Source organism: Mastigoproctus giganteus, chromosome 3 (assembly GCF_048544385.1).
Source record: "Mastigoproctus giganteus isolate SK-2022 chromosome 3, ASM4854438v1, whole genome shotgun sequence".
Taxonomy (NCBI): Eukaryota; Metazoa; Arthropoda; class Arachnida; order Uropygi; family Thelyphonidae; genus Mastigoproctus; species Mastigoproctus giganteus.
This window is the reverse complement of record NC_143577.1, coordinates 181,870,352-182,357,938: the sequence shown is the minus strand read 5'-3', so window position 1 is coordinate 182,357,938 and position 487,587 is coordinate 181,870,352. Positions and strand designations below refer to the sequence as shown.

At 37.6% G+C, this 487,587-nt stretch overlaps 1 protein-coding gene and 1 non-coding gene across 6 annotated transcripts; both read left to right on the top strand.

Annotated features, from left to right (window-relative positions):
- Nucleotides 1-832: 832 nt before the first annotated feature.
- ex (FERM domain containing expanded) lies at nucleotides 833-330,307 on the top strand. Of its 5 annotated transcripts, none has more exons than XM_090369513.1 (14): nucleotides 833-931; nucleotides 189,349-189,428; nucleotides 240,527-240,673; nucleotides 244,675-244,765; nucleotides 249,275-249,354; nucleotides 256,809-256,885; nucleotides 261,395-261,581; nucleotides 268,139-268,366; nucleotides 275,221-275,292; nucleotides 285,639-285,810; nucleotides 302,230-302,463; nucleotides 308,811-308,960; nucleotides 316,024-317,009; nucleotides 329,443-330,307. In XM_090369513.1, exons 3-14 carry the CDS (start codon nucleotides 240,560-240,562, stop codon nucleotides 330,250-330,252), a joined length of 3,201 nt encoding a protein of 1,066 aa, XP_090225639.1. In that variant the 5' UTR covers nucleotides 833-931; nucleotides 189,349-189,428; nucleotides 240,527-240,559; the 3' UTR covers nucleotides 330,253-330,307. The 5 variants fall into 5 exon arrangements, with proteins under 5 accessions (XP_090225639.1, XP_090225640.1, XP_090225638.1 ...); XM_090369514.1 differs by lacking the exon at nucleotides 833-931 and adding an exon at nucleotides 67,141-67,162; XM_090369512.1 differs by lacking the exon at nucleotides 833-931 and adding an exon at nucleotides 94,044-94,222.
- TRNAI-AAU (transfer RNA isoleucine (anticodon AAU)) lies at nucleotides 203,866-203,939 on the top strand. The gene has a single exon. It is a non-coding gene; the product is annotated as a tRNA-Ile (tRNA).
- Nucleotides 330,308-487,587: the final 157,280 nt, after the last annotated feature.

Below are 487,587 nucleotides of genomic sequence, written 5' to 3'. Positions count from 1 at the left end.
AGTGTATCAGATTCTTTTTATAATCGCTGCTTAGTTCATGGTACATGGTAGACATGAATATAGTAATGTTTTCTTGCAATGTTATATTGCTAGATGGCTTTGAGCAGCAATTTTCTGTCCCATAACACTCCGGCAGTTTTCAATCAAGTTCATATCGGAACTATATCATAGTAATGATAATAACTGGTTTTTTGAAACAAGTTAAAATTAGCATACCGGAAATTATATTAAACAGTTGTGTAATCTTTTATTGACCTTACGTGCAAAGTGGCAATGCAGAGAGTCACGTTGGAAAACAATTTTCTGTTTCTTGATAGAAGTCTAATAACGGGAAGAAGAGTTTCAGTAAATTGCAGTAAATGCTCTTAAAATTTTTGTGTGTAGTAATTACCATTAATAGTACCATTTAAAAATGTATTGTGCCCACTCCTTTCATAGCTTGAGGCTTTTGCCTTGAAAATAATTAATTTCTTAAGATAAATAAAGTCAAATAGAGGGCGCACAGATAAGCGCAGACTACGGACGTGGAGTGCTCCGTTTTTAAACGTGATGTTTTTTTAACGCGCGACTATTAAACAGAAATTGGAGGTAAAAGTGTGTGCTTGCGTTAGGAATTGCCACGTTGAAGTTAATTTTGCAGTTCCTACCTTTTTTTCGTAAACTCATTATTATTATCTAGTGGCCTTGCACATTTTATTTGGTGTGTGGACCATAGTGTATATATAAAATAGGATATTCGGCTTAATTTCTCGCACACTTGAGGAGTGATATATATAGTTGGTGAACTTAGTACCATCGGATATTTTTTTTTTTTTTCAGTTACTGTACGTATATTTGATATTCAGTAAATGGCAGTTGGAAATTTCGACGCATGTACATCTATACTAGAGATGGGCATGAATTTGCGCCAAAGTTAGTATCACAGTCATCGGTAAGTGTCAAATCTTGCCAATTAATTTTTACTGTAATTGATATGTGCAGTCCGGTATATGGTTTTGCTTCAAGATGAGTCAGCGGGGGTTTCAAGCATAGCTAGTGTGCCCTTTCCTCATCCCTTTTCTGAAATAGACATACCAGCCGTAGAACAGGAGTAGTTTTCTTACATGTGGCACTGACTTCTTTGCCCAAGTAGCATTAGTGCTGATTTGAATAAATTGCTGTGTGCAGTACCAGAGTAGAGTGATTCATTCAAGAAACCATAGGCGTCATGAAAAATGAATAAATAATAAGGAAAATAAGTTATTGCCCTGTGAGGAATCGAAGTAGTGGTCACAGTGACCCCCAAAGTTGAATTTCAAGGGTTATGCTCATTATATTTGAAATAACAGCGAGGTTAAAGGCAGTGGCTATCAAAGATTCCAATAGAAAACAAAAATAAAATATGGTTAAATCTGGCTCTAAATAAATTATCGTAATTGTACTATTGGCGGCTTATAAAAACGTGTTGTCTTTTGCCGCAATGATTACTCATGAGGTCCGAAAGAAATGTTAAAGTTTTCATTTATATATTTTTTTATTATGTTTATTCTGTTATTATACCCATGTAACTTACTCTTTCTATAAGCAAGGATGCAATCCTGGGGAGATAATTACCTTCCACAGCACCACATGGAAGTTTGTTCCAACAATGAACTACCCACTGGTTGAAAGCACATTTACACACATCTATCCTACAATCATCCTCAATTAAAGGTTATGCACTTTCATGTATATTAGCTGAGAGAGGCTTTTAGGGAGAGAGCAACATTTAGCTTATTCAATCAATTCAAAGCTTTAAATGCCTGAAACAAATCTCCTAATGGGTGTCTGGTCTCCAGATGCTGCAGTTTGTAGTGCTGTAGCCTTTCTTAGTAAGAGTACCCTTTGTTCTCACTAATTTCATTGCCCATCCCTGCACCCATTCCAATAGATAAACATCCTAAAACAAGACTTCCAAACCTGTACAGAGTAGTTAAGATGTGGCCTTACCATTGCCTTGTACAATGGGATAATCCTCCTCATCTGCACTGCCAAAATTCTATCATTCACAAAACCCCTATGAGCTGCCCTGGCAGTCCATTTGTACTGCTCAGAGAACTTCATGTCCAACTGCACTATTATTCTCATGTCTTTTTTTTTGTTCTCCACTACCCTGTTTGTAGTACCACACAGTTATGTTATGCTGGGACTATTACTACCCATATACAATACTTTGTATATGTCAATGTTAAACTTCAGCTGCCACTTTCCAACTCATCTGCCTGAGTTTTCTAGATCTTGTTGCAGTAGATGAGCTAAGATCATTATTAACCACCCTGACAATCTTCATATCATCTGTGAACTTGGATATTAAGTCTGATATGTCTTCATCAGTATCATTAACAAATGTTGAAAACACAATGGGCCCAGCACTGAACCCTGTGAGACTCCACTAATAACAGTAGTTCTACTAGAAGAGCAGTGCACATTGTAAACCACTCTGCCTTCTCCCATTCGACCACCCCTTTATCCCTATCAGTAATTGCCCCTAATGCCACACTGCTGGCGCCTCCGTAGCCAGGTGGGAAGGAGCAGCAGTGCATAGCATCACGCTTTTTGATTCGACTGGGGTTCGAGCCCGTCACCACCAAATACGGAGGAAGCGGAAAGGTCAGGGAATGACCGCATATCCCAGAGCAATATGGCCTTAGTTGCTAATGCTCCTAAAAACCAAATAACTGACTAACTAACTAACTAGCCACACTGTTCCAATTTGTTTATCAATATTTTATGTGGAACAGTATCAAAATCTTTTCTGAAATTGAAGTATATGATGGCATAATTCTTTTTTGCACCCATCTCATAGTATCCAATCAGATGGGTTAGACAAGATTGCCTCTTAATAAATTTGTTCTGCAACTCCAGTATAACTGCATTCTTCTAGATGGCTCTCATTACTTTTTTAACTAGTGATTCCATTATTTTCCTTGAATAGAACTCACCCTTTCAAGTATGTAATTTCTCACTTCACCCTCATCCCTTTGTGAATTGGGGATATATTTACACATTTCTAGCACATAGGACATCCTCCAATGAACCCAAGGATGCCCTTATAATTATGGCCGAAGGTTTCTTACCTCTTTGCCGATTCCCCTAATATAGTTCCCATCTGTCCCAGGTGCTTCACTCCATGGCTGAGTTAGTCAGTCTCAGGCGTAGACAACAAGGTTTTTTTTCCCAGAAACGAGGTTTTTTTCGTCCAGCAAAATAGGTAAATTGATTAGAGAACACACGCAATTTAGAATTATAACACATATATGGGTATATGTAAGAGATTACGGGTGGCCCTAATATAATAATTTGAATTTTTTTTTGTCCCAGGTGCCTTATTCATTTTTAGCCTTAGTAAACTTCACTTCCATCATCTGTTTTCAGAAAATCATTTAGTCCTTATTAGAATTTGATATACTTTTGGTCCCATCTCTAAAAAGTTACTTTGTGAAGGTAGATGCTAAATATTTATTCAGTTTGTCAGTAAAATCTGCAGGATAATCCACGGTTATACCATTCATTTTTAGCAGACCAATGTGATGCATCCATTTCCTTCCAGTGTTTACATAAAAAAAGTTTTTGCATCCTTTGCCAGAGACTTCTTGCCTAACCCTTTTGTGACTTTATTGCAGACTACTTTATGCCTACTGTAGGTTTCTGTATCCTCTGATAATTTATATCCATCCCATGTATTTTTTCTCTGCCACTAGTCTCCTCAGTTCATCTTGCATTCGTTTAGGTTTAAGCCTTCAACAAGTATCCCGTAGTTGGAATAAAAAGCTTGGTAGTTTCAATGATTACTTCCCTGAATGCTTCTCATTTTTAATTTTCTGTTGGTAACATTATCAGTTGGTCCCACTAAATAGAATTTAAAAATTTGTGTCACCTTTAACAAAGCCCTTCCCTTTGCTTTGCCTTTGACAGTAGTTATAAGTACACTGTAGATCTGATATTACGTAGAATCATTTATAATGCGGTCAAAGGTTGGACCCAATTCTCTCCCCCCCCCATCTTTTTCACTTGCTTCAAATTTGATTGATTCACAATTTGTTCCAGCACATTTACCAGTTCGGTGAACATTTCTAGTTGATTTTTTTATGAGCTTCATGGAGTGATTAACACGTTACAATCTGTAACATGATGTCCTATGAATAAACTTTATAATACCACTTTTAATTTCTTTTGTTGTTTCAGTCATCTTAATGCTTCACTTGTCTTTGCATTAGGCAAATTAAAGCTCAGATTGGAGACATCAATGACTAATTTACAAAGATGGTCAAATAATTCTCTTTATTTTTTTTTACGTTTATTTTGTCTTACTTTATTTTATTTACTTTTTTTCCCTTTTTTTTTACTTTATTGATTGAACTACAGCTTTAGAAGGTAAGTTCAGTAATGCGGATAAACTCAAAGCTGTCCTGGAAAGATGCAACAGTTGTAAAGTTTACGTGTGCTGTTGGAAATTGGATGTAAACTGACGCTATATGACAGTGTATGTGTTTTCAGATTTTTTTGTTTCTTTCCTTTTTGTTGCAAGTGGAGCTGTCTCGACATACAGTTGTGAGGAATCCACTCTCAGGGGATGGATAAAAGTTGAAGCTAACCTACGGCAAGCATTAAGTGATTTTGATGCTAGTGCGAAAGTGGCTTAAGACAGCAAGCGATATTCCACTAGATAAGGCTGTTTTCACATGGTTCACGCAAGAATGTGTGGAGAAGGAACTCCTATATCTGGTGAAATTATCGGAGTCAAGCTGAAAAACCAAAGAAAGGTTTATACAACCAGCATGGTGTATAAGCGTATGAGAAACAATTCAAAGCAAGCAAGGGCTGGCTCAGCTGATGGAAAAAGAGGCATGGAATTCATCAGGTTGCAAATTTGGATGAAATTCGATGTGCAGCTCAGCCAATGGAAAAAGAGGCATGGAATTCATCAGATTGCAATTTTGGATGAAATTCGATTTGCAGATACCAAGGCTGCTGATGACTATACATCACAATTAAAAGTTATCATTCAAGAAGGCGGCTATGTTCCAAAACAAATTTACAATTACAATGAAACAGGACTTTGTTATTGCATGCTTCCTTATAAGACACTACCTTGTAAATCCAATGAACAAAAGGAACAGGGTGACATTGCTGTTTTGTATCAATAAACTGTTACACACAAAGTCAAACCACTGTTTGTAGGAAAATCGAGGGTACCAAGGTGTTTCCACCACAAAAAAAAAACAGGCATTAGCATTTTCATATTGCCACAGTAAGAATTCCTGGATGACAGCAGAGATTTTCAAGAAATGGTTTTATAAACTTTTTCTGCCATCTGTGCGTGCTCATTTAAGAAAGAAAAATATGGAACCTAAAGCACTTACACTGCTGGTCAACTGTCTTGCCCATCCTCCTACAGAAAACGTCATAAGCCATGATGGTAAAATAAAGGTGAGCTATTTTTTTTTTAAAGTGGAAAAAGTATTTGCCAAAGAATACGACCTCAACAATATGCAACCCTTAGATCGAGGCATTATATCACCCTTCAAGATGCACTACAGGAAAAATTCATTCAAACAAACAATTGATGAGGTATTATCCATAACAAAATGTCTGAAGAAGCTCACACTGGCTGTGTTTTTCACTTGGCAGAGAAGACATGGGGAACCATATCGCTCTCTACAATTGAGAAGTGTTGGAAGCGAGGTTTGCATGAAGCATTTGCAATTGCAGCTGACTCAGAGGAACAAAAAATAGATGAAGGAAAAGTTTGAGGGGTTTACTTGAGAGGATGTTGACAAGGCAAATTCAGTTTTTATCAGGAACTTGTTATGTAGTCTGGCAGTCATGACATTTATGACTTCATCCATATTGATGACAGTTATCCTACTTATGAAAGCTTAAGTGACCAGACAGTTGTAGTAAATGCTCTAAATCTCCTGGCCCAAACTGAAGCCACACCTTGTGACAGCAGTGATGAAGAGGAAGATACACACTACTGCCCCCCCCCCCCCCCAAGGTAACAGAGGCTTTAGCAGCCATGGATCCTTCATTTGAAATCAGTTATTGAAATTGCAAAAAAAAGAAGAAACAGGAGACAACAAAGCAGTTAACTCTAGATTCATTTATTTTAAAAAGCCACAGTGTAATCAAATACTCATATCAGACAGTTTATACACTTCAATGCCAAAATGCATGTCCTGTTATTTCCATAATCTTAATCCTTAGGCGCTTATTGATAATTTTTTTTAAAAAAATTGATAATGATAGAGTGCAGATATTTTTGAACTTTACATGTGTGGGCTTGGTTGTGTGTGAATTGTTCTTGGCAATAAGACCCCCAAAAAAAAATAAAATAAAATTTGAGCAAAATCTTTATTTCCAGCATCCAAAAAATGTATATGATTACTACATCTTTTTTATCTGTTTTTGCTCATTCACTTCTACCAATTATTATTTGTAGTCACACCCTTCTAACGTTGAAGCCAGAAACTACCAACTGTCAAACGTTGGTAAGTTTATGTCCAAATATGTAAATTCAGTACAACTTGTACTGTACTCTCTTATAATGCAGTCCAAAATTTTGGGCCCCATCGCCCACATTATGTCAGGCCTACAGTGTAAATAGTAGTTATAAGTGGTTTTAAGTAAATCTCACATCAGTACACTGCAGTCACTGCCACATAGTGGTTCTTTTATTTGCAGAACCTTAATCCATGAACAGTCACTTTTGATAATCAGATTAAGAGTATTACTTTCATTTGTTGCCTCTGTAACATGCTTCTGTAGAAAACTGCCAGTAAATCCAGATCACTCACGTTGTAGAAGTCTTGCTACTGTTCTGGAACCTGTGGGCTGGTCTGAGTGACCAGCTCACAGGTTCCAATTAAAATCCTTCATTATAAGACATTCTAATATACTGGCCCGCTCCAATAGTCTGTATAGCTATTTATTATACTTGTTTTGACATTGTGACCTATCCTATTGGATTACTGAATGCCTTGTTTTTATTGCTTTTGCCTCATCTTGGTGCATTATATGGATGAAGCCTTTGTTGCTGATGCACCAAAATAAACCAAACCAAACCAACTGCCTCCCTCCTTTTTTTCTTTACACATTATACTCCCCATATTGAAATTCTGCATCCCTTGTGTCTTCATTTGGTGACTTCCAGTAATTCAAATTTATCAAATCTGTTTGCTGAGTCCAAGCATTAGTGTACATGCACCTGTTTTTACTCTTAGTAACACAGCCCACATATTTTCTTGTCCACAAGGACTTCTAGCAGTCCTTATAATTCTTAACATCTTGCTTTTTGTCCTACTGCACTTCCCAATAGAAGCAGTGCAAGAGAGGGCGCTGAATCTCTTTAAAAGTTACAGCTGACAGTTACAGGCTCCGCAAAAACGATAAGTGTTTGCCTTTTATTTACATGATTGTTATTTTATATTGTACTTAATACGTAGTCATATAGTTATAGTTACGCTGGTTATTTTTTATTTTTAATTTAGATAGAGTTTTTGTGGATTTTACTTACGATAGGTAAAACCGTTATTTTGTTCCATTTTGTAGCCATTGTTTTTGGATATAGTGGTAGGGAATTCAAATTTTTTAATTGAGGTAGCTCTAACGCATAATTATATAGTAATATGCTTCACTATTTAATAGTTTCTATTCAAATACTATTGATATTTAATTTATTGATTTTATTAATTTAAACTACCATGCCCCGGACTAGAGCAGCAAAGCAATGGGCACAAAGTGGCAGGAGTGCTGTGAATCGGGGGAGAAGTGAGGGGGGCAATTCTCCAACGCATCACAGCCTAAAAAAATGTGCAGCTTGTGAAATGTTTGCCAAACTCTCTGGAACGGAACATGATATTGCCATGGGGGATGTCTTTGTGTGTGCGTGATGTAAGGAGTGTAAGGAAATCAGGCAACAACTCAGTGTTGTTATGGGCCTATATGAGAGTTTGAAGGACAGGGTGGATGCCCTCGAAAGATCTAAATTGAGGGGCCCATCAGGCTCTCAGCTGCCCAACTAAACGCCAGAGCTCACTCCTGGGCATCAGGCAACACAGCGGCAATCTCCAAAGCAGAATGCGCTGGTTCCAAAGCAACTAGTTATTGTTGGTGACTCTATTGTCAGGGAGACGGGGAATATATTTTGTAAAAAGGATAGGTGGAACAGGACCAGGGTATGTCTGCCAGGGGCAAAGGTTGATGACGTTGTAGAGCGGATATCATCTTTCAAGGGCACAAAAGGTGATATAGTTGTACACGTTGGCACTAATGATATTAAGAGTAGGAGACCGGCGGAATTACTCAACAAGTACAGGTCACTGTTGAAAAAAAGCCGTGAAATAGGGTTGAATTTGAAAGTGTCTGCAATTCTGCCCAGACACGATAGGAGGGAGTATATGATGAGAGCCTTGTCGATCAATTCGGCCCTGGAAAGATTGTGCAAGGCTCAAGGGGTAGAATTTTTTTCAGCCTGGACTGTACTTGTTAACAGGAGAGATTGCTTCTACAGGGATGGGATACACTTAAATAGAAAGGGTGCAAGAATATTTGCTGATGCTATCGAGGCAGTGTTAGGTGGGTCGGAAAACTGCTAGTTTGGGGGGGATACAAAGACTAATAGTTTAACAGTAACCGCAGGCAGAGGTGAAGGTGATTCTTGCACAACTTCTATTAGAATAAGAAGCGACCTGGAGCGAGGGGTGTTGGGGGTTTCAGGGACGGATGGCAGTCATCATGGAATAGTTGGGTATATGGGATGTGTTAGGGTAACAAGGAATAGGCATAGGAGCATGTATGCTTGCATGTATACCAATGCTAGAAGTATAGTAAATAAATTTGATGAATTTGAAGTGTTGGTCAAGACATCAAAGGTGGATATTGTTGGGATAGCAGAGACGTGGTGTCACAAAGATATGAGGAATGCAGAACTGGAATTTGGGGAGTACAATGTGTACAGAAAGGATAGACAGGACAGAAAGGGAGGGGGTGTTATGCTGTTAATTAAGAAAAACATAAAATCAAAGGAAGTGCACCCAGTTAATATAGATGAACAGTGCTCTGTTGAGTCAGTTCGGTGTGAGATAAGCACTGCAAAAGGAAAAATAAGAGTAGGAGTGTGTTATAGGCCTAATGACTTGAATGAGTACAATGAACAATTGTACAGAGAAATAGTGGGCCAGTAAATCAGAATGTCTTATAATGGGGGATTTTAACTTCCCAGATATTGACTGGGACTTGTGGGTTGGTCACTCACACACTAGTCAGACTTTTGTGGAGTTATTGGATGATTGTTTTCTGCAGCAGCATGTTCGAGAGGCAACCAGAGAAAGTAACACTCTTGATCTGGTTATCAGCAGTGATCATTCGTGTATTAAGAATTTGCAGATAAACGAACCACTAGGTGGCAGTGATCACAGTGTGCTGAAGTGGGATTTACTCAAAGAGGTAACTACCGTCAGGGGTAAAGGAAAGGGTTTTTGCTTCCGTAAAGGGGAGTACAGTGGTCTCAGACAGTTTTTAAATTCTGTACAGTGGGATCAACTGACGATGTTACAAACAGTAAATTCTAAGTGGGAAGCATTCAAAGAATTAATCGTGGAAGCTACTAGACTTTATATACCGATTAAGAAATATCGTTCAAGGTTTAGGCCTAAATGGTTATCAAATGAACTAATGAGACTCGTGACAGAAGAAAAATGCATGGGATGCATATAAATTATCAGGTGACGCAGAAGCCTGTGGCAGATATAAGCTAGTCTGTAATCAGGTCACAAAGGAGGTTTGGCAGGCGAAGGCGGATTACGAGAAATCTTTGGCAAAAGATGCTAAGAAAAACAGCAAGGATTTCTTTACTTATATAAACTCTAAAAGGAAGGGGATGAATGTGATTGGTCCACTTGACATCGATGGTTCGACTGTTGATGATCCTGCTCAGATAGCAAACAAACTGAATGAGTATTTTGCATCTACATTCACACGTGAGGAATTATTACAATTTGAAAATGGAAGAAGGTTATCAAATTGTAGCAGTGTGCTTAATGATTTTGTAATAACTGAGAGCAAAGTGGAGGAGAAATTGTTGAAGTTAAACATAAGAAAGGCATATGGGGTGGATGGGATCTATCCAGTTATTTTAAAGGAGGCGGCAAAGCAACTAAGCAAACCCTTAGCCATAATTATGAGAGCATCCTTGGACTCAGGGGAGGTTCCCACGGACTGGAGATGTGCAAATGTGTCCCCAATTCACAAAGGTGGATCGAAGGGTGACACGAGTAATTACAGACCAGTTAGTTTAACTTCTGTTCCGGGTAAAATAATGGAGTCGCTGGTTAAAGATGCATTGCAGGATCATCTAGACAAGACTGCAGCAATAATTCAAACACAGCATGGGTTTGTTAAGGGAAAGTCTTGTCTGACAAATTTGATTGGTTATTATGATGTGGTCACAAAGGAACTGGATGCAAAAAATAATTTTAATATCATATACTTGGATTTCAGGAAAGCTTTTGATACTGTTGCGCATGGAAGACTACTGTACAAATTGGAGCAGAATGGTATTAAGGGTAAGTTGCTACAATGGATAAAAGGATGGTTAAGTGGGAGAAGACAGAGGGTGGTAATCAATGGGTGCTGCTCTTCGTGGACTGATGTTATTAGTGGAGTCCCACAGGGTTCGGTGTTGGGTCCACTGTTGTTTTGTGTATTTATCAATGATATTGATGAAGGTATATTAGGCTTAATGTCGAAGTTTGCAGATGACACAAAGGTTGGCAGGGTTGTTAATGACAGTAATGGCAGTGTGCTACTGCAACAGGATCTAGATAATTTGGGCAGATGGGCTAAGAAGTGGCAACTGAAGTTCAACCTTGACAAATGCAAAGTACTGCATATGGGTAGAAGTAACCCCAGAGAAACGTACCAACTGTGTGTGTGGTACTACACTTAAGGTGGTAGAAAATGAAAAAGACCTGCAGTCAGATATGAAGTTTTCTGAGCAGTGCAGACAGGCTGCTAGGGCGGGTCATGGGGTTTTGTCAATGATATATAGGAATTTTGCTAGCAAGGAAAAGGAGGTGATTGTCCCTCTGTATAAGGCAATGGTCAGGCTACGCCTTGAGTACTGCGTACAGGTCTGGAGGCCTCATTTTAGGAAGGATGTAGATTTGCTTGAGCGTGTACAGAGAAGAGCAACATGATTGGTGAGGGGAATGAAGGGATTCTCTTACCAAGAGAGGCTTAAGTTCTGCAAATTGCAGTGGCTGGAGACTAGGCACCTGCGCGGTGATCTGATTGAGGTCTATAAGGCCTTGAATGGGTTGAGCACGCTGAATTCTGATGGGATCCTTCCACTTGTTCAGATTACCAACCTACGGGGACATAAGTTCAAATTAAGAAAGGACAGATGTAGAATAGATGTGCGGAAATTTGCCTTTAGCCAGCGGGTGGTTAATTGCTGGAACAAACTTCCATCTGTCATTGTAGAAGTTGATAGGTTAAATAAATTTAAGGAGGAACTGGACAGGCATTTGGAGGGAATGGTGTGTTTTTTTTTTTTTTTTTTTTTGGCTGATGCTGCATAAGCTCCTACACTTGCTTTCTTGCATCATGTGCCACTACTACTACTAATTGCCTACACCTCCATCTATTGTTACTATTAATCAGTCTGTTTGTGTGTGTATCCTCCCAAACTAGCAGTTTTCCAACCCACCTAACATAGCCTTAGTAGCATCAGCAAATATTCTTGTATCCCCTTTTGTTGAAGTGTATCCCATCCCCATAAAAGCAGTCTCTCCAGGGCCGAATTTGTTGACAATGCTCTTATCATGTACTCCTCTTCTCATGTCTGGTCTGAATTGCAGACACTTTCAAATTTAATCTTAACATAACTTTTTCTGAATTTTTTCCCCCCTTTTTTTTACCTACTAATAAAGCCTTATTTACTTTTAGCTTCAACAATTTCTCTCCCACTTCTCATTTATCAAAGCCATTTAGCCCCCATTTATAATTTGATATACTTTTGGTATTCTCATCCCCAAAAAAAAAAAAAAAAAACTCACATGTGTTTAGAGGCAAAAAATTTAATTTGTCTGCAATTGGAACAGGATCATTAATAGCTATACTATTCGTATCTAGTGGACCAAAAGGTATATTTTAGCAATAATATTATTGCTAAAATATGAATTTGCCCAACCTCAGAGGCCTTTTTCAGGATATGGACCAAAAGGGTTTGTTGCTTTTCTAATGTTAACAAAAGCAAAATATTCTTTGCATTTTTTACTAACTAGTTTATACTTAATATAGATTTCTGTCTACTCATAATTTATAAACGTGCATTTTGCATTTCTGCCACTAACCCCATCAATTCCCCTGACATTGATTGTGGTCTAAACCTTGAACAACATCATTTAGTTGGTATAAAAAGCATAGTAACTTCTGTGATTTATTTTTCTGAATGCTTCCCATTTAGAATTTGCAGTTGTAAACATTATTAGTTGGTCCCACTGAAAGGAATTTAGAAACTAAGACCATAGTGGTCATCTTTATGAAAGCAAAATCTTTTATTTACTCTTGACACTAGTTAATCCCACATCAGTGGATTATGATGACTGCTATGCAGTGGTTCCTTTATTTTAAGAGTCTAAATGCATGAGTCCCTGCTGATAATTAGATTAAGAGTATTGTCACACAAGAAAACAGCCGTCTAATAAATTTAGGAAAGTTCTGTGTGAAATGCTGATCTTTTATTGAAATAACTATGTGTGCTTGCTTTTATTTCTTTTGCTGAATGAAATATGAAAGAATACATTTTATGAAACTATTATGTTTTGTTTGTTTGAGATTTGCCATTTGAAGAGTCAGTGTTATAATTATTGTCCCATTTTCTTCAGTTTTGCTTTCAAAGTTTATCATCTGCCCCTGCCCTTTCTTACAGTAGTGTTGTTTTCTGTTACTTGTCACTCAGTAGAAGGAATCGGGGTTAAAATTTGTTAAAGAAATTCTTGAGAGCTTCAACTAGGATGTGATTAGCTTATTGGAGGCAGACCAATTTGGGTTTCTTAATGAGTTATTGTGGGTTTATTAACCCAAACAAACAAACATAAATTGGCTCATGATTATAGTTGTACAGATACCATACACTATAATGAATTCCCATATGAATTGGTGAATTGTGGCCAAATTTGGCATGTATCTCTGAACTTCTAGGGTTATTGTGAATTGGAGTCTAGTCAATCTGACAGACTTTGCTTAAACGAATTTTTTTAATTGCAAAGTCAACGTTTTTAAGGTAGTTTTTTGAATTGAAAACTATATATATATATATATTTATAAATAAATTATAATATAACTGAAAAGTTTTTGTACAGAACTTTTATATTTAGTTTAAAACTATAACAGACAAAAGTTTAAGAATAAGACAGTAATATGGTTAAATAGAAGATTAATTATGAGATTTTTGTGTATTGGCATACATACAACCAGTTATGGATACATATGTCTACCCTGTCCAGGGCCATTACTAACACGGATGGGAAATCGTGCTCCCGGATAACCTGGGAACTGGCTTTATATTCTTCAGCCATATACCATTTACTTTCCTACAACTAAATATTTTCCACACTCTGGGTTATTAGTGTAATTCGAGGGCAGGAGTGTCTATTTGTATCCTAATTACTTTTAATTTTGCCTTCTGTTAGCTAAAATGAGGTCTGGAGGCCTCATTTTAGGAAGGATGTAGATTTGCTTGAGCATGTACAGAGAAGGGCAACAAGATTGGTGAAAGGAATGAAGGGATCCTCTTACCAAGAGAGGCTTAAGTTCTGCAAATTGCAGTGGCTGGAGACCAGGCACCTGCACGGTGATCTGATTGAGGTGCATAAGGCCTTGAATGGGTTGGGCACACTGAATTCTGATGGGATCCTTCCACTTGTTCAGATTACGAACCTAAGGGGGCATAAATTCAAATTAAGAAAGGACAGATATAGAATAGATGTGTGGAGACTTGCCTTTAGCCAGCGGGTGGTTAATTGCTGGAACAAACTTCCATCTGTCGTTGTGTAAGTTGATAGGTTGAATAAATTTAAAGAGGAACTGGATAGGCATTTGGAGGGAATAGGGTTTTTTTTTTTTTTTTGGCTGATGCTGCATAAGCTCATACACTTGCTTTCTTGCATCACATGCCACTACTACTAAACAGCTATACAATTGTCTATAACCACAATACACAATGGGTACACAAAATATAAATATGTATATACAAGGTGTGTCTAAAAAGTAATGAGACCAGTGCTGTAAAAATTTTTATTAACAACTACAAATCAACATTATCTCCTTCAAAATAGTTCCCTTGGGAAGCCATACACTGCTGGAGACGTTACTCCTTCTCCCGGTAGCAGTACTGGAAGTTTTCAACTGAAAGTGCCTTCAGATGGTCTGTCACGACCTTTTGGATGTTGTCCACAGTTCCAAGATGACAACCTTTGAGGTGGAATTTGAGCTCCATGCTTCATCACCTGTTATGACATGTTTGAAAAAATTTTCATCATTTTCGATGCGTTCAAGAAGATACAGGCACACATTCCTTTGGTTTTCCTTTTATTCATTGGTGAGTTTTTTTGGAACCAGCTTTGCACAAATTTTTTACATGCCAATTCCTCAGTCAAAATGTCGTGAATGGTTTGTGATTTAAATTCAGCTTACTACCGATCATTCTGACTGTCAAACGTCGATCAGACCTCACAAGAGCCCTCACTTTGGTTACATTTTCGTCTGTTTTTGACGTGCAAGATCTTCCAGAACGAGGTTCGTCTTCCACACTCTCACGGCCATTCAAAAATGCTTTGTCACTTAAACACCTGTGCCCTCAACAGAGCATGCTCTCCATAAGCCCGTTTTAATTTTCCGTAAGTTTCTGTTGCGTTTTCGTTAAGTTTGACGCAAAATTTGATCGCACACTTGCTTGAGATTTTGTTTTTCCAATTTCGTAACGCGTCACTACCACACACACTTACACAACTCGCTGTCAAGTCAGACGTGTTAACGCTATCGAGTTGAAACTTTCACTGAACATCAAGTAAGAATGTACGTCTTGGTTGGTGTCGGAAGCTTGGCTACAGTGTTGCCAGTTTTCGAGCCACGCGTTCAGTCTCATTACTTTTTAGACACCTCATATATATATATATATATATATATATATATATATATATATGTTTAGTGATAAGATCAGTGGGGAGAGAAATAGAAAGGTAATAAAGATAGAGATAGTAAGGTGAAAAAATAAAAAATATATATACATAATATAAAATGAAATAATACTAAGAATTACAGCTAATACAAAAAGCTATTGCCACGTAACCTGCAACTTTGGTGTCATTTCCCAAGAACCAATCAAGATTGCAAGTAAAGGTGAAAATATCAAACCTTTACTTATGTGAAATCCTTCTCTCTTTTGAGTATAAAATACTTGCCATTAAGGTTAGTTTTATACTTGTCATTAAGGTTAAAACTAGATGAATAATTTGGAATTAATTAAGAAAATTAAAGTGTAGCACATTAACACCCAAAATGAAAGTAAAAAGGGAGGGGATATGTATTAGGCCTGTAGTTTATAATTATATTAAAATTACATAACTTTAATATAATTATTATAATTGGTTTATATTAATTCTAGAATCAATTATAAACTCCGTGCCTAAATTTTCTTAATGCCTTAATTCCAAATCATTTACACCTCCTAGTTTTAACCTAAACCTCAATGGCATGTATTTTATATCTGAAACAGAGACAAGTTTGATTAAAAAAAAAAAAAAAGTTTAACTGCAGCCATTATCAATCCACTTCAGGATGGAAGCCTTCTCAACAATTCATATTGAGGGAAACGGACCATAATCTGACATGCTGGTCCAGTGCAGATTGACTGTATTTATCAATCAGGGGCTTGAACCCCGGTCTACTCAAAGAGTGTGTACTACTACACTCCCACTCGGCTATGGAGACCTCAAGTTTGATATTGTCTCCTTACTTGCAATCTTGAGACTGGTACTTGAAAAGTGACACCAATGTTGCACATTATGTGTGGCAATATATCTTTTTGTATTTGCTCAGCATTATTTTATTTTGTATTATATACACTGAGTGATCACTGAATTATGACCACCCCTATGAAAACTGAATGTGACTTGTTTACCATGTGAGGTACGAGAGTGTAGAGTTAGTCGACCTACGTAGCATAGATGAGGTGTCAGTGGGTAGTAAAATTCCAAGCGTGGTGGGTAAAAGGAAGGATTTATCAGACTTTGATAAAGGACAGATTGTGGGTGCTCAATAAGCTGGTGCCTCGATTTCCCAAACGGCTGAACTGGTGGGGTGTTCAAGAGCCGCCATAGTTAGTGTACCAGGACTGGTGTCAGAATGGTCAAACAACGACCTGATGGCAAAATTGCAAAGGTCAGTGAAAGGTTGATGTTAGAGGTGAGCGCCGGGTCCGATGATGCAACAGGTGCAGCACTGTCGAAGAGTTGACTACCCAATACAACATGGGCCAACTTGGAACAATGTCTGGCATGACCATGCATTGCACGCTTGCACATATGGGCTATACCAGCAGACGATCCCTACAGCATCCTCTCCTAACCACGGTTCATCAGTGTAAAAGACTCGCCTGCTGCAAAGAGCATGCAAGTTGGATATTAGAAGACTGGAAGAAGGTGTGATGGTCGGATGAGTCACGTTATTTACCCGACACTGTGGATTGGTGTATGGATTTGATGTCAACAACATGAGGCTTTTGATCCATCATGTGTAGTATCAAAAGTGCAAGCTGGTGTGGGGCATGTTTCACTGGCAGGAACTTGGACCTCTGGTGCATGTAGAAAAATGTATCACTGGTCTCTGCTATCATCAACTGCTTGCTGACTGTATACACCCCGCTATGTTACACTTCTCCCGAATGGCGATGATGTCTTCCAAGATGACAATGCGCCGAGCCATCGGGCACTCATTGGGCAGGAATGGTTTGAGGAACACAGTTCTGACTTACAGCATATCGATTGGAGTGCCTCCGAACTCCCTCAATATCAATCCCATAGAGCACTTGTGGGATGCTATGGAAAGGCATATCAGGCATCTGGATACACCAGTCACCTGTCTCAGGCATCTGGATATACCAGTCACCTGTAATGCGGTCAGGCATTACACACAAATTGATTGGCCATACCTCCTGAATGCTTCCGACATCTTGTTGAATCAATACCACGTCGGATAGCTGCTGTACTGAAGGCAAAAGGAGGACCTACAAAGTAATAGGTAGGTGGTCATAATTCAGCGATCACTCTGTGTGTGTGTGTGTGTGTGTGTGTGTGTGTGTGTGTGTGTGTGTGTGTGTGTGTGTGTGTGTGTGTGTGTGTGTGTGTATTTGTATATATATGTGTGTGTGTGTGTGTATATATATATTTTTTTTTTTTTCTCCTTTATCTCTAAACTGAATATGCTCACTCTTTATTACCTTTCTATTTCTCTTTCACTCTTCTGTTTCTCTCTTATTGATCTTATCACTAAATTAATACTCGTTATAGTACTGTAGTTGGGTTTCTCTAATTATCAGTAGCCCTAGGCCATGTAAATTTGTTCTTTGTTTTCTTTTCTCTTTTTTTTTAATATATATTTTTATACTATATATATAGTATAATTTTCGATTGTTCCTTCTATAATATCTTTATCTTCACTCCCCCCTCCCCTTTTATTTTATTATGTATGGATTTAATTTACTATTTGCTCTGCTGGTTTGCCTATGCTGCTAGCATTTTCTTTATTTATTTATTATTTTTTTTTAATTATACAGCATGTAGTGGATAATGCATTGCAGCCACTAATGCTTGCTATACTAATTTTCTTTCCATTTTTCTGTCCTTTTATCTTACTATATATTTGGTTGAAGTTTTAATTTATCTTACATGTCAGTAGTGAGATGATATACTAATGCAGCACTGATGATGCCATCTATATTCTGTTTTTTTTTTTTTCTTTATATATTCTGGTTTAACAGTGGCTTTATCAATGGTATGGTGTTGCCAAAAGAGTGCTAGGATCTGTTCTATTATGATTTTTTTACTGCATAAGGGCCACCATTATTCAAATCCATCGCATTTTCGGTTCAATCAATGTATCAGCTCGATAATGCTTGGATTTGTCTAATGTTTGAAATGCAGTGATTCCCTGACCATTATTGGCCTTTTGGTCCTCTGTCAAGATGGGGCATAATGGTCAAGTCTATTTTTTTATTTTTAGTTGGTCATATGTTATTTGGTTTTCACTTCTGTATAGTGATATTTCACATGATTCAGACCAGGTTCAGTCTGGGCGCCACTAAATTTCTTTGAATTGGCATATCCTAAATTTCTGTTATTTGGTACTGTATGTTTTGGTCTTTTCTAAATTATTTTGGCATGCCCCTTCTGCAATATCCTTATCTTCATTCCCCCCCCCTCTCTTTTTATTTTATTATGTATGCGCTTAATTTACTATTTGCTCTACTGGTTTGCCATGCTGCTGGAATTTGCTTTATATATATATGTGTGTGTGGTAGTTAGTGTTCAGTGTTGTCATTGTGGCATAGGCACCATTAACATAGCCAGGATTTTTAACTGTGGGGTGGGGGGGTTGAAGCCAATGTTGATTGGAAGGGAAGTAGAAAAGTTATTTTCATCCAACTTTTATTTTAACAGATTATTAAAATCATCAAGAAAAGAGGCAAAAGTTTGAATTGCCAGTATTTTTAAGATGTATTACACTGTCTACTAAAGAATTCTTGTTTTATGTCATTAAATATGTAAGACATAGGAATTTATTATTCAAGCAAAACTGTATTAAATACGTGATCCCTGTATCAAAGACCATTTGCAGACCTCAATTGAAGTTGATCGTAACTGCAGCCAGTGTTTCTTCAGGGATCCTACCTCCAAGACAGCTTGTGATTTTGCCTTTCAGTTCTTTAGTTGTATGTGATTATTCTAATAGACATTGTCCTTCAGGCATCACTGCAGGAAATAATCATAGAAACTTTGATCTGGAAAGTACAATGGCCAAGACCATCCGATCCTATCCTATATTGATTATAGATAACACTATTGTTAAGATGTTCCGTCAGGAAATGAATCACATTTTTTATGTGTAACCTTTCTCCATCTTGTTGGAAAAATTCCTCTTCCATGTTCATTCCCAACCTTTGATGACTTGGCACAAAGTGGTCTTGAAGGGTTTCAGTTAGCATTCTGCATTAGTTGTTATGTTTCAGGAAGACTGGTCTGATAATTCCAGTAGATAAATTCTGCACCATTTTCCTGGATTCTAAGACATCTCCACAGGGTCTTTCCTAGGGTATGTCGTGCCTGAGTGCCAATTGAAATTTGGTGTAGTCTTTAAAATTTTCTTCATATGCATATGTAAATTTCAGGTTTTCAGGCATTTAAAATTTTCTTCATATGTGTATGTAAGTTTCAGGTTTTCAGGCACCCCTTGTGCCCTTGGGATGGCTCTCTCCTGCATCTCCATAACTCTTTTGGAAATTCTTATTTATTGATAGTTAAGTGTGCTTCGTTAGTGAGTTATGTGGTGAATAATTATTGCTTTCTAAATATTGACAAAATGGGTAATGAAAGTGTGACCTTTCTTGGTCACTGTTAGTCACTGATTGTGGCATCTCTATTTTGTGAAAGTGGAAGTTTGTTTTAAAACCAGTTGTTGTGTCAGTCATTTTACAAATTTACTTGGGCTATGAATAATCACTTCCTTTCTGTATGTGTACAATATTTTCAGGCATCCTTGCAAATTTCTTTCTGCCACCAATGCACTTCTAATTTTCTGTCATAGAACCAGACTTTTCAAACTCTGTAAACCTGATTGTTGATATTTCAGAATCTTTTCTGCAAACAAATGTTATGCTGTATTGTAATGAAGCTGCCAATTGGATAAACTCTTTCAGACAAAATACACTTTTTCAATAGCATACTGTATGTTGCTTACAGAATTTTCTTGCAAGGATTCATCAGCTGTCAATTAAAAAAAAAAAGTTCTGTTTAATGAGATTCACTAAATGCATAAGACATGACTCACTAAAGTTACCAATGTCAGTCCAATTACAAAAAATATGGGCACTCAAAACATTTGCACTTTTCTTTATAACCCTGTATAAGGAACATTGTGTTGCTTAGCTGAAGCCTATTATTATTATTTTTATTGGACATGCTAATATATTTAAGGAACTGTATGTTATGATGGGGGGTTAATACCTTTCCTCCTAGGCAACCCCACAGATAAAAGTCACTTGACAATTTTTATTATTCATTATTTTTATTGCACTCTTTGTATTAATAATGAGTTATAAATACTCTAGCAGTTCTGAATGTTTCACCACCATTCTTGTTGAAAGTTATTTTGGTTTAATAGAGAAACCATAAAAATGGTTTTAATTAAAAAAAAAATTAAAAATATGCCTTTAACTCAAAGAAATTCTATTAATGCTTCATTTAACAGAGTGAACTGAATTCACACTTGTTAAGTGTCTTGCAGTTCATAAAACATGCATTTATTTTAACTTGCATTCACTATTCTTATTTTCAGTGAAATACCTGGAATTTGTAATATAGCTACATCTAAATTATTTTCAGTGACTTGCACCTTTCTGAAACAAAAATCCTTTTCAAATTTGAGCCCCCCCCCCCCCAAAGATGAAGCTCGTTTTTCATATGGCAAGCCAGCATCTTTCAGAAGTCATACAGTGCTGTGAAACAGCAGCCACACATCACTTTCAATAACTTTCTTGTTAGGATGAGCTCCATCTTTTTAATTTGCAATGCATAGGTCCTTTGAAACTGCTGCTATGTGTTCCTTTAAATTTGGATCTTGAATCATTACTTTTAATTCTTCCATTGCTGTAATCGAATCTATTTCACACATTTTCACTTTGTGTTGTGATACTCTGTACCTTCCGACCAAGTTCCCCATCAGGTAATTACCAGAACAGGGGGTAGACCTTTCAGAAATTGAAGTTATCTTTGAGATGGTGCTTTTACAAGAGCTAATTTTGTACATGAAACAAACTGTCTACTTTCTTGAATTTTAACTGTAATACTTGTAAATGAAAAACATATGCCCAGCATGAACTATGTACCATGCAAGGAGAAACATTTTAACCTGACGGGAGTGGCACAGGACTTAACATACCCACCTGTAAAATATCTATAGCACATTAATCACTAGTTTGATATTAGTGGATCTTCCTGTGCTGCTTTTCTAAATATACACATAATTTTATTTAATTAGCTTTGGAAATACTGTATATGTATTGTTATTATGCAGAGTTATTAAGGGAAATGTGCTGATAGATGAGGCATTTCACACCGTGTTACTATTTTTCCTTTCGCTCTTTGTTCTGCTATTTTTGGTTTTAGCAAAGTTGGATACTCTTTTATGTTCAGTTAATTTTTAAAATGGTTTGATATTTCAATTCTTTATGTGAAATGGTTTGTTTATTATTATTTATTTAATTGGCAAAGCATGCATTCATTTGAATTTTTTTTCACTTAATCATTTTTAAACTTAAACAGAATTAATAATTGCATGTTTACGTTTTATGTTAATGTTTTTAGGCACATTAGCATTTATGCATAATGTGCTTATTGTCTTTATCATGGTCATCTCCCTGTCCACATGTAATAACTGGATTCCCAGTGATTAGATTTATGAAATTTTATTAGGCCTAGATTGATGTAGAGCCATCCCAAATTTCATTTAAATTGTACAAACAAATCTAACAATTTAATGCTTTACATGCATATCATGCTATCCTTATGCCATATATTTTGAATTTCCTGCCAAACATAACTCCAACTGGAAATATCCACAATATTATTCCTGGTCTGATAGGTGAAGCAAAGAAAATCAAAAGTGAATTAGAAGCACGGGAATTATTCTTTGATAAAGAAATGTTGTTGACAAATATATTAACTTTTAGAAATCAAGAAATCTCTCAGCAAAGGCAAAACTATTCTCGTCCACCCTGTTGGATTAACAATCTTTCTTTTCGTGAACTCAAAGCCTACATAAGACTATTATACATAAGTGGAACAAAGAAGGGCAACCACATGAATGCAAAAGTACTTTATGATCCGCTCAGCAGTAACATCTACAGTTCAGTCATGCCTTTGAAAAGATTTTGTTTTATTACAAATACCTTAAGATTTGATGACAAGGAAACATGTCCAACTAGGGTAAAAGATGATCCATTTCCTTCTATCTTGTCAATCTGGAATAGGTTTACAGCACACTGCACTAAACACTTATTGTCCTTCTGTTCAATGCACAATAGATGAGCATCTATATCTTACCATCCCAAAAAGGGGAAAAATAGTTCTAATTGCATCTACTATACACCGATGAGCCAAAACATTTTGACCAGCGAGTCGTTATGCAAATCAAAGCAACTGCAGGTGAACTATGGTGCATGCATAGGTCAGGGCACCGTATAAAAAACACCTGATACTGAGCTCCATTAATCAGTGTTACTCTTGTTCTTCAGATGGGAAAGGCAACGGACTTAAGTGAGTTTGACAAAGGCCAAATTGTAATGGCCAGGTGACTGGGTCAGAGCATATCCAAAACGGCACAGCTGGTGGGATGCTCCTGGTCAGCTGTGGTTAGTATGTACTGAAAGTGGTCCGAGGAGGGAAAACCTACAAACTGCCGGCGAGGTGTTGGATGACCATGGCTCATCGATGCTCGAGGTGAGCAAAGGCTCTCCCGGATGGTATGTGGCAGCAGAAGGGCAACTGTGGCGCAACTTGCCGGTTGATGGGAGTGAATGGAATGGTCGCTGGAATGCTGGTGATGGGAGTAATGTGTCACAACACACATTACATTGAACCCTGCTGAAAATGGAGCAGTGTAGCTGAAGGCCACTCCGAGTGCCCATGCTAACCATGGTTCACCAGCGACAGCGCCTACTATGGGCACGTGAGCTTTGAAACTGGACCTTGAGTGATTGGAAGAAGGTCGTCTGGTCTGATGAATCATGTTTCCTGTTGCAACCTGTGGACGGCTGGGAATGTGTGCATTGTTTACCGGGGGAAGTGATGGTGCCTGGATGCACCATGGCACGAAAACAAGCCGGTGGCGGCGATGTCATGCTTTGGGTAATGTTCTGCTGCAATACCCTGGGTCCAGTCATCCATGTGCCAAACACTGATGTCTACCACCTACCTAAACATCATTGCTGACCAGGTACACCCTTCCATGGCAATGGCCTTCCCCTCTGGCAGTGCTGTCTTTCAGCAGAATAAATGTGTCATGCCACACTGCCTGGATTTTTCGAGACTGGTTCACGGAACATGAAGAAGACTTCCAGGTATTGCCCTGGTCTCCAAATTCCCCAGACATCAATCCCATCGAGCATCTGTGGTTTGTGTTGGAACAGGAACTCCACTCTGTGGTGTCTCAACCATTGACCTTACAGGAGTGAAAGGAGCTGTTGGTACCGGATACCGGACTTGAACCCTGGTCTGCTCAGAGAGTGTGTGCTACTTCACTCCTGCTCCTGACCACTCGACTATAGAGGCCTCGTTTACTTTACCACAAGACACATTTAGAAATCTTGTAGCGACCATGCCTCACCGGGTACGAAATGTTTTGGCTGCACGTGGAGGACCAACATCATATTAAGTAGGTGGTCATAATGTTTTGGCTCATTGGTGTACATGATGCTCCAACGATTTCAGGTTCTAATAAACCTGAAGTTATAGAATATTATAACTCAACGAAAGGAGGGGTCGGCACGTTTGACGAACTCTGCAAGAATTTATGCAGGGCTCAAGGGGTAGAATTTTTTTCAGCCTGGTCTGTACTTGTTAACAGGAGAGACTGCTTCTACAGGGATGGGATACACTTAAATAGAAAGGGTGCAAGAATGTTTGCTGATGCTATCGAGGCAGTGTTAGGAGGGTCGGAAAACTGCTAGATTGGGGGGGATACAAGGACTAATAGATTAACAGTTAACAGTAGCCACTGGCAGAGGAGAAAGTGATTCTTGCACTGCTTCTATTGGAATGAGCAGCAGCCTGGAAAATAAGATGCAGGATATTTCAGAGACTGCTGGGAATCATTGGGGTACAAGTAAACACATGGATTGTGTTAGGGTGGCTAAGAGGAAGAGCAGGTGCATGTATACTTGCGTGTACACCAATGCTAGGAGTCTGGTAAATAAATTTGATGAATTTGAGGTATTGCTCAAAACATCAAAGGCAGATATTGTTGGGATTTCAGAGACGTGGTATCACACAGATATAAGGAATGCAGAACTGGAATTTGGGGAGTACAATGTCTACAGAAAGGAGAGACAGGATAGGAAGGGAGGAGGGGTTATGCTATTAGTTAAGAAACACATGAAATCCAAGGAAGTGAAGCCAGTCGACATCGCTGCACAGTGCAGTGTCGAGTCAGTTTGGTGTGACATAAGCATTGGGAGATCAAAATTGAGAGTAGGAGTGTGCTATGGGCCTAATGACTCTGATGAGTATAATAAGAAACTGTCAGAGAAATAGAGTGGGCCAGTAAATCAGAGTCTTATTATGGGGGATTTTACTTTCCCAGATATTGACTGGAATTTGGCGACTGGTCACTCACACACTAGCAAGGCTTTTGTGGATTTATTGGATGATTGTTTTCTACATCAGCATGTTCGGGAGGCAACTAGAGGGAGTAATACTCTTGATTTGATTATCAGTAGTGATTCTTCATGCATTAAGAATCTGCAGATAAATGAACCACTAGGTGGCAGTGATCAGTGTTCTCAAGTGGAATTTACTCAAAGAGGTAACTACCATTAGGGGTAAAGGGAAGGGGTATTGCTTTTGTAAAGGAGACTACGGCGGACTGAGAAAGTATTTAAATTCTATACAGTGGGATCAACTGATGATGTTACCAACAGCAAATTCAAAATGGGAAGCATTCGAAGAACTTATCTTGGAAGCTACTAGGCTTTACATACCAACTAAGAAATATTGTTCAAGGTTTAGGCCTAAATGGATGTCAGATGAACTAATGAGGCATATGGCAGAGAAGAAAAATGCATGGGATACATACAAATTAACACGTGACACAGAAGCCTATGATAGATACAAGTTGATCTGTGATCACGTTACAAAGGAGGTTAGGCAGGCGAAGGCAGATTACGAGAAATCCTTGGCAAAGGATGCGAAGAAAAACAGCAAAGAGTTCTTTACTTATGTAAACTCTAGAAGGAAGGGGATGAATCAGATTGGTCCACTTGATATCGATGGGTCAACTGTTGATGATCCTGCTCAGGTAGCTAACAAACTAAATTAATATTTTGCATCGACATTCACACATGAGGAGTTATTCAGCGAGGGGAATGCCAGAGGTGTATTTAACTCTGGCAGTAAACTAGAGAATCTTGTAATAACTGAGAGTAAAGTGGAGGAGAAATTGTTGAAGATAAACACAAGAAAGGCACCTGGGGTGGATGGAATCTGTCCATTTATATTAAAGGAGGCAGCAATGGAAGTAAGCAAACCCTTAACCATAATTATGAGAGCTTCCTTAGACTCAGGGGAGGTACCCATAGAGTGGAGATGTGCAAATGTGACCCCAATTCACAAAGGAGGATCAAAGGCTGACACAAGTAATTATAGACCTGTGAGTTTAACTTCTGTTCCCGGAAAATTAATGGAGGCACTGGTTAAAGAAGCACTGCAGGATCATCTAGACAAGACTTCAGTTATAGCTCAGACACAGCATGGTTTTGTTAAGGGGAAGTCTTGCCTGACCAATTTGATTGGATACTATGATGCAGTCACAAAAGAACTGGATGCAGGGAATAACTTTGATATTATATACTTGGATCTTAGAAAGGCTTTTGATACTGTTGCACATGGAAGACTGCTGCACAAATTGGAGCAGTGTGGCATTGGAGGCAAATTGCTGCTATGGATAAAGGGGTGGTTGAGGGGGAGAACACAGAGTGGTAATCAATGGACACTGCTCATCGTGGACTAATGTTATTAGTGGAGTCCCTCAGGGTTCAGTATTGGGTCCTTTATTGTTTTCTGTATTTATAAATGATATTGATGATGGTATATCAAGCTTAATGTCCAAGTTTGCAGACGATATGAAGGTTGGCAGGGTTGTCAAGGACACTACTGACACTATGCTGCTGCAACAGGATCTGGAAAGGTTGAGCAGATGGGCTGAGAGCTGGCAAATTAAGTTTAACAGTGACAAATGTAAAGTACTACATATGGGAAACAGCAACCCCAGAGCAACGTATCAACTCTGTGGTACTACACTGACAGTGGTAGAGAATGAAAGGGACCTGGGGGTGGCTGTGCAGGCAGATATGAAGTTCTCTGATCAGTGCAGATGTGCTGCAAGAGTAGCTCATGGTGTATTGTCAATGATATATAGGAATTTTTCTAGCAGGGATAAGGAGGTGATTATTCCCTTGTATAAGGCAATGGTCCGGCCACACCTAGAGTACTGTATACAGGTCTGGAGACCTCATTTCAAGAAGGATGTAGAGCTGCTGGAACGAGTACAGAGAAGGGCAACAGGATTAGTGAATGGAACAAAGGGGTGCTATTACAAAGAAAGGCTTAAGTTTTGCGAATTAGTGTCTGGAGACTAGGCAGCAGCGAGGTGATCTGATAGAGGTGTACAAAGCCTTGAATGGTTTGAGCATGCTCAATGCTGATGGGATTCTTCCTCTTGCTCAGAATAATCACCTGAGAGGGCATAAATTCAAATTGAGGAAAGACAGATGTAGGATAGATGGGCGGAAATTTGCCTTTAGCCAGCGGGTGGTTGGTAGGTGGAACAGACTTCCATCGCTTGTCGTGGAAGTTGATAGCCTAAATAAGTTTAAGGCTCGGCTGGATAGGTATTTTGAACGAACAGAGGGGTGAAGTGGAAGTGATTATTTTTTATTTATTTATTTTACTTTAATTTTTTTGGCTGATGCTGCATAAGCTTGCTTTCTTGCATCAAATGCCTCTACTAATGCTAATGCTAATTACAGCTGCAGCCTGAGAACCAGAGAAGTCCCCTGGCAGTTTTCTACGAACTTCTAAACGCTTCTGGCGTCAATTCTAGCATAATGTGGCGATACATGGAAGCTGCTAGGGGACATGACACAGAAAATAGGTTTGAGTTCCTTCAAGAATTAGGTTTGAATTTAGTTTCATCGTGGATGAAGGAACGATTGACGATAAAAAAAAAAAAAAAAAAAAAGTGCTCCAAATCATCAAGATGATAATAGAAGATATATTTTGAAAATGAGGAACGAATTTACAACTACATCTCTGAATACTCCTAAAGAAGCACTTCAAGACAAAGGACCAAAACAGGGAAGATGTCATTTATGTAAATAAAAGTGATAAAAAATTTGCCATTCTGTGTACAAAATGTTCCAAATTTATATGTAACGAGCACAGGAGTGCGATCAGTGCAAGCTGCTCGACTGATTTTTTCACTTTTATAGATTAATCCTTTTGAATAAAATATATTGATCTGTTCTTTTTTTTTTTTTTAATTCCTGTTTATTAACCTAAAATTTAATGATTTAAAAATCATCCATGATAGTATTAAGTTTAATTAGTCCATTGGACAATTATGGCCGTCATTCAGTGTAGCCACGTGTTCTGGAGCTCCTGAATGTTGAGTTATTTTAATGTGTTTAAAGTGTTTTCTTCCACTGAAAAAGTGTACCAGCTAAAAGAACTTCGCAAGAGGATTACGTGGGTAAAAAAATTTTGTTATTACGAGGGTTATCTTGTCTGCACTCTCTCGTCATTTACCAAATCCCTTTAGGCTTAGCAGTCTGCTAACGCTTTGCTGTAGCCACACGCGCATTGTTGACAGTTAGGCCTAGTGGATATTGCTGTGTATACGATACGTATATAAATTTTTGAATTGATAATCTGTCCAGTAATAATGGCTTGCATCTTCCTCAGGTAATGTTTTATTTTATATGATTTCTTGGCTGATTTTATCAATACGATACGATACTTCCAACTCCCCGGGGATTTTCTGTATTTGCCGTTCAGTATTTCACTGTCTTCAAGGACGCTGCTAATCCTTTAAATCGTAATTACCTTTGGTTTCTGCAGCCATGAGCGAACCTACTACTTGCACAGGGTGTGGTTATCAAGTTGACTATGTCCTCGTGTGCACTTCGTGCAAAGCCGTTCGCCTCTGTGGGCCATGTAGCCCATACGCTAATCTGAAAAGACTCGCAAAGAAAATTAAAAATTCTTGGAAATGTCAACTTTGCAAACAAGCAGAAAATGACTCGAGGAATATCGATGACACTTCACCTAACTTACAAACCGATCCAGAGTGCGTATCCCTTCGGGATTTTATTCAGCTACGTGATTCTGTAAACGAAATTCAGACCGCAATCTCAACTTTCTGCTGAGTTTACACAGTTAAAGGACTCAGGGCAACAGAGAACCGACATCACAGGTGCGAAACCTGACGAACTTCTAGAACTGAGGATACCTGAACCCGGTGTGTCATATTCTGGAACCAAGGACGCAGTTGTTGAGAGTACCGAGCGGCTGATCTCCAGATTTAATCAGCTTGAAAATAAATTATTAAACTTCAGGACACCCTCATCAGAAGCAATAGCGAAAATAGATCATGGAAATGAAATCTCAAAAGCACAACTGGCAGAGCTACAAGACGACATCACAGTGCTACACAAAGAAAACAAGGAGATGAAATTTATACTCCTTGATATCTATAATAAGATCGAACTGAGTAAGCTAGCAGATCCGAGCAAACTCACTAACCTTCTGAACTCAGACGAACTTCGTAGATTATATAAAAATTATCCAAAGGCCATTACAGTATCAGTCTGCCACGAATGTAGCAAAAAATCAATCCCCAGTCCTCCATCAGAAGCTCCAGGTAGGAACGAATCTGAAAAACGGCTAAACATAGGATTTCGTCGAGCGCCATCTCCTCACTCCAGCCAGCTTCTAAAAACAGATGGGAAAGGACAAAAACCATCCACAAAAGCGCATCATTCACGTGCGCTCAAGAAGAACCTGAAAAGGGCAACTGATATTAATCACCACTCAACAAATGAGAGGTTTCCACAATTACAGAAGCAGGCTCCACCTACGGTCAATGGCACCGCATGCATAAACTCTCTTACTTGCAATAACGAATTCTCTACCTCTATGCCAATGAGGCAAAAGTCATCATTTCCACCTTCATACCCAACTCTTGGCAATGCCTGTCCTGTCATACCTCATTCGCAATTCTCATATTCACAAGGCCTGGGATTAAGTGTCGGAGCGAATTCAATATTCGAACCAGCGGATTCCTCCACATTACAATTTCCACTCCCAGTTCACCCCACTGCATATCCATCCTATCCTATGCAACCAGAGGAAAGTACAAGTAGGAACCTCAGAGTGAGCCTACGAACAAGTACGGCTTCACGTGAATGGCTTCGAATTGGCACATCGACCAACTCCAAACTGCAGCCTTCCCACACACCTCCCAGACGGCAGAAGTCCAGATCCTCTAGCGGACTTTTCGTATCTCGCTTAGCCCCAACTACCACAGCAAATCATGTTGCTGAAGTTCTACGTGATCAACTAAACCTTCGACTAAAGGTGCAGCAACTTCACACCAGGAACCCCCGCTGCGCATCGTTCAGGGTTGAATGCGCACAGGACCTGTTAAATTTAATTGGAACCGAATCTATCTGGCCTATTGGCACCATTATTCGACCCTACTATAATAGGAGAACCAGTCACCTTCCCCGACCTCCACTTCTGCACCAAAACCAAGTCAGCAACATCACTACCCACAGCTGACTGGACTTGTTCCCGGACAACTTCCAAAGATCTCAACAGTCCTCCTTTCGTACCACTGCTCTGCCAAACCCCACAGTTAAGGCACCACTCCGCCATGATAAGAGTATCCTGAGTCCCCTAGGTGATGGACCCCATAAAATACCAGTCCATATTTCGTCAGGACGTCGAGCCGTTCGCTTTCGAACACGCCAACTCAGAACACCTCCAATCAGGACGGAAGTTCGTCGAACACCTGTCATCAGGGTCTACTTCCAAAATATCAGGTCCATTAGGAACAAACTAGACTCAGCAGAACAGATCTTTCTCTCCCAGGTCGCTGATGTGGTCTGCCTCGCAGAAACGTGGCTTCAACCTAATCAAGATACACTCTTCTGCTCAGCTATTGCTGGTTACAACATGCTGTCTGCATCCAGGGAGCAATCTAGAGGCGGTGGAGTAGCCATACTGTACAACTCCTCCCTGTTCTCATATGAGAATTCGACCTCAACTACAACTGAAGATTTCGAAGCGATTATAGTCTCGCTACGCTTCCACTCCAGCCACATTGATATCGCATCTGTGTATATTCCCCCAGGGCCTACAATTGAAATTATTGAAGATTTGGGGAATTGGCTCTTAAACCATCTTCGTCCGTCTGCACAACGCCTTGTTTGTGGTGATTTTAACCTGCCTCCAAATCGACATCACCTCTTTATCAGGCTCTGCGAGTTCTTCAAATCCATCAACATGATACGGGTCAATGAGAACCCCACCAGGGGATTGAACCTACTAGATCTCGCTTTTGCTTCAACACCATGCACAGCTGAGGATGATCCCATCGCATTCTTCCTGTCTGATCACCAGCCCATAGTGTTGACATGGTCATTGCAGGTGCCAAACTTCAACATCCCTGACAACAAAATAGTCAAATACGTTTCAGCACCTAAATACCTTAATCCTCAACTCTGTGTAGAAGCAGCATCTTGCATTCCTTGGGATGTCCTCATTGACTGTGACCTCAGCCTTGCAGTGACACTCCTGTCTGACTGGATTAAATCCGTCACCGACTATGCTGCCACCAAACGAGTAACAGTAACTCCCCGTTCCAGATCGTGGTGGACTGCTGATCTTAACAACAGCTTCAAAATGAAACAAGTCCTACATAAGAAATGGAAGCATACAAATGACAGTAAAGACAGAATCGCCTTTTCCCGTGCCAGGGCCCACTTTAATCGAAAGAAAGCTGACGCAATCCAAGTGAACCTTAACCGCACTTTGAGGAAAGGAAAGCCATTCTATGCTGCCCCACATGGTGGATTCAATCACATGCTTGATCCTCAAGAATGGCTCAAATACATCGCCAGATTTTCAAATACAACCACAGTCCCATCTACAGTTGTCCAGCCTGACTATGAAAACCCTTCAGATGTCCTAGGGACTATCCAGATCACGGAACAGGAGCTCATACGTGCCATCAATTCCCTTCCCACAACAGCCACTGTTGGGGAGGATGGAATTCCACAATTTATGATCAAATGCTTAAGCACATTCATCATAGGCCCTCTTCTCTCGATCTACAACAGATGCCTCGCTGAGCATTATTTTCCACCCCAGTGGAATAAATACAGAGTGTACCCCATCCCCAAAAACCAATTTGCCTCAAACGTCAGCCAGTTCAGACCCATATCAGTTGCCTCTTGTCTGTTAAAAACTCTTGAAAAGGCTTTGCTACCCACAATCACTCAACAAATCCTCCAGACGAAACCACCTGAAATCCATTATGCTATCGCAGGAAAATCATCAATCACTAACTTGGCAGCCACCACAGAACGCATTCTCTCAGCATTCGAACAAAGAGCTGAGCTAGCAACCACATACCTCGACATAAGCGCAGCCTTTGATGCCGTGTCGATTCCGGCCTTGCTCCTCCTACTTAAGGAGAATTTTCACATTCGAGGTGATATGCTGTGCTTTTTGGAATCACTTCTCAGTCACAGAATACTTATTCTCCATCGGCAGCAACATACCCTATCCTGCGACATTACTGCTGGAGTACCGCAGGGGGGTGTCCTGTCTGGTGTCCTGTTCACAGCCATCATCCTGCCCATTATTGCCTCAACGAATGGTCTCCTATGCTATGCCGATGACTTCAAACTGCTGACTCCAATTAACCCTGGCGACGACCCCGCCCAGCTTAGCAACAGGATCAATTCCCAACATAAGGATCTAGAATTGTACCTGGCAAACTTCAATCTAAAAATCAACCCTCTGAAGTCTGCTCAGGTTATATTCTCCCTTAAATCCATGCCGACAGTACTCAACGTTTCACTCGCAGGGGTACGAATACCAAACGTACCCTCGCACACAGACCTTGGCGTTCTGTTCGACCAAAAGATGTCCTTTGTCCACCAGATCGACAAACTCAGTACCAGATTTTCTCGTCTACGGTGGATCTCAAAGCAGCAGCTGCTACACGTCCGACATCCTGCCACTGTTAAAAGGTTCATCACCTCCACCGTCTACCCTGCCATTCTCTATGGTGCAGAAATATGGGCCTCTGCTGCACATACAAACCTTAAGCGGGTGTACACTGCTGAATACTGGCTACTGAAATGGGCGAATAACAAGCTTCGGCTACCTCCCGCTACCACAACTACCATGATGGCACAAGCACTCGACATCCCGAGGTTGAAGTTCCTGATCGTTGAAAAGAGGCTGGTCTTCACAGCCAAACTCATCTCAGGCCAAATATCATCTCCAAATATTTGGAATGCTTGCTCTTGGAGGATTCCACAGCCAAGCCTAAGGTCGGTACCAGCACTTGTGGCTCACCACAACAGGCTTGTACTCACCGAAAGATTTCTGCCCAAGCAGATGCTCGCTGCCCTCAACCGTGTGGACGCCGACATCGACACCATAATAAGTAAAAAGAAGGACAGACACAAGTTTATCAAAGCTCTTGAAACCTGAATCACTGCCAACTTGTATTTGTTTTTCTTTATTTGTGTTCAGCTCCTTGTTTTGATGATGTATTTGTATTTCTTTTTGCATTTGTAATCTGTATTTTGTAGCCTTTTGTATGTGTTCGCTATATTTTGTAGCCATTTGAATTTGTACTTATGTTATCTATATGTGAACCCCTGGCGCTCGTCGCCGTGATGGGATATTGTGCTGTAAATCTACTTCACAATAAAGATTTATTTATTTATTAGTTTACTAAATAGAGGCAAGAATGAAAAATTGCGCCCTACTGTTAATGATGAGAAAGTTGGCAATTATTTAATCTTTCTTTTGGCGCCCCTTCCAGTGTTTAACCTGAGGCAAGAGCCTCGGCACGGCTCTGGTCAGATGAATGGCATTTATTCATAGATGCCTCAAAATTAAGTTTAAAAACAGTTTTGCTTCATAATGGCAACGAATTTCCATTGGTTTCATTCAGTTGAACTTAAAGAAAGTCATGAAAGCATGTTTAAGGTGCTATAAAATACCAAGATTATGGTTGGAACATATGCAGTGATCCTAAGGTTGTTGGTTTGCAGGGGGGAATTCGCAAAATATTGTTGTTTTCTGTTTGTGGAACAGCCGTGCGACAGAAGAACAATGTTGTGCAACATTGGGACAAGCGGGACGAGTTCATACCAGGACAGTTGTGATGTAAAATATATTCCTTTAGTGCAATCCAACACTGCTCTTCTTCCACCCCTGCACATCAAACTTGGATTGATGAAAAATTTCGTGAAGGGACTAGATAAAGATGGTAACGGATTTGCATGCTTGAGAAGTGTTTCCTAATTTAACATATGCCAAACTTAGGGAATTTTCGTAGAACTCCAAATTAGAAAACTCCTGAAAGACGATGCGTTTGAAAGGATGTGTAAGCAGGAATACAAAAGAAAATCGCTTATAGCAAACATTTTAAAGGACAATTACTGGTATGCCGCTTATATATTATTGAAATATAACTGATTTATGATAATTTTACCGAAGTTAGATGAGTTATAGAAAACGTATAATATTTTTTACACTTGTATTACAAACTTGAATTATACGTATATATGTATATCCCTTTATTTTAACATTAAACGTTGGTACATCTTTTGATGTAGACGTGATAGACTTTTTATGGTGATTTTCGGAATTAGCGCGTTTATTTCCTCCAGAATCACATTTTCATTGCGGAGGTATGACAAATATTTTTTATTGGCTAGTGTAATCACGCCAGACTACTTAACAGTTAATCACTGGTTTATGTAGAATTTTATTAATTATATAAGAAAAACATGCAAATGTTAATTAAGTTAATCCTCCGGTATTAATTGCCTTTATTCGGAATTTGTAGTTTCCTGTAAATTTATTATAGGATAAAAATAGGAACAATTTATTTACTGTAGTCCAGTGGCACGCAAACTGTAGTGTGCTGTTAAAGCCCTGGGGGGGGGGGGCGTTCTGCGAAAGGGTTCATTTGCGCCCATTACGTGCACCACGAATAAGTTACATAGCAAAAAAAAAAAGAGAGATAGAAGCCTACTCGTCACAATAATCATAAGAGGTCGATGGAAGCTTTTTTTTTTTCTCTAGGAAAAACAAAAGTTTCTTCTCAGTTCTGGAAACAGAAATATAAGGCACAGTGGATAGATTTTTGTTCATTTACTTTTCATAAATTTACATATTTTGAAAGGTGGGATAGGTATTTCTATCCATCGCATTGTTTCGGTGTTGAGAACAATAAAACTAAAATATTTTATTTTAGGGGTCAGTGAGTAAAGCTCGGAACCAAAAATTGATCCTGGACTGCAAAAGTTTGCTTGATACTTCGCGATAGTCCATTATGACAACGGGTACATGAGTTTAAGATGAGTAACTTGTACAATCTCACGCGTGGGTCAAGTCTACAGTATTTTCGATTAACTTTAGTTAAGTTTCAAACCTCGTATCGTATCTCTCCCCCCCCCCCATATAACTAAAAAATTACCATACTTCACTCTGCGTTTTTTCATTATTAAACGTGCGAGATAATTTCAGGGTTTTTTAAACAGTTAATTACAGGAAAATACAGTTAGAAGCTTTTTATAGTTAGGTCTTAATTATAATTAAGTTAGGTTAATTATAAGTTAGGTCTTAATTATAATTAAGACAACTAAATTAAAGATTAATTACAGGAAAATACTTGAGTTATTTGGAGTACAAAACAATACAAATGAAACTAGAATTTTAAGTACTGTTAGGGGTCGAAATTGAAACATTCTGTGAAATGGAACCGTTCTTTAATAAAATACAGTATTACATTTTTAATAATTAAGTACAGTAATGTACGTTAAATTGGACATGACACTACTGATGCGTGTAACGAACTAGAACGGTGTTCTTCGATCCATTCCAATCCTTGAGTACAGTACTATATTCTTGACTTAAGCTTCGTTTCATTTTTTTTTAAGTTGGGGTACATCAGTACTTCATAAAATGGAAAGTATTTCTTGTTTTTAAATACACAAAAGTCTGAATTTTTTTAAATGCATCAGAAAAGTGTCGTGATATTTCCTCAGAGAAACTTAGCCATCTTCTGTTTGTGTTGAAGGTCACGCATGAAACACATTGATGGATACACGTCTGTGTGGGCGTCGTTATGTCACACTGAGCAAGGAAGTGTGTAACGACTTTGCATGTTTTCATCACACCCCTCAACGGTTTTGGGGCAGTGGTGGTTTGTTCCTACACACTAAGCTGTTTTTTGGCTGCACAGGTGAAATGTGATCCGCTCAGAAAACTGAAATATGGATATGTAGAAGCAACTCCAAAGCGAAATATAATATATAAAGGAATTGAAAAATATTCAAGGTAACTTACTATTCCATAATCAAATATTTTTTGCAGTCTGTCTGCCACTGTCTTTTAACTTTTAAAATTATTTTAGAAGTAAAAGGAGCGGACAAAATTTAGAGTTGGTTTTCTTATAATTAGGTATTCATTTTGATCTGTTGTTTTTAAATCAGTGTTTAAATCAGTGTTTGATATAAGTGATGGAATGGATGAAGCGAACGGTTAAGATTAAAAGTCAGTTAATACTGTTACACAAATTTTCAGGAGAAAAAACTTGTAACTGTCTGCGCCAGAAGAGAGAGATTAAGCAGCCATGCCTAGAAAATATTTTTCCTTTCAGTGACAGATTCGAACATGGACCTTTCCAAATTTTCCAGTTTTAAGGAATGGTGTTTTCAGGATTTCCTTAATTATGTTACGAATCATGCCGATTTTGGTGGTAGTAGTAGTAGTAGCAGTGGCATTTGATGCAAGAAAGCAAGTGTATGAGCTTATGCAGCATTAGCCAAAAAAAAAAAAAAAAAAAAACACCATTCCCTCCAAATGCCTGTCCAGTTCCTCCTTAAATTTATTCAACCTATCAACTTCCACAACGACAGATGGAAGTTTGTTCCAGCAATTAACCACCCGCTGGCTAAAGGCAAATTTCCGCATATCTAATCTACGTGTCTTTTCTTAATTTGAATTTATGCCCCCTTAGGTTCGTAATCTGAACAAGTGGAAGGATCCCATCAGAATTCAGCGTGCTCAACCCATTCACGGCCTTATATACCTCAATCAGATCACCGCGCAGGTGCCTAGTCTCCAGCCACTGCAATTTGCAGAACTTAAGCCTCTCTTGGTAAGAGGATCCCTTACCAATCTTGTTGCCCTTCTCTGTACACGCTCAAGTAAATCTACATCCTTCCTAAAATGAGGCCTCCAGACCTGTACGCAGTACTCAAGGCGTGGCCTGACCATTGCCTTATACAGGGGAACAATCACCTCCTTCTCCCTGCTAGCAAAATTCCTATATATCATTGACAAAACCCCATGACCTGCCCTGGCAGCCTGTCTGCATTGCTCAGAAAACTTCATATCACTGCACAATTACTCCCAGGTCTTTTTTTCATTTTCTACCACCTTAAGTGTAGTACCACACAGTTGGTACGTTTCTCTGGGGTTACTTCTACCCATATGCAGTACTTTGCATTTGTCAAGGTTAAACTTCAGTTGCCACTTCTTAGCCCATCTGCCCAAATTATCTAGATCCTGTTGCAGTAGCACACTGCCATTACTGTCATTAACAACCCTGCCTACCTTTGTATCATCTGCAAACTTCGACATTAAGCCTGATATACCTTCATCAATATCATTGATAAATATACAAAACAACAGTGGACTTAACACCGAACCCTGTGGGACTCCACTAATAACATTAGTCCAAGAAGAGCAGCACCCATTGATTACCACCCTCTGTCTTCTCCCACTTAACCATCCTTTTATCCATTGTAGCAACTTACCCTTAATACCATTCTGCTCCAATTTGTACAATAGTCTTCCGTGCGCAACAGTGTCAAAAGCTTTCCTGAAATCAAAATATATGATATCAAAATTATTTTTTGCATCCAGTTCCTTTGTAACCACATCATAATATCCTATCAAATTTGTCAGACAAGACTTTCCCTTAACAAACCCATGCTGTGTCTGAATTATTGCTGCAGTCTTGTCTAGATGATCCTGCAATGCATCTTTAACCAGTGACTTCATTATTTTACCCGGAACAGAAGTTAAACTAACTGGTCTGTAATTACTCGTGTCACCCTTCGATCCCCCCTTTGTGAATTGGGAATACATTTGCACATCTCCAATCCATGGGAACCTCTCCTGAGTCCAAGGATGCTCTCATAATTATGGCTAAGGGTTTGCTTAGTTGCTTTGCCGCCTCCTTTAAAATAACTGGATAGATCCCATCCACCCCAGGTGCTTTTCTTACGTTTAACTTCAACAGTTTCTCTTCCACTTTGCTCTCAGTTATTACAAAATCATTAAGTATCCTGCTACAATTTGATAACCTTCTGCCATTTTCAAACCTTAATAATTCTTCATGTGTGAATGTAGATGCAAAATACTCATTCAGTTTGTTTGCTATCTGAGCAGGATCATCAACAGTCGAACCATCGATGTAAAGTGGACCAATCAGATTCATCCCCTTCCTTTTAGACTTTATATAAGTAAAGAAATCCTTGCTGTTTTTCTTAGCATCTTTTGCCAAGGATTTCTCGTAATCTGCCTTCGCCTGCCTAACCTCCTTTGTGACCTGATTACAGACTAGCTTATATCTGCCATAGGCTTCTGAGTATTTTAGTGATGACCATGGTGATATTTATTGGTCACGAGGGCGTACAGCAATTGGATAATTAATTTCAAATTGTTAGTAATACGTGAAAATCTGAAAAATTTTACAAAGGGTTGGGTTGTTTAGATTAGCGCAGAGCCATTATTATTGATAAACTAAACTAGTCCGATTGATGAAAGGTAACTCTAGCCCGAGGCTATTGCAGTCTTACAAAATACCCTCAAGACCTGCCTCACTGTTGCATTACAAATAAGCATGAAAGGAGTACACTATGATACTGTTTACTTATAATACATGCTTTCTCATCACTTGGCTATCCAGCGAAGAGTGAGAAGTGCCGTTTATTTATTTAGGCGGTCCTAGCCAACTTCTGACAACCCTGCTGTCTATCGTATAGATTATTTACATAATTTTGCTCTAATATACTCATCTCTTGTTTTTGCTCATTTACACGTTGGGGAAATAGTATTGAGGTAATCTTTCCCCCCGTAATGTTTTTTGTTCTTTAACGATGACAGCGATGCCGGATTATTTCTGTGTATAGGAGACTCGGGGTAACCCCATAACCAAAAATCCTACTGTTAAGTCTGGGGATGTATGGAGTTAAGTTATTCATGTGGAAAATGCTTGCCAAGTAGACGCCTTATGGTCGACTGTTTCCCTCCCCTTGAAGGCTAGTTATGACGGTGGGACGTAACAGGTTGGTATATCACTGATCGCTAACCGTACCGATTTTCAAACCAGTAGCTTAGCATCACGAACTTGGGTTCTGAATTAACGTTTCTTTATTGACCCTAAAGGTAATTTTTCTGTTTTCTTTTTGCCTCCCCTCCAATTACAGAATCTGGTGCTGTTGTGCTGAAAGATAATACTCCTCTGGTCACAATGTTCCTCAAAAAAAAAATAAAATAAATAATAATAATAATAACCTAATGACGAACGATGCGGTAAAACTACACCATATCGTTTACGTTTGGTGTGCAGAATACATTCGATGTAAAATGGGCGTGAGGATTGTCTGTTGCTGAAATGCGATTGTTGTAGGTGCCACTCCCTCATTTGCCAAATATGGTCTTCGTCCGTTCGAAATACATTGAACAACCAAGTCCTTCTTTTCAGTGTTTGCAAATGCCTAACTAGCGAATGCCTCTTCGGGAAATTTTGTAGTAGCAGTTGCTGGATATATTGGATTTTATATGGTTACCGATGTATAACCTATTTCTTAGTGCTCGCTGCGAAGAAATAGCTTATACGCCGGTATCTTTTTCTAACCGACCTGAAATAGGCTTGGGCAGGACACATAGCTCGAAGACATGATGAAAGATGGACTAAGAAAATAACAGAATGGTACCCAAGAGGAGCTAAAAGAAAACGGAAATGGATAGATGAAATTCACAAGTTTGTGGGTAGTAAATGGATGGCCATTGCCCAAAACAGGAACTGGAAAGTTGCTGGAGAGAGGCCTTCATCCTGCAGTGGATTGAAAATGGCTGATGGTGACGTCGTGTACGAGCTGTCAGACGACCTGTTTCCTGGAAGTCCCCTAATTAGTCGTGCAATCCAGACGGTAATATGGTCCGGCTCAGCATTTCGTTCTTTCCGAATGAAACTTTTTTAAAGCAGCTGTTGCCGAGTCAGAATTCTTGTAGTAAATATCAACCAGCTGAGTTTCGTTGGGCAAAGATAACATTGTGATTAATGAAATTATTAACCTTGAAGGTACAGTTAACATCTGGACACTTAACTTTTAAATTTATTTTAATACTTTAGTTGTACTGTACATTACAATCAATTAAAGAGGATTGGAATTACAGAGATAGTTTTCTGGCATGTTATTATATAAACGGAGACAAATGAGGGACTGTACCTTCTGTTACTTCGTATTGAACTATGAGTATATACGACTGGGGATAGTTGGTTTTTGCTTTTCTTTGTGGGTGGGGGATGCACTCTATAAGTTTATCTAACTCAGTGTAGCACTCGGTAAAATTTAAAGTATTGTCTTGCATAAGGATATATATTTTTAAGAATACTAAACCTATAACTGTAATACTAACTGCCGACCGGGCTAGCCGAGTGGGTAAAGTACCTGCCCGGCAACCCAAAGGTCGCGGGTTCGATTCCCGCCTCGGGCTTGGATCAAAGTACTGCAAAAAAACCTTGGGAGGTGCAATATGGCCACAGAAGCCGATGCGCCAACAACTACCAAATCAAAAAAAAAAAAAAAAAAAAAGTAATACTAACTGCTAAATTTATCAGCACGTATTCGCAAAGAAGACAATTTTTCAAAAATATTGCAAAATTAAGAATGTGAGTAATAATGAAAGTCTAAAATAAGGTTCCAGGATAACGTTTGATAGTTAATTTAATTCAGTAAATTCCATTCCGAAGTGATATGCTTTCTTTATTTATTTAGGGTGGGGGATACTTGCTTCTTGATTTGATCATGTATATCCGGAATAATAAAACCTGCGTGAAATTGTCTTATCCATTACGTTACTGAAACATCACCTTGATGTTTATAATTCCTTGTTTACAGTGTCAGTTAGTAATTTGCGCAGACGCGTCAGTTTCTCAATATCGTATTTAAAACGTAGCTCATTAAGTTATGATTAATATCATAAACTCGATTCCTGGTTGAGTCTCTTTAATTGATATATGATTTTCTTTTCAGGTGCAAAACTCGAGGCCAGTATCGTGAAAAACATATATTCGAGCATACATATTTAAAAAGGCTTATAATGAATATTATGAGCGGTTTTGATAAATGAATATTAAATTCATTAAAACACCTAATACACCGGAGTGGAAACTACATCTGTTATAGTTATTCTATTTGGAGTCCTTGGAGGTTTGCTTAGAATGAGTAATATTGCTTTGGTCTTGCTATTACATAATTGACAGTTATCAAATCTGTATTATTAGGTAAATACATTCCAGATTACATGAAAACAGTAACAGCTAAGCTTGACTTACCCGAGTGGTCGGACTCCAGTGTATCAGCACTGTGTTTGAGTTCACCCTGGTTCGAACTTGCATTACTGCTAAATACGGTTAATGATTGTATTCATTTTCACAGTAATTGTAAATTCCTTTAGACTTACGTGCCGAAGTTAAACAGGAAGAATAACAAATTAACCCTGAAAATCAGGCTAATTTAAGTTTACAATGCCATTATCCAGAGATTTGCTAATTCTCCCCCCGCCCCTAAAGTAGGATTACCAAGCTTTATCAGACGTACACTTTCCCCTACATGCATGGCCTTGGAGTACATACAGAATGGCAAATCGTAAATCAGAATTTAAGGAACAAAATGCTTAAAGATAAGTTTTTATCGTTCTGTTAAAGGAAACTGCAAACAATGAACCGTAAGCAAGATTGCAATTCCCGTGTTATTCAGCAGCATTTTTATTTAATTTGATTTTCTGGAACAGTTATGCAGCAGTAAACTTGCGCATGCATCAGAGAAAATGTGCGATTTCATTACTCTCCTTATTTATTAAGAAATAAAGGGGAAAAAAACCATACTATTCTTTCAACAATATTAACAACTAATATTAGCACCCCCCCTACTTACTGCTGTTCAGGAAGGAGGGAATCCATTAATATAGTAATAATCATGATTACTATCCGACAGGCTAACAGATTCTTGGAGCCTTATTGATAATCTACTAAGATTTACACATCATCATATTAAGACTTAAGTATGATCTGGCCTGCAAGACGGTCTTCACATCCTTGAAGCTCAATATTGTTTCGCTGCAATACTAAATATTCATCAACCCCATTTTATTCTAAGCTTATATACTCCATGTGGTCTGCATGGGTATAGTACAGTGGTTGTAATCATTTTCCTCCCTACGGTGGAAAAGGCTCGAGTTAGAAACCTGTCAATGAGGCGAGGAACTTTTATGGGCTTTTTTCACTGTGTGGCTGAGTTAGTCGGGGTCAGGCGTGGACAGCAAGAATTTCTCCTTTGAAACTCCGGACAGATAATTTGGTTCTCGGGTGTCCCTAATATGACTTTATTATTGTGGATGACAAGGTTTTTACAAAAAGTTTTAATTCGAAGTTTAAGGGCGTGGCTCAGAAATTTTGCTACATCGGGCAAATATAAAATGCACTCTATGACAACGAAATGCTCTTCCAAAAATGACTGAAGGCAGTTTCTACAGAAGCGTTGCCTTTCCAAACGATCCAACGCCACTGTCCTGATCGAAGTCTCAGCTTAGAATGAATTTACACCACAGCCCATTCTTTAAATAGCATGGATATACAACATATCACAAATGCTGGGGGCTATCAGTGATATCTAGCATTCGGGGTAGGGTCTGCTAGATTCTGCACTAGGGCTCTGACTTTTTTTACTTTGCATAACGCCATCGAAAAAAATGTCATTTTCTTTTATGAGTCGACAATTTTTTTTTTTTTTTTTTTTTTTTACAGAAGCGTCTGCACCAGAATAACCGAAACCAGGGTTCAGTTTCAAAGGGCGTGAAGAACTTGCTAATAATCTTCCTCACGTTCATATGCAGCTCACCGCTTTAATGCTCCTCACATTTAGGAGCTGATTTTGGAAAACAGACGAATTAAAGTTCGTCTGTTTTCCAAATATTGATACTGTTTCGACAATGTCCATAAATGTTGGAAGTGTATAAGCAAGTTATTCATCGACACTCTTCAAGAAAGTGTGTACATGTTGCAAAGATGCTGACTTTGGACCAAGAAAGCATCATGTCGTTGTTTCCGTCAAATATCTGAAGTGATTTGAACCAGAAGAGAACGCATTATTTACACAAATAGGGACTGATGGGGTACACCACACTAAAATCCGAGAGGTCCAGTTTGGAATGGCGCCACAAAGGATTCCCCATCGTCCAAAAAATTTAAGGCAGCCTTCATCTGGCAAGTTCTTGGGTATCCGTAAGGTTGGTTGTTGTCGATATTCTTTACAAAGTAGTTTGTAAGAAAATAGTTGGAAAACTGTCAAAGAGATGCATTCCTTGCACAACAGCGAATATGACAACGACAAATTTGGCGACCTTGGACTGGGACATGACCAACCCTTCTTACAGATCGGATTTAGCTTCCTAGGTGTTTTTTACTGCCCTTAGTTTGGGCTAGTGAAAAACAATAGGGAAGGCAGAAATTCGAGACAACGAACTGAAGTGTAGTGCCCTGAATTGGCTATGCAATATAGCGTGCAAGTTTACACATGGCGTCGAAATAATTGCATGCTGATACGGTTCAATGAAGTGTTGCAGTGATTCAATTAAATAATTCAATGAAATGTTGCAACTTGAATACACTCGTAGCAGAAGCTGTATGACTATGAATAAATTTCGTATAATCCGGACTTAGTTTAGCTGCCACTCGATTTTCTGTCGTGAATTCCTAAGACCAAAGCGTGTTTCCTTATGGCAGTTCAATGTTTGCTAGCAAGTTGCCAACTGTGTTTTCGGAAACGTTAAGTTAAATATTATTTAACTAATGTACAAGTTAGTGCAATTGCATCATTTCAGTATATAGCCAACTACTTAAGTAGTTATAAATTGGCATCATTAAGTATATCTAATATTGTGAATACCTTCACAACGAGTTGCCATGATATTGCACTACCTCGAATAAGTAACACTTCACCATAGGAGAAGACTATTGTTACTTATTTTCACGGATACCATCCACCCATACCGTTGCGAAGCTCATTGGCTCCTCATCAGTAGGTGGGCAGGTACCATGGTATTGCAATGATGACAACCCAGTTGCATGATATTGTGGATTTATACTTCGCAACTGGGTTGTCATCAATGCAACACCAGGGTACCTGCCCACCCACTGATGAGGAGCCAATGAGCTCCGCAACGGTGCCGTATGGGTGGATGGTATCCGCTGAAAATAAGTAACAATAGTCTTCTCCTATGGTGAAGTATTACTTATCCGAGGTATTGCAATATCATGATAACTCGTTGTGAAGGTATTCGCAATGAGATATACTTAATGATGCCAATTTATAACTACTTAAGTAGTTGGCTATGTACTGAAATGATGCAGTTGCACTAACTTGTACATTAGTTTAGCTCTTTACGGCGTCTCCGTATCCAGGTGGGAAGGAGCAGCAGTGCGTAGCACACGCTTCTTGATTAGACCGGGGTTCGAGCCAGTTACCACCAAATACAGGGGATGCGGAATGGTCAAGGGAATGACCACCGCATAGTCCTGGAGCAATGTGGCCTTAGTTTGGAATGGCGCCACAAAGGATTCCCCATCGTCCAAAAAATTCAAGGCAGCCTTCATCTGGCAAGTTCTTGGGTTCAGTTCGTCATCAGTAACATACTATTCGGAAAACAGGTTGTTTTTTTAACCAAATTAAAACGAATCGATTTCGCAAAAAGAAAAACTTGAAAAACTTGTTATTGAGAAGTATGAATACTTCTCAATAACACTGAAGGTAAAGAAATAGATATTTTACAGACAGTTCTGTCAGCTTTATTGTGAGAACCTATCAGACGCTATTATGAAAGAGAATTAGGAATTGATGTAGTGGTTCTTTGGTTGAGAAATTGACAAGTGCGTAAGAAACATGAAATATAACAAGTCATTCTTGACAGTTTAATAATTCCTCATAGCAATACGGAGTGTCAGAATATTCATCCAAAGACAAAAAAAAAAAACCGCCCTTAACTGAATTCCAGCTAAGTTTGAACAGCGATGCCATTATTATAAATAAAACTTTCTCTTAACATTTCTTAAGAGACGCAAATTCTACTGCAGTATATTTCTTGAAGCAATCATTATCACAGCCCGTGGCGGTATTTTAATGTAAAATGTGCGTACCTTATCAGTGAAATTTAATTTCTAGTGCTTGTAGACTTAAAAAAACAAACAAAACCATGCCTGTTTTGGCCAAAAATTCCTGCTTTCCTCATGTTTACAGATACTGTACGCGATACTCAGCTTTTCGAAACTCGTAAGTAGGTAGCTATGCATTGAGCATCTGTAGAATGAACTGGAAAGGCGTGTTCGTTAGCATAATCCTCTGTCCACGTCACTTCAGGAATTAGGACAGTTTTGTTACACGAATGTTCAAGTATTCCTTGTGTTACTTTTCAACACAAGAATTTTCTGACTTCGTGTCAGAGCATTATTGGTCAACGAGGGTCTAACACGCAGTGATATTATTAAAGGTAAGTGATCTTTAATAATATCACTGCGTGTTAGACCCTCGTTGACCAATAATGCTCCTGACACGAAGTCAGAAAATTCTTGAGGAGAGAAGCGCATAATTTGTATTTTCTTATCAATTTTCTTTTCTTTTTTTTTTTTTTTTGTCTGGTGCATCAGAAAGCCTGTGGCTTCCTTGCACGATATGGCTAAAACAATATACTAAAAGTGGCTAGGCAGTGTACTAGTTTAACCTAATTATGAAAATTTATTATTTTTTTATCACAAATTCTGGAAGAGGAAAACTTTTTTTTTTTTTCTCTCTCTAATTTTTTAAGCTTTAATTTATCAAAACAAGTTTATTTCGCGAAACAAAATAATTGTCATATTTGGGGTACCTATGGCATGCGAAATATAACAATTTCGTGTGCCATAGGTAAAAATATAACAATTTTTGCATGAAATAGAAAGGAGAAAGAAAGAAAAAAAAAAAAAAAAAGACTAAAAGTAAGCAATCTAATGAGAACATTGTAGTACTACGCATATTACACTTAACGATTTTCACGCATGATGTGGCTTGATACCGCAAAACAAATTGTCTTTAAATAATAATAATAAATAAAATAAAACTAAAAATGCTTTCTTTTGTGATATAAACTATTTGGATGCCCACGTTATCGGGGGGTGGATCTGTTTCTATACGTACCGCTCGTGGCACGAGGCCATCATCCCTATGCTATGCAGTTTTATGGCGACTGATGATTTGATCTCGTAATATGCATACCAACGGTGACGTACGCAACTCAAACCCAGCAAGCTCAGTACTGTATTTTTAATGGGTGCATTGAGGACTCATTTTGATAGGCACTGGCAGTAATATTCTGTTTTCCTTACACCAGAAGTCGTCTATTCCCAAACTAGCTGGCCATGATTTGCATCTTCTCCTTTGTATCCATTTCTGTCTCACAGGGCATGCTTTACTGCCTATACTTAAAAATTTCCAAACCTCACAGGATATATTAATGGGTAGGGAGGGGGGATCTATTCACCACTCCAGTTTTCCCACGTACAAGTTCGTTCTTACACACTGCCCTACAAAAATCACCGGTAGACTTAATACGGAGTGGTCACAAAGTTCTTTCCCGTTTAAAAATAACTCAAACTATAGGACTTATCGAATTTTTTTTTATTATTATTTTTTCATTGTGATTAGGTGTGTGGGTATGTGTGGGATTTTTTTTAAAGTATGAAATATGACCACTAGGTGGCTAAGAGATTTATTCAATCCAGTAAATCTGAGATCAGAGAATGAGAATGTTCGTCGTTATCTTATTTTCTGAAGATAAGTGCTTGTAGCTGTACCCCTAAACTTCACTAACCAAGTCCAGTCACGTTCGTTTTAAAATTTCGCCTAAGAAACAGGCACTTTTAATTAAACTTTATTAATGGCAACACTGTTACTGCAGCTTTTAGATGTATCAAAGACAGAAAAATGTCTCAATGCCCCTTTATTCGATAAGAACTGTATTAAATATTGTAAGGCGTTTCTTAGAGGGTTGCCTAACTACTAAGCCTAGAAGTGGTTGTACATCAGTCATAAAAAGTGATTTCAAAGATTTGATGAGATGCAATAACAAGCCCATCAAATTCGTTGGATATTATCTAGTGCGCATCAGACATCTCCTGGTACACATTGGTATTTACCGTAACGCATATTGTGTATGGTAAAGGCTTAAAGGTAGGTCTCCGCCTGCAGCGATTAGAACCACAAGACTACCAAAACCTTCGTGATTTCGCCTAGTGGATGATTGCTAAAGGTTAGAGTATGGTGTGAATTTACGGCACATGCTATTATTAGTCTCTTTATTTTTGAACCCATTATTAATTGAGGGAATTTTGAGACATGCGCAATTATCGGCATACTGAATCAGCCTATATCGGACCAAGGTTATCCCAGCGATCAATGAAAGTTGTTTACATGGAAGCATAATTTTTATGCATGATGGTGCTATCTCCCATATTGTCAAACAGCTCTAAGAAACTTTCACGGAAGAGCGAATTATCAGTCACCATTTTCCACATTCCTTTTTTTGCAAGCCGACTTTACTCCAACAGACTTGTTTGTAGTGGTATCTGGATACCGTGTTTACAGCGATTTCGTATTCTCAAAATAAAAATATATATATTGAAAAAAACATTTGAAAAAAATGTTTTTCAACTGTTTCAGATTTGAAAGAAGCTATGGTGTAGGTTTACGGCACCACTACTATTGGCCTCTTTTGCTTTAAAAATCATTAACAAAGAGGTACTGAATAATCTCCCGAAATATTTGGAGAACACAGTGCGGTCTTAATTTCTTATCAGAAAATAATGATCTTCAAATACTGATGAAAAATTTACCTTTGTGTTATTTTAGTAAAAATTAATCGCTTTGCGCATGCTACTTGTGATCAAGTTTCGAACCATTTTTTTATTGTTTTAAAATACGTATACACACATACTGATTATAACGCAAAAAAAAAAAAAAAGCGGGAAAGGATTTTGTCACCAAACTATAATTTTGCATCATTGTGGCTTATTGCTCTGTAAACGTTGTTAGGCTACCCACATTCCTGAAGAATTATTGCGAATTATAAATTTAAAAAAAAATTGTTTGTACCACAGGAGTTTACAAGGCTACAAAAATATTACCGTATTTTGTGTATCACGTGGATTTAGACACGCGACATGAGTTACTATGCAATTGATATGACCACTCGGCTACCTTTGCGCCAGATTATCTGATTCGTTTTTTCTCAACTAGAATATTTTGTCATGGTCTGAAATAGTCTTTTTCCATATTTGTAAAAGAGGAAGAATAAATTCAGATCTGTAGACTAATTACTATTTTTAATTTGGCTAGCAAAAATCTGTGAGCAGTTATTTTATGTGAAATTATATTTTCTTTTATCATTTTTGAACGTCATGCTTTTTATCAGGATGGATTAATAATTATATGTAATAGTTTAGTAGAGATGTCATTTCAGATATTGATAACGGTAAAAAAGTTGAAGTCTACTTGATCAGTTGAGTTTATGACAACATGTCATTTGCAGCTGAATTGTTGAGTGTTTACAGTAGAGCTTAACAAATCCCGGATCCCAGTTATCATGGTGCCTAGTTTATCTACGCTGATTTATGTATTAAGGCAATGTGCTTCAGTATATGGAAGTAAATTGCCAATATTCTCTAGTAGAATTACCTACACTTTGCTGGATGAAAACCGTTTTGAGAGAGAGACTGTTCTTCCCGTCTAGACTGTACTCGAAAACCATGCATTTCTTCATATGCTACGGACGGAGTAATCCTAACCACTCTGTTACCTCGAATGTTTATTTACATTTGATCTTTAAACGACTTCAAACTTATGTTATTAACAAGTTAAGTATCATGTGCGTTACATTTCAGGCGCGTTAGCAAATAGTAATAATTCATGATTTGAAACAAAAAAAAAAAAAAAAAAAAAAAAAACGACTTTTATACACGACCCGAGAAAATTTTGTTTTAATGTATCTACCGAATTGTGCATTCTTTTCTCCATCCAGTGCATGGCAAAAAACAGTGTGCTGTGCTTCAGCACAATATAAGGTACGTGGACAGCCTATATGATATATGCAAAAAATAAATAATAATTGCCAGATTTCTCTTGGTCCGATTTTAATGAAATTTGGAAGGGTTTTAAAGAGCGAAATATATAAAATTTCATGGAAATCGTTTTCTGCAAGTGGAGTTATAACATGCGAACCGACAACGAAAAATTGTCGGACATCTATTGGTCCTATTTTATTTGTTCTCGATAAATTTAAAAAAAAAAGCCCAAATATAAAATTTCATTAAAATCCATCCACGGGGAGTCGAGTTATTACATGCGGACGGACAGACACGGTGAGGGCAATACGCTAATTATGTTTATATGCTAATGCACCTAAAAGCGTGATGTGCAATGAACCTTAGAGTATAATCTACGTTACAAATACAGCCAAATGACGGCGTGAACTTCTGCTAATCAGAACTTTCTCTGAAATTTATCAGTATAATCCACGCATGTTTACAGTAATAGTGAAAATTCAACACATATTCAAGCGTTGTTTTTAATACATTTCAGTACCCAATAACTAAAGTTGTTTAATTCTGTTCTACTCAATCATGAAACGAGCAGAAGGTTAGTTGGAAAATATTAAATTGGACGTAACTAAAAATTTTCATCACTGAAGTGAAAGGTAGTCTTTTTATTTATTAACTAAAATAATAGTACCGGTTTTTTTTTTAACAGTAGATGCCGAAGACTGAAAGCCATGACCTCTTCAGTTAGTTGGGTGTAGTAGCGATGGCAGTTTAAATTGTAGTTGAATGAATTGCAATACCTGAAATTCGGTTATATCGTCCGTGTTACAAAATAGCTGTTTTGTCTATTTTTTACCCATATCCATCTCCACAACTTATTGGAATGTTTTTATACTGTCCATCCAAGCTATCAACTTTTTTTTTTTAAGTATAACAAGCCACTTCGGCATTGAAGTACGCTGCAGCAAACAGAAATTAACCGTCCTTCAAAATTGTTAATAAAATTAATCAAAAATTGCACACGTGGAAACTATTTTTCATGTAGCATACGACACTGCTATAAAGAATAGGTCATTTAGGCGACATTGGGTTTGTTATTCCAGTTATCAGTAACAGTTACTTACTGGTAAGGATAGAAAAAATTCTTTTCAACATTTTTTTCTTGTGATTAAATGTTTAGATCTAGGGATTATTTTCCTCTATGAGAAATAGCTCCGAAAGAGGCTATATAGCTGCCTGGAGCAAGAGGCTGAACGCAGCCACGCCAGAGCACTGTCCGATCAGACAGTGTTGAAGGCCCCCCCCCCTTCGAAGTCGACGAAAATAGCAAGTTCGAACTTCTCCTGGGAATTCTCAATATGCAGTACCAGGTCGAAGAGAGCCTCCTTATAAGATCTTCCAGGGATGAAACCGTACTGAAAGGGAGATAGAAGTCCCTGAGTGTGGAGCAGTAACGCAATGGTGAGCCATGAGTCTTTCGAGGACCTTACCCAGATTCGCAAGCAGCACAGTTGAACGGAATGAGCGCGGATCAGTCGGTGCTTTCTGGGGTTTCTTTATTAATCGGAGTAGGGCTGCCTTCCAGATTTTTGGGAAGCAGCCCTCCTCCAGGCATTTATTAAATAGAGAACAAGATACCGTGCCTTAAGTTGGTGCATATGGAGAATAAAGATGTATTCGATCATGTCGAGGCTCTGGCATTTGTTTACCTTAATTTTCTTTAGAACCATGCCAGCTCTTCCAGGGAGAATGGTTCAGCACTTTCTACTGGGGTGTGGTTTTGGTTGGTTAGTCCTATCAGTAGGTTTTCTGATGCATCAACCAAAGGTGCCCTCAAGGTTCAGTCCTGGGGCCTTTTATATGGAATATAATACTGTAGAGCTGGCTTTCATGCAACTTCAGAAACACAAGTCATTGCTTCTGCAGTGACCTCACAATTGTAGTTTTGGGTCATTCCCATAAAGCTATTGAGGAAAATGTAAACCACGTACTTATGGGTTTAGCAACGTGGGCTATGCTCAACAAACTAAGAATTAACCCGGCGAAGATGAAAATGCTCTCTTCAAGAACAAATTAGACCTCAGGCGACCACCGCAGGTCAAGATTTCTGGTGTGCGACTACCGATTGTTACAAACTGGTAGAACTGGTCAAGATGCACAAGTTGGGTTCCATCCAGTGATCAGTGCTGCTAGCAGTCTGCAGAACTGTTTCGACCCCGGTCATCCAAGTCAATGCTGTAACCCTACCGCTTGATCTGTATGTCACATTCGGGGACTGATATTCAGGATAAAGAACAACATCCCTACAAAGTTCCTTGGCATTGAGCTTAACCTCAATGCAGATCCCAAAGCCAAGAAGTCAAGTTGTTACAACGAGTGCCTAAACATCTGGCAAACCCTATGGGATGTGTCCACTCTTTGAGCAGTCACACGAAAATTCCTCTCGGGCGTTACTTATGCCGCCTCCAAATCTGCAGAAATAGCTCACTCCAGCACTAGAAACCTCATTCTTGATCACAGACCATGGATCGATGAATGGAAAAATTGTATCAACTGGGCTTGTATCCTACTGCCCTCTGCACCTGTAGTTACAGTGAAACTTTGTGGCACATCCTATTTGAATGTGCCCTCTACGACGACCTCCGTCTAAACTTAGTCACCTGCACTTGAATTTTTGATGAAAACCTGGAGCTACTATTATAGAAATCTGACAATTTCTCAGCATTGCAGGACTTTCCAACGAAGGCCTTCAAGTGTAAAAGAATGATAAACAGAACCCCACCGGTTGCTAATGAGGGCATTGCAGCTTTTTGATAAAGTGGTTTTTTTTTCCCCTGCTGCGGGATGAAATTTATTTTATTTAATTATTTTATATATATATATTTATTTTTTTTTTTCCAAAAGAGACACTTCAGAAGGAGAAAATCCTTGTGAAGTGCCCCACCCCCTTTTTTTTAATTACACCACGGGATATTTTTTTAAAAAATCCTCTGGAATAGTCCCCCAGAGGAATCTGGCCCACCTTTTGGCAACATCAGGTGAGCCAGAGTCACATATTGGGACAGTATGTGCTCCATTTGGACTGGCCCACCTACCCGTAGCGTGGACGAGTACCCACAATCAGGTGACTGATGCTTCTGGGTAGCCAAGTGGCCAGACACAACAACAGAACACAAATCTACACTACTCTCATATCTGTACCTTTTGCAGTGGTACCTCGTATCTCTTCACAGAGATAAGAGGCGGAGTTGAAATTCTGGGAGCCACCCGTTACAAAAAACACTTGTCCACATGTATTTTTTCTGGCTTGTTGAATATGGCTCAAGTAGGTTGGGTGAAAAAATCGTTATACATGAGAAATCTATGGCAAAGGATGCAAAGAAAAACAGCAAAGAGTTTTTTTTTTTCTATGTAAACTCTAGAAGGAAGGGGATGAATCAGATTGGTCCACTGGATATTGATGGTTCAACTGTTGATGATCCTGCTCAGGTGGCTAACAAACTAAATGAGTATTTTGCATCTACATTCACACATGAGGAGTTATTTAGGGAGGGGAATGCCAGAGGTGAATTGAACTCTCGCAGTGAGCTAGATGATTTTGTAATAACTGAGAGGAAAATGGAGGAGAAATTGTTGAAGATAAACATAAAAAAGGCACCCGAGGTGGATGGCATCTATCCAGTTATATTAAAGGAGGCAGGCAGCAAAGGAAGTAAGCAAACCCTTAACCATAATTATGAGAGCTTCCTTGGACTCAGGGGAGGTACCCATGGACTTCAGATGTGCAACTGTGACCCCAATTCACAAAGGAGGATCAAAGGGCGACACAAGTTGTTATAGACCTGTTAGTTTAACTTCTGTTCCAGGAAAATTAATGGAGGCAGTGGTAAAAGAAGCACTGCAGGATCATCTAGACAAGACTTCAGTTATAGTTCGGACACAGCATGGTTTTGTTAAGGGAAAGTCTTGCCTGAACAATTTGATTGGATACTATGATGTAACAAAGAAATTGGATGCAAGTAATAACTTTGATATCATATATTTGAATCTTAGAAAGGCTTTTGATACTGTTGCACATGGAAGACTGCTGAACAAATTGGAGCAGTGTGGCACTGGAGGCAAATTGCTGCCATGGATAAAGGGATGGTTGAGGAGGTTAAGACAGAGTGGTAATCAATGGACACTCCTCATCGTGGGCTACTGTTATTAGTGGAGTCCCTCAGGCTTCAGTGTTGGGTCCATTGTTGTTTTCTGTATTTATAAATGATATTGACGATGGTATATCAAGCTTAATGTCCAAGTTTGCAGACGATACGAAGGTTGGCAGGGTTGTCAAGGACACTACTGACACTATGCTGCTGCAACAGGATCTGGAAAGGTTGAGCAGATGGGCTGAGAGGTGGCAAATGAAGTTTAACATTGACAAATGTAAAGTACTACATATGGAAAGCAGTAACCCCAGAGTAACGTATCAATTCTGTGGTACTACACTGATAGTGGTAGAGAAAGAAAAGGACCTGTAGAGTAATTGTACAGGCAGATATGAAGTTTTCTGAGCAGTGCAGACGGTATGCAAGAGTAGCTCATGGTGTCTTGTCAATGATATACAGGCATATTTCTAGCAGGGATAAGGAGGTGATTATCCCCTTGTATAAGGCAATGGTCAGGCCACACCTTGAGTACTGTATACAGGTCTGGAGGCCTCATTTTAAGATGTAGAGCTGTTGGAACGATTACAGAGAAGGGCAACAAGATTAGTGAATGGAACAAAGGGTTGCTCTTACGGGCTTAAGTTTTGCAAATACAGTGTCTGGATACTAGGCACCTGCGAGGTGATCTGATTGAGGTGTATAACACCTTGAATGGTTTGAGCATGCTCAATGCTGATGGGATTCTTCCTCTTGCTCAGAATAATCACCTGAGACGGCATAAATTAAAATTGCGGAAAGACAGATGTAGGATGGATGTGCGGAAGTTTGCCTTTAGTAAGCGGGTAGTTGGTTTTTTTTTTTTTTTTTTTTTCGATCATTTGCCTCTACTAATGCTAATGTGCTGTTTAATTAAAGCTTGAGTCATGATATTGCAGTACTCCTTTCAAGTCTACGGGAAATTCCTGATGTTGGTTGTCACGTGACTAAGCAAACCCTTTGCCATAATTATGAGGGCATCCTTGGGCTCAGGTGAGGTCCTCAAGCACATCTCCAGTCCGTGGAAGTCCCCACGGACTGGAGATGTGCAAATGTATTCCCAATTCACAAAGGGGGATCGAAGGGTAACACGTGTCATTCAAGTTAGTTTAACTTCTGTTCCGGGTAAAATAATGGAGTCACTGGTTAAAGATGCATAGCAAAATAATCTAGACAAGACTGCAGCAATAATTCAGACACAGCATGGGTTTGTTAAGGGAAAGCCTTGTTTGGCAAATTTGATTGGATATTATGATGTGTTTACAAAGGAACTGGATGCAAAAAATAATTTTGATATCATATACTTGGATTTCAGAAGAGCTTTTGACTTTGTTGCGCATGGAAGTCTACTGTATAAATTGGAGTAGAATGATACGAAGTGTAAGTTGCTACAATGGATAAAAGGGTGGTTGAGTGGGAGAAGACAGAGGGTTGTAATTAATGGGCGCTCCTCTTTGTGGACTAATGTTTATTAGTGGAGCTCCACAGGGTTCCGTGTTGGGCCCACTGTTGTTTTGTATATTTATCAGTGATATTCATGAAGGTATATCAAGCTTAGTGTCGAAGTTTGCAAATGATACAAAGGTTGGCATGGTTGTTAATGCCAATAATGGCAGTGTGCTACTGCAACAGGATCTAGAAAATTTGGGCATACGGGCTTTTGAAGTGGCAACTGAAGTTTAACCTTGACAAATGCAAATGTACTGCATATTGGTAGAAGTAACCCCAGAAAAACATACCAACTGTGTGGTACTACACTTAAGGTGGTAGAAAATGAAAAAGACCTGTGAGTAATTGTGCAGTCAGATATGAAGTTTTCTGAGCAACACAGACAGGCTGCAAGAGCAGGTCATGGGGTTTTGTCGATAATATACAGGAATTTTGCTAGCAGGGAAAAGGAGGTGATTATCCCTTTGTATAAGGCAGTGGTCAGGCAACGCCTTGAGTACTGTGTACAGGTCTGGAGCGTCATTTTAGAAAGGATGTAGATTTGCTTGAGTGTGTACAGAGAAGGGCAACAAGATTGGTGAGGGGAATGAAGGGATCCTCTTACCAAGAGAGGCTTAAGTTCTGCGAATTGCAGCAGACAATTTGCAGAACTAGGCACCTGAGAGGTGGTCTGATTGTGGTGTATAAGGCCTTGAATGGGTTGAGCACGCTGAATTCTGATGGGATTCTTCCACTTGCTCAGTTTATGAATCTAAAGGGGCGTAAATTCAAATTGAGGAAAGACAGTTGTAGAATAGATGTATGAAAATGTGCCTTTAGCCAGCGGATGGTTAATTTCTCGAACAAACTTCCATTTCTTGTGAAAGTTGATTGCTTAAATAAATTCAAGGGTGAACTGGACAAACATTTAGAGGGAACGGTTGTGTGAATTTTTTTTTTTTTTTTTTTTTTGTAGCCTCATGATGCTACATGCTGCATTTTGGCTGATGTTATTATTGTTGTTATTATGCCATATTGCTCCGGGGATATGCGGTGGTCATTCCCTGACCTTTCCCGCATCCTCCGTATTTGGTGGTCACGGGTTCGAACCCCGGTCTAATCAAGACGCGTGTACTACACGCTGCTGCTCCTGCCCACCTGGCTACGGAGGCGCCATGGTTGATGCTACATACACTTGCTTTCTTGCATTACATGCCTCTATTACTATTATTACGTTGTCTGCCAAGACAACAGTTTCTTCTGTGACAGCTTGTGAATTGTCGGAGCAAGGGCCATTTTCAAGCAGTTTTGTTCCTTTACAGTAGCGATGTGCTCATTCGTACACTCGTGGGCCTGACATACTATTGTTGATATACACCTTTTTCATATGCTGCTGAATTTCTACTGGGAAGGTGCCCTTCGCTGTAAGAAACTGAATAATATTATATTGCATTTGCTTGGTTAACCCCCTAAATTACACTCATGTCAGCACGTCCCATGCATCAAAAGCCTAGTTTTCTTTTATCTTTCCTTAATAATTGCCCTACCCTTGACAATAGTTGAGCAGGCTGTCAGATCTACAAATCACTTTAACCCCACAGTTGTTTGCGGGGTTAAACTTTGGAAAATTGGAGTCTTGGAGTGGTGGTGCAAATCTTGGTGTTCAGCAAACCATTGTTGCATATATCTGTCCCATCGGCACGGTGCATTATTTTACTGGAAGACGTCACTATCAGCGACCAGCAGAAACATTGACCCGTGATCGACAATGATGGTGCAATGAAAAATAATAAAATTATTATGTTAGCAGATCCAAGAGTAACTTATATCCGTATAAGTGTATTTTTGTCTGTGGAGGTGTGTGTGTGTTTTCTTGAACCTATTTGAACTTTGTGCAGACTGAAAAATTGCCGCATTATTTTCATTAGGGAAATCCTACTCCCTCTGCCTGAGATTGACTAACTACAGCCGCGATTGAAGAGGACTTTAGGAATCCTTCCTGTAAAGTGTGTTTAGGGTCTCACGGCACCATGGGTTTTCCCTCCTCGCCGCATGGTATACATTGTTTTTGTTACAGAACGCTGTAAAGGCCAGAGATTTAAAAGTATATGGGTATTGTATATAGGTATTATATATGTGTAGTGTTGTGTACCGTTGTTCTTCATTTTGCCGCCGGAACCCTGCTGAGGCCCGACGTTGCCCGCACTTCACCCCGTGGAGGCAGACCACGTACACCAGTATTTAACTAAGTACTCTGGCAGGTCCTGCCACCTAATTTCCTGAGATTTCAGTGGCGTGGACCTAAAAAAAAAAGGGGGGGGGGAATAATCGCGTAGTGGAGATAACGCTAGGATTTGAAAGGCCGGAAATATTAATGGCGAATGTAATTAGGTTTGGAAAGTGTGGGACATTTGCTTGCATACAGATACAGTGGGGGAGATAGACAGAAGTATTGGAGTCAACAGGAAAGACGACTCCAGATTTTGGTGGGGCATGCCTATGTGCCACCAGAAGGGAAGGTGGGGGTGGCGAGGAGGGGAGGAAACAAGAAGACCGTCTACTCCCCCCCCGCCAGGGGGAAGAGTAGACGGTCCTCCTGTAAAATTCTTCCAGTAGTTGATGGGCATCGAACCCAGACCGTTCCAAAAGGGCGACAAATGGCGAAACTACTGAGAACAGTGATGGTGCAATGTCTCCGCCGTCAAACATCCTTGCACACGTATTAGAGGACATCGATATGCCAGCAAAATATTCCCCATACCAGAACACTGCCCCACCACCTTGTACTTTCCGCATCATGCATATGGGGTTTATCGCCCCTTGTTGCCGCCACACACTTACTGTTTCGTCTGCAGATACAAAAAGAAATGAGATTCATCCGACCACCGCACCTTCTTCCGCTGTCCAACTGCGGTGTTCGCGGGCCCAGATGAGATGAAGTTCTGTGATGTGTACTTTGGTGGGGATGGTCATCTGCTGTGATACTTTAGCTAATAGAGAGTAATCGAATAGTCGCCACCGTGAATGTCTTGTTGGTTCGCACGAGTCACTGCAGTCGTCTTTTTTTTTTTTTTTTTAGTTGTTGGCTCATCGGCTTCTGTGGCCATAATACACATCCCAAAGTTTTTGCATTTTACTCTGATCCAAGCCCGATGCGGGATTCGAACTCGCGACCAATCTCTGGCATTTACAGTGTACTGTAATACACCACAACGTAAACTACGCGGAGATGGGGGAGAACCCCTGGTGCCGCTTGACCCTAAAAACATTTACTTACCTTTGGGTTGCCAAGCAGCCACTTTACCCACCTGACTAGCCCGGTCGGCCGTCGTCTTTACACAGGTTTTGTGAAAGGTGCTTGTTTTGCACCTTATCTGCCACATTTGGTACACTCGCACAGCGGGAGGTAGATCGGGAGCAGAAATGGACACATCTTCATGCCTTGTTGAAAGTCTATCACCACGCTGCCTCTTCCTATGCTAGTTTCTTGTAAAACTTTGTAAAAGCTATTCCCATACTCGCCCATCGACTATTGACTAATTGCATCCACCCGGCCAAATTTTTATTCCCGTAGCACAGTCAATTTTGCACCCATTAGGATAGGTGGTGCTATTGTGAGTCCTTTCAGGACGTAATTGATATTTACTGTTTGAAGTGGCTCCGTAGCCAGGTGGGCAGGAGCAGTAGTGCATAGCACACGCTTCTTGATTAGACCGGGGTTCGAGCCCGTGACCATCAAATAAGGAGGATATGGAAGGTCAGGGAATGACCACTGCATATCCCCAGCCTGGATAAAGGGTGAGGGTTGGCGTCAGGAAGGGCATCCGGCCGTAAAAATTGCATGCCAAAAAAAAAAAAAAAAAAAAACGCTGACCCCATATAATAATGGGAAAAGGCGAGGACAAAAAAACTGTTTGAAATGGCTCATAAGCAATTCTCGTCTTCACGACCAGTTAGCCATGTGATTTACAAATAATTAAGAGCTTGACTCTATACATCGGAGGAGATACCCAAAATAAGCTCTGAATCTTGTAACATTTGAAATGTATACAGTAGGACCCGACAATAACGACAGTTCAGAAAATCGGAAAAATAACAGTTATAGTAGATTGTCATTATAAAATTTTACATATCTAAATTATTCATTTTTAACGGCACTGGAGATAATCGTTCATATCCGTATAATATATAATTTGTCTAGAAGCATGTGTCCACGCGTCAGTTTGCACGTCGTGCAGACCGAAAAACCTGGAATAATTAGTGGGGAGGGGACCTGACTCCACTTGAGATTGGCAGCCTCCGAAGAGGACTTTAGAAATTCCTGCAATCTTCAATGGTAGTTGATTCTAGACCTCATGAAGCAAATGGTAGATTACAATGTGCCGTGCCGCCTAAGCTGCCACAGTGGACAGATTTAGAAAAAAAAATATATTTTTTAACAGCACCCAATCTTGTTGCTTATATCCGTATGTGTAGTTGTCTGTAAAAGTAAGTGTTCACAGGCCGATTTGCATGTTGGCTGGAAAAAAAAAAAAAAAAAGTCCTCTTCTGTCGAGGATGAGGAGAACTTTTAAACTTCATTCTCGATTGGAGAGGACTTCAGAAATTTTTCTAGTCGTCGATGGGAATCGAAGCAAGGCATTTGCAAACAAATGTCTTGGTGAATGGCGACTAGGCTGTTAAGAGGGCTGATTGTTGTGTGTGTGTTTATTATTATACTATTAAACGTGTGTAGATACACCATAGATAGCTCTTAAACAAAAATACATTCGTAGTGTAAAGGCATCGTTTTAGTTTGTCTTATATTGTGATCATCCTTCACAACGAGTTACTATGTATTGCACTCCTGGAATAAGTAATGCTTCATTAATAGAGAAGACTATTGTTACTTAACTTCTCTATTAGTGAAGCGTTACTTATTCCAGGTAGTGCAATACATGGTAACTCGTTGTGAAGGATGATCACAATATGAGATACAACTAAAACGATGCCTTTACATTACGAATGTTGTTTTCGTTTAAGAGCTATCTATGGTGTATCTACACTAATATTTAATAATATAATTTTAAGCTCTTATAGTATTATGCTTTATTGCATTTATATTTATTATAGTGTTTTTCTTATGTAGGGCAGCTTCATAACATTAGTTCAACTCCGCTGTGATCATACGTACCTCTATAAAATGGCCAGAAATTAATATAGAAATGAATGTAGTTGTTTGTGCAAGTGTATTATGTCTTGTTATGTTCAATTATTTCTGCCCGCTTTGCTACCAGGGAAAAATGCTTTCCACTACCCGTTCACTTCACGAAGAGGTGGGCCACAACTGTTCTCGTAATATCCTTAGTAGACTAAATCCTGCGTCCATACGTAGTGCGCAGTGTTGCCAACTCTTAATAATATTTCCCGCTAGCCGCATACTCAAAATCCGCTATTTTTAGCACTTGACCCGCCAAATTTTTAAAATTTTCATTTGTTTGTACTTTGTAGTGAATAAAAACAAACAAACAAATAGTATATATAAATAGTTATTTATTTTCTGTTTTTAATATAAAATCAATATCTAAAAATCTAAATTAATTTCGAAATTCAATACCTCCTCATCATATGTTTCTTGTGTGCCTATTTTGCGAAGCACTTCTTCAGGTAAAACATAATTTTTACAACACTTTTCAACTCTTTTGAGCCCGTATCGTACTGATAAGATTGCATTAACCGTGCCAACACTCATTCTGTTGCGTGTTTTGTTATTTACTAGATTTATGTTGCTGAATATTCTTTCCACATCTGCATTGGATAATGGCAAAATTAAAATACCCAATGGAAATTCGCTAATTTCTTTAAATGGATTTTTACCGCTTGCATCTCGATATTTCGAAACTTCTGACCAAAACTTCATTGTATTGTTGATGTTTTCCCATTTAACGAGAGTAATGTTTATATACTGTTGCTCAATTTTTTCAATTTCTACTTCAGACAATTTTAAATTTTGTAATAAATTTATCAGTGGTTCTTTTTGTTTCTTTAATATATTGTTAACTGAGATTAATGACATTTTTTCTAATTCTTTTATGTTGTCCGGAAGGCGTTGTTTTAATTGTTGATACAAATCAATCAAGAAATTACGGCATCTCTCTCTTATTGCCATTTCATCTGTTGTTGTTGTGATAAGTTTATTCATTATTAATTCGTTTATTTTTCTTTCATTATTTGGTAAAAACATTTTATTGGCAATCATCGACAATAGCATGTTTAAATCATGTAGTAATAATGTAGGATCGGCAGTATTTGATTCAAAAGATTTGTTTACTCTTTGTACTTCAGATAAGATAGGTTTTAAAATAAGAGATATGCTAAATTACTTGCATCTTTGAACATTGAATAAAGAAGTTCTGCAGTATAACATTTGTCAGTCAAACGAGTATTTCAAAATGGGCTTTTAATTCAATATACTGTTCTAAAATTCTTGTTATAGCAACTTCAATGGATAACCACCTTGTTTGACACGAATGAACTATCTTTTTCGGATCTGCACCATCGTTTATGGCACTGTATAAATATTTGAATTGATTTTGTCGGCTGGTGGATTTACTAAACGCACGATTTTGCATTGCACGAGGGTTTCTAGGAATACAACTATCGTGCTATACGAGGACTGACTATACTAAGATATTATTACACTGTGGTTATTAGAAATAATTATTTCTTATTGCTCTGTGGTTATTAGAAACGTTGAAAGAGATGTCGGTAATTCGGATCGCATTTCTTGGAAGCCAAACAAATACGACGAAGAAAAATTATCCAATGCCATTCCTTCGCTGTTTCAAAAAAAGGCGTCATTAGAATTTTTTCCACATTTTTAGATTTGATTCAACAATTTAAAGCTATGACCCAATGATCAGGTCGTTTGACCGCGAGCGTAACTACGTAAAATTGTTGGGGTTCTCCTCAGGGAAATCCAGAATAATATAAAACCGATTCTTCGCTTTATAAAAAAAAAAACTATGAAATATGATATCCCTACTATTTCAATTATGAATTATTTTTATTGTTAATTAAATAATTAATCGAACAATTAATTTAATATTTCTTAAATACCTACAAGACGTAAGCGCCTGGCCAGTAGGTACCTTAGTCAAGCCCTACAGAGACAGATGGGCCAGACCACTGGTTAAAAATGATGCAAGGAATCGGGCTCAATAGCAATCAAGAAAACTACCCCCAGCTGGGAATGCAGAACATCACATCCACCTGTTTGTACAAAACGTGAGGAGCATCTCAAATAAGCTCCACACCCTACAAACGATGATGATGTACGAGGACCTGGATTTCATTTGCCTAATCGAAACCTGGTTGGGAAATGGAAAACAGTTAGATCGGCTAACTGCGGCAGCAAACTGCAAATGTGTGGGAACCGGAAGAACAGATAGGCGAGGAGGGGGAGTTCTAATTTGCTACCAAAATAAATACCAGCCTATAAGAGAACGAAAAACCAATTCAAATAATTTTGAAGGGATTTGCGTTACCTTTTCAAAGGAGCACGTGAAAATACAGTTATGCATCATATACCTCCCACCTGAGCACTCAAAGGAGACAAGAAACGAACTCTATGCTTGGCTTGCTGCAAATCTAAAGCCATCAGTCGACACAATAATAGCGGGAGATTTTAATTTGCCTTTTCCGAAACACAGGGAGGCCAAGAAAGAGCTGGATGCTACATTGGGTGCATTGCACTTAACGCAGCTTCCGACACCAGTGACAAGGGGAATGCAGCAACTTGACCTGTTGTATCATAGTTCCTTAGACATAAGGCTAGCGCAAAACTGCATAAAATTTAAGTCGGACCACAATCCCATTGAAATAGAAGCAGCACTGAAGATACACAAATACATGCAGGGTAACCACACGAACTGGGAAAAGCAAAGTAAGTATCTTTTCTCCGTGAAGTATATTAAATCAGAGGTCATTCTCAGTCACCTGACTAGTTACAACTGGAATGACCTGCAAGAAAAGCCAGTAGACGAAGCTTTAGAAATGATCACTAAAAAGCTATACCAAACAGCATTGGAAGGAGCAGCAAAAGAAATCAAAATATCTGAGAGAACAAAAGAATGGTTTAACCCACAACTGAAAGCAAGTTTCCTCAGGAAGCAAAAACTGTATAGAAAATGGCAAAGAACGGGTCATCCTGCCGATCACATTCGTTATAAGAAAGAAAGAGCACATTTCATCAAAGCAAAAAGACAGGCACACTGCAGTGTTGTTCATAATAAACTAAAAAGAGCAAAAAGAATTACTAGCAATAGAAATAGCACAGAGAATATGACCGAATGCATTTTCAAGGAATGGGCTAATAACACTTTTAGTAACCTGCATGGACTGAATCAAATTGAGAACACTGATAATGGTAACAAAATTTTTGAATTCCTGAAAGATTTAAACAAGCGAAACCATTCGGCAATAGAGGAACCAACAAGACCTCCTTTGAGTGAAATACAAATCACCAAAGAGAGCGTAATGAAAGCAATCAACGATCTGCCCAATAAGGCCACTGTTGGACCAGACAAATTTCCAATGTTCATCCTTAAGATAAGTAGCCCATTTATAATAGATCTATTACTGCACATCTATCAGGAAATCATCAGGTCAGGAGCTTTCCCGCAAGCCTGGAAAAATTACATTGTAACCCCAATACCAAAGATTAAACACCCAAAATTGGCTAAGGATTACAGACCAATTTCTGTCAGCTGCACCCTACAGAAGGTATTCGAAAAAGCACTGCTTCCCACCATCAATCAACACTGCTTCAGCCATAGACCACCGCATTTGCACTCAGTTATTTCGGGTAGATCAACAATAACAAACTTACTGGAAACCCTTTTTCGCGTGCAGAGAGCACTAAATGAGAAGGAGCAAATTGATATTATTTTTTTGGATATCTCCGCAGCCTACGACAACGTCTCAATTCCAGCGCTCATTGCGATTTTAAAGAATTATTTTAATGTAAGAGGAAATTTGTTAACTATAATAACCAGCCTGCTAGAACATAGAAAACTTATTGTTAAGCACCAAAAGCTACAATCTTGCTTTACCATCTCGCGAGGAGTGCCACAAGGGGGAGTTCTTTCGGCTACTCTCTTCGCGGCCGCCCTGGAGCCGTTTCTTGCACGGTACTACAATTTTATAACATATGCTGACGATGTAAAATTCTTCATCACTTCCAAAGACCATGAATCAGCAGAAGGTATTTGTCAGATGGCAAATAGCACAATCAGAGAATTTGAGAGCTACCTGGATTGCATCGGGCTCCGTATTAATGCGCAGAAGTCTGCCCAAATGACCATAACTTGCAAGCAGAATAAAAATGACATCTCGATCTCTGTGAACGGGTCTAATGTGGTAAAAGTGCACTCTCACCTGGACCTGGGTCTTAAGTGGGATGACAGACTCACCTTTGCTCAACACTTCGCCCATATGAAGACAAAAATATTCGCCGCTTTATGGGCTACTAGACAGGAACTGGTAGGAATTAGGGATCCTCAGCTAGCGACCAAGTACATTTTAAGGTGTGTCCTGCCAATTGCAATGTATGCCTCGCAAATCTGGTCATCAGCTCCAGATTCACATTATAAGTCCGTCCTTGGGATCGAGTACTGGTTCTTGCGATGGCTTAACAGAATTGCTGGCCACCCTTTTACTATCTCAAGGGCCATTCTCTACTCAAACCTTAACATCACACCCTGGATGCAGCGGACAATTAACAGGAACATACACACTCTCGCACAAATGCTCACAGGCAGAGTGGATGCTCCAGTCCTGGATAATATTCTAGTCAAACCGCGTATCACTGCTAGACGTTGCGGGGAAGTAAATAATCCACTGCGTCCAGTCCTGAACAATCTTAGTAGCCTGCAAAGATTCTTCCCATCAAATGCAGCGAAAATATTTAACTCACTACACATAGATGCCGAAAAACTGTGTGAGGATGCAACATACCGGAAAGAGATCTTCCAGGATTCGTACAGACTTACCAAAATATGAATCGGCTGCAAAGTACCAAAGAATTTAGAGTAAAAGAGAAACTTTCTGCTTTCAGAACAATAATAATTTGTTGACTGTAAAAATATACCTTCTGTAACAGTTATGTAAATATGTAATTTATAGATGGAATTATTAGTGAATTGTAAATATATCAGTTGTATAATGTATGTACAGAATCATCAATGTGTAAATACTATATATATTAAACATAAAATGTGTATATAATATTTCGGGACGAGACTACGTGTTCAGTATATGTAACCCACTGCACGTAGTATCTCGTACCCTGATTTGTACTTAGCACCCTCCTGGCACTTTGCCGTCCCGGGGTGGTTTCCTTATGGAAATAAACGGATAATAATAATAATAATAATAATAATAATAAATGAATATTTCTTAATATAAATGTTACATTGCCAAAATACATAAAATGCTAAACATTTATACTCTTCCCGCTAAAAAATCCGCTATCCGCTATTTCATATTTTTATCCGCTAAACCTGAAGCAATTCCGCTAAATCTAGCGGGTAAACCGCTAAAATGGCAACACTGGTAGTGCGTCTAGTGGTGCCAGCAATCCCGTACTATTGGGCCAATCAGGTGTTACGGAATCAAGCAAAAAAATAAAAATTAATAAATAATAATAATAACAATAAAATAAATAAAAATAATATTTATAATAAAATAAAAGTCTGGCCCTTTTAAAGCAGTAAAGAGGTGATTGCGTTTACTCTTCCTATCGCCGTCCGTCATATTAATCTTCACTATACATTAAAGATAACTACCGATGTGGCTTTAAAAGTAATAAATCTATATCTATAAAAGTATACATTAAAGGTAACTTCCCGATGTGGAATATGAAGCTTTTCCCAAAAGCTTCGTATTTCACTTTACAAAGATGCGTAATTTCAATGAGTTCAAATTCAGTCTTCATTTATTAGCATTTTATGTTCCGTCAACTCCAATTTTTCTAACGGATATCGGCTATTGGGTTCTCCAGTCATCACATCTCGCTCGTACAATTATGTGCTCAGTTTCTTTTTCTCTCTCTCTCTCTCTCTCTCTCTCTCTCTCTCTCTTTTTGAAATAAAGGACACACGTAGTTGTCACAGTATCTACAAGCACCTTTCATACAACATTGTGAAAGACTTGGATTCGATTTCTGTCAGGATTGGATTAATTTTTAAGCGCTTATTTTCATACCATGACTTCATCAGTCGGACTCGGTGGTTGCGTTTTCTTTCTTATCTGGGTGAATATTTATGCTCTGATATTTCTTGCCAGAGATTTCTCACTGCATCGTAATATATTTATAGTGGAAAATACAGATGAGAAATTCATATGTAACAAATGGGTGCTTTTTTATAACCACATTCCTCATGCACTTTGAGGGATAGACGAGTAGATACTAACTCTCATTTTGTACCTCAAAGCTCTCCATTGTTTCACCTAACAGATTCCTCTGCTTATGTAATTGTATTTGTCAGAAATAATAAACGGATCTCTTACGAGTAAAAACAATTGATTAACGATCCCCTCTGAATTAGAATGTTTGTGTGTTTTACTACAAAATATATCAGATTTAAATTGAAGATCAAAGTACTTACAGAGGCTTCATCTTTTGTTAGTAAATATTTTAAATACCGAACTGATATAACGACGGTTAATTATTATTATTTTTTTTATTTTCTGCGTGGCCCGTTTTCTTTGCTCACGTATATGATAATTCCTTTGGTTTGATATGTCGTTTTAAACTTGTAAGAAAATTACTACCTTTCTGTTATAAGGCTGCGTTGCTACTCGTTGAACGCACCTGTCTAAATCGTCCACGTTGATTAGTTAAATGCCATAATTTGTTTTATCCACGTGATGTATGTTGCTGCTGTTGTGCACTTACATAAGACAGCGGAAATGGGCGTGTCGTGTTTTCTTATTGAAATTTGAAACATGGTTGGAATATTCCTAACTTCCTGGCATTTGTACTCTTGCAAGCTTTGAAAACTCGTTTCCAGAAATTCACTTAGTACCGTTTTATTTGTTGATAATTCGTGATGTTTTATTTCGAATTACATTTGTACTTGTTAGAGAATGTTTTATAATTTGTTGGAATTTTAGTGAACATCTGTTTTCGATTATATCAGGGGCGGCCAACCTTTTTTGGCTAGGGGCCAAAAGAGAAAATGCTGCAGGTGGCGGGCAGTATGGGTTGTCTCGGCAAGCGGGTTGCGGGCCGCAAAAAGAGACAAGTTTCTTACCATTAATTATGCATTTTTCAAAATAGAATTAAAATTTTGTTATCTGCGTTCGTATTTATTTTTTTATTTTTTTTTACCATTTAAATTAAATACGAAAATCGGATCAATTATTACCTAACACTAATAACTATTATTGCACTTATTATTATTATAGCGTTATAATAATATTGATAAATTCTGAGGAAGATGCATAAATCATGAGAAAGTAGTATGGAAAAGTTGAATATTAAAAACATATTTTCAAGAGTAATTTTGGAAGTAATTTTTTGACAGGTTAGTTTTAAACTCTGGGGAACTCATAACACTTGAAGGTTGCCTACATTGCCGTGAGCCGCCTGTTGAACACCACTGGATATTAAAGAGATTTCCTTATGTACTTGCTGTTTGATGTTATTGATCCTAAGGATCGATTTACACTTCAAGTATTTCGGATGGACTCAGGTAATAAAATATATATGTATATATATTAAAAAAAAAAAAAAACTAAAAATGCAATTTGATCATTTTTTTTTACTTATGACTATATCGTCCTTTAAAAATATTACAATAATTCTAGTGTACTGGTGGCGAATATTTCGCGAAAACTGTAACGAAACTGTTGCTCAACAGTTCTATTGCAGAACTTAAAAAACGTAAAATTTGAAAATCGTAAATTTTTTGGAAAATTTTACTGCAATATTTTTTTCTCTCAATTTTACTGCTAAATGAAACTTATTGTCAAAACCAGGTCAAAAGCTTGTTTAGTCTTTGAGTTATTCAAGTTAGAAGAGTATTCCGGACAGAAGGACATAAGCAAATTATTATAAAGATTGTTCCGAATTCGTTGTTTTGATCAGTAAGCCAGTTTTGTGAGCGAAAAAACGGGTTGCTGGATGTATTGTATATGGTGAACCAAAATTCGACCAACCAAAAATGAAAGGGCTGATTTTGGGAACCACATGCAATCCTTACAAAACTAAATTGGTGTCAACACTATACTTTTGCATGTAGAACAGTGGTTGTAAGGTTACACTTACACAAACTCATCCACACCAGTTTGTTCTTGATGAAGCCATCATGACATATTCTCTGTCTGGACGTGTGTAGTATAACAGTATTTTTGTCCATAATCGTCAAAGTCAAATATAGAGAAAAATATCCCGATTCTATACCAAACACACTTATTAGCATAGTTGTTGTAATTATTTGATTGCACGATCTTATAGTAAAAGATGTAATAAAAATTCTAGGAGGAATTCTTAACTTTCTTTCGGAAGGCGCTTAATGTTGTTGACTGTATCATTACAATGAGTGGGGGGGTGTGTGTGTGTGTGTGTGTTTTTCTCTTTTAGAATTATTTCAGATATCGTCACTAAACGATGTATACAAAATACTAGTTTTTCGCCATTTTAAAATGCACTGCCATTAAAGTTATTCTGCAGAGATTTTGTTTTCGTACGGTGACTAAAATTTGAGATCACTACTTATTTAAAGTAAGACACCTTACTTTAAGATCACTACTGTACATAGAAATCATTTCATCGAAGAAACTATGTAGAGGGTGCAGGTAAAGATTTGCATTACGCGGAAGAGAATTATGTTCATGCGAGCACAAAGAAACATTCCAAACTTTCTACCTGGTTGACTTGGCAAAAGTTATTTCAGTTGTATGCCACGATTTTTCAGCTTATGTTGGCGAGCTTGTTTCTGAAAAAAGGCCCCATGGTTACGGCAGGGATTATATCGCAAGTATTCTATAAGCTACTTAAAGAACTGCACTCTGCCCTTGCTATTTAGTATAAATTTATTCAGGATTTCTCATTCTTCTGCAATGGATTGGAATTTGTAGTCCTCTAATGGTAGAAAAATCCTGCTCAATGGAATGTTCTTCTTAGCCGAATGAAACATAAAACCACATTATTTCCTGATATGGAAAGGTCATATTTAGTATATGATTTCATATTATATATTCTTTTGTAAATACAGACTGTGTATTTAGTCCTGCGTTGAAACTTACCTCTGGTTGTATACTATAGCTGAAGCACTAGATATTGTTTGTTGCCGTGCGCTGATTGGAGGAATGAATGGGCAATATTGTGGATGCGAAAATGAAGTTTTCAACAACATAAAAGCTGTTGCTTTTTCCTCCATTTACTAAGTACAACAACGATGAATTATTACTATTTGCGTATTATATTAATCACAATAGAAACTATATATATATATATATATATAGTGTGTGTGTGTTTAAGAATTTCTGTTAAAATCCAGGAAGAAATGAGTAAACTACATTATGAAAGCGTTGACAGTTCAAACACTGTTGATTACAAAGTAATGCTAAACGTGGAGTAAATATAAGCGAAAACAATTACTTTTATAAATAATAGTTAATCAATTAGTAATTAATTGGTTATTTAGTTTTTTGTGTTTATTAATGTAACGCAGCGTAATGCACTGCGTTACATTTCGTGCACATTACTTAGTTAAAATGAAAATATTAGGTCATTATTTATGTGGAAACAATGTTTTTAATATTGGAACTTTTAGTTAAAGTGGTTGCACGAAGGAGAAATAATTTTTATTGTACTGTGCAATATTTATTGTACTTCACCTTTCTCTCAAAAAAAGTTATAGGAATACAATTTATGACTGATTCATAAAAGATTCCAAAATTCGGCAAACGATCAGGTCCTGAGGTTGCCGAATTTGAGACGATCAACTGTACGTTCATTAGTGACAGGACATGCTTGCTTGCCTATCGATAGCATTTAATTTCTGAAGAAACAATTATGAAACGCTGAAAATCTAGTGAGATATTGCTGCTCCTTTCTTTTTATGTTTATATGTACATATATATATTTTACTTGTAGGGGGAATGGGTGTAGTCGAAACGTTATAATTTTCTGACAGTGAAATTTGCTTCCTTCAAGTTTCGTTGTATAACCCTTTTATTGATGAATATTGTATTATTACTATATTAGATAAGAAATATATTTTATGCATATGCAACGCCCTCGAAGTACCTAACGAGAGTCGAACAGTGGTTTGCAAAGGACAAACGCCTTGACACTCCTTACAACTAAACAAATACATAAAAAGATGACTGCGAAATGCATTCCTGAATAATATTATACTTACCTCAACCCACTAAGCTGAGTCTTGCACAACGCCTCATATAATGAGCTGAAATGTTGGATGCGTGGTTTTCCCACAGTTATGGTACTGCTTGCCACAAATTTGTTCTGAATTTAATCTGCGAGCTGCACGTTTGTGGGTTTTATGAAGCATCAACAGGTAATCATGGTAAAATGCAGCAATAGCCATGCTATATAAATATACCAGTGTATTTTGGTTATTAACAAAGAAAATTAACTTTGTGCGAGAGGAGTTTAATATATATTCCATTGGACCTACTTTTATTTTAATTTCATATTTTATGAAGATTTTCATGCATTGCCCTTCCTGTGTCTGTAACTGGACCACCTTGTTAATATTTTTATGTGATGGGACATGCGGAATCTTTTGGTTACTGCAGAATCTCTTTTTAAGCCCCGCGGAATAATAACTGAGCCACTATTTTGAGAAGTAAATTTGTATTAAATGAATAATATTTATTTTATTTTATCACACGTAGTTTCCTATTTGCGATGTGTAAGTAAACGAGATAATAAAAAAAAAAAAAAAACTGTACAGCCATATGAATATTTGTATAGGTTAAAATACTTATTTACGTTGTATTAAAATTAATAAAAACTTAAAACAACATAGAATATTGATAAAATCTTGTTATATGTCTTTTAATTTTAAGAATTTGCCCAACTCATTTAAAGGAAGAAAAGGATCAAGCATAAAAACAACCAGTAAATTAAGTAAATAAAATATGACTGAATCTGCTATGGTCAGTTTGAAATTTTAAATAAAACAGCTTTACATTTCTAGAAAAATAAAGTGGGGTTTTGAAAGATATGTAAGGAATTTCAGCCCTATCGGTTGTCTTCTTATGAAGGAACTGTGAATTATATTTATTTAGATTGTGATTATAATTAATTCTATGGTAATCATGACACCTCTAATTTAAGAATACATTTGATCATCGTTGACTGAATTCAGAATGACTGCCTTTGAAAAACATAATCCCTGGAACATAATCTTTTGCACTGGGGTTGCAAAATCCAATATGGGAAGCATGAATGCAGTGAATAAAGTCTTGGCTAGTTGTGAATTTCTGGGGGTGAAATGAAAAACGTTTAATAAATTCTATTGGTTTATAGACCCGTTTCAGTTGTTTTGCCAGCTTGACTTTTGAAGTCATTTGAAAATTAAATTCCTAAGCCGTTAAATTCATTTACTGTTTAGTAAATGAAGTTTACTGTGTAACAGTGGTTTGAGAATTTATTGTTTAACGATGGATTTACGATCTTATGCGGATCCTTAAATCGTTTTACACGTACATTAATGTTTAGATTGTTCTCAATAAACCATAGAATGCAACTGGCCATAATTTTCTCATATTACCAATATCTGGGTCTTCTGTGACAAAATTGATTTTGCATTCAAACCTATTTAGCATTTTTCAAGCTGGAATGAATTGCCCGGTCTTAGCGTACGTATTCTCCTCCCCCCTCCCCTTTCTTTCCTTCACACGAACAAACTAGCTTTATAGCACAGGCAGTGATACAGTCCGCAGATTCCTCATTCTCTGGGTTGTCTCTCCCAATTAAATTTATGCAACTTTAGCCCCTAGTTTTATTTATTTCTTCCTTTTCTCTACAGGCCTTGTCATTTGTTGACTATTATTTTGAAAGCATCTCAGCACTTTGTAAATCAGTTGCTTCAGTTAGATGATAATTATTTTTCTTTGTCAAGTTTGACGTTTGACTTATTGAAATGCTCTTGAAACTGATAAGGTTGGCACATTTGTTTAGAACAGTCACTTTGATTGCGTATCACTTGAAGTTGCTACAATACCCACACAGTACTAATCTTGGAACATCATTAATTGCTTTTAATAGTATGTAGGTGATGATAATAACTCACATATAGATATTATTTACAGTGTTACTTTTTACAACCGGCAGTGAAACTGGCTGTATCTGTACTTGGTTTGTAATGCTGATATACAACAAACCCGAGCATATCTTAGTGAAAGGAGATAGTCACGTTCAGTGACAAATGAAACAATGAGAGGTCGATATCCTGAAGAGCTGAAGTGGAGGCCTCAAGGGAGCGACCTCTTACGCTGTTCAGTAGTAAGGGAAAAAGGAGGTGCTTGACGATAAATTGCACCTCCCTGCCAACACTAGTCACAACTTTCAGGCACAGCACGGTCGACTTTTTTTTTCTTTCTTTCCTTCTCTCCACTTAGAGAGTAGTGATGTTCAGTGCGGCGGGAAGAAAACTTGCTTGAGGCATAACCGGTTTCAGATGGGGATGGAAGTCAAGGGGAAACGAAGAGAAATTACTGCTCAGGTATGTATGTATCTTATCCTGTGGGCCAAGGATGAGAATGAAGACGGGAAGGAGATCGACATACGTTTTGCTCTGACTAACTCTCTAAAATTACAACTCGGAAAGTTGCATTTAGTTAAGATGAATTTGAAGAATTGTCATAGTCGTATTCGTGCAAGAATCGAGTAAATCTTCGCATTTTAAAGTAGAGGCAGGGGCAATATGTTCACTCATTAGAGGCTATAATTTATAAGAGGAAAAATCTGTTAATATTTCTAACTTTCTAAGTATAATAACCCTAATTATTAAAATAGGTTAAGCTTATTTATTATTTTTTTTGATCTAGAAGATACTTCTGTGAAGTTGGATTGTCGATAGAATGATTGTTTTTTATGGCTTAATATTAGGTAATCTTAAATGTTCTTGTTTATAATTAATTAAGGCAGTGGTAGGCAAACCTGTCGCTGGAGGGTGCATGTGCGCCTGACAAAGGTTTCGTGAGCCCGCGGCACGTTTTTTATTATACTGTATTTTCGTTCATTGCAGCTGAAATTAATTAAAATCCGACATTGATAGGTTGCTTTGATTTCCCCCCCCCCCCTTCGGTTTGATGAATCAACGAACATAGTTGCACTTCACAACAATTCTCTATGATGATTAGAATGGTATTTGAAGGTTTGCTTTTTAAAGCAGGATTACTGTGTTACACTTGAAAAGACGGAAAAGAGAAAAATATTCGCGAAACGTTCGAAACTTAGGCAGTGGAAATTTGCCTTTTCAAAATTTATGTTCAGTTACCACTGAAGGATTCCTGCAAAGATTGGAAAGCAACTTTTGCTTCTTGCCAAAAAGGTTGATTTGAAAAGACACCAAATCTTACCTGGATTTCGTGGCTTTCCGTTCATTAGGAGGCTCTTAGTTGTACGTTTCTGTGCTGTGGGCATGTAATGAATATTGTTTTCAAGACAGTAAATTTTGTCGGAGCAGCATTGTAACAGAAGGTTGTTTGAATGAGACAAATTTGGATTTTAATACTTCATGCTGAAGTCATGTGGTTGAGCACTGTAATTGTAAAATTGCTTGCAAGATTCATAAAGCTTCTTAAATCTCGAGCTGCAGTGGAAAGAACATAGTGGGAAATGGCGAGAGTGAAAAGTACTTTTAAATAAAAATTAATTTTATGGAAGGAGTAAATTTTTAAAAAAGTGCATAGACATTTTCTTTAAACACAAAAACCTCTTTGAGGACTCTTGATGTAAAATTATCTGTGAGCCAAATTAAAATTTTGTTATACAGAGCCCAGAACTGGTCATCAGCTCACAATTATTGAACCAATACTAATGAACACTTCTTGAGTTACAGAATAGGTGTTTTAACTCCTGTGGTACGTTAAGTGATAATCGAATGCGCCTGAAATCTAATGCAATGAGTATATCACTTAATTAGGGGTTTTTTTTGGGGAGGGGGGGTGTTTAGTATCGTGTCTTAAGTTCATATCTCGTGGTCGATGTGATGATGGTGGGCTGTCACGACCAATCATTTGATTTCTTGTACTGGTTGCCGAATAATTTCTTTTTGTTTTAGTGATTTCAATAATAGTTCGTGTGCGAACTTAGCAAATATTCCTGGCTTCTTATGTTCCGAGATTGCGAAATTTTTGAGCAGTATCAGCCATTTTTCAATCATGAATTCCTTTCCGAAATTTCCACAGAAAGCCTGCAAGCGGTTGCCTGTTTCTGTACAAAATGGTTAGAAAACGACCGACTGATTCCGGTTAATTGTCACTTTACTGGATACGGCCGCAATCCAACGTCGTTAGTTTTATTAACAGGTTACCATATAGAAACTGATGAAATAGTGTTGAATTAACTTATTTAGAACATGAATTCTTGATGACATTACAATGTGTTTGCCACTTCTCCTTTGGAGAGAACCGAATCCAAATGGCGGCCTAGAAGAGATTATCAGTCCTCTTCATTCGAGGTTGTGGAACCAGTTGTTGTTATATACCGATGAGCCAAAGCATTATGTCCAACTACCTAATATGATGTTGGCCCCCCACGTGCAGCCAAAACAGCTCGTACCCGGCGAGGCATGGACGCTACAAGATTTCTAAATGTCTTGTGGTATCTGGTACCGACACGTAACCAGCAGATCCTTTGAATCCTGTAAGGTCGGTAGTTGAGACGCCGCAGATCGGAGTTGCTGTTCCAACACAAACCACAGATGGTCGATGGGATTGATGCCTGTGCGATTTGGAGGCCAGGACAATACCTGGAAGTCTTCCTCACGTTCCGCGAACTAGTCTCGAACAATCCGGGTGGTGTGGCATGGCGCGTTATCCTGCTGAAAGACTGCACCGCCAGAGGGGAAGACCATTGCCATAAAAGGTTGTACCTATTCAGCAATAATGTTTAGGTATTTTTTTTTTTAATTAAAAATATAGGCGATACCCAGAACATAAGTTCACATCCGCCTAACAACTCTCAACTGAGTATCTTACATATTTCATAAAATAAATAAATAAAACATTGTAAAAACATAAAATGCATGTATATAAATTAATTAATTAAAAAAAACGCATAAAATTTACACTAGCAACTCATCCATATCTTAAACAATTGTGGTTATCAAGAACTCTAACATCAAAAACAGACTTTTAAACTCTAAGTATTGTCCAGGTCTTCTTGGTGAAACGAATCTTATTGCCGAATTTTATCTTCAGATTTGATTGATTTGGGGCAAAACTAGGTTTGTCCCCAGAATTAGCCTCTTCCTTCGGGCAAAAACTTCTTTTGCAAAGGCCTGGAGTGCGGCAAGATTACTTGCTGTTTGAATTAGCTGTTCCACTGCAGTTGAGGAGAATCCCTGGACGTTATTCCTCAGGTTTTCCCTGGATTTTTTATATATTGCATAGTCGAAGAGTACGTGGGACCAATTCTACTTTGCTCCACAGAAACAAAGGTCTGACGCTGAAAGTCTAAATTGAAAAAATTTCTCAAAGAGGGCCCCATGTCCTGTGACTAGATAGGAGGTTTCCATCGTGAGAGTAAGCCATTTTGTAACAGATTTTGCCATTGCAAAGGTAACGTCCGATATGAAGTTTCTCGTGACTAGTTCTTTGTTGGTTGTGTCCCATTGCGTCGGCCCTATATGAACTAGCTCATTATAGCGGTGCAGCTTCTCTCTTTTCACGGCCCTGTCTAAGTTAAGGTGAATGCTTAGGATTGCTGCAGGAATACTCCTCAGTATTCTGTAGCATAGTCCTCTATAAACTACAGAGGTCCAGTGGAAGAACTGCTGCAATGACTTGTTGTCACTGTGGAGACTGTTCTGCAGATCCAATGGGTGGCCAGGAGAAGTCCCCCATTGGACAGGGTTCAGCTTCTCTTTAATGTTACACTTAATTGCCCGGTGAAACCACGCCCCTGCAGTGACCGTGACTATGGGGAGGAACACTGCCTTGTAGTAAAGGAGTATTGTGCACTTGGGGTCTCCAGTCACTCTTGAAGATCCTGACTTGAGGCCGAGAAGTTTCTTGCTTTTATGTTGAGATTCTGAAGGTCAGGGAGAAATGATGGTCAATGATGACCCCTAGGACTTGGCTTTGGGTCACAAGAGCTGTGCGCCTTGAATTTTAACCTCGGGGTCCCTTCGAAGGTAGAGTTTGCTTCAAAGATCATCATATTGGTTATTGTTGGTTGATTCGGAGCTTATTGGTTTGAGTCCAGTCAGAAAGGTCGTCAAGAACGGTTTGCAGTGGTCTCAAGGGCTCGCCGATAGCGGCCCGAGAATATGGTGAGATTGTCTGTGAATGCAATCATCTTGGTACTGTCGAAGCTGCCGCGAAGCTAGTCCTGACGAACCAGGTTTCAGATTAAGGGGCCCAATACGGAGCCCCTTAACTGTAAATTGGTCGTGTTAGTTCCCTATGTTTTTCCTGTACTGTAACGGTTCTGTCGGTGAAGTAGTTCCTGATTAACCAGTAGAGTTGTGGTGGGCAATCAACAGAGCACAGCCTCTAAAGAGCACTCTTCCATCATACCCAGTCAAAGGCCCACTCAAAATCTATAAAGACGGCCAGTTCGTACTTGGCCTTGGAAGTTTCCAGATGGAGTATTATTTTCTGAGATTGCATCCTTACAGGAGCAACCTCGTGTGAATCTATATTGTGAAAGAGAGTAAGTCCTTTGTCTTGAAATATACTTACAATTTTTATCGCTATAAGTCATTCCAGAATTTTACCAAGGTTGGGTAAGAGAGCAATGGGGCGGAGTGCCCAAGGTTCTGTTGGTGGTTTGTTAGGCTTTGGAATGAGTTGGAGAAGAGCAACTTTCCAGGGCTCAGGGAAGAGAGATTCGCTAAGGCAGCAGTTAAAAAGGAGAAGTAAGTGCTCTGGTTTCAGATTGAACACCCTTTGTATGAATGCATACTCAATAAGATCAATGCCAGGGCATTTATTCAGGTTGATTCTGTTCATTGCTGTCTCCAGTTCTTGGGATGTAAAAGATTCATCAGATGAGGTTGATGTGTAGAGTGAATTTCTTCTTCTGATATCTGCATGTTCAGGTTGGTCTTCCATTGGATCATCTGTGGGGAAAAGTTCATGAATTATGGCATTGATCGAATTGTGCCAGGTTATGGTTTCCTGTTCGCAAAGCTGTACCAAGCCAAAGACATCTCAGGTGTATGTCATCCCCCCCCTGGAGATTTTATAAAGGAGTCTCCATGGGTTAGAATTTCCTGAGTCCTTGACGAAGCCCATCCAGATTTGTCTTTTCCTGTTGGCAACCACTTTGGTAAAGGTGTTCTTTTTAGAGAGGTAGATGGCATGCAGTTGTTCAACATCTTGGGGTGCCAATTTCTGTGACACTGGTACTCCTTATGCGCTCTGTGTGCCTGTTTCTTTAGTACAGTTAGCTTGGTGTTCCACCAGGCACAAGTTTGGGGCTTTATGATCTTTTTCTTTGAAGAGCGATATGCAGCTAATTGGAGTGTGCTCTGGTAAAGGTCCGTCAGGCCAGCTGCACTCTTATCCGATAGCGAGGGTAGATCTGGAAAATCTCTGTATGGAAGAGTCAAAGGTCTTAGTCGAGAACCTGAAAAACAATATGAGGTGCCCAGGTGTGTGCATGTTGATGTGGAAACGTATCACTCTGATCGTTTACGATCCAATCCGGAATGATGGTCCACCCGCAAATCAGGTTTCTTAGGTCATTGGTGGTGGCTGTGATGTCAATGTTGGATTTCTCTGTAGCGCTGCAGTAGGTGGTGTATTGACTTTGTTTTTTTGTGAATGGTTAGGTTCCGAATGGAGATCAGGTCCTCAAGCAGACGACCTCTGATGTCCGGAATGGGCAACTGCCAGAGGGTGGATTTGCCATTTACATCTGAGATGATGATAACTGCACTGGACCCTAAGGAGTACAGTGCAAGATCTAGGTAGTTGAGTGATGCCTTGATGTCGATCCGCCCCGGGTGGCACTTTTCACGTGAGACGATTTTATTTTTCAACGATTCTTTTATTTATGTAAGTGTTGCTAGTTGTAAGAGGAGTTTTTCTAAATTAAAATTGATTAAGAATTACCTAAGATCTACAATGAGGACCTTGCGTTTAAGAAATCTTGCCATACTGTCTATAGAACAGCAACTGAGCGATGAAATAGACTTCGACAATGTCATCGACAATTTTGCTAACAGAAAAGCAAGAAAAATAACATTTTAGAATGTTGGAATTAAAGTTTTACTTCAAAAATAAACAGTGTTTTAATTTATTTCCCTATACGTCGTTTTGACTTTTTGTAGTATTTTTGGTGTGTATTGAGAGGGGCAACAAAAGCTCTAGCTACAATACGGATGACATTACAGTATTTGTTTTTATTGTATGACAGTGGTGTTGTTTTATTATCAAGTACGTAATAAATTTATTAGATATTGACTGCAGTGAATTTGTTTGCATATCGCAACGAGATCATTTATTAGTCCTTGATTATTTTCTGTTATTTTTTTTTTTTTTTGGAACAGTTTCAATTTATATCAGTATTATATTTTATTATACAGTATTAATTTATTTAAAATTATTTTAGTGGTTTTTCAAAATGAATTCAAAGAAATCAAAGGTATGAAATAATTAAAAAAAAAAAGATCAGCATTCTGCTCAATGTTCCGTCACTATACAGTGCAAAGGAGATTCCAGAACAGGACTGCGAAATAATCTACGCCAACACAACATTACATTCGAAGACGACAATGCTACTCCTGATTCTGCAAAGAAACAAAAAAATTGAAAGTGGCTCTATATTGACATATATAAAACGCGAAAGTTTAGGCGAACTATTGTCTGAATGTGCGGCGACAGATAATTTTTCAATTAGTGCAATAACTAATTCTAAAGCTGTTCGCGAATTTATCGTGAAAAGGAGCTATGAAATGCCACAGAGTCGAGCAACAGTAAGAAAGTTAATCGTTTCATTTTGTAAGAAGGTAAAATTGAAGTAGAAAGATGAATTCATAAAGTTAATTAACAATGATGTCAAATTTTCCATAACGGTTGATGAATGGACTAGTGTTACTATGAAGCGTTATCTTAATGTGACTTTACACTAAGAAAAAAGCAATTATAATTTGGGACTGATTTACATAAAAGGTAGTTGCAACGCCCTTCACACTAAAGAATTTGTCAAGAATAAACTACAAGAATTCGGCATTGAATTTGAAAATGACTTTGTTGCATCTACATATGACGGTGCAAAGGTGATGTAAAAGTATGGTTTGTTAACTCGAGTTGAGAACCAGTTATGTTATAGTCACGCTATTCACTTGGCTGTTCTTGACGTTTTTTTATCAAAAGAAAAAGGAATCACTTGACGAAGAGGTGAAGCTGATGACGTATCCGATTCTGATGATGTATAAAAATTTTTAAAAATTCAAGTGTGAAAAATTCAATTCTTCAAAAATATATAATTGAAGAAAAGGTGAAGGAATTTTCGTTACTTCTAGATGTGAAAACTAGATGGAATTCATTAATTCCAATGTTTGAAAGATTAGTTCTTGTTAAAAATTGTATTAAAAAAGCTCTACATGATATGGGACAAAATCATGTATATTACGAGAGTGATTTCAAATCTATGGAATTACAGTATTAATAAAAATTTTAAAACCAATAGAATTAGATGTAGTGGAACTTAGCAAAGAAACGGCGACATTTGATGACTGCAAAACTTGAAGAAATAGACAATGATTTAAGTATAAAATGTTAGAAGCATTAAAAAATAGTTTTCGAACGCAGGGATAAAAAATTAATATCTCTAATGAAATGTTTACAAATGGGAAACCTTGTTCAAAGCTATGTTCAAAAGTCAGCTTTATATCTATTTGCAAAAACATGACTATTTCCTAATAAAGATAAGTCTTTCTGAAAATAATGTTACTGTGACGTACCGTAATGTTACTATGATAGTACCGAAACAAATAGTAACACTGACATAAATATGTCACTTGTCGATGAATTAAGAGCCACTATTGACGACTGTTTTAAGTCCAATAATTGTTCGAAAACTGATGACATTCAGAAAGAAATTAAATTCTTTGAAAGTACGGGACAACGCACAAAAACTTTAGAAAATCTTCATAATACTCTTAACAGTAAAGCCAACTTTTACTGCTACAGAACGAATTTTTTCTACGTGCTCTGCTATACAAACTAAGATTAGAAATAGAATTAATCGCGAACTTTTAGATGCACTTGTAAACTTAAAGTACTACTACTTTTTGAAAAAATAAATTTTCAAACTTTATATTGTTTGTTTTAATTGTAATAATTATTTAATAAGCAATGCGATTAAAAAAAGAAAATATTTTTACTTACTTTTTTTATATTATCGATTTGTTTATGTAATTCATGTTATTAATAAAAAAAATTGCAATTGTCAGCGGCATTTTGTTGTACTACTTCCTATAAGCCAAAAAATGCGTCGGTTAACCGGTTATCTAGCGCAAAAACAATCGGATAACCGGTTATTAAAAAACTCCGGTTGACATCCCTAGTCGGGAGAGTAGGAAGACTAACTAGTCTCCGCAACCACCGCTGAAGGAAATTTTCATTTAGCCAAGCCCTTGGCCGCCTTCTATATCGGAAAGGTGCTCCATCGTACTGGTACCAAATCTTTAGTCGTACTATTAGCGGCACCTCTTCCAATAGGAGTGAAAACGTGTTCTCCAGGAATTCGGAATACATGTCAGTGGTCAGTTGACCACTACGACAGCCACAATTTAAGGAAGTTCGAGAAGGAGGGAGGGAATTTTCGAATCCAAATTCATAAGAATTTTTCTTTATTACTGATCCACCAAACACTTTCAGAATTTGGAATAGTTTTAGCTTTCCCTGTATTTACAGGAATTCGATCAGATGAATTCTATGCTGAATCCAGTTCAATACAGAGGAATTATATGATTAATTGATACTTTACATTGGAAAAGTCAAGTAACCGAATCAGGAATGAGCTCAAATTATAAATTGCGCCCACAGTCTCGATATCTTGACTGAAAATGAGCCTTATGGCAACGTGCTTTTCTCATAGATAGGAATATGCAAATATTCCTCATTTTACAAGTGATTCTCTAACTTTTATACTCTTCCATAAGAAAACCTTATGGAAGAGTGTAAAAGGAGGCTTTCTTTTAGCTCACTCCTGCCTCCGTTTTTTCTACAATAAAGGTAAGAAAATTTCATTTGTACCATAATTCTATCTAGTGACAATCAGTGGAAATTGCGAAGGGCTTTTATCATCCCCCCCTCCGATCCAAACTTATGTTGTGTTTGATTAACTGTATTGCGGAATTCTAGGAAAATTATCAATCAAATTAATTCTTTGTAGGCTTAAGCATTGTCAAAGAGATAATACCTTTTGGTTCGTGTGAAATAGAAATTTTGTTTTTCGGTCACAGTTGGTGGGCTAGTTCTTTTGTTTGTTAGACCACCACCACGACGATGATGTTTAAGAGGAAAGCGATTTAATTCTATTTTTTACATAGGTTACGAATGCAAAATAAATAGTTAAAAAAAAAAAAAAAAATACGATTTCTATTGATGACTCGATAACCTTGAAGCTTTTTAAGTAGTGCTAAGTGAATCAGTCCTTAGTGTGTGTGTATATATGTGTGTGTGTGTGTGTGTGTGTGTGTATATATATATATATATACTGTATATATATCTATATATATATATATCATTGAATTATATTATACAAATTGAATTATATTATATGTATACACACATACAGGGCGTCTCAAAAATACACGGCATAACTTCAGGAATGAGTTCCTCATAATGTAGACAATGAAAAATACTTTATATCAACATAGTTCCGGAAATGCTTGGTTCCCGAGTTATTATGCGGAATGTCTTATCTCCCGCAGGTGATTTCCTTCATCACAAGGTAGTGACGGAATCTGGTGGTTTTCCATTCCGACCATGTACTCACATCAGGAGCAAGCGGATATGCACTTTATGTACGGTTTGGCGGACGGAAATGCTCTGGAGGCTCGTCATTTGTACCACGAAAGGTTCCCAGAACGAAGATGTCCAGACAGGAAAACGTTTGAAGGTATCCATCGCCGCCTTTGTGAACATTGGACCTTTACACTTCGTGCTGCCGACAGAGGACAACATCGAAAATCTCCTCTACTTCAGGAGTCGTACATTTTGGTCGTCCTCTGTCGGCAGTACAATGTGTAAAGGTTCCATGTTCACAAAGGCGGCGATGGATACCTTCAAACGTTTTCCTGTCTGGACATCTTCGTTCTGGGAACCTTTCGTGGTACAAACGACGAGCCTACAGAGCATTGCCGTCCGCCAAACCGTACATAAAGTGCATATCCGCTCGCTCCTGATTTGAGTACATGGTCGGAATGGAAAGCCACCAGATTCTGTCAGTACCTTGTGATGAAGGAAATCACCTGCGGGAGATAAGACATTCCGCATAATAACTCGGGAACCAAGCATTTCCGGAACTATGTTGATATAAAATATTTTTTATTGTCTACATTATGAGGAACTCATTCCTGAAGTTATGCCGTGTATTTTTGAGACACCCTGTATATATAATGCATGAGCGGCATCTATCTTCAACAGATCTGCATACTAAAATGCACAAATCAGGTGGAATGTTTTCTGCTTCTTGTTGAATTTTCTTCCAATGTTTGCGGTTTGTGACTGTAAACCCGATTTTTCGAGGATACTCAAAAGCACTCCTTCGAGACCTATCGAGTGATCATGAAATTAATTGTCAGGATAATCGCGTGCAGCTGTATGGTAACGTGGAGGTGCACAATCTTGTTGAAAATATACCATTGTATCTGCAAACATGTCTCTGATTTTTGGTACAGCATAATTCCTCAACATATCCAGGTAATTTTTTTTCTATTAACAGTGCCATTGAATCGATAGGGACCAATTCTTCCATGTGAAGAGAGCCTCATCCACACAGTAATGCCTGGTAGATTGACGTCTTTCTGTAGAGTGATATGTGAATTTTCAGTGGCCTAGTAAACACAAGTGTGACGAATTATATGACCATTCATTTAAATGTGGCCTCATCTGACCACAGAATTGTATCTTGAAAAGCATGATTTTTGCCTTTTTTTTTTTGCATGTACTGCTTACAAAATTGCAGACAAAAAACTCTGATCCGGATCATATTCCTGGATTGCATGCACTAATCGAGGTATAAATGACTTGGAGTTTAATTCCTTCATCATTCTAAAAACACTTGTATTGTATTGTTAAGCCTAGCTCTTGTGAACATGTAGCCAAGTGGGCAGGAGCAGCAGTGCGTAGCACACGCTTCTTGATTAGACCGGTGTTCGAGCCCGTGACCACCAAATACGGAGGATGCGGAAAGGTCAGGGAATGACCACCGCATATCCCCGGAGCAATATGGCCTTAGTTGCTAATGCTCCTAAAAACTAAATAAACAACAAACAAAACTTGTGAACACCGTTTTGTTGATTTTCTTGGGGTGCACAAGATTGCATTTCTTACAGCTTCAACTTACTTCTTGATGTCCTCTTCCTGCCACATGCTAAGTTATTGATATTCTGAATTCCATTCTCCTCAGATTTATCCCGCAAACGAGTAATTGTTAAACGTGTGGGCGCTTTTGTCCCATATCGTGATTTCCAAGCACGCTGAACTTCATCGATATTTTCATATTTCCAATGCCATTTTATAATTGCCTTTCCTTCTGTAAAACTTAATTGGGTACTCTCCATCGTTTTAGAGGTACTGTATCTATAAAATAAAACAAAAATTAAATTATTGTAAAAAAATTGTCTATTTTTAAGCTACAAAATGAATTTAAGAAAATTAAATTGATGCATATTGTTCATTAAATATAAATTTTTAAAGTGTGTATACATAATTTTGAAACACTCTATATCAGGGGTCGGCAACATTTTTGAGTGAAGAGCCATTTAAAAAAAAAAAACCAGGATCCGAAAAGCTACACTTCAGCTCAAGCTGGGGGGAGGGGGTTTTAAGAAATGGAATAGTGGAAAGGAGTTTTATTAAAAATATATATATTTTGAGATATTATTTATTAATAATGTTTCTATTTAATGTGACTTTGCTGCCAAACTTCTTGAGCGAGTCCCTCAACATCAGTGAAGTATGCCGTAATTTTGATCTTTAAGCATGCTGAGAGACTCGCGTTGTTTAGACAGTTTCTTGATATATTTTTAATATAGTTCAGGTTCGAAAACATTTGCCCGCAGAAATTTTTCGGACCATAACTGAGAGAAGTCCAAACGCAAATATTTTCAAATTTATGTACGTGTCCGGTAAGCTACACCACGCATCGAACACGATTTGGTCTTGCTTTTTCAACTCGTCTATCGGCATCCATTTATGTAGAATTGCAAGGGCAGCCTTTTGCCTCTCCAAATCCTCGATTTCAGTTTTAAGGCATTTTAGTCTTTCACTCCACATATCCTTGATTTTTAAGTCCTTTAACTCCATTTCAAACTTTGCTTCATGTGGGCTGAAAGTTAAAGAGCCGCAGTTACATGCTCAAAGAGCCTCATGCGTCTCGCGAGCCGCAGGTTGCCGACCCCTGCCATATGTGTGTGTGTGTGTGTGTGTGTGTGTGATTAAAATCCTAAATACTAAAGCTATTAGAACTATAGTACTTAAACTTAAAACTGTGCATGGGCTTAGGGCTGGGAAGACAAAAGATACTTGTTGACATCTATTCTACATCTGTCTTTTCTTAATTTGAATTTATGCCCCCTTCCACTTGTTCAGATTACGAACCTAAGGGGGCATAAATTCAAATTAAGAAAAGACAGATGTAGAATAGATGTGCGGAAATTTGCCTTTAGCCAGCGGGTGGTTTATTGCTGGAACAAACTTCCATCTGTCGTTGTGGAAGTTGATAGGTTGAATAAATTTAAGGAGGAACTGGACAAACATTTGGAGGGAATGGTGTGATTTTTTTTTTTTTTTTTTTTTTGGCTGATGCTGCATAAGCTCATACATTTGCTTTCTTGCATCACATGCCACTACTACTACATTAGACGTGAATTTCTGGAGATTAATTTTCGGAAATACATTGAATATTGTTCCCCAAAATATAGGAACAATAGTAGGATGGATCTGAGATTTGTACTGTGTGTAATTGTTTAGAAGGAAGTAGTATTTGTGATGTGCTTATGCCAAGAAGGATTTGACTTCAGAGTAATCAATAATAGAGATAGGCGTTGTTGATTGCTATAAATCTTGACGAATGTTATCTTGCATTGAATTACTGAGCACTGACTAATATTCGATGGTCTGTCTCGCGAAAAAGGCCAATGAGATTGTATATTGTTGATTAATTCGGAATCGGACAATTTGAAATGCCTTCTGTATGCTTTGTGCACAGTACTAATCTAGAGTTCCGAGGACTTGGGTACAAGAATTAATGGTGGAACGACCAGTTCTCCTTGCCAGAGCTGGGGTGGGGACTCCCATTTTTGGGATTTGTGGCCCTTTTCATTCTGGCCTCAGTGAGTTTCTGAGGATCGATCCATATTCCGCATAAGAATCGTAAATTAATGATCAAAATTGACGCGTTTCACTTGTGAAGAACTAGCTTTTGCAGTAGAAGTTTTATAACTGACCGTAGTAAAAGCACGAGGTCGAGCTGATAACGCCCTCCACATTGCCCTTTTCACAAGGAGCAGATCTTCTTAGTCTTGCACCCCACATGTCTTTGATTTTTAAGTCCTCTAACTCCATTTCAAACTTTGCTTCATGTGGGCTAAAAGTTAGAGCTGCAGGTTGCCGACTCGTGCCATGTGTATAATGAAAATCCTAAATACGAAAGCTATTAGAATCTTCTTAGATCTTATTATTATGATTATTAGCCATATGGTGCAAGGAAGCCTGAGGCTTATGCTGCACAAGCCAAAAAAAAAAAAAAAATCTGAATTACCGAGAGAGAAGGGGGGAGGGGAAATGATGATATCCAGCTCAGAACCCAGGGTGTACCCCTGGGGTTAAATGTTGTACAATGGTTGCGCATTAAATTTAAAAAATATTTCGCCGTGGTGTTAAACATAGTTGCATTGTAAGTGTGGAATCTGGGTAGTGCCAAATTATGCAAACTTGTATTATAATGAGCTGTAATGAATGTTTTCAAACTGTGCTTTGCTAGGTTAGGGGTACCGTGTATTGGTTCTCCCCATTTTTTTCACAGTCATCTTTCGTATCTCACATAATGGTGTTATAGTAAAATCTGTATTAAGAATCGCTGTCTTTTAATTCAGTTCTTTTTTTTTCTCTGTTTTCAGAGCGTACATCATGGCATTTTATTATACTGTACAGCAAACTAAAGAAAGCAGTAAGTATATATATTGTGTATTCCCCCTGTGTAGAAGGTCACAAACCGAAACCTACAGGTGACAACTTGACATCGTTCTTATTGATGCTGTATGTGTTCAATATTTGATTATGTAACCCAGCCATTCCACATTACATGTTTGCTCTTCGAGAACTCCAAAAGTAAACAGGCAACGAAGAAAAGGACGTCGGGTTTACTTTTCGAATTCTTCCAACGAATTCCATGAACGTTTTCGTTTGAAGGAAGCGAACAAATTTTTGGGTATTACAAAAACGAGAAAAAATTCATACGTAATAAATTTGAAATATATCGGTATTAATTCATGTCTTTTAACCCCACTAAGCACATGCTGTTAATTCAAGCTCAGGATTTTGTACTCGGTGCATAAGCGCCCCCTTAAATCTCAATGTTTTAGCGTTTCAATGGTCGATAAAAGTGCTGTTTTAAGGATTTTCAGATGTTTGAGAAAATCAGCAGTGAATAATAGTATTTGGGAATTTTGGCTAATTGAATTTTTTTCCCCTTCTCAAAAGCTGACCGATTAGTTTATTACATTTGATAATTAATAGACCAGTGTTTGTGTGCGAGCAAAAGGGGTCTTAAACGAATGTAAAATTCGTCTTGGAGGGAAAAAAAAAAAAATTCTCAATATTTTGTGTGGCACTTATTACTCAAGTCTTCTGATACTCATTGTATCAGAAGACTTGAGTAATAAGTGCATTGCGTGTAAGCACTTGATTCCACAAAATCTTCGATATGACTCGAGGATGGGGAGGGGAGAACAGCGTGCTCTCGAATTGTTGATTGACAGAGTTGATGTAGGCCCACACTTTCTCAAAAGAGATCACTGATGATGAGACTTCGTGCTGCCTTTGTGATCAATAACCAAAAAAAAAAAAAAAAAAAAAAAAAAACCTTTACTGGTAGGTCTTAGCAGATATCTCACAGTGGTTTTGGCCCATGAGACCAAACATTGACTACAAAACTAATAGTATGTTGGGCCACCTTCACCGTGCCATCGATTCCACTAGACCACAGAAGATGTCCTCAGGTATCCTGGCCCTGCTGGACAGAAGGACTTTCCTGAGTTCAGCAACGAAGCGAGGCACTGGCGAATGCTGCGTTCCACCGTATCCCACAAATGTCCAATGGATTGATATCATGGGAATTTGGCGGTCAGGTGAGAGCACGAAATGCTTGTACATGATGCTCGAACCGTTTCTGCACGATGCAGGCCTTGACTTGTTGAAAGAGCCAGAGTTATCTGGATACACGATTACCATGTAGGGAAAAACTTGATCCGAAGCAATGCTGAGATAGGATCTGGGTGTGTTCAGTGGGAATGATGGGGCGCCTCCGTGGCCAGGTTGGAAGGAGCAGCAGTGCGTAGCACACGCTTCTTGATTAGACCGGGGTTCGAGCCCGTCACCACCAAATACGGAGGATGCGGAAAGGTCAGGGAATGACCACCGCATATCCCGGAGCAATATGGCCTTAGTTGCTAATGCCCCTAAAAACCAAATAACAATCAGTGGGAATGAGGGGACCTAGTGATGCGCATGAATACAGCCCCCTCTTCCAAACCATGATACCACCGCCGGCTTGTTTTCGTAGCAAGTGAACAGCTGCCCGGCTTCGAATACTCATTCTTTTATCGGCATGGAGTCGGAATCTTGATTCATCATGCCTTGGGCGATTTTCAGTCAACCCTTGTTCAGAAACTGTTCTCCAGGGCCCACTGCAGCCGGAGGTGTCATTGACTGTCGGTCAGCATGTGCCAACCGCCATTCACCTCGACTGTCAACCAGTGGTTGTCTTCCCGTTTTGGCACGTTGTGCGGTTGTGTCCTCCTTCGGACCATTCCGGCCACATCTTCACTACGGTGGCTCTCGTACAGCTGACAATGCCTGTTGTTGCTGAGATGTTGGCCCCAACTTCTCATTTCCCATTCAAACTCCATCAGTTCCTTTCTAATCCCCATTGCACGAGGGTCGAACTGCCAGCACAACCGTGCCGTCACTATTCACGTTATGTCGGTCCTTTTGTTCCCCATTGCACGGGCGTCGAACTGACTGACAGGCACAACCGTGCCGTCACTATATACGTTACGTCGGTCGTTGACTTCACTCCTAGGTGTTGTGGGATATGTCCACTCACGGAAACAGGGGTGATATTTTTTTTTTTTTTTTTTTTGGCTCATGAATGTATTTACAGTTCTCTAATAACTCCCTAGCCGGGTGGTCAGGAGCGGGAGTGCAGTAGCACACGCTCCTTGAGTAGACTGGGGTTCAAGCCCCTGACTGCTGAATACGGTCGATCTGCCAGCCCGCACTGGACCAGTGTGGCAGATTATGGTCCATTTCCCTCAACATGAATTGTTGAGAAGGCTTCCATCCTGCAGTGGGTTGATAATAGCTGTAGTTTACCTTTTCTTTTTTTTTTTAATAACGGGTGTAAAAGGCTTGAGTTGAATCTCGTCAGTGAGGCGATGAATTTTTATAAAATGTTTACACGTCTTGATTGAGTAAATCGGGTTCGGGCTAGAGTCAAAAGTTTTTTTTTTTTTTATTTCTCTCTCTCTCTCGGGCACAACCGTGCCGTCACTATACACGTTACGTCGGTCCTTTTTGTTCCCTATTGCACGGGCGTCGAACTGACAGGCACAACGGTGCCTCTCTCTCTCTCTCTCTCTCACGCAATTACAGACAATATACTTCTTATAGCCTTAGTTACTTTGACGCTTAACGCATGCCTATTGTTTACTGGAAATTTTCATCTCTACGAAAACGCAAGTTTCATGTAAATCAATCAAAGGAGAGAGAGTAAGTAAGTATTGATACTGTTGGTCTTTAACATCCAGGGCACGATTCACTATGAGTTTGTATTGGACAATTGTACTATGAACGTTTACTGGGTGGCGCATCATTGTCTGCTTAACTGACAGAAGTGTAGCAGGCCCAAGACTGGCTACTGCATCATGACAATGCCTCATTATATTAGCCACCCCTTGTCAATGAGTATCTGTCAAAATATGCTCCTGTTGTTCCACAACCACTCCACTCGCTGGACTTTTCCATTGCTAATTTCTCCTTTTCCAGTGGTGAAAGTAAACCTGAAGAGAAAGCAGTTCAATTCAAGTACAGCATACTACAGGGGTGGCGAACCTTTTTAACGGTGCCTGCCAAAATTGGCCAAATCTTTTAAATAAAACTATCCTCGCGTGCCCAGAACATTGGCAAAATATATTAAAAATTACCCTCTCGTTTCAGAACACAAAATGCATAATTCTTTTGTTATCCTTCTTAATCATACCAAATCTTTCACTCCAAAATTCTTGAAATTTTCTGCTATTCTCCTCTTCATTTGAACGTTTTTGTTTCTTTGCTGGTTGAGCTGACATTCTAAACAATCTGTAAAGGGCAAATAGCAATTAAAATATTTATGGGACTTAATGAAGAATTAATTAATTTCCAAAAATTCCACGCCACATACAAACCGTAATTGACAATGAAATAGACTACACCAAATACTGAATGTGAATAATATATCTCACATAACTTTACCAATAACTTGTGTTCTGAATAAATGTGTGAAATATACGAATTTTTGTTCTCAATTTCGTTTTACATTTCTTTCAGTACGTCTCACCACTCCGACTTCAAACAGATCACTGCATGAAGTAAAAATCGGTCAACTACTGAGTGCCGTGCGCTCAGGACGAAGGGTCCCTAGTCACGAATGGTCGTTAGTGTAGTATCTCAAATAGAGAGCTTTATGGTAACTGAAAAAAGTTTCTAGTACCCCGGCTAGGCCTAAAAATGAGGAACTAACGAAAACGTCTATTTGAGTCTTTCCAGTTGTTGTGAATGACAAGGGTGGGAGAAGCGACTCAGACTTCTTCTTGGAAAATCGATTAAGGTCTTGGGGGAGATTGGCGCACAATAGCCTTAGATGCTGATGCGCCATAAAACTCTCGTTGCCAGTCGCCTCAACCTTGGGGGTGAGGCGACTGGCAGGTAAGGGCCGTGCAAGACTCCGCGCAGGCGCCTCCCCACCATCGCCGCTTCAACATTGCCTCTCTGAGTACCTCCTTGCCGGGACAACTCCAGCTTTGAAAACTGTTAAAAAATACTTCTCGTCGCAAAATTTGTAAATGACCTTTATTGAATTATTAACTAACTATTTAGCAACCTTTTCGTCACCAAAAGGAGAGTTACTTAGCACAAAGTAGCGCACTATCGAAGTGCAATAAAAATTTGGTTTTTTTTAATTTTAACACAAAAAGTAAATGATAGATTTCAATCGGAATAGTTTTCCCTTGATAAGCATCGAATAACACATAGCTAAATGTGATTTTTAAATTTTTAGCGACGGAAATAGGGGAGACACGAAAATTACTCATTTTCCTGTACTGAGTACTCTGTCAAGGCTAGAGGTTTAAAAGTGTGTGGGCTATGTGTAGTGTTGTGAACCATTGTTCTTCTGGCCATTTAGCCGTTGGCCCCCACCGTTTCCACACTCTGTCCAGTGGAGGAAGGCCAGTTACCCAGTAAATTTATATTTATTCGGTAGGCCCTGCCACCTAGTTTCCTGAGATTTCAGTGGCTAGGGCTTGTAAAAAGGTGTGTGTGTGGGGGGGGGGGGGGTTAAGCGCTGGAAATAAGAGGCCGAAAGAGGAGCTTAAAATTTTTTTGGATGCTCTGAATTCCGCATGCCCAAAAAATTTGTACATCTGTCGCTTTGGGCACGCATGCCATCATTGTAGTATGCCACCCCGGGCATACTATATTGATGGCCCAGAAAGCAGCTCCTACAGGTCTGTGTCGTTGATCAGGCCGGTAAGGATGCTTTCAACAGCGATTTACTCAAAAGGCATAAACGTGCAGTTTTGAAAAGAGCATCTATCCAAGGAAGATTAAACAAATTTTGTGTTTAAGTCAGAGGAGTTCACATGATAGAGAGAATATAAGAACATTTTGTCATGTTTATTAGACAAACGGTCACTCGAAGAGTATGCACTTCTACAAGGCCATATCTACTTATCCTGTTTGTTGTCATAATAAAAATAAATTAAAAAAAAAAAAAAAAAACAATCGGCTACTTAGACCGAAAACGATTACACCATCAAGGATTTTTCAGTTCAATTTTTTTTGGGATTAGAACGAATTCAGATCCCCGAAGAAGTTCAAGAGAAATGATAATTAAAGGAACAAGTTCAAGAAGTAATTGGATTTATCCAGTTAACTCTTAAAAGAATTATATTGAGGCATCATTCTTAGAGTAAGTACCTGTAGATTGGGGACATTTCTCCGATTAAAAAAGTGATAAGGATAAAATGAATACATGGTAATTATAAACCTGCGAGTTTGATTTCTGTGAAGGGAAAAAAGAAAGAAAGGAAAAAAAAAAAGATTTTGTAAAGGAGAGGTCGTGCCCAATTGATCTGACAAATTTTTACTAATTTATCACAGAACTGGGTGCTGATAATTTTGATATATACTGTATATTTTTTGACCAATATGACATGTTTTGCTTATAAAACAAAACAAATTGACTTGCGTGTTACAGTTCAGAGGTTTCTTCCAGTACCGGAAATACAGGGAGGTGTCAAAGGCCTTTCCATTTTAAAAATTAAGAACTTGAAACTGTATAGGGTTTATCGAAACAGGCCCCCTTTTTTTTTGCATTGTAATCAGTATATACGGGATGTTTTAAAACAAAAATGGTTCGAAATTGATTACTATCAGAGGCTAAGTGATTTATTGATTCCAATAAACAAACTAGCTTTTCTGTTCGGTATAAAAAGGAATGGTCTTATTCTTCGTGGTTAAGTAAAAAGCTTGACGCTGTAGCCTGTCTATGTCTAGTCAAGCTCCTCTTAAAGCGCTAAAGATAAAGCGTTTTCCAATAAACTTGAAATAAACTCACTGTTGTGGACCAAGAATAACATTGAAAACGTTTAGTGCATTGCAGCCATTAGAGTGTATCAAGGACAGAAAAATTCATCAAGTGTACTTGTTTAAGGGAGAACGGTTTAAAAGAAGGCTACCTAAATTCTAAGCCTAGAATTAGCCGCCTGTCAGCATTGCTAGAAGTAATTCAAAGAATTGAGTTGTAACCACAGTTACTCCCGATCAAATTCGTTGAGATTTCTTAGTCCTCTCCATACATCTCATGATATTGACAATCTGTGGAGCACGGTATGGTATGGTATGGTACGGTACGTAAAGCCCTAAAAGTAGGCTTCTATCTGTTTCTCTATAAAATCACACAATCTGCATCGATTGAAACCACAGGACCGTTGAAGCCGTCGTGATTTCGCCCACTGGATAATTGGAAAGTGGTTGTGCAGGATCCAGAATGGTTATTTAACATCGTGTGGATGGATGAAGTGCTTTCATCTTGTTAGATTGGTGTGTGGGCTAGAGTTGAAGAATCACTCCGCCCATTAATAGTTGTATGGTGTAGATTTACGGACTCATTGGTGTCCCTTTACCAATGAGACCATTAACAATCGCGGGCTTCCACAGCACATGATATATTAGCCTGTTGTGGACCAAAATTATCCGAGAGATTAATGAACGTTGTTTACGTGGAAACAATTTTTATTCGGAATGGTACTATGCCCCATGTCGACAATAATGTTAAACGACTCCTACGTGTGGTTCCTTACGGAAGAAAGGGACCACACCTTACCTTGGCAATTTTTCACAATACTGGTCTGCAAGATCGCCGACCTAACTGCAGCAGACTTTTAATTCAGGTTATCTGAAATAATGTTCAGTACTCCCTGCGAATTGCATCCCTCTGATTTCCAGGATGAAATTCGTTGGGAGGTATTGAAATTCTATCGAGAATTCTGAAGACAGCTATGGAGAATGCCCTGACTTGATTGCTTATTAGAAAATAATGGTGGACACATTTAATCGTCAGTAATCTGTTTTCGAGCTTTGTGCAGTAGTGGTCTATAAGTGAATCGTGAAACATGGCAACAAAGCAGAAATAGTATTTTGTCTCTACAGATTTTTTCTATACCTTTTAAGATGAAATTAGAAATAATAAAATTTACAAAAGAGTTCGAAACCAATAATTTTTTTTTTTTTTTTTTTTTTTAGCGGTGTGCTCTGTTTAAAATTTATTTGTTTATTATCACCATGCATATCTTCGATCTGGCGTGCACAGAAACTGAGGGTTGCCAATTTAAATAGATTAAACAGATAAAATATACGCCTAGATATATACAGTATAATAATAAATAAACTCAACTTAAGAGAAATATACGCGCCAAGTTGTATAAACCCTCAACTCTCCTGAAACCAATTAAATCGGTCACCGAAAAACAGTCGTCTTTACTGTGCTGGTCCTGAGAGGCTGGTGGGGAGGGGGAAAGAATTAAAAATTCATGCTGCAGGGTATGTAAACTAAGTATAGGCTGTGTACGTCATGGAGCACTTGAGAATGTCAACATCATTTTAATTTGTTATATTCACTTCTAATTGTCGAACACGTTTGATAGTTGAATATTATAAATTCATCTGCTTGTACTGTAAATATTTTATTTAAACTGTTACTGTATTTTATTTAAAGCAATACGAGAAACGTTACTCATCATGACGCCACAAACAAGAATGCGTTGCTTAATATTAATTTATGAACTTCATAAATGAAGAAATAATTTCCATATGCTTCTCGTAGACTTCACATAGGAAACTTCGTTTAATTTACGCAATGAGTTGCCTTTCATTGTTGTAATGTTGACAATCATTTGATGTTTTGTCAATTGCACCAAGCGAAGGGTGGTCCCGCGTACGGAATTACGTCATTGTTTGTAGCTAGTTTTTGCGCTTGCCTTTCCCATTTTGCCTGCGAGCGACAACCTGCATGTTTTTGCAGATTCATGTTTGTGTCGAATCATGTGGGGTGAACGAAGGGGTGGCACGCACTTGGCCACCATTGGTTAGAGTCTTTGCTCGTGTCGGCGACTCTTTCTGATGACGTATTTGTAACCACTAGCATCTCTCTGTGCACCTGTCTGAAATGGGGATCCAGATAGCGGATGCTCACATGGTATTTCTTGGTGTTCCGCAACTACGATTCTTCGCTATGACTACTGTTACTTCTTCACTTTTAGGATTATAACCACAGGAGTAATGACTGGTATTTACTAGGATCACTGTGTTGTAAGAAACTTTGGGTATGTAGACTAAATATTTCAGTTGTAAAAAAGTAAACTTTTTACTTTTTTTTTTTTCCTTTAGTAATTTGTTAATATAAATTCAAATTACTTGTGTATTTTCTTTAGTTTTTCTTAATCACGTTTAAACATTCAATAAGAAACGTAAGCCTTGTCCACTCTATTTTACTACAAGTCTTTAAGTTAATATTAAAAATAATAATAAAATAAAATTATAAATAAATAAATATAGTCTATAACGGATTTATTTAGGCTCTGTGCAGAACTGAATTTGTCATTCTCCACCTTTGGAAAATCGTAGTTCAAATATCATTAGTGACGCCAGAACTTATTTTAGCCTCTTTCATCCGAGGCTGAGTTAACCGATATCATGAGGAGGTTTTAAGGATTTTTCGTAGGTCTTTCCATCCTGTAAACAAACCAGTCTTAGAACCTTCACCTGAGTTGTTTTAATGCGCTACCGCAATAATTTATCGCCTTATTTGTCTTAATCACCTTTTTACTCGTGGTGTAAAATTAGTTCTTAAAGCCTTTTTAAGACTTTTTAAAATATTTTTTCTGATTTCTGATACAAGTTGCTCAATTTTAAAACTCATTAACATGTCCAGAAGTATTATTAAAACTTTATATTAAAAATATATATTTATTTTTACAGGTAGAATGGAGATTATAAAACAGATTCTTAGCTTTTGTTGATAATAAGTCTTAAATTAAGAAATTATTATTTTATTTACCTGGCTTTTGAATTAATATCTGAATAATAATGTATGGTGGGGAAACTACATTTGCCTTTCTGGAATTTATTGGAAAATTGTACTGAATCATTAAGAAGGAGCTAATTTAATTTTTTTTTTTTTTTTTTTTTTTCAGTTTCTACTTTTAGCATCTTTTTTTTTTTTTTTTTGTTGTTGTTGTTGCTGCTGTGTTGGGTCAATCTAAATATAGTTAATACATTTAAATAGATTTAATTCTGTAAAGATCGCACTAGTAATAATTGACGTTTTTGAGCGAATCCCTTGTTCCCCTGAACTCAAATGGGAATGGATAGACTGAATACGTATTGGGTACTCTTTTTCATAAATGTTTTCTCTTACAGTCCGCTTTATTGGCGCCTCCATAGCCAGGTGTAGCAGTGCGTAGCACAAGCTTCTTGATTAGACCGGGGTTCGAGCCCGTGATCCACCAAATACGGAAGATGCGGAAAGGTCAGAGAATGACCACCGCATATCCCCGGAGCAATATGGTCTTGGTTGCTAATGCTCCTAAAATCCAAAATAACAACAGTCCGCTTTATTTAATTGGTACAGCTCACGCTTAAGTCTAACATATTTTTCGTTTCCTTCAATTATTTACAAGGGAGTTTGCTACTTTTATTATTTTACATTAAATTCATGTCGGAGGAATGGTTTATGAATAATGTGGAATTCACATTATGGAATTTCCCGAAAAATTGTAATCTAAAATTGTTGTCTTCTCTTACTTTACTCTTCTGCTAGAGCTTTTCATAAAATCCCTTAATTATAACGGTAAGATATTTTAACTTGGAGTCATTCAAGTTAGTAAACAATATAGACTGGAATTTAATCAGAACATCTAATGATGAAAAAAAAAATACCAACTTGTCTTTAGTGAAGTAATACTATACGTTTTTTTTTTTTTTTTTTTATGTGAACCCCAAACACTAGAGGTATTAGAACCTATAAGTACTTAGTACCGTGCTTGGGTTAAAAAGCATGGGTTGAAGAAGAAGGATGAGGGGAGGGGAATGCCGGAAACTTTGCTCTAGAGACTAAACATGGGTTTCATCACTTCAAGCCTCCAATAAGTAAAGTGGTGGTATTTCACCGGTTGATGAAAGTCATCTACCACCTGAGTTTGATTATCTTTGCCTTAAAAAATATCTTAATATGTATAACAGATGGGTATTTTTCAGACTTTAACTCCTGCCCCACTCAGGCATTTCTGTTAATCGTTGATTTCCATTCATGTCCAGGGAATTTTAAGATTGGCTGTGAGTGATGTTACAAACTGAATATTAGTGGTAATTTTAAAGCGTCGTTGCAATGAAATGCCCTAAAATGAATTTTTAAGCGAGGCGTACCTGTAGTTTCGAGAGCAAGAGCTGGGATTTTTGATAATGGTATCACCTTTCGTATAAGGAACAAAGCTTTGTTTTCACATAGCCGCTAAGAGAATTGCGTTTCAAATGGTAATGTAAATTAAAATTTTACCACATTATGCCTCACCTGAAATATCTGTTCCCCGATGTAGCAATAGTTCTCAAAGAACTGCTGTAGATTTATACATCAGTGGCTAAGCTAAAACTGTATACAACTAAAATTGTGTGAATAACTGATTTGTAATAAAGCACATAAAATAAATAAGATAAAAAATAATTGAAAATTATATATTAAAATCAAGAAAAAGTTTGAAAACTGTACACTACCTTTCACATGTCACAATTCCTTTCGCGTTATTGGAAACTTGGCTTCTCACAACAGTTTGTTGGGGAAAAGCATCCCTGCTATATCATTTAGTTGTATTCAATTTTGTATAATAAATAAGATTGCATTACTAGCCAGCAGATTTTGTTCAGTAGGTTGTACTCTATAATTTCATGGGTTTTCTTAGATTTTATCTATGCAAGAGAACGCGCACATACTGAATTTATATTATTGTTATTCTATGAAATTATGTTTCGTTTATATTACTTTGATACTAGTTGACTACGTACGTATGCAACGCTGTTTGTTCTGTAATTATTAATTATATAATATCGGTGTAAATACACCATAGTTAACCCATAGATTTGAGCTACGATTGTAGCGTAGAAGGCATCGTTTTAATTGTATCTCATAATGTGGTTGCCTTCACAACAAGATAGCTACTATTGAATTAGTTCAAATAAATAACGCTTCTCTAGTAGAGGAGACTACTGTTATTTATTTTCAGCGTACCACGGGTGGTGGTACGCTGGCAAAACTTTGGTTGGCAATGTATTTTATGATTTTTTTTTTAAATTTCCGCACTTAAATTATAACAGCTTAAATTTTCGATCTTGTTGCCATAACATCTAACCCATTAGCTATATTTTGAAAATGCACGCAACGTTAGATCTACATCTATTTTTGTCATTATATGAATGATAGAATTTAATAATAATTTACGCCGATTTCATATGTAAGGTAGTCCTCCATGCGAGAAAATCAGTGACGAATCTACCATAGTACCAGATTTGCCATCACTTGGGGGGTGAAGTTGGGTGTCCTACAGTAAGTTTGATACGGTTGTTAAAGATCACCTGAAGGCTTTCGGCAATCGAATCTCTGATGTATAACTGTGGAAACGGTTTCTCAACAAAATTATAAAAATATGTCTACTTTAAAAAAATATTTTTTTTAACTTCATTAAAAGTTACGTAAAAAGTAAAATCCTGTGCTATTAATTACCATGGATTTACAAGGACTACTTAAGTTTGAATTCGCAGTTCATATATAATTAATAAATTATAAATGAACTGCGAATTTATTATTTTTTTTAAATTTATTATTAAATTAAATTAAATTATTTGCTTATAATTTATTAATTATAAATGGTTTTGAAGTGAAAATTTTAATTCCTTATTTTTCGGATAAGACGTACTGACGTTTTAGAAGGAATTTTTGGGAGAAAAAAAAATAATAAAAAAAAAAAAATATATATATATATATATATATATTCTACACGTAGCGCTAGACAGAGAACAATATCAAAACGAAGTCGCAAACGCCATTCGGCAGCATTAAAGAAGAAGAAGATATATATTTTTTTTTTTTTTTTATATGACGTTTTTTACTGAATATAGAACAAAACCTCGTCAATGCAGATGTTTTGGTCTGAATTTTCACTTTTTTTTTTTTTTTTTTGAAAGAATGCATAATCTTCATTGCCATCAAGGTCTCTGCTGGTTCCACATTTCGTGAAAGAATTGTCATGTTTCATTAATTCCAACGAATTTTTCATCCATTCGTTACCTGTGAAATTGTTGGTCGCACCATTCAACCTGTTTGTGTAAAATTGCGAAAAATAGAGGTTTGCTGTTTCCATTTATTTGGTTCATCTATGAATGCTTTAGAGGGTTTGTTAATTGAGGTATCCAGTAACTGCAGTTGGCTACGGCATGCTGGAATTGCAGTTAACTTTGTGATTAATTCAGTACATGTCCTTTTTGTTGCCTCCTTTACGTGCGATCTGAAGTGGTTCCTACACTAAAATGACTAACTTTTTCAGAAGGAGGCTGCTTAGTCGATTTCACCACGCTTTCTCTGGCCACAGCTAGAGATAGAAATACTGCAATGTATACCTTCGGACCATAAGACGCAGGACAGTTTCCGGCAACATTTTTCAGGATGTAAAGTGCATCATATGGTCCGGAAATACGATAACCGCTATAAGTTTATTTAAATTTTCTGGAATACTTCTCGACTTACAAAAGCGAAACCTGAATACAGCAAAATTTGCATATATGATTATTAAACGTTTTACATGGTTACGTGTTTGAGCTTTTGTTGGTGCCTGTTCAGAAGATAAAAATAAAATAGATGCTTGAAGGATGTGGTTTTTTATTGTATTATGAAAGAGGTTTTCGAACTTAAGATGACCCGAATCGTGGTAGTAGCCTAGATGCTGCTTATATGAATACAAGATATTTTATTTTTTCTGGTTGCATATTCATTTGTTCCAAAATTATTCAAGTACATTGTTGGTAGGTAGTTTTTCAAATCAGGCATCTCAACACAGTGGACTGACTACGCCGCATCAACTACTAATATTATACAATCATGTGCTTCCAAACTAGTGTTACGCCGTCTTGGATTTTGGAGGCTTATTGCTGTAGTGTGAATGCGTTTGAGTGGGCTGTGTACTGAAAAAAGTGTTGCCTACACAATTCAGTTTTATTTGTTAATTATATCTTTCATATTTAATTATTGGCAAATAGAATTCTGATTACATTTTACCATACACAATTAATTTTTTCACTTTCTTGGGCTTATTGAAACACGTTCATAATTCGAAAAAGAGAATGAGGCCGTGAGATGCGTGGCCTGTATAAGTAAAGCCGCGAGCGATCATTTGTGAAAATTGGAAACCATTTCCGTTGTTGAAAAGCAGAAGTAGATCACGTAAACAATATTCGCTGCACTAGGAAGATCAGCTGCAGCGTCTAAAATATAGGGCTCATCATAGTGTGACCTCAGAAATCTTCCGTTGTGTATATTTATGGCTGTATTATACGAAAGCCAAACAATAAATTGTTCTTCTTTACACTAGGCAGTACATTCTGATTTCTGCCTGAGTGATTCACTAAAGAGACATGTAGGCAATATCCCTGTAGGTGTATAGTTATTTTAGGGTTAGTAGGTTCTGCTAACTCACGCTACATGCAGCAAAATGCACGATTTATACAGTAAATGATAAAGCTATCCCTGTTTTATTACTTGGAAGTCTTGTAGTCATCTTTCATAGTCTGATGCTTTTCTGCGTTTTATTTTTATTATTATTATTTTTTTATAACAATTTCCGTGTACTTTTTTCTGCATTTTTAGTAAGTCAGAAATAGGACACGTAAACATGACGTGATTAGAATACATTCATATTTATTTGCATTCCTTTCCTTGAAAGTTTCCCCCCTCTTGTTTTTCTTGGTATGCGTGACGAATAGGCCAGCAGAAATTGAATTTCATGAGAACACACACATATACACAAAAGGTTAAATTTAAAATTTACCCTTTTCGATAAAAATAAGGGTACCTGTTATACTCTTGACTTTATATAAAGGTCACGAAAAGAACTTGAGGATTTTAACCATCCTGAATCCTTAAATCACGTAATCGTTACAAAGACCTACATTATATATTTTACAGAATCTCGAAATATACTAATTTATTTATATGCTCTGTCGTTTTATTTCATTAACAGCACAGGAATTTTCCAAGCGATTTGTAAAGACATTGAATTATTTCCCATTTCTATTAATTCGTAACTTTGAAGTATGATTTATGATACGTAGGATGATAACTATATAATATCGGTGTAGATAAACCATAGTTTATCCATAAATTTGAACTATGTATGTAGTGTAGAGGCATCGTTTTAATTGGATGACAACATAGATGCAAGTGCTTCTTGATGCCAAGCTGCTTTTTCTTTGCAAGTCATCTCAAAGTTTTGTTGTTTTTATTTGCTAAGCCCATTTACTGTAATTGAGGGTTGAAACTCCGGTCAGCAATCTCAGAGTATTCTTAAGGCTGTGGATAGAGATAGGATTCGGATGTTTTGATGAGTAAGTGGATTTGCTTTTGAGAGATGAATGCCGCTGCTGCAGATTTTACGGATTGATGACTAATGAGAATTGTACGAGGCTAATTACTGAAGAATTCGTCTTAATTATCCTGTAATAGATAATTGGCCATTCTTGGGTTTCATAATGCTAAGCAGTTTTTAAATATCTGCATAGCTTATGTAGTTATGGTAGCTCATGAAAGGTGGGAGAGCGGCAGACCGGACAGAACTACGCTTTGAGAGGTGCCGACAGTGACAGGCCTTGAAAAGGTTTGGTTCATGACTGTAAACTGAAGCCTCGCACTAGGAGGGATTTTAGAAAGGCAAGGATGTCATCTGTGATATTGAAATAGTTATTACAAACATGAAGGAGAACTTGAAGTGGTTGTTGAGTCAGAAGCTAATTGGATGTTAACGTACCTGATTGTGTGGTAGTTTTGGCTTTTGATTAAATGCTCAGAGAATATGATTTGCAGTTAGCAGATTTATTATTGCATGTCTTTATTTTTTAAAACATGAAGGATTTGAGTTGCACTCAGGCAGTATGTTTCATAATAATAGGCAGAATTCTTTTAAAGAGTTCGAGAGAAGATGCAGTTGGCGCCCCCATTGCATTAACAGCTGGAACTTTCAGCCGAGGCTCGATTTCGTGAAAATTCCAGTCTCTAAGGGTCTTATGGGGCTGTTGCACTTAATTATAAACTGTGGAAATTTATTTAGTCCGACTCAATCCGTGGGCCGAAGAGAGAAGCCAAAAAAACAAACAAACAAACGTAATTTTGTATACCATATTAGACTATTTAGTCTAATATGTAGTATATGCAAAATTACTATAAGAGGCTTATAGTGAGAAATGGTTGGTTATTGTAGTATTTATGCACACCCTTTTTTAAAGTATTTTTGATGGAACAAAAATAAATCATTATCCTATATCCATTCTCGTATTTAAATGTGTTTCATGTAAAGGATTTTCTTTTTCTTTTTTTTTTTCAGTTATATAGTTTTAGTTTATATGATAATGTGCATGCGTAATGCCATCAGCTTTGGTTTTGTGTATTTATCTGTTGTCCTGTAGTTTGTAAGTACTTTGGAGTAACCTTTTAATTCCAATAAAAATGTACCTGGAATTTTTATTAAAACATGCTAATAGGGTTATACTATAAAATATTAAGACTTGTGTGTATATGTGTTTTTTTTTTTTTTTTTTAATATAGAGTTTAAGACATAAGAGAATTTTTACAGTAAAAGTCGCTTTGAAAATCAGCCTGCAATCTGTTTAGTGAAAGAAGTAAAATATTGGATATTTCGGTGGCATCGCTTAAGTCAGTTTAATGCTGATGCGATGTCATAAAACCTAAAATAGTCACTGTATTGTATTAAAAAAAAAAAAAAAAAAAAATATATATATATATAATTACTGATAGAGACAGTAATGTGGAGAACTAGGCGTTGGTCATATACCTAAAATTGACGAGATTCAAATTTATCGCCGTGACAACGGCTTGAAAATGCTATACTGACTTCCCTGAACTGAGCTTAGCTTTTCTTACCTGTCAGTGTCCAAGCCCTACTTCCATACAGCGTCTTCTTGATAGGTTAGAAGGCGGTGCCACGTACCTTCTAAAATTGGCATTTTTTCGATCAACTACGCAAGCAGCTCGCACAGAATGGGGTCACATTCCTCGAGAAAGGAAGAACCTAGTTAAACACCAAATCTGTGCCATCTTATGTCTTAAAGAGGTTTCTTACGGAATACTGTGGCCAAAAATAATAACTTATAACCTAACATTCTCTCTCGTAATGATGTGTCCGGTATAATGCACTCAAAAATTCCTGAGCAATATCAGTAATATTTCTATAAATATCTTACTATTTTATTAGTTTATCTGAGTTTTTCCCCCTCCTTGTATTTATTCCAGAACGCTTTATTCAAAAAATAAAATTAGTAGTGTTACATCTCTGAAAGTCATGGCCTATTTTAAAATGTAGCTCTTGTTTTACTAAATGAATTGCGTGGGAGCGATATCCTCTTCTCCCGTGGTGTCACTGGGGTGGGTTCATTGTGTGTGAAATTTATTTTGTATTCTGTAAGAATACGCAAGGTGTGTTCTAAATTATGGCGCTTTCTAATACTAATAAACTGGTTATATGAGTTAGTAATTCACCCCCGATTTTTAAAATGCTATTTCTGGACGGAAAGTGGGGGAGGGTTGAAGAAATAAAGTTGTTTTTACAGTTTTTGTTAGTTGCGTTCAACATTATCTCTTGAAGTTTGCAGAGTTTATTTACCTTGATGTGATTCATTGGTATTGCATGCTGTGTATTTTTTACTGAGTAAATTTGTCATACATAGTTTAAATACTGTACATACATTTTGATAAATATTTTATATTCTTACTATTTAGTGGTTGGTTTTGACAGTGGCATGTAAAAGTAGAAAATATTTTTTCCTGCCGTTAATATACAGTATATATAAAGACATCTTTGATGTTATTGATAAAAATAGCTCATTAATTGTATGACATATGCCAGTGGTAAGCGGAATTTTCTCTCATAAGGTTTCTTTTACGATTTATAGACTTCTCTGCTCCTGTGGAAGGGCCTGAGTTTAAATCCAGTGGTGACTGGGAGGATTTCTTGAAGGTCCTTTCATCCACGACTGCAGCTACTTCGTAGGAGATGATGTTGAAATGAAACAGCAGTCATGCAAACTGATCTGGAATACGCACATTTACAGATATGTTTTACTTACATCTGTATTAATTTCTGTATTAGGGCTTGTATCGCCCTCTTCGTGGCAAAATAAATTGCTCAAGTTTTTGGGAGTTGTCTTGATGGGAAATTTTCTCTCGGCATTTTTCAGCTCCGAGTTATTGGTCTTGTTAGAGACGGTTGTTGTAAGGATTTCCTTGTGACATTCCTTTTGCTTTTCTGTTACACTGAAAACCTAATGATCAGATTTTTGTGAAAAGTATAATGACATCACGTTATGTCTTTATTATTTATTAAAATATGCAGCGGTCAAAAGAAACGCGAACATTTGCTATTAAATGAATTTCCATCTTCACTCAACCGCTAAGGTCTATGGCAAATAACTGGCGTAACCTCTAGTTGTCTCTGGTTTAATAAACCCATGCACTTTTAATCTCCGGGGTTATCTGAAAGACAGTGTTTCAGAAAAATCCACGAACCATTCCTGTACTGAAGAAAGCGATCGAAGATAATTTTTATGTTTAGCCATGGACATGCTGCAGTTTCTTGGATTATGTTGAACCTGTCATGAATTTCCAAACACGGCTAAATATATTTCAAGTACTGTATTAATTTCTGTTTCTAAACAATATTTTATGTTCCTCAGATGAATAAACGTTGTGACGAATAAAAAATCACCCTATAGGTTTTTTGTAATAAAGTCTTATTCTGGGGCTTTTGTCTCTGAACGTTTTGTGGTTACAGTTTTACGAGAAGCGTATCTAACCTGCGGGCCGCTCTCTGCTCATCTCTTCATATTGTGCCAATCATGTTCATGTAGGCAGCTGTAAGCATTGTATCCCCCCCCCGATCTTAAAACTAATGTGTCACAAAATGTAGTTTCTCTTTGACTTTTAATGATACAGTATCAGCTTTTAGTACTGTTCGATTTTTCTGCACTGCTTTCTTATGACGTTTTATGTACTTCCTCAATATTTAACAATCTTATTACGTGGTTGTAATAATAATAAAACTTTATAGTGCACGTAGTAACAGTTGATTTTGTATCTAATAACCAAATGTAAAAATTAAACTAAATATAAACGGTTATCAACAAAAATTAATTCTAATTTGGAGAAATGCATAATTAGTGGTAAGGAACTTTCTTGCGATTTGCTGCTCCTAGAACTCATGTGGCTCACAAATTTTCACCTTTGAAAATTTGTTTTGGCTCTTAGCCAAAAAAAAGGGTTGACGTCCTTGTTTTGTGCGTTACGCCAGACGTCTCCCTTTCAAAAACAAGCAGTAACTTGACATCATAATTATGTCTCACCTTACTTGGTATCTACACTAGTGTTCAAAAAAAGTGCATCACTCCTTAAAATTGTAATTGTCGTCCGAATAACGTAAGTATATGGCAATATTTCTTAAAGATTGCATCAGATAAGATTGACATGCGTAGGTGATGACGCAATATTACATCAGCTGTTACTTTCAGCAGCAGGTATACTTTCAGGTGCAGGTATACTTGCGTGTACACCAATGCTAGGAGTTTAGTAAACAAACTTGATGAATTTGAGGTATTGCTCAAAACATCAAAGGCAGATGTTGGGATATCAGAGACGTGGTGTCACACAGATATAAGGGATGCAGAACTGGAATTTGGGGGTACAACGTCTACAGAAAGGATAGGAAGGGGGGAGGGGTTATGCTATTAGTTAAGAAACACATAAAAACCAAGGAAGTGAAGCCAGTCGACATTGATGGACAGTGCAGTGTTGAGTCAGTTTGGTGTGACATAAGCATTGGGAGATCATCAAAATTGAGAGTAGGAGGGTGCTATAGGCCTAATGACTCTGATGAGTATAATAAGAAACTGTACAGGGAAATAGTGGGCCAGTAAATCAGAGAGTCTTATAATGGGAGATTTTAATTTCCCAGATATTGACTGGAATTTGGGGGCTGGTCACTCACACACTAGCAGGGCTTTTGTGGATTTATTGGATGATTGTTTTCTACATCAGCATGTTCGGGAGGCAACTAGAGGGAGTAATACTCTTGATTTGATTATCAGCAGTGATTCTTCATGCATTAAGAATCTGCAGATAAATGAACCACTAGGTGGCAGTGATCACAGTGTGCTGAAGTGGGATTTACTGAAAGAGGTAACTACCATTAGGGGTAAAGGGAAGGGTTATTGCTTCCGTAAAGGCGACTACGATGGACTGAGACAGTATTTAAATTCTATACAGTGGGACCAACTGATGATGTTACCAACAGCAAATTCAAAATGGGAAGCATTCAAAGAACTTATCTTGGAAGCTACTAGGCTTTACATACCAACTAAGAAATATTGTTCAAGGTTTAGGCCAAAATGGATGTCAGATGAACTAATGAGGCATATGGCAGAGAAGAAAAATGCATGGGATACTTACAAATTAACACATGACACAGAACCCTATGATAGATACAAGTTGATATACAACCAAGTTACAAAGGAGGTTAGGCAGGCGAAGGCAGATTACGAGAAATCCTTGGCAAATGATGCAAAGAAAAACAGCAAAGAGTTCTTTATGTAAACTCTAGAAGGAAGGGGATGAATCAGATTGGTCCACTTGATATTGATGGGTCAACTGTTGATGATCCTGCTCAGGTAGCTGACAAACTAAATGAATATTTTGCATCGACATTCACACATGAGGAGTTATTCAGCGAGGGGAATGCCAGAGGGGTATTCAACTCTAGCAGTAAGCTACAGAATCTTGAAATAACTGGGAGTAAAGTGGAGGAGAAATTGTTGAAGATAAACACAAGAAAGCCACCCGGGGTGGATGGGATCTATCGAGTTATATTAAAGGAGGCAGCAAAGGAAGTAAGCAAACCCTTAGCTATAATTATGAGAGCTTCCTTGGACTCAGGGGAGGTACCCATAGACTGGAAATGTGCAAATGTGACCCCAATTCACAAAGGAGGATCAAAGGCTGACCAAGTAATTATAGACCTGTGGGCTTAACTTCTGTTCCAGGAAAATTAATGGAGGCACTGGTTAAAGAAGCACTGCAGGATCATTTAGACAAGACTTCAGTTATAGCTCGGACACAGCATGGTTTTGTTAAGGGGAAGTCTTGCCTGACCAATTTGATTGGATACTATGATGCAGTCACAAAAGAACTGGATGCAGGGAATAGCTTTGATATTATATACTTGGATCTTAGAAAGGCTTTTGATACTGTTGCACATGGAAGACTGCTACACAAATTGGAGCAGTGTGACATTGGAGGCAAATTGCTGCTATGGATAAAGGGGTGGTTGAGGGGGAGAAGACAGAGAGTGGTAATCAATGGACACTGCTCATCGTGGACTAATGTTATTAGTGGAGTCCCTCAGGGCTCAGTGTTGGGTCCATTATTGTTTTCTGTATTTATAAATGATATTGACGATGGTATATCAAGCTTAATGTCCAAGTTTGCAGACGATACAAAGGTTGACAGGGTTGTCAAGGACACTACTGACACTATGCTGCTGCAACAGGATCTGGAATGGTTGAACAGATGGGCTGAGAGGTGGCAAATGAAGTTTAACATTGACAAATGTAAAGTACTACACATGGGAAACAGCAACCCCAGAGCAACGTATCAAATCTGTGGTACTACACTGACAGTGGTAGAGAATGAAAGGGACTTGGGGGTGGTTGTGCAGGCAGATATGAAGTTCTCTGAGCAGTGCAGACGGGCTGCAAGAGTAGCTCATGGAGTATTGTCAATGATATACAGGAATTTTTCCAGCAGGGATAAGGAGGTGATTATTCCCTTGTATAAGGCAATGGTCAGGCCACACCTAGAGTACTGTATACAGGTCTGGAGGCATCATTTCAAGAAGGATGTAGAGCTGCTGGAACGAGTACAGAGAAGGGCAACAAGATTAGTGAATGGAACAAAGGGGTGCTCTTACGAAGAAAGGCTTAAGTTTTGCAAATTACAGTGTCTGGAGACTAGGCACCAGCGAGGTGATCTGATAGTGGTGTATAAAGCCTTGAATGGTTTGAGTATGCTCAATGCTGATGGGATTCTTCCTCTTGCTCAGAATAATCACCTGAGAGGGCATAAATTCAAATTGAGGAAAGACAGATGTAGGATAGACGTGCGGAAATTTGTCTTTAGCCAGCGGGTGGTTGGTTGGTGGAACAGACTTCCATCCCTTGTCGTGGAGGTTGATAGCCTAAATAAGTTTAAGGCTCAGCTGGACTGGTATTTTGAACGAAGAGAGGGGTGAAGTGGAAGTGGGTTTTTTTTTTGGCTGATGCTGCATAAGCTTGCTTTCTTGCATCAAATGCCTCTACTAATGCTAATGCTATATAAGCACGCTCTGCAAGAGTTGCAGTCATTCCTTGCTTGTGTCAGGATGGCGATTTACGTGCAGTTGACGCCACGAAGAAAGAGTGCTATTGTTGCTTTACGTGAGGAAAGATATTCTTCCCGTCATATTCCTTATAGAGTGTCTTGTAATCAGTCTGCAGTGAGTAGATTTCTTTCCAAACTCAAGAATACTGGTTCTGCTGATAGGAAAAAAGGAACCGGACGCAAACGAGTCTCTGTGCCAAAACAGGACCGCTTTTTGAAGCGGTTATGCATTAAAAACCGTAAAGCTTCTTCGTCTGAGCTGAAAAGAGAATGGTAAGAACATACATGAGTGGTAGCAAGTGCAGTAACAGTCAGAAGACGCCTCTTCAAAAATGGACTTGTAGCTCGTCGTCCTAAGAAGAAGCCCCTCCTCACACAAAAAATGAAAAAGGCCCAATTAATTTGGTGTAAGGATCATGTCAAATGGACCCCCGAGCAGTGAAAGTCAGTTATTTTCTTGGATGAAAAGAAATTTAACTTGCATGGCTCTGATGAGAGACAAACGATTCGCCGTAGACGTGGTGAAGAATACCATCCAAACTGTATGGTGTCTACAGTGAAATTCCCTACCAGCCAAATGATTTGGAGGTGCATTTCGTATCGCGGAGTAGGTCATCTGCAGTTTATTAAAGGTTTCGTAAATGCCAATGGATACCTGGCTATACTGGAAGGCAAATTGCTGCCAACCATTAGAGACCATTTCAACCTGCCGAGTAACTGCATCTTTCAGGACGATTCTGCTCCTTGTCATTGGGCGAAAAGTGTAAGTAGGTAGTTACTTTAGCTTCATTTCTGCATTAGAAGTTCGACAGTAATGTGTTTACATTTGTTACAGGTGAAAAAATGGTTGGAAGAACGGTCCATTAGAACACTTAACTGGCCAGGAAACAGCCCTGAACTGAATCCTATAGAGAACTGTTGGCATCATGTGGAATCTGCAGTTGCCAGAAAGAAACCAAAACCCTTCGTGAACTTCAGGAAGCCATAATTCGTGTTTGGACCACGAACTATCAGTTGATTATCTTCAGAAATTGATCTTTCCATGCTTGGACGATGTGCTGCTGTCATTAGGGCCAGAGGCGGTTCAACTAAATGTTAGTTTGCACCTGGTGAACTTTTCATTTTGTTTTCAATTTAAAATGATAAACTGAAGCAAATTTAGGGCTTATGATAACATTTCAGCCATAATTGTCGTGTTTACCAAAACCGTTGTATAAAGGTTTCAAATGCTCATTTTGGAATATTTTGAGAGCACTTGTCAAATATTACTTAGTTTTGCCTTAACTGTTAATAAATATATTTTGTTTATATTTCTATTTGTGATGCTAGTCATTAATGTAACATACCATCGCGAAAAAAGGTTAGAAATGTGAAATTCCTAACTTTCTTTGAACACCAGTGTATATCTTGTTAGAATCGCTGGTTGAAACCAAAATTTTCCGAGTTAAAAGGTAGAAGGAATGAAGCTGAAGCCCACATTACATCTTAATTTTTGAAATTTGCTCAGCATATTTTCAAATCTATTTGCATGTGTTGCAACTTTCTTGCTTGCACCTTCACGATGGCGGGACTGTTATCAACCATGGGTACCGCCATGTGCAAAGCGTGAAACACTGCACCTAAGTGGTCACATGGGAGATGATCATCCAAGTGTGATCCAACTTAAGCAGAAGTTGAGGTGTGTTGCGTCCACCTCACAGAGGGCGATGTCGCCCTCCATGCCACCAACAATACTAGGTGGTATACGACACTCATCATCTGGTGCTTATTGGCGACTTGAAGTAGTGAAATCCTTGTTTAGTCACGAGAGCTAAGCTCCGGCAAACGCCTTTTCCATCACGTATTATTGGTGACGTCTTTTGAGATTCTGGTGGGCATCGTGGCGGGATCGAACTTTCCTTACATTTGGAGGGTGTAGTTCTAAAATTATGTTCGTAGGTCGGCCGCTAGCTAGTCACCAGATCGAACCTATCGAATATCTAGGAGGCATCCGAATCAGCTAGCGCAGCCGGCAACCTATAACCCGCGGGTGAGAAGGTGACCCACTAGCATGATTTGCTTGATCCATAGCCGAACATTTTAATTCATTTAAAAAAATTAAAAATCTGCAATGCAATTTCAGTTAGAGCACCTTGTGTGCTAGCATGGTTATAGTATGCGGCGGCGTGTTGCATTGCTGATTGCTGTTATATTGATACGCATGCATGTAACACCCGAAATCGCTATTCTATCTGCATTTGGTTCTTCCTATATGCGCGAAAAAATATTTTCGCCGATGAAGTACTTGTTAAATCCGTTATGAAGCAAGCTAACAAGAGACAATTCAGAATCGTGTGTGCGGTTAAAAGTATCAAAATATCAACCAGATTTAGTAAACCTTTCTAAAGAAATTAACATCAAAGAAGCAATGTAACAATTTCATTACTAAAAATTATATTTAAAGCTGCATCATTAAATATAATCACTAAATGTGTATAAATAAGTGTACAGTATTTGAATTGAATTTAAAAATAGATTTGTGAATGATTTTTTTAAAATTTATTAATTTCATTCTGCATAATCTACAATATATACACTTCTTAGTTTTCATTACTGATCGACTGTTATGACTCATTAAAAAATTCAAAAAGCAAGATGCGACACGCCGTAGAAGGAGGTTGCCGACCACTGAGCTAGTGTATAATCTCGCTGCCTCTACCTCTGCCAGATGAAGGGAGGCCGAGTAGTGTGTATGTGGGGGGGGGGGTCATTGTCCAGGACACGTTATGAGGAGCTGAGTATATTCTTGCTGTGAGCCCACCAAAATTTTCATTCATTCATACTAGATATCCTGCCCTCCACTTTTACTTAATCTGCTAAATGCATCATGAATAGTCAAAACTAGTAGAAAAAGATCTAAACCCTCCTCATTTATTTCGCAAATTTACTTGGTCATTCCAGTATCGGTGATGTCCATTTCCACCTAGTCTGCCAAATCCTACTTTTTTTTTTGTTTTGACAGAATCCTAATTATCGGTTGCTTCAATCACTACTCATCTCGGTTTCCCTAATTATACTCATGATTCATTTCACCTCAAATTCGACTCTACTTTCTGGTCGAGATGTTGAGGCTTTTTCAATTACTAATAATCTCACATAGTTAATTCATATGCCTACCAGAATACCAGCCCATCGTAACCACACACCCAACAAACACGCTCGCCTTTTTCTCACTAACAATCCATCCAAGTACATTGCCAGTGTTAGTGGTCTTCAGATCTCAACTTGGATATGGTCTCTTCTTAAATGGAGCCTCTCCCATATGGCCATTCTCAGCCTTGTGTTATTTGGCATTGCGGGAATTCGACATGGGATGATCTGCGTGATTTCTGTTCCTCTTTTCGTCAGTTGGGTGCCTTGTTAAATCTTTTGATATGGCAGTGTTTTCTCGGATCGTTTTGGTGAAATCCTTCATTCCGCCTTAAAATCCTGTTCTTTATCACAACTTTTTTACAATAAATGTGTTAAGGCTTTTCCAGATAAGAACACAATATATCGCAATTGACTTGTATCGAAATTTCCAGCTTCATTTTCTGCTTAAACTTAAAACTTTCAATTGTAAAACAGTTATCAGACAAAACTAGATTTTCAAGAGACCTAGAGTCGAGTCGAAAATCTGTTCTTGTTCAAATGGTAGCCGAGCATTCTAATCTCTTGACGAAGCTACTGCCTGCAATAGCTTTGGCAAGAGACTCCACCTCTATTAAAACTTGGTGATTCTATTGCATCCTCAGCTAAAGACAAAGCCGTCTTACTAGTATCCTATTTCTTGTATCGATGAACTTGGTAAACCATCTCCTCTCGCGCCCAATACACTCCACTGAATGCCTCTCTGATCGTCTGATAGATAGATGTTAGAAGAATTCTGAACAATCTTAATGCCAAGAAAGCTGCAGGTCTTAATGGTATTTCTCCACTTGTTCTCAAAACCTGTGCTTCTGAACTTGCTCCTGTTATGTGTCGCCTTTTCACACTAACTTATTCCATTGGCTTTTTTCTTTCTGCTTGTAAATTTTCCCATATTCAGCCAGTTCCTAAAACGGGTGGCAGATAATTCCCTTCCAGTTATCACTCCATTGCACTTACCTCTAATGTTTCCAGAGGAATGGAGAAATTCATCAGCGCCAACTCTTAAGCTATCTCGAAACTATCCATCTTATCAGTGAACGTCAATATGAATTCCATTAGCGTAGTTCCACTTGTGATATATTATTGGCTTATGTTGCTTATCTTTGGATAAATCTGACGGAAAAGTTGGTGAAACTCAAGAGATTTCTCTTGACCTTTCTAAGGCTTTCGATCATTTTTGACATAAACGTCTAAACAAGCTTCCATCTCTTATATCCTGATGACTGTTTTATTGTAAATGACTTTCCAGTTTTCTCTCTGAACGCTCATAACGGGTGATAGCATATGGCTCTGTCTTCTAACTTCTCTTCTAATGCTGGTCTTCCCCGAGGTTTAGTTCTTTCTTCCACTCTTCGTCTTCTTCATATTAACGAACTTATTCCACTAAATAGAAATCCTATCTATAGTTTTGATAATGTTAAGAAGCTTCAAATATTAACTACCATTTCCATGACGCCTCCGTAGCCAGGTGAGAAGGAGCAGCAGTGCGTAACACACGCTTCTTGATTAGACCGGGGTTCGATCCCGTCACCATCAAATACGGAGGTTGCGGAAAGGTCAGGGAATGACCACCGCATATTCCCGGAGCAATATGGCCTTAGTTGCTAATGCTCCTAAAAACCAAATAACAAACAAACCATAAATACTAATATCTTGGTAATTAGCTCCATTGGGGCGAAGAAAACTTAACTTCAGTCCTAAAACCCAGTTCTGACTTATTTCTCGCAAAAGTTTGCTGTTGCTGCTGTGCTCATCCCCGGCAACTCTAAGATTTCTAGACAAGATTATATATCTCCATTAGGGATTATTCTGACGTCTACTATCTTTTGGCATAAGCACATCACAAATATTGTTTCCTCTGCATAAAATCGACTGGTTTCCTTCTTCGTCCGCTGTCGTAGTTATTTTTCTTCTTAATAACTACGACAGCGAACGAAGAAGGAAACCAGCTGATTTCCTATCGCTGGTTTAAACCAGCCATAGCGAACCATTGCTGCCCTGCGTCCCAAAAATAAGCTGAAGCAAAAAATATAACAATTTTCACATGTTAAGGGAGGGGAGTGGTGTTGAAATAGACACTGTATTACACTTTTTAACATAATCAATACACTTCTGCAGGCCAGTTTCGTAGAAGTCATATGATTACCCTTCAAACCACGACTTTGCAGCAGAAACACTTTATCAGCAGAGAAACTTTTTCTACGAAGAAAGGACTTCAGAGCGGGAAAGAGGAAGAAATCCTAGGGTGCGAGGTAAGGGGAATAAGTAGGATACCGCACTATTTCAAACCAACATTCGTGGGCACACCTCACTGCAGTATGCGAGGAATGCATGGGGTCATTATCGTGGAGCAGGCGCATATCCTCCATTACAGCCCTGGACTTCCATATAATCACAAAAGATCTGGAGAAATGGGTAGACTCCGGCAACAATCAAGAGTAAAGGGTGTCTAACAAAATACTGACTATGGTTTTACTGCAAGGGTACCTCAAGTTATAGATTTAAGTTACACTTTAATATTATAATTGTTTATGAATTTCCATATTGTTTATTGTATTCAATACAAAATAAAGTAAATTTCGAAATAGCATACACCACGTTTTTTTTTTTTTTTTTTCTCGAAAAACTTCCTTCTAGTAGCCATAAAAACAGTTATATTTTTGTTTCCACACTTTTGGCTACTAGTGTCCAAAAGTGCCTTGGCCTCGCGGTAACACAGTTGGTAGAATAGCCGTCCTCCCCACATCGGATGGAAAAGGCCGAGTTCGAATCCCATCGATGAAGCGAAGAACTTTTATGAACATTTTTCACAACGTGGTTGAGATAGTTGGTCTAAGGCGAGGATAGCATGGCTCTTTCTCCCGGAAACTCGGGTTTTTGGTCCATCAAACAGCAAATCAACCACGGAAAGAATACAATATGGCCTAAGTTGCTGATGTGCCTAAAACTCTACAAGACCGAGACCTAGGTGGATTGTAAACCAAGTCTTCCCGTTGCTGTCTTTAATTCAACTCTAGTTGTAATTATTTTAGGGTTATTGTTTCCAAGTATAAAACCTTTGTATTCTGCAGCATTAAAACATGGTTGTCACTTTTCTGAACCTGTATATCGTGTATCTCGCGCTAGTGTCATGAGAAAGAAGAGAGATCCCAGCACGGATCCTTGAAGGATCCTACTTCTAACATTAGCCCAAACGGAAGAGTAGCCCCTAATTAGGACTTACTATAAACACTCGCATATTTGAAAAGTTCTCTTAAGTATCGAATTTAGTAGTATTCTTTATAATGACTGGTGAGAAAGTGGGTCATCGCTAATCGTTTTGCTATTGGTTTCGCATCTAGCTGAATGTTTGGTTATTTATTTTATTTCTATTGATAAATAAAGTGGCAACTTAAGGTTCAAGTTTTTATTTTTTTTTAATTTATAATCTAAATAATTTAAAATTAAAATGTCAAACTCAATAATTTTAATTTTATTATTCACATTTCACAGGAACTTTACTTCCAAATCAGATATGTTCGATATAGAAGATCGTTTATATCAGTTGATCAGATTAATAAAAACAAACAAAACAGTAATATTTGTGAATATATTAAAAGCAAAAAAAGTTGTAATAGAATAATAAATTTAATTTTTTCCCGCATTGTAATTTCCAATATTACACCGCAGGTTATACGCAATGGATCATCCCCACTCTACCTGCAAACCACAATAATAATTGTTATTTGCAGGTAGAGTGGGGGTCTACTTTTTGAATATAAATAATTTAATAGAGTAATACCAAAATTAATATATTAACTCATAAATGAAAGATTTTAACTCATGAAATAACACTAATTTTTATTGTGTAATTTGAATTGCATATAACACTATTTCACTTATTGATATTTTTATAAATTATGGACAATTGCCTAAAAAGTACAATTAGTTTTCTAGATTTAAAACTTTTTTTTTAAGCGCGCTCTCTCTCTCTCTCTCTCTCTCTCTCTCTCTCTCTCTCTCTGGCAGACGTGAAAAATAGAAAAAATGGCGTCCTTTTGTCCATTTCCAAATTTTCTGATTATGTTGTTGTTGCTATTATACAGCACATTAGTATTTAAAGGCCATCTTGCTCTTCTGATTATACAGTTTGCGCTCATTGCTGCAGAGTAAGAAATAGCACTGACACTAAAAATTAAACCTTTCGGCATAAAACATCATTAAATGTTTCCTGAAAATTGTAGTTTGAAAGAACACGAACCTTTTGGATTGTATTAATAGGGGTGGAATTCAAAAGTGCTGCGTAATTTAAATAGCTTATCATCACACATACAAAATCGTCTTCATTTTCATTTTTACTATTTATAACTATTATTTTTAAGAAGTGTATATTTATGTAATTAAGAAAATGTAAAGTAATGAGTATTACAGTTTGAAATGGGAATTGGGAGAGGGGTTGGCCACTTCCCTCTACCCACTAGTTGCAAAGAGGCAATTGTAGTGTCTTCCGTTTAAGCCATTTGCGTAAATTATACAGCTCATCCGGGTAGATATTGCAGGTAACATTTTAGGGTATGTAGTTTCATGTGGTGTTTGTCAAGTGAATTCCTCCTGTCTATTGCAGAACGAAAAGGATTTAATTCTTTCTGTCCTTGCCAAATAGCGCAACGAGCGAAAGAGTTTTTTTTATCCGCATTTAGATTTCTAATCTAAGAAAGACAGCTAAACCGAGACTGTTGATGTCTTGTTTGTGCACATCAGTGTTCCACAAAATTTTAAAAATGAATTATTATATTATGAACTCATTTCCTTGAGGCTGCCACAGACATTCTCTCAGATATGCCAGACAAGCTGTTCTTGCTACCTGTGAGTCTAAAACGCTGATGGAACTGATATTCGGGTGACACTCAAGTCAAAGTGGACCCAATTTCGGCGAAGTCCGGACGGTCTATGACAGCCTCTGCTTGCACCTTCACGATGGTGGGACTGTTAGTAATCCTGGGTATAACCTTCATGCACAAGTACATGGTGGGTGACCACCCAGGTGTGAACCAACGTAAGCAGGGGTCGAGGTGTGGCGCCCACACCACATGGAGGAACGCCGCCCCTCTATGTTACCAGGCAGTACTAGGTGGTAGATGACTCTCATCAACCGGTGAAATACCACCACTTTGCTTATTGGAGGCTTGAAGTGGTGGAACCCATGTTTAGTCTCTAGAGCTAAGTTCCGGCCAACCCTTCCCTATCTCTTCCATCATGCAGTATGATTGATGATTTTTGAGGTTATGATGAATGTCGTGGCGAGATCCAATATTCCTTACATTTCGAGGGTACAGCTCTAAAACGGTGTTCGCAGGCCGGCCGCTAGTTAGTACAGCGGACTGAACCTATTGGTAACTCTCTAGGAAGCTTCCAGATCAGCTAGTGTATAATCTTGCTACCTCTACTCTGCCAGATAGTGACTGGAGGGAGTCCGAGTAGTGTGTATGCGGGGAGCATTGTCGAGGCCACGTTATGTCAAGGATCTGGGTATATTCTTACCACATGTACGCCATATCCAAAAATTTCATTACTTCATACAGCATGTCCCACCCACTTTTTCTTACTATTGAATACACCATGAATTGTCAAAATAATAGAGCAAGCTTATCTGCGAAAAGATCTAAACCTCCCAAGGACTTCCTAATTCATTTCACAAATATACGTGGTCTCAATTCTAATCTCAACGATGTCCATTTCCACTTGCAGTCTTCCAAACCCCATGTACTTTTTCTGACTGAATCTCAGTTATCAGTTGATTCAACTACTGCTCATCTCAGATGTCCAAATTATTTGCTGTATGATTCCTTTCGCCTCAAAGGTGGTACTTGTGTATATGTCCGTTCTGATATTCCCTGTCAGAGACTTGGCAATTTGGAATCTCCTCTCTTTGATCTTCTCTGGCTTAAAATCTCTCTACCTCATTGTGTAAAATTCATCTGTTGTCTCTACCGTTCTCCCAACTCCACTAATCACTTGGAGCTCTTTGAGTTCCTCTCTTTGCAACTTGACTTTCTCCAGTCCAACTTTCCTAACAGTGAGGTAATTTTCCTTGGTGATTTTAACGTTCACAACTCCAGCTGGCTTCCGTTTTCTAGTCACACCGACCCAGCAGGTCGAGATGCTGAGGCTTTTGCAATTACTAATGACCTAGCACAGATTGTTCATTTACCTACAAGAATACCGGACAATCCTAATCATACAGCCAATACGCTTGATCTTTTTCTCACAAACAACCCTTCTAAGTACAAGGTTGAAGTGAGAGGTCCTTTAGGCACTTCAGATCACAACTTGGTGATTGCCTCTTCTCCAATGGAACCTTTATCTCATGGCTATTCCCAACCTCGTATTGTTTGGCATTACAAGAATGCAAAATGGGATGACCTGCGAGACTTCTTTTCTTCTTTTCCTTGGTCTGATTACTGTTTCAAAACTTCTGATGTCAACGTTTGCTCAGATCGTGTCAGTGAAATTATTCTTGCAGGAATGGAATCCTTTATCCCACACTCCACTTTAAAATCTCGTCCTTTATCTAAACCTTGGTTTTCCAATAAATGTGCTAAGGCTGTCCAAGAGAAGAACGTTGCATATCGTAATTGGCTTGTTTCTAATTCTTCAGTTTCATTTTCTGCCTACACCAAAGCTCGCAACAATTGTAAAGCAGTTATTAATCAGTCCAAACTAGAGTTTGAACAGGCTAAGAGTAGAAAACTTGCTTCTTGCCCTAATGGTAGCCGAGCATTCTGGTCTCTTGCCAAAGCTATTGGCCGCAACTTTTGCCCATCTCTGCTCCCACCTCTGTCCAAACCAGATGGTTCTGTTGTCACTTCAGCCAAGGATAAAGCTGACCTGCTAGCATCCCATTTTTCTTTGAGCTCATGTATTAATGATCTTGGTAAAACACCTCCCACCATTCCTAACACGCTCCATTCAATGCCTCCTGTGGTCTTCCGTCAAAAGGATATCAGAAGGATTTTGATGAATCTTGATGCTAAGAAAGCTCCAGGTCCTGATGGTATTTCTCCACTTGTTCTCAAAACCTGTGCTCCTGAACTTACTCCTATTCTTTGCCGCCTTTTTTCACTTTCTTATTCCAAAGGTGTTTTTCCTTCTGCTTGGAAATTTGCTCATATCCAGCCAGTTCCTAAAAAGGGTGACAAATCCCTCCCATCCAATTATCGTCCCATTGCAATTACTTCTACTCTTTCTAAAGTAATGGAGAAATCAATTAACCGCCAACTCTTAAACTACCTAGAAACTTTCCGTCTGATCAACGATCGTCAGTATGGATTCCGTCAGTGTCGATCCACTGGTGATATTCTGGCTTATGTTACCCATTTATGGACTAATTCAATGGAAAGGTTCGGTGAAACACAAGTAGTTGCTCTTGACATCTCAAAGGCTTTTGATCGTGTTTGGCATAAAGGTCTTCTAAACAAGCTTCCATCTTATGGTTTGCCAACTGTTTTTAGTAATTGGTTATCCAGTTTTCTCTCTGACCGCTCACTGAGGTTGATGGCTCTCTGTCTTCTAACTTCTCCACTAATGCCGGTGTCCCCCAAGGTTCAGTTCTTTCCCCCACTCCTTTCCTCTTGTATATCAATGACCTTCTTCCATTGACTGGAAATCCTATCCATAGTTTTGCCGATGATAGCACATTGCATTCAACTTTCCATTTTGAGAAACCTTGTCCAGCTCAATCAGCTTTAAGTTCTCGAAAATCTGCTGCCAATTCCTTAAATGCCGATCTTCAGGTAATTCTCCAGTGGGGCAAAGACAACTTAGTTGATTTCAACCCTTCTAAAACTCAATCTTGTCTTATATCTCGCAAAAAGGATTCTTCTGCTCCTATGCTTATCTTTAGTGACACTCCAATTTCTAGGCAAAATGATATATCTCTTTTGGGGATTACCCTGACTTCTAATCTCTCTTGGCACAAGCACATTACAAATATTGCTTCCTCTGCATCTAAAAAACTTGGTTTTCTCTTTCGCTCTCGGCGTTACTTTTCTCCCAAACAGCTGCTCACTCTGTATAAATCGCAAATCCGCCCTGCCATGGAATATTGTTCCCACATCTGGGGTGGTGCCCCCAAAACCTCTCTCAGGCTTCTTGATTCCATTCAGAAGAGGGCAGTTCGGTTAATTAATGATTCATCTCTAACAGAGTCTCTCCACTCGCTGTCTCATAGACGCACTGTTTCTGCTGCATGCCTCTTCTACAGATACTTCCATGGGCACTGTTCTTCTGAATTGGCTTCTATAATTCCCTCTCTCTCTTTCAAAACAGTCCGAACACGTGCCGCCACCAGCCAACATCCATTTACTGTCCAACTTCAAACCCACAGAACCAACTTTTCATCTTCCTCATTTATTCATTCAACTGCCGTTTTCTGGAACAACCTTCCTTCATACGTATTTCCTGAAAATTACAATCTACAGAAGTTCAAGTCCAATATCAACAAATATCTTCTTTCGTCTTCTCAACCTCCAACCCAAGCACGGTACTAAGTACTATAGGTTTAATACCTCTCGTGTTTGGGGTTCTCATAAAAAAAAAAAAAAAAGTTGAAATGTTAATATTGATTGATTTTTTTTTTTTTTTTTTTTTTTTTTTAAATTTAAAACTAGCAGTTACATTTACTGTTATTACTAACGTGTAGAAAATATAATACAACGTGTTTAACGTGTAATTTAATACAGTTTAACGTGTAGAAAATTTAATACAAATTTTCTTAATGCATTTTTTTTTTTTTTTTTTTTTTTGCGGGTCTAATACAGTGGACCGCACAGGACTCTAGTGATGCTAGTAAAAATTTTTTTTTCCTAACAAGCAGAACGATATTGTACATAGTGGAATGAGGGAGCAAAAAGAAAAGGAGTGAAATCGGGATCGTAGTTTGAATTTCCACACCTTGCTTGTTTGCTGCTGCTGCTTTTTTTTTTCTCTCTCTCTTTCTTTTCAGTTAACACAATCTGAAGTTGCGGTTTTGTTATAGGTGCGTCAACACTAGTGCAATTTGAGTATTTGGCAGGTCAGTAGTGTCTTGCACGTACAGAATTAACAAATGCTTCATCTTATCAGAGAGACCGACTTTAAGAATAGATAACAAAAAAAAAAAAAAGAAAAGATAACTTTGTCTTCTCTTCTTCCTCAAGGCCAACATTTCTTCCGGTTGGCAGTGCGTACATGAACACTCCTCCACATAATCACTCCAGTTAAACGACCTCCTCCATTATCACGGCTTACTATTCATTAGAAATCAGCAGTGGTTGGCTTGAAGGTCACCCAATGCTCTTAGCAGCTCCTAGTAGCATTTATTAGCTGGTGGAAAAATGAAAGCATAAGAGAAAGAAAGAAAGAGAAAAGCATAAGAAAGATGGTAGCAGAACTAATAATTTCATACAGGCAACTGTCTGGAACTGGTTATCTGAAATTCTATTAGACAAACACGGAACTAATTTTCGTTACAGAGGTTTATTAATACGTTTTCGTACAATGGTCTAGGCAGTGGGATTCACGTAAGCTTATATTTTAAATACGAGAGCATTTCATTTAATACTACATCCCTCAATTTCCCTTTCAATAGAAAACAATTTTAGGAGTGATTTAATTTAATAATTCCCGGAGCTCTGGACGTTTGCCGACTTTCTTTTATGAATTAAGACTAGTACAATAAAGCATCTCCATGAAATGACTGCTCATGGTGTTATTTTTTGACATTCATTACGAGAGTCATCGCGCTACTCTAATACAAAGGTTCTTAAACTAAGGACTCGCTTCTCATCAGTGAGTCGTGGGCTTGTTATAAGTGGTCGCTTCATGAGCTTGTAAAGACGAAGACATAATTGATTGTGTGGGAACTGATATAAATGAAGTCGAAAATAGCGTCGTCTTTTTAATGATTGACAGAATGATTTAAAATTAAGACACGAGAATTAGATGTACAAAAATGTTTTAAAAGTAAAAGAAGAAAAAAAAAAGCAAACAAAGAAACCATATTAATCTTTGTATATTAACTTATTTTGTAATATTTGTGGAAGTTATGTAGTTCTCAAGCAAAGGTATTACAGAATTTGTAAAAAAAATGTGTATTGTGCTTATTTTGGAGTGAAACTCTGACCAAGATAAACCGTGGGCTCCACATAAAACTTTAGGAACCTGTACTGAATGTGGAAAAGTGATTTAAAAAGAAGGCTATGCCATTTGCAATTCCCATTATTTAGGCGGGAGCCTGCAAACCAGTGTGATGACTTACTTTTGCGTAATTAATGTAGAGGGATGCAAAGAATAAGAAGGGCATTGTGTATCCTAATATTCCATCTGCCATTAAACCAGTCCCACATAGAGATAACGTGACGATTCCATGCCCTCCGCTTATATTGGAGGATGTAGCAGTAGATAGTTCTGAAGATGAAATTGAAGTCTACACACCTGGAGACAGAGTCCAGCCCTCAACTGTTTTCACCTAACGGACTCAATGATCTAGTAAGAGATTTAAATTTACCAAAGCAATCTGCAGAACTTCTTAGTTCTAGACTTAAGTAAAAAAAAAAAAACATCTAGCACATGGGACATTTTTCCCATGATAAAGACACAGAAAACGAAAACTAGTCCCTTACTCTGAGGACGATTCTATGGTTGTTTGCAGTAATATAAATGACTTAATGAATTATGTAGGAATTATTTTAAATTTTACACAGTGGAGAATTTTTATTGACTCATCAAAGAGGAGTCTCAAAGATGTGTTGCTGTTGCTCCACATTGGAAATAAATATGAGTCAATTCCAGTAGTTCACTCTATGCATTTAAAATAAGCATATGAGAACTTGAAGTTGGGTCTGTGCAGAATTTAATGTAATATGCATGTTACTTGGACAGCAATCTGGCTACACAAAAATGCCTTGCTTTTTGTGAGTGCGTGACAGTCGGGCAAGGAGTAAGCATTGGGATGTGAAGGTCTGGCCAAACAGGGACAGTGTTTCCTAGATCATAGGACATAGGTCATAAACACTAGTAGACCCAAATTTCTGCTCCATCCACCCTTGTGCATCAAACTGTGGAAGGAGGATACAGTGTTTCATCAAACACTGTGTGAAAGATGTACCTTAGGAAGGTCCCTGCTTCAACTACCCTTGTACTAAATTCCCATCGATCACCCAAGAGAAGCTAAAACAAGGTATGTTTTGTTGGACCTAAAATTTTCAAAGTGATAAGGGACAGATTTTTGAGGGAACTATGAAGAAAAGAGCAAAACGGGCATGGATTAGCTTCGACTCTGTTAAGAACTGAGAGAATAACAAGGAGCCAGACAATAAGAATATAGTTGAAAATATGTTGGCAAACTGCAAGAAGCTGGGCTGCAACGTGAATGTCAGTGTACATTTTTTGCATACCCACATCGACTACTGACCGGAAAAAGCTAGGAAATGTTAGTGAAGAACAGGGTGAGAGGTTTCACCATGACATTAAAGACATGGAGAGGAGGTATCAGGGTAGATGAAATGTCGGCGCGATGGCTGACTATCGCTGGATGCTGAAGAGGGACTGTAAAATAGAAGGATCTTCAAGAAACGAAAAATTTGACCCATCGTAGATCAGTTTTTAAAATAGGTGAGCGTTTACTGGACTTTTTACCTCACTGTCCTTTTTAATAGTGTTTTCAACATGTATTTAAATGTAAAAGTAGCATCATTTATTATTTCAGTGCACAAATTCTTCCAAAATTAATAAAAATTGTGGAAAATCAAATTTCCTAAATAATTTTTGAAGAAACCTGACGTGATGGAAACACGGAAGTCATTTTTGAAATCAGCATTAGTGAATTATTTTAAAAATGCAAGGTAGTGTATAATTGTATGTTTCTATTAGTCCGATTTAGTGAAATTTTGGGGACGGTCGACAAATCAACTTAACAAAGCGAAATATAAAATTTCATGAAAATTCATTGTGAGTCGAGTTGTTACTTGCGGGCGGCGGATGAACAAATAAATACCTGGTAATAATTTTCTGATTATATATTTCATTAATATCGAACTATTGTCAGATTTTAATGAAATTTTGGGTAGTTCGACTTTTTTTTTTTTTTTTTTTTGAAATAATGAAATATGATTTCATGAAAATTCTTCAAATGGGATTCGAGTTGTTACATGTGGACAGACGGTCATGGTGAAGACAATAGATGCATATTTACAATAGATTTACAATAAATCTATTGAATTTACAATAGAATCTATAGAATGAATTTACAATAAATCTATTGAATTTACAATAGAAGACAATAGATGCATATGAGTTTGAGGACGAGAGTTTCCTGTGCGGACGTGCCTTTCTGCCGCTCTTGGAACAGAGAAGTTTTTTCTGATTTATTTTCTGCTTTATTAGTTTAAATTGACATATTAACTTATTTCTAGAGTAGCTTTATATTCCTATTTACGGTACTTAAAGTTAAAGTAATTTAGATAGAGATTTGTAGGTATTACTTAGTATCGGAAAGGGTATCAAATCCACGTGTTTACCGTTCATAATAGGCCGCCATTGTTACGTGAAAATTAATCAGTAAAATCTATTAATCTTGTCGAACTTCATTGGCAATTAAATTGTACTTTTAACTATACATATAACCACTTAGGTTACGGAACATAAATAATTAGTAAAAATAAATAATTAATACATAACTTGATACGGAAGTTATATAAAGGAATTTCGTAGATAACACTCGTTACTGAAACGCGATACAGCATATCCGGAATTCGATAGCATTAGCTTTGTATAGTATAGTGCATAATATAATATTGTCAATTAATCAGTAGATCTATTAATCTTGTTAAACTTCATTGTCAATTAAATTGTACTTTTAACTATATATATATATATAACGACTTAGAGTACAAACATAACAAATAATTAATACATACTTGATACGGAAGTTATATAAAGGGAACTCGTAGATAACACTCGATACTGAAAAATAAATATAGCGTTATAACTGTGTTAAGATACAAGTTTAAGGTTTTTAATTTTGTTCTTGAATTGTAATTTTATTGACATTTAAATCGAAATCATGACTCTGACCAGAGCAGCAAAGCAAAAGGCTCAAGCTAATGGGAGTGCTGTGACTCAGGGGAGAACTGAGGGGGGGCAGTTGCCCTCTGAATCACAGCCTTTTAAGATGCACTGTTTGCTTGATGTTTGCGGAGCAATCGGGTACGGGATATGATACTGCCATGGGGGATGTCTTTGTGTGTGCACGATGCAAGGAGTGCAAGGAAATTAGGCGACAACTCGGCGTTGTTATGGGCCTATATGAGACCTTGAAGGACAGGGTGGATGCCCTCGAAGGAAATAAATTGAGGGCCCATCAAGCTCTCAGCTGCCCACATCAACGCCAGAGCTTGCACTTGGTCATCTTGCAACACAGAGGCAGCCCCCAAGGCAGAATGCGCTGGTTCCGAAGGAACTAGTGGTTGTTGGTGACTCCATTGTCAGGGAAACGGGGAACATGCTTTGTAAAAAGGATAGGTGGAACAGGACCAGGGTATGTCTGCCAGGGGCAAAGGTTGATGACGTTGTAGAGCAGATATCATCTTTTAAGGGCACAAAAGGTGATATAGTTGTACACGTTGGCACTAATGATATTAAGAGTAGGAGACCAGCGGAATTACTTAACAAGTACAGGTCACTGTTGAAAAAAAGCCGTGAAGTAGGGTTGAATTTGAAAGTGTCTGCAATTCTGCCCAGACACGATAGGAGGGAGTATATGATGAGAGCCTTGTCGATCAATTCGGCCCTGGAGGGATTGTGCAAGGCTCAAGGGGTAGAATTTTTTTCAGCCTGGACTGTACTTGTTAACAGGAGAGATTGCTTCTACAGGGATGGGATACACTTAAATAGAAAGGGTGCAAGAATATTTGCTGATGCTATCGAGGGAGTGTTAGGTGGGTCGGAAAACTGCTAGCTTGGGGGGAGACAAAGACTAATGGATTAACAGTTGCCACTGGCAGAGGTGAAAGAGATTCTTGCACTGCTTCTATTGGAATGAGCAGAAGCCTGAAAAACAAGATGCAGGATATTTCAGAGACTGCTGGAAGTCATTGCGGTACAAGTAAACACATGGGTTGTGTTAGGGTAGCTAAGAATAGAAACAGGTGCATGTATACTTGCGTGTACACCAATGCTAGGAGTTTAGTAAATAAATTTGAATTTGAGGTATTGCTCAAAACATCAAAGGCAGATATTGTTGGGATATCAGAGACGTGGTGTCACACAGATATAAGGAATGCAGAACTGGAATTTGGGGAGTACAATGTGTATAGAAAGGATAGACAGGACAGGAGGAGAGGAGGGGTTATGCTATTAGTTAAAAAACACATAAAATCCAGGGAAGTGAAGCCAGTCGACATTGATGGACAGGGCAGTGTCGAGTCAGTTTAGTGTGACATAAGCATAGGTAAATCAAAATTGAGAGTAGGAGTGTGCTATAGGCCTAATGACTCTGATGAGTATAATAAGATACTGTACAGGGAAATAGAATGGGCCAGTAAATCAGAGAGTCTTATAATGGGGGATTTTAATTTCCCAGATATTGACTGGAATTTGTGGGTTGGTCACTCACACACTAGCAAGGCTTTTGTGGATTTATTGGATGATTGTTTTCTACACCAGCATGTTCGGGAGGCAACTAGAGGGAGTAATACTCTTGATCTGATTATCAGTAGTGATTCTTCATGCATTAGGAATCTGCAGATAAAGGAACCACTGGGTGGCAGTGATCACAGTGTGCTGAAGTGGGATTTACTCAAGGAGGTAACTACCATCAGAGGTAAAGGGAAGGGTTTTTGCTTTCGTAAAGGCGACTATGATGGTCTGAGACAGTATTTAAATTCTATACAGTGGGACCAACTGATGATGTTACCAACAGCAAATTCAAAATGGGAAGCATTCAAGGAACTAATCTTGGAAGCTACCAGGCTTTACATACCAACCAAGAAATATTGTTCAAGGTTCAGGCCTAAATGGTTGTCAGATGAACTAATGAGACATATGGCAGAGAAGAAAAATGCATGGGATACATACAAATTAATGGGTGACATGGAAGCCTATGATAGATATAAGTTGGTCTGTAACCAAGTCACAAAGGAGATTAGGCAGGCAAAGGCAAATTATGAGAAATCCTTGGCAAGGGATGCAAAGAGAAACAGAAAAGAGTTCTTTACCTATTTAAACTCAAGAAGGAAAGGGATGAATCAGATTGGTCCACTGGATGTTGATGGTTCAACAGTTGAGGATCCAGCTCAGGTGGCTAACAATCTAAACGAGTATTTTGCATCTATATTCACACATGAGGAGTTATTCAGGAAGGGGAATGTCGTAGGTGAAGTAAACATTGGCAGTGAGCTAGATGATTTTCTAATAACTGAGAGGAAAGTGGAGGAGAAATTGTTGAGGATAAACATAAAAAAGGCACCCGGGGTGGATGGGATCTATCCAGTTATATTAAAGGAGGCAGCAAAGGAAGTAAGCAAACCCCTAGCCATAATTATGAGAGCTTCTTTGGACTCAGGGGAGGTACCCATGGACTGGAGATGTGCAAATGTAACCCGAATTCACAAAGGAGGATCAAAGGCTGACACAAGTAATTATAGACCTGTTAGTTTAACTTCGGTTCCAGGAAAATTAATGGAGACACTGGTTAAAGAAGCACTGCAGGATCATCTGGACAAGAATTCAGTTATAGCTCAGACAGAGCATGGTTTTGTTAAGGGCAGGTCTTGTCTGACCAATTTGATTGGATACTATGATGTAGTCACAAAAGAACTGGATGCAGGGAATAACTTTGATATTATATATTTGGATCTTAGAAAGGCTTTTGATACTGTTGCGCATGGAAGACTGCTGCACAATTTGGAGAAGTGTGGCATTGGAGGCAAATTGCTGCTATGGATAAAGGGATGGTTGAGTGGCAGAAGACAGAGAGTGGTAATCAATGGACACTGCTCAACGTGGACTAATGTTATTAGTGGAGTTCCTCAGGGTTCAGTGTTGGGTCCATTGTTTTCTGTATTTATAAATGATATTGATGATGGTGTATCAGGCTTAATGTCCAAGTTTGCAGACGATACCAAGGTTGGCAGGGTTGTTAAGGACACTACTGATACTATGCTGCTGCAACAGGATCTGGAAAGGTTGAGCAGATGGGCTGAGAGGTGGCAAATGAAGTTTAACATTGACAAATGTAAAGTACTACATATGGGAAACAGTAACCCCAGATCACCGTATCAACTCTGTTGTACTACGCTGACAGTGGTAGGGAATGAAAAGGACCTGGGGGTAATTGTGCAGGCAGATATGAAGTTCTCTGAGCAGTGCAGACGAGCTGCAAGAGTAGCTCATGGTGTTTTGTCAATGATATACAGGGATGTGATTATTCCCTTGTATAAGGCATTGGTCAGGCCACACCTTGAATACTGTATACAGATCTGGAGGCCTCATTTCAAGAAGGATGTAGAGCTGCTGGAACGAGTACAGAGAAGGGCAACAAGATTAGTGAATGGAACAAAGGGTTGCTCTTACGAAGAAAGGCTTAAGTTTTGCAAATTACAGAGCCTGGAGACTAGGCATCGGCGAGGTGATCTGATAGAGGTGTATAAGGCTTTGAATGGCTTGAGCATGCTCAATGCCGATGGGATTCTTCCTCTTGCTCAGAATAATCACCTGAGAGGGCATAAATTCAAATTGAGGAAGGACGGATGTCGGATAGATGTGCGGAAATTTGCCTTTAGCCAGCGGGCAGTTGGTTTGTGGAATAGACTCCCATCGCTTGTTGTTGAAGTTGATAGCCTAAACAAATTTAAGGCTCAGCTGGACAGGTATTTCGAACGAACGGAGGGGTGAAATGGGAGTAGTGGTTGGTTTTTTTTTTTTTTTGGCTGATGCTGAATAAGCTTGCTTTCTTGCATCATATGCCTCTACTGATGCTAATGCTAATTTTTGCTAACGTGGCTGAAAATTGGTGCTACCAGTGGTATAAAGAAGAAATGTTGTTGCTATTTATAGTTTGCAGTTTACTAGTTTTTTTTTTTTTGACAAGAATGAGTCGGACGTGCAATGCTTCTATGTTATTTCATGCATATTTGAAGAAACAAAATATCGGAATACAAGTAAGGGTGTGGATTTAAAAAAAAAAAAAATTAAAATCTGTACAGTTATAGTTAATAAAACAGTTGTTAGTTAAAGAAATACCAGAAGTTTCATATATAGCATGCAAGTTTTTATATCGTTATAAAGTGAGGTTCGAAGACTGTTTGGAGAAGAGCTGGCAGTCACTGCTGCGAAGATGATGGGCAATGTTTGCGAAAAAGCAGCTCAAGAATTTGATTCCGGTCAGCTTTCAGTATTTTTTTCACTCCTGATCAAATCGAATGAAAATTATATGCGCAGTGAGTCGATTAGAGTTGAGAGAACAGTTTCTCTCTCCAGTTAAACGAGACAAATAACACTACAAATTATTGGTATGGATCGGAAGAAAATAACGAGTAATATTTATTTTCTAGGGTTTTTGTCAACTCGATCTACCGAAGAAAGACACCTTAGAAGTGGTTATGCGTATGTTTTATAAGTGCAAGCTACATAGAGGGGAAGAGGTGTGTTGGAATTTTGTTTAGATGGTGCGTCATTGGAAAGAATTAGAAAGCATGATGGATTAGTTCATCGTATAGTAATATGGATTGTCACTTTCCCCTGTTTACATTATTTACAGAAAGACGCTGGCTTCTTTAAATTGTAAAAATATCTGAATTGGAGAGCGCAGTCAAAGTTGTCACGGAGCGACAACTTTGACTGCGATACATTATGATACTTTATTGTCAAAGTTGTCACGGAGTGACAGCTTTGACAATAAAGTATCACAATGCAAACTTTAAAAAGAAAGTTGAAATAAAAAGTAGACAGTGGTAGTAATGCAGATTTTTTTTTTTTTTTTTTATTTAAAAGGCGTTGAATTATATGTCGGAATGTACGGTAAGCTGAATGATTTAATCCGGAACACAGATTTATTTGGTGAAATAATTACCAGATTATTCGAAATTCTAAGTTCTGCTGACAACTTGGATGTAGCACTAGTCTGTAACTATATAAAAATTGATATCACAATCGCTATTCATTATGATACTAACCACGGAAAAAAACTGCTTCTTTCTTCAAAAAGTTGTTTGTGAACTTTTTGAACATTTTGATTTACCTGTTGATGCTTTTAAGTAAAATAACGTGTTTTTCAGGCATTTTTGAACTCGTGTATGTTCCTTCCGTCGACTTCTGAAGATCGAAAATTGACCTCAAACCATTGATCGACTCTATATTCCAGTTACAGAATTTGGACCTTTCATATGTGCCTGATGAAATATTTTGTAAAAGATCGACTCTTTCATCTGGCCATCGCTTATTGTGAACATGAAGAAAAACCTGCTGGAAAGTTATATCGGTATGCCTTTTCTTCAAATCCTCCCATATACACATATATCACCAATAAAGTATCACAATGTAAACTTTTAAAAGAAAGTCGAAATAATTGAAATAAAAAGTAGACAGTGGTACTAATGCAGATTAAAAAAAAAAAGAAAAAAAGGCGTTGAATTATATGTCGGAATGTACGGTAAGCTGAATGATTTAACCCGGCACTTGAATCTTTCTTTGACCATGTTTACTACATACGATCAAGTCAAAGGATTCCTGAGAAGACTCGAGGAAAAGCAGAAGACTTGTGCAGTTTAAAGGAAACATTGATGAGTGTTCATTTCGATCTGCCATCGTGAAACAAGATGGAAATGAAAAGTAGACTGATGTGTAGTTCTACTTAACTTGTTTAATTATAGTTTTTCAAATGTTCTTTTCATAAACGTAGATAAGATGAAAGGGAAAGCAAAAATATATGATTAATAAGTAAAGAAAAATAGTGAGCATCAAACTGTGAGGGTGGGAAGATTTAAATTAAGGTGGGCAAAATTAAAGTGATAATGATTACCTTGAATTATCATTTTAATTTCCTTAACTTAATTATATACACTGCTTTAGGGCTATCTTATGTTTTTTGAGGATCTATATTTTTCTCCCTCCATTTTTTTTTTTTTTTTTTTTTTTTTTAATCTTTCCTCTGTTACCATAAGTTTGTATAGAAATGCAGTGGTTTGGTACATGATCAGGTGTAGTCCCCTGATAAAATACCTGATATACACCGATGAGCCAAAATATTATGACCAGCGAGTAGTTATGCAAATCGAAGAAACTGCAGGTGAGCTACGGCGCGTGCGTGGGTCTGGATACGGTATAAAAAACACCAGATACTGAGCTCCGTTAATCAGTGTTACTTTTGTTCTTCAGATGGGAAAGGCAGCGGACTTAAGCGAGTTTGACAAAGACCAAATTGTAATGGCCAGGCGACTGGGTCACAGCATATCCGAAACGGCACTGCTGGTGGGATTCTCACGGTCAGCCGTGGTTAGTACCTACCGAAAGTGGTCCGAGGAGGGAAAACCCACGAACCGCCATCAAGGTGTTGGACGACCATGGCTCATCGATACTCGAGGTGAGCGAAGGCTCTCCCAGATGGTACGTGGCAACAGAAGGGCGACTGTGGCGCAACTCCCCGGTAATTGGAATGCTGGTGACCGGAGTAATGTCACAACACACAGTACATCCAACCATGCTGAAAATGGGGCTACGTAGGCGCAGGCCTCTCCAAGTGCCCATGCTAACCACGGTTCACCGCCGACAGCGCCTACAATGGGCTCGCGAGCATCGAAACTGGACCTTGATTGATTGGAAGGTCATCTGGTCTAATGAATCACGTTTCCTGTTGCACCATATGGACGGCCGGGTACATGTGCGTCGTTTACCTGGGGAAGTGATGGCTCCTGGATGCACCGTGGGACGAAAACAAGCCAGTGGCGGCGGTGTCATGCTTTGGGCGATATTCTGCTGGGATACCCTGTGTCCAGTCATCCATGTGCCGGGCACTCTTACGTCTACCACCTAGGCCAGAAGAGCAACGGTAAACGACATTACACACCACAAGATCCACACACTTTTAAATCTCTGGCCTTTACAGCGTACTGTATCGCATGACAATGAACGCGGAGATGGGGGAAAACCCGTGGTGTCGTTTTACCCTAAACACTTTACACTTACCTAAACATTATTGCTGACCAGGTACACCCATTCATGGCAACGGTCTTCACTTTTGGCGGTGCCGTCTTTCAGCAGAATAATGCGCCATGCCACACCGCCCGAATTGTTCGAGACTGGTTCGCGGGACATGAGGAAGACTTCCAGGTATTGCCCTGGCCCCCAAATTTTCCAGACATCAATCCCACCGAGCATCTGTGGTTTGTGTTGGAACAGCAACTCCGATCTGCGGCGTCTCAACCACCGACCTTACAGGAATCAAAGGACCTGCTGGTTATGTGTTGGTACGAGATACCACAAGACATTTAGAAATCTTGTAGCGTCCATGCCTGGCGGGGTAGGAGCTGTTTTGGCTGCGCGTGGAGGACCAGCATCATATTACGTAGGTGGTCATAATGTTTTGGCTCATCGGTGTATGTACCAACTTTCTTTAGTTTGCATCAAAATTTTTATTTCCCTTAGTTATCTTCCTACCCTCAGTTTGATGCCCACTATTTTTCTTTACTTATTAATCATATATTTTTGCTTTCCATTTCAGCTTCTCTACGTTTAATTGGCTCATTGATTCAGCCTTTAATTTCAGATAAATATTTTTTTAAGTTTTTTAAAATTCTTTCTTTTTATTTCTCATTCTTTTCTTTTTCTTACTTTTCTTTTTCTATTAGCCTCGGCACCTTGTGTTTAATACCGCTCCATCTTTATGTATTTTTGTATTAATTCATTCTGGTTTCATATATATATATATATATATATATATATATATATATATATGTGTGTGAAATCAGAATGAAATAGATTTTTATCCAGTATCGAGAAAAGATTTCCCACCCCTTAGATATTTAATTATGATGTGCATATATTTTTTTTTTTTTTTTTTTTTTTTTTTTCCCCCATGTGGAAAAAAAACGACCATTCAAAGAATAATTTCTTTGAATGGTGGATTGCAAGGATATTTGATCCTCTTAGTTGGTCATAAAGAAATCCATGCATAATAGTAATTATTATGTATGAATTAGCACGAATTACGAAGTTCATAGCTTTGTGAAATATAATTTGTGTTCCGATTATTCACTATATAATAATTCCAACAAATGAGGGCCTCATGATAAGCTGAAAACCAGTTTTCGCACAGGTATGATTATTCTTGTAAAACTTGTGTAGGTTGAGCATTTCATTAAAATCCCCTGATCTAAATACCAGAAAATCTACTTTTAACGAATCACGGAAAGAATTGTTTAAAAGAAAGGAATGTCTTAAACGATGCCGTTGGGTTTTTTTTTTTTTTTTTTTTGTGCTCTATGTTGATTTTTACGATCATTAGAATTTCTGTTATGCTTGCCTGTTACGATTAGTTTCTAATAAAAACCAAAAAAAGTTTTTATTTTATTAGAAATTAGCAGTTTTGGCAGTGTATCTAATAATAACTAATAAAAACGCGGAAGGATTATTGAACTATCTTTTTGATAGTAAAACCATTAATTTTTAATTAAATACCTCTTTTATTATAAATTAAAGACATTTTCTGTTTATACTTCGGGGCTACCCCAGGGTCAAAGGGGTTCGCAAAAGAAGAGCGAACACAAGTACATCGTCGTGTTTGGAAGTTACGTGAACTTGAACCATAGTCATTATAAATATCTCTGAGAAAATAAATTCAAATGGTTTTATGAAATATGAATCCTGTAGGTTTAAATTTCTGTGATAAAGCATTTTGTTTAGATTTTTCAATTAATAAGTTCATTTTGTCTCAAAAAAAAAAAAAAAAAGTTACTGACGCAGTTGTAGAATGGGAAGAAGAGGTGGTGCTACGGTTCTGACATAAGCTTAGCAACTTTGATATATAGTACTGTACTGAAATATAAAAATAAGTAAATGCTTTGTGTATAGGACATAAGTTCGGAGGAGTGTATAAAATAAAGAATACAAGAGTATTACCGCATTTAAAGGTCACGTAGGCTCGAATTACGGTTATCTCAAACACATATACAACTCTACTAAGGTCTACAGACCTTAAATTTAGATTCCGGAGGCCCTAAAATTCTTTTATAAAGCACCTTTTCTTTTTTTTTTTTTTTCTTTCATTTTTTGTTTTTAGAATTGTCATTTAATAAAACGTAATTTTATGCTGTCGAAAAAAAAACCGGATGAGGTTGTGTGTGTGTATGAGAGAGAGAGAGAGAGAGAGAGAGAGAGCGCTTAATAAAGACAGTTGAAAGAACATAAATATTTAGACCATGACGATGGAACATCATGTATAAATACTGTACGTATAAGATACTTCAGCTTCTCGGGTAATGAACTGAGAGCTCATAGATGAATCTCCAACTGCTCTATTTGCGAACTCTGCTTTTTATTGAGTGATTAATTTCCATATAAAATGTCACTGCCCGTTATCAGGCATTCAGATGTATCCTAATTCTTTCCATGCGTCAAGAAGCAGTGTAATATTCATTATGTCTTTGTTTACTTGTTCTTTGAATTGCATTCAAGTAATCCAGGTAGTTACAAATGCGTTCCTTAATACAGGTAGTCACGTTAGAAATAAATTTTAACGCACTTGCTACAGAGCATGGATAATAAGAGTGGCATTTGTGTTGTCCCGGAATCTCATCTCTTTTTAGTTCAACAATTGCTTTAAATTTCATTGACTGCTTTTACAATTTCAGTCTATGCGATTTGCCGTACTTTTGAGGAAGGAAAACAAAACACAAAAAAAACTTTTGTTTCCTACAGGTTCTTTCGTTTCACAAGCATTTGGCATCAAGACTGAAAGCTGTCAACCAAGCAGCAACATGTTAACCGTTGCGGAAGAGTAACTGCGTGATCGCGGATTATAGGGAGAGCCCAGAAAGTTCAAACGTGCCAGATATGTCCCTGTAACGTGGAAGTGAATTCGTATGCTTCGAATGCACAACGCCATTTACCTCCAGGTGAGTAGCCCCTTCTGTTGACAGTATCCCATGCAACTGTTGCAGTTGGCATTCCTGTCATTTCATCGGCTGTGAAGGTCGTCTGCGTAAAATTTCGAATATTTCCTGTGTTCATGTGAAATGTTTAAGCTCTTACTAGTATATGCTGAAAGTCGCTGACCTCTACCACTGGGATTCACGTAAACTGGCTGCTGAAAGCATTCACATTCAGCGCTTTAGTATTTTACTAAACATTGTTATTAGTGACTTTCATTTTGGCTTTGAACTAGACCCAGCAGCTGGTTGCAGAAAGCGAGAGGAAATGGTTATGAGAATTGATTGTTTGGGATCGTAACTAACTAGTGACCACGACTTAAATGAAAGGTATTTCGCACGTTTCTTTTTATTTAGAATTTGTATAATTGAGTATAGAAAATATCGTTCTGCAGTTTTAACTTCTAATAAATCGGTGTTTCTAAGCAATGATATTAGCAATGATCTAAAGTTGAGATTGTACACCTTTTGTTACTTCAGTACCACTATCGAAAAAAATTATGTGCCACATTTTTTTTAAAATTTGTTAAAAGGCACCTTTTTGCCCGTACCAATACACAGCGTTCTACCTGTCACCATCGATACGTTTTACCATCACTGATTATTCTCTCAACACCAGTGTGACTTTCAATGGCGTTGAGAAGACAGTCTTAAATGTTTTTGACTTCTTTCTCAGTCGAAATTTTGAAGTAACACTTGGCATAACAAAAGAGTTTTATAACTGCATAGTTATATATAATAATTTCCACGCTGTTCGATATCGCCGTTTCTTTGGTTTTGCTTCTTTTTAATAACTGAACAATTTTTTATATATGGACAATAAATATAATTATAAATTTCTGCATTGATATCGAGATAATCCTGATATTAGCTGCAGTTTTGTACCTTAAGTTTGTGATGATCCATATCATCTCTGTCCGGTTTATACTCCTGCATGTAAAACAGGAAAGTTGACAATAGTTATTTGGCAAGGATATTATCATTAACCATATTTTGCGGTTATGTACCAGTCAGCTGTTGGTGATTGCGTCCCTTGATACCAGTGCAACAACACGAGTGCCACAGGTTATCTGCAAATTGTTTTCGAAAAGGCGCATCCTTCAAGACTGCAGTGTGGATTCTTCGAATCTACGAATGGGTATCTTCCAACAAGATAATGCATGTCACGAAGCCAGAATTATACAAAAGTGGTTCTATGCAGGGGCCATACCCTCTTATGATCAAAATAATGTGGATTTATTTACTGCTCCATAATGATTAAAGCTTAATGATTCTCATGAACAGTGCTTTAGCCCCCCCCCTTAGAAAATCCTTGGACCGCCTCTTGTTCTAAGAACCAGAGGCGACTGGCCATAAGACTTACGGAGGAAACCCCAGAGGCCGGTGCGATTTTAGCCATAAACGTTGGTATGAGACCGCCTACAAGTTTTCCCCGGTAAGAATTTTTGATCCAGTCCGCCTCTGCTATGAATATGAGTGACTTTAGCCTACTGCGCTGTCCTCTCTACTTAGCAGGTCTCAATTCAATTGAGATGAGATAAAACGAGCTCTTTGGTGCGGTGATTCTCAGCCATCCAAGTTTTCAACAAGTGTGGGAAGCAGTGAAATCAACATGGACCAGCATCCTTGCGGAACTCTTTAGACACCTCGTTGCCTCCATTCCACAATGAATCTTGACTGTTCTGTGGGCTGAAGGCGTATTAGGTAGGTGTACCCTAATAAAGTGCGGACTCAGTATATAAAATTGATTAAAATTTTTAAAATTAACATTACATTTCGTATTATTTTGCAATTGTCTCATCAGTACTATATAAAAAAAAAAAAAAAAAAAATGGAAAGTTAAAAATTGGAAGGTGTTTTTAGAAGTTTATTCAATCGCTGTTTTACCATACCGTGTGAAAGGCTTGGATTCGAATGCCATCAAGACGAGGGGAGTTTTTGATTAATTTCACACCGTGGCCGAATTATTCGGTCTTGGACGAAAATTATTCGGTCCCCCCCTCCTGTAAAATTGGGTTATCATTCCGCAAACAGAACGACAATAGAGTGCATACAATTTACGTAAACAGTACATTGACACATTTGAAGTGTCCTTTGTCACTTTGGCTTCAGTATTAAAGTAAATAACAAACAGTAACATGAATTGCGTTCTGACTGCTAGTATTTGTTTTGCTTTAGATGCACACTAATTAAGATCTACTTTTTATGCCTTTTTTTAAATACAGCATTGTAAAATATACTGCGTCAAATTTCGTTCTGAACTAAATGAATTTTACTGCTGTTCCCCCCCCCCCCAATGTGCCATTTGGTGACCTGCTTTCAAGTTTGCCACATGTATTGACCTGATTTATGGAATTGTGCATGACCAATATAGAGGTTTTATTTTATGTCAATAATTCCACAAATTCGTTTTCGAAATTGATGCCTGCGGGAATAATGCGTTGTGCATACCTGCATTTTTTTGGGGGGAGGACATTGGCCTCTTGTTTGTGTCTCCATTATTCTCCGCCTCTGAACATATATCAATTGTTTTTGGTTCGCACATGAAAAGTTTGTTTAGTGCAGCCAGAGTTTATTCATCTTTCGTTCTCTGTATCGTAGAAACATGCATTTGTCTCTAATTGCATACAATTTTGTCGCTTATAATCAACAAAATTTGTATTATTTGCGGAAGATTTTTAAATGGTAACTTTTCCACATGGAATGTTACTCTGCAAGCTATAGCACAGTGTTGTTTAATATGTGTTCCGTGAGTAGTGTCCAAGTGCGGGACACTTGGGGACTGCTCACTCACATTAAACGCGTAATGATGTGCTTAAGCAGTGTGCGACAGGCATGAATATAAGACCTGATCGTATTCACTTGAAGACTTCCCACAGTCTTCGTAACGTTTGGCTGTAAGCATTAGCCTTAATTGTAGTTCCATGAATTCACTCCTTCACTGTCCCAAAACGCCGATGCATTTTACAGCCAGTGCTCATATAGTGGTTTTTTTTTTTTTTTTTGTGGTTTCAATGAAGACGTGTCGCTATTTCATCGCTCCACAACTTATCTGTCACTATGCGTTCTACAAACTCTTGTACCTTACAGTGCATATCACTCAAGAGATATTATCAAATCAGTTTAGTTTAGTTTAAAATTTTTATGGCGCATTAGCAGCAGTGGCTATTATGCGCTAAGAAAAAAGGTAATCAAATCAGTATGAAACGTCTTGCGTCTTCTCGATATACAGAATCCTCTAGTAACATTGTAAATTTACAGATCCATTCTTAAATGTTTACTTTTAATTCGAGGCATTGGCGCCAGCACCAAAATAATTTATAATTTAAGAGGCTGATTTTCGATCTCGCTCACCTACTTATAAAAGAGAACTTATCGAAAAAAAGGGCTAAATTGAAGAACAAATTCTATTAAATGATTCATATGTTCAGGTTGTTGAGAGCCTTGTTGGTGGGGGGGTGAAGAGGCTCTTAGTAGTATTGAGTAGGCTGTCGAATATTTAGGTCATCATTGTAAAGGATGGGTGGATCTTCTATAGGTGATGCCTGCCACTTGCAATGTTGCTTCACCTTACCACGCAGAACCTTGACACTCGCATTCGTCATAAGAAAGGGTAAGAAGGTCTTAAGGTGAAGTATCATTTTTATAGATAAATATCCTTACAAAAGAATACCTACGGCTGATTTCAGCTAATTGGAATTTATTGCAAATAACAGTACTTATATCATTCTTCCTTTGAAAAATAAAATAAATTTTCATTATCAGGTTTCTATTAACAGTACTGCATTTATTTTGGTTTACTGGGAAGCATTTTCTTTCATTGTAGTTGGTTCCAAAATACAGTTTTCATAAATGGAAAACCTAAGGAAACGTAAAGTAACAACAACGAGTGTCATAATTAAATATTTAAGTATGCGGTATTTAAATATTTACAGCAATGATAATTTGGAATGTAATTCTGGAAACGGTAGCGCAATAACGATTTTAATTAGTTTGTTTACAGCGTAGTGACGAATGACTTTTTTTTTTTTTTTTTTTCTCTCCCTAAATTCATTACGATTTTTATCGAATGGAGTACAGTACGGGTAGTATTCGATTTACGTCGTTTCGATATAATGTTTTTAATTTAAAAATTTTAACTTCTGAATTTCAAAACTTTCGTTTCTTCCCTCCATTCGTCAAGAAGTATTGTAAAATACTTGATCAAAATCTTAACAACGCAGCCTTTCTTGTTTTTTCAACGTGGTTGGCCCTTCTGTTGTTAACATTGGAGAACTATATGGCAACATACGAATCGTTTTAATATCAACAAATCGAGCCTATCTTTTTCAACAGATGGACAGAGGGATGATAGCAACAGTCAAAGCTTATTATTTTCGGCAGACCATGCGACATATGATCACCAAGACTGACAGTGAGTACTAAGCATCAGTTCTGGAGGGATACAATATTAAAAAGTCTGTCATGGACATCATAAGGAGACATCGAGTTTACCTGATCACTGCTGAACTTACTAACTAGGATCTGATTGGGTTGCAACAACAACGAGTGAAAGTATAGGAGGAAGAAGAAATTCACGACCCAAACGTGTATTGGAGGAGAAAGTTCAGTCGAGTATTGAGCGATCCTTTGTGCTGCTATAATGAACTATATCGAGAGGAGGAACAAAATTTTATTGTCTTCTATTCCTTGGTTGAATTACTTACGTTCTTAAAACGTAAATAATTCTGTATGACTAATATAGTATTTAATTAATAAATATATATGCATGTGTTTTTATTGTTTTCCAGTTATATTGATTTGTTTCATTTTGTTTTTATTGAATTAACTTGGCGAACCTAGAAATTTGGCCACGGGAATGCATTTTCCCTCTATAACTTTGTAAATTTACATATGTAAAAAACATGCCTGGATTACGTCATTTTGTCATACGTAGCTGTCAATAGGATCATATCCCGACATAAATTGGAGACTACTTGAACTTAATTTAGTTGGCTAAGTAATTTTAATCAGCAGTGATCAGTTATGAAATCAATATTTACGTCTTAGGTGGAAGATCAGAAAGGTTGATGTACTTCTTCCCCCCCCTTCCAATTCTGAAATTTGCAGATTTGTCAGTAGGCGTTGTGAAATCCCTTCTTCCTTACAGGCGCATAGTGTTTATTAGTGAATACTATTATTATTATTATAAGATACTGTAGATTTCGTTATACAGTAAACCCTGTAAATCCCGAATTCTTAAATCCCTCTTATTTAAAAAAAGATCATTTTACAATCCGAAAAAAAAAAAAAAGTGGTCCTTATATCAACGGTTGCAATTTGCCTTTAGGCGATTTTCCTTTCTATACAAGATCCAGGACTAGCTTATCCTTTAATCTGTTTTTGTGGCCAGTGAGATTTTATCACAGACAGTGCAATGGTCTTAATTCTCACAGCAGTACAAACTTACCTGTGTAACGAGTTTCCCTGGTACTGCATTACTTTCAAACACATCGCCTCACCAAAAGGTTGATTGGTCATTTGTTTTAAAGATGAGATTGCTATGGTAACCTGTTTCAGGACTAACTGGTGCCTCATTAGATGTCAGGTGGACTCTAGTGACAACATGCAGACAAAACAGTCCTGAAGGTGTTCGATGTGAGCTGCATTGCGGTATACGAAATCAGTTTTAAAATTTCTTTAAAGTAGTGCAATATGAAGCAACTTTGTTACAAAGGCAAGTTCTGCTGTGAACTTGCCTTCGTAACTATAATAGATATTGCTCGTAATTGTATTATCTATGGTTTAAATCCTACTGACCACAAATATAGATGAAAAGACAAGGTAGTCATCGTAAATATTTAAGGACATAAATAAGTTCTGCTGTTTGTGCCTGATAGTTAATGAAACGTGCTTTTTAAAACCGCCCAACCACCAGTTCTCTCTCTCTCTCTCTCTCTCTCTCTCTCTCTCTCTAAAATCCAGCACCTCTCAATCTCCAAGGGTGTCAGATTTTAAAGAGTTTACTGTAGTTCTGTGCGATAGTCTGTTGCCGTGTTGTTTTTGCGTTTGTGTGATTTTTGTTTCTCTGCAATTTATTTATTTATTTATTGCTTATTGAAGATTTTCTTGGTGCTCTCCAGAGTCTGTACATGGCTATGAAAAAGTAGTGGATACGTTTCTAGTTTCTTCCCTTGATTTTTTTAAAAAGAAATAGTCATACATTGACAAAGGATTTCCTGTTTAAAACAGAAGAGGCAAATAGAGTTTGGGTTACATTACTTGAATTGCACGATCACCAATGATGGTTTATGAGTTATGTATTTTATTTAAATCTTTTATATTAGTGTATCTCCTCTAGGTATCACCATTTAGGTTTTTTAATACTGTTGCCAGTTGACAGAACTTGGGTTGTGGGGTATCAGTTTGATATGCTAGATATACCTTCAGGGATCTGTATCCTTAGAAAAAATGGCATATTGCTCGTAATGGTGAGATTTCTCTGAAAGTTGCGGCGTTTTATTCTATTCAGTAGCGTATCATATTTATGGAATAGGATGGTATGCTATAGCGTACCATTATGCAGCAATGGAATGCTGAATCACCTCATGATGGCTCATGTTTGCTGAAACGAAATCAGATGTAACTTACATGCCAATAAAGAAACAGTACACCTCGGTCTAAGCTTGCGATGATGCTACTTTGATTTATATTAGCATTGGCATTAGTAGTGGCAAATGATGCAAGAAAGAAAGCTTACACAACGTCGGCCAAAAAAAAAAAAAAAACCCGCTCATTTCACCTATCCATTCCCTCCAATAGTTTGTCTAGTTCTTTCTTGAATTTAAGCTATCATCGGCTTAAACACCTCAATCACATTACCTCGCACGTGCCTAGTCTCCAGACGCTGCAATTTGCAGAACTGAAGCCTTCCTTGGTAAGAACATCCCTTTGTTCTACTCGCCAATCTCGTTGCCATTCTCTGTACTCGTTCCGGCAGATCTATATCCTTCCTAAAATGAGGCTTCCAGACCTGTATACAATACTCAAGATGTGGCCTGACCACTATCTTACACAATGGGGTAATCACCTCCTTATCCTTGCTAGAAGAATTTCTATATATCATTGACAAAACCCCATGAGCTGTCTTGTCTGCACTGCTCAGAGAACTGGATATGTGACTGCAGAATTACCCTTTGGTATTTTTCATATTCCACTACTTTGAGTGTAGTACCACACAGTTGGTACGTTAATCTGGGGTTACTGCTACCCACATGCAGTACTTCGCATTTTTCAAAGTTAAACTTCAATTGCCATTTGTCAGCTCATCTTTCTAGCTTTTATAGATTCTGTTGCAATAACATACCATCATTACTGCCATTAACCACTCTGCCAACCTTTGTATTGGACATTAAGCCTTATATGCCTTTACCAATATCATTAATAAATATAGGAAACAACAATGGGCCTTAACACCGAATCCTGGGGGATTCTACTAATAACATTATTCCACGAAAAGCAGTGTCAATTGATTACCACTCTCTGCCCACTCAGACCATGCTACAGTCGTCGAATAGGCGATTAAGAAGATTACCATTTCAAATGGTTGCGATAAAATATATATGGGGTTATAGATAAAGCGATAATACGCATGTCTGTTACAGACAAAAAAAAAAAAAAAAAAAATCCCCAAATTATGATATATATGTGTATCTTTAATTTTAAATTCCAAACTACTCTCCGTTTTACACGTTATATATAAAATTGTTGAATAATTACTTAAGAATTAATTATACTGTAATTACTTTTCAAGAAGTACTTATCAACTGAAATTCTTTAAGCAGTCTTAGGTAGATCTCCTTTATAACTCCCAGGAATCGTATATTAAAACACTATGTTGCAATTAAAGAATCTGTTTTGTGTATAACGTAGTCTATATTTTTGTATGCATGCATCAACACGGCTGTCATAGGACCACTACGTTCAGCACAAATTGTGGGACTTTGATTGGGCGTATGCCTCACCAATGGGAGAAGTTCTACTGTTAGGTAGATCACCGACTTAGACTATATTGCGCCATTGTATATATATGAATAATCAATAGTCTGTACAAATGTGTTCACTGCCGATTTGCATGTTGTGCGGGGTGAAAAATACAGAATAACTCATGGGGTAAAACTTCACTCCCTCCGCTTGAGATATGATAACTACATCCTCGATTGAAGAGGACCTTAAATTTTTCCAGTCGTAGACGAAAATCGAACCCAGATCTCTCGAAACGAGTGACACATGGGAAAAACTACTATTCTGTCATGGATATTGAACAGGGCATGGATGCTAGTTACTGTGGTGTTTGTTACACAAAGGTGACAAATTGGACCTGACTCTAATTGACCTGAGAATAATATCGTTTTCTAGGTTAACTCGCAGTACAATGTAATAAGCAGAATTTTTTTTCTGCAAAGACTAGGTACGCGGCAAAATTTTAAGATCCGCTATTTTATGATTGTTATTCTACTTTCTTTTACAAAAAGCAAACAGATGCTGGCTAGTCAACCTCCTGATTCTTCTCCAGTTGTCGCACCTCTGGCAAACACACCTACGCCTTCTACAGCTATCTCTTAAATTTCTGGCAATTACTTTGTTTATGTTAACTGGTCCACAGACTTCTTGCAAGTGTAGAAACATCCGTATATAGTAGGCCCTCGATTTAACGGACTAATTGGGGAAAGGGGTGTCCGTTATTGCCGAAAATCCATGAAATCGAATGTATTTTAAATACTATATATATACCGACAACGAACTTACAATGTACATTGAGTAATTTATACACGCCACTAAAACATCTGGGAATAATATAAAAATTTATGACAGGAAACGAACTTTATTTTAATTAAACACATCAAAAACAACATATTTTTATTTTCAGTGTAAACATTAGTTTTTTCATTTAAATCCATTTTAGACGGGAAAAAATTCTTAAACTCCATTGAATAAAAAAACATACAAAATACATTAAAAAAAGATACATAATATTCAATATTAACTTAATTGAAAGAATCACAATTTTCAGAGTCAGAAACAATTGTCATATGGAGGGAGAGGTGTTAATTCCTTGCTGGTAGAGGGTTCTGGTGAAAACAGGTTCAGTTGATGAAGTGGTCTTGAAGAAATCATCAAGCTTCAGTTGCCTTACACCTTGGCGCTGCTTCGTAGATCGAAATTCTCTAAAATGTTCATAATAAGGAAGCACATCAGGGTCTGGTGATGATTCAATATAATGTATGATGTCATCCTTATGTTGTCTCATAACAGACAATTTAGGATGAGGTGCAACTGATTCTTCGTCTTTGTCATCATCATCGTCCTCTTGTTCTCCATGAAGAACATTTTCCGCAAACTTTACCTCAGAAAAAATTTGATAGTCCGGATCACCTTCATCATTTTCGAGCCACTGTTCCACATCATTCTTGTTGCATTTTTCGTTGCCGGCCCTCAGAAAAGTGTCCCGAAAATCAGACGCCTCAAAGACCATTTCAGGTTCTCCGTCGTACAACTTCTTCCAAGCATTAGCCAAGGTAGCAAGTAATCTTCATTTCTTTCCACGCAGCTGCTAAGTTGAAGATAGCAGATCTGGTGTTGTACGCATGTAAATTTTTCAGTGTCCTGGTGCCTCTTGTATCGTCTTCTGTTTCTTCCGAAACAGCAATCACCTTTTCCAAAAACTTCTTATGCAACGATTACACCCTGATCCATCAGCTGTGTCAGTGGAGTAGTGTTAGGAGGCAGAAAAACACATTTAATTCTCCCATTCCTGCTAACTAACCTCTGAGCACTGGTTGAGCAGGTGCATTATCTAGCAGTAAAACAGCCTTTATTTCATGAGAAGGAATTTTCAACACATCTGTCTGATAGCGTCGCACATCAGTAATAAAATGGTTAAAGAACCAGTCACAGAAAATATCCATTGTAAACCGACACTTTTTTTAGTGGGAATATATCACCGGTAACTGGTTCAGTAAATCCTTTAAAGCACGAGGTTTTTTTGCCTTATCAACTACCATAGGCTTATAAAAAAGGTTCTAAATTTTTCCTTTAGGACAGAAATTTTTTGTCCGTTAAATCCGAAATCTGTTAAATCGAGGGCCTACTGTATATGCTAAAATGCAGAACTCGCACTGATTTGGAAATGTATCCTAAACTTTAAACCATCGAAGAAAAGTCATACTGATAATTGATTTAGGCTCTTGAATTCTACTGAAACTATTACTTACGAATTCTCCGTACCTATCGCTGTTATTATTAAAATTATAAAATAAACCTACTTACCTAACAGGACGTACCTAGATAGAATACTTGCTAGATATTTCTCTTTTCCAAAGAACAACTGATTTCAATGTGGCCTTATCTGGGCTGATTTACGATAGGACGCACCTGACTGGACTATCTGATTAGACTTTACTGGCTGCACTTACATGACAATATGGACTTGCTTTCTCTTTCCATGGATCGGCGATTTTATTTTCTGTTTTTCCACAGCCCTTAAAGGGGAAATTGTGGCCTCAAGAGGCGAACCCTTTTGCTGGTATCCAGGATTTGGGACATCCTGTGATATGGGGTTACTAGTACTCACTGGTTTCTTCCTGTGGGTGCTGGATTATTTTTTTTAGCTGTTTATTTATTTAATTCTTTTCCTATCTTATTCGTATTTTAATTTATTTTATTTTAAGTATTTTATTATTCTTATCGTCCCCCCCCCCTTTTTTTTTCACTCTTGTGCAGGGGTAGAGAGAATTTTTCGCTGGTACCTTTGATTGGACCTCAATAGCACGGGAATGCTGGCACCCTTAGGACTGCCTATGGACGCCGAATTTTTTTTTTTTTTTTTGCCGGCCTCTTGCCCCTTGCTCGAGGCAGGATTTTGCTGTTGCCTGGTTTTGGGCTCCCTAGGTACGGGATCGTAGCATTCACTAGTCTTGCACTCCATCGGTGGACTTGATGTTTATTTATTTTTTTCCTCTTTGAATGATCCCAAACTCATTTTGGGCGTTCAGTATGAGTTAGTCGAGGGCCGCTCCAGTAAATGCGTGGTTGTGGCCCTCCTCCCTGTGGTGTAGACCACCGGGAGGAGGGCCACAGAAACAACATAACAACGCACATATTGCACAAAATAACATTACGCACATTTCTGGCCTCTTACAGTTCTGTATTCAATGCAGTACTGTATATTAAGGACAAGAGCGGAGTTGAACTGACGTTCAGGTGCTGCCCTACATACAATACTATACATCTACACATTCTACTTTTTTTTTATTGATTTGATTATTATTTTATTTATTTATTTATTTATTTATTTTTTTTTTTTTTTGCAACCGATGAAAAAAAAAATTTTTTTTGATGAAATGTGACCTGTCTTCTACAGGTTACTTCAGTATTAAGACAATTGATTTCTTCTCTTATGCAATATGAAAATTGTTCTAAGATTCTTAGTATATCTGTTCATAAAAAAAATGACCTGTGCATTTTAGCGTTCTTACATTAGTGCCTAACTGTACACAACCTACTGTGTAAAAGTATCATCTGTTCCGTACTACATTTTTTAAAAATAATAATTTCTAGCGGTCATTAATTAGTTTCACGTTCGATATGTCTGGTAAAGTATTAAGGTGATTAATGATTGAACCCTTTGAAATGGAATTTTACTGCGACAGAGTATTGTGTAGAATATTGGTATAATCTGTATTCTTTTCACCGATAACGGTTTGTTTGAATTATATCCATGGTACCAAGTGGCACTTGATAAATATTAATGCCCAGCTATCACGTTCGCGTTAATAAAATCTTGACTTTTGTTTTATACCACGGTAAACTTTTCCTCGCGACTGAAGATAAATACTTCTTTACTGCAAGATTAGGATTCAGGTCATTGCCGAACAAACAAGGACAACAGCAATTACTAACTGCGCCAAGAATTGTTTGCATGCCTTGTATGCAGGCATCTATTATATGATTCTCCCCCCTCCTCTTTCCTATTTACCATGTGTGTCAGTTCACTCATAAGCTGTACAGGTGTATCTGTAGTTGTACGAGTATACAGTTATTTACTGATTACTGTACGTTCACGCAGTATTTCAGTAATATTTACGAAGGAGGCTTGGTTCAGTTAATTTATTTATTCTATTTGCGCATTCATATTCGTAGTGTATAATTGGAAACCATTTATGGGGTTTCTTACGCAACTGAAAATGCCAAATTTGTTAAACTGGCGTGTGCAACTAATGAATGAAGACAATCAGATTTCGAAGAACAAACGTAGCAAATGTACTCATTCCAAAAGTATGTTAATGCATATGATTTTGAATAGTGCCACGTCATGTCATGCAGCAGAAGCCTTAGTATGCAACCTGCCGTGCACTTTAGTGCAACCTGCCTGCAGTGATAGGAAAATTAATCCTTCCAAATGTCAATCGTGGTTGTCCGATTTAGAGGACGGGATCCTTGATTATACGCAGTTGATCTGAGCAAATAACAGGTAGCAGCACATTGCGGCGGACCTTTGGAAAATACAATTGATTTCCCTTTAATGTAAAAAAGGTATTGTAACCATTGCTGGCAATTGATTGTGAACCCTGATAGGTCAACAGCCAGGTGTTTTCTCCCACATTGCATCAACAGAATTTGTGGTTTCTACTTGAATTCTCTTCATGGACAGGTTTTCTTCTGGAGGATGTGAAGTTTTAATTTCCATAATCGCCACACATGTATAAAAAAATGTCTCATGACATCCGTAGCAGTTGTCCATCAGAGTGTGATCTGAACTATTGGGTGTTCTTGCGATCAGATCGGTGACAATATTCTGTGTGCTGCCTACCTTACAGGTGTTATTCTCGTGCTTCAACACATCACTCTCTGGGGTCTTTGAAGATTTTTTAAAAGGATTAATTTAAAATTTTATTTTATTTCACCCATACATCATTAGAGGCACTGCTTTTCATTTATTATTCCTTAAAACAAATATCCAACACTTTTCGGAACGCTTCGCCAAACCATTACTTAGGTTGGAAACTTATTTGGAGTACGGTCTCTTTCTTTATGGACCTCATGCATTAATGCGTATCTAGGGAATTCGAGAATGAATTGTTTGTAAGCTGTAAACTGGTGGCTATTAGCGAAAAGAATATGGATCAAGGAAAAATGAGACAATAAAATAGGTAGATCACGAAATCTTTAAGTGTTTAGAATTCCTTTGCCTAGTGCTTTAGATACTGAAAGGGTTGTAATAAAAGTTAAAGTGCTTTCTCCTATCCTCATGAAATACGCAAGTTCAACCTGCCAGATGCAAGAGGAATAGCTGTAGAAGTCTTCGGGGAAGAGAGATTAAGCAAAAATATCTGTATGTAGTATGAAGCTTGGAGTTTGAAAGACGTTTGAATTTTCGATGCCATATCAGTCATTTGTTGCTATGCGCTGCTGCAGTAATTTGAAACTTCTAGAGACATTCGTAGCGGACATTGGGAAGAGATAGAAGAACGAAGGTGAAGCAACAGACGATCTAAAAGACCAAGAACACTAACTGAGAGGGGCAACGATCTTTAACGAGAATGATTACGTCATATCAACAACCGTAATCAGAAAGGTGAAGTCAGATGTCCAGGAATCGGCAGAATGGTGTTAAACGAATTCAATATTTGAGGAGTTGCACAGTCTTAGTTTCTATGGAAAGAATCTGCAATTATCCCATGGAAACAAACTAAAGGTAATGCGAGCTTTGGTTTGGAGCGGTACGTTTCTCGTTGTTCTTGGACTCTGGAACGATAGAAAGAGGTCCTGTGGAGTAACTACTCGTGCTATACGGTATTCACAACAGATGGCCGAGTATTGGTTATAATTTTCTACAGCTCGGGGAAAATTAGAGTTCCAATTGTCCGTCTTAGGAATATCTAGGGGACTCAATGAATATCTAGGATCCTCTTCCTCGTGGGGGACTCAATTTCGAAGAGGGAATCCCTCCTCGAGGGATTCCCTCTTCCTCGTGGGGGAATATCTAGGATCCTCTTCCTCGTGGGGGACTCGGCTGTTTTCCTCATGGTTCGTACTGGCTCGCGACGACTAATCGTCTGGGCCAAGTTTTAAGGAAGAGTTGGCATGGTATAGAGCAGTGGCCTCCAAACGTTTTTTTTTTTTTTGGTCGCGCACCCTTATGTAACAAAAGGAATAGCGCGCACCCCGGAATAAAAAAATTAAATATATGAGTTTGATATATTTTTTTTTTTTTTATTTAGAAATCATTTACATGGCAGGCATTATATCTAAAATCACATATAATTTTAAAAGATCACAAAAAAAAAAAAAAAAATACAAAACGAAATTGAAATTAAAATACAAAGTGGTATAAATCAAATTAACAGCATTTTTTAGTGGGAACAATGTGCTTGAATATTTTTCAGTATTGCTATGTATCTTGGTTTCACATTTTGAGACACAGCTACCCGAAGGTCTGGTTCCAAGTTAAGTTGATTTCTAAACTTGGTTTTAATAATAGTCATTGCAGAGAAAGTCACCTCACATAGGTACGTTGAACCAAATGAAAGGGTTGTATCGCTCGCTCTGCTTACCAAATCACCCCCATGGATCATCTTGCGCATCCCACTTTGGAGATCACTGGTATAGAGTTTCTTCTTGCGTTTTGGATTGTAGTTGTTGGTTATAATGCCCTCGCTGCCATAACCAGCATTTGAATTTTTGATAGCTTCAGATTACCTAAATTATGGCTATTTATTGGTAATTTATCCTGCAAGTACTATGATGACAAAATTTATAGCAACAAATTCAGGCTTATCGTTATCTGATTTGAGGAGAACTTTACAGAGTTGCCCTATTCGGCAGAGAGTCATGATCTGAATTTTAGGGCTCATCTTTAAGATGAGCTGGAACAGAAAGTCAGCGCATGGTCAATACACCTCTCTCTCTCTCCAACTTTGAGTGATTCTTCTTTAGAGTTCCAATGGAGAGCAGTGGCAGAACTGAGAAGGGGGTTGGAAGGATAGATGCATTCGCTAAGAAATGCATATTTTACTATTATCAGTTAAAATTATTGCAGCCATCCCATTTTTAGCGTTATTATTGTTCACATTTAAATGTTGTAAGAAAATACAGTAAAAGGAAATAATCACTATTTTAATTTTCCAATTAAAATCGGCGTTTCATCATTCATTTTTATTATGCACAGTGGAATCTATGGGAACAAATACCATCATGTATTGTGTTATTTACTCAGTTAAAGAATAGATACAGAAACCAACAAACAGAATAGCAATATATGATGTAAGCACGATGGACAGATGGGTTTTATGCGTATATACTTCTATATTACTTTAGTTCTTTCAACTATTATTTTTTTTTCTGTAACTATTGGAAAGCGGGAAATAACTTGATTCCTGAGATATCCCTGGAATAGATGAAGACGCGACAAACTGGAGAATCCCTTTCTGCTTCTGCCTCCTGCACTTCACTCAAAACTACCATGGTCAAACCTTGCCTCAGAATAGATTAAACGACAAAGACAGTTGGTGTAAAACTCCAGTACTCAGTACATGTGTAGCATTACAGTATAAACACTTGTTAAAACAAGTGTTTCATGGGCTTAAATGCATCTAGTTGAAGTACTGTATGTTAAGCATGTATATATAACTGTATAATTAAGGTTTCTGTGTACGAAGCTGGCCTATGTAATTCCAGTGAATGGTACTACCGATAAATGCATGTAATTGTATGCCCACTAGCCAATTACTTTTGGTTATCATGGACATAATCAACTTTCTTTGTTCAATAGACCTATTTAATAATAATAATGTGCGCGATGGCCCAGTGGTTACGACATTGGACTACCAGCCTGATGGACCTTGGCTGAAATCCCGCTTTGGCGGAAGCGAACGCGTTACCATCAGACTGGAAGACCAGTTTAATAATAATAGTAATAAATTACAACAATAATAAGAAACATCGCGGAAGTTGTTTCAGCAGACCTACCTTCCACCAAGGTCGAAGTGGCGACTGAGGTAAATAGTGGCGCCATCTTATGTCGCTCCCATTAACTAACGTTACCACTAGACGAAAGCCGAAGCTAAACAGGTCCACCATCCATAGATGGATGATGATGTTGAAGTAATAATCATACTGCATCGAGTGTGGCGCAAGATAAAGTCACTCGCGTTCAGGCATTAGGCAGAGGTGTCAGCTTCGAAAGTCGGAGACCCTCTCCTGAGGAAGACAGTGGAGCAAGTGGCTCTCTCCCCCATATGGCTACCATAAGGGAAGGACAAGACCACCCAGGAAGGAAGTGCCAACGCATGATGTGGATCATCGAAATGAATATGTTCATCATGGGAACGTTCGAAATAACCAAGCTAGAGACCGATATAATAATGTACAAGTGGTTGGAATGATTCCCGGATATTCAGGTCACGGAATAGCCGACTAGAGGACCATTGTCACGAAGAGCCTGGCAGCTCCTGTAAGGGTGGAAAAAATCAAGCAGTACGTCAGCAACCAATCTAAATCGGCAAATAATACCACATTACCTCGACAACAACTGAGCAACACTGGAGGCAATCCACAGAGCCATAGTAGCCAGTAGGATTAATGGAAGAGAAACGAGAGACCAGAAGAATAGAAAAAACAAGGAACCGGAAGCTTGGGAAAGAAAACCTCAGCAGAAGATAGAAGAATTAAGAGTCAGATAGGCCAATTGACCCAGTACCAACGGAGTAATAGGAGTAAGACATTGATGAAAAAGTGAAGAGAGACAACGTCCACAGCAAACAAGAGATTAAAAATCAGAGAACAGGAGAATATTTAGACATACTGAAGTAGAACCTCTACACACTCGGCAAGAGACTACGCCAATACAAAGAGAGCTCCCAGAAGAAATGTAGACATGTATAATATCTTCTGTACGGCGGCTCCGGAACATTAGTTCAGCTCTGCCAATGTGCCCTGTGAAGATACAAGACTCTGTAGAATCGCCAGAAACATGTGAAGTGTTGTGTTTGTGTAGTCTGTGTTGTTTAGTTAGTTATTTCTAGCCACTTTGCCACCGGGAAGGCCAGGATCTCCTGGAGAGCCTAACCGGTGCCCCGTCTACACCGCGAGGAGCTGGACCACAACTAAGTATGTCCCTAGTCCCATGGAGGTTGATTATTGCAATCTTTGTCTGCCCTAGGAAGGGCGAGGTAGTGCTATACCACTGGGTGCCAGCAAAATCCTGTACCCGCAGCTGCCCAAGCTTGAGGGTACCAGCAGGAAAAAAAAAAAAAAAAAAATTATACTATATATATATATACTTAAAAAAATAATAAAATTAAATAAAAAATAAATTAAAATAAAGTAATACTATCATTAACTTTAAAAAAAATGAAAAGTGGGGTGGGAAGATGGAACAACCGAATCTTAGATGAAAATGGATGACATAAAGCTGTACGTGGCAACAGAGAAGCAACTCCAGCAACTACTCTGAATCGCCGAAGAATTCAGCAATGATATCAGGATGGAATTTGGTGTTGACAAATGCAAGATCCACGGGTTACGTCAGGAAAAAAGTAGTCGGCCGAAAACGAGCAGTCCCTTCCCCACCCAGATGAAGTTAGAAAGATCGGCAAAGAACACATGGTAAACACTACAATACAATGACCTCCATCAAGACCAGATAGATAAAATGACTTCCAATGCATGGCTCACGAACGGGACGCTCTTACCGAAGACCGAAGAACCCATGCCCGCCATCCAAGCCCAGATAATCAACAACAGGAACTATAGAAAATTCATCACAAAGTAGCCCATAGTGTCAGGTGACACATGTCGACGATGCCACCTGGCCTCTGAAACGATCCAACACATAACCGCAAGATGCAAGGTTATCACCCAGACATAGTAACTTGTAGACATGGCCAGGTAACACCAAGATAATACATCAGAAGCTAGCGAGGAAATACCAGTTGATCAAAGATAATGTACCGTATTACAAGTACGAACTCCAGGCCGTACTAAATATTCCAACCTACAAGCTCCACTCGGACTGCGCCATAACAACGGACATGACAATCCCACACCACAGACCGGAGTCCTTGTTGGCAAGGATATCAAAAAGATGTGGCATATGCAACAAGTAACGACCATGCCGATAATCGAGCCAACCACGGTATGGTACGGAATATCTTCTCCTGACTCTCTCACTACCTGTAGGGTAGTGAGAGAGTTCCTTGACCAACAGTAACACCGGACACACACAACAACCACTCTGTGCACTTGGTACCAGTATTTGTCATGATGTGGAATCCTCCCCAATCAGGGAGAAATAATATAATAACAACAGTAATAATAAAAACTGGTCAAAAAGCGCGAACCTCTTAGAGCATTCCATTTCTGCTCTCCTACTGTGCAAACTAGTCCTTCCTCCTACCAGTGCACGGCAAGAAACTGTGCTTCAGCCACAGTATATGGTATAAGGATAGCCTATGTGATATGTATGAAAAACATAACCACCCTATGCACTCTGTACTAGTACTCTTCACTGGGTGGAAACTCCATTCGGGAGAAATAATATTAATTATATTGAGGATCTTCAGTTCCCAACACTTCATTAAACAAGATGCATTTGTCATTAATTCCAAATGTATGGCATTGTTAGTATGAATAATTTGAACAAAATCTTTGGTGTTTGGAACGAACTGAAAGCTATAAATTTATCTTGTTTAATTCTTTTCTGCAGTGTTAGTGGGTGCTAATAGTACATTGTTTAAGAACAGAATAATTATTGGTTTTGGTAATGGTTGAAAGAATCTAAACTTATTTTGTGGACATTGTAGTTATTTTTATCCATCCCTTATATTAATAGCTGTACTCTCCACGATTGCTGGCAATTCCTGTTAAAATATGAAATAGTCGAGATAAGCGCTAACGCACTAACAAAGAAATTGCGAAATAGCAAATTTAGGGCGATTCCAGGAAATGATTCACTTGAGAAACGATGCTTGCATTCTTTTCAAATCGTTTATGTTGTATATACGTCAGCAAATTCTTGGCAATTTATGTAACCGTGTTTTTCAATAGCTTCTTCGTTCCACCCAGTCCCCACTGAAGATAGATTATGTTTAGATAGCACGGTCTGCCGAATGGCGCACTCTTGGAAATTCTATTGTTATGTTGCCGTCCCATTCTCCTTAACCAGTTAATAACGCTGCATATATTGCACGCTAATCGACGATGGTATGTTGCTTGACAGTTGTCAAGGTTACTGTGGCATCAGTTTTTTTTTTTTTTCCCCCGTGAAGAATTCGGCTTATTCTCAGCGCTTGGAGTATTGCAAGTTACTTCATCCTTTATTATGATGGGAAACTGTCTCGAGATAAAAGATCAGCTGCAGGACGTGATTAATAATTTACTCCTGAAGGGCATCCCTGTGTGAAAACGCAGTCATCTATAGCAGCCATTTCTTTAGATAAGAAATCCATTTTGTGTGCACTGCAATACAGACAGTTTGTTTCAGAAAATTTTCTTCATACAACAACAACCTCAGAAAAATTATTCGAAGGGGTGGATTACAAATTGTAAAATGCCGTTTTATAAAAGATTACAGAGCATCATATTAATTAAGCTACTTTCCCGTTAAAGATCTAAGTCCATAGCGATGGCATCATGATGATGAATTTAATCTTGCTGGCTTATTAGAAGTTTCATCTTAGTTGGGAGGGGACGAGGAAAGCATAAAAAAAAAAAAAAATCAGAATTTAGTAACTTAATTTTTTTTGTTAAGGTTTCGATCTCATAAATAATTTTATTGCTTCAAGGATTTATAGTTAAATATTTAGGATGCTTTCTGTGTTTTGGGACTATTTTATTCATTTTTTTTTTAAAGAAGGCATTTTTTGTTTTAAAAGAAAGAAGCATTGTTGTAGTATGGATTGGTTTATTCTGTGGATTTATTATGTCCGTGGTCCGAAATTGTACCACACGGTTCAATAGATGGCCCACCACTACGATTTAGTTCGTTTGCAATTAAATTCAGAAGACAAAACTTGAAATGGATTTAAAATGCAATTGGGTACTGAAAAATATGAACATAGCCTGAATTATGCTAAAGCGGCCACAAAAAGGCCCTCGTGGGGTAGCACAGTCGGTAGGATTGCCGTCCTCCCCACACCGGGTGGAAAAGAACTGAGTTCAAATCCCATCGATGACGGGAGGAATTATGGGTCTTTTCACAACGTGGCCGAATTAGTCGGTCTCGGTTTTTTTTTTTCCTTTTCCGGAAACTCGGGTTTTTCGTCCAGCAAACTAACCTCAAAAAATTAACCTCAAAACGCAATTTACAGACAATACACGCTGAGCAACATGGCTTTGGTCGCCTTGCTCCTAAAACCCAACAACAACCCCACAAAAAGACAAGATATGATTACTTAAATTTCTCCGTAACTGATGAGTGCTCAAGTTAGTCTTTGTTTACAAAGGTAGCCCAATTGCATTGAAGCTTTAGGAGAGTTTAAAAAATAATAAATTCCATGTCTACCTTTTTTATAATTAATTAGAAGAGATCACAATGTTTCTTAAACTTCGTTATCGAAATTTGCTGAACCGGAAATATTGAAATGGAATTGGACAACTGTAATCAGTGAAGTCCATCCTTTTTATTTTTTTTATGAAAATCAATATTTATTCGCTTCTTTATACAAAGGTAGGGGGGCTTGTAATCTACAATGGCTTTTTGTGAGATAATTCTGAACCACTTTCCCAGAGTGGAAACAATCGTTTCCAACTGACTTGCATAAAACAGCTGCAATTGGGAGTGTAGTTTTGTGGAAGTTGGCTGAAACATTAGTTCCCACTCAGAGGAACGGATGTTTCCTAGAAGTCTAATTTTTCATTCACCAAAAGTGGCAAATTGTGACCGTGAATACAGACAGTTTTATACATACTGCAGCTTCGTAGCCTTGGCACTAAAATAAAACCATTTTGAGGAAGCAGAATTACAGGGGATCCTTTATCCGAGGATAATTGGTTCCAGAAAATTCCACTTAAAATGGGGATCAAATTTGCGTAATGTTTATTTAAGTAAAACTAAATGCAACTAGGCATAATATTTTAAGATTCTATATCTATATAATATTGGTGTAGATACACTATAGGCCAGTGGCCTCCAAACTTTTTTGGTCGCGCATCCTTATTTTATTTAAAAGAACTGGCGCGCACCGCGGAATACAAAATTAAATATATATAAGTTTAATATATTTTTAATTTATAAATCATTTACATGGAAGGCATTATATCTAAAATCACATAATTTTTAAAATATGACAAACAAAAAAATAAAAAACAAAATTAAATTGAAGTTCAAGCACAAAATGATATAAATAAATTTTCTGTTTATACTCCAACACGACAACCAAGTCAGTAGAGTTTACAATAAATCATCAATACAAATATTTATCGTATTTAGTAGTCACGGGCTTGACCCCCGGTCCACTCAAGGAACGCGTGCTATGCACTGTCGCTCCTGACCACTGGGCTACGTCAGGCCTGAAATCCATTAATGTAACAAGTGTAATGTAATGTAATACAATTTGTTTTTTTTTATAAATAATTTACATGGTAGGCATTATATCTAGAATCACACATATAAAATCACATATAATTTGAAAAGATCACAATCTAATTCGATGCAAAAATACAAAACAAAACGAAATTGATATTAAAGTACTAAATGTGATTTTAATAATAGTCGTTGAGAGAAAGTCACCTCACAATAGTTGATCCAAATGGAAGGATTGCATCGCTCGCAGGTTTGTTGTTTGTTTGTAGCATTAGCAACTAAGGCCATATTTCTCTGGGGATATGCAGTGGTCATTCCCTGACCTTTCCGCATCCCTCAGTATTTGGTGGTCACGGGCTCGAACCCCGGTCTAATCAAGAAGCGTCGGTTACGCACTGCTGCTCCTGCCCACGCATCGCTCGCTCTACTTAACCAAATCACTCCTTGGATCATCCGCGTACCCCATGGATCATCTCGCGCACCCCACTTTGGAGACCACGGCCATAGGCAACTCTTAAAGAAAAACTACGGTAGTAGTGTGAAAGGCATCATTTCATCTGTAGCTCATATTGTGTTCATCCTTCAGAACGAGTTGCCTATGCCCACCCACCGATGAAAAGCCAACTAGCTTTGAAACGGTACCGTCTGGGTGGTGGTGGTGCCCACCGAGCATAAGTAACAATAGTCTTTTCTATTATTGAAGCGTTACTTATTCGAGGTAGTGCAATACATGGGAAGCTCGTGAAAGATGAACACAATGTGAGATACAGATGAAATGATGCCTTTCACACTTAAAGAAAAACTACTACGTAGTTTTTCTTTAAGAGTTGTCACATTACTCTATAATATCTACACCGATAGTCTTCTCTATTAGTGAAACGTTACTTATTCGAGGTAGATATTACTCTATAATATCTACACCGATATTATAGAGTAATGTTTATTTTGTATTTGTACCTAGTAAAAAATAGATGAAAGAACTGAAAAATGAGAAAATTATTTTATTAGACATATTTTGTTATAATGTGTTGCACAATGTAAGGTAAGTAAAGTTTATTGAAGTTACACTATTTTTCAGTTGTATGAATAAAGAATGAATCCAGAGTTGTTCGTGTTTTTTTTTTTTTTTTTTCTTCTTCCCCGTATTTTTTCAGATACAATTGTTGTGGTATTTAGTTACGACAAAATAATTTTATTTTCGCGCTTAACTTTTGTTGCACCATCATGAAGAAGATCGTCGTTACAAAAAAAAAAAAAAAATATTCAAGTGCTTGGTCAATTTTCTCAAGGGGAAAGAAAAAAAAGCTTTAATTCTTAAATCCTCGTAACTGCGGGGACTCGGATACTGGGGATCCCCTGTATAACTGCGAAACGCCAGTATAGATTATCCGTTTTTAGGCGTATTAGCACATGTTCATAATGTGCCTATTGTTTTTGTCTTGTCCGTCCGCATGTAATAATTGTACGCCGAATGGCTGGATTTTCATAAAGGTTTGTATTTGCTCTTTTAAAAGAATTTGGCGAACTATCCCATTTCATTAAAATCGAGCAAATAGAAATCCTGCGATTGTTATTTCTTTATTGATCCATTCCCATGTAGTAACTCAACGCCCACTGATTGGATTTTCATGAAATCTTACATTTCACTTTTTTACAACAATTTGGCAAGCCTTTCTAAATTTCAGTAACATTGGACCAATAAAAATCCGGCAATTAATATTTAAAAAAAAAAAATATATATATATATATATATATATACACACACACACACACACACACACACTGGTGTTCAAAGAAAGTGCATCACCTAAGAATTTCACATTTCTAACCCTTTTTCGCGATGGTATGTTACATTAATGACTAGCATCACGACTAGAAATATAAACAAAAGATACATATTTATTAATAGTTAAGGCTAAATAATATTTGACAAGGTGCTCTCAAAATATTCCAAAATGAGCATTTGCAACCTTTATACAGCAGTCTTGGTAAACAATTATGGCTGAAATGTGGCCGACCGGGCTAGCCGGGTGGGTAAAGTACCTGCCTAGCAACCCAAAGGTCGCGGGTTCGAATCCCGCCTCGGGCTTGCATCAAAGTACTGCAAAAACCTTGGGAGGTGCATTATGGCCACAGAAGCCGATGCGCCAACAACTACAAAAAAAAAAAAAAAAAAAAAAAATGGCTGAAATGTTATCAGAAGCGCTCAGTTTGCTTCAGTTTATCATTTTAAATGGAAAACAAAATGTAAAGTTCACCAGGTGCAAACTAATATTTAGTTGAACCGCCTCTGGCCCTGATGAAAGCAGCACACAGTCGACGCATTGACAAGATCAATTTCTGAAGATAATCAACTGATAGTTCGTGGTTCCCAACACCAATTAGGCTTCTTGAAGTTCACGAAGAGGCTTTGGTTTCTTTCTGCCACCTGCAGATTCCGCACGATGCCAACTGTTATTTATAGGATTCAGTTCCGGGCTGTTTCCTGGCCAGCTAGCAGTTGTAATGGACCGTTCTTCCAACCATTTTTTCGCCTGTAACAAATGTAAACACATTACTGTCGACCCTCTAATGCAGAAATGAAGCTAAAGTAACTACAGAGGTGCCTATTTACACTTTTCGTCCGATGACAAGGAGCAGAGTCGTCCTGAAAGATGCAGTTACTTGGCAGGTTGAAATAATCTGTAATGGTTTGCAGCAATTTGCCTTCCAGTATAACCAGGTATCCATTGGCATTTACGGAACCTTTTGTAAACTGTAGGTGATACGAAATGCACCTGCATATCATTTGGCTGATAGAAAATTTCACTGTAGACACCATACAGTCTGTATGGTACTCTTCACCACGTCTACGGCGAATCGTTTGGCTCCCATCAGAGTCATGCAGATTGAAATTCTTCTAACCCGAGAAAATAACTGACTTCCACTGCTCGTGGTCCATTTGACTTGTTCTTTATACCAAATTAATTCGGCCTTTTTCATTTTTTGTGTGAGGAGGGGCTTCTTCTTAGGACGACGGGCTACAACTACATTTTTGAAGAGGCGTCTTCTGACTCTTACTGCACTTGCTACCACTCATGTATGTTCTTACCATTCTCTTTTCAGCTCAGACGAAGAAGCTTTACGGTTTTTAATGCATAAGCGCTTCAAAAAGCGGTCCTGTTTTGGCACAGAGAGACTCGTTTGCGTCCAGTTCCTTTTTTCCTATCAGCAGAACTAGTATTCTTGAGTTTGGAAAGAAATCTACTCACTGTAGACTGATTACAAGACACTCTATAAGCAATATGAAGGGAAGAACATCCTTCCTCACGTAAAGCAACAATAGCACTCTTTCTTCGTGGCGTCAACTGTACGCAAATCGCCGTCCTGACACAAGCAAGGAATGACTGCAACTCTTGCAGAGCGTGCTTATATAGCTGAAAGTAACAGCTGATGTAATATTGCGTCATCACCTACGTGTGTCAATTCTATCTGATGCAACCTGTAAGAAATATCGCCATACACTTACGTTATTCGGACGACAATTACAATTTTAAGGGGTGATGCACTTTCTTTGTGTGTGTGTGTGTGTGTGTGTGTGTTTTTATGCATATCATATAGGCTCTCCATAGTCAAATATTGTAGCTGAAGCATTTGGATATTATGTATGTTGCCATGTTTAGAGGAATGGAGGGGAATGTGACGAAAGGCGAAAGAAGGCAATGTTCTCGATTTGCGCATAAAATGACTCCTCAATAGAAGAAGACTCCGGCTTTTTTGAGGTCGAAAAAATCGATATTGAGCTCATTGTTCATTATAAATTTGTCCTGCATGGTCAGTGACCATGAACTGTACAAAATAGACCTATGGTGAATGCGCTCTGGTATTCGGAGAAAGACCCCGAAAAGTGGATTTCAGGGAATTTTCCAGGCGTTTTCACCACACGAAAGCGTCTGGAAATTTTTTTTGTTTATACTCCCGAACGACCACATAAGGTTAGAGGAACTAGCAAAATACAGATATAAGAACATTACCGTATTTGGTAGTCACACCATCTTGAACCGCAATCAAAGCGCATGTATAGTGTGCCCTGCGCACTCGGCGCCTTTCATTCAATTTATTGCGAAGCACTCTCTTACTGATCCTCCATCCTCATCGGATTTAGCTCCCTGTCTGATGTATTTTTCTCCTATGTTTAAATCCCTCTTAAAAGGTCACAAATTTGGAATGACAGGAAATTTAGCTCGCCACAAAGAAAATTAACAATTCCAAAAAAGCCCATCAGGAATGCTAGAAGTTGCAGAACCGTTGCATCAGTGTATATAGTTTTAAGTTGTCTCCTCTGATTATTTCAGTCGCCAAACATTTTGATCACGGGTCTGTTATTTATATTTTCGAACGGGAATGTTATTTCTGTGTATCATGAGGCTATTAATAAGCAGCACAGTTGGATTGCATATCAGAGGAGAGGAGTAAAATTAATGACATTTAGCATACTTCTTTAAGTGAACACTAACAGAGACGATTATTAAATGTTTTTCAGTTATTAAGATTGAAATAATAAGTAGTTTTAAAGGATAATAATGTTCAGCTTGTTTTGCGTCGGGCCCGTTTAATAGTCAAACCGTCAGCAATCCTCCAAGTTAAAAACCGGTCAAATATTGGCCAGTCAGCAATCTTAGCTATGACATCCTTATCCTGGAATCATGGGGGGAGGAAGTGCATCCAATTCGGATATAGTATGATATGGCTGTAAGAGATCCAAAACCAATAAAAAAAAAATAAAAAATGTGGGCGTCCTTTATTGACGACCTCTTACTTGAAGAAATATGTGGTTTGCCTTCAACGAAAAACTAATTCTGTTACCCATTCTCTGAGGATTTACTAATATGCATGTACTGTTGATGGGTTTATGTTCGACTTTACTCCCCCCCCCCCTTTAGTTATAAATAAGCTAACCGTGCATGCCATAATTCTCCTAGGCTGTAATTAGTTACTATAAACAAAAATATATTTTGATATTTTTAAAAAAATGTTTTTCTGACAGATTTCTTAAATTTGAGGTAATTTGTTAATATGCTTATTAAGTAGTCCCATCATTTCATTGCCTGCAGGCCGCAGATATATATTAGAAATAATGTGGATATAATTTTAGCAAGACGTATGCTTTTGGCATCTGCTTCGTTTTTAAATACACTGAAGAAGCAGTGTATTTAAACACCTTCCCCCCCACCTGCGTTTATTTGTATAAGACTTGTGCAACTGCATTTTTCCTCTTCTTTGAAGGATACGGGGGGGGGGGGATCGAAAAATACTTTCACTTGAGACTAACTAACTGAGACCGTTAAAGAGGGATTTGTGTATATTAATTTGTAAGGAACGACATAGGGTATTACCAGTTAAACATTTCGCAATTCGTGTCAAGTGAGCTTGTAAAGATTGTTCTGGAGGAACAAGTAATGAAGAAATGTTTTTTAATAGTAGAAGTGGTGGTTCTTGGTATAAGATAGCGAGCATTACACCTTGTGTTTTGATTTTTGAAACTTCCAAGTTTCAAAAATCACATTTCGTATTAACCGGTTTCCACTGTAGTTACTGTACAAATCTTATGATTCTATAAAATTTAACCAAAGATTTTCTTCACAAATATATAACATCATAAAAACGGCTGCGGGCCACATATTGTGAACCCCTGTATAATGGTTTCGTCATTGGTGTGGAGTGGTCTGGGTTCGAATCTCGTCGGAGGCTGTAGGAAATCAGTCGGAGCTCTAGTTAGCCAATCTCAGGTAGATGAGATAGTTTGTCCCAGTGTTATTCCTAGTTTTTCAGCCGCATAACCAGTGGCGCGTTATCCTATAGGCAAAAAACTCATCTGCCTAGGGCCTCGTTCGGGGCGGGGACAAAATTACTGTTTCAAAATCTCATTGCTGTTTTTAACTAATTTTTTAAGCGATTTTTATTTTATCGGAAACTGAACTTTCCACCTGCCGAGGTCAATGAACTTGAAGATTAATTTGAAAATTACGTTTTTTTTTTTTTTTTTTTTTTTTTTCAAAAATGGTTTTACCGATTTTGATGGAATTTTATATTTAGTTCTTATGTCATATAATCTGTTTGTTTTGTTGTCGCAATAAAATGAAATTGAAAATGTTCTTTATTAGTTTTTGTTTAGATGGCACCCCTAAATTCCATTTTGCCTTGGGCTCAATGCAAAAATAACGTGGCACTGTGCATGACATTCCAGTCGGTCGGTGAACTTGTACAGACATAGTAAGGCCGCTGTTGCCGAGTGGTCAGGTACAGAAGTACAAGTGCTTTGATCGTGGTTCAAGCTGGTGTGACTACAAAATACTGTAATGTTCTTATATTTGTATTTAGTAAGTTCTTCTAACCTTATGTAGTCGTCCCGGAGTATAAACAAAAAAATTTCAAAAAATTGAAGCAAGGTTTTTGAAAATACCATGTTTAAATCTCTATGCATTACAACAAGTTGAAAATGAAAAGGTGGAACAAAATAAAAAAAAAAATTGTATATTTTGGGAAGCCATCTTATCTCCCTGATTAAGAACCCTTGAGCTCAGTGATAAATTTCATAAAGGCGCTGTTTTTAATTCCAGAAATTTAAAATTATTGTCAAGATATGAGTGCAGATCGCAAAACGAGATGTGCTGGGTAGTATCCTTGGGCACCTAAATTCCAAATTTATTAAAAGGAGTTGGATTGTTCTAACTCTTTTGGCGAATTTAAAAGATTTGTTTTAAATTATAGGGCTTTTAAGCTAAGTTGCTGGAAGCATACAGTTCTTGCTGTTCATATAAATAAGCACCTAAATGTGCAATATCGGAGGGGGACTGCTTCAAAAAGCTGATATTATTCGATGTCAGCATATGATAAATGAAGGGTTGGTGGGGGGGATAATTACCATTAATCACATGAGCAACCTGGATACTTCCTAGAAGCTATTTTCCGGATTTTGGCCACATAGAATTAATCGACATTAGCCACAATAATAACAACAAAAAACACTGGGATTCGTGGAAGTAGTGTTATTTGGGCTTGGCGGTTCACTGGAAAATGGCATTAGGAAATTCGAATTAGTGAAGAAACAATTAACATTCTTCTTCTTCTGTTGCCAACGGTATTACTTCAGCGTACGAGGTCTAATAAGCATTCGATGAATTGCTCAAGTCCGGAAGATCCCTCGTAGTTTGGCGAAGACTAGTCTCTATATTTTGAACTCTTGATATCCAGTATTATTTGTTTTAGTTTAAATAGGGCTACAAAAACTAATTTATTTTTATTTTTTTTATACGGTTCATTATGAGATTATATATATAATTTTATTTGTCGATTGTGTGATTTATAGGAATTGACTTTATCTCAGGGGAGCGTGACAATTAAAAAAAAAAAAAAAAAAAAAAAAAATGAAGATTGGTGGTCCAGCGTATGCATTGTTTTGATTATTCATTGTACAGTATTTAGCAATCACGCTGGCTTCTTTTTCAATGATTTGTCAGAGAGATGAAAGAAATTAACTCTATTTATTATATTCTGTTAACTTTCATTGTATTACTATTTTTTTTTTTTTTTTTCCCGTATCATTTATGAAAGCTTTCAAAATGGCCTGCTCTCGACTTGCTGTTAGCATACCGGTCCTCATGCGTGTGTTTAGCATTAGCATTAGCATTAGTAGAGGCATTTGATGCAAGAAAGCAAGCTTATGCAGCATCAGCCAAAAAAAAAAAAAAAAAAACCCACTCCCACTTCACCCCTCTGTTCGTTCAAAATACCTGTCCAGCTGAGCCTTAAACTTATTTAGGCTATCAACTTCCACGACAAGGGATGGAAGTCTGTTCCACCCACCAACCACCCGCTGGCTAAAGGCAAATTTCCGCACATCTATCCTACATCTGTCTTTCCTCAATTTGAATTTATGCCCTCTCAGGTGATTTTTCTGAGCTAGAGGAAGAATCCCATCAGCATTGAGCATGCTCAAACCATTCAAGGCTTTGTACACCTCTATCAGATCACCCCGCTGGTACCTAGTTTCCAGACACTGTAATTTGCAAAACTTAAGCCTTTCTTCGTAAGAGAACCCCTTTGTCCCATTCACCAATCTAGTTGCCCTTCTCTGTACTCGTTCCAGCAGCTCTACATCCTTCCTGAAATGAGGCCTCCAGGCCTGTATACAGTACTCTAGGTGTGGCCTGACCATTGCCTTATACAAGGGAATAATCACCTCCTTATCCCTGCTAGAAAAATTCCTATATATCATTGACAATACACCATGAGCTACTCTTGCAGCTCGTCTGCACTGCTCAGAGAACTTCATATCTGCCTGCACCACCACCCCCAGGTCCCTTTCATTCTCTACCACTGTCAGTGTAGTACCACAGAGTTGATACGTTGCTCTGGGGTTGCTGTTTCCCATATGTAGTACTTTACATTTGTCAATGTTAAACTTCATTTGCCACCTCGAAGCCCATCTGCTCAACCTTTCCAAATCCTGTTGCAGCAGCATAGTGTCAGTAGTGTCCTTGACAACCCTGCCAACCTTCGTATCGTCTGCAAACTTGGACATTAAGCCTGATATACCATCATCAATATCATTTATAAATACAGAAAACAATAAAGGCCCCAATACTGAACCCTGAGGGACTCCACTAATAACATTAGTCCACGATGAGCAGTGTCCATTGATTACCACTCTCTGTCTTCTCCCCCTCAACCACCCCTTTATCCATAGCAGCAACTTGCCTCCAATGCCACACTGCTCCAATTTGTGCAGCAGTCTTCCATGTGCAACAGTATCAAAAGCCTTTCTAAGATCCAAGTATATAATATCAAAGTTATTCCCTGCATCCAGTTCTTTTGTGACTGCATCATAGTATCCAATCAAATTGGTCAGGCAAGACTTCCCCTTAACAAAACCATGCTGTGTCCTAGCTATAACTGAAGTCTTGTCTAGATGATCCTGCAGTGCTTCTTTCACCAGTGCCTCCATTAATTTTCCGGGAACAGAAGTTAAACTCACAGGTCTATAATTACTTGTGTCAGCCTTTGATCCCCCTTTGTGAATTGGGGTCACATTTGCACATCTCCAGTCAATGGGTACCTCCCCTGAGTCCAAGGAAGCTCTCATAATTATGGCTAAGGGTTTGCTTACCTCCTTTGCTGCCTCCTTTAATATAACTGGATAGATCCCATCCACCCCAGGTGCCTTTCTTGTGTTTATCTTCAACATTTTCTCCTCCACTTTGCTCTCAGTTATTACAAGATTCTCTAGCTTACTGCTAGAGTTGAATACACCTCTGGCATTCCCCTCGCTGAATAACTCCTCATGTGTGAATGTCGATGCAAAATATTCATTTAGTTTGTTAGCTACCCGAGCAGGGTCATCAACAGTTGACCCATCGATCTCAAGTGGACCAATCTGATTCATCCCCTTCCTTCTAGAGTTTACATAAGTAAAGAACTCTTTGCTGTTTTTCTTCGCATCCCTTGCCAAGGATCTCTCGTAATCTGCCTTCGCCTGCCTAACCTCCTTTGTAACTTGGTTACAGATCAACTTGTATCTATCATAGGCTTCCATGTCACCCATTAATTTATATGTATCCCATGCATTTTTCTTCTCTGCCACATGTCTCATTAGTTCATCTGACAACCATTTAGGCCTAAACCTTGAACAATATTTCTTAGTTGGTATGTAAAGCCTAGTAGCTTCCACAATAAGTTCTTTGAATGCTTCCCATTTTGAATTTGCTGTTGGCAATATCATCAGTTGATCCCACTGTATAGAATTTAAATACTGTCTCAGTCCATTGTAGTCGCCTTTACGAAAGCAATACCCCTTCCCTTTACCCCTAATGGTAGTTACCTCTTTGAGTAACTCCCACTTCAGCACACTGTGATCACTGCCACCAAGTGGTTCATTTATCTGCAGATTCTTAATGCATGAAGAATCACTACTGATAATCAAATCAAGAGTATTACTCCCTCTAGTTGCCTCCCGAACATGCTTTTAAGCGACTTATGAACTCAAAAGCTCAATGTGAAAATTTTTTGCTTAACTTGATATCCGTTTTATTTTATTTTTTTAATAAAAAACACGACTTCCTAATCTAGAACTCTCCATTATAGAATGGCCAGAAACTTTATGGCCATTTGATTGGATTTGCAGTACAACTCATCGACACTACTTGATGTACCCGAATGGTCAGGAGCGCTAGTGCAGTACTACATGCTCTTTGAGTGGACCAGGGTTCAAGCCCGCGACTGCTAAATACGATTAGCATTTATATTGATTGATTTATTGTAAACTTTGGTGGTCGTGCCGGAGTAATAAACAAGAACTTTTTTTTTATATATATATATATATATATATATATATATATAGATAAATAATACGAGTACTTGTCCATTACTGAACAAAATATTGTATTTGCTGTTCTTACTGTGAGTTGTATAATTTGCGTTGAGGAAACAGGTCATTAGTTGCCATTTAATTGAAATGGCAACTAATGCCTGAAATTTTCTTATTCTATGGTCAGTAGTCCTTTTTGTGGGATGAGAAACCATATTTTCCGGGACATTTTCTGTATTGTGTCTTTATCTAAAGATTCCATAATTTTTATCTACAACAAAAGATAATCTCAGATCTGTAATCCCGTCACTTCTTTGGCTTGTCCCATATGGTTTAAAGTGGAGAAGTGCAATGCCATTGCACTTCTCCACTCCAGGGAGTCCGAGTAGTGTGTATGCGGGGGGGGGGGAATTGTCGAGGCCAAGTTATGTCAATGATCTGGGTATATTCTTACCATGTGTGCGCCATATCCAAAAATTTCATTACTTCATACAGCATACCCCCCCCCCTACTTTTTCTTACTATTAAATACACCATGAATTGTCAAACTAATAGAGTAAGCTTATCTGCGAAAACATCTAAACCTCCCAAACACTTCTAGTTCATTTCACAAATATACGTGTTCTGAATTCTAATCTCAACGATGTCCATTCCCACTTGCAGTCTGCCAAACCCCATGTACTTTTTCTGACAGAATCTCAGTTATAGGTTGATTCAACCACTGCTCATCTCGGTTGCCCAAATTATTCGCTGTATGATTCCTTTCGCCTCAAAGGTGGCACCTCCATAGCCAGGTGGGCAGGAGCAGCAGTGCGTAGCACACGCTTCTTGATTAGACCGGGGTTCGAGCCCGTGACCACCAAATACGGAGGAAGCAGAAAGGTCAGGAATGACCACCGCATATCCCCGGAGCAATATGGCCTTAGTTGCTAATGCTCCTAAAAACAAAACAAAAAAAAAAATAAAATAATAATAAATAAATAAATAGCCTCAAAAGTGTACTTGTGCATATGTCCGTTCCGACATTCCCTGTCAGAGACTTGGTAATTTGGGATCTCCTCTTTTCGATCTTCTCTGGCTTAAAATCTCTCTACCTCACTCAGTCAAATTCATCTGTTGTCTCTACAGTTCTCCCAACTCCACATCCACTAATCACTTGGAACTCTTTGACTTCCTCTCTTTGCAACTTGACTTTCTCCGGTCTAACTTTCCTAACAGTGAGGTAATTTTCCTTGGTGATTTTAATGTTCACAACTCCAGCTGGCTTCCGTTTTCTCATGGCTATTTCCAACCTCGTGTTGTTTGGCATTACAAGAATGCAAAATGGGATGACATGCGAGATTTCTTTTCTTCTTTTCCTTTGTCGGATTACTGTTTCAAAACTTCTGATGTCAACGTTTCCTCAGATCGTGTCAGTGAAATTATTCTTGTAGGAATGGAATCCTTTATTCCACACTCCACTTTAAAATCTCGTCCTGTATCTAAACTTTGGTTTTCCAATAAATCTGTTTCCAATAAATGTGCTAAGGTCCAAGAGAAGAATGTTGTTGCATATCGTAATTGACTTATTTCCAATTCTTTAGTTTCATTTTCTGCCTACACCAAAGTTCGCAGCAATTGTAAAGCAGTTATTAATCAGTCCAAACTAGATTTTGAACAGGCTAAGAGTAAAAATAATAAATAAATTTTCTGTTTATACTCCGGCACGACAACCAAGTCAGTAGAGTTTACAATAAATCGTCAATACAAATATTTATCGTATTTAGTAGTCACGGGCTTGAACCCCGGTCCACTCAAGGAACGCGTGCTATGCACTCTCGCTCCTGACCACTGGGCTACGTCAGGCCTAGAAAACTTCTTTCTTGCCCTAAAGGTAGCCGAGCATTGTGGTCTCTTGCCGAAGCTATTGGCAAGAGACCACATTGTCACTTTCCTGATTCCCCAATATAAAGTAATTGGGAAATCAATTAACAGCCAACTCTTAAACTGCCTATTAACCTTCCGTCTGATCAACGATCGCCAGTATGGATTCCGTCAGTGTCGATCCACTGGTGATATTCTGGCTTATGTTACCCATTTATGGACAAATTCAATGGAAAATTTTGGTGAAACACAAGCAGTTGCTCTTGACATCTCAAAGGCTTTCGATCGTGTTTGGCATAAAGGTCTTCTAAACAAGCTTCCATCTTATGGTTTGCCAACTGTTTTTTGTAATTGGTTATCCAGTCTTCTCTCTGACCGCTCACTGAGGTTGATGGCTCTCTGTCCTCTGACTTCTCCACTAATGCTGGTGTACCCCAAGGTTCGGTTCTTTTCCCCACTCTTTTCCTCTTGTATATTAATGACCTTCTTCCATTGACTGGAAATCCTATCCATAGTTTTGCCGATGGTAGCACACTGCATTCCACTTTCCAGTTTGAGAAACCTTGCCCTGCTCAATCAACTTCCCGAATATCCACTACCAATTCCGTAAATGCCGATCTCTAGGTAATTATCCAGTGAGGCAAAAACAACTTAGTTGATTTCAATCCTTCTAAAACTCAGTCCTGTCTTATATCTCGCAAAAAGGATTCTTCTGTTTCTAAGGTGACACTCCGTGTTTTCTGGGCAAGATGATATATCTATTTTGGGGATTATCCTGACTTCTAATATCTCTTGGCACGAGCACATTACAAATATTGCTTCCTCTGCATCTAAAAAACTTGGTTTCACAAATCGCAAATCCGCCCTACCATGGAATATTGTTCTCACATCTGGGGCGGTGCCCCCAAAACCTCTCTCAGGCTTCTAGATTCCATTCAGAAGAAGGCAGTTAGGTTAATTAATGGCTCATGTCTAACAGAGTCTCTCCACTCCCTGTCTCATAGAGGTACTGTTTCTGCTGCATGCCTTTTCTACAGATACTTCCATGGGCACAGTTCTTCTGAATTGACTCTATAATTCCCGCTCTGTCTTTCAAAACAGTCCGAACACGTGCCGCCACCAGCCAACATCCATTTACTGTCTAACTTCCAACTCACAGAACCAACTTTTCTTCTTCCTCGTTTATTCATTCAACTGCCGTTTTCTGGAACAACCTTCCTTCATACGTATTTCCTGAAAATTACAGTCTACAGAAGTTCAAGTCTAACGTCAACAAATATCTTCTTTCGAATTCTCAACCTCCAACCCATTCTCGGTGTTAAGTACTATAGGTTCTAATATATCTTGTGTTTGAGCTTTCATTAAAAAAAAAAAAAAAAACAATAACAAACATTACTAATAAAATAAATAAAATTTCTGTTTATACTCCCGGACAACTATATAGTCAGAGGAGTTCACAACATGAAGAGGATACGATAACATCGCCGTATTTAGCAGCTACGCTGTTTCGAATCGTGGTCAATTCAAACGGTACAACTTATGCAAATGTACCATAGCGTTTGATCATTCCACTACGGCGGGCTTTTATTGGATGTTAATCGCTTGCGCCTCTTCAATATGATACATAAGATGTGTGCCATACGCTCCTGGAGCTTTATATTCTCTCAGCCTTATTGGCTTTTGAGGTGGGAGCATCAGCATTAATAAAGAAGTTGAGAAGATTGTTCTCATCTCCCGTAGTGAGCGGTCAGTGACAAAGCTGGTTTTGTCTCTGACCATGTTGATTTACTCAGTTGTTGCAATAAAAAAAAATAAAAAAAAAAAAAAAAAAAACAATCCCCAGTCCATAATATAGGGGTTTGTTTAGAAGACATTTATGCCAAACGCGATCAAAAACCTTAAAATTTCAAGAGCTGCTGGCTGGACAAATGCATCTTTGGACAAATTTGATGAAAAAAAAATTTCATCAAATTTGTCCAAAGATGTATAGCATAAGAGCCAGTATATCACCAGGGGATCGATACTGACGTAATCCATATCAAGTGGAAGGATTCGAGAAAGTTGAGTTGGCGAATGATCGATTTCTTCATCAATTTGTCTGTCGTGTCTGACAGAATTGCAGGCACAATAACAGTTTAACGTAAATCGCTCCATTTTTCTTGAATGGGTTTTTTTTTTTTTTTTTTAATGAAAACTTTATTAGACTTGAATTTCTGTAGATTGTAATTTTCCGGAAATACAAAGAGTGAGGTTGTTCCAGAAAACAGGAGTTGAATAAATAAGGAAGAAGAAAAGTTGGTTCTGTGAGTTTGAAGTTGGACAGTTTAAGATGTTGACTAGTTGCGGCACATGTTCGGACTTGTTTGGAAGAGAGAACGGGAATTATAGAAGCCAATACAGACGAACAGTGCCCATGGAAGTATTTGTTTAAAAAAACAAAACAAAACATGCACTAGAAACAGAACGTCTATGAGACAGAGAGTGGAATGATTTTGTTATAGATGAGTCATTAACCTAACCGTCCTCTTTTGAATGGAATCTTTGAACGGAAGCCTGAGAAATGTTTTGTGGGCACTGCCCCAATGTGTGAACAATATTCCATGGTAGGGCGGATTTGCGATATGCACAGAGTGAACACTGTTTGGAAGAAAAGTGTTGTCGAGAGCGAAAGAGAAAACTCAGTTTTTTTAGATGCAGAGGAAGCAATATTTGTGATGCGCTTATGTCAAGAGAGATTAGAAGTCAGAGTAATCCCTAATAGAGATATGTGACTTGTCTAGAAATCCAAATGTCATCGAAGATGAGCATAGGAGCAGAAAAAATCCTTTTTGCGAGATATAAGACGACTGAGTTTTAAAAGAATTGAAATCAATTAAGTTATCTTTGACCCACTGGAGATCAGCATTTAGGGAATTAGTAGTGGATATTTATAAGTTGAAGCAGGGCAAGATTTCTCGAACTGGAAGGTGGAATGCAATGTGCTATCATCAGTGAAACTATGGAGAGGATTTTCGGTCATACTGATATGGATGTTGATAGGTAAGGGCAACAAAATATGGCTTCAAATGCTGTTAACTTCGTTTGTACTTTAACTATTTAGATAATGTTCTCTCTCAAAAAAAAAAAAAATAAATAAATAAAATAACATGTTATTCCGTGCTATGAAAATGTAGCGATTTGATTTTAAGTTTTATTAAAAACAAAATCAAACCACACTCATTTTTTTCCCTTACCCATTTGTCCTCTGGCCCCTCTGTAATCCACCATCCAGAAAGACAAATGTTATTGAATCGGTAAACTAATTATCGGGAGTACTGTTTAGTGTATTTATTGGGACAACACTAATTATCGAGAGTACTGTTCAGTGTACGATTAAAAGAAATTATTTTTGAATTAAAAAATATCGAAAATCTTAAGTTTGAACAGACCTAATAAGGGTATTATTAATGCAGTTTAACAATTAGCTAAATTGATATCGTATATGTGTATTATTTATTTATTTAAGATAAGGGCAATAGTGCTCAACCTGTGGGCCCTGTCTCCGTCATCAACTTTCCAATGTGTTTTCTAGAATGGAGCACTACTGTCCTAATATATAGAAAAAAATAATAAAGGTTTTATTATATAAAATATAATAAAACAAACAAATAATGACATGAGTGATGTTTTAGAACGTTATCGCAGATATTTTTGATTCAGCTGATTTAATTTTATTTCTAAAAGGAATAATGCGTCGGCAGATAGCTGTATTGTAATATAAAATCCACTTTATACAACTTCAGAATTTGCGCAAATTTGTGCAATGCTGATGCCTGAACGCATTTGAAGACTATCTTGTCCTTTCATGTGTTTGTAGTAAGCAAGATTTAATCAACTTAGTTATTGCAATAGTCTTGTCGATGTGATATTTGTTTAAAAGTAGTGCAATAACTAGGGCAACTCGTTGTGAAGGCAACGTTTGTTCTGCTGTAAGCATTACGTTTTGCTTTTAAATTTAGTTTTTTCAATTCGTGTAATTTTATTTTATTTAAAGGAACTGCAGAACTACTGTCCTGAACGAGTTTGGGTAAAAATTGTGTTTGTTAGTTATAATAAGGAAAATGTAACTTCTTGGCGAATCGGCAACTTTATTATACTTGTTCTGAAGCATGTCCTGTGGATGTTTCTTCGGGGTAAACGAATATTTCTCTCCCATTTTCATTTGAAGTATGCCTGCGAAGGTCATTTAAGCAGCAACAACAGATATCTCCTTAGCATACTAATTGAAATTCTGCCCTGAAATTCTGACTTAACTGATCCTGCTCACATTTTGACAGTATTTCTATTTTAAGTTAAAGGAAAATAGGGTAACAGAGCATTATTTCGTAGTTAAGATTTTTATCTTTGGTCACAAGTTAGTATAACTGCTGTTTATTTTGATTTCGAACTTGTATCTTTAGATAGCAAACAGTTTAGGAGGAAGCGGATTATTTTCCTCCCTCAGCTGCCACTTTTTTTCTCCTCTTGCAAATGCAAACCAGTTCAGACAGCAGTATGCACGACAGGATACAGTATTACGATGATTAGAGACGTAATCTCTGTCTTTTATATTGTACGGGCGAAAAAAGTGGTTATGCCACATTTCGTTTGTCCTTTTGCAAGTTGAAAGCCTTTCTCCCAACAACACTCATGTTATTCTGGTGATATTATCATTCCATGCCATCTTTTGTTCATATAATAGTTCTTTTAATGGATAGCTCTTGTAATGAAAGGTAATATAAATAAAATCGCACTGATTGCACTTCCGTTTATTATTGTATATGTTTATTATAATGAAAAGCAGAAATACCCGTGTTTTGTTTAAATGCAGAATACTTGTATTTTATCATGTCAACATTCATTATTGTTACATTGTGCTAACATTACATAGTGCGAAATGTTTGCAAATGCCTTATCTTTACATCAATTTATTGCTAATATACTTTTAAAATAAACTGACTAAAGAGTTGCATATTTATTGCCATCAGATTCGCTGCTTTTGAAGAATTATACTGTACTAGCCTTTATTTATCTACCCACGAGCTATGTGAATAATGAAGCAACATTATGTTTGGAATGCTGTTCTTAATATCTGTGTATTTATAAGGAAAATAGAACAGTGTATGGTTTTTAATTATACAGGAAGAGTTCTGGTTTGTTAAGGTGGTATTTTAATGAGGTATATGGTTAGAAAGAACTGATGAAACAAAATGAGGAAACTAACTTGTTATGTAATGAGCTAGAAGCAGCGCGCTGACCTAATTAATAATTAACAATTATGTATCTGCTCACGAAAAAAAAATTACTTTAAATATTAGACTGGATTATTTTTCAGCTGCAAATATTTTCAAATGCCCTTTTCTTTACATCAGTGACTTATACTGTATACAATTACGTTAATTGATAGCCCACACATTTATCAAAAAGTTGTATCTGTATGCATTAATGCTATTAGTGGAAAGGTCAACCTTGTTATACAAATATTTGAGCTGCATAATAGTAATAACATAAGGGAAGATATATTATTGCTGAGCGGCTGCGGAGTGACAGGATGGAGAAAAATAAAATTTCTGTTTATACAGTAGAAGTGTCTAATCCGATGATCTGGACCGGTATTTCGTCGGTTAATCGAAAAAAAAAAGTCGGTTGAAGCGGGGATTATAAAAAAATTATACATACGCACCTTAAGAATTTTAGCTTAAAGCATATACATTCATTTACATAAATTCAGTGGCATTCATCGGTTTAGATGAAGAAATATTACGCTTTGCAGCATTTTACGCTTTGCCTTTTCGTGTAACTTTATTTTTTCAAGTGTTTCATTACAGGAGGTACAAATTCATGAAAAAATAATAATAATAAATAAATGACTTTTGAATAATGCCGAGTCCATCCATGCTGATTTTTGTGAGTGGTAGTAAAGTGGTAAAGATGAACAATTTATATATTTTTAAAAAACCTAGTTGATTTGTTAACAAAAAGCAGGAATTTGTGAGTGCCAGTTACTTTAGTGTAGGCAGTTACCGTCATTCTCTCTTTGGATTTTTTCATCCTGGTGCTGCAGGTTCTGCTTTTATTGCCATAATTTTTGTAGATAACATCTTATAATTTAGGTCTGTTTCTTTCGTATAGTAGAGTTGTTCTCCAATAAATTTTTCTCTGTTGATAAATTACCTTAATCTTCTGTAAGTGTTTGAGCAGCAGGTTGATCAGCGGATAATCTTTCCCCGCTAATATTAATACAGAATATCATGACATTTTTTTTTATCCGTCACTTGTTATAAAACGTTGTGCACCATCAATCTTTTTATCTAAGACTGAAGCCTTTCCTTTGATGCTGCTTTTATGGATCCGCTGATTCCAGTTCGTGTTGTCTTTCTTGAAGCCATAAAAACTATAGCCACTGATGTTTTGTCTGCCGTCTCTAACGTTGGTTTCTTTAAAGTGGAGCGAAAATTTAATGACTCTTGTGAAACAAACTGCGAAATCTTTCCAGATTTTTTATGATTTTTCACCAATCTTTTTGCGGTTGTTTCGCCTAATTCAAGGGCATTTTTTAGACTCTCGTTTATCGAATATTTCCAGAGAATCTAACTTTTTCAAAGAAACAACAACTCTTTCTTTTCTCACCCATATTTCGTTAATTTAAATAATATTTAATTAAATTACGTACTGTGATTGCAATAACGATTGATCTTACTGGTGCAAACACTGTTTTGGAACGAATACACAACTGACCTCTCGAGAAGCATACAACTCAACAGGAAGGCGTGGTGTGCTATACACTAGCCTTCCAAATTGCAACATAATGGACCAGTGAAGGGAGAGCGTCGGCTGAGAGGGCTTCTGCTGGACGTCGCGATGACCCTATAGGGTAAGACCTTTACAAGATGGAAAGTATAAGAACAGTGCCGTATTTTGTAATATCACACGTGTTCAGACACGTGGTGTGAGCATGAAAAATCTACCTTCAAGCTGACCACATCGGTTAGCTTCAAGGTATCCGTTTACGACTGATATGGTCATAACCGGAGTTTCAGAAAGGGACATAAGCGAACCAGTCGGTCTAAGAGGAAGACCTCTCTCTCTCTCTCTCTCTCTCTCTCTCTCTCTCTCTCTCTGAAATTCGATTTCTGTTCCTCCAGGTAAATTGACTACAGAATACACACAGTGCACAGACATTAATTCGTGCTCATTTCATAACCTTAGTTACTTCAGTACAAAAACCAAAACAAAATTATATCCCTGCGATTTTCGGCTTAAGAACAACTAATGCCGAGATAAACAGAACAGAGGGAGCACATGCATGCACACATCTTAAACTATATCCAGTAAATTATTTTGCTGTCAGTATGTAAATGAGACCAAATTGAGGTTAGTCGAACTTCTGTTGCAGAAATTAAAAAAAAAAAAGGAAATTTACTAAAATCAACCGTTTAAAGCCACAATTCTCTGTCCCCGATGCGGCAATGTTATGTATGATTCCCTCTTCCTTGAAAAAAATTGTAATATTGGGGGGGGGGATTATAATACAGTTTTATCGAGGTGATAATTTATTAATAATGATTTGCATTTTTTGTGGCAGCTTACGCTGTACTCGGAATTCGTGTACGCTCTCTCACATATCCCAGGACTACAGGTGACCAGTGAGTGGTTCTCAAACTTCTGTGATTCCGAGTCACACTCGGAGTTAAAAGATGTTATATTTGCGGCACACCTGGAGAGTGATTGCCTTAAGCTCGATGGAGTTTTCCTAATCTTGCGTGGCGCCTCCGTGGCCAGGTGGGCAGGAGCAGCAGTGCGTAGCACACGCTTCTTGATTAGACCGGGGTTAGAGCCCGTGACCAACAAACACGGAGGATGCGGAAAGGTCAGGGAATGACCACCGCATATCCCCGGAGCAATATGGCCTTAGTCGCTAATGCTCCTAAAAAAAAAAAAAAAAAAAACCAATCAAACCTAATCTTGCGGCACGCCTTAGGAAGATCGCACACAATCAAAGTGCCTGGGCACAGCTGCTTTGGCTCTTGGCTGAAAAATGACGGGCGATATTCTCAAGACTCTTCCATTTCCAGCCCTTCAATAACCTCCTTTACATTATCACTCGTAGGAGACAGTTGCATTGTCTGGCGTTACTTCCAGGAAATTGTGGTGCTTTCGTTGTAAGTGCAAATCTTCCCCAGGAGCGAGTGGTAATACAAGGCGTTTACAGTGTTGCTTGTGGAATAGTATGACAAATAATGATGTCAGTCCAAAATCAGCATCACTTACACATTCCCTGCTTCCTGTCTGTCTGAATTTTTTTTTTTGGAAAGAGAGAAGTTCGGTGGTACTATTCATTGGAGTTGCGTTTCTCTTCCGTGCTACTTTATCCAGGAGCGTAATTTTGTTTCATAAACATATAGCTTATTAGATCTACAGCACACATTCGCCTCTCTCTCTCTATCTAGCGAAACAACTTTCTCATTTACGGACACTTAGGAAGATTCTTCTTCTGTACAACTGTCCTGTCTCCTTTTATACGAAACATTTCTAAGACCCCAGACTCTGACCTAAGATGTTGTGCCATAACATATTCTCCAAGCAACCAACATTTCATAATCTACGAGCGCATTTACGTGGCAAAGTCGTCAGTGCTTTTTTTTTTTTTTTTTTGATCAGCCCTCGTATTATTTTCCCCCTCAATTTTTGATAGGGATCCCAAGAGGCCTTTTCATTAGACTTCTCCCCTACCATGCAGATCTTTAATGGCGAGCGTATGCTGATGGTTATTTTCTCGGAATATGTGTTGCTTAGTACTGGGAATACGTAGCAAAGGTCAAGTGCACTTTAAAACCGTGGTTCAAGTCGCCTGCAAAATACGATTAATGATTGTATTCATTTATGTAATTAGGAAATTACGTTACATGGTAATTTTTCATGAAGTTTACTCTCTAAATTATCAGTTATACCACGTTGGTTTTTTAAAAATTAATTTAGCGTTATTGACTAAATGTACTATTACAATTAGCTAATTGTATCGTACTACACAATTGTATCTAAATTACTATATAATTTAATCCAACTGTACGGTACATTTAATCAATGAGGCTAAATAAACTAACTTAAAAAAAAAAAAAAAAAAATCCACGGTATGATTGTGGTTATTTAGAGAGAAAAATTTCATTGTATTCATTACCAAAATAATTAATTGTACACCCCCTGACCCCATATATATATTTCCTTCATAATCATTGCTGGACTTGCTCTTAGTACATTCGCAGATCTCATTAAAGAATTACAGCGAGGGGATAGGGATATTCTATAGTTTTTCTGTGGTTGATATTAGGAAGGATATCTACGCAAAACTGTTTATATCGTGGGTTCCAAGTCGAATTAGCAAAAGTGACCTTGTGGGAGGGTGAATCTTGTTAGTGATGATGCATTTCTGCTCTTCATTTTGTGAAGCGGATTTAAAGAAAATTAAGAATTGTTTTCTTAGGCACAACTAATATTCAGTGAATTTCATTCTAAATCAAAGTGAAACCCACTGATTTAGTCTAAGAAATCGTTCCCTCCTTATATATTCCCCCAACCAAACTATATATGTCTCATAATTAGAAGCGCGATTCTTGTTTTGTTTTTTAATATATACATATATAAATTTTCTCTTTTCGCAACTAGTGAATGGCCAGTGATCTCGTCATTGCTGCGAGGGAGTTGACATTTTTAGTAAATGCTTCGAAAATAGAATAAAATTTTTCTAGACTCGGTCAATAAACCCTTTCACTTTTCAAATGAAACAACTGCCGACCTCTTAATTTCAGAGAATTCATATTCTGTACATTTTTCCAACCTTTTCGCATGGAAAGTCACATTTTAATTCCCTCCTCAATTTTGGCGAGGGGGGCGGGTTTAAGCAAAATTTTAGTAATACAAGTTTTTGAATTTTTTAATCAAGAGTGCTCTTCATAAATGTCTACTATGACAGTATTCAGCACAAATTCAGCTTGAAAATGCAATTTACAGACATATAATACACGATAAGATTATCTCGTCTAGTATCTCATGTGCACTGGCACTCTATGGCCAAAGCTGATGAGCCAAGGAACCTAATAAACAATAATAATCCATCAGAATGTTCAGTTGATATGCCATATGTTTCAGAAACTGTATGTTCACTCGCCATCCAAAAATTAAAAATACTATGCAAATACAAAAAGTAAAAATAAAATAAAAATCATTAGACGATTTTATAGTCTACTAAGCCGTGACAAAGCTACCTTTCTTACCTGTTGAGGTAACTGTTTGCATGTCATTGTTTATAATGATCCTTGCCTGGCACACGTCCTCTTCCTGGATCACCGCATCTTTTTAATGATCTCGACATCTCATACAAATAAATGCTAATAGGTAATGTTGAAATATTCATAGAGTACAAAAAAAAAGATGCTTTTCGTCACAAATAACAACGAACCGTAGAAACGGCTTAAAAGTAAACTAGTTAGTTAGTTAGTAATTTCTCTATGATGTGTGACATAAGGAGAGAATATGGAAACATTCAGAAGGCAAATACAGTACAATAAAATGTCGAAATATTCGGTAAAATGAAGATATTTTCCGTCCCCTGCCAATTTATCATGTATATTTAAGTAAAATGTTTCATTGTAACGAAAATATCAGCTTAACTCAATAAAAATTCCGCCAGTAAAAAATATAATCATTGACGAAATATAAAAAAAAAAAAAAAGAAAGAAAATCCTATGCAAATAGCTAAAATAAAAATGCCACGCATTTTACGAAGTACACTTGTTGATCTTTGTCTGTGTCTAGCAGTGCTACAGTGATTTCCTAACTGGACAGTTAACTGCCTGTTAGATCAGCGATTCGTTTAAGAAGTAAGCGTTTTTCGTTATAATTTTAATACGTAACTATTGTTCTGCCATTTTTTTTATTGCGTATCACTTTAACGAAATGTAATTGCAACGAATATATTTTCTTCACCTGTACGAATTCGCTATGCTGGCATCACTTTATTCACTTTTTTGTTAGGTTCAAAAGCTAAGTACTGTACTCCAAAAAAAAAAAAAAAAAAAAAAAAGGTGATTATTCAGATAGATGAAAGTTGGGCCGAATTTATTCCTGGACAAGTTAGACAATTGTCTATGTCCGGTGACAACAACCGGCTCAGGTTCTGCTGGGTTAATTACATTATTTTTAAATTAGGCGTGTGTAAGCATTACTCCCTTTGTAGGGATCCGAATACTGAATTTTATCTGGCTCCGCGAATTTATAAATGCGTTTTTGGATGAAACAAAAGGTGGTGGTGGGGACGTAGTGGAAAGTTAAAATCAGGTAATTCCTAATCGCTTACCTTTTAGATGGTCTTGATGTCGTCTAGAGATTTCGCAAACCAATATAATACACGTAGTGTTCTTTGTGTGTTTTGTCTAGCTTGTGCGTGCTGTTTCTGCTTGATGTGTTTATTAGCTCACTGTTTTCTGATATCTGCAGATAATCCCTGGTTGCAGTGTCCGTTGACATATTGTCTTCTACTGGATACCTTTTTAATGGCTTGGCACACTACTTTTTTTTTTTTTTTTTTTAAGTATCGATAAATATGGGAAGTAAGAGTGGCCTGTGAAATACATTCCATACATCAAACTTTCGAAACACAGTTTGGAAAGTTTTTTTTTTTTTTTTTTTTTCGGAGTTTAATATACGGACACTTTTTTTTTTTTCATTCTTTTCCCCATCTCTATTAGGTCCGTATATGCATAATGTACCTATTGTCTTTACCATGTCCATCCGCCTCATGTAATACTCAGCTCTTATCTGATGGGTTTCATAACATTTTATATTTGAATCTTTTTAAAAGATTTGCTGAGACATTCCAAATTTAAATCCAGTAGAAATCCAGAAATTACTGCCGTAGCCTAGTGGTCAGGCGCGCGGGTGCATAAGTACATGCCTTGAGTGACCGGGGTTCAAACCCGTGACTGCTGAATACGGTGCTGTTTCTTGTATTCTATCTATCTTGTGAACTCCTCTGACCGTTTAGGCCGCCGTAGCCTAGTGGTCAGGCGCGCGTGTGCATAAGTACATGTGCCTTGAGTGACCGGGGTTCAAGCCCGTGACTACTGAATACGGTGCTGTTTCTTGTATTCTGTCTATCTTGTGAACTCCTCTGACCGTTTAGGCCGCCGTAGCCTAGTGGTCAGGCGCGCGTGTGCATAAGTACATGTGCCTTGAGTGACCGGGGTTCAAGCCCGTGACTACTGAATACGGTGCTGTTTCTTGTATTCTGTCTATCTTGTGAACTCCTCTGACCGTTTGGTCGTCCCGAGTATAAACAGAAAATTTATTTATTTATTTATTATTATAAATAAAACACATCTGCTGTTTATACTCCAGGACGACCACACGGTTAGAGGAGTTCACAAGATAGAGAGACTAAAAGAAACAGCACCATATTTAGTAGTTACGTAGGGTTGAAGCACGGTCACTCAAAGCACAAGTATTTATTATCACGTCCGCATGTAAAAACTCTACTCACAATGGATAGATTTTCATGAAACTTTACGAGAAGGATTTATTAAAAAGGTCTGTCGACGGCCAATACCAAATTTCATTAGAAGTGAACCAATAAAAATCCCGCAATTATTATTTTTATTTTTTATTTATTTATTTTTTCATACATATCACATAGGCTATACATATAACGATATATTGAAGCTGAACCACCGAATATTGTTTGTTTCCATGCGCTGGCTGGAGAAATCAATGGGGCAATGTGTGGCGGATTCGCAGAAATGAAAATGTTCTCTGCTCGCACAAGTCTTTGCTTTTTTTTTTTTTTTTTGTTATAAATCATGAATTATTACTAGTTTCTTTATTAACTATTTGCTATTGCTATTTACTTTATTAACTGACATGCTTTCCTTTCTTTCGCAAAAATCAATTGTACTGCATGAATTGGCGATGAATACATTGTAATTGAGATCTCCACGCAGTAAAAATTTCCGCATCGATTTAATTTGTCATAAAGGTCCATCAAGGTAGTGCTATGACTTCGGAAAATCTGTCTGAAATCTGCCTATTTCCAAAATATTCCCTAAAAGCATTTAACACATCCCGGCTGTATATGATATGCTGAAACTTAATATCGAAAAAAGGGTATCGATATTAACGTTGTAAATCAAGGGTGCTCAAAATACGGCCAGCCGAAGGCTTCCATTAAGCCCACGTGAAGTTGCAATTTAAACATACCACCTAAGGAGAAAGTGGATTCGGAAAAGGCTTGTTTATCTTTTCTACTAGCAAATGCTGGAATTCTGTTCTTTTTTTTCTATAGCAGCAGCAGTCAGGAAACTGAAACCATTTCTCATGATTTATCTCTCATTGATAAAATATGTTCTGAAACGACTTCCTGTAGGTTCACCTAGTCTTACCTTGTTTCTTCTGGTACATTACAAACCGGACTTGACGGAAGAAAATAAAGGGATTCGGTTACAAATTCGTAACTACATTAAATTGTACATATTATTGTTCACGGGAAATATTTGAGATTGATTGCTCATCTTCACGTGCCCGTTTTCAAGCCTTGAGTGGTGAAGTGCTTTCTGATATCTCTGAAGTCATGACATAGCTTGCAAAACATATCTTGTCACAGCACAGTACAGTTGGCTTTCTTTAAATTTCTCCTTTCTGGAACAACGTTTCAATTTTCTTTTTATTATAAGTAGATCGATTCTTTTCAATACCGGTTTTAGTACTAATCAGAAGTTCAGAATGGTTGTTTTTCGTAGTTTCTTACACAGACGTGGTAGCGGTAAAAAAAAAAAAAAAAAAAAAAAATGCTAATAGTTGATTGTAGTATCACTACTGGAAGTTCATTAATCCATGTAGCATGGTAAAAGGTTGTATACAAAAGGCACTACTTCGAAATTGATTAATCAACCTGAAAATGTGATCTCGGTTGTGTATTCAACTGGCAGTGCACTGTCTGCCTGTGTTTTGAACTTTTTCGGGCATGCACTCTACCGTATCGGCACTCCCTAAATTCCCGTTAAGTTTCGGGTTCATGGTGATATATCGATTATTATCTCTGGAAGGAGTTCGGCTCCCAGCTGTTCGCGTCGGTGAAGAGGGTCAGAGCAGATTCATTTCCTCTTTTGTTTTCTACACGTCGGTAGGCACGCAAGGTGCTCACCTAGCGCATATCTTACTGAACTCATTCAGTGATTGCCAATTCCAGTGATATCGCCAAATTGGGATTGTGATTCTTCGGTTATCCTGTATTAGTTCTCTACTCGTTGCAGTCACTCAGTGGAATGCTGCTGCTGGTCGTCCACTTTGCAGATTGCTATCCGGAGATGTGTTACCACTTTTGAGCCCTCTAATCCACCTTCTCACTGTCTGTTCACTAAACAGACATGTCCTTTTTTTAGGGCGAAGAAACGTCCAGCCAGTGGAGTATGTCTTTTCTTTCCTGCCTCTTTCCGACAGTTGTTTTAAATAAATTTGATATTTTGTGGCTTTTCACTCGCTTAGAATTGTATGTACAGTAAGTTTCCTCAGTAGCACTGCTCCACAGGGAATGTATAGGTGTCGACAACGCCTTACAGTGGGGGCCCCGAGGAACTTAGAGGGAAGGGGGTCGCAAAGTTTTAAATGTGACTTTTTTTTAAATTTCCAGTGAAACGGTTTTATTTCATGAAGTTGCAAGGTTCTGTTGTTGTTTTATTTGACATAAGAGTAGATTAAAATTTAATTATTAAAAATAAATGGTATATTTTTATTTATTAATTATACACTTGGTGGGATTGGATTAAAAACGGAGGAGGGGGAGCTGGGAGTTACAATACGGGGAGATATGAAGTTTTCTGAAAAGTGTAAACGGTCGTCCGGGAAAGGCCCATGGTAGTCCTATTGATGATTTGTCAAGCGTTGTCCTGTGGAAATAGGGGAAGTCATAATCCCTCTTATAAGGCAATTGTAAGACCATATATGGAATACTGTGCTTGAAGTATGGAGATCTAATCTGAAAAAATACGATGAGCTTCTTGAAAGGGTCCAAAGACGGCAACTTGAATGGTGAAACTGCACTCTTCACATTTCTAATTGTTATATGCGTCGGTATTCCTGGTTCTAAATTTGAATTTAGATTTTTATTGGCGAATTATATTTGGATTACAATTATCTTTTGAGGGTTATCTTAACAGTAGAACTTCAGTTGATATTTTAGTCTGAACACAAAGTTGTTTGGCTTTGGGTTCGTACATTACATTATTTTATTACATAGGAAAAGGAACATTTTAGATGGCTCAAGAGTATTAATTAATCATATTACATACGTTTTAAATATATTTTTAAACGCGTTTAATATAATGTAGAAACCTTTAAGGAATCTTACTGGATATATAAAATATCACCATCTTTTATCTTTAATGATTAGTTTCAAATATTAGTTCAGAAGGTGCTTTAAGAAGAATTAAAACTTAGGAAGAGGAAAACACATTATTCCCTTTCCAAACTACCTCAAAATTGAAACAGTCTTTTAGCTTTAATAGAAGTTAGAATACAATGGTAGCAGTATTTTAATATTAAAGTACGTATGGCCAACTTTTGATATATTTTGAAACCTGGTTCATTCTACACTGCTCATCATTTAGTACGCTGATCGGACATTCGTAAGATCAGCGTGCTAAATGTACTTGGATGTTTTCGATTCAGGTAAATATTCATTTATTTTGAACAATTTCACATTGTCCTCTTACTTGACATTATTTTGGTATAGTTCAGTGCTTTGTTTTGCAGTTCTCTTACATTTAAAAAAAATAGATTATATTCATTAAATTAAAAATCGTTACATATTAAAAAATACTCATATAATACATGTATGTGTGATTAATTTTCTCGCTCTCAGAATTTACGAAATTATTACTAGCTTTATGTTTCTCGTTAGGTATGAGAGGCGGAGCGGGAAGTCGTTCATAAAGTTACGATGGAAACAAACTTCTAGATATCTGACCTCATCTGTTCCTTGTCCATGTGAGCAGGTTTATAAACGGCACTGACATAAACTCTAACAAGCGGTACCAGTAACTAAAAGAATCCGATATTGAAAAGCAGCTGTTAGTAATCCAACGGATCATAAAATCTCCATCCGTCTGCTATTCTTCACTGCTATGTAGTTTCCTCCTTACTCTCCGATATGTTTCCATCAACGATGGCGTCACTGAGTTCATTGAATCGTATTGTGCCGTAAATGGCGCAATACCAAGCACTGAATGCTGGTCGTGGGATTCCGAGAATGAAAAGAATTTTTATGCGTTTTACCAAACTCCTTTGACTAATTGGATGTGGAGAGTTAGGAGACCAATTAAGTACAAGGAAAGAGGGGGAAAACAACGAAAAAAAGGAAAAATCCAATCCATAAGAAAGTCCAGCGTTTTTAATTAAGTTAATTATAATAATTAACTTAATTAAATTAAAAAAATATTAAGTTAATTATAATAATTATGGGCTTCTCTATGACAAACTATACCGTCCTTCATTGTGTCACAAAAATACAGCATTTGTCTTTATTTATAACTGAAGTTTCTAAGTCTTCGTTGGATGTTTTAGCTTCACCACACCTTTTTTAGTTGCTGTATATTACGATTCTGCCGCTTTCACATGATGATTTAGTACAAACTGCGAGGCTGATCTCAGTCTTTCGGTGTGAAATCTTTAATTTGGCCGAATTGTTGCCTTTCATCCGGTGCAGTTCAAGCGCTTATGGGATAACTGTGTTAGAAGCGGAGTGAAAAAAAAAAAAAAAAAACCGGGTCATTTGTTCAGTTCTGAATAGGCACATGATTGTATATAAGAGTTAAATCAATAAGTTGTAGACGTCCTTCAAGGTAAGTCATAATAGGGCATAATACAATATATCTTAAAACTCTCTATATATCAGTACCATTCTATACTGATGTAAAGATACATTCATTACCGCAATTACAAATTTGTGTGGCCCAGCATGATTGTACGCTGTAATGTTGTTTTGACCTGCCTGCCTATGCTGTTCCTCTGTAATCAAGGTCACTCTGTCAAGGTGAGCTGTAAGCTCTTTTTTAAGGCAATTTCATCTGCATGAAGTTTAAATTGCTGTACTATATGGAGTTCCATGATTGTAAATAAATTGAGCGAGGATTTTGCACAATAGGTTTGAAAATATTCGCTTCCCCCCCCCCGTTGATTTTGAAGTTAACGAACCTCAAAAACATTTATTTGTCAAGTACAGAAGGAAATTTCGTGAATAAATAGCAATTGTAAGATTTCTTCAGTTCCCACTCCCTCGAAAATAGTTCCTAGGTACGCTGATGTTTTGGACTACTAATTATAATAATTGGAAATAGCATTTTACTTAATAATAGTAACCTAGCAACAATCGGTTGCTATTATTATTAATAGTAACCTATTGTTGCTAGGTTACTATTATTATTAAGTAAAATGTAAATAAATATCTTTATTGCAGGCAGCGATTGGTTACATGATTGCCTGATGCAATAATACCCACAACAGCGACAATGCTAGGGGTTTAACATTAAATAACTAATACAAGAAAAATTACTTAAAACATATATTAGGACATAAAACGTATAATTACATATTTTACATATAAAATTAATATTAACATGTGAAATGAAGACACATGAAAAGCGAAGAAAAGACGATGGCAGTCACTCGGTTGAAGACGAAAGCTGGTCCATGATGATGCGTCTTCTGTACGATTTGTCCTCTATGAACTTTTTGTAGTCCACATCTATCTCCTGGACGTTGTGGAGCATCTCCATGGGCAGGAATCTATCCCCTATTCTGAGCCTCCACGCTACAGACTGCAGAGAGGGGAGGGCTCTTAAGGGTTTCGGGGGGATCCTCCAATTGCACATCTGCCAAAAATTTGGCGTATTGACTTCACCCGCTATCATTTTAATTGACACAAGCAAGTGGAGAGCAAATATCCGTTTGGAGACTTTTCTGTAATTTAGAAGTTGGGTTATATCTGAAGTATGTATGAGTGGTGTCAGTTTATGCTTGAAGAGGACCCACCGAAGAATCCAGTACTCATCAGATGCTATCCTGGAGAACATTTACATGGAACTCCAGAAAGCCGCAATCCTGGTAAGAGAGTTTCTCGACCAACAGTAACAGCAATAATAGTAACAGGACACAATCAGCCCCAAATGCACTTGGTATCAGTACCTGTCATGGGTCGAAAAAAATTTCATAAAAGGGTTTATATATATATATAAAATACTTAATAATAAAACATAAAAAGATGGTGAAATTTATAAACTGGTATAAAGAGTTAGTTATTGCAGTTTAAATGGAAATAGAAATAAATGGAAATGACTTTGGAGCAGTACCAATTTTCTGCACGCGCTTAACAGCAAAGAGATCGATTTGAAGAACTGATTGCAGAGATTTGCATGAGCCGGTTTATTGGAAAAGTCCGGATCCTGACCGGCTAATATTTTGACTCGCATCAATGCAATCGTCTGTACTTCATCACTTGGCAAAGTGGAAGTAATTTTTCATGCTCTCTTATACCCTGTGATTATGTTGAATTCTTTGAGCTGAGCTATTAAAATGAACAGCTCTTAATGAAATCCTAGAAGCGGATTTACTTGGTCCTTGCTGTTAGATAACCAAATGGTCACCTTGATTTTAGATAAGCTCTTTTGGCGTGGTTTGATTGCTTTGTGTTTTACCTGAGTAAGCTTATCAGTTGTAGCCGAAGGAATTATATTCTCCTTAGCCGAGTGGTTAGTATGCGTACAGGGTTAAGTGTAATTACGTGTAATACTACAAAATGATAATGTTCTTGTATTCTCTGTCATGAAAACTTCAGTGAACCTATTTGGCCGTCCCGGACTATAAGCAGAATTTATTATTATGATTATTACTATAGAAGTTAAACTTGGAGAATTATTGTCGTATTATTATTCGGTCCTTCGTGTCAGTGTTGGGACTTCACTATTTGTGTCTATTTGGAGATCAAGTTTCGATTCTGTTTCCAGATCGGACTCATTCATGCCTGTCGGTGATCGCTGGAACTTCTACAGAGATTTTTGAGGTAGTCGAGCGAAGGGTTATTTTTATTATTTTATTTATTTCAGTGTTTCTGTTTTTCTAGAAAAACAGAAAACTGATCGTGGAGAAACTGACCTCAATTAATAACATGTGTTTAATCAAGAGGTGTCGTTCGTCAGGGTCGCAAGAAGTGATTCAAAGAATTAGTGACGTGCCGGTACAAGCCTGATCAGTTTTGTTGAGATTACCTACTGGTCGTCATACATCTCGTGAGACTAACATTCCCTGCAGTATAGTATGTCTTAAAGCTAGGTCTTCTCTTGTTTCCCTATAAAATCAAACTTCGCCTACTGGACGATTTACAACGTTGCGCCGATTATTGAATATCTTATGGACGGATGAATCTGCCTACAGTTTGTGCATTCACAGGCCTTGGTGGGCCTGTGAAGGCACAAGCTGTCGAATTTGGGGTAGAGAAAGAATCTCCACCAATTAAAGGTTGGTGTGGATTTACGGGGTAAAACCCGTTGAAACCATTAACAATCGAAGTAATTTTGAGATATGCGCAATTGACTGCACAAGATATACAGTATCTTGTTGTACTGCATACTAAAATTATCCCAGAGATTAATGAACGTCATTTACATGGAAGCATAATTTTTATGCAGGTTGGTGCTACGCTCTCCTCCCCCTAACATTGACAATAATGTCAAACATCCTAGGAGAAATCTTCACAAATGAAAATTTTATCATCAATAAAGATTGGCAAAAAATTTTTATCTTTGCGTCACCTGCTGGTGAAATTCGGAATTGATAGTTTAATGAAAAAACTGTTTTTGATATGAATGGTAGTTTTCGAGTTTTTAATTATTAAAAGTGGGAAAGTGTTTAATGACCACCTTGTATTTATGTAGTGTGTTGGGTTGCAAATTTTTTTTTTTTTTTTTTTTTTGCAATGGGGAGGGGGTAAATACATAGCATCGTATTTACAAGAATCTTATTTATTTACAAGAGGAAGTTCAGTGAACTTTAGTGAAATACGTTTTAAATGACATTATGACAGTGCTAATCATGTATATGTAATTAAGGCGATATAAGTAATGAACTTCTGATGAGAAAAAAAAAAAAGTTAACAGCTATGAGTAGCATAGTGGAAGCAAAGATTACTCTCTGACATCGCATTTGGAATTGACTCATGGATTTGAGGACCAGCTGGGTCGGCGGTCACTTATACGATGTGAACCGGGGCACATTGGAGTCGTGCTAGATCTTCTCAACCTTTCCGGTCATGATTTCCAGCATGGCACCTGGGATCATCAGGTATGGGAAGCAAGAACAACCTCGTGGCATTAGCACGAAGGGATATTTGTTGAAAACTGGGGTGGGGGGTTTGCAAGCTTTGTCTTTGCGCTTCGAAGAATTCTGTGGTGACTTTCGGGAATATTGAAAACTCTAGTCTGGTTGCTTAGGCCTGGAGAAGCGATGTTCGAAGACTCACTAGGCGTGATAGCATCTCCATCATGCTTGGGACTGGTATCATGTGGGAGAGTAACCTAGCGAGAGTGACAGTGGTTGTTCTGATGAGGGTGAAACTGCCAATGAATTAATCCTAGGGAGATGTGGAGAATGCTTCTGGAGATGGTAAAAGGTTTTCTTAGAATGCATTTGAGCCACTGCCGGATCCAATACGCTACGCCAGTGACAGTTGTAAGTGGGCCACTGGGAAAATGCACCTTACCGCTTATTGAGTGATTAGTGTGGGATGATGAACACTAGTCAGTTCCTGTTTAGCTCTCTACGGAGCGACGAGTGCTTTTCTTTTGAACTCTCGAACTGTTGGGCGAAAAGTAAGCTAATCATACCAAATTATTTGAAGATCTTCATAATCCCGGACTCTATGGATATGATCTATGGGAGAACAAAGTACAACGGTTCTTTCTTCAAGATTGCAAAGGTTCGAATCTTTATACACCGGAGTATTTTTCCCCGTTCCTTTAAACGTGGAGTGAGATCTACGCGCGGACAAGTAATCCCGCGCGCGCTTACACACATACACACGCGCGGGACGAATGACTTGAGTGCGTGCGTGGGATTACCGATTCTGGAAATTGTGCATCTCGGCATTATATTGCATTCAGATTGTAATCGCAAATGGATGATTTTACGGGAAACCATCGTTTCACTATTCCAAAATCATCGTTTCACAATTTTATCGTATACAAAGGATTACAGTTTACCATAAGTAAACTGTAACCCTCCACATACACAATAGAATTACATAAGTGTTCGATATTTCTGGATTCCATGTAATCTTTTGTACACAATAAACTTCACTTGATAATGGTTCACGTTACTTAATTAGTGTTATTTATCTTTAAAGTCATTTCGTTTCACTTACAACGAGTCACTGTAAATTAGAAAATAAGTGGACACTGTTGATTTGTTTAGTTATTCTGACTTTAACTGTATATTACGAATATTTTTAATTTGACATTTGCTGTTGCTTTTTTTTATAAACAGTATGGTTTTTTTCTGTTTAGTGCTGTGCTGTTCAGTCGTCCGAACAAGACCGCATGAACACTAAGTCACCATGCATTTACCTGTTGAATGGACATAAAAGGTAAGTTTCTTCACAATTTTTTTTCCAACTAATTAACTACAAATTACATTTTTCTATCGGTGTAGCAACTCTGCTTAACGATTACACATAATCGTTGCTTATATCGAAACCTACACGAAATAGGTTTTTCCTTTAATTTTCCCTTCTGTAATGAGGTGAAGTATATTAACGAGGAAGACTTCGCTAAAATTTGCTGCAATTAACGCGTCAAGAGATTTTTAACTACCAATTACCATAAGCCGATTCTATTTTAAGGGTTAATTGGTTTCGAGTAATTTGAATTTTTGTACATGTGTATTGCGATTTTAATAGAAATAATTCCGCATAAATTTTCAAGGACCTTATCTATTTGGTATATATTTGCCACTTTGGTAACGAAAAACTATTGAAAAAACCCTATGGCGTGTCACTAACTAGTGAAGCTGTTAAAGTGTTGTTTATACGTATTAGCTACAATAAAGAAACTTTATAAAATAATCTACAATAATTATAAACAACATTTAACAAAATCCAAACATAACAATTTTAGCCAAAATAAATGGAGTACAGATAAATTTTGCATAATTTAAATAGATTGGTGTTTCATTTAACATTAAAGGGCTGAATTCAATATTATTAGATACGTATTACGGTGTCGTCTATACCTAATTGCGCCTTTTTAAATGGTTGGCAGATGAGAATGCTCAGCCTTTAGAAATTTTACCGAGAATTGTAAAATATTACTTTTGGGTAAATGGTTATCCACAAAGCAGTGTCATTTTAAATAGAATGATAAATAGTTTTGAACTAGATCAGCTACATGCGATAAATAAGAGCGATAGCAGAAGCGTACATTTGTCCCCGAGGTCAAAAGGTAGATTACAAAAACTATGGTTTTCGCCAACTTTTTACTCTGCACATATTTTCCCTGAAATTATTTTATTATTTTTGTTTTTGAAAAAAGTAAGGAAAAGATGCAGCAGTTCTGTGGATTATAAATCCATCAGAAGTTCAAGAGAATACCTTTTTTTTCATTGTTAACTTCATTTCCGGCTCATTTTAAAATACTTTTGACTACCAGATTTGTCACAAACTACTTTCGTTGCTAAGGTAAAAGGCATACGTTTTGGGATGCTGTTCCTATTCATCTTAAGGTTAATGGCGGAATCTGTCTCAACCTTTTTTGGAATTGCGAACGCTGCTCTATAATCTCTGGCTTTCCCATGCCGTGAAAGATTTTATTTTATAAGTATTCTCTTGTTATTTCTTTAGACATGCTTTTTTATTTAAAAAAAAAATCATCCTTTCGCGGCTTCCGCGAAAGGATGATTTTTGGATGAAAGGTTGAAATAAACGTGTATAAAAGTTTAGCTATTTTGATTATACAGAGGAGAATAATATAAGCACTGCAATATAACAATGTATACGAAGTGGATTTATATTAGTTTTAGTTATCATATCCAGTCATAAAAAAAAAAAAAAAAAGAGAGAACATTTCTGTAAATAATAATATGCTTTGTCATGTGCAGCGAACTCCTGGTCTAGTATTTATAGACATTCCATAGATCTCTAGTCTATATCTTTAATTTCCAAGATACCAAATCGGTGATATCACAGTATCGGTTACGTACGTGACCGATGGTATGCATTTTGTGAGATTGAATCCGTTTTTAAAATATGCATGGTCCATTATTAAAGCTGTTATATCGGCACTTAAATTTGTTCTGACCATTGATGTACCAAATATAAAAAAGCAAAAAAAAAAAAAAAAAAAACAGGGCGCTCGATGAAGGACTCTTCATAGCTGAACAACAATCGCAACCAACCCCAACGCTCTTACCCTTTTCCTATCTGTATCATACGTTATTTTGGAGAGGGACGATAATAGTATAGGGAAACAAAGAGATCCTTTAAAAAGAATGAATAACAGCACAAGAAAATTGTTCTGATTATATTTAACGCAAAATATTTGGTGTAGTGTCTTTCTCCCAACAATGGGCCGATGTTTTGGTTTGGCATAAATTTTTTTAGGTGGTGACAATTCCATATATGGCGTTGGGTATATATATCGCCATATATATATGGACTTGGCTCCACACAGTTCCATATACAGGTGACCCCCGCTTAACGCTGATCATTCGTTCCGGAAAAACAGAGCGCTAAGTGAATCCGCGCTAAGCGAGCGCCGCTTTCCCATAAGGTAACATATGTATTTGTGAGCTGCGGTCGGTGCCATAGGATATTTCCTAATCAATAATAAACGGTAATGAAAAGATGCACAAATGTCGGTCAAAATATTTAATATTCAAATATTTGCACATATAAAATATTCTGCATTACATACGTATAATTATGTGGTAACTACTTGCGTCTCAAAAGTAAACAAAATTCCAATTAAAATAATGAATTTAATTGATTTAATTTAATGGATGAATTTAATCATGAAAAATGTGTGGATTTTGAGTTGAACTTTGGCCCTCTTCCAAATAAACTAAAAGGGGTATTAATTTTAAATGGCCCGCAGCGTTACCACCCAACAATAAAGTCAACCGATCCTTCGCCGCTTTGAAACTTGGCATGTTTTTTGTTCTTTCAATATGAAACTTCTTTTAGGCATTCGTTTCCACAAAAGTCCTGCTTCATCTATGTTAAAAACTTGTTGAGAAGTATAATACCCCTCTTCAATAATTTTAACAAGTTCTTTTTTGAAAGTTTCGGCTCCTTAATCTGCACTAGCGGCTTCTCCCAGGATTTTAAATCTATTCTACCAGTTTTAAATGGTTCCACATTTTCTTTTTAGGCGAGTTTTCTTCAGATCATCGTATTGGCTAATCTCTTTCTCTCTCTCTCTCTCTCTCTCTCTCTCTCTCTCTCTCTCTCTCTCTCTCTCTCTCTCTCTCTCTCTCTCTTTTTAATATTTAACTTAACTGAATTCTGCATTGGAATATTATCTTCAAAAAAATTAGTCTTTCCATTTCAATCCTAATAGCCGGTCTAGTCCTAGTTGCTTGCAGTGGAACAGCTATCTTTCCCGCTGCTAAAATTAATTCTTTATTTTTTCATAATTGTTCTTACAGTTAAATTTGCGAGTCCTAAATTATGGCACACATCCGCTTGTCGTTGACCGGAATCGATTCGCTTCAAAACGTCTAATTTAATTTTCAAATTCAGTCTTTTTCTTACATTTATAGTTCGTACTGCGCCCAGACGTTGTTGCATTTTCATTCCTGTCGGTCATTATTAGCTCTTCGAAAATATAACTGCGTTGGTTGAATTAATTATGATACAATGTTCAAGTAAACTGTCCGTTACGCACGATGTCTAATACTGTACTGAGTGATGACTAACTAGACTTCGGATAAATGCATATAACGCAAATATTACAAGCAATATATTTGATCATTTTTTAAAATGTTGATCTCGGAACTACGTAACAAGTGACTGTACTTAAATTAGCGTGAGAGAAAATTTCACCGAGCGTGGGAAAATTGCTGAAGTCGGCGTGGGAAACGTTTTAATGCTGTTTTGCTATTCATTTTCAAGCTATCGATTCCACAAATGAAACGATTTCGTTAAATATGTCAAAAATGTAATCTGTAAAAGAGCGTTATAGTGATCTGTGACAGCGTTATAGTCAGATACGGGTTATAATATAAGAACAGCGTTATAGCGAATCAGCGTAAAGCGAACCGCGTTATAACGGGGGCCTGCTGTATATCCTTACTATTCGAGTTGATATATGACTCCTTTTTTTTTTTTTTTTTTATTGTATCGGTGTTGTGGGGGTTTAAGAACACTACATTACCTTGTCACTGGCTAAATTAACTTGGTGTTGGATTTAACTGTCCAGCGATGAATTTCTAATGAAATCATCTCTAAAGATAATTTTCTTTAAAGTTCTTTCTCTAAAGAATTTATTAGTTTTAAATATTATTTTTAAATACATATATGATAAGGTACTGTCCTATTGAAAATATATGGAATCCAGTCAATAATAAATTAAACAATTTTACAAATGCAGCAGTTGCTATTAAACCGGAAAATTTAACGTGTGTTGATAAATAGAAACAAGACTTTTTTTATTTTTTAATTGGTTAAGTTGTATATTATGTCATGTGTTTCGAACCCGAACACGCGACGGTTGTTGACATTCATGACAATGTCAGTGGTACAATAAACCGGATGGAAATTAAATAAGCAATAGGGTAAGATTAAAATGAGTACTTTGCGTTACTGAAGAACTTAACTTTTATTATTAATTACGGATTATTCATCATGCGTTTTACCGTTCTGCTGTTTAAGTCATCATAAATTCAAGAGCACTTAATGTACTAAAAAAAAAAAAAAAAACACCAAAGAACAACACGATGTACAGTGGATCACAGCATGAGAGAATAACCAGACATAGCCTTAATGTCAACCTGCGTAATATGTCATGCTGCATTATCAGCCACCCACAGTGAAACGTTTTTAACCCTCCACGAACCATACATCCGGTAAATAAAATAGCTGGAAAACAGGAAAGCTCATACGAAGTTAGCCAAAGGATTCTATGACAAATATTCAGGATATCCTGGGACGATGTTCCCTGGCTCATTTACAATGTATATTAAATGCTGTACAACCAGTGTATAAAAAATGCAAAGCGGAATGGGTAGCCTTCACAAGAACGGTGGAAAACGACATGAACTAGACACAACAGGCAATAGATATAGATCATTTTCTGTTCTAAAGGTCGGGTTATTTTTATTCTCCCCACCCCACAATCTTTACTTGTAATGTTGATTTTCTATTTAAAATTGAAAAATACCCCCCTGATGAAAGGGAAAATAAAAAAAACGCATCCAATTTTACATTATTTTCTACGTTTATGTTAGAGAAGGGCAGACAGCAATAATGATTATTCGTATTATTAAGAAAGGTTGCGCCTTCGTTTCCACCGGAGACTGGAATAAGAAACAAAGATTGTACAAATAACCCAACTGAGGGTAAGAGCCATAACTTTAAAAATTTGGTGAGACAAAAATATTCGAATATATGGGTGTTGATGAATAAAGTGAAGCAAGAGCTTGTTTCTGATTAGACGAAGGTACACAGAGGCTAATAAAAGAACTGCAACAAAGATAAAACGACAGGTTTATGAAACATTGCAAGTCCCTTTAAAAACGTTATGAAGAATATATAATATCGGTGTAGATACACCATAGATAACTCTTAAGAAATTACGATGGTAGTGTGGGAGGTATCATTTGCTCTGTATCTCATATATGTAAAGAATATATAAATAATGATGGAGACATATAAGGTTTTTTGGAAGCCGTTGGTCACAATATAAGATCTGTAGAAACAATTGGAACTTTCGAATTCCGAGAAATGATTGCATTTGTAATTTGGATCCATACATCATTTGTAATTTAAATTTATAGTGAATAAGATAATTGATTATCTCTTCAGTTTTCTTTCTTAAAAAAGAGGATGTGGCTATTCCAATGTATATATTTTTCTGGATATTTCCCTCTCACCTTTTGTTAACTTAGCATCGCATATCGATCATACGTAGTGTGAATCAAAAACGGAAAATGACCCCAGGGGCTCACATCTGGTGAATATGGGCTTGGCACATCCAGGGTCCTGAGCTGGATATCATCATTCTTCTCTTTCTTGGTGATTCCCTCTCTCTCTCTCTCTCTCTCTCTCTCTCTCTCTCTCTCTCTCTCTCTCTCTCTCTCTCTCTCTCTCTCTCTCTCTCTCTCAGGGTAATTCAGAAATTTTTTTTTGGCTGGTGCAGCATAAGCCTCAGGCTTTCTTGCACCATATGGCTATTAATAATAATAATAATGAACTGCTTTTATAAATACAGTAAGCTTATGAGCCTGCTTTTAAAACTGTGGTTGCTGTGAGTGGCACTCCAGATTGCCCAGTCTAGATCAAAACTGATCAGTTTTGCTTATTTGACTAACTTCGTATGCGAAACTACGTGATGGAAGTGAAACCTTATGCACCATAAAAAGTGTGCCATGAGATTGTTAGCACTGACATGCGTTGGCAATCTTAATTTGTAAAATTGGAGGAAAATTATGCATTTTGTGACCCATATGCCAAAAACATGCTATTCAGCTAATAAATGTATACGTAACTTCCTAAAACATTTCGAAGTTGGCATTGCAAAATGAGACGACCTATTTGTTAAAAGACAGGAACTTAGAAGAATTTTTATAATTCAGTATATAGTATACATTTTTCTTTGTTTTGTTTCTAAGGTACTTGTATTGCTTCAAAGAAATATGGAATGAAAGTGACACTTTCCTAAAGAAAAAATATTTCTAATTAAACAATTATTTCTGACCTTCCTAAAAAAACAATTATTTTATTAACTTTTATTCATAATATTTAATTAAATTATTGTGAAAATTCCTTTTTGTAGAAGATGTAGAAGATCTTTTCATAATAATACAGCGGAGTATATTAATCACTAATTACAGAAATATATAGAAAAATACCCAATATGTTGAGTTTATGTAAAATAATTCCATTTGCAAAATATACTTTAATTTTCAGCCTTCAGTATACAGACACTGCTTCAAATCCTGTAAGCCACTGTACCCGCTTTGGTTTCCTGGCTTAATCCCAACACTTATTTTTTGTTTTTTTTTCTTTCTTTTGGGGACCACTTAAGGAAGGAGAAAGCGTTTAGAGATAAGAAGATACATGACATTGCGGGCATCAAGGATAGCATTTGGTAGGATATTGGACGCTTTGGCATAGTTACGCTAAATGTTTTCCAAAATATGAAACATGGTATCCAAAACAAACATGTAGATATTATCCGGAGAATATTTTTACCATCTCTGAATTGAATCTGTTTCAAATAGTCTATGGTATATTTAGCGGTATTGAGGCATTATTACAGCGATAATAAAGTACAGTATTACATTCTGTATCGGAGCAGAACCTAAGTAGATAAGAGATCGAGTATTATAATGTGTATTTCGACTTTGAATTGGATATTTGAGCCTGAACCGTAGTAATAATAAAGGTGTTAAAGCGTCTGTCAACTGTTGAGTCCAAAGATAGTACTGGTTTTCAGTGCACACATGCATAGTTATTCTGTACTTGAACCAAATCCGTCGAAATGTGTAAACATTCGGTGAAGAAATTATCCATTTAGTGGAAATAAACATGCACGTCGAATCTTAAGTATGTCATTTTTTTTATTCAAGAAGGGGGCCTTGCTCAATTAACTTGTCAAACTGATGTAATTTGCAATTAAGGGAATCTTACGAAAGAGTTGCGTAAGTACAATTCTCTCAGCATTACAGTTATTTTAAAACTGTTACCATGTTTCGCAAATATTTATTTTTTTTACTACGAAATTCCTAAATTTATGATTTATCTTTCATAATAAATGTTTCAGTTATTAGAATAGGTAGTTAAAATATTTAATTAACTCTTTAAAGGTTGATATTACCTGGAACTCGATAATTATACACACTCTAAGTTACCTTTGTCTTGGTTAAAGGCATAACGCTTACATTTTGGACTATGGCCCTGTTCTATCTCACAGTCAGTATTGACACACGACAATTGTGAATGATGGGCTTCCTGTACAATATTCGCCCATCTTTCTTTCAATTGCTGCACTTTAATTCCTTCTGAAGCACATATTATTGAGCCTTAACACGGATTTCAGTGAATCCCGAAACGTTAAAATATCTTTTATTAAGTATGTACTAGATGATGACATTCCAATAAACAATTTAAACATGGTAAAAGAGTATCTTTCGATTCATTTTAGTGAAGCAGTATTCCTAAATTGCGGACTAATCGATCAAGTACCTGGATTTTTGCTACCTAAATTGCGGACCAATGTAAAGATCAGATAAGGGTATTTATGGGCCGAGTCCTTTTTATGATTAAAATTTTAATATTATTGTAAAAAATTGACTAAGCTATAATCCACTTATTTTAGTATGCAGTATTTCCCAACTTAAATTTACTGATTATAGCAACTTTTGAAATGAATAACAGCAAATCAGAGAACAGTATTTTTTCTTCTTCTTTTAACTTTGAAAATATTCTGTCTGTGCAATATGTATACAGTTATTGACTGATGATATATTAATTAAGGATTCCGTATGTGCTGTGATGTAACAAATAGATCGTAAGTATAGCATAGCTTAATTTTCAGCACTCACCTCATAGTAATCCGCTTGGTTTGATGAAACTTATAACACTTACATAGTAGTTATAAAACTTTTAAATTCCGATTAGTAGCTATTCGTAACTTAGTGTAATTATGAATTTTAAAAAATTAAAAATTGAGCTTTAAAACGTGTTAAAATTTGCCTAAGAAAAGAAAGTGCACATTCCGTTCTATAGTTGTCTTATTAAATACATGAATTAGCTTTTATCCCCTTTTATTTTTAATACATGAATTTAGCTTTTATCTCGTTTTTAATACATGAATTTAGCTTTTATCTCGTTTTAATTTTTAATGCAGTACATGAATTTAATAAGACAACTGTAGAATGGAATTGCACTTTCTTTTCTTAGGCAAATTTTAACACGTTTTAAAGCTCATAATTTTTAATTTTTTAAAATTCATAATTACACAAATTACGAATAGCTGCTAATTGGAATTTAAAAGTTTTATAACTGCTATGTACCTGTTATAAGTTTCATCAAACCAAGCGGATTACTATGAGGGGAAAACACGGATATGCATTTGTTGCCCTGATGGATGTTACTGCGCAAATGTGTACAAGATATACATTTGTGCGTTAAAGATTTTCATTGTATGTTTTTCCGAAACACTTAATTCTGTCCATATATTAGAAGGTAAAATGGCAATTTCGCCAATGTAATTTAACTAAATGATCAGCCGATTTCGTAAGGACTTCATTCTCCGCAGTAAAGGAGGAAACAGCCAGTTCAACTTTGAACTCGAAACGAAAATCAAGACATTCTTTGTTAACAAACATTTCTGGAACCTGTTTGTGCTAAACGGACTAGGCGATTTACAAAATAGTAATTGCCGTACGAGATAATCCAACCTCACCCCAACTCCCACAGCTGTTTATCTTTCGATAATCTTTTACCAGAAAATTACCGGGGCCTTATTTACCCTTATATTTAAGCATTTGTCACCCTGCTGAGTTCCAGGAAAGGTTGCCCCGCAGTGCAATGGTCAATTTTACAATCGCACCTGAGAATTAAACGGATTCCTTCTCGAAAGAAGGAATACGATGATGTCATTTTTCCTTCCTTTCTCCACAGCCATTCTTGTTGGTTATTCCTAAGAGACCGTAATCTAACTCGAGATTTTACGGTATTTGTAGTCACACGTGGTAAAGTATCCTGAATTTCATTTTATTGTATCGTTTCTTCATAGCATACATCATCTGGCCATTCGGTAAGTTATTTATTTATTATTTAAATATAAATCCAATTTATGTATTGGGGACAGATGGTCTGTGAAACCTATATTAATATAGGTTTCGTCCATTATCACATTAATCACATATCAAATTAAGGGAATTGGCAATAGTGTAAAACTAAAATTATTATTTTATATACAAATTATTGAATTTGGTATCACTTGCGGTTTGTGAAAAATAGTTGTCTGTCCGGTAGATAGTGATCCCTGGCTTAAGCATTGCTTTATTTTAAAGTAAATTGTAAAGTATTAAATCTTAGCCCTTTATATTTATATTTTAAAAGTATTTTTTGGTATTACGTGGATTCGAACATAGTTACTGGGTTGGGGTTTGCTACAGCCGCCATAAGGAAGCTTCGCGTGACGTCACGTTTAATTATTTAATTCGTTTTAATTGCAACTCATGGCATAGTGCAATTCCAGAGACAGTGTTAAAACCAGACATCAGTAAGTTACTTTTTAAAAGTTGTTTATTAGTTGGCTGATAAAAGAAATTACCAAGATAGTTAAAAGTTGTTCTAAGAAAAAAATTAACTTGTTGTTTCACGAAAAGTAACTGTTACTTTCAATTTTTTTTTCTTAATAATCTAACACCATCCAAGGAACTTTAGAGCTATAGAACATGATTGTACATTATACGTAATATATTTAAAATGTAAAATGGCATGCATTTTACATACATGTAAAATGCATGCCATTTTACATACATAGCAGTAATTGTACCTGCCAATTTTGTAACCTGTTACTTTTCATGTCTGATTGAAATGTAATAAATTATATAAGGTAATAAAGTAGACTTTCGAAATAACGGCACCCTCGGGGATTCAAGGTGTCGTTATTTCGATTTTTTTGTTATCTAGAAAGTTTTATTTTTAATGCAGAAACAATAGGCCAAATAAGAAATAGAGAGAAATTAAGAATGCAATTTTATTAACTGCACATAAAAAAAAAAACATAAACATGTTGACGATCCAATGTTATATTCTGCCATTAATACACTTCTGCTTACGCCTCATTCTGTTTTCTTTATTATATCAAGTTTAGTCTGCGCGTGTAGCTCAGTGCTATCGTCACCGGCCTCCCCACACCGGGTGGAAAAGGCCCGGGTTCGAATCCCGTCAATGATGCGAGGAACTTTTATAGGCTTTTTTCACTCCGTGGCTGAGTTAGTGGGTCTCAGGCGTAGATGGCAAGGTTTTACCCTCCAGAAATGGGGTTTTTCGTCCAGCAAAACAGTCAATTCGAGCAGAGAACACACGTAATTTACAGACACAATACACACATGGGTACATGAATTAACATTCTGCGTTGATCCTAATGTAATAGTTTGAATTTTATCAAGTGTGTCACTAAGCTTTAATATTGTTCTTCCTTTCTTCTCTGTATGAGGTTTATTAACTTTAGGAGCCATAGCGATGGGTTTTTAATTTAAAGTAAATGTAAAACAGCGGTGTAATCCGTGATATTAGTACAGAATTCACATTGAAAATGGCGAATGTAAAAAAATACAGTAATAACGTGACTTGCCGTTTTCTTTTTTCGGCACTGCAAGATATCTGCACTGTATGTGTACATCCGATCTCAATGTGCTGTTATTTCGACAATCTACCGTAGTACTTATTTGGCCGTAGTGTAGTAAAAAATTATGCAGGAGATATTTTTGTAGTGGTAAAATAATTTATTCTTTAAAATCACTTTTGAATACCGAATACAATAATTGCTCTTTGTTTTTTGCAGCCCATTCAAAGTTGACGTCATACAATTTTGTTATTTATCGGCGGCTGTAATGGTCTGTGCCCATTAACTTTACCTTTGTGATAACCACTCGGCTATGGTGGAAATCTCACTTTGCAACTAAATGAATAGGAATAAATTTATTAAATATCTGAAATGTTTTCCGATTGTTTCTCAATGGGTTTGTTATGATTTTGAGGTAAGGTACTCGGATATTGCCATTTTATGTCATTTATGATCACAAAAAATGCGGCCCATTGTTAATTGTGGCGCTGATTAATAGTGGGCGGTGATAGTGATTTATTTATTGATATTGTTATGAAAATATGGCACAAGGTACTATAGCAACATTTAAGAAAACTTGAATGCCTTTTTAAACAAGCGATTTAGCTGTTTCTATAAACACATCACGATCCGGTGTATATTAGTGCTAATAATGAATGTTCAAGCCTGTTTATAGAGGTCTCTCGTGGCTAAGTGGAATTATTGCTTTTTCTCCTTTTGGAAAATGTCTACTTCGGGTCTCACCGTTGCTCAACTAGTTTCAATTAAGCGATGAAGGATTTAATCTTCTTGTGGTAAACAATTGGAATGTAAGGTGGGACGCCAGTATTCGTTTAAATTCAGTTAGTTCATTGCGCGCACTCTAAGTTAAGTTCATAATTTTAATTCTTGTGTATCATAAATCTGAAAATAAAACACTTACAATGCGGCTTCCTTCTTACAAATGTACGGTTGGATCTTTTTAATTTGCAGACCCTGAAAACGTAGGTTTGTTTCGATTTTGAATTAAGCGAAATCAGGCTGCTCCGTGAGAAACTGGATAAGTGCGCTGATTACTTGAAGAAACATAAATTGAGGAGGACAGAGCAGTTCTGGGTTCACAAGCGCCCGTTAGTTTGTCATTCCACTCGCATTTGAATAAAAGTTTTACCCTTTCTCATCCTAACGTTTTCTCAATTGCTGAAGTTTTTTTACGTAAATATCATGCCGAAATTTATATTACGCTGTGTACATAAATACCACATTCCAAGTAGATTTATGTGCACTACTCGACATCGTGAAAATTCCTTAAGCATAAAATTAATCGGTACAACAAAAAAATAAAATAAAGAAAGAATAAATAAAATAAAATAACGGTTCCGAAACATGAAAAATTAACTTCTCGTACCTTTTATTATTTTTTTTAAATGTAGATTTAGTACTTGGTTTGTTTCTTTTAAAAATGTCATTTTTAAAATTTATTACTATTAATTTGTTTTTTTTTTTTTTTTATTTGGTAGTTGTTGGCGCATCGGCTTCTGTGGCCATATTGCACCTCCCAAGGTTTTTGCAGTACTTTGATCCAAGCCCGAGGCGCGAATCGAACCCGCGACCTTTGGGTTGCCGGGCAGGTAATTCACCCACTCGGCTAGCCCGGTCGGCCTATTAATTTGTAAACAAGTGCCTTATTTTTTTTTAAGTTTCTGACTCTGGATTTTATACTAAACTGTCCCACAATGTTTAAATATGCATCATATTTTAAGATACGACCCAATGACGATAATTGCTAACTATCATTCACCTGTTTCATTTATTTCGTATCTCCAGTCCAGGCCTCTTTAACACCCTAAGACTGAGGCATCTAGAGGGGGGACCCTATTCTAAAGATCAGCCTTCATTTCTATGAAAACTGCGGTAGTATTTAGCTTAGTAATAGAATTCATACATTCTGTGGTTAAAAATATAACGCTGGATATGGAGAGTAATTTACCGGTTAAAGTTTAAAAAAAATCATTCGCCTCAAGTTCCAGGTATCAGATAATTCTCTGAAAATGTACACTCCCTGGTCACCCCGTCTCAGGGAAAAGGATTAACTGAGGATTATGGAGCGAAACCACGTGTTCCTGTCGTTGACAGTGAAAATTTGCTGGGGGTTTTTCATGCAGAGGCGTAGGCGGGGTTATCGATCTCCACGAAATGGTCGTGATTTTAATCCCCTTGATGAATTGTATTCCGTTGCAACAGGTCAACTGCGAAAAATAGTTCTGGAAAGTATTATAATTCTTTTAATTGTTTTCTTAGAAAAAGCTTTGTTTAAAGTGATTGGTAAGGACATCCGTACCTTCAAGGTGATTTACATTTAGTTTGTCATTGAATTGAGTCAGCGCGGTCGTGATTTAATAGTAGTGAATATTTTAAAGTTTGTTATTCTTATAAAAGTGAAGACAACATAGAAACTTGACATTGCGTGGTATTGACAATTTGAGAAAATATAATTGTAGTTTTTTGAACGTTGTTAATGTTAAAAATGTCGCGCTCAATTGATGTACGATGAATATGGTTATCAGAAAGTTATTTTCCTGAAACTATGTAAACTATGCTGCCATTATTTTTTTACTAAATTCCAGTGTGTGTGTGTGCGCGCGCGCGAACTAGAGAGAGACAGAGAGAGTAACGACCTCCAATTTTATTGCTCATCTGAGAAGCAAATACTCTACAAAAACAGGTGATCCCGAATGGTAATTTGATATACAGTACTTTGTATTTGTTAAGATAAGAAATTTAAATAGATTAGGGCTCGGACCATTTTATGGAGTAGAATGGCTGGACAGTAGAAAGGCTTAATTCAGATTCTAATTGATTGCACTATTTCAAGGAAATCCCAAGTATTTGCTACACCCTGCTTTTCTTATTACCAGCACTGTTTGAATTTAATCTTGGTAAATAACGAAGTGCTGCCTTTTGTACACCATATCAGTGCGTCGTTTATCCCCTTTCCGGTTCGATTATTGATCGTAATTATAAGTAGTATTTATTCTTAACCGACATAAAGCGGATTTCGAATTTTTCTTAGCCATTGGAAGATTTTTGTATGCCTGGCGGTAGACACCCAGTGACTAAATCTCAGTATGTTATTACAGTATCATCAGTATGTGAAGTTCGACTTCACAAGGTACTCTGGTATTGCTTAAAATTCAACCACGTTCCAAAGAACTCTGCCCATGTCAAGTTTTATCTTTTCGTGGAAAAATATACCAGGTGGTTCTCCTTGTATTCAAGTTTTTGCCCTCATTCTAGAAGTTTCTAAGCCAATCGTTTTCTATGGATAATTTTTTTTTTTTTTTTGTTCGAACGCAAAATTTTAAACTATTATAAGATAAAAGAATCTATCGCATTACAGTATATATTATGCGCACACATTTGCATGGGCAGATATCCTGATTTGAGAAAATATTCTTGAAATTATCTTCAAACACGTACATTACTGTTAATTTACCAATGCTCTTGTTTTTATATTACATTCGGGGCCGGTTAGCTCAGTTGGTTAGAGCGTCGTGCTAATAACGCGAATGTCGTGGGTTCGATCCCCGTACCGGCCAAAATAAAAAAAAAAATGTTTTTTCTTACTTCCTATTATTCTTATTGATTAAATTGCTGTAAATAGGGTTGATTTAAAAAAGGAAAGAAATTTACAATTCTTCTATTCAGAAATAAATGTGTATTCATTTAACCATAATTCATAAAAAAAAAAAAAAAAAAAAAAAAAAAGCACGCAATCTTGCTAAAAAAACACTGTTCGCTCATGTTAGTTAGACGTTGCCGAGTGGTCAGGAGCACTCTTTGAATGTGCTGGGGTTTAACCCGTGACGGCTAAATACGATTAACATTGATTGATTTATTGTAAACTCCACTGACATGGTGGTCGTGCCGGAGTATAAACAAGAATTATCAGGAGTTTCGCCCATTTAGTATATAAATTGGCTTCTTTTATTTATTTTTTCTCTCTAAAGTTTGGTGTGAAATGAAAATGTCCTTCCCCCTTCCACTGAGAAATGGGTGTCTCATTTTGCTCGATCGTTAGCAAATACGCTTCAGCTGTACTGTACTTTGCTTTTCCCCAATTATATTATTATTGTATATATATTATTTCTTAATTTATTTATTCTGAAAGAGAAATAGTTGCTTTTCTAAAATTTAAAATATTTTACAAAATTAGATTCTCATCTATTTAGAAAAGTGGTAAGGATTTCATTGGTGATTTTAACATTTCACATGCGAATTTCTGCCATGAATGGAACTGATATCCTAACACAGCCACAGGAAAATCTCATGTCCGCATTAGGCCTCTCCGTAATATGTTAACAAACAACACTCGAGAAGACATTCAACTTGACCTTCTATTTGCATCAGCCAGATCAGAGAGAAACAAGTCATCTTCAAATTGGATCTCAAACACCTTGCCCTTGATATTATTGTAGCTCACTCAGTCATAAGAAACAAGCACGCATAGGAGATCCAACTTTAGGAAAGCTAAACTGGCCAACAATAATAAAAGCTAAGGAGTATGGTTTGGTCTGCATACTATGAACTAAAGGAAGTTAATGACTTTTAGTCCTTCCCATACTGAAGTTCTCGCAGATATGGAATTCGTACACAAGGTACCCCAAACATCAGCTGGAAATGGTGCAAAGGAGGTTCATCCGATACTTGACGTTTCTGTGGGCGACGTTTTATCATAGCGAGTTCTACGATCGGCATTGTCACAACTCCAAACTGAAACTGCTATAATACTGTTACTGACAGCATCCATGTTCCATAGTTTCTACACCAGATGCTCCATATATGCCTCATCTTATATGAGACCTCAATTTATTATTTAAACGAAGAAATCTAAACTGGACTAAACCTTGCTAGAAATAGCATCATCGACATGGGATCAGATAGTACGATGAATAGCCTTCGACATGATTTATCTCTGGATCCAAATCAGAGAAAAATCATGTCGAAGGCTATTCATCAAATCTTCAAAAAAATATTGAGCAGCATGCTCAGTATTACTGCGAATGCCTCCACTTAGCAGCCTCGGATGCTAACTGTCGGTATATGCTTTCTACATTGACAGCATATATTTCCTTCAAAATGGCAGAGTTAATTGTATTTCTTTATTTATTTTTATTTTTGTTGTTATAGATACAATGGAGGTTTAGTTTAGCTGTGTAATTTTTAGGTATAATGCTATGTATAAATATGCCTAATCCCATAGGTACTTTGTTTACTTGAGGTTCACTAGGGGTCCTTGCTGGTACCAGAGGCTTGTCACAGACATTCTCTCAGGTATGACAAACTAGGGCTTGCTAACCGGGAGTCTAGAATGCTGATGGAACTGATATTCAGGTGGCACTTAAGCCAAGAGGACTGAATTTAGGCGAAGTCCGGTCGTTCTGCGATCGTGGCTGAGTTGGTCGGTCTCAGTCGAGGGTGGCGTGGTTTTTCTCCCCCAGAAACTCGGATTTTTCGTCCAGAAAACAGAAAATCGATCCCAGAACACACGTAATTTACAGACAATATGCACTTACCAACATGGCCTTAGTTGCCAATGCTCTTAAAAAAACCAAAACAACAACATTCTGCGATAACCAGATCCTCTGCTTGCACCTTCACGACTGTGGGAACTGTAATAAACCTGGGTTTATTAACATACCCTACGTGTAAGTCCTGAAATATGGCATCTGGTATACTGTAGGTATTAGGCAATATTAGGTGGTAGATGATTCTCATCAGCAGGTAGAATACCAGCACTTTGTTTATTGGAGGCTTGAAATGGTGAGACCCATGTTTAGTCTCCAGAAAAAAGCTCCGACAATCCCCATCCTGTCCATGATGGATGTCTTTTTCGGTTATGATGGGCATCACGGCGAGATCCAATCTTCCTTACTTTTCGAGAGTACAGCTCTAAAACGGCTGCTAAATAGTTTCCCGGACCGAACTAATTGGTAACTATCTAGGAGGCATCCGCATCTGTTAGTGTATAATCTCTCAGCCTCTACTCTGTAGTCTAAGTAGTGTGTATGGGGGTGGGTAATTGTCGAGGCCATATTCTTGCTACCCAAAAATTTCGTTACTTCATACATGTCCGGTCCGCCTTTTCTTTGCTGCTCAATACATCTTGAATAGTTAAACTAATAGAACACACTTATCTGCGAAAAGATCTTAACCTTTCAAACACTTCCTCGTTCATTTCATAAATATATGTGATTTCAGTTCCAGTCTCAACGATGTCCATTTCCGCTTACAGTCTACCAAGTCCCACTTACTGATAGAATCCCAATTATCAATTGCCTCAACACCACTCTTTTCAAAGTCTTAATTATTCGCTGTATGATTCCTTTCGCATCAAATGTGATAATAGTGCATATATCCAGTCTGCCAGAGACTTAGATATTCGGCAGAGATATTCTTTGCCAGAGACTTAGTAATTTGAAATCTTCTCTTTTCGATCTTCTCTAGCTAAAATTTCTTTACCCCATTCTGTGAAATTCATCTGTTGCCTCTATTGATCTCCAAGTTCCACTAGTCACTTGGAACTGTTTGATTTCATTTCTTTGAAGTTCGACTCTCTCCAGTCCTTGTCTTGTCTTATCTTATCTTATCTTCCTTTATGGGTTAGGCGATCCGCCTGTTCCGATCTCGAAGAGGTCTGCCTATCTTTTCTTTGGTCTTCCTCTGTCTCTTTTCCCTTTTGCTCTATATGTGTAAGCTGGTTGGCAATCTATTATCTTCCGTTCTTTCTACATGTGCTTTCCATCTTTGTTTTTATTCTATAATTTTTTCATTAATTGAGTAAATCTTTAATTCATTTCTAATATTTACGTTTGGTATTTTATCTAATTCTGTACATCCTTTAACATATCTTAAAAATTTCATTTCTGCAGCTTGTATTCTATAAAGAACCATAAAAAAGTGTTGGTATTGCCATTACTTTGTAAAATATCAATTGTGTTTCTCTCCTTGTTTTCTTAGCCAGAGTATTGTTCCACATATATTTTGAAATTTCGCCAATTTCTGGTTCATATCTTCTTCGACATCATGTGTTATATAACATCCTAGATATTTAAAATGTTTTACTTGTTCTAATATTTTATTGGCTATATTATTTTTGTTCTCACGTATTTTCCCCCTTAAAAGCCAATGTTTTAGTTTTCATCGTTGATATTTTAACTTTATATTCTTCTGTTATTTGGTTTAATTTAAATACTACTCTTTGTAAATTATCTTCACTATTTTGAATAATTACTTGATCATCTGCAAATAACAGTGTATTAATCATATTCTTTGTATTGAGATATATACCTGTATTAATTTCTTCTTGTCTAACTGTCTACTAACTCCTTGATTTATTATACTTTCTTCTGTTAATTTATTACCTGTATCTATTACTATTTTTGTTCCTTGATATAAACCCTGTATTATTTTTGTAAGATGCTTTGGGTATTCTTTATTATTCAATATGCCCCATAGTTTTCGTTTACTCGATCAAATGCTTTTTCATAATCTATAAATGCTAAATGCGTTTCTAAATTAAACTCTTTTCGTTTTTCTATTATTTGTTTTAATATAAATATATTATCTGTACATGATCTTACTTTTCTGAATCCTGTCTGTTCTTCTATTAATGTTTCATCAGAGATAATTTTAATTATATTATTTTTTATTTTATATACTGTATTTAGTACGCTAATCCCTCTATAATTCTTTGTATCATTTTTTTCCCTTTTTTAAATATTGAAATAATTTTTGCTATCTTCCATTATTCTGGTATTTTATATTGTTCCCAACATTTATTAAATAAATTTAGTATCCTGTCTTTTAAAAAAACTTCCTCCATACTTGATCAGTTCTGCATTTGTACCATCCATTTCTACTGCTTTCCTGTTTTTTGTAGCTTTCAATGCCTTTTCCAATTCTTCCTTCGTTATCGGATCTACGTTGCTAACTGGGTCTAACTGTATCTCTTCTGTTTTATATGTTGGGTCTTTCCACAAGTCTTTATAATGGTTTTTTTTTTTTTTTTTTTCATTGTTTTTCCTTTATTATATTTATTCTTGTTTTACTTGTGTTAAAACAAGAATAAATATAATAGTGTTTCATCATTTTATATGCCAAATTTTGTCTTCCATGAACATCATGTTCTATTGTGCTTATAAATCTATCCCATGACTCTGCTTTAGCCTTCCTTTTCTATCTTTAGTTTTATTACGTTCTTGTTTATATATTTCTTCATTCTCCCTTGTCCTGTTTTGTATAAATTTCAGATATTTATCTTGTACTGCTTTAGCTATTTCTTCATTCCATACCTTTACCCCCCCCCTCTTCTTATAGTTTTTCCTGAATTGTTGTAGTGTTTATTTTGCTATCTTTTGAATTATATTTCGTATATTATTCCATTCTTTTATTTGTTTTCTCTCCGATGTTTTACTTATTTCGTCTTTATTCCTTTTTTCATATAAATTTTGTATACTTTCTTCTTGGAGTAGATATACTTTATAACCCAACTCCTCCTTCCCCTGTCTAATAGCCTTTCTCTTCTTCCATTTAGCCCATAACTATTTCTCTCCAGTCCAACTTTCCTAATAGTGAGGTTATTTTCCTTTGCAATTTTAACGTTCATAACTCTAGTTGGCTTTAGCTTACTCGTCACACGAACCCATCTGGTTGAGATGCTGAGGTTTTTGCAATTACTAATGACCTTGCACAGATTGTTCATTTACCTACCAGATAATCCTAATCATATAGGCAGCACTTTTGACCTTTTTCTTACGAACATCCCTTCCAAGTACACGGTCGAGGCGAATGGTCTTGTACCTAGATCACAACTCGGTGATGGTCGCTTCTCCAGTGGAGCCTTTCTTTCGTGTCTGTTCTCGGCTTCGTGTTGTTTGGGATAACGTGCAAGGGTTCTACTGTTCTTTTCCTTGGTTGGATTACTGTTTCAATCTTTTGATGTCAGCGAAATTAATTTTTTGTAGGGATAAAATCCTTTATTCCAAACTCCACCTCAAAATCTCGTCCTTTATCTAAACCTTGGTTTTCCAATAACTGTGCTAAGGCTGTTCAAGATAAGAATGTTGCATATCGCAATTGTCTTGCATCCAAATCTCCAGGTTCATTTTGTGCCTTCACAAAAGCTCGCAACAATTGTAAAGTAGTGATTAATCAGTCCAAACTAGATTTTGAAAAGGTAAGAGTAGAAAACTCTTTTTGTCCAAATGTTAGTCGGGAATTCTGGTCTCTTGTCAAAGCTATTAGCCGCAACTTTTGCCCATCTATGTTCCCACTTCTGTCAAAACTGGATGGTTCTGTTGCCACCTCAGCTAAAGATAAAGGTGATCTGCTAGCATCCTACTTTTCTTCTAACTCTTGGATTAATGATCTTGGTAAACCACCTACCATTCCCAGTACAGTCCATTCAATGCCTCCTGTGGTCTTCTGTCAAAAGAATCTTGAACAGTCTTGATACCAAGAAAGCCTGATGGTATTTCTCCATTTGTTCTCAAAACTTGTGTTTCTAAGCTTACTCCAGTTCTGTGTCGCCCTTTTCAACTTTCTTATTCCACCGGTATTTTCCCTTCTGCTTAAAAATTTACTCATACCCATCCAGTTCCTAAAAAGGGTGAGAAATCTCTTCCATCTAATTATCGTCTCATGGCACTTCAACTCTTTCCAAAAGTAATGGAGAAATCTATTAACTGCCAACTCCTAAACTATCTAGAAACCTTCCAATCTGATCAATGATCGCCAGTATGGATTCCGTCAGTGTCGATCCACTGTTGATATACTGTTTGTTACTCATCTACGGACAAATTCAATGGAAAAATTTGGCGCAACTCAAGTAGTTGCTCTTGACATTTCAAAGGTTTTTGGTCGTGCTTGGCATAAAAATCTTCTAAATGAGTTTTTTTGTAATTGAGTGTCCAGTTCTCCCCCCACCCCTACAATGAGCGGTCAGAACCGAACACGTGCAGCAACCAGTCAACATTCATTTATTGTCCAACTTCAAACTCACAGAACCAACTTCTTTTTTTCCTCATTTATCTCTCCATCTTCCATTTTCTGGAACAACCTCATTCACGTGTTTTCATGAAAATTACAAGCTATACAAATTCAAGTCAACAAATATCTGCTTTCATCTTCTAAGCCTTCAGCACATACGGTACTAAGTGCTATATGGGTTCTAATATCTTTCGTGTTTGTGGTATTTTATCATAATTTTGAACCATCCAGATTTTCTGTTTTGTTTAGCACCGTCAAATCTTCGTCCATTCAGCGTGGGTTTGGTTACGGGGAAGTACTACTAGTAATAGTCTGAGGGGCGGAGGGGGCAATAAATCATAAGGATTGAATAGTGTTTCTGCTTCATAGTAACACGCTTTGTCAAAAACACAATCGATGCAGAATGCTGTTTTCTCAGAACTTGGGGTATTTGAATTCGCTTAACCAAACGATCCAAAACTTGGAACAAATTCCTTGTGAGTGATTCTCTTGCTATCGAAGAAAGTGATTAACATCACTTTGGTTTACGAAAATGAATTTTTTAAATTTTGGTGTTCATGTTTATAACATAATTTTGGATTGTATTCGAAAGACTACGACTGAGAGGGGTCATCAGCAGTTTCAACGACTCATCATATGCACTCTGAGCAGTTTTTGTTCATCAGTCAAACAGCATGAAATGAACTTTCGTTTGCCCGAATCATATGGCAAAACTGCACAGATTGTTTCCTGTTAATGTGAATTTGTTCTTCCTTCATTTGAAGAGTCATTTGACGTCAGACGAAATCAGTACTGCTAACTTTTTCTGTCATTTCTTGAGGTTCAAAGAGTTATTGGACTTCCACAGCGCTCGTCGTCTTTCGGATCCTTAACGGCCATCCCAAAATCTTGCAAATCAGTGGAAAAACAAGCGAGAAACTATACAGCGCATCGTTACCATACACTTTGATAATTCGTATGATTCAGTTGCACTCTTCCCCATCTAGAAACAAAATTTAATGTTCGCTCTTTGTACCGTTACTTAACAGTGACAATGCCTTGAACAGCACGAGGGGGTATGTGTGCGACTTACGATATGCAATGATTTGTGGAGGAAAGCAGTCATGTAGGTCAGTTGTCACAGAACGTTGGATTATAGTCTTGCGTGCTTTGACATGCGTGCAATGGATTCACTCCCGGAATTTTCAAGCTTTGTATTACAAAGTGACCAGCAGATAATGAAGTAAAAAGAATTATGGCAAGGTCAGAAGAGGGTGACCAAGTAGGACATGATGGGGGAGGTGAAGAATGTGATTTTATAACGAAAGTGACTTAACAGGAAAGACAATGGGAGAGAAAACGAAGGACTGATCCGGATGTCTAGGGAAAGGGCCTTGAAGTGGTGGTGATGTTAAGGAAACCGAATAATAGCGGACATTCCTCTGTAAATAGCCGATGTTACTAATGATGTTCCTACAACGTCACCATTTCGGTAATAAAAGCAGTACTTAATTTAGAAGACTAACGGTCTTCGTGAAGACAGTAATAGCATTTACTCATAACATTTTAAAGAACTTACTTCACATAACTTTGTTGTGAGTAGTAGTGTTGTACTGATGTTACGTATATACGGTTCTTTTAGATCAGTGTGTCGACAAGCAGGTTTTGTGCGCAACTTTTCTGGAAGAAAACTAATTCAGTTATTCAAAAATGTAAAAGAATGTGTAAAGGGGTAAAAAATATATATATAAAGCAAATCATCTCTTTATACTACGGGATGGTCACATATCGTTAGAGGAGATTAAAAGAGAAAGCAGAAGAATATCGCCGTATTTAGGGCTTGAACCATTGTCAACTTAAACGCTTTTAAACCGTTCTCTTACGTTAGACCAATATTATATGTCTAGGAATGCTCTAGAAATATTGACAACCGCAATTTAAGATATCTTTTTAAAACTGATTGGGAAATAATCCCACAATAGGAGCACTTCGAACTAACCACAAATGCTGGATTAAAAAAAAAAAAATAATAATAATAATAGACATTCAGTACAGATGTTGGTTCTTCAGGAACTTGTAGTAGTTTTGTGATTTTCAATTAACTGAAGTCTCCCCCCCTCCCACTTTGGCACATGTCATGGACATACTTGTATAGTAGAATCGGAAATTTTTGTAGAAGTCATGAGACTGCGAAATTTTGAATTGTTTCCGCAATGAGAAATGAAACAGTCTGTTTAATGTTTAATAAAGTGCGTTCTTCGTTATTCTATTTAGCAAGAATAGTGAGTCAGGGTTTCTTATCATTCCTGCTATTTAATTTCTTTCATAACGTATTTCATCAATGTCTTTAATGGAATGTTTCTCTCATTCCGCTCTTAGCAAATCGAAAGCACTTAAATTGTAACCTCGATTTGTTTAAAGTTATTTTTATTTTTCTTGAGTTCTCTTTAAAATGGTCGAAGCAGTTGAGAATGCTCTCTAATATCGTGTATCCGAGCTTGTTGACAGATAGCCAAGGATGTGAATGATACAGCATTCACGTGTAAGACGAACTCTGTTAGTGGAGATAATGTATCGCGACTCCCGCATAACTGGATTTTTGTTACATGTTCCCAATGTCAAGATTGTGAAGGGCATGCGAGTGTTCTTCACGGTACTTGTAATTCTTAAGCATCTGCTATATATTTGTCTATACTTCGTTTCAGGTAAGACACTTGTTAAATCGTGCAATTCGTGTGTTTTAAAATGGTAACTATATTACTCAACTAAATGTTTATCGAGTTCCTTTAAAGCAGTTTAAGTGCTCAGATTATAGATTGAAGTAATCTGGGACGTAATCTATATATATATATATATCTATATATATATATATATATATATATATATATATATATATATATATATAATGTTTCTGTAATAATTAGTAGGGGATTCATACACATCTAAACGAGTTTTATATGTCTATGAATCACCTATTCTGGAAATGCCACCGACTTTTAACAACTTAAAACGGAGCGAAATATTTTGTATATATACTGTAATTATTATTTCCTGAAGAATTATCTGTTTCTGGTCATCATCGTTCGATCATTGAAGTTTTTTATGCGTGATACCGAATGATGACAGCGGAAATTAGTGTTTAATCCGTGATTGGGGCGTGGGTGTCTGCTGTTGTTAAAGTCTTGTTTACTCATATGAGAAGATATTCTGTGGTTTCTCTTTTCTAATTTAGTAATTCGGTAAGAATCGCTGACAGTGCGCCCTAATAAACGTATCCAATATGTATAAACATGTCACGTGGCATTTAAGAAGTTAAAAAATATAATAATAAATAAATGGATATGAAGAAAGTATTTCGCTTTAATTTCACATGATATTATTACTCCTAGACTTGTTTGGCTTGTGATCTGTAATTATGCCGGTTTTTTACTTTAAAAATAAATTATAATAATAAGATTATGTAATAAATTTAATACAAATATGAAATTACACCAGGCTGCAGTACAACAAATGCTTAATGAAAATGGTGTCTAGATCTTGGTAATGGTTTGAAATGACGAAACACTACTTTTGGTATGGTTATACTACGCTGTTTGCAGAACATCTCCTTTGTGTATTCTACTTTTGTGCATAATATATTGAATAATGATAATTCTTCAAATGTTTCTCCGATCATTTTTGACTCTCTAGCGCAGTGCATTTAAAAATTTTCCTGCAGGAAAACGCAACCATCCATTGAGAACAGCAGCATATTTATATTATTACTATTACGGCACAGGAACTTGTTGCATCAGGAGTGCGTGTTCATTGGCAGATTTGCATGTTTGCCGGCTAACTATCCAAGAGCTATATAAGTTACTAGTTTATTCCGATTTCGAAGGATCTGCCTTCCATTTGACTAGGATTAGAAATCCTTCGATAAGAGAATAAGAAACGACTACATCAGAGGTACGGTTAAGGTGGGTCTCTGAGTAAAAAAATGCAGGAATCTAGGCTGAGGTGCAAGCCACCATGTCCAAGCGACATGTGGAACGAAGAAGTGAGGAGTATGCGGGGAAGAGGTGTGTAAAGTTGGAGGTAATAGGGAAGAGGAAGAGGGGGAGACCTAAGCTGAGATGGAAGGACAAGGTGGCACAGGATTTAAAAGAGAGAGGAAGCCCAGGATAGGGAGAAATGGAGGAAAAGAATTAAGGACGGAAATGCTGACCCCCATATAAACGTGGGAAGAAGGCGAAGATAAAGAAGAAGAAATCCTTCGATAAGAGTGCAACCATAGACGAATGATCAACTGAAAGTACATTATACTTTCACTGATCATTCTGACTCGCGTGGATTCGAACGCGCGTTTCGAATTCACATGATACCTCAGATTACGGTGATGTCCTTGTAGTCTCAATCCTCTAAAGTTCTCTGAGTCTGTGTACCGTTCCAGATTGCCAATAGAAAACATAGTTAATATGATAATAATCCTCAACCAAACGGTTGTTTTTATGTGAATTTATATGGAATGAAAATGCATTGCGTGTTCTTTAATTTTCTTCTAGAATATTACACATTCTGTCATCTGTTTGTAAGTATGCTCTCATTTAACTTATGTAATTTCTCTCAGTATTTTAGATCAGTGTTCCTCAGCTTTAAGCCCATGGTGCATTAAATTTGCCGAAGAAACTTGTAAGATATGTCGTATGTGTCAATACTAATATGTGGAATGGAAAGGGGAACATAATGTTTTCAGTGAAATGAACTCTGGTACCGATATGAATTCTTGATAATGAATGCATAATAACAGATAACAGTGTTATCCAATTTCTGTAAATGGAAGACATTCTTCCTTTCAGTAAAAAAAGTTCGTGGTATCTGGACTGAAATGGTAGTACACTGGTTATGGAACGCTGTTTCAGATTAATGAAATTTTAGAATCTAAACGTATCATTTATAACTTCAAAAAAGGAAGGGAAAAAAAAAAAGATCTAAACTGTACTTATCGGTTCACATCTTAAATATCTCTTATAAAAGTTGTATTGTTACTCTGGAATATAGTTTTCAAATTTATTCTTTATAATCGTTTACCCACTAGCCTGTGCTAGTCTTCAGGCCTGCACCATATATCTCCTTATGGAATAAACTGATATGTGGTGATATTTGAATCCTTCTGTTGAGTGTTTATAATAATAATGTAAATACTGATAATTTTAAAAAAAGTTACTGATAAATAACTGGCTTCGTTTAATATCCTCGAGGGTAAGTTATAAATGTATCCTCAAGAATATTAAACTTGCCTTCTCAGAAATGCGTGTAGTTTTAAGGTGCCTTCATATTTACTACACACACACACACACACACACACACTCCTAAAAGGATTGCGTGATCAAAACCTAACGGAACGGTATTTCTTTTATGTATGATGCAACTATAATTGCTCTTTTTCAAACTGTGTCCGGCGAAGCATAGTCGAACATTGGAGCAGCTTCCCACACTATAATGCAGTCAGTCACAAAGGAAGCGGACTTGCATAGTTTGGGTCCTTTACACTATGGTACATATTTAATGTACTTCTGACTTCGAGTTATTTAGTACACATGCCATTAACGCATCATTCTTAAAATCTTTGCTAATCTGCTGTTCCGCTTTTCTGCATGTGAATAATTTTTATTCTGTAAAATGGCCTGTTTTTATGTAAATTTAGATTTTTGAGTTTTGCTGTAAAAAATACCCTGCTGTGGAATTGATATTTTGTTTGCAATTTCCTCAACTATACTCCTCGGATTCCAGCTATGTAAAGATATATTTCCTTGGGGTGTTCCTATTTTCGTAAACTGAGATCTAGGATAAAGATGAGTAACGAGCCCAGAATGTGATTCTGGGTTATGCAAGTTAGTTGTCGTGACTAAATTACCCAGAATATCTTTGTAGATAGTAGCAACGTATGTCGGACTACCGTATGATTGCTTTTACAATAACGGACACGGAAAGCACTTGAAAGAATAACACTTCTAGATGATGTTCGAATTTCTCATGTGACTCTTTTAGAGAGTCCGTCTGCGCGCGAGGGAATCTTTAAAGGTTTCTTCAAGTACTGCTGTTAGCTGATATCAGGCGAAGGAGTATGGTTTCATCCGTCACTTATTTCAAGTTTTCTAGCCCGCATAACATGCAAGTCAGCTTGTTGAACACATACATGTACAGACATGCAAATTACGTGTGTGTGTGTGTGTGTGTGTGTGTGTGTGTGTGTGTGTGTGTGTGTGTGTGTGTGTGTGTGTGTGGGCAATTGCTAAAACGTTGCTCGCTGATCTGATAAAATTATGGAGAGATCATGATCAAGACGAAACTGAGAATCATTGATTCGTTAATTTTTCCAGTTGCCACTTATGGATGTGAAGGATGGAATCTGAAGAATTAACAGGAAGAAAATTGAGGAATGTGAAATGTGGTGTTACAGGAGAATACTGCTTATTTCTTACTTGGATCGAAGAACAAATGAGTGGGTATTGAATAAAATTGGCAGGCCTAAAATTCTTCTTCATAGCATCAACAAAAGAAAACTCAAGGTTTTTGGTAAGAAGGGAAAAATTTCTGTTGAAGAATATAATGGAAGGAAAATCCGAGCGGAAGAGGTGCAGAGGAAGACCTACAACTAGGTGGAAGGATGGGATCAGTGAACTTCTAGGCATGACACTTTGCGATGCTGCTCGTATAGCACACGATCGATGCAGTTGGAGGAATTTGTTGGTGGCCACAACAGCTCCTCAGGGAGCTATGTGACTGGAAGAAGATATATATCACTAACGTAGGCTGCGCAGTGAAATCTAAAGATTTTAGAGCTATAAGTTTGGTACCGCGTGCATCAAAGATGATGATGAGAAGGACACTTTGGTTTCGGAAGGAGGGAGGGAAACAAAGGATGCAATAGGCTTGATCTGAATGATGACAGAAACACATCCGAAAGTGAACAAAGGTGTATGCATATGTTTTATAATTTGAAGGATTTTTAATGGATGGACTGGGCTAAATTTTTGAGTACATTGAAAAGGATAGAGTGGATTATAAGGAGAAAAGAATGATTACTGTATTATTGTATTGGGGACAAAAAGTAGAGTAGAAAAGGTGACACAGTGTAGAGATATGAAGAGGTATGAGACACGAGTGTGTTGTCTGTCTCCGATTTTATTTAATATATATTTATTTATTTTCTTTATATATAAAGCGTGACAAAGTTCCCGGACTGGTGCTGTTGCGGTGATTCGATCAGTTTGAAAATAAACGGAAGTGGTATGTTGTAGTTCAAACTTCCTCCGACAAATGCTGGTACATAGATTGTCCGGTAGAATGACAGGTTGCAAGTAACAACCAGTTTCCTTAATAACGTTAACGTTCTCTGTCACGATTTTGCAATGGAGCAAAGAACGAATATCAAAATTTGCTCTGCAACAGAATCAGATTAAATGCATCAATCCTGCGTTCTACTTACAGGTGCTTCAAAGACCATTGAAGTGCATTTCCCAGGTGAGGCCCAATGAAATGGCTCCTCCGTAGCCAGATGGGAAGGAGCAGCAGTGCGTAGCACACACTTCTTGATTAGACCGGGGTTCGAGCCCGTCACCACCAAATACGGAGGATGCGGAAAGGTCAGGGAACGACCACCGCATATCCCGGAGCAATATGGCCTTAGTTGCTAATGCTCCTAAAAACCAAAAATAACAAATAACAAGCCCAATGAAACGTTAAGTTGTACCAGTGTGAATGGTGTAATCGGTTCAAAGACGGATGTGACGATGTTCGCAATGACCGAAAAAGTGCGTGAATGTCAACCTCTCGAATTGAGGACAGAGTTGCAAAAGTTAGGGAAATTGTGGCAAGAGATTGTCGTTCTACCCTCAGAATGATGGCAGATGAATTGAATATGAATAAGGAGACGATTCGTCAAATTCTGCCTGAAGATTTAGAATAAAGGAAGGAGTGTGCAAAATTTGTCACCATAGCCTCACGGATGAGCGGAAGCAACGAAGAGTGTCATCATTTGAAGACATCATCCAGACTTGTCATGACAATCATAATTTTCTCGACTGTAGTATCACTGGAGATAAGTTTTGGGTGTTTCAGTACGACTCAGAGACGAAGCGTCAGAGTACGCAGCGGACTTCAAAATCATCACCAAGGCCCAAAAAGTTTTGTTTACAGAAGTCCAGGATCAAGACGATGCCGATCATATTCTTCGACAAACAGTTTGTGATTCACAAAGACTTTGTATCTGAAGGGGAGAGTGTCAATGCTGCTTCTATGTACAGGTGCTTCAAAGACCATCGAATATCATTTCCCAGGCGAGGTCCCAATTTCGAGAGAAACAACTGCACGACAATGCCCACGGTCCATTCCGCCCTTGCTGTTAAGACATTTCTGACGGAATTTCGCATTGTATGGATCAACCGTCCAACCTAATCTCCCGATCTAGCACCAGCTGACTTCTTCCTCTTTCCCGAAGTGAAAACTGCCGTCATAGGGAAGATTTCAAGATGCTGAAGATATAAAGGAAAAACGTAACCGCCGAACTGAACATCTCTTTGGACATCTTCGCCGACTCTTTTCAGAACCTTTTAGAACGATGTAATACGTGCATTCAATTAATAAGTATTTTGATATAAGTGAAACCATTTTTAAGCTCCTTCACTGTGTTCTTTATATTGCCAGTCCGGGAACTTTGTGACAATTCGCGCGTGTGCGTGAGTTGAAGAAATGGTTAAAGAAGCATTTTATGAAGGAAATATGGATGAGGGAGATTTGTATAGGGTTGAAGATGGGGGGGGTTATTAAATGTGTTCAATTTGCAGATGATATGGCTATGGTGGCAGATTCTCGGGAAGGATTGAAGAACTGGTTAATAGGCTGAAGGGAAGTTGTGATGGGTTTGCGATGAGAATAAATACTAAGACGACAAAGGTTATGTGAGTGGAAAGAGAGATGTATGAGTTTTATTTAAAATAAGAGAGAAAATAGAACACGGTGATTAAAGATATTTGGGAAGAAGTAAAGCACATCAAAGAAATAAGAATAGCAATGGGTAAAAAAGATTTTGAGAAGAGAAGAAGAATATTTTGTAGGAGATTAGGAATTAGTTTAAGGAAAAGATTATGATGTTTGGTATGTAGTGCGGTACTTTATGGAGCAAAGACATGGAAATAGAGAATGGAGGATATGAGAAGGCCAGAAAGTTTTGAGATGTAGGTATTGAGGAGGATGGAAAAGATAAAATGGGTTGGTAAAGTGAGAAATAAGGAGGTGGGAAGGGTGGGTAAGAGATGATGGACTGAAATAATTAGAGAGCGGAAGAGAAATTGGATCGGGTATGTGTTGCGAGACGAAGAATGTGATGGAGGGAAAATTAAGGAGAAGAGGCCCAGAGGGAGATTAAGGAAAACTGTGATTAAATTGAGAGTGGGTATCGGGAGATAAGAGGAGGCTGAGGATGGGGAGATATGGAGAAGTAGTTGTTGAGTTGTGTGCTTGGACCTGTCATAAACTGAACACTGATGATGAGTCGATGTGACAAAGATCTTTAAGAACAACTGGCGGAGTTCTTAAAGGCCTCTTTAGCCGATATCAGACGGAAAGAGTGGGTTTTTCCAGCACTGACGACATGGAGATTGATCTGTGAATAGACACTTGTATAGACATAATATACAATGATGCGATCACATCTGGTACTATTTCAACTGGCGCGGTATGTGCAAGGTAATAGATGATCCAACCAAACGTTATTGTGATTTATCCGAATTCATGGCTTGAAAACCGTTCATGGATGAGAAGTTTTTTTTTTTTTTTTGTAGTTTTTGGCGCATCGGCTTCTGTGGCCATAATGCACCTCCCAAGGTTTTTGCAGTACTTTGATCCAAGCCCGAGGCGGGATTCGAACCCGCGACCTTTGGGTTGCTAGGCAGGTACTTTACCCACCCGGCTAGCCCGGTCGGCAGGGATGAGAAGTCTGGCCAACACAGCGGTGGGTGGGGGGGGGGGTGTCACCGGGTGTGTCAACCTTCACGAAGTGTTATCAGTAAGCTCTAGCATATTTCCAAAAGATCTACATATACCAAGATAAGGTCACAAGATATCGTGTTTGGCTTCAAGTGCTCTTCGGAACCTCAGCAGGGTGAATTCCATGCGACTACGGGAAGGTGTATATATCAGCTCTCACCATACGATATTATTCTCCGTTACAGTTAAGTAGTTAATTCCAACCTTATCAAGCATATGAAAAGAGCTCTGTTCGTATCCTTCGCCACGCCCAAGTAGATTACATCCCCAAACATCAGGAATCTTTATTCAAGCCTTTTCATGAACAAGCCTTTTACAAAAAAGTGGGGTATCTTTGTCCATTTTACCCATCATGTCATTAGGCAGTGTGTGTGTGTGTGTTTCTTGCACTTTCATCTGAAAGTTGCAATCACCCGGGGGAGGGTCGCAGATCGTTATAAGTGATTTCTGTGTAGGGCAATTATACTATATTGCTGTTTGAATTGTTAGTACTTTTTATTTGGTATCAGCAAGTTTATTACTTTTCAAGTTCGTGGTTGTCCAGGGGTGAATCCTGTTTTACTAATAAACTGATGATGATGATGATAATAATAATAATATTATTATTATTATTAGATTGCACCCTGATGATGTGTCCTAATGCGTAGAGATGTCCTTTGAGAGAGAGAGAGAGAGAGAGAGAGAGAGAGAGAGAGAGAGAGAGGGGGGGGGGGGGGGGCTTGTTACACCGTCTTCTTCCTTTTGACATACAGACCTTTGGATTGGTATCTGATGTGTACGAAAGCTATTTGACATAGATATTTGTTGACAGCTTCGAAATATTTTCCGAATTTGTGTTGTGTATCTCATGGTGCTTCAACAAACTATCTCAGATTAGCTGAGAGTGCAGTGTAAATACAGTCGGCGAAGGAATACCAAAAATACAAAGGTTGTTACTGTTTCTCGTCACGTTGATGATAACGCGACAAGCATAGAAAATCGTCACTGGTTTCTCTTTTCTACACAACAGTTAGTTTAATATTTTGGAGAATTATCTGTGAAATTTGGATTACTATTTATTATAAAATGCATCGTACAACACACCCTGTATTACATTCCCCCCCCCCCTGTTATTTCTTTGGTAATATTGAGTGAGGTAAAGCAGTTTAAAACTCTATTAGTAAGTGAGTCAAAATAAGAATTATAAATACATTTTCTGTGTATTCTCCTTGACGGCAACATAGAATCAGAGGAGTTTACAAGATGGAGCCAAGAATATTACCTTAATTTGTGGATTGGAATACGCAGCGCGAATAATAATGTACTTGAACCTGACCAGTGGCGTTTACGTTCGTGACATCACTTTATTAAGATTAGCAGATACCTTTTATAAATTATTCAGTCATCATATACAATTGCTTTCATAGTTTTTTTTTCATAAAAAAGAATTTAAAAAAAATATGGAGAACAATGTTCTGAAACCGTTAGCCAGACTATTGTAATTTAAAGGTGCTCAACTCCTAATTATCTTTTCCTTTTTTTGTTATTTAATGAAACTGGTTAATGGTGTGCTTACGAACGACCTGACTGACTGATACTTAATTTTAGCGACAATGGAATAGCCGATTGAAGAATGACAGAAAAGATCACTTAATAACTACTATAACCTAACTCAGTTCAGCTACTTTTAAAATGTAGTTGAATCTTCCGTACGCCCTCAGTAACTTCTGCGTATTATTTCTTAAGTATTTTCGGGAATTGGTAGAATAATTATCATTGTGCTTTTGATTGGCTACTGTAAGTAAACACCTGCCAAGCTTATCTCGTGGTATCCAATCGAGCTTCGGGACAACTAATCTAAAAGAAGAGCTGTCGGTGTTTTAAATTTGGAGTTCAATGTCTGCAGTTAGGATTCTCAGGTAGTATTATTTTCAGCGAGACTTCAATCTCAGCTTGTTATCTGCAGATAGGAAAGTTGGAATTTTTCGTCATATTATGTAAGGTATGATTGTTACTAGTGTTTTACTATTTGATCGAAATAAATTTTTATTTTAATCAAACGCTTCACTGTGTGTTTATAAGTTAGGAAATTTTTAAACTGTAAAACTTAACTTTGAAATGTGTAATATGAAAATCACGGACCATAATTTGAAATTTCTTGCTGGAGGCCTTCCTTCTTCAGAACTTAAAACTTTCCTCGCTCACCTTGACGGTGAGCGAGGAAAGAAATACTTGTTTTGTATAGTCACTATCAGTGATGTAAACTGTATTCAGTTTAGCTACTTTTGGAGACTTCTAGAGGTAGGTTGCAAGTGTAATCTACTGTAAGGCCATGATATCCATATTATAGCTTCCAAATATACACTGTGACCACTGAATTATGACGACTATGTTGCATAACTCGATGTATAAAAAGCTGAACGCCTTCATATGCTAGAGCAGTGGTAATTTGCATCTGGTCGTGCAAGGCAAAGTGATAAGGTAACAGTTACGGGGCATAGTAAAGATATCATGGAGTTTCAAAAGGGCATGATTGTGGGAGCTCGTGCGTCGGGTGCTTCCACATCGGCAACGGCATGTCGTCGGTTTTTCATGGCTCACTGTGGTTAAGGTGTGCAATGAATGGTGTCTAATGGGTCCAAATGGATGATGTCAAACTAGCTACCGACAGAACTGTAAAGGATTACGCAAGGCTGGTGTTCGTAGTAAGTGAAGGGTGCAGCGCGTTGTACAGGCTGTGAACGGCAGGTAATTGTGCGACAGTTAACAGAGGTATGAGGTTCCCCAACAGACGATCAAAGAGACACTTTCTGTCATCTGTATCATCTATGGCGAATGCTGTGGTGTCGATAACACGCTGGAGGACTGGAAACGAGTGTGCGTCGGATGAGTCCAAATAGCCGATTTAAGATGCCGACGGACGCTTTCGTCTATGGCGCAAGCAACAAGAGTCCATGGACCCATCGTGCATGGTGCCCAGTATCCAGGGAGGTGGCGGTGCTTGCTTAATATGGGATATGTTTTGCTGGCAACGACTAGGACCTCCTGGTGCGTATGGGCTTTCACTGGTGAGGTCTACCGGCAGCTCTTAGGAGACTGTGCACCCTTTCGTGTTGCGTTTTTTTTTTTTTTTTTTTTTTCTTTCATGGCGCCTCCGTAGCCAGGTGGGCAGGAGCAGCAGTGCGTAGCACACACTTCTTGATTAGACCGGGGTTCGAGCTCGTGACCACCAAATACGGAAGATGCGGAAAGGTCAGGGATGACCACGGCATATCCCCGGAGCAATATGGCCTTAGTTGCTAATGCTTCTAAAAACCAAATAACAAACAAACAAACAAACAATGTGTTTTTTCCCGGACAGAAACGGGAATCTTCCAAGACGATAATGCACCGTGTCATCCGCTATTCACAAGTGGCCTATCAAGTGGGTCGAGAACCAGTGAAGATATCATTCACCTTGATGGGCATCCAAATTCGCCTTACCTCAGTTCAGTTGAACACCTGTGGGAAATTTTGGAACGAGAACTAAGGCGTATGGACACACTCAACCATCATGCACGCCGACACTATGGAAAGCCTTCCAAGCAGCATGGCTGGCTGCAGATCCATACGATCGTTTTTAGACCTCTAGTGGAGTCAGTGGCTAGGCGAATAGCGGCTGTAATCCGTGCGAACGGTGGCTCAACAGGTAGAACGGTGTTTTAGGTAAGTGGTCATAATTCAGTGTATTTTAAAATTCGGTTTTACAGCTAACCTATTTATAGCATTTATTAATCTTTACAAATGCTTTATTTACAAATAAAGCATTTATTAATCTGTAATGAAGTGGTTGATTTTTAACAGTAAACAAATTTTCTGTTTATAGTCCGTCCTGATTACGTAGGGTAAAGGAGTTTTCAAGATAGAAACTACAAGAATTTTATCGTTTTGTGGTTATCACTTGGATTCCAACTCGTGGCCTATCAAATTGTACTTTGCAGGTGACAACCACTCGGCTACGGTCATGAAGTCTGCGTACAGACATGCTCTTTATGCAAAGATGAATTTTATTATTATTATTTTTTTAAATCTTAACCAATGATTTTTAAACTCTAAAAGAACGCAAGCACGAAGTTATTTAAAGTGATGTGCAGTATAGTGAGAATCTCGCTATGCTAAACGTACAAAACATCATTATTGGAATTGTCTGAACTGGATGCGTGTTAAAAAAAAAAAAAAAAAAAAACTTAAGAAATATTAACTTGCGGCAGTGGTATGCATGCAAACTGGGAGGCGCCTCCGTAGCCAGGTGGGCAGGAGCAACAGTGCGTAGCACACGCTTCTTGATTAGACCGGGGTTCGAGCCCGTGACCACCAAATACGGAGGATGCGGAAAGGTCAGGGAACGACAACCGCATATCCCTCGAGCAATATGGCCTAAGTTGCTAATGCTCCTAAAAACCAAATAACAGCAAACTGGGAATGACAACCCATTTATGGCTTACAAAATATTTCGAGGGGTCGCGAAAAAAACATGTCTTATGTAGCTGTAAATAAAACATTATTGAAAGGACGTGTAGTGTTCCCAATTATTAAAAAATAAATATATTTTAGGATTTAAAATAACTTAAATTTATCAAATAAATAGTTTCTACATTACCACATATAAGTAACAGTGGCCCAACTGGAGTTTGGGCCACTGTTACTTATGTGGATTGAACTGATAATATATTTCACAGTTATCAGTTTGTAGTACAAGTACTACAAACGTCGCTTTGTTAGTTTATTACTTTAAGACGAACAAAAAAAAAAAAAAAAAGAAAAGAAATAAATAAATAAAAGGAAACTGGACTTAGTTTTCTAAATTTTAATAGAAGTTAATTTTTGTATGTTCAGTAGTAAATAAGTAGATTTATTTATATAAATAAATAAATCTTTATTGTGAAGTAGAGTTACAGCACAATATCCCATCACGGCGACGAGCGCCAGGGATTCACATATAGCAGTTAGGGAAAAGATAAATATTGCGTACAAATACAAAAGGCTACAAAACACAGCGAACAAATACAAAAGGCTACAAAATGCCGATCACACGATATCTATATCAATCCCCGATCAGTACTGATGTTATGATATTTATCAGTTTTTCTTGTGTTAACATTATTTTGAAAGTTGATTAAGCAAATAAACATATATATACCAGAACCAATGATTTAAACTTTTTAAATACGCCATCATTTAGCGGGGAAGATTATCTATACTTAACGATATTGTATGCTCGTTTCAATAGTTTTCGGTTTGTGGATTTTTTTATTATTATTTTTAATGCTTGTGCATATTTACTTGGTTTGTATAACGGGTATTGTTATTATTATTAGCATTTATTAATGTTTGAAGCTGCGATTACAATTTGTAGATATATAAAAGTTATATATATTGTGTCAGATTCAGAGTAAAATATGAGTGTTTCATATTTCATCTTTTTTTTTTTTTTTTTTGTTCTTTTAATTGTACATGTGTTTATCAAAAACGTGGGAGAAATGTTGCCATCCTATCCTCTCTCTCTCTCTCTCTCTCTCTCTCTCTCTCTCTCTCTCTCTCTCTCTCTCTCTCTCTCTCTCTCTTTCTCTCTTTCTGTACAGTTTATCAGAGATACCAGATTGTTTTACTACCGGAATAACAGCAAAAGCAGCTTTATTTATTTATTTATTTTTTTTTTTTTTTGCTACAGTTTTAACTTAATAAAGTATAAACAGTGCAATATTTGAAGTAAGCCGTATGTTGCCCTTGTTTAAGGAGGGGAAAAAATGTGCAATTACTTTCGCCTATGTTACGTTCTTTAACCTGTTGAACGTGTAGTGACAGTGAGTGGTTACTCGACAGAGCCATTTCAGCAAATAGCAGACGATAAAAGAGACAAAAGTTCACCGCTGCCCGGGCGAGCGATAGTTGACATTCCATGGCTGGAATTCCTGACCGCTGTTCTGATCTCTAGCACGCTGATCCTCCCGCTACTCCACCCCCCTCAATGCACTGAAGGCTCCTGACTGACGGGTAAGCGGGTAGTGCACGAGGTGTAGCGTTCATCTGGCAGTCTCATGTAACGCTGTGATTTCGCCATTGTTCACGCTGGTTATTTGCCCGATTTTAGAAAGTATATCGCGTTTCAAGAATTTTACTTAAACGTCGTTTGCCGTTCTTATTGTCCACAGGATGCAATCTTAAAAATGTTTGCAACAGGGAATGGATGAACGCTTGTTGAAGGTCGAATGCTCAGTGTACTTTCATGCTGCACGTGCGTTTGAAGGTAAGTACTGAAGTCACATGCATTCCGGGGAAACTTGTTTTACTGTGTAATCACCTAGCTTGACCGCTGCCTGTGAGTTTTGCTTTTATAATAAGGAAAACATGTCTCTAAATAAGTTCACAGTTTGCAACTTGTAAAGAAGCACTTTTATTTTGTGTGTAGGTTGAACTCCAGTCTCCATAGTTTACTTTTAATAATTCGTGCGTGGTTTAATGAAGGTGTCTAGTTTAGGAAGGCATATCCGGACGAAGTTATGCTTTCACTTGATGCAAATACATTACGTAACAAATTATCTATCAGATTTTCATATCGAAGTTTTGTTGTTTTTTTTTAAATTTAGATTTGAGTTGTTTGCAAATTTTGGGAATGCGTGCCTTGCATAAATGTTTAACTTCATTGCTTTTGATTTGATAAAATGGATCTTTGATCTCGATTGATATATACCCTTTTGTCACGATACTTGATCTTGTAAGACGCACCATTTGATTGCAAGTTCTATCCACTGTACAAATAAGCAGTCTCTCTGAGTTGGTGTGGTAACTCTAGTTTTCCCCCCTCCTCCATCTTTTTTTTTTTTTTTTCATGTAATCAACAACTTTATAAATTTAATTTCCATCTGTATTAGTCAATTTTATGATCGATCCCCTACACCATTTTTAAACAACACTTGAATACATACTAGGTTTTACAGAAAGTTGTTTCCAAACGCTTTGAAACGAGTAATTATTAAATTATTCGACCTACATTTATTTGAGAGATTTCTGACGTGCTTGAAACTAATTAATATAATACGTTTATTTAAGTCATTAGTGGGACTAGGGCGGAGGGAATTACCTTTAGCGCAGCCTGAGCAAGGATTCATATCCTGACTTTTTGGCACTATGAATTAGATCTTGGGACTTACTTCAGATACAAAAATATCTAGTTTCGCCTTTCGTTCATATAGTTTTAAATATGAAAGAACTGAATACTATAATGTTAAATACAGTACAGTGTATATTATAATTTGTTGCTATAATAAACATGCTACAATGGCTTATAGAGTCAGTATGTGATTTTTTTTTTTTTTTTTTTTTTTAAGTTCTCAGAAAGAGTTTATGTAATTGACTCGCACTTATCCGAGATGAAGTTCAAGAGAAGCAGGGAAAATACAGAACTTAGGTATTTACAATACAGATCATGCATGCTCCTATTATGTGTACAGTACACAGGTGACACTACTGTGTACTGGGACCCCACCTGGGTTTATGCGCACAAACTACGAAGCGATATTTGTGGTTCTGCCTTTTCAAATATTGTAGTTCTAAATTTTCTGCTTAGAATATCCAACCTGAAATATTTTTTAAATAGTTTTACGATTTTTTTTTTTTTTTTTTTTTTGTGGTGGGGGAAGGTGAACACGTATAAGAAGTCTCATGCGTTCTGTATATTTAATAATATAATATTATGATAGGTTTTATTAAATCATTTACAGACCTGTTTTTTCCCTCTCTCCCCACGCCCTTCTCCAGCCGCAGAACACAGCCGTGTGTTGACCCTTTAGTAAGATGAGATTTTGTGTAGGTTAACCATTGAATTATATCCTAGCCCAGCTCATCGTATGTATCCGTCACTTCTTGGTTTTTGTTTTAGGCAAGCCAATCGCGCTGTCAGCATTATCAAACCCTTATTATTTTAAATTACAAATAGCCCATTGCCAGCATATTTTTGGCATTAATATTATTTATTGACTATTAAGAATATACAGTAAGAATGATAAAATTATGTAAATGGAATATAAAACTACGAAAGACATAAGCAGGAATCGTAACGAAAGCGGTTCAAAGAAATAAGTGTAACAGCTGGTAGGAGCGTCTGACTTTGAGGCACAGTCATACAGATTGGATAGGTTTATTATTTCAGCAAAGCTAATAATTAAGTAAGCCTTTCATTTGTTGCTTATAACTTTTAGTAAAAATTAAAGGTTGAGTAGTAAAGGATCCGCCGTAGCCGAGTGGTCATCGCGAATGTGTATAAGACGTGCCTTGAGTGACCGGGGTTAAAGTCCGTGACTGCTAAATACGGTGCTGTTCCTTGTATACTATATACTGTATCTTGTGAACTCCTCTGACCGTTTGGTCGTCTCGGAGTATAAACAGAAAATTTATTTACTTAAGTCATTTTTATAGCGTTAGCCAAATCTTTATTTAATCCTTCGAGAAGGAGAGGGGTGGAAGAAAAGTGTAATGGTTTTATTGTTATTATCACTTCAGCGAAAACATTCTCTGTCGATTTTTAGTTAAATTTAATTGTGACTTTGATTGCAAGTCTTGACCGAGAAACCGCTCAGTGTGCAGGACCAGTGCTCAGATGGACTCAAATAATGCTAACTGGTGGTGGTGTTGGGGAGGGGGGTTTTAAAATTTGGTGCTTCTTTGATTGTATAGTTTTTTATTTCCCCACCGTTAAAAAAAAAACCATTGCAACTGTGTTGCATTCTTAATTCGCCATAATTCTTTAAAAACTATATATGATAGACATTTAAGGAGTCGTTTGGATTTCAACCTTTCAATATTGTATGAGTGAAATTACACCAGAAAAATGTTTAAGGCAAGAGAGCTTGCCACAAAATTCTGCTGCTGTTCGTCTGGTAATGAGACCTCATCTGAAGTCGAGCCTTGTTAACCTAGAAGGAGAATAGACCAAGTGATCGAACGTAGGGTGGATTCTGTTCACTGCGAGGTGGGGAGTGAAAGATGACATTCTATATGAAATAAGTTAACCCTGTCAATCTTAGTAAGTTGAATTTGTAAACGGGAAGTGATTATGTCCTCATATAAAGTATGCGACAAATGTAGCGCATGAGGGAAGTTCTGTAACCTAATAGATTGTCGCTTAAAACTGGTTGAAGGTGTAGTGAACAAATGGAGTGGACAATAACAATGTTACAACCAGTAATTTCCGTATTGATCATCTGCATGAATGGCCTCTTTACCAACGAGGAAAGAATACTAGATAATGAGTGATGCTTGTCGAGCATTCTTTCCTCGGTTCGCGAATTTCATTTGTCGATGGATATATACACTAACGGGCAAGAAAAATGCAAAACTTGAATAAATGGTTTCATAGTGCCACAGTTTAATAAATTCTTTAGTACAAAGTAGGTTTACATTTCACAAGGACCAGAAATCCCATACTACCGGCTATTCTGCGTTACTTGTAATAGTTATCTCATTTCGTACGTAAATCACGATAGTTGAGAATTTTAAACCACATGGTTTACATTCGTAAATCTTCCTGAGCTATTTAACCGATGAGGCAACAAGGTGAGTCATCTCTCATTGAATTTCTCATATCGGATGCCTTTCAGACCTGATTACGGCATTCTTTATTCAGGGAAATGCTAGCCGTTGTTTCGCCACATATACGTGTACATATGTTGTATAATCTATCGGGTTACAGTAATCTACAGATATTTTGCCATACTCAGAGTATTGTATCTAAAGTTGCATTTCGCTTTTATCACTTTTTGGTATGTCCCATTAATACAGGATGAGTAAAAGTTATTGGACAGCTTAAAATTAGATTGTCATTAGGTTTTATTTACAGTAAATTCTATTTTCCGTGACATAAATTTGTTATCAGCATGTACTTATCACCCTCGCGCTTGCGCACTTTTTTCTTTTCTTTTTCAAAGAAGCTTTCGTTTCGGTAGTGTCTCTGTCCCCCAACTTTTGACTAGGCAGGTATAACTTTGCGTTCATCCAGCTTAATCATAAGCAGAAAACAAAACAGAATTGTAATTGCTTCTACAATAGAAATTTTATAAGTCACATCAGCTAAGACTTGTATTCTTTAAAAGGATTGAGGGTATTTTCTTTCAAATAATAATTAAAAAAAAAAAAAAAAAATCTCCAACGGTATCAGATTTATTTTTAAATGTCAATGGATTACCAAGTAAACACCAATTATGGTGTTTGCTTGCGTTCCTAGCTGCAATTACTGTTTATTGTTCATTTAACATATTGAAACTGCTGTGTTTATCTTGTTATTATAATCAAAACAGACATAATTATCATACACCTTTTTTTTTTTGGAAAGACGTTGGTTCGTCTCTCTCTTGCGCCTAAAAAAATTTCTTTAAGGCCTTTTGTTGGCACAACTGAGCCCAGGTCTAGTTACCTGTGCTCAGTGGTGCCTCACTGCATACTAGCATCCATGGGGAGTGGCTGTGAAAAATATCTCCCCCAAAAAACAATTCATAGTTGATTCATGCTTATAAAAGTTACCAAAATTTTTTTTTTAATGTACGAGCCTTGCTCCCCCCCCCCCACACACACAAGCGGTTTCTGGATATGTTATTGCCCCAAGGCATGGAATAAATTTTATATTAATAAATATAAAATTTATTCCATCATGCCTTATTTCATTTCATTTCCGGAACGACCAGACGGTCAGAGGAGTCTACAAGATAGAGAGAATACGGACAAGAAACAGCACCGTATTTAGTAATCATATGATCAAAGAACTATGGTCGCTCAAAGCGCGTGTACTTATGAACTCTCGCGCCTTCACGCGACTTGAAACCTGAATGTTGATTTTAGTTATTTTCAAATTGATTTTTCGAAATTATGGGAATCTTCAACGTTTTAAGTGTTATTATATATATTGCTTAAATCTAGAAACATTTATATTTGTTATATTAAAACATCAAACCATTAAATTTTCTGACATCTGTGATATTGAAGTACCCATATTAAATATGCACTCTGTTGCCCCTTTGTATAATTGAAATTTAGGAATGGTAAATTTAGTATCCTTCCTTGTTGTGTTGAGTAGAGCAGTAACAGTATGAAGAAATTTGTAATTTATCCGTACTTTTATATCAGAAAATAATGATAATATTAGTTAATTATTAATTTTAATTGTGTAGATTAAAACGCTTTTAAACTTGTTCTTGCTTTGTATAGATAACAATACTATAGATAACAATTGAATTGAGAAATTAATTAAATGAATAAAAATTATCTGCATAGCGGGTGGAGGTAACTTGGAATTCAGTGGACTAAGTAGACCATGGCGGTTGTCGAAGGACGACTATTTGGTAACTCCCATTTCTTTACATTTTTCGAAGTAGGTGTTTTGTTCTTATAAATGTGTATAATAATGTGGATCTCGATATCTGTCAGCAGGATCAGTCCCAGGAACTCTTCTAGAAGAGGTTCACAAAGCAGTTGTCTGCCGATTTCCGAAATTATGGAAGTTTTAAGTGTTAAAACACTGAAAATTAAAGTTTTTTTTTTTTTTTTTTTTTTTTTAAATCATATGTATGGTAACTATTCATGCTGTATATACATATTTAGAGGTTGGTTAAAAATTCGAGCATAATTTAAATAGACTGAATATGTAAAACTTCTTTCTTCAGCCTATAAACTTATTGTTTTTAGGGGGTGCGGAGTTTATGGAAAGACACGCGTAAAAAAATGCAGAAATGTTCCCTTTGGCATGAAAACAAAGTTTAATGAAAAAATATAGCAAATTATTTTGTAAACAATAGTCTAACTCAAAAAATTTACCACTGAAAAATCTAGTGCGTGTGAAACATGAATTTTAAAAAAGAGAACTTGGTTGAGTTAAAAAAAAAAAAAAAAAAAAAAAGGAAGAAAGAAAGAAAGAACATTAGGATATCGTTTAACAAGTCTGCCATTGCACGGTTTTACTGGCATCAAAGACAAATATCAAAATTTATACAAAAAGGCAATAGAAATTTAATTTCCATTTTCGCTGTTGTATTTTTTGCAAGTTTGGGTTTTCAGTATTAAACGAAATTGAGAAGGGGAAAAAACGGAGAAAGACTATTAAATGTAGAAACAGGGTTGCAAGAAAAGTTTCACTTAAAGTCGCACGTTTTTTGGGGAAGTAGCAAATTATGAATTCAATTTTATGTACATAGTGTGTTGTGGAAAGTATTGGGACAATAATATGATAATTACATGGAAAGGTATCGGTTCGAATCCAATTAAAAACTGGAGGAATTCTTAAAGGTTTTAGTCGGTTGGCTGTAGTTAGCCGATCGTAAAGGAATGGGATAGATTGTTTCCCAAACGCTTTTAAACTTGTTCTTGCTTTGTATATACAATATACTGGCCACTCAAAACATTATAACCATCCCCGTGTTTTAGCAATCGGCCGTTCTTCATTGCCTGGTGGCACACGTGTTGCGATGAGAACCGGTAGATATGACTGCAGGTTCTTGGCAGGCGGTCCATAAGAAGTACTTGATAAACTTAGGCAAGAGACATGATCTGACGGACTTCTAAAAAGGAATGATTGTCGGGTACAGGTTAAAGGGGGTCAGTGAATCTTGTGGTCTGTTCGTGGAGTGCTATAATTAGGGTGTTCCAAGAGTGGACGGATAGTGCATAGTGTAGTTTGACTAGCTTGTTTGTTATTTGGTTTTTAGGAGCATTAGCAACTAAGGCCATATTGCGCCGAGGATATGCGGTGGTCATTCCCTGACCTTTCTGCATCCTCCGTATTTGGTGGTCACGGGCTCGAACCCTGGTCTAATCAAGAAGCGTGTGCTACGCACTACTGCTCCTGCCCTCCTGGCTACGGAGGCGTCAGTTTGACTAGCGGCATCGGGGGTTTCCTCCAACTCTGCGATTGGTACTTTGAGACATACAATACTCTGTAAAGGCCAGATAGTGTAGGTTGTTTTGGTATGTTGTTCATCCGGCCTCTTAGCCTAGCGACCTGTGGAAACCACCAATCCCTAGTTACCGTCCTTTGCCACGGGGCGCTGGATCAGGTCGGTAGGAAGAAATGGACTCTGGCTGGCGAAACCTGGGGTCATCTGAGCTTCCAAGGGATGGACGTGTGTGTGTGTACATTTGTTTATGTAAGGGGCTGCTATTAGAACGTCAGTTTAACTCCGCCTCGTATCACTACAAATGGGCCAGATATATGAATGACGTAGGTTTGTGTGTGTTCCAGCCGCTTGGTTACCCAGAAGCATCACTCACCTGGACAGATAATGCTGGGTACTCGTCCATACCACGAGAAGGTGGACCAGTTCCAGTAGATGGGACACCTATGGTCTGAGTATGAGACAAAAAAAAAAAAAAAAAGTCTTCTGAAAGGAAGACTGGGAATATAGTAAGTAGGGGATAAAAGAGGGAGAGAACAGTGGGGCCGCCAGGTTGAAAAGGAAACCTCTGCAGTAGGAAGCCCATCCTGCCCCAGAGGGGAAGGGTTAAAAAAGTGATGGTGGGCTAGCCACCAGGCGAAAGTTGGATTTGGGAGCAACTGTGGGGAGTAAAGATATAGGGAAAGGAAGGGATCCCCATTGTAATGAAAAGGAGGGGGAATAGAGGGGAGTAGGGGGAAGTAGAAGTAAATAGGTGGATGTAGGTGGAAGCATCCACCTTAGAGATGTGAAAAAGGGCGGGGGGGAGGAAGAGGGATCCGGGAGGCCATCTTCCCTGAGGTAAAGCCCACGAGGTTGCCACGTGAACATCGATATCCCACGCCCTGGAGAAGGGGTGTCACAGCCCACACCCAGTCAGGATGTTAGTTTTTTTTCCCTGGATACAGACCCAGGGAAAAAACTAACATCCTAGTTCTAGGAATGCATGGGCCAGGAAGGGAGAAGATATCCAGGTCTGCAGTGCCCCATTCGTCTTGTATATGTGATAATAAGGCAGGGGCCCCCTGTCTTATTATCATATTTATATTTTATATTTATATAAAATAGTGAGACGTCCAGAACTACTAATCAATTCATTCTAGACGACAGGTATGATATCCCTGGTGGTCTGACCCCAGATGGTCAGTGGTACTTACTGTTCTCACTAGCCAACTGGGGTTGTCTGCTTCCTGAAATAGAGTGCAGCCATGTTAGTGACAGACTTGGGAGTAGACACGTTGTCCTGGTGGAACAAAACTGTTTTGCTGAGTTTTCCGCGTCGTTTGTTTTTAATGTTTTCGCGCAAACGCCTCAAGGTCTGCATAATATATCCGTATAACTGACTGGCATTTCTGAAGGTAATCCACTAGCAACATTCCATCAGTATCCCAAAAAAAAAAAAAAAAACCCCGATTCTTATCACCTTGCCAGCAGAAGGAATGAACTTTGCTTTCTTTGGTAGGAAAGACGAGCTGTGTTTCCATTTGGGCTGGAAGTGATGGATCCACGACTCATCCATGGTCACAAACCTTGCAAGAAAGTTTGCTGAATCCGCTTAAAACGATGCAAATGTTCACTTGGCAGCTCTTCTGCGTTCTGCTGTCAACAAGCGAGAGGAGTGAAGAACATAGCGAGAACCTGTTATTATGTGGTACGCATGTTATGATGAGATGTCCAAGACCCCGCTAATGTAAACTGTCACTCGTGATCACTCATCAGCAGATCATGCACTCTGCAACAACTTCTGTAGCTATGGACCTTGTAGCTCTTTCACAGCGTGAGTCATCTTCCAGGCTCTGCATCCTTCCCCAGTGTTGTAACCATATCCTTTGCTTTTCGCATTACTCCTTTCCCCCTAAAATATTGGATAACTGCACGGTGACTGATTTTGTACGTCTTTTCTTATTTGCACAACTTTCTTGACTTCAGAATCTGTAATTAAAAAGAGACGTTATTGAAACCATGAAATTTAGTGGGTTACTATTTGAAATGTTATACATTAAGTACAGATTTTAACTCTATACCACCACCCTTTTATACTCAGGCCACGAACTTTTCAAACGTCCCTCATATTTCGCCCTTTATATGAAAAATGACTTCAGCGTGGTATGTTAGCAAATAAAAGTATGTACGGATTTACTACAATAATTATAGTTGGATTGAAAGGGCTGTTGTGCTTCATGCATTGAAGTTCTTTCTAATTATCTCTTAAATACTAAACACTTTCAGCTGAAAGAGTGATGTAAATTTCTTTTTCCTTTAGTTTAATATGAAAATCTTGTCCATTTGGTGTTATAATTAAGGTTTTCCTGGATGACCTTTCTCTGGTTTGAAAACCACTTGTGGCGATTCTTACTGAATTGTCAAAATGAGTTTCATTCTCAAAAAGTTTGCAACTGCTTTATTAGATAGCACCCACATATGAACTTAGCCACCCTTTGGTCCACATCTCCTACCGATGGATGACGAAATTTTGTCACAAAATTCATTGTGCTAATTCACAATGTCTAGGAATTTCTTATTCATTGGTCACATTGTGCAATGAGAAAGTTCCTCCCATTTCCTTTACTAAATATTTTAATAAATTATAAAGAAATTGAAATGATGGTAAGATCGCTAGAATTAGGAAAATGAAAAAGGTTCCATTATCAATTTTTGTGACACCTCTGATTCTCCCCTAAAAGGTTTGCGAACCACAGATTTGGGAAATTGAGATGATCTGACTTTCCTTACAGTGCCTAAGCTAGGGAAATCGCTTCTAATACATCAGTTACTCATGTCTGATATCTTTGGATCATATATGTTGTTTATTTTCGTGTTGACTTTCTACATATGTGTATTTAGTGGCAGTCACAGGATTTTTCGGCCAGGGAGGGGACTAAAACAGTGTTCAGAAGAATCAATCAGTTCTAATCATGATGTAGCAGTAAAAAAAATCCCCATTGTTTTTAAAATGTTTGTGGAGGGGGGGGGAATGCTGTATCTGGAACAGCCCCATGCGTAATTGATATGATTAGGTTAGAGTATATATTTTATGATCTATCTGCGATGTGGTCACGTCAGTCGAAGGTATTACGTATTCCAGTACTGCATTCCTGTTTCTCCCCTTCCAAAATAAGAAAAAAAAAAAAAAAAAATTTCCAATACAATTTGTTGCGACACAGCCAATTATGTTAGGATTTACTTGAAGCGCATGTCAATGAACTGTATGGAAATTATTACCTTTAGGCATATAAGTAATCTATAACGTAAGGTCATCTGTTACACGTATGGTGGTTTTAATTAAAATTTACGCAAATTTTGGTGTCTTATTTTTGATTCGTCAAGCGTCCTTCCCCCAGTATGAATCTTGTTTTGGTGTAACACGTTAGCATCTGAGAATAATGCGTAATTTTTAAATTGGCGATAGTTTAATTTTATGTTCGAGGCTAAATTCGCCCTCTCCCCTTTTACGAATCAGTTCGAATGGTATCAACCTGACATTTATTTTCCTCCTACTCTCCCTTTCATCGGCGTCTCATGAATAGCCTTGGTGTTATTTGTGATTTTTTTTTTTTTTTGATTTGGTAGTTGTTGGCGCATCGGCTTCTGTGGCCATATTGCACCTCCCAAGGTTTTTGCAGTACTTTGATCCAAGCCCGAGGCGGGAATCGAACCCGCGACCTTGGGGTTGCCGGGCAGGTACTTTACCCACTCGGCTAGCCCGGTCGGCGGTGTTATTTGTGCCTACTATTGAATGGCAGTTTGACTGTTTGACAACTCATATTGATTGTGTCTTTCTAGGAAAGTGCTTCCTGATTGAGTATAGATTTATACATCATTTGTTTACTAGGATCTCTGTGACGTGCTTTGTTTTGTAATTACTAAATGGATAACCTTTCGCTTCTGGTGATTTATTTCTTGTGAAATTTCACTACTTGGAAGTCATGAGTGTGTTCCACTTATCGAACTTTAAGTTTGGAAGCCGTAAGTTGGATCTGTGAAGAGTTTACTATTGAATTATCTGGGTCATAGATGCTCCTTATCCTTTGTAAAGTTGTAAATAGTGATTTTATAGATTTTTAATCAGAAATTGTCTGGTCTTGCTTGCATATTGTCTAGTTTGCTGTTTATCAAATTTAAAGGATAAAGTGTATGATACCTCTTCATCTAACCATATTGTGATTACTTGTGAACTTTCACCTTCTGGAAGCTACCTGTGTGTTGTCCACCTTTCGAACTTTTAGTTTGGAAGAAGTGGGTGGACTTGTGATGGTAAACTTGTTGCGATGGTAACCCCCTTTGGTTACTGTTCTGGACAGATGCACTTGAAACATGATTGTGAATAACCCTTGCCTTCAGGTTTGAAGATACAAGTTTTTATTTTGACGTTACAAGTTTTCTGGAGTTGATGTTCTCCTGTATTGAAATTTGTAAATAGTTTTGTCTTTCTCGAGTTTGAAGAGCATGGCGTAGCCGAGTGGTCAGGGGCGCGAGTGCTGCAGCACACGCTATTTGAGTATACCGGGGCTCGAGCCCGTGACTGCTAAATACAATGAACAATTTGTATTGATTGATTTATTGTAAACTCTACTGACCTGGTGGTCGTGCCAGAGTATAAACAGGAATTTTTTTTTTTTTACCCCGAGCTTCAAGTTGATGCTGTCTGTTTAACGTGAAACGTATATCACTGTTTTGTCTGAAGATTAATGATCACTGATCTTCCTTATCTTTTGTAAAGTTGTAAATAGAGATTTTATTGATCAGAATTTGTCTGGTCTTGTTTGCGTACTGTCCAGTGTGCTGCTTTACCAAAATTAAAGATGGAACATGATTGTAATTAACTCCCCAAGATTTTGTTAATACTCTTTGCCTTCAAGTTGAAGATACAAGATTCTATTTTGAAATTTCAAGTACCCTGGAGTTGGTGTACTCCTGAATTGATATATGTAAATAGCTTCTGTCTTCTTAGAGTTGAAGATTATCTTGTGTTTTAAGAATTGATTTTTATGTTTATGACACAGTTAAATGTCATTGTATTTGAGACTTGAACCTTTTTTAAAGTTATTTTCATCAAGAATGAAGTATAGCTTCACCTTCAAGTTGAAGACTGAAGAACTGCTGGAAGTGATTTTCCACTCTCATCTTTCTCTCGCTATATTTTTCTGTTTTCTGATGGGCCCATCTGTTGACCCACCACTTTACTGTACTTTTCCTTCCCTGCATCATTTCCCATACTTCTCCTGCCTTAAATACCTCTTCCGTTCCTTCTCTATTGGCATCTGCCTGGGACTTATCCTAGGTAGATGCAGCAAGACGATTGTAGATCCTGGCCGCCTCCACGTGGCGGGGGTGGGACGCGGTGACCAGGTGTTGTTGCCTCTCACCTGCTAAGAGCCAGGTGCCGGCTGACAACAACAGAAAATATCATTACACTTATACACTACATACAAATGGCCGGCTTTGGTGCAAGCTTCTTCACAAGATGTACAACAGCGGCTAATGGGGGGAACCCTGGGGTCCGCCACAACAACACATGAATATCCCCCCCCCCAACATACCCACACATATTCAAAAATATTTCAGTAATGCTGACTTGCTGTTTCCATGAAGTACTGAATAACCAATAGCTTTATACGCGCACATTTTTTCTCCAGGAATTTTTAGAATGCAACGAATGGATGAAGTAGGAAGGGTAAATAGGTCGCTCAAGGTCATGTGACTTCCCATCCATGTAGTATACCAACTCGTGAAAGAGAGAAGGCACAGTGTTGCCTTGAGCTGATCTATTGTTTTTCTTTTGCTGTAACCATATTTGGTAGATTTATTGTAATTATAGGTCTCAGCCGTTCGAGGGAAATTCTTTAGAGCTTTTATGGCCATCAGTTAACCAAAAATATTCTGTGCTCAATTTACCTAATCCGATTAAGAAAAATCACTTAGATTGTTAGTTTTGTGTTTACTGTTTTCTTTACATATTGGGAGCACGGCAGTTTTTATAATGTATTTCTTATTTTTATAATATTATTATAAAAAGGACCTTAATCCAAAGGAGCTGAAGGGCTTCACACTTTATAGGTACGTGTTTGGAGAAGGCGATTTCTGAAGTTTTTTTTTTTTTTTTGACTGTAACCCACTCTAAACTCTGATTTTGCTATTTGAATATTAGGCAGCGTTCACATACGCGAAACTGAAGCGGATCCGCCAGTGCTTAATCTGCAACCAACAAATAAAATTAGAGGTGTGAAGTATCTTTACTTTTATTCGTTGGTTGAGGGATTAAGTAGTGGCGGATCCGTTTCAGTATCGCGTGCGTGAATGCAGCCTTATAGTAGGGTGGTTAACACCCAACGACCTGTACATATTTAAAAAAAAAAAAAAAAAAAAAGCTGTCACCGAGACACAAATCAGAATCATTTCGTTCAAATCTTGAAAGCATCAAACTTCTACACCACGCCTATGCTTTAGTAGTATAATGAACCTACCCCCACGTGGTTTTTCAGACCATTGTATTTTGGTACTGATTTCTTGAATAATCCATCTCTGTAAAGATGCCCATTCTCCTCCTTCCTACCATTCGTTAACTTCCTTTCTTACCCATTACTGTTTTTTCTTTCTAAGTGATTGGTGGGCACTCTGTACACACTGCTAGATGCTACTGATTCATCATAAAGGGCGGACAACGTTTATCTCGTAGGAATCCAGCTCACGTGACTAGCTTCATAATTAATATGCCACGCCAGGTATTGGTGAAGAACTTATTGTGATTTTTATTTGATGGAATACCTGTCTTATTGTTTGCAAAAAGTTGCCTTAGGCCTTTTAGGAGTATCAACTTCATAAAGAAGGAAAGTTAATGTTTGTGAAGTTGCATGCTGTATTCCAGTTTTGGAATAGAAAAATTCATTGATGCTATCTTCGTTTGTCGTACGGAAATCAAAGTAAATTTCGAGGTGTATTTTTGGAATGAAGTTGCAAGAAATTTGTATGTATTTATGTAAAATCCAGTCTAAACTTTAGTACAATTGCTCTTTTTTTTTTTTTTTTTTTTTAACTTGAAAATTTTAAATGTCATCATTACGTCCAGTATTGAACGAAGGTGGAGCTTGGAAGTATTTAACATGCTTTTGAAGCAGTTACTAATTTTGCTACAATTAAAAGTAATGGAGTTAGGATTTTAAAACAGAATTTTAACCACTTTCATTTTTCTCCCTTAGGCAATGTGTTGGTGACCCGGGCCAATCGAGAACATGCGGCACACTAGCACCGTTGCCTTCACCTCGTGTGAGCTTCCTCTACCGTCGGGGAGGAAGTATGTTGCCGTTCAACTACTCACCGGGGAAGTCTTCTATTTCATAGTTGACGTAAGTAGTTTTTTTTCCCCCTACTAATTCTACAAAGATATTTATTTCTAAATGCACGTGGTCATTATTACCACGATTGTGCAATACTTGCTTTTTAACTTAGGCATATCTCATTTAACGAATGATTCAAGGGGCACGGGATGGCTATGAATAGGCAATGGAACATCATTAAATTTGGACAGAACTTGTTTAATGGAAATTTAGTACTACTGTATATAAATAAATGCGTGACTATCCGTACAACTGGGTAACTTTATGTGCTTTTCAATCTTATTTCAGCGACCTTCCTTTCAAGAAAACCAAAACTCGTCACCTTTTAACATACGTTTCTTCAGAGACAAATGAGTCTCCGAATTGAAACTGCGTTGTAGCTGAAAGACAAATCCGTATTAAATTGTTTTCGAAAATTCTGCTTTTTAAATGTTTGTAGGTGTGTTTTAGTCTTTCAACACGTGATACAAAGGCGGGGGGGGGAGTAAAAAAATTCCGTTCAGATGTTTAAAGTGTTATAGTCGTTACCAGAAAGTTTTTTTTTTTTTTTTTTTTTTAAATACACCAAGACCTCTCCTTCGTGTTTTGATGTATCAAAATATCTCGCGCATCATTAATTTTTGCATATCGTAAGGGGCGTGTAAATCGCTGTTGTTGAACACGACACATTTACCGTATGAATAATTATTTTTTACGTTGTAGATTGTATTGTTTTATTTTATATTACAGTAAATACTCGATAGCATAGTGGTTTTGTCACTCGCTTTGAAAGATATCAGTTCGAAACTTTTGAAATTCCTAGCCAACTCAGTGGCAGGGTGAAGGGCTTCAACCCCCGTGAATTATTTCGGAATTTTCATCTCATTCACTCACTTAGACATTATAAATGTTTAGCATAATTACAGGCGCCAATTGGCTATATGAATAGTGACAATACGCAGTAAACATAATAATAAACACAAATATAATTGTTGTAATTTAATTTAATTATAAATTATATCACCCAATTAGAAAAAACGTTTAAAAATGAATTTCGTTTGCCCTAGGCAAAAGTTGTCTAGCTCCATTGTTACAGTCACCCAATACAACAATGCTGAGCTGAGGTTGTGCTGTGTAATTTTATTTATTTTTTATTTCTGTGGATTATAGTATGTACTCTGACCAACATACCACTCTAAATAAAATATAAAATAAATAAATACTGTTGTAAAGTTGTTGCCAAATATTTCAATATTATTTTAAAAAATTTCCCTAGATTTTAAATTTCAAAAAAATATTAGTTTGCTTCCAAAACCATATTAAAGCAGTATTATTTTCAATACAACGCTAATGAATTTAACATTTCCTATAATGATGATATAATATTAATAATATATATATATATATATATATATATTATTAATTTTAAAATTAAGTTTAGCTTGGCATATGTAGCTTCTGCATATTAAGTACTTAAGCCACCTTACTGAAACAAATCTTGTAACTACTGATAAAAGTAAAAATATAAAATAAAACTTTATTAAAAAATAAAGTGAAAATACAATATATGGAAACTTTTTAGAGAAGCTAAGACAGATAGAAATAAAATTACAGATAAATACTAAACGTGATAAAAACAAAATATACACTAAGGAGCTTTCAGAATGATGTGCTCCTTTATCAATCTTGAACACGGGTAGAATCAAATAACATAATAATATTTTGCAGATTGATGTATATTCATGTGCTACAACAGACTAATGCAGATTGTGAAGGGTGGAGAGGGAGAGAGGAGGAGGAGGGGGAAAAACATCAGCCATCAGGCTCTGTGGAAGTAGGATGACGTACATTTGCCACATTATAAGTTCGCCATCTCTTGTCATATTGTAAAATAACTGCTTCCATAATATTTTTTTTTGGTTTTTTTTTTTTTTTTTTTTAGGAGCATTAGCAACTAAGGTCATATTGCTCCAGGATATGCGGTGGTCATTCCCTGACCTTTCCGCATCCTCCGTATTTGGTGGTGACGGGCTCGAACCCTGGTCTAATCAAGAAGCGTGTGCTACGCACTGCTGCTCCTTCCCACCTGGATACGGAGGCGCCATAGGGTATATGCTTGTTTGTTATTTGGTTTTTAGGAGCATTAGCAACTAAGGCCATATTGTTCCGGGATATGCAGTGGTCATTCCCTGGCCTTTCCACATCCTCCGTATTTGGTGGTGACGGGCTCAAACCCCAGTCCTCATAGGGTATATGCAGGTTCCACAATGTTATAATATGATGCTATGTCATGCTACTTGTCTTCATAGTTGATAAAGGCATCTCCATAGTTAATAAAGGAGCACATTTTCCAAAAGCTTCATAGTGTATATTTAATATTAAAAAAATTCAATATCGGTCAAGAAGAGTGGTGCAGAAGAGCATCTTATTCCTATTAATTTTCATACTTGCTGTAAACATTAAGTATAGATTTACATGCAGCTATTTACTGCTTAAAAATGCTGTAGTTTTGAGTTCAGTGTCAGACGAATATCTTGTGTCCATTTTGATTGTTGTAGATTCATCAATTGCAGCCCAAAAACAGCATTTATCTTTTATATAATGTTCAAATGGTGGATCAGAGGTAATGTCATTGCTTGGCTTCTTCTAATGTAATATTTGTTAAAGTTTGATTAAGGCATTAGTATTCAAAAGAGTGGGTTTTGGTGTGATGTAGATGCTTTTAGACAGACAATAGAAGGCAGTGATTGTATTTGAACAAAACATCACTGGATTTATTTTGGTATTACATTACATCCAAATTATTTATTTTTGCAAATGTTAAGAGACATTCAGTAATAAATATCCAAACAGACCTGTACCAGTGACATCATTCATTCCATATTTCAATTTACTATTGTTCAGCTTCTCATGGTTGAAAAACGTGTTAAAGACCTCTGTGTAGTTTAATGGTGAATACATGTGATAAAGATGCTATGCTATGCAAATGGCATCAGATGTGAAGGAAGTTGGTACAAATTGATTCTTCTGGATAGTGACTGTACACAATGAAAAGGTCATTGAGGATTCTGCCATGATGCCTCCATGGCAAAATCCTCAAAAAAAAAAAAAAAAAAAAAGCAGCTGCAGGGTATCCAGTCTTCTGTTTGGTTGAGTTTCACTATGGGGGGGGGGGGCACATATCATTGTGTTCAGAGGTAATTGTGGCAACAGAGTGCATGATTTTGTATGCTTTTGGTGTGGTGTAGATGCTTTTAGACAGACAACAGAAGGCAGTGATTGTATTTGAACAAAACATCACTGGATTTATTTTGGTATTACATTACATCCAAATTATTTATTTTTGCAAATGTTAAGAGACATTCAGTAATAAATATCCAAACAGACCTGTACCAGTGACATCATTCATTCCACATGCACTTTCTTTCTAGTCTAATCCTGTTATTCCAACACCTAGTGAGCACTATTTCAGATCATTTGCTCATGAGAGCGGGCAGGTAGACATTCTGAGGTGTAGGAATTGACAACACAGTTGTGATGCGAGTCATACCCTGATTGTCAGTTCTTACCCTTAGGGTACCTGTTCAACCACCAGTGACACTCCAATTCCTGAAATAGTGTCAAGTTGGTACCACTCAATTGAGAATAAATAGCAGTATAATTCTTCCTTTGTGGAAGTGTATTCAAAGTGCATGAGTAAGGCAAGTTATTATGAAGGGATTCACAATATGAGGTTTGTATGCAATAAACAGTTCTTCTGTTTTTAAATACCGAAGAAGAATTTGTTTTAATGAAATGCTGTTATATACTGACAGAAATCTGTTTTAATATTTCTAATGGGGCACCACAGTTTGGAATTGACTTGTTTTGGAATTGCAGTTGAATTCCAAGTGCAGTTGAGATGCACTTGGAATTGACTTGTCTTAAATTTAAATAAAACTACTGTACTATCACTGCCAGTGTTCATTAAATTAATTTATGTACATCAGATTTATACATACACATCAAGTGTTTGTATTTTTTACTTGCAGATTAAGGGTACTGGGCAAGACTTGCTTGAACAAGTGTGTACCTCATTGAAGGTGTTAGACACAAAGTGGTTTGGTTTGGCTCTTCCTGCTGGTAAGTATTACTAACATTAAGTACTCTGCATTTTTTAGAGCAAAGGCTTTGAGCTCTTTTTTTATAACTGGAAATTACAGACAAGCAATATACTGTTAGGGCAAAAGTATGTTGTGCATAGCTGTGTAAAAAAAAAAAAAAAAAAAAAAAACCAGTTTTACACGACATCTCATTTTTACAAATCCCCTCAAGTTGCTTTACTTAGTGCTTTCTCAAAAGGAGAAATATACTGTAGTTTATTCTCGTTTGAGTTCCACTACCTAGTGAGCACTATTTCAGGTCATCTGCTCATGAGAGTGGACAGTTGGCACCCTAAGGTGTAGGAATTGACAACACAGTTGTGGTGAGTCATACCCTGGTTGTCATTTCTTACCCTTAGGGTACCTGTTCTACCGTCAATGATACCCCAATTCCTGAAATGGTCTCTGGTTGGCACCACTCAATCGAGAATAAATAGCAGTATATTTCTTCCTTTCTGGAAGTGCTACTTATTCAGAGTGCATGAGTAAGGCAAGTTGTGATGAAGGGATTCACAGTATGAGGTTTTATGTGATGATGCCTTCCATGCAGACTGTTGGGCTTTTTTGCACAGCTACACACAAGATGGTGCTATATGACATCATTAAGTATAAATTATTAATATTTCCATTACTGATATTGCTGTAATTTCTAGAAAAATTTGAAAAATTACAAGAAAAAGTTTATTTGCCTCCAAACATGCATATTACAAAATCGGTGACATTATTTGTAGTAGGAAATGATGCAAGAAAGCAAGCTTATACAGCATCAGCAAAAAAAAAAAAAACAAACCCTTTTCACATCACCTGTCCATCTCCTTCAATAGTTTTGTCTAGTTCTTCCTTGAATTTATTCATACTAAATAAATTTTTTGCTTATACTCCAGAAAGACCACAGATTACCACATGGTCAGATAAGTTCACAAGATAGAGAATAGAAAAACCAGCATGTATTTTACTACCCACTTCCAACAACAGATAGGATAAAAATTTTGTTCCAACAATCAACTTCCCGCTCGCTGAAGGAAAACTTCTGCACATCTATCTTACAACCGTTCTTACTCAACATGAATTTATGCCCTCTTGTGGGTAGTCTGAATGAAATGGAAAAATGCCATCATCGGTGAGCTTACTCAATCCATTCAAAGCCATAGCGCCTCCATAGCCAGGTGGGCAGGAGCAGCAGTGCATAGCACACGCTTCTTGATTAGACCGTGATTCGAGTCTGTGACCACCAAATAAGGAAGATGCGGAAAGGTCAGGGAATAACCACCGCATATCCCCAGAGCAATATGACCATAGTTGCTAATGCTCCTAAAAAAAAAATAAAAATCAAAGCTATAAAACCTTTGATTAGATCATCTCGTATGGGCCTAGTGAGGCGCCTCCGTAGCCAGGTGGGAAGGAGCAGCAGTACGTAGCACACGCTTCTTGATTAGACCGGAGTTCGAGCCTGTCACCACCAAATACGGAGGATGTGGAAAGGTCAAGGGAATTACCACCGTATATTCCCGTAGCAATATGGCCTTAGTTGCTAATGCTCCTAAAAACCAAATAACAAACAAATATGTGCCTAGTCTCTAGACACTGTAATTTGAAGGATTGATACCTTTCTTGGTAAGAGCACCTTACCTTTTTGTTCCCCTTACCAATCTTGTTGCCCTGCTCTGCACCCATTCCAGTAGATCCACATCCTTCCTGAAATGAGGCTTCCACACCTGTATGCATTGCTCAAGATGCAGCCTAACCATTGCTTTGTACAATGGGATAATCACCTCCTTATCCCTGCTAGCAAAATTCTTGTATATCATTGACAAAACCACATGAGCTGACCTGGCAGCCTGTCTGCACTGTGCAGAGAACTCAATATCTGATCACAATTACCCCAGGTATTTTTCATTTTCCACTACACTCAGTGTAATACCATACAATTTGTATGTTGCATATGGGCAGCTGTACCTTGCATTTGTCATTATTAAACTCCAGTTGCCATTTTTCAGCCCAGCTGCCTAATTTTTCTAGATCTTGTTGCAGTAGTCTTTCTAGATCTTAATGACAGTAATCAAAAGAAAGAGCAAGGACATTGATATTTATTACTTAAAGCAGTCCCAGCCAACCCCACTGTCAGTTACACATGATTTAGCAGTACTCTTATATACTCCCTCTCCTGTTTGTCCAAGTACAGGGAGGGAAAAAACCTGCCATGATCAAAAAAGATTGATATGAACAAACTGAAAATAATCAAATTACATAAAAAAAAATAAATATACATAAAATTAAATTTCAGACAAAGTCCAAACTTCATTGGAAAGAGCTACGTCTGTTCAGTCTGTTGGAAAGCCAGCAGTGCCAGGAGCTGCTGAGAACAGAAATGCCAGCACAAGGAGCTGGAGTTGTGGTGGATATAGCAGACTCAAGCCTCCATGATTTCACAGAACTTTAGGTAATTTGGCACTACACCATACTGCATTACAAATCCAAGGCTTCCAGATACAGAAGAGACTTCTGCCTAAGAAATATTGCAGTTGCAAAGGCTTGGAAAGCCAAGAAGTTCTCTTGTTTATCAACTAGAATTGTCTCACAGCCTTCTGCTGTAAGATTGAGATTACTAACCCGAGATTTCATTTCGTAGATCGCTGTACTCCTCACAGTTGTACACCAAGTTGCTCAGTGTGATTTAACCCGTTCCTAATATAAGCATAGGAGTCTTTGCATTCTTTATTAGAGACTTCTTATAATGTGCCAAGCTTGCTTAACCTCCTTTGTGACTTGATTACAGACTAATTTATATCTACCATAGGTTTCTGTATCACCTGATAATTTATATGCATCCCAGGCATTTTTCTTCTTCTCTGCCACGTGTCTCAATAGTTCATCTGGCATCTGTTTAGGCCTTGACCAGTATTTCTTCGTTGGTATGAAAAGCCTAGTAGCTTCTTTGAATTTAGAATTTGCTATTGGTAACATCATCACCTAATCCCATTGTATAGAATTTAAAAATGTATAGTGTAGACCACTGTACTGTCTGAAACCACTGTAGTCACCTTTACGAAAGCAAAAGCCTTTCCATTTACCCTTGACAGTAGTTATGTCTTTAATTAAATTCCACATTAGTACATTGTGATTGCTGTGATCCAGTGGGTCTTTTACCTGCAGATTCTTAATGCATGAAGAATCGATGCTGATAATCAGACTGACTGAACTGAGCAAGAGTTCAAGTAGACAGTTGGAAATTATACCTTGGTATTTCAAAGAATTATAAGTGATAGTGTATGGTGTACTAAAAAGAACGTTAGCAATGAATTCTCATTACTACTAATGAGGTTTAGACAGCATGGGAGGCATTTGCTTTAATGTGCCATTCTCCTCTTAATGTGACATTCTGTTTAAGAGAAGTAAATTAAGAGTTTGGTTTCCAAAATAATTATATATCAACAGGGAAAAAGCTACTGCATGAAACATTCTATTAATAGAAAAAAATGGGACATTAGTGTATCCTGAAAAAAAAAAAAAAAAAAAAAAACTGGGACACTGAGCAAAACTCTAAGATCCTGGACAAATCTGGGGAGACCGTGACACCTGGGAATCCCACTCTAGACTCAAATATAATATTTCAAGTATGGTCTTACCATTGTGTTGTGTATTGGTACAATTATTGCATTCTCTGACTTGCAAAGGTCTGATAAATAATTGACGACACACACACACACACACACACACACTGGCCTGTTTACATTGTGTGTTATTGTATCATAACCCAAAAAATCCTTGTTCATTCTTAACCCCCTTTCCCATCTGTAAATTACACTTCTGTTTAGACTGTATATGTAATTAGTCAGTCCAAATCACAGCATGTTGCTAGCTCTTGAGCCTCCCCTCATAATGAAATTTTTTTTTTTTTTTTTAATCATCAGCAAAGTTTTCTTGCTCTCCGTACAGTTGCTGAGTATGGTTATCATCCATCAAGTACTGCGGATAGAAAGCATGGGAGTACTTAAGGTCCCCCCCCCCACATCATGGTTTAGTTGGTCTATTGTTAAGGGTTGTTGGCTGGAAAAAAGTTGTTTTCTAATCATCTTGGTTTTTTATCCAACTAAAGCAAATCGATGTGTATTTGTTCCTTGAAACCAGTCATCCTGTTTACCTCATTGCTCACCAAAGCCTCAGTGTTATATGTTTTGAAAATGGAACCCAAAGAGGTTCTGAAATAGTGGCTATTGTGTGTTTGAATTGATTTAGTGTGAGGAGTTTGGCTTTGTATAAACTTTAAATTTAAACTAATTAGTTGAACATAATTCCTGTGAGTTTGTATATTAATTTCCACATTGAGTTAAGTTGTCTTGCATATATGCTTTTTACATATACACTATACTATCTTTACATTACTCTCAAAAAAACCAAAATTTAAGTTGTATTTCTTTTTGTAATGGCAGCTTTTTTTTCTTATCAGTTTATTTGCATTGAAATCAAGGAACAATTTTGTTTCTCTTAGGTGGGGAATTTCATTTCATTGATCACAGTGTCAAGTTGTCAAAATATGCCCCTAAAGCTTGGAAATCTGTACACGGAACTGTAAGTATTGCTTTTGTGATTGGAGGTATCTAATGTGGGTAGTTTTTGTATATATTTTTATCTTTCATTGGATTTAATTTGATATGTATTACTGTAGAAGATCCATTACTGGAAATGAGCCTGCTCAGGATTTTATCCGAAAACTGTTTCAGATAAACAGCATTTCTGGATAGTGGATATCTTAACCCTTGCTTTGTATGCCAACCAGAAACAAGGTTTTTTTTTTTAATAAGGTGGATAATCTTATGATGAATATACAACAAATGTATTTGACAGTTTCAGTACTTTTTACAAAAAATTAAATAACGCATTCATATATATATATATAGGAAAAATACAAAAATATAGTTATCAACAATAAATGTGATTATTTTATTTACTGTAAAGTATTATATTTATTAAACTACAGAGTTTGACATTAAGCTGATAGCATAAGGTGGAAGTGTGGGGGTAGTGTGTAAGTGTAAGTGTTTTTAGGGTCAAGCGGCACCTGGGGTTCCCCCCATCTCCGCGTAGTTTACGTTGTGGTGTATTACAGTACACTGTAAATGCCAGAGATTTAAAAGTGTATGGATCTTGGATCGTGTAATGTCGTGTACCGTTGTTCTTCTGGCCATTTAGCCGCTGGACCCCTGTTGGGATCCAACGTTGCCCCACTTACGCCCCGTGGAGGCAGGCCAGGAACTCCGTAGACTTAGTTTACTCTGGCAGGTCCTGCCGCTTAGTTTCCTGAGATTTCGGCGGCTAGGACCAAAAAAAAAAAAAAAACTTTGGGTTGCATATTCCAATGGTCATCAAGAAAATAAAATAAAGTGATTTTTATTATTTGCGTTGACGTGGGGATATTATCGCTTTAATTTTTTAGGCCGAATGCTGGGCGTATGGCGGTTTTGATGTATTAATTTTGATGTGTGGGACTTCGCTAGCGTGAAGATAGAGGGGAAGGAGGCAGAAGACTGGGGGGAAAAGGCAGAAGACTGGGGGGAAAAGGCAGAAGTATGGAGCCAATAGAGAAGGCGGCCCCAATTTCAGTGGGGCATGCCCATGCCCCACCAGAGAGGAAACAGGGGATGGTGAGAAGGGGGGACCGTGTGGCCGTCCCCTCCTCCCGGGGAGTTAGGAATTATAGGTGAAGAGGGCTAGAGTGCCCTCTTCAGGTCTCCAATATGGCCTTTGTCTCACGTCTGTTTCTCTTCATTGTCACTCATGGGGCAAGCCGCATCCTTGTGTTCCTCTTTCATTGGTTCAGCATCCTTCTCTGATGCATATTCCAATGGTCATCGATCATTGGTTGATATCCCCGTCCTTAGTTTCCCGTATTCCTTGGTGTCCATATTTGGTTTCATTACTCCTGTTGGCCTTGGTGGATGGCTATTTGTAGTTTTCTTCTGGAGAAGACGTCCTGGGCAAAGCGACTAAAGGCCGCAAATTCTTCTGGTGTGTCCAGGAGATGGTGTTCCTGGGTGTTAGGGATGTATTTAATTTTCGTGATCATTTGACATCTGATGTCTTCGTATATTTCACACTGGTGCATAACGTGATGCCATGTTTCTAGTTCGCCGCAGAGACAGTGTGATTCCTCGATTATGCCCATGGCATTTAATTTGGCCTTGAAAGGCCCGTGGCCGGTGAATAGAAAAGTAGTGTTTAGGCCTGGGTACAGCCATGCGGTAACCTTGGGATACAGCTTGGTTACTTGGGGAATAAATTTTTTTTGTTACCGCTCCTTTTTCTCCGTCTGTCCATCTTCTCTGCCAAATTTGTACAAGGTGGTCCACTATTTTTTTGTTTTTCGTTTTTCCTGTTATTGGTGATATCAATGGTAAGACTGTTGTAGGTGGTTTGGGTTCCTTTGGCTAGTAGATACATAAGTCCGCAGCGGGTTACCTCTAAATCCAAGGGTAGGGTCCCCGCAAGGACTGTAGGGCACTCGTACTAACCGTGTTACATGCTCTTGTTATTGTTAATAATATGTTGCGTTGGATCGTGCCCAGTATCCTTTTATTCACTGCTGTTTCTGCTTTCTTGTACCATATGGGAGATCCATATGTTATTATCGGGATGAAGATGGCTTTATAATACAGGGACAGGGTTCTCCTGTTTAGCCCCCAGTCCCTGCGTGTAACTCTGGCAACGAGCGCTGTGTATTTCCGCAGTTTCTCTTTTAGATAGATTAGGTGCGGTTTAAATGATAAGTTCTGATCGATAATCAGTCCCAGATATTTAATTTGCGTTGACAGTTTGATTGTTTGTCCTGCCAGCTTGATTTGTGGTGGTCTTCTAAGGTTTAACCTCCCTCTCAATAGTACTGAGTGCGTCTTCGTTGGCGAGATTGTTAAGGTGTGTAGGTTTGCCCAGTTCTGCAAGGTTTCAAGGGTTTGGTTTCCAAGCGTTGCAAGGTTCTGTCTGGAATCCGCCGCGACCGTCAGTACGAGGTCGTCTGCGAAGGCCTGGGCCTCCACCTCCACCAGGTCCATGGTGAGGAACTCGTCAAACACTATATTCCACAGGAGCGGCCCCAGGACAGATCCCTGAGGGCAGCCCCTGCGGACCGGCCAGGTCAACTTCTTGTGGGGCGTTATTACTTGGACGTTTCTGTCCGAGAGATAAGGTTTGATGCTCCTGTACAAATTGCTTGGTGTTCTCGCTGCCCTGAGCCTGCAAAGGACGCTCGGCCACCAGAGGGTGTCAAATGCCCCAGCAAAGTCGACGGCTATGACAAGGAAATATTTCTTGGTACACTGCATCGCTTTGGTGATTAGGCCTTGGACGGCATCTATGGTCGAAGATCCCGATTTGAAGCCATATTGCTTGGGTGAATTCAGGTTTGCCTCATTATAGTGGTTGTGGATCCTTTTATGTAATAATCTTTCGTAAAGCTTGCTTAGTGTCGACAATAAGGCTATGGGTCTATATGAATTGGGATTTTCCTGGTGTCTGTTTCGATTTTTGAGGATCAGTTTTAGATTGGCCGTCCTCCGGCTGGTGGGGAACTGGCCCTCTTTGATACAGGTGTTGTACAGTCGGAGCAGGAGATCCGGCATAACCTCCGCTGCTTTCTTGACCATTTCCGGCTCGATGAGATCGGGGCCAGGGCACTTTTTGTTCCTGGTTTGTGATACCGCTTCTTGTAGTTCGTTGGCTGTGAAAGGGGGTTCTAGTTGTTGGGTCTCATATTCTTCGTTTGCTTGGCAGATGGCTTTCTGGTCCTCTGTTAGTATGCCTGGTGGGTCTTGGATTAGATTGCTGAGTATATTCTTTATTGAGTCCTGCCATGTTGCAGTGAGTGTTCCTTGCGCCGTCTTTGTTGCGGTCATCACTTCGCCTCTGGGGAGTTTGTTTGTGGTGATTTTATACACCACTCCCCAGGGTTCAGTATTTCCTGTTACTTGGACAAGTCGTTCCCAGGATGTTTTCTTGTTTTTCTTAATAGTTTCTGTATAAAAGTTTCGGATCTGTCTATATTGTTGTCTCAGTTCTGCAACTTCCGCCTCGGGCCATGTTCTTCGTGCCCTTTGATACTGCTTTCTTTTATCCTGTACTTGTCTTCTCATTCTTTTTCAGCTCCGGGGTCCACCATGGCATTGCTCCCGTCATCGGAGTTTTCCTTGTCATGGACGCTTCCGCTGCATTGATGATTATGCAGGTTATATCTTGTGCGAACTGGCTGGGGTCTATCCTTTCACCTTCCGTCTCCCGTCTGTCCAAGTCCTCCATGTACTGTCTCCCTTGGGTGGATAGGAAATTGCAGTAGGCGTCCCAATTTGCTTTCCCGATTGCGAATCTGTTTGACAGGTATTTAGTGGCGACTGTTCGAGCCTGATTCCTTTGTATGCTGTAAGTGATGGTTCGGTGGTCAGACGTAGTCCACGCGTTTTGTACAGTCCAGTGGGTTACGTTTGTATCTATATTTCTGGACGTTAAAGTTATGTCGATCGTTTCTTCCCATAGCATGTTACAATACATTGGGAGGCAGAACGGCTGGTTTATGACTGTAAATATTGAATTTGCTAGGAAGTCTTCTAGTTTCCGTCCGTTTGAGGTTCCCCTGTGGTCCGGTTTGGCACTGTGCCAGACAGGTGATCGGCAGTTAACATCCGCTCCAATCAAGATTTTATGCCCTACCAGGGTTGTCTGTACTGATTGTAGATATGTTGTGGCAAAGTCGATTTCTATTCCAGGCCTACAGTAGAGGGCTATTATGTAGTAGCTGCCTATGGAGCATATTATATGGGCACAGGCTGCCCAGGGCGTGCAAAGTTGTGGTATCTTTGTAACCGTTATCTCTGGATTTCTTACTAGTACTGCTGCCCAGGGGGTGTCTTCGTTGCTTTGAACAATTTTATAATTGAGCGGGTATCCCCTTACTTGTTTCTGATTGGTATACGGTTCTAAGACTATGATGATGTCGGCATTATCCTCATCTGCTTGGAGTTGTACCTGCTTAGCAACCGCTCGAGCTCGCTGGGCGTTTAGTTGGTGTATCTTTAGTACGCCGCAATTGTATTTTTTATGTTGTACTACCATAATCGATTCTTTGTTGGTAGGTGCCTTTTACCTTGAGGTAAGTGGGACAGTTTGAGTCTCGGATGGAGTGGTTGTGATCCATTCTGAGGCTTTTGCAATTGGTGCAGATGGGTTCCTTAGTTTTGTTGGGGCAGGTCTTAAAATCATGTCCCCTCTCTTGAGCAGTGGCCGCAGGTTGGTTCCTTTTGGGCACAGGTGTGAGTGGTGTGGCCATATTTGCAACATCTAAAGCATGTCGGTATGGCCACATGTTCTCTAAAACGGAGGCAGCTCCATCGACAAAAATCCTGCTTTGGTTTTTTAGGACCTGCCAGGCGGGCGGAGTCAGCTCAACTGTCCAGTTATATCCTCCATTTATTTTGGACTGCGTTCTGTATTTTGGGGTCAGCAGTGTCGCCCCTTCTTGATTCGGTAGGTGGCTTTTTAGGTTTCTTCTATATATTTCTTCCGTGAGTTGTTGTGGTTGTAGATTTTGGTCCACATTGAAAATAACTATTGATGGGCCTTTCTTTTTTGGGGTCTCTGCCATGAGTCCCAGGGTATTTAGCTTGGGGTTCGTTATTATCTCCTCGGCTTCCTCCTTGCTTTCCGTCTCAATTAGGATACCAGGACTTCTTGTTTTTCGGATAGACTTCTATCCTAGTGTCTTCGAAGTCCTCTTTGAGATTGTTTATGACTTTTTGCTTTATTTGTTCACTGGTCGGTCTCTCTTCTCCGGTGGGTCTCAGTATGACGATGTTCGGGGTTTTCAATAATACTTTCTTTTGTTGGATTTCCACTTTGTTTGTTTTCCCTGCCTCGTTTGGTATATTCCTCAGCGCTTGAGCATATGTGGGGGCGCGCTGTGGCATTTTATTTGCCCCACATTCCATATAGGTTTGTAGCCGTGTAGCTATTCTCTCACTTTCTAAGTATGTACCATGGAGAATTGTCTCCATTTTGTGAAATATTGTCACAATTTGAGACCTCAGTCCGGAGGAGATCCTGTTAGGGTTCTCTTTGAATATATTTTCAAGGGCCGTTTTTAAAATAAATGTTTTCTCATAAACGGGGGGTATGATGAAACAGTATGGGGGTATGATGAAACAGCCATTTTCTCAAAAAGATCATATCTCAAATTGGCGAAATAAACAATTTTTCCTTCATAGAAAACAATCTCCCGCCATCCCCAAGGCTTTTATATCATTGTTGTTCATTCAACACCAAACTTGTGAAGTTGAGACATAGTGAGATTTTTTTTTTTTTTTTTCCATCTGGCTTCGCTACCTCTTGATTCAGCATCAAGATCCTCTAGACATGTCCTCTTCTCTTCTCTTTTCTTTCCATTATAGGGGGTTGGTGAATGGGAAGGGAAAAGTGTGTGTACACAAGATGTGGCAATAAAGTTCCTAGTCTGGTGCTGTTGCGGTCACATTCAGTGAGTTTGAAAATAAATGGGAGTGTTATGTTGTAATACAAATTTCCTCCAGTGGATGGAGAGAGAGAGAGAGAGAGAGAGAGAGAGAGAGAGAGAGAGAGAGAGAGAGAGAGAGAGAGAGAGATTTGTCCAGTAGGCTGACATTCCAGGTAACAACCAGTTTCATTAGTAGTGTTAATGTCTGCTGTCATAATTTTGCAGTGAATGAATATTAAATGGGAAAATCTGCAACAGAAATGTATGAAATGGTTACAAATGTTTACAGTGATGAAACACTAAAAGACAAGTTTGTGTATTGTGTCATATTAGTACCTAGTTAACCACAGAAGTAGGTGAAGTGGCATCATTTTTGTTATATCTTATATTGTGAATGCCCTGACAATGATTTGCCCTGATATTGTTTTACCTCAAATAAGCAATGCTTCATCAATGGAGAAGACTAATGTTACTTATTCTCGGCAGATGCCACCACCCAGATGGCATCGTTTCAAGGCTTTTTGGCCTCTGGTTGTAGTATCTGATGAGATAAATAGGTGCTTTATATGTATGTAAATACTCCAAAAAATTGGTATAGAACTCATAGTCGTGAGTCTTAATTTTTTTGACTTGCCACTTTGAAACAAGTTTGAAATGGTCTTCATTGCTTTTTTTTTTTTTTTTTTTTATGTGAACCCCAAACACGAGAGGTATTAGAACCTATAGTACTGTGCTTGGGTTGGAGGTTGAGAAGACGAAAGAAGATAAAGAAGCTTGTGTTGAAACAAGTGAAAAATAGACTCCTTTAGTTTTACTTAGGACTTTTTGATAAGAATACAATTTCCCTTAATTTATACAATTTTCCAAATATTTTATTACACATGAGTGATGTTTGTAATGTGGGAGTATTTGTGGTTTCCAGATGGTGTAATCAGAAAATTTATTCCCTATCTTTTACGATAATTCAAGAATGTGCAATGGTTTTACACATTAGAATATTCTTGCAACTAGGGTTATTTTCTATGAAAAATTTTTTTTTTTTTTTTTTTTTTTGCTTTGAATGTAAGTGTATTAGTAGCACTGGAAAAAAAATTAATGTAAATGAGGATACAAGTATTTTAATAGAAAAAATGTGTTTTTTTTATAAACTAAGTGACAATGATCTTGAATATAATAAATTTGTTTCAAATTATCTGCATTATTCTGGTCACTTTGTATCATATGTGCCATTTCTTTTATTAAGAAATTATATTAATTATAATATATAATTATTAGGCTTGAATTATTTGTGATGGGAATAACTTCAGCCTGAGTTGTCTCAACACTAATCAGAACAAATCCATAAAACTTTTAAGCTGTAGTAGCTCACAGTAAAGTTTAATCCTTAAGATAGTGAAATAGAAAACTCATATAAATATGTTTGCGTATATATACACCTTGAGATTTTCAATTTTGTATATAATATATGTGAAATTCATGCAAATTTCTGTATATTAAATTAATTTTTCACATAGTTTGTTTGATTTTTTTGTAGGGGACAAGTAATACCGCTGGTTCTCTTCATCTTTTCTTTAGAGTTCAGTTCTACGTTGACTGTCATCTTCTGCTCAGGTATATATGGTTTGCATAATTTGTGTTAGAGATTTTCAGTAGACATAATTTATATTAATTGCTTCACATTTTATATGAAGTTTTTATAAATTATTCACAAAAAGTAAAATTATCTTTACCATGGACATATTCAAAATAGTATTATACTCAAATTATATAAAAAGATCTTAGATAACCAGATCATTCTTATGTTAATTGAATCATTATCAGATAAATGAGTTTTAGTAGTAGAGTATGTTATTAACCATTTTAAGAGTTAGTTTTTTTTTTTTTAAATAAAATTTTTTTGCAACCTTGAAAATTGGTAAAAATGAAAACTTTGTACATAAATTCTTTTAAACATTAACATATTCTTATTTTGGCTTAGCTGCTCAGTATTAGAGTGAAATTATTTCAATAATCAAATCAGAATTTAAAAAAAATGAAAAAAATTACACTTGTAATCATGAATTGTAATTATTAATTATGAACATCTTTTTTTTTTTTTTTTTTTTTGAAAAAAGTGTGTAGGATTCCTAGTTTTTGTGTAAAATTGACAATTGATTAACGCTTCATGGAATATATAATGTCACGTATTGATACTTTGGGTATTTTTTATTCATTAGTATATACTTCTATGCTATAAGAGCTTGAGCAGTAAGTACTGAGCATTACACAGATAAAAAACTGGTCATCAAAGGTGAGAATTAGGATTTATTGAAAATTGGCAGTTATGGAGGAGGGGAGTGATTCTCAAGAGGCATATCTAAGTTTCTGTAGCATAAAAGATGAATTTTTAATTTAATTTTTGGGGAGAAAAATAAGAAGATAGCGAGTACCTAGAAATGTTTATAATTCATTGGATCAGTCAAAAATATGCTTGATTTAGATTGCACAGGAATGATTTTGGTGTAAATTAACATTGTAGTAGATTTGAAAGAATAACTTTTCTAACATGTTCACATTATTGAACTACTGAAAGATTAAACAAGCCAATGATTAAAAAAAAAAAAAAAAAAAATATATATATATATATATATATTTATTTTTTTTTTTTGTACCTCCAGAATAACAAGTTGCAGGTTCTATGGGAAATTGATCTGATGGTTCCAAAAAACAAAAATTGTCTATCACATCTCTGTTGAAAGATATACTGTAATTTTAGTAACTTAATGAGTGACCAATTTCAGATATCATACAATAATATCCATGCTATATTAAAAAAGATCTTAAAATATTTTAATCAAACATATAATGTACAACATACATTCTATTTTCTTAGAAACATTGTCACTTATAGGGTTTTTCTTCTAGTCCATTTTCTTTTCCCAGCAATAATCTCCCATCGTGGCAGTATCCCATTGACCTTGGGCCACTTATCCATCGTGGATATGTCCTGATGAAAACATTGCATCTCACATTATTTACATCTCCCAAAGGTTAAGGAAAAAATTTAAATGTGAACAAAGAAAATGAATTTTCAAAGGCATTTGGCAGCCCACACTTCATAATATTGTAGTAAAGTTGAAACCAGAGATTGCTAATTATCTTCTTTCAAGAAATCCATGCATGACTGCTTTAAACAATTGGTAGTCTGCTAGTGTCATATCCTGTAGTTTTGTTTCAAACAAATCAACTTCAAGGAGTTTCTTTATTTGAGGCCTAATTAAAATTCCTTCTTTCAGTTTTGCATCTGTTAAATTGGAAAACACTTTGATTAGGTAGTAAAATCAACTTCCTTCTCTATCAAGAGCCTTAACAAAATTCTTCATTAATCCAGACTTTATATGCAAAGGTTAAGGAAGAAACCTTTTGTGATTCAACCAGTAGAACATATTTTATATTGCTTCTCTCTGATGAAAATTTCTCCCTCTTTTCTCACTGCTGCACAATATAATGTTTTTCTGTTGCACAAACATAGAAAACACTTGTCATGTAGATCAGTGAGTAATTGCCCTAAGATCACCATAGACATTCCAAGCAAAGCCATGGTATTTTGTTGCACTGGGGATCTCAGGCATACTTTTGTATGTTTCTTTCAAACTAACAGCATGTAGCAGAGGAACTGATGAGAATGCATTTCTGTTGTTCAGAAAACATTAGTTTTAAACTTAATTTTGAGGCATCAGTAGATATATGCCATTATTAGGATTGTGTTCAATGTCTAGTTCATTCAGAAGACCACTTAGTATCTTTACAGAAACATATACTGTCTTCCTTAATGAAATATCTTGGGGGAAAAAAAAAAAAAAAAAAACACTTTGTGATGCTTTTGATATATTGTAATTTTAGTTTCTGTTTGAAGTAACTTCCACTGTTGTAACCTAGAACCCGGGTTGTGCTTGTGCTTCAGATAAGTTTAAAACATGAACTCTTGCTTAATTAAGTGTGGTGCATTATAATTTTATAGTTGGTGGTTTAAATATGTTGTATGGTACAACAAAGTCTGCAACATGAAAATTCTCGTGTTATTCATCATTGTTTCCTTTATCCATGATTTTGAGGGTGGGGGGGGGGTGTCTAGTATTGGCAGGCCTTATTGAGATGATGTGTTACTGTATTTAATGCTATGTTTACCTTTTCTGGACATTCCTGATATTTTTGTTATCCAGAAATAACAATTCTGAATGTGGTTGCATGGTTCTTGCCACACCATAGGAACAGCAAAAGGCAGATTTTTAGATTTTGTCCCAATTTTGTCCTGATCACTAATTTTGCAGCTAACATGCAAAGAATATGCACGTTTAGTAATACCGTAGATTGTCTTCCTCAGGTTTTTGTTGCAAACCATCTACATAATGTAACAAATTGTTGGTGATTCAGACATCCTTTGCTTTTGCTTAAACATTTTAACAATACAGTGCTAAGAAAGCACAGAAGAAAGAAAAACAATATGCAACAGATATGCAGATAAACTGTACACACGTTCACACTGCATCTGTCTTTCCGTTACTGAAAGAGAGAAGTGGGAGGCAGACTAACAAGGTTGGACATGTTAACCTTCCCAACATTTCTGCCAATTTCTGACAAACTAAAGAAAGGAATATGTTATAAAGAATATATTAAAAATCTGGATAAAGGAATGTCCTTTATTCAGATTTTTCAAAAATAGAACTAAATGCACACATGTTCATCACTTGGCGTCTACATATAAGAAAAGCTGAGTTTATCTTATAACTATGCCCAGCTAGTAGATTAGAAGTATTTGAATCTGTGGCCATTAGAATGTTTTAATATAACCGTTATCCCAAATGCTTGCTGCTCATGTTCTTGTTGAAATATCTAGTCATCTTGACAATATTAAATTACCCCTTATAAATCCTAGCGGCTTGCGATTACACAAAACCAACTTTTAAAGTGGCCTTTTATAATGTATGATCACTTATATTACATTTCACTATTTTCTTTTAACATTGGCAAAAGACAAACATCCTGAAATGTGTGGTTTCCAATATCCCTCTGTTTTTCCATTTGCTATTTTTAGCAGATCAAAGTTGCTTTTAAAATTTTGCAACGCTTTAAAGTTTTTAGTTATCATTTTCTGCACACTTAATGGATTCAAGGTGTATTGTAAGTAAAATAGGTTTTTATCATAAAATTTGTCACTAGCCTTGGTTAATATGAGGTATGATCAAAAACTGTCACTAGCCTTGCTTAATATGAGGATTGTATTGTAAAAGTCCCTGGATTGTATTTTAAAACAGTATTATATCCTTTCTCACCTGAAGAGATTCCTTTTGCACTTGATATCATAAGTCTAACAATTCCCACTGTAGAAGCATTTCTGGCACTACTGTTTTTTGGTTCTCCTTTGATCCACGTTGCGATTTTTCATGGTTATTCATAAACAACCTACAATTGCTTTTGTTTTAATGCAAATTTTAGTTCCAAGAATAAGAAGAAATCACTGGGTGCTATATAAGGAGAATACTTAGTTAAGGAACAATACAGCATTGCTCCTGGTTAGAAATCGTACATTCAGGTTGGATTGACCTGAATGAGTCATTCCAACTGACCTGTTCTGGTTGATACACAAGCAGCTGAAGAACAAGCCAGAAGTATTTTTGACAACTGTGAGATCATGCATCAAGAAGTTGGTTAACAAATCTGTACATTGATTACTTGATGTGCTATGAAAATGTCTGAAAAATTGTCAGAGATTGGGTACTACTCACAATAATCTGAATGTGGGAGTTTCTCACCAAGAGTAACATGACTATTGTCTCTCACCATTTATATTCACTAGATCTGATTTCCATGATTTATGCTTTTTATCAAAATTAAAACATTGTTTTCAGAGGTTGGATATTGAGATTTCAGATATCTAGGAAAAATCTTAGGAGTAATACAATCCAGATACATTTGATCTCACCTCATATATTTTCTTTCTAGTGGTTATGAGTGAATATCTTTTTCTGTGAGAGAAAGAATAGCTATGTACAGACTGTAATACATATTTATTTTTAAGAGTCAAGATAAATAATATAATAAATGTTACTTATAATACATATTTTTTTTATTTTGCATTAGTGATAGAATTGCTAGATATCATTACTATCTCCAGCTCCGAGAAAATGTTGCAAATTTCTGCTTGCCGCTTAGTGAAGAGAGGGCATTTCAACTCGCTGCTTATGCACTGCAAGCTGACCTTGGGAATTACAATTCAGAAAAACATACTGAGAAGTATTTTGAAATACTGAAATACTTTCCTTCATGGGTAAGTCCTTCCCCACCCCTGTATACATTTGTTTAGTACAGTGTGAATCAAAAGTCAAAACAAGTCAAGCAGTGTTGGTAATGTCTTTAATGATTTTTTTTTAGCGATGCATGGAGGACCACAACCAGTTTGCATCTAGTTCCTTTTATGATTATAAATCCCGGCTTCGCATAACACAAGTTCGATTAACCCGTTTTTCAGTTACCGCTATTTAAAAAAAAAATTATACCACATTTCACCTTTACAATTGATTTCGTTTAAAACCGCTATTTAAAAAAAAATTATACCACATTTCACTTTACACAATGCAAATTTTCAGTTACCGTGATCTTTTTTTTTTTTTTTTATGCGATAGTTCAAAAAGATTTGAATCGTGCGTTAAGTTTACCGTGCATCGGGACAGGCAATAAACAAACATTTGCCTGCTGCCCGCCTCGGTGTGTTCCATCAACCATCAGAAGAAGACTTGTTACTTGTTTGTCTTCTGCTAATAAAGTCAATGCAGACTTGCATTTTAAAATTCTAATTTTTGAATTTAAATTTCTAATTCTAACACAGTTAAATGAGCCAGATGAAAATGTTACTGCAAAGGAGATAACGGTAAAAGAACTAGATGAAATCTATCGTAACACAAAGAACCTCAAAGGTTCTTTGCTATATTTATTTCACCAGGGCCCAGAAGATTGTTTTCGGCTATCGGAAATTGATTGAAAAGAGAAAGTTAACACTGTTCAAACGACTCTGTTCAAATATTTCTGTAACAAATTGTTTCTTCATTGTGTATTTTATGTCAGAGGTTCTCGGTTCACGGCACCCTTAGCGTCTGAGTAATTTTTTCACAGCGCACCTAGACCAAAAGAAATACCTAACAGTTCCGTTTATTAAGTAGTTAGGTCCAAACAACTTAATAAGAAATGTTGAAACTGTGAACTACCTTGAACTAGTAATTCACGTGGTGTCTGACAGATGTCGAGTATTGCGTTTCCCTCGAAAATTTAAAGTATTCTGCAGCACACGGTTTGGGAACCGCTGTTTTATGCAATAAACATTTAAATATATAATTATTTTCATTATCTTTTACATGGTATACAGTTTCAAGTTATTTAAAAGGTATTTTTAAAATTCTTTATGAACATTCCTGGTCAAGGACCAATTATAATTTTTCCTATTATTATTATTATTATTAGCCATATGGTGCAACAGCCAAAAAAAAAAATTGAGTTACCCTGAGAGAGAGAATCAAAACTAGAAGGGAATCACCAAGAAAGAGAAGAGAAGAATGATGATGATATCCAACTCAGGACCCTGGGTGTGCCAAGCCCATACTCACCCCCAGGGTCAAATTATTGATTATTATATTCGATTAATGCGTTAATTGAGGTCAGCCTATATATCATATGAACAAACTATTTTATTTTTTTAAGTTTTTCTATCTTGTTTTGTTCATACTGTATAGGGAATGCAATTTGTTAATTAAAACAAAAAAGCAGTATTGGGATTCTGAGAGAATAAACACTGTTTTTTGTCTTATAAAAATCAATTTATTTTATGCACATATTATACAGGGTGTTTCAGTTAAACATTTCAGAACTTCTAAGAGGGGTAGGGTACATCCTGACAACTCGAAATCATATAGCAATGTGGGGTCGGAAATGCTTTCCTGAAGCGGTGTTGTACACAGAAGCACCATAAAAAGAAAAGAGACCGTAAGTGAGAAATCGTTTTAATAATACATGAAAAGAAGCAAAAGGTACATGGATTAAAGTAAGTGTTCGAAGTTTCTTCAACCTCGTATTGCTTTCGCACAGTGGTACCTTGGAAAATGTGCTACAAATCCCCTTTTTCCTGCTGAAGTGTTGTTTTCCGATGAGGCATCCTTCACAAGGGAAGGAATTTTCAACACGCATAACGACCATATCTGGGCGGTCGAGAACCTGCATGCAATACGACGTCGTGCAGCACAGATTCGATTTTCGGTCAATGTATGGGCCGGTATTATCGGAGATCACCTCATCGGACCTTACCTGTTACCGTGTCATCTAACCGGACCTATCTGCTTGATCTTTCTGCAGCAAGTATTGCCACAACTTTTGAGAGATGAACAGATTTCTGCATCGACGCAACAGACAATGTGGTTCCAACACGATGGAGCCCCTGCCCATTATAGCGGAGATGTTCGTAACTACCTGGATGTCACATTTGGTCAACAGTGGATCGGACGTGGTGGTCCCGTGCGTTGGCCTGCTCGGTCACCCGACCTATCATGTCTTGATTTTTATTTCTGGGGTCATATGAAATCGCTAGTTTATGACACTCCTGTTGACAATGCTGAGGAGCTGGTTGCAAGAATCGCAGTAGCTGCCGAAGAAATTCGAAATTCGCCTGGAGTATTCCAGAATGTTCGGATGTCCATGCGTCGGAGATGTGAGGCGTGCATTGTAGCCCGTGGAAGAAACTTCGAACACTTACTTTAACCCATGTACCTTTTGCTTCTTTTAATGTATTATTAAAACGATTTCTCACTTACGGTCTCTTTTCTTTTTATGGTGCTTCTGTGTACAACACCGCTTCAGGAAAGCATTTCTGACCCCCACATTGCTATATGATTTCGAGTTGTCAGGATGTACCCTACCCCTCTTAGAAGTTCTGAAACGTTTAACTGAAACACCCTGTATGTGTATTTTCCCATATACAAATTGAGATCCTGGCAATATCACTTCAGATTATCTTTATTTTGTGTTAATGACTGAAATTTGACCTGTTCCTTGAACTTGGACTTCTAAGTCTGCTGCTTTTAGATTGAAGCAGTGCAGTATAACAAATAAAAATTACTATTACATTATTATACTCATTATAGTATGTTATTTGATGATGGTTTTTTTGGGTTGAGCTCCAGACAAATTGGGGTTAAATAATTCTGAAAGACTGTATTTGGTGATTTGTAATTTTTGTGTAATTTTTTGAAAATTTTCTGAAATATAAAGACTTTAAGTTAAAAGTGCTGGTTAAGATTTGGAAATGTTTTTGACGTCCAAATATACAGCAGGGCCATTGTTATAAACAAAACTTTGGCTCAACATTACTGAAGAGGCACAGTCTGCAACAGTATCTTTCTTGAAGCAGTCATAATCAGTTGATGTCTAACAGACAATCCAAACAGAAATCCACACACAGTTCTGTGGCTGTATTTTAATGTAAAATAATAATAGTAGAGGCATTTGATGTAAGAAAGCAAGCTTATGTAGCATCAGCCAAAAAAAAAAATAATGAAAATAAATAAAATTCACACATCCATTCCTTCTAAAAGTTTGTTGTCCACTTCTTCCTTGAATTCGTTTAAGCTATCAACTTCCACAACGACAGATGGAAGTTTGTTCTAGCGATCAACTACCCGCTGGCTAAAGGCAAAATTCCACATGTCTATTCTACAGGCGCCTCCGTAGCCAGGTGGGAAAGAACAGCAGTGCGTAGCACACGCTTCTTGATTAGACCGGGGTTCGAGCCAGTCACCACCAAATACGGAGGATGCGGAAAGGTCAGGGAATGACCACCACATATTCCCAGAGCAATATGGCCTTAGTTGCTAATGCTCCTAAAAACCAAATAACAGCAACAGTCTATTCTACAACTGTCTTTCCTCAAGTTGGATTTATGCCTGCTGAGGTTCATAATCTGAGCAAGAGGAAGAATCCATCAGAATTGAGCCTGCTCAACCCATTCAAGGCCTTATATACCTCTATCAGATCATCTCGCAGGTGGCTAGTCTCCAGATGCTGTAATTTGCAGAACTTGAGCCTATCTTGGTAAGGGGACCCCTTTGTTCCCCTCACCAATATTGTTGCCTTTCTCTGTACACACTCAAGCAAATCTACATCCTTCCTGAAATGAGGCTTTCAGACCTGTACGCAGTACTCAAGGTGTGGCCTGACCATTGCCTTGTACAAAGTATCCCTTATACAAAGGGATAATCACCTCCTTTTTTCTACTAGCAAAATTCCTGTGTATCATTGACAATACCCCATGACCTGCTCTGGCAGCCTGTCTGCACTGTTCAGAAAACTTCACATCTGATGACACAATTACTCCCAGGTCTTTTCATTTTCTACCACCCTAACTGTAGTACCACACAGTTGGTACATTTCTCTGGCATTATTTCTACCCATATGCAGTGCTTTCCATTTGTCAATGTTAAACTTCAGTTGCCACTTCTCAGCCCATCTGCCCAACTTTTATAGATCCTGTTGCTGTAGCACATCACCATTATTGTCATTAACAACCCTGCCAACCTTTCTATCATCTGCAAACTTGGATATTAAGCCTGATATACCCTTATCAATATCATTGATAAATATACAAAACAACAGTGGGCCAACACCTTACCATGGGGCACTCCACTAATAGCATTAGTCCACAAAGAGCAGCGTCCATTAATTGCCACTCTGTCTTCTCCCACTCAACCACCCTTTTATCCATTGTAGCAACTTGCCCTTAATATCATACTGCTTCAATTTGTACAGTAGTCTTCCATGTGAACAGTATCAAAAGCTTTCCTGAAATCCAAACATATGATATCAAAATTGTTTTTTGCTTACAGTTCCTTTATAACCACATCATAGTATCAAATCAAATTTGTCAGCCAACATTTTTCCCTCAACAAAACCATGCTGTGTCTCAATTATTGCAGTATTGTCTAGATGATCCTGCAGTGCTTCTTTAACCAGTGACTCCGTTATTTTCCCTCGAACAGAAGTTAAACAAAAGGTCTGTAATAACTCTTGTCATCCTTTGATTCCCTTTGTGAATTGGGGATACATTTGTACATCTCCAGTCCATGGGGAGGGTCCAGTAATCTGGGCTTGGAGCCAACCTGTGTAAAATTTCAACATTTTCAGCAAACCAGTCATATTTCACAGAACATTGCTGTGCTAATATTAACAGGGTGCATTTCCATTTTACTTCCATAGTGTGAGAACACATAATTGTTCAAAACATTGAAGTAAGTGAGACTTCAAGGTTTCAGGCAGTTTTACCAGCACTGCCTGAAACCTTGAAACTGCTCCATATAATCAAGCCGCTTCCACCAAACTTAATGGTAAAGACACTACACTCTGATAGGATGTGCTCTCCATGCAGTCTCTACACCCATTAACACTGGTTTATCAGAACGAAACATTGTAGAAGAGTTATCACTCCATAGCACCTTCTGCCACTGTTCGAGTGTCCATGAATGCTGGCAATGATATCGCTTAAAATGCTGGTATGCATTGGTGGCTGTGATAATAGGCTTGCATGCAGTTTCCTACACTGCATGTAGCCTCCCTGCAGATTCCTCATTTACTGATGAATATCCCTGTGTCCTCTTCAACCTCAGTGATAGTTTCTGCAGACAACATAGTAATAGAGGCATGTGATACAAGAAAGTAAGCTTACGAGCTTATGTAGCAGCAGCCAAAAAAAAAAAATTCACACAACCATTTCCTCTAAAAGTTTGCCCAGTTCCTCCTTGAATTTATTTAAACTATCAGCTTCCACAATGACAGATGGAAGTTTGTTCCAGCAATTAACCACCCACTGGTAAAGGCAAATTTCTGCACATCTATTCTACAACCGTCTTTCCTCAATTTGAATTTATGCCCCCTTAGGTTCCTAATCTGAGCAAGTGGAAGAATCCTATCAGAATTCAGCGTGCTCAGCCCATTCAAGGCCTTATACACCTCAGTCAGATCATCTCGCAGGTGCTTTGTCTCCAGCTGCTGCAATTTTCAGAATTTAAGCCCCGCTTGGTAAGAGGATTCCTTCATTCCCCTCACCAATCTTGTTGCCCTTCTCTGTACACGCTCAAGCAAATCTACATCCTTCCTAAAATGAGGCATCCAGACCTGTACGCAGTACTCAAGGCATGGCCTGACCACTGCCTTGTACAAAGGGATAATCACTTCCTTTTCCCTGCTAGCAAAGAAGATACATGCATGTATCTTCTTTATGGTTTTTTTGAATGTTTAGTGGGTTTTTGAGGTTGTCCACACCTTTTGAAAGAGTCTGTAATAAGTGTCTCATCTATTAGACAAATGGGCAATTAACCTTTTGTCAGTGCCAAAAAATAGTGGCCAAAAAAATATCGGTTTGAAAAATAGTGCAATACTGATAACTAGTTGTAAAAGCAGTTTGTTTTGTTGTGAAAATGTCTTGCATTTCTTGAGCAATTTAAATTCCTCATGACTGAAAAACACATGAGAGAACAAACTTTATGTTCTTTAGTCTGCAAACTTTATGATTTCTCTGGATTCATATAGCATTATCCATAATATAACTTTCGAGCCATATTGACATTGTTTACAAATGACAGTCTAAAAGTTCTGAAACATTCATTAAGTAGTAAATGTGTTTAGTGACTTGTTACTTCAATCTAATATTTCATACCTGAAGTGTGAAACAAGGCACTAACCCATTTCTGATTATCAGTGAGTTGCTGATCTTATTCATTATGAATATTAGTTTTATTTTAGTTGACTAGTTAATGAATTGTAAACATCAACATTTATTTATTTACTTTGCAGATTGCAGAAAAAGTGGGCGAGGACTATATTGTTCAGCACGCTCCAGCAATGCATAGAGATGTTGTTGGGATTACTCGTGGTGAAGCGCAGGTACTATTTATTAAAGAATCCTCGAATTCAGCAGGAGCAGCTCACAACTTGCACCTTTACAAGTTATACAGAAAAAAATCCAAGGCCCAGTCTGTTGTTTGGCTTGGTATTTGTTTCAGAGGAATTGAGATATTTGAGGTAATGAATAAATTTTATTTACATATTATCAGGGTTGAGGAAAAATGTGACAACCAGGAAATAGCAGGAAAGTGTGACTGTTGCAGTGTTTGGAAACCTATTCTGAGGTGTGTGTGTGTGTGTGTGTGTGTGTGTGTGTGTGTGTGTGTGTGTGTGTGTGTGTGTGTGTGTGTGTGTGTGTGTGTGTGTGTGTAATGAAACTTTAGTGACCCTTCAGATCTGTCAGTTTTATTTTTTGCTTCCTGGGAGACTTCCAATTCACCATGTTTTATCTCTTTCCACTATTGTTTTTAGAAATCCTAAAAATCAAAAAAATTTCAAGTTGTTTCAGTTTCATGAAAGTTCATTTGAAATGAAATGAAAGTTCAGTTCATGTCTCAATTTGATCAACTCTTGATGCAAAATGCTAGATATATGTTGATTTGGCAACTACCATATGATATTCTAACTTCAAGCTGTGTTTTCAGTTCATGCAGGAGACAAGTTTAACATTAGTTGGCATGCAAAGTATCTCATGCCTTATATCATCCTCAATATTGTATCCATTTTGAAGTACTTATACCATTTGAGATATCTTGTCCCTTGTTAAAGCTTTTTTTCACCATATGCAGCTTCAGCAACCTTTCTACATCCTCTTTTAGTCAGATTTCTTCAACAAAAAGGAACATCTATTACTTGGAAAAAAAAACCCAGATGAAAATAAAACCTTTTGTGTATATGCTACCAAAATGCCACCTGGTGTTAAAAAAATTATGCATTGTAGGTTACAAAATAAAATAGTTAAAAATTTTTTTAACAAATTAGGCCTGGAACATTTTTATTCTACCTTGTATAATTGCTGCATGTCTGTATAACTTTTTTCAATATCTGCGGTAACTGGGAAGTTCCAGTTATCATGGGTATATAAAAAGCAAATGGAAATTGCAGCTTGCAGACTGGCTTTTATCAGTATCTAAAAGAGACTGTTGTGTGTAATATTCTGTCTGGCTTTCAAAACAGAGAGGTTCTTTCATTTGGGGGAACAGATCAAAATTAAGGAATTATGTCAGAGGAGTATGGTGGATGCTTCAGTATTTCCCACCTCATCATTTTGCTGGTTGTTTGAGGTTCCACTTCATGCAGATTTTTCTGCTTTCATTGCAGCCCAAATTGAAAGTAAGTGGGCCATACATATGTGGTTTTAACCTTTGATTTGGATATTGGTCAAAAACTGCAGAGAAATCCTTCCATTAGTGTGAATGGAACTGGTGTACAGTTAACTACAGATAAACCACCCTGTATTAAACTGCTCATTAGTGTTTACTAGAGAGAAGTGGTTTTATATGAAAGCAAAGAGTCATGTATTTTTGTAAACAACTTACAATTAATACAAATGTAATGCTTTTATGTTTCAGTTTTTGTCACTTTGGACTAAATTTAAATTAAATTTAAAATGTCAAAATAATTTGTAATGGAACTTATTGAACTGTACTTGGGAGTATATTAATAAAAGCTTGAAAGCCAGAATATGAAAAATTAATTGAATTAATGAAAACTGTATATCAAAATCCAGTGAGCAACTTGTGCCCTAAAAAAATCAGAATTTATGCCAAGCTATGAGAAAAGGCTATTTATTAAGTATTCCATGGGAGATGAAAAAAATCTTTGCACATACTTATTTTCATTTTTCAACTGCACTTTCAGCAACTGGAATGTCAATTCTTAATTAATTAATATTCCAATGAAATAGTTAACATTTTTAATTTCAACAGTGTTATTCTTAAATAATTAAAATAAGTTCTGCTCTTTCAACTCTTTAACTGAGATACCTGGCTATACCTAACTGTTGCTCACTCAACTTTGATGAACATTTTTCTGTGTTTTTATATTTAAAATTAAGATGTCACTATGCAGAGCAGTGCATGCCATTGTGGTTGTTGTTGTTGTTATTATTATTATAATATCATAATGATAATGGTGTCAGTTTTCAAAAAAAAAAAAGATAAAAAAAAAGCACATGTTGCATGCACTTTTGATTTTGCAGATAAACTGCTAGTATATTACTACTGGCTATTGTGCTTAAGGAATGAACAGTAGTGCTGTGTACTGACTATGGTTGATTTGTTGTAGGGTTTATGGGCATAGGCAAAGGCTGTATTGCACCATATACAATATGTCTGTAAATTATGTATGCTCTGTGGTTTGTTTGCTGGATGAAAAACCCGAGTTTCTGGAGCAAGCCATGCTATCCTTGCTTAACTAACTTGGCCACATTGGGAAAAACCCATAAAAATTCCTCACTGCATCGTTGGGAGTGTGTTGGCCATGGTACTCTTCAGTGCAGCACAATGAAAAAGGGTATGCTGAGTAATGAATCTTTGTCATCCTAGCATTGTCTGGTTATTGGCATTTTTATTTATTTATATTTTTTTTGTTTAAGGAAACTCTTGATGGCAACTGACACTTTGCCCTGCTTCCCAATATGAAATTATGTTTCAAATATTCTGAAAACAAAGGACATCTAACATTCTCTGGACTGGTCTCATTTAGATATTGATAAAAACCTGTCTGGTGATTCCTGATTACCATAGGTATGAGAAAAGATCATACAGATCAGTGGTAACTATATTGATGCAAAGTTCTTAATAATTTTAATAATAAGTAGTAATTTTTTGTTTTTACCTGGTTGTCTTTAATTTTTCCTCAACTTGTATTTGTTTGTTTGATTTCCTTTATGTACAGTAAACATGGTGTTAAAAGTCTTACTACAGTAGAATTGAAGAGAATTTCAGCCATGGCACCACTTGTGTGCAAAGAACCAACTCAAAATCCTTGGTTTCTGACATTATCTTAAAAAGCAATGTGGGGGGGATTTTTGCCATGGCGTCTTTCTAATCTGTATATTTAATATTCACTACTGCCAATGATTAAAATAAATAAAAACTTTAATAATTAATTTCCTGACTAAAACCTTTCTTTTTGAGATTAATAAATTTCATCCTTTTCTTAAAGTTCAACTGGGAACATTACTTCTATTTATCTCTCTCTCTCTGTTTTTATTCAGTGACTATTAACTCTGAATTTAATGTTTGTTCACTTAGTATGAAGCTTTTGAGATTATATATTGCTGTCATTGTTTGTGTGAATAGGTTATAAAATTGCTACTTATTCTGGCTATAATAACTTTAAATTAGTAAAGAAGTAGGGTGCTATTTCGACACAGGCACGGAACTAGTTTGAAAGAGTAATGCTGCTTTATGTTAGTTTTTCTCTTTTTACTCTTTTGGAAGACACTGGTGTTGTCTGGTCTGAAGTAATAGCCATATAGTGCAAGGAAGCCTGTGACTTCCTTGCACTATATGGCTATTATTTCAGACGAGGTCTCCATACTTGAACACGGTATTCCAAATGTGGTCTTACATAGTATGAAGCCTTCATACTATGTAAGTATGAGGTCTTGCATAGTATGAAGCCTGAAGGTCATAGTATCACTGTGTAATTGCCTTATACAGTGAGGCTATGACCTCCGTATCTCTACATAATGTTTGATAAATCATTAATAGGACAACATGGGCTTTCCTGGCTGCCTGTTTACACTGCTTAGAAAACTTCATATTCACCCATATCATAACTCCCAGATCCCTTTCTTCATCTACTGTTTTTAATTCAACCCCACCAAGTTGTATAATTTCTTTTGGAGTGTGCTGTTCCCAAGTGTAAGACCTTGCATTTTGCTGCATTAAAACATAGCTGCCCCCATTCTTGCAGCCTGTTCAAGTAATCCTGTAGGAGCGCTGCTTGGTACTGATCGTCAACTACTCTGCCAGTCTTTACGTCATCTGCAAATTTTGACATCAAGCTTTCTGTCCCATCATCAGTGTCATTATAAAAATCAGAAACATCAGTGGTTCAAGAACTGATCCTTGGGGGACCCCACTTCTGACTTTATACGAATTTGAAGAATATCCATTAATCACAACCGTCTGCCTTCTGCCCTGCAGCCAACCAGCAATCCATCTTTAGAATTTTTCCAGTAATCCCAACATGTTCCAGCTTATACCATAACCTCTCACGAGAAACTGAGTAAAATACCTTGCTAAAATCCAAATAAACTGTGTTGAATTTGTTCCCTACATTTAGCTCATGAGTAACTGTGTCAAAATAGCTTACTAAGTAATTCAGACATGATTTTTCCTACCACTGAAGTCAGACTAGCTGGTCTGTAGTTACCAACTTCACTCTTTGAACAGGTGCCTCCGTAGCCAGGTGGGAAGGAGCAGCAGTGCGTAGCACACGCTTCTTGATTAGACCGGGGTTCGAGCCCGTCACCACCAAATACGGAGGATGCGGAAAGGTCAGGGAATGACCACCGCATATCCCGGAGCAATATGGCCTTAGTTGCTAATGCTCCTAAAAACCAAAATAACAACAATAACATCACTCTTTGAACCAACTTTATGTATTGGTGATATGTTGGCACTTCTCCAATCCAAAGGAATCTCTCCCGAGTCCAAAGATGCCCTCATAATTAACTTCAGTGGTTCAATGGAATATGGAATGTTTGAATATTCTTGTTTATACTCCGACATGACCACCAGCTCAGTGGAGTTTACAATAAATCAATCAATACAAATGTTAATTGTATTTAGTAGTCACGGACTTGAACTCCAGTCCATTCAAAGAGCGTGTGCTATTGCACTCGCACTCTTGACCACCCGGCTATGTCAGGCCTCAGTATCTCAATACACTCTATGGTGGCCTCCCTCAAAATTACTGAGTATATGCCATCAACTCCAGGGCCTTACTTGCCTTTATGCTCGAAAGTTCTTCTAATAAAAAAGTCATCTGTAATTTCAAAATCACTAATTTCATACGACTCAGCTTCACTTTCACAGCTTCTTCTTATCGTGAAGGGTCTTCAGCAAAAACAGGTGCAAAGTACAGTTCAATTGCAACGTCAGCTGGTTTGTTTAAGACTTTCCCATGCCTAGTGCACAAGGGTCTGATTCACTTTCTTCTTTGTTGTATTCATGTATATGAAAACCCACTTGTCCCCATTCTTTACTCTCTTAGCCAGTGCTATCTCATATGCAGTCTTGGCTTCCCTAACCTTATTTGTAGTACTGTTACAGGTCAACTTGTAACTGTTGTAGGCTTCAGTACTTTTCGTCACTTTGCAACTATCCCATGCTATCTTTTTCTGCTCTATCTGATTGGCCAGCTCCCCATTCATCCATTTCAGCAAACCCCTAACCTCCCTTAAGATATTAATGGTACTTTAAATCTGTGCCTTTACCTACTGCAGCATCTTTCATCTTACCATTGTTTTGAAGTTACAAGTTTCCTGTGATCTAATTGATTGTTAAAGGCATGATAATGTAGGAAATCATAACCAATTGAAGGAAGCATCTTCCTTCATAATTATTATTAAATACATGCAGAGAAGTAGTCTTTCTTTATATTTATTTTTATCAGGTTTCCTCTATTATAAAAATGAAACCTGTTCTAGAATATTTATGGAGAGCACTCCAAAATGCAATATGCACTACTTGAAAGCTGCAATCTACTGAGTCTTGATGGATGCTTTTAATTTATACATAATTTTTAGAAAATTTTCATATTTTTTTTTAAAATATCTTCTTTCTAACATTCATTGATGAGGGAATATGGGGAATGACTGCCAAAGTTTGCTGGTGATTTGAAGGGTAGGAGGCCAGGTAATGATAAAAAACTAAGCTACATTACTTAAAAATAATTGCACTAGTTACAAATATGGTCTGAAAAATAGGAATAACTTAAACTGATGAGCAACGGGTGTTTACTGTATGTTAAACTTTGTTTATCATGAAGCAAACAGGTGGCTATGAAGGCATACTGTGTCCTCTCGTCCATTTATTGGCTCTTTGCAAGTAGGTAAAGAGTATTGTTATTTATTTATATAAGTTCTTGTTTATACACTGGAAAGACCATCAGGTCAGAGGAGTTTACAATAAATCATGAATACAATCATTAATCGTATTTAGCAGTTATGGGCTTGAATCACAATCCACTCAAAGAGTGTGTGCTATTGCACTTTCACTCCTGACCATTTGGCTATGTTAGGCTTGAGGCAGTGCTAAGACTGCACTTATAATATAATATTGCATTCAAGTTTTGGTGGCCACCCCTAAAAAGAGAATTAGAATTTTTAGATAGGGTTCAAAGAAGGGCTACCAGATTGGTGAGAGCACTAATTGTTGTACTTATGAGGAACGATTTAAAAGGTATGGACCCCAAAGTATGGCATATATACATTTTAGTGTGGGCCTGATTGAGATGTGTGTATATTGCTTGAAAGGAGATCAGTAAAATGAACAATGATGTATTTGGTAGGAGAGATATGAACCAGTGAGATAGGAACCTTCTAGTACTTCTAAAATCTTATAAATAAGATAGATAAGACCAAAGTTCACGAAGTTAACCCTTGTGCAGCATGTTGTAGATGATGATCATTGGAGAAACTGTCTGCAAGGCAAAGACTTTGGTAAAGTTTAAAGAAGAATTGGATGGTCACTTTTTTGGTGCAGTGGGAAAAGTATGAGGGAAATTTTGTTTATTTCTTTATTTTCCTTTTTTCAGTTGCATACATCTACTTCCTTGCAGCAATTAGCCATACTAATACATATTTTGTAATCTATTTTATTTCTCTATCAACTGTAATTAAACATTTTATTTTTGTTTGTGCTTAGTACCTGAAAGAACATATATGAATGAATTTTGGCTTTCATTTTTTGAAGTCAAATATTTTTGTCTGTAGAAAAAGTAGTATGCATATTAAAAAAATATATATATTCAGCCTATATAGTTATAATTTAGTATTCTTAATTACTTTTTAGGAAAGTGGATGTGTTACAAAAAAGCATTTATCAACATTTCTGTGGTCTGACATAGCAAAACTTTATTTTGATGTAAGTAGTTCATTTTTATGTGTTTTCTTTTATATGTACATTTGTTTTTATTGCTATTTGGATATCCTGTTATTAAACTAAGGCAAAACTAAAATAGAAGCAAAATAGTTTTTAATGAAAAGGCATTAAATTCTTACAGTATCTCATATTGTACAAGTTAGTGCAATTGCATTATTTCAGTACATAGCCAGCTACTTAAATAGTTATAAATTGGCATCATTAAATATATCTCATATTGCGAGTACCTTCACGAGTTGCCATGGTATTGCACTACCTCGAACAAGTAACACTTCACCATAGGAGAAGACTATTGTTACTTATTCTCAGCAGATACCATCACCCATACAGCACCTCGGAGGAGCCAATAAGCTCCGAAATGGTGTATCCCTTACTCTTTGCATTGTATCACTCTACATTAACTAAGCAAAAGCAACAGTCATCACAGTCATTTGTAGGCTCTTACCAAAGTATGGGAATTGCAAATAGCACAGCCTTCTTTTTATCATTTTTCCACAATCTCAATGCTTCAGGATTGGCAAACTTTATTATGTGGATTCCATTGTTTATCTTGGTAACAATGTTTCACTCCACAATAAGCACAATACAGTAGAATGTCGGTTATCTGGAATAATTTGAAAGGCTGATTGTTCTTTTTTTTTTTTTTTTTTTTTATATTAATGGTACAGTAAACACCAGTTATAGTGATCACATTTGCAAATTGAATTTTGATTATGATAAGAGAAAAATCGAGTTTACTACCCATTTATAATAATAGATTGTACAAACGAAAAGCCCAATAAACCAAAAACTGCAAATTGTTTTATGGTTGTGACCTGTAGAATTGTATGTTACCTTCAGAAGTGTGCTTTAGAAAAATATCACAGGGCCTACTGGGTTTTCTCGGAACCCATGAGTGAATTTCAGATTAGTTTAGCTCCAGATTCAGTAAGAATAATATCAGCTCGGAACTGTGCGATTTATTATTTTCCTCAATTTTTTATGGTAAAATGTGAACGAAAAGAAAACACAGTTTTAACATTGCAACAAAAAACAGAAATTATTAATAGAATTAGAAAAGGTGAAAATTTAGGAAATCTCTCCAAAGAGTTTAATGTGGGGACTTCAACAATTTGCAACATCAAGAAAAATTCTAATGCTATAACAGAATTTGTGTCAATTATGGATTGTGAAGGAGGACTAGCAGGAAAAAGACTATGGTGAAACCTAGAATTGCTGCTTTTGAGAATGTACTTGATTTTTTTTTTTTTTTTTTTCTTCAGAAGCAAAGTTTAGGTGAACCAGTGTCTGACCCAATGTTGTTTAAAAAAACATTGGATTTTAAATGGAAATTAAGAGGTAATGAAGATTTTAAGGCAAGCACAGGTTGGCTAAAAATTTTAAACTGACATACGGTATACGTGAACTAGATATTCAAGGCAAGAAACTTTTTCTGCAGACGAATTGGCAGCGGTGTCCTTTAAAAGTTAAGTTTGCTTCAGTAAAGTTAAGCAAATTAGTAGGAAGAAAATGTTTATAATGTTGATGAGACGGGCTTATTATGGAAAGCAGTTACTGAGAGAAACCCTAGACACTAAAAGAGAAATGCCTACACCAAGTTTTAAGATGAGAAAATAGCGAGTTACAATTGCTGTGGTTGCCTCCGTAGCCAGGTGGGAAGGAGCAGCAGTGAATAGCACACGCTTCTTGATTACACCGGGGTTCGAGCCCGTCACCACCAAATACGGAGGATGCGGAAAGGTCAGGGAATGACCACTGCATATCCCGGAGCAATATGACTTTAGTTGCTAATGCTCCAAAAAAAAACCAAATAACAAACAACAACAACAACAATTGCTGTGTGCATTTGTCATCGGGATGCATGGATTGTCTGTGCTTGTTATTGGTAAATCAAAAAAACCAAGAGCATTTAAAATCTTTCTAATTTTCCTGTTTTGTATAAAAATCATAAAAACGTCTGGATGTTTCTGTTTTCCAAGATTGAGTTATAATTTTTTTTATTTAATTAATCTTAATTATTTAATTTAATCTAGTTCTGCCATGAACTTATTTAAGTTGCTGACCTCCACTACAACAGATGGAAGTTTGTTCCAACTGTCAACCACCCACTGGCTAAAGGCAAATTTCCGCACATCTATTCTATATATTTGTCTTTCTCAATTTGAATTTGTGTCCCCATCAGGTGGACAATCTGAGCAAGAGGAAGAATCCCGTTAGCATTGAGCTTGCTCAATCCATTCCAGGCCTTATACATTTCAGTTAGATCACCTCACAGGTGCATAGTCTCCAGAAGCTGCAATTTGCAGAATTTAAGCCTTTCTTGGTAACACCCTTTGTTCCACTCACCAATCTCATCGCCCTTCTCTGTACTCATTCCAGCAGCTTTACATATTTCCTAAAATGAAGCCTTCAGACCTCTATACAGCTCTGAAGATGTGGCCTGACCATTGCCTTATACAAGAGGATAATCACTCCCTTATCCCTGCTAGTAAAATTCCTGTATATCACTGATAAGACACCATGAGCTACTCTTGCAGCCTTTTTACACTGCTCAGAAAACTTCATGTCTCACTGCACAATTACCTTCAGGTCCTTTTCATTCTCCACTACCCGGAGTGTAATACCACCCAGTTGATACGTTACTCTGGGGTTACCGATAGCCATATGCAGTACTTTACATTTGTCAATGTTAAACTTCAGTTGCCACCTCTCAACCCATCTGCTCAACTTTTTCAGATCCTGTTGCAGTAGCATGCTATCGTTACTATCATCAACAACCCTGCAAACCTTCGTATCTTCTGCAAACTTTGACATTAACCCTGATATATCTTCATCATAAATACCGAATCATTGATAAATACTGAAAACAACAATGGGCCCAACACCGAATCCTGGGGGACTCCACTAATAACATTAGTCCAAGAAGAGCAGTGTCCATTGATAACCACTCTCTGTCTTCTCCCACTCAACCATCCTTTTGTCCATTGTAGCCACTTGCCCTTAATGCCATACTGCTCCAAAATGTAAAGTAGTCTTCCATGTGCCACAGTATTGAAAGCTTTCCTAAAATCCAAGAATATGATATCAAAATTATTCTTTGTATTCAGTTCCTTTGTAACCACATCATAGTATCCAATCAAATTTGTCAGACAAGATTTCCCATTAACAAACCCATGCTTTGTCTGAACTATAACTGCAGTCTTGTCTAGATGATCCTGCATTGCTTCCTTAACCAGTGACTCCATTATTTTTCCTGGAAAAGAAGTTAGACTAACAGTCTGTAATTACTGATGTCACCCTTTGATCCTGCTTTGTGAATTGGGGCACTTCCATAACCAGGTGGGCAGGAGCAGCAGTGCGTAGCATGCGTTTCTTGATTAGACTGGGGTTCGAGCCCATGACCGCCAAATACAGAGGATGAGGAAAGGTCAGGGAATGACCACCGCATATCCCCGGAGCAATTTGGCCTTAGTTGCTAATGCTCCTAAAAACCAAATAACAACAACATTGTGAATTGGAGACACATTTGCACATCTGCAGTTCATGGGGACCTCTCCTGAGTCCAAGGAAGCTTTCATAATTATGGCTAAGGGTTTGCTTACTTCCTTTGTTGCTTCCTTTAATATAACTGGATAGATCCCATCCACCCTAGGTGCCTTTCTTATGTTCAATTTCAACAATTTCTCCCCCACTTTGTTATCAGTTATTACAAAATCATTTAGCTCCTTGCCAGAGTTTGATAAATTTTTTGCCTCCACTTCCCTACAGACCTCATTTGTGAATGTAGATGCAAAATACTCATTCAGTTTGTCAGCTACCTCAGCAGGTTCATCAACAATTGAACTGTCAAAAACAGTAAAGAAGTCTACTGTTTTTCTTTGCATTGTTTGCCAAAGATTTCTCCTAATCTGCCTTTGCTGTAATATCATGTCTTTGAGGACTACATAATTTCCACTAATATAACAAAATAAGTTTGGATTGTTCAAACACTTGCGTGAAGGCATTTTATTCACTTTTCAGCACATTTAATATAATATCCTGAAAAATAAACTGAGGTCACTCTGATAAACATTGCTCCATGGAGCTTGACTGAAGGCGTTGCCAAATGTGAAGATTTAGTTTACAAATTCAGCATTTACTCCTAACTGCATTCAATAATACAACTCATGACATCAACTTCAGCAATTTGTGACAAAATGGTATGTGATTGAAAAAAAAGAAAAAAAAAAAAAAACATTTTTGAAATCATCAAAAAAAAAAAAAAAAAAACTCAGTTAAAAACAGCTATTGGCATTAGCATTAGTAGAGGAATATGATGCATGCAAGAAAGCAACCTTATACAGCAACAGCCAAAAAAAAAAAAAAAACCACCCTTTCCCATTTCACCCATCCATTCATTTCAAATGCTTGTCTAGTTCTACCTTGAATTTATTTAAGCTATCAACTTTCAGAACAACAGATAGAAGTTTGTTCCAGCAATCAACTACCCACTGGTTAAAGGCAAATTTCTGCACAACTATTCGACAACTGTCTTTCCTCATTTATTTCAGTTTATGCCCCCTCAGGTTTGTAATCTGAACAAGAGCAAGAATTCTGTCAGCATTGAACCTGCTCAATCCATTCAAGGCCATATACACCTCAATTAGATCGCCTTGCAGGTGCCTAGTCTCCAGATGCTGAAATTTGCAAAAGAACTTAAGCATTTCTTTGTAAGAGCACCACTTTGTCGCCCTCACCAATCTTGTTGCCCTTGTCTGTACTTGTTCTAGCAACTCTACATCCTTCCTAAAATGAGGCTTCCAGACCTGTACTCAAGGTGTGTCCTGACCATTGCCTTATACAAGAGAATAATCACCACCTTATCTTTGCTCACAAAATTCCTGTATATCATTGACAAAACCCCATGACCTACTCTGGCAGCCTGTCTGCACTGCTGAGAAAACTTCATATCTTACTGCACAATTACCCCCAGGTGTCTTTCATTCTCCACTACCCTGAGAGTAATACAACTCAGTTGGTATTTACTCTGGGGTTACTGCTACCCATATGTAGTATTTTGTGTTTTGCTCGTGTTAAACTTCACTTACCACTTCTCTGCCCATCTGCCCAACTTTTCCAGATCCTGTTGCAGCAGCATACTGTCCTTAATGTTATTCACTACCTTGCCAATCTTTGTATCATCTGCATACTTTGACATTAAGCTTGATATACATTCATCAGTATCATTGATAAATATACTAAAGAACAAGGGGCCCAACAATGACCCTGGGGGGAGGGGACACCACTAATAACATTAGTCCACAAAGAGCTGTGTCCAAGTACAGGTCGACCATCACTAATCCGGTTCCACTGCTAATTCGGACATAACTTCTGCAAATGTAATTTCAAATTTAACGGGTCGGCACACCGATCTGTTGCTACTGCTTTGGTGGGGTTGGTTGCAGCATCAGCTGTTGGCATGAACTCGTAAACACTGCTGTTAAACTTCTGAAAAAACTCGACAGCGGTGTGTGTGTGAGAAGTTTAACTCTGCATAATTGTAAATTCCAGCAATTTCTCTCAGTTCCTCTTATTTTAGTAATTTTCTTTTAGGCATTCCTTTTTAGATTTTTTTTTTTTTTTTACAACGCACTTGTACAAACTTGTGAAAAAACACAACACAACATGATGGATAATACAGCGCGCTAATAAACTTGTTTTCACAAAATCTCTGACAAAACTTATTACGACGTTGAGAGTTTATTTTATCACAATTAGTTTTATTGCAGCACTTGTCACGCGTGCAATAAACTAATTACAAACAACCTTCGTATGTATGCCATAATAGTGTCACACGAATGTGGCCGACATGGCTTCTCAAGAAATAAAGTAACCTACTGGGCCACATATGCAACATAAAAAAAATACTTTATATATATATTAAGCAAAAAAAATTACAACACTGACATTACAATATTTATTTTAGAATTACTAATCAAATTTTTGCTAAATATTTTTTGCCCCCTGGGGAATTTTTTACTAGGCAGTCAATGTGTTAAAGGTAGGATGAGGTGGTTAGCTGTTGGGTGATTCAGCAAACTCACTAATCCGGCACCCCACATGTCCCAACGCTGCTGGATTAGTGATGGTCGACCTGTGTATGATATCAAAATTATTTTTTTTTCATCCACGTAAATTTTGCTTTGACCACATCATAGTATATAATCAAATTGGTCAGACAAGACTCCCTTAACAAACCCATGCTGTGTCTGAATTATTACTGCAGTTTTGTCTAGATGATCCTGCAATGCTTCTTTAACCAGCAACTTCATTATTTTCCCTGGAACAGTAGTCAAACTAACAGGTCTATAATTATTCGTGTGACCTTTTGATCCCCTTTGTGAATTGGAGATACATTTGCACATCTCCAGTCCGTGGGTACTTCCCCTGGGTCCAAGGATGCTGCTCTCATAATTATGGCTAAGGGTTTACTTACTACCTTTGCCACCTCCTTTAATATAACTGGATAGATCCCATCCACCCCAGGTGCCTTTCTTATGTTTAACTTCAACAATTTCTCCTCCACTTTACAATTAGTTATTAAAAAAATCATTTAACCCCCTGTTAGCGTTTGATAAACATCTGGCCCTCTCCTCCTTGAATAATTCCTCATGTGTGAATGTAGATGCAAAATACTCATTTAGTTTGGCAGCTATCTGAGAATGATCATCTACAGTCAAACCATTGATGTCAAGTGGACCAATCTGATTCATCCTCTTCCTTTTATATTTATATATTGTATATAACATATATTTTATATATGTTATTAAAAATAGCAAAGCAATCTTTGCTATTTTTCTTTGCATCCTTTGCCAAAGATTTTTCATAATCTGCCTTTGCTTGAATGCTATTAGTTTACAAACATTGAAAATCATGCAGAGTGGTGTTATTACTGTTCAGCTGTTTAAGAGGGCGAAGTTCCCATTGCTTAGTTTTAAGGGTAGCAACCATGGATAACTTTTTTATTATTATTTATTTATTTATTTAAAAGGGTATGAGTGCAAGTGCTATTGTCACAAACATATGCTGACTTTAAAACATGTTAATTCATAATTGTCTGCAATCATCTATAGACAGCAAGGGTGACTGCTGTTAGTGAAGTCACTCGTGATTAACATTGTAAACAGATGACAGTAACAGTTTTCAAGAAATTTTTATGTTTAAAAATAAACCATCCCTTCTCTTCTTAAACAGTTTTTATATGTGTTGATTGAAAAGGGTGACTGTAGAGGGACATGTTAACTGCGCAAAATTCAAATGCGCAGCATCTAATACAAGAAAATTCAATATTCTGAAAAGAAAATTACACCCCATAGAAATCATTTATAACTGTATAAAAAAAGTTTAAAAGAAACTGGTCAGATGACCATAATCCAGGAGGTTGTAAATCAGTGACGTGACTCAATTATGGGTAAAGTGACCACTTGCAGGGGCATCATTTCAAAGGAGTTAACCATGTTGAATTGAATAACCCACAGTTTATTCTAATATGGTTCCTGAATTGATATTATATGAATATGTTTACATGATTCAAGCCTTTCAGTTTTTATTACAGAGGACTGCTCTGTTAGGTTTAATTTTTATCAGAGGTTTAAATTCAAAATTCCCCTATTTCATAATTGGTTTTCTGATGAAGCTGTTAGCAGATAGGTGAGCCACCAAAGTATTTCCCAATTTTTGGAGGAAAAAGAAACCTCTGTAAGTCTGGAATGTGAAGTGAACTTTAAAAATTCATCTTTGGTAAATTCACAAGAAATTTTTGAAGAATAATTTTTTCTGTTTGTATTTTGTTTAGCTGTCCTTACTCACTTAAGGTATTTAATCTCCTCGATGGACTATCTGATCTAATTTTGTACTTTTGCTCTTATAATTTGAGGTGCGATTACAAAGTTTGGGGACTGATTTTATTCCTTGAAATTGTAGCATTGTAGTGCATTGCAACTTGTCACAACATTTTTGGTGACATCTAGGTATAGTAATAAACTAATTGCCCACTTATCTGCAGTCAGTCTGAATTAGCACATGTTGGATAGGTGTTTTGTTTTTCTTATTACATTTTAAAATGAGTAATTTTACTGAGCAGTGAAGTTGTTTCAAGTTATAAAAAAGCGAAACAGAAACCATGAAACTAAAAGTTAAAACAGCTTTCAGAGAAGACCATGTGTGGTTTGTGACTTTTCAGTGGTTCACAAAGTTTAAATAGCATTGCTTTTCCATTTAAGATGAAACTTGCTTTCAAAAAACCAGTGATTTGGTGTTTGTGTTCATATTTTTGATCAGGAGTTATTGGCATTTAACTGTCCACAAAGTTGTTAGTGAAATTGATATTTCTTATGGGATGTATCCATTTTAACACATGATTTGGAAAAGCAATATGTCTCAGCCAAGTTGTCTCACATCCTCACTCGGCGCGTCTGTAGCCAGGTGGGCAGGAGCAGGTGTGTAGCACGCGCTTCTTTATTAGACCGGGGTTCGAGCCTGTGTCCGCCAAATACGGAGGATGCGGAAAGGTCAGGGAATGACCACCGCATATCTCCCTGGAGCAATATGGCCTTAGCTGCTAATGCTCCTAAAAAAAAAAAAAAACAAATAACAATAACATCCTCACTCATGATCACAGAGAGTGGGGCTTTTATATGTCAGGATATTCATCAGCATGCTGCTGCTTCTGATACACTTTATCTCTTCCATTATCATTAGTGACATATCATAGGTGTGTGGCTGTGATCTGAAAACAAAGGTCCAGTCTTCTCCAAGACCCCCATCAAAAGCAAGTGAAATGTGATCATATATGCTTATCGTATTTTTCAATTCACAGGGCATTGTTCATTATGAATTTGTCCTGCATGGTCAAACAGTGAACAATGAATGCTACAAAATAGTTCTGCAGTGATTATGTGATGCTGTTTGAAGAAAACAACATGAAAAGCAAGAATCAGGGACTGGTGCTTGAATAATGACAATGCCCTGCACACTTGGCATCACAAGAAGCTAAATTCACTGAACTTAGTTTCTTGTGATTCTCTCCCCCCCCCCCCCCCCCCATCCTTTAACTCAAGAATAAAGCCACCTTGAAAGGTTACAGATCTGCAACAACTGAGGAAATTATTTAAAATGTAACACAGGAGCTATTAGCAATTCCAGAGGAAGCCTGTCAGGAATGCTTCAAGAAGTTGCAGAAGTGTTGAAATTGATATATACAGTGTCTAGAGACGTTCGAAGAAGATCATCTGAATAGCCAGTAACTTTTGTCATTTTGCAAATATTAGTTCAGTCACTGTTTGTTTTTTTTTGTTTTTTTTTATTATTTTTATTATTATTTTTTTTTTATTACACTTTATGTGGATATACTGCCATAATTTCTGAGACTAGCTCATGAAGTGTTCTATTTTTTCTTGAGGACTTGATCTAAGAACTAAATCTCACCGACTTTTTTTTGTTCCACCCAAAGTTAATTTCTGGATTCTTTGAACTACTTTTTGATATTTTAAAAGTTGTTCATGCATTTACAAGGAACCTTTTCTGTTGCTTTTTGTCTAACTATTCTTAGAGCATTGGCTCTTAGTGATGATATTTATTTGAATCCTTAAAATATTGATGAGTTTCAGGGTAAGCCTAGTTTCTGTGGCATTTATGGGTGGCAAATAAGTCTGTTTTATTTGGTTTTACTATTGTTAGAAGTACATTCGTATTTAGACTAAGTTTAACTGTACTTATTAACTGTGTTACTTGAAAAATTTCATGCCAGATTATTATTATTATTTTTTTTTTTTTTTTTTTTTTGTCACTATAAACAAGTTGTTTTTTTTTCATTGTGATTCTGCTCAGTCATGACTAAATTAACAAGCAAATACAAACGTATAACCATTTTTAAGTCTTTTGTTAAAAATGGAGTATTTTGATGTTCTTTGATCTGAAAATAACCAATGTACTCCACCTCTTGCATATATTTGTACTAGAGTCCAAATGTATGTATGTAGTGCAGCTGAAACAATAATTACTGTGCATGTATGATTGGACTTTTTGATTAGACTTACATGCATTTTGATAATGTGCATAAAATATGAGCTTAAAACACAACTCCAAAGGGTTATTATCATATGCAAAGATTATTATCATTTCACATTACTGCTCATTGTGTTTTGGATATATTTTCTTGAATGACAAGTTTTGTAACACGCTTGGAAATTTTTGTATTTTCTTTCTTAAGCATAAGGTTTCATATTTCAGCATGAAAATATGCTTTCCATACTTGCTCTAAATTTCTCATATCTAATGATTATTCACAGAAAAAAAAATTTGAAATTCAGTGTGATGGATGCCCTCAGTCTCGGAAGTTCACTTATTACACTCACAGTGAAGAAAGTGCAAAAAGCCTTCTAAGGTTATGCAGACTCACACACCAGATGAATATGTTTGTGCAGCCACAAGTACAAGAGCTAAATAAGCGGGAATTGCAAGGTATTTTTCTGTTTGCTTTTTTTTTTTTTTCATTACTTTCAATTTTTTTTTTTTTTTTTTTTTTTTTTTTTGCAGATATTGTTCTGAATTTTTAAAAAATTTAACTGTTTTATTTCATTATTACTGGATAGTTTTTGTGATAATGTTATTTCTGTGAGTTAAAAGTTAATTAATATTGCTGTGTTATGTATTATTGATTGCAGTTACAGATTAGATTTAAATCAGAATGTGACCTACAATTTTCTAGAGCCCTGTTATATTATCACAGTAAGTTATATACAACAGAATCTTCATCATTTAGATGCATGTTCTTGTTGAGCACAATGTATAATCACTGTGCATGCATGCGTACGTGCGAAAAGAAAGTTCCATAAACTTGTTTCAAAAGTCTTTACTTTTGAGATGTTTAACATTAATTATAACTTGCAAAACATAAAAAGAAACTGAAATAAATCTCTGAAAGGATAATGTCTAAAGCAGTTGTTCAAAGCGATCTCTATTTTGTCCAGCAGCATTCAGTGCAATGAATTCACGAGTACCCTGGCATGTCTCATCGTGTCAGGGCTGTTCTTAATGTTTTAATAGCTTCCAAAATGTGATTTCTCAGTTCAGATTGCATTTTAACATGCATAGAATAAACCACGGGTTTCGTGTGACCTCATGCAAAGTAATCTAAGGGTGTGAGCATAGCCATTGTGAGGTGATTGCATAGCCATTATACAGTGCCATTCTGACCAATTCACACTCCATATTTAAAGTCAGGAATGTCAGAGGGGAAGGTGGACTGATGCACCATTGTGCATAAACCTCTGTCAGTTTTAAAGAAGTGTATTTTCCATTTATTATTATTTTTTTCACAGAAAATGTTGGTATGCTGCTCTTGAAAGTCTTGATCGTAAAAAATGAGGACCAATAAGATTGTCCCAAGAATACCACATCAAACATTAAAGGATATGATACGTTGATAATGAGTACAGACAGTTGTATGTGGGTTTCTTCAGGTTTTTTGAGAGTTGAGAATTCCATGTTTTGTAAAATGTTCATCTGTAATAACCAGAATAGACCACTGATAAGTTTTATGGAAACAATTTTTGTGCAAGCAATACTCTGAAATAGATACAATTGCTGTTCATGTATTGGCCTCCATAAGATCTCTGGTGAAACATTTACACGACCTGACAACCTTCTGATACTTGTGACAGGAGATAGTAGTAATGTCAAATGATGCAAGAAACCAGGCTTACATAGTATCAGCCAAAAAAAATAAATAAATAAACAAATAAAATAAAACAGTCCATGCATCCATTCCCTCCAAGAGTTTGTGCACTTCTTCCTTGAATTTATTAAACCCATCTACTTCCACGACAGATGGAATCCTGTTCCAACAATCAACCACTCACTGGCTGAAGGCAAACGTCCGCACATATATCCTGCAACCGTCCATCCTCAACTTGAATTTATGTCCCCTCATACATGTAGTCTCAACGAGAGGAAGAATACCATTAACATTCAGCTTACTCAACCTTATTCAGGCTTTAAACACCTCAACAGATCTCCCCACAGGTGCCTGGTCTCAAGATACTGCACTTTTCAGAACCGAAGCCTTTCTAGGTAAGAGTGCACTTTTGTTCCGTTCACCAATCTGATTGCCCTTCTCTGCACCCATTCCAGCAGATCTACATTCTTTCTAAAGTGAGGCCTCGAGACCTGTATACACTACTCAAGATGCGGCCTACTCATGGCCTTATACAAAGAGATAATCTTTATCCGTGCTAGCAAAGTTTCTGTATATCATTGACAAAACCCCATGAGTTGTCCTGGCTGCATGTAGGCTGACAGTTTGGGGAAGTTCAAAGGTAAGCTGAAGAGTTACCTGTGGGAGGAGGGAAATGCATTGGTCGTCTATTTCCTTTTCTTTTATTGATTATTCATTTTATTTAATTCTTGTCCATTGTCAAAGAATTTCATATCTGACTGCGCAATTACCTCCAGGTTTTTTCTTTCTCCACTATGTTGAGTGTAGCACCACACAATTGATGTTACCCTGGGATTACTGCTATCCATGTGCAGTAGCTTGTATTTGTCAGTGTTAAACTTCAACTGCCCATTGACCCTGATGACTGTCGTTACCACCCTTCCAACCTTTGTATCATCTGCAAACTTAGACATTAAGCCTGATATACCATCATCAGTATCATTAATACGTATTGAAAACAACAGTGGATTCAGCGCTGAACCCTGAGGAACTCCACTAATAATATTAGTCCAAGCAGAGCAGTGCCCATTGATAGTCACTCTGTCTTCTTCCACTTAGCCATCCCTTTATCTATAGCAGTAACTTGCTGTCCTTAATGTCACATTGCTCCAGTTTGTACAGCAGTCTTTTATGTGCAACAGTATCAAAAGCTTTCCTGAAATCTAAAATTATTTAAAATTATTTTTTGCATCCAGTTTCTTGGTCACTTTGTATCATAGTAGCATATCAGATTGCTTAGACAAGACTGTCCTGTGACAAATCCATGATGTGATTGTGGTATAATTGCATATCTGTCCAAATTATCTTTCATTACTTCTCTAACCAGTCAGGTTAGAGAAGTAATTGAGAAGGAATTTTCGCTGGAGGCGCCTCTGTAGCCAGGTGGGAAGGAGCAGCAGTGTGTAGCACACGCTTGATTAGACTGGGGTTCGAGCCCGTCACCACCAAATACGGAGGATGTGGAAAGGTCAGGGAATGACCACCGCATATCCCAGGAGAAATATGGCCTTAGTTGCTAATGCTCCTAAAAACCAAATAACAAACAAACAAACAAACAAACAAATTTTCCCTGGAACAGATGTTAAGCTGACAGGTGTGTAATTACTCATATCACCTTTGATCCCCCTATAAGAATTGGGGATATATGCACACTCCTCCAATCCATAGGGACCTCCCCGAAATCCAAGGATGCTCTCATAATTATGGCCAAGTGTTTCCTTACCTTCTTTGCTACATCCCTTAATATAATTGGATAGATTCCACCAGGGCTTTTTTTGTGACGGTACGCATTACCGGCACCTTTTTTACAGCGTGCCAGCATGGGTGACACGCCTGGCACGCAGTTGGTGTCACCCATTCCAGCTGCTTCCATCTATTAAGGAGGATCATGTGACAATGGGCGGAGTCAGCACCTTTCAATCATGGCCGTATCGCTAGCAGTCTGGAAGGGGTACCTGTTTCTGAATCTCGACCAAAACTTCATTATGAAATTATTTTTACTTATTTTTTTACTTGGTACTTACCGTATTTTTACATTTTACTTATTATTTTTTATTTATTAAATAAGACTCACCTTTGACTTATTTTTAATATACTTGTATAATAAATTTATGCTTAATAAAATGTGTTTTATTAAGCATAAATTTTTTTATTAGGCACCTATTTTTTTTTACAAAAAAAAGCACTGAATTCCACTACCTCAGATGCCTCTTTTATGTCTACCCTCAACAATTTCTCCTCCATTTTCCTTTAAGTTATTACAAGGCCATTTAGCTTATTATTACCCTTACCCTAACGAGGTCTTCATGTCTGAATGCAGATGCAGAATACCTATTCAATTTGTCCACAACCTGAGCAGGGTTATCGACAGTTAACCCACGAACATTAAATGGCTCAATGTGATTCAAACCCTTCCTTCTACTGTTAATATAAGCATGGAAGTCTTTGCTGTTTTTCTTTGCCGGAGACTTCTCATAATCTGCCTAAGCTTGCCTAACCTCCTCTGTGACTGGATTACAGACTAATTTATATCTACAATAGGCTACTGTATCACCTAACAATTTATATGCATCCCATGCCTTTCTTTTCTGCTATGTGTCTCAATAGTTCATCTGACATCCATTTAGGTCTAAGTACAGTACAAAACATAGATGAAGAGTATTTCTTTGTTGGTATGAAAAGCCTAGTAACTTCTATGATTACTTCCCTGAATACTTCCCATTTAGAATTTGCTGTTGGTAACATCATCGGTTGGCCCCACTTCACACTATTTAAAAACTCTCTGAGACCTCTGTAGTTATCCCTATGAAAGCAAAAGCCTTTCCCTTTACCCTTGATAGTAGTTAAGTCTTTAATTAAATTCTACATTAGTACACTGATTGCTGCCACCCAGTGGGTCTTTCACCTGCAGATTCGTACTTATAGAACACAAAATATTTGGTTTTCAATTATCATTGTTTGTTGAAATCTACTAGTTTTTATTTGTAATGGTTTCAGCATACCTGTTTCTCTAAGTCATCTCTCCACAGCAGAAAATGTTTTATGATTTGGTACTCATAGAGTTGGAAATTTTTCAGTGTATTTGCAAAAAAGCTATGGAATTTTAATGAGCCTCGCCATGAATTTAAATATGATCAGTATGTACTCTGCCACTCTGGTTTCTTACAACTAAATAATTGGTATGGTTCATAGGGTAGAATAACAGTATCCATGTTTTTGTTTGTATTAATCTGTTTTTTACTCATAAAGCCTGTTTTAAAAAAAAAAATTCTTTTTATGACATAAATTTGAACTTAAGACTGTTTTGTCATTTTAAATGGTTTTGTAATTTTTAGCTGTAGAAATACAGCTAAAAATTGCAAATTTAATTACAAATTAAAATTCTTAAAATTGGAAAAATAAAAAGTAGTTTATATATATATATATATATATATATGTCATTTATAAGTGCAATACTAAATTGTTAGTTGGTTACGTTTCAGGATTCTGTCATCAAACCTAAGTGGGACAAAGTAAGCAGGGTCTCACTCTTAGAATTACCAAAAAGAAAAAGTTGTTTTTTTGGTAGTTTAGTAGAGTGTAGGCCTGACATAGCCGAGTGGTCAAGAGCGAGAATGCATAGCACGTGTTCCTTGAGTGACCGGGGTTCAAGACCGTGATTACTAAATACAATAAATATTTGTATTGACGATTTATTGTAAACTCACTGACTTGGTTGTCGTGCCGGAGTATAAACAGAAAATTTATTATTATTTATTATTTAGTGTCAAGCGGCACTAGGGGTTTCCCCCATCTTCGCGTTGCTTTCATTGTAGGTGTGCCAGTTCACTGGAAAGGCCAGAGATTTAAAAGTGTGTGGATATTGTATATGTATAGTGTTATGTACCGTTGTTCTTCTGGCCATTTAGCCGCTGGACCCGTGCTGAGGCTCAACGTTGTCCACATTCAGCCCTGTGGAGGAAGGCCAGGTATACCAGCATTATAATTATTTACTCTGGCAGGTCCTGCCACCTAATTTCCTGAGATTTCAGTGGCTAGGACCTATAAAAAAAAAAAAGAAAAGATCTTTCACATGGCGGGGGGGGGGGGTAAGAGCGCTAGGATTTGAAAGCCCGAAACTATTGGCAAACAGTAATTTGGACATGATTAAATTTGGACGTGTAGGGCAATCGCTTGTGTACAGATAGAGTAGGGAAGGGAGACTAAAGACTGGGGGGAGAGACCGAAATATGGAGTCAGTAGGGAAGATGACCCCAATAGCTGTCAGTGGGGCATGCTCATGCCCCACCAGAAGAAAAAATGGGGGTGATGAGGAAGGGAGGAGACAAGAGGACAGGCACCTCCCCCCCTGCCAGGGAAGTGGAGTGGTAAGAAAGCCAGGAAAGAGTGCCCAGCTCCGTCGCCAATTGGTGCACTGGCAGCAAATCTGCTGTTCAAGGTGGGGAAAAAGATATGGGTCCAACGAAGCAGTTGGAACCAGTGCTCCGATGTCATTCATGGGCTATGTGTCCATCCAGGTAGGTTGAGGTCAGTCACGTTTATGGGTTATATACCCGACCAGGGTAGTGTCTCGTGGAGTGTCTCTTTTGCATCCCGGATGGGTCTGGTCCGTTGATCCTGTTTCCATCATCAGGGAGGGCGGTCCAGTGCCTTTTCCATCCAGTGAGCCCATTGTTTCTGTGGTGTGTGTCCTATTCAAGTAGGTTGATAGGGTCAGACAATTTGGGTTTCAGTGCTGGTGTATTTACTCATAGTCCGGTGTTGTCGAAGTTTAATGTCTACTACAAGGCATATGACTCCGTGCCCTTAGTTCCTGATCGCAGAACAGGTTCTTCTTCTGGCAAAGAGTTCTTGTGCAAATCTGGTGAGGTTCTTATATTCTTCGCTTGTGTCCAAGAGATGATGCTCCTGGCCTCGCGGCATGTAGGTCAATCTTGTTATTAGATTTCCACGTAGGTCCTCGTAGTTTGTACATTCGTGCATGAGGTGGGTCCAGCTTTCCGGTTCGCCACATGAACAGTTGGGGTCTTGGAGGAGGCCCAGAGATGTTAGTTTCTCGTTGAAGGGGCTGTGACCCGTCAATAAGTAGGTGGCATATAGGCCTGGGTGGAACTATACAGGTAGTTTCGGGAAAACCCTGTCTACATCAGGTTGGTTGGTTGGTTGGTTTTTAGGAGTATTAGCAACTAAGGCCATATCTCTCCGGAATATGCGGTGGTCATTCCTTGACCTTTCCGCATCCTCCGTATTTGGTGGTGACGGGCTCGAACCCCGGTCTAATCAAGAAGCGTGTGCTACGCACTGCTGCTCCTTCCCACCTGGCTACGGAGGCGCCGCGTCTACATCAGGTATGAAGCATAGTGTCACCTCCTCTTTGGTTGAGTCTGTCCACCTGTTTTGCCATTCCTGTTTTAAGTGTGCCAAGAGCCGAGCCTTTTCCATTTTTATATTGTTTGTAGGTTCAATCGTAAAGCCCGAGTAGGTCACAGAGATTCCTTTTGATACATAGCATGCAAGTCCGCATCTGGCCACTTCGAGATCCAGTGGTAAGGATCCAGTAAGAACCTGGAGCGCCTCCGTGCTCACAGTATTGTAGGCTTGGGTGGTTTTGAGCAATATTGTTCGTTGTGTCGAGTCCAGTATTCTTTTGTTGGTGGTCAGTCTGGTTCTATGGTACCATATTGGTGCACCGTATGTGATCGCCGGGAGAAAAGTAGTCTTGTAGTATAGCAACATGGTTTATTTACTCAGCCCCCAGTTCCTGCGTGAGACTTGCACAATCAGGCAGGAGTAGTTCCTAATCTTGGTCCTGAGATGCAGTTGGAATGTGAGCTTGCTGTCAAAAATGATCCTGAGGTATTTCATTTGTTGGGCGAATTTGATTGTAGTGCGATTTATTTTAATTTGCGGTGACCTCCTTATGTCCAATATTCCCTTAAGCAAGATGAAAGTGGTTTTGGCAATCGAGATCTCTAGAAAGTTCTCCGTAGCCCACCGCTGTAGAGTATACAGAGCTTGATTTGCTCTAGTCTCAAGTTGTGCCCTATTATCTGCCGTCACAGTGAGAATTAAATCATCCGCAAATGCTTGGGTTACCACCTCCCGAATGTCAGTGTTCAGAAAATCATCAAATACTATATTCCACAGCAGTGGTCCGAGCACGGAACCCTGGGGGCATCCCCTGTGGATGTTCCTGCCGATCTGTTGGTATGGTACTTTCACTTCTATTTTTTGGTGTGAGAGGTAGTTTTTGATATTATTATAAAGGTTGCTTGGGACCTGTGCCATTCTGAGCCTGCCCAGGACGCTCGGCCACCAAAGTGAGTCGAACGCCTCGGCAAAATCCACTGCAATAGCGAGAAAGTACTTCTGTTGGCAATCATTCACTGATATCAGTAGGTTTCTCATCGCATCGACAGTCGAGTGACCTGGCTTGAATCCAAATTGGTTTTTTGCCTCAAGGTTGGCAGTGGAGTAGTAGTGTTGTATCCATCTATGAAGGAACCATTCATATAGTTTACTTAAAACTGTTAGGATCGCTATGGGTCGATATGATTCTGGGAGTGCTGGATTTTTGCTTGGGGCTTTGAGAATTAATTTGACATTTGCTGTTCTCCACTCCACAGGGAAGTAGCCAGCCCCCAGGCAGCAATTGTACAACCTTAAGAGAAGTTGGGGTTCTAGGTCAGCAATCTTCTTTATGATTTCAGATTCAAGCATATCTCTTCCAGGGCATCTTTTGGGCCTAATCCGTTCAGCCGCTTCTTCGAGTTCCTCCATTGTAAATGGTTGTTCCCTCTGTTCTGTGAGGTATTCTTCATTTTCTTTGCACAGCTTGAATTGTTGTTCACTGGATGGCTGTGCTGTGGTAGTTTAGTAGTGGCATCTTGAGAGTGAGGTCTTTTTACTTAGCCCCAATTACATGTGTCGATAGGAGTCAGAAAGAATCCTGAAATTTTGCAGGCTGACAGTTTAATGTTGATATTAAAGCTGTCGAGAATCAACAGGAGTTTTGGACCAAAGCCATTGGTCTTGATCTAATAAAATAATATATATATATATACACTTATTGATCACTGAATTATGACTACCCCATCTGTAATGGACTATGCCAGTGGTCTCCAAAGTGGGATGCACAGATGATCCATGGAATGATTTGGTAAGCAGAGCGAGCAATGCAGTCCTCCCATTTGGATCAACATACGTATATGAGGTGACTTTCTCTGCAATGACTATCATTAAAACCATGTTTAGAAATAAACTTAACTTGGAACCAGATCTTCAGGAAGCTGTGTCCCAAGATACACAGCAATAACGAAAAATATTCAAGCAAGTTTTCCCACGGGCGCCTCCGTAGCCAGGTGGGAAGGAGCAGCAGTGCGTAGCACGTGCTTCTTGATTAGACCGGGGTTCGAGCCCATCACCACCAAATACAGAGGATGCGGAAAGGTCAGGGAATGACCACCACATATCCCGGAGCAATATGGCCTTTGTTGCTAATGCTCCTAAAAACCAAATAACAAACAAGCAAACGTTTTCCCACCGAAAAATGCTGTTGATTTGATTTATACCACTTTGTACTTTAATTTCAGTTTCGTTTCGTTTTCTATTTTTACATCAAATTAGATTGTGATCTTTTCAAATTATGTGATTTTATATATGTGATTCTAGCTATAATGCCTTCCATGTAAATTATTTATAAATTAAACAAATAGTATTACATTACATTTACTATACTTACATTAATGATAAGGGTGCACAACCATAAGGTTTGGAGAACACTGGACTATGCCACATAGCTTTTAGTATAAAACGCTAAACAGCTTCCTATGCTAGGCATGGTTTTAGTGGCTTGTGCATCAGTTGCTTCCATATCGGAAACTGCATATCTTGTCAGTTGCTTACGTACTATTATGGTTAAGGTGTATAAAGAATGGTGTCCTATGGATTAAACCTCCTCTTACTGACACAACTGTAAAGGATTGCACAAGGTGGTAGCAATTACACAATTTGTTTTAGTGAAGGATGCAGCACATTGTACAGGTTTCTTCGGCAGGTCATAGTATGACAGTTGACATTGCAATACGATATGGGGAATGAAAGAACTGTATCTGTAATGACGATGCACCGTACACCTAGACATACAGCCACTCCCCGACTTACGTAAGGGTTGCATTCTGCAGAACTCTGCGTAACTCAAATTTTACGTAAGTCAGAAATTCCCTAAATGCTTATGCAGCACTCGCAGTTATGCTCGCTGAATTTGATTGAAGCAAAAAAGAAATGTTCAATGAATGTAAGTAAAATTATTTATTAAATTTTTTTATCTCATGTGTAGGAAATTTAAAAAAGTGTACAAAATTACAGACGTGTACAATTACAAAAATTTTACTTTAACATTGTGGAAACCAGCACGATGCTCTAATCTATTACACCACCCATTTATTGTCAAGAAGTTGGCTTGTGGTTCGCTGTACTTATCCTTAATGTCTTCATAAATACTTCTTGCTCAGGGACACTTGCTTCTGAATCTGATTTTCCATCCATATTATTAATAGCTTTTCCCTCTTTGATATAGCACCTCAACGCTGTTTTGTGATCACTGTTGATCTTAAATGTATTGACCTTAAACATGTTCCTTTATACCCGTACTGTCTTTTAAAATAGTATTCACTATTTTAAATAATTAATTCCTTAATTAATCTATTGCACGGGAATTATGTTTCATAATTCCCGTGCAATAGATAACAAACTTTGTCTTGCTTCGTACTTCTTAACTAATTATTTTCATCTTCATTTCTAAATGAATTTAGTTTCATTTCCTAACATTGTCACCACTTGCACTTTCTGTTGGTTGCCTTCCCTTTATCATTGTAATAAGTAAATAGGAATGAAGAGAAGATTCTGAAAATTTATTTGTTTTTTATATGATTGAAGATTTCAGTGAAGAGGAAACACATTTCACCATAATAACGTTAAAAACCCACACAATTCCAGTCATCTGTATTATTGCAGATGCAATAAGATAGTTTACCACCTATTTATTTATATTAGAATCATCATCCTGTCATCGGTGAAGACGATATTAGAGCTGGAAAAGGAATTAGAAAATCATCAGTTTGGCTGAAACAAGAAGAAGAAGAAGAAGGAATGACTTATAAGTTTATCAACCAATGGAAACAGTGAAAGGAGTGAAGGTGGAGTTGGGTTTCTGGTCCAAAAAGATTTTAAAAACAACATTTTGGAATTCAAAAGCACATCACCAAGGGTGTCAAGACTAATACTCAAGATTTCTAAGAGATACAAGCTAAAGGTTATAATGATTTATGCACCAACATTGAGCCATGATGATGAAGAGGTTGAAGAAATGTACACCGAAATTGAGAGTCAACTTTTTTTTTTTTTTTATGAAACCCCCAAACACGAAAGGTATCAAAACCTATAGTACTTAGTACCGTGCATGGGTTGAAGGAGAAGTATGGGGGGGGGGATGCCGGAAACTTTGCTCTAGAGACTAAACATGGGTTTCACCACTTCAAGCCTCCAATAAGCAAAGTGGTGGTATTTCACCGGTTGATGAAAGTCATCTACCACCTCAATGCTAAGGTTGGAAAAAGACAAAACAGCGCAGAAAGGGGAACTGTAGGAAATTTTGGAATTGGTGAAAGAAATGAAAGAGGTGAAAGACTTGTGGAATTTGCAGAATCTCAAGGACTGTCAGTAATGAACACTTTTTTTCAAGAAAAGGGGAACAGAAAGTGGACATGGAAGAGTCCAAATGGATTAACAACTAATGAAAAAGACTTCATCCTCACTAACAGAAGATATATTGTGAATGATGTTACCATCCTGAATAAGGTAAATGTTGGAAGTGATCACAGAATGGGAAGATGTACACTTGATATAGATGAAGGAAAGGAAAAAACTGACTCGAGTAAATAATACAAAGGTCTTCGAGATAACAAAGTAGGAGAAAAAGCAGTATGTACTGCAACTTAAGAACAAGTTTGAGCTTCTGCAGACTGCTCAGGACCAAGATATCGACAAGGAATATTACAACTTTCTGAAAGTGATAAAGCCCAAGAAACCTATAGGGAAAAAGAAAAAATTAGTCAAGAAACACTTGTCATGATGAACCGAAGACGACAAATGAAGAGCAAGAAAAACACTGATAGGAAGAAAACTGAGTATACTGAGTTATGCAAAACCATTAGAAAGAGACTCAGAGAGGACATAAGAAGATTTAACACAAGAAAAGTAGAACAAGCATTAAGGGAAAACAAAGGATTTAAATCAGCAGCCATGAGCAGTAATACAGAAAGACAAATGATACTGAAACTGAAGAATAGCGATGGTGTACTTATAAACAGCAGAGAAGGCATAATTCAAATAGCAGAAGACTACTATAGAGAATTATACAAGGAGCGAGGGAATGATGCCAGCAGTGGGGAAGATGGATTGTAAAGTAACAACACATAAAACATACCTGATATTCTTCCTGATGAGGTAGAACATGTATTGAAGAAAATAAGAATCAGAAAGCCCCGGGGGAAGATGAAGTTACTGTAGAGTTATTAAAATTGGGAGGAAGAGACATAACACAAAAACTGGCAAGGCTCTTCACAAAGTGCATTAGAAAAGGTGTGACTCCTGAGCAGTGGAATAATGCAATCATAGTTTTGCTGCATAAGAAAGGAGATAAATCAGAAATTGGAAATTATAGACCAATTAGCTTGTTATCCCACATCTACAAGTTGTTCACAAGGGTCATTACTAACAGATTAGAAAGAATACTTGATGAGAATCAACCGAAAGACAAGCTGGCTTTAGGACAGGATTCTCAACTATGGATCACCTTCACGTAATGTTTCTCAACTATGGATCACCTTCAGGCAATGTTTCGGGCACTAGAAAGACAAGGCATAGATACCCCACATATTATGATTTTGAAGAAAATATATGAGAGTGCTACCTCCTTTATTAGACTAGACAAAGACAGTAGGAAATTTAAAATCAAGAAAGGAGTTCGACAAGGAGACACAATGTGAACGGAGAGTACCTAAACCATTTACGATTTGCAGATGACATTGTGGTCATAAGCCACGATCCCAAAGAATTAGAGGAAAATCTTAATCAGTTATGCACAGTTAGTAAGGATTTAGGACTAAAGATGAATATGGCTAAAACAAAAGTAATGATGAACAAGTATGCCACAGAAAGGGAAATAATGATTGAAGGAGCAGTAATTAAAAAGGTGGAGTCATATACTTATCTGGGACAAGTTATTAGCTGTAATAATGATAAATGGCTGGAAGTCAAGAGAAGAATAAATTTTGGATGGATAACATTCAGGAAATATAGTCACATACTGAAGAGCAATATTCCAGTTTGTCTGAAACGTAAAATAATGAACCAATGTATACTCCCCACCATGACTTATGGAAGTGAAACTTGGGCACTCACCAAAAGAATGGAAGAGAAGCTGAGAACTACACAGCGAAGAATGGAACAAATTATATTGGGAATCAGACCTGTTAGATAAGAAGAGAAACATGTGGATTAGGCAGCAAACTCAAGTTAATGACATTCTTATCAAAACTAAAGAACTAAAATGGTCCTGGGTAGGACACATAGCTCGAAGACATGATGACAGATGGACTAAAAAAATAACAGAATGGTACCCAAGAGGAGCTAGAAGAAATCCTGGAAGACAAAGGCGGAGATGGATAGATGAAATTCATGAGTTTGTGGGTAGTAAATGGATGGCCAGTGCTGAAAACAGAAGGAACTGGAAAGTTGCTGGAGAAGCCTTCATCCTGCAGTGGATTGAAAATGGCTGATGATGATGATTATATTAGAATTATATTGCACTAGCTGGAAAGTGCGAATTGTTTTTATGGTTTTGACCTCCAGAAATGTGTTTTAGAAAATATAACAGAGGCGTTCAAAAAGATTCCTATAACGGAATATATGATAACTATGAAAGTGTAGTGCATTCTCTTGCTGGACCGCATAGCTGGGAAAGCTACGCGAAATTTACTTCCAAGGTCTTGGAATGATTTACCAAAAAAAAAATAAATAAATAATGTGTTATTGGGTTCACATTATGATATTTTCACAGTACCTCAGTTTATTCCTATGGGATGCAAAATACGTACATAAAGTCGAATTTATGCAAATTGAGTATTACGTAAGTCGGGGAGTGCCTGTATGGGATTCCACAACAGATGACTCAGGAGATGCTCTATTCTCACTGCTGATCATCGTTGATGAATGCCATGGTGTCAATAACACGCTGGTTGTATTGGACACTGGAGGACTGGAAACAAGTGTGCTTGTCAGATAAGTACAAACACCTGGTGTAACATGCCAACAGACACCTTCATGTATGACACAAGCAACATGATTCCATGGACAGCATGGCGCCCACTATCCATTTAGGTGGCAGTGGTTGCTTAATATGGAGCATGTTTTGCTGGAAAGAATTGGTACTCTTGATGGGTATTGACCAATGTTTCCCTGGTGAGCCCTGCTGGCAGCTCTTAGGAGATCATATGCACTATGCATTTTTCCCCCCCAGACAGAAACAGGATCTTCCAAGACAATGGGGTGTGTCATCGGGCCTGGACTATGCACAAGTGTTTCAAGGAACATACTGAAGATATCAGCCATCTTGATTAGCTTACCAATTCGCTTGACCTTAATCCACCTGATTACTTGTGGGATGTTTTGGAACTGGAAGTGAGATGTGTGGATACACAACCATCATCTATTCTGACACTGTATAGCCATGCAGGCAACATAGCTGCAGATCCCTACTATCTTGAGACATCTAGTGGAATCAATGCCTAGGCATATAGCAATTGTTATCTGTGTGAATGGTAGCCCAACATTGTATTAGGTAGGTGGTCATAATTCAGTGACAGCTCAGTGTATATCTTAATGGATATTAACAAATATCATCACTTCCTAACCTGCACTGATTCCACAATAAGTTGTAATTCTGGAGGATTCATTTGCCAGAGGAATAGTGAATATATTTGTTTGACAGGGATAAGTTGAATAGGACCAGGGCATATCTGCTAAGGGCAAAGATTAATGATATATAACAATTATCTTTTTAGGGAACTCCAAAGATGTCAGAAACATAAATTAAGAAGACTAGTTATGTCAACTGATGTGGCCCCTAATAGGAATTTCAGAATTGTGTAGTTCTGATATATTGTATTCAGAATTTGATGTGGTAAATATGATGTGTGCAGGAAGGATAGACATGACAGAAGGGGAGGAGTTATGAACTTTAATTTCCAGGCATATAGATCAAAATGAGCATATCCAATATGTAATTATTTTGAGTCAATTTTGTTGTGACATAAGTATTGAGAAAAAAATTAGAGTGGTGGTACATTATAAAGTAGATGATTGTGATGAATATAATTAACATCTTTACAGATAAGTGTGAGTCAGAAAATTAGAACATATTATTATGAGGAACTTGTGGGGTTGCCAGTTCCTAGTTGCAGGACATTTTTGAACTTGCTCAGTGATTCCTTTTTATAGTAGCATGTTAGAGATAACATGGAAAGAAATATTCTTGGTCTGTTTAACAGCAAGGATTCATGATATATTAAGACTCTTTTAATTATATAAAGGAATCAGTGGAAAGCTGTCATCACAGTGTATTTACATATGGTCTATCTAAAGAAAACTGTTTAAAAATGAAAGGGGAAGTCTTGTTTTTACAAGAGAGAATGTAATGGTCTTAGATATCTAAGTCGTTTTTAGCCGAACCAAGTAGTAATTTTATCAAATACAAATGCTGGATGGGAAATGTTCAAGAAAGTTATTCTAGAAGCTATTAAACTTTTAATTCCAGTGAAAGGGCATTGTTCAATGCATATACGAAAATATATCCTCATGACCTTAATGCCTGAGAAGAAAGATGCAGGTAGCATCTCTCTCTCTCTCTCTCTCTCTCTCTCTCTCTCTCTCTCTCTCTCTCTCTCTCTCTCTCTGATTTAGGTATCTACAGATGAGTAGAAGCAATGAAGAGGGCCATCATATGAAGGCTTCATCCAAACTTGTCAAGACAATCCCAATTTTCTCTAATGTATCATTGGAGATGAGTGTTGGCTGCTTCAATATGACCTAGAGATGAAGTGTCAGAGCATGCAGTGGATTTCAAAATCATCAAGGCCTGAAAAGTTTTACAGAAGTCTAGGATGAAGCCGATACTGACGTGTTTTTCAACAAACAGGTTGTAATTAAGAATGAATTTGTACATGGAGGGGTAGAGTCAGTGCTTCAAAGAGTATGGAAGTGTATTTCCCAGGTGAGATCACAATTTTCAGAGGGAGAGAAGGGGGCAGCTGGTTCTTGTTGCACGACAATGCCCCACCCATTCCATACCAGTTGTGAAGGCATTTCTGATGGAACACTGCATTATACAGATCAGCCATCCACCCCACATCAGCCATCAAGGTGAAAACTGCCCTCAGAGGGAAGAGATTTTGGGATGTTAAGGACAAAGAAAAACAACTGCCAAACTGAATCAAAGGCATTCAAAGATGTGGTTGCTGCCTCTTTTCAGCAACTTTTAGAACACTGTAACAAGTGCATTCATTCATTTGGTGATAACTTTGAATAAAAATAAAACCATTTTTGAGCTCCTTCACTTTGTGTTCTTTTTATTGTACCAGTCCAGGAACTTTATTTCCACACCTTGGACATTGACTGGAATGGTTTATAATGTCACATAGATTAATGAAAATGTAACCACCACAGTGCTGCTACCTAAAAGCCAGCTGACATTTCTCTACTGTCCTTAGTTGATCCCCTTAGATTTTGAAGACATTAAGAAATGATTCTTATGAAACAATTTCAAATATTGTGACATTTATGCATACCATTATTGTGAGGATTAATGTTCATGCCATTAAAATTTTAAAGTTTCTTTTCTATGAGAGAAGGCTTCCAGTATGTAGTGATTAAATTAAATGTACTGTCTTTGTTAAAATGGAAGTATTTAGAGGTTGTGTTAATATATAAATGTATAATAGAGTTCCCACCCAAAACGCTAATACATCAGTGTTTTGATTTCATCATCATTTTGTATAAAATACTTTAAAGCTGTGCATTTTAGATTCTGAATTTTCTCTTGACAGGTCATAAACCCTATCGGGAATCGTATATTTACAGTGACAGCTTAGATCTGGCTTGGGAACAAGGCCAGAGGAATATTTCTGCCCACAGAAATACTCTTCCAGGTAGTGTTGGCTTGCTGAAGAAATCAAGAGGTAGTAGTAGTGAACAGAGAGTCTCTGTTATTAGTAATGCTTCCTCTAACACAACATCAGGAATAGTGTCTGATAAAGTTCAGAGCTTGGATGAGAGTGAAGGTAATTTAAGTGCATTTTCTTGGGTTTTTTTTTTTTTTTTAAGGCCAGAATATTTCTTCAATTTTCACCTAATTTTAATTGGAAAATTTGCTTTAATTTAGAAAACTTATGTAATTTAGACAAACTATTGGGACTTCTATGTTTATATGAACAACATATGGAAAAAGCATAAATAAAGTAAATATCCAAACATTTCTGACCCTGCATCTTGCCACATCTGGCCAAAAATGGCTGGATGTGGCAAGTAACTGTTTGCATCACACTACTTATTTGCCATACCTAGTCAGAAAGGCACATTTATTCAAACTCAAGTTTACAACTAAATTTGGGACTCGTGCATCTTTTACGCAAATGGAGAAATCACAGGAATAATTCCTGTAGTCTCCTAAAATAGCTTTTCTGACCAAATAGAATATCTGTATTATACTTTCATTGCACTTTATACTTTTGTTGCACTTTATTGAACTTATTAAACAGAACCTAAAAGATGAAATATTAATATGCATGTGCAAACTATTTAAATGAAACAAGAAATTATATAAACCATGTACAGTATATACAAAATAAAAATAAGATGGGACAATAAAAAAAATAGCTGGATGCTTTTTATATAAAATTTGTGCAGGACAGTTCTAGTAACAGTAATAAGGATAATGGTATTCAGTGTTTTAGAATTGGTGATTTTCTGATATGTCTAGCATTGAAATGGCTGAAGACATGATGATTAAATCAGTTGTTATCTCTTCTCCCCATTAAAGAACACACGAGTAAAGATTTTTAGTTACTATGAAGGAAGTGTATAAGCAGTGTGAAATTAATAAATTTTTTTTTTTTTTTTTTTAGTAAATTTTATCAAGTATAATATCCATATTATACTTTGGTTGTACTCTTACTTATTAAATGGTGTGCAAGCAGAAATTAATGATGTAAATATGTATTTAATAAATTTAGTCGCTAAAGGAAAGGAGCTAGTGTTCCCAGTAGTTTGCTGTTTTTTTTTTTTTTTTTTTTTTTCCATATATTTTGTGATTTAAATAATTTGTAATTTTGTTTATACTGTTTTTATATTAGAGCAACATCTTTTATTTTTGAGTTTATTAGGGTGGAATACAGACAAATTAAAATACATTCACACATTCATCATTCTCACTTAGCATAACTCAAAATTGGATTTACCTACACAGCAACAAATATTATACTCTGTGGCTTATAAGGCAGGATCTAATTTAAACCATATTTTCACGAGTTTCTTAGTAAAATAACCAATTGGCCAAATCCATAATGTCATTGCGTGATAATTGTTTGTTCACTAGCATCATTTCTACAGGCATTGTTTCTTATATTTCTAAGAAAACTTATTATATTAATGTTTTCTTAGCAGAAAAGCAAAATCAACTTCTGTTTTAAATCTACTGTAAGAGGTACTATCCAAAAGTTTCCCATCTTATTTTTATTTATTTTTTAAATTAAAGTTTCAGGTATTGGCTATTCAATGGCTTCTCCTTTGGCACATTACTTTTGAAGTAATGCATGTTGCCATTCCTGGATGCACTTCTGGAACCTTTTGAATTGCCTCTTTTGGTTTCTGTTGAATCTCCAAGGTTACTAAACCTTTCTTTGAGTTTACATTTTAGGCTTGAAAAACAAGAAATCTCAGGTGCTAGATCTATAGAATAAAGGGGTAGAAATCGGGGCCAAATTATCTTAACCAGAAAATCACATAGAAGGCAGTGTGAACAGTTGTTTACTATTTTGACTTTAAATTGCAGCAACTGATCCCAGGTGCATTGTTTTAAATTGAAATACCCATGTGTTTCAGCCTGACAGTCTAGTATGGACACTGTAGATCAATCATCCTAATGGAACAAAGATAGTGATGGCTAAAATAACGTTGAAGCAAGCTGCTGATGAAGGTATTCTGTCTACGTTTTTGATTTGACTTGAAGATTTCTGGAAATTACAGTTTTATAAAAGTCTACTTTTATTCTGGATTTCTGTCAGATTTGTCTCCCCACCCACAATCCAAATATTTTTAGGCATTTATCTCAAATTCGGTTTTTCAGATATGGATCTATCGAAATGGTTGATATCGAAACGGGAATAAATAAAAATCTTGACACACACATACACACTTTCATATCAGGATATTAAAAGATACTTAATAAACTTTGGCCTGTGTTTATGATAGGGAATGTAAGGCATGTGATCTAGAGCAATCATTTGTGATGGTTAATTTTTTTACAAATGCTTTTATTCTCTTAATAGTTAGGGAGGCGTAGTTATTAGCCTAGAACCAATTTAGAAATATAGAAAACTTTTCATGTATAGATAATGTGTGTACAGTCTTAACAAGTAAACATACACAGTCACAGAATCCTTGAATTCATATACACCATTAAGAAGGTACAGCACGAGGAGGATTCTGAGATACATGAATAATGAACTAGCTAGTGTGATTGAGCAGAAAAAACTGGTTAAGAGGTATGTGAGTGCAAATAACAAAAGAACAAATGAGATCAGACTATTGAGTGATGGGTGTGGGAAAATCTTAGAAAACCAAGTTAATGTTGTTGATGAATTGAAAACAGGTGCTTTGCATCTGTTTACAAAAGAAAGGCCCTGCATGGCGAGGAAAAACTGTGCAAATGAAGCTGGAAAGCACAAAATGAGGAATATTGAAATTTTAGAAATTATTTATTAGAAAAACGTTTAAGCTTAAAAGTCAAGTATCATTCCCGCAGTTCATGGCATATACCCACTAATTTTGAGGTAGGCAGCAAGAGGGTGCATTGAACCATTAAGGTTAATTATGAGGATGCCACTGAACTCTTGAAAGATTACATTAGATTGAAGAAGTACTATGTATCACCAATATATAAAGGCAGTTCTAAGTGGGTAACTATTGACCAGTTAGTCTTCTTCAGTAGTAGAGAAAATCATGGAGGAAATGATCAGGAATGCAATGCAGGCTCATTTAAACAGAAATGGACTTCAATGAAACAACATGGTTTTGCAAAAGGAAAATCTTGTTTGACTAATTTGGTTAGTTATGTTGACAGAGATGCTCATGAGCTGGTTGCAAGAAATAACTTCAACATTGCTTATTTAGATTTCAGCAAAGCATTTGACTCGCTCCTGCATGAGAAGTTGCCTGTACAAGCTGGAACATATTGGAATCACTGGGAAAATCCTTAGATGGATTGCAGGAGGCAAGAGCATTGTGATTAATGATTATTCTTGAGATTGGGCTAACATGTGGAGTGGGGTTTCCTGAAGATCAGTACTGGGACCACTGCTGTTTGTGATTTTCCTAAATGATGTTGAAGAAGGGATAAAGGTTGTGTCAAAGTTTTCAGAAAATGTCAAGATGAGTAGAGTAGTTAGTGATAATTGCTAAGCTGAGCTGCTTCAAGATGATTTAATGCAGCAAAATGCAAGATCTTACACTTGGCAAATAGCAATACCAAAATAATTTGCCCAAATGGGGGATTGAACTAAAAATAGTAGAAAGAAGGAATTTGGGAGTTACGATATGGTTGGATATGAAGTTCTCTGAGCAGTGTAGACAGGAGCAAGGAAAGCCCATGGTGTATTGTCAATTGGATAGGAGGGGGGGAGCATAATCCCACTGTGTAAGCCAATTGTGAAATCACACTTGGAATACTGTGTTCAAATATAGAGGGTATACTTGAAAAAAGACATTGAGCTGCTTGAAGGGATCGGTCTAAAGATGGCAAAAACCCCTGGTGAGATTGACAAAAGGGTATCTGTATAAGGGAAAACTTTGAATATGTTGGTTATGGAGATTGGAAACTATACACATAAAAGGAGACTTGAGGTATGTATAAGGCTCTGTGAGGTGAAAGTAAAATAAATTAGGGTGGAATTTTCATTGTTATAAATGATTCCAGAACTGGGGGTTAGATTTCTGAGGTTTGGAAAAAGTTTAGACTGGATTGCAGGAAGTTTTCTTTTAGTTACAGTTATTAATTACCGGAATAAGTTACTTTTTATGGCTGACTATGGCTTATGGTTGAGGCTGACAGCTTGGAGAAATTCAGAGGTCAGTTGGATAGACACATGTGTGAGGAGGGAGTCAAACAGTTAGTGTATTTTATTATTTATCTGGTTTTATTTTTAATTAATTATTGTTATTTTTTGGCCAATGCAGTAAAAACTTAGGGATTCCTTGTACCACATGTCTAAATACAGTTGATTCCGGTTATTTGGGACACATCGGGACTAGTGCATTTTGGCCTGATTAAGTGGCTGCCCCAATTATCTGAAGTTTCACGTAAATAGTTAAAAATACAATGGACGCCCGCTTTACAATTGGTTCCCTGTACAATCAAATCACGTTACGATGGACTTGCCGTAGTCAAGTACCGTTCACTGTGTAGTAAGCGCTGGTCATTGTGATCACATTTGTGAATTGAATTTTAATTCTATTAAACAGCGATTCTAATTAGCGAAAATAGGAGGAATATTATCCACAGGCTATAAAAGTAAAATATATTAAGCACAAATTTACCCTTTATTACCTTACCAATTAAAAAATTAAATGATACGTGAAAATCGGAAGAATATATGTGATAATCAGAATAATTAATATGAACATACTAGCTAGTTGACATTTCTGGGTGGGGATTAAAATTTAAAACAGTAAAGAGATAAGCAATCAATAATAAAGAACACAGCACACACAAATTGCAAGTAACACAATACACACAAGTGAGAATCGAGTAACAAGTTACAAAGCTTTAAAAATAGGAATGAAGAGAAGATTCTGAAAATTAATTTTTTTATATGAGTGAAGATTTCATGGAAGTGTAAACATATTTCACCCTAATAACCCACAGAATTCCAGCTGTCAATATTATCGCAAATTCTGTAAGATCGAGTTTACTATCCGTTTATGATAGATTGCACTAACAGAAAAGCTCAATAAACAGGTGACTGCTAATTGTTTTTATTGTTTTATGGTTGTGACCTCCAGAAATCTGACCGAACCACGTGGTACGGTCAGAGACAATCGTAGTAATTGCCAGTGCTGTGGTCTCCTGCCCCAATTAAGCAAAGTAAACCCTGGTTATTTTCTCGATTGGGTTCTGTTTTTTAAGATTTGCCCCAAATAAACGGCTGCTCCGATTAACCGGTTGCTCAAATAACCGGAATCCACTGTATTTCCAGATATTCCAAAAAATATCTGGAAGGTGCAGCTTATTTGAGGATTACTTAATTTACTTTAGGTATTTTTTCCCCCCCATATTTTCTTGGTTTTAGACACCTGCTCTAGAATAAAAAAGTTTTCTTCAGTTTTGTGAAAATGTATTGAAAAAGTGCCACTTATTTTTCATGTAAATTGTTCTTCACCATGTAATGCTCTATGGCTAGTTCTTTATCATTTTTATTATGTATATGGTTGTAAAAAAGCAAAGTTATTATTGTGTAGGTAAGGAATATATCCTGTATTTTATATATTTGAAAAGGTGCTACATATTTATGTTAGATTTCTTTTAACAATGGTTTATTTTTTAATTTCAGTTGCTGTTTTTTATGTAGCATATATCTGTAGGACTTTGTTTCTTTTACTAACAAAAAGAGGCTTTAAAATGCAAAAATTTTCAATAGTTAATGTTACACAATTGAACAAAATACAGTACTTTTTTTTAGGCTATATCAATTAAAAAAAAAAAAAAAAAACATACAAGTGCCTGGTTTGAGCATTATGGAACACACATCAACCACTTATATACAATCATTAGTGTTGTCACATTAAGGGGAATCTGGAAACTTTTTTGGTAATACCTTTTAGTTTATTTTTTATATGGTGAAATATTTATGCTGAAAATGGATTTTTATGGCCTTCTTTCCCAAATTTGTTTTACTTGTGATAATGATCTATTTTGGGGCTTGTATTGCTATGAAACTATTTCATTCTTCATTTTAGAATCCTTTATATTTTTCTCCCATGTTTTAGTATGTTTTGGTTTTTGTGCTTAAATTTTTGGTACCAGTGTTAGTGGTAATAAGAATAATAATAGTCTACTACTAAGTTCCTTATATATTTTAGGTAACAGTTGTTGCTATATCATGGGATTTTTCCTCCCCCCCATTCTCTTTGAATTTATTGTTATTTCATATACCTTTTTTATTTGGTTTTCTTTTAAGTAAAACATTCTTAATTGTATGACTGGATTCTGTTTAACAGAATCTGTTCATTTATCTAAAGTTCTTTTGGTTAAAATTATTTAAATATTTTGCAGTGAGTAAACTTATAAAATATGTGGAATATTAAGACCCAAGTTATGTCTTATGATGTGCTTGCTTTTTCCCCCCATCCCCAGATGATTTAGATATGGAAATCATGATAAATTCTCCTCCTCTACATCGTTCTTTAGAGTGTATATCTGCAGAAACAGATAAACATGAAAAACCGGCTGAAATTCATGGGTGTGCTTCTAAACATGCAGAAGGTATTCTTACAGAACAATTATGTAAGTTTGCACTTTCTTTAATGTGTTGCTCTTAATATGCATACAATTGCCCTAGTGTTTCATATCAGTGCAGTAAAATATAATTAATTGGATTTTATATGGTAATACTTAAGAAGTTTCAGCTCCTTTTCTTTTTAGTTAAAATTTCTCATTTTCATAGTATTGCAAATATTTGTGGGATACATTAAGATGGTAGTGAAACCTTTTGAGGATGATGTGCCAAGTTCACTCTTGTTCAGAATTTCTGGTGCCAGTATTAAATTACTGAGATCTGGTGTCTTACACGAGTCTGTGTGTATGGAAAGTACTTGCTGTTATTTTGCAAATGGGTTTTCACAGTGTGAGTGAGGTTTTGAAATGTTTAGGGAACTGCACTTAGCAATTAAACTGGAACACAGGGAAATCTGTCTGTCTCTATGATGACTTTTGGAAGTTATAATGATGGGGTAAATAGTTTATGGTAATGTACATGGACACTGTCATAGACATTGTTAGATTGAGCTTATACTGCAATAAAAAATGTATGCCTGCATTAGTGATTGTGCAGATTTATTTTTTGTTTCATTGAAGTTACAAGCTCCTCTGGCTATGAGAGATTTAAGCAAAATTTATTTATGAAAATGGTGGACATTAATGACTAACCAAATGGAAAGTTTACTGGGCTCATATTATAAGGTACCTATTGAATTTTGTATTTATTTTATGGAAAATAGGGTTCCAAGAACCCTATTCTCCATAAAATAAATACAAAAAATGCTTCCTGAAAAGATAGTATGTATAATACTATAAAATAATTGATCATATTTGGTTTAATTTTTTTAAAAATTTTAATTGAAGTAAATTATGTGTATGTGTTTATGCAAAATTAGTTATTTTTTAAGCACATTCAGTAGTACAGCATGTATATTTTAATTTTTGTGTGATAATATTGTATTTAACAGAAATTCTATAATCACTGAATAATATCAATTACACACAATAAAGAATTCAGCAAATTAGATGTGTTAACAAATATTATTGATAATTGCCAGTAAACTGATATATAGAATTCTTTGTTGTTGACCTGTAGCCACTTGAAATGCTGCCACTGGATTGCAGTGGCAGCATTTCTATCCTGTGCTCTCCTCTTTAACTGTAATAGTTCCCCTTGACCATCCAGTACAGCATATGAATTATTCTTCCTACCATTTTTCTTTTAAATAGCTACCTTTTTATCAACAAATCTTTTCCTCTCAGAATATGTCCGATCTGTTTCTTTTGTCTTAGTGATTGGAAATCACTCAGCAGGAGGGAAAAGGATGTGATTATTCCTCTTTTCAAGGCTTTGGTTAGACTGCATTTGGCATTGTATTCAGGTCTGGAAACTGCACCTAAAGAGTCATAGAACTTTTGGAGAGAGAGTTCAGAAAAGGGTGACCAGATTAATGACAAGTGCAAAGCAATGCACATATGAAGAATGGCTTAGAAGGTGTGAATTGCAAAGTTTGACAATTAGACATATAAGAGCAGATCTAATTGAGGTGTGTTAGGCACTGAAGAGATTGAGAAAAATTAATGAGAAAGGACCTCATTAATGAGAAAGGTTCTCCCTCATGGGCAAGACAAACAGGGGACAAATATAAAATCTCAGGGAATAACAGAAGATCGGATTTCCTGAAGTTCACCTATGGGCAATGAGTTGTCGAACATTATCCCATCATGGTGGAGGTAATGAGTCTAGTTAAGTTTAAAGCAGAATTGGATGATTACTTTGTGAGAATGATAGTGGTATGAAGATTGTTTTATTTTAATTATTATTATTTTATTTATTTGTTTTTAGCTGATGTAGAAAAAAGTTTGCTTCCTTGTGTGATATGGTCTTACTGAATGAAGCACATTTCATATACTACTTGTTTTTAGCTGTTTTTATTTCCTTCTCAAAATTCCCATTCAGTAATTCTCTAATCTATTAAAGCTTCTATTACCATAGCAGTTATTTATTTTTTTTATTTTTATTTTTTTAAAGATGATGTGAATCTAAACAAGTCTAAAATAAATTTAGGATTTGAGATTATGCAATAGCTAATGCTATTTTGCCTTTGTAAATTATGAACAAATAGGCAGACTTTCTCATTCTCTTATGCTTTTATAACCTGACGGTTAAACTTTCAAGTAAACGTAATGGTCTCACTGCTTATTGTAGAACAAACTTTGTTGCCACAAGTTTCCTTGGGATGCACTACATTTTAAACAAATGTCATCACTGCAGAAGTTAACTTCCCCTTAAAAGATGAGATACTGTGAAAACAGTCTGCTTTAGTATTAGTAGTGGCAGAATGATGCAGGAAGTAAGCTGATGCAGCATCAACCAATGAAATCTACCTACTTTCAAAACACCAGATGGAAGTTTTGGGACTGCTTTTTGGGATTGAATAGTAGGTGGTCTGTGTTAACTGTGGCTATTCTTGTATAGTGTGTGCAATTGGTTGAGTGCTGCTTTATTAAACCTAAACTGTAACCTAAATGCTGCACATCAAGTTGGTGTGAGGCATATGTATATCCATTATAAGTACTTACACAAATTTTGTGACGTTTCAAAATTACTAGTTTTACTTAGACTATTATATTATGAATATTACCATGGTAATCCCAGATACAACTGTATAGTGTTCTAGCACTGTAGATTGGTTCAATGTTTTAAGAAGAAATTTGCTTTAAAGTTCTGTAGTTGGTAATTTTCAGTATATTGAAATTAGTGATATAAGATACTCTGCCAATCAGCCCAGTATAGGCAGAGACAAGGAGACAGTTGTAATTGCGAGCATTAAGATTAAAAAAAAAAATGTTATTGGGTAGTTAGGCAGGGTAAAAAAAAGAGAGACTCGTACAGGTATTTTGAGCTAAAATGTCACAAGAAAAAATTCTAGATTATGAAATGAGATGTGGAATATCACAGAGAATGTATGCATGACTGAGTGGGCAACTAGGACAGATGAGTGGTAATTGAAGGAACTAATAGAGATTTCATTTAGGGCATATAGATTTATAAGTACAAATAGCCTTCATCAATGCTGGAATAATTTTACAAAACAGTAAATATGATTTTTTACCTTCTTTAAGGCAAAAGTTGGAGGACATCATGAAATTACAAGATTTCAGTTATTCTATAGGCATATAGAAAACATACTAAACTGATCAATAATCACGTGCTCATCGATAATGATACAGATTTCCTCCACACAACACTTGGTCACATAAAATTGTATACTCATAAGTGCGTATACAATTCTTTTTAATGTCATTAAATTCAGTTGAAGTTAACACATAATTTCAGAATCTGAAGTGCCTTCTAAAGGTATAAAATAACATTTCCCATTAAAATGCCAGGTCCTCTTTCAGTTGTGGGCCTTTACTAGAAAATTGTTTTCATAGATACAAATCGAGGGTTTAGTGTCAAACAGCGTTAACTACAAAATCATTTAACAGTTGATGTTTTTGTAATCAACCAAAAAAAAGTCATTCGACATTTTCTTGGTTTACCAGAAATGTACTTACAGCCTAAGCTAACTTGTAAAGTACTAGAGAGATATAGTTCTATGCCATGATATGCATTGTTATTTGTGTAAAGTAAAACTAAAGTTATCCCAAAAAGAAAATGCAATTTTGTAGTTAACATTGTTTGACGCTAAACCATCGAAATATATATATATATTTTTTTTTTTTTTTTTTTTTTTTTTTTATCTGTAATTCTGAACTAAGGGTTGTGGCAGTAAAGTTCCCGGAATGATTCAATAAAAAGAACACAAAGTGGTAGAGCTCAAAAACAGTTTTATTTTTATTCTAAGTAATTACCACCTAATTGAAGGCACATATTACATGATTATAAAAGTTTCTGAAAATAGTTAGAGAAGGCATCCAAAGAGATGATATTCAGTTTAGTGGTTTAATTTTTCTTTGTCCTCAATGTCATGAAATCTTTCCTTTAAGGGCAAGTTTTTAACTTGGGAAAGAGGAAAAGGTCCACTAGTGCTAGATTGGGACAGTTGATCTATGCAATGTCATGTTTAATCACAAATGTCTTCACAGGAAGTAGGGAATGGGCAGGATCATTGTTCTGCAATTGGAAAATGTGCTTCAATAGTCTTTGAAGCACCTGTACATAGAACACAGTGTTGACCCTCTGGCCCCTTCAAGTATAAATTCTAAGTAAATTACACCCTGTTTGTCGAAAAATATGATTAGCATAGACTTGGTCCTGGACCTTTGTGAACAAAACTTTTTGGGTCTTGTTGATAATTAAAGTCCACTGTATTTTCTTCTGGTGCTTCGTCTCTCATACCAAACCACCCAACACTCATCTCTAGTGACAATACAGTAGAAGAAATTAGGATTTTCTTGACAAGTCAGGATGAAGTATTTGCATAATGATACTTTTCGTTGCTTCTGCTGATCCATAAGGTTGTGTGGCACAAATTTTGCACAGACCTTCCTTTTCCCTAAATCAGAATTTGACATTTGTTTCCTTATTCGTATCCAACTCACCAGTCATCATTCTGAGGGTGAAACAACAATCTTTGTCACAATTTCCTAAACTTTTCCAACTCTGTCCTCATTTGGAGAGGTTGATGGATGCCCGCTTCTTGGCTCATCGCAAACATCCTCATGTCTGTCTTTGAATTGATGTGACTTAACATTTCATCACCATAAACAGTTTTCAAAATTTCATTTGTTACTGTTATATATTTTCCCAGTTAAAAGCAAAATTTGTTATTCTTTCATTGCTCCATTGCAAAATCATGACACAGAACATTAGCACTACTAATGAAACTGGTTGCTACTTGCAACCAGTCAGCCTACTGGACAGTTTCTGGCCCACCATCTGTGTTTGAACTACAACTTACTACTTCTGTTTGTTTTCAAACTCATTGAACATGACCACAACAGTACCATTCTGGGAACTTTATTGCTATCAGAGTTAGGGTGGTAGGGTGGGTCGAATGCACCCTTAAAATGGTGCCCCAGGCACAGCATTTTAAGGGTGCATTCGACCAGTTATATATTTTAAAATTGCTTAAATTTTGATTTAATTACAGTCAGACCTGTGTTTAACGAACTTCTTTATAGCGAATTTTTTTAATTCCTTTTGGTAATTACATTTAAAAGTTTCTATAGAATGAAGAAAATTTCCATATAACGAATGGATTAAGAGAGACTTAAACTTCGTATGCATTGTTTCCACCTGTGGCCTTTAGGCAATTTAAGCAATTAGAAAGTGCAAATTAAAGGTTAAAGGGATTACCATTCCAAAATGTAAGTGGAACGTAAAACGTATGCAGCCACTTATAAAAATTTTATTAGAAGAAATACTGCATTATCTTTGTATGTGCTACTTATGATTAAAGAAATTTTTGTGAGAGTGAAAAAAAAAGTATAAAATCGGGATTTATAATCAATTACTGAAAAAAATCTGGGAGGAACTGTTTTACAATTTTCGAAAGGTCTCCGTAGCCGAGTGGGCAGGAGCGGGAGTGCAGTAGCACACGCTCTTTGAGTAGACAGAGGTTCAAGCCCCTGACCGCTGAATACGGTCGATCTGCCAACCCGCACTGGACCAGCGTGGCAGATTATGGTCCATTTCCCTCAGCATGAATTGTTGAGGAGGCTTCCATCCTGCAGTGGGTTGATAATGGCTGCACTTTAATTTTTTACTGAAAAAAATCTGGGAGGAACTGTTTTACAATTTTCGAAAATAACAGAGAAACTCCAATTACAAATTTCTAAAAAGCATGGCCCATTTTGTGATGTCACACCTCTGATCTTTTTGGTGTGTCCTCCAGTGGTTAGCACTGGAGGACACACCAAAAAGAACAGTGAAGGACAAACAAAATTTTTCAAATATCTGTTGATATTTCAACAGATATTTGAAAAATCATGTTTTATCAATTCCGCAGGATATAAAATCTGTAATCCCTTTACAACTTCTCCAATTCGTCCATGAGTATTGTGTAATACAATTTTAACCAAATATAGAAATAGCACTATGAAATTTTCTTACCCTGCCTGTAATAATAGCTTCTTGTGAAAGGTATTTCAAAGCGAGAAAAATTCAATTAAAATAATACACCTTCATTGCATATTTTTAGTTTAGGTTATAATGTTAAAAGTACTGTATTTTTGCAATATTTTGTTTCTATGGTTTTATACTAGATATATAAACATAAACTATCTGGTTTTCTAATTCCTTTGTAGTTTACATAGAATTAAATTCTCTGTAGATATAAACGAATATTTGTAAGTTTCTTTTTCTTTGCTACATTTTGTATTGTTTTTGTTTTGTTATATTCATTAAATTATTTTATTAATAAATATATGTAAATCGTAGACTGCTGCAATAATTTTTATAAATTCATAAAGATTGCAGAGGCATAGCGCGGGGGAATTTCCACCAGGCGGCGAGCTTCAGGGGCACAAACTGAAGGAATTATCTATCACAATCAGGGGCACCAGGAAGACATGTTGCCCCCAGGCATTGATGACCCTAGCTACGCTACTGAAAGATTGACTATCTGCATATAATGGGGGCGTACTTATAACACTTTTGCCCCAGGCATAGGATTATCTAGTTCTGGCTCTGATTGCTACATCTCATGTCAAATACCTTCTCCCTAACAAAGAAAAGTAAAGGGGAGAGCATCGTTCTAAATATTTTCATGCCTCTTGTCAGTTATGGTGTCCTGAAAACAACCCACCCACCCACCCACCCACCCACCCACCCACACACACACACACACACACACACACACACACACACACACACACACACACACGCGCGTGCATGTATTGGTTTCTAGATTTTCTTAGGGCATTCATTAATAATTATGAATACAAGAGTATGACTGCACTGGTAATTATTGTGATTATATTTTGTATCAATAGATATGTAAGGGTCCTTGTTTTTCTTTAACTTTTAATTAAGAATTTCATGTATAGTACAACATAGTCATATTTGTATATAGTTCCTTTTAACTTTGTTTGGTTGATAATTTTTCACAAAAGCACTTACTTATTTTTACTGTCTTCTTAGGTTCTGCTATAAAAAAAGAGATGTCACCAGATACAATATCTAATGAAGTGGATTCCTACTCTTTTGGAAATTTTGCAACTCCTCCCAGTACTGATGCTTCTTTCAATTCTGTTCTACTTTCAGAAACAAGGAGATCTATCTCAGAGGTGAAGAACCCTAGTGAAATCTACAGTTTACGTGCTTTGTGTAATACTGGAATAAACTGTGATAGTGCAATAACAAACAACGATTCTGATTGTGTAGGTAAAACATTAGGGAATTTAATTGCAAATGGTTGTAAACATCAAAGATCTGAAAGTGAAGGTCAGTTACAGAACTGTGTCCTACAGTCATATATTAAACCTAGTCAAGATGTGAATTATAAAAATAGAAGCTCCATTTCTACATGTTACCAAAACATAGAACAAACCCACGAAAAGTCATTGTGTGAGGAATCAATAGGTGTATCATTATCATTGAACAGTTCTAATGTCAAAAGTAATCAACTGGTCACAAAAATGGGTGTTTTACCAAACCAAAGTGCTCCATTCCCACAGTCACATGGACGCATAGCAACAAGAATAGGAGTGTCATCATTAACAAGAATTCAAAAATTACCTCTCACATTATTTGGCCGACAACCAGGAATAGGTCCTGCAGGTTCAGAGCCAAATCTTTCCCTTTTAGCCATGTATCCTAGTTCCCTCCCAAGTTATTACTCTAGTTCTGAAATGCTCTCAACACTGACAGAAAATGAAAGGCATAAACTGCATTTGTTAAGCAATGATCAGAAATCTCAGGGATCTGAATCTTCCTCAAATACAAATGGTGTTTCATCAAAATTTAAAAATTGCTATTCAGAATTACAAAGGAAGGAGAAGGAAATAGTATCCAAGAATTTAATAACAGGCAGTTCTGAGACACTAAATACATTGTCTAATGTGACTTCAACTTCTGTGAAGAATTACACATCAAATGGCATCCATAATCATTGTGCCTATCAGAAGGTAATGTTTTAGTTAATTATATAGAATATGCACATTTTCATAACTAGTTTGATTCATTTATATTACCTTAGTACTAGGATGTTCTCTGTGAAAAACATGAAATTCTCTATATTTTTACCATTTTTAGAAGCTTTATTATTTATGTAGCTAAATATTAATTTATACCCAGAAGTTCCTGTACTTGCTTTCCATTGCTATGACAGTGTTTGATGTTATGAAGCCCTGCCATTAAAATATGATAGTGTATACTTTGTGAATAGTTTGAACATCAACCCTGCTCATCTGGCTAGCTTCAGTGTTGTTTTCACACCTTTAAGGAAGATCATATTGATTTGCCTTTGATTTCCGTATTGACTTCTGTTGAATATGAAGAACATCAATTCATTGCCAGATCACATGAAAATGTTGCATGGGTTATCAAACTAATTTGCTAAAATAAGTATTTCATCATTCACGACTTTATGGCAAAATTTGCTTGTGGAACCTGCTGATGAATTTTAACAGAAAAACCGAATATGCAGCACACTCCTTGACTTCACCCTCTATACTCCACAGTCTGGAGGTGGAGGGAGAAGGGAAGATATATTGACATCTTGGAGATTCCACAAAAACTGAGAAGCGTGTAAAGAGGTAGTGAAAGAAAGTGGACTCCACAAACACTTCCAGCATTTCTTTTTACATAACTAGCTACTGTAGTCCATTTCTTTTTAGTTTATATTAGTTTATTTGCTCCCATCCTGAAAACACCTCATATACTGGAATAACCAAGAATGCAGTTTGTTTATCTGATTTGCTCAGCTAAGGTGACTGCATTCTCCCATTTGTTTATGTTAGGAATAAACTAAAAAGAAGTAGATCATAGGAAGGTGTTTTATTTTTACAGTAGCATTATAAACTTGTAAAATTTTTGTTGGTATTAATTGTTGGATTGTAGAATACAAATGCTTTTATTTGTATTTTTTAATAACTATTACCTTTAGTTATAACTAATGCATAACCTGTTATATGATTGAAAAAAATTTGTGGCTGACAGTTAGAAACACACACACACACACATCAACAGCTTCTATTCTGTTAACCCATATGCAACTGCATAAATTTCTGTTCTTCATCAATTGGGTGAGGGTTTGGTGATAAACCAGGCCACAAACTTTAAAACCTTGCCAGGTATATTGTCAGTTTTTGCACCCATTGAATCAAATCGTACAACAGTATTATAGGTTTAGCATTAGTAGAGGCATATGATACAAAAAAGCAAGGTTATACAGCATCAGCCGAAACCTCTCCCCAACACTTCCCATTTCACCCATCCACTCACTCTAAACATTTGACCAGTTCTTCCTTGAATTTATTTAAGCTATCAACTTCCACAATGACAGATGGAAGTTTATTCCAGTAATTAACTACCCACTGGCTAAAGGCTAATTTCCACACATCTATTCTACAACTGCCCTTTCTCAATTTGAATTCATGCTCCCTCAGGTTTGTAATCTGAGTAAGAGGAAGAATCTCATCAGCACCGAGCCTGCTCAAACTATTCAAAGCCATATGCACCTCAGTCAGATCACCTCGCTGGTGCCTAGTCTCCAGATGCTGCAATTTAGCATTAGCATTATAGAAGGCATATGATGCAAGAAAGCAAGCTTATATAGCATCAGCCAAAAAAAAAAAAAAAAAAAATCCCCTTCCCATTTCACCTCCATTCACTCCAGATGTATGTCTAGTTCTGCCCTGAACTTATTTAAGTTTTCGATCTCCACTATGACAGATAGAAGTTTGTTGCATCTGTCAACCACCCGCTGGCTAAAGGCAAATTTCCGCCATCTATTCTAAAATTGTCTTTCCTCAGTCAACACATCTTTATTTGCTTGCAGCCACTGATCCACCAACGTGTACAAACTGTAACACCCAGCTCACTGTCCATCATCTACTTATTGATTGTCCCAAGTACAGTACTGAGCGACAAGCTATGTTTACCTCATTTCCCACGACGAACACCTCTCTCAGCATTTCTGACCTACTAGCAGACACACCACATGTGACCAAAATATTTGACTTCCTCAAACAGATAAAACTATACAACATGATATAATTCTGAATATCATCTATACAGATATAACTATGTATCTTAATATCACCATAGCTAGGCGCATTATGGCCTTTGCTGTCCTTGCGCCGTAAAGCCCTAAAACAAACAAACAAACAAAACTTTCCTCAGTTTGAATTTATGTCCCCTCAGGTGAGTAATCTGAGCAAGAGGAAGAATCCCATCAGCATTGAGCTTGCTCAAACCATTAAAGGCCTTATACACCTTAATTAGATCACCTCACAGGTAGGCCTAGTCTCCAGATGCTGCAATTTGCAGAACTTAAGCCATTTTTGGTAAGAGAACCCCATCGTCCCCCTCACAAATCTTGTTGCCCTTTTCTGTACTCGCTCAAACAACTCTACATCCTTTCTAAGATGAGGCCTCCAGACGCAGTACTCTAGGTGTGGCTTGACAAATGGCTTATAGAAGGGGACAATCATCTCCTTATCCCTGCTAGCGAAATTTCTGTATATCATTGACAAGACATAATGACATAATGAATACTCTTGCAGCCTGTCTGCACTGCTCAAAAGACTTCATCTCTGACTGCACAATTACCTCCAGGTACTTTTCATTCTTTTCTACTACCCTGAGTGTAGTACCACACAGTTGGTATGTCTCTGGGATTACTGCTACCCATATGCAACACTTTACATTTGTCAATGTTAAACTTCAAAACTTCAGTTGCCACCACTCAGCCCATCTGCTCAACTTTTCTAGATCCTATTGCAGTATTATACTATCATTACTGTCATTAACAACTCTGCCAACTTTCATATCATCTACAAACTTAGATAGTAACCCTGATATACCTTCATCAGTATCATTGATAAATACAGAAAACAACACTAGGCCCAACACCAAACCCTGGGGAACTCCATTAATAACATTAGTCCACGAAGAGCAGTGTCCATTGATAACCACTCTCTGTCTTCTCCCACTCAACCATCCTTTTATCCATTGTTGCAACTTGCCCTTAATGCTCCAATCTGTACAGTAGTCTGCCATGTGCAACAGTATCAAAATATCCAAGTATATGATATCAAAATTATGTTTTGCTTCCAGTTCCTTTGTGGCAACACCATAGTATCCAATCAGAATTGTCACACAAACTTACCCATAACAAATCCATGCTCTGTCTGAACTATGACTGCAGTCTCGACTAGATGATCCTGCAGTGCTTCTTGAACCAGTGACTCCATTATTTTCCCTGGAACAGAAGTTAAACTAACAGGTCTGTAATTACTTGTGTTACCTACCCTTTGATCCTGCTTTGTGAACTGGGGACACATTTGCACATATCCTGTCCTTGGGTACCTCCTCTGAGTCCAAGGAAGCTTTCGTAATTATGATTAAGGGCTTGCTTACTTCCTCTGCTGCCTCCTTTAATATAGCTGGATAGATCCCATCCGCCTCAGGTGCCTTTTTTTTATGTTCAATTTCAACAATTTCTCCTCCACTTTGCTCTCGGTTACTACAAAATCATTTAGCTCTCTGCTAGAGTTTGATAAGCTTCTGGTCTCCACTTCCCTACAGACTCTGATGTGTGAATGTTGATGCAGAATACTCATTTAATTTGTCAGCTTCCTTAGCAATTTATCAACAATCATACCGTCAATATCAAGTGGACCAATCTGATTCATCCCCTTCCTTGTGGAGTTTACACAAGTAAAGAAGTCTTTTCTGCTTTCCTTTACATCCTTTGCCAAAGATTTCTTATCTGCCTTTGCTTTCCTAACCTCCTTTGTGACTTGATTACAGACTAGCTTATATCTACCATATTCTTCTGTGTCACCTGATAATTTATATGGATCCCATGCATTTTTCTTCTGTCACAAGTCGCATTAGTTCATCAGCCGTCTGTTTAGGCATAAATCTTGAACAGTATTGGGACAAAAAACCTAGTAGCTTCCAAGAGCACTGTAGTCACCTTTACAAAAGCAAAAACCCTTCCCTTTACCCCTGATGGTAGTTACAACTTTGAGTTTCCCTATATAAAAATTGAATAGGCGCATTATAGCCATAGTAGCTTATGCGCCATTAAACGCCCATAACAACAACAACAACAACAACTTTGAGTAAATCCCACATCAGCACACTGGGGTCACTGCTACCTAGTGGTTTCTTTATCTGCAGATTCTTAATGCATGAAGAATCACTGCTGATAATGAGATCAAGAGTATTTCTCCCCCTAGTTATCTCTCGAACATGTTGCTGTAGAAAACAGTCATCCAATAAATCCACAAAAGCCTTGCTAGTGTGCAAGTGATCAATCCACAAGTTCTAGTCAATAACTGGGAAGTTAAAATCCCCCCATTATAAGACAGTCATTTACTGGCCCACTCTGTTTCTCTGTATAGTTGTTCATTGTACTCATCAGACTCATTAGGCCTATAACACGCTTCTACACTTAATTTTGCTTTCCCAGTGCTTATGTCACACCAAACTTACTCAACATTGCACTGTCCGCCCATGTCAGCTGGATGCACTTCCCTAGATTTTGTGTTTCTTAACTAACCCCCTACCTTTCTATCCTTTCTGTACACATTGCACTTCCCAAATCCCAATTATGCATTCTTTATCTCTGCATGACACCACGTCTCTGATGTCCCAACATTATCCTCCTTTGATGTCTTCCTTTGATGAATTTATAGAAGTTAATTCTTTCTTGGTGAGAGCACCCCTTTGTTCCCTTCACCAGTCTTGTTGCCCTTCTTTGTATTCGTTCTAGCAACTCAACATCCTTCCTACAATGAAGCCTCGAGACCTGTATGCATTACTCAAGGTGTGGCCTGACCGTTGCCTTATACAAAGGGGTACTCGCTTCCTTATCCCTGCTAGCAAAATTCCTGTATATCATTGACAAGACCCCCACGACCTGCTCTGGCAGCTTGTCTGCACTGCGCTGAAAACTCATATCAGACTGCACAATTACCCCAGGTCCTTGAGGTTGTCACAGACATTCTCTCAGATATGCCAGACAAGCTGTATTTGCTACCTGGGAGTCTAAAATGCTGATAGAACTGATATTCAGGTGACACTCAAGTGAAGTGGATCCAATTTTGGCGAAGTCTGGATGGTCTGTGACAGCCAAATACTTTGCTTGCACCTTCACGATGAACGTTGCATATCATTAGTAATCCTGGGTATAACCCACATGCACACTGTGGGTGACCACCCAGGTGTGAAACAACGTAAGCAGGGGTAGAGATGTGGCGCCCACACCACATGGAGAAATGCCACTCCTCTGTGTTACCAGGCAATACTAGGTGGTAAATGACTCATCAACCAATGCAGTACCACCACTTTGCTTATTAGAGGCTTGAAGTGGTGGAACCCATGTTTAGTCTCCAGAGCTAAGTTCCGGTCATCCCTTCCCTATCTCTTCCATCTTGCAGTATGGCTAATGACTTTTGAGGTTATGATGGACATTATGTCGAGATCCAATCTTCCTTACATTTCGAGGGTACAGCTTTAAAACGATGTTCGCAGACTGGCCACTCGTTAGTACACTGGACCGAACATATTGATAACTCTTTAAGGAGGCTTCCGGATCAGCTAGTGTATAATCTTGCTACCTCTACTTTGGCATATAGTGACTGGAGGAAGTCCGAGTAGTGTGTATGTGGGGGGGCATTGTTGAGGCCACATTATGTCAAGGATCTGGGTATATTCTTACCATGTGTACGCCATATCCAAAAATTTCATTACTTCATACAGCATGTCCCCCCCCCCCCCACACACACTTTTTTCTTACTATTGAATACACCATGAATTGTCAAACTAATAGAGTAAGATTATCTGCGAAAAGATCTAAACCTCCCAAACACTTCCTAGTTCATTTCACAAATATACGTGGTCTGAGTTCTAATCTCAACGATGTCCATTTCCACTTTCAGTCTGCCAAACCCCATGTACTTTTTCTGACAGAACCTCAGTTATTGGTTGATTCTATTACTGCTCATCTCAGTTGCCCAAATCATTCGCTGTATGATTCCTTTTGCCTCAAAGGTGGTACTTGTGCATATATCCGTTCCAATATTCCCTGCCAGAGACTTGGTAATTTGGAATCTCCTCTTTTCGATCTTCTATGGCTTTCAATCTCTCTACCTCATTGTGTCAAATTCATCTGTTGTCTCTATCGTTCTCCCAACTCCACTAATCACTTGGAGCTCTTTGACTTCCCCTCTTTGCAACTTTACTTTCTCCAGTTCAACTTTCCTAACAGTATGGTAATTTTAATGTTCACAACTCCAGCTGGGTTCCGTTTTCTAGTCACACCGACCCAACTGGTTGAAATGCTGAGGCTTTTGCAATTACTAATGGCCTTGCACACATTGTTCATTTACCTACAAGTATACCAGACAATACTAACCATACAGCCAACATGCTTGATCTTTTTCTCACAAACAACCTTCTAAGTACACAGTTGAAGTCAGTGGTCCTTTAGGCACCTCAGATCACAGCTTCGTGATTCTCTTCTTCAATAGCGCTTTTATCTCATGGCTATTCCCAATCTTGTATTGTTTGGCATTACAAGAATGCAAAATGGGATGACCTGCAAGATTTCTTTTCCTTTTTTGGATCTGATGTCACTGTTTGCTCAGATCATGTCAGTGAAATTATTCTTGTAGGAATGGAATCCTTTATCCCACACTCCACTTTAAAATCTTGTCCTTTATCTAAACCTTGGTTTTCCAATAAATGTGCTAAGGCTGTTCAAGAGAACGTTGCATATCGTAATTGGCTTGTTTCGAATTCTTCAGTTTCATTTTCTGCCTACACCGAAGCTAGCAACAATTGTAAAGCAGTTATTAATCAGTCCAATCTAGATTTTGAACAGGCTAAGAGTAGAAAACTTGCTTCTTGCCCTAATGGTAGCTGAGCATTCTGGTCTCTTGCCAAAGCTATTGGCTGCAACTTTTGTCCATCTCTGCTCCCACCTCTGTCAAGACCAGATGGTTCTGTTGTTACCTCAGCCAAGGATAAAGCTAGCTGCTAGCATCCCATTTTTCTTCCAACTCATGTATTAATGATCTTGGTAAAACTTCTCCCACCATTCCCAACACACCCATTCAGTGCCTCCTGTTGTCTTCTGTCAAAAGCATTTTGACGAATCTTGATGCTAAGAAAGCTCTAGGTCCTGATGGTATTTCTCCACTTGTTCTCAAAACCTGTGCTCCTGAACTTACTCCTGTTCTTTGCTGCCCTTTTTCACTTTCTTATTAGAAGTGTCGTCAATAAAATGAGTGAATTCGAACTGCTGGTTAAAACAAGTAACGCGGACATAATAGGGCTTACAGAGACGTGGTGCCACCCGGAAATTGGGGATGATGAGTTTAAGTACGGCTTGTATAATGTATTTAGTAAGGATAGGGTAGATAGAAGGGGTGGTGGGGTAATGTTTCTTATCAGAAGCAGCCTGAGTGCGACGATAGTCTTCCCGGATTCAGACATTTCACATGCTAGTAAAGAGTCTGTATGGTGTGAGATAGTTGGAAACAAAGGTATAATGCGAGTAGGAGTAATTTACAGACCAGGTGATTGTGAAGATTATGACAAAAGCCTCTACATGCAAATGGAATGGGCAAGTAAGCGTCAATGCCTTATTATGGGTGATTTCAATTTGCCTCTAATTGATTGGAGTAAATGGGAAGGAAACTCGATGTGGGGAACAAAATTTTTACTAGAGAAAAGAATATCCTAGACCTCATCATCACACATGAATCAGATGAAATAACAGGGCTGACAGTAGAGGAACCAGTAGCAGGAAGTGATCACGGAGTTCTACGGTGGATGATGACAAGAGAGGTAGCAGAAGTAAAAGGCAAAGGAATGGGTTTTAATTTCAGAAAAGGAAATTACGATGCCTTAAGGTACTACATGGCCTCTATTAACTGGGTAGATATCGTGCAGAAAATGAATACATTTGAACTGTGGTACGCTTTTAAAACATTAATCACAGATGCCTTGAATGTGTATATACCATTAAAAAAATACTCCACAAGGAGGCTTCCAAGTTGGATGAATAGTGAAGTTGTCACATTACTAGAGCAGAAAAAGGTGGCATGGAAAGGTTACAGAGCAATAAAAAGTACTGAAGCCTATAACAGCTACAAGGTGATGTGTAATAGAGCCACAGTAAAGGTTCGACAGGCAAAGGCAGTTTATGAGAAATCACTAGCAAACAGAGCAAAGAGGGGGGGGGAGATAAAGAATTCTTCACATGTATAAATTCCAAGAAGAGCAAGACAAACCAGATCGGACCTTTACGTAAGGGAAAGGGGATAGTATTAAATACACCAGCTGCTGTTGCAGATGAACTGAACAGTTATTTTGCATCGATATTTACAAATGAAAAACCTTTTGTGGCAATGGGAAATTGTGGGAGCGAAGTTAAAAAATATGTAATTAATGATATTGAAATTTCGCAAGATTATTTAATGGAAAAACGTTCGAGCCTACAGACCAGTAAGGCTCCTGGAGTTGATGGATATACCCAATAATCTTAAGGGAGGCGGCAAGCGAGTGCATTGAACCATTGAGGCTAATTATGCGAGCATCACTAGACTCTGGGGAGATTCCCTTGGATTGGAAAAGTGCAAATGTATCTCCCATACATAAGGGTGGCTTGAAAAGTGAAGTTGGAAATTATCGACCTGGCAGTCTGACTTCAGTAGTAGGGAAAATCATGGAGGCAATGATCAAGGGTGGAATTCAGGATCATTTGGATCGAATTGAAATTCTCAAGGATACTCAACATGGTTTTGTAAAGGGAAAATCATGTTTAACAAATCTGGTTCGCTATTTCGAAAGGGTCACTCACAAGCTGGATTTAGGGAATAATTTCGACATTGTTTATTTAGATTTCAGCAAAGCTTTTGACTCAGTTCCACATGAGCGGTTGCTTTATAAGCTGGAACAGGTTGGAATCACTGGGAAAATCCTTAGATGGATAGAAGGATGGCTTCAGGGCAGGAGGCAGAGGGTTGTGATAAATGGTTATTCCTCAGATTGGGTTAATGTAAGAAGTGGGGTTCCACAAGGATCAGTATTAGGACCACTGTTGTTTTTAATTTTCATAAACGACATTGATGAAGGGATAGAGGGCATGATGTCTAAATTTGCAGATGATGTTAAAATTGGTAGAGTAGTCAATGATCACTGTCAAGCTGAGCTTCTTCAGAGAGACCTAGATAGACTTCAGGAATGGTCAGAAAAATGGCAGCTATGCTTTAATCCAACAAAGTGTAAGGTATTACACCTGGGAAACAGTAAACCCAAAAAAACTTATTCACTTGGTGGAGTTCAACTAAACCCAGTACTGGAGGAAAGGGACTTGGGTGTTACAATACGGTCAGACATGAAATTCTCTGAGCATTGTAAACAGGTTGCAAGGAAGGTCCATGGTGTCCTACCGATGATCTATCGAACTTTTGCAAGTAGAGACAGGGACATGATAATCCCATTATATAAGGCTTATGTTAGACCACACTTGGAATACTGTGTTCAAGCATGAAGACCGCACCTAAAGAAAGACATCGAGCTTCTTGAAAGGGTTCAAAGACGGGTAACTCACCTGGTGAGATCTGCAAAAGGGCATCCTTATGAAGAAAGACTTCGAATATGTGGGTTGTAGAGTTTGGAAACTAGACACCTTAGAGGAGATTTGATTGAGGTGTTTAAGGCTCTGAGAGGCATCAGTAAAATGAATGAGGACAAAATTTTCAAGATTATAAATGATGCTAGAACTAGGGGACATAAATTCAAGTTACGGGGGGAAATGTTTAGATTGGACTGCAGGAAGTTTTATTTTAGCCAGCGAGTTAAAAATTACTGGAATAAGTTGCCTTCATGGGTGGTAGAGGCCGACAGTTTGGGTAAATTCAAGGGTCATCTGGATGATGCCTTCGGGTAGGGGAGGCACGTGGGATGATAGGTTTAATTTCCTTTTTTTTTATTAATTATTATTATTTTTTTGTTTTTATCATTGTTTTGTTCAGATATTTTATTTCATTTTATTATTATTATTTTTTTGGCTGGTGCAGCATAAGCCATAGGCTTATGCTGCAACTCCATTATATAAAGAGTTTCAAATGAAACTCTATTGGAGGCATATTCATAGTCCTACACAAATTAGGGCAGCTTTCATCAGATTCCATCCTCTGAATATTGCACTAGGATTCAATGAACTACTTTTATCAGACATAGCATCTCTTTATTCTGTTAAATTAAAAACTTTATAACATGATGGCAATAACTGCACACAACTATCACTATTATTATTTAATTTATTAATAGCACAATTATAAAAAAAAAATAGCATAATAAATTTCCAACACGTGGAAATAGCATAAACAACAACCAACTGAGTGCTTCGCTGCATTGACCTTTACCACCCGCTTCCACGAATGGCTACTTTGAGGGCAGGAATTTTTCTTATCTCTGATACAGATGTACCAATTGCTGATTGGCTCAGATTGTCCTAAATCACATGAACAGTGCATGTTACGTAGCACAGTATGATGCCGATAAATTTTGTCTGACGATTTTAAACTTTCTATTTATAAAGAAATTGAAAAAATAAAAAAATAAAAATGCTGTTGTGGTCAGTGATCGGCACAAATCGGACCAGCGCAAAACAAGGGCTACCTGTATTTAGTAAATTGTTAACAAAACATAAAGTTCATCAAAAGAGCAATGGCAACTTTATTCATAGTGTTTTCTAAACCTAGAGTTTTCTTTTCTGCAGATTTGCCATATATTTCCCATTCATTCCTCCAATCAGCCCACTACAAGAAACATGCTTCCCAACACTTCAACTATAGTATATGGAAAGATTAAGCATTGGAGAAGGTACAAGAAGAGCAATGCAATTTGTTAAGGACACAAAGGGTATTGTAATCAAGAGCAACTTCAGTTTTCTGCTAAAGTATTTGGAAATCAGACATCTATTAAGGTGTTCAGAGCATCGAAGGGGAGAATTTTTGCCTAGTCACATGACACTTGGGGGGTGGGGGTTGCATGAACTTAAATTGAAAGGGAATAATTACAGACTTGGATACTTTCCTTTATTCAAAAAATGATTGTTGGAATAAAGGCTGTTATTTAGATAAACACATTCAACACCCTTCTGGAATGTGTTTATTTAAAGAAGTAGGGAAGTAGGGATTGGATAAATACATGAAAGAAAGAAGTAAATGAAGTGAACAAAGGTGACAGTGGATACTTAATTTTTTAATTTAATTTAAATTTATTTATTATTTGGCTTTGCTGTATAAGCATTGCTTCATTTTGGCAATGCTAGTATTAACCTATGTTGATATGCATAGGAAAAAAAAAATAAATTTTTTTTTTTTTTAAGAGCCAAATATATGATTTCTTAAATTCATCTATTGGGAGAATGGGTCTGCACCTGCTTTGGTACAGGTGCAGACCCATTCTCCCAACCTTCAGGCTTATCAGATTCGTGGCATTGTTTTGATAGACTGTGTGGGTTGATGGAAATTATGAGATTATAGCTAGCTCTACATTTCTCAAATGATTTAGATTTTCTTCTTGGGATGATGAAGATATTTGCATTCATAAGTAATGGGACTATGTAAACTTGGCAATTGTTTCTTATCATATTATTTTCAAGTGCATAATGAGGAAAGAAAAACTAACTGCATTTAAATAAAAAAAAAAAAAAAAACTGTTTTTGATCTAATGTACAGGGTGTCCTAGAAGTAATAGGGCAGTTATTTAAAATTTTTTATTTATTATTTTTTTTTTAAATTTTTATTTGGCCAGTTAGCTAGCCTACAGCTGGAAAAGATTCATTGTTTAGCATGGCCACATAACCATGAGACCTGTAGCACAAATCACAATCCAAATGGTGACACACGGGATATTGACATCCTTTGTAATTTGCACATGCAGATTTTCACTTGACCAATAAACATTATTGTGGTGATTGATGCAGCCATTCAACTTAAAAGTTGCTTCATCACTCCAAAAGATTTTTTTCAGGAAAGGTACATAAAAAAAAAAAATTAATAATAAAAAAAATAAAACAATTTAAAATAACTGCCCTATTATTTCTGGGACACCCTGTAGTTTGGAAAGGATATATAACATGAAATCCTTGTATAATATAATTATATGTGCAGCAAAGACACTGGCTACATGTTAGTATTTTCTCTACTTAGACTAACTTATTTTAGGATTATTTCTAAATTAACAGCAAGGCTTCATCTGTTTACTCTTGGACTATAATTTAACAATATTTAAAATAATTAATTAAATTTTTTTGTTAGGTTTGGATATTTTACATATATATATTTTGTTTGTTTGTTTTTGTAGGATTCAAGGGAAATCTTGGAGAAAACTATCAACAATCTCGATGATATTTATTGCTGTAGAACTAGATTAGGAAGTCTTCCAGTCCTTTCTTCCAGTTCACCAACTCATAATGGCTTTCCTGTGAGCTCATTAGACTTACAGCAGTTACGACAGAAAAGCCAGGATTTGGATCTTCCACTTATATCAGCATTGTGCAATGATCGTTCTCTTCTTATGTTGCCAAAGACAGTTCCTACATGCTCAAGACAACGCCATCTAGGAACTGGTAAGGACATCAGGCGTTTCTCTTGCAGTTATGTAAATCCCAGCTCTGTTCCTGAAGGAACATCATTCCATACTGTTCAAACACAAGGTAGTATAATTAGTAATAGCAACTTACCATCGTCAAGGCCAACTAGTTGGCACATAGACACTACAAACTATCCACTTTGGAATAAGAAGAGTGGTTGTGAAATTAAAACTGACAGTACACACCATTCAATTTGGAATAAAAAGAATGTCTGTGAAACAGTTAGCATTTTACACTCAACTGAAGGAAATGAAATTATAGGAGAAGACTGTGTGGACTGCTCTTCTGTGGGTATATCAGTGCCTTCACTTCCACCTACTATTCTTACATCCTTTTCAAAATCATCTGAAAGAAATCTTGGTGGTAGCAAAGATGGATATTCTAATCAGCCTAAAATAAGCAATGGTCATGTTTCAAAACAAATGTTACCAATGAAATTATCTTCAGGATTTGGTAATGATTTTGATGAAAGAGAACGTGGTAATAGGTGTTTAGTTTTCCCGGATTTCTGTAGGGAATAGCATTTTGCATCTGGTAGAGCAATGTTTTGTTTTATTTTTTTAAGTGTAATTAAAAGCATATGAGAATTCTTGACTGTTCTGTATATTTTAAATACATATGTCTTATATTATGTAATTATATTCTTTGAATATCTTAATCAGGAATCTGTTTTCAGGAATATTTTCTGTACCAAAGTTGAGAGAATACAGGATATTAAAACTTGTGATAAAATGAGTTGTACAACTCTGAAATTGAATAACAAATTTCTTGAGCTTAAAATAACAAGGCTGCAGATATTTTGCTGTGTCTCATGTTTCTGTTTAATGAGGTTATGATTTATACTAAACTCTAGTTATTGCTATGTAACTTGTTCAAAACTATATATATATATATATATTTTTTTTTTAATGAACTTTTACTAAAATGTTTCTAAATGTCTAAGATTTGCATTAATCAGCACAGGCTTTCAGTATTTTAATTCTCAATTTTATAAATTTGTTGTGCATTAAGATGTTTTGAGTATTTTAAATGTTTATTTTTATTTAAAGATTTTTGTGCAATAATTAATTAGCATCTGCACTTGATATTATTAATGGCACAGTATAGTTGAAATTTATTATAGACCATGGTGATATGACGTTATGGATACCCATTAATAAAATTCTATATGCATTTTGGGAATTTATAAAGCAGATTAATTTAATCTTTTACTTTGACATGATTTTTGGAAGCATTTTTTAAGTATATTTGCATATATATGCCAAGCATCTGTTGTCTTCCCCATATTTATCTGTCTGTCCATCCACATGCAACAGAACTTGAAGTCTTTGAGCTTCATAAAAATATTTGTCGAGCCAAATGAAATTTTATTAAAATCAGACAAATAGAAATCTGGCTATTATTATTATTTTTCCATACAATTTATATGGAAAAAAATTCAGAGATTAAATGTAATTTTAATGCAGTATTGTTAGCTTTAGACAGTCCATGCATGCCTTGTGTGTATTGTTATGCAAGACGTGGTCATGATGTTTCTTGTGAAGAGATACATATATACGCAGAGAAAAAAAGAGTTAAAAAAGTAATGCGAGAGGAGGAGAATAAATATTATACAGGCATTATTAAAATAAATGGAGCAATTTAGAGAAGTAAGCCTATAGAATTTTATTAAGTGTTCTATAAAGTTATAATCTTTAGTAATTTAATTGATAAGTAGATGGATATATTTACTTTGCTTTTCATTTCTATTAATCATTGAAAATGAAAATAAGAATTTTTTAATTTAAGAAAAAATCGAACATGCCTGAAATGTAACGCATTCTCCACATTAATTAACTTATTCAAAGATGTTTTTGTTTCATAAAAGTTACATTTTTAATGTACTGAAGATGAAAGACTATTGTAAAATTTGCATTATAAAATTATTTGGCTAGTTTTTTGCAGTCTGGTACCCCTTCTGATTGCTCATTGCGAGTAGCAGTAATCGACATACCTACCCGCTATGGTTAGTCTTAGGGTGTTTATTTCTCCCCCCCCCTGGTGTTTTTAAATCAGGAACTCATTTTCAGATTTTAAAACTGTGATGCGAGGTGGGGGGTATAAACACCTCAACTAAGACTAACTATAATGGGTTAGGCATGTCAATCACTGTTACATGCAACGATCAATTGCAAGGGGTACCAGATTGTAAAGACTAACCAATTATTCATATCAAATTCTAAGCAGAGCATTTTGTAATACTAATTTTTAATAGAAATGATTCAGGATATTTAGGTTATTTTAAGTTTTTGTTTCTCAGTACTGTAGTAAATTTTTCTTTTTAAGTACTAGCATCGTAAAATAGTTTCCTGTATATTAACAAAGCCTTGAATGAAGCAGTTAACCAAGAAATTTAAAAGATAATGATTATTGTTATTTAGGAAGTGCAGGCAGCTTAAGTTTTCCCAATTTTAGATGTATTTTAATTTTGAAAAAAAAAATTTGACTTCAGAAATATTGTGAAGCCCATTAGTTTCCAGCCTTATTTATTGAATTAATAGCATTACAAAACATGTTTGTACATCGAAGTTGAAGTTAATAAGTACTCCAAGGCTTCCTTTCCCAATGTTGTGAATTTCCTGAAAATTATGAACTGTATAATAAGTTTGTGACTAACATTCCTTTATTTTCTAAACCATGTAAGAATTAAATTCATATGGGTAATTGTAACAAAACACATTGAAAATAAGGATTTTCTTGTACATATGTTGTATAGTATCATGAAAATAAGTTTTCTTTGTACTTTTCTTTATTGAGTACCACCAAATAAAGGAACTTGTTCTATTTAACTATCCTGTTTTTCACAGTGGAAAACATATTAATTGAGACAATCAGTGGCATCAAAGCAAAAGGTCCATGGGGGGGGGGGGGTAATAGTTTTGCTTCCCACTATTGTATTTGTTTTGCATATTGCTTAGATGATTAACACACACGCGCGCACACACACTACACTCCTTTTCATTATTTATACATGGTTGTGTATTGTGTTCCAGATGTCAAGTGTAAATTTGATGTTTTTAAAGTGGCTTCAAAATTCTGCTTCCCACTATTGTATTTGTTTTGCATATTGCTTAGATGATTAACACGCACGCGCACACACACACTACACTCCTTTTCATTATTTATACATGGTTGTGTATTGTGTTCCAGATGTCAAGTGTAAATTTGATGTTTTTAAAGTGGCTTCAAAATTCTGTTGTGTGTGTGTGTGTAGTGAATGAAAAATTTTGCTCTACTTCAAGGAAGGAAGCTGAAACTAATTTAGTAATAGTAAGAGCCATATAGTGCAAGGAAGCCACAGGCATTTGCTGCAATGGCTGGGAAAAACAAAAAAAAAAAGTAGTTAAAGAAAATACAAATTATTTGCTTTCTTCAAAAGAAACCTGTTCCAACAATCAATGACTCGCTGGCTAAAAGAAAACTTCCTATAATCTAGTCTAAACCTCTTCCCCTGTAATCTGAATTTATGCCCCCGAGTTCTGGAATTCTCTTATAACAGTGAAAATTCTGCCTTCATTCATTTTACTAACTCTTCTCGGTACCTTATAAACCTCAATCAGATCCCTTCTGAGGAGCCTGATTGAGCTCTATTTTCATAGAGCTCTGCAGCCCACATAATTGGAGTCTTTTGTTATACTGTCGAATCTCACCATGTATATATTTTTTTTCTCTGCTTCAAGAAGTTGCAGTTGATATGAAACATTGTGTTTTCCTACATGGCCTTGCAGAAAAATATATCTCAACACAGTTTGAAGAATATATCAAAAATACGACAGCGTTGTACTTCTGGGCAATTCAATTGTTAGAGAAACAGTAAATACAGTCGAATCTCTCAATAATGAAGTGTCAAAATCAACTCATTTTTTTTAATCGAGAAATGTTGCTGTAGAGGAATTCATTATTTTTGGAATATGCAAGATTTTTTTTTTTGGTTAATTTTTGCTGTATAATCCCCTTTCCCATGGTTCCTTCCGAAAAACAGTGATGGACAGGCCTAACCCATCCTACTAGTTTCTTTCCTTGTGGAGATTGGAAGGTTGTGTGTAATTTACCACTTTCTAGTTTTAATCCAGCAGCAACGGGGAAATTCCTCTTTCCCCTTGAAGGGTTCCACCACACCCTTTATTGCTGGATTAAAATCTGAATAGTATTTTCCTATTTTAATCCAGTAATAAGAAAAGGGAGCGAATCTGTTTTTCACTTGAACGGTTCCTTCTCCCCTTGATGCTGAATTAAAATAGGGTACCTACTTAGCAGAGGGGTATTGCTAAAAAAAATAGTACCTGAACTTTCGTTCTCCAGAAGACGATATAATAATGCCATGTCGACTGTACAGTAACTGAATCGGACTTCAGACTCACAGTTCATAGAACAACTAGTTCTAGCATTCAGCTCATGGTGAATCAAAATGCAGCGTTCACATGCATCACAGTATATCTCATTCATTGGATCTCTTTAACTAACACATTGTACTTTAGTAAGAAACATTCAAGTTTCATTGCAAAATTTATATTTTTGTTTTTAAATAAATTTTTAAAGAAATCTATTAATTTTAAAGATTACGATTAATATATATTTTTAGTAGTAACGGGTAAAATAGATATTTCTCCCACCCTTTGATTATGCCATCGTTTCATAATATTAGGTGTATAAAATTAATGATTTTCTATTATGACATTTAGAAAAAGTACTGGAACGTTGTTCTGGCCCGAACACACCACTGCTTCTTAGCCTGTCAAAGCAAAGGGTGGGAGGAGCTGAGCCTATGCATCATGGCATGCCTCCACAACAATTGATCAGAAGGTTTTTTTTTTTTTTTTTAAATGGAGCTTTGTAACTACAAATGTAGAATAATACACTGTTTTTAATTTCAAACAGATCTCCAAACTACGAGGTGTAATAAAGTTCTCAGATGGTGCAATAAAAAGAACATAAAGTGAAATAAGTTCAAAAATGGTTTTATGTTTATTCAAAGTAATCACCACCTGATCGAATGTACTTATTACCCTGTTCTAAAAGTTTCTGAAAAGAGTCAGCAAAGGCTTCCAAAGCAATGATATTCAGTTTGGCAGTTATGTTTTTCTTTATGTCCTCAACGTCCTGAAATCCCTTTCCCCTGGAGGCATTGGGAAAGGGGGAAAATGTTAATTGAAAAAATAATGAGCACTTCAACCTGCATGCACAGTAATCTGCTTTTAATTTTTTAAAGAATTACAGATTATTCTCAGATGTTTCATGGTACTTCCCGTACCATGTCTTCAGTGAATTCCTGTGTTCTAACCTTGTGACACCATTAGCCCCATATACCTTCTTGTACTGTACAGTATTGATAAACACAAGCAAGGCAAGCCACCCTATTGGCCGTGAGTTAAATAAATTTAACTGCTGGCAAGTTAAATTTATTTCATTGTTAATTAATGTTTTAATTAATGGAATACTATCAGACTTGACCCTTTACGTCATTGAGTCCAGTATGGGCAAAAATCCAGTTCAGTGGTTGTTGTTTGTTTCCGAAGTCTGTTAATTTCAGGATTTACTTGTGTACACATTTATGAATCTTTTTTTAAAATCTTGTTGTGTTTTCTAGTGCTTTAACTAAATTAATTGAGATCTATTTTCATAGATTGAGATTCCATAATCTGCTTCCATATGTAGTATTAGCAATGGCCACATGTGCAAGGAAGCCTATGGCTTATGCTGCACCAGCCAAAAAAAAAAAAAAAAAAAAAAAAGTAAGAGAAAAGGAGATAGACAACCAATGCATTTCTTGCCTCCTGTAGGTGACCTTTGAATTTCCCAAACTTGGCCTCTACCACCCATGTAGGTAATTTATAATTCGCTGGCTAAAATAAAACTTCCTGCAATCCAGTCTAAACACCCCCCCCCCCATAATTTGAAATTATGGCCCCTAGTTCTAGAATCATATATAACTGTGAAAATTTTGTCCTCATTCATTTTACTTATGCCTCTCAGAGCCTTAAACACCTCAAATAAGTCTCCTCCAAGGTGCCTAGTTTCCAAGCGGTGCAATCCACATATTTGAAGGCTTATCTCATATGAATGCCCTTTTGCTGATTTCACTATGCAAGTTACCCATCTTTGGACCCTTTCAAGAAGCACAATGTTCTTTAAGTGCAGTCTCCATACTTGAACACAGTATTCCAAGTGTGGTCTAACAATAGCACCCACCTCCGTAGCCAGGTGGGCAGGAGCAGCAGTGCGTAGCACACGCTTCTTGATTAGACCGGGGTTCGAGCCCATGAGCAACCAAATACGGAGGATGTGGGAAGGTTAGGGAATGCCCACCGCATATACCCGGAGCAATATGGCCTTAGTTGCTAATGCTCCTAAAAACCAAATAACAACAATTAACAATAGCCTTATATAATGGGATTATGATCCTTATCTATACTCGCAATTGTTCGATTAATCATCGATAGGACACCATGGGCCTTGCTTGCAACCTGTCTACACTGTTTGGAGAACTTCATGTCTGACTGTGTTGTAACATCCAAGTTTCTTTCCTCCAATATTGGCTTTAGTTCAACTCCACCAAGCGTATAAGTTATTTTGGGGTTACTGGTCATCAGGTGTTAATACCTTGCACTTTGATGGATTAAAGCATAGCTGCCATTTTTCTGACCATTCCCAAAGTCTATTTGGTCACTCTGAAGAAGCTCTGCTTGGTAGCGAGCATTAATTACTCTACCAATCTTTACATCATCTGCAAATTTAGACATCACACCCTCTATCCCTTCATTGATATCATTTATAAAAAAAACAACAATAATCCTAATACTGATCCTTGGATAACCCCACTTCTTACATCAACCCAATCTTGAGGAATAATAATTTATTACAACTTCTGCCTCCTGCTCTGAAGCCATCCAGCTATCCATGTAAGGGTTTTCCCTGTGATTCCAACCTGTTCCAGCTTATAAAGTAACCCTTCATGTGGGACTGAGTCAAATGCTTTGTTGAAATCCAAATAAAAAAATGCCGAAATTATTCCCTAAGTTCAGCTCTTGAGTGACTCTGTCAAAATAGCAAACAAGATTAGTTAAACATTATTTTCCATTTAGAAAACCATGCTGAGTATCCTTCAGAATTCTATTTCTATTTAAACAATCCTGAATTCCACCCTTGATCATTGCCTCCATGATTTTCCCTACTACTGAAGTTAGACTAACTGGCTGATAAATTCCCACTTCACTCTTAGAACTCTCCTTATGTATACATTGTCACTTTTCCAATCCAATGGAATCACTCCAGAGTCCAGTGATATTCTTGTAATTAGCCTCAATGGTTCAATGCACTCACTTTATGCCTCCCTTAAGATTATAGGGTATATGCCATCAACCCCAGAAGCCTTACTGGCCTGTAGGCGCAATTTTTTTTCAACTTCAGTCACATAATTTCTCATTGACATAAATGGGCTTTTCTTTTGTAAATATCAATGAAAGTAGTAGGAGTAATGGAGGCATGTGATGCAAGAAAGCAAGAAAATAAAAAATAATAATAAATAAAATTCACAAAACCATTCCTGCTAAAAGTTTGTCCAGTTCATCGGAATTTATTTAAGCTATCAACTTCAACAACGGCAGATGATACTTTGTTTGAGCAATTAACCACCCGCCGACTAAAGGCAAATTCCCACACATCTATTCTACGACTGTCTTTCCTCAATTTGAATTTATGCCTGCTCACATTTGTAATCTGAGCAAGTGGAAGAATCAATTCAGTGTGCTCAACCCATTCAAGGCCTTATACACCTCAATCAAATCACCTTGCAGGTACCTAGTCTCCAGCTGCTGGAATTTGAAGAACTTAAGCCTTTCTTGGTAAGAGGACCAATTCGTTCCCCTCAACAATCTTGCCCTTCTCTGTACATGCTCAAGCAACTCTACATCCTTCCTAAAATGAGGCCTCCAGACCTGTACTTAAGGCGTGGCCTGACCATTGTCTTATACAAAGGGATAATCACCTTTTTTTTTTTTTTTTTTCCTTCGGCGCCTCCGTAGCCAGGTGGGCAGGAGCAGCAGTGTGTAGCACATGCTTCTTGATTAGACCGGGGTTTGAGCCCGTGACCACCAAATATGGAGGCTGCGGAAAGTTCAGGGAATGACCACCACATATCCCTGGAGAAATATGGCCTTAGTTGCTAATACTCCAAAATAACAACCACCTCCTTTTCCCTGCTAGCAGAATCCCCATGACTGGCAGCCTGTCTACATTGCTCAGAATCAATGATAAATTGCTTTCTGAGCACTTTTGTTTTGCATAAAGAGCAGCATCCATTGATTACCACTCTGTCTTTTCCCACTCAACCACCCTTTTATCCATTGTAGCAACTTACCCCGAATACCATACTGCTCCAATTTGTACAGTAATCTTCCATGTGCAACAGTGTCAAAAACTTTCCTGAAATCCAAGTACTGTATATGATATCAACATTAATTTTTGCATCCAGTTCCTTTGTACCCACATAGTATCCAATCAAATTTGTTAGACAAGTCTTTCCCTTAACAAACCCATGCTGTGAATTAATATTGCAGTCTTGTCTAGATGATCCTGCAATGCATCTTTAACCAGTCAAGCCATTATTTTTCCCGGCACAGAAGTTAAACTAACAAGTCTGTAATTATTCGTGTCACCCTTAGATCCCCCCTTTGTGAATTGGAGATACATTTCAGCTGGGGTATTTTATACTATTTCACTTCTATTGCATAAGGGTCTGATCTGGTTTGTACTTCTCTTCTTTGCATTTATATATGTGAAGAATTCCTTATCCCCACTCTTTGCCAGCCTAACCTTTTTGTGGCACTATTACAGATCACTTTGTAGCTGTTATAAGCTTCTGTACTTTTTACTCTTTGCTCAGTAACTTTTCCATACCGTCTTTTTGTGCTCAAGTAATCTGGCAACTTCATTATTCATCCAACTTGGAATCTTCCTCGTGGAGTATTTTTTAAATGGTATATAAGCATTCATGGCTTCCATGATTAATGTTTTAAAGGTATGCAATAATTCAATTGTATTCACTCTTTGCGATATCTATCTAGTTAACAGAGACTATGTATTCACCTTAAGCTGTCGTAATTTAATTTCCTGAAATGATAACCTATTCCTTTGCCTTTAACTGCTGCTACCTTGCTCTCCATCGTCCACCGTAGAATTCCATAATTGGTTCCTGTACTGTAGGCACTATTATGTTCTCTAGAAAGACCCTTTATAATAGTCATAAGCCATTATATGTCAGCGCTATTATATACTCTAAAGTATTCTTTTCACTAGTCTAGATCAGGGGTTCGGAAAGTGCGGTCCACGGGTCACCTGTGGCCCACTAGATTTTTGTATGTGGCCTGCATCCGTTTTTATGATGTTATTTATAGAGTAAATGTGAACAAAATATTTGTTCAAATTTTTATAAAATTAAAAAGACCTGTACTAATCAATTTTGAAAACTAGTTCTTTCATGCGAGGATAGTAGTGATATTATTATTAGTCATATGGTGCAAGGAAGCCTGAGGCTAATGCTGCAGAGAGAGAGAGAGAGAGAGAGAGAGAGAGAGAGAGAGAGAGAGAACAAGAGTCAGAAGTAGAAGGGAATCAAAAAAAAAAAAAAAAAAAAAAAGGATGATATGGGTGTGCAAAGCTTATACCCACCAGATACAAGCCCCTGGGGTTAAATATCACCGCATAACCCGATATAGGGCCTACCTACAATTTCTATCTTATTTTCAATATTTTGGTCCGCTGATGAAAAAAGTTTGAGAACCTCTGGTCTAGATGCTTTAAAGAAAAGGTTTATATTAAGTACATATTGTGTTTGAAAATTCAAGAAAGTGATGTTTCAAACGTCACTGTGGAACGGTTATACAAAAGCGATAAAGGAAGAAAGCGATAGAGCATGAAAAAAAAAAAAAAAAAAATGAAATCAGTTGTGGTATTTTTCGAATTTTGTGCTGTTACTGCAAAAGAGCAAAACATTCATTGCAGTAGCAGACACGGCAAGCAGTCATTCGGCTATCCAACTTCGTGTGGCTTTGCCCTGCCTTGCTAACTACTGAACGACGATCAATCATCCGCTAGTTGGAGATAGATTATTCTGGTCAGATGCGGTGCACGCTTCGTCTCGTGCTTATATAAGCGTGAATTATACGAATTTTGCTTGGAACAAATTTAGAATTGTGAAATGGGAGGAGCTATTGAGGTGGCTTCTTTTGGCCAATATTTGAGCGTTGTACTTTGATTTATCAAATTGATATCGGACTTAAAAGTGAAGAAAAAACGAGTTCGCCGTTGGTGGATTTTTTTTTTTTTTAATTGCTAAAGGACATTATAATCAATTTAGGGAACTCGCTCTGTCCTGGGTAAGTACATTAGTATAACTGGTGAGATCAGTCAATCTTGCTTTGGATTCCAGAAGCAAGAACTGTGCAAGGTGAACAGAATTAGACTAGAAAATGAATACATACACCTTGGACCAGTATTTTGGGCCTTGATCTTCCAAAGCGCAAAGCTAAGGGTCGAATTACTTGAAGTCGATTTGTACTCGAGTATCTACTGAACTTCGAATTTTTCTGTATAAAGTTAAACCAAGATTGGATAGGAACATGTATTCGACTTCCTCAAAGCGTTTGGAGCGACATCTGTGTGAACTGCATAAATACTAATTTCTATTTTATTTCATTCGGAGACAAAAAAAAGTTGAGTATTCTGAAGGGTGTCTGATTAGACTGTTCAGTACTGCTAATTATTGTAATACTATAGTTTTGAAGCCGAAAAATGCTGATTTGTTTATGAAGAACGTCAGGAAAAATATATTTAGAAACATTCGTTATAGTGTTAATTTTTTAATATACACTGTGCTGCCACTTTATTAGGTACACCCCTGCTATGCACACAAAAGGTTTGTCCCACAACGTTGCAAGTCACATGACCACTGTTGTGGATATAAATGCAGCAGAAAAAAGAACAACCTTTCTAGTATCAGTTAAGCATACAAACCGTAGCAAGAATGGGGAAAAAGGGTGATCTAACGGACTTCGAACGTGGCATGGTAGTAGGTGCAAGACGTGCTGGACAAAGCATCTCTGAAACGGCAGTTCTCCTGAACTTTTCACGCACCACAGTTTCAAGAGTGTATCGTGTAACGAACAGAAAACATCCTCTCAACGGCACTCCTGTGTAAGAAAACCGCTTGTTGATGAGAGATCGCTTGATGTCAGAGGAGGATGGCTAGAATTGTGCAAGCAAACAGATGGGCCACAATGTCGCACATCACTTCAGAATACAACCTTGGTGCGCAGAACAAAATATCATAACGGACCATTAGTCGCACTTTGTCGCGAATGGGCTACAACAGCCGACGGCCACATCGCGTACCTTTGTTATCAATGAAGAACAAGAGAGCACGCCTCCTACGGACACGCAACACCAGCACTGGACTATCGAGGATTGTAAAACAGTTGCTTGGTCTAACGAGTCGAAGTTCCTGGTGCATTATGTTGATGGAAGGCTCAGAATTTGGCAAAAACGTGAATCCATGGACCCGTCATGTATGACGACTATTGTGCAAGGTGGTGGGGGCAGTGTTATGGTGTGGGGAATGTTTTCTTGGCACACGTTGGGTCCTTTGATACCCATAGATTCGTCTGAATGCCACATCGTTGCTGCCCAAGTGCATCTGTTCATGTTGACAGTTTATCCTCAGTCAGATGGTTACTTCCAGCAGGATAATGCACCGGTGCACAAAGCCCGAATCACTATGGAATGGTTCCAGGAACATGACAATGACTTTTCTTTGCTGCAGTTGCCCACTCAGTCCTCGAATCTCAATCCTATTGAACATCTGTGGGATGAGCTGGAAAGGACTACATCTCCGTCGAATCTCAAGGAACTGCGCGACACATTCTTGTCTGCATGGTACTCCATTTCTGCACAGCTTCAGCATCTTGTTCAATCCATGCCTAGACGAATTCAGGCTGTTTTGAAGGCTAAAGGAGGCTCAACACGCTACTAGGTAGGTGTACCTAATAAAGTGGCAGCACAGTGTATATATATTGTGTATATTTAGTTTTGTAATTTTTTGTGTTACTTTAGCAAACCCAGTTCTTCATGCTGTGGATTGTTAGGTGGGGAGATATGGCTAATTGTAACGAACACATTTTGTGATACTGAAAATCTTAATACTTATAAAGATGTATTTAGTATGCTATTTTCTGAATTGGTTTTTACTAGTAAAATTGCACATTTTTTTTTATTTTATTATAGTTCTTTATTTAAAATTGAGGGAGAAATTATTTCCTAAATAATTAGCATAGGATAACTTATAAAATTATTTTCGGACGAGATATATTGCATAAAAATCTTAATGTTTCACAGTAAAATTATTCGAAATAATATTCCATGGTGCACGTATACGCGTGTACCAAAAATTCGGTAATGATCAAAGATGCATACGCATTGTACGTTGTATTTTATATCCCGTGACCGAATGCGGCTGTCCAGTCATATAAACAGAATATTTATTTACATTTGGATTGCTGTGTATTAAGCGCCAAGGAACTAAGGCTACGAGGTATAAATTCAATGTATTCTGTGATCAGTTTGCCTTTATGCTGGACGAAAACCAGAGTTTCTGAGGAAAAAACCATGCAATCCTAGCCTGAAACCGACTAACTCAGCCACATGACAAGCCCATAAAAATTCCTCCCGTCATTTACAGGTTTAGAATTCAGGCCTTTTCCACCCGGTGTGGTGAGATGGTAATTATATCCACCGTGCTACTGCGAGGGGTTAAATTTAGGACTTTCCCCTTATATTATTAAAATTTTGCATTGAAAATATTGATATGTGGGTTCTTTTTGAAACAAGGGAGTCGGATTGCCTTTCTGGAACAACCGGTCGATTTAGGCGGTGTGAAACGATAACTGGAACAACCTGTTGTTAATGAATTTCTGTGACTGTTTTACATTAGCCAGACTTAGTTATTTGTTTCAAGGAAAAGTGTGTACTTTTCCTTGCATGTCGTTTATAGCGAAAATGTGGACTGAAAAATATGGAAGGTATACTGTACTTGCTCTTTTAACATCATTTCACAAGAAAAGTGACAGAAAAACCTAAGAAGTTTCATTCCCCCTATCCCCGTAACAGTACTCGTCCTTATCATCCTATTGTATGTTAACTTGGCAAGAATTGATCGGTAATAATAGAACTTTTTCTTCAACTCTTATCGTTGTCTGCAGCCATGACTTTTGCTCATTCTCAAAAGTGATTTCTGTCAGCTTCCTGAAGATCATGATATGTTAACGCTGATTTACTGGATTTTCTTTTATCAATCTTCTACCTGCTTCCTTTGTATGCTGTACGTCTAACTGGTTGGAGAATTTAAAGATATTACTCTCATAATTTTTATGATCGCGAGTCCGCATTCTGCTTGGTTCCGATAGTACCTTCCTTGATCACCAAATTATATCTCCTATATTTTTGACATCATCGTATTTTCATTGCTTTTCATTTGCTCATCTGTGTGGAAACTTGTGATGGAAAAATTTTTAATATTTTTGGAGGGGCTCAGAAAGTGCTTAATCGAATAAGGACAGATTTGTTTTGAATATTACCTTTTTGTTCAGCTTGCTTTTTTTTTTTTTTTGAAGTAATTAGATTGTGATCATTAGTTGAAATGTTCCCATATGAGAACTATGAAGATTTGTTTCCTTTATTTCCTGTGAGAAGTACATTAACAAGAAATAAGTTCTGGCGACTACAGATTAATGGGGATTACTGCCCGCGAGCTCTTTATGAACAGCTCTATGAACTGAAATATTGGATCGCGTTTGTCCTTCCCTACACTAATATTGAACTTTCTTAATGGTAATTGCACAATTTTGGTATCGGCATAAAGAATAAAATCGGAATTTCCACTCCACCCACCTGCTTTCATCTGGTCAAAATAATCATTGATCATTTAGCCGTATTTGAATAGCAAAACCAGAGACGAAGAAGAAACGTGTAAGTTGTAACTGAAAATGATATCTCCCTCTGCCGTTCTGAAAATGCCTGTGATTGAATGAATTCTTTATGCTTCTTCAATCGGAGCATTTAGCTGATTTCAATCGGCGGGCGCAGCAGCACCCCTGAAAATTATTTCATTTTTTTTTTTACTTGCACAGCAAGAAAATCAGCCTGAACATGCATTGTACAGCGAGAAAAGACATGTTCCCTATTAGGAGGGGAGGAAGCGGGAGATGACCATGGTAAGAAATCGGACAGTTGTAATTTATGATAATCACGTTATTATAATGTCAATATTTTATGCGTTGAAGAATATCTGTAAATTTTACAGTTAAAAGGAAGTTGAAATATTCCATTGACAGTTAATGGTATAAAAAGGAAATTTGGTTTCTATTTAAATTTCATGCGAACAATAATCGCAAAAATCGTTTTTATTTAACTTCGAAAGATACTGTAAAATTTCAGAAGGTATCTGACGAGAGCAACATTCTGTTATCTACTACTTTCGATCAAGCTAATACTTTCTGTAATTCTAACAGCAACTACAAGGAATGAATATCTTGTTATGAAATTCTGCGAGGACCGTGCGCCAGCTTTACCAATCATTTCGGCGCGAAGTCAAGATGGTCACGTAATCTCTTGAAGACTTCTCAGCTTCACCACAGTATTCTGTTGAAGGTATTTTGTTTGCGTGGTAGGTTCGCGATCAGATTTAATGACATCGTTGAAGAATAGAGAAGAATTGCTTCAGTGTGGTAAATTAGTTCTGTATCACGGAAGGGATTAGTTCTAATATTGAATACGCTTCTGTGTTGCTGCATTAGGTGCAATGTTCCGATCTTTTAACAACCTCCGGGCAAAGCCGTCAGCTATTTAATATATGCGTATAGCAAAAAAAAAACAAAAAAAAAAAACAAAAAAAAACGCCAACATATATGTTGAACAAGGGTATCGATCTCTTAATTCCACAGAATATTTCTTTCCAAATTTCCGCCAGAAGTTATAAGCACTTTAAATACTCGTGGTTGTCTTTTAGAAGTAGAGGACTTAAGTAAAAAAAAAAAAAAGAAGAAAAAGAAAAAAAAAAAGGAGAGAGAGAATTTCTAACATAACAGAGCTTAGATATGACGCGAATCACTGTCTGATACTAAGAAAAAAGCATTTTCTGGAAAGGAATTACTGCTCAGATGCTTTTTTTTTTGTTTATTGTCTGCTGTCTTGTCGATCGGTGGTCTTGTATTCATGAAGAAATCGTGTAGAAACAGCTGCGCCCATCTCAGTACTGTCTGCGCCTGACGGTAGGAAGATATAAAGCAAGTCCCCTTCCTCTCACCCCTTCTCTTTCTCTTATAAACAAAAAAAAAAGTGTTATAATTCTTATCGTTTAACACCGTGAGTGTTTTTATTTATATTTCAGAAACTTCTTTTAATAGCAATAATCTAATAGCAAAACTGTCTTTGGTGTTTATAAAATTTTAAACATCATTAACGAGAATTTTTCATTCATTGTTAATTTCTCTTTTTTTCCCCCTATAAAAACTTAATCCTTTATATCGAATACAAAGCTCCCTCGAAATCCAAAGCGCCTAGAGGAGTAGAAGCGTACTGTGTGGAAATTATGTCCGGGGACATACTTAATTTCCACACAAAAATTTACTTTTTTGAGTTATAATAATTGTTCCAACAGCTATAGCAAGTTTCAATGCTACCTTTTACACTGAGTTTGCATAGTTTAACAGGTTCGCTGCTGCTTGATCGCATGTATGCGTCTTCAGATTTTCATCCAGGTGAGAGGAAACCATTCTACTTTTAGAACTTTTTCTTCCTATTTGAGAGAAGAAAAACCAGGTAGTGTTGTCAAGCAGCCTTCACAGGGGGGGGGGTTATTTCAGTCATAGTGAGAAGAAGGCCCAAAACTGTCTGCTCTTTCCAATACAGAGTGACTTAATCCCATGGTTTTCTATCCCCTCTAGAAACTATTGTCGGAAAATCAGACAGCGAAAGTGTTAGGCTACTGCTGATGACACTGTTATTAGTAGTATTGCCCTGCCCAACTCTTCTAGGTAGATCTCTGGTCTCTTCTAATTAATTTTTCGCATTTTTGGTGTCCAGATTAAGAGACAGAATTCTAAATAAAAAAAAAAAAAAAAAGAAATATTTAGTGAAATTTCAGAATTAGATTTAATATGCGTCTCGTTTAAGTTTTTCATTGGGAAGGTGGCTCTTCTCAATATAATCCAGGATATCCTACAAATGCTTTTAATGGTTCCATTTCTCACAATATAGCTAAAGTTCAATTACAGATTTTAAATTATATTACCATGGATAGAACTAACAGCTGAACTTTTAGGGAACACTATATTCCACATTCATTTTGGAGTAGTATGTACTTCTTGGAAATTAAGTTTTTATATTTGAAAGTATTTTGACGTTAAAAACGTTTTTCCTGGCGTTATTCCAAAAATTTTGTAACGAAAAACCGTCATGTGAAAAGCGTTACGGAATTGACGTCATCTTCAGCTTCCGACAGAAGCGAATTATTGTAATTTGTATTGTTGCAATCATACTTGTATGATGGCAACAATAATTTATCTTCTACTGGACCAAATTTAATGACATTTTGCACGGAGCTTCATCTTAGCCCTGAAGTAAAGGAAAAACTTTCAAACCTCTGAAAATTGCAGTAGTTTTTCCAGGATAGTGGAAAATATGAACACGTGATCAAAGAATTTTCTCACGTAATAAACGGGATAATGTGGACGTATAGCATATCGTTGGAAAGCTAAGGAATTTAGAAACAGAAATATTAAGGTTTTAAGATACAAAAAGCTTTTCGGAAACTGGGAAATGCGTTAATTCGAAAACGCATCTGGTTTCAAGTCACCCGGTGTTTTCAGATTGAATGTAATTTTTTTCTTTACAATTAAACTCTGAGGCTGGAAAAGAATTGTGCACATTTATGAAAACATTCTTCAACTTGGACACGTCATCAGATCTTTCGAAAAATACTACACTAATGGAACAACCATGGATGGTGTATTTAGTCGTGAACTCTTCAATGTAAAAATTATATATCCTACTTTAGTCATCACAGACCAATACTTTCAGTAATACCTCTCGTGTTTGGGGTTCACATAAAAAAATATATATATATTCAGTGTGATTATAAAAGAAGATAAGATAAAATAAAATAAATGATACACTATAATTTGCAGGCCGGTGGGTACAAGTTTTCTAAGCCGTAAGACACCAAGAAAGCAAAGCGTATCCTATGTACATAATATACATGGCTCTAAATCCGTAATTATATTGAAGCAATGGGTTCAGAAAATAAATTTTTGAAATTAATTATATTTATTGCCTTCCTGAAGTGGTATTTCAGGTAAGCGATAGGGAAATTATTATTTATCAACTTATTGTACAATGCTATTATGTTTGCTGGTTGTGTTTTTATTGCAAATAGAAGCAATCCTCGGGCATTGGAATAAAATGATATTAGCATGCACTGATTTCGATATATTAGATCTCGAGTTTGTAAGGTCGACTACATTGAAATTAAATGCGTCTCTTTTATTATATACGTTTACATCTATATTATTATGGAATATTTCTATATGAAGTTCCAGGTAATTTGCTATAGTATCAGAACTGGATATAACAAGTATCGGAACAAGTTCTTCTGGATATAATTTGCTGTAATCCTGAACGAAATGCGGACAATTAAACACACCTAGATCATCTACGTATCTGAACATAAGTAGGTTATCTTGGAATGTTCTTTCTGTAGAATATAGATAGAGGTTTGCAATTATGCAGGATGCTGGACTTCTCATAGGGGTGCCATTCACTCGTAAGTATAACGAAGTTCTGTCATATACGTAATTCTTAAAAATACATAAATTTATTAGTATCCCAGTAGGTTAAATCAAACTTTATAGCATTTTTATATTCTAAATATAGGTTTTGGAGAACATCTTTTAAATTGTCGAGATTGATACTAGTGAATAAACGGTTAAAGACAAATGTTTGTATTTGCTGAATATTGTTATTTTTTATTGTATTTATAATCGGTCAGTTGTTATTTATGATAATAGTTTTATTTACATTATTTAATATAGTTTTAAGTAACTTTTCTAATATTTTACATGGCATTTTAGCATAACTATCTCTACATGATGTTATGAATCTAAATGCAATAGGTGATTTATGAAATTTAGGTATACCATATATAAACGGATATTTTAGGTTATTGTAGTTTAACTTTAATTTTTATGCAATGCTATTAGTTTTCTGATTATTACATTAGGGGAAGATGCTATGTATTTGTATGCGTTACTAGACTGCAGTTCATTTTTATAATTTCTATGTATATGACTTACATATAATTGCAAGCAGCTTTGTCAACCGGAGCAATTACAAAATGTTTATGTATTTCTTTTAGCTGCTTATTTATTAATTTTGTATTATTTAGATTATCCGGTATGAATTTTAATTGCTTATATTTATTAAATATGATATTTAGCATTGTGAACAGCCACATGTGGTATGCCTCAATCGGTATGTTATATTTGTATGCAGATCTTATGCAGTATTTTAATAAATCTAGATATAACAGTTTTTTAAAAGTTGATTTATTAACAGGTAGATTAGTTCGAAACTTAAAACCGAGTGATAAAATATCTCTAAGCTCGGGATATGGGATTATATCTAAATCGCCGGTTATAATGTGGTTATGGTTAGGATCTACGTATCTAAGAAATGAAGGCTTGTGGCAAACACATATATCCTGTCCAATGTTAATATTGTGAAGGTTTGTAGCTATTATTTCATAGTTACATGCTTTAAAACCAAATGGTTTAGCATATCTATATTTGATATTAATATGTAAGTTATTAATAGGTAGCAAGTCGTTACGTAAGTTAATAGTTCTGTGTATATCCAAATCATCCATCATTTTATTTTGAAAATATAAGACGAGGACAGAGTTTTCTGGTTGCTCGTTAATATTCAAAATATTAATTCTGAATTTAACAATGTCTAGTATAATGTGCATAAGGTGACAAGATCCAAAGATATCATTATTGTCTTTCCTGCTTAGGGCTTTGAGTGCACTAAGTTTAATGCTGAAGAGTGTATTATGTATTTTACCAATGTTTATAGGATCGGTGTCCCAAATTTTAAATAAATCTATGAAATCCCCTAGCTGTTCTCGGTCGCTCTTAAATGTTTTAGATTTATTATATTTTCTTTTGTATTTAGATTTATGACGTTCAGCAATTTGAAACATATTATAAACACAAATATCTTTCAAATTATTAGTCATGTATTTTTGATTAAATCTGTTATTCAGTACGTATGGATATAGTGTTTTGTATTGTAACATGCTAATTTCTTCTTGCAGTAATCTTTCATTTGTGTTAATAATTACATTAAGTATTGAAATGAGTATATTACCAAAAGTATGTTTTTAGAAATGTCTAAATTCAATACCATGTTCAAGATTACCTGTTTTCTTACTAGGCTTATTGTAAGTATTAATGTCTGAACGATGTAAATTCATTCTGATATGTAAATTGTTACTAGTTTGACCAATATATTTAACATTGCAAGTGCGATAAGTGATCATATATATAACGTTATTCATTTTGCAAAATATTTGCTCATTTATATTAATTGTAGCATGATTTGGATGCATATAAGGACAAGTAAGACATAATTTGTTATTACAACGTTGAAATTTAAGAAATGGATCTTGGATATTAGAGCCAGAAGCATTATATGCTAGATTGCTCTGTGAAATGTGTGTTATTTGTGTATGTGTCAGTGTATTACATAGTTAGGAGCATTATCCAGAGCAGAAATAGTCTCCTCGGTCAAATTTAGTCTACTTTGCCGATGTAGCATGTTATTATAAGAGTTACCTTCTATATTATTATCTTCAGTATTATACAAAATATTTTATACACATTATGGACGTAATGCATAATTGCTCTAGCAACTGCATTGGCCCATAAGTATTAGTTACAGCTTGTTACAATTTATTAACTTTCTTTCCATATTATTCATATAAATACTGTATATACATAAGCTTTTCTCTCAGTATGCACTACCTAAGGTAGCTTTTTTCTATAACATACTCTATTTCTTATTTCTTAATTTATACCTTCATGGATTTTATGAATACGCATTTGGGTTGTTTATATATTAACAATTGACATTAACTTCGTTCTTATTAAATATGCAACTTAGAAACTCTTATAATAACATGCTACATCGGTGGATGACCTCTAATGATGACACTGAAATTGTGAAAGACATCGCAATGTAATCTTATTTTGGTCGCCTTTTCACTTCTCATCTTTATTTTTAATTTCCTGTCTATTTCTTCTTCTTTTTTCATACCACATATCGCTACATTCCTTATCCATTTAGTCGAGTTCACTTTAGTCGAGCTCACAGTGTATACCGTATATTCAAGAGGTTTAAACCAAAATCTTCTTCACACTTTCTACATACAATATACTTTATATATATATATATAGTTGATAACGAATTAAATTCTGTTTCGAAAATGGTAACAGATGTTCTTGTCAGCCTGTTTATCGTTTACAATAATCGTCTTCCTAGTCTCCATATAAAAATCTTTGAGTCTACACGTTATTACCAAAAGGGGTCCTCGATCTATGATTGCACCACTGGATACATACAGAGAGAGAGAGAGAGAGAGAGAGAGAGAGAGAGAGAGATTCATATTACAATAAGTTCTGTTTTACCAATAGATGGCTTTCAAAGGATGTCGCTTCACTACTTTCGTTGTCCTTATATTGCTAAAGGTATGCCCGCACAACTATTTATTTGTTTACTCTCGAACAGAGTTTAAAACGGAATTTTTAATATTGCAGCAGAGAGCACTCTGATGAGAGACAGATAGAAAGACTGACTCTGAAACTCACAGAAAATTGCGTATCGTATTTATCAATATATCTGGAATCTCTCTGAATACGGCCTATTCGAACTTTACACAATGCGCATGCTCTGCAATCTTACAACTATTGTTGGTATTCATTGGATTGCTGGTTACTTCCAACAGTTTGGAGATTTCAAGTTTACTCGAATATCACATAAACAGAAAACACATTCGTCGCAATGGGCAGATCCTTCCTTTTTTTTTTTTTTTTTTTTTTTTTTATCCGGGTGTTTACGATTTTCTTTGTATGTTATGTAGAGCTGGTTCTACTCCGAAGAACAGACAGAACAGAATCAAAAAGAGATTGCTCGAAATCCGACCTCATTTTAACAGCATGACGAGAATGTCTCGCGCAGGTTTTATTGAAGTCTTGGTACTTATGTTATGGAAGTACTACTGCAATTTATTCTTCCTGGAGAGAAAATGAAGAGAGGAAAAAAAGTATTCACTCCGACAAGTACCAGAATGATTTTTATTTTATTATTACCCATTTTTTTATTTCATAGGTGACTTTGTTCGCTGGCAATTGAACTGGATAAAACGATTTGTGAATCGAGAAAGAAAGAGATTTTTTTCTTATTATTATTTTTGCTATCCAAGTGTAAGGTAAAAGCCTCTGAGAAGGGTAGCTAGTTTCAAAGCAGCCCTTTTGCAATCGGAAGACTGGAGAAATTATTTTGGATTCTTTATCTTGTGTATACTCTCTTAATTCCAGTCTATGATTCCTTTTACCTAAAAAATGAACTGTGTCTGTTAATTTATATAGTTTCGCAACATTTGTAACATTATATTTAAAGTTTATTTTAAAAATTCCAGTTTTTAATTTTTTTTTGTTGTAAGTTTAAAATGAAGTTAAAATTTTTTAATTTAAATAACTAGTTGGTGTCTAAATCCAAAATAGGATTTTCACGCTGTACTGCCTTTCCCATTTCATTTATTATTTTTAAAATTTTCGCTAGTCTTTTCACTACGTAAATGGGACCGGTTGTGTTATTTAGGATTTCCATCGAGGTAACTAAGGACATGAAGCCAATAAATTTAAATCATGCCCCAATGTAGATGTAAATCAAACTCTTCTACTATGACCACAAAATTTTTATTTTTTTATGGATTGCTGATATGATTTCTACTACAATGGGGAACGTTGGTTGTCCTGTGCACGAAAAGTGAATATAATATGGCGTTCACAGTGATGGATGCACTCAAGTAAGAGCAATGTAACAGTGGAGGGCATCTCTCTCTCTAGTTCTGAAACTCATTGGCGTATGGAAATTGTCTTGGCAGACAACATCATTAGGCTAAATCTGTGTATGGCAGTTGATGACGTGGATACCATCTATAACAAACTGTCGCTTCTATCCGTATTTTGTAGTGGTCTGTAGAAATGTGTTCATGAGACAATTTGCCTACTGTGCGGGCTGAAAAACCCGGAATAACTCACCGAGAAAAATCACGTTGGCTTAATATGTCACGCAATGTCGTCTCGGCACTATGGAAGCAGTTTCAGAAGACGGGAACCATTGCAAAAAGAGCTGGCCAAGGTCGCCAGAGGGTTATGTCAACCAGAACAGACCGCTATCTGGCTCTAACAGCAAGACGGAACCCTATCATCAACTGTCTCTTGAAGTTGCTGCAGCCACAAGTGAAGACATTTCCAAGCTGCGTTAAGAAAGCTCAATTCAAGTGGACTCTACGCCAGGAAGCCAGTAATTTGTATATCATTAACCCCAAACCACTGCAGAGCTCGTCGAAACTGGTGCCACTCAAAAATGGGGTACATTTCTGTTCTCTGGTGGGCCACATTTTAGCCTACAAACAGATTCTAGACGTTATTTCGTCTGGAGACAACGAGGAATGCGGTACCATCCCTCCAACGTCAGAGAAAGGGACAATTACGGTGGAAGCGGTGTTCTTGTGTTGGGCGGAATAATGATCAACGGCCAAACTCCACTTCATGTTTTTAATAGGGGTACCATAACTGCGCAGAGTACCGAGAAAAGATCCTCGAATCCTATGTGCGAATTTTTAGGGGTGCGGTTGGCCCAGATTTTCTTTTCGTGCACGACAACGCCACTGTATGTAGATCTCAAGTGGTGGGGGTATATCTTGAAACTGAAGATATCCAACGACTGCCTTGGCCAGCACAATCAGCGCACTTAAATCCGATCGAACATGTGTGGGGACACCCTTGGGAGTCGCATTGCTCGCCGACAGCCAACTCCTTCGTCAGATGGTGAGTAGATGGTAATTTGCTCGATATAAGGGTGTCCTTACAGACACCCTTATATCGAGCATGGCTCACCGCTGTTAGGCCTGTTTAGCATTTGGAGGGGATCATATGCCGTGCTGATGTCATATGACCGTATTTTCGAGCATCTTGTATCAATTTTTGCAATGTGACCTTTTTGGTAATTCTTACACCTGTCCGAAGTTTCTCGGTGTCTCCTCATTTCATCGTTATTCTGTGGAACACCACCATACCAAATTTTGTCCCACTTCATCGCAAGCTGCACAAGTTACACCACGTTTTCTACGTGTACTGTTAATTTTGTCGAGCGGTGTACTATGGTTGTGCTTTACTTTCCTGCTATCTTCGCTTTTTAAAATCTATTTTGATTCTCCTGTAGTGTTTCCTCAGGTGCATTGTAATCACTTTTTTTTTTATTTTTATCCTTTTAAAAAAAAGTAAAATTTCTCCTGGTAAATATTTAGGTGTCTTATAACATTATCTTAAAGAATATGTTTTGGTCTGATGCTCTTATCCCTTGTAAGCCTTTGCTTTATGACGCACGCACATATATATAAATTATTCCTTTAATAACTTATCCATATCCCTTTTACAAAATATTCTGAAATACAAATTAATTTTACCATTTTTTAAAATCACATGACTAGAAGCAGGATTGTTCTCCGCGTTCTTCTAATTTATAAAAGTAACGCCACCATAAAAATGTTAAAACTAAGATACTGGGAAGAAAAACATCGGATATAATTAGAAACGACTATCCTCTGAGAAAATGACCCTTGTTTATGAAGAAAGCAGACAACTGCAGTTGTATTAACAGAGATGTCGAGATGGTAAAATCGCAAATTACCATCTACTCAATTAAATTGGGATTAGTGCTTTAAACTTCAATATTTTCAGACATAAATACTTATTTCTTCTGTTTTTGTAATAAGTCTCTTGGCATTAATGATGACATGTTTCATTAATAGACAGGACTACACCGAGCTCAATATCGGTCACATTTAATTATAAAGAAGTATTATTAGCATGGGGGTTCGTGAATTGTCAGGGAAAAAAACGTTTAGGGATGGTGTCTTTCTTATCTGAAGCCTTTAATGGTATCTTCATTTTTGCTCGTTCTAAGCAAAAATATAAGACCACCCATAAACGGGTTTCCATTTACTGGTTGTATTGATAAGAATGTCAAACTGATGAGAAAACTGACAGCGAGGATTAATTTGTTTCCGATATCTAAGTTTATGAAAGCTGATGACAGCGGGTGATAAAAATTTACACCATTTTTTCCCCCCATGCTTGCGATTATCGTATACTTATATTTAACTTAAGTTTTTTTTTTTAAAGACAAGGACTTGTTCTTAGTGAAAAAGTTTATTGGAATACTTAAATGTAAAACTTTTTGGAATATTTGCGTGGATTGTTGCGTAACAATGCCCCCATTATGCTGCCAGAGAGTCGATTGTTGCAGCTTGGCTGTTTTGCATTGTTGTACTTTCAATGACGGAGTCTGTAGAAGAGTTCTTTTGGAATGTAAGCGATGGAAGTTTTTAAGAAGATGCTGGCAATGTTGATGGAAGGAAACACGGTCTAAAAACTGACTTAGTTAAAGTTAAAGTAGTTTCGTTGTCAATGGTAGAGAACTTATAGTTGATGTCCTTACACGCTATAAATAGATCAAAATATCTGACTGGAGTATTTCATACAGTTATTTATATAATAGGCCTATAATTTTCAATGAAGTTAAATAATTATTAGTAATGTTGCGCAAAGTAGGGCAGTCATCATCCCACATTTTCAAATTTCTTCAGCCATTAGGACTTGTTCAAAGAATAAGTCCTAATGGCTGGAGAAATTTGAAATAGCGACATTCAGGGAATAGATGGTCTCTCTAGATTTAGGTGTCTAAGTATAGCGAGAACTCCAGAGGTAGATCAAACCTTTTAGCAGTGGAATTCGTAGTCAAATTATCAATCGATTATCATCCAGAAGTACATCATGGTAAATCAATTCAGATCTAGGAAAGTCTGGTTTTCGTAGCAGGACAGGGCAGAGGTCAGCCCTCTACGTCAAAGGAGATTAGGAGTCTCGGATCAAAGCTGTCCCTGCAATTTTCGAAGTTATGGATTCGCGGAGGTAGTTCGCGATTATGGATACATGCATAAGGTGGAAAATAGAGGTCATCATCTTCTTCCGGTGGTGGTTTAGCAGAGTAGGAGTTATGAAGGTGTTATAGACCTCCATTTCTGTGGCCAAGGAGATTAAATATCTGCAAGTGCACAATGTAGACATTTTAAAGAAAGACGTAGGCATGTAACCAGATAGTGTTCCATAGATGCAATTAACCAGGATTTATCTTCTGCTCTTAATATTAAAACATCATAAGCTCGATTTTTGTGCTGTGTCCCAGAATTCATCACATCTTCGAAACGGGCGTCAGGGCACTCTGATCCGAACTGCCGGTTTTATAGATAATGATCAGAGTTGAAACTCGTTGCTTTCCAAAGGGAACCCCAATATTGATAATCCGAAGCGGTCAGAGAAACTGCCAGTAATGTATTGGACATTGTATATTTTATTTCAGTCAAAGTATATTCACAATGAGATATTTACAAAACTTAATTAAACATTTAATTGAAAAAAAAAAAAACGAACTTGACACAGATGATTTCATATAAGTTGCAGTCGATGAGAAACCGCATATGTAGTAGTTGCAGAACAGCGATAACGAAAGCTTCTGGTTCAAGGTTATCTGGGCGATGTTCTGGTATGTAAAAGTCTGGGAGCCGCCTGTGAGAAGTCTTTGAAGTTTTCAGATACACCCAGCTTCAGTTCATTGGCATGGAAGTTGCACAGAGAAGAAAACTGTTCTGATATATTTCAAGTTGAGACCTGGGAACAGAAGCGGAGCTAGGTTTTTGGCGCCCTTGGCAAATTCGTGGCTACGCGCCTTTTTACGATAATTAGTAAAAACATCGTAAAAAGGCGCGTAAATAAAATTATCATAATAAATAATAATAAGTACAGTCTGACGTCTGTTTAACGAACTTCTTTATACTAGATTTTTCTGTTTAGCGAATTTTTTTGAATTCCCCTTCGCAATTACATTTAAAATAGTGTTTGTAGAACAAAGAAAATTTTCTATATGAGATTACGTGGTTAACGGATTACGAGAGACTTAACTGGGTACGCATTGTTCGCCCCTCTCGCCTTCAACAAATTTAGGCACAGTGCTGTTGCTAAGCACAATGGAAATCTCTTTGGCTTAAAAGATTACCATCGGCAATTTAGTGGTACCCGTAAAACCTATCCAACTTCCTGTCCCACATTTGATTGGATACTATGATGTAGTTACAAAGGAGCTGGAGGCAAAAAATAATTTTGGTATGATATACTTGGATTTCAAGAAAGCTTTTGATACTGTTCCACCTGGATGACTACTGTACAAATTGGAGCAGTGTGGCATTAAGGACAAGTTGCTACAATGGATAAAAGGGTGGTTGAGTGGGAGACGACAGAGAGTGGTAACCAATGGACGCTGCTCTTTGTGGAATAATATTATTAGTGGAGTCCCCCAGGGTTCGGTATTGGGCCCAATGTTGTTTTGTATATTTATCAATGATATTGTTGAAGGTATATCAGGCTTAATGTCCAAGTATGCAGATAATACAGTGGTTAGCAGAGTTGTTAATTACAGTAATGGCAATGTGCTACTGTAACAGGATCTAGAACATTTGGGCAAATGGGTTGAGATGTGGAAACTGAAGTTTAAGATTGACAAATGCAAGTACTGCCTGGGTAGCATTAATCCTAGAGAAATGTATCAACTATGTGGTACTACACTTAGGGTGGTAGAAAATGAAAAAGAGCTGGGTAAATGTGCAGTCAATTATGAAGTTTTCTGAACAGTGCAGACAGGATGCCAGAGCAGGTCATGGGATCTTGACAATGATATACAAGAATTTTGCGAGCAGGAATAAAAAGTGATTATCCCCTTGTATAAGGCAATGGTCAGGCCACATCTTGAGTACTGTGTACAGGTCTGGAGACCTCAATTTAGGAAGGATGTAGAGCTGTTGGAGCAAGCACAGAGAAGGGCAACATGATTGGTGAAGGGAACGAAGGGGTTCTCTCTTTTACCAAGAAAGGCTCAAGTTCTGCAAATTGCAGCTTCTGGAGAGTAGGCACTTGCGAGGGGATGATCTGATTGAGACGTATAAGCCTTGAATGGATTGAGCAAGCTTAATTCTGATGTGATTAAGATCCTGTTGTTCAGTTTACGAGCCTGAGGGAGCATAAATTCAAATTGAGAAAGACATAGCATAAATGTGCGGAAATCTGCCTTAGCCAGAGGGTAGTTGATTTCTGGAATAATAAATAATAATAAATTTCCTGTTTATACTCCGGGACGACCAAACGGTCAGAGGAGTTCACAAATAGACAGAATACAAGAAACAGCACCGTATTCAGCAGTCACGGGCTTGAACCCCGGTCACTCAAGGCACGTGTACTTATGCACCCGCGCGCCTGACCACTAGGCTACGGCGGCCTACTTCCATGGAATAGACTTCCATCTGTTGTTATATAAATTGATGGCTTAAATAAATTCAAGGAGGAACTCGGCAAATTTTTAGAGAGAGAATGGATGTGTGAAATGGGATTTTTTTTTTTTTTGACTGATGCTACATGAGCTTGCTTTCTTGTATCAGATATCTCTACTGCTCCTACTACATACCGAGAAGTCGAGCTGGTCAACTACTTTCTGTGTATCCATAGCCAGTGGGCAGATCAAGGGTATTCCACATTCGTACAATAGACTCTGGTCAATCTTGTACTGTAAGCACCCTGTTAGAGTTTTATGAGAGAGTGTTTCCTGTACCCCAACAAAGGGTGATCTGTTGTTTCGCTGAAGTGAATATCTGAATCGTCTGCAAACTTAGACATTAAGCCTGATATACCATCATCAATATCATTAATAAATACGGGAAACAAAATGGAACCAACACTGAACCCTGGGGGACTCAATAACATTAGTCCACGAAGAGCATTGTCCATTGATTACCATTTTATCTTCTTCCACTCAACCATCCCTTTATCCATTCTAGCAACTTGCCCTTAATGCAACACTGCTCCAATTTGTACAGCAGTCTTCCATGTGCAACAGTATCAAAAGCTTTCCAAAGATCCAAGTGTATGATATCAAAATAATTTTTTTGCATCCAATCAAATTGGTCAGAAAAGACTTCCCCTTAACAAACCCATGCTGTGTCTGAATTATAACTGAAGTATTGTCTAGACGATCCTGCAGTGCTTCTTTAATCAGTGCCTCCATTAATTTCCCTGGAACAGAAGTTAAACTAACAGGTCTGTAATTACTTGTGTCACCCTTTGATCCACCTTTGTGAATTGGGATCACATTTGCACATCCCCAGCCCACGGGTATCTCCCCTGAGTCCAAGGAACCTGTCATAATTATGGCTAAGGGTTTGCTTACTTCCTTTGTTGCCTCCTTCAATATAACTGGATAGATCCGATCCACCCCCAAGTGCCTTTCTTATGTTTATCTTCAACAATTTCAGCTCCATTTGGCTCTCATTTATTAAGAAATCATTTAGCACATTTCCAGGGTTTAATACACCTCTGGCATTCCCCTCCCAGAATAACTCCTCATTTGTAAATGTAGATGCAAAATACTGATTCAGTTTGTTAGCTACTTAAGCAGGATTATCAACAGTTGAACTCTCGACATGAAGTGGACCAATCTGATTCATCCCCTTCCTTCTAGAGTTTACATAAGTTACTATTTGCATCTTTTGCCAAAGATTTCTCGCAATCTGCCTTTGCCTGCCTAACCTCCCTTTTGACTTGATTACAGACCAGCATACATCTACCATAGGCTTCTGTATCACCTAAATTAAAAATCATTGTGATTTTTACGATCATCTGTTTATATATCACAAAAACAGTATATACACATTATGGCAGGAGCAGCAGTGCGTAGCACACGCTTCTTGATTAGACCGAGGTTCGAGCCCGTGACCACCAAAAACGGAGGATGCGGAAAGGTCATGGAATGACCACCGCATATCCCCTGAGCAATATGGCCTCTGCTACTAGCGCCCTTGGCACTGGTAGCAGAGGTAGTAGAGTAAAATAAGCTGTTGACATGTGCCAGCAGATGGAATGTGGAGAAAAAGAAGTTGACCGAAGTCTGGAGGTCATTGTACGTACCACAATAGGCGACTGTCTTGGTTGAAGAACTCAGAACGGACTAGGGGTGGCCATTTAGATGAAAATTGGTGAATTGTTGACTAATAAATAAATAAATTTTTTTATTATTTTAATTTTAATTTATTTAAATTTTTATATAAAATCTCATATGACATTAAACGAAGGCACAAAAGGTCTATGAACGAATTAAGATACTCCTAAAGTTACAGTAACGCTTAAAAAATTGCATAACCCCCAAAATTTATATCATTTCTCTAGTATGGTCCTCTACACATTCTTGTCAACTGAAGGCACCATTTTATCATCCTGTAAATTCATGGTCCCATTGCATCATGGCGAATACTTCTCATTTGCAAAGTATCTAATAGATGCATCTTTTGCGTCATCTTGTGTGTACTGGCATCCACTCGCTAGCACATGCTGTTCTTTTTCCAAAACGGTTAACTGCAATCGATGTACTGTATCAAGAATTCTTAAAAAGAAAAGTGAAGCCAGAAATGAGAAAAGAAACTTGGGTTGAAGCTGGTCTTCATTTCAGTCTATGGAGGCAGTTAATTCCATTGGTAATGCTTGTTTTTACAAAAAAATGTATAGGCGGTTAGTTGGTTGTTGTTGGGTTTTGAGGGGCATGTTGCTCAGTTTATATTGTCTGTAAATCGCGTATGTTGTGAGGCCGATTTTTTGTTTTCTGGATGAAAAACCCGAGTTTCCAGGATCAAAAACCATGCTACTGGCGACCTTGGAGATAGCGTTAGAATAAAATTTTCAAATTAGCGAGGGTTATGGGAATGGAAGAGTTTTGTAAAAATCGTTCTGCCAACTCATCATAGAGGACACGCTAATCGCTTATAAAATATGAACTAGAAGAAATGTCTAGTGCGATGAAGTATTAATTTTTAATTACTAATAATAGCACGATGAATTATTAATACATAAGCATTCAGATGAGTAATTTTAAAGTTTCATCTTGAATAACTTGAGCGTTCTTTCTTGACTGGAAGAACGAAGCAAATATTCAAAATCTGGTTCGGTTGCTTTTACAAACATAGAAGTAGCCTTTGGCCAACTGCAGAAGTATTTGTATTGAGCACACCCGAGCGTTTTCCGATACCTCGCTAAAATATAGTGCGGACAGTTCACCAAGGTCTGAATCATAATCATCTGCAAACTGTTGCAACAATCTCCATTTTCCGCATTCTCCTTCAAAATCTATTTAATAATCTGGAGACGTCTCCTATTTGCTCCAGATGTCCTTATCGATTCTGGGGGTCATTACGTTCTCGCGCAATTCATTACAAAGTTTCAGAACTCGAATTAATCTGCTTCGGTCGAGAATACATTCGTGTAACTTCCTGTCCCAACTAAATGGCCGCCTTAAACTCTTTCCAACAACTGCGGTTTATTGGATTATAGTTTTCCCACAGTCGTCTGATGCCCACTACTCTGCCGTTTTCCAGAATTGAAATAGCTGGTTATAATCGATGGTCGCCTTCTTTAAGACATGCTCTCAAGAAGAGAAGGTCTTTAGTGCTGCGATTTTCAAAATGAGACACACCTTTCGCTCTTCTTCTTGTGAGTTGTGCGATAATAAGGAAAACGCGAAAAACAAATTTAAAAGTATGCTTAAAAATACACGGTCTGACCAAAAGTAACAGGTATTTTTACGTTAATCTAATTTACGTTGAAATTTTATGTAAAAATTAGCGTAGGTAGATCAAAAACACATTGTTGTAACTTAACTTTTTGGACGCCAGTGTAGATTAACTTATATGGTTTCCCGTTTCAATTTTAACCTTTATAAGCACTCATTTATACACCTTCGTGAAAAATAACTTTGACTGATTGATTGAACTATTAGTGCTCATAAAGATTCGTGAACTTTTTTTCGTGAAGGAATGTTTCCGATTTTTTTTTGTTTGTTTTGTTTCACACGCAACGTGAAGAACTTTTAAAACACACCCTTTTAATGTAAATTACATTCCAACCGAAACGTACAGATGTTCAATACACGCGATGACAGCTGAGAGAGTCACGTGACGCCTGCACGCTTAGCTGACGATAATCCATTGTTGCAGTTGGAGTAACTGTTGCACGCTTTTATGTTTTCTTTTGGTTTGCATGGAGAACTTGTCGATATATCACGAATGAGGTAGTTGGAATAGTGACAGCTTTGTAATTGCTGGCAAAATTAAAATAAGTGGAAAAAAAAGGAAAACTAAAGATAGCTTGATGAATCTTGTGAAGTAAAGGAAAATTTTGAGAGAGAGAGAGATGCGCATCCAATTAAATTTTCAATAGTAAAGAGGAAATTTTTTTTTTTCAACTGAGTAGTAAAATTGTGAAGAAGGTTCTACAGTGAGTTGCACCCGTTTTATTTCGACCGTTTTAATCCAACATTGGATAAAGTGTTAATATAACGTTAATAGAAAACCAAATCACTTTCAGGACGTCCATTGACAAAAATATCTTTTTAAAATTTTTATTTAAATTATTTTGGTACGAATAGTTTCATTCCGGAACGAGGTGCAAGCCAGAAAGGTTTACAAACATCTGTATTTCACATCATCATCATTAGACTATTTACATTACATCAGTTGAAGTTTATGCACTGCCTGACCATGTTATTAGGAACATGGAGGTTTTTTTTTTTTTGATTTGGTAGTTGTTGGCGCATCGGCTTCTGTGGCCATATTGCACCTCCCAAGGTTTTTGCAGTACTTTGATCCAAGCCCGAGGGGAGAATCGAACCCGCGACCTTTGGGTTGCCGGGCAGGTACTTTACCCACTCGGCTAGCCCGGTCGGCTCCATGGAGGTTTGGGTTGCATGCAACAACCTGTGAAAAAATACGGAAGGGAAAAATTATCCCTCTACATTTAATGAGGGAACATCACAAAGGCACTAAACTATTATATTAGTCCACCAGAATATTTAAATTCATATGCCGTGCTGGGCACCTTATGTCTGTTAATTGCGTGTGTTCTCTGGTCGATTTGTCTGTTTTGCTGGACGAAAAGCCCCAGTTTCTTGGGGGAAAACCTTGATATCTACGCCTGAGACCGACTAAATCAGCCACGGAGTGAAAAAAGCCCATTAAAGTTCCTCGCGTCATCGACAGGATTCGAACCGGGGCCTTTTCCACCCAGTATGGGGAGGACGGTGACGATACCACTGTGCTACCGTGCAGACTCATAAAGGCACCAGTCCCCCTATGCGAATAATCGCACGGAAGTAGGGGACCTACACTACACAAATCACGTTTTCTGGTGAATCCCGGTTACCACTTTCCAGCGCCAACGGAGGAGTGCACATAGGGGAACCACACAGGCACTGAATCAGGTGTGATGTTGTGGGACATGTTGTTGGATATACCATTAGTCCCTTGATCCCAATGGAAAGCACTCTGAAAGTATGGCTGATATGTTGCGTATAATCCAGAAATATTCAAAATATGTATAGAATCCTCTAACAATTTATTATTCTATTCAAGTCCATTTGGCTATCAATGATTCAATTTGTAATTTGCCCACCACATAGCTTTCTTGGTTTATGTGGAAGCCATTGAAATGTTCTATCGTGTTCCGTAGTTGGCATCATCTAGGGCCCATCAGCCCTACCAGTTTAGAATCTTGCCAACGTCAGTAGGTCTCTTTGTGAACATAATTTATCTTCAAACCATCAATTCAAAGTCAACGTGTAATATGGACCTGAAGATAGTGAAACAGTTTCCTTCCATTTGGTTTAACCATCTACGAATTTAATATTCCAACTCTGAAATTTCCTCTGGTAACATAATAGTGTTGAGGGATTTCTTATGGATACAGCGAAGTCGGCAATACAAATACTTGCCTTATGCATTAGTTATGTATGCCAATAATTTCCTGCAGCATGGTCCATAAGGAACAATAAGTTTTCTTTCTTTCGAAAGGGTCCTTGTTGATATTCCCTCATCCAAAGCCGATTTAGGTAGTCTGGGACCTTAGCACAACATATTCTTAGGGATCCTAAACATAAGTTAGCGGGATGGGGTCCTCGACCAACAATAATCGTCTTAGTCTAGGGATCCTTAAAATTTGAGGGTTCGTGGGTAGATCAGAAAGGTTGTATTTTCCGCTAAGAAAGGTTCAAGCCGGAAAAAAATATGGCTCCACTCAATCGAATTTTTCTTTTTAAAAATTCCGTCCCGTTATATTCATTTTCACGATCAAAACAATATGAAGCCTTTGATACCTTCCACAGTACTGTATACCATTTTACAAAAATATCACTAGATGGCAGCACTGATAAATGAATCGAAAAGCGTTCGTTGTCAATCGTAATGTTCAGAGAAGTTTGTATAAGAGTTGATACACCCTTTTTGGATTCATTTATATGAACTGAAACAAATTAATATCAACGTGAAAATACTTTTGATTTTTGAAATGTTCGATTTCTGGAAAGTACAGCAAATTTGCCCCTGGGTTCTCGTTTTGCAGGAGTTCTCATGTCGATAATGGCTAAGAAAAATAGGCATACTAGGTTTAACTTAAATATTTAAGATGGCACCGTTCTTGGGAGGTGCGTCAGTTATCTCTCAAGAAGAGTCCTATCTTAAATCTCTGGCAAAAAATGCAAAGAACAGCAGCAAAGACTGCTGTTCTTATATTAAAATAGGAGAAAGGTGTCACATTGGGCCACTTGATGTCAATGGATTAACCGCTGATGACCCTGCTCAGGTTGCTGAATAGGTATTTTGCATTTACATTCACACACGAGGAATTCTTTAGGGAAGGGGATGCCAGGAGCTAAATGATTTTATGATATCGGAAAGCAAAGCGGAGGATAAATCTTTGAGGATGGATGGCACCTGGAGAGGATGGAATCTATCCAATTATATTAAGGGAGGCAGCAAAGAAGGTAAGCAAATCCTTAGCCATAATTATGAGAGCATCCTTGGATTTAGGGGGAAGTCCCGATGCACTGGAGATGTGCGAATTACAGACCTGTTAGTTTAACTTCTGTTCTTGAAAAATTAATGGAGTCATTGGTTAAACAAGTAATTCAGGATTATTTAGACAGGAATGCAATTATAGTGCATTCACAGCATGGATCTGTTCAGAGGCAGTCTTGTTTTACCAATATGATTGGATACTATGATGCAGTAACAAAAGAACTGGATGCAAAAAATAATTTTGATATACTTGGATTTCAGGACAGCTTTTGATCAGGGTGAGCCACTGAAAAATGAACTGGAAAATTTAGGCAGAATGGTCTGAGAATGGCAACTGAAGTTTAACATTCATAGTACTGCATATGGGTACCAATAATCCCAGATTAATATACCAACTGTGTGTAATACACTCATAGATGGAAAATGAAAATGACCTGGGGTAATCGTGCAGTGCAGACAGGTTACCAGGACAGCTCATGGGGTTTTGTCAATGATATACAGGAATTTTTCTAGCAGGGATAAGGAGGTGATTGTCCCACTGTATAAGAAATGGTCAGACCACACCTTGAGTACTCTATACAGGTCTGGAGGCCTCATTTTAGGAAGGATGTAGATCTGCTGGAACGGGTACAGAGAAGGGTAACCAGATTGGTGGAGGGAAAAAAAGGCTTCAGTTATAAAGTTCACCTTCAGTTCACCTATAAAGGCTTCAGTTCTACAAATTGCAACGTCTGGAGACTCGGCTCCTGCGGGGAGATCTGATTGAGGTGTTTAAGACTTTGAATGGATTGAGCAACTTCAATACTGATGGGATTCTTCCTCTTGCTCAGACTACATATGAGGGGACATAAATTCATATTGAGGAAGGATGATTGCAGGATGGATGTGCAGTTTTCCTCTAGCCAGCGGGTAGTTGATTGTTGGAACAAACTTCCACCTGTTGTTGTGGAAGTGGATAGTTTAAATAAATTCATGGAAGAATTAAACAATTTCTTTGAGAGTATAGATGGATGAAGTGTGTTTCTTTTTTTTTTTTTTTTGGCTGATGCTTTATAAGTTTGCTTTCTTACGTCATTTGCCACTACTAATACTACTAATACTGATACTATTAGTACTAATACTAATCTTAAATAATAATTTTTTTAGGCGCGTTAACATATATGCGAAATGCGCCTATTTTCTTCACCATGTTCATCCTCCCGGATATGCTCATCCACCCGGATATGCCCGGACTTTGCTCCTACTGAATGGATTTTCATGAAAATTTATATTTGGATCTTGTGAAAAATTTTTCAAGACATCCGAATTTCATTAAAATCGGAACAATAGAAATTCGATGATTATTATATATTTTTAAAACAGCTCATAAGCTATCCATGCACCGATGTTATAGCTAAAGCACTGGATATTATGTTTGTTGCCATGCGCTGGTTGGAGAAATTAATCTTTAATGTTGCACTGAAGCTAAATTTTCTCGAATTCGCTCATAAAAATCGTTTTATGAGCGAATTCGGATTCGGAAAACTTTGCAAAGTTTTCCAATTCGTGCGTCTCCTCAAAATATGTACAGTTACTCTGAAGATGTAAACTCCTTTGGCACCTAAGCCTTTATAACCGAAGTACTAAAAGAAAAGCTTTTGGAACATATCTGCTAGAGAAATAATGTTTATTGCAATTTTAGTATATAGAGATGCCAAAATGCAAGGTTCACGGCCAGGGGTTCAATGAGCTATATTTTATGAGTCGCACTTTGCACTGGACTTTTAAATGGAATGGCTTTTCTCCTGCTAGCTAGTTCCCTTCCTTGGTTTTGTTCTTGTTTGCATAGGATGGTGTCCAATTTTCGGCGACATTTATGTAATAAAAAGTGCGTCTTACACTCCAAAAATAAGTACAATGGATAAAAGATTTGTTATCCAAAATCAGGAATGCGTAAAATAATCTCTTTCCTATTCTAAAAGATCGCCCTCGTGGGTAGCACAGTTGGTAGAATCGCCGTCGTCCCAATACCACGTGGAAAAGACCCAGTTCGAGTCCCGTCGATGACGAGACGAATATTTATGGGCCTTTTTCACAATTTGGCTGAGACAGACGGTCTCAGGCGAGGGTAGCATGGTTTTTACTCCATGAAATCGGGTTTTCCATCCAGCAAACAGAAAATCGACCTCAGAACACACGCAATTTACAGACAATATACTCGGAGTAATATGGCCGTAGTCACCGATGCTCCTAAAATCCAACTACAACAACTCAAATATCATTATTAACAGCCAGGCCATTGATCAGTTTCTTATCCGGATTAGACATTACTTAAATGTAGACGTGCTATTTTCATTTCTATTATACATATTGAAACCTATGGGTTTTAACGGAGTTGTTTCCCAACATGTGTTGCTTTTAAAAATAAATCGAGTGGCCAGAGCACAGTAGCCAAGTCTGGTCCTAGAGGTCAGGGAGACCTGTGTGCAAAAATTAACGTTGTTGGTACTTGGTCCTCCTTAGTGGGACTTAGGGCCCTTTTAAATCGATGCATCCTCCTAAAGCTCTGGTAGCATATGGGTTGAGTTGACTGTGGCTCCATCCCATGTGACTTCTAAATAAGGTATTGATTGTATTATTGCCAAAAATGATTAGTTGTGAACCTCTGGATTATGTAGTCTTCTAAGAGTGTAATAGAACATTTTTCGTGCTTTTTAAAATTTTTATGTCTTTAACGACACGCTGACAAAGGGGGTTTAATGATCTTAAGTCCTAAATCCGAACCAGGATACTTATTACACATTAATCTGATTATAGTTAGGTAATTGAAAAGTGTTAAGACACGTCTTCGTATGTACGTCCAAATATCCCCATCACAACAAATGGACATCGCTGTTCTTTTAGAGAATTTCAGGGATTTCGACTTAGAACATTAAGATTCTTACTTGGAAGTAAAGATCTTAATGTTCTTGGTTCTTTTCTTTGATCTGATTCATTGTCGAATAAAAAAACCGGATGAAAGCTGTTTCAGAAAGCTGTAAATTACGGAAATAAAAAAAAAAATAGAAGAGTTAGTTTGCTTCTAATTCTGCCTCTTTGTCTAGCAGGGAAAGAATCTGTGGAGCTTTGATTTATCGAAGTTCTGTACACGCCTCAATAAACCAGCGGTTAGCGCCACAAATCTCTAACATTAACTGCCATTTATAGAAGGCTCGCAGTCTGTAAAAAGCGAGAATGGCCATGTTCCTAATGAGAATCGGCAGTTCATGAGTTGGCATGACTTTTAATATCCTTTTAGAGCTACATAACCTCAAATCGTCCAAGCGTAAGTTGCTTGCAATTGTGCTTTTTTGTTTTGTTTCTCTGTGGTCTTTCATTTCACTGATGGCGCGTCAGGTTGGATTTTTGTTGTTGGTGGATTTTATTTGTCGGTGTCCATTAAGCGCGCTCGAAGAAATTAGCCACGCGCGTTTAATTAATACAATTTTAAATTAAGCGATTTGTTAGGAATATTCTGGAGTTTATTTTTTGTGATTTCCTTATGTTAGTTATTGTTCCCGAATTATTTTAATGTAGAACTCAATGCGCAATTCAGAATATTGCTTTAATTCTGTGTGAGGACTTTTTAAAAATGATTGTTGGACATAACTGTTAAAATACACAAAGGAACAAAAGTTAAAGGGCAAATACAAAGGTGCTGTTGTTTACAAAGTAACTGATACAAGATAATGACATTGACATTTGGTCATTATCTTGTATCAATAAGGTTTGGTTCAAGTTATTCATGGATTAAAGGATTAGTTTTTTGATATTCTCGTTTTATTAATCCATCACGAATTAGGTGCAATCAAAGTCGGAACCAAGAAGGCCACTAGAAACAGATGCAATATGGACTTGTGTTTTTAGAATAAAAGTAATCCAGTTATTAAAGACAATTTACATAAACGTCTAATTTTGATTTTTGATTCTTCATATTTCGCAGAAAGCTTAGGAAGCTTAAATAAATAAAAAAAAAAGGAATTAAAGTAAAATCATTGACGTTTAATGGGCGAGATCATCTTTAGAGCCTTTCCTATATTTTTATTTATTCTGTGAAGGATAATATGGAAGGAATATTGATGTAATGGCGTTAAGGTGCTCTATCATGGTATGTTATGTTATGTGACAGGCCATATTTAGCCGAAATAACTGCCAGAATCTGCAATCATTGGTTACCATCCCTAGCACAAGGAGCCGGGCCAGGATCTAACCTTTAAAGCGTTGACTTTCCTGATCTTCCATATCATGCCCTCCTTTTTTGAGCAAGAACAGCCTAAAGGCAAATATGCCTTGGCGGAAGAATACCTATACTCTCACAGTCAGATTCCACTAATTCTGTTAGCCACGTTCGTGACTGTCACAAGTAGAGTTCATTAGTTTTGTCAGCTAGTCTTGGTTGCATCAGTAATGCCTATAAGAACGCTGCACGAATAGAACACAAGATCTTGAAGTATGGAACGTCTGGAACGATAGTCCAGAAGACAATATTTCGTACTCGACTATCTTTCCAGATTGACTTAGAATGAGATTCACAGTCAATCAGGAAAGACAGTCCAGAGTTCTCCGAAGACAATATTGCTAATCAAGACCACGAAGCACGATTAAACAGTACAATGACCATCACTACTCAGCACAACATTATGAGCTATACTGAACAATACTCATCCTTTGAGGTAGCACAAAGGACAACCACACTAAAGAAAGTCAACGTGGGAAGCACAATGAGATCCAGTATCACGGCCTAACGAGCCGTACTAAACACGAAGAGGCATAAGGAGGTAACGCAAGAGGCCACATCCACGAATAGATGCCATAGTCATATTCATCATCGTAGATGAAGGATAATTGAAGACAAATAACACCCACCTTAATCCATGCACCAATCGATGGATCCAACTCTGTCACAGCTCCGTCAGCTTGTGGATACTATACCCTCAAGAGGCCCCCAAGTTTCTCCAAAAAGCATGTACTAGTTAGACAGAGCATGTGGCATCATCAGATATCTGACTTTATATGCATATCTCTGCAATAATCGCAATTCAGTAGTCCAGAGTTACTCTAGTAGGCTATGTCTGAATGTCTTCAATAGATTCAAAATGCTGAATCTTCGATCTTGCTCTAGCTATTAGTTAATTATATTAACAAGCAACAGAACACCAGTGTAACTCTACAATTATAGCCTGAAGTGGATAATAAACTAATTAAGTTTGGTTATTTAGAGCAAAATTTGAAAGTCCGGAGATAAAAAATAAATGGATTTTCCGAAGCAGTTAAAGAGAAATTTTTGACCTTTTGATATCTTTCTCGCTGAACTTATACAGCAGTCCGACCAAGAGCGCGAGCCGAGAGTCATTTGAACTCCGAATCTATCGAATAAGCGCACATTACGCCTCATGCTTATTACGTTCAACTGGGGATGGCCTCAGATTACATCGTTTTTGATGCCTCATAAAACGAAGGAAGAAATCTGATGCGAAATTGTGCATTTTCGGATATGGCGGCATTTCAGTCAAAGCGTCCGAGCATAACTCAGTAATCTGGAGTGTGCAGAAGCCTCGAGTCTCCAATAACACGTTCGCTATTCCGTGGAGGTGTTGTGCTTCTGTGACCTCCTCTTTAAGATGCATCAATAATTTAAATTAAAAAAATTGAATAAAAATTTCGTTATTCACAGTAAAAGAATTAAAAAATCTTTAAAAACTCATCACGTATCGAATGAGGCAAATAGCTCTTATTAAAAAATTACACTTCGTTATGTGATGTGTTGTGAACGTCCGCGAAGTGTATCATTCTTTGGTTTTTAGAATTTGTAAAAAAATGATGTATTTTGATTGTCTGCTACTGCAGATTACGCTTGCTATCTATCAAAAATGAACATTCGATACCTCGTCAGGTATTTACAACTTTGTTTCTCAAAATGAGACGGTCAGTAAGTATTTCTTGTGTGAATAAGACATGACAGTCAGGAGATATGCAATACAGAATTTTCTTGTAAATTCAGTGCGTGTCAATATTGTCCATTTAGATTACGCGTATAGTATTTGCCAAAATAATGGGATCACTACTCTTGTATGTGCATGAAGCTTATGGTTTTGCAGGTTACTTGGGTCTAAAAGTGGTCACGTGGAAACAATCTTTATGAAAATTCTCGCGATGCTTTTTAAAATTAAGTCTCCATTACTTTTTGACAGGATGGTGTATGTCCATACACATGAAGAGATATTTATAAAGCGATAATTCCGCTTCCGATAAAAAGATACATTCGTGGGAGATAAAAGGATTTTTCCTAGTATGTATCCGGACTGTATACTCGATCATAAATACCAACAGTGCCAACTTATGGCATGCTAACAGTTTCCGAAGTTCATTATGTACGTGAATCACATCCCATCTGTCACCTTATAAACCTCGGGCAATTTCCCATAATCCTCCGTGTGCCACGAACGAAGTTAGCTAAACACGAAGATAGATTTTGAAACTCCCCGTGACTGAATGCGCGTGCATTCTGCCAGTCTTTCTCTAAGAATTCTCAAAATTGCTTCTCCTTGGAAACCGACGAACAAACACGTGCTCCGAATGCACGAGGACGACCTTTTCACTCCTAAACGCATTCGCCCTGTCAGCCGTTAAGGGCATTGCCTGTTTTTGCTCTATTTTTTCTCCGTTCATCTACGTGACATTAATGATCTTCCCGTCAGCCCCTCGTGACCTTTGTTTCTTGCGCGTTACTGTTTTAACGGCCACTTTTCGTTCAAAACGATACGCCTCTAATCGGGTGTTGTGTGGACATCCGGCTTCGACAAACACTTGCCGATATATCCTCCGATAACGACTCTTTTTGGCATTCGTTCCGCGATTGTGACCCCTCCCTAGCAGCAATCCCCCCCCTTTCAGGAGTGACAGTCACCAAAAGAAGGAAGAACACTCCAAAACGTCAGAAATATCTGAGAAAATTATTTTAGTTTTTGTCAATGTAGAAAAGAAATTTTAAATCTTCGATCTTTTTGAAGCAATTTTTATTCTGGCAATTTTAATGTTTTATATTTAAATTTCAGAACTGATTTTTGCACAAAAGTTTTTTTTTTTTTTTTTCAATAATGTCTTAGAAGAATAACCATAAGTGTTGTTATTTCCTTTTGATGATATTTATAAAGCTGTAGATCCTTTTTTACCTTAACATAATGTGCGCCTTCTGCCCATCACAACAACAACAACAATAGTTTTGTCTGTTTCTTTAACTACTGTTATGATTCAGGAATGGTATTTGTAGATCAAACAGAGGATGGCCATTCTGCTCTTTCTCATACACCACATGGGCAAAGGCTTTTGAGTTTAATTTCCATCGCCAGTCCAAGGTCATAGTGGGATCTTGGTAGAGGGTTAATATTTTTTTCCACTGAGAAACTCCTCCTTTTCATCACGCAAAAGCCATATAACACATACAATTCATAGATTGTTGCCTCAATAATTCTAGCCCACTCAATTTAACACAATGGAAAACATCGTGGTACTTCAGAGGTACACACATTGGCCAAAAACTAGAAGCCTTTATTCATATCTAGTAGAGTCACCTTTTTGCAGCCCTTACACGTGGTAGCGTGGATTTTACTAATTGGCTGAGAGGGACTAGCTCCAGATTTGACCATTCTTCCTTCAGGATATTTGTCAGCTGCTGCTGTATTGTGGTCCCTGCGAAACCGAACTACCCTTTCCAATATGTCCCAGACATTCCCAATTGAATTCAGATTTGTAGAATTAGGCTGTCAGGGTAGATGTTGTAAATCTTCGGAATGTTTCTCAACCATTCAGATACAATTTTTGCAAGATGGATAGCTGTGTTGTCGTCTTCAAAGAATCCATCGCAATCCGGGTAAAATGAAGCACTGCAGGGTGAAGTTAATCCGATACGACAAGGTGATATTCATTGGAGATAACACGACCTTCGAACGATAACGATCTTGTAATTTGACAAGAATTGTCAGATCACATGACCTTTTTCCACTATTCCGCGTTCGCGGCACCATTCCAGTAGAATAATTAGATATTGTACTGCAAAAAGTGGTTTTCGTATAGACACATAACTACCAGATCCCCAATCGTTCAACTCCAGCAGCATAGTTCGGTTGGAAATGGATCTTTCTTTGAATTGAACTTCTCAGTCATTTGCTGAACACTGGACTTTGTATTCTGACGCATAATTTGCTTTACGATCCTGGAGTCTCGTTCTTGGAGTTCCGAATTTCTGGCATTTCTTCTCTTTACAACTGCAATTCTCCTTTGATCTTCCACTCATTGTATACCTTTTAGATGGTTCTTTTCAATTCACCAGTGATTTTCTTTGTTTTCTCTAGCTGTGCCTTCTGGTAAACGTGCTCCAACAACAATACCTTTCTGAAAAGTCGAAATATCGTGTCTTTCCCATGACTGGATCCACTAAGAAGCCCGAAGAAAGCGTAGTGTATTTATCTGATACCAAGGAACTTGTAACCATACCATGATCAAATTACATTTGTATACCTTTAATTATCTGTTGATGTCAATCAAAAGGTTCCTAATTTTTGGCCAATGAGTGCAGATTATGTTGGGAAACCCTTTGAATGATTTCTAAATTATTCTAGAGTTAAACAAAACACCTCAGGGGAAACCTCACCTCCATTTCCCGGGGTGGGACTGTCTAAAAGAAATAAACTGAATATTTTAGCCATTTTTGCCTTAGTGTCATGGTCATGTCTGTGCTTCGTGATTTAATTTTTATTAATGCGTATATCTATTCAATTAGCTTCAATTGCATTATCTTCCTTTTATTATATTTTTTGTCTGAATTGGGCTCTTCAGAAAGTAATTTTTTCTGCCCCCCCCAACAAGAACTCGTCCAACTGGAAAGCGAGTGAAAAAGAAGATCATCAAATAAACAGATGGAAGGCAAACAGATAGACTGACACCGATTAGATGATCAAATAGAAGAAGATAAGTTCCATGTCTGTGTTATTTAATAAAGACTCTCACTCTCCATTTTTATCAATCAATACAAGGAGAGAGAGAGAGAGAGAGAGAGAGGGTAAATATTAAATCTAAACAAATGGAAGAACAATGCATAAACAGACAAGTAAAATAATGTTAAATAGGCGAGACAGAGGGAATTCAATGAATAAAATTAGGTGCCAGATTGAAAAAGCAGTCTGCAGCAATTTCGAGTGGTTGTATTTTGTTTGTACAGAGGTCATCGTCTTCAGTGCTTCAGAAATCGAAACCAAACCAGTTTTCTGAGTGCGGTTTTCTCCGTGAGTTTCCCAAGGATTTTCATCCCTCAAGACATGCGAATGTCCTGATGGAAGAATGTCCAAATCTGGAGCTAGACTCGTTGAAACACTTAATGGAATCCATCTCCATCTCCATCCCACAACGTGTATGGGCAAAAGGTAGTCCTACTAGATATTGAATAAAAGTTTCTAAATTTTTGGTCAGTCAATTGAATAAAAGTTTGGTCAGTGAATTACATAACTGTGTACCCATGTATCGGTGTTTAGTAACTTTCTGGGGAGACAAGAAACAATAGTTTTGTAGTGTGGACTGTAGATTATTTAGCATGAAGGGATGGGGGGTTGTGGGAAATTTGGAAGTGGGAGATGAAACACTAGAAATATAAAAATTGAATAATGGATAATAGTGGGTGTTAGGCAATGGAGAAGTGGAAGAATAGTGGTTGTTGTTGTTGTAGTAGGTTTTTAGAAGCATCAGCAACTAAGGGACTATTGCTCTGTGTATACTGTTTGTAAGTTGAGCGTGTTCTGTTGCCGATTTTCTGTTTGGTGGATAAAAAACCAGAGTTTCCAGGAGGAAAAAACCATGCTCCCTCGCCTGAGACCGACTAACTCGGCCACATTTGAAAAAGGTCCATCCATAAAAATTCCTCACGTCATCAACGGGACTCGAACTCATGTCTTTGTCCGTGCTACCCACGAGAGCTGGAATGGAGGTGGGAAATAATTGCCACCCTCTTATGTCCGTTCAGTTCTCATTAAATATCTGACTCCTTTGATTTCCGAGGGGTGTGCGAGACAAGCAGACTGTCTCGTGCACAGATCTGTTCGGCGATGTTTTCGCCGTTGTGGCAAACTAAGCACACCAGAAAATATCGCATTTTTGGCAGTTAAATGAGGAGGAAATGCAATCCCCGCGAGGGGCGGGCAGTTCGAATGAAAGCGAAAGTAGAGACAACGATTGCGGGAATCCGCAAAATGTGTAGTTTGTGCTCGCGGTGACGTCGCTGTTATCGCCTCGTGAAGTACATACGGGCCTTTCAATAACATCGATGTCGACACCTACGATGGGGATTTTACTTTTCAAAAGCGAGAAATCACCGTTCGCAGCGGCCGTACATGTCACTTCCTGGATCGCGGTGCCGTAAAGATAGCGTCGTTGCAATAATCTGAGTCAGTGGTTTCGGGCAATATAGCGTTCGTAACGGGCTCGCGGATTTGGCCCAGGAAATAGACGCGGAATCATTCTTCGCGGCTCCTATCGGTCTTGCTTTGTTGGCGTCTGCACTGACCGCCGCCCGCCCCGATGGAAAGCGGCTTTCTCGGGTTGTTCGCATTCAGATGTCGCATTTTTCCATTTCCGCGATCTCTTTCGATTTTGTTTGTCTATTTTCGATTCTTTCTCACGCTGTTTCTCTTCCGTTATGCTTTTGTTTCGTTTTCTTTCCGTTTTATATGCACGGTGTGTATCTTCTGCTCTTCTTTTCACTCTTTTAAATTAGAGACGATGATAACAGATAGTGTAGAAATATAAATGTGCGCGTGTATTTCAATCCTTTTTTTCATATTCACACAGCACGGTAAATTCTTCGAAGCCGGAGAGAGAGAGAGAGAGAGAGAGAGAGAGAGAGAGAGAGAGAGAGAGAGAGAGAGAGAACGAAAGGATAGAGGGATAAAGATAAAGAAAGGATAGAGAAAGAGAGAGGAAGAGAAAATGAAAGGATAGAGAGAGAGGACGAAAGGATAGAGAGAAAGATAGAGAGGGAGAGAGAGAGAACGAAAGGATAGAGCGATAAAGATAAGGAAAGGGTAGAGAGAGAGAGGAAAAGGAAAAGAACGGATATAGGGAGAGAGGACGAAAGGATAGAGCGACAAAGATAAAGAAAGGATGGAGGGAGAGAGGAAGAGAGGAAGAGAAAAAGAAAGGAGAGAGAGAGAGAGAGAGAGAGAGAGAGAGAGAGAGAGAGAGAGAACGAAAGAATAGAGAGAAAGATAAAGGATATATGTATATATTTTTTTTATTATTATTAAAACGTGAACAGTAGATACATTTTCAACAACAACTATTTACATTCTATGTACAAAGCAAAAAAAGGAAAGATAAAGAAAACTTGTTAGAATGAAATACAAAGTTTCAACATTTCAATTTCAGGAATTAAGAAAACAGTTTCTTGGCGTTGGATCATTCTCATATTAAGTGTCACACGTTGAAGGTGATGGACAGTTCGTTGATGGTGAAGAGGTGACCATTGTTCCATTCGCTGTTAAGATGATCCACAGTTTCTGGTTTTTTGCTGTGGAATTCGAGTAGAAGTCTGCTCTGCAACTTCCTCCATAGGCTCCACTTCAGACGTTGCGCCGATGTGTCGACAGGAGGCACATCGTCACTGCTTCTTGTGTGCTTCAAGTAGAAGTTGTAGATGACGGCCTTGGCCGCAATGAAAAGGAAGTTTCAGGTGGTGTGTGCTGTCTGCTAGAGTGAAGTAGGTACTAGTAGTCCTCCGGAGTGTGGGCCTGGTTGCAGGCAAGCTTTGCTGCATCCAAAGCGTATTTGACGAGTTCCTTGTTCACAGGGCATGGTGGTATATGTGTTCCAGGGTACCTGGGGTGGCGCAGAAGAGGCAGTAGTTTGAGGAGCGTAACCCGAAGATTTGTAGCTTGACTGGGGTGGGAAGGATGTTGTGCCATAGTCTCCACTGGATGTCTGCGTCCGATTTGGAACATTTCGTCCTGTACGGAAGGTTCTACTGAAAGTTTGATGGTGGCTTGTGGTGAGTGGAGAGGGGTGCAGGGACAGCTTGGCAGGTGGATGACGGGAAAATCGTGGTTGCATGGCGAGACATGATTAGCTCATAGACTTTTTTTTTTTTTGGAGGGTGCAGGAGACAGAGGTACCGTGTCTTCTGGTGATGTGATGACGAAAGTTGGTGTAAACGAGGATCCAGTGACATTTCCAATCCCTTTAGTTGTAGTGATGTCTGGAAGAGCTTGTGTGATCGCTGATTTTAGATGTATGTGTTGCTGCTTTGCATTAATGGTTTTAATGGGCAAATCTTCTGATCCTTTCCATTCAAGGCTTGGTGTCAGGAGGTCGCCTATGGTTCTTGTTCCTGCCCAGTTCCACGTAGGGAAGAAGAGAATATCATCATTTGCAGGGTCTATTATTCTTTTATTGTAGAAGAGCGGTTCTGAAAGTATTCCGGGAAGGGATGTTCTCTCAAGATTATGGTGAAGGTTTAGCTTTTTCCAGCGGTATAGTGCGTCTTTATAAAAAGCGGTAGTTTGAGTGGTGCTGGTGCCATATCCATTCTCAATATTGTTGAAAGGGATAGTCCTCTAGTGGCTGTTGCTAGTAGTTTCTCCGTAGTGTTGGAATGTGTATATTTTATTTGCAGCGTCTTAAGAAGAAAGGTGATCCGGAATGCTGTGATTTTGTCGTCAAGAGACATCAACCCTTGACCCCCATGAGTAAGTGGCTTGCTAAGTTTGGAACAAGACAACCAGTTGGTTTTGTTCCAAGCTTCGGACAGATGCCTGGATTTGGTGGAGGAAGTCAACAGGTGGAGTGACAATTTTGAAGGTGTGCCAGAGAACGCTTGCCGCCATATGATTGACCACAAGCACTCTCCCTCTCAGCGAAGATGTGGCGCACACGCTTCTCCATTTCCCGAGTACTTTGTTGAAATGACTCAGCAATTCCGGCCAGTTCTTCTGGGAGAAAAGGAGGGTATTGCCGAGGTACACACCTAAGTATTTCTGTTCCTCGCTGGACCATGTGCATTGGATGGGGGGAGTCGGTTCTAGTTTTCCAGTGGCCAGCCCACAGGCCGCTGGTCTTACAGTGGTTGAGTTTTGCGCCTGATACTTCAGCATAGAGATCATGACCCTTTTGAATTACTTCGAATTCGCTCTCGTGGCGTATTGCAATTGTGACGTCATCTGCGTATGCTGAGTAGGTTATATTTAGGTGGGGGTTCTGGTAGCAGCGTTCGTCGGGATTGTATACTGGTGGCAATTATAGCTAGATAGATAGATAGATAGAGAGAGAGAGAGAGAGAGAGAGAGAGAGAGAGAGAGAGAGAGAGAGAGAGAGAGAGAGAGAGAGAGGACGAAAGGATAGAGAAAAAGATAAAGAAAGGAGAGAGAAAGAGAGAGAGAGATTACGAAAGGATGCAGAGAAAGATAAAGTGTGTTTAGAGTCAAACGGCACCAGGGATTTCCCCCATCTCCGCACAGTATGCATTGTCGTGTGTTACAGTAAAGGCCAGAGATTTAAAAGAGAGAGAAAGATGAAACTATTATATTTAGGCCACCCGAATAATTAAATTCATGTGCTGTGCTGTGTCTTATGTCTGTTAATTGCGTGTGTTCTATGGTCGATTTGTCTGTTTGCCCGACGAAAAACCCAGTTTTTGGGGAAAAAACCTCGCTATCTACGCCTGAGATTGACTAATTCAGCCACGGAGTGAAAAAAGCCCATTAAAGTTCGTCGCGTCATCGACGGGAATCGAACCTTGGCTTTTTCCACCAGCTGTGGGGAGGACGGTGATGATACCACTGTGCTAACCGCGCAGACAGAGAAAGATAAATTTTTTTGAGTGGATTCTTTCTTTCTTTATTAACAAAGAACAGCAAGCGGCCCCTAGCCAGAAACTGGCAAATCCGCTATGTACATGCATAGATATATATACAATGATATATACATATAATCGTGTTAATTACAATGTTATAGGTGTGATGAACATGTATCATGTTCACAGAGCAAATCACATCACGTAATTAATCAGAAGTATTACTTGTGTCCCAGGAACCAGAAGACAGCAGTCTTTTCCTATCCTAGGAAAAACGAAAACCGCACCCACTGAAGGTAGTGCTATATACCAATGGGTGTTAGCTAATCCTGTATCCACAGCTGCCCAAACTGGGGTACCAGCTAATAAAAAAAAAAAAAATAAAAAAAAAAAAATAAATAAAAAATAAATAAATAAAAAAAAAAAAAAAGAGAGAATAGATGGCAGGCGATATCAGTTTCAAGAGGCTATAGACATTGCAGGTGTTGGGTTGGTTCCTTGTTGTTGATATGTTGATAAACTTGAGAAGAGTTGCTTTCTTTTAGTGAAAACAGCAGAGCAGAACTGTTGTAGAGCTGAGAACGATTGAGAATTTTCAGTCAGCGCCACTTCATTTCCTTCAGAGAAGTTGCTGACAGCAGCTTGTAATGTATTTCTGTCATCGTGGTACAGGTTGCAGCGATACAGAATGTGCGTCCAGGTTTCCTCAGCACCACACAAGAAGAGATTGGTGTCAGACGAGGCAAATTGAAATAGTTTGGAGTTGATGGAGCCGTGCCCAGTAAGTATATACGATGTTGTTAGGCTAGGAGAAAACCATTGGCGGACGCTCTTGTTGAGAGGGAAGGTAACTGCAGGAACAAAAGAGTGGGTGACTTGACCAGTAGTACTGGAATCCCATCATGATTGCCACACACTGATAAGTTCATTCCAGATTCTCCGTTTCTCGTCTTTGATGTTAGCAGTTAAGTTGCATGAGATGCCGAGAATCTCGCCGGGAACTCCGTGCTTTAGATGATAGCATAGTCCTTTGAAAATTACATGCAGGTCTAGTGGTAAGACTCCAGCAAGGACCTGCAGAGCAGCAGAGGACACTGTCCTGCAGGCCCGGAGCATGGCAAGCAGCATAATCCGTTGAATGGAGATGAGCTTGGAACGGAGTTTAACATTAACGGCTCTATGGAACCAGACTCCCGAAGCATATGTTGTTATTGGTACGAATACTGCTGTATAATATAGTAAGAGAGTCTTCCTGTTTAGTCCCCAGTCCGATTTGGAAATTCGGATAACTGCTGCAGTGAACTTCTTAATCTTCGAGGCGAGGTGATTAATATGAGAGGAGAAGGTTAACCTGTCGTCTAAAATTACGCCAAGATGTTTTAATTCAGGAACAAAAGGGATTTGCTTTCCGTCTATCTTTATATTGGGAGGTCTTCTCTAATCTAACTTGCCTTTAAAAATCATCAGTTTTGTTTTTGTGGCAGATATTCGCAGTTTATGTATACTTGACCACTTGATTAGCTGAAAAAGAGTTATATTGGTTGATTGTTCTAGTTGCAGACGTGATCGACCTGGAATTAGAAGAACCAAATCATCGGTGTAGGCGAAGGCAGAGATATTGTCAGGTTTTTGCGTGAGCCAGCTATCCAGAACTATGTTCCAGAAGAGGGGCCCCAGAACTGATCCCTGGGGGCATCCTCTTGAGATGGTCCTTGAGAGAGATTGCTGTTTTGAGATTACTTGGATGAGTCTATTTTGGAAGTAGCTTCTAATAACTTGGAACAGTTGCTGAGAGCACTTGGCTTTGGTAAGACGATTGAGAGCGCTCTCCCACCAGAGGGAATCGAAAGCTCCCTCGAAGTCAATGAATATGGCCATTTCATATTTAGCCCTCGAAGCTGATATGTGGTTAACTAAAGAGACCAAGGCGTCTTCACAGGATTTTCCCTTCTTGAAGCCAAATTGGGAGATAAAGAAAGCATAGAGAGAAAGAGAGAACTGTTTGGGCAAATTACTTGTTTATCTAAAACTTCCAGCAGATTTTCGTTTGAAGTGAAGCGCTGCATAACGCTGTTAACGGAACGTGTGAAAACAGAATTATTTAAGAGGGAGGGAGGGCGGTCTTACCCGAAAAGAAGTCTGCTGGAAACTACGGTAGATGAGATTGAGGGAATTAATAAAGAGATTCACCCTAAATTACTCCACAAGACTGTAGGGTGATACTCCAGCTAAAGAGTGATACTGGAAGTGTGGCAGAGGAAAAGATCTTTAAGTGATGGCCGCCGAGGGATACATCTCAGCAATTCATTTTCTGTACTCCATGGGAAAAGGGGTCGTCCAAACAGGGCATGGCCTGGACAAAGAAAAAAAAAGCACACGAGCGAATGAGAGACAGAAGAGGAACTCTTTTGAAGGAAAAAACGATTGGTTAAAAGAAGAGAATGGGAGGAGAGAGACTCGTGAGAAAGAAAAAGAGAGTTGGAAAAAAGTTTGAGGAACTTCAGGGGGGTTTGAGGAGAAAGTGTGCGAAAGTGGAAAGCAGAAAGTTACATAGGAGTGCGCAAGTTTTGGTGTAAAAGTGTGGGGAAGTAAAATGATGAGGGAAGAAACTGTTGAATGAATGTTCGAGAAGTATGGGCCGACGGCGAGCAATGGAGAGATAGAAGAAAACATTTAAATTTGAATAATGTGTGAGAAGTACAAAACTCCATTTAGCGTTGAGCCTCCTCTTAATAGTGCTGGGAGGATGCCAACCGAAGGTTACTTGATTTTCTAGAGATGGAGGATTCAACAGTGTTAATAAGTATTTTCTAGAGATGGGGGGAAGGAGAAAGTAAGTTCCCTGGACAATTTATACTGATTAATATAGTGTTGCGTAGGATTGACAGATTAAACCTTATCTGTGGATAGTGTGAGTTACATTGATCCGAATAATTTATATAAGAAACATAACGGTGTTAGATAGAAAGGAGAGAGAGAAAGAGAGAACATACGTAATCACAGATTCTATTGAGGCGATAAAGAAACGAGACAAGGATCATTTTATAAGAAAACGACAGTGAGATAAGTACCGAGAGTAGGCGCTTCATTCCTCTGTGTCCGAATGATGCCCCCCCCTATCCTGATGTATCGCATCTTTTGTCCGCTTCATTACCCAAGCGGTTAAGGCAGCAAATCGTTAAATTGGCCCTCACCTCAAGGAGCCGCAGATCGTACAAAAACTTTCGATGGCTTTTGTTCTTGCAAGGATCTGTAATTTTTGTCCCGGCAAAGCTTTTAATCCCCTTTCAGAGCACGCCAATCCCGAACTAACAGAGCGTGAGTTCAGTTGATTGTTCTTATTGTTCGACTGTAGAGGCCCATCCACTCATGCATCTTCCGTTCCAATTTCCTTATGTCTCAATGCGTCTTATGTACCGCATCGATTTGTCGAAGGAACTTGTTTTTTCTTTCACTTCCCAAGTCAGTAATTCTGGAAGAAAGGACACGATGGAAACGTTCCTTTAATTTAATAACGAATTGGCATCTTCGTTCGCAACGATTTTATGCGTTTTAATGGAGACATTACCACTGGAAAGGATTATCTTTCTCGCTCTGCAACTATTAGTCGTATGGTTGTAGTTATGACGGTTCCCTTCATTTAACTTGTTAAGTGCAAGCAAGAATTCTCTTCAAGAAGTCGATGTAATCAAATTACGCCAAACGAATAACCGAAACGTTGAGAGCGAGTCCGCCCCGAGTATTAGAATTATTGTTGTATTCTATTAAAGGCTTTTGATGTAATTAAGTAAAGGGCACGGCTTTTGACCGTAGTGATTACCTTGATAAATAAAAAAAAGCGCCTTTCGTGCGTCTCGCATTTTCGTTACCAATCGATTTTACTTCACTCCGAAATATTTAGTACGAAAGGTGTAACGTTTTACGCTCACGCCCGTTACTTACTCTGCCAATCAACGTTAGTAACTGAGTTAGCGTAATTTCGGAAGTGACGTCATTTGCGCAATTTCCGTCTCGCATTTTCGTTACCAGCCAGCTTGACTTCAGTTCGAAAAATATAGTAGGTGTTGCCAAAGATGTTTTCACATCAAAAATGGTAAAGTGTCCAGTCTAAAATCCACATCCTTGGCACATCTCCCTCGAGATGTGTTAACAACGTTTCATTGCGAAGGAGTTTGATGCACTTAATGTTCGAGGGCTGTTCAATTTAAAATGCTTTGTAATATTTCTGAAACAAAAGAAATGGTCAGATGACGATTTATTTAATCACTGCAAAGATTTACATATTACATTAATAAATAAATAAATATTCATTTATTGCAAATACAGCAAGAACATCACAGCACTAGGCTAGGGGCGTAAATTCAGTACAAAGGAGACAAATATAAAAACAAATACATAACATATTCTATATATACATTAACAACGAATATGAATTATAATGATCAAAAATATATATCGCAGAACATCAGATTTGGCTGTCGGATGTAGTTACTGGGTTGCAGGCAGGCAGTTGTTTGTATTTCTCATAATTTGTTTGGAAATGAGACTCCTGTAGGCTTCAGAGTTGAGCAACCTCTTACAATCAATGTTGGGATAATTTATGAGGTGAAGGGATGCATTGGGGAACATCCTGTCCATTTGTTTTAGTCTGGAGAGTTTGGATTTGAATTGTTGTTGGTTTCTTGAGTTTTCTCTGTTGGTGGGAGCTATTATGTTGGCTAGGTTTGGTGAACTGGATGCAGAAGTAATTAACTTTGCAAGAAGCATGACTCCAGACTCGTTGATCATCTGTAGCAGAGGCTTTGTTTTTAAGTTTTTATAAAGCTGTTGCCTGGATATTGTACGGGGAAAACGAAGTTTATTGTTCAGCCATCTAAGAACCCAATACTCTAGGGCAAGGAATTTTTTGACGGTAACTTGAGGAGCGCCAGACCAGATTTCGGAGGCGTAAGACAGAATGGGAAAAATGCATCTCTGAACATGGTTTATGACTATTTTTCTATCTTGAATTGTCGCTGTTTCTTGCTTGATCAGCCATTTTGGTTTTTGAATTTTTTTAGCAACATATACATAGTGAGAATTAAATGAAAGATTTTTGTCAAAAACAACTCCTAAGTCTTTGTGAGCATATACGCTGGGAATTGAAACATTTGCAATTTTAATTTCTATGTGGTTTGGTTGTTTCTGTAAGGAATAAGTTATTTGAGCAGATTTGTTTGCATTTAAAGTCAGATTGAGATTCTTCAGATACTTGATTCCGCTCATCTGTAAATTCGCATCATGGCTAACCTTGGAAACGTCATCACAGGATTTGGAAATAATAAACAACTTTAAATCATCGAAATAAGCCAGCAGATTTGGTTTTCTTGTAGAAGTGGTTGTAGAGATGCTGAAAACATAGCACCGGAGAGAACACCTCCTTGAGGAATGCCTGTTGGGGTTGTGACGAGAATATTATCAGTATTAGTGGGGAAGATGAGATTTCTATGATTTAGGCTATACTGTAGATAGGATATAACCATTGTGTTAATGAGGAAATGATTTTTCAGTATTTCAATAGCTTTCTTGTGATCAATGTTGTCGAAAGCACCTTTGATATCTAAGCAAAAGACATCGCATTGTGCTTTATCCTGAAACGCGGTTTGGATGCGCACAATGGTGTCAGCTAGGCTTGTTGTTGTAGAGCACCCTCTAGGACCAAAATGCATGTTGACAGGTGCGTTAGCGAAGATCGCATCTTGAAGATATGGCAGCATGATCTTATCAATAATTTTAGCGATTATTGACAATACAGAAATTGGACGATACCCTGTATGGTTATTACTACTAGCCTGTTTTGGAATGAGGGTAATTCTAAAAGTCTTCCATAATCTTGGAAGGAATGGCTGGGAGATGCAACTGTAAATAATATGAACTAAAGGATCAATGATGAATGCACTGGACATTCTAATAATAAAACTAGGGTGCCATCAGGGCCTTCACTACTATCAATTCGTAATTTGTTAATAATTTTCTGAACTGTATTCTTGTTTACAAGTTGGTTGATTAGCAGGGCTTGACTAGGAAGCATTTCATGTTGCACGCTGTGTGTTTATAAGAATAGAATTCTTTAAATCTGTTTTGCATATCTTCAGTGCAGATGTCCATATTGAATTTTATCCATTCCAAAGTCTGGTCATGCTGCAAGGTAGCTCTTGCTTTTGAAGAAAGCGCTCTTTTATTATGCTTGAGCCTGAACGTTAAATAATATTTGTACGCCTGAATTTTTTTGAGCTGAAACAATGCTCTGCTCTTTTTATACTTTATGTATGTTGATGAAGTGCCGTACTTCTTCCACTGCCTGTGGCATTTTTAAGTGACATTGATCTTAATGAGTCTGACATTGACGGTTTAATGTCATTTGAAGAACTTAGATTACTTCAAATTTATGTTAAAGACAATATGACTTCGTTTGAAGCGTTACAATATATTTTTAAAAACGATTTTAAAGATATTTTTCCAAATGTATCAGTTGCATTAAGAATTTAAATTATTTTACTCCATAATATCTCATCGACGAGTCTTTAATTTATACTGCTGATGTTTCTGTTGAGAAATTACGTCACTATGATCTCACAGTTGGACCATTTCTTTATTTTCCTCTTCACAATTCTTCTCTGAGTTGTTTTCCTTTTGCAGAAGATTGTGCGACATTGCAATCTTTCTTCTAAATCCGGACCTGAACGAAAAATTCATTTTACGATCTGCTGGACTTCCTCGCCAAACTCAAATACTTCGCTAAACGGCAACCCACAATTTGCGAGTTTTACGGTTTGATGTCGGTCTCCGTAAACTGTAAAATCTGAAACTCCCCATAAATAAGGCACCCATCTGTCCTGAAAACAAATTCTCGTGGTTTTTGCACCGGAAGAATGCAGCCAACTGAGTGCAACTGTTGTAAACCCCCTCTTTGCTGGCTCCTGTCCTTTCTCAAGTACACAAGATGTGTCCCACTTTCTTAAATATGAATAGATTTCACTGTTGGGGCTCATATCTGGGAAGGGATTTTTAGTGCTGTTATTTTTTTTTCTTTATTTTGTTGACTGGAAGATGGAGATCTCTAGTCAAGAAATTTTTCTTTTTTTAAACACTCCATCCTAAATGTTCCGTTGAGCGTAACCAATATCTGCTTTTTACGAGTAAACCTATACACGAGAGAAGGACTAGAGAGAGAGAGAGAAAGAGAGATTTCACGAGTCCCCACGCTGATATCAAATATAGCGAGGTATTGGACTTTTATCGCTGATAAGAAAAACAAATACATCATGTGGATAACAGATTTCTGTATGAAAGCGTTTATCATTCGAGTTCTGTGCTGTTGTGGAAAATACGAGGGATATCAAAAAGTATTTCCCCTGACCATGTTCAACGTGTCCCAGGAGGTTGAGATTTGTAACGTATATTACTCCTGCTGTATGTAGTCGCCACCCACAAAGGCCTATTTCTTTTAGGTCTCACTTTGCTCTTGAAACCATGCTTCTTTCACAGAAATGACCTCTGCATTGCCAAAAAATGCTTACCACGCAAAAATTATTTCAGCTGTAGAAAGAGGAAGAAGTCAGAAGATGCCAAGTCAGAGAATAAGGGGGATGGGGCAAGATATGAAGTCCTAAATTCTGGGAAAGATAAATGGTTGCAACAGTAGTGTGGGCTGGTGTGTTGTCGTGAAGCAACAGCATGCCTTTTCTGAGCATTTCGCTTTTCCTTAATTGCTTCAGTAAGCTGCTGTAGTAATGCGAGTTGATGGTGGCGCCCTTCTCCAGGTAATCTGTGAGAATAAGGCCTATCTCATCGTAGAGGACTGACAGCAACCTTCGCTGCAGAGGGTTCCGTTCTGGCTTTTTTGGGAGTTGATGATGATGGATGTTTCTATCACCAAATCGTGGATAGATAAATCCACGATTTATCTATAGTGAATAATCGATAAAAAAAACGTGCCTTTTTACTTTCTGAAGATATGTGAACCAGCAAGAAATCCATCGTGCTAAGACCTTATTCACATTCAAATCATTGTGAATTATGCCCTCCATAGCTTATCCCAGTCTCAACAACCATCTGTTTGATTGTTATCCGACGGTCATTGAAGCTCAGCTGTTCAATTTTCTCCACGAATTCAGCAGTGTGAAATGTAGATGGCTGCCCACGTCTTTCCTCATCATGGACGCTCTCCCGGACGCACTTTAACTGTCTTCACCAATGTTTGTCACCGTCATTCGGTGGACAGTTATCCCCTTACACCGTAGACATCTCTTCGGGGATAGTCCTTGGCTAGACCTTTCAAAAACAGGAATTTGATAATGGATCGATTATTCAACTTTATCCATCATGACACTCTGTCACACATTCAGTTCTGCAACAAAAGAAATATAAGAGTTACAGCAATGAAACGTTTTGCATATATTACCAGACAAACAAGCAATACAGTTGAAAAACACAACGTTTATAGAATACGAGGTCAGGAGGAAATCTTTTTGATACACCCTCGTATGTTGTAAGAAAGTATGCGGTCATATATGTATTTAGGTGTTTATTCTTTTCTTTGTTTTGACATCGCCAGTTTCTCTTTATAATCTTATGCGTTAATGAAAGTTCTGGGTTCGAATTGTTATGGCAATTTTTTCCGTGGCCTGGTTAGTCGGTGTCACGCTGGAGTTGATGTTTTTTCTCTTCCGAAATTGGTTTATCATCGGACAAAATAGACAAATCCATCATATAATACACGCAGTTTACAGACACATCACTCGTCATAGATGTAGTTGCTTTGGTGCAAAAAAACTATTGATCTGAAAACTCGATCAACAGATACTGGCACTGAAGTCGAAGAAATGAGTGTTTCCACACTCTACAATATCTTCAAGGGACTTCTATCGAGAGTTGCTAAAAATAAAGACGATCTAACGCTACTCGAAGAAACTTTGCGAGATATGTGTTGGATTTTCGCAAGATATGTTGAGAATGGAGTCGAAACTGTGGTAGTGCAGGTGAAGATGGACATTTTATGCTAACCTGACGATATCTGAATCGATGCGCACTGCTGGAACAGCAATTCCCCTTTTATCCATTTTTGTTTCCGCCAATTTCCCGTCATAGTTCGTTACAGGGGGATGTTACACGTTGCAAGCTAAGATGCTCGCCTTCGGGACCGAACTTGTCATTTCTTCTTGAATTTGACTCACTCCTCCGTCAAGGTATAATCTTGGTCGCCGCGCGTGAGAAGAATGTCGAAACTCTCTCCCCTTCCCTTTTCAGAACTGCGAAGACAGTGCGGATCTCGAGCGTCGAGAGGCTCTCTCTCTCTCTCTCTCTCTCTCTCTCTCTCTCTCTCTCTCTCTCTCTCTCTCTCTCTCTCTCTCTCTCTCTCTCTCTCTCTCTCTTATTACCGAATAACATTCTAGTCTAACGGACTCCTTGGCCAGTTTTCCGTGTCGACATTCATTTAACGTCAAGTCTTTCTTATCGCTGCGGACTTTTGAAGTCGCGTGAGTCTCCGCCAGTTTCTGCACTGGCCGTGCGTGATCGTTTTGCAGTCTTCCCTCCGATAACGTCTTTCCTATTTTTAGCATACAATCGCTCTTTTTACTTGGCGTCCGCTGCTGCTGACAGCACAAAAGTAACGTCAACTCACACCCCAAAGTGTAGAAGACGTTCCCCTCTTTGCAGCGAGAAAAAAGAGCGTCAATTGAACGTGGCTCGGTAACCGTTTGCTTCGTATTAAGGAGGGGGAAGGACTCTGAGAATAAGGAACAGAATGTCAAGATCGCTGGAGAACTCGTGACAAGGAGAGAGAGAGAAAGAGAGAGAGAGAGAGAAAGAGAGAGAGAGAGAGAGAGAGAGAGAGAGAGAGAGAGAGATGTATTGAAGTAACACAGAGAGAAAAGTAACTGCAAATTATGCTTATTTTAAAATTTTATTTCGATTGAATCGTGTTTATATGAGTTATTCGGTGATAGATTCATTGAGTCCGGGTGATAACGTAATCATAATATTCTGGGTGTGCCTTTTATGCATATGATACAGATTAGTCAGAAGAGAGTGGTATTTTAGGATTTGTCACACAGTGGAAGGAAGTCACGGGTTTTTGTAGAACTAACCAAAAAGTAAATAAAAATAAATAAATACATAATGAAAATAAATTACCTGTGTTTCTTTCCTCTCGTAGACACCTATCCAGTGGACCTTTGAATTTTCCAAAGGTGTCAACGTCAATTACCGATGGTGATTTGCGTGTATAGTGAGGTTTTTTTTGCTTCTCAGAAACTTGAGCTTTTCATCCAGAAAAACAGGATCAGTGAACAGACGCAATTTATGAACATATTACACATGGGCAGATCAGTTGGTTCTCGCGTGGCTCCTATATGATATTTCCCCCTCCCCGTAATGTGAATCAATAGCCTCTAGTTCTGGAATCATTTATAAGAATAGAATAAATGAAGGAAAATTTTTGATGAAGGCCCCCAGACAAGTCCCCTCTAAGGTGCTGGTGGCCAAGCTGTTTATCCCATATATTTCTACTTTTGTCTCATAGAGACTCCCCTCTTTAGATCTCATCAAGTGGATTGCATCTCTTTGGACCCTTTCAAGAAGCTTGATATCTTTTTTTTATGTGCGTTTCGATACTTGTACATAGTGTTCCAAGTATCGTATTGCAATTGCTTTTACAGTGGTATTATGACCCTCCTGTCTCTACCAGAAGATGTTCGATAAATCATTGCAAGGACTCCATGGTCCTTTCTTGCATTTTACTGCATTGACACAAAGACTTTTCTGACCATCCTTAAAGTATCCAAGTCGTCTGAAGGAGCGTTGCTTGGTGATGGCGTTTTTCTGATCATCTGGCACTGATCAAGTTTTTATAATCAACAGTATCCTGTTATTTCAGTGTAGCAGATTTCATACTGCTGGCCTCAATTGCACATGGTTGGTCGTTATAGGGCTTCAGGCGTACCAGCAACTTATGCCATATTGGGCAGTATATGTCTGTAAGTTCCGTATGTTCTTTGGTCGATTTGCTATTTGCTGGACGAAAAACCCGGGGTCTGGGAGAAAAAATCATGCTACCCTCTCCTGAGACCGAATAACTAAGCCATTGTGAAAACGGCCATAAAAATTACTCGCGTCATTGACGGGATTTGAACTCGGATCTTTTCCACTCGGGGTGGGGAGGACCGTGATTATACCCAACTGTACCGCTCATAAGAGTCACTTGCACTTGACAGAGGCCATGTAGGGTCTTAAACCGTCATAGTGCCCTTTCCAAAGCTGCAACCTTGTTCTTCCTCGGCAGAGATGAACAAGGCAGAGATGAACACACTGTGATGATATACAAGACTCTATACAATGGCCAGAAATTAGTGTAGTGTTATGTTTGCGTAGTGTGTATTGTTTAGCTGTTTCTGGCCGCTTTGCTACCAGGAAGCAGCTATCACCATGAAGGCTGCTTCCCAGTACCCGTCCACGCCACGAGGAGGTGGCCCAACTATACACGTACAAAAACTAAATGTAATATTTCCAGCACCCACAGGAATAAGCGCAAGTCCTATGGGTGCAGAAGTCTCCAATAATCACGTACAGTGGTGAATACCACAAAGAATCCCGCATACACTGCAGAAAATGTAATAGTAATGGATGCCAGCAGTTCAAGCATCTGGGTTCAAGCAGTTTAAAATCCCATCTCTAATAAACTGCAGACCAACGAATTATGCCCCCTAAGGGACTAGCATAAAAAAAATTGTTCCCAAGGGACTATCATAATTAATTTAATAGACAAAATATTATTACGTTTCAAAAAAAAATATATTAATAAAATAAAATAATAAATTTTATTAGATAAAATGTTAAAATAATAAAATAATAATTATTATTAAGGAAAAAGAAATAAAATAATGAAAAAAAAGTAGTTTTGTTGAGTACGGAAGTCAACTCAGTTATCCGCGTCGTCTATTGAAAATCTGTGTGGCAAATTTCTGTAGAGCTAAGAAGGCATTTTGATTTTCAAAAAGAGAAATCTTTCATTTCCAGGAGAGAAATTATGCACTGTACTAGATAATGTTTGTTTTAAATCTTGGTAAACTTGGCAGAAGAATAAGACATGATTGCAGTCTTCGGAGGCGCCGCAGAAACAAGTATCTGACGTTGCTAGATTGAATTGAAGAAGTCGAGCGTTCAAAGAACCGTGACCAGTTAGAATGTATGATGTTACAAGGCTTGGACAGAACCAAAACTGATTACTTTTTGAGGTAGTGAATTTAATATCAGGTATAAAACATCTGATCACTGCGCCTTTGGTTGAGGAATTCCACTCACTTGCCATCTTTTATGAAGCTGAGCCCAACATTTCGCTTTTTCATTCTTTGGATCGGCAGTGGGATCATAGGTCAAATGGGAAAAAGTCAGAGGATATCCTTAACGATTCCAGAGGTAATAAGCCTGCGATGGCTTGCAAAGATGAGGTTGAAAATGTCGTATAAGTTCTCAGGAGAGCTAGCAAAAACGTCCGTTGGACACTGTCTAGTTTGGTTCTCCTGAACGTTTCACGCACCACAGTTTCAAGGGTGTATCGAGAATGGTGCAACAAACAGAAAACATCCTCTCAACGGCACTCCTGTGGAAGAAAATCGTTTGTAGATGAGAGAGGTCAAAGGAGGATGGCTAGAATTGTGCAAGCAAACAGACGAGCCACAATGTCGCACATTACGTCAGAATACAACCTTGGTGCGCAGAACAAAATATCGCAATAGACCAGTAGTCGCACTTTGTCGCGAATGGGCTACAACAGCCGACGGCCACATCGCGTACTTTAGTTATCAATGAAGAACAAGAGAGCACGCCTCCTGTGGGCACAGCAACACCAGCCAAAGTTCCTAGTGTATCATGTTGATGGAAGACTCAGAATTTGGCAAAAACAACATGAATCCATGGACCCGTCATGTCTGACAACTACTGTGCAAGGTGGTGAGGGCAGTGTTATGGTGTGGGGAATGTTTTCTTGGCACACGTTGGGTCCTTTGATACCCATAGATTCACGTCTGAATGCCACATCGTACCTAAACATCGTTGCCGACCAAGTGCACCCGTTCATGTTGACAGTTTATCCTCAGTCATATGGTTATTTCCAGCAGGAAATTGCGCCGGTGCACAAAGTCCGAATCACTATGGAATGGTTCCAAGAACATGACAATGACTTTTCTTTGCTGCAGTGGCCCGCTCAGTCCGCGGATCTCAATCCTATTGAAAATCTTTTGGGATGAGCTGGAAAGGGCTGTTCGCTGCAGGCTTACACCTCCGTCGAATGTTAAGGAACTGTGTGACACACTCATGTCAGCATGGTACTCCATTCCTGCACAACGTTTTCAGCATCTTGTTCAATCCGTGCTTAGACGAATTCAGGCTGTTTTGAAGGCTAAAGGAGATTCAACACGCTACTAGGTAGGTGTACCTAATAGAGTGGCAGCACAGTGTATGTAATGATTGGAACAAACAGTGTAATATAGAATTCTGAGGGTTCCCTTTTTTAAACCCTAGTCCTGCCGAGATTTTGAATAAAATGGCCGTAAAAGTTTTCACTTTTTGGGAAAAATTCTGGATGTGTGGTAAGAATGACAATTTTTCATCAAAAATGATACTAAGATACTTATGGGTGGTAACAAGTGGCAGAGATACTCCATTAAACTTGACAACCGGAGGTCTGTTATGGTCTAGTTTTCCGTGAAATATCATCATCTTGGTTTTAGATGGGACACTCTTCATTTATTTTTCAGAATGCAATCCAGCAAGTTATCGAGTACAGAGTTAGCCATTGTTCCAATTGGGACCTTGAGTTACCATGTACTAAGATGGAGAGATCGTCGGCAAAGGGAATCATTTGCGCATTGGCCGTGAGGGAGAAGACAGCCAATCATCAAGGATGAGGTTCCATACAATGGGGCCAAGAATGGAACCATTGGGACACCCTCGAGAACCAGCTTTAGATACCGACTGATGTTTGGTTTGGATGTAGACAGTACGTTCAGCAAAGCAACATTTGAACAAAAGGAAGAGATGTCTAGCTAAACGAGCGATTCTAAGGCGCCGTAAGACACTTTCCCACCGGACATTGTCGAAGGCGCTTTCAAAATCAATAAAGACTGCCAGTGTATATTTGTAAGTAGGGCTATCAATTAACTTTTTCAATTCAAAAAGCGCATATTCACAACTACAACTAGGCTTAAATCCATACTGAACAGATTAAGATAGATTACTTTCCAAAAAGAATTTATTACATCTGTATGCCATGAATTTTTCTAGTAACATGCCTAAATGGGATAATATAGCGATAGGTCTGTATGATTTAGGATCACTTGCTGGTTTATCTGTTTTTGGGATTATTTTAATGAGAGCAGACTTCCAAATAACAGGGAAATTCCCAGCTTCAAACTTGTTGAAGAGTTTCAAAAGATGGTTTGGCCTAATAGAGAAGAACCTTTTTATGAAAATGCTTTCCAGTAGATCAGTTCCTGGGCATTTGTTATTACTCATAGAAGAAACTGCATTTTTAAGCTCTTCCATAGTAAATAAAGGAGTAGAAATGGGAGAATCATATTGCTCATTTTCTTCCTAACTGCAGAGTGGTAGGCAGAATCAAGAGGTCTATCATCATTGGGAAAAAGTCTCTCAAGTATTTAATTGGCACTTCTCGTCCAGTTCAGAGTTTCAGTATTATTTGAGATTATTGTATTAAAGACATCACCAGGAGTTAATTTATTTCTACTGATTTTATATATAAGACCCCACGGATCTTGGTTTCCAGTTGTATGTACAAATTTCTGCCAAGATTTGACCTTACTCTTATATATTGCTTTAGCATATATCCTCTTCTCATTTTATTTTTATAATTTAAATGTAACCTATAGACCTCAAGTAAAGGCTGTCTATTTCGTTTTGCTCATTGCCATAATAAGATACACACACTTGCTCTTCCATTCCATCTGCATGTAGATGGTCTTGCCGTAATCTTCGCAATCGTCTAATCTGTAGCCTATTTACTTTTACTTCCAACTACTTTGCACCATGCCATTCTATACTAGAACGTAACTTCTGAATCTGGGAAAGCTCTCCTTGCGCTCAGGCTGGTTTTATTAAGAAAACTACACCGGTGGAAAAGGCCTGGATTCGAATCTCGTCAATGACGCGAGGACCTATATGTTTTTTTTTACTCCGTGGCTGAGTTATTCGGTCTCAGACTAGGACAGCAAGTACTCCTCCGGAAACTCGGGTTGTTTATCGAGAAATACAAGCAAACCGACAAGAGAACTCCAAGAAATTCCATTCGGAGTTCTTTGTCCAGCAAACAGAAAACTCGACCAAAGAACACACGCAATTTACAGACATATTATATACGGCTCCTGAGTTGCTGATGCACCTAAAACCCTGCAAAAACCAAACAATCCACCTATTGTAGCTGTTGAACTTCCTGTTCAATCGATTGTGGTTCATTCTTGTACAAATTGTCTTAAGTGATCTTCATCAGAAATAATCAAGCGGTTTGAAATTAGATAAGTAGTGTGTCCAGGGTTATTCATTTCCAAAGTATCCGGGATATTTATTAAGATGACGTTGTTCAGGAAAACCTACTGAGGATATCAAGAATTGCATTCTCAGTGTGTTGTCTTGCGTCAACTTTTTAGGAACATATTTCTTGAAAATTCTTCCAAAAAATATGTTCCTGCTTCAAATTCCCGTCTTTTTTGGTGGTCCTCTACGAAGTATGGCGAGAATCGGGTTTTAAATCCAACTAATTTAAATCGTTTCATATAAGGTGAAGAACCATACAAACTTCTAAGACCGATTAACTCGGCCACGGTGTGAAAATGCTCAAAAGTTCCTCCTGTTGAGAAGTTTTTCCAATCAATCTCTTTTATACATCAAGTGGGAAAGGCCTAGGGTAAACACAAAGTTTTTAACCCTTGGAGTAATTTAATAAAATTTTTTCCCTCATCTCCATCAATATTCAGCAGGAAATGACAAAACACAGCTAGATTAGATCACAGTGGAGAATCTGGAATCATTCTTTTCAAAAGAAGGAGATTTTTGTTGACAAAGCTTTGTAATTTTTCTAAGATAGATGGTCTCCCTCTCTCTCTCATTCCATAGCAACCCACTCAAATGACCATGAAACGCCACTCACTTAACATTAACTTTCCACATCCTTTCTCAGTATCGTATTACCACATTAGTATTCTATTACCACTTTGAAACTGCTTCAAATAGAAACGTTTTAGAGTGGCAAAATTTTGCTTAACTGCATCGCTAATTTCCTAAAAATAATTTGAGAATCTTCGGGCCACCTTCTGTTCTTGGTACTTCTTCAGTCGTGTCAATTTTATTTTTTGTTTTTCAATCCGAGACGAGTTCCTTTTAACGACAAGTTGAAAGTCCTCTCTGGCAATATCGATTTAACGAGTGTAACTTCGAGCTCTCGTAAATATCGATTAGCAATGTCTGTACAAGTGATGTGGTCTTCACTCTCGTGCTATGTGACTACTCGCTGACGGTTATCAGTAGGAAAACTGCCAGCGATTTCGCACCAAGTTATTCCCTGTTGCTGGAGTGAAGCATCTTGTAGAATCGCAGATGAAAAGTTCGTTAAATTTAGATTTCGTAATAAACGAGCAATCGGTATTGATTTTATCAGTATTAGTGTTTGTAGGTGCAGGTATTTATGAAATTAAGCGATGTATAAAGATAGATAAATTGGCAAAACCATTGTTAAGCATTTCCCATCTCAGTTAGAAGTTCTACATCATGCCATGTAGAGAAATCAGAGGGCGCAAGATCAGGCTGAATCGCAGTTTGGAGTGGTTCTCGCACTAGCGAGAACCACTCCAAAGATGCTCGATAGGTTTCTGATCAGTACGTGTCCGCAACTTGCGTGTATTGTACGATTCGTTTGGATTTTTGGAGTGGTTCTCGCGCTAGTATAGTAGTTACAATTGTTCTTCCTCACGTTATGGGAAAGATCCGCGTTAGAATCTCATCGACATTGACGGAATTTGTATGGGCTTTTTTCACACCGTGGTCAAGTTAATGGTTCTCAATAGAGGGCAATATAATGTCATTTAATATTTTGTGCTGAAACCTTTTGCTTTTATGACGGCCTTCAATCTTCGCGGCATATTCTCAACCAGCTTTCTTTAAATGTCAGGTGATATGTTCCTCCACTCGGCCTTTAACGCAGCCACCAGTTCGGCCTTGTTCTTTGGGCGATCGCGACGTGCACGCACCTAACTATCAAATACATCTCAAAGATGCTCGATAGATTTATGATCAGTACTCTGGGCTGGCCAATCCAACTTTTCCACACGCATGTCCTTAAACCACTCTGTTACGACCTGAGCAGTATGGCATGGCGCGTCGTCTTGCTGATACAGGTATGGGCTTTCCCCGAAGTATTGCTATAGTGTTGGAAGTGCATAATTGTCCAGGTTGTCCTGGTATTGCACAGCGTTCACGGTTTTGTCGATAACGACTAATGGGCCCAAGCCAAACCATGAAAGGAGCCCATTACCATGACACTGCCTCCATCAAACTTCATTGTTGGGAGGATACAATCAGGAAGGAACTGTTCCCTAGCATTCGCCACATCCAGGAACGGCTATCAGACTGGTAGAGTGCGAACCTCGACTCGTCTGTCCATAGGGCTGTTTTCCACTGCTCTACAGAACAGTGGAATCGACCAGAACCCAAGCAATTTACATACATATAGCGCAATATGGCCTACTTGCGGATGCGCCCTAAATCCCTATAATTAACAACATAAAACTGCCCCTGAAAGTCTTCCTGGCATGTTTATTTTGTTGATGATGACGGGGATCAAACAGGCTAGCGGATATCGAATAAAAATTTATTCTTGAACAAATAACCAAATTCGGGATCGCTATTTTGAAACACGACTTCCAGCACCAGTGTTATCAACTTAACATCATTGAAACTAACTCCACCTTAAGACATTTAGAAAGAAAGGCGTGGAGAAATGAGTGTTTCATAGGTTCTTGTGTCTTTGAAAAATTAAAATGCATTTCATTTATTGTCTGATATTCACGCGATCCTCTGTTACGACCATAATTTGGAAAAGTAAGAAAACAACAACTAGCCCCTTAAAGGAGAATGGATTCATCCTGAAGTTGTTTCTAAAGCAAATAGTCTTTTTTCTGGGCTTGAACCCTCGCCCGAAAGCCCATAAAAGTCTTCCAGTCAGTATGGAAAATATTTCAGTGGTGTTCTCATTTGATGGTAGAGAAACAGAAGATTTATAATATTTTTTGTAAAAATATTACATTATCTGTCGAAAGAAAGCTGGAATCAGTCAAAATTTCACCTGCCTTAAATCTTTGCATAGCATCGAACTTATACAGGGTGATTCACTACCAGTGCGACAAACTTGCAGGAGGTGTAGGGGGCACAAAGACGAATCAGAATCACATAGCATTGCAGGGTCCGAAATGCCTTCGTCATGCGGTAGAGGACGTTGAACGGGCGGTCGCGTGAACAGCGATCCCGCTGGAAGTCAGCATTTGCGAACCGTTTCTGTTGAAGAAACCAAGTAGTAAAAGTCCTCCGGAGTGATAATCCGCAGGCTCCAGTGATTGGACGCGTTGCAGATGGTATGAACTCATTTGGTTTGTTGACAGTATCCTCCATACAATGGATTGGGAAATACCCAATCGTTGGCCTATCGCTCGAGTACTCGTACTCGGATTGCCTTCTGCAAGACGTAGGACATTCTCCTCATTGTCTGGCGTCCTCGTCGTTCGCTCTCGATTCATGGTACCTCTCGTGAAACAACCAGTCTCACATAACCTTCTGTGCGCACGTGGGAAAATCGTATGATGAAGAGCACGCCTGTGCGGGAAATGTTCCTGGTACAAGCGCAGGGCGGCGCGCCCGTTACAGTCCGCAGCTCCATACGCGAGGTGCATGTCAGCCAGTTCAACGTTTGAATACTCGTCCATTCTACTGCCTCGGGAACCGGTTCGCAAATGCTGACTTCCAGCGGGATCGCTGCTCACGTTCAACGTCCTCTACGCACGACGAAGGCATTTCGGACCCTGCAATGCTATGTGATTCCGATTCGTCTTTATGCCCCCTACACCTCCTGCAAGTTTGTCGCACTGGTAGTGAATCACCCTGTATAACAATTATGCATATAATGGCTGAAATTCCTTGAAAATCATTGGCGCAAATCATTGATTTTCTTTATGGAACGGGAGGTTTAATGCGGATTGATATTGCAAGTTATTGAGGGGCAAGGTAAAGCTGGTAAGATTGTGAAAACGTTGAGGTCAATGATGCAATGCAAAAACAAGTATTTCCGTAATTTATAAATAACACATACGTGAGGTTTGGATCGACGTTAATCTTGCAACAGCGGTTGCTGAAATAATTGCTCTTAAACGCACAATTTTTCCCTATTAGGGAAATCATGTGGCTCTTGGCAGGGTTTCACATACTTAATGGGATTTCTGCCTGAGATCCATATAAAGGTCATCAGAATCAAAAAAGATACTATAACTTAAAACTCTTCTTGTATAAAGGTTAACAGTCTTTGTTTTAAAATCCCATCTGCAAAATTGGATTTACCGAGGTATACTACCTCAGTATATGAGGTATACCACCTCAGTATATTGTTCGCGATGCCAATCGGCATCGCGAACAATAATATAATAGTCCTTAACACCAATTCTGGTGTTAAGGACTATTTGACTGCATTAACACCAGAACTATTACAGCTGGAGTCCCACAAGGTGGAGTTCTCTCTGGTATCTTGTTTTCAGCTGTTCTTCTGCCTTTCGTGATGGGCTGAACTGATATTATCATATTCTCTGATGATATAAAGATGTTCACTGCTATCAACCTACAACTGACTACACAAATGCCTTAATCCTACAAAAATCAAGAACCTCGAGACCTTCCTCTCCGGTTTCTGCCTTCACATCAGTCCTGAGAAGTCGAAACAGTTGACTTTCTCGCTCAAACGGAACCCAACAATGGTGCAACCCAATATAAGAGGATCCGCGATTTCTGCTCTTCAGCAACACACCGATCTGGGCGTTATTTTTGACCAGAAGCTCTCCTTTCTACCACATATAGACCACCTGAAAATAGAGTTCTGTCGACTCCGGTGGATGCTTAAACAACAACTTATGCATGTCCATGACCAGGCTGTTGGGTGCAGATATATTAAGACTTGTGTCTATCCAGTCATACTTTACGGCGCAGAAGTCTAGACCTCAACTGCCACAACGCATCTGAGACGGATTTTCGCGGGCGAATTTTGGCTATTGAAGTGGGCCATATGGAAATTTCGGCTCCCTCCTGCACCAAGGAAGACCCAGATGGCGGCAGCTCTAAATATAAAACGTCTTCGTGCCAATATCCACGAGAGAAGACTCGTCTTTGCTGTGATAATGATAGTTGGCATTATTTCGGAATGAGACTTCTGGGCTAACTGCGGATGGAGAATCCCGGTACCAAGCCTTAGAGCCAATCCAGTCCTTCAGGCAACCCCAAATCGGTTCTTACCCGTGCAAATGCTGCAGTTCATATACTCCTTGGACGGCGACCTCTACAAGTTTCCAGTCCATAAAAAATAGAGGCAGGACTTACTCCATCGATTTCCTTCTCAGGACTACGTCGCAGGGCATTAGAACCTGCTCCCGAGGACCTGTCCGTCACTGCCATGGATCCATCACTACATTGTTCCAACTTTCTCCGCCTGCTCAAATGATTGCAGCACTGTTAAAGGACTGGTCCCCGGAGAATAATTTAACTTGATAACCGGCTGTGGTGTATATATGTATTTTCATATCTAAATTTGTCATTTTTTTCTTTTAATCCTACACATGTATAATTAGTAACAATATTGTTTTTTCCACCTATCTAATCCTTGTTTATTACATTGTATTAGCCTTTACTGTAAACCCCTGGCTTGAAGCCTTGAAGGGTAGCATGTACGGCGTGTGCCTTTTGTATGCAATAAAGAGTTCTTCTTCTTCTTCTACTATAATGGCGGTGGTCCAAAGGTCGCAGGTTTAGAGATTTCAAAGAAATTATTTTTAGGGCTCTGAGTTCAATCAGATTCTGCCCACTGGCAGTTTTATTTCACTATGTATTGACTTCATTGGAAGTCCTTTAATCCATTATTTAGAGCAGAATAAATCCACTATATCCATAGCTTTGCCAAACATTAGCTTAGCCCGCTGGGAACAAAAGGAAAATGACAGATGAGCTTAAATGTAAATCCGATTGAGATAGAAACAAAAGAAACGAATTTTAAAAAAATATATGAGCTCTCTGTTAAATAAAAATTAAAAACGAAAGATGTTTTTATCTACATAAGATGAATCGCAATACCTTCTTTGATAACGCGTTGACATCCCGGAAAGGGACTTAAAGGAAACAATAGATGCTGATGGTGCCAGAAGAGGACGTGTACCAAGGGCAGGAGAAAGGCAAAGGAGAGAGGGGGGAAAAAAGCAAGCCGGGAAGTTAGATATGGAGAATGACATTTAGATGGAGAGCTCTCGGGGGTGACATATCTGGCTGCGTCATGAATCATATGAAAATGAAACTTGTCATGGCACGTGAGGAAAGCATAATAATGTTGTCCTCGTGAAAAATGAACGAAGAATGACTCTCATTCCTTGCCTTCATCTGTACAATATCTAAATGGTTTCTTTGTTGGAAGGTAAGAAGAAGAAGAAAAAAATCTTTGCTGCGTAGCGAACTGCCGAAGACGAAACTGGATTATCGACCGTACGATGTTAAGTGATTCTCCCTCTTTGGGAGAATGCATCACTTGTAAAGGACGCATCCGATCAGCTTCCTTCCGATTCACTTTCGCAATCTCTTTTAGTTAAAGTCTTTGGAGAATGCCCTTGTATACCAAACCGGTGAACGATTAAATTTCAAATTTGTATTACCTCAGAGGAAATTTATTGTTGGACCATGGAGAAAAATGACTACTAGAGAGCAGTACAAACACGATGGAAATCGTGTGAAAATTTGAATCTGCAGTATCATATAAGCTAGCAGTTAAAATTTTAAAATAATTAATCTTCTTTCTTTAACTACATTTTAATCGAGTTTAATGATTGAACTAAAACAGAACTATTTAATTTCTGGTTAAATATACAAAAAAAGATATTTGAACAGAGCCACTTGACAAGTGCATATTCTAAGAAATTGAATCTTTTGGCTGCTAACTTCCCAAAAGGGAAATTTTTCTTCTTACCTTAGGGATATGTAGTCGTCTGACATGTTTCAGCTCTCACAGGCATCTCCTAAGAGAGCAGATCGGAAAAATCCCTTGAAGGCCAATAAATAACTGTGTTTTGAACTCAGCTCGGGCCAATATCGGTGTGTCAGATATATAAGTCCCTAAAACACCTAAAGAGCAACGATTTTTTATATATCCAATATTAATAATAGACAAGCAATATTCGATATCGATAAACTTCAATGATGGTTTGTCTTTTCCATATATACACTGGTGTGCAAAATTTAAGAACCAATCAGGTTTTCACCTGTAGCTTCTCATAGGAGTGGCCTGAATATGGGAAAAGCATAGCAAAGGAATCTCGTGAGTTAAAGAAATGAAGGAAACAACAACGGAAACAAAACGGTACAGAGGGACTTTATTCAAAAATGGCAACATAGCACTGGCTGCCATGATACAGATGCATCACTGCCAAAGATGGAACAAAGGGAAGAAGTGGTCCTCAGTAGGAAATATGGCCACCCCTAATGTCGATGCAGGCTTTGCACCGCCTGTCCATACTTAGAACAATGTTGTTGATAAGTTCTTGTGGTAACATCGTCCATTCCTCTGTCAGCACCATCTTCAGCTGGTGAAAATTTTCTGGTGGGTGTGAACGTTTCGCTAGGCATCTTCCCAGAGCGTTCTATATGTGTTCGATGGGATTTAGATCGGTGGAATAGGAGGCCAATCCACACGAACAATGTCCTCACTTTCCAAAAACATATCAACAGCTGCAGTGCGATGGGGTGTGGAATTATTATCCATAAACACGAACTCGGGGCCAATGGCACCTCGGAACAGACGCACATGGGGGAAGGATTATCGCAGTACAGTAGCGTGCACTGGTTACAGTACCGCCTTCCGGTATCTGGAATTGTGTACGTCCCTCCAAGATAACGCCTCCCCAGACGAGAACACCTCGACCGCCATATCGATCCCTTTCAGTGATGTTTGCGGGATGATACCGTGTGCCAACCTCTCGCCAGATTAGCTGACGTCCAGAATCACTGCTGAGACTGAATCTACTCTCATCAGTAAAGAATGCCTTAAGTAAAGATTTTGTGGTTGTAACCTTTAGAAATATTGGTGGTCTTAAGTTTTGCACACCAGTGTATTTATGGACTATTTGTCTTATATTTTCAGTTTTGTTATTAAATACAGTATTATACAAAATGCTTTACACTTTGCATGTTTTATTCAAAAGCGTCCTTTGAAATATGAGTTTCTATTGTTTTGGAAACAACGCATACAACGCATACATTGTTTTGGAAACAACGCTCCAACAATTCCAATTCCACAGTTACAACTCCACCCTTTCTCATTAACAGACTGTTGGGCTAAGAAAAGCAATGCTTATGTAAACAGTCGGCACCATGAATTAGGTGGGTGGAAGGTATACGAAATGAAAGAGTTGAGGGCAGCTAACGAATGACCTTAAACCGCCTATAGAATTTCACTCGACTATACGCACTTAACCCTAATGAAATCCCTTATGCCATGAAGGAAGTTTGGGTTAATAATAGTATAAAATGATATATTTGGGTTAATATTGCAATATCATTTCTATTATAAAGCTGAGGACTGGGATTTCAATTTTTAAAATAAATAAACGTTATTAACTTAGCAGTCTACTCGGCATTTCTTTTCGAACAATCCCATACATATTTTGTTTTTGCTGTTTTTAAGCTGGGTAAAGCATCCAATAAATATTAAACAGAGCTCCCATGGAGAAATTTCTCTCTCAGAAACGTCGGTGAGGGTCCCCAGAGCATTTCAGGGTTGTTTATTGATTGCTCTTTTCTGTATCTGGAAAATTTCTGGATGTATAATGAAGATCATTCCATCCACTAATGGTAAACGTTTTTGAATATGGTAGAGCGTTAATTATTGTAAGTAATCAGTGACAGGCCATGCTTGGATAATTGATTCGTCTCCTAATCGAACACTCACGATATTTGGCTATTAAATGAACATAACACGGTATTGTACATAAACGAAGTGACAGATTAAAAAAAAAACAAACGAACTAATGATAATATTTTATACTGTTCCCGTAATCTAATTCTTCAGTCTTCTGTAATATTTAACGAAGTTCAGATATTGAGTGTACTGTAGTTGATTCACATGGAAGTAGTGTCTATCTATTAAATACTGAACACTTTCGGGATTCTAATATTAATCTAAAAATTATGTCAAAGGACTTGTGAATCTATTACGAAGCTCAGTCATAGTAATGACCTGAAATAAAGATTTTTACTAAAAGCATTGGGTCAAATTGCTTGGTTGTTGGTTTCCAGTATTTGCAATGTCAACTAAGGCGCTGTTCTATTGTTTCTGTAAATTGCGTGTATTCTGTGGTTGGTCGGTTTGTTGTTTTTGGGTGAAAAATCGTTTAAGAGAAAATAAAATGTGCAACCTTTGTCCGAATCCTTCGTGGATAGTACAGTTGGCAGAATCGCCGTCTTCCCCATACTGGATGGAAAAGACCCTAGTTTCAGTCCATCGATGATGTAAGGAATTTTTATGGGCTTTTTCAGAAGGTGGCTCGGTTAGTCGGTCTCAGGCGAGGGTATCATGGTTTTTTCTCCCGGAAACTCAAGTTTTTTCGTCCAGAAAACAGAAAATCGACCATGGAACACACAATTTACAGGCAGTATACACGGAGCAACATGGCCCTAGTTGCTGATGCTCCTAAACCATTATAACAAAAACAACAAACATGTCCGAAAATAGGGACAGTAATCTTGCATCTAAGATGCCTGTGCCAAGCAAGGCGAAACATTTTGGTTTGTTGTCTGAAGCAAGATATAGAATGGTGCCGTAACTTACCCCTGTTTCCAAAACGCATGGATAAAGCCAGGGTTCGAATCCCGTCAATTACGGGTGGAACTTTTATGGACTTTTTTTTTTTTTTTTTTATTACACAGTGGCCGAGTTGTCGATCTCGGGTGAGGACAGCAGAGTTTGTGATCCCAGAAACTGGAGTTTTTAGTTTTTTTTGTCCAGCAAAACAGGTAAATCGAATGGATAACGCAATTTGCATACAGATTACATTTTGGATGTGTGATTATCGTTAGAGTAGCACACATATTTCGAAAATTTGCTTTCAGCCAGAGAGTAATTGATCGTTTTAACAAACTTCCATTTTGTGTTGTGGAAGTGGATAGTTTGAATAAATTTAAGGAAGGATTAGACAAGAATTTACACCAGATCCAGGTCTGGACTCTGGTCCATCAGGCAAATTATTTCATTTCGTTTTTCTCCAATCAGATTTCTACACTGTTTGCTGTATGAAATGGAACATTATCATGCTGGAACGTGGAGGATAGATTTCTGCAGAATTACCAAAGAGATACCGTGGAATTGTTCAAGATGTACAACTCAGCATTGATGGTTTTTTGACACTACAATGAATGTTGTCCAAGTTCGACCAACTAGACGCAGTCCCACATCGTTCTGCGTCCTTCGAACTTCATTATAAGTACAATACTTGCTTCCACCCTTGGCCCAAGAATGACGGCTGGGATCAACTCTCGCAAACACAGCACACAACTGACACTGTGGTCTATCCTGCTGATCAATGTATGACTTCGAACGACGAATCAGTGTCAAATGTTACATTGATCAGATTTCTATAGTCGTACCTTACTCGTCGGAACTCAAGAAAAGTTTTTCACATTAATAAAAAGCCAATCGTTCGTTCTTTTAATTTAAACTTACAGTACAAATGGTTAATTATTTATACTTTTAAAGGAAAACAAGGGATAACAATGCAATTCATCGGAACAATTAGGATGCAATTGCTTACAAATTGAGGTTATTCATCTGTATGAAAGTAGTCATCAACAAGAAAGATTCTATTGTGTTCCTTAATGAGATTGACCCAGTAAAAGAACAACTTCCTCAATAGAAAATGGCAACAATAAACTAGTAAAAAGAGACTCATTTATAAGTCTTTTAAACCCAATAATGCTATTATTTTCACTGCGAATAAGAGATGATCTGCATAAAGGAAACCATTTATTTTATACAGCGAATTCCTTTGGAATTACTTTGTTTAAGTTTACGATTGTAGAGAAACACCAGTAAGATTTTTACTCTTATAAACTGCTTAAGAAATAGAAGAAAAGATTAACGAATCATCTGGGATTGCGCGTGCGATGTATATTTTTACAGAGTTAATATTCTTCTCGGTGTCTTCCATTCTTTTCTTGGGCTTTTATCTTTTTTGCTTTACTCCGCGTCAGAATTGCAAAGCACCGACTTTCTACAACTGTTTCCAAATCCTAGAAATCTGATGCCATCTTGCTTTCGGTGTCATTTTCCTTTACAATGTCATCTTTTACCCATTGGGTCTTTGTCTGCCGCCGTTTGTACGCACTTAGATATCCGCACTGACTCATTTTGTCGCTAAAAGTCACGATAGAGCGGAGGAACCACGTACAGTCAAAATTATGAGTTTCCTGGTAGATTTCTTTTATGGGCCTGCAACATTTTATGTGTCCGAAGAGTAGAGTAGACAGACTGACCCGTAATTCTGCCATTTTTTATTTTGTTTCTACACTCCCAGTGCAACGAATCGCTCCTTAACGTGAGCTCCATTTAGAGAAGAAAATATCCCCTCTTTGCAATCTTGGGTTACTGTTTGTGATGTTGCGACGTGCACAGCCAAGTTTTTGTAGTCACAGATTCTTTTATTTAGGGTTCAGCTGAGGCAATAAAATGTTTCGCATTTGTCAGACTGTCTTGGAACTATTGGTAAAAAAAAAAAAAAAAGGTAAAGATGATGTGGGTTCGATTAGAAGGGATCGAAGAGGATAAATACTCGTTATTTAAAAAAGATGAAAGTCCAAAGGATACAACTGGTAGTTGTTGAAGTGAATTTGAAAATGCTAAGAACCACACATCCGAAATATGCTTATTTTCTTGGGACTACAGGGACCTCTAACCCTTCTGTTCCCTCAGTTCTGGCTCCAGGATCTAGGTGTGCAATAATTGCGCGAATGCAGTGCTCAAGATTTTGACCACTAGAGGGAGAGTTTAAGAATTACTTCTGCGCTAGCTCTTCGGGCTAGCGCAGTGTTTATAACCCCTGTTTATTCCCATAGCGTCCGAAAGATCTCTGCTCAACTTCACTAAACAAGGAAAGAATTTTTATGTATACTGTTTGGAAAAAAAAAGTTCCCAAAGATCATTTTACAGAAGAAAGTTGCATAGTTTTCTTTTCTCGGAAACTTTAGGTTTAAATCCCATAAAATAGACGCACTGACCGTAGAATGCGCATACAGCGCCTCATGGCCTTATCTGCCTCATATTTATTCGAAAACAGCCAGCCGATCCTACTTAGGCGTTGCAAATTTCCTCATACGAGTATAGTGGCAGTAGTTCTACAAATTACTACTAGAGGGAGCTTTTCCCCTAAGGCAATGCATCGCATCTGCTCCTCAGCACCTCATAGCAGTGATCGAAGTTGTTTTTGCTTAATTTGACAGCTAATTTTTGTAACAATCCGCCTCAAAATGGCCGCAATATTTCCAAAGGAGTTATGATCGTCATAATAATGAAGAATCCAATTAAACGCTTGAAGTAAAAGGAGGATCTCGCGCATGCCGAAACACCCGTTTTAATTAACCTTCGCAGTAGAATAAGCGTCTGTTTTACCTTCTTCAAAACATTCTTAATTAACATTTAGCGTAAGAATAACTGCTTCTTTAACCTAAAATTTGCGCGTAACGAGCAATAGGCAGAGGCAAATATTCATAACAAGCGTGGACCGCCCGTCTTTGTGGTAGCGAAACGCTGCGTCCGTGCTTTCTTTATCACAGGCTTGTCGCGGCGTGAAATTAAACTTCCTCGCTAGAACGTGTTTATATCTTACGCTTCTTGTCTCGTAATCTGAGGGGGTTTTCGTTGAATCGTCCGCGAATGGCCTCACAGATGCAGTAAATGGGAGAGTCGCTGGAAATTAGAGCCACCGGGATAGGTGAAGAGAACGTGTGGTCGGATGCCGTAATGCATCGCTAAGCTAATTTAATTTAAAAACTTAATGACCACTGCCGAGCCAAGAAACTATTCTGGCAATTATATAACGCATTGTGGCCTTTGCTTCGAGAGAAGGGGTTTATTTCTGCGCTGAATGTTTCTCAATGAATTACAAAGATTTAATTTGGATCCGAGCAGTGAGTGCAGCAGAAAGCATCCCAAATGATAAAACAATTGTGGCAGAAGAAGCAGCAGCAGCAGCAGCATTCCCTTTTTTCGGTTGGAATGAGGAAGGCTTTGTTAAAATGAATTTAATATCCTTGCTTATTAATGTTAACAAACAAAAAATGGAAAGTTATATTTAAAAAAAAAAAAAAAAGGTAGACGATCGTTTGCTGTCCACTTGGCTTCAGCGCCCTCTGGACGTTCTGGAACCTAAGCTTCGAGTGGATATGCAAGTTATGTGAATGTTGTAACGCTCCTAATGTCTTAATCACGTTTATTCGTCTGTCTGTTCGTCTATCCGCATGTAACAACTCGATTCTGATGAACGGATTTTTATGGAATTTTATATTTGGACTTTTTAAAAAGTTTTTTCAAAAACTATTCCAAATTTCTTTAAAATCGGACAAATCCAGTAATTATTACTTTTTTTTTTTTTTCCCATTCGCATGTAATATCTCAGCGGATAGATTTTCATGAATTTTTTAATATTTCGCCTTTTAGGAAAGATTCGTTGAGTCTTTCCAAATTTAATTAAAAAACAGATCAATAGAAATCAGAACTATGATTGTTTCTTGTCCGTATGTTCATCCGCACGTAATAATCGATTCTCAGTGGATGAATTTTATATTTCGCTCCGTTAGAAAGAGTTATCGATCCCTCCCAAATTCTACTAAACTCGAACCAATAGAAATCCGGCAGTTATTATGTATTTACACCGTATAACGTACCTGATACACAGTGCATTTTTTTTTAAATGAAGGTTTTTGATAGAAGACTTGTTTTGAATCTTTTTTGAAAAGTTACTAACCTGTTTCACTTTTTTAATTTTCACGGGCTTTAAAATTCTAATTCCCATATGCTCAGCCATCCCTCTTCCCCCCCCTAGGAATGTTCCCCCACCAGTATTATCAAAATAAATCTTATTTTTACCGTCTTATATGCAGTAGTGCAAGGAGATTAGAAGCGAAGTGCTACTTTCTCTCACGGAAAATTGGGGCCTGCACACATTGCGCGCGAAGTTTTGCACGTGCCTTTGATAAGGCACGGAAATGTGAAAAGCTGCGAGCATGTGATTAGCGTGACGATGTTTACTTTACAAAACTAATCAACTGTGTCGACATGCGCGGGATGGAAGAACTTTTATGTGATCATCTTTCGACAAAATACCTGCAGTACACCTGAGAAATGAAGTGCAGTAACAGCGCGTGAGTTTTCCCTACACTCTCGAAAACTAGTTAAGTGCAAAAAGAAAAAAAAAAAGAAAAAAAATTACATTTCAGGTAATTTAAGAGTGAATTAGAACCATTTTTTGTTATTTATAATCATTTTGTTTTTTGTTTGTTTATTTTGGTAATCTAAAACTTACGAAACCCTCGGGGTGTGTGTAGTAAATAATTTTTGTAATCCTGCGCATTTCTCTACAAAGACTTCCGGTTCATAAAATCTGTGAGAAGGAACTGACCGTTCTAACCGAGAACTGTTTTAAGGAATATTTTCCTATGAGAACTGTGACAATTTTAGTATGGTTCTTTAATATCGATATTAATCGCAAATCAAGCAGCAGAATTGGGTGAGAAACTGAATCTGTGAAGATGAAAAGGCCAATGCAGGTTAGCCATTTTTTAATTGGAATTTCCATAAATCCAAGTACGTGTGGTCACGCCATATTGCGGGGTGGGGGGGGGATACTGACGTGAATATGTCCCACAGTTATGACGTATGTGAGAAAATTAAAGGAAATAATAAAATGATTACGCTCGTGGACATTGCTGTTTATTATAATACGTAATAAATGTTAATAAAAAAAAAACTTAATTTTTTTACTTCAAAACCTTTTTGGGCGAGGCATATACACTGAGTGATCACTGAATTGTGACCACCCCCATCCGTAATAGACTATGCCTCATAGCTAGTAGTATAAAAAGCCCAACAGCTTCGTATGCTGGAACAGTGGTAATTTGCATCTGGTTGTGCAAGTCAAAGTGGTAAAGTAGTGAGTATGGGACGTGGTAAAGAATTCATGGAGTTTCAAAAGGGCATGTTTGTGGGAGCTCGTGCGTCGAGTGATTCCATATCAGAAACGGCACATCTTGCCGGTTGCTGACGGCCTCCTGTGGTACAAAGATTGGGGGAATGGGTCAAACCACCTCCCACCTCATGGGCAGGTCACTGCGCGACAGTTGACATCGTAATACTACACGAGGAAATGCAAGGACAATATCCTAAATGATGATGCGCCGTATGACTCAAGAGACGACCGCTGATCATCGTCGATTACGAATGCTTTGGTGTCAACAACACAATGGTTGGGCAGTGAAGGACTGGATACGAATGTGCTGGTCGGAGGAGTCCGAAGTCCATCCAGCTCACTCTCACAAAGGTAAGAGCTGCATTCCACCCGCTCATTTTGGCAGTTCAGAGTTGAACAGCACAAGGAGCTGTCCAGTTCAGACGATAACAACCCAGCACCACAATGAAATGCTTATAGCTTCAGCAGGTCATATGTCCACTGCCATGTTGCGTTTTTTTTCTGGACAGAAACGGGATCTTCCACCTCAATCCAGTTGAACACCTGTGGATGTTTTGGAACGGGAAGTGGGACGTGTGCACACGCAACTGTCATGTATTCCGACACTGTGGAAAGTTTTGCAGGCAGCATGGTTGAAGATCCCTTGGGACGCCTTCAACATATAGCGAATGGTGGCTCATCATGGTATTAGGTAGGTAGTCATAATTCAGTGATCTATAAATATATATGTATATGCGCCTAGCTTCTCTATGTCCCTCTGTGTATCTGTATGTCCGTCTGCATGTAACAGTGGGACTTCTAGTGGATGGATTTTGATGAAATTTAATATTTGGGCCTATTTAAACAAATTATCGAGACATTCCAAATTTAATTAAAATCGGCCAGTTAAAAATCTGGTAACTATTATTTCTTTTTTCCATACAAATTGTATGGAAAAGGGAACCCCGTTTGGAATAAGTAAAGATCGGAATGTAAGGAAAGACGGGCAGGCAAAATAATTGGAAATTCAAGATTAAAGGGTTTTTTCGCTAAATACTTTGATATTTTTATATCAGATAGAAGATGGAAAGACAGATACATCGGAGAATTATCCTTATTGATTATAATTCTAAACATTTTCGCCGAATTAGTTATATAGAAAGATGGTGGTCATAATTTAAACTTTAGCATCACGTGTTTTCGTTAGGGAGTTCAGATATTCAAATATGCATTAGGAGATTGGCATTAGCGTTAGTTAAATTGGCCCTGACAATAACGTCAGGGCCAATTAAGTCAGTGATGGCTGCAGACTCCAGTGTTCAAGAGCAGCATCTTTTAAATAATGCACTGATAACAGCTATAGTGAGTATTATGAATTATGACACCATGAAATTCATAATAATGAATACATTGATATGATTTTTAAAACTGAGTTCTAACAAATTGTCTTTTAATGAAGGGTATGGTGGCTTCTAGCAGCAAATTCATTTAATCTTCCTGCTTATGGTAGCTGACGGCATTAAGATTCGAAGTTAAAACAAAAGAAAGTTTATTTTTTTATGACAGATGTCATTCCCAACACCTGGAGGGAAATGCTTCGCTTTAAAATTACATCTTGGTGTGACATTGTTTTAATTATCATTTAAAACTCTGACATCTATATAGGGGTGTTTAAAAAAATAAACAAGTGTATGATGTATAATTCCTGGGGCAAGATCTTATTCAAGAGGTATGTTGAGGATCCAGCGGCTCCTGGGATTTCTCCCATCTCCGCGAATGTTCTATGTATCGGTGACAGTACCCTGTCAAAGCCAGAGATTTAGAAGTGTGTGGGTCATGAGTAGTTTGTCCTCCTCAGCTATGAATACTGGTCAGGTCCGTTGTCACTCCGTTTTCAATGGCTGTGGTTCTCTTCATCATGGGAAGATCCGCATCTGTCTACATTGGGTTATTCTTGCGTTCGCTAGGTATTAGATATTATTAGTATTGAGCAGGTTCCTGAGGCAGGTTCTCCCTGAGTCCTCTCCACGCGTGTTCTGTGTCTCATTTTTTAATCTGTTTCTTCTGTTGATGGCTATCAGTGTTTCACGCCCTGTATTCCTCTAGTGATTCCAATAGATGTGACTCCAGGTTCTTGGGGAGATAGTGTATCGTGGTGATCAGTCTGCACCTGAGGTCCTCATAATGTGTACAATCGTACATAATGTGCTCCCCCCACAGGCGCAGCTCGGATCCTCCTCAATTCCCAACGCTGTCAGCTTGGCTTTAAAGGCCCCGTGTCCAGTCAGTAAATAGGTGATGTATAAGCCTGGTTGAAACCAAGTTGGGGGACTGGGGTACATCCTGTAGATGTTCGGAAGGAATTTCCTGCTGATATTTCCCTTGTTTGAGTTGGCCAAGCGCTCCTGCCAAACATGCATCAGGTGTTTTTGCAGTTTTATCCTTTCATTTTTTCGTGGTGCATTAATATACACAGTACAGCTATGGTATGTACACGGTATTCCTTTCTCTATGTAGTAGTTCATTCTCCTGCGCGTGATCTCTAAGTCAAGGGGGAGAGCCTCGGCCAAGACCTGCAGTGCGTGGGTACTGGTTGTTCTACAAGCACGTGTAACTGTCTGTAGGATGGTTCTTTGCGTTGCATCAAGGATGCGTCGGTTTACTACAGTTGCTGTTTTGGGAAACCATATCGCTAAAGCGTAAGTGATGATCGGTAGAAAGGTTGTTTTATAAAACAATGACAGGGTGCGTTGGTTTAACCCCAAGTCCTGCCTGGCGATCCTAGCCACCAATCCAGAGTATCTTTGAATTTTGGCTCTGATATAAGTTAGATGGTGTTTAAAGGAAAGATTACCATCCAGTATAACCCCTAAATATTTTAACCGGATCACTAGTTTTATTGTGGTAGGTTCCACCTTTATTTGTGGCGGCCTACGTATATCAAGCTTGCCTTTTAGCAGGATGGAGGACGTCTTTGTTGGTGATATCGTCAGGCAGTGGGTTCTGATCCAGTTTTGCAATATCAACATTGCCTGGTTGGCCTTTTTCCTCTAGCTGGGCCCTGCTATCTGCAGCAATGGTGAGGACCAAATCATCGGCAAAAAAGGTACATGTTATTTGCATTTTATCAAAATTATATATTTAATGCTAATATTGACACATACATTAAGTGGAAAATTTTTTATGAAACTCCATTCTCCGCAAGGATCTGAACTTACGGTTTCGTGCCAGTGTCACCTGCTATGGCTATATACAGATTGGCGGAGGCTTTTCTGCGAGTTATTCATGGCACATTTCCGATATTGGAATAAGCAAGCGACGTGATTTAACCAATTTTGAATGCGGAATGACAATGGACACACCAAGATGGCGGGTGCTATCATTAGAACAGCTGTCACGATTGTAGATTCACTTATAACGTTGTTGTAAGTAAACTGGATCGAACCTGGTGAGTTATCCTGTTCATCAGTCCTCTGGCGCTTGATTTTGAATGGTTTGTTCATGACCTTCTGGTTATAGATTAGTACAACTAAAATCGGAATTTCGGGGGTACATTCAAAATGTTTGGCTAAATGAATTTCATTCTTGGTGAAAAGCAAAAATAGAAGCTGGAAAAGAGCTTGTTTCAAAACAGCTTAACTTTATGTTTTTTGTATGTGACATTAAAATGATATTTTGTTTATTATTATTATGCAAATATTGATACAAAAATTCAAAACTAAAATAATTACATAACACTTGGTGTAATTATTTACATGCCACTTTGCTATATAAGGTTTTTTTGTAAGGGTATATTATACTGTACAATAAGTATAGTTTTTTAAATTAAAAGTATCATTTAAATTTTACTTGTTCTGAATGTTTTGTACTTTTTTTTGGTTGTTAGAATGCTTAGATAACTGGAATTTCACTCATGTGGAAAGGTCTGGGTTGTAATCCGTCTAGGACACATGGAGTTCTTAAAGAAGAACTCTTTATTATATATAGAAGGCAAGTGCTGTATACAACTCCCTTCACGGCTACAAGCCAGGGGTTTACATAAAATTACAAATGATAAACAAAGATGAAGAGAGAAAAAAAAACCAGCATTATGACTCCAGAAAAGTTTGAACACTGGAGTGATGAATCCATGACAGTGATGGATAGGTCCTAGGCAGCAGGTTCTAATGTCCTGTGACGTGGTCCTGGGAAGGAAGTCGACCGAGTATTTTATGCCTATATTTCTCATTGACTGCGAACTTGTAGAGGTTGCCGTCCAAGGACTGTATGTCTTGCAGCATTTGCACGGGTAGGAATCTATCTGATAACTTTAACCGGTTTGGAATGGCCTGAAGGATTGGATTAGCCCTAAGGCTTGGGACCGGGATCCTCCATCCGCAGTTAGCCAAAAAATCTAGTACTGAAATAATGCCGACCATCATTTTGACGGCAAAGGCGAGTCTTCTCTAGTGAATGATGGCAGGAAGACGTCTGATGTTGAGAGCTGCCGCCATCTGGGTGGTCCTTGGTGCAGGGGAAGCCGAAATTTCCATTATGGCTCACCTCAATAGCCCGCCGCGAAAATCTGCCTAAGATGAGTCGTAGCAGTTGAAGTCCAGACTTCTGCGTCGTAGAGTATGACCGGATAAACACATGTCTCAATATATCTGCACCCAACAGCCTGGTCATGGACGTGCATAACTTGTTGTTTAATCATTCACCGGAGTCGACAGAACTTTATTTGCAAGTGGTTTATGTGCAGTAGAAAGGAGAGCTTTGATCAAAAATAACGCCTAGATCTCTATATATTGTTGAACGGCAGAAATCGCGGATCCTCTTAAAATGGACTGTCTATCTTGTCATCAGGTCAATCTCGAGTTCGGGGTTCCGTATTGAGAGAGAAAGTCAACTGTTTCGACTTCTTAGGATTGATGTGAAGTCCGAAACCGGAGAGGAAGGCCTCAAGATTCCGGATTTTCTGAAGGATTAAGGCGTTGATGTATTCAGCAGTGTCTCCAGGGCTGATGGGAGTAAGCTGTTTTATGTCATCAGCAAAGGTGATGATATCAGTTCGGCCTGTCATGAACGGCACAAGAACAGCAGCTGAAAACAAGATTCTGGACAGGACCCCGCCTTGTGGGAATCCAGCTGTAATAGTCCTGATGGAGCGCAGATTGCCATCGCGAACAATAATGGTCCTGTTCTCAAGCATTGTCTGAATAAACCAAAGCACGTCTTCACCAATGAGGTAATACTCACGCACTAGCCTTTCCAACACTTGAACGGATATGGAATCAAATACCACCTGGACGTCGATATACGTAACGGTGATTTCCGAACCGCGCTCAAATGCCTCGAGGATCTTGGTAGTGGTGGTGACTAGATTTGTAGCGGTGGATCCTGACCTGGTAGCAAGTGGATTTGTGGTAGCTGTTGTGGCATAATTTGGATGGTTTACGTTCTCAGAAGAAATTTCTCAAAGAGCTTTAAGAGGTTTGATGCAGAAGAAATTAGACGGAAGTGACTGGGCTGAGAAGCAGAGCATATTTTCGGCAGCCGTCTTACTAGATAGCTTTGCCACACAGGAGGGAAGAATTTTTGATTAAGGATTTTGTTAAATAACGACAGGATAGGCTCAACATCTGCCTGAGGCATTTCAGCATAAACTGAGGAATTCCGTCGGCACCGGATGCGGCTGCGTGTGCTAAGCTATTTATTGCGTCAATCAGCTGGTATTTGGTGGAGTGAACTGAATTTAAGGGGGCTGTTGAAATCGTATTGGTTGGGAATTCCATTGGTGTAGTGAATTCTGGCTGAGCAACTTAGTTATATGTCGAGCCAACTGCCCATATTGAGTGAATCAATGGAGTCCTCTGATTGGCTTCTATGGAAGGACTTCCCCTTTATCGCCTCCCTCTTGTTCCGAATAAAAAGCGCCCTAGCTCAGGACAAGGCAGTGCTGTCCGAGGGTGAGCCGGAGTTTTTCGACTTTTTGTGCATGTTCTGTTTAACGTGGAAAGTTTCAGAGAATTTTCGTTTCCACCAGGCCTTTGAATGCTCTGTGATGGTTAGTTTCTTCGTTGCGGCATAGAAAGAAACAGTGGCTATCCATCTTGTCATCAGGTCAATCCCGAGTGGGTTCGCTTTCCTCAAGGACATCTCACGGGATTGCTTGAGCCGCATAAACACACTTTTCAGGATTAAGGTATTTGGGCGTTGTAATTGTTTTGGTTGTGACTTTCCTTCTTCCAGAAGTGATGGACATTTCTATTTGCACAGACAGAGAGAGAGAGAGAGAGAGAGAGAGAGAGAGAGAGAGAGAGAGAGAGAGAGAGAGAGAGAGAGAATGATGGAGTTATGATCAGATTGTATGTTGCTTATAGAGTTTTGATTAGCCACACAATTTCTTGACCCGAACGCAAGGTCTAATGTGCTTTTGCCCCTCGTGGGTGGTGTGTTGACCAGTTTATGACCGAATGTACCTAGACGCTGACTCAGTCTCCTCTCGAGGTTCCCGAGTATTCAGGAGATTGAAATCCCCCCACACGACGTGTTTTAGTGACGAATGGAGATGGTTAAGCAGCCAATTGAGGAGTTCATCAACTACTTGTGCGTCTGGAACTGGTGGGATATACACTGCGACAATGTCGAGAGAATTGTTCTGGCTGTTGTTGTTGTTGTTTTGAGGTTTTAGTGTAACTAGAACTGCTTCGAAAGAGTCAGACTGTCTCGATACTGAGTGGAGGATAGAAAATACCCACTTATTGAAAAAAATTAATTGCAACTCCTCCTGCCCTCCTGTTTTCTCTAGACGTGCACACCATCTGAAACCTTGCAGGCCAAGTAGAAGAAAGTGTTTCTTCATTGGGGTCAAGCCAGGTTTCTGCGAAGCAAACCACGTCCATTGAACTGGACAGCAAGAGCTGCTCAACTTTATTCAGTTTATTCCTCATGAATCGCACATTTTGGAATAATAGTTGGAATGAAGCTGTTCTCTTTACCGTGACGAGGGATGTACGCAGTCTGATCCGTCTGTGATGCGTCGCTGGTCTTCGATATGTTGAAACCATGACAGGGATCGTAAAATTCGGGGAGAGAGATGACGGAGATTTTGCGTAATTTTCAATATCATCATTTTCAATCACCGTTGGGAGCCCCCTTTCCGTGGGTATGTTAAGGGCGAAGCATGGATTTACCTACTGCTATTCCAATGTAGAGCAGTTGGTTTGTTAGTGGAGAATAGAGATACATCGTCTAGTCAGAGTCTGGACTGTTGTGGACATATCTCAGGTGTGTTTAAGGATATCACTTCTTTTCTATTTCGTGCTTCATAAAATGGCGTGATGATGGTGCCGAGGGGCCGTTTGGTACAGGTTTCAATCATTTCAAACTTACTTCTATCACAATAGATGCGAAAAGAAGCATATGATGTGCTGCTAGTGTTCAATCTCTGAACCTTTAAGTCTAACTGAAGTTCTTCAATCAGTACATCTGTGACGAATTGTGTTGACGTGTCTGGGGCCAAATGCGAGACAAACAAACTGCTGGGGGAGAGAGTCTGGGTGATGAACCAACCGGTTTGAAAGGCCGAAGCTTCGAGACTAGTGCGGTGCCCGTCCAAGTAGTTTTCGTCCAGTTCAAACTGTTTCGACTGGCCGTCTTGCACTTGGTAGTCTGGATATTTCCCGGTTCGGCACCCAACACCAAGTTGGTGGTTCAGTCTTGTTTAGGGCTAACTGAAGAGTGACTTCCTGGGTGCAGTTCAAGGGCGTTTGTGTGGCATTTTTATTTATGTACTGATCGTAGCTAACTTTGTCAGGTGGCATATGACTACCATTTGTTTCCTTGGGCAGGTTTAGTTTAAGCGCGTTTCGATATGATTTATCTCTCTCAGAAGGGTATTCAATTAAATCTTCTGTTTCTCTATTACGTTCATAGAAAGTAATGGGTGGCGTGTTCACGACTGCGTCTTTTGGTCGGTTATCAGCTTTAACGCCAGAGCTAGTCGTGCAGAAGGATGCACAGTCAACACAACCTTTTTCAAATTGAGAAGATACGGTGTCACGATTTCTGCTTGCTGGTTTTGAGGTCTGAAGACCCTGCAGAAACGATTGATATCCGGATCTCTCTGATAGCATAATATTTCTCTTCAAGTCTATCATCTGGTTTTTCAACAAGCTCATCTCCTTTCTAATTTTCTCATTCTGTGCACGAAGTTCTTCTTGGTTGATACTGAGTAGAGCAGATAAACATTCATAAATTTTTGGAAATTTCTCCTCTAAATCGTGCATATACTCTTCAGCCTGCATAGCAACAGGGTAAACAAATTGTGTAAATGTTTCTGCTATTATTCTGCTAAAGCTATTAGGGAGGTTGCTGTGATGTGGGGTGCATGACTGTTCACTCACGGAGCTGAGACGACTGGCAGTTGTCAAGAGAGATACAACAACACGATTTGTTTTCAGTGATTGTATCGTGCTGCGTTTAACTTCCAGCGTTTCCCTTAACATCGTTTGGTGGGTCATTTGTCCGATCTCGCTCAGATTCCGGACGATGTCTAACTTCTTGATCAAAATTGCTTTCTTTGTTCTCCAAGTCCCCAAGGACCCTTTCCTTTTGCTCAGTAACAAGCGAGAGAGGCTTGAATACCCCGAGCATAACAGACATATTCTGTGCTTCGATTTTCTACAGATTAAGGTTTCGTGCCGAGGTGTGGCCAAGGTCGCATGTCCCAGCAGTTACTGCGAGTGCTGTAGTCTTAGTTTTTTGCGAATATCATTCACTATTAAACGTAAGCACGTAGCACATAGAATTTGCGTCCGCACCGACGCAGGACAAAAACAGAAGGCAAAGGACCTTCAATCGCGGTTGTAGTTATCCCCTATAAGGGGGAGAAGGTTATGGTTTTTTCCCTATGGTCCACGTGGCAGTGAGTCCACGACAATTCGGTGTATCACACACAGAGATCAGAAATTAACAAAATCAGTGAAGTAAAAGGTTTGGGAAATAAGAGAAATTTTGGCGACTTAGAAAGGAAGAATGCAGAAATATAGAAAAAGAAAATAATGTATTTTTTATCCATTTATTTTGTGCAAAGGAATTTGTTGATCCTTCTCATAGGCAGGTTAGAAAGAAAGCGAGTTTCTAACTCCAACTCCGGACTCCCAAACCTCCAGGGAACCTTACCCGCCTACCCTTAACCACGATACTAGCCTACTGCTAACTTATTTCAATAAAAACTATAGCGGGGATTGCAAACCGAAAGTCAGAAGATTCGCATTACCCAGCCCGCTTACATTAATCATCTCTACTTTTGGTTTCTGGAACAACCATTTATAACAACCATTTAACTTCCATTTATAGTTCCTAATAAATGCAACTTACAGACGTTAAAGTAATGTGTGAACATGGTTCTTGTATATCCCAGCAGCATGTTAAACATTTGCACTTTTTCTCTTGCTATGCCACACACCGAATTCTCCCAAAGAATTCAGGGAATTGTCTTTCACGAAATTGTCACATATAGCGAATATCATTCACCAAAACATGTTAAAAATAAAATTCGATCGTTTTAATTCTAAGGATAAAAAGAAGAGGCAGAGAAGGAATGAATGAACGAGTTGTACAGGGATATAACATCTCCCTGGAAAGAAAAAGGAATGAAACGGAGACAGGGGGACATAGACGGATGGAGTAGGCTGCATAAATCATTTGTAAACGGACTAATCCTTCAGCCAGTCCTTTAACGTGAACGAAATTGAACCAGTAATCAGAATTTGTAGGTGGTTACTAAAGAAAGGGTAGAGTCTGATATTATTCTTTCTTACATTATTCGATTCCGTACAATCTTTCCTACTCTTCCTCCCCCCACCCTCCCCAAGCACTGCCACCTTCTCGGCGAAGAACCTTTTTCAAACATTCATCAACCGATTCACCAGAGAGATATTTCTTCACTAACGGTCTCCCAGAGGAGCGTGATCGATCCTCGGGTCAATGTTACAACTCTTCAATCTCCTCTCTCTGCTAGAAGGAATCTGCGGTTCGGTATGACGTTAGGGCGCGCGAAGCCATGTAATGATGACATCTCCTGGAGATCTTGTTATCAGCAGCAAATAGACGTAGCTGAAGTCCAAATACAATCAGAACTTTGCTTGTTCACACAGGAATTGGCCTACTTTTCATCTACTGTAGTAGGACAGTAGGCAGGGTAGATGGCGCGCGAAAGCAGTTGCCGTATGCATAAAGAAAATGACCTTTTCTGCTGCTATCTTAGACTCTTTGGCGTTTGTCCAGAGGTACAAATCCTTTAAGTGTATCGTTAGTTCAGGATTTACATTTGGCAGCGGCTTCTCCCTCGAAAGTAGAGTAATCCACTCGTAAAGAGGTCTTCCTTATAACGTGTTTTCATTTTTAGGATAATGAAGGATATTTACACTACCCACGACACTACTAATATTAGTTAGGTACAAGTTTTAAGTGCGACCTAAGTTTATCATTTAAAGAGACTACTTTCTGAGGTTTCATTAAATTATAATTTAGAATGAAGTATTAAAAGTTAATACTTCAAAACTTAATGAGCATGTGATACTTTTCACCAAGACGTAATATAGAACTTTGATAGTCTTGAGGCAAGTAATAATTTGTATGCAAATTACTGCATACTCACGTGAGATATTTTCTGAACCCTCTCTGCGCATGACCAAATCAACTGTTCCTAATATCTGAAGTGAGTTCAATACGTGGGTTCATCGCGTTAATTCTTTTCTGCAGTGAGTTGTTAATTACTGAAATAAGTTAAGGGCGAGAGTTTGTGGAACTTCAGAATTCATTTCTATCGATACCTATCAAAGAGATAAATTATTTTATTTATTTATTTTTTGATGGCTCATTCTTATCTTTAATTTTTTTATAGAATTTAAAGATAAGATTTTTTTTGGGAATTAGAAGGAATAAATAAATAGAGAAGAAATAAAATAAATATTCCACTTTAATTACAAGTTTTATGAAACATAAATCTTATTTCATAATAAAAATACAGGTTTTAGATAATATTTACAAATATATAGTTAAAATTTGGTATTAATTGTTTTAACCCTACTGAAACACGTTCAACAGCATTGACCTAATGCTCAACCATTAAGTCAAATGGATATTCTTTATTCGTAGGAGTATTTATTTTAACCAAATCTAAAAGTTAAATTTTTTTCTTAATAAATCTCTACAGGTATATTGTTCTCAGATAACCACTCTATTGCTTCTTGTCAGCCAGAAGCTTAAATAAACTGTGTACACAGTACACGAGGACTATACCAGTCGATAAACGGATAATTAGAAACGTGGAAATAGATTAGCCATTACCAAACCTGAGATGTGGCTTCACTGCAACACTGAAGAGTTATACAGTAAAGCTACTGCTACCGGAACCATCTTTGTTTCTGTTCTATGGTGGCCCCAAGACTCTCGTCCAAATCTACCTAGAATTATAGTCAAACATGTATCTATGAATATTACAGGTGGCCTACACATTATATTCGGGCCACCTCACCACCAGGAAGCAGTCACACCTGGGCAGCTGCTTTCTGGCGCCTGTCCCAGGCACGTTTTCCAAACTGGTTCTACTAAAGCTGTTATTGTGCGAATTGGCACCAATCCTGCACCCACCTGAGGTAGTGCTATACAGGTGGGTGCCAACACCCCGCACCCAGGCTACCCAAATCCGAGTGCCAGCAAAAAAAAAAAAAAAAAATAAATAAATAAATAAAATAAGAAATAAAAATAACAAATTAAAATAAAAATAATAATTAAACAAACAAACAAAAAAAAAATTCAATTAAATTTCTCCCCCCAATTAGCTAGGGGGAAAAATAAATAAAAAATACACAAACAACATGCCATTCCATTTATGGAAAAACATATTGCAATCCCGCATCAAGAAGTTAATACTAATTAACCTGGTGCCAGCATCCCGCATTCTAGTAACTCACTAGATTGCTAGCAAAACAAAACAAAAAAAAAAAATAATAAACAAATAAAAATAAATAAAAAAAATATATGTAAAATAAAAATAAGTAAATAACAAAATAAAATAAGAAGAAATAAAATTACAAAAAAAATAATAAATTAAAATAAAAATCCTCCCCTTCCACAAGGCCAAATTAAGCCAGGGAGAAAAAAAGTGTACAGCATTTATGAACTTTAAACAACAGAAAAGAGTTCTCCTCTTCTTAAAAACTAATTTTGTAAGGCCTGAAAGACTTCTTTATTATCTAAACATATGTACTCTTGTCCTCTGACAAGGTGTAGGAAAACAAGCATTAACTCTCGCCTGTAGTCCTCATATATGAGGCAATAAAATAAAATATGATCCAACGATTCTGGCAGGGTGCAAGTACAATTAGGATGAGTTTCTAACCCAAAATCAAAACAACTTTTGGTTCAAAGACCCATGCACCGTAATTAAATATGATGTTTCCATATTTAGATAAAACCATTTCTTATTTTTTGACATTGTGATTAAATGGCACATTGGGAATAAATAATCTGGTAACTTCTCCTGTTAAACTCAGCTCCCAACGATATTATCACATCTCTACTAATCTACTTCTAATCACTTCCTTTTCTTTTTTAACATCATCCATACAAGTAAAATTTATCCCCCAAAAGCTTGTTCTTACCCTTTTCCTCAAGAAATAACAAAACGCTCTATAAATAGCATATAAATCTAAAGGCAATACCTCTCCAATTACCTGTAAAGCATTTGTAGAAACGGTCTTGCATGCTCTTATAAAAGCCCACATTATCACTCTCTGTAGGGATAACAATTTTTGTCCAAACTTAACAATATTTACACGCTTAAACCATACAGAGACAGCGTACTACGATTGGGAGATATACCGCCTTATAATATAAACTCACGACCATTTACCCAAGTCCCCAATCAGTCTTTGTTACTCTAATAATTGCCGATTTAAATTTTTTTGATCTTATTACTTATATAATGAAGATGCGGGAAAAATTGTAATTTTTCCCGCATCTAAGTATTTAAATTCCTAAGTATTTAACTTGAGATCTCAAAGGTATTTGCTTTCCATTAATTATTAATTTCGATGGCCTTCCATAATCTAACTTGCCTTTCAGCAACATCATTACTGTCTTACTATCTGAGATCTTAAGTTTATTTAGACCTGCCCACATACTCAGATCTTTTACTACAACTCCCATCGTCTGCTCTAATACTCATCTGGATTTACCCTCAGTGCTTATTACTAAATCATCTGCATACGCAACCAACTTTCAATGCAGAATTTTTTTCTCCAGCCACTGATTTAACACCAAATTCCAAAACACCGGACCGAGCACCGATCCTTGCGGACAGCCTCTATTAATAGATCTACCAAATTTGAAATGTTGTGAATATACTTGAACTCTCCTACCACTTAAATAACTTCTTAATGTTTGATACAATATTTGTGCACAATTTATTTTTCTTAATGAGCATAAAATGCTCTCTTACCACACCTTGTTAAACGCACCTTCCATATCTACAAATAATGCAAAACATATTTACTTGTTGATTGTGAACTATAACTCACTAATGTATTTATAGCATCTTCGGTTGAAAGACCTTTTTCTAAATCCAAACTGACCTATAAACTTCATTTTAGACTTAATAAACGGATATTCTAATCTTAAAAGTAACACCTTCTCGAAACTTTTCGCCAACAGCGAAATAGGTCTATATCCTCTAGGATCACTAACAGGTTTACCAGGTTTATGTATAAGCTTTAAAAGGGCAATTTTCCAGAACCCCGGAAAACTACCCTCCAACAAACACTTGTTATACATAACTATCAATGTCTCAGGATAATATTCATTCATCTTAGTTATACAATTATTTTCTGTCACATCCATGCCTGGAGTTTTATTTTCATTTAATTTAGAACATATCATTAATAACTCCTGAGTAGTGAAAAATTGTATGTCATTATTTCCTACATAACTAAAATTATCAACCCTAATTTTCCTTTGTTCCTTATTATCATCATCCACAGTATCATACACAAACAGCTCATCTGTAATGGTTGAAAGCCAATCACAAGTTTCTATATTATTTGAGTTAACCGTATTAATAACATTATTAATATGCAGTTTGTCTCTTGACAATTTAAACAAAAGTCCCCAGGGATCTGTATTCCCTGGGGACTTTTGTTTACCACTTAAATAACTTCTTAATGTATTGATACAATACAAAATCCTTCCATGCAGCTAACTTATGTTCATATATTTCTTTGTGATATTGTTTCCTTTTAATTCTGTACAGTTCTTTAAACACTAATGTATCAGCAGAATCTCTACTTCTACATCTTTCGTATTTATTCCTAAGGGCACTTCCCTTCGTAAAACCATCAAACTATTGGACCACCAAGGCACACATCTCTTATTTTCTCTTTTCATTTTAGCTGCTAACAGTAAAGCACTATACAGAGCATTTTGCACATTGAATGCTGTTGAATATGCATTTTAACTGTTTTATTGACTAAAAGATATTTCTAAAGAATACTTAAATTTATTCCAGTTAATTCTTTTATACCCAAATCTTACATGATCAAATGCCAAATTACTATCTAAATGGAAGTCAGTCAGCAATACGTGAAAACCCTAGCTATGCTACTGGGACCATAGCGTAGTTAGGGTTGTCTACGCCCGCGGGCAACAGTCTTCCTGGCGTTCCTGAATGTGATACACAATCCCCCTGAAGCACGGCGCCCGCGATTAATCCCCCCCTCTGCAAACCCTTCTGACTGGGACATTTAAAATCGAAATAAAAATACGAAATCCTGAAAGGTTGCTTCACTGTACGACAGCAGAGCTCTACAATGAAGCCAATACCAAGACTTTAAAATTGAAATCAAAAGGAAACCTGGAGGTGTAAACCGAATAATTGTGGGTCAGGACAAAGATCCTTAGTTAAATATATAATAAGTTCACTGGCAGGTCAGTGAACAAGAGTGTGAAACAAACTGGAACTGGATGCAGAAATTTAAACTAATAAAAATAAAGAAAGTTTGTTTGCAGTCAGGGAATGTAGAAGTTCTTCCACCTAGTTGAAATTCTTTTCCATTCTTAAGTACGTGAACTGATTAAACGTCATTAGTAAGTCATGACTGCCAGTTCTACATGCCACGAACATATTCCAACGAGTTCCCTTCATGCATTCAGTGTCAGATCTAAGCGTTAAATCGCTCTCTTCAAACTGTCTCAACGTGACCCACTGGGAGTGAAGGCAATTTAAAGTTTGTTTTCCACGTTGAATTTTCTTAAAACAGAAAACCAGAAATTATGCAAATGTGTTCAGAGAATAATGCATTTTAGTTCTTGACATTACAGATATAAGCATTCTCCTCCACTGTCCTTTAATTATAAGTACATTGTTCTGTCTTTAATATTTAACTTGCTTTGGGACTTGATTCTATTGTTCATCTGGCCGTCCAGAAGACAATTTTGTAGTTTGGTTGGACCCCTTTCTTGAAACGAGACAAACAAAACACTTACCGAGGGCGGTCACGGCATTGGGATTATGAATACAGAAGACATCAGGAGAATTGTCCAACTCCACTCATATACCTAAGGAATTGTTCTGATTGAAGTATGCTTTTAATTCTAGCTGATGCTATTCAGCTACAATTAAAATGATGGTGCTGGACCGATGCTATTCAGAAAAGTCAACTTCTAACTTGTTACACAACTGCCATTGTATTATTTTTATATCCCCATCATATTTATGCAGCAGTAAGATTTTCATTTCTATTAAGGGATTTATTTAAAAATCTTCATTGTACTTGCTTACGTAGAGAGCTTGTAGATGTACTATGGATTGTGTGCAAAATGCAACATTCCATTAAAAAAAAAAACAGTTTGTAACCTTGGGTCACGAAAGATGTTTTATTTTATGTGAAAACACCCTTAAGATTGTACACTTGAGATTGTATTTTCAACATTTTTCACAATTCGATAGTAGACGACAAAAGAAAATCAAAACCGTTAAAATTTTTAAAATCGAACAGCTAGATCCGAAGTTATGAACGATGTAACGTTATATGCTCACGCCCGCTACTTACTTAACGAATCAACGTTAGTGACTGAGTTATCTTCAATTAGAAAGTGACATAATTTTTGCAACTTCCTATTTAGGAAGTGACGTCATTTCCGTCTCGCATTTTCGTTACCAATCTGTTTTACTCCAGTCTGAAAAATTTGGTAGGTGCCGCTCAAGATGTTTTCAGATCAAAAGAGTATTTGTTGTTGCTATTAATCGGTGATGGCGATTTATTTATATATAAAATGTTTGCAGTTTTTAAGTTCATTGTGAAAAATGATAAATCAATTTGTTTTCTTGAAATGGTTAGTTAGTAAATGGAAAAAAAATATATTCATAGATCTTTTTAACTGAGTGATTACACATAAATAGATAATGGAAATTTTGAAATGTAATTATTGTTATTTATACACGTGGCTATTATTTTATTTATTAATTTACAATCGTTTTTATTCGCAGGAGAGATTTTATGATTTGTAAATTTTAACTTATGTCATCCCCGAGACTTTTTAACCAACTTCATACATTGGTTTCAAAATGATAAGATTGTTGTCTTTGTATAATTGGGACAACTCTTTTACTTCTTAAATTGGACCTCAAAGTCAGGAATCACCAAATAGTATCTTCCTATTATTGTTTCTTTCTCTTCATTCTTTTAAAGAATTTCTATCGGACTCTATAGCAGTTTGCAGAAATTGTTTGTTTTCCTGATAACCCATTTAATAAAATAATGAGTTCATAAAGTATTCAGTTTCAAAATGTAAGCTGATTATTCGGTCATTGCTGAACTGAATTTAAGCTCATTATGACGTCATATGCGCGAGAAAGCCGATTTTCAATGCAGGAAAATGTCTTTGAAGTTGGTACAGAGGCAGGTGTCTCTGTACTTATTAGCTGTTTTTCGTTATAGAAATGTTATCACGAGAAAAAAGAAAAGAAGAGAAAAGTGCCAAACAAACTAATCTCTTATACGAATGGCCAAGACACTCAGATGTAAAATAATGAGATTCTAATGGGACTTTAAACGTCATTATTGCTTAAAAACATTCGTAATGCTTTTAGATATTACGTTGGATAGCATGGCTGATTATCGTTTCAACCATGAAAGAGAAGTCTTCGATTACCTTTCGTTTTAAGTGAGCGAAAGTGCGTATGTCCTCGCCTATCTGAAACCAGGAATTGATTTAAATGTTCTTTCATATGTAAGATAATTACTTGGGCAACAAGAATATGAGTGTAATGAAGCAGGAAAGTTTCGAAGTACGTAAAAACAAATATCGCTACTCTTTCATTTTAGAACGAAAACGAATTATGCGCTATCGGAATGGTAAATATTTGTTATCTAGCACGCGCACCTGTGCCTTCAATCACGGATAATTGGATAGACTAAGGAAGCGAAGAAATTAAAAGTGCAATATCACGGTTAACTCATATGGGAAAATGTAAATTGTAATTTGATTTCCTCGAAGTAAAAATACTGCTGTGAGTTTATGCGGTTAAAAATACATCTGTTTGTCTTGCGTTACTATTTTGCAGCCATCCACTCAATTCAGGCTTCATTTGATATCATTATAGCGTAATGGTTGGAAAACTATTGTACCATTCAGTTTTTTTTGAGAATTTGCCGACTATATTTTATTTATTGTAATATTCGGTCCCAGCCAGCTTTCCCGGCAACCCCGCAATCTATTTACAATGCTGTACCAGTGAAAATTGATCTCTGAGGTCAACTATGAAGATTCAAAATGAGGAGAAGGCCAATCCAGGAAGTGGATGTGTACACCAGGGACTGTGGTCACAATGGAGAAGTCAACTTTTCTTCAAACCTGAACAGCCCCAACAGTACAGCAGTTAACAGTCAAGGAGAATACCTTAATCAGTCTCCACGTACAGTCCCTGGAATCACAATAACACCATAGCATCACAGGTCATCCATCGAGGAAGTAACAACAATGCAATCCAACAGGCTCATCGTGGTGGTCTAATACTCCATTGGAACCCCAATTTCTCTGATACAGGCCTGTTCAAAAAGCATCAGCGGTTTCCTCAACAACTGCTCTGAATCAAAGAGGCATCTGGAGGATGTATCGTGAGCTTCCCTAGAAGCCTGCGAACGTATTACGCAGGATTCTCTTATACATAAACCATTAAATGGTAAGTAGTCCAGAAGTTTTTGTCTTCCCTCCACTCCTATATTCTCTGGCGCGTACCATATAGATACCTAATGTCAACATACTGAAACTTCAGTAATTAAAAATTGGAGCTGAACTTGCAGCTCTTTCCGATGGTAATCAGAGACTCACATACCGTAACTATTGAAAGGATGGTCCATAAGTAAAACTACTTTGAATAACTACTGATTTAAATATGTTCAAGTTATTTAAAAAAATAATTTAAATCTTACTATTAATCGCAATAACTATGATTATTACTCTCTTAACAACTCCGATTTATTCTTTAACAAGGATTAAACTCTCCTTGTTTGGCACTCTGGACCGAAATTTAGACAGAAACTGTTCTTCGATCTCTTTTTTTTTCTTTGAGAAAGCCGTGACAGAAGAAAGCTACCCAAGACCACTAAAAGACAGTCATTCATTTAATGCAGTCCAAAATTAATTTTCAGCATTGCTTTCTATGCAGGATAAGCACCACCTCACTATTCAAAAATTATCCGTGAATTCTTCGATGGAAAGTTCCAAGGACGATGGGTCAGACGGCGCTGGTCACCTCGCTTCCTGGATTTAACATCCCCTGATTACTTTTATGTGGGGATTTTTAAAGGATAAAATATTTGGTAATAAGCACAGATCTCTGCTAGAGTTTCGCAGTCAATAATTAGAGAATTCGATTCGAAAACATTTCTGTGCAATTGTGCCTTGTTCTTTGTCGCCCAGAAGACTAGAGTTTTGTAAAGGCCAAAATGTCGGCCATATTTAACAGTTGTAAATTTTTTTTTGTTTCTTTTTAAATTTATGCATTCCCGTTCTATTGTGCTGCCATTAAGTAAAATAAATATTTAAAATAATGTCGTTATTTACAGTCAAACATGTTTCATTACTTATGGTCCACCCTGTCACTTTTTTTCAGCTGTTTCTTGGAATTTTTAGGTTAAAAACGAATACGGGGGAAAATTAATCAAAGTAAATTATTTCTCCTAGTTTACTCCTCAATACTGAGGCTGGTGGAAAAATTACTCCATGGAAAATATGCCAGTAAATACGGATTTTACGAATGCGATCTGTTCAAACAAAATTTTCCAAAAAACTATTTTATAATTTAATAAGAAAAGGATAAGGTCAGAGTTTTCAATTCCATCTAGTCGAATTTTGATCTGAAAAAGAAACTGAAGGGAGAATTTAAATGCAGTTTCGTGGACCAGATGATACTTTCTTCCAACTTTTTTCATCTTTAGCGCTATAAAAGCGTAGTGGTTCATCAGCGAGGGGTATGGCATTGGCTTTTTTCCTTTCTTTCCTGCCACATCGTAGAAGAAGTCCTCGGAGTAATCGGAACTTATTTCGACTACAACAAGTCATTTATCTTGTAAGATGGCAGGACAAACAAGATATAAGTAACGTAATCTCTGACGACTTGCTTACTGCCAGGCTAATTCGATGTTATGTGGATGATTCTACCCATTGTGTCGATCATCGCTCTTGTGTGTCCGATGAAACAAATCTAGGTAATTGCGCGCAGTGATTACTTTTATACCCGCGTGAGTTTCTAGCTCGATCGATGAACATTACTAAGATTCTCATCTTACTGATTTCGTTGATCGAATTTCAGTACCTTCAGCCAGAGCTTTGTTCCCCTTCCAAGCTGTTGGAACAACGATTAAAAAGACATTACGGGCAGTGCATTTTAATTTCTTTTTAAACCTTAATTATGATTGTTAAAGTTTATGACTAATATTAAGTTTCTCTGATAGATCGCCATCTTTTGCTACAGCACATTAAGCAATGTTTATTTAAAATTTTCTTAGTGGACGTCTTACTTTGACTTTTAGGAGGAATAGCGAATATCCTTGGGGTTACTTTTTTCTCCTTAGACTAGACTTTTTTTACTGCAAATTTGCTTTGAGCTGTGATCACTGGGGATTTTGAGAGTTTCTTATCCACTGAGGATGGCAGATTTCGATGTTCAAGGAAAATTATCTTTAATCCTGATGCTGATGAAATTCTTAAATACCTGAGGGGAAAGTCTCTTTAATCATTAAAGAATATCACTGGATGGCAGCGTGACTAAAAGTTTCCTTATTTTATCAAATTTTGTAAAGATTAAGAAAATTAACCCTTTTCTATTCTAAATAAGTATTTCTATCCAGAAACACATTTCAAAGTGGAAAGACAGATATAAGAGTATTAATTATTAAAGCATAAATTGGAAACGCTGGCAGAGAGAAGCTTGTGTTGATGGTGAAATACAATTTAGATGTATTCAGTTATATCAAAGTTATTGATAGCTTAAGATGGCAAAAGTATATCTCGTTTTAATTTATAATTTTTTAATGCCCAACATGTTCCCACAATACATTGTGATACCTCTTGTTGAATAATTTTTATAAAATCATGTGAACTGCGATGTTATTTATACTTTTCAGCATTCCTCATTGCTATCTCAGAGAAAGTCGTTTATAGGATACAACCAGCATGTATGCCAAAACCCTTCAATTCTTCGAACTTAAAAATAGCTAAAAGTACTAAACATATGTTATGTTCAGACAAGAAGGAAGGAACAATATTTGGATGAGAAAAGCTTATAGAATTCCTCCAAGATCTCCTTGTCATTGAATATTTTGTTCGGGAGTGTACGTTGAGATAATTAACTAAACTGGGCGAGTTTGGGCCTGACTTGCTAATTGCCTCGTGGCCATCTTCCAGAGTGCGCGAAGAACATTCCAGAGGATCGAGTCTACGACTTCCAAGTCTAATCATTAAAGTTAATAAAGCCCTCGTCATAGTACTCAAGGCCATTGTTCATGTAATGGACTGTCGTAAATGGAGAGCAGTCTTCCCTTTCATTTCCTACTCCTACTTATCCTAACAGCCGACAGGTGAACTTTCAATAACCAGCACACATCTATTGTTAAGGGAGGTCTTCATGTACTGACCTCTCTGATTAATGATCGCAGAGAATTGTTGGTCAGAGGCTACCGAATAGTGCGGATGGAGGAGAAGCGGGATGAATATCGTGCATAATGAACTCCGTAATTCATCGTCTGCAGTCTTTCTCAAAACACCTGCCAAGAAGTTACGAGGTTGGGAAAGAAATTGGTTTTTGGCGGTCTTTTAGTCCATTTTTTTAAAGCCCGTGTGTTTTTGAATCAAAACTTTGCCTTAGCTTTTATATCTTTTAAAACTTAAGTCATGAAGCAAATTAAATTACGTAAGATCTTAAAATAAGTTAACCATCCAAAGATAGCTGGAAATTTCACGAATGAATTGTAATTTTCGATTATATTCTTTATATCCGAAATATGAATTATTTTTAACAACAACAAAACTATTTGAAATTCAGACAAGAATCCCCTTGTCCACCTGTCAGTTCAACCTACAGGTGGTCCTGGACTCCTCTAAATTCAACATACGCGGACCGCGTACTTAACAGTATTGTTTATATGTTATAATTTTTTTCAATTTTTAAATATTGATAAAAATTCCGTATATTGTTTGCGGATCCTCTGAAGCATCTGTCCAGGAGTTATCAGACCACAGTTTTTGAGAAATGCTGTCAGAGAGGAGCTTGTGTTGATGGTGGAGCGTTACCTCAAAAGTGAGTCGTTCAGTAGGACTGGGAATGAGAAGGAAGTTCGCATATTGACTGTTGTGGCTGAGGAACGTTTAGCACAGGTTTGGGGGAGCATGCCAGAAAGTCCACGGAAGTCACTACGGAGGCTTTCACAGAAGAGGGAATGCCATGCGGCAGTTGTCATGGAGCGGTGAAGAAATTAAAACTGTTTCCGTGCAAAGTTCATGTCATGTGCAGTAACTTTTGCCACCAGATTGGAAAACGAAGTCATTACTGTGGATGGTTACTGGAAAAAGCGGATGAAGACCCTCAGAAGTTAGACTGGACATTCCTCTCTGACTGTATACGTAAACTTTCAGAATACTTGTGTATGGAAAGTCCCTCGTGGAGGCCATGAAACTCCTTTACACCCCGTGAACTTTGGAGTGTGGCATGTTTTGAGCAGATGGAGGATCGTCGGGTCCCTCTTCTTTTTCACAGAAATTATAATATTTCAGCAGTACAACGCAGTCTTCAAATTCAAGGGATATCTCTCTGAGGAAGAAATTGTTAAAACGTGGTTTCAGCAAGATAAAGTAACAACTCACATTTCATAAGCATATGTGGCCTAGCTGTCCTTCTATTTGAGTGAGTGCATAAATTCAAAAAGAATATGGCCAATGCATTCGCCAGAACTTGTCCCCGTTAGATCTTTTTGTGGCTACGTTAAAGGCAACGATAATTCCAACCCCTACGTTGTGATCTTTTTTAATAATTTTTGTGATAAATTAATTAACGTCAAAGAATAACGTTACTTGTATATTTCGTGTCTCTAGTACTCTTTTATTCAAAATATTTAAATTTTATTGGATTCTCATTTAAAATGATCTACTGTATTTAAAGTTTCTATGGGGAAAAATCGGTTTCGACTTATAGTACCTTTTCCAGGAACGTTACCTGCAGCATATTCGAGAACCGCCGGTGTTAAATAGGTCCAACAACTTCCTGCTGAGGAAGTTGTTGGACCTATTTAACACGAAGGGTGCAGTGCGTTGTATGGGCCACTTTATATCGGAATACAATACGGGGAATGCTAGAACAATATCCCAAATGACGATGCGCCCATATCTAGACGTATGGGGTTCCATAGGAGACTACCCAAGAGACGCCCTCTCCTAACAACTGATCATCGTCGACAGCGATTGCTTGATGTGTCAGCAACAAGCTGGTTGAACACTGGAGCATTGGAAAGAGTGCGTTGGTCGGATGAGTCCAAATACCTGGTGAATACGCTGACAGCCGCCTTCGTGTATGACTCCAGGAAGACGAGTCCATGGACCCATCGTGCATGGTGCCTACTATCCAGGTAGGTGGTGGTGGTTGAATGTGGGAGTCAGATCAGACTAATTCAAATTAATCTTATTTTAGCGAAACTGTAATCCGAATTGTAATTCATCTGATTCGGATTTATATGGGTTAAAAAGATACACAAGACTGTAGCGAAAACAGGAAGTTTAATTTCGTTTTAATTCGATCCAACACTAAAAGTTTTCACATGATTCTGAACAACGATAAGTTTAACAAGTATTATAATATCGGGTTATCAAACTCGGCCTTTGTTTCTGCTCTAAAACTCTCTGCTTGACCTGACCTTAACGATGACAGGGATTTAAAAAAACAGCAAAGGTCAAAACAACACTTAACACGTTACTCCCATTTTCCAATACCGCTATTACCATTTTTATATTCAAATAACAGGCGTTCACCTATTTTACGATACATTCCTTCGTGCGAGAGTGGAATGTAATAATATGTACACCTCTATGCGTTTATCTCCCCTGCTATTAACCCCACACAAAAGTGGCAATTTAACTTTCGCTCGCCAGTTGTTATTGGCATCTACATCAATTTTCTTCACCATGCATTTCATATATGCTTCTACTTGCCACGCGTAAAATGGTAGCTATGGATACGGCTACAGCGGAAGAAAAGAAAGAAATGCACCATAAGGCATCCATCCCCCACGCTATTTCAGATGTCGCTGCAGTAGAACTAGCCAGCTGTTGTTGGTTGGGTGGGGGAGGGGATTAATAAGTAATTGCCCGAGTACGTTATTTTCACCATCGATTGAATTATCTGTTCCCGGATGCGCGTGCCATTTGCACAGGTGTCGACGTTGGCAGCTATTTGAGTTAAACATATGCGCGGATGGTGCTTGGCGGGGAAAATAGTCGATTTTTTGCTCGTTTTGTGTTTAATCCCCCTCCATTTTTTCTCTTCCAACCAATGATCACGCTATTAACAAACTAAAAGACCACACAGCTGCTGTGCTGATCTTACAGACCTAAATGTGGAAATTAACGTAGTGTGGGGAGAGTGGGTTTGTTTGGAACCAGATGTTATTACTGCGTCTATTGGTCTATTAAAATTGCTATTTGCCCTCGGTCGTATGATGCAAAAAATGAGAATATCGGCCTGCTTTTAATCCTGGAACAACGTACATATAAGCCTGCAGTCCATCATTGAAAATACACTTCAACGAGTTAATTTGGAGAGTCGTAGGAGGAATCAATTTTCTTCACCAAGAATTTCAGACTGTCCTGTTTACAGATATTTTAGCTTTTCTACTTATAAGCAGATATTTTGAGGTCCACTATTAATCTTCCTGGTTTAGTAGAAGCTTGCTCTGTCCAGAATCGAGGGTTTTTCTCCCGGAAACCTGGGTTTTCATCCAGCAAACAGAAAATTGACCACCGAATACTTGCAATTTACAGACAGTATATGCAGAGCAATATGGCCTTAGTCGCTGATGCTCCTAAAAACTCCACAACAACAAAAACTGTAAGCTTGGTGTTCTCTGCTTGGTTGGTTTGTTTGTTTTCCAGAGGAACTGTATTTTCTGCTCAAACAACTGGAAAGAAATAATGCCAACTGGACATTGGTCGTTAAAATCCGTGGAAATACCATCCAACAAATCTTTCCTCAAATGCGTGCTTAACCTACAACTAGTGGCGCTCTTGCAAAACTAGAAATAGTTTTCAATGGATGATTATAAATTGAAAAGCAGAAAAAATAAATAAAAGGCAGAATTACAAATTACACAGGACAAAAGTTTCCTTTAAAATATTTGTGTATTAGAAAATCCTATGTTAACGAGAGAGAGAGGAGAAAAACGAAAAATTAATACTCAAGTTTCTGAAAGTTATCAAAAGTAAGAAAGAAAGAAAGAAGCAATTCTACTAATGAGAACGCTACAGACATTGATTTGCCGTACAAACAAGTGAACAAAGCATTCAGCAACATGCTTGACCTGGAAGCAGCAAGTTTGTAAGACTCTAACAAACTGAAAATAAGAAAGAAAAGTGTGGTAGAGAGAACTTCCCAACGAACCGATAAAAGTGACAGATTGTCTGAAATCTTCCGTGACAGCTGTGTCAGAGATAAATGATTTGCGACATCTGGAAAATAACCTTTCCAAAATGACAAATGGTTGAGTCATTATTACAAATAGACAGTGGCAAGTGGGCGATATGTTTTCGACTTCTATAGTAGCCACTGGAGGTAACCCACGATGCACAGAATTAGAAACATCTGCAAGCTTTCTCAGTGCCTTGCGAGCGGACAGAGATTGTCTTTTGGCACGTGATACGAAGCAGCAAAAACACAGACTTTTAAAAACATTGATTTCAATGGACTATAATATTAACATTTCTTGTTGAAAACCGAAGTTCTGATCGTATATGGTGGACTATAGGCAAAGGAACTCGTTCTTTCATTGGAACGGTGTTCAGATAAATCGAAATCATAATTATCTGACGTTTATTGGTCCGTCCTATTTCTGACTGAATTACTGTCCTTATAACACCATACAACGCAGTAATAAGGAGAGCAATTCAATCGCCTAAGAAGTGGTCTAGGAAGAACCACGAAATGTGAGACTGAAAGAGTCTATACTAGAAAAATCTGTACTTCAGTTCCAAAGGTGAAATAGTACCAGGAAACCCTCATAGCGCAGAAATACTCTGCTACGCTGGTGAGTTTAATCTTTGATTTCAATTCAACCTTCCAGCATCTGGACCATATATCACAAGTAATCAGTCAAAAAACGGTGGTCCCGGAGTAGAAACAGAATATTTATTTTTATTGTGAGCACTGACAACTTCGAATCTGTCTCTACAATTGCCTACTATTAACCACTATACTGGTTTGGGTATTTGATCTACAGTTTCGGTTCCATGCTCTTCTTGAGCAGCCTGAATAAAGATCAAATACTTCTTGAGAAACTGAATAAAGAATTTTCCTATTATATAAGAGTTTTGCGCCCGTGTATAATCATTGCTGCATATTTATGTCCAGGGCTTGATTAATACGGATGATCTGGCGACTAGAAATCTGATCTGGTTGCATGATTTAATAAATTCAAGATCATGAAAAATTTACATGCATTCGTAATGCAATTTTATTTAGTTCCCCCCCCCCGGATTTTAACAACAGTTGAATTATAACAAGTATTTAAAGTTTCTACTGTGATTAATATAATAAGCAAATAGCAATGCCATCATTTATGTATTTAGTAAACTGATAAAAAAAAGATAGCCAAAAGCAACAACTCTTATGGCAGAACTGAGAACATTTCTTTTGCTACGCATCCATCATATTTCTCATTCATTCCTCCAATGAGCGCACTGTAATAAACATAATATCCAATGCCTAATTTACAATATATGGTATGTGGATAGCCTATATGATGGTATGAAAAAAAAAGAAGAAATAATAATTGCTGGATTTCTATTGGTACGATTTTAATGAAATTTGGGACGACTCCACAAATCTTTCTAAAAGAGCAAAATTTTACGAAAATCTTCCTACTGGGAGTCGAGTTATGACATGCGGACGAATTGACATGACGAAGGCAATAGGGATGACACGTGCGAATAGTAGTCCTACGTTGTAAGGCCCACTATTTGCATGTCTCATCCCTCCTGGGCATACTTTCTACCAACTTCCAGTAGCTTGGCCGGAATTCTCCTCCATTCCTTCTGCAAAGCAGCTATCAGAGCTGGGTTGGTAAAAGGCCTTTTTGTTTCTACCCTGGCGTTCCAGTTCTCCCCAGAGATGTTCGTTGTGGTTGAGCTTAGAAGCCCAACATTTCAACGTCACTGACTACATTCACACTCCTGTATGACCATTAGCGTATGACCTGGAGTATCGTGCTATATTAACAGGTCCCATATTCAACCAATATTACCAGTGGACCAAGTAAAACCAGCTGAAATTGTCCCACACCAAACTTCATTATTTCCCGTCAAACCGTCTTCACCAAACTTAATTATCAAGATGATATACGCCGCGAGGAAGCTCTCTCCAATCAATTTATACTCCCAAACACGCGTATCAGAACGAATCCATGAACAATACCACTCCAAATTCTCGGTCACCAATGCCATTTCTCACTAGTGACCGCGATATTGCGTTATCATTGAACCTAAGGTTATGCAACTCCTTAGGGATGATTGACGTATTAAGCATATTCCTGTGTCCTCTTGGACTTGTTTTGTGCTGGTTTTCGCAGATGAGTCAGAAAATAACTTCTTCATGATTCGTCGTACACCTTTTGTAAGTTTGTGAGGCTGTCCAGACCTTTTTTTTTTTTTGAGAGAGAGTTGACGGATAACATACATCACTCTGGAGGATGATTTCATTTTTATCGTTGAGGAACGTCATCAACCGAAATGGATTTTAGAGATTTCACAGGAGTATGTTGCTCGCACAGAAAGGTTACTGATATAGCATCCAACCATCATCCCACATTAGAAGTCTAAGTCGCAATCCACGACCAGTACTGAAACAAACTGGAGGAATTTTAATTTAATTTAATATCATCCGATAAAATATTCTCCCCAACCTCTCTGCATTCTGTATGTTAAAACCCACGGTAATTATACTCTCTGTAGCGCTTTTAGTTGTTATTCTACCATCATATCGTGCGTGGCAAAGTCATGAATAGCCAGATGACATATTTACCTCACGCGTATCGAGGAAGAATAAAAAGAAAAACTTTTTAATTTCCTCCTTATAAAACCGTTTGTTAATAGCCATATAAATTCTGAGCTTAAGCTGGCTTGTTGTCATAACAACACGGTTAGATTCTCTCTGGCAACAGTGAGTGGAACTGCGAGCAAGTAGATGGAGAAACTGCATTACCAGTTCAACCAACAAGAGAACAAGTGTTTTAAGTGTAAATGAGTCCATTATTTTTCCACTGCTGTGACAGCCATATTTTAGTTGAAAGAGAGCAGAACGATAACTCTGCTTTTTCTTGTTTTCTTCGTTTTTTCTTTGGGTCGTGTTGGACAAGATTTATGGCAAAAAGAAAATACGATTTTCCAGAATATTATTAGAAAAGTAAAGAATTGATTTAATGGAATTTATAATCCCATTAAAATTGTTACAGATGTTATTTAAAATAGGTTAAAAATAATGAATTTATTAATAGAAATCTTTTTAGTAATCTGAAAGAGAGAAAATTGTCTTCGGAGTAGTGAAGAGACATTTCTCATCGCCGGTTATTATACGACAAAGTCGAGGAAGATATTTCTAATTGATGAGAGTTCATCCGAAAGAAAAACAAATAAAAAATCGCCTTAAAAACAAGAGATAATCGATATAGTTCAGTTGATTTTGGGAGATGAGTTTATACAGTTATCGTAATGTGGTTGATGGCGTATAAGGGAAGATTGCGCATCGCTAATCATTGGCTGTGACATATGAGCTAACATGAAGTCATTAGGCAGGGATTGCTGCCCTAACAGAAACTAGAACGAGCCTTTAATGATAGCTAGGTTTCATTAATGCAGAAGCTAATTATAATGTACGTGTATGATATTTACTGGGGTTGAAACAATCGCTGTAATTATGTTAATGATACAGCGACAAGAGAACTTATAAACCTGATGACAGTGTCCAACGTCAGTGGCATTTATTAATAAAAATCATTCATAAATTGGAAATGAAGGATGTTTGTGGTCAAGATGGTCACCGTAATTGCAGTACTGTGGTGGACATTGCACTTGCTTGGGGCAATTCAGGTGAACTGGAAACCCGCTTAAGTTCGAATGGCCAACTCCAGGTGGCTGCACAGGAAGAGTAAATGACGTAGGTTTGGTTGATGTGTTCGCTGCTGCTTTGGCCCTCGTGGGTAGCGCAGTTTGTAGAATCACCGTCCTCCTTAATTTTGGGTTTTCATCCAGCTGGATGAAAAACCCAAATTTCTGGATTAAAAGCCTGTTTTTTTTTATCCAATAATCCACAGAGGAGACTGGATAATTTGGTTACAGCTTGAAAAAAGCTCATTCAATCTCGTTATTGAGGTCAACGGACCCTACAGAGGTAGTGAGTTGAATTTCTTAAACATGTATTGAAATAGAACAGAATGAATGTACCACTGCTAAAAGTGGATAGCAGAAAGCTCTAACTCGTTGTCCTACTGCTTTAAATAAATTCATACGGATTGTTCTAAATGAAAAGTCTACTTACAGGAAGGTTAGAAGGTGGGTGTTTGAATATTAGCTGCTACCCATAGTTCACTGGTCTCCTGCTGGAACACATTTTAAGCTGTAATAGAGCGAAGTGAATTATGGATGTTTCGCGAACGTAGAAGCGTAAAGTGGTCTATATTTACATCACAAAAACATTCTCTGTTATCGTTTCTAAAACGTGTTCGCTGAGTTTCCTCCCCCCCCCAAAAGCGTGCTCGCCATAAAGTGTTTATTATTTTTCGAGCCAAATCTATTGCTCGAAAAGAGAAACTTGAAAGCAATAGAGTGAAACACATTTCTGGCTATTGAAGCTACGTGCATGGAAGGCTGGGGATAGGTAGTGGGGGGATTTGTCCCCATGATTTTAGAAGTGAGCATTAGTTTGATATATTTATGGGCTTTATCGGGGACATAACAGCATAATGGTGAGAATGTTTGGAGAGAAAAGTAGTGCTGCAATACACAGAGTAGAGACGTGTTCTGAAATATAATTTGTTACAACACTTTCAAAGTGTTAAATTTGATTTTTATAACTTGAGTGCTTGTGAAATGGAAGTGATTGATTTAAGTGGAAACCACCAGGTTATATAGAACCTTAATAACCATATAAGAATTTTATATAAGATGCTTGGAATGTCTGCTTCAACCTGTAACTTCATTGAGATTAGCCGCGTTTCGGAGTTCTGCTGAACCCTGTCATTAGGCTTCAGAACCAGTGTGACAAACGATCCTGGATACTGAATACGCATTCATTTTCCAGGTGGGAAAAAGCCCACGAAAACTGCTCCCGTCTTAATAAGATTCGAACCAGAACTTTACCACCCAACGAGGGTTGCCATTTTGGAGTTTCTTCACCCAGTCATAGATTGCTATTGACTTGCGCGATTCAACATTATCGACTTGACATTTTGATATGCAATTTGGTTAGTTCTACCTTCTATACGATGAAGAAACGAGCCATATACCCTTAATTTCCGTGCGTGACTGTAGTAGTCACCATCTTATACATTCTCTGACCAAGAAGGACGTCAGCGGATGGAGCAAGGCATGCACCAAGTGTTTCCAGAAGATTTCAAAGAAATGTACCACAAGAGTTTCATTATTCTTCTGCATTTGCTGTTTTTGTTTGAATCCTAACCCCCATAAGTGTAATCGCAATATTCTAATAACACGTGTCTAGTGTAATCTGTTTTGTTCTGGTGTTTGTTGTATCTGATGAAACTCATAGAAAATACCCGAAACGTAATTATCTACTCTGACGCATCTTTTAATTAAATAGGCTCATTGTCTCTTTTTTTGTGAGGGACTCATTGGGTTACCAGATCCTGTTCACTCAAAGTATCAACATAAGCTGACCCTTGAAAGGAAATCACGTTTTGTTACTGGTTCCCCATGAATCACGCTCAGCTTGTCACCGATAAAATCCAACTGGAAAACTTTAAACTCTAGTCGTAGATTGATGATTCCCAACTCTCTAATATCGAAGCACTCGAAAGAATAGAACTACCGATAACAGCCCTTCCGAAACAACCTGGGGGGTTTGATAGACACCAGCGGACGCTATTTGCCAGATTTAAGTTTTATAAGACACGTGATCTGACAGTGTCTAGACACTAATGCTACTCCCCGTGACAAATGATACTGGAATTGGCTAACTGAAAAATCATACGGTTTACTTCCAAGAGGGAGATCTCTCAGCCATTTATCACACACGCACACAAACATTCTCAATGGTTGAATGATGTTGGGGTTTATCATTTAACTATTTTTCCAGTAGGGTTCTTAGCACTAAAGTTCTGGAAGTAATCCGAAGTCTTGTTCGCACATTTTTATCGTATCAGTAATTGTAGTGCGTAAAGTTTTCAAACTACTTGAAGGAAACAAGCGTTGCTCGGATGTGGAATCCTTTTCATCCTTGACCTACTTGCTCTTTGTTTTGTAAGACTCCTCCTCCTCCTCCCCGTGGAATGATTACGCCTTCCCCTTTTGAAATTGAAGATTGCGCAATTGTAGGAAGAACACGAGTAGCGCCGTCTACCGAATTAGCTGTGTATTATCAACTATCGATTTTTGACTTATGTGACTTGGACCTAGATGAATCAATGAACCTCCTGGCAGAGAAGAAAAATGCCTGGGATGCATATAAATTATCAGCTAATACAGAAACGTACAGTAGATATAAATGCCATCACATCACGAAGGAGGTTAGCAAAGGTAAGGCAGATTACGAGATTTCTTTGCAAAGAATGCAAAGAAAAGCAGGAGAGACTTCTTTAATTATGTAAACACTAGAAGGAAGGGGATGAATCACATTCGGTCCATTGCATATGAATAGTTTAACTTCTAGTGATGCTGCTCAGGTTGATGACAAACTGAATAGGCATTCTGCATCTTTATTCGCACATGAGGAATTCTTTTGGGAAGGGAATGAGAGAAATTTATCAAACTTTAAGAGATAGCTGAACGATTTTGTAATAACTCATTTTTGTTGTTGAAGCTAAAAAATTGCATCTGGGATGGATGGGATCTGTCCAATTATATTAAAGGAGGCAAAAAGAGAAATAAGCAAACGTTTACTACACTGCTGAACAAAATTAACAGAACAAAATGCTTTTCGTTACTATTTTATTGTGAGTTCCAGAGGGTTCAGTGCTAATCCCATTGTTGTTCTCTTATTTGTTAATGATGCTGATGAGGGCATATCAAGCTTAAGATCTAAGTTTGCAGATGATAGGAGATAGGTAGGATGGGTAATGATAGTAATCAGGACATGTTATTGCAACAGGATTTAGAAAATTGGGGCAGATCGGTTGAGAAGCGGATCCTAACTGAAGAACATTGAGAGTAGCTGAAAATGAAAAAGTCCTGGGAGTAATTGTGCAGTCAGATATGCAGTTCTCCAAGCATTGCAGATAGGTTGCCAGCCCTCTCTGGTAATACAGTTGGTAGAATCGCCGTCCTTCCCACAATGTGTTGAAAAGACTTGAGTTTGAATTCCGTTGACAACGTCATGAACTTTTCTGGGGCTATATATATGGCCCAATATGGATTAAGTTGCTGATGTGTGCCTCAAATCCTACAGCAAATAAACAAACTGGCTGCCAGGAGAACTCATGGGGTTTTGCCAGTGATATGCATGAATTTTAAATAAATGAATAAATATTTATTTGTCCTACCATAGAGATAAACAGGTAATTATCTTGTAGTATAAGGAAATGGTCAGGCAGCACCTTGAATATTGCATACAGGTCTGAAAACTACATTTTGGGAAGGATGCGGATTTGTTGGAAAATGGGTGGAGAAAAGAGAAACGAACTGAATGAGGGGAATGAGGGGAAATGAAGCCATTCCTGGCTCGTACCAGGAATGGCTTCATTTCTGCAAACTTCAGCGCCTGGAGACTAAGCATCTTCAATGAGATTTAATTGAGGTGTTTAAGACGACTTTGAATGGATTGAATAAGTTCAATGCTGATGGAATTCCCCCTCTTGCTCAGACCGTACACTTGAGAGGGCATATATTCAAATTGAGGAAGAATAGCTGGAAGTTTCGATCTGGTTTTGTAGAATTATTTGAGCAAATTCAAGGAACAACTGGATAAACTATTAGAGGGGATGGACAAGTAAAGCGGGAAGTGTTTTTTTGCTGATATATAAGTTTGGTTTCTTGCATCGTTTGCCACTAGTAATTACCAATGCTAATATTTTCGCAGTTTTACGGGACAGTTCTATTTTCTTCCAGCAATCCTGGAGTTTCTTATTCCGTGGGCTTTTGGAAGCACATTACAAGTCCTTGAGAATCCCATACCTTTTAATTTATTTTACTAACACTGAGCCCATTAAAGGTTTAAGGTTAGTAAGAGTAAACTGTCATTGAACTCATGAAGACTAACACTGAACCTATTAAAGGTACAATGTTAGACAAGTTCGAACTCAAAAAGACAAAATGGTGATTATAATCGCTGTACTTGTGTGGACTAAGAGAAAGCGTAGTAGCATGTATTGTTTGTTCATGATTGCTAATGAGAAAATTGTATCACATTAGCCTTATCCAGTTTCAACCTGTGCACTTCCTTGCCACTTTATTTCAAATAACCGTACAAAGAATTCTCTATGGGATTAGGGAACTCTCATGGAAGTCACTGATCTAAGTCACTTGATGTAAGAGTATACATATGGAGGAAATTTCACTAAGCACCGGAACTGTCCTGTTTTCAATCTACAGTACAGGCTACTAGAGGAGGTACAATGATGTGGGACATGTTTTCATTGCATACCCTTTTCTCCTGAGAAGGTACTGTGAACGCTATCGCATATCTGAACGCCAAAGGATGAAACACGCCAGCAGTAGTGCATGTTTATACCTGTGGACAGGAGTATTCCAAGATACCACTCACCACGCTATAAGTGTAAAAGAATGGTTTGCCGAATACGAGGCTTCAGGCATCTACCTTGGCCACCTAATCTACGGTACTTCATCTCATTGAGCATCGGTGGAATGAAAGATGTGTTCGCCAGCACAGCTCTCTGCCAAAGTCACTCCAAGATTGAGAATTTTGCTGGATGACTGATCCAATTTTCTTCCTATCTCTTTTCAACACCATGATGACTCATTCAGACCACGCCAAGCAGTGTACTTGATAACCACTTTTCCTCACTTAAGAACAAATCGATTATTGATAATCAGCCATAACAAATTTGTCATCTTCTCCTTAATAGCTGGTTTCTTTGAGCCATAAAAGTATCATTGAACATTTATTATATACGTCATTGAGAACTGTCACTTTAACCCATTTACCGAACATAGTCGAAATATTCTTGCAACCTTTTGGCCGAGTCGCACGGATTATAATCTTTTAATTCGTCCAGCGAAATGAAGTGCTGGGTGTACAATTCATTCACGCAAAAAAAGGGACCAAAGTTGGTCTGACGCCAATTAAAACCAATTAATTGGACCGAGACCAATTTTTGCTGGAGTTGGCTAAAAAGAGCGAGAGATTAATATCATCTCTGGTTATTCGAATGTTAACAATCTTTGCCAAGTTCCGCAGACACTGCATTTCTAGTTAAATTATCCTAATGTGAGTAAGAGCAATTTCGTCAGTTGCCCCCCTCCCCCCATTTAGTATAACTTTGATTTATTTTTTATCCTTTAATTCGCCGTTGGTGATTTAGCCTTCCACGTGCATCCACAATCGCAGCTTTCGCAATAAACACGACCATTACGGACAGACATCAATTTAAAGAGCGATAAAATCACGTGCGGGGTCATTATCCATCTAGGACATGCGCAGATATGAAAATATCGTATAGTTAAGAGATAATACTTTATTAATCGTACACGAATTGCTTTGTACACCAATAATTCTGATACTCGATCAACGATGCTATTTATGCATCAGAATACACTCGCAGGAGAAATCAGAATACACTCGCAGGAGAAATGGCATCCTGTCCACTCTTGTGTTTTGTGTCTCTTCTATAATTAGTTTTTTAAATATCAAGTTTATCTAATTGAAAGCGTTAAGATATTTGAGTTAAGAGTTCTGTTTTCTTTTATTACATATTGTGCAGTTAAAATGTTTACTGCGTGTTTAATTAGAATAACGTCCTTCCATCTATTATTCAAGAAGACCCGAGTTAGAAAAATTCCGTTAAGTGTGATTAAAAGAAATTGCAACGTCCGCTATATGACATTGCGACTTTGGAATGATAAAACAGAAGCGCATACTAAGTATTTGTGTTTTTTTCGAAACATCTCCAGAACGAATAAGCTTTAAAGTAAAAAAAAACCCAAGCGTTGGAATTCAATTAATTTCTACTTACTAGAACGTGTTTGTTGGACAAGAAAATGGAATCTTTTCAAAATAGCTTTCGTCATTAAGTCTGGTAAATCGCCGATTTTTAAATGACAAACAAATCTCTCGAAATGTGCAACTGAATTGGAGTTTGCGTAGGATGGTGTTTTGAGATATTTGAGTGGGTGGGGGGGATTTTAACCCCGCGTCCGTGGCCAATTACATGTATCGTACGAATTATTTTTATTAAACGTATCTTTATTTTGCCAAGAATTTAAGATTTCCATAATTAATTATTAAATAAGATTAGCAATGAGAAAAATACTTTTTCTTTCTTTTTTTTTAAATTCTAATTACCAAAAGGGTGATGTAAATCTCGTCTTCTGTTGTATATCATCCCTATTAGACGATTGGAGAGTTTTGTTTGCAGCACATTTCCAAAATAATCCCTCTTTCCATTAATGTTTTACGAAATCTTTTCTAGCAAAGCCATAAGAGGATTTATGGTTGTAGAAAACTAAAGACCATTATGCATATCGTTTTAATGTATGCTGTAAGTTTAATGCTTCACAAATATTTCTTTCTTACCGTCTGGTATTTAAGTGAAAATAAGGCATTTTGAGTTTTTTTTAACGGATTACTCATTTGTTGGTATTAACGTGTCTTCATTATACTGATTTCGAAAAACATAAACGTTCAACTCGAAGAGAAGAGACAGAAACCAGAGCTCAAAAGTTTTCTAGGATGTCCTATTCTTTTTTTAGTGAGTGTACTAAGAATTTAGCATTAACTACATTCATAGAGAAGATATTCAGCACTGGTACATCTACTAAATATTTTACAGTATTGGAGAAGGAAACCAGATCAGGACACGCAGGCATCGGCTGACCCACCCACTCTTAGACGGATGTACTCGACAAAATTCAGAATATATCAGTATAGCTTATGAACACCATCACCCAAAGGCCCCCCCCCAGTGAAGATGCTCACTCATTAAAGAACTTTCATACCCATGCAGAACTTCCTGTATTTGGTCAACTCCTGGTACTTTGATGGGTGCCTTCACAAGTATTGTTTTTTTTTCATGTTAACCCTTGATCTTTGAGGATGAAAATGCCACTATCCTGATTATATTTTATTTTACTGTGCTAACTGCAAGGGCATCGGATATTTTTCAACGTCGTGCGATTCAAACGAATCAATGGAATGGAATTCTTTAATAACAGAATTTCCAAAAACTGGAGGCCATTATTTTAAATTTCAGTACCTGAAATTTCCTATTAAATTATTGTGTTCCATTATGCTTGGACTAGACAGGTTCATCATTGAAAATTATCTCATGCAGCCCTTGGGCTAAGGCCCCTATATGTTTTTCTACGTTTTCAAAACCTTTGACTAGGTTATAATCAACTTGCCACGAAGCCTCAAACTTCTCTTTCACGGACAGCAGACTCATTCGCTAGCTGGAAATCATCAACGTGTTTGTGTCTGTGGGGTGGGGATCCTTCGACTTCTTTGTGGATGAAAGAAGATTCCCGTAAGGCGTTTTATTGGCTCCTTCCTTCATGCACTCTTCCTAAATTATCTGATTGTATCCATAGCGGAATAGACCTCCCTCATTATACTTAGATAACAGCACTTTGTGAAAACATTCAAAATTTCCTACCTGTTGGCGGAAGGAACACAAGAGAATGGTAGGGGGTATTTAAATTGGATTACTAAGTCATTAGGCTTCCTATAGGAACGTATGGGACTACTTCAATAGAATGTGAAAACACAACGACAGCATCAACGAAACCTGAATACATTGCAGGCTGAATTGTTTTCAGAATGGACTAATCTTGATATAAACTTTTTAATGGGTCCAGTTGAATCCTCGCTTCAGGCAAAAGGAAGGACTTCACCTTATTAATTGAAAAATTACATAGGTGACTCATTTTTTTGTCAAGTGTCTTGTGTATCCTATCGATACTCTACCCTCGATAGGATGCGCTATTCTAAAAAGTTCCTTGACCATTTAATTCTTTTAATCACAACCAGCTTCACGACAACCACATAACTAAGCTTTGGGTTCTTTAAAGAAGTTGTACGGATTATACATTTTATAGTAATGTTCATACTGTTTGACAGATAAATCTATTTTGTTTATTTTATTGAAGTTATAAGGAAGAACCATCTTTATTTCACCACTAGAATGAGTTTATACTTGCCACGCAATTATAATAAAATAAAGTAAGGTAAAAAGCTCTGATGGACTCTTTCCTAGCATTTCGAGAAAATTCTGTTTTAAGATAGTTTCACCTTGATCATTCCAATATCTTTTATGAGCTACGAATAGCGCTTCTTTTCAAACTATTCTTCACCTAAGGGCGCTGAGCGTCTCTCTCTCTCTATTTCTTTTTCTTCCTTCAGAGATAGTATACAAACGTCACACGCAGAGAATGATTTGATTCTCTGTGGAGAAATTTCTCCTTTCACAATGATGTATGTCCGCACACAAGCAGTCTCCAACTGAAAGAATGCAACAACCCCGTATTTGAAATACGAATCATGTACAATAACTGTTTGGTATTTTGGTCTTTTTTGTTGCAAATACGATGCCATATCAAGAATAAACATCACTCTCCAAGGAAAACAAACATGTCTGGATAGATGGATCTTCTATTTCGGATATTAAATTTACTCAGCATATATCAATGCACCAGGTTTGAATCGAGCTATGCACTCGCGCGAATAGTATTTTTTTAGCCCCGTCTATCCATCCCTCCTCCTTTTCCGTCATTGTAAACATTCAGAGGAAACGGAACAACAACAACAACTAGAGTTCTTTGTAGTCACTAGACCGAATGGTTTGCTCAGGGTCGGATCTGTTATATTAACAGATGGTCGGTGGATGAAGACCGGGAAAGATTCCATTTAAAAGTATCCTACAGGTATATTAAATTATTGTATCTACACACCCGTCTGTCTGTAAGGACAGCTATTGAACATTCATGCTTACATCAGAATTCACATCTGCTCAATAATAAATTATTCATACTTTTCGTTCCCGGACTCGCGATAGCTATTCATCGACGTTCTCTGTTGCTATAGCAACACACACAGATGTTTTGAAGAATAGCTTTTTTTCCCCTCTAACAGCATTTCAGGATTAGAATAAGGAGAGAGAGAGAGAGAGAGAGAGAGAGAGAGAGAGAGAGAGAGAGAGAGAGAGAGAGAGAGAGAGAGAGAGATTTCTTTTAGATGCCTTTAAATTCGACTGAATCAACAGTGCTCCTCTTCGTTCTTTTCATGGAACTTTAACAACAATATTGGAATCGTTATTCGAAAGCTGAAAAATAAATCCACTACGTTTCATATCTTATACAGACTGATAATTTTCAGTTGGCATCAGGCAGCCAACAAAATAGATAACTTTGCATAATCCTGCGAGTTAAAAATTCGAAATATTTTCAATTGAGATAATAGAGACAAATGGGGTTCTGGTATTTGAGAGCCCATTAGCAACAACGTGAAGCCATTCTATTATTGTAATTCTAAACGGCAGGCTACTCTACCCGGTTTTTCAATTCTTAATCAATGCAACATCTCTAAGGAGATTTTGTATTCCCTTATGAAGTTGTTGGAAATGTGAAAGAGGCTTTCTTTTTTGTATAAGATGGGTTTCTTTCGCTGCAAAAACAGTATTATTTTTAGAAACAAAATTTCATTGAAGGAGATAGATTAGGAAAAACAGAAGGAAAACAGATGCTGGAATATTAATATTCAAAAGAGCAAAGAGAGGTTATAATTGAAATTCGATAAGAGAAATAATGTACAGAAAATCATGAAAATTTCAGTGCATCCACAATGTCTTATGCATAATTTCAGCCCTTTTTCAGTGAAAAACTAAATTACGTATTTTAGCTTTGCACTAAGAAGAGTGGATGAAATTGCACTTGGTAACGTATATTTTCCTTTTGTTTTTCTCGATATGAAACAAATTACTTTAACGTACTTAATATTAGCAAAAATTTATCCAGTCTATTTAGAGCCATTCATTTTTCAGATAAAAGACCTGTGATGTATATTTTTAAATGAAAACTCATGCCAAATAGAAAAAGGGGAATTATGAATTTAGCTGTAGTATCTGTAGTGAGAAAAACAATTCTGGTACAATGCTCCAACCCTAAAACGATTTTGTGTTTCTCAGTAATTTGAATAATCTCAAAAATCTACGTCATTACAGAGAGTCTCTTTAATTTAAAAAAGAGCATATAATATAGAGAAAGGTATAGAAATTCATAATTGAAGATCTTCCCTCCTCAACATCAATCGTGCATTTTGAAGAATACAAAGAAAAATCTCAATCATTCGAATTTTCTATAATATGCTTATATTTCTCTTTCTTTCTTTCTTTCCCGCTCTCTTCTACAACAGCGCGTGCATGCGCACCCACCCACCTGTATCTTTTGCTCTTGCATCCCATTCGAAATAATCATTTGAATTTCTGAATTGAGTTGTACTTTTCATGTTACTTCTCCATCTAACTCTCCTCCTCCTCCTCCCGGAGAAGATCTTTCAGATAAAAGGATGGCAAGCATTAAAGCAGAAAACTTATGAAACTCCCCCAGTAACAAATCTTTACGACTTCTTCGCGAATGCCTCTGAACGAAAGTTTAGTGAAAAATAAAAAGAGAGTTGTAGAAGATATTTTAAATAATGAGCCGCAGCAGTTAAACGTGTGTGGTGGACAATTACGACAACTCTTTCGCCCGTTCCAAGATACTTCTGCCCATCCTTAAAGTATATTAATGACGGCTTATTCAGAGCGGCTATTGACCCGACAAAGTGCCTTCGGTCATTAAGATTCCATTAAGTCGAAAGGAAAAGGTGGTGTTGGAGTGATAATTAGGTTCTTCTTTGAAGTCCCTCTCTCTAATGATATCTGAAGTCGCACCGTATGCTAAAGATAGACTGAATGTGAGAGACCATCCCGTGTACGAATTTAACTGTTAACCGTATTAAGTGCTAGGAGTAAATGGTGGGTCGCCTGAAGGAGGAAAAAATATAAAACAGAATTGCCTACTGAGACAAAAATAGGAGAGCATTTGTACGTGTACTTTATAAAGAAGGATCACATTCTCTTCTTTTGTGTGTCCAGTAATGAGCTGAACACGATGCAGCCAGATCTCTTATGACAGGAAGCTTATGGACAATTAAGAAGCCAGAATTATGTAAAAAGTTAAACCTTTCTTACAAGACTTTCTCTTTCAAGAAAGGTGTAGTTCCAGTGGTTGATAAGCAGAAAAAATTCAAAACCGAAGCAATTCAAGATGTTTCTGCTCACGAGAACACTTTATTTAAAATGCATAGCGCACTTTAAATAAAAAGTACTGCTCCAAAAGAGAAATACATTGCTATTTGTTATAAAGTATATGCAATTAAATAAATCGTTAATTAAATATTTAAAAATTCAATTCAATAAAATTTTTATTTAAAATTCATGCCATTAAATATAAAGTTAAAATATTAATAGAAGTAATTAAATATGTATACTTCTCTGTTTGGCGCAGTGATTTTTATTTGAAATGCATAGTGAAATACTGAGGCAACTCCTGGGAAAGTGACTCCACAATACGAGATTGATGCTTTTCGTATAAAACCCAATTTATACATAGCTACGTACGAAACTGATGCTAATATCCTAACCTGTACAATTTTCTCTTTTCCGAGCATCCCATAGAAATCTATCTGCCACCTTACAGAGCCGCAAATTATTCATGCCTATAAACAAAGTGATGTAACCACATCACTTCATTCCCATTTGGCTTGTTCGGTGGAATAGCACTGCATCTCCAGTACTCTGGATGGTAAGTCATCATCGTTTAGATGATATTCTTTGAGATGACAAGCCGTTGGACGATTTGAAGCCGGACAGTCGCAGGAGGAGCAGGTGGCACGTTTTCTTAATGTGTGCCGCACTATAATTTCGACACTATGGAAGCAGTTTCAGGAGACAGGAACCATTACAAGAAGAGCTGGCCAAGGTCGCACGAGGGCTACGTCAACCAGAACAGACCGCTATCTGGCTCTAACAGCAAGACAGAGCCCTACAATGTTCTCTCATCAACTGTCTCTTGATGTTGCTGCGGCCACGGTTAAAACATTTCCAACCGGACTGTGTTAAGAATGCACAATTAAAGTGGACTGTAAGCAAGGAAGCCAGTGGTCTGTATCCCATTAACTCCAAACCACCGCAGAGCTCGTCAAAAGTGGTGTCATGAACATGTGACTTGAAGCTCTGACAAATGGGATACAGTTCTGTTCTCTGATGAATCCCGTTTTAGTCGACAAACAGAACAGATGGATGGTACCGCATTTCTCAACGAGAAATGCTTACCATCCCTCCAACATCACAGATAGGGACACTTACGGTGGAGGAGATGCTCACTTGTGGGGAGGAATAATGATCAACGGCTGCACCGCCTTTATGTTTATGGTAGGGATACCGTAACTGCGCAGAGGTTCAAGAACAGATCCTCAAATCCTATGGGAGACATTTTAGAGATGCGGTTTGCCCAGATTTTCTTCTCATGCACGACAACGCCACTGCACGTAGAGCTCAAGTGGTGAGGAACATCTTGAAACTGAAGACATCTAACGACTGCCGTGACCACCACGATCACCAGACTTAAATCGGATCGAATATGTGTGGGACGTCCTTGGGGGGGGGTCGCACGCTGATAGCCAACTCCTCGGTCATTTAGTGAGCTAAGGTCTTCGCTGGTGTAAGAATGGAATTTGTTGCCACACCGTCTTATAGACACCCTTATATCGAGTATGGTTCACCGCTGTTAGAACTATTTAGCCGTTGGAGCGGGTTATACACCGTAATGATGTCATGTGACCATATTTTCGAACAAAAAAAAAAAAAAACACACCAAACTATTATTTTTAGGCCACCCGAATAATTAATTTCATCTGCCGTGCTGTATTATATCTGCTAATTGCGTGTGTTCTATGGTCGATTTGTCTGTTTACTGGACGAAAAACCCCAGTTTCTGGAGGAAAACCTTGCTATCTACGCCTGAGACCGACTAACTCAGCCACGGAGTGAAAAAAGCCCAATAAAGTTCCTCGCGTCATCGACGGGATTCGAACCCGGGTCTTTTCCACCTGGTGTGGGGAGGACGGTGACGATACCACTGTGCTACCCGCGCAGAACATATTTTCGAGCATCTTGTATCAATTCCTGTAATGCGACCTTTTGTTAATCCTTATACCAACCCTCTAAATGTCCTTATACCTAACTGAAGTTTCTCGTTGTCTGCTAATTTCATCGCTATTCTATGGTGCATCACCATACCAATTTTGTCACGCTTTAATGCAAGCTGCAGGAGTTACACCATGTTTTCTACGTGTTCTATTATAGAAAGATATATTAGTAATGGCCGCATGGTGCAAGAAAGCCTATGGCTTATGCTGCACCAGCCAAAAAAAAAAAAAAAAAAAAAAAAAACCCCAAATAAAACAATGATAAAAAAAATAATAATAATTAATAAAAGAAAAGGAAATTAAACCTATCATCCTATGTGCTTCCCTGACCTTAAGGTACTATCCAGATGACCGTTGAATTTCCCCAAACTGTCAGCCTCTACCACTCATGTAGGGAACTTATTCCAGTAATTTTTAACTCGCTGGCTAAAATAAAACTTCCTGCAGTCCAATCTAAACATTTCCCCCCGTAACTTGAATTTATGTCCCCTAGTTCTAGCATCATTTATAATCTTGAAAATTTTGTCCTCATTCATTTTACTGATGCCTCTCAGAGCCTTAAACACCTCAATCAAATCTCCTCTAAGGTGTCTAGTTTCCAAACTCTGCAACCCACATATTTGAAGTCTTTCTTCATAAGGACGCCCTTTTGCCGATCTCACCAGGCGAGTTACCCTTCTTTGCACCCTTTCAAGAAGCTCGATGTCTTTCTTTAGGTGCGGTCTCCATACTTGAACACAGTATTGTGGTCTAACATAAGCCTTATATAATGGGATTATCACGTCCCTATCTCTACTTGCAAAAGTTCGATAGATCATCGATAGGACACCATGGGCTTTCTTTGCAACCTGTTTACAATGCTCAGAGAATTTCATGTCTGACCGTATCGTAACACACAAGTCCCTTTCCTCCACTACCAGCTTTAGTTGAACTCCACCAAGTGAATAAGTTATTTTGGGATTACTGTTTCCCAGGTGTAATACCTTACACTTTGTTGGATTAAAGCATAGCTGCCATTTTTCTGACCATTCCTGAAGTCTATCTAGGTCTCTCAGAAGAAGCTCAGCTTGACAGTGATCATTAACTACTCTACCAATTTTAATATCATTTGCAAATTTAGACATCACGCCCTCTATCCCTTCATCGATGTCGTTTATGAAAATTAAAAACAACAGTGGTCCTAGTACTGATCCTTGGGGAATCCCACTTCTTACATCAACCCAATCTGAGGAACAGCCATTTATCACAACCCTCTGCCTCCTGCCCTGAAGCCATCCTTCTATCCATCTAAGCATTTTTCCAGTGATTCCAACCTGTTCCAGCTTATAAAGCAACCGCTCATGTGGGACTGTGTCAAAAGCTTTGCTGAAATCTAAATAAACAATGTCGAAATTATTCCCTAAATCCAGCTCGTGTTTAAACACGAGTTTGAACACGAATTGTACACATTTTAAACACATTGTGCTGCTCATTTTGTACACTCTCTCCGGAATATCGCAGTACAACATCCAGCAGTAGTCTGTAACATACATTCTTTCCAGAAACGTCGGTAGCGATTTTCCATTGACCCAATGGAAAATCGCTATCAATGTCTTGATGGAATCGATCGTCCTGTTCACCACTCACCTGCCAAGGTTTTCGCGAAGTATAAATGCTAATGCAAGCAATGAAGTTTCATTGATATAAGACTTCCCATATTTTTATATGTATCGAGAAGTTTCAGAACTCCGTCTTTGCATGCGGGATATCTGTGGTTATCCAAATGTTTCAACAAATCCATTCGAAAGCCTTCCATGCTTTCAGTTGTTGTACATTCATCCTGCAGAAGCTCATTGATTTGAGACTCCACAAAGATTCCCCTCTTTACGCTTTTACGACATTGATCTTTGGAAATTTCTCATTTAAGTAATGAAATTCTCCCGAATTTAATGTGGAGAGGTGAAAGGCAAACCTTTATTGGATCCAGTAATGAAATATATGGCACATCTTTCCTGATTCGTTTGCGTTTTTTGAAGCCAATCACGTCTAATGTAGTGGACAGCTTTCCCATAGGAATAGGGAACAATATTTTGTGGATTTTACATGCCCATTAACGTCCCATTTTGAGGTAACCGCAGGTATTCCATTGATGAGTACTAACTGTTTCAAGTAGTCTTCATATTGTGGTATGTTTCCTTTAAAGGAACAGAGCATCAGTGGATGGATGGCTTTAATATTCCGTTTGGATAAGATTTATGGAGGTTTATGGAGAGAACTAGATCTCTAATGACCTCATTCAACTCATCTTTGGTAAACAACTTCAGCTCCGATGTCTCTTCGTCGGTTGTGTACTCAGAATCGACTGAAGTTCGCAGGTTTCCGCCAATCGCACCTTCATTGCATTCCATTTCATCTTCTAAAGAATCTAGTCCACGTGGTGGAGGTACCATTGCTTATTGGCATACTGTCATCGCGAGAGATTGGTCTGATTGCTGAATCCATGTTCGGATAAAAAAAAAATTCTGTACTTATTTTTCGCTTAGAATCCAATTCACATTACAAAAGTAACAATCAATATCTTGGTCTTTTTGTTCCCTCTATATCATGGGTTATCACTAAGATAACCTTATGCTCAAGAAACCTTCAAAAATTCTTCTAAGACTTCTTCTAAGTTTGTCTTGTTGCAACGTTATCATTTTTCTTTCATCTGAATATAGAAAGCTGTCCTTCTTTTCCACTGGAAAGATGGAAATATAGGACAGATTTCTATATTTCGATGAATGAGCATATTCTATTATGGTAGGATACTGCAACCGGGGGGAGGAATCTTCATCCTCATCCAAATAAAGACTTTGCCCTAATTTTAAAACATACACACGCGCTCTTTGAAATAATCGTCAGGAGGATCTCGACATTTTGCACACGTTTATTTGGTATTTTCGGTGCAGAAAATGCTGACGTACACACAAAAAGAGAGAAACGAAACATTGGCTTCAAAGGATAAGAATGACGTCCACGCTTTTGGTCTCTCGGGAAGCAAAAAAACATTTCTTTTCATTTCCGACTGGGAACTACTTTCGCATTATATACGTCTCCTATCCATCAGCAATGGCATCTAGGCTTCACCACTCTGTGCAAGATTTATAACAGCAAGGATCTAGATGTGTGGATCACGTGACCTGCCTGGGATTGAAAGTGCGCATCGATTTCTGGACAAAGGCGAAAGTACATTTAGTTTCGTATACAAACTGTCCAGTTCCTTACTATTTCCGCAATGGAGTGGACAGGAAATTTGAATTTCGTTAACTTAAGTTAGCAAATTATTTAATCTTAATCTCTCTTTCTCTCTCTTTCCGATATGGTTGAAAATGTGAATAAACCTTCTTAAGGTATACTTATCCCTCTCTGTAAAGCACCATAATTCCGAGCACAGGTGGCTCCCGTCCATCTAATATTTATTAGAGAAAGAAATGAATACGAACTGTGAATGCCCTGGTCAGTAGGGAAATCCACAGATGTCGACTAGTATCATTGTTGATGCGTCGAAGTACTTGTCTTCCGAGGAACGACATTCATTAATCGCCTAATGTGCAATGCCGAGAAAGAGAGAAAGAAAACACTACGAAAACAGCACGTGCGCAGCGTACTGATAGCGATATTTGCACAACCCAGAGGAAGTGGTGGAATAGCATGAAAAATGAAGCCACGTAGCCAACAACATTGTAATCAGCGAAGGTCACAAAGGGTTACTGATGTGCATTTATCCTGCGTGCCTCTTTAATATCAAATATTTTATAACCAGAAGGTATGCAGTCCTACATCTGTAGAAAGCCATTTGAGAATGGCATAACGATATAATTAGTACACAACACCTTCCTTATCTTTGTTTCGGTGGGCCTCAGAGGTTAGCGATGAATAAAATATATGTTAAGTAGAGAGTACATAACAGAATTTTTATTTTTTATAAACTAGGTTTCTTTGAAAATACGAGAAAAACCAGCTGAATGCATCACCGAAGCACATTGGAGCCTTACAGAGAAGCGACACCTACAGGGTACGAGTGGGCATTGGTTCTATTGTACTAATCTTAAAATGTCACCAGAAGAGTCATGAATATAGCAGTTATATCAATATATCCTTCTCAGATTTTAGTATTAAATAACATATGTTAGCTAGCCGGTACGTGACAAAAAACTTATTTTTTCCTTTTTTTTAAAAATTGGCTGAAACAAATACTAGGAAAAGCAGATGCATTATCCAAGCACTTTGGAGTTATACAGAGAAACAACATTTACAGGATACAGTGTTTATGTCATAACCTTCGTAAGACTGATTTTCCATAAACAGTTTGAAATTACACTTGAAAAATGAGTGAAATTAAGAATTCCACTCTCAAGTTATCTTAGCATGCTATTTGTCGCGTTCTTACTTTGTGACTTCTTACTTAAATTTTCATTCGATTATTTATTGGACACCATATCTGAGACGCCCCTTTCTTCCGGTAATTATTATAAAAATGGCTCTTCTATCTGTAATCTCTCTGCAATGATCATTTATTACTAAGCAACAAAGAATAATCACTTTCAGAAGCGTGCCATTGACTTGGTGACAAATGTTTTTCTATTGTTATGTGACTACATTTCACGCGCACGACTGACAACATAATGCGTGCTTTAATCATTCACACCACTCACTGCATTTGCCTTATTCTTAACCCTTAAATAAATTAATTCAGATGCTATCGGTCAGTCTCTTTACAATAAGATATATGTCAAATCCAGACTAAAGAAAAAAAAAATTCAGAACTCTGGGACTTGTTTAAGCTTACCTTTTGTTGCCCAAGACGTCTTTATCCTATCGAACATTGAAGATGACTTCTCGAAGCAGACATATTTGGGCGATATATAAACATTGATTAAAATCTTCAAGTTTTGTTTCTCGTAGCAATGGAGGATGCCCAGTTTCTTTTTATTTTTTATCACGAAAGATATTTCACGAGAAAGGATCACTAACCACGAAATTTTTGATTTATTTGGTACTGATGAATCAAGAAAATGTTGTTGGACTATAAACACACGTTGAGAGAGGGAAAATGTCATGATGGCTTTTTCACGACAAACCAGTATGGATGAGTTTGTGTAAGTGCAACAGAACAGTCCTCAAGGGTAGAGAAGTGGATATAATCACCGTTCTCTCCACGAGGTCTTTTCTGACGCATTACAACCTGCGAAGTTTTTGAGTCATTAAAACCTAAAATCATCATCATCATCTCTCCACACGGGGTGGAAAAGACCTGGGTCTGAATCCCAACAATTACGCAAGGAATTTTTATGGGCACTCTTTGTAACGTGGCTGTTAGTCGGTCTCAAGCGAGGGCTGCATGATTTTTCTCCTGAAAACTCGGTGTTTTCGACCAATTTACAGACATATGCTTCCTCATAGCATTAGTTACTTTGGTGCATAACACATACATGAATAACTAACAACACTCGATGTGGTTTTGTAAGAATTGCGTGTGTATACTAAATGGAGAGAAACTAACCCTCATCATTGGCTGCGGAATTTTGATTTAATTATAATGGCGATTACATGCAGCGTGAAGCTGAAAGGTACCGGGTGTTCCCTAAATTTCTACACTACTATGTGTGTAATATGCGCAATTTTAGACTACAGATAGTTTTTGTATGCAGCCAACCCTGCCCTCTAGCTGCCGATGAACAAAAGATCAAGAAGTCGACTGAACGTATTGTAAGGCGTTATAACATAGCTTATGTAGATGATATGGGTCTCCGCTTGTGTTGTCATGAAAGTCTCATCGAGAGAGAGAGAGAGAGAGAGAGAGAGAGAGAGAGAGAGAGAGAGAGAGAGAGAGAGAGAGAGAGAGAGAGAGAGAGAGAGAGAGAGAGAGAGAGAGAGCTTTGGACTTTGACAATCCACTTATTTGTTCAATCGATTTACTTACTATTCCGCTTCATGACATCTCTGTTGTTATGTCGATTGGCCATCAGTCTCTCGGTAAACGTCTTCTCCTCCATCTGTCATTGGCAGATAAAACATTGTGGGAGCACTGCTGGCATCTTTTGTGTGTAGCTTAGATTCCCCTGTCCCAGCTCATCTCACAAGCTCAGCTACAGATTACAAGTGCAAAGCGGATTTTGTTCGTCTTTCTTTCCGGTCAGCAGACACCCAATGGACGACATTTGTCCGGTCTGGAGCGACACCTCGCATTACTGTTAGTGAGCAAACGTTCGCTGGGGAACCAAGTAAAACAAAGATGTCGACGGAAAGGCGAGTCTCAGACTTTATCTGATCAACAGAGGAAAAAGTAAACAAGGCTTCACTAATCAATCACCAAAGGCAATGAACTTGACGTGCTTGTACCACTGGATAATCTCACTAAAAGATCAGGCAACTGGGTTTTTTCCTTTAAGAAAGCTGGTCCTCTTTTCAACCTCTCGTTTACTTAATTAGCAGCATGTTAGCTTTGTGATATACAATACGAAATATCTGATAGCATATAGCTAAATTAGGATTCTTTGTGTGTAAATAAATATATGGCCTTAATGTACTGCGTATATTAGTTAATTTGTTTAAAAATAAAATAGGAAATGAAGTCAAGAGACAGTATTTAAGTAATAAAATGAGAGAAAAAAAAACAGCAAAAAAGCAACGACTTTTATGTGCGAACTGAGAATAGTTCGTTTCTGCGCATCCGCCACATTGTCCGTTCATTCCTTCAACCAGCGCATGGTGACAAACATAATATTCAGTGATTCAGATACAATATACGGTACATGGTTGGCTTATGAAGAAATAATTGCCGGATTTTGGTCCAATTTTAATAGAATTTGAGAGAGAGTCGATAAATCGTCCTAGACGAACGATATATAAAATTTTACAAAAATTCCATTTACTGGGAATCGAGTTATTACATGACGACAGACGGGCGGACAGAGAAATAATAATTTCCAAATTTCTTTTGGTCTGATTTTAATGAAATTTGAAAATGCTAAAGAAATCTTTTTATAAGGCTCAAATATAAAATTGCATGAAAATCCATGTATTGGGAGTCGAGTTAATGCATGTGGATGGATATGGTGAAGACAATAGGCACAATACGCATAGATGCTGAAGTGCCTAACAATTATTTTTTAACAAACGATTTTGTGAGATTTCTATTGGCGATTTCGGCGTCTAATATTATTCGCCGGTTGTGTATATGCTTATTGTTATTTTGCTTTTGTGCATATTGGAATTGGAACTAGAAGGTAGATAATTAAACAATGTGTGTTAGTATCCAAGGATTTATTGCCAAATGTCCATTACTGCAAGTGGTTTTGCTCAAGGAGATTGTTACTGCTTTAGTGTTTGCCGGTTATATATTAATGTTCCGTATGGAATCATCTTGGACTGTTGGCCTGAAACGCCACTGCATTAATGACCTTATGAGAGACATGACATTGATATGTTGCCCGGACATCCAACTGCCTGAAGGGTACTCGATGTACTTAAGCTTACGCTCGTGTCTATTCATCTCCTGGAGAAGGTCACAGCCTGGACGTATAACAATCTCATCGCACGATGCTACGTAAGGCGAAATGTGTTTGGATTGCGAGGCACATAATAAAGGAACAAAGGAGTTATCCAATGGAAAAGTCGAAACTGCTGCTGCGGTCAGAAGTTAAACTTTAAATTATCGCGAGTGGTAATGGACGATGTCTGGCACTTCCGCCTACGGTTTCCATGGTGACGTGTACGAGAAATCGCGATAATTGAATTACAGATAACGACAGAATGAAACTGGATTCGGATAAACGCATACTGCCTTTGCAAATGTATTCGGACACCATAAGTTTTGTTTTTAATAACGGATTTGGACACAAACAGATGGTGCTTTCAGCTGGAACCGTATATGAATAGGGATAATTAATAAATATTAGCACGAATAATTGAATGAGATAAATAGGGATAAATAAAGATAATTGGTATATAGGAATAAATACGGTTAATTTGTGATTACTGATGAAAAATACGGAATGGAAATAATTAATCTAGCAGAATAAATTAATGTACTGTAATTAGGGATATTTGATATAAGGAATAACTAATAATAGAGAGGAATAAAAAATGATGAATAGGGATAAACTAATATGCAGCAATTAGGGATAATTTTTAAACAATCAGGTTAATTGATCAATGGACTTAATTGGTATACGAATTAATAGGAGTAATTAGAGATACTGGATAGACTGAGATAACTGACAGATAAGAATAAATATAGATAAATAGGAGTAATTGTTGGATAAGATCTCTTCTCATCTTAGGAAAAGTATGCAGATGATATAAAAACGTTAACAGAAGTTAGATGAGAACAAACAAATCACCGAAGCCACCAATTTAAAACTCCTACATCTTGCTAAATATTTGTTAAACTTTGAGATACGGAAATTAATCTTTCGAAATCTACCACAACACAGATCCGGGAATGATATTTGATCGAAGTTGCGGTTCCACGGACATCTTTAAGCCCTTCACATTAAATAGTGTAGATTAAGATGGATACCAAAGCAGCATTCACTTCCCGCTCAAGACTTTGCAACTTCCATCAAGAACGTTTATAAGATGAATCATCCTTCAGAGATCTGGGCTTCAGCTTCCACATATCCACGCACCGCAGCATAGAAACGATTCAATTCAGACGAATATTGAATAATCAGATGGCTTGAACACAAAAGTTGGGTAGTTGGAGGATCTCACATCAAACCCTCAGCATCTTTCCCTCTCTCCACAGTCACTGTAATTGGCTCCATCAAGTTAACCGCTTCATCTCCACTAGAATACTTCAGACAGTCCAAAACCTGGATGCAGTTCTCCATTAATTTATCTGTAACAAAAACTACAGAAAAGACATTATCTGCCTTTACTTTTTTAAAATTTTGCATAAATTCTATTTTACTTCATACTAATGTAAAATTCTGATTTTGAAGCGTGGCAATAGTAAGTGTTTTCTCCGAACATTCCGATTTTTTCATCAAAACGAATCTTCACAACTTAAAGACAGAAGCACATGAAGTACGCAGGCGGAGAAGAGAAGTATCATCCGATGTGTAGCAGCTGCTATCGAGACTTCACTGATTAGTGCTTGAGCGCAGGAAAATCAACAACACTTCAGTACTAATTCTCTCTTTTCCGGTTATCTTTCACTAATACTTCAACAGCATCTGTTGAACAACGAAACATTCCCACAAGCCAATACTCAGACACGTCACCACTTCATTCACCACAGCATAAAATAAATACAACGAACTCCAGCAAAGATTCGCACACGTTTTCGCAGTGTTTAAGTGGAGAAACACGGGCTACTTTGAGGAGAGAAGGAGCGTGGTCTAATTGGCAGGTTATTCGGGCACCCTTATCAGGCGCTGAGAAAATCCGATGGCGCTTCTCAGACACACACACACACACACACAAAACAGGCTGCTGCATCAGCCGGTTGACGGCCAAAACAAAAAAAAAAAAAAGACTTTAATGATGTAAGAATCCGTTCGCTTTTCGCAAAAAGTTAACCAGGACCGGATTCTTGCCGAGAAAAGAAGCCGTGAAAAGCCCCGCACAACAGCAAAACGTCGTAATGTGTCCGGCGAAAGTAAGACTTATCGCTTAAAGACCAATTACTTTTCCTCGCAGTGAATAGGGGAAAAAATTGCAAGGCAGTTGACGGAGCTTTCAGATAATACAAGCAGGGCCGGCTTTGATTAAAGTTTCAGGGCCCTTATGTGACGTCATAAGTGCCTGTGCTTAATGAACGAGTTGAGAGGGAAGTTGCCGGATTAGGCTTAAGAATTGTATTAAAACGATGGAAAACTGATGATGCAAAATGATGGAAAACTCAAGATTTCTTGGAATTGGAAACCCCATATTTGTTAAAGTAATTGATTAATACAGGAGCCGATTAATGTGCCCATTACTTAGAAATAAGCTTGTTTACATAAGATAAATTTCTTATCAATACAGAAGAAAAGCTTTTGGTTTTTTTAAATCAATGTAATTCGATGTTTTTCTGAAGTAGTACAATATGATAATTAGTAAAATTAGCTTTAAAGTATTCAAGACCCGAAAAGAAAGGTTATTAAGGGAGGGGCTGAGTGGAAAAAGGGCCCATACCAACCGGCGTTGATCGCTAATTCTGTACAGAACAGGTATGCTAGCGCCATCTCTGTATTCAGAAGCTGATAGTACTTTTTATCCACAAGATGATGAGCCCATTCCAACTTCTTATAGTTGGAATTGGCTCTTATCCCACTCAGCTCCCTCAATTAATCTTTACAGCTTAGAGAAAGAGCACAGTGAATACCGCTTAGGCCAACAGCACGGTCATGCTCGGTGGACAGCGAGGTCCACATTTCTGGATGTGTTTCATAATCTTTTTGGTATTTCAACAGGGGCTGTCTTCATGTCTTATTAGATCGGTTGCCATATTAGATTGGCTACTATGCGTATGCGTACTTGGGGGATACTTTTTTTTATAGTTTTTTTTAGTTATAGTTTCTATATTTTGTAATATACAATGAGTAGGTTGGGTTCGACTTTGCATCAAGGCAACTAAAGCCATAAGGCGTCGACTCTGTAAATTGCATGTGTTCTATGATCGGTTTGCCTGTTGTGGATGATCAAAAACTGTCCCCTAAAATCTAGATGGGATTCCAACCGATTCTATGAGGCGTGGAAAAGGTTTTTGTGAGAGAAGAAAAGAAAATAAAAATTAAAAAAAGAATGGACGCTGGAGAGAGAGAGAAAAAGGGATTATTTTCTATTATATTGCATTTTCAGACTGATGGAAGATGAATGATGAAAGACAAGGCAGAGAGAGAGAGAGGAGAAAGACGCTTACATAAAGGCTGTGAAAGCGAGGTGAATCTTACTGCGTTGTTTGGACCATTCACTGTGAAAGGACGGCGTACGTAATAACGCGGGTAATAAGCTCTTCCCGTGCAATCAATACTCCGTGACCTGGCAGGTTTTCTAAGGATTCTTCTCCTTCATTACCTGCTATAAAGCTGCACGAGGAACTATTCACGCCAAACTCGGGCAGCATCACGACTCCAGATATTAAAGAGACTGATAGAAGTAGGGGAAAAGATATTTAGCGGAGCTATTAAGTAGTTCGTTAGGAGGAGGGGAACGCTTCTCCACTAGCTACGTAAAGCTAAACTTGGAGGAACACAAAATGACATTTCTGCATCTCATTTCGCAGTTATGATGCAACGATGAAGTCCCCAGTTGCTTAACTCCTCTTTCTTCTTACTTTACTGCTCATGAACTTTGAGTAGCTGGATTAGTTGTGTAGCACACGATGATAATATGTACACATGGACGTCCTCTTTTCATTATACTGTCCTCCCCTCCCTCCTATGTGGTTTTATAAAAGTTATATCGCATTTTATTACTCGTAATACATTGTGACATCCTTTATCCTGAGTTCTTTATTGTTTTTCTGTTAGAAAAACAATGACGCTCTCCCATGAAAACAATGACGTATAGCGAAAATAATTGTTGGGACAACAATGATATATAGATGGAGTTTTTACCAACAATGATTACAGCTGGAGTTTTTACCAACAATCGTTACAGCTGGAGTTTTTGCCAACAATCGTTACAGCTGGAGTTTTTGCCAACAATCGTTACAGCTGGAGTTTTTACCAACAATCGTTACATCCGGGTAGCTGGTACGTTTTCATACTTGTAGATTTCATTCTACGCTTTAAAGTATTTCCTTCTCTTCCAGCCATTTGCTCTAAGATCATGCGATAGTTTCTCATCTTTACGTTACTGAGATGAAGACGAGTAACAATTTGAAAACTAGATATAAATGGCAGTTTTATTTCAGATTCGAAACCATTAATCATCCGAGAGCATATTTATTACAGCTGCTTCCAGGCAGCTTCATGCATAAACCTATTAGAGCTCATTTCCAAAGGCTCACGAAATCGGAGAAGTGGGAAAGTTTAATTACATTACAGTTCTAATTTCATTCCGACAACAACCCTGTCGCTTTCCGGCCATGACGGGTATCCCTTTCAGGTTTTGATTAATGAGTACTTCCATCAAGACGAGATTATTTGAACAAATCATTTTCCAGAAACAATCGCGCAAAGATGGAGCGTTTGCTTGTGAGCTGAAACAGCTTGCAGACATTTTAAACGTCTGATTTAAAAGGTTAGCGTTCAACTAGGCAGATCATTGATCGTTCCGTTCGACTCCATTTCCATAGGAGATTACAGAGGAAGGAGAGTCACTATATCCTTTAATACTACCATATTTTTACTGGCATACTTGGTGGTCAGCCAACTCCCTTTTTGTGTATCCATTGTTTCTCTCAAGCTGAACACCGGCTAAACAGACATCGCACAACTGCGTATTCCACAGGCCCAAACATTTACATAATTGAAGACTGGGTGATAAATTACTTGGTGATAAATTACCTTCACACCTCAGCCAAGCACATATTTACCCTTGCACATACCAGTAGAAAACTTTACAAGGTCCTTGACAATTTCTTTCAGTCGGATCACGATTCTGTTACCATGCGCTTACACTTAAGCGCACCTAACTTAAAAGCCACCACCATACTTTCATTCACACAGCGCTTGAAGATATAGCAGGGCTAGATGTCACGTGTCCACTTGCAAGCAAGCTGTCTTCGACTCTATTAGCAAGATGACGTTTGTTTCAACAAAGTCGTTTTATCCGACAAAGAACTTTCTCTTTAGGTTGTTGTTGTTGTTTGGTTTTTAGGAGCATTAGCAACTAAGGCCATATTGCTCAGGGATATGCGGTGGTCATTCCCTGACCTTTCCGCATCATCCGTATTTGGTGGTGACGGGCTCGAACCCCGGTCTAATCAAGAAGGGTGTGCTACGCACTGCTGCTCCTTCCCACCTGGCTACGGAGGCGCCTTCTCTTTAGGACTGGTCGACCTCGAGAAAGATCAGTTTAGGTGGTTTCCAAAGTGGCGTTGTTCCAATTGTTTAAGAAAGAGACGACATAATCCATTATGTGGACCAATTAAGCTACATAGTCAGATTAATCATGGCGACCATACCTGATTCATCAATAATGGAATCAATCAAAAACTGTACGACTTAGAATCTTATTTAGGTAAGTTAGGACTATTGATTAATCCTGCCAAATAAGTCCAAACATGTTTATCTCAAGCACCAATTGATCAAAGTCCAAGGTTCTCTGTACGAAATACTCATTTTGTTGATAAATGTCCATACAGCCGTCACTGCGTCCTCAGTCCCCACAAATATCAACGCGTGTACTTCATGATACACATCATCATCCAACCCAACTAAAAGCCACTGCAATGGCGACCTCATTAAATTTTACCAGCCTACAGTCCATTGGTAATGGAAAGACACCTGTGCAGCTAGCGAATCCCTCAGCCTGGATCGAGTAAATAATCTGATCACTCAGTGCATACACGTATATGAATAGTACTCGTACAGACTGTTATATGCTATTCATATACGGGTATACACTGAGTGATCGGAGTATTAGTTACATCTACTTAATTGAGAGTAGAGTCCCTTTACCCTCTGAAAATCTTGAATTAGTCATGGCATGGACTTAACAAGGTGTCTTAAACGTACCATGGAGATGCTAGTGCATGTTGACTCAATTATTTTCCACAGTTGTTGCACAATTAGATGGTTGCGAATGTCTACTCGAAGAGCTCGTCCCACCTCATGTCACAGGTGGTGAATTGGATTGAGATCTGTGACGGGAAGAAGCCACCGCAGTAGACCAAGTTTGCTTTCATGTTCCTGGACCCTTTCCTGTACAATTCTGGCCTGTGCCGTGGCGCATTATCCAGTTGGAAGAACCCATTCTGTTTTATGTCACATGGTACGAACATGTGATGCTATTACCCACGTTCCAGTTCGCAAAAAGGTATATAGGTGTACCTAATAAACTGGTCGCTCAGTGTATACAAGGTGATGAATATTTATGGATTATTTATATAATATCTAAAATATAGTTTGTATTAATACCTCTTGGAGGCGAACTTTAATTATCGATGTGATCTATTCCCCAAGGGAATTTAATTCCCAACTCATCGTATTTTTATTGTGAAGGATACATTGTACAATCTTTGTGTACAATAAAGATATACAATGAATTTTTTCTTTTTAAATTAGGACGCTCTGTGAATTAAAATCTCGCACACACAACAAGATTTTGCGAGATTTCAGCACAGTTAAAGAAAAATGTAGGATTTTTATTAATAGAAATATATTTCTTTGATTTTATTAATTTAAATATTTAATTATTTGAATCAAAATAAACGCATTTTACGGTTTCTCTTTTCTATTAAAACATCCAATAACGATTATTGCTGTAATTTTTAATATTTTAAGACCATTTAGAGCGAACAGAATGCCTTTTAAGCCTAACTGAAAGAAATGGAGAAGAAATGCAAAAGTGTTCATAAATAAAGTTCTTGGAAACAACTGACGGAGCATAAAGTGCATTTAATTTCGAAGAACGAGGCAGCCAAGTGCCTGGAAGAAATATTATTTTTTATTTTTATTTTTCTTCGGTCTCTGCATATTTCTATTTCAGCTTTTCTACAGCAGATATGTCATATGTAGCATTGGAGCTTATTGTATGTTGAATTCTCTTACGTTAAATTATTTGCCGCGTCTATCGTATTTCATTATTTTTCTCCCGCTCTTGTTAATAATAGAGTTTTCACTCGGGATGCTCATCTTGCGCGAGATGGGGTGCGAAAGAGAGAAAGAGATAAATACTTTTTGTTGTTTCCATAACTTATTAAATGTGTCTATGGAACTGACAGGCAGCGAGGTGTTAGCTGAGATAAACGAATATCTTTTAACCGTGCTACAGAATATTTTCCGGTGTGAACAAAGCAGGAAGTCTTTTGGCGGTTATTTCCTTTTTTTTTTAAAGTATTGTTGTAACTAAAGTTTCGAGAAGTTAACATTTTTAGCAGCAGATAACAACAATTGAGTTAGCAACAATTAAAATAACATGGAAATAGACATGCAAGTTAACATTTTTAGCAGCAGATACACAACAATCGAGTTAGCAACAATTAAAATAACATGGAAATAGACATGCAAGTTAACATTTTTAGCAGCAGATACACAACAATCGAGTTAGCAAAAATTAAAATAACATGGAAATAGACATGCAAGTTAACATTTTTAGCAGCAGATACACAACAATCGAGTTAGCAACAATTAAAATAACAGGGAAATATACATGCAATTTAACATTTTTAGCAGCAGATACACAACAATCGAGTTAGCAACAATTAAAATAACATGGAAATAGACATGCAAGTTAACATTTTTAGCAGCAGATACACAACAATCGAGTTAGCAACAATTAAAATAACATGGAAATAGACATGCAAGTTAACATTTTTAGCAGCAGATACACAACAATCGAGTTAGCAACAATTAAAATAACAGGGAAATATACATGCAATTTAACATTTTTAGCAGCAGATACACAACAATCGAGTTAGCAACAATTAAAATAACATGGAAATAGACATGCAAGTTAACATTTTTAGCAGCAGATACACAACAATCGAGTTAGCAACAATTAAAATAACATGGAAATAGACATGCAAGTTAACATTTTTAGCAGCAGATACACAACAATCGAGTTAGCAACAATTAAAATAACAGGGAAATATACATGCAATTTAACATTTTTAGCAGCAGATACACAACAATCGAGTTAGCAACAATTAAAATAACATGGAAATAGACATGCAAGTTAACATTTTTAGCAGCAGATACACAACAATCGAGTTAGCAACAATTAAAATAACATGGAAATAGACATGCAAGTTAACATTTTTAGCAGCAGATACACAACAATCGAGTCAGCAACAATTAAAATAACATGGAAATACATATGCATGCGCGCGTGTTTTGATCAGTTTAAATTGTTGCAGAAGTTAGATTATTGCTTAATAATATAACGTCAAGTTTGGCAAAATTTTCGCTGGTGGAATTATATTAATAAAGGCGGAGTATTGGGTGCGTATTAATTATAGAGGAATATTTGTCAAAGCAAATAGTTCGTTCCCCGACAAATTATTTCATTAATCATTATAATCATGAAGAGGCTGTTCTCTGCGCGATAAATCACACGAAATATCATCCAGTGGCACATCGGTTTCCGATAAACGGACAGCACCAGAGAAAATATGATGAATATATCGATATAGATACTAGGTTGAAGGGGATTGCAAATCTAAAGACATTCGTAACGATCTGCGTGTAAATTAAGTGAAAGGGGAATATTTTTGGACTTGAATAAAGTATCTGATATTGGCAGAAGGCTTAGTTCCTGCTTTCACTTGATTGGTGCAAGTGGCTTTTAATTAATCAATCGTGATAATACTTTGAGGGTTATCAAGCTTCTTTTAAGTCTTTGTTTTATAAAACCTCGCAGTAGATCGATAAGTGTGAAAACGTATGGGAGAGGTGACATCTTCGTAACAATGCCTTGTCGTCTGCTGCTGCTGTTATTCTTTGACTGAATGGGAGAAAAAAAAAAGTATGGATGAGTGTGTTGAAACAATAGAAATTTTATTGTGCTCATGTACGTGTATTGGATATTTTCCAAAAAGGGGGGGGGATATTTAAGCAATTATTTGGGAACAATTTGACGTTTTGTAGTCAAACTTTTAAGCAACAATGGATGACGTCACAGCTGAGGTAACTCGTGCTGTTAGAGCGTGGACTGCAGCAGCTTAAACGCTATCGTTTGGAATGATGTTGGTATTTTTAAAACTTTTGCCGATTTTTTTTTAGGTAGCAAGGACAAGAGACAGAAAAGATAATTGAAATGATCCCCATTAGACCAATTCGAAAGTGATTATAATTTTTTATCTCGTTTTGATTTCCACTTATTGCACTGACGGGATTTGCTAAGTGGATGATAATTATAGCTTGAGGATGAAGAAAAGTGATTCTCGTATTGCAAGAGATTATCTTCAACCTCCAAGGATTAAATCTGGTCTTTAGAGTAAAGCACATATTTTGACGAATTTTTTTAGGAGCATAAAGAAATTAAGAAACTTCCAATGATATAAAAATTGGTAAAAGGCTGTTTTAATGCAATAAAGGTTTGTATACGATGTAGTAAACATTGATTTTGAGAGGATATCCTGTTTATAATTCTATTTTATTTCTTTTAGGGTAAAATTAAAACAAAAACAAGTTCTCTGTTAGTACTCACAGTAATATTTAACAAAAATTGCACCCATTTGAGACCCGGCAAAGAATCCTAACTTAAAACTGCTGCATCCAGGTCGGCCTTTAGTGCGTTAGCGATAATCGGAACGGATCTTGGTGAATAGCACTGTTTATAACATTTTCAAGAAAAGTATGCAATTTATACAATTGCGCATAACACTTTGGGATTTTGGTAGTGAGCATAAAGACCATAACCACACCACGTGATGGCGAAACATTTGCGAATGTTCTAGTGGCTGACAATTGTTCTAATACAGAAGCAACGCAAGCATCACTTAAGGAAAGGCACATTCCTCACGACAGTTTTCACTAGGCCACTCTTCTTAAAGAGGGAAGGGCAATTTACAGCGAGTCGTCACGTGCGGAATATTAAAAATAGCGTAAAAATAGCCCATCGGTGAGAAAAGAAATATAAATTCTCCTAGGAGTATCTAATCTGAATGCATTCACTCGATCTTTACCATCTACATAAAATAAGGAAACAATGTTATGCTTGGAGCCTTATAACTCATCCGGATTCTTAAAATATCTCTCCGATTCCAGGGTTTAAAATCAAACTCTGGAATCGAAAGAAACTGCACTACAAATGGAGAGTTATTTGCACTAAATTAAACCTATTTGAACTGCACGTGACTAAGATTTATCGCATTTCCAGGCGAGTTACGATGCTTTGGACATCTTCTGTCTAAAATGTCGGGGGAGAAGATGGAATGAATTGCTGGGGGAACCTGATATTCGAAATGGAGATCTCTTTGGGGAAACGTTTAAGTGTCCCTCTGTTGTAGAACATTAGAGACTGAGTCAGGCACGACTAACACGATTTAAGCTCCACACAAGACGCGTTGAGGGAGGAGGAGGGTAATGTACGATCCTCGAGATAACGACAGAGTTATGCGATGGCCCAAAAGCACGCATAAAATTATGGGAATGACGAACAGAGACATCAGCTGGGCGCGCGCATATATAGTTTTCGTCAAGGATTATGAACTCGCATATCTGAAGGATATGTGCAAATATTTAGGAGTAACAGTGGTAGAATAGTGGGATGCGTGTCTGGATTATATCACGCGGATTTGTGCTGGAGTATTGTGGTGATGTTTTTAAGGTCGAAAGAGCTGATTGGCCCGTGTGTTTCCGCGATTTTGGTAAGTTAAAATGTATTAATTTTACAATACGACATTCATCTGCTTTTCTGTGTGAAATGAGAGGGGAGAGTCTATTTAAATTGGTCCCCAGGTTAAATGAGGCATCTTTTCTTGGTACTTATATTCGATCGTCGTAAATGGCAGCTGGTGAATAATTCCCTGTTAAGGATACTTCTTGTACTCGCCAAGAAAAGCGACTTGAGAGAGAGAGAAGACAAAAGGGAGCTGCAGCAACACAATGTTCTATTATCGATCCACCAGTAATTTTGTTTCAAGCTAGTTCCCTTTATACGCAACGCTGAATAAAAGCGAAGACGCAATTCATTCGTATCTTGGCTTTGAAAATAGTAAGGGGGAATTCTAGGTAATTTGGTGCACGTGAGAAGTCTACAGAGAATATCATTCTGCAGTAATGGCTATCGTGTATGGCCTTTTTGCTCCAGGTCTTTGTTCTGGCTATTCATGTCTAATGTCAGCCTTTTTATGACGCGTTACAGTAAATACCGGTCTTCAAGGCAGCTTCTTGGTGAGCTTTGTCTACTGTAAAAATGCGCGCGCGAGCACACAGTGTCTTAACTTACAGGGTATAGGCGAGTATCGATGAAAGAACTGGAATAGTCTGGCTATACAGCGGTCCATATGCATATATGATGATGCCCCATTGGAGTGTTTTTCTTTCACTTCCAGATGTTCCGTTCTTGGGTCATTTATTTTCTTCCATTAAAGTTCCAGAATGTTTCATTTCAGTTTTTATAGATTTTCTCTCTCTCTGACAGATGTTTTTTTTTTTTACTTTCTCTAGATTTTCTTAAACCTATAGAAAAAAATTTAAGGTAGTCTGTGAACTTGATTCTTTTTCCTGCTTTCCAATTTCTTTCATTTACCTTGTGATACTCCGGGCGAGCGAAATGTCTTTTTTGATTTGTGTGCCAAATGGACACGTACATCAGAATTTAGGTTCTTAGAAAACAAAAGGTTAGCAGATGGTGATACCATTCATTCCGTGAGATAGATATCTTCAGTGGATCATGTTCTATTTTGTGTCCACCTTGGGATAGTTAAAATTGCTGAAAATCAAAATCCTGAAAACAAAATCTATACATGTGCGGTCAAGCCATTATGGTTTTTCATCCCTTTATTTCGTCAATCCTTAAGTATTTTGGAGACTTGTGCAGTTATTTTGTGCATTGTTAACGGTAAGGGGGTCTGATTTGTCTGTTTCGCAGGATTAAAAGCAAAAGTTCCGGATAGGAAACCACAGTCCTCTTCCGAGACCGAGTAACTTGGCCACTGTTAAAAAAACCCATACTTTTTTTCCGCCTACACGGAATTCGAATCTAGGCCTTTTCCACACGCTGTAGATGCCGGATTATCATGTTTTGTGAAACCCCCCACCTCTGAGATCGGCTAGCTATAGCTCCCGATTGGAGAGTACTCTAAGACTGCTTATAGTCTCAGAAGGGTTCGAATTCACTCTTCTAAACGAATAAGTGGAAAAACTATTGTACTGTCAGGGAATGCGATACCTCTGGCGGGAAAAACACGAAACTTCACACTCCATCTGAATATTGACAAAATCGTTGTCTATATTTAGAAAGAGCACTCGTATCTTCAAGAGGACATTCTCCACTGTAAATAATTTCGCACATTTCCGTCCCTATATTATTATTTTCATTCTTTTCGGGTTTTTTTTTTGATAGGTAAAGATTCCTTTGAATTCTTGTCTTCTCGTGTCTTTTCTCATTGTGTTTTATTTTTCTCATGCCTATAATCTCTCGGCTTTTCATCTTTTGGTCGGCATTGATTTCTGTTTCACTTTGGATGTCCTATTAAGTTCCGTGAGTCGCCATGACGTGAGATGCTTTTGTTGCAAGGATGCGAGTCCTCTATTTTGTTTGCTCTTCTGTTTTGGCATGCAGCATTTTCTATCTCGCGAGCATCGCGCGAGATCTGTTTCTGACAGCTGAAGAGTCTCTTAGGTAACAATTTCACTTTACACTGAGCTGCTTGTCAGCGAAAAACTTGTCAGGATTCCGACTCGAAATGGCAGAGTTTTATTAGTGCAGTGTGGCTAAATGTATGTTTTATAGTCCTCTGTGTATACATGGCGGATTTATATGTTAATCCATTCTCTTCAAATCGGTATCATTAGCCATCTTAAAATAAAAACTATATTATATAATTATAATTATGATAATTACTCTGGATTCAGTCCATCTGATAAGGAAAAAATAATTAAAATTTAAATTTTAATGAAACAATGGGTTTAAACATTTACCTTTTTGAAACAATGTGATTAGCCTTGCACATTGAGGTTAACGGTGATTTCGAAGATTAGCCTTGTATTATGATTTTTATTCTTTCGAAAATTAGCCTTAAATGTATTGAGTAATTTATTTCGAAGAATAACCATCATGCGGTTAACGATTATTTCGACGATTAGCCTCCTTGTATCGTGTAAGAATAACAATTATTTTGAAGATTATTAGAAGGGCGTTCAGATAATGTCGATATAATTAGGGACAAGTCATAAAGCAGTAACATATACAATATTATACAATTAGCTATACATATTAACAATGCTTTTACAGATTAGCCTTGTATATTACCGGGTTAACAGTGCTCTCAGTTATTAGCCTTGCACATTATGAGGGTTAACAATGATTTAACATTGCTCATTATGAGGGTTAACAATGATTTAACATTGCGCATTATGAGGGTTAACAATGATTTAACATTGCGCATTATGAGGGTTAACAATGATTATGTTTTTTAATATTAGAGGATAAATAATTGTGTTATTGTCAGGATAGTATCGTTGGTTGTACAAAGTTTATTTCGTACATTACAATTATTTAAAAGGAACTGCTCTTCTGTTTTGGTTATTTGTGGAAAAACAATTGCATCGTTATCCCGAATGGATTCTTCTCGGTAATTACGAAGAGCTTGGGATTCGGATGGCCTAATCTAAGTTAATTGTGTTTTAATCCGCTCTGTACAGTCCAACTCTTTCCTCTCTAACGATCCACAAGTGAGCGGTAAGTCTCCGCCTTGTTCCGACATGCCGTTGTGTTCTATCTCCCAAAGCACGATGACCGAAGAAACCCATTAACCCCCTCGTCTCTTTCTGCGATTCCCAAATAACGTAGAAGATTGGGAGAAGCTCCCCGTGCATGACTTGTATTACTTTCTAGGGAAGGTCTTGCTGAAACTGGGGCAGGGTATCATTCACAGATCCATTGCCTTTGTTAGAACGCCCGTCACGGTTGGTAGTCAAGGGAATGTTCCCATTTCCGTTCTTTCAGCTTCTTCCTTCCTGCCCATCTCGGTGTCGTTACCGTTTGCGCACATCCGTGACTGAGGTCATGAAATATTACTGCAGTTGGGGCACGGACAGTAAGGCCGATCCGGACTGCGAAGTAGAGAACGGCCTCTTCCATTCATCTCTCCGAGATTTCTGATTACTTTTTAAACAATCTTTTTTCTTTATTTCTCTCCCTCCTTGGGGAGGTTGTTTCTCACGTGCAGCTATAATTTTTTTATTCTATTGTCTCTCCCTTTCTCTCTCTCTAATTTTATTTATTTTTTTCTATTTTGCTCCCATCGGGATTAAGTGCTGTTCACTGTCTCGTTTTTCTACCACAACACTCCACCATCTTTCCCCCTTTTTTTTTTGTTTTCCTGCTGTGTGAGACTTCTCCTCTCGCTACTTACGTCAGCCGATATCGGAACTGCATTTTTGTCTGTCAGCGATTCATACAGCAAAGAATCCGCTGGTGCAGTGTGTTTGTTGTGCAAGCATATGCAAAAATGCGATATCGGATTAAATGTCCCTTTTTTTTATATCTTCTACGATTATATTTATGTCTTTAGAAAAATTTTTAAACTCGTAATTGAAGAGAAAGGGAGAAAGACTTAAAATGCACATCGCATCGAATTAAAAGTAATTTTTATAAATATCAGCAAAAATAGCAAAAATAGTAGATTAAAATCCGAAATTGCAAAACTGACTTATTCTTAGTTTTGATTATTTTGGACCATTGAGAACTTCGTAGCTAGTTTTTAAAATTCATAGACATAATGTAGATTGTTTATAACATTTTTTTCCCTTATTTTAGGACCCAAGAATACGATTTTGAAGTATATACAGGTCCTCTCTCTGGTTATTAAAATATATTTTTTTATTCCAAAAAAACAAAAATACCATCCATATGCACGTGATTTATTTACATTGAAGCCTCATGGTCTTAGTGGCTTCAGAGATTATTCTAAATCACAGTTTGATCCTCTTAGTTTATTTTAAATGATAAGATTTTTTACTATGGTAGTAATTTTGGTTTAATTATTCAGAATACCGAAGCGATTAAGGTCGATTTGCGTGATGAAAAATCACTGATTTTTTGGTGGGGGCACACAACCTTTTTTTTCGGTTAGTTACTATGCAAAAACTACATCGAAAATGTCCCAATGGATTCATTGTGGTTGTAAAATCTTCGGGTCTAAGATTACTTTTGAAAAAAAAACTGGAAATGCTCGTTTACTTCGAGATACGCAGCTGCAGAACATCTTTTAAATTTTTTTCCCTACATTTAAGCTGTGCTAAACAGATAATCTGAAACCAGTTGGAGCGTGGCGCTCGCTGTGTTGCCTCCTCCCAATAGTTTGCTACGGTGCAGTAGTGTGGTGTCACAGGATCACCCTCGACAGAAACCCGAAGAAGTTATCAAGAGTGGACTTCACTATACACTTAGAAAAGGGATTAAAGGGATTCCTTCCGCTATTTCTGGTATTCAGCTCGACATGGTTAACGATCTCAAAGTAGAAAGGAGAAGGATTGTAGACAAGCTGCGTGACATATGGCAGGATTACTGGAATTCTTCTACTAAGGGCGCTATAACTAAGAAGTTTATCCCAACAGTAGCGTTCACATACCCAAAGCCTAATCCCTGGTTCGCTCCTGGTATCCAAGTCATCGTCTTGCTAACAGAGCATGTTCCGTTTAGACAAAAACTGATCATGCTTGCAATTTGAAAAACCCACTCTGTGCTTCTGGCGATGAAGAGAACTGGGAACACACCATGTACCATTGTCCCCAATATGATGACTACCCGACTAGACTATGTACCAAGATTCAGGAAAATCCGCAAAACTCAGAGTACCTTTTCTTCACGAAGAAAACTTCTACACAGCTTACACTGAGAACGCACAGGCTGTATTCCATAGGAGACCCTCTATCCAACTGACGCACACCACGAACACAAATACCAATAGGAAGACGATTTATCTGATGACAACAACTGAGGTATGGGATATTACGCTTTTCAGTGCTTACCTCATCTGAGGTAGGATTCTCCACTGGCACCAGAATTGATACTATGGTAGGATTTTCCTTCGTGCTAACCTCAACTGAAGTACGATTCTTTGCTGGCACCAGGCTTCTGATGCGGGAACTGCTGCGAACTCCGTTCTGGGTAGCAGCTACCTCATGCAAACCTCGTAGAAGATAGGATTCTCTGCAGACCACTGTTGTAGGAATTGATCTGAATCCCATCCGGGGTAGGATAGGATAACTTGCTGACGCTGCTGAGTAGTATGAGATCTGATCAACCATTAGGGCTCAATGGCGAATACTTGGGTATATCCGATTTCCATGGCTTTCTCCTCCTCCTCTATTTCCTCCGTTCCTCTCTCTCTCTCTCTCTCTCTCTCTCTCTCTCTCTCTCTCTCTCTCTCTCTCTCTCTCTCTTCAATAATTATTTTTTACTTGTTCTCCGTCAGGAAACTCAGGAAACCTTTGTTATTTTTCTTATAGAAGTACCGTAGGCGTAGTTCCTTTTGAAGAACTTAAAGTGTCTCATCTTTGAACAAGGCCAGCTGAAGGCAGCTGTTTTTTGAGATGCTTCCGTGTACGATGTTAGCAAGATGTTATTTGGAATAATTCACCGAGCGCTGGCGATTTTCACCATCTCCTCATTTTCGTGGCTATGGGGTATTCTTCGTGCATTCTTAGGTCACGTTACTTGCCCATTTTCGAGGCAGAAAATTACATAGCTGTTGGAAAAGGCTGCTTTGTGCCTACATACACAACCGATGAATACGTGATACGGATGCATTAAGATAATCCGATTTCCTCGAAGGAAGTAATATTCCTAATAGAGTCTGTTCAGTGTATATTCTGTGAAAAATAAACAAGTATAAACCACACAGTTATAATTAAGACTTCAAATGTCTGATGAATAAGTTTTAACGGTGAGTAATCATTTGATATAATTTTAATAGATAAATTATAATATTTTTCATAAGTAATTTTGTACATTTTAGCTTATCTAAAATGTCATATTTTATATTAGTTTACTTTAAATTCATTCACCAAATTTCTAATTTAAGAAATCCGAAGAACTTGATTCAAATCAAACAAAATCTTTTTTAACTCAAAATCATTTTCTTCCTTCAAGAAAAAATGTTTTTGGCGTTACTTCGAAGGATTTTTTTGCCAGTTTTCAATCTCCTCTTTATGCGATGAATATTCCTATGGGTGCAGCGGTAAAAGCGAAGATATTTCTCCCGCATCCTGCTCTTAACAAAGATGAAAGTAAACACAATTGTAAAAAAATTTTATTTATAGATCTTATCAAAAGAAATAAGTTTCCTTGGCAGATCTTGTACTTGACTTTTACCAGCACAAGAAATCTCTGAGAGTACAACAGATAAACGTGTTTATGTGCCCACTGGGATGTCTCTTAAGTCCCTTCGGCTAGGGTTCCCCTGTCCAATGGATTATAAATAAATACGGAAGACGCAGTTCCTTTTGGAGGACTTACAAGTGTCTCATCTTGTTTTGCCACTGCTCGCGTTAGAATTTCAAATTTTCTCATTTGCATGAGAAGTGTTCGCTGCAAGCTATCGATGGATTGAAATGCATCCCCGGTGTAGTGGAAATAAAACACGTCGCATGACAACTAGTTCGTCGACTCATCTAACGCCACCTCCGTGATTGACCGCTGCTGTAGTCTTCACCGTCTGCTTGCTACACGAGATGAAAACCGCTGAAGCACGGAAACACTGACCGAACGATCAATCACTGCTTAAAGATGGATGGACATTTGTGAGCTAGAAAATCCGTTTGTGGCATTGCCAGCTATGAATAGAAGATGAAGAGAAAGTCGATGGAGACAAAAAAATATCCTCCACGAATATTCGCTTTCTGACAATTGTCTTTACCGCTGTCAATCGAAGAGAATGGGATCATAAAGAATGTCCAATGTCAGTCACCGGAACAGAAAAATCAGGGTTAATTACAACCAATTTAGAAAAGGAAAGCTGAAGTTCTTTTGATAAGTCCAAACCGGAAGTACAGTGTATTTATTTTCGCATTTTTAAGGGCGGATTAATAATTTGGACGACTAGAAACGTTGTTGATAAGATTTTATATGAATCACTGGAAATCTTTGCAATTCATGAATAACTAGAGATCAAGGGTTATTCAAGAGGACAGATGAGATAATTCAAGAGAACCAGAGAATTTTGTATATACAAGTTTTGAGACCTTATAAAAGAATTATTTAAAAATATTTTAAAATATAAATTTTCAATAATAATAATAAACTATCTAACAAATTTTAAAAAGTATTTTTTTCATTATTATAAATATAATGTTAAGAAATATTTTTGAAGCGATGGCAAATAAAATATAATTCAAAATTCATTATAAAAGACATCATAAAAAATAAATGTTTTAAAAGTGACATAAATACGTTTCTGAAACTGGAAGGTGGAATGCAATGTGCTATCTTCAGCTAAACTATGGATAGGATTTCCAGTTAATGGAAGAAGGTCATTAATGTACAAGAGGAAAAGAGCTCTCCAAGAAATGATCCTTGGAGAACACTAGCGATAGTGGAGAAGTTAGAAGACAGAGCCGTCTATCTTCATCCGCAGTGAGTGCTCAGAGAGAAACCTGGATACCCAATTACAAAATCAGTCGATAAACCATAAGATGGAAGCTTATTTAGAAGACCTTTATGCCAAACATGATCAAAAGCCTTTGAAATGTCAAGAGCTTGAGTTTCTCAAGAAATTCTTGAGTTTCACCAAACTTTTCCATTGCATTTGTCCATAGATGGGTAACATAAGCCTGAATATCACTAGTGGATAGACGCTGATGGAATCCATACTGGTGATCGTTGATCAGATGGAAGGTTTCTAGAAAGCTTAAGAGTTGGTGTTTAATTAATTTCTCCATTACTTTAGAAAGAGTAGAAGTAAGTGCAATAGGATGATAATTGTTTGGGAGGTATTTATCACCCTTTTTAGGAACTGGCTGGATATGAGGAAATTTCCAGGCAGCAGGAAAAACACCTTTGGAATAAAAAAGTGAAAAAAGGCAACACAGAACAGGAGTAAGTTCAGGAGTTTAAGTTTTGAGAACAAGTGGAGAAATACTGTCACGACCTGGAGATTTCTTGGCATCAAGATTGTTCAAAATTCTTCTGATATCCTTTTAACGGAAGACCATAGGAGCATTGAATGGAGAGTACTAGGAATAGTAGGAGATGGTTTACCAAGATTCTCAATGTGCGTGTGGTACATCTCGCTGTGGTAGTGCTGGACATTGACTTCACATAGCAAATATTTAATTGTACGAATCTGTATATTTTCTATTTTATGAATTATAACTTATCCAAACCGGATTTGCATATTCGAGTAGTGGTACAATCAGCGATGTAAATAGCGTTTTACTCAATTCTGAGTTGTCGAATAGAAGCAAAACGATCGATGGATCAAATTTTCATATATTATTTGCATTTGCTAATTATCTGGTTGACGTGTTATACCAAGGAGCATTTGGATGTAAATATCATTCTACAGTTGGAAACACAGTTATTTTGGAATGGTATAGTCAAATAATATATATTGGTATGGTATGGTATAGTCAAATATAGGATGATATATTCAAATAAAGGTATATTTTTCTATGATTTCTAAAGGAACTTCTCTTATATTTATTGATATTTACTAAAAAAGTTTCTTTGGGACTCAGCTGCTATGAACTCAAGGCCTTCTGAAACTTTGTGCAAACTATTTTGATAGAACCCTGTCTGGTTGAATTAAATTGAATATATCGTCTCCATAAATACCTCATTCCTTTGGGAAGAGGGCATAGGACTAGTCGTTCATTTAAATAATAATTGCCCCAAAGATGAGCATCTCTCCAGTATGAAATTTAATTCGTTTTGTGGAACTTGGTGTAATCTTCAAGAGCTATAGTTTGTTATCCAGTATAAAAGAAAAGTAACCCCACAGGATTGCAATTTAAGTTTAAAAAAGAGTTTCTGATTTATAATTGTTTGAAAATCATGGCTATGTTATTAAGCAATGTGATTGGTGGTTGTTGTTGTTGTTTGGTTTTTAGGAGCATTAACAACTAAGGCCATATTGCTCCGGAATATGCGGTGGTCATTCCTTGACCTTTCCGCATCCTCCATATTTGGTGGTGACGGGCTCGAACCCCGGTCTAATCAAGAAGCGTGTGGTACGCACTGCTGCTCCTTCCCACCTGGCTACGGAGACGCCTGTGATTGGTGGATGGTTAGTTATTACTAGCTTAGATCCTTTTTTATGAATAGGGGAAATGTAGTTGTCTTGGATAGACACTCTTTTAACGTTTTGTTGAATATACACGCTGAGTTCATGAAGGGATTCCAGATGCTTAAAAAGGATCAGTTGAATTCCGCCAGGATATCTAGAATGATCATTGCGTTAATGATTAATAGATGTATTAATATCTTGTTTTTGTATGATAGAAAGTATTGCTAGTGAAATTCAACAGGAAAAAAAAAATTAATGGAGTTTGATGAAACTTTTAGCTTTTAAGACAGCCTCCAGTCTACGTTGAACACATCCTACCAGGTTTTCGTAAATAGCCTCCGATTTTTTCAGCTTTCAAAGCGGCAACTAGTTCAGTTCTGTTTTTTGGTGTCAAGCATTTATGGTTGTAGGATGTGGCCAACCACCGACGGAGAGGTAACCGAATATTAATGGTAGGGCTGTAAAATTGAACAATTCAAAGCCAACAACAATCCACCAACCTCATGTAATCAAACATAAAAGATTAAATTATATTGTTCTTCTATTAATGAGAGAAAAATTAACAAAAAGTGGAAATTCCCAACAGGTATTCAGTTCTCATTCCATTAGTGCTAATGAAGTTCGTGTCCATAGAATTAACAATGATTCCAGACATACGGGGACTGTTTTCTATGCTTGGCACAGGGTGGTGCATTCGTTTTTATTGCTGGATAGTAGTGAGTGTTTTCTTGTTTTAAAGAGTCTCGCCTTACTTTAAAACCATTGTAGTAGCCGACGAATCTACTTGAAATTCTAGCCTTTGAGTGAGTTTTTTTCTTTCTATCAGAACTGAACATGTTATTCGACTTTTCTGCACAAAGAAATATTTTGTTTTCTTTCTCGATAATGGAATTGGTCTGGGTATTGTTCATTTCTGCGCACAGGACTTAAGCTCTTAAAATGGTAGCTGTAGGGCGGGTGGTGCTGGATGCGAAAGTAGTTAAACCATTGCACCGGAAGAAAACTTACCGAAAGGCAAAACACAGTTCTAGAAACGGGTTTGTGTTTAGGGGAGGGTGAGGGGAATTGAATGATTCTTTTAGAGTTGTTTTCTCATTCTATAGAACTACGTTGACGATCAATTGCTTAGTTTTTCTCAGACTTTTGATGTTGGCGATTAAAACTGTGTTCATTAGATGAAATGGAGAGCAGGTTCAATCTGCGAAGTAGGGGGGAAAATAACTGGGCTATCCTGCAACATGTAGCCACATCGACAGGTCATTCTAAACTCGTGCTTGCAAATGTCTTGGCAAGATTCCATTTATTTCACGCTTCAGGAAGATTTTTTAATCGAGTATTAATTAAAGCAGATAGTAGCGTTCACAAAATATACGAGGGCTGTGTTAATAAAGGATGATCATAATTTTTCATCAACAACCGTACTGCTTGCTATTTCTAGCTGAGATATGAAATTTAAGACTAAACAACGCTGCATAACATAACTGCGCAGTTGACTCGTGTTAGAATGTTTAAAGATGGACGTGATTCAATCACAAAGGCGGTCCTGGAAGCTTCAACCACTGCTGTTACCACAGAAACCATAAACATTGCTTCTGTAATTGTAGGAGAAGATCGTGGTATAACAGTAAGGCAACTGGCAAAGATGTTGACAATATCAGTAGGAAGCACGCACGGTATTCTCCATGACCATTTACGTATGGCACGCTGGGTTCCAAGACTATTCACACCTGTGCAACAGTAAGTTCGATTGGAAGTTTGTTAGAAGCTGCCAGTGGATGGTTACTGAAGGTGGGGTTTTTAACCCAGAGAGTAAGCAAAAAAGTGCTGTTTTGAAATCAACATCATCGCCAAACTTTTTTCGGTGTTGGCACACCGAAAAAAGCAAAAGTTGTGGCTTCTGGAGGAAAGGTTAAGAAAGCAATACACAAAGAAATGGCTTTTGTGAAAAGGTCTTCTCAAGTTTGTAGATGTCCTGGACAGGTTTAAACTAGTGGATCCTGGGTATGCTGTGAACAACAGGTACGGTAAGGTCGTTTGTTCTGGAATGTCCCAAACAACATATGCGAATTAAATTTTGCTTAAAAATCTGGAATTCTCCAATATATTTGAACCATTTGAAAACAGGCTGCATTATGATCTGGAAAAGTGGAAGCCTGGGTGTTGGATTCCTCACCACAACCGTATCCCTAATCTCCAGATTATCTGACATGGCTCCATATGACTAATACGAAATAATACATCTATAAGTTGCAAATTTTCTGGATTCATCGTCGGTCCATTAGTAATTCCAAATATTAATTCGTAACGGTTCCACAAAAAAAGTTCTTTATCCCCTAGCACACACTTCGAAGCCTCGTAATTAAGGTTTCTTTTTAAATTTACCTATAGCGTTAATAATATTGGACTTCTGAATGGATCATGTTGAAGTTTTTGCAAGTTATGGGACTGAAGTTATTTTTTAATCGTCACGCGTAGTATTTAGGATGGGAGGAGGGAAGAGAAGTCGGACATTACAACCTCTAAATTGACTCAAGAACGAAAGAAAACTCAAGAAAAGCGACGCATAGACGAACACGGAACTCCACTGCAGAATTTTTCTTCCTAATGTTTTTATAATGTACAAAGAATTTTTCTGTTGGCAGAAGGCGGTTTCGTGTTGTTTTTTTCAAGACAATTGCGAAGTCTGAACAGTTATCAACTTTAAATTTATTTATTTTTTCCTGCTCAAGTCGTTAGGTGTTTGGGTAACACTGCTACGGGTGGTGCTTTAATTTAGGACAGGAACTCGCACTCAGTAGCCCTTAATTCTTTGCTTGTAGCTTCCAATAGCAAATACTCGTCAATCTAATTTGGTGCAGTGCTAATGTATCCTTTACAAATATATCTTTTGTAAATAGCTAAAAGCTCCTGCTTTGGCTGGACTTCAATTACATTAAAGGCAAATAAAAGCTAAATCGTAGGATAACCGCATCACTCAATTGACATTCAACTTAAATGAAGGCTAATCCAAGGCAAACACGATAAGCATATAATTTATTGAATTAATTAAAACTAAATATAACTCCTTCAAGTACATTAAAGGCAAAGCTTAATTATTCGTAGGCTAATCTCACTTCATCACGATTACCCTTAAATAATTGAAGGCTAATCGATGGCTAGCACAATTAGCCTTCATTTTTATCGTGTCTTAAATTAATCAAAAATAAATGTTCATAACTATTCAATTTGTTGTTTTCAATTCTCTTAACAACTGCATCTGCTTAGTTAGTTATCTTTTAATCTCAATTTGGTCATCTATAAATCATATTAAACGCTTCTACAGCACACTGAAGAGCGGATCAAATTATAAACACAGTGAAGTTTATTGTGTCGTCCAACATCCTGATGAAGTAAAGCTGAAAGAGACATGTCTACAAAGAGAAGATAGAAAGAAAAAAAAAAGCTAAGCGTTCAAGAAGACAGGCACGTAGGTTTTCCAAACCTTCCCATTAAGTGGCCAGGCCGAGTTTTATTTTGTTAACGTTGTAATTACTGTCACCACGTTTGGTTCATCAGATAATTTTGGATTCTACGTAGAGAAGTTGATCACTCGAATTCTCCCGGCCATTAATTGTATATTTTTACTCTTTGCCAGGATGACCAAGAGCTTGGCTGTATTCCAGATCTCTTTTCTCTCTCCAGGCGAGTGTTAATGACTTTACAAAGTTCTAAATCCCCTGAAAAAAATGTAAAAAATATCTCGTACATAGTTTTTCAAGTAATTTATTTCTGGAATGCTGTTATTTCAACAAATTAGTGATTCAAGCCTACGAGAGAGAGATTATACGAGGAGGGAGATGGAGCTGTGTTTTTATTAAACAAAAAACAGCGAGCTGAATATTTTCATCAAGGTTTTTTCCCCACCATTTTTTGCATATTTTAATTATCGTTCAGTTTGTTCAATGGTCGACGCGGTAATACAAAACCGGTGCTTTTATCCTGCCATTTTGAAACAATAATAATTATCCGAAACTGATAATCTTAAGATACATTTATGGAAAATAAATAGGAGAATAAATCATCTGGATTAGGAAAGTGTAATTAAATAGGTAGTGTGAAAATCAGAAGGTGCAAGATCAGGGCCGTATGGCCTCCAAATCATCAGTCACGAAGTTAACTATTAATCATTAAATTGTATTCCCCCCCTTAGAAAATTATAAAACTCAAGGGGAGACAAAAATACACATGTCCCCGTATTCTCCTTTGAAACGTGTCTTTTTTTCAGACAATATTTTGTTCATATACTTTCTCACATGAGGTGTGATGATACAGCACGTGGTGAACTCATCAGAAATGTTCCAGATATAATGCTGTTGTTTGTATAAGGTTTCCTCCGGCCAGACGCTCGGCACGTGTTGTGGTTTTAAAGGAGGTAGCAGGAACTTCGCCACACGCTGGGAAGATGCAGATATCGGTGCTTCTATTCCTATCCATCCATAATGTAATCTAAAGGAAATCCGCAAATAATGTATGGGGAGTCACACGAGGATTCCGTGCCTCCTATACCACAATGATTCACATAAGTACACTCTCTCTCCCCCTTCATATGCAGTGACGAATCCTCAGACTTTAATAATCCGGCTTTTGTCGCCATCCAGGCGACTTTAATACACTCAATGTGTCTATGGATCTGCGTTCTAATAACACCCTCACCAGAATCAACATATAGGTAGCCGTGAGCTGTTTTAATACTGCAACCATTCTCCCAGAACTAATTCTTGTCTCGATCTCCTATCCGCAAATCTCCCTTAATTATCAACCCTCCTCTATTTCAATAGGATTACCTCCCACTGACTTTTGACATCAACACCTCCTCCTCCTAACACAAACATCCCTAAAATGCGACAGCCACCGAAGGTTTTGGATCCAAGTGCATAATATTCGCAGAAAACTTTGGAGGTTGGTTATAAAAGTGAGAAATGAGGTTCTGAATTAGGACTGGAGCACGTGGTCAGAAGAATCATTCTCATTGTTTAGCTGGTGGACTCATGAGAATATGGCGCGGAACGATATTATTCAACCAGGATGGAAGAGGATGGAGTTGGACTGGAGAATGTGGTTAAAAGAAATAAACAGTTGCCATTCGGCAAAGTATCCTTAGTTATAGAGCAATTATATAACCCTATTTACCTTCAGCTCATTATGAAGTGTATTAACAAGCGATGTTGGCATCGTGCGCAATCAGTTGCCGTTTGTGCATGTTTGGAAGATGGAATTGGATGGCATAACGTGCTCAACCTTCGTTGTTTGCGTCAGAGAAATTGGCTGTTGACTATGATGAATGTTGTCGTTGTTGACCATCATTTGTAAGCCGCTGTTGTGCCTGAACAGAAATAAATCTATCGCCGCTTATTGTCTCGTGTATCGTACACTAGTTTGACGCTCGACAAGACAAATGATGCATTGTTTCCAAGTCACTTCTGAACTGCGTTCATTGATTTGAAGCAGGTGTACAGTTGCAAGTTGCATTAACATAAAACAGAGAGAGAGAGAGAGAGGAAGAGAACGAAAGAGAGAAAGATAGAGAGAGAGAGAGAGAATTTGTTCGGTCTTTGGCTGGCAGTTTACGTACGAATGCACATTTCCGGCAAAAATGTGATGCAACTGGAAATTGCTTTGTAATTAGAGATTAATTCATATTTCAATATTCATAAACGACCATTCTCATTGGGCACTCGGGAATTGAAATACCAAACTACAACTTCAGCGCAAAGATTATTAGCCACAACCGCAGAAATTCTTAAACTAATTAATGCAACGAAAGAATAAGTTCTAAGATCGGAAGAAGAAATCGAGACACGCTACTAGTAAAGAGCGTGCTGGAGAACGCAGTTGTAATTGGGAATTGGAAACAGTTCCACCATTGATAAATTGAAAAATAAAAAGAATACATCAAAAGAAGTCGCAGTTTTTAAATTATTGTGTTAATCCCTCCTTGATTGAGTCCTCCCCAAAATTTCGATACTGATTTTGAGCATCGCAATGGAGGTGGTCGTTATTTTTGAACAGCAGTGTACATCTCTTGTATTGTTATTGACCTTAATTAAAACTCCGGCAACCCTCATTTCTGCAATCACAAAGAGGCCCACAGACTGTCGTGCCCTTGTAAATAACGGGCTGCAGGAAAGATAAGGGGACGAGGAGGGGGGTACTGAAAACTCGGAATGGCTCTCATAAACCACCTAATGCGTCCAGCCCAGCAAAGCCGACGGACCGACCACGACGCCGTGACTGAGCAAGCTCTCCGCTTACCCCGACCATCTCGAAGCCATTCGTGATATAAAAGCACCCTTTTGATGACTTTTTTGCGAAAGTTCAGCCATCCATAGGCAGACGACTGTCCTATTTCTTTCTCAGTTACCTTTTACGACTGGACCTGACGAGATTAATTGACATTGGGCAGGGAGGCTAAGTACGTTTTTTTTATGGCGGTTTCTTCGAGATTACGCGCCATCGAATCGCCAGATTAAAAAGAAAGAATTGTTTTATTGATGGCCGTACTTAGCGATGATAGTCGAGGATTTTCATTTGCTCGACTCAAATCGCAAGATTCGAAATGGCCCAACACGAACTGAGTAGCTGAACATCCCCCCTCTGTGTATAAATAGTCGGATGATTGCATTTCTTAACAGTTTCTTCCATCTGTTTGCTCGACTGTCTTTAGTTTTGCCTTTCCTTCTTTTCTCCATCTATATACGCCTCCTCTCATCATCCCTTCTCTGGCTCAAGTTTTCATTTACGCTCCGCGTCTGAACCTTAATTTACTTCGAAGAATTTTTAAGTAAACTGTTAGCAGAGAGGGAAAAAAACCCCTCAGTGAAACGATAGCCTGTTCTAGCGTAAGGTCGAGTAAACTAATAGACGAAGACGTTCAGTTTCTTTAAGCAATCAGCATTATCTAGAGAGGATGGATCTTTAAGAAAACGAAGGGGTAGCTGAGGTACCTGTATCGATTTCAACTTATTGGCCTGCTTCAATTAATGTGTTTCTTCAGAAATTACATCTGTTATACTGATGCAGTAAGGAAACGTTTCTCTAACACAAGATCACAATGAATACGATTACTTTGTCGGCTGAAACAATTAACATCCAAAATTTTTCCGATAGATCGAAACACATGCGTAATCAACATTGAAAGTTTATATCTGAATGAAATTTAAATTTATTGCATTGGAATGCGGCGCGTAATGTGGATTTTTCCCAAGAATAACGTGGATTTATTTTTTTGCGTCCGGATTTTTATCTGTGGGCGCACTCAAGAATAAAGCATGCGCAGACAAACCGATGTACTCTGGAGGAAGGGATTGAAGCAAAATATTGAGACTGAGTTTGGTCCACAGATGGATATATTTGAAATTAACACAATCACACGCATTCCGAGTCAGTGCGTAATAAAAGGCCCGAATCGAATCCCGGGTTTGAATAGTCAATGACACCAGAGATTTTGAGCATCGGCTGTCACGATATCCAAAATTGCAAAATGAAATTGGCCATTAAAAACACAAACAAATCTTATTTTTATACATTAGTCACGTGTGTGGCCTTTGTTTCTCACGATATAAAAGAAAGTTGGCTGAAAATCTGATTTTTTTGGAGAATTCTTCATGGTTTCCTTTTTTTCCCCAAAAAGAAAGAAACACACATATTCACTCTTCGTATAACATAGCTCTGCAGAATCTTCCACAGAAGTTCTTCGCTCCGAATTCAACTTAGAGATTGTTCTCTCTCTCTCTCTCTCTCTCTTTCTCTCTGTGTGTATTTTTTTTCCCTTTTTCAGACGGTTTGTTTTATTGAAAGAAAGTATTGATCTCAAAAAGCTCTCGCGAATTCTGCGAACATCTTTTAGTTTTATTCGTGAATCTAAAAACTCCTTTTGTAGTGCGACCCAATAGCTTCCTTGTTGCTCTCTCTTGTAACACGCTTGGCACATTTGCAAACCTTCTTTAGTTGTTTTTAAAGGAAAGGAAATGGCTGTAACAATTTATGAAAGTGCACGTTTCTTGCCGCTAGAGGGTGCTGAATGCACTTTGGTCTAGTGAGAATCGATGTGTTTGCATTTATTTCGATCTAAAGTGAGGAAAAAATAGAACCGCAAAAAAAAAAAAAAAAAAAACTCATGCGCTTACAAGCCATCCAAAACATTGGCCGAAGAAGGAATATGAGATTGTCTCTGGAAGACTTACCGAAAAAAAGAATAACTATACATACTGGCAAAATTATGAGGCGCTTCCTGTCATGTGACATTTGTTATCTTATGAAAAAGAATTGTGATTGATGATGGCATGTGATACCTCAGAATACTTGATTAAGCCCATCTGGAACAATGGGTGCTTGCAAGTGTCCGGTTGGAAGGTTTATATGATTAATTTCCTTAAGGGATTCGTCTAATATGATCTTTCATCGCAGCATTAAACAGTCGAAGACTGGAGCGGTTTAAAAGCGTAGACAGTGGACTGTAGACAATTGGGGATGAAGAAAGATGCTCTCGTCTGAGGAATCCATATTATTTTGGTACATGTACACTGCCCTACCGGAATATTTGAGCTTCGGCTGTCACGATATCTGAGCGCCTCCTTTGGGAT

Excerpts from the sequence above, each read along its gene's own strand:
- ex (XM_090369513.1), top strand. The coding sequence starts at position 240,560 with ATGCGGCACACTAGCACCGTTGCCTTCACCTCGTGTGAGCTTCCTCTA. Across the intron at positions 275,293-285,638 it reads TAGCAAAACTTTATTTTGAT|AAAAAAAAATTTGAAATTCA; the intron begins GTAAGTAGTTCA and ends GATTATTCACAG. Across the intron at positions 302,464-308,810 it reads GAGCTTGGATGAGAGTGAAG|ATGATTTAGATATGGAAATC; the intron begins GTAATTTAAGTG and ends CCCCATCCCCAG.